Source organism: Schistocerca gregaria, chromosome 1 (genome assembly GCF_023897955.1).
Source record: "Schistocerca gregaria isolate iqSchGreg1 chromosome 1, iqSchGreg1.2, whole genome shotgun sequence".
In the NCBI taxonomy this organism is placed as follows: Eukaryota; Metazoa; Arthropoda; class Insecta; order Orthoptera; family Acrididae; genus Schistocerca; species Schistocerca gregaria.
Genome location: NC_064920.1, coordinates 474,501,140 through 475,077,855, shown reverse-complemented (window position 1 = coordinate 475,077,855; position 576,716 = coordinate 474,501,140). Strand labels below are relative to the sequence as shown.

Here is a 576,716-nt window from a genome sequence, read left to right as displayed (position 1 = left end):
GTGGAGTGTACTGAATTCCACATTGACAGGCGCTTTTTCTAGATCTACATGTGGTAGAAGCGTATGTCAGTCATTCTTCAACCTATTTCTAACGTAAGTCGTAGAGTCAGTACTGCCTTGCATGTTCCAACATTTCACCGGAACCCACACTGGTCTTTCCCGAGGTTGGCTTCTACCAATCTATCCTTTGATTTGCAAATTATCTGTGTCAGTGTTTTGCAACCATGATTTATTAAACCTATAGTACGGTACTAATCAAACCTATCAGCACTTGCCTTCTGCGGAATTGAAATCAATACAATCTTCTGTTCGAGATGCTAAAATATTGTGTGAACGTTTCAATCACATTACCTTTCTTCAGCAGAAGTGACAGTTATATACCACTCCTTTCGTACTTTGACCAAACTTAGACAAATACTTATGAGCGAGCATCAGAGAGATAATTCAAAAGCTAAGATGGGTTAAATACTGTTTATTGGATAACCGGTTTCAACTGACTAAAGGTGCCATCATCTGATCTGAATGTAGATTAACCTGTATGAACCATTTAGATATAACGATACATGAGGCATACCAGCTGATATAAAATAATTGTCACAAAAAATTAAGAAATAACTGCTCTCCTGGTCATTCTTTCCCATAAGATACCGGGTGATCAAAAAGTCAGTATAAATTTGAAAACTTAATATACTACGGAATCATGTAGATAGAGAGGTAAAAATTGACACACATGCTTGGAATGACATGGGGTTTTATTAGAACCACCCCATATTGCTAGACGCGTGAAAGACCTCTTGCGCGCATCGTTTGGTGATGATCGTGTGCTCAGCCGCCACTTTCGTCATGCTAGGCCTCCCAGGTACCCAGACCTCAGTCCGTGCGATTATTGGCTTTGGGGTTACCTGAAGTCGCAAGTGTATCGTGATCGAACGACATCTCTAGGGATGCTGAAAGACAACATCCGACGCCGATGCCTCACCATAACTCCGAACATGCTTTACAGTGCTGTTCACAACATTATTCCTCGACTACAGCTATTGTTGAGAAATTTCCTGTAAAGTACATCATCTTTGCATAGTCTTACTTTGTTATGCTAATTATTGCTATTCTGATCAGATGAAGCGCCATCTGTAGGACATTTTTGGAACGTTTGTATTTTTTTGGTATGGTAGAACCCCATGTCATTCCAAGCATGTGTGTCAGTTTGTACCTCTCTATCTACATTATTCCGTGATTTATTCAGTTTTCAAATTTATACTGACTTTTTGATCACCCGGTATATAAAACCAAACTTACAAGATAAAACTGTTTGGTACATGACCGCTGTCAGTACCAAAGACGACACGAAGGAATGTACCGTAACACGATGGCGCCGTGAAAAGTAATGCCTCCTAATGTTTTATGTGAAAAATCTTAAAACTTTTGAAATGAGACAAACGTTGTTAACATTACATATCTTTATTCTTCATGCGTGCATATTTATTTTTCGGGGTAGTTATCTTGGTGGCTAAAATATTTATCCTAAAAAGAGACCAGATTATTGATACAGCCACTCTAGAATGACTTCGTTGACGGGATCACAACTTCACCTCTGCTTAACCCGCTTCATCACTATCAAAGTGAAGTCCTCGAAGGTGTCCGTTAAGTTCCGGAAATAGATGATAATCGAATGGATCCAGGTACGAATTGATCGATGACGCTAAACCCAAGTCGTCAGTTTGTTGCAGATGTCGCAGCGCTCGTGTCTGTTCCGACATTGTCATGCTGAAGGAGTGGGTGCACCATGTGTAAACAAACAGTTCGAAATCGAAACTAAACTACAACACGACGCACCGACATATTTACATTACAAACCACCATGTTACATGCTACAATTGAGGGATTTGTAACGACAGAGGTCTGTAAATATGTTGATAGAAAAAATAAAGAGTAGAATGTGAATAACGTTTGTTTATTTAAAAAGCTTTAAGATTTTCGAATTAAACATTTGGTGGCATTACTATTCGTTATGCCCTCGTACATATAGCAATATAGACTTAGATGTTGTTGTTGTGGTCTTCCTTCCCTTTTAATTAGGACTGGACAGGAGGAAACAAGATTAAATTGCATTTCAAGTTTTGCACCAATGACAGTGGCAGTTTTTTTTCTGAGCACCTTTCTGTAGAAAAGGTGATATGCAGTTTGCCAGTATCTCAGGTGTTTGTGGTGATGACGTTCCCAACACCGACGAGGTGCTTCATAAATCTACCCCTAGATGGAGCACAAGAAGCAGCTGTCGCCAACTGGGGCTGTGTTTGTTGCTCCGGTTTCCACACCTAGACGTGAGAGTGAAGAAGCACACTGCCATCAAAGTAACTTCATTAATAAGAGCATGAGGAGCCCAAGCAGACTTAAGGGGCTGACAGCAGCTACACTAGTTGACAACCAGCTATTTGCTGGCTGAAGGTGCAGAAATACCCCACTTGCAGCAAAAAAACACTGCTGGCAGCTAAAGGAACAACGCGGTCTTCGATTGTTCCATGTTGTTGTTGTTGTTGTTGTTGTGGTCTTCAGTCCTGAGACTGGTTTGATGCAGCTCTCCATGCTACTCTAACCTGTGCAAGCTTCTCCATCTTCCAGTACCTACTGAAACCTACATCCCTCTGAATCTGCTTAGTGTATTGATCTCTTGGTCTCCCTCTACGATTTTTACCCTCCACGCTGCACCTCCAATACTAAATGGGTGATGTACTACCAACCGATCCCTTCTTCTAGTCAAGTTGTGCCACAAACTCCTCCCCAATTCTATTCAGTACCTCCTCATTAGTTATGTGATCTACCCACCTAATCTTCAGCATTCTTCTGCAGCACCACATTTCAAAAGCTTCTATTCCATTCTTGTCCAAACTATTTATCGTCCATGTTTCACTTCCATACATGGCTACGCTCCATACAAATACTTTCGGAAACGACTTCTATACTTGATGTTAACAAATTTCTCTTCTTTAGAAGCGCTTTCCTTCCCATTGCCAGTCTACATTTTATATCCTCTCTACTTCGACCATCATTAGTTATTTTGCGCCCCAAATAGAAAAACTCCTTTACTACTTTAAGTGTCTCATTTCCTAATCTAATTCCCTCAGCATCACCCGACTTAATTCGACTACATTCCATTATCCATGTTTTGCCTTTGTTGGTGTTCATCTTATACCCTCCTTTCATGACACTGTCCATTCCGTTCAACTGCTCTTCCAAGTCCTTTGCTGTCTCTGACAGAATTACAATGTCTTTCGCGAACCTCAAAGTTTTTATTTCTTCTCCATGGATTTTAATACCTACTCCGAATTTTTCTTTTGTTTCCTTTACTGCTTGCTCAATATACAGATTGAGTAACATCGGGGATAAGCTACAACCCTGTCTCACCCCCTTCCCAACCACTGCTTCCCTTTCATACACTTAGACATATGGCGTAATTTGTATCTGTATCTGTACTAAAGGGCAATATGCGGATGCATGTGAGCTATAATGTGTCTCGACATGAGTAAAAGTTTGAGAGAAAAATATACGACAGTAAATCATTTAATGGAAAAGCTGAGCAACCTTAACATTGTTGTTATTGCGCTCTGCTAACAGCGAACACCTGTCGTCGATTGAGTCAAATTTGTTTATTGTTGTGAGACATGTTTGCTATTCTTCCACAATTAACGGTTGCTGACGGACATTGGAGGAGATGTAGCTCTTCTTCACGGTGAATCCCGAATGCGTAAAATAGAATTCAATTTTAACTTGGCGGCATTCGTGTGATGAAAAGGAAACAGTCGCCAGAGGCACCAGCACAGGGCAGATCAAGACACCGGAGAGTGTGCTCTCATCTTCTGAGTAATCAAAAGCAACATTTATAATGCTTTCAGCGTGCTTACTATCACCAGTACCGATTTCCTACCGCAGTATTTTTTCTCTACTACGATGTGGGCGTTTACCACAGAAACGTTTTCAACGTTTCCCTCACAAATAAACGTGTTGGTAATGCAGTAGACATAGCATGAACACTGATGCATAGAGGTCAGATTCATAACAAGAGATGCAGATGGGATTCTGTGCAGTATGCACGTGCAGTGCGGTTGAGCTGCCTGTTATCACCAACGAGTTCGTGAAGCGGTGGACTGTAAAAAGAAACCTCCGGCCTTACGTGTCAGCAGGTGGCGTTGTTGTGAATTTCTTTGAGCACTTCTGTAATATTGCTGAGATAATTGGTTTCCATCTAAACAGCTCACCGTATATCACTGATTTTGCCAACTCACCGAAAGACAGAACTGCTTTTCAGCCATATTGATGTGAAGACTAGAATCGGACGTCCTTTAATTCCTGGAATCTTAGTACCTCAACAGTGCTCTCTAATAGTCATTAGTACAGCCAAGTCGACAAAGTAGTGTGACAGATCTTCTCCGTCAGGCTGAACCCCAAACATTGTCCTAAGGTTGCTTGATTGGTTTCATGAATGTCTTTAGAAATGCAAGTGAAATAACATCCGTTTACACGGAATGAAAAGACGGAATTTTCCAGTTTTATCTATTACAGGACACCCTGACAATTGGGGGATTGTGCTATAATCGGGTAGCTAAGGTGAAAGCTATACAATAATGACACTTTTCATTTCTCCACATGTATTTCAGTTATACACAATCGGGATGAACAACGTATATTAACAATAAGAACTAACATTTTTTGGTTTAAATTATTCATATGTATTGCAATTCATAATTTCAAAATTTTACAAGACTATTTCTTGCTGACACCTCCCACAAAATGATGAAAGGGAAAAGTTTACGACCTATTACATTTTTGCTGTTTATGCAGTAAAACTGCTTAATCAGTCATATCGTTTTAATTTATTGCTTCTTTACTACCAACTCCAATGAAAATAATTTTAGTAGACAGTATTCGCATATAATACTGAATTTACCTGAGAAAAATATTATTGTACGACATATAGTTCAGAAGATATGGCGTCATAAATACGGAGTTGCGTGAAAAACTGCCACATTGTGCATGATGTTTTAATTTATCACTTCTTTACTACTGATTTCATTCGCAAATATTTCGCAGAAAGTATCCATATAAACCACTGGATATACCTGCAATGCTGTTTCGTTGTACGACACATACTTGAGAAGGTATGATATGATCACAATTGAGCTGCGTGAGAACGAAAGTGCAGGGAGAAATTCGTTAGAGATACAGGAGATATATGCCTACAAATAGGTTCAAATGGTTCAAATGGCTCTGAGCACTATGGGACTTAATATCTATGGTCATCAGTCCCCTATAACTTAGAACTACTTAAACCTAACTAACCTAAGGACAGCACACAACACCCAGTCATCACAAGGCAGATACAAATACGTGTGTAATATGTTAAATACGTGCGAAATATGTATGACACGTGCGCACGCATGCAAAGCTATGGGTAAAAACTTCCGCTAAATCCCTGGATCGATTTCAGCCAAATTTGGTAAACGAATTACTATTACTTTCTATCTGGAATGAAATATTGTTGCGGTAAGAACCAGCAATCTCCTACTGGGGTGGGGTGAAAACGTAGAGAGAGGAGAAGTAGATAGACAGGAAAGGAATAGGAGGTGATGAACATAGAGGGGGGAAGAAGCAGATGGATAGAGAAGGAGGAGGAGCCGCTGGACAGAGTGAGAGGGAAGCACTAGCTGGACTAATAGAAAGTTGGAATAAATACGTACCTCGGGAACGCCGTGTACTCACCTAGTATTCAGTGTACTTCAGCACTTTGCAATATTCGGTTACAGGCCACACCTTGGTGCAAAAGCGAGTACTCTGTGGGCAACGTTATTTTTCCGTCTGACATATGGGACACACCGCTACTCATGAAAATCATCTTAATTCCGCCCTATACAAAACTCACAGGCCCCCATCTCACAAATCAAACACGTCACCCAACCGCCTGTTTCTCTTCTTGAGGAGTGGGTCTCTTTGTAAAGAAGAAGAGTCGCTCCACACTCGTCTTCAGAAGAGCTGTTTACTTCTCAAGTCTTCTGACTCTTTTTTGATTGTCTTAGTCGGGAGTTCTTCAAAAATTTTCTTTTAATCTTTCAAGAAGACGCTTTTGTTGCATTGAGTTCATTTTTGTATGGAGGCTCCGTGATAATAGCACATTTTTCTTTTCACCTGGTAGGAGGGCCTCTCGTAATATGGAACTGGCTTTAGACTTCTCACTGATACGGTGAATGAAGAATGTGTTGCACATCAGTTGCTGGGTCAGGTTGTAGCGACGAAGCAGTATCATCAGTCGGCGGACCAGACTATGGCGAAGAAGCACTAAATGACTCTATTCTGTTCTGTGAATCTGGAATTCTTCTTCCTGAAGTACCTGATGCCCCAAAATTCGTTTTCTCTAAATGCATTTGCATTAGGCAAGAAGTACTAGTCTTTTTAAACTCAGACACGGCATCTTGCATTGTTGCTACTCCAGCATATGGAAGTGCGAACAAACAACTCCTTCCGGAGGGCTGATAAACCATGACTTAATTTTCTGACGTATAAACAGCTTAAAGGTTCCCTAAAACTGACATCAAGCGTTTGCACACTACAGGCGCAGTGTTGCGGGAAACGAACAGTCACGACACTGTGTTTCCTAAGGAGGGAGATAACCTGAAAATTTTTCACATGGCCTTCAAGCAGCATGGGAACTGATTCATTCATGGAAGATTTGGTGTGAGAAATAAAGTGATCAACCACTGGATGAAGATTTCAGCTTTAATCCACCCACAAGCAAGACATACTGATACTGTTCCTGAAAGAGCTGCTTCTAAAAGCTTATCTTTTATCCCGACACTAGGAATGTAATAGTCTGCTACAGAGAAACAAGTTTTTGCGTTCGCTCACCAGATGTCTAGATTCCCACCCGCCTCCTTCCCTTTTCGGCTATGATCTTTAAATGCAAATTTCGTACACTTGCCAGTCCCGTTTCGTAATGTTATAAAGTTAATTGTGTGTAATTACCGAAGAATTTGGGTAAGATTTGAAAAAAGTTTGCAACAACTGTTTGACTGCACGCGAAGCCGAAGTTGGCTCAGGTTTCTTGAGCGTGAGAGGGTGGCACATTAAAAAGTTACTTAGCCAGACTAGACTGGTCATTTTCCTTTTCTGTATTGAAATTGTGTTTGCGATTGTTCTTTCGCCAAATATCTGATGTCTTTTGTTGATAGTCCAAATAAATGGCAGTCCATTATCTTCTTGTAGGGCACAAGTTTAACTTCCTTGTCCGCTGTGGAGACGGTCTTGAGAGGACCCATCCCTTGAAATATGAGACATTATAATGCATTCTCGAAAGGTTTATATCACTTTGATAAACAAAGTATAGCTCTTGAAACGTCCCCTTAGAAAAATTATACATGACTGTGCTTAAACTGATACACAATATTTTTTAGCGTAACGCAATCTAACTTTCAATAATCCCTACAAAAGAATGGACCTGACTAACATTAACCTATACCTTTCACAAATCACTTTCCTCACAAAAATCTTTGTTACTCGAACTACTGCAATACAGCGAGCGCCACTACTGCCAGCTAAATAAAAGATTCTAACTACTGAAGGCACTAACTACTGATAGGCACAGTTAGCAAATGAAAGATTTTGATAGAGAACAAACAATGTATTTACCTTAATAGTGTTCAAAAGTCATAATATATATAGCAGTTCACGACATCCATTCTTACATCTGTACTGTTTCTGATGGTCGCACGTGCAGATCATCCGCTCTAAAAAATCCGCCTTCTCACTTCCCCACATCCACCACCGCTGGCGGCTCACATCCAACTGCGCAACGCCACGCGCTGTTAACAGCCAACAGCCCAAAACTACAATGGCAGACAACAATGCAAACTAGCCACAGACGGCACACAGCACAGCCAGCGATTTTCATACAGAGCGCTACGTGGCGTTAGCAATAAAAAAACCTAAACAGCCTACTTACATAGCCGCCATGCTCCCCACAAAAAATTTTACAAATTGTTTTGGGCAGTGACCAATAATGATTTGATACAATTTTTCATAATTACAATAACAAAGATATCAAAGGCACACACTTGCTGATACACTGTTGGTCAAAAGCTAACAGTCCATAAAGACAGTCCTGATCATTCATCACAATAAAATTGCAATGTTTTTTTCCTCAAAGTCTCAGCAGTGAAAGAGAATGCACACGGAAGCAGTGGAATTCCATGCAGTCGTGAAGAAGTAGTGTTATCCTTCCAGTGCTGACTCTTGACATGCAGACAAGTAATGGGCTACAACAGAGCAAACCCACAGCAGAGTCAGTCGAAGTTTTGAAGAATATCGGTAGGTAGGTCATCACAGAGCAGAACCACTGTAGTCCTGGTAGAGAGTATGGTATTGGTGGGCCACCAGAAGTGCAGACCCACTGCAGTCCTTGTAGAAATAATGGTATTGGTGAGTCATCAAAAGTGTAGACCCACTGTAGTCTTTGTAGAGATGGCCAGCAGCCATCTCTTCCGACTGTGCAGGTGCACAATCACCATCGACGAGTCTTGCAGAGAATATAGCAAGTCCATAAACCACTAATTGTGCACTTCTAAAGATTTTTGAATTGTCCTTCGAAGTCTTGCAGACAATATAGTAAGTCCATAAATTACCACTTGTGCACTCACCAATTTTTTAGAAATGTCCTTAGAACCAGCAATGCTGTTAATGAGTCCCTTGCTGAATTTTTAACACACGTCCAAACACTAACAGTCCTCTTTTTTCCACATCTTGTGCATATACTATGACCAACAGAAATATGTGCAGTGAAATGAATGCTTACACGTTACTTAACTTGATGAACTGGTGTCAATTATTATTTTATAACATGAGAAACAATTACAAAGATGCAGAAAACATCATTCAAAACATAATAATACAGATATTTGTAGTAACACAGGCTTTACAAAAGAATAGAAATAAACATATACATCAGTGTTACAGGAATTATGACATAAGTAAATACATAAAAGATCAGAATAACTTTTGAGACATCAACTTCACACGTGAGCATCAAAACAAAACAGAATAAATAATGTCTAAGTATCTTTACAAAGAAAATAACGTATTATTAGAAAAATTCCACAACATAACTCATATCAGCTAAGCACATAAAGACAGGAAAAACACAAATATACAAGAGTACACAAACACATAGCAGAATAAGACAAGAGGAAAGGGCAGGGTTTGGTTTCAGTGTAACATTTGGTACTGCAGTCCAACCCAAAACTTCATTCCATAGATCTTTCGTCTTATTTCAACATCTGTTTCCACCAAAAAATCCAATCCAAGCTTGCTTTCTGTATTTATATGTTCACATATTTCTTACCTCATTATTTATTTTCCCATTATCTTACCTCATCATTTATTTCCAAGAAAATCCCACCTAAACCTGTTGTCCCTAAACCCTACGTTTTTGTTCATATCCTCTTTCAAAATACTTTTTTTGCCAAACCATTTTCTTATAGCTTCTCAATGCATTTCTTCAAATTCATCACAACTCGTTCTCTCATATAACCTACCCCATCTTAAGCTAACTTAAATCTACTGAGCTCAGATGCTAAACTAAGGGATGAGGCAACGCAGCAGCACAAAACAGTTAACACAAACAGCAATGACAAAAAAATTCAAATTGGCAAAGCAAGCAGGAGTATATCTAAATACCGAAGCAAATGCAACATTATACTAATATAAAACAATGTGCAGCAAACAAGAAAAATTAATCACTAGTAAAACTGGCTTAACAGAGTAATACAAAGTGAAATTCAGTAGCACTATGCCTGGCAAACAGCAGCAGCAAATGCAATTACTTATATCTAATCATGACAAACCCACAAGCAAAAACAATAGTACACTAAACACAACAATGCCGATAAGGGAAACGTCTATTCACGGCTTAGTGCCTATGTCACTAAAGTGGTGCACCACAACTTATTCTATCATAAAATTAGCAAGTACCTGAAAAGAAAATTATATATGCAGTTACTGTTATTAGTCCCTTCTTGTTGTTCTTTCCTTTCCAAGTGTTCCTTTTTCGAAGAATGTGGATCATAAAATTATTATTTAATAGATTTATTGACAGAAAGTTTTCGCATTAGCAAACGAATTTAATTTTATCTTATGAAACCAATGCTGCAAGACAGCTGGAAACCAGATATCAAAATGAAATAATCAACTATGTACAAAGTAAAGCATAAAATATCATTCAATAGTCATGTGGCACTTCATAAGTTAGTAGAAATTCTCTCAACTCTCGTAGAAAGACGCTTGTCCTAATCAGGTGTGCAGATGTCAGAAGTAATGAGCGTGTCGTATTTGCGATGCTTTCTATAAAGGAATGTCAATAACGAGGTTAATGGCCTCTCCTTTTTTTGTTGTGCCTCTGAAAGGCACTTTTTTTTATTGAGGTTACTGTCGAATAGCTTTGCGCCCACAGCGCATTACGTCAAGGTCCACTTGGCTTTCTTAGAGAAATATTTACGACAGCAATTTGCCATACAGTGACAGTCTCATATAAAGATTTCACAGGTCGAGAATTTGCGTTACAAATGTGTAGAACAAAATCTTGTAAATATTTTCGCCGGCATTGTGATACATTCACGCATTTACACACATTTCATAACTCTTAAAGTACGATTCATGGTTTCCAACATCCTTTTTCACAAACCAGAGTCCCTAACTTCTATTCAATTACATATAATATACATATTCGTCGACACTTCTTCAATACTTCATCATAACAGATACGTAGCATAATCAAATTCCTCATATAGCATCAGCTTATTGGTCATAAACATACCTCAGCAGCATAATACACATCATCATGATAATAATAACATCATAACACCTCAGTCAAATCTCAAAATCGTCATAACTTTCTGCAATAATTTCAAAACCTAAACAGAATTCTCTGCTCATTTCAATAGTGTCATCTACCTCAAACGTTCTTTAAAAATCAAGATCCCATACCAAATACATCATTCAGAGCTCTCACAATATCACAATGGTTCCAAAAGAAAATATTAACGGTTCACAAGTACAGACAAAATACAATTTCGTAAGTGTGAAGTTATCCAACTGCGTAATTAGGTAAACATCTGTCACTGATGTAGTAAAATAAATGTTTGTCTCTCTCAGTTAAATGATCAGATAGCTGTGTAATTTATGTGTTAGAGAAATATGGTACCGATGTGTAAAGTTGTATAAGCAAATACCATATTAGCTACGGCTCCTTGTGCTTGCCAAACACATGATACACAAAGTAAGCGTGTACCCCCCTGAGCAATAATGTAATTATAGCCTTAGCTGTTACAGATTACAGCAATGGAATTAAATGTGTCACGGAAAAATTTCTTTGTAATTCAAAAATCTTTAAAAATAAATATTTTAAGTACAAAATTAATTATTCAAATACGTGTCCTTTAGCGCTAAATGTGCGTCTTGCCGTAAGATAATTCTGTGGAAGTGTCGTAGTTATCGTCCTCTGTAAGCAAAGTTCTGCTGAAGTCAATGTACTCACCTCATCATAAACAAAAGTGAAATGCTTTGCGTATAGATATCATAGTTATTATACTTATTGCTGTGATGAAGAAAGTACTGTACTGTAACGTATTGTTGTGCTACGGAAAAGGCTGTCTCATTGTAGCTATACCACAAAAGTTACTACTAAAACATGTTTTACTTTCCAGAAGAATTCAGAAAAACTGTGCAGACATAAAGCAGATACAGCACAAAATCAATAATATAAATTGTGTCACTCATTAGTTGCGTCGCGATATAACCGTGTAGCTGTCAAATAAACTAACAACTGTGTCATACGATATCTCTCAGAAAGTACTTTAAATCCCGAATGTAATTACAAGTAAACCAAAATGTTGCATTAAAATCTCATTAGTAGTACCGGTACATGTTCTAAGTATGTGAGCCTTATGGTCGTTACGTAATCGTGCAACTAACAAGCAAGAATGTACACACACAATAACACTGTGTCGTCTGTTCACTATAACAATGCATTCGTAATTTCTGTTTAAATAAGATCTCTTGGTTCTTGACTGGATATTTAACTTCAAACTTTGTTGCATGTTAACAGTTTCTAAGTCTGACAAAGCATATTAGTAACGTGAAGTGACAAGTTGTGTGGCCCAGACAAAGTTAAAAAGCAGATTTTCTCTCAATAAACGGTTTTACATGTGAAATGTGGTGCAATTCTTTACTCTGCCTAGTACACAGATTTTCAACTTCAACGCAATTATCATGTGGTATAAGTCGGATTCTGTAAGGTCCATTGTAAATCGGAAAGAATTTGTGACTCAAGTGTTTCTTCTTACGTGACAATGAATGAGCTTTAATGAGAACTTTATGACCAATATATAATTTCTTTGGATTTGCTTTACCGTGTAGTTTTCTCCTTTTGTCTGCTGCAGAATTTATATTTTTAATAGCCAAATCAATTATGTCTTTGTGTCGAAGTTTACGTGTATTCGGAAAAGGTACAAGCTCTCTGATTCTGTTTGGTGGTTCTTCATTCTTCAGTACAAGAATAGGTGGTAAGGCAATGGAGTCATGAGGAATTTCATACAGCACATTTTGAAATAAGTGTAAATATCTGTCCCAATGCTGATGCTTTCTTTGACAATAAAGTCTGCAAAGCTTATTGGTCTCTTTCATAATCCGTTCAGACGGGTTACAATGTGGTGAGTACAATGAAATAAAAACAGATTTGATTTTATGGTTACGAAGCATGCGTGACCAAACAGCAGATCTGAATTGCGGTCCGTTATCTGAAATGAATTTACTAACGTGTCCAACTTCACGTAAGAAATTTTTAACAAAGGCGTTGGATACAGACCGTCCAGTGGCTTTACGTAACGGAGTGAAAGAAACAAATTTTGAAGTAAGTTCAACAGCGACTAGAACGTACGAAAATCCATTAGATGTTCTGACAAGCGGCCCCAAGAGATCAACAGCAGCAAATTCTTTTAATTTAGAAGGAATGATAGGAAACAATGGAGCACGATGCGAGATAGTATATGGTTTCGCCTTTTGACAAAGTTTACAAATAGACAAGACTCTTCGAATTCTCTTCTCCCAATTGTTACAATAACAAGTCGTTCGAAGAATATGATAACATTTTCGTGGACCAGAATGTGCGTAGCTGAAATGAATGTACCAAATAAGCTTCTTAACAAAATCGTCTGGAATGCAAAGTACCCATAGTTTGTCATCAACAGTGCAGCGTTTGAAGAGTATGTTGTTTCTAAACAGATAATAATGCCGAATCTGAGTGTACGTCTTTTCATGCCATTTACTTTTGATGTCTTTCCAAATATGACCTTTATCTTGTTCATGAGCAATGTCTTTTAAAGATGTGGTGATAAAGTTTTCAAAGGCTACTTTCTGAATGTAAAGAATACTGAAATTTTTCTGGAGATTGCCTTCTGTGTTACTTTTCTCAAGCCCAGCCGGTGCGCGTGACAGTGCGTCCGCAACAATGTTCTCCTTGCCGGGAATGTAGACTATTTTGAAGTGGAATTCTTGCAGAAACAATGCCCAACGCTTTAACCTGTCATGATTTAATTTTGAAGACATATGAAATTGTAATGCACGATGATCACTGCATACTTTTACGTGCTTTCCTGAAAGAAAGAAACGGAATTTGTTAAATGCCCAAACGATAGCTAAAGCTTCTAATTCAGTAACGGAATAATTTTTTTCAGACTTTGTTAGCACTCTGCTAGCAAAAGCAATGGTTTTCTGAACAGTAGTGTCATTTTCTATGGCACCAAGACCGACTTTAGAAGAATCCGTACTAAGGCAGAAATCTTGTGACAGATCTGGATGAGCTAGTATTGGCGCTTTAAGTAACGCTTCTTTCAAACAATTGAATTCCAACTGTGTTTGTTCGTCCCAGTTTCACATAGTATTTTTTTTCCAGTGAGAGAACAAAGTTTTGTTCTAACTAGAATTTGCATATTCAGAAAACGACGGTAAAAGTTTATGAGACCTAGAAAACTGCGGACTTGTTTTTTTGTGGATGGAAATGGAATGGCTCTGATTGCTTGTAACTTTTCAGGATCCGGCTGAATGCCTTCAGAAGAAATAACAAGTCCCAAAAACCTCACCTTTGACCTACCGATTTCAGACTTTTCCAAGTTAACTGTAATTCCAGATTCTGCAAAAATACTTAACAAACTGTTGAGGATGTGATTATGTTGTTCCCATGAGGCTTCTGCTTTTAGAATATCATCCACATATGAGGTGATGTGACGTTTTAAGAAATTAGATAATATGGAATTTAGTCCGCGAATGAACGCTGCCGAAGAAATGTTCAAACCAAAAGGAAGTTTCCGAAATTGATAACAAACGCTGAAACAAAGAAAAGCTGTGTATTTTCTACATTCTGGATGAAGTTCGATCTGATAAAAGCTGGATCTGAGATCAATAGAAGATTTTACAGCATTAAAATTTTGAAGAAGTTCTTCCATCGTTTGCGGCCTGTCTGTTTCAGGAATAATGATAGTATTGATTTGTCTCGAATCTAAGACAAGTCTGATCGATCCATTTTTCTTCTCAACAACATGTAATGGATTGTTGTATGAACTTACTGCAAGCTCAATAATGTCCTCGTCAAGCAAAGATTGTATTTCTGTTCTAACACGGTCCCTCTAATGTGCTGGAATTACGTATGGTCTAACACAAAATTTAGTATGCTCACGAACACGAAATTGGTATTGAAATCCCTTGATTGTTCCTGTTTTGTGAGTAAAAACTGTGGAATGTACTTGTAAAATCTGAAAAAGGTCCTGCCTATCAGTGTCATTACAACTCTCAATTGTTTGGATTTTATTCTGAATTAACTCATTAGTTTCAAATATGTCGTCGATATCATCCCTATCAGTACTTGCAGAGTGATTGTTAGTGTCTAGTTTCGTAGAAAATTCCGAACTGTTTTCTAACAGAAGGTAAAGCCGATAAATTTCCTCGTCATGTTTCGAGAGCCAATCTTCAAATTTAAAAGCTATTGACTTACCTTCTTTCTCTAAACTTATTTCAGCATCGTGAAAGTTTAAGAGTGCTTTGTATTCATTCAAAAGGCTACTCCCAATATAATTTCCGTCGACAATAATGGAACAATAAGAAAGTTAATAGAGAAGCTGTGGCTTTGACAAAAGAATTCTAAGTTGGTTTGTTGGCGTACGTCTACACTTTTTCCAAAGATTGCACCTTGTAATTTAATCCTACGTAACGGAAGTGTGGGGCAATTGTTCGATTTGTTGCATTTGCTAAAGGCTGTTTCACTAATTACTGAAATGGGACTGCCAGAGTCAAGTACTGCAGTAAATTTTACGTCATTTACTGTAATGTGAATCAGAGGATATGCAATGTTGTTATGTTTTACGTCGTATTCCTGGAGTAAGATGTCCCTAATGTCTTCCATTTTTACGTAATTACTAGCTACGGCAGCTGCGTCGTCAGTTTCATAAGTACGTTTTGTGACTGCCAGCGATATGAGTCATTGCCTATTGTCTCTTTGTTGGCGCGCGTTGTTATTGGGATTTGGAGACCTAACTTCTACAAATTCACCTTGTCGAGAGGGCCCTGCCCTGTTTGAATCCCGCCAGTTCTGATGCAATTCGGGTCTGTCGTTACGATCATAGCGTCTGTCGTCATGTCGGTAGATTCCATAGTTTCTTTCTTGTCGGTCACGTGGTGGAGAATTTCTCCCTGAATCGTAACTGCGCGCTGGACCGTTGCGTCTGAAGTTATTCTGTCTCCCTTGATAATAATTAACTTGGTTCCCATATTGTCTGTTTATCTGATTGTCTCTGTGATAGTTATTACCGCAGATAGGTGATCTTTCCCTGTAATTATTACAACTCTGCCAACTGTTGTCATACGGGTGGTGTCTGTTTTGGTCACGATTTACGTTGTAAGAATAGCCTTCTCGTGTGCATTTCTTATTTCAGTCATCGCGGAATTGTGACGGATGTGACCTGTAATTGTTGTGCTCCTGTTTTCGCGTTCCGCGATTGTCAGTGTCAATTTCCGGTTCTTGTAACAGTCCCTGAAAAGCTTCAATGTCGTCTATGCAACGTCCTGCCAAAACAATGGGTCGTAAATGTTCAAGCAATTTGATTAAGCAAATGCGGATGAGTTCTGAGGGGCTGTATGGGTCTGACAGGTACTGATTTTGTGCAACATGTCTTCAAAATATTTCACAAGACTGGAAAATTCAGATTGTTCGAAATGTTGAATTACTATGATGCTATGTTTTACTCGGTCTTCTGTAGCTTGAGACCAATATGCTGAGAGGAAGGCGTGATAAAATTCTCCTTCACTGTGGCAGTCGTGAATGACCGATCGCATTCTTACAGCTGCTTCATTCTCTAAATAGCCACATATAAATTCTAATCTGTGCTCTAATGACCAGTTGGGAGGAAAACAATGAGAGAATTGATGAAGCCACGCTTGTGGATGAATGTCGTTGCCAGAATTCTTAAATGTTTTGAATTTACGTGTAGTAATGAACAGCTTATAGTGAAAATCATCGTGTCGGCGAAACGCATGTCGCTCATTGTTACGTCGTTTCGGCGGTTCCATTTCTAAATTCGGTGCACCTTGCCAATTTCTTTCATAGTTTCCGAAATGCGCTGTGTTATTATTTTGTGGCTGTTCCGTATTTCTATGTCCCTCTTCCCGTACTGGAGAGCGAGTGTCCTCTGAAATATGTAATTCTTGTATTACTTGTGCCAACTGATCTTGTACTTTCCGGATTTCTCTTTTGTGTTGTGTATTAATTTGATTCTGATTTTGTTTGAATTCCTTAATTTGTTCATACTCTTCTGTGTCAATGAAGGCTACAGGTCTTGTGTCACTCAGATCATCATTCACCTTTGTAGATAAGTTAGTGAACTGATCCGAAAGTTCGGCTACTTTCTCTGATAGTGGACTTATTTCCTCAGTGTGTTTTTCTGAACCAAGTATCAAAGTGTCCATTTGTGTTGAAATCGTATCTAATGCGTCCTTTAAGTTTTCTTGAGTTTTTGCAAGTTGCATAACCGATTCGGTAGATGCAGCTGAGACAATTTTAGCTTGCAAGATGTCGTGATTTTCATGAACCATAGTTTGCAGTTCCTTTATGCCTGCTTCGTGATTCTGTAATGCACTTTCATGACGCCAAAAATAGGTTGGAAATGCTCATAAATTTGTGTTTTTACGTCATTACAGACTTTTTGACATTTCGATTCGATTTTATGTAACTCAGTAGTTAAATCTTCACGTGTTTGTTCAAGCGTGGTGTCTAACTTTTTAAGATTTTGTTCCATTGCGTCTAACTGTTGCTGTGTTTGTTTCTGTTGCTGTTCCATTGTGTCTAACTTTTGAAGATTTTGTTCCATTGTGTCTAACTGTTGCTGTGTTTGTCTCTGATTTTGTTTCATTTGTTTCATTAATTGCAATAATAATGTATTAGTGTCTGGAATCTGGTCCTCTATGCTTTTCGGCAGTGCATTTGCACCGGCAACATTCACGTTTTGACGAGGAGAAAATGTGTCTTGACTTATTTGAGTAAACGGTGAAGATGTAAAACCTGAATTGTAAGATTGTGTCCTGTCATTTCGGATTCCTGAGGCGAACTGTTGCTGACCGATCGATCGATAATGCTTCCCTCTTCACTAATTGTTTCACTGTCTACATCATTATTTGCAGCCCGCTCCATTTCCCTATGCACAATTACCAAATTACTATTTAGAATATTAGTTAATTCATTACACGGTGGCACTAACACACTGCTTTCATCTTCACTGTCATTTCTCAGTTTATTTTGGAGCCTAGTATTACGTTTTTCACACGCCATTTTTTTCACAATATTTTACACGACAACACAGAAAAACACAATTGGAAGAGCAAAAATAAGAGAACACATTAACATAGCACTGAAAATAATATCTAGTTAATTACAAGCGCAGCTGCGAAATACTTGGTGCAAATCTACATGCATGCCACAACTGTTTTACTGTACAACAATGAAAAACTGCAACTACGAAGGAGATTCTCTCTACAATTAAGCGCTAGCAATAAACAAAAGCTACACTCGCACTACTAACAAACAAAAGCTACACTAATTACACAAACTACAAGAAAAAATCAGAAGATTCCAGTGAGGTATCCTCTGCTAAGGGTCGACATATGAAACGTCCCCTTAGAAAAATTATAATGACTGTGCTTAAACTGACGCACAATATTTTTTAGCGCAACGCAATCTGACTTTCAATAATCCCTACAAAAGAATGGCCCTGACTAACATTAACCTATACCTTTCACAAATCACTTACCTCACAAAAATCTTCGTTACTCGAACTACTGCAATACAGCGAGCGCCACTACTGCCAGCTAAATAAAAGATTCTAACTACTGAAGGCACTAACTACTGATAGGCATAGTTAGCAAATGAAAGATTTTGATAGAGAACAAGCAATGTATTTACGTTAATAGTGTTCAAAAGTCATAAGCTGGCTGGCAGATAACCCCAATGCCAATAATCGCACGGACTGAAGTCTGGGGAGCCGGGAGGCCAAGCATATACGAAAGTGGCGGCTGAGCACACGATCTTCACCAGACGACGGACGCAAGAGATCTTTCATGCGTCTAGCAATATGGGGTGGAGCGCCATCCTGCATAAACATCGTAGGTTCCAGTAGGTGTTTATCAGCCAGGCTGGGGATGATGCGATTCTGTAACATATTGGCGTACCTCTCACCCGTCACGGTAGCAGTTACAAACCCAGAATCACGCATTTCCTCGAAGAAAAAAGGCCCGATTACGGTAGATGTGGTAAAACCAACCCATACCGTGAGATTTTTCGTCGTGCAATGGAGATTCCACGGCAGTTCTAGGATTTTCGTTGCCCAAATTCTGCAGTTGTGGGCGTTGACAAACCCTCGGAGCGTGAAATGAGCTTCGTCGGTCCACAACACGTTACTCAACCAATCGTCATCTTCCACCATCTTTTGAAATGCCCACACCGGAAATGCCATCCGTTTCACTAAATCGCCAAGTAACAGTTAATGATGCCTCAGTGCCAACCAAAGAGTAGTGTATGGAATGCCGGTGCGACGTGCGACTGCATACATGAACCCGCTACAGTCTCCATTTCTTCCTGAACAGTCTCAGCAGCATTACGCCTTGTGCTCGGACGGCCACTGCGGGGTCTATCATCTAAACAACCCGTGGATTCGAATTCCGAAATCATTCTCGCCACAGCTGCATTTGTCAATGGACCTTTACCCATTCTAATCCCCTTCCTATGGCGATAGGATCGTAACGCTGAACTAGCACAGCCCCTATTCTGATAATACAGCTTCACTAAAAGCGCCTTTTCAGGTAACGTCAACATGCTGCAACTGCTGGCGCATCTGATTCTCTCTCTCATTACAGCTCCTTTTATACACAATTGTCATGCGCAGTCACTGACGTTATGGTGTCCAGCGCCATCTGTCGGACATTTTCTGAATTTCTTTTTGTGCTTATAAAACCCCATGTCATTCCAATCAATTGTGTTAATTTTTACCTCTCTATCTACATTATTCCGTGGTTTATTAAGTTTTCAAATTTATACTGACTTTTTGATCACCCAGTATTTCTTTGTCTGTATGTGTACAGCACATCTACCGATTCCCGTCCTATTAGGCCTATTCCTTCCTTGTCTGCCGTTTTATTTCTGTTAAAGTGTAAAAGTGAAGTAAGTGGGATTCATCGACAGTGACTAATATAGCAGTTATGTGTTTACATTTTCGGAACTTCTTGTTCAAAGTTCGCCTCGTGGGAAAGTGAAGTGGCTCTCAGATCGCATACTCTAAAATGAGGCTGGCTGTTATCGAGCAGAGATAAGCGAAGATAGCTCCTTGAAGTAGGCAGAAGATTCAACAGATGTGTTTTCGTAAAAGTGACGCCGACCTCCTGGTTTTTCCCAATGTTTTCAGTGATCATCAGATCATGACTGCAGTTTTAAAACATCTTTTTTCGTTGCGATAAACAGATTAGTGGTTCGTGATTCATTAAGAGATTATACATTCCTTAAACCTTTCCTATGCTGGATCAATGCCGACTCGATATTCCAGATTCCCATTTAGATACTTAGCCGTTTCTTGTTTGTATCCTGTCTATTTTAGAGAAAGATGTCAGTAGACTTTTTTGTACTGTTTCATCATATTCCTGAAATTACCGAGCACACGGCCACAAATACACTCCTGGAAATGGAAAAAAGAACACATTGATACCGGTGTGTCAGACCCACCATACTTGCTCCGGACACTGCGAGAGGGCTGTACAAGCAATGATCACACGCACGGCACAGCGGACACACCAGGAACCGCGGTGTTGGCCGTCGAATGGCGCTAGCTGCGCAGCATTTGTGCACCGCCGCCGTCAGTGTCAGCCAGTTTTCCGTGGCATACGGAGCTCCATCGCAGTCTTTAACACTGGTAGCATGTCGCGACAGCGTGGATGTGAACCGTATGTGCAGTTGACGGACTTTGAGCGAGGGCGTATAGTGGGCATGCGGGAGGCCGGGTGGACGTACCGCCGAATTGCTCAACACGTCGGGCCTGAGGTCTCCACAGTACATCGATGTTGGCGCCAGTGGTTGGCGGAAGGTGCACGTGCCCGTCGACCTGGGACCGGACCGCAGCGACGCACGGATGCACGCCAAGACCGTAGGATCCTACGCAGTGCCGTAGGGGACCGCACCGCCACTTCCCAGCAAGTTAGGGATACTGTTGCTGCTGGGGTATCGGCAAGGACCATTCGCAACCGTCTCCATGAAGCTGGGCTACGGTCCCGCACACCGTTCCGCTCACGCCCCAACATCGTGCAGCCCACCTCCAGTGGTGTCGCGACAGGCGTGAATGGAGGGACGAATGGAGACGTGTCGTCTTCAGCGATGAGAGTCGCTTCTGCCTTGGTGCCAATGATGGTCGTATGCGTGTTTGGTGCCCTGCAGGTGAGCGCCACAATCAGGACTGCATACGACCGAGGCACACAGGGCCAACACCAGGCATCATGGCGTGGGGAGCGATCTCCTACAGTGGCCGTACACCTCTGGTGATCGTCGAGGGGACACTGAATAGTGCACAGTACATCCAAACCGTCATCGAACCCATCGTTCTACCATTCCTAGACCGGCAAGGGAACTTGCTGTTCCAACAGGACAATGCACGTCCGCATGTATCCCGTGCCACCCAACGTGCTCTAGAAGGTGTAAGTCAACTACCCTGGCCAGCAAGATCTCCGGATCTGTCCCCCACTGAGCATGTTTGGGACTGGATGAAGCGTCGTCTCACGCAGTCTGCACGTCCAGCACAAACGCTGGTCCAACTGAGGCGCCAGGTGGAAATGGCATGGCAAGCCGTTCCACAGGACTACATCTAGCATCTCTACGATCGTCTCCATGGGAGAATAGCAGCCTGCATTGCTGCGGAAGGTGGATATACACTGTACTAGTGCCGACATTGTGCATGCTCTGTTGCCTGTGTCTATGTGCCTGTGGTTCTGTCAGTGTGATCATGTGATGTATCTGACCCCAGGAATGTGTCAATAAAGTTTCCCCTTCCTGGGACAATGAATTCACGGTGTTCTTATTTCAATTTCCAGGAGTGTATGTATAGCCGTGGTGGGTACTCGGAGCTGGCTCAACGTACGATGAAATGGAACACGAAGGAAAGACAGTGTCAAGTTGGACGTCAACATAAAGCGATTAGGGGAATCGCGTAATTTATAAGACTGATGCCATCTGTGAGTTACATAAGGACCAAACGTGAAGATAAGTAATGTGAGTATTTTGGAATACAGGAAACTCTTTGTGATCTAGCATGAGTACAGCACTTGCTAACGGAGTTGTCGAAACGATAAGAGATCTTTTATATATCTATTTACCCAGGGTCTAATCAGCTCAGACGTAATAAAACTCTGTCCCTGCAAAAGACGAAAATTGTGTCATTTTACTCACATTTATTTCGATTCGGTCTAGGAGTTCACTTTCTACGAAAATGGGAAGCTGGAAGCAGCATACGTTATGAATATGTTATAGTTTCACCAATCTGACCATGATACTTTTCCAGATTCATATTGGCGAGCGTCAAGCAGTTCGGATAACCTGGTGCCCAATGTTCCAACAGTGCATTACTGACCCATGGTTCATGTGTACGGCAATGAGCAAAGATGTGTACCTGAGAACTTCATTTACGCCCCTCAACTAAATAAACTATCTCGAATCTATTGAGAATTGCCTCCAGTAAAACGAGAAAATCGGTCACATGTGTGGTGTTTGAAGTGTTCCCGACGTTATAACAACTGATTATGTTCAACGGAGTAACGAAAACTGAACCAGCACAAAGCAATGTTTCTAAACTATCATTAATCTGCTATTTCTGAATTTAAGTTCTACAAATATAGTCAAGTTTTTACTAAAATACTCTATGTTTCACGAGAACAAAGAGGACAAAGCAGAGATGTAGACATGATAAACAACTTACGGTACATGGGAACTGCGCGTAATCCTATATTTGGCCAAAGAGAACGGCCTCTTACAATATCACATATGATACATAGTGTACAACTGTATTGGCTGTGCTATTATAGACCACTGAGACCACTGCTAAGAATATCTGCTGGAAGAATCACACAGCCATGTGCAAGGAAAAAGTTAACGTCATACAACGTTGAGGTTATGTTTTTTTATTGATCAGTGAGTGACTTAACTTATTATAGCACTAGGTACTAGCTGTTAACCACAGCTGCGCTCTCGTATCAGTAGTTTTGTTATGAGGACTGGTGGTAAGTAATTAAGTTGTTGCATATGCAATAGTGTCAGTTGGTCTCACGTGTCTGCCTGTTCCGCATATCGGGTGATGCGTACAGCGGGGCGTGCGCAGAAGCGCGCATCTGCGCATTGTGCTACTGAAGTAACTGTAGGTCACACAACGTTTATAATTTTTTAAAGTAGTTTATGTTCACTGGAGTAAATTTTGTTTTTCGTTCTTTCTAAAGTAGACAGTGTTCTTCCTCAGCGTTCGAGCTATCTCAGTACCAAATTCCATCGAAATCGATTCAAGGATTCAGCAGTGAAGATTTAACAGGCAGCGTTAGTTTTTCATTTAATAATATTAGTACGGTAGCATGGATTACACTCGTATAGGATTTTATAATATTGTTTTCATAACGTTGAATCCCACTATGTAGAACATATTAATCAATAACAACTTTTTCACAAATATAATATAATTCAAAAATCAAAGTGTAAACACCTTGTTCAAAGAGTAAATATGTTTCCCTATGTCGGGTGAAAACTTTAAATTACGACTTTCTTTTCGGGATCCGATTTTGGTTAAATGAAGCCTATATGTTGCCCCTGCGCTCAAAACCTGTGAAAAGCCCTTGAAAATTAAACTAGCACTTTTGAAGATTAGTGTGTTGAAACGAACAGACAGACATGACAGTTTTAAAGTTTTATTATTGGTGTAGATAATAACTGTAACTTAGATGTTTTTAGACCTAAGACTATTTCACTGTTTTTCCAATACTCAAAATAAGGTTGTATTTTCACTTAACATTTTTTGCAAAATTTAAACTAAAATTTTTAGAGTAAATTGAGATTACATCTCAGTAAGAAATACAACAGATTGCCACCATTCTTACCAATACATGCACTTCCAGTTGACATAGATTCGTTCTTATTGTTGTGTCATACGAAAATACACTTGCCAGTACAATGGTGTCTTCTCTGGTTTACTCGGGAAGGGGACTGAATGGAACTATAACACATAAACTGTTAGTTCACTTCATTGCAATATAGGATTTTCTTAACTTGGTGCGATTCGTTTCTACAGGAATGTTATGGGTTTTAACCACTGTTTCTGAGTATTAAAATATCTCTCGATAAAGACAAATTTACAGGACTCATCATCTGAAGCATAATGGACATCATTTTCACACACTGTTGCACCCGATTCATTAAACCCACTGGGGGCCTATCGAAGAAGATGTTGTTATCTTAACTGGTCACTTGAACTAGGCTGAGCGTTCCTATACTCATCTGTAAGTAGACCATCGACTGCAGTGGCGTAGCAAAGCTCTAGGAGGCATGGCTGCGCCGACGTTTCTTATTCATCAGTGCGGCATACAGCGACTATACCTTTGTGTGGTTTTGTTGTGAGGTGCCATCCTTGCTTTGGCAACCCAGTCTTCAAACGACACCACAGTTTTTGTGGTCTTCAGTCTCAGGACTAATTTGTTACAGCTCTCCATGATTTTCTTTCTTGTGAAGTCTTTTGTTATTTACATAACAACTCCAACCTACGATCATTTGAAATTGCTTCTATAATAAAGCCTTGGTCATTCTCTACAACTATTAGTCACCACCTGCATAGCCTAATTAGGTATTCATTGATGTGTCAGAATGTGGCCAGTAAACCGATCCATTCTTTTCGTCAAGTTGTAAAGTGGCATGGTCTCCTGACCTTCATTTCTTACATATCCCAACCTCACCATCGTATTCTGCGTATCAAGACGTTTCATTCGAGCCCAAACTCGATAGGGTAGGGTCAATTTTATCTATTTCCATTTAATCGATATGAAAATCTAATAAATAAACCGAAAGTGCGAACCGAGATTTAAAAAATCGAGGCTGGCGTACACAAACATTCAAGACACGACGGCCACAGGATTTTTTATTTGGCGGAGGTAACCAGCTTGCTGGAAAGTTTGTAGGAGGGTGAGATGGCACGCAGCTGCGCCGGCCGGCCGACCGCCCAGGGACCAAAACAGTTTTTGCCAGAGAAAAGGGCTAATGGCGTGCGTGTTCACCTTAAAAGCAAAACCCGCCGTATTGTTTGGGAGAGCCTCTGCATAATCATTTTTTCAAGGACCTAGTGCGCAGTTGCAGAGATCTCACAGGTGGACAGTAAACACCTAACGCAGATCTATGTATTTCCGGATTGGTCGGCTTAAACGGAGCACCATTTTCCCGTTTGTAAGAGTAACGCTGATTGGCGGACTATTTCTGATGGAATGAGCCGGAGGATTGAGGGAAAGACAGCGGATGATACACCCTTTCGCTTTTTGTGCGGAGGGGTCGTTCTGGTGAGGCTCTTGAAGCGGGAACACGTAGCGGGAGCGAGTGCACTCATGCGTGTCTGCATGCAGCGAGGAACAAAGTCTCTACTCAGTACTGCACTGAGAGAGCACCTCAGTCACTAGCGAATCAGAGTGATACTCTATATTGAGTCGCTCGCGATTAAGGGTTTCTTCACTGTGTTGGCTGCAACACATAATGTGCGCTGTGAACACAGTCAGAGTATTAGTTAGCGCCTACGAGTGAACATTGAGTGGCATCGCAGTGCACTGGTTATCTGACCGATGTACCACGCCAATAGACTAGGGGCAGATAGAAGTACTTGACTTTATCAAGGCATAGTGAGAGTTCTATTGGCGAAGGTCAATCCAGATAGAAAGAGATAGTTTTGTTATTTTTCAGCGGCGAACGACGCAGGCAGCAGTCGTCGCAGCTCACAGTATTGTGCACTACAGTGTAGGCGAACCCCATCTTTCCTCCATTAGAAACAACATGCTTCACTCACTTAACTCCATTATATTTATCACGGGACAGCCTAGAAACATTCAATCCGACATTATTCAAGTTGAGTAAGGGCGGTTCTCAGCCATTCTGCCGAGTAAATAACATTCTTAAAGCAAAGGCATAAAAGAGCTTTCCCACATTTTATATATAAATTTCATTAACAGGATTCCTATCCATAAGAGGTAACCTCCTATTCCGAAAAGAACCCGGAAATCAAAGTTATGCTACAAACCCCTTCCCTCCCTGCTGAGTTTTAGTAACTGTTCATCGGTTCTGCGATCAGCTCATCTAAACTTCTGCTTTCTTCTGTAACACCACACTTCAAACTTTTGACAAAGAGCGTGGAGAGGCGGAGATAAGTTTAGTGCAGTTTCTTACCCTTAGGTTGGGAAAGTACCCCTAAAAACGAAGCAAGCACAAATGATGAATGGCAGGAAGGCACAAAAGGAAATGATAACTACTGTATTAATAACATAAATCGTAAATTCAGTGGAAATGTAGCCTGAAGTTGAGAAAGTGCCATCATGACCTACATATTGTTAAAAAATTCCAAATTGGTACCTCATTCAGATCTCCGGGAGGGGACTTCCAAAAGGAAGATAATTAAAGACATTGGAAAACTAATGATGTGAGTCCTGAGCGTGCAATATCTGAAGCCTGAAAGCTGTAGGGGACCTAGAAACAATATCAAAGGTGGCAGAAAGTGATATAAGGAGAGTAGAATTCTTTATGAAAAGGAAGATAGGTGGCAGAATAAACTACTGTGGACGGTTCAAGGAGAGACTGTTTTTATCAGAGTCGGCAGCAAGTCATAGACAACAATATTCAGGCATAGATGATGATGTCGCAAGCATAAGATGAACAGACAAATAGAATATATGACGACACATGTTAAAGCAGAGTGAGATGGAAACCAAACAATCATGGGGAACGCTGCAGTAGATAAAGGTAAAGAAGACAGTTACGGAAGAATACGGGATCCGCTGGAGGAATGAAAGATGAGAAATATTCTTTGAATTCTGTAACAAACTTCAGCTAGTAATACCAAATACGCTGTACAAGAAGCACACTTGGAGAAGGTCTGGAAACACGGGAGGATACCAGTCGGGTTGCGCTATGGTCAAACAGACAATCTGAAATTAGGGACTGGATGTTAAAACGTAGCCACAAGGAGATGCACAGACGTAAATCACAACTGAGTAGTGATAAGAGGTAGGTTGAAGTTACAGAAACGCCAGAAAGAATAGCTGTTTAAAGTAGTAGGGACGCTTGCGTTTGGAGTTCTCTGTGGCAGTAGATACTGCGCTAATGAGCACCACAGTAAGCAGTTTAACTTAAGAGAAATGTTCAACCCAAAAAACAACAAGTACATAGTTGGGAAGACACAAGAAAATTATTGTGAAGAGCCCGGGTAACGGAAGGAATACTTCAACTGATGATGAAGGATATTTAAAAATATTCTGGAATAGAAAAATGTATTGTAATAAAGGTAGAAGAATGAAGTCAGTAGGAAGTTTACAGAAAGCTATAGCGAAATGGCTGGAGGCAAAATTTGATGAAACTGAAACCAAAGTGGTCCTCAAAAGGACAGATTCAAAATATAAAAAAACACAAAGTAACATTCTGTAAAACTAGAAGCAAAGACGTCAACGCTAACAGTGCGAAAGGAATTTCATGTTGGACAGTGTTCCTGGTTGCTTAACGTGTTTCCACGTTTCCCCATCTGAGGGATGTCCAGCATTGTGGAAAGTGATTGTGTGGTGGTCCAGGTGTTACGGTGTGGAGAGGCATTATGTTGGGTGGGCACACTGACCTCCAAATCTTTGATCACGGTACACTGGGCTGTCAGCTTGTTGTAAAACTGCACTCCTTCCCCATGTGCGGCTTTCCAAGGGTACATTCGGCCATGACTTCATTTTTATGGATGACAAAACGCGAAGACATCGAAGAGCGCAGGTGGCACAGCTCTTGGAACGAGAATGGACTGGCTGTCCGTTCACCCAAATTAAAATCCATAGGACTGTGGGATCAGTTGAGGAGACGTGTGGAGGCACATCCATGTGCACCAACGACTCTCCAGCGCTGGTTGTGGAATGAAATGCCCTACAATAGAAACTCCTTACCATATAAACTCACTGTGACGAGCTTGGGATCACGTTTCATAGCAGGCGTTGCCGTCAGCGGTTACCACAAAACCTATTAAGATCCACGTCCCTCCTTTTTTAATGTTCAGAGGACCATCAAGAAAAGCGGTGGCTTCACTGTAGTTATTGTGTTTGAATAAAAAAAACTTCATTTCTCTTCCTATCATTGCGTATTACTTTCAGTTAACTGTAGCAGTTCTTTCTACGCACGATGCAAGTGTCATGAAGCTATGTTATGCGAAATTTACTTTAATTCTGAAGTTTTACACATCAATGTACTATAAACGTGACCAATTCAGACGCAACCTACTTGTAAATTTTATAACGCTTAGTTAGTATAGTTATTTAATCAGTGAAAGAAAACAAATATTTTCTACAGAAGTGGTTTTGACTGTACATTTTTCTAACACCCGTATGCAGTGTTGCAGGATACCCTGATCCAGTAGCTCCTGCCACACTTCAGTTATTACCACCCCCGCCCACTCCCACAGCTAAACGACTACATACTGACCACGCCTCCACGTGTAGGTATGCTCCACCGATTAGGGCATTCCACCTTGACGGATACACCACCGTCCTAACTCATGACATGCCTGCGAGAATGTGTAGTGAATGATCAACTATTTCTGAAGTATTACCTCCTCAGTGAAACTAACCATCTGTGTGCGTGTTGGTAATGTTGTTCAATCGAATTTGGCTTTAAATAGACGCACACTTTTTGCAATGACCAGGTACCAATCAACTGTGGATTGCATACGGCTGTGGCATTTTCGTTTTTCCAGTGATTGCGTTCGGTGTTAAAATTCTAAATAAAAACTTTTAGTTGACATAAACGTGGTTGGTATGTTTGTTGGAAAGAGGTATATCCCTTTTACTAATGGTCCCAAAGATAATTATCATTACTAGAAATACGGGACGCGTAAACACCACCCGCAACTAGGATATTTAGTTTCAGTATCTGCAACAAACTGAATCTGAAATGTCTTGGGGGTGCGAAACAATGTAGCATATTGTAATATTAACAAATGCGAAACATAGTTCTGTGTCATTCGTTCATGTAAGTAACCGACCAGAACGTTACACACTGACTTCCACACGAGAAAGAAACTAGTGTAAAACGCCTTACATAAAATCTACCAGTTGCCTTCTGGACTGAAATTTTAACACTTGCCTGAGGGGATAGCGCGCGCAGTTGTGTATGTGTATGTGTGTGTGTGTGTGTGAGAGAGAGAGAGAGAGAGAGAGAGAGAGAGAGAGAGAGAGAGAGGTCGTACACCACGCTTGTGAATGTGCGTGGAGGGGGGAGGGGGTGGAATGCTGGAAGACGATATCCAAGCCTGTTCGGTATAGTAATTTCCGCGAAAGACAGAGGTACCGGTTGAACTTCGGATATGACATTAATGTGAACCAACAAAAGTAATCAGTCTGTCAAGGATTCCAGGGAAGAAGAGAGAATGAACATTGGAGTTTAACTTCCGGTCGACAACGATGTCATCAGAGACGGAGCACAATCTCGGAATGGATAAGAATGTGAAAGTAAATATGCGCTGTTTCCGAATGTAAGTACGGAGTATTAACCATAGCGCCACTTCTCTCGGTCCTTGAGAGCAATATTTAATTAAGTCATACACCACTTCCCACGAAACACTTTGCCTGGTATCTGGATGTTTGCGCGTCGCGTGTGCTTTGTACTCAGGGAAATAAAAAATAGAGTACTGTGAGCAATTTGGAAACAATGTGGTTCTTCAACTTCTCCCTGCGTATTTCTTGCTCGAACAGTCTTCGGGAATACTGCCGGTCCATAGTGTCCAACGGAAACAATATTTCGGCGATCAAACATGTCGCCAGCGTCAGGTGCGCTGACAAACTGAGCTCCTGAGGGCGGGTGGCCGTCTTAAATCCCCATCCCCGCGAAGCGTTCTCTCTTGAGTTTGTCAGCGTACCTGACGACGGCGACATGTCTGATCGCCGAAATATTGTGCTCGTTGGACACTAGGGACCGGTAGTACAACCGTGGACTGTGTGAGAATTTGGAAATAGTCTTCAATGGTACGTATTGTTCCTCTCAATGTAGCCTATGTAATAGTAAAATCATTAAAAAAAAATAGTTTCTTCGCTGCAAGAGGCCAGAATTTGGGAGGTATCACAAAAGAATAACAGTTACGGGGACGGATTTCATGGGTTACCTTTACAGGACCAGCATCTCTTTCAGCTTGCAAAACGGAATGTTTGCATCTAACTAGATCAGATTCTATCGTCGCTACATTCAGCTGTGTACATGCCTCAGAATACACTGGGGAGCTGTTTCCACCTGTGAGTAGTGCTGTCTAAGGTCGTCATTAGACCTGTGAAACTGCCGAAGGCTACCGTAGACTACGGTAGTATTCGTAGTAGCTTTGATCAGTTAAGGTTATACCCACGCTACCTGTGCTTTATCTGTGTTGTATACCTGTTGGGCGTTACCTCATAACGATCGTTTTCTTTACACGAGCAACCAGTGAGTGTCTCACTAGATTCCCCTGAAAACCACAAGTGGTGAACCATCTAGAAATTGAGTGAAGGTTTATGATAGACCCAGTAACCTATGAATCAGTTTTGTTCTACATAGTTATCCTTCTGTCTGTCACTAAATTGAAATTCTGTGTTTAACTCAGGTTTCATTCGAAGACTGTTGATTTGTAACGTGAAACAGAGGGATATTATAGTAAAAATAAGACAATACAGATTTGTTGTATGCAGCTACAAAATCAGTTTCTTCAACAAAAAGACAAAATAAAAAAATCACAAAACACAAGCATATCACAGATCGCTTCAATACTTCGTCGAACTTATTCAAAACATTTTTGTGTTATTCATAAACAACTTTCGTATTCATCGACAATAACAGGAAACTTTTGCCTTTGACTATGATGCAGAAAGTTTGTAAGTAGGCTGTTTAGGTTTTTTTATTGGTAACGCCGCCGCCACGCAGCGCTCTGTATGAAAATCTCTGGCTGTGCTGTGTGCAGTCAGTGGCTGGTTGGCATTGCTGTAATACTCGCCATTGAAGCGTATGTTTGTAAGAATGGATGTCATGAACTGCTATATATATTATGACTATTAAGGTAAATACATTGTTTGTTCTCTATTAAAATCTTTCATTTGCTAACCTATCAGTAGTTAGTGCCTTCCGTAGTTTGAATCTTTTATTTAGCTGGCAGTAGTGGTGCTCGCTGTATTGCAATAGTTCGAGTAACGAAGATTTTTGGTGAGGTAAGTGATTTGTGAAACGTATAGGTTAATGTTAGTCATGGCCATTCTTTTGTAGGGATTACTGAAGGTCAGATTGCGTTGCGCTAAAAATATTGTGTGTCAGTTTAAGCACAGTCATTTACAATTTTTCTAAGGGGACATTTCAAGTTCTATTGAGTAAAATGTAACGAAGATAATTATATACATTATTTATGTTTGTGCATTTAAACTGGACTTGCAGCAAAAGTAACTGCTTTCTTTACATAAAAGCGCAGAAATAATTTTATCACTATTTCGTTTCTTATTATATCCGTAAGTATATAAAATGCACAATGAGTAAACACTGAATATGGTGCTGTTCTATGCGCAAAAAAAGAAAGAAAAAGAGAATCTGTCGGCTCCCACCTTCTGTCTCATATATCCATTTATGCTTCTTTCGCTACCACTCCTACCACTTACTAAGCTACTTATGTAGTGCGCCAAAAGTAACGAAAGTACCTAGCCACAGTTTTGGTATAGCGCAGAACTAGTCGTCTTCAACAGTTGCAAAGGTGCCGTCGTCGTACACGATTCATTATGTTCTAAAAGGAACAAAAAAATATTACTTTTCAGCGTCACATTATCGTCGAAGGTATTAAAGAAAGAGCACAAACACTATTTGGAGTAGGACGAGGTGAAGTACAGCTCCGTACATATAAAATAATCCCTCCCAGAATTATCCTTTAGCAATTTACGGGTGACCATGGAAAAGCTAAATTTGAGGGTCCGGAGAATGTATCAGAACTGGCCTCCTCCTGAATGCGAATCCTGTTCCTGAATTACTCCAGCGCCTCGTTTGGCCGCTCCTGTCGGCTGGAGCTCAGACGCATAGTCACTATGCGAAAGGATGTTGTTCTCTTAAAAGTCGTCATTCTCCTACGTAGGCAGTTCTTTTATTTTGAATAATCCCTTTACTTTATTATTTAGAAATTACCCAATTTAGCATTCTTAAGCTTACAGCATGTTATATTCCACTCGCCAGTGTCCAGAAAAACAACATTTGGTGGTGTCCTTCGCAGAACCACAGTAGGTACGGGCGCAATTATCCCAGAAGTGAAGTTCATTTGCAGAATGGGAAAACTGTAAGTATTAGCCGGATTTTGCCTTTGTCTCAACATACGTAACACTGATATGTGCCATATAGAATGCTGTGAGCGTAAATTATTTATTGTTATGTAGTCTGATAATGTCCAGATAACTTACGAGAACGCAGACGAGTAACGGCTTCGACAACCACCGACATTTCAGAAGGTGCACATCCTGTCATTTTCAAACAACAAGTTCAGCAAGGAAGCGCGGAGCAAGCGAATTTAAGGGCTCTGTTTGCAGAGCATATCCGGAAAGGTAACATATGCATGGTATCTGTTTTGTCGGACATGTCTGACGGAACAGACATCACTACGTGAAACAGCGGCCGTTACTTATATGAATTAAGAGAAACCAACATCAGCCACACTCGATTTTTGAAATAAATCTAAAGACTGGGACTGGAATTCGGTTTTCCCGCTTAACACGAGCGGTTGCCTTGACTCCAAAGGGGTGAAATTAACGACCCGAGGCAATACATCGATTTCTAACCAGTTTCGTCTCTAATGACCTCACCATCGACGGAACATTAAAACCTAACCTTTCTCCCTTTGTTAAGACGAGTGTCTTTCAGTGAGGACACTGTACAACCAGCTCAGCGTTACTGCTGAGAAGGTGTACGTATCATCACCATCAACAGACATTAAGGGCAAAGCTTTGTTGACGTAGCCATCCTTCCCTGTCTCTCGCATATTTACCAGTTAGTAGTAGGTACTGCAATTCATTCCACCAATGCCACTTTGTAATATGGTTGTTCCCGTTCTGCCTCTTGACATCTGTACAGGATTTTTCCGCCTAAGATGTTTTTATAATGCTGTTATATGCAATTAGGTGCCAAATAATTTAGTTTTTATTCTTTGTATCTTGTTAATCGATGGCCTTTTCTCTTATTTTCTATCAATACTAAGACCCAATACTCTTGGTCTCTTTCCATTGATTTGTAAATAAAAAATGTAGATTTAATCATCTTATGTGTATATCATCTAATTTATTAAAACTGTATGATCGTGGACTACATTTGGTGCTTTACTTTCGGTTGCAAAGACTAGTTTTGTGATTATTCAAAGCGTGAACTTGCTGTACAAGTTGTCCCTGCGGGCCGCCAACATTCGAATGTTTCCCTTGTGCTCGATTAATTGTCGTTCTGCTCGTTAATATTAGCGGAAGTTGTAGCTTTCTGAAGCTGCATGGTTAATTTAGTTGAAATGAGTGTAATTCATGGAGTGAATACTGACATGCCATTTTATTTCCCGCTTAATATTTCGTTCTCTATCACGTTCCTAAGAAGCCATTTTCCAATGGCCTACCGGCAACACTGAGAGAATGTAACAGTTCTGTTGGGAAGTTTAGGCTTTTGTCTTGATTCATCATTGTATTAATGAATTAAAGTATTTTTCCTCCCCCTAGTGTCAATTTCTATATTTACTCAAATGTTTGTTGAACAACGAGGGTTTCCCAGAAAGTAATGCACCACATTTTATTTCTCAACCGAAAACAATACTACGAATACGAAACGTTACGTATGTATTATTTGAAGTCTCCTGAGTGAGCGCTCCAAGTTTTCGTAACTTTCGACAGATAGCGTAGCTGCAGGACAGTTTCAAAATGGCGTCTGTAGATGATGTACGTTACAAGCAACGTGCCGTCATTGAATCTCTCACTGCAGAGAAAGGAACGGCGGGGAATATTAACAAACGCTTTTGCAAAGTGTATGGGGCATCTGCTGTTGACATAAGTACAGTTAGTCGCTGGGCACGGAGGGTGAGGTCATCAGAAGGCGGTTGGGCGGAGCCACGATTTGCAACTGTCGGGGAACCGTGCACGGCTGTCGCGCCTGACACACCTGGCGTAGCCCCCTCGGACTTCTACTTGTTTGGGCCATTAAAGAATGCCATTCGTGGAACACATTTTGAGGTCGATGAGGAGGGCAAGCACTGGTACCTACAGGGCGTACACGCATTTCTTTCGGGCTGCGGAAAGGCCATACGTGGAAAAATAGTGTGTGTAGATACAACACCATTCTTCCGTGTGTGTAATTCTCATTATGTTCAATAAGGAACTGTCGGAGAAAAAACTGCGTTGCATTACTTTCTGGGTACCCCTCGTATGTCATTTTTCCTTATTAAAATTTTTCGCCCACTGAACGATTCTTAGTATACATAGTTTTTCTCTTTAAGCGGATACATTTTTTTGATGATTTGTTACTTTGCCTTCACTATATTGCCCAACTGATCGATTATTACGACTTTTCCAGCGTACAGATAAATGCGATACGTGCAGTTTCCGAGTAGTATCCTCGAAAATTTGAAAATATTCTACGATATCCGAAAACATTCGTTAACATTTAAAAATATTCCTAAAATCTCGAGAACCTTATGCAACAATCTCGATTTTTTCCCCTTGAAAAGCACATTGATATAAAAGAGACCGAATTTGTCTTGACAGTCAACATAATGTGATTACCGAAATTCTAACACTTATATCTCCATAACCACAACAGCTACCACCTCACAATGACCTTAGTGACTGGTTGGTGGTGGGTGGTGTTGGAGATATATTTTTCAGTCCAGGAGGTTTTTGTTGCTGTTCTCCACATCCACATCTACATTGCTTCTAATTTTTCTCTATTCTTAACATCCATACCTTAAAATGTTCCAGCAAATGTTTTGATGAATTTATTTTTTCTTATTGAGGTGGCTGTTTTTAAATTAAGTTTCTGTTATTTCTGAAGACTTGTTTGGTCATTGCTGATCTTCTTTCCGTTTCCTTTACTCTCCAGTTGTCAAATATTTTTGCTATTCGCCAATCTCAAAATGTATTTACTTTCACTATTTACTATTTTAATTTCTGATCTTACTTGAATATTCAATTTATCTGTGATGTAATTTTAGTCTTGATTGTGTTTATTTTCAATTTCTAGTTTCCCAAGGCGTCATAAAAATTTTAACATTTAGAACATCTCCTTTTCATACTCTGCTAAGAGTGCTGTACGATTAACAAATCGAAAACAATTAATTTGTTTAACATTAATTCTGAAATCTTCAATTTTCATTGTTAAAATTTCATTTTCTATATATAAATTAAATGGATATGGAAAAAGACGACAGTTTTTCTAGACACTTCTTTAGTTTATCTACTCCAGTTTTATTCAGTTCTTCAACCAGTGTCTCCTAGTGCACTATATTTAAATGTTTTCTTGAGCGACGTGAGCGCAATAACTACGGCATCATTTGAACTAACGACTGTATACAAGAGATGTGCATTCGATCTGTCAGTTGTGATCGGGTAATGTTAAGTAATGGACGTGTGGCCGTGGTGTGTCAACATTGTCATGTCAGAAATGGCAATGGAGCAACAGCTCAAAATATTCTCCAGAAGGTTTTGAAGAAACTAAAAAAGTTCCGAAAGTCAGTTCGCACACCTGGACTCCCGAATAAAAACAGCGGCGTGTGGTCGCCTGCCGCAACTTGACCGACATGCAAAACTATCCTTTTCTGGAAGAAACCATCATGGTCGACGAGCCTTAATGTTATCAGCACGAACCTACCACAAAAGGACCAAATGTGGATTTTCATATGAAGAGTCAATGCTTTAAATACATATCCGACCTTCAAACCTCTTGTGATGAGCTAGTTGAACAACATTCCAAGAACGGATGATTCTGATAGTTTCACATGGTTGAATGTGAATGCGCGTTCTGTGCGTCGTACTCAAGTAGGAGGAGACTGCGTAGAACATCTGAAGTATTAAAACCACCATCTTAACTTTTTTATTTTTATTTTTATTTTTTATTATTTATCCAGTTTCGACGCATTACGTGACTTGCCTACGCAGATGATGTAGTATTAACAAGTAGTTAGAAAACACAATGAATCAGAATGATGAAAATTTATTACAGATTCACTGAGAAAGCAAGATTACGTCTTAATGAAGAAAATATAGAATATTTTATCATAAGAAAATCCAAAATGATACACGTTGGCTGTAGATGGGTCCACATTCAAAATAGCAGACATCTTCAAGTACTTGTTGTTGTGGTCTTCAGTCCAGTTTCATGCAGCTCTCTATGCCACTCTATCCTGTGCAAGCCTCTTCATCTCCGAATTAGTACTGCAATACACATCCTTCTGAATCTGCTTACTGTATTCAGCTCTTAGTCCCCCCCCCCCTACGATTTTTACCCTCCCCCTGCACCCCTTCTCAATTCCCTCCAGTACTAAACTGGTGATCCCTCAATGTCTCAGAATGTGTCCCGTCGACCGATATATTCCTTTTGTTAAGTTGCGTCACAAATTTCATATCTTCCGAGTTTTATTCAATTCCTACTCATTAGTTATGTGATCTACCCATCTGATCTTCAGTATTCTTCTATAGCTCCACATTTTGAAAGTTTCTGGTCTGTTTTTGTCTAAACTGTTTATCGTCCATGACTCACTTCCATACGTGACTACACTCCAGAAAAATATATTCACAAAAGCCTTCCTAACCTATAAATCTATATTGATTGTTGACAAATTTCTCTTCTTCAGAAATGCTTTTTTGGCATTGCCAGTCTACTTGTTGTATCCTCTTTACATCGGCCATCATCAGTTATTTTGCTACCCAAAAAGCAAAACTCATATACTATTTTAAATTACTCGTTTCCTAATGGGATTCCCTTATCATCTCCTTATTTAATTCCACTACATTCCGTTATCCATGTTTTTCTTTATTGATGTTCATCTTATATCCGTCTTTCGAGACAATGACCATTCCATTTAACTCCTCATTCAAGTCCTTTACTGTCAAAGTCACCGGTAAATCTGAAGGTTTTTATTTATTCTCCCTGAACTTCAAATCGTACTGCAAATTTTTCTTCGGTTTCCTCTACTCCTTGTTCAATGTACAGACTGAATAACACCGGGGATAGGCTAAGCCCTGTTTCACTCCTTTCTCAACCATTCCTTGCCTTTCATGCCCCTCAACTTTTATACCCGCCATCTGGTTTCTGTTCAAGTTGGAAAAGCCTTTCCCTCCCTGTATTTTGCACCTTATATCTTCAGAATTTCAAATAGAGTATTGCAGTCAACTTTGTCAAAAGCTTATTCTAAGGCTACGAAAGCTATATACATAAGTTAACACATGTTCACACATGTAAGCACCTGCTTTCTTTGGAATTGCCGTTATTACTTTCTTCTTGAAGCCTGAGAGTATTTCACCTGTCTCACTCATCTTACGTAGCAGATGGAGCAATTTTGTCGTGGATGGCGCTCCCAAGGCTATCAGTAGTTCGGACGGAATGTCGTCTACTCTCGTTGTCTTGTTTCAGTTTAGGTCTTTCAGTGGTCAGTCAAATTCAACTCTTAGGATCATATCTCCCATCTCATCCTCATGTACGTACTGTCCCCTTTCTATAATTTTCGTTTCGAGTTTATCTGTCTTGTATAGATCCTCTATATACTTTTTCCACATTGGGACTCAATTTTCATCTGAGCTTCTTATAGTCATACAGCTGCTTCTCTTTTCCCCAAAAACCTCTTTAATTTTCCTGTAGGAGGTATCTGTCTCTCCCCTTGTGAAATATGCTTCCAAATCTTTGCATTCGTCTTCTAGCCATTCCTACTAGCCATTTTACATTTCCTGTCAATTTCATTTTTTAAACGTCTGTATTCCCTTTCTCATTTGCTACATTTTTACTTTGTCTTCTTTCATCAATTAAATTCAATATCTCCAGTGCTACCCTATGATTTGTACTAAGCCTTGTCTTTCTACATATTTGATCCTCTGCCACCTTCGCTATTTCATCTCTCAGAGCTACCCATTCGTCCTCTATTGTTTTCATTTCGCCTGTTCTAGTCAATCGTTGCCTAATGCTCTCTCTAAAACTCTCAACAACCTCCGGTTCTTTCAACTTATGCAGGTGCCGTCTCCATAATTTCCAACCCTTCTCCAATTTCCAATTTTTAATCCATAGTTGATAACCAGTAAATTGTGGTCAGAATCCACAGATGCCTTTGGACATGCCTTACAATTTAAAATCTGGCTCCTAAATCTCTGTCTTATCAATCTGAAACCGTCTGGTGTCTCCAGTCCTCTTCAACGTATATAGTGTTGTTATTCTTAAACAAGTGATAGCGATGTTTAAATTATGTTCTGCACAAAATTCTATCTGGTGGCTTCCTCTTTAATTCCTATCCCTGAGTCAATATCCATCTACTATCATTCCTTCTCTTTCTTTGCCTACTATCGAATTCCAGTCCCCCCCCCCCAATCACAATTAAATTTTCGTCTCCTTTAACTATCTAAATAATTTCTTTTACCTCATCAAACATTTCTTTCGTCTCTTCATCTTCTTCGGAGTTATGTGCCATGTAATCTTGCAGTGCTGTGCTAGGCGTGGGTCTCGTGTGTGCCTTGGCTACGATAAAGTATTCACTATGCTGTTAAAAGCTGCTTACCCACATTCATATTTTCTTATTCTTTATTGAACCCATTCGTACATTACTCCTATTTGGTTGTGTATTTATAATCCTGTATTCACCTGACCAAAAGTCGTGTTCCTCCTGCCACCGAACTTCACTAATGCTCACTATATCTAACTTCGGCCTGTCCGTTTCCCTTTTCAAATTTTCTAACCTTTTTGCCGGACTAAGTGATCTAACATTCCACGTTCCGATCCCCCCCTCCCCCCCCCCACACACACAAACACATATAAATACACACACTTACACCACATATTCACACAATCTCCTATGTGTGTAGATATTAATGAGTGTATAATTTCCTTCGCTGCACACCCGTTGGGGGGGGGGGGGGGGGGGGCGAAACGGAACCAGACCTCGTTAGTCTCACGCTTGTAAACTCGGGGGACTGTTTGCAAACTGCGAACGCAGCCGGCCAATCAGATAGCTGGTTGGGACCGGCCGCCGGGGGAGGTCTCATCAGCTGGACGCTGCGGGAGGGCGTGTGCGTATATGTGCATGTCTGTGTGTGTGTTTGTGTGTGTGTGTGTGTGTGTGTGTGTGTGTTTGAGGGGGTGTGCGGGGGCCGGAGTGACAGAGGTGGGGTTCCCATGGCGACCACAATGCCGCAGTCGCTTCGCATTACCCCGCACGTGAAATGCGTTAATCTTGATTAGCCGCGATGCCCCCTTTTTAAGCTCCTTTCTCTTTCTCTCTTTTATCATTTAATTCTGGGATTACAATACAGTGAATCAAAAGAGTTCAAAAGGGGGACAAAGAGATAAGAGATAGCGGTCGCGGCCGCCTCGCCGCGTCCGGGAAGAGACGGGGAGCGACGGAGTGAGCCGTAGAGCTGGAGGACGGGGTGGCTCGCGGAAAGGGTGGGTGGAAGAGGCCGGCGCGGCGGCTGGAGGCCAGGAGAAGCGGAAGAGGGAGGCTTCTGGAGGACTGCGCCGGAATTTCATTCACGTGAACGAGCGGCCGCGCAGGGCCGGCACAGAGACACACGCGAGACGTTTGAGATCAGAGATACCGCGCCGCGCCGAGTGCGACTCCAATAAAGCGTCCGAGCTGCTCTAAAGGCGAGCTGCAACCGACGCCGCGGGCCCCTGACGAATGGTTTCCTTTTCAAAGTTAGCGTAGGCCTGCCTGTAACTCCATGTCTGACTGTCTCTAGCGTTCTTATACACCGGCTTTGAACATAGCATCTTGCTCAACGGGAGTGTAAGAGATGAAGGCAGAGTCCACAGTCTTTACGTTCTTATTAAACATGGCAGATACGAAAGCTCAAATTCAGGTTCAACCACCTTTCATAGTGCAAAAGTACACTACTGGCCTTTAAAATTGCCACACCAAGAAGAAATGCAGCTGATAAACGGGTATTCATTGGACAAATATATTATACTAGAACTGACTTGTGATTACATTTTCACGCAATTTGGGTGCACACATCCTGAGAAATCGGTACCCAGAACAACCACCTCTGGCCATAATAACGGCCTTGATACGACTGGGCATTGATTCAAACAGAGCTTGAATGGCGTGTACAGGTACAGCTGCCCATGCAGCTCCAACACGATACCACAGTTCATCAAGAGTAGTGACTGGCGTATTGTGACGAACCAGTTGCTCGCCCACCATTGACCAGACGTTTCCAACTGGTGAGAGATCTGGAGAATGTGCTGGACACGGCAGCAGTCGAATATTTTCTGTACCCAGAAAGTCCCGTACAGGACATGCAACATGCGGTCGTGCATTATCATGATGAAATGTAGGATTTCGCAGGGATCGAAGGAAGGGTAGAGCCACGGGTCGTAACACATCTGAAATGCCCTACTGTTCAAAGTACCGTCAATGCGAACAAGAGGTGACCGAGACGTGAAACCAATGTCACCTCAAACCATCACGCCGGGTGTCACGCCAGTATGGCGATGACGAATACAAGCATCCAATGTGCGTTCACCGCGATGTCGCCAAACACGAATGCGACCAGGATGATGCTGTAAAGAGAACCTAATTCATCAAAAAAATGACGTTTTGCCATTCGTGCACCCAGGTTCGTCGTTGAGTACACCGTCGCAGGCGCTCCTGTCTATGATGCAACGTCAAGGGTATCCGCAGCCTTGGTCTCCGAGCTGGTAGTCCATGCTGCTGTAAATGTCGTCGAACCGTTCGAGCAGATGGTTGTTGTGTTGCAAACGTCCCCATCTGTTGACTCAGGAATCGAGACGTGGCTGCACGATCCGTTACAGCAGTGCCGATAAGATGTCTCTCATCTCGACTGCTAGTGATATGAGGCCGATGGATCCAGCACGGCGTTCCGTGTTACCCTCCTGAACCCAACGATTCCATATTCTGCTAACAGTCATTGGCTCTCGACCAACGGGAGCAGCAATGTCGCATTACGATAAACCGCAATCGCAATAGGCTACAATCCGACATTTATCGAAGTCGGAAACGTGATGGTACGCTTTTCCTTCTCCTTACACGAGGCATCACAACAACGTTTCGCCAGGCAAAGCCGGTTGGAAACGTTCCTCATGTCAGCACGTTGTAGGTGTCGCCACCGGCGCCAACCTTGTGTGAATGCTCTGAAAAGCTACTCATTAGCATATCACAGCATCTTCTTCCTGCCGGTTAAGTTTCGCGTCTGTAGCATGTCATCTTCGTGGTGTAGCAATTTTAATGGCCAGTAGTGTATTTGGTTTGTGCACAAGTTCTTGTATCTTTGTTTTGTACACTCCTGGAAATGGAAAAAAGAACACATTGACACAGGTGTGTCAGACTCACCATACTAGCTCCGGACACTGCGAGAGGGCTGTACAAGCAATGATCACACGCACGGCACAGCGGACACACCAGGAACCGCGGTGTTGGCCGTCGAATGACGCTAGCTGCGCAGCATTTGTGCACCGCCGCCGTCAGTGTCAGCCAGTTTGCCGTGGCATACGGAGCTCCATCGCAGTCTTTAACACTGGTAGCATGCCGCGACAGCGTGGACGTGAACCGTATGTGCAGTTGACGGACTTTGAGCGAGTGCGTATAGTGGGCATGCGGGAGGCCGGGTGGACGTACCGCCGAATTGCTCAACATGTGGGGCGTGAGGTCTCCACAGCACATCGATGTTGTCGCCAGTGGTCGGCGGAAGGTGCACGTGCCCGTCGACCTGGGACCGGACCGCAGCGACGCACGGATGCGCGCCAAGACCGTAGGATCCTACACAGTGCCGTAGGGGACCGCACCGCCACTTCCCAGCAAATTAGGGACACTGTTGCTCCTGGGGTATCGGCGAGGACCATTCGCAACCGTCTCCATGAAGCTGGGCTACGGTCCCGCACACCGTTAGGCCGTCTTCCGCTCACGCCCCAACATCGTGCAGCCCGCCTCCAGTGGTGTCGCGACAGGCGTGAATGGAGGGACGAATGGAGACGTGTCGTCTTCAGCGATGAGAGTCGCTTCTGCCTTGGTGCCAATGATGGTCGTATGCGTGTTTGGCGCCGTGCAGGTGAGCGCCACAATCAGGACTGCATACGACCGAGGCACACAGGGCCAACACCTGGCATCATGGTGTGGGGAGCGATCTCCTGCACTGGCCGTACACCTCTGGTGATCGTCGAGGGGACACTGAATAGTGCACGGTACATCCAAACCGTCATCAAACCCATCGTTCTACCATTCCTAGACCGGCAAGGGAACTTGCTGTTCCAACAGGACAATGCACGTCCGCATGTATCCCGTGCCACCCATCGTGCTCTAGAAGGTGTAAGTCAACTACCCTGGCCAGCAAGATCTCCGGATCTGTCCCCCATTGAGCATGTTTGGGACTGGATGAAGCGTCGTCTCACGCGGTCTGCACGTCCAGCACGAACGCTGGTCCAACTGAGGCGCCAAGTGGAAATGGCATGGCAAGCCGTTCCACAGGACTACATCCAGCATCTCTACGATCGTCTCCGTGGGAGAATAGCAGCCTGCATTGCTGCGAAAGGTGGATATACACTGTACTAGTGCCGACATTGTGCATGCTCTGTTGCCTGTGTCTATGTGCCTGTGGTTCTGTCAGTGTGATCATGTGATGTATCTGACCCCAGGAATGTGTCAATAAAGTTTCCCCTTACTGGGACAATGAATTCACGGTGTTCTTATCTCAATTTCCAGGAGTGTATGTTGGTATTCCGGTTGAATGAGTTCATTTATGGATTGCCATTTTTTATATTTCGTTCACTGTTACTATTCGACTTTATATATGGCCATTTTGTCGTTTGGAGATAGTAAGTGGAGGTACAAAGTGGAGTGCAAAACTGGGAAATAGGAACATTTCCGATAAATTCTTCTAATGGAGATCGGTAGAAGGATGACAGCAGCAGAGGCAGCGAGTAACTTTTTCCCAGTGTATGGAGATAATGCCATAGGACAGTGCAAGGCAAGAATATGGTTTTCTCGTTCTGAGGAGGATCATTTTGACATTAGTGACTGCTCACGTTCAGGAAGACCTTCGGAGGTTTGATGAAGATCATTTAAACTTATTAATCCACAATGATCCACGCCAGTGTAGCCAAGAACTGCCAGATGTGAGGAATTGTGATCATTCCATCATAGTTTCATGTTTGAGTGCAATGTAGAAGGTTCAAAAATCGAATTTTTGTGAACCCAATGCTCTCAGAAAAATCAGAGGAATTGATAGATGGCCATATGTGTATCTCTGAACTGGCTCTTCAACAACACTTACCATTTCTACCCTGCATCATTACTGGCGACGAGAAATGGTGTCTCTACTCTACCACAAGGAAAAGAAAGTAATGAATGAACCAAAACAAAGCAGTAACTTCGGTTTCAAAGACCTGCACGCATCAACATACGATAATGTTATACATCTGGTGGAAGAGCGACGTTGTGGTGTGCTACGAATTGCTTCCCCGAGATGTAACCACCACTGCTGACGTTTATTCTCAACACCTGAGACACCTTCAGAGGAATCCAAGAACAACGACCAGAAAGACTGCGTGAAGTGATGGCAAGGTAACTCGAGGTGAGTTAGGGTAACTCGAGGTGAGTTGGACCACTGGGTGAGAAGGACCAGTGACGTACTTCGTGAATGCGCCACTAGAGAGCAGCATCGTTCACTTGTGAGTAAGCTGTTTGTTGAACGAACGTCGTGCTTAGGTGTTGTTGTCATTACCGCCTGAGTTCAGGAGAAAAATCACATTTTCTTTTTTGGTAAGTTGATAAGGTTTATCATACATTTCCGTTCTTTCAGTATTATGGCACGGTTTGCAAGTATTCCTACACTTTTATTACTAAAAGCTTGACAGAGGTGTTGACATGTACCTAACCAAAAATGACAACCGAGCTCTAAAACTGCAGACTGAAATCGGGGTGGTCCATCTCTCCCAGACAATCGGGATAGATTGACAAGTTCTATTTGTGAGTGATGGACCATGCATTTTAATTTGGGAGAGATGGACCACATTTGAATATATGTTAAGTGACCATGGAAATTACATTAATATTTTAAAAACTGATCGAATACCATGTTTTTGCATAGTTGGTATTTTTCTCTTTCAGAAAAATGCCAACTAATAACAAAAGGGCCAGATCTCGTGCGCAAGGCAAATCGACTGAAGATGGATTGATGAAGGCCATACATGCTGTGTGGGATAATATCACGGGTGTCAATGCTGCAGCTAAAGTTTTTAGTATATCTAAAACTACATTGAAAAGAAAACTGCAGTCAAAAAATTATTATAAGGGTAGTATGGGAGCTCAGCCTTTAGTGGATATTGAGATTGAACGGAAAGTCATCGCTCACATTAAGAAACTTCAAGAGCAAGGTTTTGCACCGTGTAGAGATTCGGAAAGGAGTATGGCATCTGAATTAGCTGAAAGGGTAAATGTACAACATACTTTCAATAAGGAATTAAAAAAGGCTGGTTACGACTGGTTTCATTCCTTTCTTAGACGTAATCCCAATATAGTTGTAAGAAGAGCGGAACTTGTGTCAGCTGCTCGAGCCAAAGGGATGAATATAGACACTGTGAAAGAGTACTTGAAGCTTCTTGCAACTGTCATACGCGAAAACGAATGTTTTGGCAAACCAGGCCGCGTCTACAATATGGATAAAACTGGGCTGCAGCTGAACAACAAACTTGGCAGTGTTTTGGCAATTAAAGGTTCAAGAAACGTTGCGTCAGTCACATCTGGCGAGTTAGGAGAGACGCTCTATGTTCTGTGTTGTGTCAATGGCGAAGGAACATTTCTTCCACCCTTTTCCATAATGAAGGGGAAAACCCTAAAGCAGCAATTTACGCATGAAATTCCACATGGTGCAATAGTAAGAATGTCTGAAAAATCTGCATATGTAAACAGTTCTATTTTCCTGGATTGGCTAAAAAACAATTTCACTCCTAGGAAACCAGCAGGAAATGCACTGTTAATACTTGATGATCACACGTCTCACACAAGCTGTTTGGAAACTTTAAAGTTTGCAGAGGAACAAGGGATTATTTTAATGAATCTACCATCACATATCAATCTGTATATTGAGCAAGCAGTAAAGGAAACAAAAGAAAAATTTGGAGTAGGTATTAAAATTCATGGAGACGAAGTAAAAACTTTGAGGTTCGCCGATGACATTGTAATTCTGTCAGAGACGGCAAAGGACTTGGAAGAGCAGTTGAACGGAATGGACAGTGTCTTGAAAGGGGGATATAAGATGAACATTAACAAAAGCAAAACGAGGATAATGGAATGTAGTCAAATTAAATCGGGTGATGCTGAGGGAATTAGATTAGGAAATGAGACACTTAAAGTAGTAAAGGAGTTTTGCTATTTAGGAAGTAAAATAACTGATGATGGTCGAAGTAGAGAGGATATAAAATGTAGACTGGCAATGGCAAGGAAAGCGTTTCTGAAGAAGAGAAATTTGTTAACATCGAATATAGATTTATGTATCAGGAAGTCGTTTCTGAAAGTATTTGTTTGGAGTGTAGCCATGTATGGAAGTGAAACATGGACGATAACTAGTTTGGACAAGAAGAGAATAGAAGCTTTCGAAATGTGGTGCTACAGAAGAATACTGAAGATAAGGTGGATAGAGCACGTAACTAATGAGGAGGTATTGAATAGGATTGGGGAGAAGAGAAGTTTGTGCCACAACTTGACTAGAAGAAGGGATCGGTTGGTAGGACATGTTTTGAGGCATCAAGGAATCACAAATTTAGCATTGGAGGGCAGCGTGGAGGGTAAAAATCGTAGAGGGAGACCGAGAGATGAGTACACTAAGCAGATTCAGAAGGATGTAGGTTGCAGTAGGTACTGGGAGATGAAGCAGCTTGCACAGGATAGAGTAGCATGGAGAGCTGCATCAAACCAGTCTCAGGACTGAAGACAACAACAACAACAACAACAACAACAACCATCACATACATCCCACTGGTTGCAACCTTTCGATCGAACATTTTTCAAATCACTGAAAAACTGTTTTTACAAAGCTTACAACAATTTCTTGATAAATAATCCAGTGAGGAAAGTAAACCGTCTTCAGTTTGGAAAAACTACTAAATTCAGCGTGGGCTAAATCAGCCACCGCCGAAAATGGTACAAATTGCTTCAAGTCATGCGGAATAATTCCACTGGGTATGTGTGCAATCCCCGACTATGCTTTCTTGTCAGAAGTTGAGTCAGTGCCAACCAATATAGGAGCTGAATCTAGCACTCAAGCCAACCAACCAGTTCACAGCTCATCAACAAACCTAGCGACCCCAAGCACGTCCTCCGCCGACACAGCTTCTAGCACCACTCCTAAGAACTCCGAGACTTCCACGATTACCACATCAAAACTAACCACTCCGATGTCTAAGCAAACGCCGACAAAGCTTTTGAAAGAAATATCACCTTGTAAGTAGGCTGTTTAAGTATTTTTAATTGGTAACGCCGCCGCCACGTAGCGCTCTGTACGAAAATCACTGGCTGTGCCGTGTACAGTCTGTGGCTGGTTTGCGTTGTTGTCTGCCATTGTAGTGTTGGGCAGCGACAGCTGGATGCTGACAGCGCGTAGCGTTGCGCTGTTGGAGGTGAGCCGCAGCAGTGGTGGATGTGGGGAGAGAAATGGCGGAGTTTTGAAATTTGTAAGACTGGATGTCATGAACTGCTATATATATTATGACTTTTGATGATATTAAGGTAAATACATTGTTTGTTCTCTATTAAAATCTTTCATTTGCTAACTATCCCTATCAGTAGTTAGAACCTTCTGTAGTTTGAATCTTTTATTTAGCTGGCAGTAGTGGCGCTCGCTGTATTGCAGTAGTTTGAGTAACGAAGATTTTTGTGAGGTAAGTGATGTTTGAAACGTATAGGTTAAATTAGTCAGGGCCATTCTCTTGTAGGGATTATTGAAAGTCAGATTGCGTTGCGCTAAAAATATTATGTGTCAGTTTAAGCACAATCATGTATAATTGTTCAAAGAGGACGTTTCAACCTGTTCCTTCTAACACCGAATTTCAAGAGGAACACAGCAACTGTCTCCAAAGTGCTAAATTCTGATGAAAATATTAAAAGCGTAAAGGGAAAGAGGGATGGGGAAAGAAAGGTAGCAGGAAAAAGGGAACAAAAACTACCAACAAAGCAGAGCACCAGGGAGGAGAAAAAGAGACCCAAGAAACGACAAAAGAAAAATACTGCAAACAGTCCATCATGTTCATCAGATGCAGAAAGCTGCAACACTGAAGATTTTGTAGAAGGTACTGAAAATAGCTTTGACGATGGGATGAAGATATATGTGTGGGGTGTGGTGAAATCTATTACGAAACCAACAAAAAAAGACGATTGGATTCAGTGTATTTCCTGTTCATGATGGTCACATGAATGTTATTCATCATATGCTAATAAGTGTAATAGCTGTGGTAGGAGAAAAATATCCTAAAATTTCCACAAAATCTACAAATCAATGAAAATCCAGTGTTCGCTTACTATTTACAAAAAACAGATAAAATAGTTTTGGTCTGAAACGTCTGTATTCATTACTACATACACACCTGGAAATTGAAATAAGAACACCGTGAATTCATTGTCCCAGGAAGGGGAAACTTTATTGACACATTCCTAGGGTCAGATACATCACATGACAGAACCACAGGCACGTAGACACAGGCAACAGAGCATGCACAATGTCGGCACTAGTACAGTGTATATCCACCTTTCGCAGCAATGCAGGCTGCTATGCTCCCATGGAGACGATCGTAGAGATGCTGGATGTAGTCCTGTGGAACGGCTTGCCATGCCATTTCCTCCTGGCGCCTCAGTTGGACCAGCGTTCGTGCTGGACGTGCAGACCGCGTGAGACGACGCTTCATCCAGTCCCAAACATGCTCAATGGGGGACAGATCCGGAGATCTTGCTGGCCAGGGTAGTTGACTTACACCTTCTAGAGCACGTTGGGTGGCACGGGATACATGCGGACGTGCATTGTCCTGTTGGAACAGCAAGTTCCCTTGCCGGTCTAGGAATGGTAGAACGATGGGTTTGATGACGGTTTGGATGTACCGTGCACTATTCAGTGTCCCCTCGACGATCACCAGAGGTGTACGGCCAGTGTAGGAGATCGCTCCCCACACCATGATGCCGGGTGTTGGCCCTGTGTGCCTCGGTCGTATGCAGTCCTGATTGTGGCGCTCACCTGCACGGCGACAAACACGCATACGACCATCATTGGCACCAAGGCAGAAGCGACTCTCATCGCTGAAGACGACACATCTCCATTCGTCCCTCCATTCACGCCTGTCGCGACACCACTGGAGGCGGGCTGCACGATGTTGGGGCGTGAGCGGAAGACGGCCTAACGGTGTGCGGGACCGTAGCCCAGCTTCATGGAGACGGTTGCGAATGGTCCTCGCCGATACCCCAGGAGCAACAGTGTCCCTAATTTTCTGGGAAGTGGCGGTGCGGTCCCCTACGGCACTGCGTAGGATCCTACGTTCTTGGCGTGCATCCGTGCGTCGCTGCGGTCCTGTCCCAGGTCGACGGGCACGTGCACCTTCCGCCGACCACTGGCGACAACATCGATGTACTGTGGAGACCTCACGCCCCTCGTGTTGAGCAATTCGGCGGTACGTCCACCCGAGCTCCCGCATGCCCACTATACGCCCTCGCTCATAGTCCGTCAACTGCACATACGGTTCACGTCCACGCTGTCGCGGCATGTTGCCAGTGTTAAAGACTGCGATGGAGCTCCGTATGCCACGGCAAACTGGCTGACACTGACGGCGGCGGTGCAGAAATGCTGCGCAGCTAGCGCCATTCGACGGCCAACACCGCGGTTCCTGGTGTGTCCGCTGTGCCGTGCGTGTGTTCATTGCTTGTACAGCCCTCTCGCAGTGTCCGGAGCAAGTATGGTGGGTCTGACACACCGGTATCAATGTGTTCTTTTTTCCATTTCCAGGAGTGTATTCCAATAAAAATATGTGATTTCCATTCATTCTTTTCTTCATGTGTAGAAATTATTTACGTGGTCTATCTCTCCCACTACACTAGTCCACCTCACCCATACACCTACGGGTGAGATGGACCCCTGATGTATATTTTTATTTCGTTGCGTGACTTGCACTTTGAGTGGGAGGGCCTCAATAATGTACTGCATGTAAGTTTATACGACAATCTGTAGGCAAATGCTGCCGGAAGTTAAAAAAAATTAAAAATCGATGAATTTCACCCTAAAGAAGAAAAGTGGTCCAACTCTCCCTGCGTTACCCTACCCCACGACAGCGCCTGCCTGCATTCTGCTAGCCTGACAAAAAGTACTGTCCAGGAGCTGGGTTGGGAAGTCATTGCGCACACACCTGATTCACCTGACTTCGTACCCTCAGACTTTCACCTGTCCCACTCTGTATCGAACAGCCTCCAAATAGTTTCCTTTCCAGATGAAAAAGCTGTCCGAATATGGTTTTACTAATTCTTTGCTTAAAAACCACATGGTTTCTACAGTCGCGGAATCGAAGCAGAATATATTATTGATGACTGAAGTGTGTATCATTTGTGTTTATTAAACTTATTGGAAAACGGTATGAACCTACGCTCGAACCTAGACTTCATCATCAAAATTATTCAACAAAAAGTTTATAAAAGCGATAAAAATGTAACTAAAAGTATTAAAAATTCGTATTCAATTTTCATTTAAGTGTGCCTTCGTAGAATGTGCTCCAAAATCATTCATCCAGTGAGTACAATACATTACCTGATCGAAAGAATTGGTGCGTAAGCGACCACTAGATGTAGCGAGTGGCCGATCCGCCATTACAAAGAAAGAGATGGGGGATATTGTGTAGTCAGTAGAGAAGCAGTAGCAGCACACCGAGTCGATCAGGAGAGGTCAGTGACTTCCTACGTGGACTAGTCATTGGATGTCATACGAGTAACAAATCCATCACGACATTTCATTTCTTCCAGAGACGTCCAAGTCGACTGTTGGTTACCTGATTATGAAGCTCAAACGGTAAGGTTCAATCAAAACGCAATAAATACCACACAGACCGCAGGTACTGACGGAGAGGACCGTCGAGCATAGTGGAGGGAAGCTGCAAAACATCACAGTGCTTCTGGGCGTATAAACTTTAAAACAATGAGGTACAGTGATCGAGCAGCACTTCACATACCTCACATTTCTGTAGCCGATGCAAAGCGACGAGCGATGTCTTGTAAAGAGTTATTCCACTGGACAGTTGATGACTGAAGTGTTGATTTGGATTGATGAATAACGTAAAGCAATGGACGGGCTTCGGACATGGCTAATGCCTCGATAAAGTTACCTGCCATCACTTTTAATAGCGACAGTGAAGAAGTACACAGGAGGCAGCGTCACAGATGGTGGTGTTTCTTGTGTTTATAGCCCTATCCCCATATTGCGTTTAGGAAAACTCTAAATGCAGAAGGATAGCAACACATTTTGCTGCATTGTGCACTGTATAAGTAGAGGAACAATTCGGAGAAGGTGACTGTATCAGCACGACAATGCACGCTGCCATAAAGTAGCATCTGTGAGGAATTGTTTGTGGACAATAACACTCCAAGGGTGAACTTGTTTGCCCAGTGTCCCCGATCTGAATCCAGTCAAACACGTTTGGGATGAGGCAAGATATCGGCTTCGCTCCAGACCCCAGCGTTCATCAATACCATCTTCTCCGGTTTCGAGTCTTGAGGAACAATTGTCTGTCATTCCTCCACGGACGATCAGACACCTCACTAAAAAGTGTCCCCAGCAGAGTTCAAGCCGCTATAAAGGTGAAGGGTGGAAACTCTCCATACTAATGTGCAGTAGAAGATGTCCGGATACTCTTGATCAGATAGTGTATTCCCAACTGGTACTTCATTTGCCCCTGGATCTGTGGAAAGGCCTTCTGTTGCTGCAGGTTGTTGTCGTATCCCGATACGCTGGCATCCAGGAGAAATGCTGCTCACAACATGCATTGCGCCATGACTGTTGGACAATACAGGGTGTCTCAAAACGAAAGACTTGTAGCATTTATTGCATTCAACTCACAATTGTAATCAACACATCAAATCAAACATCAGCTCGAACAGTTTTTCTTATAAGTGTTCAATGTGAGCACTATTCCTTACAAATCGAGTAGATAGCGGGGTTCTTCGAAAAACACTGATCAGTGTGTCTGGAGTAATTGCAGCAAGGATGCTGTTTCGAAAGTCGGATAGATCAGCTGGTAATGGAGGCACGTACACGTAATCCATTATGAATCCACAAATCATGGTGTCAGATCGTTTGTGAACATGGAAGTCAAGCAAAACAAGCTCTGTCATCCGGCTCCTTGCGGACAGTACGGCAACTGGGTACAACATCGTTTAACCGGTCAAGTACTGAGTTATTACGATCCTGCTGCAAAACGAATTTCTGTGGTTCATCTTATTTCAGTCGAGCAAAGAGTCATAGTTCTAGTGCTTCAACCTAAGAAACTCCAGTTACGGTTGCTTCACAGAAAAAGAAAGGCCCATAAACTTTTCGCCGGGATACGACACAAAAAACATTCAATTTAGGGGATTCTCGCTGCAGCTGTATATCTCGTGCGGATCTGCTGATACCAAGATACGCACATTATGAGTGTGCACATTTGAACGTACGTGAAATGTCGATTCATCACTGAAGACCACATGTCCAGAAAATCTTCATCGTAATGCAGTGACATTTGGTTTTCAAAGTTGTCAAGTAAACCGTAGTCAGTAGTCCTTAGAGATTATAATAGTTTCAAACGATAAGGACGTAGTAGTAGGTCTCTCCTTAAAATTCTCCACACAGACATCAGCTGATTTGCTAATTCAGGATAGCCTTCTGCTCGTAAATGACTCTCACCTGTACAACACGTTCTTCACTCGCTCTTGGTCGTTTCATACTCCTTCCTTTCCGCTAACGTATACTAATAAAACTGTTTGAGGTGCTCTTTCCTTAAATATTTTATTTATAAAAGTAAGTTGAATATAATGAATGTTACAAAGCCCTAAACCCCGTGTATTCATTTTGAAACAACCTGTATTCGACATTCGCTAGGTCCTCCATGGGACCTGAGCTAGTTGTCGAAAGCACCGCCACAGTTGTGAACTACGCGCATATTATTGGGAACCATCTGAATTTGCTCATGCTTGGTTTCTTCCTCGATGGCGGTGGCATATTCCATTAGTACAATCGTCTGTCTCACAAAATGCCACAACTGTGCTGCATTGAAAGTGAACTCGGTTTGGTGTGTTGATCACGAAATTCGACTCATATGAACCATGTATAACACATATGGGTCACTATCGCGCGCCAGCTCCTTGCCTACAAAACACTGATCCATATTTTACGGGAAGTGTGTGACCTATGAGTACGCACCTGGTCTCACAGATTTCTGCAAACTTACCAAAGACTTGCCGAATTTATACCAAGCAGAATACCTACTGTACTATATCCCCCCCCCCCCCCCCAAAAAGTACCACAATTACATAGCTGGTTCACAATGCTTATGCTTATCAGTCTACCTTCTCGTGTGAAACTCAGACTTTTTTTCTCTCGAGTTGTTATTCAAAAGCAGTCATTGTCATTCGACGGATGAGACGTGCCACAGCTCTCACGCTTGCCGTACTGATGACAAAGATTGGTGCAGTAGATCTTCATATCAACTCATTAATCGCATCACGTAGTACTCAGTCAGTAGTAAAAAATAAAAGAGAAAAACAGTGACATAAGTTTAAGTAAATAACAGAGATAACCATCTGCAGTCATAAGTATCTATTGTAAGCAGATTCACTTACGTTGCTTTGTCGCTGTTCTCAGATTGAAACCAGTTTGCGACATGTTTCCGTGTCGATTGCTCGGGGAAGTACAGATGTTTATCAAAGTAGTAGAACCAATTGAAATGATATCATCTACGCATCGTGGGAATATCTTTAAGGTGTCTGATGTGTCACTTTAAATCGGCATGGATTGGAACGGTGCCTCTCCTGAACGATTTGCAGGATTTAATATCATCCAGTAAGTGTACTAATGGAAAAGGCATGGTTCATAATCTGCCAGGTAGCTTCGCGACAGCAAACAGTTCATTGCGGCGTGAAAGATTCGTTATGGTAATGATTAATACAGAAGTTGGGCGAGCAATGGTAGATACTGAAGTATGTCTTCAACGTTCTAACAAACCATACTGGAAAATAATGCCGTCATCGTAGAATAGACGTTCACGAATAATACATCCACTGAAGAATTATCTATATGTTGGGTTCTGGGAACCGGTATTCAACCGGTGAAATAACATTAAACAGTACCATAGAGCCCAAACAGGACATGTTGTCGCTTTGGTGACGGGATGTACACACTTCGAATTAAAACGGGGTATTGTAAAACCATTGTGAAGTATGACTCGTCAGACTATATCACAAAAATATGAAATGTCATGTTATGTGACATCAGCAGCACATGTATTACACTACACTGATATTTGTAGCGATCTCCGTTAAACTGAAAACACCTTCATTCCTTCAGTGTGTAATTGAACAGATATCTAGATATGTGCGAACTGAGGGTTGTTTATGAACTTAATACTATTCGTAAATAGTACATCCATCTGTAAAATCGATATTTCGAGAATTTTTGTCTCTTCTCGATATCGACAGTGGCAAGAGCTCAAAATATGTGACAAAATGGCGGCATCTTTTGATGTTTTGACTTAGAAGTAAATTTTGTAGACCGTCAAAGGACCGTAGACGTTAGCATGAGCCATAGCTTTCAACTTGATACGCATACTCGTTCCTGAGAACAAAAGGGTTCTTAACAGAGGCACAAACTGACAGCTGGGTAAGAAATGCGAAAAAAATATATTTGTTGCGTAATATAATTACAGATTACCATTTTTCGAATCTTTCATGGAGTTACACTGTGGAAGCTTGATGCTTACCAAATTTCATGAATCTAGGTCAATGGTCAGTAGCCTATATGTTACGATGGGTAAGTTTGCGAGTTTCACAAGCTGCAACACAGTTTTGTACAGTCACGCCAGATTCAAAATGACTATGTGGACGATCGTAGGCTTTAGTATGTGCCATAAATTTCAACTTGATACATTTAGCCCTTCCTGAAAAAAAGGGGGTTTTAACAGACGGACAGACAGACGGACGGACAACAAAGGACAAAAAAATTTTGTGTGATGTAATTACAACTCAACAATTTTCGGATTTTTTGCTTCACTTGTACAGCGAAACTTTGCGTCTTACCGAATTTTATGGTTCTACGTCAACAGGAAGTATCTTATAGGTTTTGCAGTGTGAATCTGCTACTGTAAAATATATAACACAAATTTCCGTAATTTTTGATTGCATCGCTGTAGAAGCGTAAATATTTTACATCTTCAAGGGACCATAGACGTTAGTACGTCATATAAATATCTGCCTGTCGCATCAGTCAGTTCCTGAAAAAATGAGTTCTTAACAGTCGAAAAGACAAACAGACAGGCAGACGGACACCAAAGTGCTCTAATAGGAGCTATATTTTTACCGTGTGTGATACGGATCCCTAAAAAGATTAAATATTACGCACTCACTGCAAACTAGTAGGTCAGTATTTAAGTTAAAATTTTACGCTGCCACAGAAGATTCTCTGATTCAGTTAAAGGTTTTTTCTCGCTCCATTCATGGATCGAGTTTCGAAAAACAAAAAAAATGTTGACATCTAAAACTATATCTATACTCCAAAAACTCCTTACGGTGTGTTGCAGAGGATACTTGTGCAGCTCTGTCCCTTCCTCAGTTTCCAGTTGCGAATGGTGGGCCTGATAGCAATTGTTGGTAACCCTTCGTCTCAGCTTGAATATATCTCTCTTTACCTCCATTTTGCATGTAGGAGGAAGCTGTATGTTAGTTGACCCTTCTCTGAACGTAAGCTCTCTGCATTTTAATAGTAAATCATACAGCGATAAATAACGACTCTTTTGCCGCGTCTGCCGCTGAATTTGTATGAGCATCTCAGTTATGTCTTCTTGCTTAGTAAACGAACCACGGATGAAATGTACTGCTCTTCTTTGGATCTTCTGTATTTCTTGTATCAATCCTGTCTGATGACTGTCCAAGACTGAGGACCAACACACAATTATCATTCGAACGGGGCATTCGTAAGCTAACTCCTTCGTGAGTAGACTCCGCTTCTTGATAATTATTCAAGTAAATCTGATTCTGGCATTTGCCTCTCTAACGATTGATTTTATGTGCCCGTTCTGCTGTAAATCACTGCGTACATTTACTCCAAGACGTATAAGGGATGTAACTGCTTCCAGAAGTTCTTCTGCAATCGCGTAAATATAGAATAACGGAATTTCATCCCATTAGTACGTAATATTGTCCATCCTGAGACTGCACTGAAAACTCGTCTGCTTTGAAAATCTAAACTCTTTTGCAAGATTACACTGGCCCAACGGTCTGATTTGAAAGATTATTGGTGACTGTAAGTTCACACCCTGACAGTAATCACTTTAACTTGTAAGCCTTCCACTTGTCCACCTGGCTGTGCCTCTGCTAAACTGATTCTGCCATCTGACAGTGGTCAGTTTCTAGCCTGCATTGGAGGTTATCACTTTTATCAGAATCTTAAATAAAACTTGAAAGCTGAGAGAAATTAATGAAATGGTAACCCCGTCATTATTGTAGCCAGTTATTGATGGATAATTAATATACCAACACGGGAATAATCTTTTCTAAAAAACGTGGAAACAACACAAGTTAAGCGAGATGACAAATAAATCTTGAACTGATCGCAACACAAACAAAAGCAACTTGTAGATAACACTCCACTGGGCGGTGTTTGACCAGCAAAGACTAAGATTTATCTATTTAATCTATTCACCCTGACTTAAAACATGGGTAACGTGAAGTGAAATTATATAATACTGAATATACTTTGATGGATTTATTCCACACAGAAGCTACACTACACTGATGCAGCTGAGAACAAGTGGCGAGACTGTAATTCCGTTTGCCCTAACAAGCCGGAGCAGCAATACTATATTCCTTTCACAATGAACAGCGCTGTCGCAGGTGATGGTCTGAAGGGTAGCGATGTGCGCTGCCTGTAATTCGTTATCGCGGTCACGAAATATGCAATTGCGAGCAGGCGATCTGTTGCACGAATCGCAATTACTCGCTGATGGAGCCCTGAAATCTCGGCAGATTCCAGCGTGCGACACACCCGTTCGCCGGTCGTGTAATGAATGACCTGTTTGACTCACTTACACAGCAATGCACACAGGGATGGTTCAAATGGCTCTGAGCACTATGGGACTTAACTTCTGAGGTCATCAGTCCCCTAGAACTTGTAACTACTTAAACCTTACTAACCTAAGGACATTACTCACATCTATGCCCGAGGCAGGATTCGAACCTGCGACCATAGCGATCGCGCGTTTCCAGACTGTAGAGCCTAGAACCGCTCGGCCACCCCAGCCGGTGCGCACAAGGAGATCAAACATCAAGGCGGCAGACCTGATGTGAATAAGACTGTCCAAGATGAATGAGGACTAAACTGTAGGTAAAGCCAAAACTTCACTACAGGCTCCACAGTCAAGACCAATGCCAGCGTGAAGTCACGCTCAGAACGGTATCCCGAGAGCAAAGTTTAAGACAAGAATCATCTCTCCAGGCTGGAGTCTGGAACACAAACCCCATTTCTCCGCTCATCCTCTTCAATCAAAATTCCGTAGCAGCCAAAAGTATACCAACCCAACCGTCCCAATAGGGGTTTTGTGCAAATCAGAAGACTCACGAGTACCACGTCTCCCCTCTAGCTCGTCTGCTCTGCCACCCGCCAATCCTAAACAAAATTAATAATATCCTTTTCCCTGCTTGAGAATCAGCCAATCCCCGACTCGTAAAATTCCGCGCAGGGAGGAGAAGACGTTACGCTGCTAAATCGTGTTTCCCATGGCAACTTCAGGCAGCGTGTTTTGAGAGTTTTCGTTTACGCCTAAACTGAACAACATGTTTATAACAGATATCTTGATGGGTCGAACGTCACAGCATGTCCAATCAGGCTCCTCGGCTAAAGTAAGAGAAGTGCTTTTGTGTCGACACATAGACAATTTCAGAGCCTCCATAATGTTCTGTTTCATCCTAAAATTCTTCTAGAGATTTTAGGCTTCCCAAAAAACTAGGCAGGAGAAGGGACGAAACAATCTGATAGCTCCATCTAGTTATGGCCGAGCGGTTCTAGGTGATTCAGTCCGCATCCGCGCTGCTGCTACGGTCGCAGGTTCGAATCCTGCCTCGGGCATGGATGTGTGTGCTGTCCTTAGGTTAGTTAGGTTTAAGTAGTTCCAAGTCTAGGGGACTGATGATCTCAGATGTTAAGTCCCAAAGTGCTCAGAGTCATTTTAACCATGTTGAGCTCCATCTATAGTGTCCGGTCCAAGGCGAACATGGAAACTCGCGGATTTTTATGGACGCCAGCTCTTTACAAAATGGACGTTTATAGCACTGTCGAAACACCTTAGTAGAGCGATCCACTTTCTCTCCCGCTCCCCTGTCTCCTGCTGTCATCATAAATGCCTAACAGATAGATCCAGGTAGGCAGTTTTTCGCTTCTTCGACCGAAAGCACTATCTTCACACTGGTGCCAGAAACTGTCGGGACCAGCGTTTTGTCCCTGGTAAGTGCTTTGAGACATTCCTCTCCCTGATAACTATACGTGGCTTTCAAGTCGCAAATGTCCACTGCAGGATTGACTGTTAAATAACCAAACTACCTACTTGTTCTCAATTCCAGAAAATACTATTCGCAGGAGAGCTACCACAAAGATCGCGCATGCATCAACAATGCACATGTTGCCATCAGAGCGTACTCATGTTGATAATTTCCTGTCATCTCACGCAAAATTATGGCTAGGATGTAATAACAACATTAAAAAATAGTCCTGAATATGAAAATAAGTGTCCTCTCTCCCTTTTAGCCAATCAGCTGTGACGAAAAGAGGCCGTTTAGGTCAGCAGAAGAGACCTGTGACTCTTGTATTTGATTAGATTATAAAACTCAATGTCTCGATTATTTATATACGCTTTGTGCTCATCATGAGATCTACGAAGAAATGCTGAATAGAATGAAAGAACTTTGAAAGTTTTTTTAAATAAAGTAAACGTTATTAAATTCTACATCTTTATTCTTCATGTATACGTATTTATTTCTCAATACAATGCGTATTAGATTAGGAAATGAGACACTGAAAGTAGTAAAGGAGTTTTGCTATTTAGGAAGTAAAATAACTGATGATGGTCGAAGTAGAGAGGATATAAAATGTAGACTGGCAATGGCAAGGAAAGCGTTTCTGAAGAAGAGAAATTTGTTAACATCGAATATAGATTTATGTATCAGGAAGTCGTTTCTGAAAGTATTTGTTTGGAGTGTAGCCATGTATGGAAGTGAAACATGGACGATAACTAGTTTGGAAAAGAAGAGAATAGAAGCTTTCGATATGTAGTGCTACAGAAGAATGCTGAAGATAAGGTGGACAGATCACGTAACTAATGAGGAAGTATTGAATAGGATTGTGGCACAACTTGACTAGAAGAAGGGATCGGTTGGTAGGACATGTTTTGAGGCATCAACGAATCACAAATTTAGCATTGGAGGGCAGCGTGGAGGGTAATAATCGTAGAGGGAGACCAAGAGATGAATACACTAAGCAGATTCAGAAGGATGTATATTGCAGTAGGTACTGGAAGACGAAGAAGCTTGCACAGGATAGAGTAGCATTGAGAGGTGCATCAAACCAGTCTAAGGACTGAAGACAACAACAACAACAACAACAGTCACCCTGAAAACGAACACATTTTTTACCAACGAGTGACCAGTTTGTTGATACCGTCACTGTAGAATGACTAACTTTGTTCACAGAGCGAGAACCTCATCTCTAAAAATGGTTCAAATGGCTCTGAGCACTATGGGACTTAACATCTGAGGTCATCAGGCTCCTAGAACTTAGAACTACTTAAACCGAACTAACCTAAGGACATCACACACATCCATGCCCAAGGCAGGATTCGAACCTGCGACCGTAGCGATCGCGCGGTTCCAGACTGAAGCGCCTAGAACCGCTCGGCTACACAGGCCGGCAACCTCATCTCTACTTGCACCGCTTCATGACAATCAAAGTGAAGCACTCGAAGGTGGTCTTTAACTACCAGAAACAGATGAAAATCGAACGGAGTCAAGTCGGAACTGTATGGTGGATGGTCCATGACAGTGAACCCGAGGGGTCGGATTGTTACAGCTGTTGCAGCGCTCATGTGTGGTCTCGTATTGTCATGCAGAAGGAGTGAGTGTTACATTTGTGACGAACTCTTTGATATTATAAATCAATTACGACGTGCTGTTACTCAAGCACCAATATAGTTATGTTACATACGGCCATGTTAACTCTGCCGTCGGCCGAGAAACACCAGCAACAGGAAAGTAACCGAATTTGTGACATTTTACGAGTTCCTAAAAAAGGAGCGAATTATTTAGTCTCACCTGCGTACTTTGGTAGTTTAGTTTTTGAATCTCTGTAGGAGTCGTTCGTATGTCTGTTCAGTGTGGTTTTCGACAGTCTTTACTACGGATATGAACTGTGATTGTTCAGCGCGGATGCGAGCTGTGTTGGTGACACTTTGCTCTCAGCACAAGGCTGCGGTGCTGCGGTCAATAGACTTCAATGTTATTAAGCGGCTGTGGGGATCCACCTGTCCACCACGACCCACGATTCTGCTGATCGGTCCACACAAGTGACCAGCCCAGGAGGTCGCCTCGGGTCGTAGCAGGCTGCAAAAGACTTCATGGAGGGCGGAACGCAGGGTTTCCCCGGTTAGTCTGACAAACACGCTCCAGGTGATACCTGTGGATGACAATGTCCCTCAGCCACACGTCTGAACTTGTCCTGTTTTTGAGGAAGCCTCTCAGCCTGCTGGATATGGGCAGTCAAAGTGGATGGGATTACTGGTAGTTCGGAGTTCCAACGTCAGACGCGTAATGGGCATATGCTGCCAGGAAGAGGAACAAAGCCAGTGCGCCCTCTGTCTGCATACCAGGTGGAGTCATTCCAGACATGGAAAAGGTCCTTCCGGAAGCCATGACGAATACAAGGTGTCGCCAACCGCCAGTGGTGGCTCCCATTGGTACCAACTGTATGTGTCGCTTTGGATCGGAAGAGATACTCTTTGATTTCTAGTGGGTATCTGGAGTTGTAAAGATTGCCAGTATTCATAATGAGATATTCACTCTACAGCGGAGTGTGCGCTGATATGAAACTTCCTGGCAGATTAAAACTGTATGCCGGACCGAGACTCGAACTCAGGACCTTTGCCTTTCGCGGGCAAGTGCTGTACCAACTGAGCTTTCATTCAGCAGTGCTAGTTCTGCAAGGTTCGCGGGAGATCTTCTGTAAAGTTTGGAAGGTAGGAGACGAGATACTGGCAGAAGTAAAGCTCTGAGGACGGGGCGTGAGTCGTGCTTGGATAGCTCAGGTGGTAGAGCACCTGCCCGCGAAAGGCAAAGGTCCCGAGTTCGAGTCTCGTTCCGGTACACAGTTTTAATCTGCCAGCAAGTTTCATATCAGCGCACACTCCGCTGCAGAGTGACTATCTCATTCTGGAAACATCCCCCAGGCTGTGGCTAAGCCATGTCTCCGCAATATCCTTTCTTTCAGGTGTGCTAGTTCTGCAAGTTTCGCAGGAGGGCTTCTGTAAAGTTTGGAAGGTAGGAGACGAGATACTGGCAGAAGTAAAGCTCTGAGGACGGGGTGTGAGTCGTGCTTCGGTAACTCAGTTGGTGGAGCACTTGCCCGTGAAAGGCAAACGTCCTGAGTTCGAGTCTCGATCCGGCAAATAGATTTAATCGGCCAGGAAGTTTCGCTGCCAGTCTTGATTGCGAGATGAAATCAGAACTCACCATTTGCAGCATAGCCGGCAGCACTGACTGCGGCCTTGTGGTACAGAGCCGAGTGGAAGGTCTGAATCGAGGCTCAGACGGTTCTGCTACCGTGTAGTTTGCAGATTCCTCGATTTTCACCATAGGGTACTGAGATTTCGGGTTATGCTAAATAGGTCAGGAATTCATTACACACTGCAAGATGCTAAACGGGTAGCGGAGGGTGTGTGGAGTGAACTCTGTGGTTTTTTTAAGGTTAGAGGGGAAACAAAAATGGCTTCAGTCTCAAAAGGAGCAGGGTGAACACGGGAAGCACGTAGATCTAGAACCATCGGTGTAACAGTTGAAAATTGTCGTAGCTGTGTTGGGGAAGCACCAGAGCTTCGTGAGCTTCGAGACAGCAGTGATGCTCAAGTCGTTATAGGCACTGAAAGCTGGCTAAAACTGGAGGTAAGTTCAACCGAAAAGTTTGTGAAGCACCTAACGGTGTTCAGAAAGCATAGGGTTAAACAGTTGGTAATGGCTTGTTTAATGCTGTTAGAAGCTATTAATTCTGTAGTGAAATTGAAGTAGATGGCCCTGTGAGTTAGAATGGGTATAGGCCAATTTAATCAACCGGAATAAAATAATAATGGACTCTTGAACAGACTTAGATGATTCAATTCCTGAAAAGTTCCAAGAGAACTTGAGTCTAATCCGAAACACGTACACGATTCATACAATTACAGTTGGTGGAGACTTCAATTTAACCTCGACATGTTGACGAAAATATACACTATGTAATCAAAAGTATCCGGACACACCAAAAACATACGTATTTCATATTAGGTGCATTGTGCTGCCACCTACTGCCAGGTATTCCATATCAGTGATCTCAGTAGTCATAAGACACCGTGAGAGAGCAGAATGGCGCGCTCCGTGGAACTCACGGACTTCGAACGTGGTCACGTGTTTGGCTGCCACTTGTGTCGTACGTCTGTACACAAGATTTCCACACTCCTAAACATCCCTAGGTCCACCGCTTCCGATGTCATAGTGAAGTGGAAACGTAAAGAGACACATACAGTACAAAAGCCTACAGGCGACCTCGTCTGTCGACAGAGACCGCCGACAATTGAAGAGGGCTGTAATGTGTAATATGCAGACATCTATACAGATCATCACACAGGAATTCCAAACTGCAGCAGAATCCACTGCAAGTACTATGGAAGTTAGGCGGGAGGTGAGAAAAATGGATGTCACGGTCGAGCGGCTTCTCATATACCACACATCACTCCTGTAAATGACAAACGACACCTCGCTTGGTGTAAAAATTCGACCACTGAAAAGTGGAAAAAAGTTGTGTGGAGTGACGAATCACTGTACACAATGTGGCGATCCGATGGCAGGTTGTGGGTAAAGCGAAAGCCCGGTGAACGTCATCTGCTAGCCTGTGTAGTGCCAACAGTAAAATTCGGAGGCGGTGGTGTTAGCGTGTGGTCGTGTCTTTTATGGAGGGGGCTTGCACCCCTTGTTTGTTTGCGTGGCACTACCACCTCACAGGCCTACATTGATTTTGTTGAGCTCCTTCTTGCTTACCGCTGCTGAAGAGCAATTCTGGGATGGCGATTGCATCTTTCAACACGATAGAGCACCTGTTCATAATGCACGACCTGTGGCGGAGTGGTTACACGACAGTAACATCCCTGTAATGGACTGGCCTGCACAGAGTCCTGGCCTGAATCCTATAGAAAACCTCTGGGATGTTTTGGAATGCTGACTTCGTGCCAGGCTCCACCGACTGTCATAGATATCTCTCCTAAGTGCAGCATTCCGTGAAGAATGGGTTGCCATACCGCAAGAAACCTTCCAGCACCTCACTGACCGTATGACTGCGAGAGTAGAAGGTGTTTTCAAGGCTAAGGGTGGGACAACACCATATTGAATTCCAGCATTACCGACGCTGGGCGCCACGAACTTGTAAGCCATTTTCAGTCAGGTGTCCGGATACTTTTGATCACATAGTGTGTGTGTAATTCTGGAGGTATCCTCTGAAAATTATTTCAAGCAGTTAGTTCATGAGTTCACGCGAATAGTAAACGGTTGTGAAAACACCCCTGACCTCTTACCAAAAAATAATCCTTAGTTAATAACGAGCATCAAAAGGGGAACAGGGATTAGTGAACCAGGGTTGTAGTAGTGGGACTGAATATTGTATCCCCCAAATCCTCCAAAAATTACCGAAAAAGATACCTATTCATACGGCAAATAAAAATTCACCTGATGCCTTCCTGAGAGACAATCTCCACTCCTTCCAAATTAACAATTTAAGTGTAGACCAGATGTCGCTTAAATTGAAAGAAACAGTATCGACAGCAATTGACTTTAAAAAAAATTACATATTTTATCTGGGGAACGTATCACATATTTTATCTACGTTCAGTAATGTTCCGTAAAATTTTCACTGAAATAATCCCTCTCGCTTTAGTCTTAAACTAAAAATTAAAATTGGCACCTTTGGAACTCGAGATATTATGTAGATGCATTAGCTTAAAATCTTTGCTCCTACAAAAACTTCAATCCCACACATATTTATCTTTTTAGGCTATCTGATAATGGTGTAACAGCTGGAAACCGTTTGTAAAATAAATAAAAAATATTATAGATTATTACACCAGCGTCGCGTATGTTTTCATTCATTCTATATTTAAGTGTTAGAGAGCCTTTTCTGAAGGCATTTGTCTGTACGGCAGCCCTAGACAGAGGTAAAACGTGGACAATAACCAATGCAAGCAAGGAGAGGCTGAAATGTGATGTTGCAGAAAATGCTCAAACTTACATGAGTAGATCGAGTACCTATTAATGAGGCATCCAGTCGAGTTAGGTCAGCTTGACTAAAAAAGGGATGCATTGATAGTGTGCATCCCGAGGCATCAAGGAAACATCAATTTGATAATGTAGGGAAGTGTGGGAAGTTATAACCGTAGAAGCAGACAAAGGGTTCAATACAGTAGGGAGGATCAAATGGTATAGGTTGCAGTTGATATCCAGGAATGAAGAAGCCTGCACAGGACAGACTAACATAGAGAGATGCATCAAACCAGTCTTCAGACTGAAGACCACAACGAAGTACATAAACACTAGTGTACTGAATTGATGAAGTACAGTACAGCTTCGTCTTTGGCAGTAATTGCGGCGGCAACATGTGGTGGCTTAACCTCGCAGTACACACCCAGCACGTTTGCACGCGAAAAGCCCAGTATTTACATGAACTCTGAAATTAACTGTGCGATGCTTCAGTCCTTCAGAAACACTACGGAAACCGAACGAGTTGACTCGGTGGTTAGCATAGCGCATTCGCAAGCTGGAGGAGCGTGGTTAAAATCCCATTCGGTCCATTATGATTTGGGTTTTCCTGAGTTGCCCTAAGTCGATTAGAAAGAATGCTGCTATGGTTTCCTCGAAATAAATAAGGTCGATAATTTTTCTCATCCTTCAAACTGTACTCGTCTGTAGAGTGTCGACGCAACACGAAAGCCAAATGGCCCCTGAATTCTTCTCGTTGCAAACAGATGTGCTGCGGTACGTATTCCTCGTCTTTATCTGGACAGTCATGCCTGCAGGCAATAACGAATTGTAACACTCACTATGCTGACAAGAGCTCTAGCTTCCCAACTTTCAGCTCTCTCTGTTTCAATCACTCTTCAGTATATAGGGCCCAGAGTCCTAACTGTCATCAACAAATCTTTAACTTCTCACACAGCACTCAAAATGGGTGGACAAAATGAAATAGCTTAGAGGGAGCAAACGGACTGGGAACCAGTCAGTATGTTTCTACGATAGTAACAATGATTCGAATGCTCTGCGTAAAAAACACAGAGCCAAACACAGTTAAGCTCAGGTCACTGCAGAAAAAGCCAACAAAAGCATGGTACTGATGAGACCATTTGATGCACTGGATTCATATTGGTGCATTAATTTAACAAAACAATAAATTACTGAAAGTACTGAAAACACGGAATACCCGACACAATTCACATGACACATGTGTATATCAGCGGTCATTTGTCGCTGAAAGTACTGCCGAGCTACGATAAGTGGGCTTATCGGGAACAGTCATTTAGTTACAAACATAAATGTGTAAAGCACTTTATATACACAGAAGAGCCAAAGAAACTGGTACACTTGCCTAATGTGGCGCAGCACCCCCGCGAGCACGCAGAAGTGCCTTAACACGACGTGGCATGGACTCCACTAAGGTCTGAAGTAGTGCTGAAAGGAATTGCCACCATGAATCCTGCACACCTGTCCGTAAATGTCTGGAGAGTTTGGTGGCCAGCGGAAGTGTTTCAACTCAGGAAAGTGTTCCTGGAACTACTCTGTTGCAATTCTGGACGCGTGAGGTGTCGCATCGTCCTGCTGGAATTGCGCAGATCCGTCGGAATGTCCAATGGACATGAATGGATGCAGGTAATCAGACAGAATGCTCACATACGTACCACCTGTCACAGTCGTATCTAGACGTATCAGAGGTCGCATTTCACTACAGCTGCACACGCCCCAGCCCGTCACAGAGCCTCCACCAGCTTGAACAGTCCAGTGCTGACATACATGTTCCACGAATTCATGAGGTTGTCTCCATACCCGTACACCTCCATCTGCTCCATGCAATTAGAAACGAGACTCGACCGGCCAGGCAAAATTTTTCCAGTTATCAACAGTCTAATGTCGGTGTTGACTGGCCCAGGCAAGGCATAAAACTTTGTGTGGTGCAGTCACCAAGGGCAGACGAGTTCATCTTCGGCTGCGAAAGCCCACATCGGTGATGTTTTGTTGAATGGTTCGCACGCTGACACTTGTTAAAGGCCCAGCACTGAAATCTGCAGCAATTTGCGGAAGGGTTTCACCTCTGTCACGTTGAACTATTCAGTCGCCGTTCGTCCCGTTCTAGCAGCATCTTTTTTCGGCCGCAGTGATATCGGAGATTTGCTGTTTTACAGGATTTTTGATATTCACGGTCCACTTGTGAAATAGTCGTAAGGGAAAACCCCCTTTACATCGCTAGCTCGGATATGCGGTGTCCTATAGCTCGTTCGCCGACTGTAACATCATGTTCAAACTCACTCAAATCCTGATAACCTGCCACTGTACTCGTAGGAGCAATAAGAGATCTGACAACTGCGCATGACACTTGTTGTCTTATGTAGGCGCTGCCGACCGTATCGCCGTATTTCGCCCGTTTATATGTCTGTGTATTTGAATATGCATGCGTATACCAATTTTTTTGACGGTGATAATGGCAATCCAGGTAACTTAAGTAAATTAAATTCCGCATTACATTTCTAAGTGAAGCAACACAGTCATTAGGTCTTTGTGTAAATGTTCGGAACGTTTCACCAATCGTTCAGATGCTTTAGGATAGTAATCCGCTCCGTGGTCACGCAGCCATTAGAGAATCGCTGCATGATTGTCGTCATCTTTCGTTCGAAAATCTCTTTCCTATCGGATGTTCTTTCGACTTGCTGAGAGTGTGGGAATCGCATGGTGCAATATTTGGTCTGTATGGTGAAGCAGAATCATCCACGTCTGTGCGATCTTGGTCAAATTGTCGAGACAGTTTCACTCCTCCTAGAGACAACAATACATTTGTCCCATTTAACCCCAAAATTGCAATGTGGATCTGTGTGAAACATAAATATTTTTCTCGTAGAAACATACTGTCTCACGTTCTTCAACTTTCTAGTACGTTTCAAGTTTCCACGCCATTTCAGTGCCGCAATGTGATGCAGCTGTTATCCGTGCTGTAGCAGAAACTGAGGAAACTCGGTTGATGTAGTTTCTTCCGACAATGCGCCGCTCCTGTTGAGCATTGGTCTTAGCGTGAGGCGACATGTGTAACTCACTTTAATTCCCAACATGTATATATTGGCTGACACAAAAAAAGGGAAGCACACAGCATACATCGTGGAATGTTAGAGCTCTAGTTCTCTGCGTCAGGTAGATCGGCACCAGAGTGTATTAGTGTTGATCATGTTTAGTGCTGTTACTAGGCCTGGTAGTGTGTATAAGAGTCGTGAACGACATCAGAACTTTCTGATTACGGTGAATGGTACTGAGATGCCACGTTTGTGTGTGACGGCGTTACCAGCAGCTGAGGGATAATGAAACGTCCCTCACTGTGAGTTTCCATGTGGCTAGCTTTTAAAATCCTGCAATATCATGATCTGAGAGCCTTGGGAATGTAGCGATCGGCATTGCTGTCGCCAAAGCTTCGGTCGGTCAGGTCTGAGCGCCACAAGAGAGGGTCGGCAAATTTTTCTCTAGGCACTTCGTAATTCCTTCACATCTGCGCCCGCCATCCGAGAACAACTAATGGACACTATGCAACATTCTGTGTCATCCCACACAATAGGTCGGAGACTAGCAGCAGCCAGCTGAGGAAATTACCAGACCACGAGTAGCCTGTCGTTAAGACCACAAAACAAACGGCTGCGTTAGTTGTGGCGCCATGACCGGCAAGCATGTACTGCTGGTTCATCGACGGCTCTGCACTACCCCAGATGACTATCGTGTGCGGGTATGGAATCTACCTGGAGCGAGATCCCATTCTTCCAATCCTCTGGAGAGGCTCAGTGGTGTCACTCCTGGCGCCCTGCCGTGGGGATCCATCGACTTCGACCAGGTCATGAATGCTAGTGATTGAGAGAGCTGACGGTACAACGGTACGTCCTGTGCCCTCTCGTTTTTCCTATTGAGCGACAGTATGGTCATGCCATTTTTCAACAGGACAACGTTCGCCCACATACGGCAAGTGTGTTTATGAACTGTCTGCGTGATGATGAAACACTCCCGTGGCCAGCAAGATCCCGCATCTGTCCCCCAGAAGTTACCCCAGGATACTATCCCATAAGATATAAGTGAATTAAAATATTCAAAATATGTTAACTTACTGGCATTTACATCCCCGAACATGGCAGTATTTTTATGAGAAAATCAGCCGAACTGACAAGTTTTAACAGGTGTACTAAACGGTTTTTCTGGCTGCAGTTTCCATGAGTATTCACACCTAAGAACTTACAACTTTTTATTGTGTTTATTATTTCATTTTGGTATACCAGGTGAGCAGTTAGGACATATTTGACAGTAAAAGCTGGGAAAGCGTTGTTTTTTCGAAGTACGAAACCGGTCAGTACCTCCACAAAAACGTAATTAATTATTTTTTGTGTTGATACTTCTCTGCTCGACTCCACAGCAATATTAAACGGGACTACTTGTGTCTCCTGACTGAAACAAACTGGCAGATCATTATTATAACGTAAAGGCAGTTGTGAATCAATGATTGAGCCCTGTGGGATTCCCATATTTATTTCTTCCCATGCACATGTACGGCGTCCTTTTCTGCACTCGTATTACCCGAACAGCACGTTAGTAGATGAAACTCTAAAAGAAGATAACATTGACTATGATCTGCCATTTTGTTTGTTGCCCTTGGAGCGAAGGTCTGATGTTTATCGCAAGCCACTTGTCTGTTTCACCGATTGGTAGGGAAAACCAGTAGCATTTATCTGTCACGTACTGAGGATAATTGATCGGAGTCATTCAAGTGAGACAAATCTCATTTGATATTGTGAATGGAGGCCTGTTGGAAGCGGCATCGCCCTATAAGCATTTAATGATCACAGCGAATACTTCAAGCATGGTTGTAATCCTAATAACTGTATTTTTCGTTTACCTATTACGTCTCATATATATTCGTACACAAAAATGATGGTCATAAATATTAGACAAATATTTGATTTATGTATTATGTGCTTTCTGTTTCTCTAGCTATAAACAGGTGGAATGCACACCTAGGCTTGGTTCAGTTGATGCAAACCAACTGATGTGTCACAGTTTCTCTGGTACCTGTTTCTTCACAGCTTAAGCGCTACAAGGCTACAGTTGTGCTTGTGCAGGCGGGGCGATATCAGCCGCCAAAACGTCTATGACCAGGCAATTCCCCGTAAATGTGTAACTGTAATGTTCTTCAGAGGTAAGAGCAAACTGCCCTGTCATTCAGTGCAACCCTGTAGCTCAGAAAACAGTTTCGACAGACACACAACGTTAACAACACAAAAATAAGTAAATACGAAGATTAAAATGGCTCAAATGGCTCTGAGCACTAGGGGACTTAACATCTGAGGTCATCAGCGGTCGCGCAGTTCCAGACTGAAGCGCCTAGAACCGCTCGGCCACGACGGTCGGCACGAAGATTATGTCTAGATGTCAAATGGTACTACTAAACAAAACATCTACTGTTAGTTACAGTACAATAAAAAAATGATTCGCAATTCAGTATCGTATGAGAATTTGCTTAATGAACATCCTGGTTAACTTCGATGACAATACTGTTGATCACCCAGCTTTTGATTATGGCAATAATATTTAACACTTTTCGTAAAACGCACTGACAATTAACGAATCCGAACAACGCATGTTTTAAAATCGTATGGATTTGGAGAGACTCGTTCCCTACAGTTAGTTCTTATATTAACTGGAACTAGAATTTCAAATGTAAAAACTTCTGTAATGTCCACGATCGCATAATTCTTTCCATGAAGTAATATTACTTCTTCCTGTGACCTTAAGGTAATAGTAATAATAATAATAAAAATCTACGTTACGTCTTACACTTAGTAAATTTCTTCACACATACAAGCGGTGATTGATAGTTATTTCTTTTTAGACCTCCGAAGTCTTTACAGTGATCTCTACCCAACTTGAATGTCGAAGTGCAGCTGTCTCAGTGTACCGACCAAATACCCGCGCACTTCGTTTTTAGTATAACAGCCACATGGCGACCATGAAGCGCCACTATAACGCTAAGCAAAACACTTCCCGATTCGCACCCATATAAAAGAAATACACCGGACTTTTCAGGTTGCTCGGAAAGAACAGAATAAACTGTTTCAAAGCTAACGCAAGTCGTGGCATTTATTAACTCTAGTGTTATCCGGAGACTGACAGGCTGGTTACAGAATTGCTTTTGCTTAATTTCACTTTTGCTTCATTCATAATCTCTGTTGTTACACAAAGGAACGCTATACGATGGACCAGACATCGATAAAATAACCACTAAACCACTCTTTTAAGTCGTGTAATTTGTATAACGAAGTGTTGTAAAAGTACTGGTGCCTCTAGGGCGAAGTGGTGACGTTGACCCTGAAGTGCCACTACTGATTATGATAAATATGAATGAGCTAATCAAGTTGTCATTTATTAAGTACAAACTTATATTCAAATGTTCAAAAGTACGAGTTTTTCAGTCTAAATCGAAATATTTTTTTGGTATTTGAAATGATGCATTACCTACCAATATTTATGCTGCCACTCAGTATTATACAGATGACTACTGCAAACGTGACAATGCGTTTCTCTCGACAGCACATAATGCACTGAGTTTCAAGAAGATTACCTACTCTTCCAGGCACTGCATATGATTTTTTTGGTAAGGAAATGGATTTCGTAAATACTGTTGTAAATGCTTGCATATCCGAGAGTCACTCAGTAAATAACAGCCCAATTTTTTTCAGCCATTAATACACTTGTAAGTAGGCTGTTTAGGTTTTTACGTTGGTAACGCCACGTAGCGCTGTGTATGAAAATCACTGACTGTGCTGTGTGCAGTCTGTGGCTGGTTTGCATTGTTGGTACGGCCAAACGTTCAGGAAACATTCCTCACACACAAATAAAGAAAAGATGTTATGTAGACATGTGTCCGGAAACGCTTAATTTCCATGTTAGAGCTCATTTTAGTTTCGTCAGTATGTACTGTACTTCCTCGATTCACCGCCATGATTTCATACGGGATACTCTATTTGTGCCTTTACAAGTACGACACAACATGTGGTTCATGCACGTTGGAGCTCCTGCACATGTCAGTCGAAGTGTTCGTACGCTTCTCAACAACAGATTCGGTGACCGATATCTTTCATTTGCTAACTATGCCTATCAGTAGTTAGTGCCTTCAGTAGTTAGAATCTCTTATTACCTGGCAGTATTGGCGCTCGCTGTATTGCAGTATGGCTGAGCGGTTCTAGGGGCTTCTGTCCGGAATCGCGCGCCTGCTGCGGTCGCAGGTCCGAATCTTGCCTCGGGCATGAATGTGTGTGATGTCCTTAGGTTAGTTAGATTTAAGTAGTTCTAAGTCTAGGGGACTGATTACCTCAGAAGTTAAGTCCCATAGTGCTTAGAGCCATTTGAACCATTTTTTGTATTGCAGTAGTTCGAGTAACGAAGATTTTTGTGGGGTAAGTGATTCATGAAAGGTACAGGTTATTGTCAGTCAGGCACATTCTTTTGTAGGGATTATTGAAAGTCAGATTGCGATGGAGCTGCTCTGTATGGCCATCCTGATTTGGGCTGATTACGATGACCCGTAGGCTCGGCACGAGCATTTCAGAAACTGCACTGCTTAACCGGTGTTCGAGGACTGCTGTGGTGAGTGTCTTGAACACGTGGTGGTACCACGGTGAAACCAGGTACAGACGCTGTGGGTGAGGCGGCCACCACTCAACACAAGTGTCGGACGTAACAGTCTGGGCAGACCAGTAAAGCAGGGGGATAGGCAGGCTGCTAGCTTGTTGATGTGAAGAATATATAATAATAAATCAATACTTAAATATATATCTCTGAAAGTGGCGGTATATTTACAATCAGCAGCGGATATTATTGTAAGCAGATACGTCGATATTTCTTCCACTGAAATATCTATATTTTCTTTCGATATATCAAGAGCCCGTTATAATATCTTTTTTAAATATCGATATAGCGGATTCTCGATATTTTTAAAAATTATCAACAGTCTATAGTATGAACTATTTTCAGCAATACATTACATTAATAATAATAATGTATGTATGTGATTAATAATAATCTTCTCCAACCACTTGCTGGCTCCGCAAACAATAGAAAACTACCGAATGAGGCAGTGCTGGTGTTACGATTGCGACATATTCTGGACGATGGAGCTGCTCTGTATGGCCATCCTGATTTGGGCTTTCCGTGGTATTCCTGGGTCGCTAAAGCAAATGCCGTGAGGCTTCCTTAATCTAAGCCATAGCCGAACTCCTGTCTTATCCCCGTAGTCTACCAATCCTATCCTCTAAAGGCATGTTACGAATACAGTATGTCATAGTTTGGCATACTGAGTGGTATTTTAGTACCGTGACCAATACTATATCATTCCGAGATGGTTCTTGAATGAACAAAGACAAATAAATAAAACTTTCTACTGAAGCGTAGAAAATGATGATAAAACGTATGTTAGTATTGTGACAGGATTAAAAGTCGTAATATTAAATAACATATTCAGGAAATGATGTAACCGTCAATGAATTATCTTCGGATTGCGTTATTTGTATCGGCACTGTTATAAACATCAATTTGAGAATCGACACCCTTAGTTGTTGCTGTCTTTCAAAATGTTCCTCGTCTTTAGTGATATCTGGTTCTGTATTTATGTTGATCGAGTCTTGTGGTAAGTTTATTCCGTTCTTGAAGGTAAATGACAACTTCGTCAACATAATACTTCTAAAGATAAACAGTTTTGCAAATAGCCGTGTATTCTCACACTTTTCGCAGAGGCTGTTTTAGAACAGACATAGACCGACTTCAATGTCCCTTCTCTCTGGCATATTACATTGATCCATGTAAAAGCGGCGGTAGATCCCAGGTAAGAATTTCACAGATTATATTCAGAATACTAAATTTGTCATTAACAGTCTTCTTCCACACAGCTGTTCATCCTATGTCGACAAATAAACTATATTTAGCATCTGTGCGTAGAGTGGCTCTATCGTGTTGTTTCTATTACATTGTTGACACCGCTTGGGCTCGATGAGTGGCTGGGAAGGGATAGAGTACGCCCTCTGGAGGAAGGATACCATTGCCCTGGGCCATGTCGTAGCCAGAGACTATCTAAAAATAGCAAACTAGACCGCTCACTGGAGCTAGTGCAGCGTACCCATACTGAAGCCGCCATTTCCAGGGTAACGCTGTTTGTACTTAGTAAATGATGTCAAATATCTGATAAAACGTTGCACAGACAGTGACTTAACAGATGCAAATACTTTCACGATGATTCTGTATGTATGTTGTTAGAAAAAAGTGTGAAAATAAAGAGTCTAGTTGAAGCTCTGTTGGAGATACCAATTACTGAAGTCCTAGCTAGCTGAAGGAACATACTACAAAATTGTGTAAAGGAAGATAGACAAAATTATGCCATAAAAAAATACAGAATGACACGCAAGCGCAAAAGATGCAGTGTATGTGCCAGGAAATATTAAACAGGAACCGAAAGTGAAAAACTTAGTGAGTCATGAAATAATTCCAGTATCTGATACTTCATAAGTTTCATGCAACTATCTTGAATCAATGACTTGACGCATTTTCGCTCCAATTTGTAAGAAACGTACTTAATATTCTTGAATAGTTATGTACTCCTTCCCGTATTTTCTTGGAGACCTACTATGGAAAACTCGGGTACTACTGCCATTTAAGACAGAGCTGATTACACAGTAGGAATTGCGAAGAACACAGCCTTATATTTTGTTCTTTGGTTACCTTTCACTGTTTCTCGTACTATTTAAATCATAGGTCAGTATTCGTATTCATCCTTGCAAATGGCGGCCTTCATTTCGGGAACAGCTGCCTGACTTCTTCGCTGGGCTAGGTTGTGGCGGTTGGATGTGAGCTGAATTCTGCAGTTTTGTTGACTCGCAATGCAAGCGGTAAAACGGAAAAGTATGATAGAGGGCGCCCGGTGTCCCATCAATTGGAGTACAGACCTCGCCGGTGCTGTGTGGGAAGTTCTAGCTGTCATTCCTGACTTCTTATCTGTAATTTACTAGGAGATCCGCCAGAACATCTGTTTAGCATGCGTCTAGAGAGGTAGTTCTTCGACGAGATACTGTATGCTCATGTCTGATAATTCTACCCTCGCTTAGCGGCTGTGTATGTATTATTTTGGTTCCATCGAGGTATCGGTGTGGTTTATTTCTAAAGGTACTGGCCAGGTCAAATGACGTAGGTTGCTTTGCATGTTTTTTGCATTTATGTTGTAACATGTCTTGCGGGTAGTACTAAATTGATTCAGGTAAACGTTTTAATCGTTAATCATGATGTAAAATACATATGGCGATGAAAACTGTTTATATATCAGTCCGCAGGTGTAGTGGAACCAGGAGGGTATTAATAACAGCCATCCTTGAGCAAGTTTGTCTGTGATTAAAAACTGGAGCTGGCGCTGTACCTCCTAAAATGCTACCCAATGTTCTCAATTTCTAAAACTATAAAGTTTCGTAATTATTCTGAAGTTCTAGTTTAATTGCAAACTTGGTTTTGAAGCAGGATTTTACAGTTTCTGGGGGCTCATCTGGTCTCTATTATACGACATTTTTGGTAGTACTGTGTTTTAAGCTTTTTTTTTACCTGAGCTCGAGATTAAAGTGAGCCAAAACATTATGACCACTTGGTTAACAGCTTGTTTTCCGGTCTTTGGAACGAAATACATCACTGATTCTGCGTATCAGGGATCTGACAATTTGTTGGTACATTTATGGAAGTATTTGGCATTAGATAGATGTCTTCGCACAGGTCACATAATTCGTGTAAATTATGAGCCACTGATTTGCGAACGCTATGATGGCGCCTCATAGCGACCCAGTTGGGTTCCATAGGATTTACATCAGGCGAATTTGGTCGCCGAGATATCAGCTGAGTTCACTACAATGCTCCTCAAATCACTGTAACACGGTTCTGGCTCCAGACACGGGCAGTTATATCGCTGAGAGATGACATCGCCGCCAGGGAAGACATCAAGCATGAAGGGATGCAGGTGGTTCCCAGCTGTCAGAGTGTCTTCTACAACCACCGCAAGTCCTAAGCAAGCGCAGGGGAATATCTCTCATAGCATAGTACTGCTCCCATCAACCTGCATCCGTGGCGCGCTGCAATTTTCGAGACGCCCTTCACCTCGATGTCGGTATTTGTTGAGCAAACACGAGATTCACCCAAAGAGCTGAATCGTTTCCACTGTTAGACGGTCGAATCCCACTGGAATCGTAACTGACGATGTCGTTGGGTCAACACGTGAACGCAATGGGGTGGTCTGCTGCGGAGCTCCATGTTCGACAATGTACGAAGAGCGATGTGCTCCGGAACACTTGTGCGTGCACTAGTGTTATGCTCTTTCCGCAGAGATGCAACAGATCAGCATCAATCTTACTTTACAGAGCAAACAAGCCTCCTAATTCTAAGTTCGGGAAGAGTCGTTGACGTCTAAACATTCAGCGGCTGGTGGTAGTTTCACTGCCTGCAAAAGGAATTTTGATGACTATCTTCAAAAGAGTAAAACGATAACTGAAGGAATTCCTCTTAACTTCCAACGAAACTGGACAGAATTATTATAAAAATAAATTCGAATGATAGAAAAACAACGTTTTACATTAGGACAATATACCTACCCAAAAAAGTGTCTTGGTGATGGTGAAATTGAGGGAATTGCACCATGACGTGCTGGAAAATCCACACTATTCCCATAATTGGCCTCCTTGGACTTCCATCTGTTCAAAAAAATGAAGAAATTCCTTACTGATCAGCGCGTTTCGTCCAGCCAGGAAGCCATTGCTGCTGTAGATGAGTACTTTGTAGCACTTCCGGAGGAATGTTATAAGAAGGGCTAATGGCTTTGGAACACCCCTGTGAAATGTATTCATATTAGAAAAAATGTTGCTGAAGAATAAAACTTACCTGAAAGCATAAATTGTCATTTTCACTATTAGGCCTAGAACTTTTCAGACCACACAGTCAAAAGCTGGTGACCCCATATAATCAGGCAAAGCCAAAAAGCCGCTCGAGTTACACCACAGCAAAGATGAAAGTGTTTTTTCTGCTCTGAAAAATGACGTAATACCCAGCGCACTAAGTCATGGCCAACACTGCTCCGTCTTTGCGGATTTAGAAAAAGTGTTCCCTTTGCCTAAATTGACGCATAGTAACATGTATGATTTCCGTCAACTCTCTTGTTATAAATTCAACATTCGCACTACCGATACGAACAATAGCATAATGCGCGGATGTAGGCGAGAGAATGAGATGACCTCTTCTACTTTGCAGGCCCTGAACTCTGGTGTACTTCCAAAGAGAAAAACGAATTTTGTTGTATGGTGTGGGAATTACTCAGGCCACACAAAAAACCAAATGTTAATGTTTTGGTTCACGCACATATTAGACAGGGGATTTTCAAGTCAGCAGAATATAAATATTGAAACGTCCCCTTTGGAAAATTATGAATTACTGTGCTGGTAAACTTCTACGTTATTTGGTACAAAGACAGCTGAGTAAAATTGTCCATACTCAGACAGTTCTCTCTTTACTTATTGTCATCATCACTAAACTGACTCACAATATTTTTTTAGCGCAACGCAATCTGACTTTCCATAATCCCTACAAAAGACAGGCCCTAACTAACAATAATCTATACCTTTCATGAATCACTTACCTCACAAAAATCTTCGTTACTCGAACTATTGCAATACAGCGAACGCCAATACTGCCAGCTAAATTAAAGATTCTAACTACTGAAGGCACCAGGTATAGTTAGCAAATGAAAAATTTTGATGAAGAAGAAACAATTCATTTACCTTAATAATGTTCAAAAGTCATATATACCAATTCATGACATCCATCTTGTGATCAGACAGGATACTTACGTACGACTCACATGTCGAAGTCGTATCTTGATGTATCAGGAGTCCCATATCACTACAACTGCACACGCTCCACACCATTAAAGAGCCTCCATCAGTTTGAACATTCACCTGCTGACATGCAGAGTCTATGGATTCATGAGATTGACTCCATACTCGTACACGTCCATCCACTCGATACAATTTCAAAAGAGACTCGTCCGTCTAGGCATGAAGTTTCCAGTCATCAACAGTCCAATGTCGGTGCTGACGGGCCGAAGCGAGGGGTAAATCGTAGTGTCATGCAGTCATCAAGGCTACACGAGTAGGCCTTCGGCTCCAAAAGCCCATATTGATGATGTTTTGTGGAATGGTTCGCACGCTGACACTTGTTGATGGCTCAGCACTGAAATCTGCAGCAATTTGCGGAAGCGTTGCACGTCTTTCACGAAAAGCGTGTGAATTCCTAATGGACTAAAACGCTGAGGTGATTGGTCCCTAGACTTACACACTATTTAAGCTAACTTAAACTAGCTTACGCTAAGGACAACACACACACACCCATGGCCGAGGGAGGACTCGAACCTTCGGCGGGAAGGGCCACGCAATACGTGACATGGCGACTCTAACCGCTCGGCCAGTCCACGCGGCTCATCTGTCACGTTGAAAGATTCTCTTCAGTCGTCGATGCTCGCGTTTTTGCAGGATCTTTTTCCGGCAGCTGTGACGTCAGACACTTGACGTTTTACCGAATTCCTGATTTTCAAGGTACACTCGTGAAATGGTCGTACGTGAAAATCCCCACTTCATCGCTTTGTCGAAAATGGTGTATCCCATTGCTCGCGCGCTGACCATAACACCACGTTCAAATCTTGACAAGATGCCATTGCAACAGCAGTAGCCAATCTAACAACTGCGCCAGATACTTGTTGTCTTATATAGACGTTGCCTACCGCAGCGCCGTGTTCTGCCTGTTCCTTCAGTATATATTACTAAATTAAAGTGATCCGCCAAGTTTTTTGTCTTTATGTTCAGGCTATGGTTTTCTCTAATACATATACTGATTGACAAAGAGAGCTACGTATATAATTTACAACTATAGTAATCACACTGTTAACGGAAGACAGTGCCGGGTGTAACGAAACAGAACTCGATTTCGAGAACGAATTATCTGTGGAAAATGTACACCCGTTAACTATATTGTAAGTTGAAAGATCTGTGAAAGAAACGGAGAGTCTCTGGAATTAGGAGACATACCGATGGAATGTTCCGAACATGTTATGAGAAATTTTGACCAAGTTGTTTAACGCATGCATGTTAGAGGCAAAATAAGTTGCCAAGGAATGTGATTTGGCATATATAAATCCAATAACGGTAGTAAGAAGTTATGTGAAAATTATCGCGGAATCAGTATTACAAACTCTGTTGGTTGGTTGTATGGGGGGGGGGGGGGGACATAAAAGAGAGAGGACAGCGATGATGTTGATGGACGGTGAGGAGGAAAGTGGCTCCATAACGTCACATACTTTAATGAAAATATTTTTACTTTGAGATAAATTAATGGAAAAGAGACTCGAAAGGAATCTGAGCAGGCATTTAATTTTCATGGATTTCGAGAAGATGTATGACACATTGCCCTGAAGAAACTGGTCCTGAGTATGAGTGAGCATGAAAAGACATATGTTACATGTATATTCAACACATACGAATTTTCAGAGTGTATAGTCACGCTCAGGAATTAAATTTTGTCACAGCCTTTCAGAATTACAAAAGCATTAAAACAGGGATGCTGCTTATCTCTCACATTGTTTAAAGTATACATCGAGGAAGTCTTAGACCTGTCGAGTAGGAAATGTGCAGGAAAGTCATTCAGATAACATTTCATCAATGTTTGTGCACCCTGTTCTTCGCGGATGATCACGCAGTGGCGTTCGGTGAAGAAGATGGTACCTGTTTTATACAAAGAAAATTACTAAAAGAATGTCGTAAGCGTGGACGGAAGGTAAATTTTCAAAATACTCGCTTCCTATGCTCTGGCGCATGTACAGGAAACTTAATATTTGGCGACACATATCAACGCATGTAAACAAATTAAAATACGCTAAAGAAAAAAAAAATCGAAATACCAAAAAAAAATTAATGTAATGTGATGATATTTCTGGAATAAATTAGCCTGGATAACATGTTCAAGTGATTAACATTAGCACTATGAATCCCGCAGGGCTGTCCTTAAATCCGTAAGAGCACGAACGGATGCAGATCTTATCTGAACAGCACGTTGCAAGGCATCCAAAATATCCTCAATAATGTTCATGTCTGGTGAGTCTGGTGGCCAGTGGAAGTGTTTAATCTCAGAAAAGTGTTCCTTGATCCACTCTGTAGCAATTCTAGACATATGGGATGTCGCATTGTGCTGCTTGAATTGCCTAAGTCCGTCGGAATGCACAATGGACATGAATAGCTGCATGTGATCAGACATAATGCTTACGTACTTTTCACCTGTCAGAGTCGTATCTAGATGTAGTAGGGGACCCATATCTCTGTAACTGCTCATGCCCTACACCATTACAGAGTATCAACCAGCTTGAACAGTCCCCTGTTCATACGCATGGTCCATAGGATCATGATGTTGTCTTTATACTCATACACGTCCATCCGCTTGACACAATTTGAAACGAGACTCGTCCGACCAGGCAACAAGTTTAAAGTCATCAGCTGTCCAATATCGGAGTTGCCGGGCCCAGGCGAGATGTAAAGCTTTGTGTCGTGCTATCTTCAAGGGTACACGAATGGGCCTTCGGCTCCGAAAGTCCACATCTATGATGTTTCGTTTAATGGTTCGCACACTGACACCTGTTGATGGCCCAGCATTGAAATATGCAGCAGTTTGCGGAAAGGTTCCACTGCTGTCACGTTGAAAAATACTGTTCAATCGCCATTGGTCCTGTTCTTGCAGGATCTTCTTCCGGTCGAATCGGTGTCGGAGATTTATTATTTTACTTAATTCCAGATATACACGGTACACTCGGGAATTGGATGTATGGGAAATTCCACACTTCATCGCTACCTCGGAGATGTTGTGTCCCATCGCTAGTGTGCCGATTAGAACACCACATTCATATTCACTTAAATCTTGATAATCTGCCATTGTAGCAGCACTAACCGATTTAACAACTGCGCCAGACAGTTGTCTTGGACATTGGCGTTGCTGACCACTGCACCGTATTCTGCCTGTTTATATGTCTCTGTATTTGAATACGCACGCCTATAAGAGTTTCTTCGGCGCTTCAGTGTGTGTATATTGTTATCTGTTCCGTGCTCACTTGGCATTTGGGGCGCCATCTCATAACAAGGATAGCAACTACGAGATTATCAACTGCAGAGAAGGTGGCATCTGGCGGAAAAAGCAGTAAAATAAATACGCCTCGTAACTACAGAGAGCAGCAAAGCTTGACTATAGCCGATGAATTATATCAATAGAACTGAGCTTATTGGAAAGTCACCGACCACATTTCTTCCTCTGTATTTTAAGGATAATCTCAGAAGATACGGTAAAGATTTGGAGACAGTTTTGCTAACAGGCAGAAAGATTAACAAGGAAACCTTGGGGTATATTTTCGTAATTTACTACCGCTGCGCCAGACAAGTCGTCCAGCCGCGATATTTAGTGCTACCAACGGGAAGCCGGGGAAAGTAGCTGGTAACCAATTAAACCATAACCAAGTATTGAAATTTCGTGGAGTGTGTAAGCATCCTAAAGTAATTTTTTTTTTCATTTCGTATTTTGCCAAGAGATGGTGTATATGTTTTGTCATATAGTACACTGAACAACTTATTCTTAGACAACGACAGGAAGAGATAGCATTGTACAACCATTAAAGCTTGTGCAGCCGGCCGCTGTGGCCGAGCGGTTCTAGGCGCTTCAGTCCAGAACCGCGCTGCTGCTACGGTCGCAGGTACGAATCCTGCCTCGGGCATGGATGCGTGTTATGTCCTTCGGTTAGTTACGTTTAAGTTGTTCTAAATCTAGGGGACTGATGAAATGGTTCAAATGGCTCTGAGCACTATGGGACTTAACTTCTGAGGTCATCAGTCCCCTAGAACTTAAACCTAACTAACCTAAGGGCATCACACACATCCATGGACCGTAGCGTCTAGAACCGCTCGGCCATCCCGGCCGGCGGAGACTGATGACCTAAGATGTTAAGTCCCATAGTGCTTAGAGCCATTTGAACCATCTGAACAGCTGTATGAATATACGTTCTATTAGACCACACACGGCATTGAAAAAATACTGTTATTTCCTAACGAGCAGATAGAATGTGCGGTCTAACTCACTGCTTTACGGGCGGGAAGGCGTGCGTGCCGCTCCCCGGCGCTAATCCGCCCGGCGGATTGGTGTCGAGGTTTTGTGTGCCGGCTAGCCTGTGGATGGTTTTTAAGGCGGTTTTCCATCTGGCTCGGAGATTGCGGGTTGGTTCCCCTTATTCTGTCTCAGTTACACTATGTCGGCGATTGCCGCGCAAACACTGTCTCCACGTACGCGTACACAATAATTGCTCTACTAGGCAAACATTTGGGGTTACACTCGTCTGGTGTGAGACGTTCCGGGTGGTCCACTGGCGGCCGAACTGCACAATAACCCTGAGTTCGGTGTGGGGCGAAGTAGGGGTGAGTGGACTGCTGCAACCTTTGTGGGGTTGTGAACCACTGAGGGTACGGCGGGGTCGAAGCCTCTCCGTCGTTTCTAGATCCCCAGTTCAATACAATACTATAAATATTAGAACTCACTCCACACTGAAAGTGCATTGTTTCTACGAGGGACGTTCAATATGTAATGCAACACATTTTTTTTCTCGGCCAGTTTCGGTTAAGAATAAAAGGAATTTGTGGTCAAACATCGTGGTATACTCCCGCTGCAGCCGCCATAGTTCCATGAACTTCCGATAGATGGCAGCGCTATACGCAGCCTTCAAAATGACGTCTGTAACGGAGGTGCGTTCAAAGCAGACTGGTGTCATTGAGTTTCTTTTAGTGGAAAATCAGAGCATCTCAGATATTCATAGGTGCTTGCAGAATGTCCACGGAGACCTGGCAGCGAACAAAAGCACGTTGAGTTGTTGGGTGATGCATCTGTCACCATCGAAACAAGGGCGCGCGATCCTGAGCGGTCTCCCGCGTGCCGGCCTTGCATTGTTGAAATGTCTGAACACTCTCATTCGAGATGTTCGACGGATCACAGTCAAACACCTTGCTGCACCACTGGGCGTGTCTGCTGGTAGTGCTGACACACTCGTTCAGCAGGGGGGGGGGGGGGGGGGGCATACTCAATACTCAAAGGGGAGTGCCCGCTGGATTCCTCGCCGCCTAGCAAAGATCTTAAAGAGCAACTGAGAAGCATCTGCGCGGAGTTCCTTGCACGTTACGGGGCAGATCGTGACAATTTTTCGTAGAAAATCATCACAGGTGATGAAAAATGGGTTCGTCTCTTCGAATCGGAAAAAAACGGCAACCCATGGAGAGGTGTCACACCATATATCGCGTGAAGAAACTGTTTAAAACCATATCTTAGACCTGTAAAATCAAGGTTACTGTTCTCTGTGCTTCATAAGGTGTTACTTATGGTGTAGCGATCAACTATTAAGTAAACTGTGATACCTTCAGGAAATAGAAGAAACGACTTCAGCATGCCCGACGTCACGGAAAGGCCCCATACCAGTCTGATCACCAGAGGGGAGCTCAAAAATTTTCATTTAACTATTTCATCCGTACCACCACCTGGGTCTCCTACCTTTCAACTTCCATTTGTTTGACCCAATGAAAGATGTACTCCACGGAAAGTAGTACGTGGATGATGGGGACATTATTGATGCAGTAAGGCGGACACATAGAGTGGTATCATGCAGGCGTACGGTTCCTCTCAGTAATGTGGCATAAGGCTTTCGTATTGAGATGGGATTATGATGAAAACTGAAGTTTTGTACACATAACAGTGGGGAATACTCGGGTGTATTGAAATCTTGAATAAAATCAACCTGCTTTAAAATAAAATAAAATTAAATATTACATTACTTACCGAACGTCTCTGGTATTAGCGTTTGTTGGCAGCTCCGTACACAGGGTGCTCATTCTAACTGAAGACATTAAAATATCATGAAAACCACACGTCAGATCAAAAAAAGTTGTAACTCCAATTTATTTCTCTCAGAGTGGGATGTCCAACGATACCACACTCGTCGCGCCACCCCACCACGTGGGTGAGTGGCGAGAGGCAGCTTAGAAATCTTCAATGGGCACCCCCCTTTTTTTATTGCAGATTTTGATTCTATGGAAAAACATACTTTTTGTCTCAAGCGTTGTCTTCATTTCACCACAGATGGTGCTGTAATCGGAGGATTACATACATGGCCCCTATTTCCGCGCCCTGATAATGTTCTGTGAATGAGCCTGTCAATAAATGCAAACGGCCCCCACGTTCTTTACTGAGATATTATTTTTCAATGAGTCTACATTCACAAACCATGGTAGCGTTAACCGGCAGAACATCAGAACATGTACTACTGGAGTGCAGGCAGTCCCCATTGGTTACGGCTTGTTGACCATTTGCGTCGTTGGTCGGTTAACATATGGTGAGGTTTCATGGGGAACAAACTCACGGGTCTGTATTTTATCGACGGCTGGTTGAATGGGCGCAAATATCGAACGTTTTTGGACAGAAACTACCGGTACTACTGCAGGATGTTGCCCTGAACGTTCGACAACGTATGTGGTTTCAGCATGATGGTTGCCCAGGGCATTACGCAATTGAAGCACCAGAGTTGTAATACCGTGTTTACACCGGTCGGTGAATCGGCAGAGGTACTCTTAATAACTGGCCCGGTATGTAGCCAGATTTGAGTTCTCCGGATTCCTTTCTTTGGAGATATTTAAAAGATAAGTTACCAGCAAGTGTCAACAGGTCGTGAAGACATGGCATCAGAAATGCCTGTGCTATCATTCCTGCGGATATGCTTCTGTCCTGTGAAGAAAATCTCTATGTGTACTGAAGTTATCTTTACTACTTTTGAACACTCCTCCTAATTGGAAAAGTAGAGTAGCGTTCGCCTCGTGCCACGGCCACAGTGGCACAACGATATGTCGGAGGAATATACTCTTAACATTCCGAATGAGATGTCCAATGAGAAGCTATGAAATTATGGCCTGTCCTACTCTTGCAACACGTAGGCTGGGTCCCACGTGTCATTTGATTTTCAAGGGCCATTGACTAGCAAGTCGTAAATTACGATTGTGTACACATTTCCATTCCCCCGATTACAGCGCCCTCTGTGGCGAAACGAAGAAAATTCTTCAGACAAAACGTAAAAGTACATAGATTTTGCCGTAGAATCGTAATCTGCTATTAAAAAAATGGGGGTTTCCTTTGAAGATTTCAACATTGTTCCCCCTGCACTCACACACGGGGTGAATATCCTCACCGAGAGAAACAAATTTAAATTATAACTTTTTGGATCACGTGTAGTTTTCGAGATATTTTAGTGTTTTCAGTTAAAATGAACACCCGATATTTACTTTATCATGCGAGATGTCGCACTGTTGGACACTGAACTCGAAGTCAGAAGTAGCCGTGTTTATTAGCCGTTGGGCAGTAAAAATTTATGTTTCCTTAAGTCACTGAAGTGGCAGGAGGATGTTTCTTCGGGAAAGGACACGACCGATTAAATTCCTCTTCCTTGTCCTAATCAAGTTTGTGCTTCGTCTCTAATGACATCGTCTTCGGTGGTCTGATAACCCCTAATGACATTATTGTGTTTACAGTTTATATCTGTCTCTTTACTTCGGCGATAAAAAAATGTCGCCTCCACTCATGGATTAGGCGTATTTCGACTGTTGCCTACCAAACACCGAGAGAAGCGATGATCGTGGGAAATGTGACAAGCATGTCACTAATCTCTCCCGTAGTTATTGACAGTAGATCAATACAAATGATAGAGCTGTTTCTCTGTTCAACCAGCTCCTCATTTGACCTCGCGAGGGTGAGTGGACTCCTTCTCAGACCTCTCTACCCCAGAAAAATCCGAGGTGATTACCGGAATCGAGCCCGAGTTCCTTCGTATCAAACGCACGTTTATCATTAAATTACTTACAGTTACAAATATATTAGCAATTTTCGTAAATCATAGATCAAGGTTGGGCAATCAGCAGCCCGCAGGGTGGATCCGGCTCCGGATTGGTTTCAATTCAGCTTGCGCAAGGCATTCGTGGGAAGGAGAAGATCTCGCACTGTATTTTTCTAGTGTTAAAGGAACAACCTACACGTACCAGTCAGTCATTTTAGGTATTATGGGATACATATTTAAGAAATGCTTACTAATAGTGTTTGTGGATATTAACATATTAAATTTCAACACTCGAGATTGCTGTCAAAGATGCTAGAGTTACTCCTCATCTTGAGGCTGAAGCTCTTCTGTGTTTGCTTTAACAATAACATATGTTTTTTGGTGGGGATCCACCTTTAGCAAAACACAAATAACAGAAGCATACACAACACCGAAGAGCTGATACAAAAAATCAAAGACATCAACGTACCCATAACAGCCACACTCACATTATTTGACATCACATCCACGTACACCAATATACCCACCACAGAGTCGATCAACATCGTCAAACAACAATTAGAGGAACAGCAGAAATTCCCAAACCCCACATAAAAGAATTAGCTAGTATTCTAAAACTAATCACAGAGCAAAACTATTTCTCATTTGACAATCAGTTCTACTCACAAGAAGACGGGCTTCCAATAGGGTCACCAGTCAGTGGACTTCTAGCCAAGATTTTTCTTTATCACATTGCAAATAAAATATTTTAAACAATAGTAGGACCCAAACAATACCGGATAATATATTGGTATCGTTATGTGGATGACATCATATACCTTCTAGATGAAACACCCAGTCGCATCCAACAACTTCATAGTGATATGTACAAAGTCCACCCAAAAATGAAATTCACCATAGAAACAGAAAACAACCAAATGTTAAATTTCCTTGACCTCACAATTTACAGACACAACAACCATCATCAGTTCTCCATATTCAGAAAGTAACCACCACCAGCACAGCCAATCACAAACACTCTAATCATCCGATTGCACACAAACTAGCCGGTTTCTAATATATACTACACAGACTGAACAAAACTCCACTCACCGAAAGCAACTAAAACAATGAATTACAGACAATGAGACAAATAGTTGTAGAGAATGGATATGATACAAACACTATAGATAAACTGAACCACAAAATTAAAACAAAATTAAAAAAGACACCCATCACACAGAAGCCTTCTCACCAACTTAGAAACATACAGAACACACAAACGAGCACACATGAGCAAGAAATACCCACAACAACAAACAAGTGGTTCACTCTCAAACAAAGCAGCCCACAGAATAGGCAACATACTCAAAAAAACAAGGGCTACAAATAGCCTACAGGACATAAACTAAGGACAACCAAAACAAGCACAGATAAACAAAAAACATCTGGTATTTACCAAGTAACGTGTCAGGACTGCAGATCAGTTTATATAGAACAGACAAGCAGAAACCTTAATAGCAGATACACAGAACATAGAAGAGCATTAAAAAGTTACAGCTGTCATTACACATTTTCTGAACATCTTTTGCACAATAAATATAGCCCAACAGATATCAACACTGATTGGGAAATTTTCAAATTCAGCAACAGCCCCCAAAAAACTAATAATTGAAGAAAATTATCGAATACAAGAAGCCATAGTTGAATGAAAGCAAATAATAAATGAATACACAGCTATCTGCAGTGGAACTCTGCACATTATTTTTGAAAGAACCGACTGTCGGTGATTTGTTACTCTTTACATGAATCCATTTCACTATGGCACGGCAGTTAATTTCTTCCACTTTCTATAAAGCCATAAAATCTCATACCTTGAAGCACTCAGGGTCGTCGAAATTGAGATCCTGTACAATAATACTGTTTAAGCCAACGTCATTTGCTGTTTGATAGGTGATCAGCTGAGGCACACTAAATATAGACAAAAATTCAGAAGCTGAACGTCTTCTTTCCAATCAGTGTTATTGTCAGACTCCATTGTTGTGTAGGGAGTGATTGCCATAATTCCTCCTTTGGAATGGAAAGTATTCAACCCATCAACCACGCAGATGTTAAAATCGGCGTTATCAAAGGTGAACTGATGAATCCTTCACTGGTTATGTTGGAATGTTCAGGTCGTGCAGTCGAGTGCGTCTCAAATAAGGAAGCTTCCTTATATGGGCCTGCGAATCCAACTGTGCTAAGAGCGTCGACAACAAGCCTTGACCCAAATCTTTTGTTCATGAATGTCCCGAGCCCAGTGAAGATAGAAATGACCGTGGCCTTTCTGCAGAAATCACTATATGTGACAAAGGACCACACTTTTTTCCCATTTATTTAGAGTACCTCGGTTGTTTTCCAAAAGCAACAACTAAAAGAAATGATGCAATGATTCACAATCACTGATTGGACATCTGATAAGGAAACATCAGATGGAAGGTATTGCGAAGTATCATAGACCTCACGAAGTGAGATCCTTTATCATTTACATACAATATAGCAGGTCAGAAACTGGAAGCAGTTAATCCCATAAATTATCTGGGAGTAGGCATTAGGAGTGATTTAAAATGGAATGATCATATAAAGTTGATTGTCGGTAAAGCAGATGCCAGACTGACATTCACTGTAAGACCCCTAAGGAAATGCAATCCGAAAACAAAGGAAGCAGGTTATAGTACACTTGTTCGCCCACTGCTTGAATATTGCTCACAAGTGTGGAATCCGTACCAGATAGGGTTGATAGAGGAGATAAAGAAGATCCAACGGAGAGCAGCACGCTTCGTTGCAGGATATTTAGTAATCGCGAATGCGCTACGGAGATGACAGATAAACTCCAGTGAAAGACTCTGCAGGAGAGACGCTCAGTAGCTCGGTACGGGCTTCTGCTGAAGTTTCGAAGACATACCTTCACCGAGCAGTCAAGCAGTATACTGTTCCCTCTAACGTATATCTCGTGAAGAGACCATGAGAAAAAAATCAGAGAGATCAGAGACCACACAGAGACATAGCGACAATCTTTCTTTCCACGAACAATACGAGACTGGAACAGAAGGGAGAACCGATAGAGGTACTCAAAGTACCCTCCGCCACACACCACAGATGGCTTGCGGAGTATGGATGTAGATGTCGATGTAGAAGTGTATCTGGAGCAGCGGGTACATTTCTCAGACGCTGTTTTCGTGGACGTCATAGCCTGCTGTTACAGAAACTGTCAGACATTATCTTATAGCATGTACTTTTGGAACATACTACTATACTCTTTTTATGTGTGTTATCAGTCATTATTTCTTCACCATACTTCCGGAAGAGACGGGGTTTTATGGTCCTTATATCTGCCTCCCAGGCATTCCTGATTTGACACCCTTCTGATCGGTCGAAGTAGGAACAAATCAGTTCCATTGCTTCATCTGCTGGGTGGATCCAAGATGTCCTTTCCTCTACCCCTAATTTGCCGGTAAAAATTCCCCCGACAAAACGTGTTATATTGAGCTCCTTTAGCTCAAAGGTCCTCATCACATATACGTTCCAGTACTTGGCGAGCCCAGTCATCAAGTCAGCTTTCGGTTACCTCAATAACAGTACCTCTTATTGAAGTTTGATTTCTTTATGAACAGTATTTCGCTTTGCATTGGGAATACTGCTAAGTTTCTCCCAATTGGCATCAATGTCCTCACAACAACAAAAACAGCGTTCATTAAAATCAAATACCCTATTGTACGATCAAAGAGTCGACGTTGATGGCGGAGTGCCCTTCGTTTAAGACAATATAATCAGATTTGAATTATTGTATTTGTCCTGACAAGCCCTGTGCGCTTCTGCCTCAACAAGACCACTTAATAGTTTACGATATGCTACTATTTACCGGTCCTTATTGGACCCTATTAGCGTTTCAAGTATTTTCTACTTCACTTTAATCACATCAGCTTCTACCAAATTGCGTCATATATAAAACAAACTTCCGTATGATCAGGAGTACTCATTTTAAATCCACTGACGGTGCAACGAAAGTAAATTCACCGAAAGTAAACTCAAACGAAGACAAGAGAATTTTACAAGAAGAAAGGATTTTTTAACCCGTCCCTCGCACAACACAGAAAGACAGAGAGGGTTGTCAAGGAAACAGTAATAAAGGAATGAAGAGTATGGCGAGCCGAATGTGGGGCCGATTTATGTCTTCCTATTGGAAATTTCATTTCACTGAATAAGCCTTACAAAAAACAACGGAATTACTTTGGCTTTTGATAGTGCCTAAAACTGAAAAACTAATTGCTCGTGTAAAATGAAATTTCATGCTCTGCATCTTGGTAACTCGACAATTTTCATTTGGAATAGCCGTTTTTGAGTTACAGGTGTTGGAGGCGTCTTTTTACCCAAGTTGGTAAAAATGATCGAACCTCGACTACTGATTGCGGCCAAACAGCTCCACAGATTTTGACAAATAAGCGGGTAATTCGACGCAAAATTTAATGCTCTTTGATTTTGGTAATAGTAATATTTTCAGCAGAATTCAAGGTTTCCGTATAACAGGCAATAACCTGAAAAAGAGCCAAACCTGGGTGGTTATTTGGCCACAAAATGTTGTCCCGAGTGTTCTGGAGGTTGGAAACTTGGATTCTACATACTCTAAACTATATACACGAGAACAAAAAATAAAATCTTCTACGACATTTTTCGTGAGCAAAGGACCTTTCTTTTGAAGCTGTTACCGGAGTAAGTCGGAACAAGTCTAAAGCCATCCGCGCACGGATCACGCTGTCGAACGTCAGCGCTGAGTGTGCCACATCCGACGTGCTGCTGACTGCTCACGAACGATGCCACTTGCGCGCACGGCGCCTGTTCTCAACGTGGTGTATGCGGTCGCAGCGTGCACTAGCCGTAGTTGGTGGATGGGTCTGGACCGCGTACCATTCTGTTTACGAAACGGACGTGTCTAAAGTTCCTACTTTAGCCCTAACAAAAAACACATTTGTTCCCTTGTCCATATGCTAGTTTCGTTGTTCTGTCTGTAGTATATATGAATAAAAATTTCAGTACGCCTGGCCACGTTATAAGGCGAAAAGAAAAGTAACATCTCCAGTCAATGGAGACATCGGTTTGTAAAAGATCCATTATAAATAATGCGATACAGATTCTTACTCGGTTACTGTTCCTATTCAGCAGAATAATCTTTGCAATATGTTAAATAAGAAACTTCAAACAAGAAAGTGCAAAGTATCTTACTGCAAGTAGTGTAAGCTGTCTTGTTTATAAGGCAACTGAACAAACTCACTCCTCAGAAAGAGCTTACTTATATGTACCTGATATCGAATGTTACAGTTCCAGTCCACCATCAGAAGTGGGAGGTGTTGCTTTGACAATGTCAGCCACTCGTGATGGCGAAACGTCAGAAAAATCATCAGACGAATTCCGACCGAAGAAACCCAGACAGAAGCCAATAGGCAGTTTATGTAGTACATAATTTTATTAAATTAACTACAAAATAGCAGAAACTATCAGAAAACGTGGAGACTAGTAATAAAAGTAACTGGAAACTGTGAGGCTCGAACTAGCAACACGTCACCCTCTCACTAATTACTTTCCAAGGCTACTTATAACGCTACACTGTCCATAACACTTAAATGGCCGTACTTTGCATGTGACCCTAACTGTTAAGTGAAGGTACCTAGCATCTTGCCATCTACTGACAGCTGTAATCTCAGATATGTTATTAACTGACATTTCATTATAACAAATTGAATCAAGAACACTGCACTTCTTAGGCATCCTCAGTGTGATGTTGCCTTGAAAAGACATACTCTCGTAATATTAAGTTACAATTATTCTTTAACCATCACTATGAGGTTTCCCGTCACTTTCTTGCAACTAATCAAACAATTAACGAGGGGTTTTCGAAAGATCCTCAGTTTTCTGCTTCTTAGAAATGGTGTATATAAACAGAGGGCTCCGACTGAAAGCCGCTAGATCGTCTCGCGAGTCTCTAGTGAAAAGGGATGGGGTGCGTGTGACGTAGGTAATGTTTATCCGTCTCACTGCACAACGTTCAGACGCACGTTTAGTATATCTGACGTGCTAGATATTGCTCTGAACGTTCGGAAACACTCCCCAAAGTCTTTTTTCCGCGCTAAGACGTCAGAAACCCGGCACTCTCAACGGTCAACGTTCGAATGCACAGTCCGTGTGCCGACGGCTGTAGGACTAATCCACGAGTGCTGTTTGTGTTCTTAAGCAGGAGTTGCATTGCACTTGTTCAATCAGCCACCGCTAGATAGCATCACAAGTATTACAGACCAGAAACGGAGACGCCAATCTAACGGGCAGAGATCACATGACGCCTGCAGTATTGCGCAATTCATTGCCCGCTAAATATGTCGTTTTACCAAGTCCAACGAGTTTTTATTGTTGAACAGTGTTTTTGTCAATCGTTTGAATGCACGTATTGTAGATGCATTTCGTGACACATATACAGAAACCGCAGTACTGTGCAATGCAGCAATGACAAGGTTAAAAGCCCCTTTTTAAGAATGCGGATCAACTGGAAATAATACAAAACCAAAGATCGGTTACTTTGACGAATAACTTAGGTGAGAAATATGACGATGCTTACGAAGAGACTTTGTGTCCAGTCTTTTGTATCTTATTGCGCGGAGAGCGATGAAGAAGTTCAGATTCCTCGCGTATCGTTTTCGTAGTGAGCACGAGTTGAACGGACCGCATAAGGAAAACCGTCTAGCGTACTGTGCATATGTTCACATCCATGGAATATTGGAATCGCAGAGCTGGATCGTGTTTTTCTCATTGATGAGGCGCGGTTTAACCGTAGTGGATATGTAAATAGTCAAAACAAAGGAATATATTCAAGCGAGCATCGATAAGTCTTTTAAGGAAACACCTTATACTTTCAGAAAATTGGAATATGGTGTGCTGCATCGCCTCATCGAATAGTGAGGCCCCTATTTTCTTTAAAACTGCAGTTAACAGTGTTATGTACCAAGGCATGATTACACCGTTTATTTCGCTTATTGAGGCAGATAAACGGTGCTACTTGTCACAAATCTAATGAAACAAATCCATCCTTAAGAGTCTTCTAGCGGTCATGGAATCATTTTTAAAGTATTATGGCCCTCACGTTCTCCCGACTTAAAGTTTTCTGTTTGCTTCCCGTCAACGAATGGTTTATGTAACTAACAGGGCGGAACTAAAGGTTATTATTAGAACAGAAGTTAACACTATCAATCTAAAAGTGCCTGAAAAGTGTCTTAAAATATTATACACACATCAAAAAAGTTGTGCATCACCCCGGTTCCCAGAACTCCTGAAGATAGACGGTCACTGTGGATATTGCATTACAGACACGGTCCGTTTGACTGTTCAGAGGTCTCACTGAACCCGTCCAAAGTTGTAAACAAGCATGCATGAGCAGCGCCTATTAGACGAAGGACGTCCGACAGCCGATCAGTTCCAGTCATTCCACCAAGAAGGAGCTACACGGCTCGTGTTGTCTGTAGTTCAATCATGCCTAGACTGTCAATACAGCGGTTCGATAGCGTCCGCATTGTTACTTTGTGGCAGTAAGGGCTCTCAACAGAGGAAGTTTCCAGGCGTCTCAGAGTGAAAGATGCGTTTCGGACATGGAGGAGGTGCAGAGAGACAGGAACTGTCGATGTCATGCCTCGCTCAGGCCGTCCTAGGGCTACTTCTGAAGTGGATGAGCGCTACCTACGGATTATGGCTCGGAGGAACCCTGATAACAACGCCACCATGTTGAATAATGCTTTTCGTACAGCCACAGGACGTCGTGTTACGACTCAAACTGTGCGCAATAGGCGGCATGGTGCGCGACTTAACTCCTGACGTCCATGGCGAGGTCCATCTTTACAACCACGACGCCATGCAGCGCGGTACAGATGGGCCCAACAACATGCCGACTGGACCGCTCAAGATTGGAATCACGTTCTCTTCGCCGATGGGTATCGCAAATGCCTTCAACCAGGTAATCGTCGGAGACCATTTTGGAGGCAGCCCGGTCAGGCTGAAGTGGAAGTTCCCTGCTGTTTTGGGGTGGCATTATGTGGGGCTGACGTACGCCGCTGGTGGTCATGGAAGGCGCCGTAATGGCTGTACGATACGTGAATGCAACCATAGCGGCAGCGAGGCATTCATCTTCATGGACGACAATTCGCGCTCCCATCGTGCACCTTTTGTGAATGGCTTCCTTCAGGATAAAGACATCGCTCGACTAGAGCGGCCAGCATGTTCTCCAGACATAAACCATATCGAACCTGCCTGGGATAGATTGAAAAGGGCTATTTATTGACGACGTAACCCACCAACCACTCTGAGGGATCTACGCCGAGTCGCCGTTGAGGAGAGGGACAATCTGGACCAACTGTGCTTTGATGAACTTGTGGATACTATGCCACGACGAATACAAGTATGCATTAAATGCAAGAGGACGTGCTACTGGGTATTAGAGGTACCGGTGTATACAGCAATGTGAACCATCACCTCTGATGGTCTCGCTGTATGGAGGTACAATATGCAATGTGTAGTTTTCATGTTTAATAAAAAGGGCGGAAATGGTGTTTATGTTGATAACGAATTCATGCATTTGATGCATGTTATGGCAACTATATAGAGCATGTGTTATGAACAGTGCGTGTGAGGTTATGTAATAAGACACAAACACAAACACACACACACACACACACACACACACACACACACATTTGATGCTGCGAATTTTCCATGTATAATAATAAGTGTGGCAACTCGAACTGGTTTTGACTTTTAGAGGCATAAATATACGTGAACACTGACATTTCATGTGACTCATCTAAACATCAGTTTATTTTTCTCTGACAGCCAGTGCGATTATCACAGAGAAAATGTAACTTCAAGCAGATTAGATTCGAAATAGTCTGTGACTAATTTTGCCTTGTGACATCCATGGTTACTTCGTATCTTCCCAATCCCCTTTTAGTTATTACTCGCTTTACGCTGCGAATATACACATAGTTTCAGAGCGCCTTTGTATGTCCAACTCAGTACGAAATATAACGTAAGGACTTGAGTGTCAAGGGCCCACACATTGCATTGGTACCAACAGAGCTATCTCTTGAAGACTGTATCGTTTTATATTCCACCACGTACACGAAGCTTACCCCTCCTCACTTTCTATTGGTCGATCAGAGCACGGTGTTAAGAAATTATTAGTTTATCTACTTGTAAAATCGATTCACTTTATCGCCACAGTTATCAAAGTACACACGTCTTCTGATTATGTAATTTAGCTCACAAAATTTTCCATTTTGCGAAGGGCTGCCTACGCTCTTCCAAACAACGCTTACTATACGTCCCAGTCTCTTTGTTTCAATGTGACTGTCTCTTTCCGGTTTCAACCACAGTGTAGACGTTACCGAGTTGCAGCGCAAGTGATTAGAAGCCTGTTTTGAAAAGTTTAGAGTTCATTTAGTTCTACCTTCTTCTGAATTGATAAATATTTTTACGTAAACAGTGTTTTAGTGGCGCATAACTTTTCATTCAGGCTGTAGTCCGTACAAAACTGGCTGATTCAAAAAGAAAAGAACAGATTTCCGTTGTTTATTACAGACAAACAATAAAAGAAAGAAACACATTGCGCATAATGTCACTGGAAAGAGGAAGGTTCAGAGTTCTGTCACAACTGTGCTGTCGTTTATAACAACATGGCGACTACACCACGAGATAAATTATTTTGTGTGCTGGAATATGAGCGAAGTCATTCCATTGTTCGAGTGCAACGTGCATTCTGCCGCCGATTCAGCAAGAAGCCGCCAGTGCGTAAGCAGATTTACGACAGGCACACAAAATTCTTGGAAGTCGGTTGCATTTGCAACCACATCTGGTGGAAATGTCGAGCGTATCCGAGATGCGTTCAGACGGAGCCCTCGGAAGCCGAGAAGACGGGCAGGCCAGGGACTTAAACTTTTTCAAGCAACGCTGTGACGTGTTTGAAATGACGCCTACGTATGAAACCTCACAAGTTGCAGTTACTGCAGCAATTTCGTCCCGGCGACCATAACAGAAGGTACGAATCTTGCACTTTATTTTTTCAGGATGTTAGATGACACTTTTTTACGAACCAATCATCTTTTCGGACGAATCGACGTTTCATCTATGGGGTAATGTAAACAATAATTATACACGAATTTGGGGGTTGCAAAATCCTGGCGTCGTCGTCGAACATGGAAGAGGCTCACCGAACCTAAATGGGTTTTGTGTCGTTTCTTTTCACAACGTTTATGAACCCTTCTTTATTGCGGAGTAAACTCTGACAGAAATGTCGCACCTGAACATCGAAATTGGTTGTTTTCTCTACTTCAGGAAGTTTTCAATGATTTCGTTTTTACGCATGATGGCTCCCTGCCTCACTCTCACGTTGAGATGCGGCGTTATCCTAACAACACTGTCCGAAAACTTCGGACTGGCCAAGAGGTGGACAACAAGATCTTGTTCATTGCTTTGGCTTCCCAGGTCACCAGACCTCACCCCTTGCAATTTTCTTCGGTGAGGGAGTCTTAGTCTCGTAGCTAGTCTTCAAGAGCTGAAAAATCCGATTGTTGCAGCTGTCAAGTCAATAAACAGGGGCCTATTTTTATTCGTGTATGGAATGAAGTAGATTACCGTTTCGATTTTTCTCGAGCAATGACTGGTGCTCATGTTGAGCGTCCGATATAGTGTCTGTGCGAACTATTCAGTGACATACGTATTGTGCTTCTATGTTTCATAGTTTGTCTGTAAGAAACAATTAAAATCTGTTCTTACTTTTGAAGCACCCTGCATCTCGTTAGGTTTACTACAGCGTCAGTAGCTACTGTAAGAATCTTCAAGGTGCACCACCATCAATTATTTCGAAGTGCTTAAAGTTGTCAGCGCACGTATTAAGACTAAGCAACGATGCGAGCCAACCACACTGCAAGCAGACATGCCGTAGCCAGAAATATCTACATCTGCGAATTTCTATCACCTCGATCAAGTCATCACTCGCTTGCTCTGTCATAAGATGCTAGGGTCCTTAACTAACATTACATTACATTGAATTTAAATGCGTTCTTTTTCGTAATCTAATCGTCGCAGTTAGCGCTCTCGATAAAGTTGTTTGGATGGTGCTATACATTCAGCGCTAACACACAAAGCAGGAAATAATAAAGACATCAACATTCTCTAGTAAGGAAACACTACAATGCGCTCATTAAGAAATCACATTCGTATGTAAGACGGAAAAACGTCTACCAGCACGTTCCGCGACATTCCTGCGCGCGTTGTTCGGAATCCTATGAGCGCCACACGAATATGGAATCTACGAGTTCACGGGTGACGCAGGACCTCAACGGCCACTCGCGATTAGCGCCCGATACGACGGACGTGGTTCCTCGGTCGCGCAGAATCATACAGCCACTTCACGTCCCTTCAGTTAAGACACGGGCTTATATGAAGAAAGACAACTATCCATAAGGACAGTGACATTACGTCTAGACCACACACAGAGAGAGGTGCAGGGACAGTAGTGATCTGGACGTAGAAGTGGTGCCACGAACAGAGGAGTCCCGATTCTATTAGGTCTACAACTTCGTTTCCACCGTTTATTCTCGAAGTTCAAGGCTTCATTGTGAAAAAGAAAAAATTGCGGTTCATGATATTGGCAATCGCTGGCTTCCTACTTTCTGCCAGCTTTCAGCAGCATACGAATCCCGCGACACATGAACTGTGCGTCTTTTGAGGAGATCCAAGAATCGATGGGATTTTGCACTTGATCATATGATTGTAAGTGCTGGTCAGCCAGGCAGCGCGTCATTGATCGTAAAAGGTGGTAGTCAGAGGGAGCAATGTCAGGAAATGCGGCTGGTGGAGTGGGACTTTCGATTCCAAAGTTTCCAAGTATGTTTGGTCTCGACCTGCCACAAGCAGTCGAACACAGTAATGCTGCAGAAGCACCTTTTCATGCCTATCGCTGTATTGTGGCCGTTTGTCTTTCAGTTCTTGGTCCACACACCTAAACTGATTTTCGTAATGATCTCCTGTGATAGTTTCTGTCTGTTTCGGTAGCTACGACAACTCTCTCTCTTCAACCGTCAGGCCGTGCTTCGACGTCAGAATCATTATTCTTGAAGCGTTGAAATCATTCTCTGCACTCTCTTTCACTAATTGGGACCTTGCCATAGGTATTACTCAGCATTTTATGAGCCTCAGATCGAGATTTATTCATGTTGAACCGGAAGCTTAAAACTTCCTGCAAATGACGAGAATTGGGCTCTTGAGTTGACAAATTAAACAGAGAGTAACTTTAAGAGGCAATCACAAATTTATTAATATTCTGATAACCTTATTTTACAAATGCCTAAGGTTATTGCATGACACTTAACGACGTACCATCTACACTACAACTTACCGCTACGTCCGCAGCTCGTGGTCGCGCGGTAGCGTTTTTGCTTCCCGCGCCCGGGTTCCCGGGTTCGATTCCCAGCGGGGTCAGGGATTTTCTGTGCCTCGTGTGACTGGGTGTTGTGTGATGTCCTTAGGTTAGTTAGATTTAAGTAGTTCTAAGTTCCAGGGGACTGATGACCATAGATTTTAAGTCCCATAGAGCCATTTTTTGAACTTACCGCTACTGCTATCTATCGCAAATTGGCGGCGGCAGTGTTGTACCTGGGTGTGGATGCTTAGAGGGAACGAACATTGCCAGATTGCATTCGCCATCATCATACGGGTCCAACTTCCTCCCTGGAGGTACTAGACACCACCCGCCACAGAACACGGTCATCCCAGACCATAGGCTGCCGATAGATTGTGACACCGCCACGTACCATCCACTATTATTGATGAACTAATCGCCATCATCATACGGGTCCAACTTCTGGCCTGGAGGTACTAGACACCGCCCGCCACACAACACGGTCATCCCAGACCATAGGCTGCCGATAGATTGTGACTTCGCAACGTGCCATCCACTACTATTGATGAACTCTGACACTGAATTCAAGCACCTAGGAATGACGTACTCGTATCTGTCATCAAAGCTCAGCCCAACTCACCGGCTTCTTGGGTCAGTCACCGATGCTACCATATCTGGCAGCTCCATATACTAAATTTCTCACACCATATTTCCCCAAACCACTTACAAATTTGATCATGCATGTTACTGTCATATTGGATAACCACAATAAGTAAAATTTCGTTCTTTAAGATCCCTCGTGATAATTCAGGGAGAGGCACTTGCACATAGCTTGTACCTGTCGACTGGCATCAACGAAACCGCCGGACCTAACATCGGACTGATGATCGTCAACTGTGTGACATGCTCTCTCAGATGAGTGATCCAGTACACTAATATGATGACTCCATGCAACGAGTTCTCTTCTCCACCCCATGCCGGCCAAATCTTAATGGTTGAAATATCCCCACGCTACTGGAACAGGCTAATTCTACGTTGAGCTGCTTCGCTCACGCGTGCTTTAGCGACCTCACCTTTTAGGCGGGTCTACTATCATTTTTGAAAATAGAATACATTTATATTATGATTTAACGTCTCGAAAGATGAACACTAGAACATGTATGTGTTTCATTGTGTAATAGTAGTGCTCGTGGCAACGTTCACTTGGTAACACGAAGGCAACGGCAGAGGAAAAACATCGCGCTTAAAAATACTTTCCGATTATAGTATCGCTGGATCTCTGTTTAAGAAATAATAATGGTGTTTGCTGATGACAGGGGTACTTAAGTAATTCTGGAATTACCAGCGGTTATCTAGAACGAGAATCACCCGATTGTAGCGACACGCTTCAAGGACTAATGGCAAAAATTGTACGAAACAGATAAAGGCAATAATCAGTCAGTGACAGAGTATTTACTTCTACACGTGAGAAGAAAATCAGGACTGGGGAATATACGTTCAAGACAGGTTAGCACGTAGGCCTATACTGATCTGACACAACAAGAGCCCCTGTTCGATTTGAAACTATAATATTTGATGTTTTCCTTACAAAGCAGAAATTTCTACAAAATGAAAGGGAAACACGTCAGGAAAGAAGAAGCTGATTACACACGAAACATTTTTTTCGAGTATTTCCTGCTTCGTCACAAAACGTGGTTTCGAATTCTAAGGAAATTGTTTTTGAAGTTATAGTCTGCGTGCTCAGTTACAAAACAGTCTTTATCTCCCCTCACCTAGTAATGTGTGAATCGACTTCCTCAACCGTTCATGAAGCACTGCTGATAAATGACGACTAATAATTTTTCATCATCTGCAGCAATGGTCAAGGAAATGGCGGGAAATTGCTTAAAAACTATCACTTAAATTTTTTTGAAAAATACTTCTTTGGTACTGTACATATTTTCAAAACGGCTTATATGTATCCACATTTATCAATACCGATTTAGACCTGCACCAGTTCAAATAAGCAAAGCTACAGGCAATATTAACTCCTTACTGACAGCAAAGAAAATCCAGCTCAAACTTTGCGTTGCGTATGCGTAAAGCATCGTAATGAAAAGTTCAGATACTTATTAGCTGATTAGTATTTAAAAAAGCTGAGTTTTTATTTATTGTGGCTTCTGCTTTCATCCTGACTGATGGACAGGAATCTTTTCAGTCGATTTTCGAAGGCCTGTTAATCGTAGTTTGGTTAATGACGGATAAGTGTGGTGTACCAGTTTCATGGAAAGCACCATTTCCATATAAAGACGATATGAAACCCCAGTCATTGAAGATCTGTGGACTATTTATGTAGTAAATTATGTTAATGGGACATAACAGAGCACCAGTTTTCTTTGTAAGCATAAAGACCACCACGGATATCTAGTCAATTTGCAGCTTGGCGTGTGAGCTGTCATACTTAACAGAATCCTACCGGAATGTTCAGAAATATAAATCCACCAGAGGTACTTCACACAATAGTAAGGGATCAGTCATTCTCGCAGCAAGCCCACTACATAAAACACCGCAACGTACTGCACAGTTAGTTGCTCGAGACCTTTCGTCACGTAATAGGCCTATATCAGCTGCTGCACGAGAACAGCATTTGATCTACTATGATTTCGCAATCAAGGAAAAGATCAAATTTATAGTATGACATACATTTTACGACGCTTCTAACTGTACTTATTAATACTAGAGAATAGCGGTAAATCGAAAGTGCATTTGTTATGGGTAGGGACCTGAGAAACTCCCTTTTGCAAGAAATGCGAATATATATGTGAACGCCCCCCCCCCCCCCCCCCAAATGCGAAAATATGTAATAAATGCTATTTGATAGAAAATTTTATCCAGATGAGTTCTTTTATCAAGATAGTTTAAATTAGCTCTATGTTCTGCATACAAATATCAAAATAGTGACCTTTTTATCGTATACTGGTACGTCACAACAAATGTGTGTGAATTCCTAAGGGACCAAACTGCTGAGGTCATCGGTCCCTAAACTTACACACTACTTAAGCTAACATTAACTTTTGCTAAGAACAACACTCACACACCCATGTCCGAGCCAGGACTCGAACCTCCAGCGGGAGGGGCTGCGCAGTCCGTGACATAGCGCCTCAAACCGCACGTCACTCCGATAGGCACGTCACAACATTTGGTAAAGTCCAGTCTGGAAAGAGAACATGCGTAAGGACCCTTTTTAGAATTAAAGAGAGCATCCATGATCGAACGTAACAACGTATCAGTGTGCTCGTAAGTTACACTCCCGTTCCATGTCAAACAACGGGCGGTTTTGTGTCTATAAGATATACTCTACGTATAACATCATAGGGCTCATCTGTGGTACTAACAGACTATACGATTGTGAGACAGCTAAAGTTGGTATTATTCGGAATTCGGGATACTATAATGTGACATCGTTTACGATGTTGCCAACATCAACAAACAACTTCACGGTAGCTGCCACGGTATACTTTGTACACTCCGATTTGCTTTGTATTATGAGTAGCTTGTTATTTTCTCATTTTTCTTAAATAAGTGAAGAGAGTAATCCCGGTCAAGACACCAGAAGGGATCGGTGGTCCTTGTATCAATCTGCGTTCTCACTGTCAGGAACGCAGAACACGGCTATAGGCTGATTGACCTGCGAGCGGGATACGCTGCCCATTATTTACGCCCCCCACCCCCTCATCCCCCGCACCATACCTCACCTGTCCTCTGTCAGCCGTTAGAGATTATCACTTGTTTACGCTCATGGTCGCCTGCTACCTTGCAGTACCTGGCCAGAAATGAACGTGACGAAAGTGGGATCTGGCCAAGTGTTTAGAAAATACAGCACTTCTGGCGCTGCTCGGACGAAGCATCAGCCATTTATACCAGCGTAGTTTCCAGGTAGTGACTGTTTTAGGGGGAAGAATACAGAATAGTAGCCCCAGCGTCATGAGGATGAGCCAATATGCGAAAACCGTTGTTTATTTTCAGTTTTTTCATTACTTTCACTGCAAATAACGAAATGAAAACAAAGGCATCTCTCGTATACATCGAAATATACTAGAACCCTTTCTGGAAAATTATTGCCAACAGTCTACGTATTCCTAGCAGAGAGAACTGGTTCTTTTCGACCGAGGAGCAAAAGACAGTGCATGAGTATGCGGCAAAATTGAGAAATGTCGCCGTCAATTCGCCAAAATCTGAGAAACTTGCAACAGCCTTCTACAAAAAATTCTTAACTGTGTGATGAAACCCTACGTGCAGAAGAGCAAATTTGTGCTGTTAACTGACTCGTGGGCAAAACCCACAAATCCACAATTATAAGACAAGATTATTTCAAGTTTCAGTAGGAACGCCATCGTGCAATGTTAAAGTGCTTCCCCCAAATGCACTCCGCGAGTACATCACTATAAAATGTGTTTTTGTCGTCAGACAAAGAATTTGATGACAAAGCTTCACAACTTCTGTTATCTCATCCAGAGTGAAAAAGAATCACATCACCACAAAGCTGCATCAAAATACAAGGCACTGGACATGACTAGTTAACATCGCCAATATTTGCGAAATGACGCGTTACTCGTGGTTGCTGCCAAACTCTGTGCCGATAAAGACCCTTTTATGATTGCAAACAAATTTTATTTTTCTGTAGAAACTTGAAAACAATTGTGTAGTTGTGCAAACGCGGCTTTTATAACTTGTGCGAGGTGCGAAGAAAAGAACTGCTTTTCCCGTTTCTACGATGAACATCAACCATGTACGAGTAACTCATGAACTGTAAAACTAAAGCATCTCGTTTGTACATACGGAGTTCTCATGTAAGGCTTATAACCCCTCCCTGGAAATTTATTTCCGATCCCAAATTTTCCCCTGCCGTTTCCTCCGGTCTTTTTTGAAAATATTTATGAATACACTGTACTAAACATTAATTCGGTTTATTTACAGTAAATGTAACGGAAAAACTGCAAATAAAAAAACTGTCTACATAACAATTCGACCCACATGACCCTCTGATAACCATTCTGTACCTCTTCTGCTGGTCCAACATCCCTGGGAACTACGCTAACATAAATAACTCATGTCTCGCCCGACCTGCGATATAAATGCCATTTCTTCTACACGAATGCCCATCTGGGGCTCCACCTTCAGTTGCTTTCATTCCTGGCCAAGCCCTGCATACAGTGTACTTCATATCACACATATGCATTAAATCCGCGAAGACAAGTAGGAACTGTCCGTTCGTAAGTACCTTGTCTGTTCTGTCAGCGGCAATGAGTGTGGATTGCAGGCTGACGAAAGGACCCTGTGGTAATCTAGTTAAGGCTTGTATGCTACAAGTTCACAAATCATAGTTCGGCAGATTTTGTTATAGTGTAATTGGGTGGGGAAAGAACATAATGTCGAGAAACAGCTTAAATGAGAGACATTGTGTTCTCTGGCGAGAAAATGCTGCTGCTTCTCAACAGAATCAGTCACTTGCCGAAAGCTCAAATAGAGCCAAAAGGAATAATAAGCAGATACTCCATTCAAAGCCCCGCGGGATTAGCCGAGCGGTCTCAGGCGCTGTAGTCATGGACTGTGTGGCTGTTCCCGGCGGAGGTTCGAGTCCTCCCTCGGGCATGGGTCTGTGTGTGTTTGTCCTTAGGATAATTTAGGTTGAGTAATGTGTAAGCTTAGAGACTGATGACCTTAGCAGTTAAATCCCATAAGATTTCACACACATTACTCCATTTAAAAAAAACTCTTATTATAGATAATAAAATATATTTATTCTATTTAGTATTATTATTTTGTCTCCAATAATTTTATTTGTTTTCACAATTATTTTGGCGATGAAATTATTGAAAATAACTTGTTTTTATTTTATCGTGACACAATGGACAACACTGTCTCAGAAAGAAATTAAAAACCGTTGAGGGCTACCGGCAAAGACCCCACTAGCCTGGAAGTAAAAATTTAGGAAAACCCGAAAACATCTTTTATCTTCATCCCACAAGTAGATCTTCTCTTTTTTTTCTAAATACTTTGTCGGCCTCAGAACTAATTGAGTGATACCAAACTATATTCTCTCGGTGTGGAGAAGCAAACTGGATTGGACTAGTTGGTATTCTGCTCAATTCAATAGAAACCCCACAAATATAATGCATAATAATATTATAGTTGTTTCCTATAGATGTTATTGTCAGGCTGAAGTAATATCTTACAACATTGTGTTAAACAACTATTTATTAAAGAAAGAGGATTAAAAATGAGGTATGCACCATACAATGACATACTAAGACAGTCTTCACATTACATGCGAGCATTTTAGGTTAGGCTTTAGAGTGACAGTTATTGACATCGAAAATTTATTTATCTACACCACCCGTTTCAAAGGTTTAAACCTCCATCATTAGGTGGATTTGTTAGTATGACATATGTGTGTGCTGTGTTATGATTTTTGGAGGAACTTGTGGTACTGTGTAGTGGCGAAACAAAATACTATTTCATAACATGGTTTTGGGCATTATTGTGAGAAGAAAGTAAACATAAATCTAACAGTAAAAAAAAAAAAAAAAAAAAAAAAAACATAAGCAGAATACCTTCAGCGATCACAGGTTCATTTCACTGTCGTAATACAGCACATATATGCTGTCTTATTTTGTGAGCAAAGATGGTGTCTGGAAACTGTTAGGCACAAGAATCACATAGCAAAAGAGAAAGATTACCACAAAGTGAAAAGAATTTACATCATAACAACGTTATTAGGGAATAAGTTTTAAAAGATTTTGTAGATTTTTCCTAAATACATGCCTGAAATATTTATTGTATTCAACATATCAAAACAGAATTAGGACAGTGAAAGGAACTTGTAATCACTGGAGGTATTCTTTTTTAATTATTTTAATTTTGCCTTTAGATGTGTATTTAGTTTTTTGTAAAAAAAAACCAAAACCATGTTCTGAAATAGTGTTTTGCTTCTCCACTAGACAGTACCACAATTTCCTCCAAAATTGTAAAATAACAAACACGTACGTCATACTAAAAATCGTACATCCTCCTGATTCATGTTTAAACGTTTGAAACGCATCGTGGAGATAAAACAGTGACTGGTAACAGTAAACTTGTTGTTTCATTCGAAATTTTCGCATTAATCTTGTGATCACTGTCTGTTTCATAGTCACAACTGGTTATAGGTGAATCCGCTGATGGAGATACGCCAGACAGTCTCGAGTAGTAGTAATTGCTTGCAGGGTATTCGGATTATTCGGAATGTTTTAATACGTCCTCATCCTTCATAGGTTTCACTCTAGGAGATGATGTGCAAACTCCTGGTAAGTGGATTGTGTCGGAAGTTTTCAACTTTTAAGATGTGATCATGTGACTACTCCAAGTAGCATGATACGAGTGTCACAAATATACAGCTTTACTTTTTAAGTCAGACTGGATGGATCGAAGACTGAAGCCTGACTTAGTGGGTGAATGTCGCGGCCAGAGGTTTCATATTGTCTTCATCATCCGTTTGTGATGAAAGTTCACGATATCATGCATGGTTATCAAAATACTGACATTACTATATTGGGCTTCTTTCGACATCATGTTGTTAAAAGTCTTCAACGATCTTGCGTCGGGTTTGTTCCCCATTTTCTCACAACAGCGCACGCTCGGACGCGTAGCCAAAAACAGACAGAAAAATAAACACAATAGGACTGCATTTTTCTTAGATATGACACGTATACTAAAATCAAAAAAGTAATAGCAAGTAACAATAACTATGACGATTAAGGTAGTAATTCGTACTGGTTTTACTAGCGCAAATAATGATTCTTTACTCATTGTCCTGGGTAGTTGTGAAATAATACCAGTATGATTTTGAGAGTAAAAGAGGCAGCGTTTAAACATCAGATATACATTTTTGTTTTCAAAATTGCTTTTATTGTATAAACAGATGTACATTATGGCATTCCTTCTAGTAGATTTAGAAGAAAGATAATGACAGATAGAGATAAAGTTGAGAATGAGTTATTTCAAATGTACTAGTTTTCGGCTCAGTTTCCCGATGTGATTAACTTGTTATTCCCCACGCACATTGCCATCACAAATATTATTTTCCACTATGGACCATTTGTGTCCATGTTAACGTAAAAACTTGGAGAACACGAGTATAAGCTAGAAGGACGAGAGTGGTTGTAAACCAAACGTATATTATCAGTGGCTTGTCGGGAGTTGAGCAGGGCTGCCTGAACCACCACTGTCTGGTGGTGTTCTTGCTATCTACAGTCTAGATTTGTGCGTTTTTTTGCCAAATTATCATATTTTTAGAGGCTTATACAGCACAAATTGAGATGTTTCTGACAGAAGCGGGTGTGCAGTTACGTGCGCCATGCTACATGACGGCGCCTCTAACTAATTTTTTAATTTTTTTTGGCTAAGGTGGTTTTTGCTACCAACCCCTCAGTTTAAATTCTCCACTTAATATCAGATTCTTTGGTAAGAGTTCCTTGGCCGTAAAGCGAATGCCGTACTTGGTAATCCTCTCACTCATTCTCAATTGAGAACTTCTTTGCCCCATTACCAGGTCGCCTGGAATACGGCAGAGTATATTTAATATCAGCTGAATGAGATGGATAATGTCTTGAAAAGGGGTTATTAGTTTAATGTCAACTAAAAGTATAACAAGATGAATAGGAATGTGTTCGAATTAAATGAAGTTATCCTGATAGAGTTAGATATGGAAACCAGAGACTAAAAGTAGTAGATCAGTTTTCTATTTGGGCAGCAATATAACTGATTATGTATCATCAGTGACAAGATCCACAACAGTTATAAAAATTTTTCCTAAAAGGAAAGCATAACCCAGTTTACGACTTGTGTCCCATCTTCAGGTGCATATAAAATATCAGTCTATAAAAATAGAATAACAGAGGATAAATTCGTTAAATAGTGCATACACGGTACATTGCATAAAACAGGAGATCCTCTCAATTCCTAGGCCTGCCGGAAAGCCTCTCGCAGAGGAGTACAAAGGTCCAGGCTTAAGGGCATACCAACAATGGATCTGCATAAAGTTAGGCAGGCTGCATACACAGTCATCTGGCCCGTACCAACCACACACCAATGTTGAAAAAAAAGTAAAATAGAACTGTAGCGTTTCTTATCATTCATAATGAAAATTAACAGTAACTGGCGATGGCCGACGTCTGAAACGATATAAAGTGCTGATGGGCAATTAAAAAAAGGATTTCGGAAAAAGATAATTTTTTAACACCGAACATAAATTTAAGTGTTAGAGAGTCTTTTCTGGAAGTATGTGATTGGAGTATAGCGTTGTGCGGACGTGAAAAAAGGACGATAAACAGTTCAGACAAGGAGAGTACACAAGTTTTTGAAGTGTGGCGCTACTGAAGAATGCTGAAGAATAGATGCGTAGCTTGAATAACTAATGGTGAGGTACTAGATCGAGCTGGGAGAAAAGAATTTATGGGACAGCTAAACTAAAAGCGATCGGTTGATAGAGGAATTCCTGAGGCATTACGGAATCGTCAGTTAAGTGTTGGAGATAAATGTGATGGATAAAAACTGTAGAGGGAGACCAAGGCTAGCTAAGTTGCAGGAGTCATCTCGAGACAAAAAGACTTGTACGGTATAGATTATCATGAACAGCTTCCTCAAAGCAGTCTTCAGATTGAAGAGAAATTGATAGCAGCAAGTACTGCGCATTGTCTCAAGAAAATGTTCAGCTTTTTGCCAAATAAAAGGGTACACCATTTACAATACTTAGAATCTGCTGCCTCCAATAATCAGTTACACGAAATTGTATCGTAAGGTAATAATGTGTTTATGTGGTCTTTGGAGTCATCTGTGTAGTTTTGTCAGAAGTGTTATTCAGTACGTGTTGAGACGGTTAACCATAATCGTCAAATGGAAGGAGTGCTTTAGAGTTTGTATTGGTGGTAAGTATTGACGATTTCGTGCCGCAACTTCTGAAACGGGTGACAGGCCAGGTTTTGAATTGCACTGTTAATAATAAAATGAATTTAACAATGTGACGTAGCAGATGAACAGTACACGTGCTCTATTTTGCCGCTTAAATCCGCATAGGCTTCTCACTCCATAGCAGTCACACAGTGCTGTTGTTATGTACCGAAGTTGTTGCATTTTTCCGACTAGGAGCTTAAACCTAACGGTGTATGTGGGGAGAGAGATGGCGGAGTTTTGAAATTTGTAAGACTGGATATCATGAACTGCTATATACATTATGACTTTTGAACACTATTGAGGTAAATACATTGTTTGTTCTCTATCAAAATCTTTGATTGGCTAACTATACCTATCAGTAGTTAGTACCTTCAGTAGTTTGAATCTTTTATTTAGCTGGCAGTAGTGGCGTTTGCTGTATTGCAGTAGTTCGAGTAACTAAGATTTTTGTGAGGTAAGTGATTTGTGAAACGTAGCGGTTAATTTATTCAGGGCCATTCTCTTGTAGGGATTACTGAAAGTCAGATTGCGTTGCGCTAAAAAAATATCGTGTGTCAGTTTAAGCATAGTCATGTATAATTTTTTTAAGGGGTCGTTTCACAGATTGCATCTGAATGGGCCACAACCCCATTGTCATAAATTTAATAATACAATTAAAATGAAATACAGGAACTAAAAGAAAGTTATACAAGTTCCTATAGTAGGCAGTATTGGTCAAAACTGCAATAAAAGTTCTTGCAGTGGTATGTCAGGAAACTAATACGTGTTGAGATATGAGCCAATCTGTCCTCTCATTCCCATCTGTCTCTTATAGACACTAGAGGCAGGGCTGTATATCGTTACCACACAAACATTCTCCAGCCCCTCTTCGCAATGAATCACAGACTCTTTCAGCCACACCTGGCTCCGTTCGTATTGCGTCAAACGCGTTGTTCACACTTTCTCGTAACGTCTGTGTATTCTCAGTGGGTTCGGCATACAACAATGCATTCAAATGTCCCTATAGGCCCGAAATGCAGCAGATTAATGTGCGGTGAACGGGGAGGTCATGCTGCCGGACTTGCTCGATCAGTCCGTCGACGATGACACGCAGTCTGACGTGAACGGAATTCAGTGACGGCCTCTCATAAGTGAACCACAGCAGCCGCCTTAATGCGAGGGTAACATCCCCCAATAGCGCTTGTAATTCACCACGCACACTAAGACGCCCTAGACCCTCGAATCTACACATTACTTCTTACAAGTGAAATGACCCTTATCTCAACTGGCATTTGTTTCCAGACACGTAGTCCCGTAACTTGTTTTCTTCTTAGGACCAGTACTACTTCCTGTAGGAATGTGTGACATTTCTTAAGCACACTGTGTAGCTAAATGAATTGTGAAACCCCTTACACGTATACGCAAAATATACTCTCACTAGCGAACTCGTCAGTGTTTCAAAATTGTTAAATGTATCTGGGAATTGGACATATGTTCTGATCTCCTTCTGCTTCCCCCACCCCCACCCTCTCTGTCATCATCCCTCACCTCACTTTTTCTCCTTTTTCCTCCTCCTCCCCCTCCCCTCCCCCCCGCCCTCACTCTCTGTCCAAAACCGTCTCCCCCAAATCTCTCTCAATTTCCTCCTACCTTTATCCGTCTCAATCCCCTCTCTATATACATTTCCCCAACCCTCCCAGGGCCCCCTCTCTCTGTCTATCTCCTCTTTTACCTTCTCCCTGGCCTTGACCCTTGTTTAGTTTTATTGCAAACGAAACCTCGATTGAGAGCTGACTGAGGTTAAATGAATGGGAAAACCGCTGGTGTTATTCGTATGTAGGATGTCAGAGAGACCTGTCCAATTGCTGTATCTGTGAGTATAGTAACTTCTATAACAGTTTTTGCACAGTTTCCATCTGTGAACGTGTGCTATGACAACGTTTCGGATGATTCAGATTCAGTAGGAGTATTCTGATCGTAAGTCAATGTGCCATAGAAATTACTTTCCTGTTTTCTTTTAAAACCAACTGTAAGGAAGAAAACAAAACAGTACGTTGTGTACACGTTTTTCGTTTAAAACTGTATATATGGAGAAAGAATATATTTGAGAGAAACCATTTGTCTAATGGCTTAAGTGCCTTGCTACCGTAGTTAAAACTGACTGTGAAACGGTTAATGAAACTGCACATTTTCACAGCACAGCATTTGCTTTCTCTTGGTTAATTTTAAGATGAAACCTGTCTATTGTTTTTTTAAAAACTGAGGGTGTGTACCTTACGTCAATATGAATATTTATTAGAGCATCCCATAATATTTTGAAGTAAACTGGTCAAGCAATATTCAGGAGTTTTGATAACAATAATTCCAGCCAGTGCCCATCCAAATGTTTATTAGAGTAACATATACACTCCTGGAAATGGAAAAAACAACACACTGACACCGGTGTGTCAGACCCACCATACTTGCTCCGGACACTGCGAGAGGGCTGTACAAGCAATGATCACACGCACGGCACAGCGGACACACCAGGAACCGCGGTATTGGCCGTCGAATGGCGCTAGCTGCGCAGCATTTGTGCACCGCCGCCGTCAGTGTCAGCCAGCTTGCCGTGGCATACGGAACTCCATCGCATGCCGCGACAGCGTGGACGTGAACCGTATGTGCAGTTGACGGACTTTGAGCGAGGGCGTATAGTGGGCATGCGGGAGGCCGGGTGGACGTACCGCCGAATTGCTCAACACGTGGGGCGTGAGGTCTCCACAGTACATCGATGTTGTCGCCAGTGGTCGGCGGAAGGTGCACGTGCCCGTCGACCTGGGACCGGACCGCAGCGACGCACGGATGCACGCTAAGACCGTAGGATCCTACGCAGTGCCGTAGGGGACCGCACCGCCACTTCCCAGCAAATTAGGGACACTGTTGCTCCTGGGGTATCGGCGAGGACCATTCGCAACCGTCTCCATGAAGCTGGGCTACGGTCCCGCACACCTTTAGGCCGTCTTCCGCTCGCGCCCCAACATCGTGCAGCCCGCCTCCAGTGGTGTCGCGACAGGCGTGAATGGAGGGACGAATGGAGACGTGTCGTCTTCAGCGATGAGAGTCGCTTCTGCCTTGGTGCCAATGATGGTCGTATGCGTGTTTGGCGCCGTGCAGGTGAGCGCCACAATCAGGACTGCATACGACCGAGGCACACACGGCCAACACCCGGCATCATGGTGTGGGGAGCGATCTCCTACACTGGCCGTACACCTCTGGTGATCGTCGAGGGGACACTGAATAGTGCACGGTACATCCAAACCGTCATCGAACCCATCGTTCTACCATTCCTAGTCCGGCAAGGGAAGTTGCTGTTCCAACAGGACAATGCACGTCCGCATGTATCCCGTGCCACCCAACGTGCTCTAGAAGGTGTAAGTCAAATACCCTGGCCAGCAAGATCTCCGGATCTGTCCCCCATTGAGCATGTTTGGGACTGGATGTAGCGTCGTCTCACGCGGTCTGCACGTCCAGCAGGAACGCTGGTCCAACTGAGGCGCCAGGTGGAAATGGCATGGCAAGCCGTTCCACAGGACTACATCCAGCATCTCTATGATCGTCTCCATGGGAGAATAGCGGCCTGCATTGCTGCGAAAGGTGGATATACACTGTACTAGTGCCGATATTGTGCATGCTCTGTTGCTTGTGTCTATGTGCCTGTGGTTCTGTCAGTGTGATCATGTGATGTATCTGACCCCTGGAATGTGTCAATAAAATTTCCCCTTCCTGGGACAATGAATTCACGGTGTTCTTATTTCAATTTCCAGGAGTGTATATACAGCGTGGACAAAAATTCTGTCACGAATTTTTAACCCTGGATAGCTGATGCCAGTAGGAACCAAAATTACTAACTTTGTGAAGGACGAAAACGTGCCATTTTTGAACTACGGAAAGTAGGCGCCACGCGCTCCGGTTGGCCGTGGGATTGCCCTGTTGCCGTTCGTCGGTTGACGGACAGCGCTATGGTTATCGGTTCACACATACAAACGTCCCTCACCCCGTCACTGCCCCAACGTGATACGCACACGTGTCGAAGAGGTCGTGCTGTTTGTTTCCACCTTACGTCAGAGGCGTTCACAAGTAAGCTTCTCTTCGGAGCACACAAACGTCACCTGCGAATTAGTCACGCAGCAAGCGTGGCGGCACAGTATTCGTTTGAAGAACAATGAGATATGGTTTTTGTTTATAGAATAGCCGACGGTAATGCGCAAGAAGCTCGACGGTTTTATGAGGAACGGTACCCAGCAAGACGCCACCGACATCCCAAAACGTTTACACCAATTCACCGGCGACTTGGCGAAACAGGTTAGTTAGCGGAATATCATGGTGATGCTAGAAGACCTCGAGCACGACTGAATGGTGCATTTGAAGAGACTGTTCTCGAGCGCTTCGAGGAAACCCTCGAGCGGTGGAACACGACGTGGGGGTCACTCGTCGGTTAGTCTGGGAGGTTTTGAGGGATGACGGCCAGCATCCATTTAGTTTTCACCCTGTCCAAGACCTAAATCCTATTTCGGACTATGAGCACAGGCTAGGGTATTGCCGGTGGTTTTTGCGATGTGTTGCACGAGATCCCGACTTCCCCGCTGTTGTGTTGTTTACTGACGAGTGCATCTTCCACCGGGATGGCCTTTACAACACTCTAAACGTTCACTACTGGCAAAGGGGAAATCCTCACGTCACGTACGTCCACTGACACCAGGAACGATTCTCGCTCAACATTTCAACATGCCTTTAGCAAAACATAATTTTTTTTTGTCCCAGAGATGTTTCACTGCAGTTGCAGCATCATCAGTGGTTTTTTATTGTTATGGCTTCTTACCACATGGTGTGGTTTTCCTGGTGTATTACATTTTTATAGTGTGTGTTTTTCATTACAGTTTGTCACCTGCAGGGTTTCTTTTTTCGTCCTCTTCTTCAGTGTCAGCTTCAAAGTTTTGAGTTGTCACTGTTAGTGTGACAGTGACAGTGACAACTCAAAACACTGAACTCGACAATGAAGAAGGTGGCGAAAAAAGAAACCTTGTAGATGACGAACTATGTGAAAAACCCCCGACAGTATAAAAACTTAATACAGCAGGGAAACCACAGCATGTGGTAAGAAGCCATAACAACAAAAAAAGCCACTGATTATGCTGCAACTGCAGTGAAACATGTCTGGGACAAAAAACAAAATTGTGTTTTGCTAAAGGCGGACCCCACCGAAAAACATATGTTACTGTTAAAGCAAACACAGACAAAAGAGCTTCAACATCAAGATGATTATTTGAACAGGCACTATGGGTGACCATCTGATTGGGCCGGTCCGTCTACCTCCTCGACTAACCGGAGCAAATTCACTTTTTGCAAGAAACTCTACCCTTCTGGAAGATGTTCCCCTGGACATACGGCTACGCATGTGGTTGCAGCATGATGGGGCGGCCGCACGTAAACAGTATTGCTGTGCACGGATGTTTAAAAGAACTGTTCGACGGCCAGGTAACTGGCAGAGGTGCTCATAGGACATGGCCCCCACGGTCACCAGACCTCACGCCACCGGACTTGTTCCTGTGGGGATTCTGCTAGTTCACCCACCCGGACGCGAACCGCCTAAAAACGAAGAGGAATTAATGGATCGCATTCAACATCACATCAGGGCAATGCCAGCAATCTTTAAAAGAGTTCAGCAAAACTACGTTCGACGTTACCTAGCTTGTGTCGCGTCAGAAGGCCGCCAGTTCGATCACCTGCATTAAGTCGACAATGTTGTAGCTACAAAAAAGGCCCTTTTCTGGGCCGACACAATTTATAAAAGACTTTCTGTAAACGAACTAACAGCAGTTGATGGGTTTGTTCCCGGTACGTCCTATCACGAAACTACAATGGGTGTGTCGGGATCCCGGCGGATTCGGCATCAGGCCACCAGATTGGAAGGCTGGCGCACTACCACCTAGCCTTGTGTACGTCGCGATCTCCGGCAGACGAAGAATTCGCTGTCATGCGTTGTCCAGAGCATACGGTAACAGGGCAATCCCGAGGCCAATGGGAGCGCTTCGAGCCAAGTTTCCGTAGTTTAAACATTGTGCGTTGTCGACTTACACAACATTAATAAGTTTGGTTCCTACTGGCAACAGCTATCCAGGGTTAAAATTTCGTGACACAAGTTTTCTCCACCCTGTATACATAAAGGCAAACCTTCGTTAGCAAAATTCTCGAAAAGTTTGCGAACCTTGTATATGTATGTATGTAGTGGGGTAAGTATGTTTGAGCGCTTATTTCAGTATCTTGTAAAAAATTGAAGTAAGTCGATCCAGAACTTTTCGAGATATTTGCTAACAATGTTTCTCCCATATATTTTAAAAACATGTAACCTATATCAGTACCAAAAAGTATTGGATAATGAAGAAAAACTTGAATAAATATATTAAGAACTTTTAAAAATTTTTGCAAACAACTTTTATTCTTTACATATCACATATATGTATATTTATATATTACGTACATCAAAAATATGTAGCCTATGTCTATTTAAATGTTTATTACAGTAATGTTAGAAAATATGAAGTAAATCGGTCAAGGAAGTTTCGAGATTTTGGGTAACAATGTTTAACAACAACTTGTCTTTGTATAGTAGTGAAGATACTGTTTGTCACTATAAGAAAATAGATAAAGCCAGCAGCATAAGTCCGTAATCGGATGAGCGGCCCGAGAGCAGCTACAGCGCAGGCCTCTATTCACCGTGGCACTGGGATGGGGAAGGTTGTCGGGTCCCTCCCCCCGGCCGCTCCCAACTACCGGGAAAGATCATTGGCGCAGCACACTGAGTAGAAGAGCGCTGCTCTGGAGGGACTGCAAAGAGGAGGAGTTCTAGCACCCGCGTGGGACTGATCGTGGACATTTTTCAGGACGTACAGAGTTCTAGACTTACTGACTATCGATGACATTTGTGACTAAATTTGGAGCTATGACGTGTATGAGGAAATAGCAACACTCGTGGTAGGCACATTGAAACAATGTAAATAAGCCTACCACTGTCAACAATCATGTAAAAGGCGCTTTCCACTTGATGAAATGAAATGAGCGTTTGGTGTCATTGGCCGGGAGGCCCCTAGCGGGGCAGGTCCGGCCGCCTTGGCGCAGGTCTTATTACATTCGACGTCACATCGGGTGACCTGCGTGCCGGATGGGGGTGAAACGATGATGAAGACAACACAACACCTAGTCCCTAAGCGGAGAAAATCTCCGACCCAGTCGGGAATCGAACCCGGGCCCGTATGACGGCAATCGGTCACGCTGACCACTCAGCTATCGGGGCGGACTTTCCACTTGATGATGGCTGTTAACCATCGAAATTCATAGTGGATGGTCCAAAAATACATACTTCTTTCATTCAGTATTTACCAAGATTGGTGATAGAAAACACATCTCTCCTTACTTTTAAGTTATTTTTACCCGGCTTTTGCCCTTCGAGCTGAATTTCTTCCCTTCTTACGAGGCGGGAGGGAGATTCCTTGTGGTGTTGTTGCTATGATTCCGGCGCTGACCTCTGGAGGCACGCAACGCCACAAAGGCTCCTGCGTGAAAGCCCCCTGGCCTTCCTTTGTGCGAAAGGTGAACATCCGCGGGCGACTGGCGTGGCGTCGCAGCCTCCGAGACGCGTGAAACCCGAGGTAGGGTGCGGCTGGGCGCCAGCCGCCGGTCCCTCGTTAAAGGGGTGAGTCCCATTGTGCCCGCCGTGGCCTGGGTCAGGCTGGCAGGTGGAACGGCCGCCTTTCAGCGCGAGGCGCCACTGCCGCTGAAGGGGCCGCCCCTCGTCTGCTCCTAATAATAGCGAAAAACGCTGCTGTGACAGGCGCCGGTTCCGTAATTGGAGGAACGGTTTTGTGTCGGATTTTCTTCTGCCGCTTCTTCTCGCCTCGTTCTCTCCAGAGTGTCAGTTTTTTCCCACTCATCACTTAACCATCCCTTCCCTGCTCTCAGGTCTCTGCGTCTCTAAACCATTTGATCACATTCTTTGTCACTTGTCTAACAGGTGAACAGGTAACCTAGTACGGTGTCGCATACGCCGTATTTTTGATCAAAGTGTTAAAAAAGGCTCATTCTGCAAGTGCCACACTCCAATTTAAATGACATTATACTGGGTGTTTCACAGATTTCTATTACATGTTTCTAGGGTTTGCAAAGGGAATTAGAAGATAAAGTTGAGAGAAGGAACCCATGACCGGAAACATATTCTTTGGATATAAAATAAATTTGAAGATGATCCTGGTTCACGGTACGTACACAATAGAGACAATGAGCTCTGAACCGTGTGCTCTACAGTAGCTGTTAGCATGATTCTTCGAGTATTTGTCACCAGTTTCCATTCCACTTGAATGACGCCCTCCTCAACATCGAGAGAGCGACGAGTCTGTGGAGCACCACTGTCAATTCTTCTAGTTGGGAACGTGCCAGTTGGGCGTTGTTGTAATCGGACGAAAATTTTGTCTAATGTCATAATTATAAAAGGGACTTAAGACAGTACCCTCGTATCGGGTTGTGTGCGTACTCTAAAGTGGGAGATTTCTAAGAGCCGGCCGCTGTTGCCGAGCGGTTCTAGGCGCGACCATGCCTCGGGCATGGATGTGTGTGATGTCCCTAGGTTTGTTAGTTATAATTTATAGGGGACTGATGACCTCAGATGTTGAGTCCCATAGTGCTCAGAGCCATTTGAACCATTTGATTTCTAAGTGATCTAATGTTTTAACTTACGAGATCTGTTCAAAACATTCGAAAACATTCCTATTTAGCGCCAATGGTGTGTTGGAGCGAAATGCGGTTAGCATCCTGCACACGCCCGTCTAATGTTCAACTGTCAGAAGTTTCATTGTTGAACGTCTGTTAGTTATTGTTCAGTGCCGTATTGAGGAGATCGTTGTGTTGCTTCGACTTGGTATAGTTGGAGGAGCAACGCGTCTCTATTCAATTTCGCGTGAAACTCGAGAAAAGCGTTACGCAGACACACCACATGATGTAGGAAGCCTACGGTGATGAGTGCTTAAGCCGTAGTCGGTGTTGCAAATGGTTCACACGGTTTAAAAATGACCGGACAGAAGTTAAAGATGGCCCTCGTTCAAGACGCCCCTCCACGGCTATCGAAGTCTTTGAAGGATTAGTTCATCATAAATTCGTGCCACAGTGACAAACTATTAATCTTGGTACTATCGGGACATGTTGCGACGCCTGCGAGAAAATGTGAGAAGGAAACGGCCTGAAATGTGGCGAGACAATTCACTGCTCTTGCATCACGGTAACGCACCTGCATATTCGTCCCTGCTGGTAGTGAGTATTGCGCAAAAAACGAAATCACTGTGCGGCCTCATCCTCCTTATTCTACAGACCTGGCCCCGGTGATTTTCTTTTATTTCCCAAGTTGGAAAACCCGCTGAAAGGGCGAAGATTTGCAACTATAGACGGGGTAAAGGAAAATTCGCAGACGACGCTTTGCGCGATCCAGCAAGAGACGTACTATGGCTGTTTCCGGAGTAGAAACGGTTTTGGGAGCGGTGTTACCAATTGTGGAGGGCAGTATTTAGAAGGAGACCGTGCACAATAAGTAAAAGGTAAGGGTAGAAAAATTTTGCGGAAAAAGTTCCGGACTGTTTTGAGCAGACCTCGTATATTAAATCCAAAGATTGTGTCTCTGTCCATGTGTTCCTTGTCAAATCTTTATCTACTAGTTTCCCTCTACATCCTCTAGAAACCTCTAAAGGGAATTTGAAACAGCCCGAGTCTGTAACGTCTGTAATTTTCTATCTCTGCACTGTGCACATGCACTATGTGATCAAAATTATCCGGACACCTGGCTGATAATGACATACAAGTTCGTAGCGCCCTCTACCGATAATGCTTGAATTCAGTATGGCATTGGGACACCCTTAGCCTTGATGGCAGCTTCCACTCTCGCAGGCATACGTTCAATCAGGTGGTGGAAGGTTTCTTTGGGAATGACAGCCCATTCTTCGCGGAGGTCTGCGCTGAAGAGAGGTATCGATGTCGGCCGGTGAGGCCTGACACGAAGTTGGTATTCCAAAACATCCCAAAGGTGATCTAAAGGATTTAGGTCAGCCTCTTTGCAGGCCAGTCCATTACAGGGATGTTATTGTTGTGTAACCACCCCGCCACACCCGTGCATTGCGAATATGTGCTCGATCGTGTTCAAAGATGCAATCGCCATCCCCGAATTGCTCTTAACAGTGGGAAGCAAGAAGGTGCTTAAAATATCAATGTTGCCCTGTGCTGTGATAGTGCCACGCAAAACAACAAAGAGTGCAAGCCCCCTTCATGAAAAACACGAAGACACCATAACATCACCGTCTCAGAATTTTACTGTTGGCTCTACACACGCTGGCAGAGGAGATTCATCGGTCATTCGCCATACCCACACCCTGCCATCGGATCGCCACATTGTGTACCGTGATTCGTCACTCTACACAACGGTTTTCCATTGTTCAATAGTCCAATGCTTACGATCCTTACACCAGGCAAGGAGTCGTTTGGCATTTACAGGAGTGATGTGTGGTATATGAGAAACCGCTAGACCATGACATCCAAGTTTTCTCACCTCCCGCCTAACTGTCATAGTACTTGCAGTGGATTCTGCTGCAGTTTGGAATTCCTGTGTGATGATCTGTATAGTTGTCTGTGTATTACACATTACGGCCCTCTTCAACTGTCGGCGGTCTCTGTCGACAGACGAGGTCGGCCTGTAGGCTTTTGTGCTGTACGTGTCGCTTCACATTTCCACTTCACTATCACATCCGAAACCGTGGAAGTAGGGATGTTTATGAGTGTGGAAATCTCGCGTACAGGCGTATAACACAAGTCACACCCTATCACCTGACCACGTTCCAAGTCCGTGAGTTCCGCGGAGCGCCCCATTCTGCTCTCTCACGACGTCTAATCACTACTGATGTGGCTGATTTGGAGTACCTGGCAGTAGGTGCAGCACAATGCATCTAATATTAAAAACGTATGTTTATGGGGATGTCCGGATACTTTTGTTCATATAGTGGAGGTGAAGTGGGTGAAGTCCGTGGCCAGAAGTTTTATGGAGGAATGATTCTAACTAGAAGTTATGCAGTATTCAATCACAAGGCTGAAGTTCAGCGTGAAGGCAAAGAGAACTGCTCTGCTATTCGAACTAACACAATTCCGGTACAATTTGATTTATGTCACGAAATGTCACTTTAGTTTTAGCGTAATTTTTGTTCTACATTAATAATCTGTGTATAAACAAACGAAAATAACAGGGAGGAATATACACTCCTGGAAATGGAAAAAAGAACACATTGACACCGGTGTGTCAGACCCACCATACTTGCTCCGGACACTGCGAGAGGGCTGTACAAGCAATGATCACACGCACGGCACAGTGGACACACCAGGAACCGCGGTGTTGGCCGTCGAATGGCGCTAGCTGCGCAGCATTTGTGCACCGCCGCCGTCAGTGTCAGCCAGTTTGCCGTAGCATACGGAGCTCCATCTCAGTCTTTAACACTGGTAGCATGCCGCGACAGCGTGGACGTGAACCGTATGTGCAGTTGACGGACTTTGAGCGAGGGCGTATAGTGGGCATGCGGGAGGTCGGATGGACGTACCGCCGAATTGCTCAACACGTGGGGCGTGAGGTCTCCACAGTACATCGATGTTGTTGCCAGTGGTCGGCGGAAGATGCACGTGCCCGTCGACCTGGGACCGGACCGCAGCGACGCACGGATGCACGCCAAGATCGTAGGATCCTACGCAGTGCCGTAGGGGACCGCACCGCCACTTCCCAGCAAATTAGGGACACTGTTGCTCCTGGGGTATCGGCGAGGACCATTCGCAACCGTATCCATGAAGCTCGGCTATGGTCCCGCACACCGTTAGGCCGTCTTCCGCTCACGCCCCAACATCGTGCAGCCCGCCTCCAGTGGTGCCGCGACAGGCGTGAATGGAGGGACGAATGGAGACGTGTCGTCTTCAGCGATGAGAGTCGCTTCTGCCTTGGTGCCAATGATGGTCGTATGCGTGTTTGGCGCCGTGCAGGTGAGCGCCACAATCAGGACTGCATACGACCGAGGTGCACAGGGCCAACACCCGGCATCATGGTGTGGGGAGCGATCTCCTACACTGGCCGTACACCTCTGGTGATCGTCGAGGGGACACTGAATAGTGCACGGTACATCCAAACCGTCATCGAACCCATCGTTCTACCATTCCTAGACCGGCAAGGGAACTTGTTGTTCCAACAGGACAATGCACGTCCGCTTGTATCCCTTGCCACCCAACGTGCTCCAGAAGGTGTAAGTCAACTACCCTGGCCAGCAAGATCTCCGGATCTGTCCCCCATTGAGCATGTTTGGGACTGGATGTAGCGTCGTCTCACGCGGTCTGCACGTCCAGCAGGAACGCTGGTCCAACTGAGGCGCCAGGTGGAAATGGCATGGCAAGCCGTTCCACAGGACTACATCCAGCATCTCTACGATCGTCTCCATGGGAGAATAGCAGCCTGCATTGCTGCGAAAGGTGGATATACACTGTACTAGTGCCGACATTGTGCATGCTCTGTTGCCTGTGTCTATGTGCCTGTGGTTCTGTCAGTGTGATCATGTGATGTATCTGACCCCAGGAATGTGTCAATAAAGTTTCCCCTTCCTGGGACAATGAATTCACGGTGTTCTTATTTCAATTTCCAGGAGTGTATAAGTACAGATGTCGCAGCATCTAGGAATTTCAATGCAAGTAACAAATTTTCGTAAACATCAGACATACGGGCACACCATGGATTACATTTTAGTCTCAAAATGTGTATGTTACAGCGTGCAATTCCATAACAAGCTGAGTATTGTGGATAAATGTGATAAGTGCCTGTAGAGTACAATGTTCATGTGGTTGCGGCTGATAGGCAGGTAGAGGAAAAATCCCTGTGCAGGCGCATAGCCTACGCCTGTCGTATAGCATTAACTTCTCCCCCGAGGTTAACGTTCACATCCCAGTGTGTGTATGCGGAGTATGGATGTAGGTATAGATGTAGGTTGTCATATGCCTTCACTCCATGAAAGTTTACAGAGGGTTTTGGAAACTATCTCGGGAGAGTCCACGAGACTCAGAGGGACATAGACACGGGTTCCCAGGTAGATGCCGTGTTTCTTGACTTCCGCGAGGCGTTTGATACAGCTCTCCACAGTCGTTTAATGAACAACGTAAGATCATATGGACTATCAGACCAATTGTGTGACTGGATTGAAGAGTTCCTAGATAACAGAACGCAGCATGTCATTCTCAATTGAGAGCAGTCTTCCGAAGAAAGAGTGATTTCAGGTGTGCCACAGGGGACTGACGTAGGACCGTTGCTATTCACAATGAACATAAATGACCCTGTGGATAACATTGGAAGTTCGCTGAGGCTTTTTGCGGATGATGCTGTGGTATATCGAGTGATTGTAACAAGGGAAAATTGTACTGAAATGCAGGAGGATCTGCAACGAATTGACGCATGGTGCAGGGAATGGCAATTGAATCTCAATGTAGACAAGTGTAATGTGCTGCGAATACATAGAAAGAAAGATCCTTTAACATTTAGCTACGATATAGCAGGTCAGCAACTGGAAGCAGTTAATTCCATAAATTATCTGGGAGTAGGCATTAGGAGTGATTTAAAATGGAATGATCATATAAAGTTGATCGTCGGTAAAGCAGATTCCAGACTGAGATTCATTGGAAGAATCCTAAGAAAATGTAATACAACAACAAAGGAAGTAGGTTACAGAACACTTGTTCGCCCAACGGCTTGAATATTGCTCACCAGTGTGGGATGCGTATCAGATGGGGTTGATAGTAGAGAAATCCAACGGAGAGCAGAGCGCTTCGTTACAGGATCATTTAGTAATCGCGAAAGCGTTACGGAGATGATAGATAAGCTCCAGTGGAAGACTTTGCAGGAGAGACGCTCAGTTGCTCGGTACGGGCTTTTGTTGAAGTTTCGAGAACATACCTTCACCGAGGAGTCAAGCAGTATATTGCTCCCTCCTACGTATACCTCGCGAAGGGACGATGAGGATAAATTCAGAGAGATCAGAGCCCACACAGAGGCATATCGACGATCTTTCCTTCCACGAACAATACCACACTGGAATAGAAGGGAGAACCGACAGACGAACTCAAAGTTCCCTCCGTCACACACTGTCAGGTGGCTTGCGGAGTATGGATGTAGATGTAGATTGTCATATGCCTTCACTCCATGAGAGTTTACAGAGGATTTTGGAAACTATCTTGGGAGATTCGCGAAGTTACTGTACGCCAGCACCACTGCACCCCTTTCAGGCCAAATAATAGAAACGAAAATTTGTTCAATTACCAGGATTCGATTTGGCTAGCTCCAATCGAGCATCAATGGTTAGGTGTGCATTAGCGATCCCGGATGCTGAGGAAGGTAACCTGACATGTAAAGATACCATATTGTTCTTACACCATTCTGGTAAGACAATCTCTACATCCCTTCACTCTTCATCTTCGTATTGCATCGCTTTGCAGCTATGGTAGATTTGTGGCGCTTTGGAAGTTGCATTTCAGGAACATTGGCAGCCGCCTCTGGTAGGTGGTAAACCAGTGTAGGACTACAGTATCTTACGATAACAAACTCGTTACTGGGTAGATTAGCTTACTGTTTAGTGTCTAATTTCTGAAAGTTGTTGCTTGAATTACACGTTGCTTTTTGTAATAACTCGTCGTCAGCGCTGTTAACAATGCGCTATGGTGACATGCCATTACAGTGAGACGGGGGCCACGAACGGTTGTTCGTCGTGAAGGGAATGCAGGTGCATAGGGAACCACTTTTTGTGGTATACCGAATTAATGGATCGTCTAAAATAAAGATAATTTTGTCAACAGGCCAACAGACAGGAAACGCCAATTAGTTAAAAAATTAAACACTTTTGCGAAAGCACTAGCGAACGGAATAAGTATATTTCGTTGCAGGACTGACGTAAAAATGAGAAATTGTGAAACGCTCTCATGAGAACTATACTATCGTCAGTTACCGTTCTGTAATTTGCGAGCTAGGGACGTTATCTCACAGTGAAAGGATAGCTATGTTAAAGATTAAGCTGTGCGATTAGGTATCAACTGTACAGACTGAATTGAACAGTTAATTCAGTACATGCGATGATGACTTGTTAGGTAATAATATGAACTGTTGCCCATTCTACATACGTAGGATGCATATAGCTCAGCACAACCATTCCATATTTCGGCGGACGTGATCTGCAATTAAGTACTACGATCCATATAGTCATTCAGACCGTATAAACAATAAAACAGATGACAGGCTTGCGACAGTCACCTGGCGCAGTCACATTAAGGTCGGAGTCGTGGGCCTAACTCCCCTCTGAACAACTACCTGGCTCAAGCGCTGTACAGGACGTTAAGGTACAAGCAAGTCAGTGGCAAGCTCCTCTAAACATGTTAACCTTTATTTCATGTTGTAATAGCATTAATTTGAGCATTATGCGGTTATCGAGCAACCATCTTGGCTTAGCAATGTTTGCGAGATTGATGATCTTCCAGATACCCAAAATTACCATACTCATTGAGATGGCGTTAATGTGCTATAGCAGCAGACGACCAACGCAAAGATTTTTGCTAGCCGCACGATATCGCCTGCAACGCCTCTACTAGGCTCGCGACCATATCGGTTGGAGCCTAGACGACAGGAAAACTGTGGCCTGGTCAGATGAGTTTCGATTTCAGTTGGTAACAGCTGATGGTAGGCTTCGAGAGTGGTACAGACCCCTGGAAACACTGGACCTAAGTTGTCAACAACGAACTGTGCAAGCTGGTGATGATGAATCCATAACTGTGTGCGCTGAATCGATCGTTGACGGGAAATGGCCATGTTCGGCTACTTGCAGACGACTAGCTGCCATTCATGGACTTCATCTGTGGCTATGTCACTGGGCCTCAGCTTTTCGTGGTTGGTTTGAAGAACGTTCTGGACAATCCCAGTGAGTGACTTGGACACCCAGATCGGCCGACGTGAACATTTACGGGACGTAATCGAGAGGACAGATAGTGCACAAACTTCTGCACCGGCAACAGTTTTGCAATTATTGACGGCTCTAGAGGCAACATGGTTCAATATTTCTGCAGGGGATTCCCAACGACTTGTTGAATCCATGCCACGTGGAGGGGCTGCACTGCGCTGGGCAAACGGAGGACCGACACGATATTCGAAGGTATCCCATGATTTTTTTCACCTCAGTGTACGTTGACAGTAGTCGACGCGTTCTGCAGTCAGTCGCAAATGCCGGTTCTCTAAATTTTCTCATTTATGTTTCAGGAAAAGAACGGCTTTTTCCCTCCACAGATTCCCATTTGAATTCACGGAGCAATTCCGTAATGCTCTTGTGTTGATCGAACATGGTGGTAACAAGCCCAGCAGCACACCATTGAGTTCTTCGATGTCTTGCTGTAATCCGACGTGATGGGAATCTCAAACACGCGAGCAGTACTCAAGAACAGGTTGCACTAGTGTTCTGTACGTGGTCTTCTTTATGGATGAGTTACACATTTCTAGAATCTTCCCAATAGACCTAAAATAAAAAAAAGATGATGATGATGATGTTGGGTTTGTGGGGCGCTCAACATCGTGGTCATCAGGGCCCGTACAACTTCCCAATCTTTCCATTTACAATCTTGCCACTACCCGAAATGATGAGGACAACACAAACACCCATTCTCCAGGCGGACAAAATCCTCGACCAGGACGGGAATCGAACCCGAGACTCCGTGATCTACAGGCAGCAACGAATAAAATAAGAACGTTCGGTTAGTTGGTGAAATTCGATGTGTGCTGTACAACACATTTTATAACCCAAAATAATGTGTTTAATAACTGCAGCAATAACATGGTTCAAATGGCTCTGAGCACTGTGGGACTTAACTTCTGAGGTCATCAGTCCCCTAGAAGTCAGAACTTTTTTTTTTTGGTCATCAGTCTACTGACTGGTTTGATGCGGCCCGCCACGAATTCCTTTCCTGTGCCATCTCAGAGTAGCACTTGCTACCTATGTCCTCAATTATTTGCTTGACGTATTCCAATCTCTGTCTTCCTCTACAGTTTTTGCCCTCTACAGCTCCCTCTAGTACCATGGAAGTCATTCTCTCATGTCTTAGCAGATGTCCTATCATCCTGTCCCTTCTCCTTATCAGTATTTTCCACATATTCCTTTCCTCTCCGATTCTGCGTAGAACCTTCTCATTCCTTACCTTATCAGTCCACCTAATTTTCAACATTCGTCTATAGCACCACATCTCAAATGCTTCGATTCTCTTCTGTTCCGGTTTTCCCACAGTCCATGTTTCACTACCATACAATGCTGTACTCCAGACGTACATCCTCAGAAATTTCTTCCTCAAATTAAGGCCGGTATTTGATATTAGTAGACTTCTCTTGGCCAGAAATGCCTTTTTTGCCATAGCGAGTCTGCTTTTGATGTCTTCCTTGCTCCGTCCGTCATTGGTTATTTTACTGCCTAGGTAGCAGAATTCCTTAACTTCACTGACTTCGTGACCATCAATCCTGATGTTAAGTTTCTCACTGTTCTCATTTCTACTACTTCTCATTACCTTCGTCTTTCTCTGATTTACTCTCAAACCATACTGTGTACTCATCAGACTGTTCATTCCGTTCAGCAGATCATTTAATTCTTCTTCCCTTTCACTCAGGATAGCAATGTCATCAGCGAATCATATCATTGATATCCTTTCACCTTGTATTTTAATTCCACTCCTGAACCTTTCGTTTATTTCCATCCTCGATGTACAGATTGAAGAGTACGGGCGAAAGGCTACAGCCTTGTCTTACACCCTTCTTAATACGAGCACTTCGTTCTTGATCGTCCACTCTTATTATTCCCTCTTGGTTGTTGTACATATTGTATATGACCCGTCTCACCCTATATCTTACCCCTGCTTTTTTCAGTATCTCGAACAGCTTGCACCATTTTATATTGTCGAACGCTTTTTCCAGGTCGACAAACCCAATGAACGTGTCTTGATTTTTCTTTAGTCTTGCCTCCATTATTAGCCGTAACGTCAGAATTGCCTCTCTCGTGCCTTTACTTTTCCTAAAGCCAAACTGATCGTCACCTAGAGCATTCTCAATTTTCTTTTCCATTCTTCTGTACATTATTCTTGTTAGCAGCTTCGATGCATGAGCTATTAAGCTGATTGTGCGATAATTCTCGCACTTGTCAGCTTTTGCCGTCTTCGGAATTGTGTGGGTGATGCTTTTCCGAAAGTCAGATGGTGTGTCGCCAGACTCATATATTCTACACACCAACGTGAATAGTCGTTTTGTTGCCACTTCCCCTAATGATTTTAGAAATTCTGATGGAAATTTATCTATCCCTTCTGCCTTATTTGACCGTAAGTCCTCCAAAGCTCTTTTAAATTCCGATTCTAATACTGGATCCCCTATCTCTTCTAAATCGACTTCTGTTTCTTCTTCTATCACATCAGACAAATCTTCACCCTAATAGAGGCTTTCAATGTATTCTTTCCATCTATCTGCTCTCTCCTCTGCATTTAACAGTGGAATTCCTGTTGCACTCTTAATGTTACCACCGTTGCTTTTAATGTCACCAAAGGTTGTTTTGACTTTCCTGTATGCTGAGTCTGTCCTTCCTACAATCATATCTTTTTCGATGTCTTCACATTTTTCCTGCAGCTATTTCGTCTTAGCTTCCCTGCACTTCCTATTTATTCCATTCCTCAGCGACTTGTATTTCTGTATTTCTGATTTTCCCGTAACATGTTTCTACTTCCTCCTTTCATCAATCAACTGAAGTATTTCTTCTGTTACCCATGGTTTCTTCGCAGCTACCTTCTTTGTACCTATGTTTTCCTTCCCAACTTCTGTGATGGCCCTTTTTAGAGATGTCCATTCCTCTTCAACTGTACTGCCTACTGCGCTATTCCTTCCTAGTCAGAACTACTTACTCCTAACTAACCTAAGGACATCGCACACATCCATGCCCGAGGCAGGATTCGAACCTGCGACCGTAGCGGTCTCGCAGTTCCAGACTGTAGCGCCTAGAACCACTCGGCCACTCCGGCCGGCTAACTGCAGCAATAACTGATTAATTTGGAAGGTAATAGTAACGCAACTGAAGGTGACCGAACTTGACGGAAGCCTCCCCCATACACTTGTATCAGTTGTCTGGGTAGTTTAATGTCTCATATGCTACCCATCGACTGGGACAACGAACAGCCCTGCGTAGTACCTCCTGGATCCAGCATGCCACACAAGTCTCTAAGTACTGAAAGAGAATGTTGCAGTATGGAGCTAATGGAACATACAGCCAGATGATAGCTTTGTGAGTACAAGAAGAGTAAATTCTGTGAACTCTTAAACTGTTACGTTAGCGTTTGTTCGTTGTTAATTACTTCTCCAGAAAAAATATTACAACTGTAAGAAGTCGATGAAATCCCCTAGTAAATTTGAGATATGTTCGTTTTTGTAAATTTAATTAAATCCGAAACACCCTTTGGCATACGTCTGGCATCGATTTGCAGAGAAAAGAAATACGTTTTTGTGGGCAGCAACTCTTCCATGCCACCAGATACGGGTTGCAGAAAACATTGTTGAAAAGAATACGAGAGGAGGATAGTCTTCGAATTGTAATTACTGTCTCTGGTAGCCACAGAGTAGAACTATACAGACTTTCTCCTACTGACTTCACACATAGCGTATTTATTCATCGTATTCCATATCAGGTACAGCAACAAAAAAAACTTGAGTCCTGTACGGGAGTCTATATTCCCAGGAAATTCGGCAGGATCTTTGTGGATCCATTTATTTTGTAAAAGTGTATGTATGCAATACACCTTATTCCACATCTCCTCCTAAACAACTGGATAGATTCCAACTAAACTCTGTATACACATCAGTTTGTGTCTGGAAAGAACCACTGTGAGCTTAGGGGTATGGGTGGGATTGAGAAACGCCTAGCTCATGGTGCGCAAGTAGCCAGACTATATTCCTCCCACACTCAGTGGCTTGTAACTAACTTCACACATAGCTTCAAACCCTTAGAGGCATTTTATCGCTGACGTCTCCCACAAAATGGTTAAAGGAAAAAAGTTTATCACTTATTACAATTTCGCGGTATACCGTAGGCAGTAAAACTGCCGCACCAGCCATAACGTTTTAATTTATTATTTATATGCTAATAACATGGTGCGCAACCCGTTTCGCAGACAATGTCCACTTATAGCACTACATATATATGTAAAATTATCACTGTACGAGACATAGTTCGGGAGATACGACGTCGTAACCATTAAGCTGCGTGAAAACGAAACTGCAGGCCAAAATTCGTAGAAGATACAGACGGAATATTTGCACAAAACTGTGTGAAACATTTTAAGTATGTGTGAAATATGTGTGACACAGGCGTAAGTGTGCACAGCCAATGGTAGAAAGCTCCTTCTAAACCCATGGATCGATTTCCATCACCCTTGGTACTCACACTAATTATTAGTGTGATGGTAGGGACCAGGAACCTCCTATTGGATAGGACAGTAACGTGGAGAGAGGAGGAAGTGGGTCAGGTGGTGGAATGACACAGGGGAAAGGATAAAAGGGACAAACTCAGATAGGTGGCAGGAGGAGGTGAATAGAGAGAGGGGCAGGTGGTAATGGACAGAAAGGCAAGATGAGTAGATGGGCAGAGAGATAGGAGAGAAGATGAACAGAGAGAGAGGAGACACGGAGATAGACAGAGAGAGGGGGAAGCACATGGTCAGGAGGAGGGGGGAAGTTGACATAGAAGGAGAGATGAGGAGGCCGAGGGTGAAAATGAGAGGGAGTTGGAGGGGGAGAAGGAAATGGGAATATTGGGAAGTGCAGTTGTACAGAGAAGGGGGTGCAGAGCAGATGAACATGGAGAGAGGTGAGGAGGAGATGGAGGGAGAGTGTGGAGGAGAAAACGGACAGAAAGAGGGAAGAAGAGGAGATTGACAAAGGGAAGGGAGAGGAGGAGAAGGACTGAGATAGGAGAAGGGCATGGGCAGGGAGACAAAGGAGAAGGAGATGGATGGTGAGTAGGGGAAGAGGAGATGGATGAAGGCGACAGGGAGGAGGTGATAGAGTGGGAGGAAGAGATGGATTGGGGGGGGGGGGGGGAGAAAGGAACAGATGGACAGAGGGTGGAAGAGCAAACAGACAGAAAGAAGGGAAGGGAGGAGATGGACTAACAGAAGATTGGAAAAGTTACATATCCAGACAATGCCAGGTACTCGACTAGTAATTTTATATAGAATTTTGGCCGCTTTATGACTGTTCTTTATTTATTTATTAGCTGGGTACCCAGTGTTGCTCTTCTCTCTGTCCATCTCCTTCCCACTCCCTCTCTCTGTCCACTTCCTTCACCGGCCTTTCGCTGTGCGTCTGCTAATCCCCCCTCACTGTGTCTATCTGTTCCTCCTCTCTTAGTCCTTCTTCTCCTGCCCCTCTATCTTCTCCTCAACCTTTCTGACTGCTCCTTTCCTCTCTGTCCATATCCTTTTTCTCTGTACATTTCCTCTTCTCCCACCTCTCTCTGTCCATGTAATCCTCTTTTCTTCCTCTGTCAAATTTCCCATCCCTCTACCACTGTCTATCGCCTCCTCCCCTATATGTATCCACATCCTCCTTCCCTCCTCTCTCTCTGTCCATCTCTTCCATCTCTTCCTCCCTGTTTCTTCTCTACCTGATAACCCCAGAAGGAAGCTGCTTTTTCTTACCCCCCCCCCCCCCTCCCCCCACAATGTATTTCCTTCTAGATGGCTAGTAATACAAGTACCATGTTTGTTCGAAATCGTTCCATGGGTTTAAAATAAGTTTTCTACCAGCAGTTTTGCCCAAATTGTCTTGAAAGGAGGATATAAGATGAACATTAACAAAAGCAAAACGAGGATAATGGAATGTAGTCAAATTAAATCGGGTGATGCTGAGGGAATTAGATTAGGAAATGAGACACTTAAAGTAGTAAAGGAGTTTTGCTATTTAGGAAGTAAAATAACTGATGATGGTCGAAGTAGAGAGGATATAAAATGTAGACTGGCAATGGCAAGGAAAGCGTTTCTGAAGAAGAGAAATTTGTTAACATCAAATATAGATTTATGTATCAGGAAGTCGTTTCTGAAAGTATTTGTTTGGAGTGTAGCCATGTATGGAAGTGAAACATGGACGATAACTAGTTTGGACAAGAAGAGAATAGAAGCTTTCGAAATGTGGTGCTACAGAAGAATACTGAAGATAAGGTGGATATATCACGTAACTAATGAGGAGGTATTGAATAGGATTGGGGAAAAGAGAAGTTTGTGGCACAACTTGACTAGAAGAAGGGATCGGTTGGTAGGACATGTTTTGAGGCATCAGGGGATCACAAATTTAGCATTGGAGGGCAGCGTGGAGGGTAAAAATCGTAGAGGGAGACCGAGAGATGAGTACACTAAGCAGATTCAGAAGGATGTAGGTTGCAGTAGGTACTGGGAGATGAAGCAGCTTGCACAGGATAGAGTAGCATGGAGAGCTGCATCAAACCAGTCTCAGGACTGATGACAACAACAACAACAACAACAACATGCATATTTCATTCATAGATAGTTTATTTCGCACATATTTGTAGATCTGTTTGACTTGTGTCTCTAGAGAAAGTCGTCTGGCAATTTCGTTTTCATGCAGCTCAATGTTTATGATGTCGTATCTGCTGAATTACGTGTCTAACAATGATATAATATTGTAGCGGCAATTAGAGCTATAAAATTAATTGCGAATAGAGATGTTAATAGAGAAGTCATAAATTGAAACGTCATGCATGATGTTGTAGTTTTTCATGCATCTCAGTGGTCATGACGTCCAATCTCCTGAACTATATGTCGTACAGTAGCATAATGTTGCAGATACCGTAAGTGGTATGTGAGAATACTGTCTGTCAAAAGCGTCGGGAATTTAGTTGGTAGTACAGAAGTAGTCAATTGAAACGTCATACCTGATGCCGTAAGTTTACTGTATGAACAATTAAAATGAAGTAAGCGCTAGACTATTTCCTTTCATCATTTTGTGTGTTATGGGGGGGGGGGGGGCTCTTTAAAATAGTTTCTTTGCAGTTACCTTAGAGTTTGAAATTGCGTGGGAAGTTAGGTCCAAGTCAGTAAGTGCTCTCATTCTCTGATACCGGACGAAAAAAGTCTGAGTACTCGTGCGTCGTGGGCTACACTTTCTTTTCATCCCCACCTCTATGCCTTTGAAAAGTATTCGTTCCTTACCCACTGCGTTTCTTTCCGGACAGTAACTAATATGAGTACTAAGCTATGCTCAAGAGTAATTTACTGTAGTTAGGTACGAACGTAGTCCGGAGATCGAGTGAAAATCTGAGACGTTTTCCGCTGCTGTTAACACTGCTCGCGAAATAAATACTGTGGGCTAGGACAGAAAAGTTAACAGCCTAACAACTAACATCTTGGGTATTATTAGAACGAGAGCTTGTGTCATCCTCTCTGAGTTCAAATTGCTGTAGCCAGGACAAAATGATTAGAAAATCTCGAAGGTCATGTCCGTTGTGGATCTGTGGAGAGGCATCCTGCGAATCTTTTTGACTCACTATAGGAACAGGGAGTGAAACGCTATTCTACTTGTTGACTATAAAACCAAGCAACGGAGTAAGGTGTAGAGATCTGTGAAATATCGCGGTTTGTACAGATGAAGTGTTTGTCTCAATTTTAACTTATTGTGATACTGTGTGACCTGTGACGCTGCCTTTGTTGAAAATGGAAGAATCACTTACGATATATTTGAGAATTTGATCAGCCAGTTACGTGAAGAATTGTTGAAAAAGAGAATAGACAACTAAGGTAAAGCAAACTGGAGAATGACGCACGTCAAAAAACCTTTCTTCCCTTTTCATCATTGCTGTCTACCTTTAATTACTGTCGTCTGTTGGTTTCCACATAAAATTGTCGCTGTATCGTATAACTACACCAACATCCATATTCTGCAACTCACTATGATGCGTATGGGATAGGATAGTTACCACTGTATTACGTATAGGCATTTTTCTCGTTCCATTGACGAGTGGAGCGTTGGAAAAATGACTGCATAACCGGCCCTGCGTGCGCAACATTTAGTCAAGTTTCGTATCTCGGTAGTTTCGTCACCAAACACTACTTCTTTAAACTTTGTAGGAAGCTTTCGCAGGATAGATGGCGCCTTCCTTCAAGTGTTTGCATTTCAGATTTTTCGCCTTTGTCTCCGGAGTCATACAAACCTTTAACCATTCGTTATCAGCTTTGTATCATTGTAGTCGTGTCTGGTATGCGTTCCACCCATGTCCGGAATATTCTGTGCTGGATCGCAGGACATTTGCACTGAATTTTTTAGACTGGCTACATCTTCTCAATAAAGTACCAAAAAAATGAAATGTGTCACCCGTTTTACTTACATTCATTCATTCGGAGCCCTCACAGGGCAGGGACAAGTTTTCACTGCAGGCCACAGCTTTCGAGTTATTCAAGAAAAAGGCCTTTGAAGGTATATTTTGTACGTTTTTCTTCAATAATTCGAAAATTATGGCCTGTAACGAAAACGCATCCCAGTACAAAATTTAACTAAATTAAATTTCGTATAAAAATATCATATTCATTTTTCTGTCTGACGCATCCCAGTAGAATATTTAATTATATTACACCTCTTACGAAAAGATCCAGCTCATTTTTTTGTAGCACTGACACTTTTCACGTAACGAGGGAAAGAATATGAAAATATTGCTTCTAGAATTTGAAGGTGCTCCGGGTTGCATAAAACCTATAAATTGGGGCAGCTGAATCAAACTGTATGAAAATAGACACCCCGTATTATTTAAACAGTCGTTTTCACTTTTTGACAATTTATTACAATATGCAAAAGTTGAATTTATATCCACACCTATGTGTTTTACAGGCGACAGTCTACCACGTGAGTCCTCTGAGCCATTCCGACTCCCCAACGTCCAACATTCAGTCTGCCAATAATTGCTCTCCACTTCTCCTGCGTATACAGAAGCCCTACAGTATGTTTTCTTGTACTTGCACTCGTGGATGGAAGGAGTTGATTGAGATGGCTTATCCAGAACCAAGAGATGGCTCCACAAATGGACAGTTCCTAGCGAGTAAAGACTGTACGTAGACTCGGGCTTCAAACACTCCATTTTGGTTTTAAGATTATTGTTTCAAAAAACAGAATCACTAGACGTCGCAATCTTGTAGTTGTGCTTGTAGCGAGATATGAGTTGTTTTTACTTTCTTAAGTAACAGTTTAAGACAGTGTTTTTTGTCATTGACTTCATAATTGCGTTGCTATGGAATATCATTGCAGAAATAGATTTTCGAATCGTTCATAACAGAAGCTCTGTTTATTACATGCCTTTAAATACTTGGACAATATAAGGGAAAAATACTTCTGACGTCGATATGTCTGTGCGTCGATGTAGCTGCCCTGAAGAAAATACTCAGCTGCTGTGATGTGTCCAAGGTGAAATTTTTCCAATATGGTTACCTGAGGTGTTTGGTGCGTGAAATCTTAACAAAAGCTGCCTCGTAGGATTCCAGCTGTCTGTTCCACAGTACAATGAACTACATGAGAGTGTGTGGCAAAACGTTGCGCGCTGCTGAAATACACACACTGAGACTGTCAGTGGTCACTTTGAACTGATGCTACAAGTTTAAGTAGTTGGTATCAAGTGTAGCCTTTTTATGTCAGTAGAAGAACAGTATTAATTTCCGCGGACTGCTTCTTTGCATTAAAGTTCTCAGTTTACGTTCCTAGAAAAAGTGTATAGCTTTGGCGTTATACGTTGAAGACACTGTTGCATGTTGCCTGATCCACGCGAGTAGTCTGTGTGCGAGGACGGTATCACGTTCAAGCCATTTCATGCACTACAAGAAAGATGCGACAACATACCGAGCGAGCACTATATGTATAGCTCACGAAACAATTTCGTCATGTTATTGTATGCTTCTCTATCCTGTGGAAGCCTCTTTCATCTCTGAATTATCTACATCTATCTGAATGTACTTACTGTATTCCTCTCTTGGTCTACCTCTAGAATTTTTATCGCTCACTCTCCCCTCCGGTACTAAACTGGTGATCCTTTGATGCGTCAGATTGTGTCCTATCAACCGATCCCTTCTTTTAGTCAAGTTGTTCCACATATTTCTTGTCTCCCCATTTCTTTTCAGTAATTCCTTATTAGTACGTGATCTGCTCATAATCTTCAGAATTCTAAGCTATTCGTTTGTCAGAAAAAAGGGAAAATAATTAAACGTCCCCTTAGAAAAATTTAAAAATAACAATGCTGGAAAACATCTTACGTTATTTTATTTTCAACAGCTGAGCAAAACTGAACATATTCAGACATTTCTCTCTTTACTTATTCTCATCATCACTAAACTGACACACAATATTTTTAGCGCAGCGCAATCTGACTTTCAATAATCCCTGCAAAAGAATGGCCCTGACTAACAATAACCTATACCTTTCACGAATCACTTACTTCACAAAAATCTTCGTTACTCGAACTACTGCAATACAGCGAGAGACAATACTGCGAGCTAAATAAAAGATTCTAACCACTGATACGTATAGTTAGCAAATGAAAGATTTTGATAGAGAATAGACAATGTATTTACCTTAAAAGCGTTCAAAAGTCATTATATATATAATTTTGTGACATCCAATTAAACAAATTTCCTTTTTGTGACGGACACACGTCCAGATCGTCCGCTCAAAACTCTGGCATCTCTCTCTCCACATCCACCATTGCTGGCGGCTCACCTCCAACTGCACAATGCTACGCGCTGTTCGCATGCAACTGCCCACACTACATAAGCGAATATTCCAACATTGAGTCCAACCAGCCACAAACTGCACACAGCACAGTCAGTGATTTTCATACAGAGCGCTACGTGGCGTTAACAACATAAAAACCTAAACAGCCTACTTACAATAATTTTATCTTCATTTCTATAGTGTATCCTACAGCCAGCTACGTGATGCACTTGGTAAACTGTGAACGTCCGTAACTTCACAGGTGACACTGTATATGATGCATTGCAACAGATGTCCCGCGACCTGAATCTCTCCACGTTCACAAACATGTCATCCTACGGCTCTGACCCATACCAGTCCTCACTCGCTCCATGGTCACTGAGATGTACGTATACCCTCTAAAAGACTAGGATTCTTAGTGCCGTATATGTTCCAAAAGCCAAACTGCCTCACTATCAAGCTACAGACCGCAGTGGCGCCGTCGTAAGACACTGGGATCATCCGGTAATGTAGATTTGGATTTTCCACGGTTTAACAATCTCTCAAGGCGAAAGCCGGGATGGTTCTTTTGAAAGGGCACTGGTGGTTACATCTACATCTACATACATACTCCGCAATCCACCATACGGTGCGTGACGGAGGGTACCTCGTACCACAACTAAGCATCTTCTCTCCCTGTTCCACTGCCAAACAGAACGGGGGAAAAATGACTGCCTATATGTCTCTGTACGAGCCCTAATCTTCTTATCTTATCTTTGTGGTCTTTCCGCGAAATATAAGTTGGTGGCAGTAAAACTGTACTGCAGTCAAAATCAAATGCTGGTACTCTAAATTTCCTCAGAAGCGATTCACGAAAAGAAATCCCCCTTTCCTCCAGAGACTTCCACCCGAGTTCCTGAAGCATTTCACACTCGCGTGATAATCAAACCTACCAGTAACAAATCTAGCAGCCCACCTCTGAATTGCTTCTATGTCCTCTCTCAATCCGACCTGATAGGGATCCCAAACGCTCGTGCAGTACTCAAGAATAGGTCGTATTAGTGTTTTACAAGCGGTATCCTTTACAGATGAACCACATCTTCCCAAAATTCTACCAATGAACCGAAGACGACTATCCGGCTTCCCCACAACTGCCTTTACGTGCTTGTCCCACTTCATACCGCTGTGCAATGTTACGCCCAAATATTTAATCGACGTGACTGTGTCAAGTGCTACACTACTAATGGAGTATTTAAACATTACGGGTTTCTTTTTCCTATTCATCTGCATTAATTTACGTTTATCTATATTTAGTGTTAGCTGCCATTCTTTACACCAATCACAAATCTTGTCCAAGTCATCTTGTATCCTCCTACAATCACTCAACGACGACACCTTCCCGCACACCACAGCATCATCAGCAAACAGCCGCAAACATTGCTATCCACCTTACCCAAAAGATCATTTATGTAGATAGAAAACAACAGCGGGTCTACCACACTTCCCTGGGGCACTCCAGATGATACCCTCACTTAAATTCCCATAGCTGCATTACGCGAGCTTATGCTCCGTTCCTAATGGTCTCGTCACTGACGAGACGTTAAAGCTTAATCTTCATTCCTTTCGCAAAGCAACCGAGACTTAAAAAGATACTCTTTATCACAGTGCATGGAAGTACTGAAATATAGGCAAGAATTGCAGCAAAAAATTTATTATTGAATGGCGTCTAAAACATCGTTTTACGTGCGTCGCAAGGATCTATATATATCGTTGTCGTACCAATAAATTTACAAGAGGTAATTTATTACTGCGTAATCGTGTGGGTAGTAGGATACCTAAGACAGAGTAGAAAAGATTCTCTGACTGGATACAGATGACATTCGAGCGTATGGAAGCTTCCAAGCCATCATTCGACGAGTTCCGATCGATAACCGCCTTGCCGTTAATGAAACATTGTTTCTCGTTTCATCATTCATCACAATAATCTCGAGATCGAAATGAACGCAGCGTAATTCCCGGTCGTCAAACAGCTCCGGCTGTCGTCTGCGTCTCGTCGAACAGAATATAAAGTAGGCGACGGGCAAACAGTGTAGGATACCTTTTTTTTTCTGCTCTTTTGTGTCTCGGGCGGAGACAATGCGCGCCAGTAGCCGAGGCTACTGAAAGCTGAGCGAGCGCTGGAATGCGTGCGGGGGTGGCGCGGCGCCTGGATTTGGGTCTGGGGCGGTGGCGGCGGCGGGGGCCAGCAGGGAGGAAGAAAGAGCCGGGGCGTGGGTGCTCGGGCGGCGCGAGATGCGATCTGCGGGCAAACCGCGGCCGCCAATATGTCAGCTGTCACGGCGACAAAGGCGCGCCTCGCGCACGGAGCAGCTCTCGGGCGGAGGAGGGCGCCTCCAGTTCCCACGAGCTCCAGACAGGCTGTGCTCGTTATGCGCTCCACAGCAGCAGCTACATTCAGCCTTCCATTTGGGTGTCGAGGTCTGCAGTTCGCTTTCGCTGTTGTACAGCACAGGAACTGAACTGCTTCCACTACCACATTATCCTGATTCAATCGATGATGAGCTGCCGCCGGCGACTGAAAGAAAGAGACGATACAACGAAAAATTAAAACATAAAAATTAATAGAATAGATTAATGAAGTGAACTGATATGCCTTGATAGCCGAGGTGGGCCGGCCTGGGTGAGGTATTTAGGTTGTTTCCCAGATAAAACTACCCAAATATCGGCCTGAAATGGACAGTGTCCTGAAAGGGGGGGGGGGGGGGTATAAGATGAACATCAACAAAAGCAAAACGAGGATAATGGAATTTAGTCGAATTAAGTCGGATGATGCTGAGGGAATTAGATTAGGAAATGAGGCACATAAAGTAGTAAAAGAGTTTTGCTATTTGGGGAGCAAAATAACTGATGATGGTCGAAGTGGAGAGGATATAAAATATGAATACACTAAGCAGACTCAGAAGGATGTAGGCTGCAGTAGGTACTGGGAGATGAAGAAGCTTGCACAGGACAGAGCAGCATGGAGAGCTGCATCAAACTAGTCTCAGGACTGAAGACCACAACAACAATCACATCCCGTCTCAGATACAGTTTAAGGAAACAGTTAAAGAATATTCTCACACTTCAACATGGGATTGACTTTAGATGCAGCCAGATAGGATACACAGATTCCGTTCTGGAGCAGCGACCGCGTCAGGAAGAGTCACTTGCTGTCGCTAACGTTGCGAAGAACCTCACAGCGACGCCGACACAGTAGAGACACGGTAAAAGACAAAGAAGAAGAAGAAGAAGGAGGAGGTAACTCAAGTGATTTTTTTTTCTATCTTACAAAAATCAAAATGACGCAAGGATATGAGAATTATCTAGTCAACTTCAGTTACTTAGAGACTTCACAAAATAAAACAGTCAGATCACAAATTGAGTCCGCCTTGATGCAAAACACCGTGTTATTTGTTGATTTCTTTATTATCCCAAACTAGTTTCGGCGATAAATATCACCATCATCAGTGGGTTTTTTAATCTAAAACATGCAGAAAATGGTATGGTTGTACAAACATTTTGTTGTTGTTGTGGTCTTCAGTCCTGAGACTCGTTTGATGCAGCTCTCCATGCTAGTCTATCCTGTGCAACCTTCTTCATCTACCAGTACCTACTGCAACTGACATCCTTCTGAATATGCTTAGTGTATTCATCTCTTGGTCTCCCTCTATGATTTTTACCCTCCACGCTGCCCTCCAGTACTAAATTGGTGATCCCTTGGTGCCTCAGAACATGTCCTACCAACCAGTCCCTTCTTATAGTCAAGTTGTGCCACAAATTTCTCTTCTCCCCAATTCTATTCAAAACCTCCTCATTAGTTATGTGATCTACCCATATAATCTTCAGCATTCTTCTGTAGCACCACATTTTGAAAGCTTCAATTCTATTCTTGTCTAAACTATTTATAGTCCACGTTTTACTTCCATACATGGCTACACTCCATACAAATACTTTCAGAAACGACTTCCTGACATTTAAATCTATACTCGATGTCAACAAATTTTTCTTCTTCAGAAACGCTTTCCTTGCCATTGCCAGTCTACATTTTATATCCTCTCTACTTCGACCATCATCAGTTATTTTGCTCCCCAAATATCAAAACTCCTTTACTACTTTAAGTGTCTCATTTCCTAATCTAATTCCCTCAGCATCAGCCGACTTAATTCGACTACATTCCATTACCCTCATTTTGCTTTTGTTGATGTTCATCTTATATCCTCCTTTCAAGACACTCTCCATTCCGTTCAACTGCTCTCCCAGGTCCTTTGCTGTCTCTGACAGAATTACAATGTCATCGGTGAACCTCAAAGTTTCTATTTCTTCTGCATGGATTTTAATTCCTACTCCTAATTTTTCTTTTGTTTCCCTTCAATGTACAGATTGAATAACATCAGGGATAGGTTACAACCCTGTCTCACTCCCTTCCCAACCACTGGTTCTCTTTCATGTCCCTCGATCTTATAACTGCCTTCTGGTTTCTGTACAAATTGTAAATAGCCTTTCACTCCCTGGATTTTACCCCTGCTACCTTCAGAATTTGAAAGAGAGTATTCCAGTCAACATTGTTAAAAGCTTTCTCTAAGTCTACAAATACTAGAAACGTAGGTTTGCCTTTCCTTAATCTATATTCTAAAATGAGTCGTAGGGTCAGTATTGCCTCACGTGTTCCAACATTTCTACGGAATCCAAACTGATCTTCCCCAACGTCGGCTTCTACCAGTTTTCCCATTCGTCTGTAAAGAATTCGCGTTATTATTTTGCAGCAATAACTTATTAAACTGTAGTTCGGCAATTTTCACATCTGTCAACACCTATCTTACAAAAATCAAAATGATGCAAAGATAAGAGAATTATTTAGTCAACTTTAGTAGCTACGTAGTGACTTCACAAAGTAACTTACACGTGTCTTTGGAACAAGAGTGACGCAAGGTCAGAAGACGGTAGGAGTTCCAGGTTTCCTACAGACACAGGTGTGCTGCAGTACGGCTAACAGGTGCAATACAGTGGGCGAGTGAATTTGCGCGGCAACCGGAAATGTACTCCATAGTTCAAGTAAGCGGAATAATACGATTCCTCTGCCAAAACGCCCAAGTTGCACACTGATTTACTGTGAAGTTCTACCGATGTATACATTAAATACAATGGCGCATCTGAAATGGTGCCAACAATTTGACCAAGGCTGCACAAACGTGAATGATACCGATCAACACTACCACCACAGAGGACAATCTTCAGGCAGTCGAGGACGTTCATGCAGCGGTTTTAGAAGGGCTTCGTGACCAGTGATCTGATTTCTATCGCTGAAGATCTGAACGACTGGTAGAAACTACCGGCCATTGCTTACAGAGACTCGTGACTAAGCTGGAAGTAGTGTATCTGTGTCAATTAGAAGAGTAGCACACCATTCAATAAAAGCCATTTGGCCAGCCATAAAATTGTGCAACTAATTTTTTGATATCGACTAGTAAGAAACGATCTTGTGTTAAGTGCCCTAATGTACCCGTAAATGGAAGCAGACACGAGATTAAAGACCATAGACATAATTTAAAAAAATGTAGAATCTAAAATGGATTACATTTATTGATACGTTTAATGATTATACCGTTTAAACTAATATTGCAAGCCAAGACTGGTAGCGGCAGAAAACAAGTGAATATCTATCCGAAGTCTTTCGAGTTCTATAGACGCAACTACTCACGTCGGCCCTTGCTCCGAGAATCTTCTCAGACTGGATGATTAACACCAGTCTGGTCAGGCGCGCGGGATTAGCCGAGCGGTCTGAGGGGCTGCAGTCATGGACTGTGCGGCTGGTACCGGCGGAGGTTCGGGTCCTCCCTCGGACATGGGTGTGCGTGTTTGTCCTTAGGTTAATTTAGGTTGAGTAGTGTGTAAGCTTAGGGAATGATAACCTTAACAGTTAAGTCCCATAAGATTTCACACACACGTTTGAACATTTATTTGAACAAGTATGGTCAGGGGTACGTTAGGCCTTTAAGAGATCATGAACAAATAATGCTCAGTGCTATAAACTACTTTCACCGACATGAAACACTGCATTAAACTATGATGACTCTAGTGCGAGCGGATTTCAGGATAATAAGTTACACATTATTATCACAGGTCAAGTAACTACTCTTCAAAGCGATACAGATACGCGACACTCACCAATTCTCTGCGTATAATGGCCGGAACGCTCTACCACTCTTCCAATACTTCGACGATAGAAATCTGCTCTTTGGTCACGGAGCCATTCGAGAACCACTGTATGAACGCTGTAAATTCTCTTTCTCCCCAGGTGTTCTTCCTCGATTGCCTGGACATTGTCCTCTGTGGTTGATTTTTGTTTTGTTTGTTTTGTTTGACTCCCCTCCTTTCCGATCAGCATCCCCCACGTCTCCAATAGTTGGCACTGCGGCTGGGCGGTACATTGCATTTGTTCCATTTGCAGCCAGAAATTCACGGCGAATTCGTGTACAATTTAGACTTTTCTCCCACAAGATTTGTAGTGTCTCGTGTACTTCAACTAAGCAGCATGTTTACGTTACCGCGCCGTTTCACTCGCACAGTGTGATGCACCTGTTACACGTACTGCCGCGGAACTGCATACACAGCAAAACCCCAAAACACCTTTTCTCCTGATAGTATGACCCTCATGTTGTTCAATGGTCTTAGCGTGAAGTGACGTATGTAATATTTCTGAAGTCCCTACATATCAGGCCTCTTGTGCACAGTATCGTTTGACCGTCAAAAGTGGCACTGAGAAGAATAAACATTTTAGCAGCTAGAATTGCTGCGAACACTACCTGCTCAATATTTAGAGAGACGAGAAGCCAGGAAAATATTGGCGCAGTGTACTGCGACTGAAGATATGAACTACACTGACGCATGATGAAAGCTGGCATATTAACATAATTATACTTAGTCAGTTTTCCTGTGTCTAGAATTAGGAGCATGACGTCCAACGAACGTGAGCACACGACAAAGTAAGTAACAACCCAATGAATACCAAAACTGTACCCACAACACTTGGTTTACTAACAGCCGCTCACACAGTTGCAGATGACATGATGTACTCTCAGAAAAACGGCAACAGAAAAAGCACAGAAAATATGTCGCAAAGAGCGACAACAATTTTTAAAAACATGCCATAACAAACAATAAATAAGGTAGTGTTGAAAGTATTAACAGGAAACTATATTTCAAAAAAATGTAATAATGTCTTAAAGTGTTTGTATAACTATGCTATTTTCTCCATGTTTTAGATTTAAAGAAACCACTGATGATGGCGATATTTGTCGGTGAAACTAGTTTGAGGAGTAAATAAGTAAACAAAGTATTTCGCTTCAAGGCGGACTCACAATTTCCATATTGTTCTTTCTGTGGAAACGTGGTCCAAATGGAAGAGTTTCAAGATAAAGTTATTAATTCATACGTCATCGCCTCTTAGACAAGATAGAGATACAGGCTACTGTAATAATTAAAGACCAAAAGTTATAACAGTAGAGAAAATAGAGAACAGGTCTGCACACACACACACACACACACACATATATATATATATATATATATATATATATATATATATATATATATATATATATATAGAGAGAGAGAGAGAGAGAGAGAGAGAGAGAGAACAGTTCTGCATATATATAAAATACTTTGTAGGAAGCCGGCTTAATTACGTGGCAATTGGGAACTAAATTATGGTATTCTAGGACTATGACTGTATCCACAGGTAACACTACTTCCAATTTAAAACTTTTTAATATAGACGTATACACCATTTACGTAATTAAATAACAGCTCTGCATTATTCATTTTTTATAATTTATTTACGTTTGCTATTATATCCTGCTCCACCGGTGAGGTCCTTGCTAAAACTATAGGGTGCATATGTTCTAGAGGTACTAGTAGTATGCACTGAAAAAGGAAAAAAGTGGATAACGAACACGGGCTCCAAAACTGCCCTGTATACATGGGCTCTAAAATGCACGCCTTAACCCTAGCAATACCATTGCATTTTTCATTACTCGCGTTCTTTATTGGAGAGGGGTAGGGTCATTTTATGCCTACCCGAAAAAAAATTGAAGAACGAACAAAATTTGTTAGTTGTCGTTGAATTATATTAACCACAAACTATTTAAAGTACTGAAGTGTAACTAGGGTCCAAAACCTGGTAAGATTGTTTAACACAATCTTACCAATGTCAATGCACTTTCAGTAACATATACTATCGTTTTCATGACCAACACGAAAACATTAAAAAATTCAAAATTCTTTCATCGTTGTTGACTTCGGCTCTGAATATACTTTTTTTAGCGATCTGCAGTTGAAACTTCCGGGCTGAGAGTCCGTGGTCGATGTATAAAATTTTTTCATCTGACGTTTCGCCTCCTTTTGCGGGAGACATCTTCTGAGAGCGCCCGGGTACTGCCACTGAGGCAGTGACCATTCGTCACGTGATGCCGACGGTATGCCTATCTTTGGAAGGCGTCATCATTCTCGATTAAGAGTAATAGATTGTCATTCTGCTGGTGCAACGTCGACATCCATATTTTGTCCAACTTTGAAACTTCCTCTTTTCTATTAAAATTGTTATGGTGTTTGTGAATTTCTATTGCTTCTCTATACATGCGCGCATGATAATGAGATGTTCGTGCTAGAACGCTTGTCTCATTAAATTTAATTTCGTGGTTCCCATATGGAAAAACATGCCCAGTTACGGCCGATTTTTCAATGTGTCCTAGGCGACAGTTTCTTTTATGTTCGGCTAAGAGAGTATTTACACTTATTTTCGTTGTTGCAGTATATACTTGTACACAACTGCATGGAATTTAGTACATCCCAGGCGATGCTAGGGGATGTCGGGCGTCTTTTGCAGTTCTTAAATATTCCTTAATCTTGTTGGTTGGTCTGAAGATTGTTTCGATCCCATACTTGGCCAGAACTTTCCCGATACGGTCCGTGACCTTAATAATGCACGGTAGGAAAACTTTCCCAGTAGATGACCGTTGTTGCTCTGGACTTCTAGCTTCTTTTCTTCTTTGATGGAGGGCTCGATCAACGTCCTTGCTGGTCTATCCGTTTTTCATAAAGGCTGACCGTAGGTGATTCAGTTCATCTTGTAAGTAAGCCGGCTCGCAGATTTTGTTGGCTCTTTCCACCAAGGTTTTCATGATACCTCTTTTTTGCCTTGTGGAGGTATCGATCCGTGTGAGTGTTCTTTATATATAACTTGTGGCCCAGCGTCCAATCCACCCGTTTAATTACCGGCACATCCAGGAAATTGAGTTGACCGTTGCTCTCTTTCTCCATCGTAAACTGTATCTTCGGGTTAATGCAGTTCAGATGAACCAAGAAGACATCCAGCTCTTCTTCACCATGAGTCCACGCTGCAAATGTGTCATCAACATAGCGGTACCATTAAGCAGGCTTTCTACTGGCAGCCTGCAGCGCTCGCTGTTCGAACATCTCCATAAATAAATTGGCAACAGCTGGGCTGAGAGGGCTACCCATCGCCACCCCTTCGATCTGTTCGTAAAACTCGATGGTGTACTGGAAATAAGTTGTCGTGAGGCGGTGTTTAAATAAATCCACTATGTAAGTCGTAAAAATATCTGCTATATATGAAATAGCTTTGTTTACAGGCACCATGGTAAACAATGACACTAAATCAAAGCTCACAGGGATATCACTTGGGCTGACGTTAATCTCCCTCAGTTTTTCAATAAAATGCGCCGAGTTTTAATGTAAGTGTTCGTTCTGCCGATGTGTGGTTGCATTAAAGCAGGCGAGCTATCTGGCCACCTCTTGTGTTGGAGATCCTATGGCACTCACAATCGGTCTCAACGGGACCTGTGGTTTTGTACGCATGGGAGTCCATGTAGTCTGGGTGAATAAGCTTCCGTTTTGCAGAGTTGTTTTTTATCATCCGAAGAAAGAGAACGTTGTTTCACCAGTTGATTGGAATTTCTTAAAATTTTGGATGTAGGATCCTTCTGGAGCTTTTTATACGTAGTGGGATCCAAAAGGTCACTAATATTCTTGTGATAATCTTCGGTGTTCATCAAAATCGTAGCATTTCCTTTATCAGCTACAAGTACAATAATGCTCTTATCCGCATTGATCTCCCTCGGTGCCCTCCTTTGCACAGGAGACAAATTTCTAGTAGGCGGTTTCGCTTGGCGTGGTATTCTGGCTGTTTCAGTCCTGATTTCATGTGCTGAATGCGATGATAACAAACGGATTCCTGCCTCCACATTCGCTATAATGTCCTCCTTAGCAACCTTTAGTGGCGTGACTGCAAAGTTGCCTCCTTTCGATAGATGAATGTTCCTCATTTGTTAATTCTCTCCCAGACATGTTTATCACAGAGAGTTGACAGTGACTGATGTTTCACCTCTGTCTTTATGTAGGCCATCAAATTTCCTCTTCTGCCTATTAGTTGAGATTTCTACATTGAGCTCCATGGTCCTGAACGGAGACAGTCCACCTTATTCCAGTCAATATGTTGTTTTTGTTGTGGTCTTCAGTCCTGAGACTGGTTTGATGTAGCTCTCCATGCTACCCTATCCTGTGCAAGCTTCTTCATCTCACAGTACTTACTGCAACCCACATACTTCTGAATCTGCTTAGTGTATTCATCTCTTGGTCTCCCTCTACGATTTTTACCCTCCACGCTGCCCTCCAATTTGTGATCCCTTGATGCCTCAGAACATGTCCTACTAACCGGTCCCTTTTTTTTGTCAAATTGTGCCACGTACTCCTTTTCTCCCTAATTCTATTCAATACTTCATGATTAGTTATGTGATCTACCCATATAATCTTCAGCATTCTTCTGTAGCACCACAATTCGAAAGCTTCTATTCTCTTTTTGTCCAAACTATTGAAACGTCCCCTTAGAAAAATTATTGAATTACTGTGCTGATAAATCTCTTACATTAGTTGATTTTCAAACAGCTGAGCAAAACTGTACTTACCTCACAAAAATCTTCATTACTGGAACTAATGCAATACAGCGTGCGCCACTACTGCCAGCTAAATAAAAGATTCAAACTACTGAAGACACTAACTACTAATAGACATAGTTAGCAAATGAAAGATTTTGATAGAGAACAAACAATGTAACTACCTTAATAGTGTTTAAAAGTGATAATATATATTTCAGTCCATGATATCCAATATTACAAATTTACTGGCTCTGATGGACACACATCCAGATCGTCCGCTCTCAAAATTCCGCCGTCTCTCTCCCCACATCCACCACTGCTGGCGGCTCACCTCCAACTGTGCAACGCTACGCACTGTTAACAGCCAACTGCCCAGAACTTCAATAGCCAACAACAATGCAAACCAGCCCCAGACTGCATATGCGTTAAAAAATTTCACAGTTACAATAACAAAGGAATCAAATGCACACACTTATTGATGCAATGTTGGCCAAAAGCTAAAATTTTCTTACAGTCCATAAATGCAGTCCTGATTATCCATCATAGTAAAATTGCAGTTTTTTTCGCAAAGTCTGAGCACTAAAGGAAAATACACATGGAAGTTGTCGATTTCCATGCAGTCTTGAAGAAGTAGTGTTGTTCTTCTAACGGAAAGACAGAGCTGACTCTTGACATGCAGACAGGTAATGGGCCACAACATAGCAAACCCACAGCAGAGTCAGTCGAAGTTTTGAAGAATATTGGTAGGAGGGTCATCACAGAGCAGACCCACTGTAGTCCTGGTAGAGAGTATGGTATTGGTGGGCCATCAGAGGTGCAGACCCACTGCAGTCCTTGTACAGATAATGGTATTGGTGGGCCACCAGAGGTACAGATCCACTGCAGTCTTTGTAGAAATAATGGTATTGGTGGGTCATCAAAGATGCAGACCCACCGTAGTCCTTGTAGAGATGGCCAGCAGCCATCCGTTGTGACTGTGGGGGCGCAAAATCACCATTTGAAGAGTCTTGCGGATAATATAGCAAGTCCAAGAAACACAACTTGTGCCCTCACAAAAATGCTGTTATCCAGTCCCTTGCTGAATTATTAACACACGTGCAAACACTAACAGTACCAACTTCTCACATATTGTGCATTACTATGACCAACAGAACGTGTGCAGTGAAACGTAACTTAATTTCAAGAACTGGTGTCAATTACAATTTTATAATATGAGAATACAATGACAAAGGTACAAAATACATCATTAAAGAACATAATAATACAGATAACATTTGTAGTAATAGGGGCTTTACAAAAGAATAGAAATAAACATATACATCAATGTTACAGGAATTATGATATAATATATAAAATAATGAGAATAGTTTTCAAAACTTTAATTTCCCATATGAGCATTGAAACAGAACGGAGTAAATAATGTCTAAACATCTCTACAAAGTAAATAACATATTATTAGAAAAATTATACAACATAACTCTTATTAGCTAAACACATAAAGACAGGAAAAACACAAAGTCACATAGCATAATAACACAGAAGTACGGGACAGGATTTGTTTTCAGTGTGACATTTGGTACTGCAGTCCAACCCAAAAATTCATTCCATAGATCTTTCCTCTTATTTCAACATTTGTTTCCACCAAAAGAATCCTATCCAAGCATGCTTTCTTTATTCTGTTCACATCCTCTTTCAAAAATAGTTTTTCTCCACTGCACACTACTTTTTTGGCCAAACCATTTTCTTATAGCTTCTCAATGCACTTCTTCCAATTCATCACAACTCGTTCTCTTATATAGCCTACCTCATCTTAAGCTAACTTAAATCTACTGAGCTCAGGTGCTAAACTAAGGGATGAGGCAATGCAGCAGCACAAACGAATTAACACAAACAGCAATGACAAAAATGCAAATTGGCAAAGCAAGCAGCAATAAATATGAATTAGCAAAGCAATTGCAATATTACAACTAATATAAGGCACTGTGCAGCAAACAAGAAAAGTAAATCAGTAGTAAAACTGGCTTAACAGAGTAATACAAAGCGAAATTCATTAACACTATGCCTGGCAAGCAGCAGCAGCAGCAAACGCAATAACTTATATCTAAACATAACAAAGCTGAAGCAGAAAAAATAGTACACTAAAGACAACAATGCAGATAAGGGAAATGTCTATTCACATCTTAATATCTATGTCATTAAAGTGGTGCACCACAAGAATTTATTATACCAAAAAAAATTACCAAGTAGTTGATAAGAAAATTATGTATGCAGTAACTGTTATTAATCCCTTCTTATTGTTCTCTCCTTTCTAAGAGCTCCTTTTTCAAAGAATGTGGATCATAAAATTATTATTTAATAGATCTGTTGACAGAAAGTGTTCACATTAGCAAATGCATTTAATTTTATTTTATAAAACCAATTTTGCAACACAGCTAGAAACCAGATATGAAATGAAATAAGCAACTATGTGCAAAGTGAAACATAAAAATATCATTCAATAGTCATGTGGCATTTCATAAGTTAGTAGAAATTCTCTCAACTCTCGTAGAAAGACGCTTGTCATAATCAGGTGTGCAGATGTAAGTATCTTTCCAAGTATCTGCGATGCTTTCTTGAAAGGAATGTCAATAGCGAGGTTAATGACCTCTCCTTTTTTTCACCTGTGCCTCTGCAAGGCATACACTAATGGCTTTTTTCCAGGCAGCTGGGTGCTTACAGTGCATTACGTCAAGGTGACCTACCTTCCTTATCGAAATATTTACATCAGTTTCCGCTACAGTGACAGTTTGATAGAAATAAGATTTCACAGGTCGAAATATTTGCGTTACAAATATGTAGAAACAAAATCTTACAAATATATCAGTGCGCAAAAAATTTTCGCTGGCATTGTGATACATTCCGCATTTACACACATTTTATAACTCTTAAAGTACGATTCTTGGTTTCCAACATCCTTTTTCACAAGTCATAGTTCCTAACCACTACTCATTATTCCTTACCTTATTACACATATACATATTCGTCGACACTTCTTCAATATTTTATCATAATAAATAGATAGCATAATCAAATTCCTCATATAACATCAGCTTATTGATCATAAACATACCTCAACAGCATTATACACATTGTCACCATAATAATGTCATAAAAACTCAGCCAAATCTCAAAAACGTCGTAGCTTTTTGCAATAATTTCAAACACTAAAATATATTCTCTACTCATTTCAGTGGTGTCATCTACCTCAAACGTACTTTAAAAATCATGATCTCATACCAAATACATCATTCAAAGCTCTCATAGTATCACAATGGTTCCGAAAAAGTATGAATTGTTCACAAAGTAGACACAAAATACAATTTCATGAGTGTGAAGTTATCCAATTGTGTAATTACGTAAACATCTGTCACTGATGTAGTAAAAAAAATGTTTGTCTCTCTCAGTTAAATGATCAGATAGCTGTGTATTAATGTGCTAGAGAAATGTGGTACCGATGTGTAAAGTTGTATAAGCAAATACCATATTAGCTAGGGCTCTTTGGGTTTACCAGACACATAGTACACAATGTAGGTATGTACCCCCTGAGGATTAATGTAATTATACCATTAGGTGTTACAGATTACAGCAATGGAATGAAATGTATCACGGAAAACATTCTTTGCAATTCAAGAACCTATAAAAATAAACGTTTCACGTACAAAATTAATCACTCAAATACGTGTCCTTTAGCGCTAAATGTGCGTCTTGCTGTAAGATAATTCTGTGGAAGTGTCGTAGCTATCGTCCTCTATAAGCTAAGTTCTGTTGAAGTCAATGTACTTACCTCATCATAAACGAAAGTGAAATGCTTTGCATATTGATATCGTAGTTATTACGTACCTTACCGTGATCAAGAAAGTACTATAATGTAACGTATTGTTATGCTATGGAAAAGGCTGTCTCATTGTAGCTATACCACTAAAGTTACTACTAAAAACATGTTTTACTTTCCAGAATAATACTGAAAAACTGTGCTGATGTAAAACAGATACATCGCAAAAGCAAACACTGTAAATTGTGTCACATATTAGTAGCGTCATGATATAATTGTGTAGCTATCAAAGAAACCAAATGCCAAGTCATCTTTAATCTCACAGAATGTACTTCAAATAAAGAGTATCTTTTCAAGTACACCAAAATGTTGCATTAAAATGTCATTAGCAGTATATGTTCTAAGTATGTGAGCCTGATAGTCTTTACGTAATCGTGCAACTAACAAGCAAGAATGTACAAATAACAACACTGCGTTGTCTGTTCACTATAACAATGCATTCGTAATTTCTGTTTAAATAAGTTCTCTTGGTTCTTGACTGGATATTTAACTTCAAACATTGTTGCACGGTAACAGTTTCCAAGTCTGACAAAACATCCTAGAAATGTGAAGTGAAAAATTTTATAGCAAAGACTAAGGTAAAAAGCAGATTATCTCTCAAGAAACGGTTTTACATGTGAAATATGGTGCAATCCTTTACTCTTTCTGGTGCGCAGAGTTTCAACTTCAAAACAATTATCACGTTGTATACGTCGGTAAGAAATGCTAAAATTTTTCCCAAGGTTAGCGTCTACGTTATTTTTCGCTGAGACAGCCGGCGCACGAGGCTGCATGCGGTGCAAGTCATTGTCTGTCTCTTTGTTGGCGCGCGTCGTTATTAGGATTTGGAGATCTAACTTCTACAAATTCACCTTGCCGAGAGTGCCCAGCCCTGTTTGAATCCCGCCAGTTCTGATGAAATTCAGGTCTGTCGTTATGATTATATCGTCTGTCGTCATGTCGGTAGTTCTTGTAGTTTCTTTCTTGTCGGTTAAGTGGTGGAGAATTTCTCCCTGCATTATCACTGCACGGTGGACCGTTGCGTCTGAAGCTATTCTGTCTCCCGTGATAATAATTGTATTGGTTCCCATATTGTCTGTTTCTATGGTTGTCTCTGTCACTTTCATTACTATGGAAATGCGATCTTTCTCTGTGACTATTAATACTCTGCCAGTGGTTGTCATACGGGTGGTGTCTGTTTTGGTCACGATTTGCGTTGTAAGAATAGCCTTGTCGTGTCCAGTTACTATTTCTTTCATCGCGGAATTGTGACCTGTAATTGTTGTGTTCCTGTTTCAGCGTCCCGCGATTGTCAGTGTCAATTTCTAATTCTTGTAAGAGTTCCAGAAAGGCTTCAATGTCGTCTTTGCAACGTCCTGCTAAAATAATATGTCATAAATGTTCAGACAATTTGATTAAGCAAATGCGGAAGAGTTCTAAGGGGCTGTATGGGTTTGACAGGTACTGATTCTTGTGCAACATGTCTTCAAAATATTTCACAATACTGGAAAATTCAGATGTTCGAAATGTTTCAGCATTATGATGTTACGTTTTACTCGGACTGTGTAGCTTGACACCAATATGCTGAGAGGAAGGCATGATAAAATTCTCCTTCACTGTGGCCATCGTGAATGACAGGTCGCATTCTTACAGCTGGTTCATTCTCTAAGTAGCTATATATAAATTCTAATCTGTGCCCTAATGACCAGTTGGGAGGAAAGCAGTGATAGAATTGGATGAATGTCGTTGCTGGAATTCTTAAATGTTTTGAATTTACGTGTAGTAGTAAACAGCTTATAGTCAAAATCATCATGTCGGCGAGTCGCATATCGGTCATTGTTACTTCGTTTCGGCGGTTCCATCTCAAAATTCGTTGTACCTTGTCGATTTCTTTCATAATTTCCGAAGTACCCCGTGTTATTATTTTGTGGCTGTTCCGTATTTCTATGTCCCTCTTCCCGTATTGGAGCGCGAGTGTCCTCTGAAATACGTAAATCTTGTATTACCTGTGTCAGCTGATCTTGTACTTCCCGGTTTTCTCTTTGGTGTTGCGTATTAATTTGATTCTGATTTTGTTTGAATTTCCTAATTTGTTCGCACTCTTCTGTGTCATTAAAGACTACCGGTTTTGTGTCAAAAAATGGTTCAAATGGCTCTGAGCATTATGGGACTTAACATCTCAGGTCATCAGTCCCCTAGAACTTAGAACTACTTAAACCTAACTAACCTAAGGACATCACACACATCCATGCCCGAGGCATTCAGATTATCATCTACCTTCGTAGATAAATTATTTAGCTGATCTGAAAGTTCAGGTACTTTCTCTGATAATGAACTAATTTCCTCCATGTGTCTTTCTGAACCAATTTTCATAGTATCTACTGTTAAGTTTTCCTGAGTTTTTGCAAGTTGCGTAACCGAATCGGTAGATGCAACTGAGTCAATTTTAGCTTGCAAGGTCTCATGATCTTCATGAACAATAGTTTGCAGTTCTTTTATGGCTGCTTCGTGATTCTGTAATGCATTTTCATGCCGCGAAAACATAGGTTGAAAATGCTCACAAATTTGTGTTTTTACGTCATTACAGGCTTTTTGACATTTCGATTCAATGTTATGTAACTCAGTAGTTTAATCTTCACGTGTTTGTTCAAGTCTGGTGTCTAACGTCCGAAAATTTTGTTCCATTGTGTCTAACTTTTGAAGCTTTTGTTGTGTTTGTCTCTGATTTTGTTCCATTGTGTCTATCTTTTGAAGCTTTTGCTGTGATTGTCTCTGATTTTGTTCCATTTGTTGCATTAATTGCAATAATAATGTATTAGTGTCTGGAATCTGTTTCCCTATGCTTTTTGGCAGTGCATTTTCACCGGCAGCAGCTTTGAGAAGCAGAAAATGTGTCTTCACTCATTTGAGAAATCGGTGAGGACCCAAAACCTCAGTCTATAGTATTTGCAATATTGTGTTGTGTCATTTCGGATTCCTGAGGCGAGCTGTTGCCGACCGATCGATCGATAATGCTTCCCTGTTCACTACTTGCTTCATTGTCTACACCATTATTTGCCGCCCGCTTCGTTTCCCTATGCACAACTACCAAATTACTACTTCGAATGTCTCTTAATTGATTAACACAGTGGTGCTGATAAGCAATTCTCTGTTTACTTTGGAGCATAGTATTACGTTTTCCACACGCCATTATTGTCACAATATTTCACTCGATAACACAGAAAAGCACAAATTGTAGAGCAAAAGTAAGAGAACACATTAACATAGCACTGAAAACAATATCTAGTTAATTGCAAGAGCAGCTGCGAAATACTTGGTGCAAATCTACATGCATGCCACAACAGCTTTTCCTGTAAACAATGACAGATTGCAACTACAAAGGAGATTCTCTGTACAATTACGCGCTAGCAATAAACAAAAGCTACACTAATTACACAAACTACAAGAAAAATGCAGAAGATTCCAGTGAGGTATCCTCGGCTAAGGGTCGACATATGAAACGTTCCCTTAGAAAAATTATTGAATTACTGTGCTGATAAATCTCTTACATTAGTTGATTTTCAAACAACTGAGCAAAACTGAACGTACTCGACATTTCGCTCTTTACCTCTTCTGATCAACACTTAACTGACACACAATATTTTTAGCGCTACGCAATCTGACTTTCAAAAATCCGCACAAAATAATGGCCCTGACTAACATTCACCTATACGTTTCACAAATCACTTACCTCACAAAAATCTTCGTTCCTCGAACTACTGCAAAACAGCGTGCGCCACTACTGCCAGCTAAATAAAAGATTAAAACTACTGAAGGCACTAACTACTAATAGGCATAGTTAGCAAATGAAAGATTTTGATAGAGAAAAAAAAATGTACTTACCTTAATAGTGTTCGAAAGTGATAATAATCATGTCAGTCCATGATATCCAATATTACAAATTTACTGTCTCTGATGGACACAAGTCCAGATCGTCCGCTCTCAAAATTCCGCTGTCTCTCTCTCCCTCTCACAGCCAACTGCCCAGCATTACAATAGCGAACAACAATGCAAACCAGTCACAGACTGCACGCAGCACAGCCAGTGATTTTCATACAGAGGGCTACGTGGCAGTGGCGTTACCAATATAAGAACCTAAACAGCCTACTTACACTATTTATCGTCCATTCCTCCTTTCAAGACACTGACCATTTCGTTCAACTGCTCTTCCAAGTCCTTTGCTGTCTCTGACAGAATTACAATGTCATCGGTGAATCTTAAAGTTTTTATTTCTTCTCCATGGATTTTAATACCTACTCCTAATTATTCTTTTGTTTCGTTTACTGCTTGCTCAATATACAGATTGAATAACATCGGTTAGAGGCTAAAACCCTGTCTCATTCCCTTCATGCTTTTCGTTCCGTGTATTTTACCCCTGCCACCTTTAGAATTTGAAGTAGAGTATTCCAGTCAACATTGTCAAAGCTTTCTCTAAGTCTACAAATGCTAGAAACGTAGGTTTGGCTTTCCTTAATCATTCTTCTAAGATAAGTCGTAAGGTTAGTATTGCCTCACGTGTTCCAACATTTCTACGAAATCCAAACTGATCTTCCCCCAGGTCCGCTTTTACCAGTTTTTCCATTCGTCTGTAAAGAATTCGCGTTAGTATTTTGCAGCTGTGACTTATTAAAGTGATAGTTCGGTAATTTTCACACCTGTCAACATCTGCTTTCTTTGGGATTGGAATTATTATATTCTTCTTGAAGTATGAGGGTATTTCGCCTGTCTCATACATCTTGCTCACCAGACGGTAGAGTTTTGTCAGGACTGGCTCTCCCAATGCTGTCAGTATTTATAATGGAATGTTGTATACTCTTGGGGCCTTGCTTCGACTCAGGTCTTCCAGTGCTCTGTCAAACTCATCACGCAGTATCGTATCTCCCATTTCATCTTCATCTACATTCTCTTCCATTTCCATAATATTGTCCTCAAGTACATCGCCCATGTATAGACCCTCTATATACTCCTTCCACCTTTCTGCTTTCCCTTCTTTGCTTAGAACTGGGTTTCCATCTGAGCTCCTGATATTCATACAAGTAGTTCTCTTTTCTCCAAAGGTCTCTCTAATTTTCCTGTAGGCAGTATCTATCTTACCCCTAGTGAGAGAAGCCTCTACATCCTTACATTTGTCGTGTAGCCATCCCTGCTTAGCCATTTTGCACTTCCTGTCGATCTCATTTTTGAGACGTCTGTATTCCTCTTTGCGTGCTTCATTTACTGCATTTTTATATTTTCTCCTTTCATCAATTAAATTCAATATTTCTTCTGTTTCCCAAGCAGATCTAATAGCGCTCGTCTTCTTACCTACTTGATCGTCTGCTGCTTTCACTACTTCATCCCTCAGAGCTACTCATTCTTCTTCTACCGTATTTCTTTCCCCCATTCCTGTCAATTGCTCCCTTACGCTCTCCTTGAAACTCTGTACAACCTCTTTTTCTTTCAATTTATCGAGGTCCCATCTCCTTAAAGTCCCACCTTTTTGCAGTTTCTTCAGTTTTAATCTACAGTTCATAACCAATTCATTGTGGTCAGAGTCCACATCTGCCCCTGGAAGTGTCTTACAATTTAAAACCTGGTTCCTAAATCTCTGCCTTACCATTATATAATCTATCTGATACCTTTTAGTATCTCCAGGATTCTTCCATGTATACAACCTTCTTTCATGATTCTTGAACAATGTGTTAGCTATGATTAAGTTACGCTCTGTGTAAAACTCTACCAGGCGGCTTACTCTTTCATTTCTTAGCTCCAATCCATATTCACCTACTACGTTCCCTTCTCTCCGTTTTCCGACTGATGAATTCCAGTCACCCATTACTATTAAATTTTCATCTCCCTTCACTACTTGAATAATTTCTTTTATCTCATCATACATTTCTTCAATTTTTTCATCATCTGCAGAGCTAGTTGGCATATAAATTTGTACTACTGTATTATGCGTGGGCTTCGTGTCTATCTTGGCCACAATAATGCGTTCACTATGCTGTTTGTAGTAGCTTACCCGCACTCCTATTTTTTTATTCTTTATTAAACTTACTCCTGCATTACCCGTATTTGATTTTGTGTTTATAACCCTGAATTACCTGATCAAAAGTCTTGTTCCTCCTGCCACCAAACTTCACTAATTCTTACTATATCTAACTTTAACCTATCCATTTCCCTTTTTAAATGTTCTAGTCTACCTGCCCGGTTAAGGGATCTGACATACCACGCTCTGATCCGTAGAGCGCCAGTTTTGTTTTTCCTGATAACGACGTTCTCTTGAGTAATCCCCGCCCGGAGATCCGAATGGAGGACTATTTTACCTCTGAAATATTTTACCCAAAAGGATGCCATCATCATTTAGCCATACAGTAAAGCTGCATGCCCTCGGGAAAAATTACGGCCGTAGTTTCCCCTTTCTTTCAGCCGTTCGCGGTACCAGCACAGCAAGGCCGTTTTGGTTAATGTTGCGAGGCCAGGACAGTCAATCATCCAGACTGTTGCACTTGCAACTACGGAAAAGGCTGCTGCCCCTCTTCAGGAACCACACGTTTGTCTGGCCTCTCAGCAGATACCCCTCCGTTGTGGTTGCACCTACGATACCGCAATCTGTATCGCTGAGGCACGCAAGCCTCCCCACCAACGGTAAGGTCCATGGCTCATGGGGAAGGCGCTTGCGCCGAGTGAAATATTGTCCTCGCCTTCAAGAACTTCGGCACTGTCGCAGTGTTCCGGCAGCGTAGCAGGGAAGTAAGCGTACACAGTAGTTGTGCTTTCTTCTTGCGCAGTCCCTCCAGTCGCCGAACCAAAACGGACACTTCCTCCCCGTAGAGGCGTTTAATCATACAATGTAGGCTTTCAAGGCCGGTGTTGTCTTCAGTTGAAACTTCAAGGCTGAGAGGCCGTGGTCGATGTATAAAATTTTCACCTGATGTTCCTTCTCCATCTGCGGGAGACATCTTCTGAGGTCGTCCGGCTACTGCCACTGACGCTCCAGGTACTCTCACATTTATAGAACGCATAGAGGGCACCACCATTCGTCACGTGATGCCGACGGTATGCCTATCTTTGGAAGGCGTCATCATTCTCGATTAAGAGTAATAGATTGTCATTCTGCTGGTGCAACGTCGACATCCATATTTTGTCCAACTTTGACACTTCCTCTTTTCTATTAAAATTGTTACAGTTTTTGTGAATTTCTATTGCTTCTCTATACATGCGCGCATGATAATGGGATGTTCGTGCTAGAACGCTTGTCTCATTAAATTTAATTTCGTGATTCTCATCTCGAAAAACATGCCCAGCTACGACCGATTTTTCGGTTTGTCCTAAGCGACAGTTTCTTTTATGTAGGGCTAAGCGAGTATTTAAACTTCTTTTCGTTGTTGCAATATATACTTGTCCACAACTGCATGGAATTTTGTACACCCCAGATGTTGCTAGGGGATGTCGGGCGTCTTTTGCAGTTCTTAAATATACCTTAATATTCTTGGTTGGTCTGAAGATTGTTTCGATAATAGTTAAAAAAATCCAGCCCTCCACTCCCGACAACAAAATTTCCACTCAGTAGAAGGCAACGGTCTATGATTTTCGCCAAGTCCCTACGCTGGTCTGCACCTCATTGTCAGTTCTAAAACGCTGCCGTCATAGCCACCGGTTCATCTGAGCAAACAGATGAAAATCAGAGGTAGTCAAGTCTGGGCTGTGTGGTGGATGATCAACCATTTCCATCAAAATCCCTGCAGGAACGTCTTCGTCGCACTTGCGGTGTGTGGCTGAGGACGATAACAATGAATGCTATGTTAAGTGGCGTGCATGCAATAAGGCGTAACCCATCAGGAGGCACTAGAATCTTGGCGGGAGACACTATTGTTCTAGGCGACTTTCATTTCTCACTGTACGACGTGGCGAGATAAACGGGCATACCATAGACACCGACCAACTTACCTAATCAAAGCTTGAGCGTATTTAATATAGGTCTCGTACAGTATTATCGCTGGATAGTTTCCTCGATCGTGCGATGTTTGTTTCCCACTTACGCTCGTAAACAACATTTTGCGAAGTGATTCAGTTCTCAGTATAACAGGGTTCTCTGCAGCATTCCATGCCATTGCCTACCTTCAGTTTGAGACGAGATTGCTGGCGAGAGAATGGATGAATCAGTCCCCAGTCAGAAAAATCTTCAGAAAACCATTAAATGCTGTGAGAACAGGCAGCAACAATGGTGCCAGAACGTAAGCTATGAACCAACATCTGAGTTCTGCCTCTCCGTGGCACCCAAAGTACAGACGTTGAATAGATTGCACCTTTCGGTGGATACAAAACATATGTAATCTCAGGCATTTATATATAACGGATAAGGAGATCTTCGACACTGCAGTTATATTCTGGGTAATTTGCTTTTCCAGACATTCATTCAGACTATTTATTAAACTTTTGTCTCAGGCAGTTTTTGTTGGAAAGGCACGAATTTTATGAATTACGTAACTATAAGATAATCGAAAATTTACAAATTATGCATTCTGTTAAGTAGTTTCCGTGCCAAGTGATCTCCGCATTCGTTCTTAGACATTGTTAGACAATTCGCCGTGGTGTCTTGAGACGTACGTTTTCGACACACATATAATAAAAAAAACATTTCTTAAGAATTTCTAACGATTATACAGGAATTTCGAACGTTAAGCTGTATTTTTGTCAGAAAAGTAACTGATCTTTTAAATCATAGGTGTCTTACTCAGCACAACCAGGAGCACCTCCGAAGATATCCAACGTAGCTTTGGACGAAATGTCAGGGGTAGAAGAGTTCCATGGACCACGGCCGTACAACCCGGAAGAATGCTCAGGAGAAAAACAAAACTTTCGCACTTTGTTTCTGATTATAAACATTACGCCATGTTGCTGTTCTCGTGTGTCGCTTCCACAGGTCGTGGTCTTGTAGTTAGCGTTGCTACCTCTGGATCACGGGGTGACGGGTTCGATTCCCGGCAGGGTTGAGGATTTTCTCTGCCCACGGACTGGGTATTTGTGTTGTGCTCATCATTCCATCATCATTCGTGAATGTGGCTAGATTGGAAATTTGTATGGGCGCCGATGACCGCGCTTTTGAGCGCCCTACAAGCCAAACGTCATCATCATTGTGTGGCGCGAGAGATGTATCGCATGTTGCGAGAAGGCTATGAAAACTGTAGCGGGAGTTCTGACGACTTCTGTTCCTACTTGTGTCTCTGTGTATGCCTGGGAATTACTCGCATTTTAGCTGTTGTTCTATAAACACAATTACAAAAACATTTGATGAGGGAACCGTATACAGTACATACAACAAACTACAACAGCATAATGCACTCATCGCTAAGACAGACAAAGAGGGATACCCTAGTCTTAATAATAGATGCACCATACATTGAGGAAACAGAAAAATTTCTGGAAAAGAGCAAAATAAGCCAGCTAACCAGTGACCCATCACAAAGATACCAAAGGGACCTAAAGAATCTCTTGAAAAGCATCATACACACCCTTACACAGACCCAGACAAAAAGAATGACGGAAAAGAACTTTAAAGCTCCACTTACGACAAGCTTGTCAGAGATCCACAAGCCTCTCCTCTCAGTCAGGCCAGTGGTTGACTTCAGAAAAGCCTCATCGTACTTCCTAGGGAGACACATGCACACATTCCTACAGGAAACATACACATATAGAAACAACATAACCCTCAAAAGCACAGGAGAAAATGAAGAATATCAACGTCCCCCCAACAGTAAAAGTCGTATCTTTGGCATTACATTTATGTAAACACACATATCCATAGAAAGAACTATAAGCATTATACAACAATAACTAAAATGCAAGAAATTCTCAGATGTACAAATAAATGAAATCTCATCCATTCCTAGGCTAATTACAGAACAAAACTATTTCACTTTCAACAACTACTTCTATTTGCAACAAGAAGGTCCCCATCAGTGGAACATTAGCCAGCATTTTCTTCGATCATATAGAGAACACAATTTTCAACAACATTGTAAAACAAGAAGGGTACAAAATAATCTGATGGTACAGACATCTGGATGACATAATCTTTAACGTAGATGAAACACATAAGAAGATAGAAGAACTACACAGTATCATCAACACTGTATACCCACAAATCCATTTCATAGTGGAATCAGAAAAGAAAACAAGAAATTGAATTTCTTGGATCTTACAATCACAAGAATCAACTGTCAACATGAATTCTCCATCCACAGAAAACCCACATCCAGTTACCCATAGATCATCCAACCACCCAACAGTGCATAAATATGCCAGTTTCAGACACATACGCCACAGGATAAACAGAGCACTTCTTAAACCAGAAAACTACACACAGTAACTAAATATAATCATACAAAATGCTATTGACAACGAGTACAAAACAGACATCATAAACAAACTCAACAACAAGTTAAAAAATGACAAATAAAAACAGTTGCCACCCACTCAAGGGCACAACCAAAGAACCTGAAAATCCAAAGGTCTTGAAAGCTCCGAGGCAGAGCACACATACAACACAACAGACCACTCCACAACAGGAAAAAGAGGCAGATGGTACACACTAACATACAATAACAAAATAGCAAATACAATTGGAAACATGTTGAAAAAGCAAGTTACCCCAATAACATTCACAACAAACAACACAGTTCAAAACAGGCGAAGACCAGCCAAAAAGTCTCGGCCGATTTCAGCAATGCTGGAATATATTAACTCACATGTAACTCTTGTCAGGCCCAATAGAAAGAACAAGCAAGCAGAAATTTTCGAACGAGGTACACGGAGCACATGAGAGCTCTAAAGAGTGAAAGCATACTTTCAACTCTCACAGAACACCTAATGAACAAAAACCATAACACCACTAAAATCGAAAGCGATCTACACATTCTGAAGCACACCAGTAGCCTATACCGACAACTAACAATAGAAGAAAATTATCACATACAAAAGGCTATACTGGAAGGGAAAAACATAATAAACGAAAACATAACACTTTGTAACAACACACTCTTTACCGCTCTGAGAGAAGTGACTCAGAACACAGAACAGGAAGCAAACACACATAAAAGAACCACTTCCCCATCACACACAGAGACATAAATAGGACCAGAAGTCGTCAGAACTCCCGCCATAGTTTCATAGCCTTCTCGCAACATGCAATACATCTCTCCCGACACACGAGAACAGCAAGATGGCGTAATGTTTTCGATTATAAACGAAGTGCGAAAGTTTTGTTTTTCTGTGTATAGAATTTGCAGCATGTCGTCCAACGAATGTGAGCACACGGCAAACTAAGTAACAGCCCAATAAATACTAAAACTGTATCCACAAAACTACTGCAACGCAAAGTGTATAACACTGACCTACGTATTGGTTTACTAACAGCCGCTCACAAAGTCGCTAATGACATGATGTACGTTGAGGAAAACGTCAACAGAAAAAGCACAGAAAATATGCCGCCAAGAGCGACAACAACTTTTAAAAATATGTCATAACGTACAATAAATAAAGTAGTATTGAAAGTATCCACACAAAACTATATTTCAAAAAACTAATAGTAAAAATGTAATTATGTTTTACAATGTTTGTATATCTCTGCTATTTTCTCCATGTTTTAGATTTAAAGAAGCCACTGATGATGGCGATATTTGTCGCTGAAACTAGTTTGAGGAATAAATAAGTAAACAAATAACAAATTGTTTTGCATCAAGTCGACTCACAATTTCTTATATTGTTGGCGTATGAATTGTTAGTCGGATCATGTGCAAAAGTTCGGTCACCGTAAAGGTGTATTTCACTGTTGCTGAAATCTTCTTTTGTGAGGCTCTTTTGGGCACAACTTGAGATAATTTCTGACATGCAATTTTCTCTTCTGTAACTCATTTAGTATTTTACTTTACGTAAGTAGACACCTTTAACATTAACTTCAGAACAGAACGCACAATTGCAATTAAACATAATACGAGGTGATATTACCTCCCATCTCCATACTGCCCTGCAGACTGACAACTTACGACTGACAGTCTGTGACGCCTGTCTGGGCTCAACAATCGCAATATGAAGAGCTCAGCTCAGAGATATACCTATCTTATTCAAAGTCTACTCGTAATTCGTTCTTAATCCCTGACAGTACAGTGTTCTCCGGTGTCCTCACGCTCACGTTGGATATATCTGTATACTACTTCGGATTATTTGATTTAACTACATTGCATTGAGAAAATAAAAGCAATTAAACGAGTAATTGCGTAAGTAATTTGTCCTTCAGGTTCAGATAATTATTTCTTGTTTTCTTGTCTTTGCGATCTCAAGTCCAACTTCACCAGTAAATGTGTTGTCCTGTCGTAGGTATCAGAAAGATTTTCGCTTACAACTTTCGAGTCAGTCGTTTCGGGACCAACATCCCACAGCTGAAAGTGGTACATTTACCGTTCTACACGATCCCTGAAAGTTTGTAACACCATCAGTAAATCGCCCGGTACACATCGTTCGTCTCCATGGAGAATCGTAGAGACACGTCACGTATTTCGCGCCAGTAAATGGGTGTGTTTACAGCAGGACAATTATTCACACAAACTATGTGATGACTGGCTTTTTAGCATGGCGACCATGCACATCTTCCATTGACAAGGCAGCAGAGGGATACGCCGACAATAGAGCGCCCAACATAACGCAGCGCACAGGACACCACGTCGTCTTTTCAGAAGAGTGCAGATTCTGCGTGCAGTTATCATGGTGGATGAATCCGTGACGGGAGTGTCCGAGGAGAGCGAGCGTCCCCAGATTACATGTGTCACCGCCATACGGACACAGCACGTGCCGTGATGGTACGATGTGCCACTGGGTAGACAGCAGGACCACTCACAGTTCGCATGGACAGGAATTTGTACACGGCTGAATTTTCTTTCAGGCTTCATTGTGACGACGAGGGCTTGCGAACTTATTAAGCTTATGCAGGCTGTAGTGTTTCACACGGTCACGTGACTCAGTACCCACGGCCCACAGCGCTCTGCATTCTTGCGTCAAGCAGTTGGGGCCGTGAGCATCATTGCCCAAGCGGAGTGGGGCTGGGTGGTGTGGGTTTGTCTGCTCTTTTTTTTTGGCTTTTTTCTATCTCCAGCATTTATAATTTATGCATAAAATTCACAGTAGGAAAATGTTGATGTGTGTTCAGTTCTAAGGAGGTTCAAAACAGGACACCAACGAGTAAAAATAGTTGTCCCTACACGTACACCTCCAGAGAATGAGGGTGTTATACACTACTGACCATTGAAAATGCTACACCAAGAAGAAATGCAGATGATAAACGGGTATTCATTGGACGAATATATAATTCTAGAACTGACATGTGATTACATTTTCGCGCAACTTGGGTCCATAGATCCTCAGAAATCAGTACCCAGAACAACCACCTCTGGCCGTAATAACGGCCTTGATACGCCTGGGCATTGAGTCAAACAGAGCTTGGATGGCGTGTGCAGGTATAGATGTCCATGCAGCTTCAACAGTTACTCGGCCACCACTGACCAGACGTTTTCAATTGGTGAGAGATCTGGAGAATGTGCTGGCCAGGGCAGCAGTCGAACGTTATCTGTATCCAGAAAGGCCCGTACAGGACATGCAACACGCGGTCGAAAAAATGGCTCTGAGCACTATGGCACTTAACATCTGAGGTCATCAGTCCCCTAGAACTTAGAACTACTTAAACCTAACTAACCGAAGGACATCACACACATCCATGCCCGAGGCTGGATTCGAACCTGCGACCGTAGCAGTCGCACGGTTCCGGACTTAAGGGCCTAGAACCGCTCGGCCACCGCGGCCGGCAACATGCGGTCGTGCATTATCCTGCTGAAATGTAGGGTTTCGCAGGGATCGAATGGAGGGTAGAGCCACGGCTCGTAACACATCTGAAATGTAACGTCCACTGTTCAAAGTGCCGTCAATGTGAACAAGAGGTGACCGAGACGTGTAACCAATGCCACCCCATACCATCTCGGCGGGTTATACGCCAGTATGGAGATGACGAATACACGCTTCCAATGTGCGTTCACAGCGATGTCGCCAAACACGGATGCGACCATCATGATGCTGTAAATAGAATCTGGATTCATCCGAAAAAGCGACGTTTTGCCATTCGTGCACCCAGGTTCGTCGTTAAGTACACCATCGCAGGCGCTCCTGTTTATGACGCAGCGTCAAGGATAACCGCAGCCGTGGTCTCCGAGCTGCAAATGTCGTCGAACTGTTCGTGCTGATGGTTGTTGTCTTTCAAATGTCCCCATCTGTTGACTCAGGGATCGAGACGTGGCTGTCCGATCCGTTACAGCCATGCGGATAAGATGCCTGTCTTCTCGACTGCTAGTGATACGAGGCCGTTGGAATCCAGCAGAGCGTTCCGTATTACCCTCCTGAACCCACCGATTACATATGTCTTCTAACAGTCATTGGATCTCGACCAACGCGAGCAGCAATGTCGCGATTCGAAATACCGCAATCGCGATGGGCTACAATCCGACCTTTATCAAAGTCGGAAACGTAATGGTACGCATTTCTCCTCCTTACACGAGGCATCACAACAACGTTTGACCAGGCAACATCGGTCAACTGTTGTTTGTGTGTGAGAAATCGGTTGCAAACTTTCCTCATGTCAGCTCTGAAAAGCTAATCATTTGCATATCACAGCATCTTCTTCCTGTCGGTTAAATTTCGCGTCTGTAGCACGTCATCTTCGTGGTGTAGCAATTTTAATGGCCAGTAGTGTATATCTAATCTGTCATCTCAGAGCAGTGATACCCTTGTTACTACTCGTATTACCCGCATGAACATCACACATCAGAAAAATGCCATCCATGTGGATCTATTCTATGGTGTATTGGTGAAGTTCTTTAGTGTACTGTGTATGTTAGTATGTATTAGGTCAAAATATAACTTGCACTGAAAGAAGTTAGTAAGTATTGGGAAATCTTTTTATATATGATGTGTTCTGCTTTTCAGATGTTGACAGTTATTGCGGTCAATTGCGTCCATGTACCAGGGTTCTTCAGTGCGTCCTGTAGTGTATTTTCTGTTATGTGTTCTATGTTGATCTGTATGTTGATGTGTATCTTATGTAGTCCAAAAGCAGGTGTTTCGGGGAATCAATTTCTCCTCATGTGCTCTGATTTGTTTCTGGAAGCAACAGGCTCTGCAAGTGTGTGCGATAAGAGCCATATCCGGTCACAAAATGAACCACGCCTCATCTGGGATTGCCATTTATCATTTCTCGGCATCTTCAGACACATGTTGCAGCCAGATATCTGATGGTTATATCGATCGGGTACATTCAAAGTACCACATAGAATGAATCAACAGATGTGGTACCGAACGCCGGATATACACTTAACAGCACGGTCCTCTGCCCCCACCTGATAGTGATGCTGTTAATGACACGATTGCGTCTCCTCGCCTATGCAAAGCACAATACCGACTCAAGAAGTGCATGGTGTGTAAACGGTAGATTGTGAAGTATACTGTCGGATTTGTTGATGATAATATATGTGTTTGTTCAAAAAATGCGTGTGAAATCTTATGGGACTTAACTGCTAAGGTCATCAGTCCCTAAGCTTACATACTACTTAACCTAAATTATCCCAAGGACAAACACACACACCCATGCCCGAGGGAAGACTCCAATCTTCGCCGGGACCAGCCGTATTTGTTTGTTGAAGCGAGGTGGCACAGTGCTTACTTAGTACACTGGACTAGTATTCGGGACGCCGACGGTTCAGATCCCTGTCCGGCCATCCTGATTTAGCTGTTCCGTAATTTTCATACACCACTGAAGACAAATGTCGGGATGATTTCTTTAAAAGGGCACTGTCGATTTCATTCCCCGTACCTGACATACTCCGAGCTTGTGCTCTGTCTCTAATGACCTGATGTGGAATGAAATGGCACTCCAGCCATCACTCGCTGTTTTCGTGCCTTATGGTGGGCAACAGTCTGTTTGGTATCTGACAACTGTCCAGGTCATCTCCAGTCACGTCATCAACCTGTAATCTCATTGAGTGGAGTACAGTTGTCTTCAGTGACGAGTGCCGCTTCGAACTGTGTCCTGACGATCTGCGATGACGTAACTGGAGACGCTCCAGACAACGGCTGGAGCCAACCTGACTGTCACCAGCCATACGGCGCGACTGACCGTAGCGATGGTCTGAGGGTGCTGTTTGATTTCGTAGTGGGACGCATTTGGTTGCCATCTGCGACACCCTTACAACATAGCGGAACGTCGACGATATTCTACGCCATATTTTCTTGCCATTTTGCCAAGCAATCCAGAGCTTACATTTCAGCAAGATAATGCCAGCCCACACATGGCGAGAGTTTCTATTGTCTTCACGCTTGCCAAACCATACCTTGGCCATCAAGGTCGCCCGATCTGTTCCCAGCTGAAGAAGTTGGGAGCATTATGGGCATTGCCTGCGGGCTTTCATAAATAACTACGCACCCTCCGACTCAGAGTTGCGATATTAAAAGTTTTGGCTGGTTTTGTTGTGTAGGGGTTGGTATACGTAGTTCACTTTTGCTTTCTTCACACGCATCTAATTGAGAATTTCTCTCTGTAGTGGACACTAGTCCCTGTAGACCCGCTGGCGTCACATTTGTGGGAGGAGGGGCTGCCACTGGGGTGTAATACCTTTCTGAGACGAACTTAACAGATTTTATGTATCTCTTCGATGTATCACATCCTGGCTTTGTCCAGTTGTTAGAGATTGTTTAGTTCTTTTCTTGCTTTTTGTATATGTTGCAATGAAATATATTTTGACACTTTACTTTTCGTGTGAAGTGTGTGTATGTGTATGAGAAATTTTGAGTCCCTGCTCTGAATTGGTCCATGTTCCAATTCTTTCAATGTTAAAGTTAATCAGTTTGAAACTAGTTCATTGCACGAGTTACCCGTTTTAGAGTACGTGCAACCATCGGACTTGCTTTACCTAATGAATACATTTGGCCCAGGTACCCTGTATTATCAAGATAGGTAGCTTGGATGACCTGCCTTCATATTGATCATATTGATGTTGTAAATTCATTCATACTGTTTAGTGTGTCATGCTGTAATAAACCATGCTGCCGTCGCCATTAACGGTGCGGTGCCAGCTTCTAGTAGTTATTGATACACGTTGTTTTTTTCGCCATAGGTTGTAAAATATCCGAATAAAGAGCAAACTTTAGTGTAATGTCAGGAATATCTGTTTGTACTGTGTTCTAAGTTCTACATCTACATCTACATCTAAATTTATACTCAACAAGCCACTCAACGCTGTGTGGCGGAGGGCACTTTACGTGACACTGCCATAACCTCCCTTTCCTGTTCGAGTCGCGTATGGTCTGCGGGAAAAACGACTGCCGGAAAGCCTCGGTGCGCGATCAAATCTCGGGAGATATAAGTGTAAGGGAAGCAATATATTCGATACCTCATCCAGAAACGCACCCTCTCGAAATCTGGACAGCAAGGTACACCGCGGCGCAGAGCGCCTCTCTTGCAGAGTCTGCTACTGGAGTTTGCTAAACATCTCCGTAACGCTATCACGCTTACCAAATAACCCTGTGACGAAACGCACCGCTCTTCTTTGTATCTTCTTTATCTCCTCCTTCAACCTGACCTGGTACGGATCCCACACTGATGAGCAATACTCAGGTATATGTCGAACGAGTGTTTTGTAAGCCACTTCCTTTGTTGATGGACTACATTTCCTGAGGACACTCCCAATGAATCTCAATCTGGTACCCGCCTTACCAACAATTAATTTTATATGATCATTCCACTTCAAACCGTTCCGCATGCATACTCCCAGATGTTTTACAGAAGTAACTGCTACCAGTGTTTGTTCCGCTATCATGTAATCATACAATAAAGGACATGTAATCACACAATAAAGGATCCTTCTTTCAATGTATTCGCAATACATTACATTTGTCTATGTTAAGGGTCAGTTGTCACTCCCTGCACCAAGTGCCTATCCGCTGCAGATCTTCCTGCATTTCGCTACAATTTTCTAATGCTGCAACTTCTCTGTATACTACAGCACCATCCGCGAAAAGCCGCATGGAACTTCCGACACTATCTACTAGGTCATTTATATATATTGTGAAAAGCAATGGTCCCATAACACTCCACTGTGGGACGCCACAGGTTACTTTGACGTCTGTAGACGCCTCTCCATTGATAACAACATGCTGTGTTCTGTTTGCTAAAAACTCTTAAATCCAGCCACACTGATGGTCTGATATTCCGTAAGCTCTTACTTTGTTTATCAGGCGACAGTGCGGAACTGTATCGAACGCCTTGAGGAAGTCGAGAAAAATAGCATCTACCTGTGAGCCTGTATCTAATATTTTCTGGGTCTCATGAACAAATAAAGCGAGTTGGGTCTCACACGATCGCTGTTTCCGGAATCCATGTTGATTCCTACAGAGTAGATTCTGGGTTTCCAAAAACGACATGATAAGTGAGCAAAAAACGTGTTCTAAAATCCTACAACAGATCGACGTCGGATATATAGGTCTATAGTTTTCCGCATCTGCTCGACGACCCTTCTTGAAAACTGGAACTACCTGTGCTCTTTTCCAATCATTTGGAACCTTCCGTTCCTCTAGAGACTTGCGGTACACGGCTGTTAGAAGGGGGGCAAGTTCTTTCGCGTACTCTGTGTAGAATCGAATTGGTGTCCCGTCAGATCCAGTGGACTTCCTCTGTTGAGTGATTCCAGTTGCTTTTCTATTCCTTGGACACTTATTTCGATGCCAGCCATTTTTGCGTTTGTGCGAGGATTTAGAGAAGGAACTGCAGTGCGGACTTCCTCTGTGAAACAGCTTTCAAAAGAGATGTTTAGTATTTCAGCTTTACGCGTGTCATCCTCTGTTTCATTCCATCATCATCCCGGAGTGTCTGGATATACTGTTTCGAGCTACTTACTAATTTAACGTAAGACCAGAACTTCCTAGGATTTTCTGTCAAGTCGGTACATAGAATTTTACTTTCAAATTCACTGAACGCTTCACGCATAGTCCTCCTTACGCTAACTTTGACATCGTTTAGCTTCTGTTTGAGAGGTTTTGGCTGCGTTTAAACTTGGAGTGAAGCTCTCTTTGCTTTCGCAGTAGTTTCCTAACTTTGTTGTTGAACCACGGTGGGTTTTTCCCGTCCCTCACAGTTTTACTTGGCACGTACCTGTCTAAAACGCATTTTACGATTGCCTTGAACTTTTTCCATAAACACTCAACGTTGTCAGTGTGGGAACAGAAATTTTCGTTTTGATCTGTTAGGTAGTCTGAAATCTGCCTTCTATTGCTCTTGCTAAACAGATAAACCTTCCTCCCTTTTTTTATATTCATATTAACTTCCATATTCAGGGATGTTGCAACGGCCTTATTATCACTGATTCCCTGTTCTGCACTTACAGAGTCGAAAAGTTCGGGTCTGTTTGTTATCAGTAGGTCCAAGGTGTTATCTCCACGAGTCGGTTCTCTGTTTAATCGCTCGAGGTAATTTTCGGATAGTACACTCAGTATAATGTCACTTGATACTCTGTCCCTACCACCCGACCTAAACATCTGAGTGTCCCAGTCTATATCTGGTAAATTGAAATCTCCTCCTAAGACTATAACATGCTGAGAAAATTTATGTGAAATGTATTCTAAATTTTCTCTCAGTTGTTCTGCCACTAATGGTGCTGAGTCGGGAGGTCGGTAAAAGGAGCCAACTATTAACCTAGCTCGGTTGTTGAGTGTAACCTCCACCCATAATAATTCACAGGAACTATCCACCTCTACTTCACTACAGGATAAACTACTACTAACAGCGGCCGGCCTCGGTGGTCTAGCGGTTCTAGGCGCTCAGTCCGGAACCGCGCGACTGCTACGGTCGCAGTTACGAATCCTGTCTCGGGCATGGATGTGTGTGATGTCCTTAGGTTAGTTAGGTTTAAGTAGTTCAAAGTTCTAGGGGACTTATGACCACAGCAGTTGAGTCCCATAGTGCTCAGAGCCATTTGAACCATTTTACTAACAGCGACAAACACGCCACCACCGGTTGCATGCAATCTATCCTTTCTAAACACTGTCTCTGCCTTTGTAAAATTTTCGGCAGAATTTTCGCAGCTTCGACAGTTTACAATTACAATACCGATTGCTGCTTGGTCCCCGCATGTCCTGACTTTGCCCCACACCCTTTGAGGCTGTTGTCCTTTCTGTACTTGCCCAAGGCCATCTAACCTAAGAAACCGCCGTCCACGCCACACAACCCCTGCTACCCGTGTAGCGCAAGTCGAGGAATCTGCAGCCCACACCGTCGCAGAACCGTCTCAGCCTCTGATTCAGACCCTCCACTCGGCTCTGTACCAAATCTCCGCAGTTAGACCTGTAGACGATGCTGCAGATGGTGAGCTCTGCTTTCATCCCACCAGCGAGACTGGCAGTCTTCATCAAATCAGATAGCCGCCGGAGGCCAGAGAGGATTTCCTCCGTTCCATAGCGACACACATCACTGGTGCCGACATAAGCAACCACCTGCAGATGGGTGCACCCTGTACCCTCCATGGCATCCGGAAGGACCCTTTCCACATCTGGAATGACTCCACCCAGTATGCACACGGAGTGCACAATGGTTTTCTTCCCCTTCTTGCTGCCATATCCCTAAGGTGCCCCATTACACGCTTAACGTTGGAGCCGCCAACTACCAGTAAGCTCACCCTCTGCGACTGCCCAGATCTTGCAGACTGAGGGACAACCTCTGGAACAGGACAAGCAGCTATGTCCGGCTGAAGATCAGTATCAGCCGGAGACAGAGCCTGAAACCGGTTCGTCAGACAAACAGGAGAGGCCTTCTGTTCAGCCCTCCGGAATGTCTTTCGCGCCCTGCCACACTTTAAGATGACCTCTTACTCTACCACGGGTGGGGGTTCAGCCTCAATGTGGGCAGTATCCTGGGCAGCCACAGCCGTAGTCCGATTGGGGGATGCGTGGGACGAGCTGGCCGTCCCCGACAAACCCCCATCCGGACCCCCACAGTGAGGCCCATTGGCAACAGCCTCAAGCTGAGTGACCGAAGCCAACACTGCCTGAAGCTGGGAGCGAAGGGATGCCAACTCAGCCCGCATCCGAACACAGCAGTTGCAGTCCCTATCCATTCTAAAACTTGTTGTGCAAAGAACGTCTGAACTAATCTACAGAGAGCACAAACAATTCTACACAAAATTTAAACAGTTATTAAAATACAAGATATCCTACTAAATGCAGTAATGCTGCTACTTGCGCACTGCTGACACACTGCTCGGCGGCGGAAGGAGACTACGCCATTTTACACTATTCAGGTACTAAAATACGATGCTTCAACTCTCAAATACTATAATACGCCCGAAAGTTATGAATTAAACAATCCAAGTACCCAAAAACACGCAAAGAAATTAAGGATTAAGCTATGTAGCAAATAAGTGAGCTGGCAGCTGCTTATCCAACGGCGGCAGGGAGCACAATTTCAACGGCGGCAGCGAGCATATGCAAGTTGACAATGTTGCTATGTGTGTTACAGTTGGAGGCCACAGTGTTATCAGTCTATCTGTTGATTAGAAGTTCATAAGTTAGACACTGAGACACTCCTGCTTTGCTGCATGTCTTGGCACGTTTCGCACAGGGTTGCAACCTATTTTATGTCCCAATCGTAGACATTCTGCTCTTTTGTGTCCTTCTTCACCACAAGTTCCATAAATAATTTAAGTTTTTCTGCAACATTTCGCTGTATGTACCATTACATAACACTTCAGACGTCATGGAACTACATTTTAATATTTGATTCTTAGAGACTGAAGCTTACGAATAGTCTGTCTTGACTCAATAAAAGATTTCTGACTCTGGGGCTCCCTACTGTGTTATTTGCAAAATACTTGTCTTCTGACTTGGCTTTAAAACCCAGTTTAACTTTATTTGTAACTTCTTCTTTAGATATTTTATTGAAAGCTAAAATCATACAGTCCATGCAGACACTCGTCACCCTTGCAAGCGGATGACACATAATAAATTGCTACTATCCATTTTCTCTTATTTATTGTCTAACACTTAATGCCTGAATTATTACAGCTTTTCCTTAGAAATATTTCAGTCTTCTTGCGTTTGTGTTTTGACAATACCAGAAGATTGCATTAGAACTTAACCTTCTTTTTCCCTTTGTTTGAGTCTACGCATGCTGTCAGCTAATTTAGAACCTCCCTAATGTCTTTATTTTCCATCGATTTGATAAAGAGTATAATATTCTGTTTGGTCTTAACCTCTTCTGTTTTAATGTTGAGGCTTGCCTTTCTTCTTGTAACTGCTGTATTTTCTTCTTTGCGTTGGGTTTATTGTTAACCTCGGAACTTTGCTTTGATAGTTTAGTTTATTGTTCTCTCTTCTTCAGATATCGATATGTCTCTCTAGACGTGTTTGTCTGACTGTACCTAAGAATTCAGCCTCCAGCTGTCCTCTAGCCCAGTTCTGCACCTCGTTCACAATCTAGCGTTCTCACTATTTAATGCCTGACCTTACCTTTTAATTAGGACTGGACAGGAGTAAATAAGATTAAATTGCTTTTTTAGTTTTGCACAAAAGCCAGTGGAAGATTTTTTTCTGAGCACCTTTCTGTAATACAAGTGATATGCAGTTTGCCAGTGTCTCAGGTGTTTGTGGTGATGATGTTCCGAACACCGATGAGGTGCTTCATAAATTTACCCCTAGATGGAGCACAAGACGCAGCTGTCGCCAACTGGGGCTGTGTTTGTTGCTCCGGTTTCCACACCTAGACGTGAGAGTGAAGAAGCACACAGCAGCTACACTAGTTGACAACTAGCTATTTGCTGGCTGGAGGTGCAGAAATACCCCACTTGCAGGAAAAAAAACTTTTGCCAGTGTACACGGAATACTGTTTACCCAATTTTAAAGACATGATGTTCTAGCTGTGCACTGCAGGATTTGCATTGTTAGTAGCTTCGGTGTCACGACTTGCCTTTATGCGCCGGTACTGGTACTGCGACGTCGTGTTGACCACAAGCGTCATTGTGAATTACAGTTGCAGACAGTCAACATGGGTCTGGGCAAGATGGGCATGTCTTTATCCGTAAAGCTGTTTTATTAAAAGAACGGATGTAGCTCTGCTGCTCTTCATGAGTATCGACGCCTTAAAGCAATTCGGATAGGTCTTCTTTCCGCACTGGGGATGAAGAACATGATTCGGAAGTTCGAATTAACTGATGATTTGGGAACTACTTCTGTCAAAGGCCAGCGGTGAAATGCGCCACATGTTGTTTAAAAAGTTACTTTTGCTATGGCTTAGAAAGCTGGGCAGAGCAAGCGATCTCTAAGCAGTGTAAGAGGTGTGTTACGACAGCTAAGCATTCTATGGACCACTGTTCTAACTGTTCTGCGAGCAGTTGTGAAATGGTATATCTAGTGTGGTTCTAGGCCGTCCGGGATGCAAATGTTGGCTACGCTGAGCAACGTTAGCAATGCGGAACGTAAACATGGTACGCAGTTAACAGATGTTACCCTCTCGTTTGGAAATTAAAATGTGTTTCTTTCAATGGTTTGTTTGCTGTTTCTCCTCCACATGCCCTTACAGATGTTTCCAGTAAATTACATTCTCCCCAAATCTTTCGGTTTCCATGGGGGCCATCCAAGGTAATGGAAATGTAATTATATCCACCTTGTATAAACAAAGCATTGTGCATTTTCTGAGATGTTTATTACAAAACACACTGGCTCAGTAAACTATCCAAGTCGCAACTGTGTAAACGCCCCACAACACCTGAAGAAACACGGAAATGATGTGAACGACCGACCGCCAGCGATGCAAGCTTGCTACAGACATTTGCTATTAAATTTCTGACGTGTGATGGACTGTCTTCGATGTCTCGTTCACGTTATCTCACAACGGTATTTAGCAAGACCGTATGCAGGACTTGTTGTCCTGATCTACCTCTAAACAGAGGGTGTTTGAATGTTACTGTGGCCAACACCTACTCCATATCTCTCACAGCGGGCAAACGTCTGCTAAAAGGTTTCCATCATGAGTGGAGAATGCTAGCACAGTGTTGAAGCGTCCAAGCTATGTTCGATTTGGGGCTCGATCTGGTTAGACCTCCTGGTGATATCATTCATGGCAGCTCTGTGTACTGTGTTATGCCCCCTGTATATCCCCATTCACCTACAAATTTAATCATCTATTCTTCCTATTATACTGTAAATGTTTCCTTCTTGATGGTGCTCTACTCAGGAAAAAAAACCCACCTTGAACGACTAGAGATAGGACATTCATATTCACAAGACATGTACGTTAGTATTTTCAGCGGAAATGTTTAGCATTCTAGTCACCTCGGTTCAGCATGTCTCTGATAACTTGTTCCATGCACGATGGCATCGACGGGCATAAGGCTCAAATGGCTTCCTGTGGTATTCATACTTCATTCGCCTGGCTCCAAAATTCTTCTGTGGTGGTTGGCATTGAGTCACAGCGATGCACCTGTCGTTTCACCATATCCGACACATTTTTGATTGGCGGCGAGTCTGGCCCAGGGCAAATTGCTGACATCCTGTGACACCAAGAAAGCACGTGTGCGCCCAGCAACACGTCGTTGTGCATTGTCTTTCTAAACAATGGCGTCTGGGACGTTGTGCAGAAAGGGTATGGCTACGGGTTTCAGGATGTAATTGACATAGGTCACACTGACCGTAGTATCCCGGACGTGCACCAACTGTGGTCTGAGGTTGTATCCAATAGCACTCCACACCGTAAGGCCTGAGTTGGTACTGTACGTGTTGTGCGAAGGCACTCACTGTTATGCCGCTCCCCCTGTTGGCGGAAAAAAAAGCGGCTATCTTTACCAAACAAATAGAACCTGAATACCATTCTTGTTTCCAGTGACGTCATTCCATACACTATATTTCTGCACATTCGTCAACGGTAGGCGCTTGTAACCCATGCCGTAATATAGGGCTACGATCTTTCACACCTGTAGTGTGCGACCCTGTTCCACTAGAGTTGAAGAGGACGCACATCTGTCCTGGAATGTCGTTCGGATGAGGCGTCTATCTCCTCGGGGGGTTGTCTGGGTGGTGCGACCTGACCTATCTCGTCGTGTTCTACGGCCTTCCGTGAACCATTCTGCTTACATCCGTTGCACTTCCGAAACTCTTCTTCCCACACGAGCAGCAGTTTCCTGGATGGATGCATCACATTCTCTCATGCCAATAATGCGTCCTCTTTCAAACTCACTGATTTAACTGTGCGTTCGCGCATACGTCTGCATGGCATGCTGCGCGTCTGCTCAAGTCACACTGATCCATTACCTTCGGTTTGTAGCGACAGCGACAGCCGCAGGCACCCTTTACCTGTAGGCGATATTGTACCGCTATATCAATGTTTACCATAAACCTGCGGATCGACATGGTCAAATAACAATCATTTCTGCCAAGCATACTATACATTTCCTGTGAATATGAACGTCCTATCTCAAATAGTTCAAGGTGTTCTCTTACTTCTGAACATGAGTATATAGGTCAAACGGATATCAACTGCGTTTTGTTAAATAGGAACGCCCATTTTTATTATATATTCGTGTAGTACATAAAGAAATATGAATGTCTTAGATGGACCACTTTTTCCTCTTTGAGACAGATGGCACTGTATAGTCACAAACGTATAAGTACGTGGTATCACGTAACATTCCGCCAGTGCGGACGGTATTTTCTTCGTGATACATTACCCTTGTTAAAATGGACCGTTTACCAATTGCGGAAAAGGTTGATATCGTTTGATGTTGGCTACTGTGATCAAAGTGCCCAACGGATGTGTGCTATTTATGCTGCTCGGTATCCTGGACAACATCATCCAAGTATCCGGATCGTTCGCCGGATAGTTACGTTATTTAAGGAAACAGGAAGTGTTCTGCCACATGTGAATCGTCAACCACGACCTGCAACAAATGATGATGCCCCAGTAGGTGCTTTAGCTGCTGTCACGGCTAATCCACACATCAGTAGCACAAAAATTGCGCGAGAATCTCAAAAACGTCGGTGTTGAAAATGCTACACGAACATCGATTGCACTCGTACCATATTTCTATGCACCAGCAATTGCATGCCGACGACTTTGAACACCGTGTACAGTTCTGCCACTGGGCACAAGAGAAATTACGGGACGATGACAGATTTTTTGCACTAGTTCTATTTAGCGACGATGCGTCATTCACCATTAGCTGTAACGTAAAACGGCATAATATTCACTATTGGACAACGGAAAATCCACGATGGCTGCGACAAGTGGAACATTAGTGACCTTGGCTGGTTAATGTATGGTGCTGCATTATGGGAGGAAAAATATTGACCCCCATTTTATCGATGGCAATCTAAATGATGCAATGTATGCTGATTTCCTACGCAATGTTCTACCGATGTTACTACAAGGTGTTTGACTGGATGAAACAATGGCGATGTCCATGATGGATGTCCAGCACATAGCTCGCTTGTGGTTGAAACGGTATTGAATGACCCGCACGTTCATCGGATCTGACGTCCCACGATTTCTTTCTGTGGGGAAAATTGAAGGATATTTGCTATTGTAATCTACCGGCAACGCCTGACAACATGCGTCAGCGCATTTTCAATGCATGTGCGAACATTACAGAAGGCGACTACTCGCTGTTGAGAGGAATGTTACACGTATTGCACAATTGCACTGCGATTGACGGACATCATTTTGAGCATTTATGCCATTAATGTGGTATTTACAAGTAATCATGCTGTAACAGCATGCGTTCTCAGAAATGATAAGTTCACAAAGGTACATGTATTTCATTGGAACAACCGAAATAAAATATTCGAACGTTCCTACGTTCTGTATTTTAATTTAAAAAACCTATCTGTCACCAACTGTTCGTCTAAAATTGTCAGCCATAAGTTTGTGACTATTACAGCGCCATCTATCACAAAGCGAGAAAGGTGGTCCATCTAAAACATTCATATTTCTTTACGTACTACATGGATAAGTAATAAAAATTAGGGTTTCTATTTAAAAAAAACGCAGTTGATATCCATTTGACCTATGGCAGCGCCATCTAGCGGACCAACCATAGCTCCATCTGGTTTGCCCTGCAAGCTAGACAAGTTTCGTTCTTTGTAGTTTTTTCGTTGGCCGCTTATTTCGTGAGATATTTGGCCCAGTCACGATCAATATATATATATATGAGAGAGAGAGAGAGAGAGAGAGAGAGAGAGAGAGAGAGGGGGGGGAGAGAGAGAGAGAGAGAGAGACCAAACGTTATCAAATTCTTGACCTAGAGAAGTCGCGAAAGCGCTTCCCAGCAGGGGCCCACGCCCGGTGGGCACCTGCAACACAAATGTTCCTAGGAGGCCATTTAAGGCTGCCCACAGAGAAGGTATCCCAGCCCCTTAACAATTAGAAACACCTTGTGAAAAGCCCGCTGATGCATGCGTGGTCTATGCACGTAAAATTACTCTCTGGACTGAAATATATATAACTACTACTCCAAGTATGAGTTCCAAATCGAAGTGGGATGTAGCGACACGATCCATGTGGTATGAAAGTAGCGTAACCTAATTAACACAATCTATTCCATTTAGTCTTCTATAACGCTTTCAGTCTAATACATTCACCATTAACATAGTGTATAGCTGATGTAGCTCAAGTCCCGGAAAGTTCCTCTTCCTCTGGCTTCTGTATTCATCTTTCCTCTACTGCCTACTGAACATAAAAGGTCGAGAAATGTTAATAGTTGAACAGTTTGAATGGGGCGAGCTTATTCTCACCGAATAAAATATGACATTCGTGTGAAGGGTACTGAAGGAATATATTATGGTCAAATAAAGATGCCAACCCCGTTCCTAGGGAATAATGACATCGCCTTTCACCGAATAAAATATGACATTCGTGTGAAGGGTACTGAAGGAATATATTATGGTCAAATAAAGATGCCAACCCCGTTCCTAGGGAATAATCACATCGCCTTTATCAGCATCTACTACATAGCTCTACTTCAAATCTTTTTACTTTAGCTATTTCGTGCCTGATGTTTCTTTCTTTGTATGCGTCTTTTTCGTCACAACGAAGTGGGTACTGTGGAAATCTAACAGGGCAAATTCCTTCAAAACAATGGAGGATATGTTGACTAATGAAAGTCGGTTCCTTTCTACACAGTATCAGTTTAAATACGTGCGGTGTGACGATACTTATCTTCAGAATCCCTCCGGTTCTCACTGTTGTTAGCGCACTTACTTAATCCTAACTAACAACGCTATCCGACCAAGATGACTTTAGAAAAGCTATTCCATTTAATTTTGTATGAAACTTACATTCGGCTACCTTACTGACATCAGATAAAGCCGACAAATCACTTATGGTAAAACTGTTGCATGAAGATAATTCTATAAAATTCCTACGCGGAATTGTTGAGATATTTCAGAATATTTTTGAGTTTGAGTAGAATTTACAAGTCTCGCCGAATGGAATGAATACTGTATTAGATACTGGATGTGGAATGAGATCTGATGAAATTGAGGGAAAGCGTTAAGGAGCAACATAAATGGTATTAGCAGTAAACTTAGCACCAGAATTAAGGACTACGTAGAACACGAAGTGAAGTTCTGCTGCCTTGTAAACAAAAATAACAGATTAAATACGAAGTAAAGAGGACATAAGGGGAAGGCTAGCAAACATGACGATAGCATTTCTAGGCAAAAGAATCTTACTGGTATCAAAATTATGACCTTACTTTGAGAAAAAATTATGAGAGTGGACGTTAGGAGCATTGCATTGAATGGAACTGAATCATGGGCTTTGAGAAAACCGAAACACTTGACAACAGTATCGTCTGAGATACGGTTTTACAGGATGATATACAAAATGAAGTGGACTGATAAGAAAACAAATAAGGAGATTCTCCGGAGAATTGCTGAGGAAAGGAATATGTAGAAGAGACACGTTAATAAGAAATGTATTAACTCATCACCTAAGCCTCTTTCCCGAAGGAAAATAAAAGTACTGAATGTTCAGACTTGCAAACAGACTCTTATGAAATTAGACCACAAGATGTAGATCGAACAACTGAATTTGTCCAACACAAAATGTGTATAATTTTTTTTGCCAATGATTGGCTTTACTCCTTATTAACCACACAGATGGATACAAAATCAATAAATAATTAGTTTCGTTTTAGCAGTTGCATTATTATCTGCCTGCCAGACTGATGACCATAGAAAGATGTTCGTTTTAGGAGAACAAAGTAAAAAAGAAATGCGCATTGATGTAAGTTATCACAGATGTCAAATAACTTATAGCAAACAGATGATGGCTCAAAAATGGTTCAAATGGCTCTGAGCACTATGGGGCTTAACATCTGTGGTCATCAGTCCCCTAGAACATACAACTACTTAAAACTGACTAACCTAAAGATATCACACACAACCATGCCCGAGGCAGGATTCGAACCTGCGAACGTAGCGGTCGCGCGGTTCCAGACTGAAGCGCCTAAAACCGCTCGGCCACACCGGCTGGCACAGATGATGTATTGGAATGCTTACAGAAGAGGAAAGAAAATGCGTCAGTGTCACTGGGCGACCTGAGAGATGAGTTGGATGGAAAACGTAGGAAAACCAAGTAACAACTGCAGAAACCGACGTCTCATTTTACGTCATCGACTTCTAATCTGACAACTTCAGCTGTTACATGGAAAAGAAGGGAATCCCTGTATTACTCTGCAGAACAACGCGAAATCTAGGATTTCGTTGATGGTAAGGTCCAAGAGGAAATGCTATTTTTCGTTACCTCCCTCTGATATGTAGATAATGTGTACCATGTGTTGCTGTTTGATATATAAACGCGTCACTCTTTAGCATAGATGCCGCCTTGAAATCGGAGTCTGAATTTCTCTACGATTTTGCGAAGGAGAAGGCTTGCTTGGCCTATCAGGACTTACAATTATTCTGCCGGTAGTGTTGTGCGATTTTTCTTACTTGAGCATTGGTAGTGCGACTGATGAGGTGGGTACCACGTCCAAGAGCAGCGCTACCGGACAGCTCCAAGTTCAGCAGATTCAACTTGCTCTCCGCCCAACCACTACAGCACAACCTGTGGAGATGGATGAAATCAGGAAGGAGGAGGTAGGCACTGCGTTTATTCCATATCCTGGCACACTCTCGGAGAAAATCGCCCGCATTTTGAAGAAACACCGGGTCGGAACTCTGTTTTGTCCTCCGAATAAAACTCGTGCACTGGTGGGGAGCGCCAAAGATGACCTCGGTTTGAGGAAGGCCGGCGTGTACCAGATTCCGTGTCAATGTGGCAAGTCGTATATTGGTCAGACGATGCGTACCGTCGAGGCTCGATGCCGTGAACGCCAGAGGCACACTAGACTGACGCATCCGAGCAACTCGGCGGTCGCTGAACATTGTTTGTCGGAAAATGATGCTATGGAATATGAACGCACGAGGATTCTGGTACAGACGTCGAGATACTGGGACAGCGTTGTTATAGAGGCCATCGAAATTCGCACCGATGACGACCTCATAAACCGTGACTGTGGCTATAATCTTAGCAAGGCTTGGGAACCAGCGATTGAGTTAATCAAGAGTAAATCGAGCAAACGTATAGTTGTGACGACCACGGCGGACAGAGCCATCACACTGACGTCATCTCAGACGCCGTCGCAATCTGTTCCACCTCGCGACCGTGGCGCGGGGCGCGGACGGCGGAGTGAGCGTGCCGCGGGCGGAGGGTATTTAAATCGGCTGCCACCGCTACCGAACCCAGTTCCCCCTGAACAGCCATAGCGTACGGATCTCCGTGTCGGCACGTTCACAGGATCTCGGTCTGTCAGTTCACCTGATGATGGCTACATGTATGATCGCCGAAATGTTGTGCCCGTTGTACTCTGTAGACCGGCAGTACACCCGTGGATATTTTGATTAAGAAATGATTTATTTCTGATCTGACTGTGACACTGAAAAAAACTAAAACTAAACTAAACTCCGTCCGAACAGGCCATGACGGCCTAAAGGTATCGAACGGCCGCTGTGTCATCCTCAGCCCACGGGCGTCACTGGATGCGAATATGGAGGGGCATGTGGTCAGCACACCGCGCTCCGGCCATATGACAGTTTACAGGACCGGAGGCGCTACTTCTCAATCAAGTAGCTCCTCAGTTTGCCTCACAAGGTCTGAGTGCACCCCGCTTGCCAACAGCGCTCGGCAGAGATGATGGTCACCCATCCAAGTGCTAGCCCAGCCCGGCAGCGCTTAACTTCGGTGATAACAGGAACCGGTGTGGCCACTGCGGCAAGGCCTTTCTATGACACTGAAAGGACTCAAAAACGAGACACACATGCTCATTATAGAAAACTCGCAATTTTCTGTACCCGGGATTCAAGTATTTCAGACTCCAAGTCGACAGTACAAATCATCTCAGTGACGCGGCCTTTTTTTATTCAAATACCGTTAAGTTATTGCCTGACTTTAGAAGTTTTTCAGTTTGTGCCAGTTCCTGGACAACACTTAACATCCAAATACTTGTGAGGAAAGGTAAAGGATTTGTGTACTGGTTATGAGCAACATTTTGAATTATTACAATATGTTTCTCGCTCTACGATCGTTCTCATGCATTCAGATATATTTTATAAAAATTGAAACAACCTTACTTTTAGAATATCGTATGAATTTCTGGCATAAGCTCATTAGTGTTACGTCACGTAACACATACTGTTAATCCCAATTTTAATTTGACTAACAGTTTCTCTATTCTAAATTTTGGAAGGTAATAAGCCTACATACAGAAACATGTAGTAGGAATCTTCACAGAACTATGACTTACACATTTTTCACAATTTTACTGCATCATATGTACAAGGGTCATTCAATAATTAAAGAGACAAATTGGTGTGGAGAAAAAAGCATTTATTTTTACAAAACAATACTTTTTCTACTTTTCAACATAATCCTCTTGAACATTTGTGCACGTGTTCCAACGGGCTATAAGCTTTTTTATTCCGGTTTCACAGAAGTCTTTATCTTGACGTTTGAAGCAATTTCCCACAAACTTCTTCACGTCCTCGTTGTTCTAGAACCTCTTCCCACGTAATATGTCCTTCAGTGCACCAAAGAACTGGAAATCACTAGGTGCTAAACCAGGACTCTAAGGGAGGCGACGCAGTACTTCCCAGTCCATTTTGTCGCTGATTTCATGGGTCAGTTGAGCAATATGAGGACGTGTTTTGTCTTGCTGGAGAATCACAGCTCTCCTCTGAGATCAACGACGTCTCTCTCTCTCATGGCTCGTTTCACCTTGTCCAAAAGCAAATCCGCGTATTATTGACTGATCATTGTACGCTGCTCTTCGAGATAATCACAGAAAACTGGACCTTCAGGATCCCAGAACACCGTCAACATGACTTTTCCTGCTGACGCTTGGGTTTTGAACTTTTTCTTGACAGGCGAATTGGTGTGCTTCCACTCTTTGCTTTCTCTTTATGATTGTGGCTCACAATAGAGAACCTGAATTTCATCACAAGTTATAATTTTATTGAGGAAGTGCTCACCTTCTCTTTCATAACGTTCCTTTAGCTCTGTGCACACTCTCAACCTTGTTTCGTCGTGTGACCGCGTCAACACCTTTGGGACCCATCTTGCACATGTTTTGCGGTACTTCAGCTTGTTACAGATAATGTTATGAACTGTACCAGTACTGACTTGAACCTCATCAACTATCATTTCCACAGTCACATGGCGTCCGGCGTGAATAATGTCTACCTTTCGACTTTCAAGTGAGGGAGTTGAAATTACAGCTCGGCAGCTAGAACTGTGTTCGTCACTCACTGAGTCGTGACCATTTTTCAACTTCTCTACTCACTTCTAAAACTTTGCACGATTCATACAACCTTTACCATAAACTTGACACATTCACTGACTTTTCGTCTTCAGCAAGCAACAAACAAATAACAGAACGTTTTTCAACTAATGTGGACGTTTCAAGCGGACTCGCCATCTTGAGACGTATTTTTGAGGTTATAAACAAAATAATGTTGATACATCAGCTGATCAGGGCTAATCCCAGTGATGCCAACCTACAGCCATAAAAGTTCCAAACTTGCCATACTAACAGTTTTTTCCTCCTTCCAATTTGTCTTGTTAACTAATTAATGATCCTCGTATTATCATTCCCCTCGTAAGACCAACCTGTTACTCATTCTTTACTTACGTTACGAAGGTGACTGCATCTGTACAATTCTAAAACGTTTACACCGTCAACAGATGACCCTCAGCAATTGCATTTATTCACAGTAATATATGACACTTCGTTTGGATTTATATTGTGAAAATACGCTGTAAATTGTCTATTCTCTTCGGGGAAAATATTGGCCAGCACTTTTATAAGGTTAATTTCCGAGTTGTCAGAACGTGCAGTGCAAAGCGTTACTACACGGCGATAACTACCGCGTTATACGTAAAAGTCAAAGGGGAGGCAGAGGACGATGTAACAAGTAGAAAATCATAATAGACGTAGATTCAGTAACAAATGCTTTTCCAGTACCACGTGATACGACTGACAAGGGGACTGCGCCTGGTCGTCATCACCAATTTCGTCCAAATGTATGGTACAAGCAGGGCTTGGGCTTAAATAAAACCGACAGTTGTGGAAGGGCCAAATGATAGAATGGTAATCCGATGACCGTCGGACCTACTTTCATAGCAAATACACCGAAATAATGTTTAATCTATTGCATTTCTTAATATTTTAATAAAAAGCATGAAAAAGAAAGGTAAATAAAAATTTATAATTGCAAATACTGAAGAACCTTGGCCCAAACTCCCTAAAAGAGATCACCCAAATCATCACAGAAATCTGGCAGACAGAAAATATTCCAGAGGATTGGAAGTGTGCACTATTTCATCCACTGCACAAAAAGGGAGACAGAGAAGACGTAAACAACTACAGAGGCATTTCACTTTTACCTGTGACTTATAAAATTTTATCCGCGTGTCTACTAAAGAGGGCACAAGAACAACTAGAACATACAATTTCAGACTACCAAGCAGGCTTTCGACCTAACAGATCATGCCCTGAACAGATCTTTAATCTTAAAGCTATTTTAAAAATGAAAGCAATCCGGTCTAAACCAATAGTGTGCACATTCGTTGATTTTAAAAAAAGCATATGACTCTATAGACAGACAGTCTCTATTTAATATTCTCGAAGAACGTGGACTAGACACAAAACCCGAAAACTAATCGAACAAACACTGACAGAAACCAAATCAAAAATTAAATTCATAGACGATATCTCGGAACCATTCTTAATTAAAACAGGAGTAAGACAAGGAGATGGGATCTCGCCACTATTATTCAACATAGTTTTAGACAAAGTAATGGAAGAATGGGAAATCGAACTAAGGAAACAAAACTTCTGGAAACCAATTGAACTATGAAGAGGTAAAGGAAAATTGAACATCCCATATTTAGCGTTTGCAGATGACCTAGCAATTATAACTGACAGTGAAGAAACTGCAATAAAACAAATTGAGATCCTTAAAGAATGTGCAGAGAAGGTTGGCCTGCAAATCTCCTTTGAGAAGACTGAGTTTATGTGCTCCAAATTAGATATTCCGAAACTGGAAACAAATTTTGGTGAAATCAACAGAGTCAAACACTTTAAGTATCTCGGCGAAGTTATTGAACCAACAGGACACGAGGAAATAGCACAAAACAACCGAGTACAGAAATTCAAGAAAGCATTCGGACTTGTTCAAAGCATATATAACAAAAAATGCCTGTCAAAAGGAACTAAAATCAGACACTACGACACAGTTATCAAACCTACAGTCACATAAGCAAGTGAAACGCTCTCACTGAATAGAAAACTAGATTTACAAGATATTAAGAAAATAGAGAGAAAAATTATTAGGAAAATTCTGGGACCACGATACACACAAGATGGATACAGACTGCAGACCATCGAAACAACTGAAAAACTATCAAATATCGAAAGTTACATCAGAAAGAGACGAATGAAATTTTATGGACACCTACACAGATTACCTGGAAACAGGTTAACTAAACGTCTATTGGACTATGTGACATCACTTAAAGCAACAATACCCTGGGTAACTGAAGTTAAGAAGGATTTGACAAAAGCAAAAATTGACATAACAGACGCATCAGACAGGGATACATTCAGAAGAAAAATTGACAAGTGGAAGTTTACTTCAGAGACGGCACCAAAACCATACCGACCAAAGTGGACTGAAGAAAGAAAGAAGGCCTTTGGGGAGAAAATGAAGAAATATTGGCAAAACAAGAAGAACCTAAAGAAATATTGATAAATCACCTGCTTATCGTTCTCCTATGGGGACATTCGCTACTAATAATAATAATAATTGCAAATAAATTTCCAAGGATGAACTGTAAGACGTACACTTGGTTTACATTAACGAAAGGTTCTCCATCATCGCACAGTGTGGCAGCAATGCGTTGTTTCACCAAATATTGCCAATGGAATGTACAGGCATGTTCAGAAAAAAACAGAACACCTTCAACGATTAGAAATTGGACGTTCATATTCACATGACATGTACATTTATATGTTCTGCAGCAATTAGCATTCCAGTCATCTCGGTTCAGTTTGTATCCTGTTGCCTAGTAGGCAAAGAGTGCTCCATGACAACTTGTTTCATGCGTAATGACATCGACGTGTTTAAGAATCGAATGGATTCCTGTGCTACAGCCATCCATGCTACGTTCAATTGGTCCCAAACTTCATCTGTGGTGGTTGCATTGGCTTCAGAGCGCTGCACCCGTCGTTTCACCATATCCCACACATTTTCGATTGGCGACGAGTCAGGTGATCTGACGCCGGTGGGCAAAAAGCTGACATCTTGTGACACCAAGAAGGCATATGTTTGTGCAGCAATATGTGGTCGTGCATTGTCTTACTGGAAAACGGCATTCGGTGTGTTGCACAGAGAGGGTATGGCTACGGGTCGCAGGATGACATTCACGTAGGTCACAATGGTCGCAGTGCCCTGAACACACACCAACTACGATTTGTGGTTTTACCCATAGCACCCAACACCATAAGGCACTGAGGTGACCCTGTATGTCTTGTGCGAATGCAGTCACTGCGATGCTGTTCCCCTTGTCTGCGGCGGACCAAAATGCGGCCATCATTTTCAAACAGACAGAAACTGGATTGGTCCGAAAACACTATCTGATGCAATTCGTGTCCCAAGTGACGTCGTTCCATAAACCATTGTAGATTAGCACGTTTCTGCACTCCGTCAAAGGTAGGCGGATTAGGTTATCTTCTCGTAGGGTGGTCGGGGTGGTGTGCCCTGACCCATATCGTCGTGTTCTACGGCATTACCATTCTGCACACACCCGTTCCACTGCCGAAACACTTCGTCCCAAATTAGCAGCACTTACCTGGACTGATGCGTCACATTCCCTGATTCCAATAGTGCGCTCTCATTCAAACTCACACATTTGACGGTACAGCTCGCGCATAGGTCTGCGAGGCTTTCTTGCACATCTGCTCTAGTCACACTGATTCATTCATTATCTTCGGTTCATAGCGACAAAGTGAGCCGTAGGCAAATTCTTCCGGTAGGTGGCGTTGCGCCGCGATATGGATGTTGACCTTGAACCCGCTGTCCGACATGGTTCAAAAGGTAATCATTTCTGCAGAACATGCTAATGTACATGTTCTGTGAATATGAACGTCGTATCTCCAGTCATTCAAGTTGTTCTGTATTTTTCTTAAGGTGAGTGTATTTTGATGCAGTGTTCTCGGGATGTGATTTCTTTTTCTTTCTGGATGAGGTAATGGCAATTTTAAAACCTTTTTGATCAAATTCTTTACCTGAGGATAAAAATATATATCCCAGAGTTCACTAGTGAGTGCATTTTGGTGGGAATGGCTTTAATACTTCATGACTCAGTCATTTTACAGCTTGAAAAATCTTGTCGCGTAATTGTGGATTCTTTCAGTTAAGATGAGAACTTTGCTCTCATGCAAGTAAGGCTTTATCACAACCGCAAATAAAACTGTAGTGTAAAGTTCTTGAAAGTTTTCCAGATTCTGATGAAGCAATGTCGATATTCCTATTTGTTGCCCCATGCTCATCCACCAATTTTCCCCTTACTTTCCTTTTCATGTCTGTTATGAAAATATTTGCAAGTACAGTTTATCGTGAATTATTTCGGTTATTCACAGTGTATGTTGTTGTTGTGGTCTTCAGTCCGAAGACTGGTTTGATGTAGCTCTCCATGCGATTCTACCCTGTGCCAGCCTCTTCGACTCCGAATAACTACTGCAACCTACACCCTTCTAAATCTGCTTACTGTAGTCACCTCTTGGTCTCCCTTACGATTTTTACTCCCCACACATCCCTCCAAGACAATACTGGTAATCCCTTGATGACTCACAAAGTGTCCTATCAGTCACTCCCTTCTTTTGATCAAGTTGTGCCACAAACTTCTTGTTTCCCCAATTCTATTTACTACCTCCTCATTAGTTACGTGATTGGCCCACCTTATCTTCGACATTATTCTGTAGCACCACATGTCGAAAGCTTCTATTTTCTTTTTGCCTACACTGTTTGTCGTCCATGTTTCTCTACCATACGTGGCTACACTCGAGACAAATACTTTCACAAACGACTTCCTCACACTTAAATCTATTTTCTATGTTAACAAAATTCTTCTGCAGAAACGCTTTCCTTACCACTGGGCGTCTACATATTTTATCCTCTCTACTTTGGCCATCGTCAGATGTTTCACTGTCCAAATAGCAAAATTCACCTTCTAATTTCAGTTTCTTGTTTCCTAATATGATTGCTTTAGCATCACTTGATTTCATTCGACTACATTCCATTATCCTTGTTTTGCTTTTATTGAAGTTCATCTTATATCCTCCTTTCAAGGTACTTTCCTTTTATTTCAACTACTCTTCCAAGTCCTTTGCTGTCTCTGACAGAATTACAATGTCCTCGGCAAACCTCAAAGTTTTTATTTCTTCTCCCTGAATTTTAATCCCTACTCCAAATTTTTCTTTAGTTTCCTTTACTACTTGTTCAGTGGGCAGATTTTCAATGTAAGCAACTTAAAAATTGAACATAAAGTAATGTTTCCACACAGGGAGTAGAGACCTTCGGACTACCCTTCTTTTCGCTGCGCCAACGGCTGTCTGGAAACTATGTTAACATAAAAGGCTCATGCCTCGCCCGAACCACGCAATTAATGGTTTTTCAAAATGTTTGATCATCTGTAGCTCCCACTTCTGTCAGATTAGTTTCCGGCAAATCCCTGCATGTGCCAAACATCTCTACGAAATCGGTGATGATTACATGAACGTCTTATACAAGGGACCAAACTGCAGAAATGCACTTGAGGACATACATGTTACAACAGATGTTCCACACAGCTATGGTTCATGTGCAGGCAGACTTCAGCACGTCTGCTCATCGACGGCCGTTTAAAAATCTCAGGTGTGTTCAGAATGCACTAACCATCGCCCACAATGCGTTTCCGGAGTTCACTGATACTACCAGCAGAGCTTCAATACACCAAAGCTTGTAAGTTTTCCCACACAGAAGAAGAATCCAGTGGGTTCAAGTTCGAGGACCTGAGAGGTCGTGGTATTGGCCATCCACGAGTGAAACACTTGTCGAAATTTCGTGCTATGTATTGCTCAACAACCACGTAAAATTTTAAGGTTTTCATGTGACTTCAGCCATTGTAAATATTTCACTTCTGCGGTACTGGGTTGATCGTGCTGTACGAGTAGTGGGTAAGTTCCTTGATTCTGTCTTTCATGTAATATGTGGGGCACTTGGTCGCCAGTCATTTGTGCTGCTTTAGGGCTTTCTTATTAGAGGCATAGAAGCGAGCAGTTTAATTTTAGAGAATGAGATCTGATATTTGTGCAGCTGGGAGAAATTATCTGTGATACTTCGTTATACGGAGGAGAACTTGTTTGTAAAGAAATTTTCTAAACTGTGTACATGACGAAGATTTTTGGAGGAATTTTTGAAGGTAACCAATTTATGCGCAAGAATGAAATTGTTATTTGTCAGGACTATTAAATGAAGGAAATCTTTTTCCTTTAGATAACTAAAAATATTCATGTTTAGCGTTAATATGATTTCTTTGTTTTCATTATGGCACAAATAAAGCAATTACTTTAATTGGCTGCGATTTTTGTAAAGATGAATTTCGTAATTCGTAGAGCCTTCTTGTGTTGTACAGACTTATCTGACAACAATCAGAATTTAATTTTTCAATAATGCTTATCTTTAAAGTAAAACGCCCTTCTATCATCCTTAGTAATGTTTAAAATATTTTGTCAAGTATGCGCTGCTCCTTGCGCCACACATAGCCACAGATTGTTTCTGACAAGCAAAGAAATATCTACCAGCAAGTACATCATTTTTATTTAGCTGCTGCTTTTGCTGATTCCTATTTGCTCTGGATAACTTCTGTACGCTAAACACAAAATAGCTTGCTGAACGAGAGGTAACTTACTTTTATTTCAGGGCAGATCACACTTTGTGAGCAAACAGTACGTAGTCAGAATTTTTAGGTACTGCGCGCTAGGTAAACAAATTAAGTAACAGTTAAGATTTTCTTAAAGAGTTATTTCCTCCCGACTGAGGAGTATTTAATTCTGTGGATATTTCAAGTCAGATATGGAACTTCATGTTACCTAGCTTTCGTAACGTACTTCAGTATTGAGTTTCAGTTGAAGTTTTTCATTGAGTATACATTTAGTTTTTTTTCGGGATTTAATTAGATGCATTTTCATTATTTCAAATTCAGCGTTTCGCTAACATTAAAGTTTTATTTCACGACACTTTTCACAAGCGAAACACAGGGCCAACCAACAGTCAGTACTGCTCAGCAGTTGAATACAATATCGTAAGGACAAATTATACATGGAGAAACCCTCTTAAAAAGAATATTCAGTTTTTGTAAGTAAATAAATTACATGGAAAACTTACAAAATGTTCCGAAACACCATTATATTTCTCATGCAATCGCATGCTATCACCATAAGGAAATTCAGAAAAATCCATTGTTGTAACCTTGGATACAATACAGCATACAGACATCTACAATCTTAATCTTACGATGGATATTGCCTACTTTGGCCCAAATAGACAAGTAGTCGTCAGAGTTGAGTAGCTTCTTTCTTCCAGTTGACAGCGAAAACTACTTGCCTGGAAACAAGATACCACACGGAATCTTCGCCAGTAGTCCCGTACTCTTCACTATACTCGAAATCTTCCAAGCTAGAATGTTAGCATCGGGAAAATCTTCAAGGCCACCATAATCTGCATGACGATCCCATACAACAAAGGTCAACCACGTACTGCCTCCAAACACAGTTGAAACATCACACGTGGACTGCATTGTAAGTCCACGAAAAACACTAGACCTCCAATAAGCTGCTTCTTATTAAATTGCCCAGTAAAGTCAATTTTTATTGCTTTCAGAGACCTATAGACAGGAATATACCGACGCAAGCGGTGACGACGATAACGTCGACCAGGCATTGCAGCGGTACGTTAATACACAGATTTCAATGCAGGTCCAGCAACAAGTGTCAGCGTGGGAACCATTCAACGGAACATCTTCGATACCGGCTTTCGGAGCCGATTGCCGACTCTTATACCCTTAATGACTGGACGATACAAAGCTTTACGCTTCGCCTGGACTGTTGATGACTGGGAACATGTTGCCTGGTGGGACGAGTCTCGTTTCAAATTGTATCGAGTGGATGGACGTGTACGGATATGGAGAGAACCTCATGGATCCAAGGACCCTGCATGTCAGCAAGGGTCTGTTCAAGCTGGTGAAACCTCTGTGATGGTGTGGGGCGTGTGCAGTTTGAGTGATATGGTACCTCTGATACGTCTAGATACGACTCTGAGAGGTGTCACGCACGTACGCTACCTGTATGATTACCTGCATCCATTCATGTCCACTGTGCTTTCCGACGGACTTGGGTAATTTTAACAGGACAATGCAACACCCCACACGTTCAGAATTTCCACAGAGTTGCTCCAAAAAAACTCTTCTGAGTTCAAACACTTCGATTGAGCACCAAACTCCCCAGACATTCATATTGTGGAGCATATCTGGGAGGCCTCGCACCGTACTGTTCTGAAGAGATCTCTACCCCCTCGTACTCTTACGAATTTATGGACAACACCACATTATTCATGGTGTCAGTTCCCTCCAGCACTACTTCAGACATTAGTCGAGTCCATGCCACGTCGTGTTGCGGCAATTCTGCGTGCACGCGTGGGTCCTACATTTTACTGGGCACGTTTACCAGTTTCGTTGACGCTTCAGTGTAAAAACACCCTGCTTGCATATCCAGGAGCGTGGTTACGTGTGTTGTAGAACGTGTGTATGCCTACGTATACCTCTGCGTTCAGTTGATGGTGATTATAAGTGAATTTATCCGTTCGTACTGCTAATATGAGCTGTAAATTTAACTAATATACAACATTATTCAAAGACAAGATGATGTGATATCTCAAATTGCCGGTTACACATTCACAGGAAAACTTGGAAAAAATGGAATTTTCACGCATCTTATTTGAGCATTATGAATCGGAAAGACGGACTTCAGTGACAGACTTACATATTTGACGAATGATGCACTGTGTTGTTCAGAGTAAATTGTGGATGATCATTGAATTCAGTACGGTATGATAAACTTCCAACTAAACTAATACACTTTTCCACGAATTGTAAAGTATGACACTGAGGATATTTTAACTCCACGAGTGTTTTTTATGTTCTCAATACACAGCCCGCAAGAGACGTACCTCCGATGTCCTTACTCGCTGCCCTTGTTCACCTGCCCGGCGGACATCGCAGCCCGAGGAACAAAACACGCCACTCAAACTGGAATTCGTTAACCGGCAATCATTAATCAACGGCAACGAGGACCGGTCGAGTTGCCTGAAACATAGTCATTACTTAAATTAATTGGAGGAGCGAGACGTTATCAGCGGGACGCCGCAAGTCTGCTCTAATTAGGCTGCCTGCGATCTCATTTTTATTGCGACCCGTGACATATATTTCGCTCGGGAGGAAACAGGAAGGCATTGTGAATCGTAATAGGCGAAGAGTACGCACGACTTAGGACATACGGCCGAGCGGCACAATATTTATTAGAGTAATTACTTTCGGTAGCAGTTGATGTATTATTAACGCCAGGCGCGACGTTTTTAACTATCCAAACCCACTATTAGGAGTGCACTTCCGGTCGTCCATATCCTCTTTTATGGTAAACCTGTATCTTCATTTCCAATTAACTAGCTCTCTCCACTTCTATCAGTACTCCAGTGCCGGACGGTGTGACCGAGCGGTTCTAGGCCCTTCAGTCTGGAACCGCGCGACCGCTACGCTCGCGGGTTCGAATCCTGCCTCGGGCATGGATGTGTGTGATGTTCTTAGGTTAGTTAGGTTTAAGTAGTTCTAAGTTCCAGGGGACTGATGACCTCAGATCTTAAGTCCCGTAGTGCTCAGAGCCAGTACTCCAGTGTTGGTCTTCTTCCTTATAACGTCTCATATTCGTATAGAACACACAGAACTTAGAAAAATTGCTATCAGTACCTCGGTATAAACCTTTTGTTTTTGTAGCTTGTTATATATCCCGTCACGTCGGATGTAGAAGTATGCAAACCACGGCAAAATTTCTATTCCCGATTAGTCGGTACATCCATGATCACTGTCACAAATCTAATAGGGGTATGCAGAGCTAATTTTTTACCCATTAAACACAGTAATAATTAATAGGTTAAATTTAATGACATAATCATCTTTTGGACTTGTCAGAACAGCAGTAGTGAATAAAGTAAATGTGTAATACGCTCAATAAGTAGTAAAAAGACAGCAGTAGCAACATTCAAAACTTTCATAATCTCCGTTGGTGCAATGAGTGGAAAACACCGTTTGGATCACTAATTTTTAATTAATGATGACCGGCTTCGATCTCACTAGCAGATAATCTTCAGATATAATGCTGCAAGATGTAGAGTGTCAGCTCTGGTAACTTGTACCTTGCATCAGTAGATCTGAAGATGGTGTGGTAGTCAAACCGTACTGGTCATGGTAATTAAAAGATATAGTGATCGAGACCGTGGTTTACATTCAAAACGCAAAACGATTTGTTGTTTTCAGGTGACAAGTTGCTACCAGCGCAAGATAATAGATAGCGTTTTGTGAGACGGAATAATAGACAAGAACCTACCAAAAATAGTACGTGAAGTGCTGAAACATGGGTGGGTGATACGAAATCAAATAAAAAAGAAACTGTCTTCTATAAGGCAGGAAATCTCTCTAATTTTTCTTAATGATACAGGTAAGAGGGCAATAAAGTGGATTGTTTTCTTTGATAGTCAGACTACAGCTACGGAAACGGCTGCTCAGCTTAGTATGCGCCAGCGAAATCTAACAGGAAACACATATACAAAGCATTCGTGACTGACCATCTGTTAAAATATGAAGGAAAGAAAAAGTATCATTTATACAAGGAAATTAAACTTCGGTCTGCCGGACAACGGATGCGTAGGCCGTGACCCTACGAGTCTATTTTGAGACTGTTCGCATTCTCATGACTTGATTACGCTTAGCGAATGTCATCGGAAACGTGTAATAGAGATCAGCAGTCGGCAATACGGCGTCTGTGAGACACAAGCGACCGGCGGGGCTACTGCGTGAGACGCGCAGAGTCATCGCTGTTTTCGCCATACGAGTAAAGCACAGCACACTGAGGTGACAAAGGTCGTGCAATCGGAAATGCTGAAGGAATCCAATATTCCGCGATCCACAACGTCAAGAGTGCACTGAGAATACCAAGTGGTCAACGGCATTCACTTAACGACCGAGAACAACGGCGTTTTCGTAGAATTGTCAGTGCTAACAGACAAGCAACTTAGCATGACAAAACCGCGAAAATGAATGTGGCAAGTATACGAACGTATCTGTTACAATAGCGCGGCGAAATTTGGCGTTAATAAGCTCTGGCAGCAGACGACTGATCCTAATGCCTATGCTAACACCAAGACGTCTCATGTAGCGCCTCTCCTGGACTAGTGACGATATCGGTGGGACCCAGCACAACTCGAAAACCGTGGCCTGGTAAAATGAGTACCGATTACAGTTAGTAAGAGCTGATGGTAGGGTTCGAATGTGGCGCAGATCCCGCGAAACCATGGACCGAAGTGATCAACAATGCAGTGTGCAAGCTGAAGCTGGCACCCAAATGGTGTGGGCTGTGTTTATATGGAACGGACTGGGTCCTCTGTCCAACTCAACCAATAATTGACTGTAAATTGTTATGTTCGGCTCCTTGGGGACCATTTTCAGTCATTCATGGACACCATGTTCCCTAACAAAGAAGGAATTGTTGCCGGCTCACAGTTCGCGATTGGTTTGAAGAACACTCTGATCGCCCGAAGTGAATCCGTCTGAACATTTATGAGACATAATGGAGAGGACATATCGTGCACAAAATCCTGCCCCGGTAACACTTTCACAATTACACTCCTGGAAATTGAAATAAGAACACCGTGAATTCATTGTCCCAGGAAGGGGAAACTTTATTGACACATTCCTGGGGTCAGATACATCACGTGATCACACTGACAGAACCACAGGCACATAGACACAGGCAACAGAGCATGCACAATGTCGGCACTAGTACAGTGTATATCCACCTTTCGCAGCAATGCATGCTGCTATTCTCCCATGGAGACGATCGTAGAGATGCTGGATGTAGTCCTGTGGAACGGCTTGCCATGCCATTTCCACCTGGCGCTTCAGTTGGACGAGCGTTCGTGCTGGACGTGCAGACCGCTTGAGACGACGCTTCATCCAGTCCCAAACATGCTCAATGGGGGACAGATCCGGAGATCTTGCTGGCCAGGGTAGTTGACTTACACCTTCTAGAGCACGTTGGGTGTCACGGGATACATGCGGACGTGCATTGTCCTGTTGGAACAGCAAGTTACCTTGCCGGTCTAGGAATGGTAGAACGATGGGTTCGATGACGGTTTGGATGTACCGTGCACTATTCATTGTCCCCTCGACGATCACCAGAGGTGTACGGCCAGTGTAGGAGATCGCTCCCCACACCATGATGCCGGGTGTTGGCCGTGTGTGCCTCGGTCGTATGCAGTCCTGATTGTGGCGCTCACCTGCACGGCGCCAAACACGCATACGACCATCATTGGCACCAAGGCAGAAGCGACTCTCATCGCTGAAGACGACACGTCTCCATTCGTCCCTCCATTCACGCCTGTCGCGACACCACTGGAGGCGGGCTGCACGATGTTGGGACGTGAGCGGAAGACGGCCTAACGGTGTGCGGGACCGTAGCCCAGCTTCATGGAGACGGTTGCGAATGGTCCTCGCCGATACCCCAGGAGCAACAGTGTCCCTAATTTGCTGGGAAGTGGCAGTGCGGTCCCCTACGGCACTGCGTAGGATCCTACGGTCTTGGCGTGCATCCGTGCGTCGCTGCGGTCCGGTCCCAGGTCGACGGGCACGTGCACCTTCCGCCGACCACTGGCGACAACATCGATATACTGTGGAGACCTCACGCCCCACGTGTTGAGCAATTCGGCGGTACGTCCACCCGGCCTCCCGCATGCCCACTATACGCCCTCACTCAAAGTCCGTCAACTGCACATACGGTTCACGTCCACGCTGTCGCGGCATACTACCAGTGTTAAAGACTGCGATGGAACTCCGTATGCCACGGCAAACTGGCTGACACTGACGGCGGTGGTGCACAAATGCTGCGCAGCTAGCGCCATTCGACGGCCAACACCGCGGTTCCTGGTGTGTCCGCTGTGCCGTGCGTGTGATCATTGCTTGTACAGCCCTCTCGCAGTGTCCGGAGCAAGTATGGTGGGTCTGACACACCGGTGTCAATGTGTTCTTTTTTCAATTTCCAGGAGTGTATTTACTAGTATAGCGGCCGCATGGCTCAATATTTCTGCAGGGGGATTTCATGCCATGTCGAGTTGCTACATTACTTCATGCAAAATGAGATCCGACCCGATATTATGAACTATCGCATGACTTTTGTCGCCTCAGTGTAAAAAATCACCTGACTTTGATATGTTTTTCGTACAAAGACAGATGCTGCACTATTCGTGGAATAATCGTCACTTTCCTTCCGTTAACAGAGCTACACCACACTTCAACATCGAGCCAAGCAATGCGATGGTTAAAATCTAGACTCGCATTTGGAAGCACGACAGCGCGTATGTGAAGGGACTTCAAAAAGTAAGATACCCGCCATTGTGTCGGAGCAAGTAACTTTTCTTCAGCGCTGCACGGAACTTCAGAGTGACACAGATGTAGCTGATGTTGTGGTCTTCAGTCCTAACACCAGGTTGATGCAGCTCTCCAAGTTACTCTATCCTGCCCAAGTCTCATTATCTCCGAAAAACTGCCGGAACCTACATCCTTCTGAATCTGTTTACTGTACTCGTCTCTTGGTCTCCGTCTGCAGTTTTTACCTCCCACACTTCACTCCAACACTAAACTCACGATTCCTTGATGTCTCAGAATGTGTCCTGTCAACCGACTCGTTCTAAAATCATTTTCAATGCCTCCTCATTACTTACGCAATAGACCTACCGAATCTTCAGCATTCTTGTTAGCATCACATTTCAAAAGCTTTTATTCTCTCCTTGTCTGAGCTGCTTATTGTCCACGTTTGACTTCCATTCAAGGTTACACACGAAATACTGTATATGCCTTCAGGAAAGATTTCCCAACACTTAAATTTATATCCTTTTCAACAAATTTTTCTTCTGCAGAAACGTTTTACTTAACATTGGCAAGCTACATATTTTATCCTCTCTACTTTGGCAGTGATAAGTTTTTTCACTGCCCAAATAGGACAACTCACCTACTGCTTTCAGTGTCTTCTTTTCTAATATGACTCCCGTAGCATCACCTGATTTCTATCGACTGCATTCCATTTTCCTTGTTTTGCTTTTAATGATCGTCATTTTATATCCTTTTTTCAAAACACTGTCCATTCCGTTCAGTTGCTCTTCCAAGTCCTTTGCTGTCTTCTCATTGAACTCTAATTCTCTTTCCAAATTTCTCCTTTCTTTCCTTCACAGTTTCCTCAATGTACATTTGAATTACACTGAGGATAGACTAGGACCCTGTCTCATTCACTTGTCAACTAATGCTTCCTTCTCATGCCCTTTGTCCCTCATAACTGCCGCTTGTTATCTATACAAGTTGTAAATAATCTTTCCCTCCTTTAATTTTTCTCAAATTTAAAGAATGTATTCCAGTCAACATGCTCAAAGGTTTTCTGTAAGTTCACAAATGCTATAAATGAAGGACTGCATATCCGTAACTTCTATTCTAAGGTAAGTCGTAGATTCGGTATAGCTCGCGTCTTCTCAAATTTCTCCGGAATCCAAGCTGATCTTTCGAGATGTCGGCTGCTACCAGTTTCTACATTTTTCTGTAAGTAATTCGTGTAAGTGTTTTGCAGCCTCGATTTGTTAAACTGGTAGCTCGGTAGTATTCACACCTTGCAGTACCTGCATTCTTTGAGACTGAAACTGTTACATTCTTCTTCACGTCTGACAGTATTACCCCCGTCTCACATACCTAGAACACCAGGTGTAATAGTTTTGTCACGATAGACTCTCCAAAGGATATCAGTACCTCTGAGGGAATGTCTTCTACTCCAGGCGTGTTGTTTCGGTTTAAGTCTGTCAGTACTCTGTCGAATTTTTCTCTCAGTATGGTATCTGTCTCAACTTCAGCTCCCTCGTCTTCTCTTTATACAAACTGTCTTCAGGTTTATTTCCCTTATACAACCCTTGTATACATCCCTTTCATCTTTCAGCTTTCCCTTCTTTGCTTAGTACCAGTTTGCCATCTTAGCTCTCGATATTCACACGCCTTTTCTCTTTTCTCCAAAGCTCTCTTAAATTTTTCTATGGCGGTAACTGTGTTTCCCATAGCTATACATGCTTTACGTGCTTCTGTAGATTGACGTTGGTCCTCTAATCACTCCTTCTTAGCCACTTTGCACTTCCTGCCAGTATTATTTTTTAGATCTCTATATTCCTTATCGACAGATTCATTTGTTGCACTTTTATATATTCTGCTGCCATCAAGATTTTCTACTAGGCCTTGCCTTTTTACGTGTTTGATCCTCTGCTGCCTCACTCTCTCATCTCTCAAAACATTCATTCGTCTTCTGCTATATTCCTTTTCCCTGACTCAATATAAATAATGGTTCAAATGGCTCTGAGCACAATGAGACTTAACTTCTGAGGTCATCAGTCCCCTAGAACTTAGAACTACTTAAATCTAACTAACCTAAGGACATCACACACATCCATGCCCGAGGCAGGATTCGAACCTGAGACCGAAGCGGTTGCGTGGTTCCAGACTGTGGCGCCTATAACCGCTCGGCCACCCCGGCCGGCTCCTCAATATATCGCTGCCTAATGTTCCCTTTGAAATTCCCAGCAGCCACTGTAGCTTACAGCCAATAAATTACGGTCACAGTGTATATCTGTCCCTGGAAATGTCTATCAATGTAAAATCTGATTCTGAAATCTTATCACTATAGAGCTAATGTGACTTCATGTCACTTGCACGTATTCAGTCTTCTTTCACGATTCCTAAACCAAGAGTTAGTGATGATTAAATTATGCTGTGTTCAAAATTCTACCAGACGGATTTATCTTTCATTCCTTTTCCCCAGTCCATATTTCATACACCTATTCCTTCTCTCCCTCTTTCTGATATCGAATTCCAGTCACACACCACAATTAGGTTTTTCCTCTTGGTTAACTAACTGAACAATTACTTCGATCTCGTCATACATTCTTTTAATCTTCTCATCATCAGCGAAACTAGTTGACGTATAAACTTGTGATATTAAGGTGGGTTTTGGCTTTGTGTCTATTTTGGTTGCGATCATGCGTTCAACATGCTGCTCATAGTAGCCAACCCACATTCCTATTTTCTTACTCAGTATTAGACCTACTCCTGGATTACCTCTATTTACTTTTGTCTTTATAACACTGTAATCACCTGACGAAAAGTCAACCTGTCACCGACGTCTCTAATTCTCTCTGTATTTAACTCCAGTCTATTTATTTCCTTCTTCGAATTTCCTTACCTACCGACCAGATAAAGGAATCCATCATTCCACGTTCCGATTCTTAGAACACCAATTTTGTTTATCCTGACGACAACATCCTTCTGAGTAGTCTCCTCCTGGAGATCAGAGTAGGGGACTATTTCATCTTCGTTAATATTTTACCCAAGCGGATTCCAACATCATTTAACCATACAGCAGAGCTGGATGTCCTCGAGAACACTAACTTCTGTAGTTCCCTCATGCTTTCAGGCCTTGGCAGTGTCAGCACAGCCTGGCCATGTTGACTGTTGGTACAAGGCCAGATCAGTTAATTATCCGGAGTGTTGTCCCTGAAACACAATACACTACACCACTTTTCAGCATAATCACCAAGTCACTGTAAACAACGATCGAAACGTGTTACCAGTCGTCCACAGAAATCGACTCTTTGGACAGTGAGCCACTCGTAAACCGCTGTTGGAACGTCCTCAACATTGGGAAATTTCTTTCCCCCAGATGTTCTTTCGGCATGACAATGTGTCATTCTTTTTAGGCAGTTGTCTTAGGGTGGGGCTACGTGCGTAATTTCCTTCCTGAAGCCTCCACGTACCACTTCATCCATCAAAATTTAGGGTTTCCTTAAGGTTTAAGGAAAAGGTCTGCAAGGTTCTTACGAGAAAGACCCGGTCTAATTCCTTCCCTAGCCTTCCCCAATCAGTAAAAAGCATATTCACAGATTCTGAAAATTAGTTCAATTTAAGTTATTTTTACAGGTAGACCTTCGAGCCAGTCTCAAGTCATATGAAATTAGATTATTAATATACCGACATATTTAAATCGTTGAAAACTTTTTTTGATCGATGTTCTGCTACATCTTTATGTCGTGATTTCTTCTACATTCTAAGTTCTATTTTTAGTACATTGAGATGCATCTTTGATATAATAACTGTCAGACGGAAATAGTTTTTTTCAGCTCTGTGGTGCATGTACTGACACTGCATCGTGTGCAAAAACATCACAAATCGTTCTTCGGCAGTATGAAAAACGTTCTGCTTTTTATAAACAAATTTCTAATTGTGTCGATTTTCTGCTGTTTTTTTACCCAGTTTCAAGACACGGCTATTTTCTTGTCTACACTTTTCTTGGATAGTGCCAGAGCAGAATTTTATTTCCAGGACAAAGCGATCGCAGAATACGACAAACTATCCCTGTAACCCTTCCACTGTATTTTTTTTAATTCCAACAACAGTGACTCACATTCGTAAATTATCTCTCCTACGTAGCTATAAAAGCCTACGCATATTGTTCTTATTTTTTCTTCTTATATAAAAAATTCTTTTGTAATATTCAGTATGTTTCTTTCGATAATTTCTATACATATTTCATTCTGAGCAAATTTCTTACAATTCTATTACCAATGTGTCAAAGATTGGTGATTTAAAATTTATTCCTTATTGAGAACCTTTACAATATTAAGTTTGAAACATGTGAGCCGTACGATATTCAGGTTTTGAGACACTGCCTGGTGGTACCAGAAGGTTGGTAACCCTTGCTATAGACTATTCAGTGTCGCAGGTATTTTTGCCAGCAGACGTACTGTACCATCCGATAGGAACCGCCACGATTTACAGAGATGTCCAGGTTAGCTTGATCAGCATGCGGATGAGGAATTCCGTTCATCGCATTTAAAAATATTCCGTTGCTGCACACAGAATCACTTGCTCTACTGTTTAACTGGTTTCATTTCCGTCGATAACAAACCTCTTGCTGCTATCTTATTTTTTGTGAATTATTCGTTACATACTATAGAAATGGTAGCAACCTGTAGCGACACTAAAGTGAACTCATTTTCAGGTGGCTGGCCACCATCTCAAACTACTCGAAGAAATTGGAATTTACTTATGTGACAGATACACCGGGTGATCAAAAAGTCAGTATCAATTTGAAAACGTAATAAACCACGGAATAATGTAGATAGAGAGGTGAAAATTGACACACATGCTTGGAATGACAGGGGTTTTTATTAGAACAAAAAGAAAAAGGGTCACAAAATGTCCGACAGATGGCGCCGGACAGCAAAACTGCTACCGTGACGGGTGAGAGGTCCGCCGATATGTTACAGAATCGCACCATCCGCAGCCTGGCTGATAAACATCTCCTTGAACCTACGATGTTTATGCAGGATGGCGCTCCACCCCATATTGCTAGACGCATGAAAGACCTCTAGCGCGCGTCGCTTGCTGATGATCGTGTACCCAGCCGCCACTTTCGTCATGCTTGGCCTCCCAGGTCCCCAGACCTCAGTCCGTGCGATTATTGGCTTTAGATTTACCTGAAGTCGCAAGTGTATCGTGATCGACCGACATCTCTAGGGATGTTGAAAGACAACATCCGACGCCAGTGCCTCACCATAGCTATTGTTGAGGAATGATGGTAAACATATTGAGCATTTCCTGTCATCTTTGCTTCGTCTTTCTTTGTTACGGTAATTATTGCTATTCTGATCAGATAAATCGCCATCTGACGAACATTTTTTGAAATTTTCTTTTTTTCGTTCTAACAAAACCCCATGTATTTCCAAGCATGTGTGTCAATTTGTACCTCTCTATCTACATTATTCCGTGATTTATTCAGTTTTCAAATTTATACTGACTTTTTGAGCACCCGGTACATGCTGTATACTATAGTGAAGCATATGCACTCTAAGACAAAAAATAAAAAACGACACGTCACGAAGGAGCTATGCAAACTGATAATAATACAGGTATCGAAAGAAAATGCAAAACAGTAAGCTTTGGCGGCCGATGGATGAATGGGCGACGCTGCAGCGCAGTTTCACCGTGTAGCTGGCTGGCAATGCTAGTAAACATGTGCTAGGACATAAAATCTCTGCATCTCATTCCGTGTAATCAGTTGGACAATAACTATGCCTCGCTGTGTGAACAACACACGCAGGTGTCCGTATTTGAGAGAGCACCTGTAGTTGGGCTCAAGGAAGCCGCTTGGAGCAACCGGCGAATCGCTCGACAGTCGAATAGCAGCTTGTTCGTCCTCTGCTGGAGTGCTTTTGTGCTGTATGGAGTCCTTACCAGACAGCATTGACAAACTCGTAGAAGAGCAGCTCTATTAATGGGAAACAGGAGAGACAGTGTCGCGGATATGATACGAGCTTTGTGATGGAAATCATTAAAACAAAGAGGGACCGATGACCATCGCAGTCTGGTCCCTTTAATCCCCACAAACCAACCAACCATTAAAACAAACGTGTTACTACTTGCGGCGAGATCTTTTCACGAAATTTCAGTCACCAACTTGCTCCTCCGAATGCGAAAACGTTTCGTTGACTTCTGTCTACACAAGGGAAACGGCATCGTAATAAAATAAGAGAAATCACAGCTCGTATCGACAGTTTCAGGTGTTCATTTTGCCACGTGCTATTCGAGAAGGAAATCAACAAGAAATATGGTAATGAAGTGATCGCACGGCATTGTTGGCCGGGAGACCCCATACGTGGTTCAAAAATGGTTCAAATGGCTATGAGCACTATGGGACTTAACATCTGAGGTCATCAGTCCCCTAGAACTTAGAACTACCTAAACCTAACTAACCTAAGGACATCACACACACCCATGCCCGAGGCAGGAATCGAACTTGCAACCATAGCCGTCGCGCGGTTCTGGACTGAAGCGCCTAGAACTATTCGGCCACCACGGTCGGCCATGCGGGGTGTTCGGCCGCCGAAATTGCGAGTCCTCTTTAGTTGACGCCACTTCGGCGACTTGCGAGTCAATGATGATGAAATGATGATGGAAGACATACAACACCCAGTAATCTCGAGGCAGAGAGAATCCCTGACCGCGCCGGGAATCGTATCGGGGACACTGTGCGCAGGAAGCGAGAACGCTACCGCAAGACCACGATCTTCGTACAAGAAATATGGTGAACTAGGTTCAATGAACCCTCTTTCAAGTACTTAAGTGTGAACTGTAGAGTAATAACTAGATGTAGTAATTTAAATGTTAGAGTTTCCGTTTTATTTAGTAGTTTTTGCCGTACTGGTGACGGCGTACCGCCTCCATTTTGTTAAATGTAACGTATCTATAGTACAAAAAAGGAATAGTTTTTTTCCTCTCACAGACATTTCTAAACTACTTTAAAATAACAGGCGAACGATCAATGTGTCAGTGTGTTTCCTTTTTCTTTGCACATAACTTAAAACTCGAAAGAATTTGGATATTCACTAAAGCAGCCAGCGTCTTGTGTTTCATTCGCCAATCTTCACGAGACAGTTCTGATAACATCTTCGCAGAAAAGATTTCTAAAGGTTGTTTTATACATGCTCGATCTAGCGAATTTCGTGGCCGAGAATGACTGCTGCTGAAAAACGCAACCAGTCCTAAATATTTAACAGTGCTTTATATAAACACCACAACCGGTTTCGAGCTGCATTCCCCGTCTTTAAAGGGCTAACGTTACCGATAACATCAGTGTTTCCCCCCGCAGCATATCGTGAGGACATGAAATTCATAAAATAATTTTAATATTTTGGGCCGCTTTATACGTTCTTTAGATGATAAAACATTCTAATGTGCTTACAATTATTTAGATATAACATGAAATTGTTGCGAACAAGTCCATATGTTCTTCTATAACATGTGTGAGAAACAGCAGAGAAAACAGCACACGGATTCTTAACAAATAGGTCTCACGCAAATGTTTCATAATATTCGGCTTCGCACATGTGCTTTACGCTCGATGTTTTTGTTTACAATGCAAAGAGCATTTACCACGGAAAGATGTCACTCATTTCCTATTGACCATACATCTAAACAAAGCTTCTTTTCTGTTGTGGGTCGTTGCTCAGCAACTGCTTGTATAAAGAGTACTTCCTTCACGCTGACACTAACAGTGCTAGTGACATGCACGATACCGTTCTTCGTTGATGGCGACTGTTGGCAATTAATCTCAACCAACTTTTATTTGCTATTGGGAATATGATGCTGCCTCATCGATTTTGGAATGACCCTCGGGGGTTAATGCCTCGTCAACGTCAGTGTCATGTGTAAACACAATCAATCGACCATCTTACTGGCACTGAATGGGAAGACGATAACGATAAAGACTTTCACAAGAAGTTTCACTAAAGAAGATCACGTTGCGTTTATTCCATTCCATCGCTACATGGATGCAGCATGGAGGACTGAATTTAAAGCTACTGAAGTCACGTAGCAGATGTAAGTACAAGGAACGTTAACGGCTACGTGTAACGTTTCATACACATTTTCCAAGAGAACTATTTTTTCTTATGACAGCTTTTTATTGGCTAAGCGCACTGTCCGATTCCACCCATCTGCTTTGACCCATGACGTGCTGTGTGACGTCATGAGTTTACTTAGGGAAGGATGTCAGAGGCCTTTTATTACATATTGGTGTTGTCATCTTAGTTACTAGTATAATCTACGATGTTTGTAAACTATGCTGTTTATTCCAAATCTAGTGTGATTTGCCAGGGTGTGGTTTGGGTGGAACCAGAAAACACATCATAAATTGTTCATAGAGAAACTAGTACCGATTATATTTTTATTTTTATTTTTTCTCGCAGATATTTATCTGTTTCTTTCTGTATCTGACCCAGTTTCGGAGGGCAAGGTTGGGTAGGAACAAAAGGTGCCGGTTAGATTGTTGCAGTGAATCTATTAGTGATTATACGTATCATGCTATTTCCTGTAAGTATTAGGCTGTGTTTGTAACGCGGCCAGCTTGTAGAGTGTGAGGTTAGCCAAGAACCTAGTGCGTAGCTCAATATAACAGCCTTGATTGAAACAAGTAGTGATGCTATTATTAATTTTGGTTTTTGCAAATGTTTGACTGCTTTCTAGTACTCGACGTCGTTGAGGTGCTACTTACATGAACTGTTTGTTCTTACAGGTGTCATGTTGTTGTTAGTGGTGTCTGTTTGTTTTTGTGATGTGTTTGTAGTAATGGTTTAGTTGAGTGGGATGGAGTCTTTGGCATTTATTGGCGTTCATTTATTTGCGTTCGATTTTTGAAGTGCTAATTTTAATTTTCGTTTTAGTGCGATAAAAAATTTTTATGTGCTTTCTTTGGGTTATTCCAGCGGAATTTGTGTATGATATTTTTCGATTACATCGTTGTTTTGTAGAGATATGTCTCTGGTTGAGCTGTATAGGTCCATCATACGCTGCGATTACACTTGTGTGTGATGTTTTTCCTGATATTTTCGTTTTCTTTATTCTGATTCTGGAAGAATTTGTGTGTGTTATTTTCGATTGTGTGATAGCTTTTTGGTTCCTTCAAGCGGCTGTGAGTGAGTGTGTGTGTGTGTGTGTGTGTGTGTGTGTGTGTGTGTGTGTGTGCGCGTACGTACGTGCTGTGTGTGTGTCTGTGTTTCTGTGGTCTGTAGTTCGTTTGATGGCCAGGCCAGGTTAATCTGGAGTGGCCTATGCTTGGTAAGTGCGTTTTTATGATATTTCCTATTTATTGTGAGACTGAATTTTGTCGAGCGGTCTTAGGCGCTGCAGTCCTGGACTAGTGCGGCTGGTCCCGGCGGAGGTTCGAGTCCTCCCTCGGGCATGGATGTGTGTGTGTTTGTCCTTAAGATAATTTAGGTTAAGTAGTGTGTAAGCTTAGGGACTGATGACCTCAGCAGTTAAGTCCCATAATATTTCACACACATTGGAACATTTGTTTGTGGAAGGGAAATTTATTGGAAGTGATGGTTTTCAGTTTTGTGTTAGGCTAGAAAGCAGAATATTTTGTACAGATGTCGCTGAATGTGTGTGAGTAATGCTCGTCTGGGTGTTTTGTCTCCCACTCGTGTCGCGAGTGCGTTTTCATGATGAGTACATGGAGAAGACAGTTACTCTCAAGTAGTGGTTGCCGTGAAGGCTCGTTCAGTTCTGAAGCTAAGCACATATCGCTTTGATAATATTGTGATACTTATGTATACCAAGTTAGAGGACACGGAGTCTCAAGATCATAGTCTGTTTTTACCAGACGAGTTTGGTATTCATTTGGTGTCCTACCAGCCTCTTCCCTGGCATATAATTTAATTCAGGGTGTAGGAATATGTCAACAGAAGAGCGCAACGTTCGAGCTTGTGTACTGAAAGCGAAGCAGGTGAGCCTTGCAGGTTGCAGCCGACTCGCAGACCCGACCATCTTGGTGCGAGTCACAGAGTGACTGTGCGTGTCTGTACCTCTGCTAGCCGCCATTGATGACAATTATTTTTCATAGAGAGGTCGTATTTTGTGCTTTCCACCTCACTGGTAGAAGTCGTTGCAACACTAGGAGATAGGTAAACAAGTTACACATTACTGTGTTAGTTTCAGTTCGTTCAGATGTTACTGACACACCAGTTTGAATTTCTGAATGGTGCAACGATTTTCTCTCACTTCTGTAATTTCTTCCCAAGGCCATACCTAACTCGTATACTCCGTATAAACACATGCACGGCACCTGCCCCACTCTCCAAGCCGAGCAACAGGCCAAAGCGTTTTACGACGGTATCGGTTTCTGCGCCTCGCTGGAGGCTCTTTCGCGTCCCACTAGAAAAACCATGTATTTAAGTGTGTGCAGACTTTCTTTTATGTCCTTCCATATTTAGCAGTAACACTGATTCTCATTACTCTGTTTACAAAAAGATAATTTAGAATGAGCTTGTTTGCTAACGGCTATTAGTGAATACTTATTCGAAACAAAGCTTGCTAATTGCCAATAACTTTTTCAGCATTAATCAAAAACGTTCAAATATGTGTGATACCTTATGGGACTTAACTGCTAAGGGCATCAGTCCCTAAGCTTACACACTACTTAACCTAAATTATCCTAAGTACAAACACACACACCCATGCCCGAGGGAGGACTCGAACCTCCGCCGGGACCAGCCGCACAGTCCATGACTGCAGCGCCTAAGACCGCTCGGCTAATCCCGCGTGGCCAGCGTTAATTTTGTTGTTGCTATGGTCTTCAATCCTGCTAAGTAACCAGTGATATCATATACAAACTGCTACGGTCGCAGGTTCGAATCCTGCCTCGGGCATGGATGTGTGTGATGACCTTAGGTTAGTTAGGTTTAAGTAGTTCTAAGTTCTAGGGGACTGATGACTTAAGCAGTTGAGTCCCATAGTGCTCAGAGCCACTTGAACCATTTGAACCATATACAAACATACTGTCCCCTAGAGGTCAGTGTAAGTTATTTGGTTTTTATTGTATACTAGTTTATTTTTTAATTCTTTGCATCACAAATATAACAGTGGTAACTATTACAGACAATACTATACATACATATCGTTTTTAAGTTAGAAACTAAAGTTTATCGTCATGTACTCAATAAGCATTCATTTTATTGGTTAAGAATGATATATGGAGACGAATAGAGGGCGGAGCTTCCACTATTTAAAAGTACTACACCTTTGCTGCTCTAGCAGTTGACAGAATTTGGAGACTTCTGCAATTTGTGCAGAATGGCACCGTCTCTATACGTCAACTTTTTTCTGTATGTTTCTCTATATTTATAGTATTCTACATTCCAGAGTAAGGTCTAAAGATAATCTTCCCTGGACCTGAACCGGTCACCAATCAGTGTAATTTGAGGGTTCTAGACAGCTTTTCTAAGTGCAACTGTATTTTATATTCTCTCTGTCTGGGCTGCCGTCAGTTACGTTATTGCGCGAGTAGGAAAACTCGTATTCTTCCTATTATTCAAATTTTTTCGCAGTGCCCTCGAAGGAAACTTGTAATGCAGAATAGTAGATGATGAGACGGAAAGCACAAGCACACCGTCTTTAAAGCGATAAAGTCGCGCGATCTTTTCAGGCTGCACGGCCTTTTATTCCAATTGTAACGCGGCTGCTATGAATGGATGTGACAACAAAGCGGAGTGCGATGTACTAGAGAGGAGAAAGCCGCCACGGCTGAACTGGATTGAACGGGTTTAGGAGCTGATAAGGCGATTCAGCGGGTCGCTCAATAGCTGGCCGCGGAGCCCGCTCGCGCCCGCTGGCTTTTTTCCATAAACCGCCGCCTGTTTACATCCTGGCCGGTCTCGTGGGCACGCACGTGACGCTGGCACTCACTGGCCGCATGTGTCTGTCGTGCATCAGCACGACACTGAGTTGCTGCTGTCATGTGAGACCGCGGGCCGTTCGTATTGAGGTCAGAGTCATTCCGCAGTATCTTTCCCGGAAATGGAACTTATACACTGAAGCGCCAGAGAAATTGGTATAGGCATGTGTATTCAAAGACAGAGGCACGCAAAGAGGCACAGTACGGTGCTGAGGTCTGCAACGCCTATATAAGACAACAAGTGTCTGGCGCCATTGTTAGATCGCTTACTGCTGCTACAATGACAGCTTATCATCAAGATTGAAGTGGGTTTGAAAATGGTGTTCTAGTCGGAGCATGAGCGATGGGACACAGCATCTCCGAGGTAGCGATGAAGTGGGGATTTTTCTGTACGACTATTTCAAGATTGTACCGTGACTATCAGGAATCCGGTAAGACATAAAATATCCGATATCGCTGCAGCCGGAAAAAGATTCTGCAAGAACGGGACCAACGATGACTGAAGAGAATCGTTCAACGTGACAGAAGTGCCACCCTTCCGCAAATTGGTGCAGATTTCAATGCTGGTCCATCAACAAGTGTCACCGTGCTAACCATTCAACGGAACATCATCGATATGGGCCTTCGGAGCCGAAGGCCAACTCTTATACCCTTGATAACTGCACGATACAGAACTTTACGCCTCGCCAGGGCCCGTCGGCTTCGACATTAGACTGTTGATCACAGGAAACATGCTGTCTGGTCGGACGACTTTGGTTTCAAATTGTATTGAGTGGATGGACGTGTACGGGTGTGGAGACAACCTCATGAATCGATGGGCCCTGCTTGTCAGCAGGGGACTGTTAAAGTTGATGAAGGCTCTGTTACTGTGTGGGACATGTGCAGTTGGAGTGATTTGGGACCCCTGATATGTCTAGACACAATGCTGACAGGTGACACGTACGTAAGTATCCTGTCTGTTCGGCTGCATCCATTCATGTCCATGGTGCGTTCCAATGGACTTTGGTGATTCCAGCAGGACAGTGCTACACCCTACACGTCTGGAATGGCAACAGAGTGGCTCCAGGTGCACTCTTCTGAGTTTAAGCACTTTCGCAGGCCATCAGACTCCTCAGACATGAACATTATTGAGCATATCTGGGATGCCTTGCAACAAGCTGTTCAGAAGAGATCTCCTGCCCTCTCATACTCTTACGGATTTATGGACAGCAATGCTCCATTCAATGTGTCAGTTCCCTCCAGCACTTCTTCAGACATTAGCCGAGTCTATGCAACGTTGTGTAGCGGCACTTTTGCGTGCTCGCGGGTGCCCATCACGATATCAGGCACGTGTATGAGTTTCTTTGGCTCTTGAGTGTATTATAACTGGACAAAGAATACCGCAGACCCTGCTGTAAGAGGAACTAATTAAGTTAGGTGACTACTTACAACCCACTTTGCTGTTCAAAGTAGCATGCTTTTTACCCTACAATGAAGTACGTAAAGTGATCCCGAACATTGTCTTTGAGGTAAGCTGCGGCGGCTTGTGTTAAAACCGTTACATTATTTTACGCCAAAAAAAAAAAAAAAAAAAAAGAAAAATGACGGAACGTTTAAGGGAACTATTAAGGTAGACTAAATAGACGTCTGCAATTTAGGACAGGACGGACACAATACAGAGCGATGTCAGACTGAAGTACCTGCCCTAAATAATAAAAAGACAAGAGCACATTATACATCTGTTAAACAAAAATAGAGATACACCGCGAGAAATGCATGCTTGAACATAAATGTTAACAGTAAGAGTTACGTTCTTTTATTTGGCCACTTACGGTACTTTTGCAGTGTCCTCAAAGCGTTAAAAGTGTCAGTCGTAGTACAACAGTATTCTGTGTAGTTCCGGGTGCAGTACGTCGGAGCTAAGTGAATTCGAATGTGAGCAGATTGTTGGTGTTCCTATGTTCGATGCTTCTGTAACCCATAAAACCGAAGTGTTTGGTGCTTCAAGAGAGTTCAGAAAAGGTTCAAATGGCTCTGAACACTATGGGACTTAACTTCTGAGGACATCAGTCCCCTAGAACTTAGAACTACTTAAACCTAACCAACCTAAGGACATCACACACGTCCATGCCCGAGGCAGGATTCGAAATTGCGACCGTACCGGTCGCGCGGTTCCGGACTGTACCGCCTAGAATCGCTCGTCGACTCAGGCCGGCGCTTCAAGAGGGACTGTTTCCGCAGGTTTACACCGCACGCAGGGTAGACGGGAAAACATCGTCCGCTAAGTCACAATAAGGACAAAAGTGTTCGTTGAGTGATCGTGACAGACGGTCATTGAAGAGGATAGCTGCAAAAGTCACCGCAGAGCGGAATGTCACACACGCGACTCTGTCAGCATCAAGAGGGATCTCTATAATCAGGGAATTGCATGGCGAGCTAGAGTTCCAAATTCACTCTTAAGGGACACAAAGGACAGTAACGGGAAGAAGTAGCGTCGAAGCAAGAACAGCTGGACTATGGAAAGCGAGAGAAAGTCATTTGTTCGGATGTGTCTCGTTTACACTGTATCGAAATTCTGGCAGACTTTACGTCACAAGACAGAAACATGGTGTGAGTTCGGTGACGATCTGGACAGTCATATCGTGGTATTCCATGGCCCTCATGGTTTCTCTGCAAGGTAGCATTACTGCTAACTCTTATGGTACCGTTTTGGCTGATCAGGCCTTCCCGATGGCACAATATTTGTCCCCCAATGGTGACACCGTGTTCCAAGACGGCGTGGCACCTTCTCACACTGCTCACATTGTCCAGAGCTGCTTTGTATACACGTATGTATGTATTGAGACGGGGACGTAGAAACGACGGAGAGGTCTCGACCAGCCGCAGTCCTCAGTGGTACCCAACCCCACAACAAGCCATAGCAGTCCACCCACCCCACCACCGCCCCACACCGAACCCAGGGCTATCGTGCGGCTCGGCCCCTAGCGGACCCCCCTCCCCCCTCCTCGGGAACGTTTCACACTAGACGAGTGTAACTCTAAGTGTTTGCGTGGCAGAATAATTATGGTGTACTCGTACGTGGAAACAGTGTTTGCGCAGCAATCGCCAACACAGTGTAACTGAAGGGGAACCAGCCCGCATTCGCCGAGGTAGATGAAAATTCGCCTGAAAAGCCATCCGCTGGGGACCGGCATGCCTTCCCCGCGCGGCTTTTGTGTGCATGAGGATGAATTTTAGCGTTTACTCTGCTCACCACAGTCACCAGATCTCAATATTATTGAGCCTTTGTGGTCTGCTTTGGAGAGAAGGGTGCGCGATCACTATCCACCTCCATCATTGTTATGTGAACGTGACATTATTTTGGGAGAGAAATGATATAAGATTCCCTTGAAAACGACGCTAGACCCTTACGACTGGAAGCTGTTTTCAGTGCCAATGGTTTTCTTACACCGTATCCCTACAATGGACTAGCATGCACAGAGTCCTGATCTGAATCCTATGGAACACCTTTGGGATGTTTTGGAACACCGATTTCGTGCCAGGCTTCAGCGACCGACATCGATACCTCTCCTCAGTGCAGTACTCCGTGATGTATAGGCTGCCATTCCCCGAGAAACGTTCCAGCACCTTACTGAATGTATGCCTGCGACAGTGGAAGCTGCATCAAGGCTAAAAGTGGTCCAACACCGTATTGAATTCCAGGATTACCGATGCTGGGCGCCACAAACTTTTAAGTTAGTTTCAGCCAGGTGTCCGGATATTTTTGATCACATGATGTGTGTACCAGTACTGTTGTTGCTAAGATTTTAGGTTAGGCATCTTTAGAAGGGGTAAAAGAAGAATAAATTAATTAGTAAACATGGTCTCCAACCTGCCTCAAGAACTATTAGCACTTGTTCAGTAGAAAAGATGTAAAACTTTTTAGAACATCTAAGTTTTTAGAAGATCAGACAAGCACTTAAAATATGCATTTTAGAGCCCATGGTTGTTAGATATTTTTTTCTCTTTTTGGTCCATACCATCACTTCCGAAAGTTGAAAACACTACAATCTTAATAACAACAGTACTGGCGCATGTATCTACTGTCAGATGGACCAAAAAGGTTTTCGCTTTAAGCTTTCGATCCGGTCGTTTCGCAATCAGGGTCCCTGATTTCAGATTGATACATTTGCCCCTCTCTATTGAAAGGAATATACTGGGGCACACTTGTATGTGGGACCAGAATAAGTTAAGAATATTAATAAATTAAAATGAAACTATTGTACTATAAACAATGAATGTCTTTAACAGGCTGCATAATGTGGATCGCTGACTGTGCGCGACCGCAGAGCCAATGATACTGTAATGCTTTGTTGGAGTAAGAGAGCGCTTGGCGCTCAGTTGAGGTAGCTCTCTGTGAGGGAAAGACGATGGAGTAGGCTGTTTTGGGGTGTGCTGTGTGAAGCTACCAAGAGTAAGTTTAATTTAGGTACGTCAGTATTGGTGAACATCTACATCTACATCTACATCTACATCCATACTCCGCAAGCCACCTGACGGTGTGTGACGGAGGGTACCCTGAGTACCTCTATTGGTTCTCCCGTCTATTCCAGTCTCGTATTGTTCGTGGAAAGGAGGATTGTCGGTATGCTTCTGCGTGGGCTCTTAATCTCTCTGATTTTATCCTCATGGTCTCTTCGCGAGATATACATAGGAGGGAGCAATATACTGCTTTAAGCAAGGTAAAGGTTTACATTATTATGATTTCTGTTTTTGCCAGCTTGTTAGTATAGATGAGTTGGCTGATAAATTGTAACTTTTGACTCACGCCAGACCGTACGTAACCGGTTTTGAGGAAAAGGTTAGTTACATATTTCATATTTGTAACGCTTTCAAGATTTGTTAACAGAGGTACATGTAATTTGATGATTTTCATTTATGTTGGATTAATGAAGTTACATAATACTTGCTGTTTGAATCTCATTGTTCGTGAATCAATTGGGAGTAATGTAACTTCAGTTGTCATATGTTTTTGAAAAGCCAAACTTTAAAAAAAAAACTGAGTGTTAGTAATTCACCATAATCAGTACCGTCTCCCAGTCCAGGTCATATATTTTTCAAAGAAGTTGGATTTTCTTAACGTTCTCGTTTAACAGCCAAAAGAATTAATGTGCATTTCAAGTATTATGGCCACCATTGCAAACTACTGAGCCTGTAGTTAGCATATTTATATTTTTGTGAGAGACCAGAATATACCGCGTTCCACCGTTGCTGTTCTAGAGGTAAGAGAATTTAATTTATTTGTTATGTGCACAGGAACCAAACTTATCGGTTTTGAACAGGGCCAGATGATTCAGTGCCTACGGGGCCGAATGTATTGTGCAGTGACTGTGTTTCTTTATTGGTATAGGGAGTTGCATTGCGCAATCGATTCGTAGTTTTGCTGACAATAAGACAGAGTAAGCACACCACTTGCACTTACAACACGCAATACGACAATTCGAGTTTTTTTCATCCCAAGTTATGTTTATTGTTTCATTATATGAAAGAAAGTTACACCATCATACATGAAAGTTTTTAACGTCATCACCTAGGTAAAAGAGGCCGTTGTAGTATTTAGATGAATCAAAGATTCATACGCCACACACTGTAAATAAGTGTTGCCTCAGTTAGTTACATGTCCCATAGACCTTTTAAACGTTTCTTTTATCGAAATGATGTGGAACGAGCCATTTTAAAGGAGATGTGTGCTTTATAAGTGTTAACATTAACTGACACATTAGTTTTTAGTTCTGCTTGCAACTACGCTTCATGATGTTTGAGAAGTACTGTTATTTTGAATCACCATTAGCTAAGAGCATTTAAGGAGTTTAAGGAGTTAGAACGTCCTCAGAAATCATAGGCGTCCTCAAAAGAGAGAGAAGGGTGGGGCGGCAGGAGTGCCCCTCTCCCTGCCTCTCCACCCCTCCCCCCCTGAACCCTTGAAATCTGGAGTAAAATTTCATTCGTTAATCGGATTCTCGTTTTTGTGTCACCTATAACACTTTGTTCTTGTGGCATGACACGTCTCTATGACACATGTATGTCAAACATGTCTATTTTAAAGCCTAATCTCTCTAATCACCCGAATGGAAATATTTCTGCGAACGGCCGTGTTGACGAGAGAGTGCAGTCAATCTGAAGCTATTCGATGGATTAAGTTCAGCTGCTTCAGTTGTTCGACGAATGTACGCGGCTTTTTTTGCCATTTATTTTGCCCCTTAATTACGAAGAATATACACTGCTGGAAGATAAAAACTAACGCAGTGTGTCGAAGGCCTTGGTGAACACTATCGTGCGTGCACATGGAGGAAGTCGTGGATGGCGGCCTCGAATAAAAGCCTTCGAGTATCAGCGCCCATCGCAACGCTCCGCGCGTTTAAATATGCTTGAAGGCAACGCAGTAAATGATGTGCTCTTGAGTCCCACATGAGAGAGTGGAAAGCCCTGTCCATTGAGCAAATAGTATTCCCATAAATTAGTCTTTAGCTATACACCAGAGTGTGCAATGCTTTGGAGTTTTCTCACAGATTAAAACTTTGTGCCGGAAGGTAACCTGAATACGGAATCTCTGCTTCGCGGGTAGTGCTCTTGCTGAATGGCTCGGTTCCGCCAGTATCTTCCAAATTTCGCAGATTTTCACTTGCGCGACCTCTGTTTAATTGATGTGCTAATTAAAGAAATCACTACGGCAAATCACTTGAGTTAGCATATTTCTTATGACACTTCTTCCAGAATTACTTTCTTGCATAAAACACGGTGCTGCAGTGCCACAGTCTTTGGTCTCACTGTTGTGTATCATCTTAGACATACTTTGCGGTACATGTGTCAGAGTTAGCCGACACGCTTCAGTGATAGTGAATGTGAAAGTCTCCTTAAACTGCCGTCTCATTCCCGAAAATATTTTGTCTGTATTAAGTCCTTTCAGATAAGTTCTTTGTCACAGAACAAAGTCCATGTTTTTCCGTTTCAACATGTCCACACTGACGCTGCGTTTCCAGACTCTAAATAAGTAAGAGCTCGATTAATGAGATTCAAGCTCGATAATGGGTTATGACGAAAAATGACCAGTTTTCTATCGCAGGAGTTCAGTCCATAAACTCACTAGAATATTGATACGAAGACGACGCAGTATTGAAGATATGGTAATCCACTCTAAGGAAAAAGAAAAGAAAAGAAAGAAACACGCATCACGAAGAATTCTCCGCATGTCGCTGGCGTCTGTAATAAAGGTGCGTCTGTGCTTAGAGTTGTATTTCATTGACGAACATACTCTCCGATTTGGACTCCAGTGTGGTTACGACGTGAGATCGTGAACAGCACGAAATATGTATAAATTGCAGAAAATTTGAAAGCAATAAAAACTGCGAAGCTAAAAATATAAAGCGTGAATCTTCCTCCAAAAAATCTGCTGAGTAGATAGCTATATGATCATGGATCATACATATTTTTAAAGGAAGTCTTAAATAAAAATTATTCTGTATTAACATTTAGTAAGTTATCCTGTGAGTTCCGTCAGAAAAAAATACTCTGTGTTCAAGTATAACTTCTCAATAGCAGCTCTGTCCTTGGAAGTTCCATCTCAGATATAATAAAAGTGACGTTTATACACTCCTGGAAATTGAAATAAGAACACCGTGAATTCATTGTCCCAGGAAGGGGAAACTTTATTGACACATTCCTGGGGTCAGATACATCACATGATCACACTGACAGAACCACAGGCACATAGACACAGGCAACAGAGCATGCACAATGTCGGCACTAGTACAGTGTATATCCACCTTTCGCACCAATGCAGGCTGCTATTCTCCCATGGAGACGATCGTAGAGATGCTGGATGTAGTCCTGTGGAACGGCTTGCCATGCCATTTCCACCTGGCGCCTCAGTTGGACCAGCGTTCGTGCTGGACGTGCAGACTGCGTGAGACGACGCTTCATCCAGTCCCAAACATGCTCAGTGGGGGACAGATCCGGAGATCTTGCTGCCAGGGTACTTGACTTACACCTTCTAGAGCACGTTGGGTGGCACGGGAGATATGCGGACGGGCATTGTCCTGTTGGAACAGCAAGTCCCCTTGCCGGTCTAGGAATGGTAGAACGATGGGTTCGATGACGGTTTGGATGTACCGTGCACTATTCAGTGTCCCCTCGACGATCACCAGAGGTGTAGGGCAAGTGTAGGAGATCGCTCCCCACACCATGATGCAGGGTGTTGGCCCTGTGTGCCTCGGTCGTATGCAGTCCTGATTGTGGCGCTCACCTGCAAGGCGCCAAACACGCATACGACCATCATTGGCACCAAGGCAGAAGCGACTCTCATCGCTGAAGACGACACGTCTCCATTCGTCCCTCCATTCACGCCTGTCACGACACCACTGGAGGCGGGCTGCACGATGTTGGGGCGTGAGCGGAAGACGGCCTAACGATATGCGGGACCGTAGCCCAGCTTCATGGAGACGGTTGCGAATGGTCCTCGCCGATACCCCAGGAGCAACAGTGTCCCTAATTTGCTGGGAAGTGGCGGTGCGGTCCCCTACGGCACTGCGTAGGATCCTACGTTCTTGGCGTGCATCCGTGCGTCGCTGCGGTTCGGTCCCAGGTCGACGGGCACGTGCACCTTCCGCCGACCACTGGCGACAACATCGATGTACTGTGGAGACCTCACGCCCCACGTGTTGAGCAATTCGGCGGTACGTCCACCCGGCCTCCCGCATGCCCACTATACGCTCTCGCTCAAAGTCCGTCAACTGCACATACGGTTCACGTCCACGCTGTCGCGGCATGCGATGGAGCTCCGTATGCCACGGCAAACTGGCTGACACTGACGGCGGCGGTGCACAAATGCTGCGCAGCTAGCGCCATTCGAAGGCCAACACCGCGGTTCCTGGTGTGTCCGCTGTGCCGTGCGTGTGATCATTGCTTGTACAACCCTCTCGCAGTGTCTGGAGGAAGTATGGTGGGTCTGACACACCGGTGTCAATGTGTTCTTTTTTCCATTTCCAGGAGTGTATATAGTCATCAGAGCTAAGCTCAAGCTTTTTCACTCAATGATGACATGCAAGTACAATAGTCTGCACTGTAGCCTCGAAATTCTGAATCTAGCTTAAGGCTATCCACAACTTACACAGAAAAGAGATTGCAGCAATAAGAGTGGACGGATAAGAAAAGGAGGCGGTTGAGGAGACACGATTGAAACTCCTACCCATGTTAGTCAATCTATAACTGATCGAGCAGCAAAGGAAACTATGAGAAAATTGGATAGGGAATTAAAGTTCAGAGAGATGGTTCTCCGACGACTCATTCTTGTGGTACGGAAAGAAAGTTTCAGTTTCATTAAAAATGTGTGTCACAGTTCGGTAGTTATGATGGCTAGTAATTACACGTGTATGTCAAGCTGTCCCTATGACACAGAGCAAACTGCACCTTCTTATTCGTTGTGGATATATTTGTGGTGGCCAATACCTCACGATGTATGAGGATATTACAAATTAATTAGCTAGCTTAAATGCAAAATCGAGACATGCATAAATGGTTCAAGAAGTACATGGGTATCGGGAACTATAAGTTATATTCGTTTCGGGAGCGTTGTGGAAAGGAAATAATGCTATGGTTTAACTTTTCGTTCTCACGAGATCATCAGACAATGAGTATAGATTTGGGAGGGACAACGACTAATAAAGAACTTAATCGCATCCTCTTCAACGGACCAGTGGTCGTCAAACTGCGACCCGAATCAAATGCTCGCCCCACCCGCGGTTCTCAGCTGTATTTTGTATTAGTATGTATCTAGACACTAACTGCCAAATCCAAAAACGTCAAATAACCTTTAGAGCGTCTTAAGGGCGTATTTTTCCTGAGCAGTAACAAACGAACAGTAATATTTTAAGATGTAGCCGATGGTGAATTCTGCCATAATCAATGTGAGCTAAACCGCTTACCTGAGGGGCCCTTGCTGAATTAGAGGATGTGAGAGAAGGAATGTTTTACTGTTTTTCTTCCAATACTGAGAGCGCATGAATTTGTGCTCCTCATACCAATCAGTTCATATAGCATAAATTTCAAGCGGAAGTAACGTGAAGTCGTGTATGCGTATACAGAGGCGGTCATCTTCAAAAGCAGTGCGTTTATGCAACGAGGAATGTGAAATCAAGTTAAGGCTGTTGTAATACAAGACAATGAATAGAAGAAAAGTTGCTTTCGAAACGTTTAGTAAACATTTGTGATCATGTCACATATTGCATAATGGATTGTAGTATTAGTTGCTTTTCACGTAGACAACACAACAAATTTCGTCAAGAAATTAGACTCTCACAACTTTGGCGTCTCTGATGGTGACAAAAATCTGAAAAAGAGAACAGCAGACACGACGTGTTAGGAATGGTGCCGACTATTATCGATCAGTATTTGGAGTTCGGCGGACAGCTTATTGTGCCGTTATTGTAGCTAGTCTATTGGCGTTCATAGCTTACTAATTTATGCTTATTGTGCCGTTATTGTAGCTAGTCTATTGGCGTTCATAGCTTACTAATTTATGCTTATTGTGCCGTTATTGTAGCTAGTCTATTGGCGTTCATAGCTTACTAATTTATGCTTATTGTGCCGTTATTGTAGCTAGTCTATTGGCGTTCATAGCTTACTAATTTATGCTTATTGTGCCGTTATTGTAGCTAGTCTTTTGGCGTTCATAGCTTACTAATTCATGTAGGCTGTCGTCTTGCAAAGTCAGTAGTGGCTCTTGAGCAAAAAAGGTGACGACCGCTTATCTAGGCATTCGGTTTGTCATTTATGGAATCCATGTTGAACTGAGATGAGGATAATCACAGTGGGATTTGAATCCCGCCGCTCCCGAATGTAATCCCATATGCGGCCGTTTTTGTCGTTGGTGTTAGAGTGATTCCCAGTCCGAAGACTGGAGTCCGCATCTACGTCAACGTCTGTGCTCCGCAAGCCAACTTACAGTGTGCAGCAGAGAGTACTCTTCGTGCCGTTATCATGTGCCCTCTTCCCCGTTCCATTCTGTGACAATAATGATCTGTAAAGCTCCGTACGAGCTGCAGTTTCTCTCAATTTCTTGACGCGGTAGCCCCGTCAGTCCAAAAATATTCCGAGTGGATTAATAAAAATAAGAAAGATTAAGATGGTGGTTTTAATGCTGCAGGTGACCTACATAATCTTTTCTTCCTACTCCCCTCCTCCCACTTGACCGGGACGCATAGAACGTTCATACAACTACGTGAAAATGCCAGAAAAGTCCTTCGTTGGGATGCTGTTGAAACAGTGAATCACACTGACTTGAATACCGATCATGTTCTCAAAGCGTTGACGTTTCATGTGAATTTATGTACTTTGTCATTTTGTCATAGGTTCGTGTTGATAACAACAAGGCTCGTGATTTTTTTTTTCAGAAAATAATTGTCTACATTTTGCATTTCAGTTTAGTAGCGGTAACCGAGTACGCATTGTTTTCATTCGGGACAGTCTTTGCTCAAACTTTTCTCTCCTCCAAAACATTTCTCAGTGTGTCTGGACCTCTTTAGCGATGTTGCTCGACTGCGATTTGTGACACAACAATGTTGACACGCCACGATCACACGCTTTGTTTAAAGTTATTAGTTCAAGTTGCCACTGTAGTTACTGCTCATGCGTCGCTTACACGCCAAGAATAAAATCAGTCTCGCAAATTTTTGGGTGAGTGGTGTATCTCCCGAGACGTTAGAGGAAATTATGATTTGCCTGGCTCTTTAAACGATAACCCCAGAAATCCAACAGTAAACCTTTGCGTGTTGCACAACGCTTCTTCTGTACTAGTTCCACTGAATTTGTTGAGCGTATCCATACCTGTCTTTCATATCTCTCCTCGACCTTAAGGCTCGTGTCTGCACAACATTGCAGGAACACCATGTCACATCACAGCAAAATCCTTTCTATTGCCTCAGTTGATCGTTCACCAATTTCTCAGTAAAAAGGAACCCCACTCTGGATTATCCCCTCTCATTATGTAAGAGAACCGAAAAACATCTACAGTCTCATCGGACAGATAGTGACGTATCTATTGAAGCAAAAATAATAACTACCATTGTCCCTGTACGCACTCATTACATTTTATTTTCAACCAGATCTGCCTCTTTTCCCACCGTTCTTAGATAATTTAGTAACTGTAAATTATCTTTCATTAGAAATCACTTTATCAGAGAACGTATGTTTCCTACAGTCATACATTCTTCTTATATCTGTCACTATTGTTACACTGAAGGGTCAAAGAAACTGATACAGCTGCCTAATATCGTGTAGGGCCCCCCGCGAGCACGCAGAAGTGCCGCAACACGACGTGGCACGCACTCGACTAATGTCTGCAGTAGTGATGGAGGGAACTGACAAGATGAACCACGCAGGGCGGTCCATAAATCTGTAAGAGTACGAAGGGGCGGAGATCTCTTCTGACTAGCACGTTGCTAGGCATCCCAGATATGCTCAATAACGTTCGTGTCTGGGGAGTTAGGTGGCCAGCGGAAGTGTTTAAACTCAAAAGAGTGTTCCAGAAGCCATTATTTAGTAATTAGGGACATGTCGGGTGTCGCACTGTCCTGCTAGAATGCACAAGTACGTCTAGATGCAAAATGGACATGAATGGATGCAGGTGATCAGACAGGATGCTTACGTACGTGTCACCTGCCAGAGTCCCATTTAGATGTATCAGGAGTCCCATATCACCCCAACTGCACACGCCCAACACCATTACAGAGCCTCCACCAGCTTGAACAGTTCCCTGCTGATAAGCAGGGCCCATTGATTCGTGAGCTTGTCTCCATACCCGTACACGTCCATCCGCTCGGTACAATTTGAAACCTGAGTCGTCCGATCAGGCAACATGTTTCCAGTGATCAACAGTCCAATGTCGGTGTTGACGGGCCCAGGCGAGGCGTAAAGCTTTCTGTCGTGCAGCCATCAAGGCTACATTAGTAGATCTTCGGCTTCCGAAAGCCCTTATCGTTGATGCTCCGTTGAATGGTTCGCACGTGACACTTGTTGATGGCCCAGCATTGAAATCTGCAGCAATTTGCGGACATGTTCCATTTCTGTCACGTTGAAAGATTCTCTTCTGTCATCATTGGTCCCGTTCTTGCAGGATCTTTTTGCGGCCGCAGCGATGTAGGACATTTGACGTTTTACCTGAATCCTACTATTCACAGTTCACTCGTGAAATGGTCGTACGGGAAAATCCTCACTTCATCGCTACCTCGGAGATGCTGTGTCCCATCGTCCGTGCGCAGACTATAGCACCACGTTCAAACTCACTTAAATCTTGATAACCTGCTATTGTAGCAGCAGTAACCGATCTATCAATGGCATCAGACAATTGTTGTATAGGCGTCACCGAGAGCAGCGCCGTATTCTGCCTGTTTTTTATTGCGCATTCCTACACTGGATTTTTGGCGCTTCTGAGTATTATTATTTCGTCATTAGCACTGAAAGCAGCAGTAGTAGAAGTTTTGCTAGTATGAACTTAATTAGCTCTTAGTCGACACTGTTTATTGGCATTGTCTCTACAAACACTTAAATCATTTTATTGCTATATGTAATATTAAAATTATTCTTTTTTCTTCGACCGAGCGAGGTGGCGCAGTGGTTAGACACTGGACTCGCATTCGGGTGGACGACGGTTCAATCCCGCGTCCGGCCATTATGATTTAGGTTTTCCATGATTTTCCTAAATCACTCCGGGCAAATGCCGGGATGGTTCCTCTGAAAGAACACGGCCGACTTCCTTCCCTAATCCGATGAGACCGATGACCACGCTGTCTGGTCTCCTTCCCCAAATAACCCAACTCTTATTTCTTCGATAAATACGATGTAAAAAAAGCTACTGTATACGTGAAACCCTGGTCCGGTGCCAGAGAGGGCCTGTAGGCCCTAATCTGATCAGGTTAAGTAAATAAAGAAACATACTCACGCTGATTAAACTATCCCACGACGAAACGTGCCGTGCTTGGTTGGATTTTCTGTATCTCTTATATCAATACAACCCGATAAGGGTCCTACACTAATGAGTAATACGAATCGGCTACTTCTTTCGTAGATAAATTAAGATCTTTCCAATGGATCTCAAACTGACTTCTGCATTTTCTACAGGAAGTTTTATGTTATAATTCCACTTTGGATAGTTCCAGACGGCTACTGTGAGGTATTCTCCACTCATAATTGTTTCCAGTGTTTTATCGCCAATATTGCGTTTTTAACAGTGATGGATCTTTTCGCCTCCTTGCACGCAGTGCGTTGCATTTATTTACGTTCTACGAGAACAACCATTTCCTGCTCCAGTAGCCGACCCTCTGCAAGTTTTCCTTCAATTCTCAACGTTCGCGTTGTGGTGCATCGTTCCTGCAGGCAGCTTCATCATGGACAAAATTTTCACTGAGCTTCCGATGTTATCCACTAGATCATCAATATTATTGTGAACAGTAATGGCCCTGTAACATACCCTCAGGTTAGATCCCAAAATACCTTTACATCACTCTATTTCGTCCAGTTAAGAATGACATTATGAGTTCTGTCTGGAAGGAAATCCTCAATACATTCACAAATCTGTTTCGATACTCGGTAACCGCTGACTGGATTTCCATTTTGGTCTGTCCTGTGCAAGTCTCTTCAGCATAACTATTGCAATCTACAGCCATCTGGATTTGGTTGCTCTATTGGAGGTTTAGCCTCCCAACATTAACATATCAACTCCTACTTAAAATCTTAGGACGCATACTGTCGAATTACCCCTTGCTTTATGCAGCTTCTGCCATAAGGTTCTCGTCTTATCATTTGATCCAGTACCTCTTCATTAGCTATCCAACTCATTCTTCTATTCTTCAGCACATTTTTGTAGCACCACAGTACAAAAGCTGGTTTTCTCTTCTTGTCTGTACCATTAATCGTGCATGTTTCACTTCCATATGTGTTTACTATCGAGAGGTAATTAAAGTGGATGACGCAGGACAGATTAATCGAAACTGCGATTTTAATGAAATGAGGGCCTTCACACAGGACATGAATAAATGTAGGACCGTTCCAAGCCAAGAAGAAAAAGAGGACACAACATGTTCTCTGCGCCAGAGGGGCAGATTTACTACAGCAGGACGAATCGTCGGAATTCGTAGAATTTTAGCTTTCTTCGTCTTTCTAAAAGGCTAGGCTTGTCTCTGCACCATAGCTTTCTCTTCATCTCCAAGTGTGAAGAACATCCCATGCCAAGGATCATATTTCTTAAGTAGGATCTTAGGATTTTCTCGATCATCCCTTCGTTTTGTTCCCTACGATATTGCCTTCGAAAATGTTTGTAAAAGGATAACACATGTAATTAAGAGTGCAATGCTTTTTCCTTTGCTTTGCCCTATAACTTTCGGTAGTTCTTTCTGCTCTCCTAACCTTAAACGTTTTTCTGCCAGTCCAGCTACTTCTAGAAAGTCTCCTCGAACCTCAGATTCGAGGTAAGATTTCTCGTGCTTCGCCAACTTCCAGGTGGATTCATATCGAGTGTTAGGACACTCCTTTCTTTGTCTGGTAACTGATGAGCTTGTTCAGCAGAAGGTTCTTGTTTTGAAAGGCGCTTTTGAACAGTGCTATTCTTCTCTTGATCTCCTCGAGGCATCACACATAAAAGAGCTTCTTTTTTGTATGTTTGTCGTTGTGTTCTGACACTTCCCTGAACACTTACGTTATGTTTTACTGGTTCTTTATAAATAACTTCTTTAACTTCTTGCTGCGCACCTCATTGGCCCATCCTTCATTCATAACTGTAGATTGAAATTACATAAAACATTCTTGGATGGAGGACAGCGATCAACATAAAGCGTTAAAAATCAATGAAAACACTCTCGATTGAGTTTTAAGATTTTTTTATTTGTTGACACCCGATTATGGCCCTCTACTCGGACAATCTTCAAGCTTACATCTCCACCAACAGCCGCAATGGCGGTGTAAGCCTGAAGGTGATCCGAGGAAACGGCCGAAACCGGTTGCCAACAAATAAAAACTGTTAAAAAGCGGTCGAGACTGTTTATTGATTTTTAACACTTTATATCTGTTCATTCCAAAATACTTCTTATCATGTTGTACGCGCCGTTTTCTTGTGCTCATCTTGGAGTGGCGTTTCTATGAATGTGTTCCAATCGCTCAGAAAACGCCTGTTAGATGTGAATGTACTTTCACGTGCAGCATACTGGGTTGCTTATCGTTGGTAACTTGAGATACAGGTAAGAATAACGACTTCATTGAACTACAGAATTGTACTCTCTCTGTTGAGAGAACCAGCGATACGCTATCCCAGGTTCAAGATTGCGGAGATATAATATCGATTACGCCCCATGTTGGGAGAGTAAAGGTGCAAAGGCAATAGCAAACGTGTATACTGTGGCAGATGGCTGTCCCGGACGCTGGCACAGCAAAGAAGAGTAAGGCAGGAGGCGATTCTGGCAGTGTGTGTCCCAACTGTTGGCCGGCCGAAGGTCGTGTGATAGGCGGCTGCTGGTAGAGGGAGGCTGGCGATGTCCGCTGCCACACGTCACACAGTGCCGGCCGAGACGCTGAGGGGCCGACCGCCTGTACACGACAGCTTCATCGCCACGGAACCCGGTAGGCCGACACCACTCACCATTTTCTTCTTCTTCTTCCTTGTTTTTACCCGTGTCTCTACAGAGTCTGCATTGTTATATGTGTTTTGACAATGTTAGTGACAACTGGTGGACGGATATCTTACCTGACGCCAGCCCTCACCCCGGGAACGGAATTTGTGTGCCTCATGTGTGTGCGTCGAGAGTAAAACTCTTGTTCAAGTGGAGGAGAATTTTGTAACCATTTGCGTAGATTGTGTCTGATGCGGGACGCTGGCGATAGGTCGGGGTTTACCTCATTGCAAGTGAGAAACCACTTAAAAGCCACATCCAGACTGATAGGCTCACCAGCCCTCCTCGTTAACTTGATCTGGGACAGGCCTCTCCAAATCCCAGAAGCGGCGCATTAACGTGCTCAGCTGCACGGACAGTTCGTCGTAAACTTCACCCAAGTTTCCAATCTTCAGTCTTCTCAATTTCACTTTTCGTTTCGTATACGGGGAGAGCCGTAAGTCCACCAATGATCGTCTTTATGGACAACAGCATCGTCAGCAAACACACTTATGGTGCTGCTGATAGTATGTAATAAACCATGTATATACATGTGTACTGAGAAAAATTATAGCTGCCTTGGAGCGTAGCCGATGTTAGTTATGTTTCGGTTGAAAATTCGCCGATCACTACAACGCACTAGGTTCTATAAGGTGAACCCAAACCCTGGAAAAATTCCAGAGGTTACTGATCAATATTTTGAGTGTACTTTGTTATAAAAAAACGTGGACTTCGGTTACATGTCACACAGTAATCGCATTTCGTTTGATTTCTAGACCCACTGAAGATTTTTATATGTATTGCGCAGATAATGCCTGCACACCTGTGGAAATGACGACGGCATTTGTTGTTTGGAAGCAAACTGGTTCCATGCACTCGCAGAACTTGCTGCTCACACCGGTAATGCCCACTTCTCCTCGTCCTCAATCTTAAATTCAGTACTGCTCGGGTCTGTCTCGGGTTTGTATTTCCGGTAATCTTAGTTGTGCTTTAACCATTACATAAATCAGTGTGGATAAATTTGCTATTGAAGAATCGTAAAAGTTGAAGACACAAAAAAAACCGTGACTGTCTCGCAGCGGGAACAGCTTGGCATAGCCTCGTTGTACGGGTATTTAATAGCGTTAAGTGAATGTTTAAACGAGACGCACATCGGCCAAGTTTTCGTCAGTTGGGTTAAAAAAAAAAAAAGGAACGATTTCCAAACAGGGTACACTTTGCATACCCTCGACGATTGCACTGTTGCGTACATATCTATCTGCAGTGCAATATAGCAATAAAGACAAACAGGATGAGGAATAAAACGAAATGCATTTACTGTGTAATGAGCCACTAGAGACCACAGGTCATTTGTATCTAAATACTCAGACAGCATTTTATGAACAACTTCCGCCCTGTACACAAAGTGTTCCGTGAACGTGGGCCCACATAAGTTTCAGAAACTGTTAAGAAATGAAACAAAATGTTTCATAATTGGTAATATTCTAATTTTTATGTATAGCCCATGATGATAATAGCTTTGTCTTCTAGAAACGATGATTTCTTCAATTGAAATAATGAAATTATTCAGCCGATTACGAAAATTCTTCAAAAGAGATCATAGTGGTAAGATGGATCTTGTGGTATTCATGAGAAAGTTGTGCTAATTGACAACGCCAAGGCTGTCCAGTATACGAAGCTTACTTCAGCTGGTGTGTCACGTAAACATTGGTTGCGCTACGATGACTGTCCCCATATAGAAATATTTGTAAGCTTTAAAACAAGCCATAGCGATCGGTAACCGTGCCTCCGATCTCGGTTCTGTTGCTTCAGAATAAAGATTAGGATCTTACCTTTCATGGGTGATGGAAGATGAGGAAGACAGCGGTTGAAGAGTTCACGGAGGGAATAGATATTTCTGATCCACTTCTTCCGTTCTTTTTTTCCATTAGGTTTTATTGACTGATATCTAATTCAAGTAATATGCATTTCACAGACAAATGACTCCATTTTAAGGGACTTTACTGGAACATAGCAATCAATCTACATCCACAATCTACGTCACATTATGACAGCTAACATGGCAAAACTATTTTTCATGTATTAACACTCCAACTGAAAAAAATTCTTTGTTCTGTGTATATCCGATATTTTTCTCACTATATGACCCGTTTTCCTTACATCGAATCATCATCAGATGTGAATACATTTTAGAAGGACTCTAAAATTTGTTGTAGAAAGATTTAGTGCTGGTTTTCTATGCAACCGATCGTATGTCAGTCAAAAATAAAAGTTTATCGCACTCTATATTAGGAAAGACATATTTTGCGTGTTTAGATCGATTTCAGCATCCTTGTAGTGTGTAAGATCATGGAGCCATTTTGTCCCACGTAAGACATCAAGTCAGCTAACTGAAAAACAAGACGAATGGAAACTATTTACTTTCCTCTGTGAACTTAATATTAGGCTACAGCGATGTCTCTTTCTGACATGCAATAACAAACTTCGCAAACTTGCTCGAAAGAATGAAGCCAACTAGTTTAACGTTAAAAATCCGGTTCATGTCGGGGCCATCGGAGGAAGAGTACATTACCGACTCTGACATAAGGGGGAAGAAACTAGATCCACTTTCTCCACAGCAGCACTAATATTTTCGGTACGGGTCGACAGTTTCGCCTTGATCAGTGTAACAAATTTCCGACACTAAATCAGCAGCAATCCGATAGCAATCAAGGAAATTCCAACATGCAGCCACTGGAAAAATATACTGATAGTCTCCTTTAACTTCCGACTGATGTCGTCGGCAATGTTATTCAAGAAAAAACGGTCTTAGTACAACATTTCAAAGATACAACCAGGATTCTAAAACAAAATAAGTCACTTCAGTGTGCACGGAAACAGTACAGTCTATTCTCACCTGAGTCACTATTGCCAAATCCATTTCATCACCATGTGTCATAATGCACTACTGCCGGGCTCTACCTTCAGAAAAGCACGCTGCACTCTACTCAGAAAGTCGCAATTGCTCGTCTAGTATCACTACCGCGAAGGTACATCTGTTAAACCACGCGCACGTGCGCTGAATGACCCCGCTCATCTTTGAATGAGAAACCGCTGATAACACTCTAAGTCCTGGTCCCCGCCGTATCTGTCATGTCGTTCCACAAGATTACACTTCCGTCTCCCCAGATTTCACGAATTGACAGTGATCAATGAATATTTTGTGATTGAAACACGTTCGCTTTCACTCGGAAGTCTTTCAAATAGCGTACTCGCATACCATCTTTAAGTCACTTGTCAAACCAAAGACGATCCGACCCTAGCCGAATCTTTCTGTTAGAGGAGTGTTTATATATGTAAAGGATTCGGCGGATATCAATCAGGAACACGCGAAAGCTTTGACCTGTATCAGCCAATCACAGACTGAGCTCGTATGTTTCAGCTGCGACGCCTCGTGCATTTTGACACAAGCACTCTGATTCCTGCCACGCTGTTTCCACGATGTGGTTTACATATCTACTAGTTTTTTCGTTTTCGAGATGGACGTGTTTTACCGACAACTACCTTCTGTACGGCGAGGTCGCAACAAGCGATTGGTATTGGACTGCATTTGTGTGGTTGGATTTTGTGGGCCATTTAAGGTTATGCGGAATTATGTTCCTTTTAGAGTTGCATTTTTTCTTCGAACTTGGCCTGGGAAACCTTATGCTTGTGTTCTCGCTTTTACCCCCATTAGAACACTTGCTTAGCGGTGTCCATTTCTGACTTAACCACTAACAATTTGAAATTACTTACAGGCAGTTCCTCTCACTAGCTAGATCGTGATTCAGGAGACAGTAACCTTATTTTGAACATTCTTGTGCTAGATGTTTGGTGGAGACGTTAAGCGATTTGATCTGACTTGCCCTCAACAAATGACCTTAAGTAAATATTATAGTACGTTTATCACATGTTTGGTCTTGCGAACTTATTCCCTTGCGCCTCTTCCTTTGTTCATGAATTCCTTCATGTATCCTATATGATTTGTTTCGTAAAAACGTACACCAGCCACTTTCTTAGTAATTAAGCCTGAAAACGCAACGAAATGCTTACGTTGATCTTCCGTAAGGGCCATACTTCGAGACACGCGGGGACGGAGACACCGTCATCAGATTTTTTTTTTTTTTTTTTCGCTACAAGGGCTCGTAGAATTACATGTTGCTATACAGTGCAGGTCACAAAGGACGAAGGTATTACTATTGCACAAGTTGGATCTACAAGGATCAACACATTACACTTGAAGCTGTGTAGAACGCTACTGGCAGTCAATGTTCTTCCTAGTAACAACCCGCGCCCCTTTCCGTTGCGCTCTGCAAATGTTTTGCCATATGCGAAAGTTCATGTTAACAGCCAGACTGCGTTACTAATGGGTCGTGTTCACCGTATTGGGATATATTTCAGGACAGAAACCAGGTTCATAATCTTATACGAACACTTTGGTTCAGTTTCAAAAGGTGTTACGGGCTTACAGTGTAATTTACAACATTGCGACTGTGGACTGTTGGCTTCTTTCTCAACCAAAGCATCATAATTGTTTCAGGCCCTCTACAGCCCATATAGTTGTTGCTGCCTCTTAGTGAAATCAGTCGCAACCTAAATTTCAACTTAATGCCGACAAATATTCCTGTAGCTTGATGGCCCAAATATTAGCAGTGTGTCACCATTTACTGCCGAACTGGGACTGAGTCCCATAAATAATGCTACACCAAAAGCCGTAAGAAACAAATAAATCTCGTTAAAACTGTTCAGGAGTTCCACGTTGTTTTCCTTGAGAAGTGTTTCCACACACCCACAGTGAAGTTGCAAAAGTGATATCAGTGTTACCGTAGTTTCCAGGCAGCGTATGGCACAGCGGAAACAGTCCACAACGCTACTCCCGTGATTATGGGCTCGATTCCCTATACCTCACCTTTTTTTTAAAAAAATTCAATTTTTACTTTACTGGCACTGCAAATAGTTGAAGTATTGCTCAATATATTGTATTTATTAATATTTTCATGAAAGGCATGAAAAGGAAAGGCGAAGGAAAGTATGGAATTGCAAATAAGTTTTCAAGAAAATGCTTAAGGCATCCTCGAGGACTGAGCAAATAACTTTCCCAGAAGGAATTCCAATTAATGTCTACAGGACTTCGATTCCGTTAATTTCATTTCGACATTTGAGCAGCCCTGTACCGTTGCACGCAAACAATATTTTTCCGGTGTGGGTGAAATCGGCCCATCTGCTGTTGGCGCCAGCGATAGCTACGATAGTTTACTTTCTTGAGAGCTGCAGACTGTGTGACGTCAATTTTTCGAGAATATAGTGAGAACACAGTGTGAGTAACGCTTTTCTATAGAAACTTAAAAAAATTGCCATGGAATTGTAAAAAGTGGCAAAATGCTAAGAAAATTACTGCTTCCCCTGATTTTACGGCGAATATCACCCCAAAACATATAAGTTTAAACTAATAAAAGTATGTCTAACATTCTGTTCGAAATTATCGTGTTCGCCTTAGCATCCCTTCCTGGAAATTTATTAGCAATCGCAAATTTATTTTGCTTTTCTATTCATGGCATTGGTGAAAATATTAATAAAAACAATACAGTGAGCGTTTCTTCGAATTGAAAATAAGAAAAGATTCCGCCTTGGAACTCGGCCCCAATACCTCCGAATTACCGTTATGCCTTTTGCTTCGCCAACAGCTGCCTGAAAACTGCGCTAGCGTAATTGGCTCATTACGCGCCAGACCCGCGCCGTAAATGCTATTCTTCACCTAAATACTTGGCAAATCGGAGCTTCTTGTTCTGCCACTCTCATTTCTGGTCGTGCCCTTCGTGTATCACAAATTTGAACGAAATCTGTGATGACGAGTAGGCGCAATCTCTTCTGAGTTTACATTTGATGATAAAATTTTAACTTCCTATTTTCACGTCCCTCAATCCACAACCTCCTTTACTCAGATACCTTGGTATCCCAAGCTACAGCTCTTATAGATACCGGGATTTGAGTCTGAAACTTAGAGACTTTGATCTCTGTCATCTTTTATGTACACTTGAAAACACATATTAACAACGTGATGTATTTTGCACTTCAATATATTATGTAGGTTCTTGTCTAACTCGATTAGTAAACCAGTTTTCATGTCCGAGTAAGGCATATGTATACTATCTACAAAAATACTGTAATTATTACTGGTAGCATTCAACCAGCAAAAGATCTTGCTGAAAACCCAAGGAAATTCTGGTCTTACGTAAAATCGGTAAGCGGGTCGAAGGCTTCCATCCAGTCACTCACTGATCAGTCTAGCCTGACAACGGAAGACAGGAAAACGAAAGCTGAAATTTTAAATTTAGCATTTGAGAAATCTTTCACGCAGGATGATCGTACAAACATACCGCCGTTTGAGTTTCGTATAGATTTCCGTATGGAGGACATAGTGATAGACATCCCTCGGGTCTCTGTCCACAAAACTTTCAAGTCCTGGAACATTTGGTACTCCTGTACCTCCTCGAACAATGGCTACAGTAAACCATCCGTTGCCATGACCAAATGAATCATTTATATCTAAACTAAAATTAAGTCTGCAACTGCAAAAAACAGCAGGACCATCCAGCAGGGCTTGAGCAGCGACAGACTTAACTGGAATACGATTCTTCTTGTCTCCAGCTGTTGTAGCAAATTCGATGTTCTCGATGGTCTTGTAGACTGTCTGTTTCGAACGGCGGCGATATCTTCTGTACGGCATCTTGGCAGCGTTCAATGCAGTTGCCTGTGCAGCAGGCCGCTGCCAAGATGCCGTACAGAAGATATCGCCGCCGTTCGAAACAGACAGTCTACAAGACCATCGAGAACATCGAGTTTGCTACAACAACTGGAGACAAGAAGAATCGTTTTCCAGTCAAGTCAGTCGCTGCTCAAGCCCTCGGGTAGTGAAGCAGCTGAATGGGTTGAAAATAAATAAATTGCATTGGCTCCTTACTTAGCTTGCATTTATCACGAATCTCTTGCCCAACGTAAAGTCCCGAGCGACTGGAAAAAAGCGCAGATGACGCCTTTGTATAAGAAGGGTAGAAGGACGGATCCTCATTATTACAGACCAATATCCTTAACATCGGTTTGTTGCAGGATTCTAGAAAATATTCTCAGTTCGAATATAATGAGCTTGCTTGAGACAGAGAAGTTGCTGTCCATGCATCAACACGGCTTTAGAAAGCATCGCTCCTGCGAAACGCAACTCGCCCTTTCTTCACATGATATCTTGCGAACCATGGATGAAGGGTATCAGACGGATTCCATATTCCTTGACTTCCGGAAACCGTTTGACTCGGTGCCGCACTGCAGACTCCTAACTAAGGTACGAGCATATGGGATTGGTTCCCGAATATGTGAGTGGCTCGAAGACTTCTTAAGTAATAGAACCCAGTACGTTGTCCTCGATGGTGAGTGTTCATCGGAGGTGAGGGTATCATCTGGAGTTCCCCAGAGAAGTGTGGTAGGTCCGCTGTTCTTTTATATCTACATAAATGGTCTTCTGGATAGGGTGGATAGCGATGTGCGGCTGTTTGCTGATGATGCTGTAGTGTAGGGGAAGGTGTCGTCGTTGAGTGACTCTATGAGGATACAAGATGGCTTGGACAGGATTTGTGATGGGTGTACAGAATGGCAGCTATCTAAATATAGATAAATGTAAATTAATGCAGAGGAATATGAAAAAGAATCTTGTAATGTTTGAGTACTCCATTAGTAGTGTAGCGCTTGACAGTCACGTTGATTAAATATTTGGGAGTAACATTGCAGAGCGATATGAAGTGGGACAAGCATGTAATGGCAGTTGTGGGGAAGGTCGACAGTCGTCTTCGGTTCATTGGTAGAATTTTGGGAAGATGTGGTTCATCTGTAAAGGAGACCGCTTATAAAACACTAATACGACCTATTCTTGAGTACTGCTCTAGCGTTTGGGATACCTATCAGGTCGGATTGAGGGAGGACATAGAAGCAATTCAGAGGCGGGCTGGATGTTTGATCATCTCTCGAGTGTTACGGAAATGCTTTAGGAACTCGGGTGGGAGTATCTAGAGGAAAGGAGGCGTTCTTTTCGTGAATCACTAATGAGGAAATTTAGAGAACCAGCATTTGACGCTGACTGCAGTACAATTTTACTGCCACCAACTTACATTTTGCGGAAAGACCGCAAAGATAAGATAAGAGAGATTAGGGCTCGTACAGAGGCATATGGGCATTTTTCCCTCGTTCTGTTTGGGAGTGGATCAGGGAGAGAAGATGCTAGTTGTGGTACGAGGTACCCTCCGCCACGCACCGTATGGTGGATTGCGGAGTATGTATGTAGATGTATGTAGATGTAGATGTAGATCCACAGAAACTCGGATTTTGCAGTTCCTTGTGAGTGATGACAGAACTTACCTCGAGTACTACCTGGTTAAACCCAATCCTAGTATCTACGCTGTTGTGTACCCCATTTCAGATAGCGACACAGAGTCCTCGCCACTTTAGGATATTTTCACAAAGTACTTTGATTGCCAAGTGTGACACTGTAAAATCTTGTTAAAACTTTTAGAAAAACATAAAGAAAATCTTTCAGCCTGAGCAGTACCAAGGCATATGTGGACCTTGAAGTTTTCGTCCAACGAACGGATCGTCGTTACAACAGTCCTTTCACTCACTGCATCTGACACTGGAGACAGTACGAAAATTTAACGGAGGACATTTGCACACTGTATGGTGTTTGGGTGTGGTACAGTCTCATTTTGTGAAGCAAAAATTTTTGCCACCTGGTTTCCATCGGAATATCTTTCGGTCTAGCACCGTAGAATAGGCACTTCCCTTATCACTGGACGACAACACATATTAATTTAAAAATAAAAACATTTCTCTGTCGTGTATACCATAACCGCCATATAGGTCCAACCACTATATTGCTTGAATATCCGGTGGCAACTTCTTTCACGTTATTTTTCCTTATTATCGGTGACTATTTATTAGATGTTATACTTAAGAAAGCAGTAACACTAACAGCCGTCATTTATTGATACAAATACACTTTCTTATCAAAAGTTACCGGTCACTATAAAATGAGGCAGGTAATATTGTGCTGTCAGCAGACAAGTTGTCTTCTCTGCAGGGAGTACGGGATCTCACATAACTCGTCTACTTTGCTGCGAATGGCGTGTCAATGGTAGGTCTAGGCGTCCTGCACAGGGTGGAGGGGGACCAGGGAGGACTCAGGGTGTTATATCGATCCACCTAAGCAACACGCTCGAGAAATGGTCTTTACTGAAACTGAAACAGAGCCAGTAAGACACAATTCACCTGTACGGATATTAGCTCTGTCCTGTGGCAAGAGGAGGCCAACGCAAAAAGGTAGAGCTGTATTAATAGTCGACAGTTGAAACGTATTGAGAATAATGGTAGCCCTTAGAGAGATGGGAGCAAGGGACAGGAAGGGACACGAGGCGCACTCACTATGTATGCCTGGGAGCGTCATTCAACATGTTGAAGAGGCTACTACGGTAGCCATTTAGGGAACAGGGTGCAGCCAAACGCAGATTGTGGCGCACGTTGGAACCAACGAATCATGTCGTTTGGGCTCCGAGGTAATACCGAGATCATTCCAGCGACTGGCAGAGAAGATCAGCCTTGCGTAGGGAGTTTCAACGAAGCTTACAGTTTATAGTATTGTTCCCAGAACCGATCCTGGCCCCCTGGTTCTGTTTCAAGTGGAGGGAATGAAGCAGAGTCTTCGAAGGCTCTGTGACAAGCTAGGCTGCGACTCCCTGGACTTGCGCCACAGTGTTCAGAACTACGGGATCCACCTAAATGGGTCACGTGTGCACTACGTGACAGAGACTGCTACCGAGGTAGCTGACTGTGTGAGGGTGGCACACTAGGTTTTTCTATTCATTTCACTTCATTTTCACATTTGGCGACTCTACATCTAGCCCTGATGAAGAAGGCCGTGGGAGACACAGAAGTATTGTCCCCACAGGCGAGAATACTAAAATCCCACTAGTTAACTGCCGAAGCAATCGCAGCGAAGTTCCAGAGTTTGAAGGGCTCCTGAAAAGCAGTTAAGGTCACATAATACAAGAACAGAACGGTGGTTAAAATCTGAAGTTGACAGCAGTGAGATTTCTAGGGACAATGTAAGGGTATATCGAAAGGATAGCCTGATGGGAAATTGAGGTAGTATATTTGTCGCAGTAGACAAGACTCTCAAATCCACCGAGACAGAAATTGAGGAAGTTGAATGCGATAGTGTTTGGGTAAGATTCAGTACCAGGGGTGCACGTAACACATGGTAACCGCATTCTGCTATCGACCATCAGATTCACTTTCTGAAGTAATCTAAAATTTTAAAGAAAACCTCACTTCCATTGTACCTAAGTTATCTAAACATACTGTAATCATCGGTGGAGACTTTAATTATCCAACAATCAATTGGGAAAATTACAGTTCTGCTAGTGGTGGGCTTGGGAAGGCATACGGTGAAACATTACTAAATGCCTTCTCTGAAAACTACTTAGAACAGATGCTTCGTGACCCTACTCATAATGGAAATATATTAGATCTAATGGCAACAAATAAACCTTATCTCTTCGAGGATGCTCACTCAAAACCAGTGTCTATGACTATGAGGCAGTCGTGGCAACAATGTTTACCAAAGTGCAAAGGACAACTAAAACAACTAGAAAGATTTCTAAGATTAGTAATCTAGATAAAAAAAAGACAATAGTGTCATACCTTCATGTCAACAGGAAACTTTTTGCACAGGACAGGAGCATGTAGACTAACTATGGCTCAAGTTCACAAGAATAATTGTAATTGACCATGCATTGGTTGGATACGCACCCAGTAGAACAGTTCATAATGGGAGGAACCCTCTACGGAATACAGTCATTGTAAAGAAACTTTAAAGAAACAGGAACTGCTACATAATAATTGTGAAACAAAGCATAGTGCTATAAATAGAGACATGCTGAATGAAAAGAAATGGCTGCCAAGAGAACAATGATTGAATCCTTCAAGTTTTGTAGTAGAACACTCTCAAATGATATTTCAGAAAACCCAAGGAAATTCTGGTCGCATGTAAAGGCTATTCGTTGTATCAAACTTTGTGTCTAGTCACTACGGATTAGATAGGACTTGAAATAAAGGACAGCAAAACAAAAGCAGAAATGCTTAACTCTGTTTTCAAACGCTGATTTACAAAGCAAAACCCGTCACAATAGCCTCAATTTAGTCGTCGTAGCTCTAAAAAGACAAATGAAATAAGTGTTACTGTCAGTGGTGTTGAGAAACAGTTCAAAACGTTAAAACTAAACGAATCTCAAGGGCCCGATGGATTCTCTATCTCATTCTATACTGAATATACGGCTGCGTCAGCCATTCATTTAAGGATAAGCTCTAATTTAAATGACAAAAAAATAGCCAAAGTTTGGTATTTTTTTGAGACATTGCAATACAAAGGATCTGTTTGGGTATTATGACTGATTATACTTTGAACTTTATTTTAGATTTTCTATACAAAAAAATTATGGACCCTGTAATTATTGTTTAGTCTGGGGCCTGTAAGTCTGAACTAGGCAGACTGCTTGCAGTGTAGCGCCTGAGCAATTATCTGAAAACAAAAATGGGTAAGATTAGTCGATACTACATTTATTATAACTAATACCTAACCACTGTGAAATAATCTTAAATTTAACGATATGATGCTAACTCGAAACCTTAATTTGGGTGTTTGGAATTTTTCACTCTTCATGGCTTAACAAAAAGCGGTTAATATTAACAAATTCCATACATTTCAGGTATACCCGCCCAACGAAAGTGTTTACTATTTGAGGATCAAACGTAGAAATTAACAGAATGAAACGTTTCTATTTTATGCTGCACGTAATTTTGAAAAATCGTTTCTCGGGAATTACCTGTTTAAATTTCAGGGAAAACCTTAACATGTATTATTTGTCCAATTTGCATAAAAACCGCTTTTTATTAGTTATTTTTTATTTCGTTGTGCAAAAACCATTTTCAAAATTCAAATAGTTAACTCAATATGGCGGGCTAAAATAATTTTTTGACCAATTTTGACCCCAAATTGACCAAGACATAGTTTTCCTTGCTTACGTTTAGTCTGCAATTCTAGGGCCGTATATCAGCCGTTCCTCTAACAGGAATTGTTCCTGGAGAGCAATGCCCTTCTTCTTTGCTAGAAAATCCGTCCTGGCTGAGCTGGATATGCTGCGGTCGGCAGCCCGCACACGTTGTTCGTCAGACTTTCCGGAGAATATGTTTGAATGCAGACTGCAATGTAAATAACTTTGTGAACGTGCGTCACGGCACGACAAGTTTTCCACCTGAGCGGAGCGTCTCCTGCTGGGAACATCCTACGACGGTCTGACGCTGCTCGGAAGAGTGGGTTGTAGAAACCTTTGTAACGCACGAATTAAAAAGCCTGTGAAAATACGCAATAAGAAATCGAATTTTCAACCACTTTGTAGAAGAAGCTGGCCTTAACTATAATCTGTCGTAAATTTCTCGAACGAAAAACCGTGCCCAGTAGTTGGAAGAAAGCAAAGGTCAGACACGTTTACAAAAAGGATAGGAGAAATGATCCACAAAACTACCGTCCAGTATCCTTGACACTCATTTTTTGTAGAATCTTAGAACTTTTTCGGAGGTCAAGCGTAATGAGAATCGTCGAATAAAAGACCTCCATGGCAACCAACATTGGTCTCAGAAACATCGGTAATGTGAAGCCTAAAACGCACTTTCCTCACATGATATAGCTATTGATTAAAAAAAAGGCCAGTACCGTATCCACGCTTATTATCAAAAGCCCTATTGTATGTAGTATGAGGTGAAAATTGTTACTGGATTGAGGGTTTCTTGGTAGGGAGTAAGCAGAATGTTATCTTGGATAGAGAACCATCAACATTTGTTAAAGTAACTTCGGTCGTGGTGCCCCAGGGAAGTGTGTTGGGACGCTCGCTGTCCTTTTTCTATATTAATAACGGTGAGGACAATATTAATGGCAATCTCAGAATTTTAGTAGTTAATGTAGTCATCTGTAATGAAGTACTATGTCAAAGAAAGATGCATAAGTATTCAGTCTGATCTTGATAAGATTTCAAAGTCGTGTAAAGATTGATTGGAAACTTTCTTTAAATGTTCAGGAATGTAAAATCATGCACTACACAAAACGATACTATAATATGACTATAAAATCAATGAGTCACAACAGGAACTGGTGAACTCACACGAATATCTGCGTTTAACCCTTTTTAGGGATGTGAAGTAGAGTGATCACATATGCTTCGTCGTGTGTGAGACCGGTGGTAAACTTCGGTTTATTGGTAAGATACCGCGGACATGCAATCAGCCTACAAAGGAGATTGCTTAAAAAATCACTCATTCGACCCTCCTAGAATACTGCCCAAGTATGTGGGATCCATGTCAAATAGGACTAAGGGGTTACATTGAACGTATACAGAAAAGGGCAGCTTGATTAGCCACAAGTTAGTTTGATCAGTGGAGAGTGTCACAGAGATGCTGAAGGAACCAAATGGACAGATTCTTGAAGATCGTAAAAAATGGTTCAAATGGTCCTCAGAACTATGGGACGTAACATCTGAGGTCATCAGTCCCTAGACTTAGAACTACTTAAACTTAACTAACCTACGGACATCACACACATTCGAACCTGCGACCGTAACAGCAGCGCGGTTCCGAACTGAAGTGCCTAGAACCCCTTGGCCAGAACTTCCGGCGAAGATAGCCGTAATCTATCCCAAAAAAGAATACTTACAAAGTTTCAAGTACGAGCTTTAAATGATAATAAAGGATATGCTACAATCACCTACGAATTGCTTCGGTAGAGATCGTGAGAATAAGATGAAATTAATTACAGCTGGCACGAAAGCATTTTAGCAGTCATTCTTCTGGCACTCCGTTCGTGAATGGAACAGGAAAAATCCTAATGTTGGTAGAACGGGACGTACCCTCTGCGATACACTTCACAGTGATTTTCTGAGTACAGATACCGATGTCATCTGACAAATCCATCTTGGTCATTTCAACCCATATAAAGCTGATAAATCAGTTGTTGATGATGTGATTGTGAAGAGTAAACGCAAAGGAACAACACAGTTAAACCAAGGGCAGGCAAATCTCATGCACTTACAGACAGGGATCGTAGAGCTTTGCGGAGAGTAGTTGTAAAGAATAGCATGAAATCAGAGGAAGAAATCCGTCGCGACTTCCAAAAGTCTACCAGCAGTCTAGCTAGCACAGCGACTGTGCATAGGTATTTCAAAAGAATGCGATACTATGCCCGAGCAGCTCATCATAAGCCTTTTTAGTCTATGCTAAGCGGTGATTGAGGTGGTGTAAAGAGCGATGTCACTGGATAGTGGTTTCCTGGATGGTTGGTTGATATAGAGCGATGAATAACGCTATAGCCTGAATGGAAAGGTTTTGTTTGGTATGGCGAATGCCTGGGGAACGTTACCCGCCGTCTGACGTAAAGCCAACAGTAAATATAGAGGAGATGGCGTTACAGTATGGGGATGTTTGTCTAGCTGGAGTGGGGTCTCCTCCCTGTGCTTCACGTAACGGTAAATGGGAACGGATATGAACACATTTCCCGGCAGGAGCACTGCGTGTGGTAGAGGAACAGTACAAAGACGATCATTGTTTGTATCAGCTTGACAATGCACCCTGCCATAAAGCATCATCTAGGAGGCAATATTCAGTGAACGATAATATTGTTGAAATAGACTGTCCTAAGAAAAGTCCTTACGTGATCCCAACGAAATACCTTTCGCATGAGTTAGAACTTCGGCTTCCCTCCAGACCCCAGCGTCCATGGTCACTACCTTCTCTGGTTTCGGCTCTTGAGGAAGAACAGGCTGCCATTTCACACCAGACATTCAGAGAGCTCATTGAAACTGTCGTCAGCAGAGTTGAAGCCTTCATAAAGGAGAAAGGTGGGCTTAACCCATATTAATGTCCACTAATCAGTGAGTGTCAGCGTAGATGATGGCTCCCATGAGGAGGACAAAGATGTTATTCCTGTTACTGCCAAAGATTTTTCCTTGGTGTGGGAACTGTTGCGGGATAAACTCAGCCTCGTGATGTCAACTGAGAAGTTACTCGCCCCAACAGTAGTGGCTCCACGGCCGAGAAAGTGTGCTACACGGGCGCGAGACTGGTGCGCTGACGACATGCTCTTCCATGTCGCGTCTGCATGACGCCGCAAAGGAGGGGATGCCACGGCAGGCGGTGGATATCCCCTGTGCCTTAATGGCCTGCACAAGGAGCTCCACTGATAGGTATCCTGGTACTTCTCATCACATGGTGTAAGATCATCTCAATATGCTCATACTGGTTTTCGTTGATGAATTAATAGTGCCTGCCACTTGGTAGATTTTTATTAAGAACTTCGTTATGTGTAAAGTACAAAATCTTCACAATAAAATAAACTGAATGATGACTAAACTGAAACCCTCAGCTGCCGATAGGTGTTGTTGATATACCTCGATGTGGACAATGAAAATGTGTGCCCCGCCTGGGACTCGAATCCGGGATATCCTGCTTACATGGCAGACGCTCTATCCATCTGAGCCACCGAGGACACAGATGAATAGCGCGACTGCAGGGACTTATCCCACGCACGCTTCCCGTGAGACTCGCATTCCCAACTGTCCACAATTCTACATATGTAATATACCTCTCGAAAGAACAGAATACGTTGAAGACAGTAACTGTTCTCGAAAGAACGGAATACGTATTCTGTTCTTTCGAGAACAGTTACTGTCTTCATATATATAGTTAAAGACTACCCAGCCATTGACCTTCGTCTGTGCGAATGCGCACAGGTTGCCCAAACTCTGGCGGGAATCGCCAAAGCGTGCGCGAGTAATTAGTGAATGGGCAAATGTCTATAAGGCATATTAGATACGTGGTTATGAAAGCAAGTAATACAGTAGAGACTCACCTGCTAGCTAGTTTGGATGCACGCTGTATTTTCTATTCGTTCATTGGCTACCTCTTTAGGCATAACGAGCTGTTTGAATTTTGACACAGTCCACAGTACGGTTCTGTCCAGGTAAGCTAATAGTGAGTCCCAAATGGGAATACTTGGGTTGAGATTTCTAGTTCTGCATTTGATTTACTGGTAAAGTAAGAAACAAAGAAAAACTCTGTAGTTTTAGCCTCAGACAGGCCAATTGGGACTGACGACAACCGCGTCATCCTCTGCTAGTGACGGCATTTAGAGGTGGTATGAAGTAGAGTGGGGTTAGCACACCGCTCTTCCGCCGTTGTCTTCTTTGCAGACCTGGTAGCCGCTAATTCTCATTCCAGGAGTTCGCCAATCGGCAGTGCGACGCTACGTCAATCCCGGTCAATCCCTCCCACCATGAAAAATTCCCTGTCAGCACTGGGAATTGAATCCGCACCCTCCACCTGGGCCGGCAGTTGTGGCCGAGCGATTCTAGGCGCTTCAGTCCGGAACCGCACTGCTGCCAGCGTAGCACGTTCGAATCCTGCCTCGGGCGTGGATGTGCGTGATGTCCTTAGGTTAGTTTGGTTTAAATTAGTCTAGGGGACTGGAAACCTCAGATGTTAAGTCCCATCGTGCTCAGAGCCATTTTGAACCTCCGTCTGGTGGGCATCTACGCTGACCCCTGAGCTCAGAAACGAACACAACTAAGGTAGACCTCCTGAAAACCTTGTGTTGACTCGAAGAACAGGCGCAACGTATAATTTATCTGTTGGAGACGTTGTTAGAGACGCCTATCATAAATTTGTTTGTTTGTCTGTTTGTGTGTATCTGTATGCCTATGCGTGTGGTGTTTGTGTGTAAACGAAGGAACCAGGATTAGAATTTGGCGTCCTGTCAACAGCGAGGTCATCAGAGACGAAGCACTAGAATGTACTATGACAAAAGAAATCGACCATGATTTTCCAAAGGAACCATCCCGGCATTGTCCCGGAGCGATTTGGGAAATCATCGAAAACCTAAGAGACCGTTCTAAGCAGTAATGCCTCCGAGTTCTTTATATGAAACTCCTATAGATTTAAAAAAAATAACAAACGTTATTAACTTTCTACATCTTTATTCTTCATCTTCACATATTTATTTCTCAATGTAGTCACCGCGTCGACGAACAAATTTCTCCTAACGAGAGCCCAGTTTCCTGACACGGTCACTGAAGAATGTTTAAGTTTCTTGACAGCCACAACCTCACCTCTGCTTGCACAGCTTCATCACTGACAAAGTGAGTTCCACGAAGACATTCTTTAAGTTTCTGGAAACAGAGGAAAATCAGATGCGGCCATGTCGAGACTGTGAGGAGGATGATCGATGACACTAATCCGAAGACATCGGATTATTGCAGATGTCGCTGACCTTGTGTATGGTCTGCCCCTGTCATGCCGAAGGAGACGGTGTTCCATGTGTGGAAGAGTGCTTCGAATTCGAAACTCGATTACAGCGCGCTGGTTTTCGCCCATCGAAATAGTTACATTACACAGCATCATGTTACGCGCAACAGTTCGGAACCCTCTAACGGCAGAGGATTGCAAAAATGTAGCCATGGAGAATAAAGTTGTAGAATGTTAAAAAAGTTTGGTTTATTTACATCAAGATTCCGGAAATATTATCTTTCGGCACGCCTTCGTAATATCGATGGCCGGACATTAACTTAATCCTTCGTCCTCTTGGGGGAGGGGGAGAGCGATATGATGCAGAAACGTTGCAATTCCTGCTGTTTTGTGGATAGTGAAAGGAAAATCCTAGTGAGAGACCGTCAGCCAATTGCGTTTTGAAGAGAGTTACTGAGCAGTATTAGGTAACTTACGCAGTACCAACGTACTGAAAAATTACATAGCGACGACATCTGATTTGTTCTCTTTTCGTTACTTTGAAACCAAATCCTGTCTTATAGCTGAAAGTGGTGTTCAGAGAAAAATGCTTGCAACCAGTTTTGAGCAATCTCTACAATGATAAACATCCACACGGAAGACACTAGAAACACTAGGATGTATCTCACAGGCAAGATTCAGTATTTTATGTAAATGCCATAATATACATTGTGATGCGAAAAATTAATGCAAATACTAAGCAGTTCTCTCGTGGACGTTAGGAGCTGCTGCAATTAATTCAGTTCTGAATACACTCGAATCACGTTTTATTCGTTTTTTCGAAAATTTGTGCCACAGAATACTTGAAGTTTAAAAGCACTTTTAAGACGGCAGCTCTTTTAACATTATTTTTACCGTCCCGTCTTCTTTTTTTGTTTATTTTTTGAGGTATTATGTGTTGTTTACCTTTTTTCTTGTGTAGAATTAATGCATTTTCTGGTGAATCTAATCGTGGTGTAGCATCAATTGTTCCTCACATGTTGCAGTCGCATTATGATGATGATGATGATTATTATTATTATTAGTAGTAGTAGTAGTAGTATCAAACCGTATAATTATCTCCAGGGCGGTAAACATATACATTTTTACACTTACATCAAGGTTTACAGTGGCTAGAAGGAACACTTAATGTACTGGCATTTTCTTCTACAGCAAAAGAATATTCTAAATGTCGAAGAAGAGCTAAACTGAACTGTTTAGGGAGCTAGTCGTTTATTATGCAAAATCACTACGGTACTAAATAATTGGCAGAGATGTCACTACAGACGAAAGAAAGGAGAAAGAACCAGATGCAGTGGCGAGACCCCCACTTTACAGCAGGTTACACAGTATCCTTGGTTTTCGAAGTGTGATCCTCAATAGTATTAGTAATTTCGTGTTTGTTTGCAACACTGGCGTATACGATAACGTTAACCTGCTTCCCAGATTTGTCCTGCTGCACTACATTAAATTTGCATAAAAGTTTCACTTACTGAGAAACTCATATTCAGATCTAACCAAAATTTCGAATGGTTGGAACAGCGAAGAGGGAACATTGCGAGCCAGGAAGTACGGTAGTTATTTATAAATGAGCAGTCGACTCTTATCTCGCTAAGTAATTAATTTCTCAAACAGCCGAAAAGTTCCAGGGGCTCCTAACGGTAATTATTTATAGCCAGGATTATCTCTCGGCTTACAATGTTGACGCTTGCAAAAATACACCTCAGCCGCTTGCTAGTGTAAACTGCCGTTATTTTCGCGTAATATGCGTTGTCGTTAATGTCCTAGCCTGGAGAATAATGCTAACGGAGTTTTCATGTCCTTTCGCACAAAATACGCGTTGGATAGGTAACTTGTGTTGCTAACTACGAGGTGTTTAGTCTGGTTATAACAATGTTCTTTGGCTTAAGTTTCTGCTGTGACTACATTTTTCAACGAGGCCTCCAATTAAACGTTACCGCAAAACAATCATTATGATTTTAAGCCTGTACATCTAACCACTAGCCTTCTCATTTGGAAAAGCTAGGCCTTGTAATGTGCTGATTAGTGTTTCAAACATAGGGAGACATTGCAGACATCTTCCTCTGAGAAAGGAGATGTTTGTCGTAAGTATTGTTATATTAATACCCGAACTAATACATGTTAGAAGTAACTGTGGAATAAGTCGAATACCTAGTTATGCTCTTATGATGACCAGCACTTGTCAGTAGAAACTACAGATAAACTGTGATCTACTGGAACCCTGTCAGGTGATTGATATCCTTTCAGTGACCTATCGAGAAAGCACTATGACTTTTATTGGGGAAGGAGTGGTGTTTAAACTCTATTCATCCATATTCTAACAAGTATTTTGCCTTTTTTCCAAATCATTTTAGCGTAACGTTGGCGTGCTTCTTAACTAAAGGTAAAGTGTCTCCTTTCGCCATCCACGTCCAAATGAGCTACGGCAAGACTTAAGACACTTAACTACTTGTCTTCCGTTGCAGACGGAAAATATTGGTGGGTAAGTCTTCAAAATATTGGGACAGAGGGAAGAAAGCCCCGTCATACATTCGCCTGTAAAAAGTAACCAGTCTACATCCAGCTCCGCTTCAGTGTCCCTCTGTAGTTGTGGTGTGTGCGAACTTTGTTCAACACATCACTCCGTTCCATATACCAAGTGTAAAAAATTGTGTTGCGGACATTTAGGAGAAACCAGGAAATAATAAGCGCACAGCAATGGCACTAACTTCGGAAAAAATAATGCTGCCTTTCTGCATGTGGAAACCAGCTCTGTCTTGTTGCAAGCAGCTGGACTAGAGTTTTACATTGTGTACATGTCTTATAAATACGTCCCCAGTCTGCAGAGAAAATCACTGGACTACTAATGGGCAATCAGACTGTTTTATGTACAAACAACAAAAATAGTTATACTACTGCGCCGTCATTATCACTAGTCAATGTAATTGTCCGTCTTCATCGGTATTACCTTTATTGTGTAAGCTTTCAATAAAAAATTGTGTATATGTGTGAATACTGAATATTTTGTTTTCAAAAACTTTCTCTTCGCCCAAAGTGTACTTTAGATATCGTGTTAAAATAGTGAGCAATACCGACAGTTTCCTGGCCGTGTGCTGGCCATGTGAACAGTGTCCTGAAGAAAAATTTAAATGTAACGAAGTGCAGAATTTGAAATCATAAAAACGAATCTAATTAACTGCCAAATGAAACTAATTGTGTGCTCAATGGAAATTGTGTAACTGAAACGCAATACCGAAATAAATTCTGAAAGTTACGAGATATGAAATACACAATGTTTGTCTTGGAGTAACCACAAAAATAAATGATTGATCTCATGAGGAAGAAAAAAACAACTCAATGAAACTACCAACACTAATCACTGAAAATTTATCTGCTTTCTTAATACAACACCTGATAATTGTGACTATGTACTGTTTCTCTGTAAGTATGCATGATGAGATCTGCCCTGAGATAAAAGTGACTTACCTTTGGCTCAGCATGCTTACGTTCTCGAAACCAAATACAAAACAGCAGATGCCGCAACTAAAGAAAAATAATCTATTCTTTTTTCTGAGTGTGGGGTAAATATTCAGAAATTTACCAAAAATGATAAATGTGGGTCTTACTTTAAAGATAACCGTTCTTGAAAAATTAAACTCCGATTATTGACAAAAAGCCTGTGCAACATAAGACGACTCGAACAGCTGAGAAATTCTCCCATTACAAAAATTAGAGACATCTCAACCAATTGCATAATTTGTGACATGATGAAAACAAAGAGCTCAGACTAACATTTATCACAATTATTGCATATTTCAGGGACAAAGCTTTTCTTCAATTAATAGTTCTGACAAACAAACATCTTACTCTTGAGTGTGCATAGGCTACGTTTAAAATTCCTCCATAAACATCCATTATTAAAAGGAATGAAATAGTTTATAAAGAAGTTTTCATCTCCGTTATAAAGTATTCCGAGTAGTTTCTCCCAGTTTTACGAGTAACAGATCTCATTCTCTGAAAAAGTCAACTGCTCGCTAATGTGCCTCAAACAAGAATGTCCCGTTCTGAGGACAGACTGACTAGCAAGTGAACCACAGATAAAACTAAACACAGAGTCAACGATCTCATTCAGTACTCGTGTAGTGCGCTCATTCATCTTTGTCCCAGTACAACAAAGGTGAATTATTTAAATTGCAGAAAACATTTGAAAATCTTACAATTATTTGTAAAGTACTCCTTGACCAGTTTCGGCCATCGCCATAAGCATAATTTGTCAGCTAAACAGAACAAATGTGAATCGTCTACAGTAATTACATTAATACATCGTACAAAAACAGAATGAAGGCATACTACACTAAAAAACTCGATACATTGTATCTCGTCGATTGTACGTACACATGTTCTGTGAGTAGCGCTGCTTAGTGAGGCAGCCTGTCGTAAATAAGGCTCTGCGGCCTTTAGGCGGAGTTAAAAGCAACAGACATTGTCAATGTCAATTACAAATAAAGCATACAGTTATTTCATAAAAGTGAAACGTGAAGAACAGCAGCTGTCCGACTGAAATTCACAATAAGATCTACAAATTGGGCAGATCTATTAAAATAATTAATAGGGCTTGTCACGTATTAAATTCCAAGTTATGTCACGTATTAAGCATATTGTCAGTTCATAAAAATTAAGCTGTAAAAGTTACAATCGGCAACTGTGTTGATAAAAGGTTTTAACCTACAGCTATAATATTATGCAAGGTAGATCTATAAGGTAATTTTACCTTTATCAGACATGTAAAGATATATTTCAATATGTTAATTTTCGGAAGTTGGGGATACAAAACGTAAAGATTTTATATTAAAATATATATCAAGATAGTAACCTGTTAACGTAGAAAGAATTATAGGCTTTGTTACTGTCGGTTTCTCGCGGGTCTTCCCGGCTTCTGCTGTCGACTGTGACCGAAGCGCGATAAGGCCTTTTTATTTTAATTTTTTTTTAATTTTTTAATAGAGGTAATTGCGATCAAGACGGACAATTACACTGACGGACTGTTACATAGTACGAGTAGATACCAACATCTTTGCTCTCGTGGGGTCAACGGACAGTGACACGTTCATGTTTCTGGAAACGAAGTAGCCAGAGAAACGGAAACCATCCTATCAGTGTCGCGCGTATCTTGACAAGACGCCTCTGATCGTACGGCAACCGCGCGCGGCATTAACCAAGTACAGCGAATCCACGCTGCTGAGTGCTGTGCGGTGCTATATTTCTCATTCATCGCGCTGTACGTAACATTGTCTCAAAAACAGCAAAAAAGTTAACAGAGTGTCGCAGTTGTCTGCAGTCATCATTCTGTTGGTAATGTGGTCGCGTATTGAAAGTTATATGGCGCTTGGATATCTCAAACACGATGCAAGGCAATTCGTGCCGTACCACAAAAGCATCTCCATGACTTTTCTCACTTCAAAAATTCGTAAACACGCTAACTCCCTGGCGGTCTCAGTGACAGAACACAAAGAGAAACGACCCTTGTGGCACACTTTACTGGATGTCAAAAGATTTTGTTAACCGTCCATTTACTTGGACGCTGGTGGATATGTCAGTGATCATATTCCGAATGACTTCTGTTACATATACTTACAGACCCACTTTCTCCATTATCCTCATATTGTATTCGTCGTCGACAAGATCAAAGGCATTATGGAAGTCTAATTCGTTCGTCACAGTCTCTAATTTATCAGATATCACTAATTTCAGAAATAGTTGGCATTATAGTCGTTCCAAGAATATATTTTTAAACGTTGGGGCAATCCTGCTGTAATGTCCTTGGCGACAATTTTGTAGTAAAAATTTTGCAGTGTAATAGACGACAGATTTTCGAAATTTTTCAGTCTGCTCTTCTTTTCAGTGAAAACTTCCGGGCTGAGAGGCCGTGGTCGTGGTCGATGAATAAAATTTTGAGTAATACCAATCAACTGGTAAAACAATCTTCTCTTTCTTCTGATGATAAAAAACAGCTCTGCCAAACGGAACCTTATCCACCCAGACTATATGGACTTCCAAAGGTACATGAACCACAGGTGCCGATGCGGCCGATTGTGAGTGCTATAGAATCTCCAACACAAGGGGTGGCCATATATCTCGCCTGCTTGCTGCAACCATACATTGGCAGAAAGGACAGTTACATCAAAAACTCGGAGCATTTTATTGAAAACTGAGAGAGATTATCGTCAGTCCAAGTGATATTCTTGTGAGCTTCTATGAAGTGTCATTGTTTACCATTGTGCCTGTAAACGAAGCTATTTCATATATAGCAGGTATTTTTACGACTGACATGGTGGCTTTATTTAAACATTGCCTGACGATAACTTATTTCCAGTATAACAACGAGTTTTACAAACAGATCGACGGGCTGACGATGGGTAGCCCTCTCAGCCCAGCTGTTGCCAATTTATTTATGGAGATGTTCGAACAGCGAGCGCTGCAGACTGCCAGTAGAAAGCCTGCTAAATGGTACCGCTATGTTGATTACACATTTGTATTGGACTCATGATGAAGAAGAGTTTGATGTCTTCTTGGTGCATCTGAACAGCATTAACCCGAAGATACAGTTCCGATGGAGAAAGAGAGCAACGGTTAACTCAGTTTCCTGGATGTGTCGGTAATTAAACGGGTGGATGGGACGCTGGGCCGCAAGGTATATAGAAAAAACACTCACACGGATCGTTACCTCCACAAGGAATCAAACCATCATCCTAGGCAAAAAAGAGGTGTTATGAAAACTGTGGTGGACAGAGCCAACAAAATCTGCGAGCCGGCTTACTTGCAAGATGAATTAAATCAATTACTGCCAGCCTTCATGAAAACGGATATACCAGCAAGGAAATTGATCGAGCCCTTCGTCAAAGAAGAGAAGAAGCCTGAAGTCAAGAACAACAACGGTCACCTACTGGAAAAGTTTTCCTGCCGTTCATCGATAAAGTCACGGACTGTATCGGGAAGGTTCTGGCCAGGTATGGGAGTGAAACAATCTTCAGACCCACCAAGAAGATTGAGGAATATTTAAGAACTGCAAAAGACGCCCGACATCCCCTAGCAACACCTGGGGTATACAAAATTCCATGGATTCGTGAACAAGTATATATTGGAACAACGAAAACAACAGTAAACATCCGCTTAGCGGAACAAAAAAGAAACTGTCGCTTGGGACAAATCGAAAAATCGGCCGTATCTGAGCATGTTTTTCGAGATGGGAACCACGAAATTAAATTTAATGAGACAAGCCTTCTAGCACGAACATACCATTATTATGCGCGCATGTATAGAGAAGCAATAGAAATTCACAAACACTATAATAATTTTAATAGAAAAGAGGAAGTTTTAAAGTTGGACAAAATATGGATGTCTATGTTGCGCCAGCAGAATGACAATCGATTACTCTTAATCGAGAATGATGACGCCTTCCAAGGATAGGCATACCGTCGGCATCACGTGACGAATGGTGGTGACCTCTATGTGCTATATAAATCCAAGAGTACCTGGAGCCTCAGTGGCAGTAGCCGGACGACCTCAGAAGATGTCTCCTGCAGATGGAGACGAAACGTTAGGTGGAAATTTTATACATCGACCACGGCCTCTCAGCCCAGAACTTTTAACTGAAGACAACACCGGCCGTGAAAGCCTACATTGTATGACTGCTCTTCTTTGTTTCGCGGACAACTTTGCTCTGTTTAATCTCGTCAGACACAATCTCGCCATGAACTATGTTATTTAGCACGGCGCTAAAAGTTGTCCCAATAACATTCCAGAATTTGTCGTAAAACTATTCAGGAATTCCACCCTGTTCTGGAGCTTTGCGGGGGTGATTTAAAAATGAATTAAATACTTTATCCATGCCAAAATCAGTTATAAATTATCTATTATCGTCTTCAGTGATTTTTCTGTTCAACGGCTGTGTGGCTTCAGCTATCAAATCTTCATCGGTGTGGATTGTAGAATAGAGCTTCTAGTAATGTTGTATTTCATTCACCATCTCTTTTCGTGGGTGAGTGTGTTCCCATCCTCTGTTTGCAGCTCGTCCAGAAATTTGCGTTTGCTGTTAGTTTGATGTTTGATGGGATGTTAATGGACAGTTTCTTAGGTTCTACTGCAAATCTTGCTTTGGTGTCGATCTTCGCGGTTTCATTTAAATGATAATGAGTTTCACTTCAATTTTCCTTAACTGTTGCATTTACTCTTTTGTAAGGTTGAGTTCACATACAGATCTCAAAGGACGGTGAAGTAAGATTCCGTGGTTTCCTTTACTTAATTGATTTTATGCTTTCCATGTACTGTAAAGTAAGATACACACAATTAGGTTTTCCAGGATCAAACAGCCTTTGGGAGTAATATGTAGTCGTTTAAAAAGTACAAAGAGTCAACTCGCCGGCATTGTCCGAGACTGGGGAGAGTTCTCAGATAGTCGAGCTGTGAGAGTCTGGAGCTCTCTGTGGACAGAAACCGCAAGCTCTCGAGAGCAGCACGCCGTAGCTTTCAGATAAGCAAAACTAGCCCGGCAATGCCGCTAGAAGCTGCGAGTACTCGGTGGGTGCCTAGCGACCACACTGCGGCTAAGTTCTGTGCCGTATTTCACAGTTTCTACGCTATCATATGATGGTAAAATATTTTGCCGTACCCATGCACACATTAAATGAAAGTGACCATGAGACTGTGTCTTTTTAGCCGTATTTTGTATCCCTGGTACGTTTCTGAGTGAAGAAATTGCTGGTTTAACCTCCTACATGAACAGCACGAGTAGTTAGCTCATTTCGAAATTTCTGGACTTAAATAATACAATGCACAGACAACATAGACACGTTATATTGAATTAATAATAAAAAAAATACTAACACTGAGAGGACTGGATCCTGCCTTAGTATGACCGAGGGGCTGTCTCGTCATCCATTGCGCCACATAGACACCGCAGGCAACTGCTCTGTAAAAGTATATCGGCTTTCGGGACAGGTGAAACTTCTGTTACTATGAACACACTCGGTGAAGAGAATGTCAGCCATGTGTCTGCGGAAAAGCAATGAAAAAAGCTGCCAGGAAGTGGACTCAGGATGAAGTTGTACATTTAATTAGTTTTTACGGGGAAATATCATCGTAATCGAATTCACAGCTACTAGACTATAGGAACCGAGATACACAGCAAAGTTTGTTGGGTGAATTGGGTACAGCCTTTAACACCTTCAAAGAAGAAATTTACTAAAATATCCACAGTTTAAGGAATCAGGCAAAGTAATTTTATAGCATAGATTTACCAACATAGAATAACAAGTGAATTTATGCTTTACAGTAATGGTTTCGGTACTCGGAAAATTGCCATAATTTTTTAACGTTGCATTTATTGATTATGTTATAACCGGTGCCGAAGAACAGGCCTTCAGGAATTTACTAGTGGTTCCTTAAGTCAATAGAAGTAGAAATGCTCAAATAAATGTATCGGATATTAAGATGTTACTTTACCAAATATTAAATGAATAAAAGTGCATGATGCTAGAAATTATAGTGCCACAAACAGTCTGTCCTTAACACTAACGGATTTACCAATAATAGTTTCTTGCTTAGCAATTTTTGGTCTAATTATAAGGAGTATTTTCTCAATCGCTACCGCTCTCATGCTCGTAAAATCTCGATTTTGTTGTGGAGCTTCCATCACAAGCTTTACTGTGTGATTCTTGCATGCCCGAAAATCATCCCACTCCCTAATCCACTCTCTCATCCAACGCGACCCACCGCTCTTTCCGTTTCGTCTTTGCCGCAAAGAGTATTAAAACTGCAGCTGCATTCCAGCACTCTTCCATCCACAACCTCTTGCTTCACGCACGGAATTACGACTGCAAAATCTCATGGAGTGTGGTCTCTCAGCTCCCACAGACTTTCATACTGCTATGTGTAAATGATTCCGACATCTTCTCTCACAAGACTCTCACAAACATACAGAGAGTACTAGTAAGTAACCATCAGACGGTAACTATCAGCGAAAATTCTCCCCTAGTCTAAACTATTGTGCGAGTGCTGCCTGAGAGTACCAAAGCGTATAAGACCAAAAATCTCTCACATGTACCCCAGCCCTCAGACAAGTTCGTAAGTGTCTTTTAGTAGTTCTGTTCCACCAGCGACTTTTGAAGTGAAATTGTCGAGTGAACTTAGGCAGTTGATTCATGTTGTTCTGACATCGTCACGCAAGTCTTCGCCATCTAGATGGGAGACTTTTATCGTCCATTTGCTTCGATCCCTTTTTTCGGGCTGCTTGTCTAGGTTTAACATTAAAGACAACGCACAGTGATCTGAAAATGGAGCAGGAGTGACAACAGTACTCACCATTCATTGGCAAAATTGTCGTTTACCTACATTCTATCAATTCAGTTACCCGAAGTCAACAGCAGGAAAGTATATTTCACAGATGTGGATATTTTAATTCCCATGCATCCTTGAGCCTTAAACGCTTCATTGCGATGTTTAATTCTCTGCAGTTGTTAATATTTCGCCGCTGGTCTTTCAGGTAAAATGCACAGCTAAAGTCATCTCCTGTAAGGAGATTAGGCGGGTTTGTCTGAGAATATGGATTATTTGATCTTTAATGAGGGCAGCTCGATTCTCCTTTTTGCCTGGCAGGGTGCAAATGTTGAAAGGGCTGGCCTAAATCTTGCTAGAGATTGCCCTCCCGTTACCTACACGGTCCACTCACATTAAAGTGACCACCGCCTACAATCGACGTCAAAGTGAGATAACCACTCACAGATGGCCGGTGGCGGCACTAGCAGTAGAGTGTACGTAAAGTGTGTCAGGGAGAGGGGGTGGAGGGGGGAGGAAGTTGAAAATTTGTGGTAAGCTCTTATGGGACCCAAACTCCTGAGGTCATCGGTCCCTAAGCTCACACCCTACTTACTATAACTTCAACTAACTTACGCTAAGGACGACACACACACACCAATGCCCGAGGGAGAGCTCGAACCTCCCTCGGGGGGAAGAAGCGCAGACCGTGGCAAGACGCCCAAGACCGCTCGGTTACCCCGCACGGCGATGGAGGGAAGGGGTGTGAGGGAGGAGGGGCAGAAACAGCGCAGTCGTTGTCGTAATTCTCAAAAGGACATGATCATTGGCTTTTGGGCCAAGAGCGGAAGCATTTCTGAAAGAGCTAAGTTTGGCAACTGGCGTGCAGGCTACCGTACATGGAAAAATGGCGCTATCCAAAACGGAATCCGAGGCAAATGTGATGCACCACATAGAGGTGAACGACAGCTGCGGAGATGCATGCGGGCGAATAGACGCTCAATTTTTGAGCAACTAACAGCCCCGGTGAAACAGGGGGCTACCATCAAAGTCTCCTCAGCGACCGTTCAGCGAAAGTTGCTGCGTATGAGTCTCCTGGCTCACGCACCGATACTGACTGCTGTTCGTCACTATGAAGGCTCGGATTTGCACGCCAATGCCACAACTGTACGACCACTGAGTGGTGACAAACTGCCTTCTCCGACGAATCACATCTCATGCTCCATCGTACAGATTAGTCAGTGGCGTGTATGGCCTGAAACGTCTGAATTCAAACATCTTGCAACACCTGTCGGAATGATCCAAGACAGAAAAGGGAGCGTTATGGTCTGGAGAATGTTTTCATTTCCTGGGTGAAACGAAATGTCGTGTGGCTAGAGCCTCCCGTCGAGTAGACCGGTTGCCTGGTGCAAGTCTTCTGAGTTGATGCCACTTCAGCGACTTGTGCGTCGATGTGGATGAGATGATGATGATGAAGACAGCACAACACCTAGTCCCTGAGCGGAGAAAATCTCCAATCCAGCCGGGATCCAACACGGGCCCTTTAGCACCGCATTCTGTTGCGTTGACCACTCAGCTATCGAGGCTGGGTTATTTCGTCATTCGGGAGGGCACACAGTATCAACACAAGTATGTATCTTCTCCTGGGGACCATGTGTGTCCCTGTAAGCAGTTTGTTTTCACTCAGCACAATGGCATCTACCAGCAGGACAACGTAACGTGACCCATTGTCCGCAGTCTACGTGCGTGGTAGTAAGAGCACCAGGCTGAGTTTGTAGAAACTACCCTGGTCACCAAACTCACTGGATTTAGACCCAGTCGAGTGTCTGTGGGACCATCCCGAGCTGGCTGTATACACCATGAACCCCGAGTCGAAAAACCCAGTACAACTGACCAAGCCAGTGGAGTCGGCATGGCTTCACATCCCTGCTTGTACCTTCCAGAACCTCACAGAGTCCGTCTCTTCCTGCACGTCTCGCAGCAGCCCGCCCTGCAAAAGGTTGTTATTCAGGTAATCATATTGATGTGACTGGACACTGTAGTTATTAAATACCTCCAATGCGGGTTCCTTCATTCACAATCATGCCCGTGCATGGATTTTCGTCGAGTGCGAAGCTTAAGGTTACTTGAAATCCAGGTACATTTCATTTTATGTGAGTCATTTCTTGTTGTTGTTGCTGTTGTGGTCTTCTGTCCTGAGACTGGTTTGATGCAGCTCTCCATGCTACTCTGTCCCGTGCAAGCTTCTTCATCTCCCAGTACCTACTGCAACCTACATCCTTCTGAATCTGCTTAGTGTATTCATCTCTTGGTCTCCCTCTACGATTTTTACCCTCCACGCTGCCCTCCAATGCTAAATTTGTGATCCCTTGATGCCTCAAAACATGTCCTAACAACCAATCCCTTCTTCTTGTCAAGTTGTGCCACAAACTTCTCTTCTCCCCAATCCGATTCAATACTTCGTCATTAGTTACGTGATCTATCCACATTATCTTCAGCATTCTTCTGTAACATCACATTTCGAAAGCTTCTATTCGCTTCTTGTCCAAACTAGTTATCGTCCATGTTTCACTTCCATACATGGCTACACTCCATACAAATACTTTCAAAAACGACTTCCTGATACATAAATCTATACTCGATGTTAACAAAATTCTCTTCTTCAGAAACGCTTTCCTTGCCATTGCCAGTCTACATTTTATATCCTCTCTACTTCGACCATCATCAGTTATTTTACTTCCTAAATAGCAAAATTCCTTTACTACTTTAAGTGTCTCATTTCCTAATCTAATTTCCTCAGCATCACCCGATTTAATTTGACTACATTCCATTATCCTCGGTTTGCTTTTGTTGATGTTCATCTTATATCCTCCTTTCAAGACACTGTTCATTCCGTTCAACTGCTCTTTCAGGTCCTTTGCTGTCTCTGACAGAATTACAATGTCATCGGCAAACCTCAAAGTTTTTACTTCTTCTCCATGAATTTTAATACCTACTCCGAATTTTTCTTTTGTTTCCTATACCGCTTGCTCAATATACAGATTGAATAACATCGGGGAGAGGCTACAACACTGTCTCACTCCTTTCCCAACCACTGCTTCCCTTTCATGCCCTCGACTCTTATGACTGCCATCTGGCTTCTGTATTCCGCCTGTCTCATACATCTTGCTAACCAGCTGTTAGAGTTTTGTCATGACTGGCTCTCCCAAGGCCGTCAGTAGTTCTAACGGAATGTTGTCTACTCCCGGGGCCTTGTTTCGACTCAGGTCTTTCAGTGCTCTGTCAAACTCTTCACGCAGTATCGTATCTCCCATTTCATCTTCATCTACATTCTCTTCCATTTCCATAATATTGTCCTCAAGTACATCGCCCATGTATAGACCCTCCATATACTCCTTCCACCTTTCTGCTTTTCTTTCTTTGCTTAGAACTGGGTTTCCATCTGAGCTCCTGATATTCATACAAGTAGTTCTCTTTTCTCCAAAGGTCTCTCTAATTTTCCTGTAGGCATTATCTATCTTACCCCTAGTGAGAGAAGCCTCTACATCCTTACATTTGTCCTCTAGCCATCCCTGCTTAGCCATTTTGCACTTCCTGTCGATCTCATTTTTGAGACGTCTGTATTCCTCTTTGCCTGCTTCATTTACTGCATTTTTATATTTTCTCCTTTAATCAATTAAATTCAACATTTCCTCTGTTACCCAAGGATTTCTAGCAGCCCTCGTCTTTTTACCTACTTTATCCTCTGCTGCCTTCACTACTTCATCCCTCAGAGCTACCAATTCTTCTTCTACTGCGTTTCTTTCCCCCATTCCTGTCAATTGTTCCCTTATGCTCTCCTTGAAACTTTGTACAACATCTGGTTCTTTCAGCTTGTCCAAATCCCATGTCCTTAAATTCCCACCTTTTTGCAGTTTCTTCAGTTTTAACCTACAGGTCATAACCAATAGATTGTGGTCAATGTCCACATCTGCCCCTGGAAATGTCTTACAATTTAAAACCTGGTTCCTAAATCTCTGTCTTACCATTATATAATCTATCTGATACCTTTTAGAATCTCCAGGATTCTTCCAGGTATACAACCTTCTTTTATGATTCTTGAACCAAGTGTTAGCTATGATTAAGTTATGCTCTGTGCAAAATTCTTCCAGACGGCTTCCTCTTTCATTTCTTAGCCCCAATCCATAATCACCTACTATGTTTCCTTCTCTCCCTTTTCCTACTGACGAATTCCACTCACCCATGACTATTAAATTTTCGTCTCCCTTCACTACTTGAATAATTTCTTTTATCTCATCATACATTTCATCAATTTCTTCATCATCTGCAGAGCTAGTTGGCATATAAACTTGTACTACTGTAGTAGGCATGGGCTTTGTGTCTATCTTGGCCACAATAATGCGTTCACTATGCGGTTTGTAGTAGCTTACCCGCACTCCTATTTTTTATTCATTATTAAACCTACTCCTGCATTACTCCTATTTGATTTTGTATTTATAACCCTGTATTCACCTGACCAAAAGTCTTGTTCCTCCTGCCACCGAACTTCACTAATTCCCACTATATCTAATTTTAACCTATCCATTTCCCTTTTTAAATTTTCTAACCTACCTGCCCGATTAAGGGATCTGACATTCCACGCTCCGATCCGTAGAACGCCAGTTTTCTTTCTCCAGATAACGACGTCCTCCTGAGTAGTCCCCGCCCGGAGATCCGAATGGGGGACTATTTTACCTCCGGAATATTTTACCCAAGAGGACGCCATCATCATTTAATCATACAGTAAAGCTGCATGTCCTCGGGAAAAATTCAGCCGTTCGCAGTTCCAGCACAACAAGGCCGTTTTGGTTAATGTTGCAAGGCCAGATCAGTCAATCATCCAGACTGTTGCCCCTGAAACTACTGAAAAGGCTGCTGCCCCTCTTGAGGAACCACACGTTTGTCTGGCCTCTCAACAGATACCCCTCCGTTGTGGTTGCACCTACGGTACGGCCATCTGTATCGCTGAGGCACGCAAGCCTCCCCACCAACGGCAAGGTCCATGGTTCATGGGGGGAGTCATTTCTTATAAGAGTATAATGTCGGCTTCAGACTCATATATGAAGTACTGTAGTGCAGCTGTTTTTAAATCAGACGTGATTCAATTAATGTTCAGACTGAGAACAGTGTACGCCAGCGACATTATTTTATTGACTTATTTTGCATTAAGTCGGATTATTTCATGTCCTTTGGACTACTCCACTCATGTGTCTCTCGCAGTGTCGGATTCGTGAGTATCGTTACCCTTTGCTTGCGGTGCTTTATTCAAGTTTTCTTGTGGTACTTGTGTGGGTTGTACTTTTGTACGACTTGTTGCTCTGACGCTACCTAGTTCTAAATGTGTATGTGACGGGAGGGCTGATATGACGGCCTTGTCCTGTTCAACAAGTGTGACGCCACTTGTATGCAAACAGGTGGCTTTTCTTTCAGCTTGTGTATATTTTCGATATGACTGTCACTGTCCTCCTGCTTCTGTACACCAGCTGTCCTGTACGGAATGTTGTCACTGGTAGGCTGATACGAGGACATTTGTGTGCTGTCACTAGATTCCGTGACATGTTTGTTTTCCTCGGTCGCGTGGCCCCAGGTTCGATGCCCTGTGAAACCTGGCGGTGGGTGGAACGAGAGGAAGACATGGCCGCGACCTGGAGTGAGTGGCAACTGTTTTATTGAATTCTGCGTCAGCCTCAGGTTCCCTTTTGCACGACTGTCCCGTTTCGAAAATATCTCGTCGGAACTGTTCCCTTCGTACGTTCGTCGTCCCTTGGTACCTGTCACTTAAGCGACGCTTTTAGGTATAAGTCGTTCCACGCCGGATCTTTGTCACGTAATACGTCAGATTTTTGCTCAATTCCGTATGGGCTTAGTAGAACATCGTCAGGTGATTGATTTTCAGTTACGATCTCTGCTGTGGTTTGTTTCTGCTGCTGATGTACAGAGTTTTGCAAAACGAAAACCAGTTTTCGGGTAGTTTTGACGAAGATGAGCGCTTTCATTATGTTTAGAGCACGTAAAGACTTGACCTACGCATGAAAAACGTACCCTGCATCCTGCACTTCACCCTAGGGTAACAATACGTCATTAAGATTGTTGACTTCAGTTCGCCTACGTGTTTCGTCAGTAGGCGTTCCAACAACAGGATTCAGCGATTTTATGAAAAGGCTTACACTTCTGTGTCATAATAAACCGTGTGAACGTGATCATTTTTGATTGCTACAACATACAATACCCAATCGTGTACATCAGTGGTTGCTCAGCATGTGTAAGATTGTCGAATGAAATTGCAGGATATTTTTCCTGGGATTATTGACATAAGCCAACATTTTGCTACTTAATCCCAGGGATTGATAGCGAATGAACATTCAGTAGTATGGTATAGTATGGTAGCCAGGCAAAGACTCTCATACACACACAGAAAGAAACGTAAACGAAGATGATACAAAAATTGTCACCTACACTAGATGCCGGACTACACATCTCATCTGCACAGTGCTGCTCCTTAAGGGGAATTATCCCCAAGCCCTCAAGAAATCTGCTAAAACTGGCCTGTTGAGTAGAACCGGAAATTGCAGATGTTAAAAGGTTACAAATGAGCACATAGATGGATCTGATAAAATATTTCTTACTATAATAAGTCAGAATAAAGGCTAAATCTTCCCGGCTGTCGGAGGAGGATTAGCAAATAACACATATTTAAAATTCTCCTTATCTTTCCTGATATTTGTCATTTACAAATCTCTTAGTCGTAAACTGGCTCAAATGGCTCTAAGCACTTTGGGACTTAACTTCTAAGGTCATCAGTCGCCTAGAACTTAGAACTAATTAAACCTAACTAACCTATGGACATCACACACATCCATGCCCGAGGCATCGTAAACTGGATTCCACGGCTACGGAGTATGGGAAAACAAACCGTCTATAATGGGAAATGTCAATGAATATAAAAACTATTATTAAATGTTTCATTAATTGTAGTAATTTTTCGAACTGTATTATGTGTAACAGTGTACGCTGTCGTGAAAGATATGTCAGTTACCATTAGGTGGCGTGTTTATAGCGATAAGAAGTGCAATAGTATCGAAGGAAATTGACGGAGATTCGAATTGTGAAATGATTTGGGTGAAGGTCACGGTTAAAGCAGGCTCAGACATGGTAATTGGATGTCTCTATAGGCCCCCGGGCTCAGCAGCTGTTGTGGCTCAGCACCTGAAGAATAATTTGGAAAATATTTCGAGTAGATTTCCCCACCATGTTATAGTTCTGGGTGGAGATTTTAATTTGCCGGATATAGACTGGGAGACTCAAACGTTCATAACGGGTGGCAGGGACAAAGAATCCAGTGAAATATTTTTAAGTGCTTTATCTGAAAACTACCTTGAGCCGTTAAACAGAGAATTGACTCGTGGCGATAACATATTAGACCTTCTGGTGACAAACAGACCCGAACTATTTGAATCAGTTAATGCAGAACAGGGAATCAGCGATCATAAAGCGGTTACTGCATCGATGATTTCAGCCGTAAATAGAAATATTAAAAAAGGTAGGAAGATTTTGCTGTTTAGCAAAAGTGACAAAAAGCAGATTACAGAGTACCTGACGGCTCAACACAAAAGTTTTGTCTCAAGTACAGATAGTGTTGAGGATCAGTGGACAAAGTTCAAAACCATCGTACAATATGCGTTAGATGAGTATGTGCCAAGCAAGATCGTAAGAGATGGGAAAGAGCCACCGTGGTACAACAACCGAGTTAGAAAACTGCTGCGGAAGCAAAGGGAACTTCACAGCAAACATAAACATAGCCAAAGCCTTGCAGACAAACAAAAATTACGCGAAGCGAAATGTAGTGTGAGAAGGGCTATGCGAGAGGCTTTCAATGAATTCGAAAGTAAAGTTCTATGTACTGACTTGGCAGAAAATCCTAAGAAATTTTGGTCCTATGTCAAAGCGGTAGGTGGATCAAAACAAAATGTCCAGACACTCTGTGACCAAAATGGTACTGAAACAGAGGATGACAGACTAAAGGCCGAAATACTAAATGTCTTCTTCCAAACCTGTTTCACAGAGGAAGACTGCACTGTGCTTCCTTCTCTAGATTGTCGCACAGTTGACAAAATGGTAGATATCGAAATAGACGACAGAGGGATAGAGAAACAATTAAAATCGCTCAAAAGAGGAAAGGCCGCTGGTCCTGATGGGATACCAGTTCGATTTTACACAGAGTACGCGAAGGAACTTGCCCCCCTTCTTGCAGCGGTGTACCGTAGGTCTCTAGAAGAGCGAAGCGTGCCAAAGGATTGGAAAAGAGCACAGGTCATCCCCGTTTTCAAGAAGGGACGTCGAACAGATGAGCAGAACTATAGACCTGTATCTCTAACGTCGATCAGTTGTAGAATTTTGGAACACGTATTATGTTCGAGTATAATGTCTTTTCTGGAGACTAGAAATCTGCTCTGTAGGAATCAGCATGTGTTTCGAAAAAGACGGTCGTGTGAAACCCAGCTCGCGCTATTCGTCCCCGAGACTCAGAGGGCCTTAGACACGGGTTCACAGGTAGATGCCGTGTATCTTGACTTCCGCAAGGCGTTTGACACAGTTCCCCACAGTCGTTTAATGAACAAAGTAAGAGCATACGGACTATCACATCAATTGTGTGATTGGATTGAGGAGTTCCTAGATAACAGAACGCAGCATGTCATTCTCAATGGAGAGAAGTCTTCCGAAGTAAAAGTGATTTCAGGTGTGCCGCAGGGTAGTGTCATAGGACCGTTGCTATTCACAATATACATAAATGACCTAGTGGATGACATCGGAAGTTCACTGAGGCTTTTTGCAGATGATGCTGTGGTGTATCGAGAGCTTGCAACAATGGAAAATTGTACTGAAATGCAGGAGGATCTGCAGCGAATTGACGCATGGTGCACGGAATGACAATTGAATCTCAATGTAGACAAGTGTAATGTGATGCGAATACATAGAAAGATAGGTCCCTTAACATTTAGCTACAAAATAGCAGGTCAGCAACTGGAAGCAGTTAATTCCATAAATTATCTGGGAGTACGCATTAGGAGTGATTTAAAATGGAATGATCATATAAAGTTGATCGTCGGTAAAGCAGATGCCAGACTGAGATTCATTGGAAGAATCCTAAGGAAATGCAATCCGAAAACAAAGGAAGTAGGTTACAGTACGCTTGTTCGCCCACTGCTTGAATACTGCTCAGCAGTGTGGGATCCGCACCAGATAGGGTTGATAGAAGAGATAGAGAAGATCCAACGGAGAGCAGCGCGCTTCGTTACAGGATCATTTAGTAATCGCGAAAGCGTTACGGAGATGATAGATAAACTCCAGTGGAAGACTCTGCAGGAGAGACGCTCAGTAGCTCGGTACGGGCTTTTGTTAAAGCTCCGAGAACATACCTTCACCGAAGAGTCAAGCAGTATATTGCTCCCTCCTACGTATATCTCGCGAAGAGACCATGAGGATAAAATCAGAGAGATTAGAGCCCACACAGAAGCATACCGACAATCCTTCTTTCCACGTACAATACGAGACTGGAATAGAAGGGAGAACCGATAGAGGTACTCAGGGTACCCTCCGCCACACAACGTCAGGTGGCTTGCGGAGTATGGATGTAGATGTAGATGTAGATAGATGTAGATGTAAAAACACACTAGACATACACCTGGCATGGACGAATGGAAACCAAAAGTGAAAGTTACTTCTTTTTATACTATTTGACGGTCCTAAATTGCTTCAAATGGTAATAGAAACTTGTAAAAAGGTCGAAGAAGGTATGACTGAATCAATATATGCTCATATGTAAGACGGTAGGAAAGTTTAATTTACGTAAAGCATAGTACTATTTGTAAGTCGTACAGCTGGAGACTGGTAAAAAAATCACTGTTTATTTGTTAAAAAGGTAGAAGAGGCAAAAACTGGAGATCGTATTTCCTCTCTCCTCATTTTTTAGATGAGTGTCGGGACTTTCTAGTGCTGGCACATCGTTACCAAGTATGATGTTAACTTTGGGGTTTAATAAACAGTGTAAAGAATATCAAATTTGATATTAGAAACTGAACTTAGTCCCAAAAAGCATGGCAGAATATGCTTCTTTTAAGGCTAGAGGAATGCTTAAATGTCGGCTACTACCCTCATAGACAATGAAAAGCAATTTAAAGAAAATTACGGAATACTTGTGATGTCTACTACGTGTCTCAACTATAATTTTAAATTTATAATCAGGAACATTGACATCCCGCACCAGTGGCAGGTTGGCTTTCCAAAAGCTTTCAGTAGCACAAAATTTTGATTTTCATTATTTCGCAAGATTTATTACCGATTTTAAAATTCTCTGATAATCTACTCATTAAGTGGCATAATATTTCATTAAAGGTTTAATGCAATAAGACAAGTATTTCAGTCATAAACTGTGCGAATATTTTGAGGCAGATTGTTGGATATAGGCTCCACCTTTTATGCAAAAACACAGTTTTTTTCTTGTTACCCAAACATGTTTCGGCACCTCTGTGACATCGTCAGTGGGTTTCGTTGATTGAAAGCAGTAAAAAGTGAACATATATGAGGTTGTAACTGATCTAACAAAATTAGGCGAAAAGACAGTTCTTGTTCGTCTTTGTTCTTATTGTGATTACACATTATATAGGCCATCTGTATGTTGTCGTGCACTGATAGCTTGTCACCTGCAAACCAAACGATCCATCACTGCAGGTCATGTGGGGTTTTGCCCAACGTCGCTTATAGGGTGCCTAAGGATGCTGCGTTCTCGGAATGCTATACAACAATTCAAGCAAATAAAATGAACAGTTTTATTTCAATAAAGCAGATTGACAATACTTAAATTGTATTGACAATAGCGTCGCAAGCGATAGCCGACATGCACTATAAATCAGAGTCCTTTGCTACATACAGAGTTCATGCAAGTTTGGCACATAGTTTGTGGATCACTAATAAGTGCTATCGTAGCACTCTCTGCTAATACCCTGCAAATACTGTCCGAGTACTGAGCCGATACTGAGCGGCTGGGGCTGTCACGAGCGCCGCTCATGTTCTCCTCTTGTAGAGGCCGGTTCCTGTCGTGGTGCTGTCCTAATCAGCGCATCATTGACCGACCTCGTTTCACCGCCTTCTCTTCTCTTGCATTCTCCATCTTTGTTCCGGCGCTTGTTGTTACGCTACAATATAAAACAAACATATAATGTAAAATCACCCTAAGAATAAAAATGAACATAAATTGTCTTTAGGCCTTGTTTTGTTACATCAGTTCCAACCTAAAATATTTTCACTTTTTTCAGTTTTCAGTAAACAAAATCCACTGAAGATCACACAGAGGTGCCAAAATATGTTTGGGTAACAAGAAAAGAAAGTGTTTTTGCATAAAAGGCGGAAACTATGTGCAACAATTTTAACTCCAAAGACGGAAAAAACAAGAGCTGCAAATCAAAATGGTTCAAATGGCTCTGAGCACTATGGGACTTAATATCTGAGGTCATCAGTCCCCTAGAACGTAAAACTACTTAAACCTAACTAACCTAAGGACATCACTCACATCCATGCCCGAGGCAGGATTCGAACCTGCGACCGTAGCGGTCGCGCGGTTCCAGACTGAAGCGCCTAGAACCGCTCGGCCCCACCGGCCGGCAGCTGCAAATCCAGAAGATGAATACCCTGAGGAAGCTTAACCCACGGCGCAAATTTACCCAGATTGTATTCATCCAGTGCTTGTGAATGAGAGCACTTGGTGAATCCCAACAAACTTTATATTTAGTTTCAAACCAATACGAAGCACTTTTGTGGCTGACGCCCCCTACAAAATAATGAAAGGAAAAAGGTTTACCGCTTGCTACATGTTCTCTGTTTATCCAGAAAAACTTCAGCATAAAGCACGATATTTCAGTTTATGACTAATTTACTACTAATTCTACTCGCAACGTATTTTGAGAACGGTATTCAAACATACCACAGAATGTACCTTTACACTGATATCACTGTACGACACGCAGTTCATGAAATCTGAAAATACAAACTTTGCGATGTGTGAAAGATTAGCTTTTGCTTGAAACGGAGAGCAGATCACCGGCGTAATACTCATCCATTGCTTGATAATGAGAGCAGTTAGCGACTTTCAACATACTCTAAACACAACTTAAAATCTTTTCTAAACGTTTTCACGTTTACATGCTTAACCTACAATATTTAACACATTAACTAGTTTGTGAAACAATCGCAACTCTGAAGCTCGTGTTGTACATGGGAGTTCTACCGATTTGTTTATAGATATGAGGCATTACGCTTATGTCCTTCTCATTTCGTGAGAATTGTTTGCCTGGACTGGCATCTGAGGCGTTGTTCGGAGCACGCTCTACAGCTCAGTGTTTGTTGTCGTTTGGTGGATAACCTCGCTTGAGGTCAGCCCCAAAACTTTCCATAATGGCTGAAACGTTGCTTGGCATACGCTTGCTTCACAAGTATTCCAGCTGCACGCTGTTCATACTGTAGCATGTTAATCAGGTGCCTTCCATACACACCTAATGCGATAACTTGATATATACCATACGAGAACCGTTACGTGCTACCTACCAGTCCACCTGTAAAGCAAAAATCTTCTCTCAGGAACGTCGTGATACGTGTCTGACTATGAACGTGACATTCACAAATTGTTCTATTAAAGAGTACTTCTGGGAACAGTCTGCGTATTCACTGGGGTAGAAGTTCGCTTTCGTACAAGGTATAAACCCATCCTTCATGGTCCTTTTTCATTTCTTCACACTCTGCTATAGTTCTTTAAGTGTAACTTGAACTTTAGCTATTGATACGTTCCCATTGAAAGAATCAGCGCGTCAGTTACCGTGCCTAAGGGAAATTTCAGTCAACCTACTGACACTCCGTTCGAGCAAGCCTCGGAGGCCCAAAGGTACCGACCGACGGCTGAGTCATCCTCTGCAGACAGGCGTCACTGGATGCGAATATGAAGGGCCATGTCGTCAGCACACCTGCAGGAGTATGATAAGATGTATGTTTATTTGAATGCACCTGCATTAGAGCCGGTTGTCGAGAAATATGAAGCGTGTTGCTTGGAAGTTTTAAGCCTGTGACTGGTATCGTTCGACACAGAATATCAAGCGCTGATGCGTATACAGGGTGTTACAAAAAGGTACGGCCAAACTTTCAGGAAACATTCCTCACACGCAAATAAAGAAAAGATGTTATGTGGACATGTGTCCGGAAACGCTTAATTTCCATGTTAGAGCTCATTTTAGTTTCGTCGATATGTACTGTACTTCCTCGATTCACCGCCAGTTGGCCCAAGTGAAGGAAGGTAATGTTGACTTCGGTGCTTGTTGACATGCGACTCATTGCTCTACAGTACTAGCATCAAGCACATCAGTACCTAGCATCAACAGGTTGGCGTTCATCACGAACGTGGTTTTGCAGTCAGTGCAATGTTTACAAATGCGGAGTTGGCAGATGCCCATTTGATGTATGGATTAGTACGCGGCAATAGCCGTGGAGCGGTACGTTTGTATCGAGACAGATTTCCAGAACGAAGGTGTCCCGACAAGAAGACGTTCGAAGCAATTGATCGGCGTCTTAGGGAGCACGGAACATTCCATCCTATGACTCGCGACTGGGAAAGATCTAGAACGACGAGGACACCTGCAATGGACGAGGAAATTCTTCGTGCAGTTGACGATAACCCTAATGTCAGCGTCAGAGAAGTTGCTGCTGTACAAGGTAACGTTGACCACGTCAGTGTATGGAGAGTGCTACGGGAAAACCAGTCGTTTCCGTACCATGTAGAGCGTGTGCAGGCACTATCAGCAGATGTTTGGCCTCCACGGGTACACTTCTGCGAATGGTTCATCCTAAAATGTGTCAATCCTCATTTCAGTGCAAATGTTCTCTTTACGGATGAGGCTTCATTCCAACGTGATCAAATTGTACATTTTCACAATCAACATGTGTGGGCTGACGACAATCTGCACGCAATTGTGCAATGACATCATCAACACAGATTTTCTGTGGACGTTTGGGCAGGCATTGTTGGTGATGTCTTGATTGGGCCCCTTGTTCTTCCACCTACTCTCAATGGAGCACGTTATCATGATTTCATACGGGATTCTCTAGCTGTGCTGCTAGAACATGTGCCTTTACAAGTACGACACAACATGCGGTTCATGCACGATGGAGCTTCTGCACATTTCAGTCGAAGTGTTCGTACGCTTGTCAACAACAGATTCGGTGACCGATGGATTGGTAGAGGCGGACCAATTCCATGGCCTCCACGCTCTCCTGACCTCAACCCTCTTGACTCTAATTTATGCGGGAATTTGAAAGCTCTTGTCTACGCAACCCCGGTACCAAATGTAGAGACTCTTCGTGCTCGTATTGTGGACGGCTGTGATACAATACGCCGTTCTCCAGGGCTGCATCAGCGCATCAGGGATTCCATGCGACGGAGGGTGGATGCATTTTGAACATTTCCTGTAACAAAGTGTTTGAAGTCACGCCGGTACGTTCTGTTGCTGTGTGTTTCCATTCCATGATTATTGTGATTTGGAGAGAAGTAATAAAATGAGCTCTAACGTGGAAAGTAAGCGTTTCCGGACACATGTCCACATAACATATTTTCTTTCTTTGTGTGTGAGGACTGTTTTCTGAAAGTTTGGCCGTACCTTTTAGTAACACCCTGTATACAGGGTGGTCAGAAACAGTCTGCAAAGTTTGTGATAATATCACAGGGTACATTGAGCTAAGGATCAACTGTTAAGAAAAAATTCGATACTTTGCACCGTTTCCAAGTTAATTAGCATTGAAGTTAGCCAATCAGGCCGATGCACGTGCACATTCAAGCGGCCCGCCTGACACAATGAGTGTCAGTTGCTCTCATAGCGTAAATGATAGCGCACGAGACTGTTCGGCCTTTCGTTCGGGTTTGATCCTTACTGTAGTCTCGTGTCCAATTTTTGTAACGCTCCCTTTTTCAGTTTTAGGAAACTAAGCGAAGAAAACATTTGGCGACAGCGTCTCTGGCCGGTCGCTTGAATTTGCGCACGCGACGGCCTGAGTGGCTAAATTCAATGCCAATTTACTCGGAAACAGCGCAACGTATCTCATTTTTTTTCGTAACTGTTATTCCTCAGCGCAACTTACCCTGTAATATCCTTATAAGTTTTTCAGAGTCATTCTGACCACCCTGTAAAACAGAAATTTTGGAGATTTTAAAAACAACAACTTACTTACAATGGGTGCTCTCATTACGTATCTTAGATGTAATGTGTTACATGTTCCTTCCTTCACTGCCTTTAACGTTCCTTGAATTTTGAATAGTTAACTTCCGAAAACAGCGTTATGAAATTCTATTAAACTGAACGCAAAGGAAAAACCTGAAAAGTAGACTTAACAGTCACCGTCTGTGGGGTTGCCACCAGGAATAGCGTGACTCATCAATACAGATCACTCGTACCAGTCATCTATTGTCCAGTATTGTCAGTCTACATCATCTCAACTGAAACTTTCGATTGACTACTGAGACATGTGGCTGATGAGGAGCTGCTAGCCGATTGTTACCTATCCTTCTTAACTCCGTATGCATAGTTGTAGTGTAAGCTGGGCTGCTGACAGCACTTTGAAATGCATGTGTGATTCCTTCCGCTCATTTCATGTGATTTTTTATACCTTCCTTGTGCGATGCTCCACGGTCTCTCTCCTTCAATACGTGAGGTCTTATGGTACCGGTTTATCTGTGGTTACTCCTCCGTGTTTCCACTTCAATATCGTATCACCTACAGTCAACTTGGGCAGGTTTAAAAGAATTGAAATGTCCCTGATGGATCTGTTATACAGATATATCCAACGACCGGCGCACATTCGAAGTCACTGAGATCTCCCGAACGCCCCATTCTGCTATTAACGGATGTCTACCGACAACAGAATAATCCCCCTCCATTTATACTGACAGATCCAGCTCTTGTGCCATGTAGTGGTCATCTAGAGACAGGACCATTTACGCCAAGGACTGCCACATACCAGACGAGGATGGATCTGTTATACAGATATATCTGTTATACAGATATATCCAACGACCGGCGCACATTCGAAGTCACTGAGATCTCCCGAACGCCCCATTCTGCTATTAACGGATGTCTACCGACAACAGAATAATCCCCCTCCATTTATACTGACAGATCCAGCTCTTGTGCCATGTAGTGGTCATCTAGAGACAGGACCATTTACGCCAAGGACTGCCACATACCAGACGAGGTTCAACAAAGAAGCATTAAAATGAAGATACGAAATATACTTCTGTAGGCAGAGTTTTTTTATGAAAGGATACCTGATGGTATTGAAGACGACTTCCTCACAGTTCCTAGTTAATCTGTCCACAAATATACTCTACACCTTACACCAATTTAAATTTTAGTGTCTTTACTTTATTTGTTCTTTATCTCATTAGAATTCTTACGTTACACTGGAGACAACACTGCTGTGCCAACATTATTTGCTGAAGAATAATTCTCTTGGTGTTTCATTTGCTGTTCTATCAGTTTCACTGTCTTCATTGCAAGTAAGCCACTCATCTCTTCGCCTACCGAAATACCTGCGTCTACAAACAGTAACATAATATTACTGCGAAAGATTTACAATGAAGAAATCATTGTACTTTACTTAGTCTAGAGATATCGTTAGCTAGGGTACTGTATTGTAAGCATTGCAACACTATGACGAAAATATCACAACGATAAAAGTGGTTTTGTAAATCATGTACAGTTACATAATAAAACGATTACACATACAAATCATTAAAACAGTTAAACATGACTGTTTCATCGATGTAGTCCTTTAAAGAAGATGTATTTCGACAGTTTTAGGAAACTTATGGGAGTGTTATCTTTTATCTTATTAGGTCCCGCGTGTTGCTTCAATCACAAGAAAGTGAATTTCACTCTAAATTTAAGACCGAAACTTTGCACGCTACGCATGGGCCTAAGAAAGAAGGACTTCCCATGTCATAGTCTAGAAGAAGTAGACTTGTAAAGCGTTTGTTAGTTTCTTTACAGACGTCTATTAGATAGATATAACGAATTCAAGAAATTTCCATGGTCTTGTTTTTTTTTGTTTTTTTTTTATGCAGTTTGTTGCGAAAAAGTGTCTTGATGTGACCTAGTACCATCGTCTAAAGTCGTATTTTTGGGGTATCATATCTTTACGCGAGAAATGAATGACGTTTATAAGCATATACATGAACCTCAGACTTCAGGAAAAAGTCAAGATGCAATTTAGACTTTACGTAATGTTGCTACTGACGTCTGGAAAAGTTTTAATCACTAGTAATCACAGTCTGTCATGGGATCAAGGCAAATGAACAGCTGGTGTCGGACGATGTGTGCGCGCACTGTGGTCTCTTTGCTGGTGTGCGAGATGAGTAAGCACTCTGCTGCCACTCATCAGTCTCTACCGCCATCCGCAATTAACACCGTTAAAAGACTCGTCATTGTCCCCCCACTGGAGTACAGGTACACACTTGACGCATCCTTGAGAACTTGAGGAGAAAATTTGAAGATGTGTCTTGCTGACCAAACACTACGAATTCTCCAGCCCCATACATATCTAAACTATCTGATCAAAGGTATCTGGATCCTGTTAGCGGACATTAATATGTGGTGTGTCCGCTCTTCGCTTTATGACGGCCTGAACTCTACTGGAGAGGCTTTCCAGTGAGGTTTCTGAATTTGTTTCGAGGAATACCAGCCCATTCTTAATTCTTCCTTAAGAATTAAAACCAGAGAAGGTCGGATGCTGGTGCCTGAAGCGAAGTCGACGTTCTGAATCATCCATCATAAAGGACTTCCAGTGCATTAGATTGGGACTCTGGGTGGGCGAGTTCATTTCAGGAATATTATTGGCCACAAATCTTTGCTTCACTGATGCTGCTTTATGACAGGATCCATTGTTATACTTGTATGTTTCCTTACTAACCTCCATTAAATAGATAGAAGGCCTAAAGACCCCATTTTTATGCGTTTTGTTGAGGAAAAGTGTCCGGATGTGACGTCTCAGAACTGTTCCTCTGCTATATACAGTACACTACACTGTAAAATGTGTTCATATTCTTCCATATTTAGCGTCTTCTTAAGCGCAATAATGGGACCAGTAGAGAATCATGAAAATCACCCCATCCTCTAACACAACCTCCTCTGTAATTTACTGTTGGCTCTGCACTTTATGGCATGCAACGTTCTCCAGGTACTCATCAAACCTATGCCCGTCTGTGGGGTTGCCACCAGGAATAGCGTGACTCATCAACACAGATCACTCTTCCCAGTCATCTATTGTCCAGTATTGTCAGTCTACATCATCTCAACTGAAACTTTCGATTGACTACTGAGACATGTGGCTTATGAGGAGCTGCTAGCCGATTGTTACCTATCCTTCTTAACTCCGTATGCATAGTTGTAGTGTAAGCTGGGCTGCTGACAGCACTTTGAAATGCATGTGTGATTCCTTCCGCTCATTTCATGTGATTTTTTTATACCTTCCTTGTGCGAAGCTCCACGGTCTCTCTCCTTCAATACGTGAGGTCTTATGGTACCGGTTTATCTGTGGTTACTCCTCCGTGTTTCCACTTCAATATCGTATCACCTACAGTCAACTTGGGCAGGTTTAAAAGAATTGAAATGTCCCTGATGGATCTGTTACACAGGTATATCCAACGACCGGCGCACATTCGAAGTCACTGAGATCTCCCGAACGTCCCATTCTGCTATTAACGGATGTCTACCGACAACAGAATAATCCCCCTCCATTTATACTGACAGATCCAGCTCTTGTGTCATGTAGTGGTCACATAGAGACGGGATGGTAGGTTTATTACCTGTGGTTTCGATCAGGTTGCAATTGTTAACGGAGTTTGTTCGTGAACTGAGTGGGAATCCTTGGAGCGAAGACGATGTTCCCTGTGCAAGGCACTATTCCGCATATTTAGAGAACCAGCATTTGAGGCCGACTACAGAACGAGTCTACTGCCGTCATCGGATATATCGCATAAGAACCATGAAGATAAGATATGCGAAAACAGGGCTCGTATGGGGGCTTTCGGACATTCGTCTTCCCCTCGATCTGTTTGCGAGAGAAACAGGAGAGGCATTCACCGTACTGGGCTTTGCATAGTATTCATGTAGACGTACATGTAGATGTAGATGTAGAATTCGACAATACAGGGGCGTACGGATACGTTTTTGTGCATTCCGCTCATATCATAGGAATTTAACGACACAAAATAACATCCCGTATGAAACAGAAAAAATCTTAATACACAGTACAGTAAAAGTTGGTTTCTGCCACGCACTTCTTATTTACGCATATAGATACAGATACAGCTAAACATTCTGAAATAAAACTGGGTCTTGCCTGGTATTTCGCTGTTATCCACTTGTACACACAGTAGAGGGCAGCATTATGTTTCAAGGAAATGAGTATGCAGTACTGACTGTTGCCATTGCGAGTGCGTGCTCAACAAAGCACAAAGTCGTCAGACCGATAATCATGCTCCCCATTAGGAGACACGGCATGTCCATTATCTTGTTAAATGTGCGGGGTGATAAAATTGTTGTATATTTCTGGAATTTTATTTGATCATTGCAATCACTTTTCAACATGTGTTAATTACACGCTTTGCTAATAGACGATAATGGCGTACACTACAGGTAGCAATGGCCCAGTGTTAGACGTATACCATCCTGCAGCCCTTCTTTAGACGAAATTCTGTCGGCATCTTGTTACAATAAAGGCAGCGAGAGGCAGACGTCATCTCCGCCGGCCTCGGGCAGCAGACGGCGTTGCACGGGTTTCGGCGCAGCCTGGTGCCCCCACTGCGGGCGCCAATTACGATGGTTCGCCAGATAGCGTCGCGGGCAATCGATTGGGCCCACAGGGAGAACAGAGCGCCACGGACAGCACTGGGACTCGATCCTCGCGAAACGAGGCACAGCTGTCTCCATGGTCGGAGACCACCGCCAGAAACTGCCAGCATTACAGAGCATCTGGTCTGCCCTCGTCCAAACTGGCAGATTCAGACACTTCGTCACCAGCTAGGCTCATGCGAGCGTGTCCCCAAATCCACAGAGACATTCTGTCCGGTCTTTTGAGATCCAGCTTCAAGCCACACAAAGCATCCTTCTGACATGTTATGTGATACTTTGCTCAGCTTCTAAAGTTCCAAAGCTACATTACCTAACAAGAACGTGAAGCACCCAGAAGAAGAGGACACGTTACGAAATTTCACAGGTTCAGTGATTACAATATCGACTCACATTTACAGGAATGCTTGTGGTATGACGTTGAACATTCTATGGACTGACTGCAGGACTGATTCGGTCGAAAAGGCTGTCTAGTTGTATCCTCTCCAAAGGCTAGTTGGCCTGCAACTGCTGTAGTTGGTCCACGATATCCAGTATACTGTCACTAGGGCGCGATTGACGTCCGAGATGGTTCTATCGGGAACCCATATGGCTTTCTTGCTGGCCACGGGATTAACGCAACATCGAGCAGACAGCTCATAGAGATACGTGTCATGTGCGGAAGAGCGCTGCCCTGCTGAGATGCAACATCAAGATGCTGCCGCAAGAGAGGTAACACACGAAGAGGCAGGATGTTTGTGATAAAACTTTGCGCCGTCAGAGTTCTCTGTCAGCGTGACCTGAAGTTATACCCGATGGCTCCCCATACGATGACGCCAGGAGTAACAGCGCTGCGCCTCTCCAAAACACTGAAAGAATGGGACCTTTCCCCAGATCACCGCAGTACACACCGACAATGGCCATCCGCGGCAGTGCACAACCGCGATTCATCGCTGAACACAGTGGGACATCATTCATCAGCGGTCCATGCTTCCCGGTCACGACATCACTCTAAACACAGTTGACAGTTGATTATGCAGCAGTGCCTTCAGGTCTGCACCCAAAATTCGAAAACACTTAACATGTATGTAAGTGGACGGACACCTGCGAGAAACACTGTATCAGTGCACAAGGCAGGGGATGGGTAGTTGCTATGCAGGGAGAGCTTTGCTCCAAAATATTGTACACGTTACCATTATGAAAATAACGCAGCCATATTTGAAACTGGCAGTGAAGAAAAATAAATCACCGCCAAATCTTTTCTTCCTTTCGACATTTGACAGGCCAACAGAAATAGGTTTTATCATTACTATCATTGTTAGTCTTAAAATCCTATCGGGTAGGCAGCATCTAAGATGTCTAAGTAGCAAACAGGTCTAATCGGAATGATGAGACAGAAGAGAAGGACCAGTTTGTGGTGGCCCAGTACTTATTGTGTTGTAAACGTCATGTTTTAAAAACAAGACGAAATATTAGCCGTAGATCCTGCCTGTAGCCACGGATAAATTTCATGTCTAGGTAGAAAAATGTGGAAAATATACAAGTCAGAGTAAAAATATGTAGGTCATGCGCAACGACGCAATGCAGAGTCGGAGGTAATTACAATAAGGCTATAAAATTTTGAAGAATGGATAGCATTGCTGATTTAAACGAACAGTAAGATGACTGACAAACATTGGAGCAAAGTTATAGCCCTATAATACATTTTTCGAAATTAATTGATGAGTCTTGCCCTACCGTTTGAATCTGTCCTTAAGGTTTGATCTGACTGTACAAGAAGAACACACGCGACCAGCAGAAATTTGAATTTTAGTGCCGGCTTGACAAATTACCTTGTTTACCAACAATAAGGGTATCGCACTATCTGTGTTAATAAGTTTACAGCCTCTCATTATCGCTCGAAACTACAAACGTTAGCAAATATTCGCAACCAGGTCGAACAGAATTAATTTGCTAACTTAACCACAAACGAACATGTCACCTACAACTGTCGATGTAGTGCATGACGTGCAATCTTGATGGAATAGTTTCAGACGCAAAAGCAGTGAAGGCGCATAAAACCTGTTAACATATTAACACTATGCTGACTAGAACTTTTAACTGGATACTTGTCTTTTGCCTTTAAGGCTTTTACCTCCTATATCAAGTGCGCTTCATCTAGCGCTCCATCTAGCAGCCTGAATCTGCTTACACTTCCTGGCAACGAGTACGTTCATCTTGAGACCAACACTGTTTACTTGATACATTCCTGTTGATACTTTAAATCATTCCAGTAGTCTCCTTTGTAGCAGGTATTGTTCCAAATTATCCTTGTAATGTTATATCACATAATTAATATTTATTCATAATTTTGGGCGTATGATTCAGGTCCAATGTTATAAAAAACTGAACGGCCGACGCGAGACTAAAAAATTTAGTTTTTTATGAAGTCAGAGCTTGTGCTGGGGCGATGTCTACGTGAGAACTTCAGAAAATGGCTTGTACACATCGTCCCATGCTTAAGACCACTGCGAGACGAGAGTGGAGTATTGTCACCTGAGAGTACATTTTCATATCACCTGCAGACGTAGTTCTGCTGCAGTACAGATATCAGACGCATCATACTGTGAGATTGAAATATATCGGCAGGTATAACTGTACTGTAAATTTGAAGTGAACGGACACTACGACTCTTCTGGGCAAATGTCTAAGGAGCACACACATTCATCGTGAAATCTTGCGGTCTGTGAAGGAAATTCATTTTCGCGTCCATTCGCAGTGAAATTGTGTCGTTCATTTGACCAAGGCCGCACAGACGTGGGTGATGTGGACAAGGAAGGAAAGAAGATCTTACACCATGCAATTCCCATTTTTTCGGCAAGCCGAAACAACATCTGTGGGGTGGGAGAGGGGGCGTCATACATTTTCCAACGATGAGAACGTTCACACGTTCACGTTTATGTTACAATAAAAGTAATATGGCAAGCCATAATGGCGTGTAACATACCTTTTGAATATTTTTGAAGGCATCTAGTACAACAAGACGTTTATGAGCAAGCAGTCTTGCTGGCACCAACAGGACCGAACAAGATAGTGCTTCTTGTCTTGAAATAGTGTACGACTTTTCGAGTCCTCATAAGACTTAACTGCACAGGAAAAAATATGGAGCAACCGCCTCTTTCGGACCCGCTCTGGCTGATCAAAAGCATCTAATGAGCCTTCATGTGCAGCTCCTGTGTCTATACTGTGGACTAACCTTTAGAGCAATGGGAAGGAATGAAAGTTTTGTTCCACCAGCTTCATAGAGCTGACAATGCCAGCGACATCAGTGTACTATGAAAAGTTTCTTTTCAAAGTCAGGCAGCACATTGTCAACGTCACATAGCAGATCGACAGCGAAACTACTAGATAAAATATTGGTTTTGAGTAACTGTGCGGAGAAGGGATGGTAAATTTATGTAAGAATTCAGTTATTTTCTTTTGGGTATTATTGAGTTGTTTTTATGACGGTCTGTTCTTTATTGCCGGTCGCAGTGGCCGAGCGGTTCTAGAAGCTTGTCTGGAACCGCGCGACCGCTACGGTCGCCGGTTCGAATCCTGCCTCGGGAATAGATGTGTGTGATGTCCTTAGGTTAGTTAGGTTTATGTAGTTCTAAGTCCTAGGGGTCTGATGCCCTCATAAGTTAAGTCCCATAGTGCTCAGAGTCATGTTTTTCTTCTTTTTCGTGTCTAGAGTTGCAAATTTTCGTACTGTAATCTGTGAAGAAAATGAAAACATTGCTTGATTACTGCTTGTATTATTCTATTTACAAGTTGTGAAAATCTACCTCCGTTATTAATAGATTTTTAAACACAGATGGAGAGACTGGAACCGGTAAGAGTATCTATTCTTATCCTTTTATCAAAAATGTATCACAGATGAGTTTTGAAACCCAGCTTATCAATACCTTTTTGCGGTATTGGTATGAATACGATACTGTTCTTACGACAATATTCGTGCGTAGATAGCGTCACTGCCTCTAGATATTAGGATCCCGAGTTCTATTCCCAGTGGGATTGAAAATATTCTTTATTTCGAGATTGGGTGTTTGCGTAGTCCTAATCATTTTCTTCTCATCTTCATCGAACACAAGTTGCCGAAGTGGCATCTGATAGAAAGACTAGCACCAGGTGATGAAACAATCCCAGACGGAGTCTCTCAGCCAATCATGTATTCGATCATTTCACCTACCTTTCTTCCTTGTCACACCCTCACCTCAAGCACTCCTGTACTCCTCGTACAATACTGAGAGGAAGGATATGGCGTAGAAAAGACTTAGCCGCACTTTGGATGTCGTTTCCAGAGCGGATTTCTTGTTTTGTTACGAAACGTACATCGCTGAGGAACTTCCACACAGCTTAAACGTGCCGGACCAGGAGCCTAACAATGACTCTTGCCTTTCGCGGACCGTATTGCTACCGACTGAGCTGCAGCAAGAACGCTGCCGTGGATAACTGTGTTCTTCTATAGTAATGTTCGATTGTTTTCAACAAGATTGAGATAAAGTATCCATGTCTGCAAAAATGTCCCCATAATATACGCTTACTGGAAATTATATCTCATCTGATAAAGTCGTGAGTCACCGTGTTACAGGAGGTAGACACCTCGACAAAAAAGGAAGTGCTGCACTACATTTACTATCTGCGTGCGTTAGTACTGCACATTCTAAAACCACGGCTTAGATATTCCTGGCTGAGGATACAACATCTGGTGTTTTGTACTAACAGCAGTTGTCTTTAGAATAACCCCTAGGTCCCAGTATGTAAGCGCCATTCTCCCATCGAAGAGAGTTGACAAAAATACAAAAATTATACAACTGCTCTGAGTAAAGACGTTTGAATAGTTTAAGAAAATTTCGTTCTAATTGTAAGTGATAGATCAGTGACTGACATTTCAATTATCTTTTTATGTTCGCAGTAACATTAGTAGATTTTGGGAACTTACCGTAATATCAAGTACACCAGCTCCTTTTCATCTGTATGTTATCTGTAAATATCATAATTGGCTATTGAGAGCCCACTTGATGTGGTATTTGCCATGCATCGTGAGAACGTCTACAATGTGTCAGAAAATTAATATAAAGATATTTCAAACTTGTGACTCCATGACTGAGGAGATGATTTCTGTTGTGGAGGAATTGAACGATTGGTTGCTCAGCCTAACTTCTGTTAAAAGAGAATTCTTCACTACGTTGAAAAATAGTATGATGTATCTCTATGTCATAAAAGAAGGCTGTATACATGGAAGAAGCCTGGAGATACTGACAGGTTTCAGATAGATTATATAATGGTAAGACAGAGATTTAGGAACCAGGTTTTAAATTGTAAGACATTTCCAAGGGCATATGTGGACTCTGACCACAATCTATTGGTTATGACCTGTAGGTTAAAACTGAAGAAACTGCAAAAAGGTGGGAATTTAAGGAGATGGGACCTGGATAAACTGAAAGAACCAGAGGTTGTACATAGTTTCAGGGAGAGCAAAAGGGAGCAATTGACAGGAATGGGGGAAAGAAATACAGTAGAAGAAGAATGGGTAGCTTTGAGGGATGAAGTAGTGAAGGCAGCAGAGGATCAAGTAGGTAAAAAGACGAGGGCTAATAGAAATCCTTGGGTAACAGAAGAAATATTGAATTTAATTGATGAAAGGAGAAAATATAAAAATGCAGTAAATTAAGCAGACAAAAAGGAATACAGACGTCTCAAAAATGAGATCGACAGGAAGTGCAAAATGGCTAAGCAGGGATGGCTAGAGAACAAATGTAAGGATTTAGAGGCTTATTTCTGTAGAGGTAAGATAGATACTGCCTACAGGAAAGTTAAAGAGACCTTTGGAGATAAGAGAACCACTTGTATGAACATCAAGAGCTCAGATGGAAATCCAGTTCTAAGCAAAGAAGGGAAAGCAGAAAGGTGGAAGGAGTATATAGAGGGTCTATACAAGGGCGATGTACTTGAGAACAATATTATGGAAATGGAAGAGGATGTAGATGAAGATGAAATCGAAGATACAATACTGCGTGAAGAGTTTGACAGAGCAATGAAAGACCTGAGTCCAAACAAGGCCCCCGGAGTAGACAACATTTCATTCGAACTACTGACGGCATTGGGAGAGCCAGTCCTGACAAAACTCTACCATATGGTGAGCAAGACGTATGAGACAGGCGAAATACCCTCATACTTCAAGAAGAATATAATGATTCCAATCCCAAAGGAAGCAGGTGTAGACAGATGTGAAAATTACCGAACTATCAGTTTAATAAGTCACAGCTGCAAAATAATAACGCGAATTCTTTACAGACGAATGGAAAAACTGATAGAAGCCGACCTCGGGGAAGATCATTTTGGATTCCGTAGAAATGTTGGAACACGTGAGGCAATACTGACCCTACGACTTATCTTAGAAGCTAGATTAAGGAAGGGAAAACCTACGTATCTAGCATTTGTAGACTTAGAGAAAGTTTTTGACAATATTGACTGGAATACTCTCTATCAAATTCTGAAGGTGGCAGAGGTAAAATACAGGGGGCGAAAGGCTTTTTACAATTTGTACAGAAACCAGATGGCAGTTATAAGAGTCGAGGGACATGAAAGGGAAGCAGTGGTTGGGAATGGAGTGAGACAGGGTTGTAGTCTCTCCTTGATGTTATTCAATCTCTATATTGAGCAAGCAGTGAAGGAAACAAAAGAAAAATTCGGAGTAGGTATTAAAATCCATGGAGGAGAAATAAAAACTTTGAGGTTCGCCGATGACATCGTAATTCTGTCAGAGGAGAAGGATTGGGGAGAAGAGAAGTTTGTGGCACAACTTGACTAGAAGAAGGGATCGGTTGGTATACATGTTTTGAGGCATCAAGGGATCACAAATTTAGCATTGGAGGGCAGCGTGGAGGGTAAAAATCGTAGAGGGAGACCGAGAGATGAGTACACTAAGCAGATTCAGAAGGATGTAGGTTGCAGTAGGTACTGGGAGATGAAGAATCTTGCACAGGATAGAGTAGCATGGAGAGCTGCATCAAACCAGTCTCAGGACTGAAGACCACAACAACAACATCTCTATGTCATTTTTAACTGTAGTGGATCTTACAATAAAAGTGACTTTTCCTGTATTAATAATGTCTAACTTCTTTTTGAAGTCTCCCAGTACAACATAATTCATTTACGCTCACCAACGTAAATGCTGTTTACAGTTGACGGCGGTTGTTAAAATAACAGACTTAAGATAACAAAATGACATTTACTCAGGGTAAGGCCACCAATAAAATAACATATTTATAGCAAAATGAACAAGGTTTTTTGTCTTGCCCGGAAGCACTTCTAGTCTCATCAGTTTCGGCTGTACATCCTGCCTTAGAGATTATTTTTAAGATATTATTCACGCCAAGGCTACTACAAACCTCAACGTTACTTGTCGTTCGGGTGGGTCGGTGTAACTGATTCAGTGCACTGACAGTATGCTTGCATGAAATACGCATAGCATAAAGCACTCTCTAAATCGTAGACAGAAAAGTGGCACCTAATTAAGATGTATAGATGAACTGTAATCGCGTTGTCTTCAAATATATCTCCAGAATTATTTGTCTTTGGAACGTCTGTCTTTTTGCTGTTTTCATCATTCTGCTTTGTGCAAGAGATAATGTTAGAGCTGATACTGAACTTTATCAACAGTCATTCTTCCCACATATCATTCCCAAATGCAGCAGAGAAATGAGAAAATGAGAATGGCAATCCACCGCTACACGCCATAACGTGTCTTGCGGAGTGTAGATCTAGAATGGGTGCGTTCTCAGAAACAGGAGTCTCAACGAGATGTCAGCTGTGTAAGAAATAAATATTAGTTGAAACTAAATAGATAAAGTTCTTTAATCTAGATTCTCTGTGTCTGACCTTATCTAATACCCACCCCATATCTCAGAAATTAGCAACGCATGTAAAAGATATCGGCAGTCGCTGTGATACAGCCTTGTTCAGGTTTTTCTATTCTTGGCGATTGAGCGGCGCAGTGTGAGACACGGGACTCGTCTTCGGTAGGTTAGCAGTCCGTTTCCCCGCCCGGTCACCCAGGTTTAGGTCCTCCGTGATTTCCCTAAAACGGGTAAGGCTAATGTTAGGGTAGTTCCTTTGAAAGGGTGCGGCTGGTTTCTTTCTTCGTCCTTTCCCTATCCGAGCTTGTGATGACATTCTAATGACCTCGACGTCTACAGGACATTAAGCACAAATCTATCTTACTTTAGTTACTCTTTTGGTAGTACGTCCAGATAATTTGAACACTGCGAGAGTGCTTAAATAGCCACCAAAAATAATCCTTAAGTTGAGAGTAGCCTTCACTTTATAACTGTGTAAGAGTTTTCTGATCCAGTGTACTGATGGTCATTTACGTGCTAAGACCAAGATTCTGTGTTTGAATGTGGTATAGTACGACAGGAGATGATCATATGTTAATTATTGTAATGTTAAAAACCTAGAATACATACCATATATGGCAGACGTACGTAACACAAAAACGTCACATATAGCGGAAGCAAATACTTTCGACATTTATACAACATTTAGTAATGTAATAAATTTGAAACATTGGCAAGCTGCGAATCACTATGCAGAAAAATATTCTTTTAAGAGGTAAAAGAATCGTAACACAATAACTACCGACCTGCCAGTGGCGTGAAACTGTGATAGCTTTTCTAATAAGCGTTATTCAACGCACGATAAAACATAAGATTTCCAATCAGAATACATAAATCAACACACAAAATCTTTGCGGAGCGTAAGACACGAAAAACCTGCAGTTGCTTCATCTTGGTTGTTTAGATTACAATGCAGTGCTTTGCCAGAGGAACCGACTGTTGTTTTCTCCAGCTGTCAAAGTGAATAACAACATTCTCAGAAAGGTGGTCCAATTGTATACGGTACACAAAAGTATCAATACCAGAACGTTAGAGGTGTTGTGAAAGGCAAGTTATCCGTAGCAAGAGCAGCGCAGGTAAGTGAACTTAGCACACTCGCGTTATCTAACGCAAACACTCTCAGCGTCGCGTGGTCCTGCCAGCTGCTACCAATGGGAACAAGTTCGAGTAATCTGTGGAAAAATTCCAGAACTCCCGGGGTAAGATTAGCCTTCAGGCTGGTTAAGGAAAGTCCCATCACTGCTACTATACATGTTGCCCTAGAAAATTTATAACTTTCCTTACACTGATTACACAGCCAATCAACTTGTCGCTGTCACTAGCCAAAATCACGCAATTCATGGAAAGTGACTCTTATCGCTGATTTTTATGATGCTCATATCTTTTCTATTGTGTTTGGACTCGAAAAATTTATGAGAATCATAAAAATCAGCACAACCAGACACTTCCTTTCTTTTAGAGAAACTACCAGATACACAAACCACTAACACAATAAACAGTTAATTAATGACCGGATGAATGTTGGAAACCTGATAGTATAACACGTCAATAAACAAATCACATAAAAATGAAACTAAAATAAAACTTACCACTGTTTCTACCCCAGCCCTCCTTCCCCGTCCTCCCCCCCTCCCTCCCTCCCTCTCTCTCTCTCTCTCTCTCTCTCTCTCTCTCTCTCTCTCTCTCTCTCCCCCTATTTCACCTCTACCCTCTCCCCACTTATTTCCTATCTTATTGTGGAGTCACCGTCTCTTCCCATTTTCCATGAATTGTTCACTGCCTTCACGCATTTTAAACCTCCCCCCCCCCCCTCCCCTCCCGTGCACACCATATAAACTTTCAACTTCATCATTATTCCTTCATTCGATTTACATATTAGGCCTAAACAAATGCATTATAACATAATTAAACTACGTAATACGCATTTGATAAACGACAGGGCAACAGATTCAGATCATATGAAAGCCAAAGCTAGCGGTTAAGCTGGCAACACAACTCATACGAAACACACACAGAAACGTTTAGCCAGAAGTATATGAACAAATAGTAGTGGTGCTACATTTGGTCGTATTTTTTTTATCAAAATGTGAAGTGCTGCAACGTAATGTGAGATTATGTAAAAAACAGCAGTGTCAAACACGGGGCTACCTCAAAAAGGAGGAAGCAGACGATGCTACCCTGCGTTCGCAAAAATCGGACAACAAATACCGTAAGTACAATCACATATTTTGTAACAGCCTCTTAATATGTAGAAGGCAAGCAGAACTGTAAGTTTGTTTCATTGCACAACACTGATTAAGCCGGCAGTTGTGGCCGAGCGGCTCTAGGCGCTTCAGTTCGGAATTGCGCTGCTGCTACGGTCGCAGGTTCGAATACTGCCTCGGGCATGGATGTGTGTGATGTTCTTAGGTTAGTTAGGTTTAAGTAATTCTAAGTCTAGGGAACTGATGACCTCAGATGTTAAGTCCCATAGTGCTCAGAGCCATTTTTGAGAATACTAATTATATTTCAAGTCAAATAAACGAAACGTGTTTCGTGACAAATACGCATTGCCTTTTAGGACCGAAGATCGATTAAAAGTACCTTACAAATTATGAACCAACTGCGGACACTATGGCCGCACAAGTGAAGAATTCGTTGTCACAATGCTGCAATGAAATTAATGTATTGCACTGTACGTGCAAAAATGGTTACCGTTTCAATGGACAGTTAATCATTCGCTTCGTGGCTTGCACGTATTAATAATGCTTCACTACTGAAAACTTAAACACTGAATTTCTAGCGATCTGCTACGGATACAGTCATTTAAGACCTCTCTGCACCATAAGCATAGTTCAAGCTTGTGATATCACTGATGTTTCTCGCACAGGATAGTTCAGCGTGGAGAGTTGCTTCAAACTGGTCTTCGAAATAAAGCCCACAACATTTGAAAAGTGAAAATCGAAAACGTTCTAAGCGGCATTTTTTTTCGCAAAACTTATTTTCAGCGTCGCTGTGTTCTCGGTTTTCTGTTGCATGCCCGTGGAATTCTTCCAAGTATCATATCATGTGGAAAATGTTTCATTACTAGGTGAAATATGGTCTTTGCACGAAGCGGTACTTCCCTGTGGAGTTCCAAGTGTATTGAGTCAAGGTCTCTTTCATTCGGCCTGGGAAAATGGGTTCCGCATGAACTGAATGAAAGACAACAAGCAAATCGAAAGACCAGTTGTGAAATGCTGCTCGGCAGATACAAAAGGAAGTCGTTTCTCCATCGAACAGTGACAGTTGATGAAAACTGGATATATGTTGAGAATCCCAAGCGTCGTAAATCGTGGGTGAATCCACGCAAACCATCGACATCCACTGCAAGGTCAAATCGTTTTGGAAAATAGACAATGCTCAGTGTTTGGTGGAATCAGAAGGGTGTCATCTATTAAGAGCTGCTAAGACCTGGTGAAACAGTTAACACTGATCGTTACCAACAACAAATGATCGATTTAAATCGAGAATTACGTGAAAAACGACTGGAATATAAAAGGCAACACACAGTCATGTTGCCCCATGATAACGCTCCATCATACACAGTTAAACAGGTAAACGATCGAGACGTTCAGTTGGGAAATACCAGGGCTTGCGGCTTATTCTCCAGACTTTCCTCCGTCCGATTATCATCTATTTGCATCACTGGGACATGTTCTCGCTGAACAATGCTTCACTTCGTATGAAAATGTACGAAAATTGCTAGCTGACTGGTTAGCTTCAAAATAAGATCATTTCTTTTTTTAATTTGTAAATAGCAGTGGAGACTATTTTGAATGAAATATTGTTTAACAGTTTCAGGCAACAGACGTGTAGTTATTGCAACCAAATTCCGGTTTCATACTTCTACACCTGGTTAAGCATCCCCACAGTAGCGCTACTACGACAATTCTTATGTGACGGGTGCGAAATTTGAATAGAAATCGTTTTTCAGATGTAGAAACACAGCTATCAGCTTTCTTTTGTATCGCACGGTCCCTTCCCGGTTTTGGGAGTTTGTTTTCCGTTTCATTATTTCCTGAAGTCCTCAGAACACAGAAATAAAACAATCAGTCCTTATTGAAATCTTTGTATTTTCTCTCTTGCGTAAACACTGCTTATAACGTATCGGCTGGAACAAAAGGTCGTAGTTTTTGTGTTCCTCCTTATTTCTTTTATCTAAGCTGTCGGCAGATAACATTGGGAACGAAGGAGACGCAGTGAAAATAGAGAAGCGATGAGACATCAATGTTAAATACATAACCTATTAAACGGATCAGGAACTCTCCTTTATCCTGTTAATGGTTTAACTGGAAAGGCACGTCAACACGTTCGCCTCAGCCCTTGGCCGAGCCTTTCTTCGCTCACCGTCGGCCCATAGGGATATGCTATTGATTATCTCCTGTATTAGGGCGAGGGAGGCTATTACGTATTTTCTACAAGTCATTAAGTCAATTAGCGGGCGGTGTGAGTCGGCACAAGTGTGTCAGCCGCGGCCCCGCCCAGCTGCTCCGCCCCGCCTACACTCCGGCTGTCTGAGAGCTTCGTGTCCGCTGCTCCGCATTATTTCGTTATCATTGCCAGCTCTGATATGTGCGGTGCGAACTGTTTCTCAACATCTTTCACAAAATGTAACATTACAGCACACAACTAGATCAACAAACCGCAGCAGTTGATATAAAATAACCAATTTAATGTACACTCATGCTCATAAATTAACGATAATGCTGATACATGGTGAAACAACGCTCTGGTGAGCGGTTTGCTGGCTTAAATCACCTCGGGGTTAGACCATGCGGTGCATTTCACCTGCGGTCGACGCACGGTGGCGTTGGCAGAAGTCCACATGCGCAAAGGTGTGCTGGTGCATGTCATAGTACGGTGCAGCGATTAAGTATGCAGACGTTTTCAGACGTGCTAATGGTGACTGTGTGTAGAAAATGGCTCAAAGAACACATATTGAAGACGTTATGAGGGATAGAATATTAAGGCGACTGGAGGCTGGTCAAACACAGCAGGTCGTACCACGGGCCTTCCGTGTGCCACAAAGTGTGATCTCAAGATTATGGCAACGATTCCAGCAGACAGGAAACGTGTCCAGGCGTTACAGTACGGGACGTCCACAGTGTACATCACCACAAGAAGACCGATATCTCAGCATCAGTGCCCGCAAACTGAAACGGAATACTGCAGGTAGCCTTGCTCGTGACCTTACCGCAACCACTGGAACAGTTGTCTCCAGACACACATTCTACAGTCGACTGAACAGACACGGTTTATTCGCCCAGAGATGGACGAGGATGGAGTAGGAGATCGGTTGTTATCCAAAGGAATTATTCCAGCATTCACATTAATCAGTTTAGATAAACGACGAATGCTTTAAGTTTAAATGTTGAGATCGATGTATAAACACTGCTCACGTCTCTGGCATTGGAGTCCACGGTTCGCGGCTACTGAGCCCAAGCTAATGTAACACAGTGGGAAAATCCTGTGTTGCCGCATTTTGGCTGCCCATCTTACTTGCTCACAAATTCACTATCAGCAGGAGGATTACGAGTAATGGATGCATGTCAAGCAAGCGGAGTGATTACCATATTCGCTTTCTTTAAGCTTGTCCTTCAGTCACTACGGATAAGTGTGACAGAAGAATTATCTTGTTGTCCCTAAACTGATGTTTACTGCCGTCTACAACTCAAGGTGCTTGGCGCCCTCTGATTGTTTTGGTTGGTTAGTTTGTGGGGGTTGATGGGGCCAGACTGATTGTTCTGCTTCCACTAAAGTTAGTTTATTCCGACGCTACTGTAGTGTTTCCCATTCATAGTCGTTTACATAATTGTGCCCATATCTATTCCACGTTGACGGTTCTTGTTGTGCGACGTACTATTGGACTCATGAAATATTTATTACACGTATACAGATGGCGGTAGTATCGCATACGCAAGGTATAAAAGGACAGCGCATTAGCGAAGCTGTCTTTTGTACTCAGATGATCCATGTGAAAAGGTTTCAGACATTGAAAGCGGAATGGTAGTTGGAGCTAGACGATTTAGTCATTCCATTTCGCAAATCGTTAAGAAAGTCAACATTACGAGATTCACAATGTCTTGAGTATGCCAGGAATACCAAATTTCAGGCATTACTTCTCAACACGGACAACGCAATGACCGGTGGTCTTCACTTAACGACCGAGAGCAGCCCATTTGGTTAGAGTTTTCAGTGCTAACAGACAAGCAACACTGCTTGAAATAACAGCATAAGTCAATGTCGAACGTACGTCGAATATATCCGTTAGGACAGTGAGCAGAAATTTCGCGTCATGGGCTACGGAAGTAGAAGACCGGGGTGATTGTCTTTGCTAACAGCACAGTTTCTGTAGCGTCTCTCCAGGGCTCGTGAGCATATCGGTTGGACTTTAGGCGGCTGGAAAACCATGCATGGTCAGATGAGTCCCGATTTCAGTAATTAAAAGCTGATGGCAGGTGCAGACCACACGAGGCCATGGACCCAATTACCAAACAGGGCACTGTGCAAGCCTGTGGTGGCTCCATAATGGTGCGAGCTATGTTTACATGGAATGGACTGGGTCCTGGTTATGTTCAGCTGCTTGGAGGTCATTTGCAGCTATTCGTGGACTTCATGTTCCGAAACAATAACGGAATTTTTGTGAACGGCAACGTGCCATGTCAATGAGCCACAATTGTTCGCAATTCGTTTAAAGAACATTCTGGACAATTCGAGCGAATGGTTTGGACACATAGATCGTCCGTCATGAATCTCATCGAACATTTGTGGGACTCGATCGAAATGCCAGTCCGTGCACGAACTACTGCGCCGGTAACACTTTCATAGTTATAGACGGCTGTAGAGGCAGCATGGCCCGTTATTTCTGCAGGGGACTGGACCCCTGCCACGTTGAGGTGCTCAACTGCCCGGAATAAAGGAATTCCGAATAATATTAGGAGATATCCCTTAATTTTTGTCACCTCAGAGTAAATACTCCTTTCTACTGAAGTCCTTCACAGTATGGTTTTTAATTCAGTCAGCAACTAATGAAATTTTCACATCTGTCGCATAGTATAACGTACTGAGTTCCATGACTAAAAAAATTGCGTGAACTAATCAGACATTTACGAAGATACTCCGTGAAAACAAATCTTTGTCATTAGTCAGTTGTGTTGTACAATATCGAACACCGTTCGGGTATCTACGGAGATGGGATGTGCCTGCTCATCGTCATCTATTGTTTCCCAAGTATTGGCGGTTCATTGAGAGAAGTCCGAGTTCTCCAGAAAAAAATATCGTAGTATTTGCGTTGATAATATGCTCTAGGATCAAACAAATGATTGACTTTAGGTATATTGGTCTCTAACACTTAGACTACCACGAGATCAACAGCAAAGCGCCCCGCCACAGAAGTGCTCGTAACCTGGAAGTGCAACATCCGTAACAACACGTACGGCACTCATTGTGTTAATTCTGAGCATTTGTTCCTTTGCCCGCTTCCATAGCTGAGTGGTCATCGCGGCAGAATTCCATGCGAAGGGCACGGGTTCGATTCCCGGCCTGGTGGGAGATATTCTCCGCTCTGGTACTGAGTGTTGTGTTGTTCTCACCATCATTCTATCCTCATCGACACTCAAGTTGCCGCAGCGGCGTCAGCTAAAAGTACTTTTGCACCGGGCGACCGGTCTACCCGACTGGAGGCAGTAGCCAGACACTCGTTCATTTCATCCGTTCTCATTCACAAGATGAGCTACATTTTGTCCAGTCCCACTGGATTACTCTTTGCAAGGGAGTCACGATAACCAGGAACTAGGAAAAGAGTTAATTCCTTATCATACTGACTGAGTATATTCCGTGCTGTCCTGATGATTTATTCGCTATCAGTAGTTTTAATTGGTTTTCCTAAGCAAAACTGCTTATTTCAGTATTACCTATTGGTAGTATAGTAGGGTCTTCAGGTGGGAATGCATATTTAATTGCATAGTTTAATATTTCGGCTGTCTGTTGTCTTAAGTTTCGATCTTACTGCTTTCAGAGAGACTGCATGAAGAATTTCAGTCCGTTCACTGACTTTGCTTAGGACCTTTACTTTTTAGGATTTTCATTTCAATGCCTCTCTAATACAGGTAAGTGGCTTAACATATATTCCACTAGCTCTGTTCTTCTTTTGGCTAGGGATCTCACACGTTTATTTCCTCATCTATTCTTTTTGTGCTCCTTCACTTTCTTTACATTGTTCTAGTCAGTTATTTGCATTCGTGGAATGTCAAAGAGATCGTCTTATATATTCAGTTTATCCTCTCGTCCTGATTTCAATATCGTGATGCTTTTTTAAATAGATCTAGCCGTACGCGTCTTGTATATTTTGGTCAAGTAGTAGCTCTGAAGGTATTCCTGTCAATGTTACTGACTTGTTTGATAATAATTGTTCTGCCAGTCACTGATAATATTACTGTATCTTTTATTTCTTCTAAACCTACCTTCACTTCTTTTCTCATCATCCTGTGGAACGTCTCCTATTCACCTCAATTTTTCTTTTTCTCTACTTGTGTAATGCAGTGCATCAGCGTTCAAATATTTTTAGACTATCTTCTGGTTTCACGTACCTCGTGAATTCTTAAATTTATGATGTTTCTCAAAACGGTCACAACTGGTCTGTGTCGATAACACGTAACTGTAAAATAAATTTAGTGTTAAAAACTTTCAGTCTTTTCGAGAACAATTCTCTAACTGCATTGCTCGTATCAAATGACGATTGAAACAACACAGAATTATGAACAACAGCCAAGAAATCAAAGCACGGATAACAAACCAGGGAGAAGAGCGAAATTTTTATCTATTTAGTGATGGATATCAGGTAGCAACTAAAAAGAACACATGTTTACTGCTTGGACTGCTGTGTAGTGGTCATGTAAATAACCACATCCGTTCTTTGATCAGTTTGATCTGTATCCATGTGCAACTGTCATAACCTCATTATTGGACTAACACAGAGTCTCCAAACATCTAGTATACTCAAAAGTTAGTGGCAATACACTTATTAACTTAAAGAGGCTAGGTTTTATCATTGCCAAATCACATTTGTTGAAAGTTCTGCGTTCAGAAATTCCTCTTTTGTAATGCCCATTCCGCTGGTTAAGAAGAATTACGTGAAATCAGGTAATCGATAATGGATCTAATTTTTGGTCTCCAAAATATTCAGCTGAAATCGACTTAGCCTATTTAGGAACCGGGCCTTAGTTTCCAGCCAGTGCTTTGGTAACTGCATTCATACTGGAGTGAAGTGGTGAACCCTAGTCTCCGTCGCACATTAGTTTAATTCTTTTTAAAACCTTACTGAGAAATAAGTATTCGTAGTTTGTTTTTGTCAGCATTTGAGAAGTGTAAACTGAAGATCGCTTCAGGTAAACGTGATACTTTAAAGGGAGCACATTTTATCCCATTCGTTCCACTACGCACGAATGGAAGGACGATAAATTTATACCTCTGGAAGGAAATTAGATCTTTGACTCATCGGCACAGTATATCGTTCCAAGCGAGAGTCCGTTGTGGTTGTAAGAGCGACATTATGTTTGGTCGTTTGCCTCCTCTGAAAGCTCTGAGGGTAGCGTGGCGTGTTGGAATTTGTTTCAGGATGTAGCTAGCGTCCGCGTTCGCCAGCAGCGTTCGCCATAGAATGCTGCTGACTGGCATACAGCGGTAACTCTGCATTGCAATTTTCATTTAAATGAATTTTCAAAACTTTTTTAAATAGAGCAACCAGACATTATAAGTAAAATTGGAAATGATCAGATCTAGAGCGGATTCCGGTTTCACTTGTGGAGTAGTTCAAAATTTCTTACTTTCTATCCCTGTCTACCCCTGCCCTCCGGTAACTCGTTACAGAGTTACTGTACTTATGTTTAATTTCTTAGTCCTTTTAAATTTATAACTATATTGTTCTACACTGAAGCGCCAAAGAAACTGGTATAGCCATGCGTATTCAAATACAGGGATGTGTAAACGGGCAGAACACAGCGCTGCGGTGGACAACGCCTATGTAAGACACTTGTCTGGCGTATTTGTTAGATCGGTTTCTGCTGCTGTAATGGCAGGTTATCAAGATTTAAGAGAGTTTGAACGTGGTGGTGCTATAGTCGGCGTACGAGCGATGGCACACAACGTCTCCGAGGTAGCGATGAAGTGTGGATTTTCCCGTACGACCATTTCACGAGTATACCGTGAATATCAGGAATCCGATAAGACATCGCTGCGGCCGGAAAAAGATTCTGAAAAAGAATCATTCAACGTGACAGAAATGCAACCCTTCCGCAACTTGCTGCTGATTTCAACGCTGGGCCATCAACAAGTGTCAGTGTAAAAACCATTCAAAGAAGCAACATCGATATGGGCTTTCGGAGCCGAAGGTTCACTCGTTTACGCTTGATGACGCCACGACACAAAGCTTTACGCCTCGTCAGGGTCCGTCAACACCGACACTGGACTGTTGATGACTGGAAACATGTTGCGTGGTCGGACGAGTCTCGTTTCAAATTGTATCGATCGGATGGACGTGTACGGGTATGGAGTCATCCTCAGAAATCCAATGACCCTACATGTCAGCAGGGGACTGTTCAAGCTGGTGGAGGCTCAGTAATGTTGTGGGGCGTATGCAGTTGGATTGATATTGGACCCCTGATACGTCTAGATAAGACTCTGACAGGTGACACCTACGTAAGCATCCTGCCTGATCAACTGCGTCCATTCATGTCCATTGTGCATTACGATGGACTTGGGCAATTCCAGCAGGACAATGCGACACCCCGCCCGTCCAAAGTTGCTCGAGCGTGGCTCTAGGAACACTCTTCTGAGCTTAAACACTTTCACTGGCCACGAAATTCCCCAAACAGGGACGTTACTGAGCATATCTGGGATGCGTTGCTACGGGCTGGTCACATGGGATCTCCGGCCCCTCGTACTTTTACGGAATTATGGACACCCCTGCAGGATTCACGGTGTCAGTTCCCTCCAGCACTATTTCAGACATTAGTCGACTCCATCCCACGTCGTGTTGCGGCACTTCTGCGTGCTCGGCAGGTGTACCAGTTTCTTTGGCTCTTCGCTGTATATTGTACTTTTCCATTTTATTTCGTCTGAGGGTTGTTGCACTACTGTCTGATTTGTGTTGCATGTTTTGGTACTGGCAGCCTACGATTGTTGTGATACTACTATGAATCTACTTTTATAGAAACAATGGCAATAGTTGCAACACATCGAATAAATCATAAGTACAGGTCACTTATACCAAAAAGCTCAGAAAGTACACTATCTGATCAAAGCTCCGGACACCTGTTAGCGGTCATTTATGTGACGTGTGTATGTTCTTCGCCTTTCCGATGCCTTGATCTCTCCAGGGGACACTTTCAGTAACATGTTGAAATGTCTTTCGAGGACTGGCAGCCTTTTATTCCAAAAGAAGCGAAACCCGAAATGAAAGTGATGGCCGCCAACTCGACGGTATAATTTACACCAAATGTTTTCAATGGATTCAGGTCCGGAGTATGGGCAAGCCAGTCCATTTCAGAAGTACAGGGTGTCTGGAAAGTCACTGATTGCATAAATTGATAACTCAGGCTAGAAGTAAGATACAAATATGAAACTAGTGTGTAATTGTTTACAAACTATCAAAGTTTTTTTCACACATCAGTAAACTTCCACATGGGCACCCTTGGTAGCACGTAGCACATCTAGGTGATATTCAATTTCCTTCCACACATTAGCCAACATCACTGGATGGATCGATTCAGCTACTGTGGTTATCCGTTGCCGCAGGGTTCCAAGATCTGGTACACGTGTTCGATAGACCTCGTCCTTGACATAACCCCATAAACAGAAGTGTAATCGGGTTATCTCAGGGGAGCGTGGAGGTTGGCCCATCACGACCAATCCATCGCCCAGGAAAGGTCATATCGAGATAGACACGGACGTCCAAACCCCAATGAGGTGGTGCACCGTCTTGCTGAAACAAGACATCGGGGTGATACTGAAGCAGCTGAGGAACAGCATACAGTTGTAACCTGTCCAGATGCACTGCAGATGTGTTGGTAGCCTCAGCGAAGAAGAATGCCCCGATAATTCGATCGTGCAATAGTGCGCACAAAACATTCACCTTTGGACTGCCTCTGGTACACTCCATGACCTCGCCAGGGGGTTGTGAACCCCAAATGCGCATATTATGGCGATTCACTACTCCACTGACAAAAACGTCGCTTCGTCGGAAAGGGCAATTCCTCTGAGATAACCATCATCGTCCTCAATACGTGATAGCATTTCGACCGCAAAGTCATATCGGCGTGTATTGTCATTGGGCAACAAGGCCTGAACGATTGGCACTTTGTATGCACGAAACAATAAACGTTTGTGTAAACTCTCATGGAGAGAGCTTTTTGGCATCTGTAATTCACGTGAGGACCTGGGCGCCAATTTGTTCGGACTTCGCAGAAAAGATTGCCTTACAGCTTCCCCCCTGTCTGCTGAGGTTCTTGGTGACCAGACCCTGGAAGGTCAGCAACCGATCCTGTGTTCTTGAACTTCTCATACCAAGCTTTAATGCTCTTGACATCAGGTGGATTCCTTCCAAATGTTGTCTGGAAGTGTCTCTGCACTGTGGTTGGTGATCGTGTCTCATGGTATCACAGGACACACTGTGCCTTTTCCTGATTGGTTGACATAGCTTCTTGGGCACTGCACCTCATCCACTACTTACGCACTGCGAAACTAAAACAAAAAAAAAGCTTTGATAGTTGTAAACAATGCGTCACAAGTTTCATATTTGTATCTAACTTCTAGACTGAATTATCAATTTATGTAATCAGGGATAGTCTTTTCGGACACCTTGTATTATTGTACACAAACCGTTGCCTCACAAATACCGTTTTATAACAAGGCACATTGACAGTCCCATATAAACAACCATCGTCTTCTAACTGTTCCTCTAATGTTCGCAGAACACAGTGCTGTTACATGAGGACACATCCTTGCGCATTTCGCGTATTCTTAACCGCAATAGGTCAACGACTCCCTAACTACAACAAAAACCTCCACACCGTATCACCATCTCCTCCGTACTTCACTGTTGCCACTACACATAACCCTTCCATCGATAAGCCACAGCGTACAGCGCGATTCATCAGTCCAGTTTACTCGTTTCCGGTCATCCTCTGTTGTCCAGTGGAGTCATTCTTTACACCGCCTCAAGAGTCGCTTAACACTGACGAGCGAAATATGTGGATTCTGAGGATTATGCTCCACCACTGTACTCCATTCTTTTGGTTCGCTATGTTCACTGTGTTAGACGGCCTGCAGGTAGCACTTTGGAACTCGCCAATGATTCATTCCGGTGATTTCATGCGATCATTTCAACCAGCCTACGCAATGCTCGACGGTCCCTACCCGTCAGCATGTAATGCCTGATTGGTCTAGAGTTATCAATGGTTTTTCCCTCGTTTTCCCACTTCATCAGAAGAGTTGCAATGTCCTTGAGGGTTTAATTACTCAGGTGACATCACATCCAGGTTCGTAGTCGCTAAGCTGTCTTGACCGTCGCATCATGCCGCTATTGCTTCTGTACTGACAACACAACACTACCCACCTCCTTTTATATTGGCATCACGTGACATATAGTGGTTAATTCCGCATTGTTCAGGGATGTCGGTAATGCAGATACTTTTGTTAAAATGGTGTACCTCTGAACAACCCCCGAAGTTTTATCAGTAGCACTCGTGTTCATCCGGTACTTGTAGTGCTACATCTTACACTGAGGCGACAAAAGACACGGGTTACATCCTAATTCGTGTCACACGTCCTCTTTCCGGGTGTGGTGCAGCACCTCGAAATGGCATGGACTCAACTAGTATCTGGAACTCGCCTGCAGAAATATTGAGCCACACTGTCTCTGTAGCCGTCCATAATTGTGAAAGTGTTTCCAAATCAGTATTTTGTCCACGAACTGACCTCTCGTTTATGTTCCATACATGTTTGATGGGGTTCATGTCGGATTATCTATATGGCGACATCATTGGCTCAAATTGTCCACAATGTTCTTCAAACAAATCGCGAACAATTGTGGCCCAGTGTCATGACAGATCCATAAAGATTCCATCGGTCCTGGCGGAGGTTCGAGTCTTCCCTCGGGTATGGGGATGTGTGTTTGTCCTTAGGATAATTTAGCCTAAGTAGCGTGTAAGCTTAGGGACTGATGACCTTAGTAGTTAACTCCCATAAGATTTAACACACATTTGAAAGATTCCATCGTTGTCTGGAAATATGAAGTCCGCGAATAGCTACAAATGGTCATCAAGTAGCGGGAACGTAACCATTTCCAATAAGTAATCAGTCCATTGCATGTGAACACAGCCCACACCGTTTTGGAGTCTCCACCAGCCTGCACAGTGGCTTGTTGACAGCTTGGGTCCATGTCTTCGCGATGTTTGTGCCACTGACGAACCGTACCATTCAGTCTTACCAAATGAAATCGTGACTCATCTGACCAGGCCACGGTTTTCCAGTCGTCTAGGATCCACCGATATGGTGACGAGCCCAAGAGAGGCGTTACAGGCGGTATTGTGCTATTAGCAAAGGCATTCACGTCTGTCGTCTGCCGCCATAGCCCATTATCGCCAAATTTCGCCTCACTGTCCTAACCAATACATTTGTCTTACGTCCAATATTGATTTATGAGATTATTTCAAGCAGTGTTGCTTGTCTGTTAGCACTGAAAATTCTATGCAAACGCCGTTGCTCTCGGTCGTCAAGTGAAGGCCGCCGGCCACTGCGTTATCCTTGGTGAGAGGCAGTGCCTGGAATTTGCTATTCTCGACACTCTCATGACGCTGTCGATCTCAGAATATTTAATTGCCTCACAATTTGCGTAATCGAATGTCCCACACGTCAATCTTAAACTACCATTCCGCGTTCAGAGTCTGTGAATTCTGTCATGCTGCCATAATAACGTCGGAAACCATGAATCACCTTAGTACAAATGACAGCTCCGCCAATGCACTGTCCTTTTCTACCACAATTATGCGACACTGCCGCCATCTGTATTAGTAAAAATCGGTGTCTCGTGACTTTTGTCACCTTATCGTAGTGAATGGTTGTGTACCAAGTTGTTGTTGTTGTGGTCTTGAGTCCTGAGACTGGTTTGATGCAGCTCTCCATGCTACTCTATCCTGTGGAAGCTTCTTCATCTCCCAGAACCTACTGCAACCTACATTCTTCTGAATCTGCTTAGTGTATTCATCTCTTGGTCTCCCTCTACGATTTTTACCCTCCACGCTGCCCTCCAGTACTAAATTGGTGATCCCTTGATGCCTCAGAACATGTCCTACCAACCGATCCCTTTTTCTAGTCATGTTGTGCCACAAACTCCTCTTCTCCCCAATCCTCTTCAGTACCTCCTCATTAGTTATGTGATCTACCCATCTAATCTTCAGCATTCTTCTATAGCACCACATTTCGAAAGCTTCTATTCTCTTCTTGTCTAAACTATTTATCGTCCTTTTGTCACTTCCATACATGGCTACACTCCACACAAATACTTTCAGAAACGACTTCCTGACACTTAAATCTATACTCGATGTTAACAAATTTCTCTTCTTCAGAAACGCTTTTCTTGCCATTGCCAGTCTACATTTTATATCCTCTCTCCTTCGACCATCATCAGTTATTTTTACCCCCCCCCCCCCCAAATATCAAAACTCCTTTATTACTTTAAGTGTCTCGTTTCCTAATCTAATTCCTTCAGCATCAACCGACTTCATTCGACTACATTCCATTTCCTCGTTTTGCTTTTGTTGATGTTCATCTTATATCCTCCTATCAAGACATTGTCCATTCCGTTCAAATGCTCTTCCAAGTCCTTTGCTGTCTCTCACAGAATTACAATGTCATCGGCGATCCTCAAAGATTTTATTTCTTCTCCATGGATTTTGATTCCTACTCCGAATTTTTCTTTTGTTTCCTTTACTGTTTGTTCAATATACAGATTGAATAACATCGGAATAGGCTATAACCCTGTCTCACTCCCTTCCCAACGATTGCTTCCCTTTCATGTCCCTCGACTCTTATAACTGCCATATGGTTTCTGTACAAATTGTAAATAGCCTTTCGCTCTCTGTATTTTACACCTGCCACCTTCAGGATTTGAAAGAGAGTATTCCAGTCAATATTGTCAAAAGGTTTCTCTAAGTCTACAAAGGCTTGAAACGTAGGTTTGCCTTTCCTTAATCTATTTTCTGAGGTTAGTCGTAGGGTCAGTATTGTCTCACGTGTTCAAACATTTCTACGGAATCAAAACTGATCTTCCCCGAGGTCGACTTCTACCAGTTTTTCCATTCGTCTGTAAAGAATTCGTGTTAGTATTTTGCAGCCGTGGCTTATTAAACTGATAGTTCGGTAATTTTCACATCTGCCAACACCCGCTTTCTTTGGGATTGGAATTATTATATTCTTCTTGAAGTCTGAGGGTATTTCACCTGTCTCATACATCTTGCTCACCAGATGGTAGAGTTTTGTCAGGACTGGCTCTCCCAATTCTGTCAGTAGTTGCAATGGGATGTTGTCTACTTTGGGGGCCTTGTTTCGATTCAGGTCTTTCAGTGCTCTCTCAAACTCTTCACACAGTATCGTATCTCCCATTTCATCTTCATCTACATCTCTTCCATTTCCATAATACTGTCCTCAATTACATCGCCCTTGTATAGACCCTCTATATACTCATTCCTCCTTTCTGATTTCTCTGCTTTGCTTAGAACTGGATATCAGTATGAGATCTTGATTTTCATACAAGTGTATCAAGTAGTAGTCAATAAAAATTCTACCTTAACCCAAGTGAAACACTCCCAGTCGATGCAAACAATGTGCCCAAACTACAAAGAGTTTTCAAGTACGAGAAATGACTGTCGCAGTGTATTTCACCGAGAGGTTCCAACTGCACACAATGGCGGCCGGAGCAGCTGTAATCCGTTGGCGACACGGCGCGCACACAGGAGGCGCTATTAGCACGGCCGTGAGTCAGGTGTAATTGAGGCCCGACAAGTAACATGCGCCAAGATGACCGGCGCGATGCATTAGCGAAGCGGGGCGGGCGCTCCGCTCGATATGACAGCATACCACACACATTAATATGCTAATGAGCGCCGCGCCGCAATTATCAGTGCACTATATCTATTGTTGTGATGGCCGGCAATAGGCCACGCGGTCTGTGCGCATGCGCCTTGTAATTACGGCCGCGCTGGAGTGGGGGGGTTGGCAGGCCTGTCAATATGGCCACTGCATGCGCCGCCGAAACAGGTACGCTCGCTGGCAGCGGAACATGGTCTGAACAGCAGGTCTCTGCTCCTCGTTGTGCGGTTGGAAGTAAAATTAATTAATGGAAGCTTTTCAAATCTATTTTGAATTACCGCTTCAGAAGTACATAACCTGAGAAAAAAGTTCTAGAACGAATAATGACTGCAGCGCATTACAGCTAGAAAGCAGTTTCAATCAACATGATGTTTGAAAATGCTACACTTGCTACTGCTGTTTCATATAAAATCTTTAATACGTAAACTGCTTTATAGAATATCATCATCATTTCAAATTGAGGAGATACCACATATGTATGTTTAACAGCGTCCTCGCTCTCAAAAAAATACCTGTTCGCAGTTCATTGAAACTATGAGGGAAATTCGGAATTCTTTGCACTACAGTCCAGATCCAGTCGCTCATTATTCTGTCTAATTTGTTTTCTAAAATCTGTTGTTATTGCTGTAATACTTAGTGAACAGCAGCAAAATGCCACTATGATAGTACCAAATTTATGAGCGTTGGTTGCTACATCGTGTACGTGCGTTTGAGCCCTTAGTTTTTCTATTATGTCATACAATATGTGTGATCTTACATTTCAGTGTACCTTCCATGGAATGCGAGGTATCAGTAGCCCTAAGGATCAAATACTTAACATGTTCCACGCCACCTATAGGATTTCTCATTTTCCACGAACAATACGAGACTGAAATAGAAGGGAGAAGCGACAGAGGTACTCAAGGTACCCTCCGCCCCACACCGTCGGGTGGCTTGCGGAGTATGGATGTAGATGTAGATATAGACTGGTGTAAAGGCAGATACACGCTCACACCATGCAGCCACATCATGTAGCCAGCTATTTTCAACATCTGGCCACTGTTATACGTTACGATCATACTGCGAGTGTTTCTTCGTTTAAACATTCCTTCCGAAACTGTATTCACTGTCTCGGTATTTAATTTACTACAAGCCAATAAGCTTAGATTATTCTAATCGTTTCTGTTTTGTGTACGGTTTATCGCCAGACGTATACACAAACCCTTTCTTATTTATCGTCACTGCCTTAACTGAGCTAGAATTTTTATGCAATGCCTTCGTTGATCTTCCTGAAATAGGATACGATGTACTCCTCTAAACTGAAGTGTTCAGCGGAGGGAACAGTTAACCGACGCAGGCGTAGTTCTGTGCTTTTGCTTGTTATATATTAGTTCAACCGTACAACAACAACATTATACAACGAGACAAGCAGTTAACCCGGGTGACCCACGACGAATGAAACGATCAGTCATTCGAAGCAAAAAAGTCTATTACACGTGGACTCTAAAATGCATACCTGGAGAGCTACGAGCACTTCTTCATCCTCGCTGTTAACGCATCCGTTCTGCCGGTATACATCTTACAGTGCGTGTTTACTGGACATCTTTTTCTGGTTTGGTCCATACCACCTCCTCCCAAAACATGGAGAGCAAAGAAGTTGCATAGAAGAGATTAGTTCCACCGTATCGGAGACGCAGAAGTGTTTACAGCTCTTAAGGTATGCATTTTAGACCCCATGTTTCCTTTACTTTTTTTTATCGAATGATCGTTCCTTGTCATATTCATGAATACTGACCGTTCCTTCAAGGACACCATGTATAACAGACATTTCTCTCTAAACGGTACATATGGAACTACTTGCTACTAGAGTGTACACTCCTAAACACAATAGATACCGTGATCAGACTAATTCTTCTTATACGGGATTTATTCCACCGAGCGCTTCAATTCTCTCTTGACTCTAGAACAGCCTGAATAACTATAAATTCAATCAAAGATACTCGCTCTAAACCGGTGGGACGTCTTCAAGCGTCTCTCGATTCTCCTCAATTGATTCAGAGAGGCAACAGAAACCCGCTGTCGATATGGGTCGACATTTATTTCAAAATGGGTCGTCATTAACTACGAGTCCAAGATCGTAATAATGCGTCACGGTAACTCAACTCTTGTGCAGAAATCCGTTGAAGTGATAGAGATGAAGAACGAGCATGGAACTACCCGCTCTCCCGCCGCACGAATCTTACCTAATCACATAGCGTAAACAAATCCTCCTTTCTGTTGTTTTTGTGAACTTTGGTTATTTTTGTATGAGTGATGATGCCTTGAAATAAGATCTGCAATGTAATAAACCACATGGATGGCGACGACATACAAAGTCACGAAACCACGACAGGAAATACTAAAGACTGGTTACTTGATGAATCAAGAGGAATAAACTGTAATATCGAACAGATATTTAGTATTTCTGTCGTGGGAAACAATTAAGATTTGGGCGAGGATGGGAAAGATTCGTACATATGAGACATAACGAGGTCGTAGCACTCCAGATAAATTAGTGTGAGAACGTAAAGATACTGCAAGCTCTCGTGCAGATTATATAAGATTATTCTAGAGCAATAAACGAGCTCAACAAACTCTAAACAGAATGGAATGCAATGTTTGTAGATACGGATTTCCTCTCGAGGGCTTTAAATACAAATTTTGTTAAAACTGAGTAAAAAGCTTTTATAAAACCTGTCAATTTCAGAAAAGGTGGTTTCGCGTACCAGTTAATGTCGATCACCTGTACTTACAAAACATCGTTGTTGGCCAAAATGCCGGTCTGCTTGTTACTACTGTCGATAACTCTTTCGGTATTTAACTGAATGTGTCTCGCGTATATGAGGGGGGCGGGGGAGGGGGGCGGGGCGGGGCATAAATATTTTTTCTACAGTGAATCTGACAAAAAGCAGCTTTTCAGATTATAAAAATTGTCTTCAACTCTGAGTTAAAATTTTCGAAATATGTGCTTCAGAAGTTGCGACAAAAATTTACCCCTGTGTTTTGTGCATAGTTTGTAAACTGTTGAAAATGAAAGCTCTTTAAATCTGCTGAAAGTCGTTGCATACATTCAAGAGGATGATAGAAAAAAAAACAGTTTGATGTTACTCGAAACTACTTCAAAGATAACATTCAGAACGTGGCGAGTTTACCACTCACGATAATGTATTTGGACAGACGCAATAGAGTGTAGAAGCTTTCTGGGAATTACCGTTCATTATTTTGATGGCGATAAAATGGGAATGGCTGCTGTTGGTATCTACGACTTATCAGGATCATACGTAGAAAAATATGCTTGGAACGTGGAATTACAGATTTGCAACGAATAATGACTAAATACCAGCAAGATACGAATGCAGTATCAAATATGGTTAAAGGAGTAGAAAAACATTTACAGTAAGTGATATATCACAACGGGTGGTTGTAATTTACGTGCAGCTATTTACAGATGTCCAGTGTTGGCTGTAATGCCCGTATGGCAGCTAAAATTGGTAAATATTCTAATGCGTTAATGTGGAACCGATTTGCGGTGAAAAAATATTAGTTCCAGTTTTGGCCACCAGGTGCAAATATGGTTCTGTGAATACAAGAAAAACGTATAGAAACGTTTCCATATATAATGGATTAGGAACGTGATGTCGGCAGAGAAGGTCAAAGAATTGAGAAAGGCTTAATGTTGAATTTGTTCAGTGTATGCACCGGAGACGTCGACGAGACGGTGTACAGCGCCAGATTTGCACCTGGTGTCCAAAATTAAAATTTTCTTCTGACGTAAATTGGTTCTACGTTAACGCATTAGCAAATCTACCAAGTTTCACTGCCATACAATAACTAGAGCCCACGTCGGGCGTCACTGAGCAGATGCACTTTAACTATAACCACCTGGAATTTTGACCGTATGTTCATTTGGTAAGAAAAAGAAATTATCGAAAAGATTTACAAACTGGCCAAACTGATTAATACTGTGAAAGTAATTCAGTATAGTTTAAGCCAAGTGTACGGGCTTATGGTGAGCTGACGAAAGAATCGTATACTGAACTAAATCAAGAAGCATCCACTGGATGAATTACAGAATCTTATATGATCAAAAGACTTTTGCAGCTGCGTCCAGTGACTGATAATATCAGTAATAGCCGTGCTAGTGCACTACTCATGCTAAAATCCGCAGATATTGTAGATCTGGCAGATATTTGTGACATTGGATCTTATTAAGTACTTAAATGTGAATTGCAGAGTAGTCATGTAGATGTAGACATGAAATTTGCGTAGGAAAGGACGTTACAAGCACTAAAGTAATGTTAATAACTGTTATGTTGAAAGCAATACATCTGACATGCGACCAGTAGAGACCATTGTAGACTATATGAAGAGTAACATAATAACAGAAATCAAAAGGCCCTAGCTACCAACGGCACATTTTAACACATCCGAGGATAGATTGAATATACACTTTAAAACTGCTTCATTGTGTTCAGAGTCAATCTAAACGATCGGAAAATAGCTTGCATGTGTTGAAATAACTCTCATTGAGAAGGAACAACACATTGGTGCCTTACAGAAATGATGAAAAAAATTAAATTTCGATTTTTGGAGTGAAGTTTACAAAATAATCCAAGAAATGTCATCACACTTGAGTCATTATCTGAACAATTGCCTTCGAGACACAGAAGAATGGTCCATTATAACTAGAACCCAAAGCTACAAAAATGTGAACTTATAGATTTGTGCGGCAGTAGCGCAACATGAGCTTATGTTATACTGTTCTCAAAAGCAACAACAACGCAATAGATTCAAAGGGGAATGCCTCTCAGAAATATTATTGCAGCCTATACACAAAATTGTGGATATATAATGTTATTGACGTGTTTAGTTATTAATGCGTGTGTTTTGAGACAAATTTGTATGCTGCTTGTTACGCCATTTTACAAATACATGTTTTAATCTATGCTCGAATGACGTCGATATGGCTAATGTGTCAAAATGTGTCTCTTTATTTCTGTTAAGATGTTACTCTTCATATAGTGTACAATGGTCTGTATTGGTCGCATGTCAGATATATTGCTTTCAATTTAACAGTTATTAAATCATTGATATTTTGCGGACGATTGTTGTCAGCCACTGATATTTAAATGTTGGTGATGGAATCTAAGTCGACTTTGCTGATTTTCCAGCGTCGCACATCCCAATTGTATAATCATTGCTTGGTCTCTTATTTTGTTAATGACGTGCAAGTAACCCTTTAAGACATATTCACTTGTAAAATGCGTAAAAAGCTAGAGTTTTTCTGTGTCTTTTTGCTGGTGATGTTATTTCATATCTTATACGTTACATTATGTACATGATATATCCAGTTTGGGTCTTGTTTTAAGAATAACTACTGAAATGTTCCAGCCAGCAAATTTTCTTACTCTCTAGATATTCGGTTCACAGTTTTTCGAGTTCTCTTGCATTACGTTTCTTCTAAAGCCAATATCCTTTATTGAAACTCTATCTATTACATCTCTCATGTGAAATTACTTCCTAAATATTATTATTATTATCGTTGTCGACTCTCTGTCTATCTAATTCATTTCTTGAACCATACAAACTTCTACATAATTTACTATGCCACTTGATACCTTAAGTAATGAAGTATGAAGTACGCCAAACACATGTTTCTATTTCTTTTTTTATCATAATATTCGTACAATTTCAAGTGTTAACTGATAAGCTTTCCACGATGTTTGTTCATGAGTTTGAAAGCCACATCTGTTGTATAATAACTGCATTACTGCTCTTGGGTTTAATATTTCATTTGCCTTCTTCATACCTGCAACGTCTTTTGCTTTTTGCCTAGGTAAGTTTGTTAAAGTATTGCCCATTACTTCCATCCGTGAAATATATAGCTTTGGAGATGGCGAACTTGTTAATTTCAAAATGTCATGAGTCGTGAGTGTGCTGGCTAAGAAAGAATGAGCATAATGATTTTGTGGCTGCCCTCACCCATCTGCCACCCCCAAGATCACTTGTCTCGCCCCTCTTTCCCCTTCCATCCCCTATCCACCCAGGGCACTTGGGTTGTTATCCAGTGTTTACTTAGGTCCAATTTTGTTACCCAACTTATCATCCTTATCACTGCAATTTATAACACTGTTAAAACATACTGTTATCCCATTGGTTGGGAAGGATGTTATTTTAGGGGCAAGTTCATCATCCTTGTCGCTGAGGGTTTCGCTGTTTTGGCCACTGTAGAGATGTTAGGCGAAATGAAGAGGATATAAAATGTAGACTGGTAATGGCAAGAAAAGCATATCTGAAGAAGATAAATCTGCTAATATCGAATATAGAGTAAAGTGTTAGGAAGTGTTTTCTGGATGTATTTGTCTGGAATGTCGCCATAATGGAAGTGGAACACAGATGATAAGCAGTTTACGTAAAAAGAGAATAGAAGCTTTCGAAATATGGTGTTATAGAAGAATACTGAAAATTAGGTGGGTCGATCACTTAACAAAATCACTGAACAGAATAGGGGAGACAAATTTGTGGCACAACTTGATGAGAAGAAGGGAACGGCAGATAGGACACATTCTGAGACATCAAGGGATCACCGATTTCGGATTGGAGAGAAGTGTGTGTGTGTGTGTGTGTGTGTGTGGAAGGGGGGGGGGGGTGTAAAAATCGTAGAGGGAGTCAAAGAGATGAATACAGTAAGTAGATTCAGAAAGATATAAAGGGCAGTAGTTATTCGGAGATGAAGAGGCTCACACATAATAGAGTAGCATAGAGAGATAAACCAGTGTTTGGCCTAAAGACCGTAACAACAAAAACCACAATGTCCACGGCTGTAACTCAATCTCACATTAAGATTCAAGATGGCGGAAGGTCACAGTGTGAATAAATAAAGTGTCGTATGTGTCCACCTGAAGGTCACACCTATGATGTCACAGCAAACGTGGTGCTGCAGCTGCCTACTTCCACCAGTCATCCACAGCATGCGGACATCAGATATAATTAGCGCTCATGCTCTGTACACCATAGAGAAAGGTTGGTCATCATGAAATGTCAGCAGGCTCTCTATTAAGCATTGTCTTTATATCTGTTTTATCATCTGTTGAATTCATTATTTCATTTCTAAAAGCTACCCTTTCTTCTTGTACTGTATTCCTTTCCTGTGTTCTATTCAATCGTTGCTTAATGCTCCCTCTGAAATTCTGTACAACCTCTGGTTCTTTCAACTTATCCAGGTCTCATCTTCTTAATTTCCTACCTCTTTGCAATTTCTGTAGTTTTAACCTACACTTCATAACCAATAAATTGTGCTTAGATTTCACATCTGCGCCTGGAAATGTCTTACAATTTAAAATCTGGTTCCGAATTCTCTTTCTTGCCATTACATAATCAATCTGAAACCTTTCGGTATCTCCAGATTTTCCACATGTACAGCCTTCTTTCATGGTTCTTAATCCAAATGTTAAATATGATTAATTTACGCTCTATGCAAAATCTACCAGGCACTTCTTCATTCATTCCTCTCCCCCCAGTCCAAATTTACCTACAACTTTTCTTTCTCATCCTTTTCATACCATAGAATTCCTATCCCTGTCACTGTTAATTTTGTTTCCTCAGCTATCTGAATAATTTTTTTTATCTCATCATAGATTTCTTCAATCTCTTCATGACCTGCGGAACTAACTGACATATGAACTTGTACTAATGTGATGATTGTGAGCTTCTTGTCTATCTTTGCTACGATAATGCGTTCACTGTACTGTTCATAGCAGATTGCCTACATTCAAATTTTCTTATTCATTCATTAATAAACCCACTCCTCAATTACCCCTATGTGACATTGTATTTATAATCCAGTATTCACCTGACCTAAAGTCTTACTCTTTCTGCCACTGAACGTCACTATATCCCACTACATTTACCTTCAACGTAACCATTTTCTTTTTCAAATTTTCTAACCTACAAGCCCAATTAAAGGACCTAATACTGCTCTCTCCAGTCCGCAGTACTTCAGTTTTGTTTCCCCTCACGACGACATATTCTTGTGTAGCCTCCGGCGAGAGATACGAATCGGGGACTATTTTCCCTCTGGTATATTTTACCCAAGAGGACGCCATCATCATTTAACCACATAACAGAGCTGCGTGGCCTTGGGAGAAATTATGGCTGTAGTTTCCCTTGTTTTCAATGTTTGCGATTCCAGGACAACAACCTGGTGTTACATGCCCACATTAGATAGTCAGCTACTGAAAAGTGTTGTCCCACTTCAGAAACTACACGTTTTTCGTGCATCTCAGCAGATGCCTCTCTGCTGTGGTTGCACATGTGGTACAGCTATATGCATCATCGATGCATGCAAGCCACCCCACCGATGGCAAGTTCCGTGAGAGAGAGAGAGAGAGAGAGAGAGAGAGAGAGAGAGAGAGAGAGAGCAGTGATAATAAATATATTACTGTAGAGTTCTGCCCAGCTATGGTGCCTGAAAATCGTCAATATAGTAATATGGAAGTGACATTATTCTAGGATGAGTGGATCTGTCTATGTGATAATTCAACGGAAGTTGCTGTCATGCTCAGCGGAAGTGCTCAGACACCCTCAGTGAGATTAGGTGATCATACAATCTCTGGAGTGGACTTTCCACTAAAAGCTAAACTTATTACAGAGAGAGAATGGACTCATCTGCAAGAGCAATTGTTCAAAAACTAACGTATGACAGTTACATGAACCAGCATGCACTGGAAAACGACTAAGCTCGTGGCCAAATGTGTACAAGTTCTGTTAAAAAAGTGTAGACCAATCTGATGGTGTTAATGTGCCAAACTCTGCACCCAATTTGAAAAATCGTTACTCAACTTTATGATACATGCTACGCATCAATACATTCAAATAAGCGAACTCCAGGGACCGAATGATGAGAGGATACGGACAAGAAAAGTTCTAATGAACTTATGTCTGGGAATATATGGTTTCCGTGCTAGAGACCATTTATTCAATCATACATTGCTACAGAGGCTGCGATCTAATACGTGCTGTACCATGTAGCCACAGTAACAGTATGTGTTGAAAATGGTTTCTAATGTCTCAACGCATGCATGTACGCACCGTAGCATGTTCTGCCTCACACGTTCACCCCAGCCAGGCTGCATCCGAACAGTGTCAGAGGCAGCATGAATAAGCTGCTCCAGTCTCTCCACATCTGCAATGGGATCTGCATTCACAATACTTTTGAGATGGCCCCATAACCAGAAATCGCACGGGTTGAGATCCAGTGAACAAGTAGGCCTTGCCACTAGACCACCTGCTCCTACCCATCGACCAGGAAAGACACGATTCAGATGGGTCCGGACATTAACGGCGAAGCAGGCTGGAGAACCATCATGTAGCAGCAACATACGCCTTCTAATCATTAGTGGCACTTCTTCCGGCAGGGGAGGTAAAATAACCCGCAAGAAACATCTACACTACTGCCCATTAAAACTGCTACACCACGAAGATGGCGTGCTACAGACGCGAAATTTAACCGACAGGAAGAAAATGCAGTAATATGCAAATGATTAGTTTTTCAGAGATTTCACATAAGGTTGGCTCCGGTGGCGACACCTACAACGTGCTGACATGAAGAAAGTTTCCAAACGTTTTCTCATACACAAACAGCAGTTTACCGGCGTTGCCTGGTGAAAAGTTATTGTGATGCTTCGTGTAAGGAGGAGAAATGCGTTCCATTATGTTTCCGACTTTGATAATGGTCGGATTGTAGCCTATCGCGATTGCGGTTTATCGTATCGCGACATTGCTGCGCGCGTTGGTCGAGATCCAATGACTGTTAGCAGAATATGGAGTCGGTGGATTCAGGAGGGTAATACGGAACGCCGTGCTGGATCCAAACGACCTCGTATTACTAGCAGTCGAGATGACAGGCATCGTATCCGCATGGCTGTAACGGATCGTGCAGCCACGTCTCCATCCCCGAGTCAACAGATGGGGACGTTTGCATGACAACAACCATCTGCACGAACAGTTCGAAGACGTTTGCAGCAGCATGGACTATCAGCTTGGAGACCATGGCTGCGGTTAACCTTGACGCAGTATCACACACAGGAGCGCCTGCGATGGTGTACTCAACGACGAACCTGGGTGCACGAATGGAAAAACGTCATTTTTTCGGATGAATCCAGGTTCTGTTTACAGCATTATGATGGTCGCATCCGTCTTTGGCGACATCTTGGTGAACGCAAATTGGAAGCATGTATTCGTGATCGCCATACTGGCGTATCACCTGGTGTGATGGTTTGGGGTGCCATTGGTTCCACTTCTCGGTCACCTCTTGTTCCCATTGACGGCACTTTGAACAGTGCACGTTATATTTCAGATGGGTTACGACCTGTGGCTCTACCCTTCATTCGATCCATGCGAAACCCTGCATTTAAGCAGGATAATGCACGACCGTATGTTGCAGGTCCTGTACGGACCTTTCTGGATACAAAAAATGTTCGACTGCTGCCCTGGCCAGCACATTGTTTATATGTCTTGCCAATTGAAAACGTCTAGTCAATGGTATCCGAGCAACTGGCTCGTCACAATACGCCAGTCACTACTCTTGATGAACTGTGGTATCGTGTTGTAGCTGCATGGGCAGCTGTAGCTGTATACGCCATCCAAGCTCTGTTTGACTCAATGTCCAGGCGTATCAAGGCGTTATTACGGCCAGAGGTGGTTGTTCTGGGTACTGATTTCTCAGGATCTATGCTCCCAAATTGCGTGTAATCACATGTCAGTTCTAGTATAATATATTTGTCCAATGAATACCCGTTTATCATCTGCATTTCTTCTTGGTCTAGCAATTTTAATGGCCACTAGTGTACATTTACAACTTTACAGATACTATGCAAGCCACCGTACGTAGCGGAGCGGAGTGTACCACGACTTGTGATTTTCTTCCCTGTCCCATTTGCAAATAGAGCGAGGGAAAACGACTGCCTACATGTCTGCATACGAGCCCTAATTTCTTGTATCTTGTCTTCGTGGTCCTTACGCGCGATGTATCTTCGCGGTAGTAGAATCTAGCGGCAGTAAGCTTCAAATTCCGATTCTCTAAATTTTCCCAATAGCGTTTCTCGAAAAGAACGCCGCCTTTTCTCCAGAGATTCCCATTTGAGTTCCCAGAGCGTCTCCGTAACACATATGTGTTGTTCGAACCTACAAGTAACGAATCTAGCAGCCAGTACGGTTCCCAAATACTCGAGTAGTACTCAGAAATGGTTCGCACCAGCGTCGTGTGAGCGGTCTCCTTTACAGGTGAACCACTCTTTCCTCGAAATCTCCCAATAAATCGAAGTCGACGATTCGCCCTCACTACCACAGTTCACACATGCTCGTTCCACCTCATATCGCTTTGCAACATTACGCGCTGATAATAACACTGTATCCGAACATTACAGGTTTCTTCTTCCTACTCATCCTTATAACTTACATTTTTCCACATTTAGGGCTAGCTGCCGTTCATCACACCAACTGGAAATTTTGTCTAAGTAGTCTTGTATCTCCTACAGTCACTCAACTTCCACACCTTACCGTGCACCATGGCATCATCAGCAAGCAACTGCGAATTGCTGCCCGCCCTGTCCGCCACATCATTTATGCATTTGTGTATGTAGAGAACAACAGTGGTCCCATGGTGCTGCTATCGCCCAGGTCCGTATACTTCACGCCCGGCGAGAGCGTGAGTGAAGCACTTATTTGGCGGAGCGGATACAAGAAAGAATCATGATAACATGTGGGCCCTGAATCTATTCTTTGGTAAAATAATTCTTTGATTATGTAATAGCGCGACTCACCGCCTTGTTAATATAGCATTACGTGAGGCGCTGTGAGAATTTATTAAATTGAGGTGTGCGTGAACTGTTTATACTAAAAAGAAAGAAAACATAATCATACTCTCAGTGATTTTGTCTCGTGTCAGCATATTAAAATATTGCTGCATGATGTCTTTGCTGTAATTAAAATTAAGTAAACTAAACCTTGTAATGAAAGAAAGTATTTTCTCTTTTTTTCTTAACGTAATATTCTTCGTCTTACCAAGAAGCGGCCAATATCTGATCTCAACATAATGTTCTTAGTTTTAATTTAAATACAACATAAATTTGAATATTCACTTTCCTTGTCTTTATAATTAAGCGCAAGTCTTTTAAAGGCGTCTGTTGATGTCGGAAAACAGTGAAATTCTAATGAAATTCTTTCTATGCATGATGTCTGTCAAGAATGGGCGATTGTTCGATCATTCTTGTCGTTTATCTTGCCTGCTGAAAATCTTAGAATTGATATATTTATTTCTGCATGAAGGTCACTAGTCATACGAAAGAAAGAAATGTACTATCAGCATAAACTAGTATATATTATTAAAAATACACTTTCATTGTGAAATGGCCGCAGTAGCGTGTGTTAGCTTCGAGACAGGAAGAGAGAGCGGGTAATACCAATGGTCTTTTTCGTTTGTTTCGCCAGCGAGTAAAATTAATTATCACAGAGAACATAGAGTCTCTTCGCACCATTAATATTTCACATTATTATCTATTACTATTATGGCAGCCAATCGCAAGCACGCACATTTTCACAGTCTTTTACAGTTTTCGTTATACTTTTTTTGTGTCTGACTTTTCGTCGCACGATTTAATGTTTTGTACCATGTGTCGGCACACCATCACACTTCTCTGGGTCACTCCTGATGAGACTCTTGCCTCTTATGAGCACTCGCCGTCGAGGACATAATATTGGCTTTTATTACTTAAGAAGTGTTCGAGCCACTCATGTTGTTGTTGTGGTCTTCAGTCTTGAAACTGGTTTGATGCAGCTCTCCATGCTACTCTATCCTGTGGAAGCCTCTTCATCTCCCAGTACCTACTGCAACCTACATCCTTCTGAATCTGCTTAGTGTAGTCATCTCTTGGTCTCCCTCTACGATTTTTACCCTCCACGCTGCCCTCCAATACTAAATTGGTGATCCCTTGATGCCTCAGAACATGTCCTACCAACCGATCCCTTCTTCTGGTCAAGTTGTGCCACAAACTTTTCTTCTCCCCAATCCGATTCAGTACTTCCTCATTAGTTATGTGATCTACCCATCTAATCATCAGCATTCTTCTCTAGCACCACATATCGAAAGCTTCTATTCTCTTCTTCTACAAACTACTTATCGTCCATGATTCACTTCCATACATGGCTACATTCCATACAAATACTTTCAGAAATGACTTTCTGACACTTAAATCTATACTCGATGTTAACAAACTTCTCTTCTTCAGAAACGCTTTTCTTGCCATTACCAGTCTACATTTTATATCCTCTCTGCTTCGACCATCATCAGTTATTTTGCTCCCCAAATAGCAAAACTCCTTTACTACTTTAAGTGTCTCACTTCCTAATCTAATTCCCTCAGCATCACCCGACTTAATTCGACTACATTCCATTATCCTCGTTTTGCTTTTGTTGATGGTCATCTTATATCCTCCTTTCAAGATACTATCCATTCCGTTCAACTGCTCTTCCAAGTCCTTTGCTGTCTCTGACAGAATTACGATGACATCGTCGAACCTCAAAGTTTTTATTTCTTCTCCATGGACTTTAATACCTACTCCGAATTTTTCTTTTGTCTCCTTCATTGCTTGCTCAATATACAGATTGAATAACATCGGGGATAGACTACAGCCCTGTCTCACTCCCTTCCCCACCACTGCTTCCCTTTCATGTCCCTCGACTCTTATAACTGCCATCTGGTTTCTGTACAAATTGTAAATAGCCTTTCGCTCCCTGTATTTTACCCCTGCCTCCTTCAGAATTTGAAAGAGAGTATTCCAGTCAACATTGTCAAAAGCGTTCTCTAAGTCTACAATTGCTAGAAACGTAGGTTTGCCCTTCTTTAATCTAGCATCTAAGATACGTCGTAGGGTCAGTATTGCCTCACGTGTACCAACATTTCTACGGAATCCAAACTGATCTTCCCCGAGGTCGGCTTCTACTAGTTTTTCCATTCGTCTGTAAAGAACTCGCGTTAGTATTTTGCAGCTGTGACTTATTAAACTGATAGTTCGGTAATTTTCACATCTGTCAACACCTGTTTTCTTTGGGATTGGAATTATTATATTCTTCTTGAAGTCTGAGGGTATTTCGCCTGTCTCATACATCTTGCTCACCAGATGGTAGAGTTTTGTCAGGACTGGCTCTCCCAAGGCCGTCAGTAGTTCCAGTGGAATGTTGTCTACTCCAGGGGCCTTGTTTCGACTCAGGTCTTTCAGCGCTCTGTCAAATTCCTCACGCAGTATCGTATCTCCCATTTCATCTTCATCTACATCCTCTTCCATTTCCATAATATTGTCCTCAAGTACATCGCCCTTGTATAGACCCTCTATACTCATATATCTGTGATCTTATTCCATCTGATCGTAGCTTCGTTAACAGCCTACAGTGCGGCACCTTGTCAAATGCTTTACGGAAATCTAGAAATATGGAATCTGCCTCTTGCCCTTCGTCCATAGTTCTCAGTATGTCATGCTTCCTAAAAGCATGCTCTTCGTGGACATAAGCTTCTCAGTCTCATGAAAGCTTATTATATTCGAATTGCGAATATGTTCAAGGACTCTGCAGCAAACCGAAGTCAGGAATATTGGCCTGTAATTTTGAGGGTCCGTTCTTTGCCCTTCTTATATACTGGAATCACGTGCGTTTTTTCCGGTAGCTTGGGACTTTGTGCTGGCCGAGAGATCACGATAAATGAAAGCTAGGTAAGGGACCAATCACGTAGGGTACTCTTTGTGAAATCGAAATGGGATTCTATCCGGACCTGGTGATTTATTTTCCTTCAAATCTTCCAGTTGTTTATCTGTTCCAGATATGCATCTTACTATGTCATCCATAAGGGAGTCTGTCCGACGGTCAAATGACGGTATATTTGCAAGACTGTCCTGTGTGAACGATTTCTTAAACGTGAAATTTAAAACTTCTGCCTTCGTTTTGCTATCTTCAACTGCCACACCAGACTGGTCAACAAGAGACTGCGTGGAAGCTTCAGACCCGCCTAACGATCTTACACCAATAGTCCTGGCCTGTTAGGTGACGTGGAAGGAACAATGGTTCAAAAATATGGTCGCTAGTTATCCCGACCTACACATGGTAGTTGTACCGATGCTGATGATTTTCTGTCGCTATACCATGTGCTTTCTGCATGCAAATCCATGAAAGTTGAAAATACCACTCCGCGCCAAGGTTGTCTCATCTGTGAGAGGGATGGATGACGCAAATCCTGGAATCGTGGTTGCCTGGTGAAGAAACCAGTGACAGAATTGTCCTCGACGTGGAAAGTCTGTCGCTAATAAGCGATGCACACTCTGTAAGTGATAAGCATAGTAACAATTGTCATGGAGAGTGTTCCACACAGTCATGCGGCTTACTCTGCACTGACACGGCGATCGCCTTCCACAGCGTTAATCACATTTTCCTCCAAGTTTGGTATCCAAACATTTCGGGTAGGTTCTTCATGATTTCCGGCTTCCTGGAACGACCCTTTCAAAGACAATAGGCGAAACACTGTTGCAAACATTTAGTTCTATGGTTATTGTCTGCGGGGATAGGTCTCCTAATATAACCTCGCTGCCGGCGTCTGTAGCCATTTGCTTTTCCATAAATAAACACCTTGACGGCAAGCTGTGGATTCGAATACGGAACCACTGTGTACAACGCTGTATCACACCCATTACAAGGCGAGACAGCAGGAGAAGTGAACGGACACAACATTACCAATGACTATGGCGGAAGAGGGCGCTGGGGCATGACATATGACGAATAGTACCACCTTCTAGGATGAAATCATGTATACTGTAACTGTGACTGCATCGCACAGTGCGAAGTACACTGCAGTCTCTGTAAGAAAATGTCATTAAATAAATGGTCTCTAGAATGGAAACCGATCATTTCCAAACATGAGCTCGTTAGACCTTTTTTGTTCCTTGTCCTCTCATCGATCAGTCCCTAGAGTTTGGACACCGGGGAAAAAATCACCCTGTATACAACCGACCAAAAAGAAAGCATGAGCAAAACTATGAGGGATGATATAAATACTCTAGAAGAAAGCGTCAATAAAAGAACCCAGAATATAAATGCTCAAAAAGAAAGCAACTTCAGAAGTAATTAGGATATAAATGATTGAGAAGAAAGTGTTGGGAAGCATGCCAAAGACATGATAGCTGAGCACACAGGTCATATTAGAGCCATCTTGGAGTCAGTCGATACGTTAACTATAAAGGTTGGTGAAATTGAAAAATATCCCTCCTGACCATTCCAGTATTATATAAACTGTACGAAACACACAGAGCTGTTGAGGAGTGGAAGGTTAGAAGATAATCATTAACATATATATGTATGTATTAATGGAATCTGATAGGGTTATCAAGGCAGCAGCTATAAAACGTTATTTATGCATCCTTGATGTAATAGCTGAAGGAAAGAATCTGTCAATGTGAACCATGTTGAGGGGAAAATGAAACCTACTAACGAAAGTCTCAAACAAAGTTAACAGAATGGCATAATTTTATCCAGGCAATAGCTATAAAAAAGTGACTTGCACAAAGCCTGGATGGAATACCTGAATGAAATAATCTGTCAGCCAGGAGCTGAAACAGAACAGTTAAAAAAAGAAGAGCTCATAACCAGTACTAGTCTGAGAGTATGTAAATTGTACACTGTCTGAAAAACTGCTTGATATGCAGTGACATGTTGACAGAATACAAAGATATCAAGGTGGGGAGAGGAGTTTGCTAAAAATTATGAAAAGGAAGAGCTCATAATCAGTACTAGTCTGAGGGTACATAAGTTGTACACTATCTGAAAACCTGTTTGTTGACAGTATATAAAGATATCAAGGTATGGAGAGGAGTCTGTTAAAAATTATGACTGCTAATGTTAGGAAGTGGGGACAAGATCGTTCTCTCTCAGAAACATTTAAACCCATAACTGAAACTCTTTAACGACCCTTGCTCACAGCCGATAAACTGGACTGAGGTAGAAGAAGAGAAGAAGAAGAAGAAGAAGAAGAAGAAGGACACACGAGAGCCATTTTCAGTGTCTGTTTCAGAGATATTATGGTAGATGCAACATATTGCCTCAGCAGGAAACAACTGTGTTTGTTGACAACACAACCTATAAGTTTGACCAAGCATACAGTATCCATTTGGGAATAAAGTACGTTTAAGAGCGCCAAGTTTAGCGGACTCTCAAACCATGGCAAGTATTTTCAAGAAGAGACAGATACATATGAAATATTACCTATGACTAATGTACGTTCAAAAACAACACCGCAAATGGACGAATAAAAGACCTAACCAGAAAGAAATACAAGAATTAGCTGATAGAACAGCACTGACATAGATATCGACATTCAGCATACAAAAGTGGAACATCGACCTCTGCAATATACAGCGTGTATATTATGATGAATCCAAGGAAATAACAGAATGATTATGACTCCTCACATTGGATGCTACTGGGAAAACAGCTCACACAAATGAAATCATATCAGACTTTTCAGCCATCTATATGAGTCACAATTCAAGGTTCGGATGATGTGTTGTATGTAGATGTAGCAACATCCATGGGAGAGCAAAGGTTTTAAATATATTTTAATCGTCGTTGGTACATACTCAAACTCTGCCTAGACATTACGATGAGGAAAGAAGCTGCACACGTGTATGAATAATTTCTGCTGACAGGTATGAAGTGACTTTCTCTAAACCTTCAAACTGATGTTGATGGATGAAGGCAAGTAAAGTGGAAAAGTTAAACAGGATGACAGAAACCTTTATGTGAATACAACTGAATTATTATTTACCATGCAAATGGGTGGACAGTCTTCCTTAAATAACTAAGCACATTATAACTGAACCACACACACTCAAATAATAAAAATGTAAGCAATGTTCATGATAACAAGCTTCTAAATACAGTATAAAATCGTAATAAAATGATGGATCCACAGCGGGCAGGCATTTAATGCAGGTGATTTAGTGCATTCTTCAAAATACAAGGGTGTATTCAAGTAAGCATATCTACCGAACTGCTCAGTGGAGATAATTCACAGTTTTGAGAGTGCAACGAACAAACCCTAGTACTTACCTCTTGAAGTATAGTGCTAGGAATGAAAAGGCTAGTATTTATTACACAATAGAATTACAGAGAAGCACTCAACCAGAGGTGCTTCACACAAGGCATGTTATAAGATGATGGGAGAATAAGGTGTTGGTTAAACAGCCTGGCTTCCCTTTATCACACAAAGGCTAGATGAATGTTAACCATGTGGTATATAGTAAAATGTGCAAACCCTCTTCCGTGCAGTAGTGCAACATGCCTGGTAGGACAAACATTGCACATGGTAGCGACGGTTTTCTCCACAAGCTATGTGCAGTATTATCCATACCCTCACATAAATATCTGAGACTAGGAAGAAAGCTGGGAAAGCAGCTAGCGCCGGCCGGCGCTTCAGTCTGGAACAGCGCGAGCGCTACGGTCGCAGGTTAGAATACTATCTCGTGCATGGATGTGTGTGATGTCCTTAGGTTAGTTAGGTTTAAGTAGTTCTAAGTTCTAGGGGCCTGATGACCTCCGATGTTAAGTCCCATAATGCTCAAAGCCATTTGAACCATTTGAGAGCAGCTAGAATCAGGTGATAATGGAATTAATCTATTGTGCGAGGCTTTCAAAGAAGAGGATATAACAATGCAGCAAATATAGGCCTGATGGAACGTCACATTACAGATCGCATTTTAACTGATAAAGCAAAGCAGATAAAAGCTAGAAGGGACATTGATTAAGGGCAACATATTGCGGCATTTGCAGCTGTAATGCTTAGACTGGGTGTGGGGATAAATTTTCGACAAGTGTGAGTGCCACTTTTTGCCCACTTAAGAAGAATAAGAAAGAAACACAAAAGTGTGGTGTCAACAACTAAAAGTGTCCCACAGCACAAAGAAATAGGCAGAAGTCTGGTTATGGTATTTAGGGTTCTACCACCATGTAAGACTTCAAGTAGAATTATCCCGCTTCTAATTTCTGCACTGGTGGAATTTTCAGCTAATGGATCATTAGACAGATGAGCAGCAGCCTTCGCCCAAACAGACAAAAATGTACAGAGCAGGGGAGAACAGCTTTATAAGCTGAAATGGAGCAATAGGGCGATGGAATTCCCCGTTTCCCACTTTCAGAAAAGGACTGTATGTAAAAAGGTTGGGACTGTCACCAAAAAAAAAAAAAGTCCGAGATTGTGTGGAACAATTATGTGGAATACAATGCCTAAGGATAGATGGAAATCTAGAGATCGCAGGATTGTAAATTTCAATGATGCAAGAGCATCTAGACTTTACTAGGTTGAACATATATATAAAAAGAATAACGTCCGGTACTTTGATTTGTTCTGAGACTTAAGCCTATCTGAAGAATACTTTCCACCAACTGATTCAAACAAGGAAAAAGGGAGTATTGCATAGACTGGGCTGGGAACATACAACTCAACAACTAGGGAATTGTAAAGTTATGGGCTGCCCCAGGACTCATATGACACTGATGCTTTAAATACATTTATGAAACAATCTGTAAAAAGGTTTCTGATAGCCATCAATGTTAATATGTACAAAAGAGAAGTAAATATAAGATAAGATACAGCAGACTTTCGATGTAGAGCTTCAATAGGACCACTGTTAAGTTTAAGTAGGAAAACTATTAAGTTTCTTATGGAGACAAGTTTGCAGAAGAATTCTAGCAAATTTTACAACTCAACGCAGCCAGTACATATCCTACTGGTTACCAAAATTTGTTTCGAGTCTAATATTGCAACAAAGGCATTTCTCAATGGTAAATTTATTCATACAATCTACAGATTCTTCCCTACAGTAGAACCAGGACAGAAATTGTTGAAATTGTTGAGGTCCAGTAAATATCCAGAGTTAAGACCAGCTTGGGTTGAATATTGCAAACCAAGGTGGGCATCTAATCGACTTCTGAGATGAAGAAAGGAGAATATACTGGGAATTGAAGTAGGAGTAGAATGGGAGTGAGGTATGAAACCAATTCACACAGCCATTAGTACATCATTTTGCTACAGTAGCACAACGTGATAACATAGGAGAATTAAAAACTCATGAAATCTCTATAAGTTTGAAACCATGCAATGATGTCACCCAGTATACCTGAACAAGTTCAATATGACATGTGATTATAACTCAGGACTATTTCTGAAACAAACATTTTGCTTTGCTGATGTTCAATAGTAATGATGGATTGGAATTCTCATTCAACACTAGGATGCTTTAATAATTCCAAGCAACAGCTTCCCATACTTGGAAGAGCGATTTCTGAAAAAGGATGGAGGCCTTACGGCTTCATGGCATCTTACACGTAACAAACCCACATACATGTTTCAAAAACCAATATGTGACCTGTATGGTGCTGAAAGTGACCACACAGGAAATATTGGAATCACATCAACACTTAAAACCTATATTTCTGAATCATCTTCAGACTTCAGTGGCTTAAAAAATTCAGAAAGTTTAATAGACCGATCGATAAGTGTGTTGAGTGCTTTAGCATGTATATACCGCTCAAGATGCTATTGGGATACCTCAAGTGCATCAAACACATTGCACGAGTCCAAAGCAAGACTAATTCTGGTATGAAGTGCAATGGATAGTAACTGATGTGTTCAGGGACAGACTAAACCTGAAGAACATAAAATTGTGCTTTAGAAATTGGCATGGAAAATGCCACATCTTTCTGTAACTGGAGAGCTGGATTTCAGCTTTTAAAGGTGTTGAATGCTAGAATTCAACTTACACTAACTCTCTGATCATGGGAGCTGTTTGAATATACCACACTACAAAGTACACTCAGACAAACATGGGCTATTAAAAAAGCTGTTCAACTGAAAATGCCTTGATTCACTATACTAGTGCTGTAAACTAACAAACTAACAGGAATGGGAGTCTGGAACGTGATGCAAGAGAATTCGACAATTTTTTGTTACCTACTTGATGCTAAAGTTTATCCTAATTCAGAGTTCTACCCATATAATAATTTACAACTGGGTTGGGTAAAAACGTTTATAACCCACTGTTTGATATTTGTGCAACGTTCTACTGTTATTACTGTGAAGGTGTTGAAGAAATGTATGTGGGTACTCAGCCCATACAAATTTAAGAGATTGCTCAGAACAGGACAAAATTGTGTAATTAGTATGATATAGTCCTTTATGGAATTCAGATCTTCCAGAAGTCCTCCAATACACTGTGGGATTCATATTAATACTACATGATCAGGTGATTAATTGAGTTTCTCCTGGTGTATACAATTTTCAAACAATTTATGGGAATTTAGCTAGGTAGCACTGACAGCGACCGCCGATATTTCAGCGGGAGCACACCCCGCCATTTTCAAGGCAAACTGGCAGTTGGCCTTGAAAATGGTGGAGTGTGCTCCTACTGTAATATGGGCCATCACTGTTAATACCACCTTGCTGAATTCCCGTAAATTGTTTGAAAAATGTCATTAATTATTTACTGGTCATGGGAATTGAACAATGAAATTTATAAATGAATAGGTGCTGCATTACATTTAAATAATTTCATCATGATGCCTAAACGTCATACATTATCATAGACACTCCAGGCTTCTACAATGAATGTGGACAATTTTTATTTAAGGATATTACTTTCATCATATTCACAAATGTTGGAAGTGTTGTTACAATGTTGTCCACAACAGTACATCATCAAAAACACTCAGAAACGTGAAGTGTTTCAAGAGACTAAAAAGTACATTGTAGCTATTGTTTAATTACCATGGAATACACTAGAACCATCCCAGAATAGGTTACAAAATTAAGCTAACTTTGCTTTGACTATTTGGTTATAGTGATACAATTATGTATGTGAGGAAGGTTTCATATATACATGGTAATTACAATCACAATAAAAATCATATCCAGGGATCATATGGGTGCCCCTTTCATCCAGAGGCTTAAACAGAAATATGAAGGATGAGAAAATACTAACAAAAACTTTTTTACAATGTTCTTACAATAATGTAAAATTACTCTTAAGTTGGATGGCAAATAAATGGCTTTTTTAATAAAAAATTATTGCTGTTATTGCAATTTTCCCTCCTACTGTACCAACAAGTTTGAATATGCTCCCATACATCAGCAGGTGATGCTGGAACAAGAAAGTACAGTAATAGATTTATTCAAGTTATGTGCTCATTTTCTCCTGAAAGTTCATACACATATGTTGCATACAGAATTCATCTAGTAAAGTTCTTTGATATGTCTAAGGAACTGCCTATTATCATGTGGTCCCATGGATAAACATACGTTAAATGATATGCAAAATCTCACACAACTGTTTTATACAATAAGCCATACTTTTTATCCAAAATGACTTTTTTCTCTCAGCGGTGTGTGAACTCAGATCAAACACTTTGTCTTACACTGTGTGACTTGAGCTTTCTCTTCCTTATATATCTGTTGCTCCTTTTGCATTGAGTGGGTTCAATTTTTCAATTCTCGAGATAATGATGTATGCAGTTCGTACATACACAGTGTGCAGTCAACTCAGATGCATAAATTGTGTAGAGTTCAAATACCCACACACACACACACACACACACACACACACACACACACACACATACACACACACATTTAAACAACGATAAATGGGTCATTCTATTCCACATACATTGATACCTACACACATTTATTTACAAATAATGATGTCCACCCTCTCTGTATCACCTAATCGATTGGTTCACATACAGCAGCGTTCTGATTCCAGACTTACAAATATTCTGACGTTACAGTCTGATTTGAAGTTGCAACCTTGTATGTGCTTCATGGTTTCTTGGCAGAATTTAAACTGGCACACCACATGTGGAAGAATGTCATTCTCTTTTGCTCCATTCAGGAATACCAAGTAATCATCAACAGTGAGAGCCATCAAGACTGCATGCTGCACAGCCTTTAGCGTTTGCCCACCTTTGGGTGACACTTGTCACTGTACAGCATGCATACACATTGAGTCGAAGATTTAAAAACCCCACAGTCTGTGATGCGTTTGACTCATGTTTCATGAGACTGATAACCTTGTTGTGTGCTGGCATTATGCCACAAGGACTATCAGCCATATATCCATTTATATCAAATGCTTCACAGTGGTACTGTATGCCTTCATACAGCTCACAAACCTTTACTCAATAGATGAAGCTGTCCACATTCATACAAAATATCTTTTATATTGCAAATTACGCTTCTTCAAATTCATAATGGATGGAATCAGTACATGTGGCGTATGGATACATATAATATACACATATTGGCTATGTGAACTTTAGCAAAACCTTAGCCATCTCCAGAGCGATGAATTCTTTGGTGAAGATAGTGGCATATTTAAAATTTGGCTAGATGGTATAATATTTTGCATCATAATGTCCTTTATATTCCATCATTAAGTGAATTTCATGGCACTTTCTATCTTTCTCTACTTTTACTGATAATGGCATTAGTCATAAGTTTGTAAGAGTCTTTCTTAAGATCCCACATTAGTGAAGCCCTCTTAGTGACGGTAAGTCCGTGTATTTCTTAATCTAGCATGATTGGTCTAATTTAATAAGAAGAGTGACTTTAAACAGTTCTATCTCAGACTACAATATGACTGGAGGTTTCTTCAGTGCAGAATATATCTTTCTTTATCCCCCATCATTTTCATCAGCTTGGTGAGGGAACTGTTTCACAGAACTCAGTGCTCCAGACACAGTGGCAATTGCTGTGTGTGTCATGCAGACGGATATTGTCTGTCTGGCTCCATGACAGATCCTACATCAGAATCTGCTACTGCATCTGAGAAATCACCTAAACCAATGACTTCAGTATCGGACAACCATTAAAACCCTCCAGTTGCCAGAGATTATTTCATGGCACATCTACGTTTACATGAATGTATAGTATGTAACTCGAATCTCCAGTATTTTGTTGAACTTTTCAGCCATTCGCAGGCTATTTTCCTTGGCAGGTGAATAGACACACTGGCATACTCACCTGAGAACCTTATGCTTGAAAATCAGCAGCATGCCGACATTATTTAAGAGTTTAATGATGATATCTGTGCTTTTGAGTATTGTGCCTCACAAATTTACTGGAGCAGTGTAGTAGATGTAGGATCCAATGTGTATGTTTACATGCATAGACTCCAGAATTTGTCGAAAAGAACTGCAAGTAGGGGTACATCACAGGCCATAAAAAAGTTTTGCACAACTCTCTGAATCAGATGTGTTGAAGTCCTGCCAAATGTTAGTCACATACTCATATTACGCCTCCTTTAAGGCATTGCCTGTAAGATTACTGGAAAATTTGATTATGATGAGCAAATTGTTTTATTGTGTTTCTTCATCGAATCTAAATAGTTGTAAGGGAAGACCTTTTTTTCCGTCCTGAGCTGAAACTTAGTGTTATTGGAGTATACAGCTTGAGTGAGATGCATGTACTGCTGACACATTGTTTCAGCAGGTTTCTGAAGTGGTGCATACGTAAATCATAGATAGCAGTGAATATAGCTTAATATTCTCGGTGATTTACTTGTAACATGGAAAATATATCTCATTGTTTTTGCTATCCCAACGACAACAGAAGCCTAAACCACCCACATGTTCAACAATGAAATGAGCCTTGTAACCACTCAAATTGGGGAAGAAAATAGGTATTTGTTGCATGTATGTGGAACTACCAGTTAGATGACAATGATCCCTACACAGAATACCACCTTTATTAGATTATGGCAACCCACAAATATGAAGAGTCCAGTCACATTAATGTGACTACCACTTATTTCAACACAGATTGGTAATAACTACTCACAGATGGCAACTGGCAGCACTAGCAGTATGGGGTAAATAGAACAGGCGGTGGGATGTAGAAAACAGTGCAGTAATTGTCATAATGTGGAAATGGAGCAATTTACCTGACGTCCAAAAGGGCATGGTCATTGGCTTTTGGGCCATAAGTAGAAGCACTTATAAAGTGGCTAAGTTTGTAAACTGTCCTCAGCCTTCTGAATTTGAAGTATACCATGTATGGCAAAATGGCCCTATGCAAAACTGCTGCTCATGAAAATATGGTGTGGCACAGGTCATAGGTGACAGAGCTGAAGGACTGCTGAGGTGACGCATACAGGTGAATGGACATGACACAGCTGAGCAACTTACCACCCAGCTGAACCAAGGGGCTAGCAAAAATGTCTCATTAACGACCACTGTGTATGGGCGACCACAGCAGGCACCTGGTTCATGCATCCTTTGTGATTGCTGTCGGTAGATGGCGAAGGCTGAAGTTTGGACGACAGAATTGCAACTTGACGTCCACAAACTGACGACAGGTGGCCTTTTCCGATGAATCACGTTTCCTGGTCCATCAGACAGAGGGCCATAGGCATGTACAACGTGAAACACCTGAAAGCGAACACCTTGCAACATATGTCAGAAAATTCAGGTTGGAGGGAGGATTATGGTCTGGTCAATGTTTCTGTGGCATTCCCTAAGTGATCTCATCCTTTTGGAAGGCACAATGGATTAACACAAGTATGTATTTGTCATAGGGGACCATGTTCATTGCTTCATGCATTTTGTGTTTCCTCAACACGCTGGCTTCTGCCAGCAGGACAGTGCAACGTGTCACACAGTTCACAGTGCACGACTCTGGTTCAGAGAACAGCTGGATGAGTTTACACTGCTACCATGGTCACCAAACGTCTCCATTTAAAACCAAGTGAGTTCTGTGGGACCACCACAATAGGGTTGTTCACGCCATGCATCCTCAACCGAGAAACCTAGTGCAGCTGGCCACAGCCCTAGAGTCCACATGGCTCCACATCCCTGTTGCTACCTTCTAGAACGTCAGTGACGTTGTTCTGCACATCCTGCGGTGTTCCACACTAGGAAAGGTGATTGTTCAGACTTTTAACAGGTGGTCACATTAATATGATTGGACAATGCAGCAATAACTGCTTTTTGTTTAATGATACCCCGGCCACAATGTGGCAGTAATGAAGAGTAGGGTGAAGTTTAAGAGATTAGCCAGGAAGAGTCAATAAACAAAGAAGTGGGATGCAGAAGTACTAAGGGTGAAGGGATACGCTTGAAGTTCTCTAAGGCTACAGATACAGCAATAAGTAATAGCTCGGCAGGCAGTGCAGTTGAAGAAAAAAAATTAAGACTTTTAGGAAATATTTTATCTTTACTTTGTTATTTTATTTCACCAAGCATTCTTTTATGACTTACTGTCTGTTTTAGGATGTTTGATAATATGACTTTAGACTGCATATTGCCAATTCGCATCATTTTATTTTTGACAATACGGCTTATAGTATTATAATTTTAAATTCCTTCCATTTTCATTATTTTTATTTGTTTATAAGACTGGCATGCAACTTAAGTAATAGCAATGCCTTTTTAAAAATTGTCACATCTAATTTTTTTAAAAATGCAATCTACATACGAACTCATAGACAATATTTCATAAATATGGACAGCTACTTCGTATCGTATCTGTGGAGCATGTACTATACATGTCAGCCAAGGATTATCGCAGCCTACTCATTGAAAATCGTTTCAATAAAGACATGTTGCTGTTCAATAATACATCGTCTGACGCGACAGTCTTCGCCATTTTACTTTCGCAACAACTTCGTTAGAAAGAAGCCTGCTGCCACATCTTTGCACTGGCATTTATCCTCACCATGGCAACCACTAGTTTGCCTATCGACTTTACGACAACTTCAGTGGAAAGAAGCCTGCTGCCTCATCTTTGGAACGGCGTCCAACTTCACTATGGCAACCAGTGATACCAAATGGTACACTAACAGGCCTTGTGAGGGCAGCCCATGTACTGTCAAAACAAAGTTCATTTATCCTACATGCTTAAATATTTTAACGCTTCTTAATTGACAATAGCTGTTAAATAAGCTAAGTTTAGTGTGTGTTTATTTTTATTTCTCGACAATGCTCTTTTAACTAAGAAATTTTGCATTGTTATTCGACTTACAACTCATTGATTAGTAATGACGTCATGCCGTCAGACTGTAAGAGCAGCTGTTAAAGGATATTATGCTAAAACGTTTGTTGTAAATAATGCAGAAGAGGTGGTTGCGAAGGTAGCTGGTATTCATTGAGATCGGAGATTTTACTGAAATAGACACTGAACTTCCTGCAGAAAATATATAGAAGAAATCAAATGAAAAACCAAGATGTAGAACTAATGTAAATATTAACAGTGGAAATGTTAATGATGGCTACTGTATGAAAGTAGGTGTCCTCACTAATTTACTACTAAGAAAAATGTGCATATTATAAATAACCATAGAAAGAAAAAAGGGAAATGTTTGATCAATGCTACTCTTTGAGAATCGGTACTCTTCCCAAATTTGTCGCCGAAAGAAAAGCAGATCATATCGGGAACCATAGAAGTAAAAGGGAACGTCTTGAAAGCTTCATTTCGGGTGGTAGCTTTGCCAGAAAAAGCAACAAAAGGTAACTGTTGGAAGTGCGTAAGACGCATTTCAATGGGTGATAGGAACGAGAACAGTAACAAGAGGAACCTCGTTCCTACAAGCGAAACTGAAAGATACGGCAGCGGATTTCCCATAAAAGGAATAGGCGGGAAACGAAGAGGTTCACGTTTCCCTAGCTGTAAACAAAATAATGGTCGTGACAAAGGAAACAGAAGTGAGAATTTATGTTTGCATGTCAAGAGACAATATAACCACTATTACAGAGAGGACCATAACACAACTTCAAATTTTCACTGTAATGTACACTGTAATGATAATGTCAGAGGAACGACGGACAAGAGGAAAGAAGTAAGTAATGACCACAAAGAGAATTACGGGTGAGTGTTGAATTTGGTGGTATCGAAACAGGAGCGATCATTGGTATCGGTAGCAAGTCATGTTCCACTGGAACAGGAGAGCTTCATGAGCAAATAATAGGTAAAGAGAACGTACCAGCTTTACCAGTACAGAGATTTGAGGTCATCGATGCCGTTGGATTAAAAAAAAACAAGTATTAGTAAAAATGAGAAATAAAAAAAGTAATAAGCATTATTGACATGGTGATGCCACATCGGTGTACCAGTTTTATTATAGGAAAGGATCCGTGCATTCTCGAAACTGACGTTAAGTACTCAGGAGGGCACTATGATCATGAATGTTAATGCTACAAAGGATAAATTGCAAATTTGCAATTATTAATGCTTTTTGAAAAGAAGTGCTAAATCGATACTACCCGACGATGATGAGTGACTATTTGTAGCACGTATCCACTAAAGATGAAATTACCTCACAAACCAAAAAAAAAAAAAAAAAATCACAGTCAGAACATTACTAATTACTTTTGAATACATTACGGGAGTGACAATGATCAATGTTTTACTAATATTCGCTATTAAAAACAGTCTTGATCACAATTTATTTGCCGGCCGCGGTGGTCTCGCGGTTCTAGGCGCACATTCCGGAACTGTGCGACTGCTACGGTCGCAGGTTCGAATCCTGCCTCGGGCATGGATGTGTGTGATGTCCTTAGGTTAGTTAGGTTTAAGTAGTTCTAAGTTCTAGGGGACTGATGACCATAGCAGTTGAGTCCAATAGTGCTGAGAACCATTTGAACCATTTTTTAACAATTTATTTATTACGGTGACCGGTTACGATCACTACTGTGGTCATCTTCAGACCTACAAGTCGTATACAAAGCTTTAATTAGAGGGCTACATACATTAAAGAAAACATATAAAGTTATAAAGCTATAAAACGATGAATTAGGAGTAAGAACCTGCTTCTGCTGGAGAATCACCACTCGAGAAACAAGTGCACGTCTTACTATATATAATGGGGGCTCTTACAGTCTGCAGTTCATCACTGACAGTGGCTTACAAAGTATTAATAGCATTCTGATTTTCAATAATATTTTCACGAGGTTCTACATGAGCAGCTTCACTTGTATTCTTTCTACTTGCCAACAGTTTCTGTGCCAGTTTCCTAAATAATTTCCTTATGTTGTCAAACTTCTGGTTAGTTTCCCTATAAAATTCATCCATTTTGTTATTATTTGCATGTATTTCTATGTAAGTTTCTTGGATGATTTCCCTAGCAAACTGATCAGTTTTATTATTAGTTGCCTCATTAATTTCTCTCGTATTAACTAAATCACTATTAATCTGATTGGCTGAGGTCAACGCCTCCTCACTCATAAATTTCATAAACTTTTGCAAGGGTATCCCTTCAAAAATATTCACCATTTAATTTTTATTAGTTCCTTCACCATTACTAACAAACTGAGTACTTGTTTCAGCAATATTTTCTGTTGAGCTTACAGTTTCCTGAGCCATTTCCTGCTCCTCTTTTTCTATTAGATTATTCATTCTACATTACTGAAGTTCCACTGCTGTGATTAAGTTACTAATTCTTTCTGCTGAAACTAAATTTTCTTGAGACACATTCTGCTCTAAACTTTGCATTAAATTACTCATACTGACTTTTTGGCTTGCCCTTCCACTCCTGAGAAGAAACCCCTTATAACTTCAATAGAAAATTATTGTTTACGTCTACTTGCATCTGACGTGAACGTCGACTTACTTTAGATCAGTTTTGTTGCTCTCTAGACGACATAGCTCTTTGTAAACCGTGCCAATGCTGCGGCAGCGCGCCGAACTCAACACCTCTGCATGTGCCCCTACACCAGCCCCAACCCCCGCGCACCTACTCGCTGCTGCTGTGATGGATTCCTGCCCGCGCGCTGCCAAGGCATAGCCATGCCTCCTCTGGATACGTTACTACCTTCGCCACCCCTGCTACCGTTGTCTTGTTTCCTCTGCCTCGCAATGTCTACTCAATGATTGATCGTTGTTACGTTTAACTCGCGAAATATTCGTAATCCTTGCACACGATCTAAACCTTCCGCGACTTAATCTGATTACCTTTTGTGATACACTTTTCGCACTTCCTGATGAGCATAATTCTAACTCGACTTTAGTACCCGAAATCGATGTGTTTCAGTCACTTTTAATTCACTGTTCGCTTCCTGCCCCTTTTTCCCCATGCACGTGATGTCTAACTGCATGTTCTATCCGTAACACAGATTTTTCAACATATTTTTTTCCGACGCAGTGGATGCTATGAGCATGATTGGCCCTGTGCATCCCGTATCCATAAGGCGATACCGTGTGCCAGATCCCCTCACGGTATGAATCCACCGTAAAAGTTTCTCACATTTGTCACCAGTGTGTAGACAGTGGTATACTTGATGTTAATCTTCAGTTCCATTAAGTTTCGGGTGAGCAGCCGCAAGAAATCTCCTTCTTCCTCTTCTAATATTTCGGCTGTATAACGTTCAGCCACCTTCAGAGTGAGCCGCAAGACTGCCGCTCCAGTTTTTTATTTTTTTTCAATTCCCCTCGAAGGGGGGCGGGCTGGCAGCAGCTTAGTACGCTGCTCTACAGCCTACAGACTTTTTTGTAAGAAAAGGAAGAAGAAAGAAACAATGAAAAACAGGCGATAAAATGATGACTTAAAGTGTAAAACGGCGCAAAAATGCGGAAAGTTAAAACAGAGAGCAAAAGGGGTTGGCAATGTCGATAAAGTACACAGGAATCGGACAAGTAACATAGTAGACACACAATTAAAAAACATGGCGACAGTCTGGTTTCTGTTCGCTAGAGATAAAAAATCACACCCAGCGACAGTATGATGGCTGTTCGCTACACGTCTCTGAAGACACACCACGGAACACTCATTGGAAAACACACACTGTAGACCCCTCCAGTGCTCGCTTCGTCCCTTTACACTGTTGTACCGCGCGACTGCGCATGCGGCCGGCCACAGATGCAAATGCGCCAGAGACGTTGGTCGGTGGCAGAGATGTGCATAATGTGCGATTTGTATCTATGACTCCGCAGTTGATCTTTGTTGGCATATCGATATGTCATTGTGAGCTGCATTGTGACGGCGTCTTTGCGAGTTTATTACAGCAAGTGCCGGATTCCAGGATTTATCAAGATTGAAACCACTATCTCCATTAATTAAGTTCGTCGTCAAGCGAATTTCAATTGCCTCCTTTACTATCGAGTCCCAAAAGGACGATGTATTTGCCAAAATTTTGACGTTGTCATATAACATACGGTGACCATTATAAGTCGGCAGTGGTAGAGCACTGTATTGATAATGGTCACAGTATGTTGTATGACAACGTCAAAATTTTGCCAAATACACCGTCCTTTTGGGACTCGATAGTAAAGGAGGCAATTGAAATTCGCTTGACGACGAACTCAACTAATAGAGATAGTGGTTTCAATCTTGATAAATCCTGGAATCCGGCACTTGTTGTAATAAACACGCAAAGACGCCGTCACAGCGCAGCTCACAATGATCTATCGATATGCCAACAAAGATCAACTGCGGAGTCATAGATACAACTCGCGCATTATGCACGTCTCTGCCGCCGACCAACGTCTCTGGCGCATTTGCATCTGTGGCCGCATGTGCAGTCGCGTGGTACAATAGTATAAAGGGACGAAGCGAGCACTGGAGCGGCAGTCTTGCGGCTCACTCTAAAGATGGCCGAACGTTATACAGCCGAAATATTAGAAGGAGATTTCTTGCGGCTGCACACCCGAAACTTAATGGAACAGTGGTATACTTGTTGTACAGAGTAACTGGTCATGCGTTCGCACTCTAGAGTGTGCTAATTAGCGCAACAATTTCTTGAATTACGTTAATGAATCGGAGCGTAGGGTTTCCTCCGACCTTATTTCTGCGAATCTCTCTTTGATGTTGTCCGTAAAAGCCGTTTTTGTAGCGCAGTGGATTCTTTAGAAGATGCAAGCAACCTGTAATTATGAGTGGACATTCAGATCTGAAAGGTCTGAAAACGATTCATTTCAAAAAGTTTATAAGAATCGAAAGCATGCTAAAAGCGATTATCACAGAAGCCGGAATCTCTTGCATGCTTCCAGTAACTTTGTAGCTGCTAGTGCGTTGTCGACGGCTTGTAGATATTCATTTGTCTATTGACTTAATTGATGTAGTGCATAATAGCATTGTTTGTTTAAAGCTCTGATATCCCGTAAGTTCCTCCAAGCACATTACTCAACAACAGTTTGGAATACAATTGTAAAATGTATTCTACGTTACTAGAGGTATCATTGACATAAGAACTTCATGCATTATCGAGTTAGAGCCCATATACTGACCGGTGTTTACCACTGGCATGCTTTGAGGCCGTTTCTCAGTAATGTAAACATTACTGCTACCGCAGTGGCACAGCGCGAGCAGTCCAGCATCAGTATAAAAAAAAAAAAAGGCTCTGAGCACGACCGTAATTTTGTGTTCAGCACTGCATGTGGAGGCCAACAGCACATTGATAGTCGGGGTAGTAGCTTTACTTTCAGCATGTCACACACAGAAAGATGTTGCAGATTGTAATATGTCACTCAGAATAGTGTGTCTAAGGTGTGGAGAAAGTACAGAGAGACGGAAATGTGTAACACGTCCTCGTGTTATATCAATGCAGAATCATTTCCTCCTACCGGCGGCTCACAGACGCCGAACATCAACTGCCAGAAAAATTGGAAATGGCTCCTCCCGGGCAACAACGATTCCGTATCTCAGACCACACAGTGTGTAGAAGATTGCATCAGGGTGTTCTTTATTCCATAAGACGAATGAGAAGTTTTGCACTGATTCAGTGCAAAAATCAACCGAACCGACACAATCAAAGGACCTGGGCTGTTGCACATCAGCACTGGACCATTGCAGAATGGAGTAATGTCGCCAACCACGGTGACCGAGCGGCTCTAGGCACTTCAGTCCGGAACCACGCTGCTGCTACGGTAGCAGGCTCGAATCCTACCTCGGGCATAGACGTGTGTGACGTCCTTAGGTTAGTTAGGTTTAAGTAGTTCTAAATTTAGAGGACTGATTACCTCAGATGTTAAGTCCCATAGTGCTTAGAGCCATTTGAACCATTTGGAGTAATGTCATTTTTGCTGACGAGAGCAGGACGGGTTTGCGACCAGACACCAGACGTGTGAGGGTTTGGAGAAGAGGTGGACGACACCAGGAACGCCTATACGCTCGCAAAATCCACATGATTGCTAGTGAAAGCGTAATGTTCTGGGCGGCAATAACGACGGGACGGTGGACCCCTCTAATTCCCATCTAAGGCAATTTAACTGGTCCCCGATATCTCCATGAGTTGCTACAAATGGTTTTAAGGCTTTACAGATGTGAATTCGATAGCAACTTAATCCTAGTCGACGAAAATGCACGACCCCACCGCACTCTACCCATGTCTCGGTATCTTCAGAGATGCAATATCGGCCGATAGCATTGACCAGCACAGTCCTCAGACATGAATGCAACTGAGCATGCATGGGACTTGTTGAAACTGGCCATTCCACAGCGTCCGAATACACCTGACGATCTTCAGGACCTCAATGAAGCTTCCAACGAGGAGTGTACCTCGTATCCCAAGATGAACTTGACAGTCCCATCCACAGCATGCCTCGCCGAGTGAAAGAACTCATCCGTGTGCGGGGAGGACGTATTCTCTACTAAAGACTGAGAATCATTATCCTCAGATGAACTTTTCCACTGTTCCTGTTCTCAAGATGTGTCTGAGGTGAGAGCGTGTTTTTTTGTAATGATATTTTGCAACCAATCAGAATAGTTTTCAGAAGGAATTACATTTATTTGGTTATTCAGGTAATGCACCAATCTGAATGGGTGCACTATAAGAAGTAATTACATTAAACTCTGTGATATTCCAAACTTTATTTGAGGTGTGTAATTTCCATGTAAAAGTGTACTGTGACATCTAATATTTATTAAAGACAATTGTAATTTAAGCTCTACAACACCTGTCACCCCCACACGTATCGATCACCAAGCAAGCAAGATAAGCTCACAAGGCTCGCGAATTTCTCCACTCTAGAATTATTCGTTACCGCGCCATACGGGCCATTCATCACCAATGTCTTCGTGAGAATCAGCTTCTTATTTGCTGCTATCGTACTGTACAACTTAGAAAAAGGAAATGCATTGGTATCAGTGACCATGAGGCAGTTGTAGAAGCACCGGTTATCAAAATATACAGGGCAAGAAAAATAAATAGAGGGATTTATATCTTCAGGAAACGAGATAATGAGTCAGTAGCGTATATCAATAAGAAACTTGGAACATTTACTCTCGAAAGCGGCATGTAGAAGAGCTGCGACTCAGATTTAGAAGAATACTTAACCATGCACTCAATAGATATGTACCTCATAATACAGTTCATGATGAGAAGGATCTTTCATTTTATACAGTCATAGCAAAGGAACTTATGAAGGCACAGAGATTACCGCATAATAAGTGTAAAACAAAGACGTGGGGCTAGAGAAAGGGACTTGCTGACTGAAACGCGTCTGCCCGTCAAGAGAGCAGGGCATGAAGCCTTCAGGGACTACCGTAGAATATTATTGAAGCGTCAGTCAGAAAATCCAAAGAAATTCTGGTTATAGTCAAAGGCTATTAGTGGTCCTATTTTATTGTTTTGACAGTCAAGTATGAGAAAGGACTGGAAACGAGGGTAACAAAACAAAAGCACAGACGCTGAACTCGGTTTCAGAATGTTCCGTTAGAAATGAAATTCGAGGAATATTTATTCAGTTTAATTCTACCACTACTACAAAGATGATTAGTAAAGATATTAGCTCCAGTGGTGTTGAGAAATAGCTGAAACCGCTGAAAGAAATCTCTAGGATCCGGTGGAATCAGTGTTAGATTCTCTAACTAACTGCGGCTGACTTAGCCAGCCTTTTGACTGTAGTCTACCGTAGATTCTTTTCTTAAAAAAAAAAAAAAACAACGTGTCCAGTAGTTGGAGGAAAGCGCAGGTCACAGCAGGTCACACAACAATGGCAGCAGAAGTTATTCACAAAACTGTCGTCCGTTAGGCTTGGCATACGCTTGTTGAACTCAAACGCAATGGATGTCATATTGTCAAGAGAGAAGCGCAAGGGTTTCTGTGATTTTATTTATATATCTCTTGTAACATTCTCGTTTGTACTTAGTCAGACTTGATAACTAGTTTAGATCGCATTTAATGACCATCTTCAGATCTAAATATAAAGTGGAACAAAACTCTAAAAATAACTGGTTCTTTACAAAAGATAACACATTCGTCATAAAAAGAGCTATACCCAAAAGGACAACGTGGATTTCGATCACTGTAGGCATGCAGGTAAATAGTACCATGATACGGAATGATTACACAGTCATGTTTGAAGGACCAACTTTTATTTCGCTACATGGCCCTAACACGTAAGTGCTAGTATCGCATGGGTTCTCCGTAGTTGTGAACACAGGAGTCCATACTTTGCGGCATGGAGTTGTGCAGGTCTCGGATGTGGTCCTGTAACACACAATTCCACGTTGTTTGCACTTGAGCACGCTGTTCCCGGAGAGTGGCCAGTGCAAGTGGAATCCTGGTGCCACGCTCTCGATCGGGGAGAGATCAGAAGATGCGGCTGGCCACGGCAGAGCATCACAGATGCGAGAGACTCTCGGGAGGCGGCAGCGGTATGAGCACAAGTGTTGCCTTGTTGAAGTGAGGCATGAGCGTGGACGATCACGAACAGCAGAGCCAACGGCTGTAGGTTCTCTACCACGTACCATGTGGTTGTCACAGAACACGTTAGCAACGTTAATGATGAAAAGGTTCCATGGCATATCGCTTTCGCTCTTCGTAGGGCTCTCCACTGTGCTTTGAGACACAAAGGCAATGGTCATCGCCTCGAAAACGGAAGCGAGGTCATCGCCTCGAAAACGGAAGCGAGACTCTTTACTGGTGGTCTGCAGCGTCAAGGGCTCAACCAGCCTCCCCGAGTGTGCGGCGGACCGTACAAACTTAATCATTGGGATAACTGATGGTGTGCGAGAGATCCACCCAGTTTGCAGCGGATCGGTAGGATCCTTCCACGTGGAGCTGTTTTCATGAAGATCAGTGTACACTGCAAGTATTTAAACATTAAAAATTAATAAAATTTTACCTCAGTCAGCAGCTAGTATACACAGTGAGTCACTGAGGACGTAAATACCGTAAATACCTCTTATTTCGTGAACGATTCCAACTATCGAATCTAGGTTTCTGACAATAACAGTACGCTAAGGGGCATATACTTTGGTATATCATAAATAGTCTTAACTTCGAATAAATCGAGCTATTGAAGCTAGTATGATTTTTAAAAATATAGAACTTACTTTTCTTACGGTACTGGGAGTAGACATCCGTTAGGACTGCTGATAGCCTTGGGAGAGCGAGCCGTGACAAAACTCTTCCACCTGGTAAGCAAGATGTGTGAGACGGGCGAGTTGCGCTCAGACTTCAAGAAAAATTTAATAATCCCAACTGAAAAGACAGAAGGCGCTGACAGATATGAAAATTACCAAACTATCAGTTTAATAAGACACTTTTCAAAAATACTGACACGAAATCTTTACAGAAGAATGGAAAACCTTGACCTCGGGGAAGATCAGTTTGGATTCCGGCGGAGAAAGGTATGAACACGTGAGGCAATACTGAGCATATGTCGGCTCATAGAAGATAGGTCAAGGAAAGGAGATCAACGTTTGTAGCATTTGCAGACTTAGATAAAGCTTGTGACATTATTGACAGAAGTAGTCTCTTTCAAATTCTAAAGGAGGCAGGTGTACAATACAGGGAGCGAAAGACTATCTACAATTTCTTTAGAAACCAGATCGCAGTTATGAGTCGTGGGGAATAAAAGGGAGGCAGTGCTTGAGAAGAGAATGAGCTACGGTTGTAACCTATCCCCGATGTTATTCAGTCTGTTCACTGAACAAGCAGTAAAAGAAACCAAAAACAGTTTGGAGTAGGAATTAAAGCCATAGAGAAGAAACAAAAATTTTAAGGTTTGCTGATGACATTGTAATTTTGTCAGAGACAGCAAAGGACTTGGATGAGCAGTTGAATGAAATGGACAGTGTCTAGGGAGGAAGGTATAAGATGAACATCATCAAAAGCAAAGCAATGATAATGGAGTGTGGTCGAATTAAATGAGCGGACGCTACGGGAATTATATTAGTTAACAAGACACTTAAAATACTAGGTGAGATTTTCTATTGGGATAGCGAAATAACTCATGATGTCAGAAGTAGAGAAATGTAGACTGACAATGACAATAAAAGCATTGCTGAAGAAGAGAAATTTGTTTATATCGGATGTAGTTAAAGTGTTAGGAAATCTTTTCTGAAGGTATTTGTATGGAGTGTTGTCATAAATGAACGTGAAACAAGGGCGATAAACAGCTTAGACAAAAATTTAACAGAAGCTTTCGAAATATGGTGTTGCAGAATGTTGAAGATTATATCGATCAATCAGGTACTGAATAGAGTTGTAGAGACAAGAAATCTATGACACAACTTAACCAAAAGACGGAATCCGTCGATTGGACACGTCCTGAGACATCAAGGGATCACTAATTTAGTATTGTAGGGACGTGTGGGGGGTAAAAATCGTAGAGGGAAAGCAAGAAATGAACACAGTAAGCATATTCAGAAGGATGGAGGTTGCAGTAATTATTTGTACATTAAGAAGCTCGCACAGGATAGAATAACATGAAGAGCTGCATCAAACCAGTCTTCGGACTGAAGACCAAAACAACAACAATATGTCAAAGCACTGGGGTGTATAGGACTATGTGACGTGATTTTGATACATCACGTTTTCTTCCTTGATACATTAGTTAAGTGAAGTACAAAATCGAATACGTCTACCATTTTGTCTGTACCTTGGCGTAGCACTAGATATTTAACCATCTCCTTCTCCACCTCAGACTTACGACTGTGTGCCAAACTCCCCAGTAACCAGTATCCATCCAAAACCGTTCCGTATTCATGAGGGTACTAAAGCTATATCGGTTTAATCGGCTTTACAGCCCTCTTGACGTGTTGCAGCTTTCTTCCTTCTAGCTAACACTGAATGAGCGAGTATTACTTTCCCATTGTAAACGCTATTCTCAACCCTACGTATTTCAGATTTCTTTCCGTCATCCCCCCTGATAAACTTACCCTATTATTCGTCGTTCTTCTACTGAACGATCAGTCAACTTCTTCCCGAGGTCTGTCTATGTTGCACAAAAACGTATTGAAGAAATTACTTATGCCGTTGTTAATTAAACTGACATTTATCAGACACCATACGTTCGTCACTGTAATTATTACTTTTTCTCGGTTACACGAACTGAGGATCACGTTCCATTTTCATTTCCTTACCCGCTGTTCTTTTCTTTTCTTCCAGTACTCTTTCTTCTGTTCACTGTTTTATTTTCTTTTTTGTCTTATGACAACTTCAGACATATTTTTTGTCTCTCGTACCTAGCACTCCTTTCACATTCAATACTTTTCCCTGAACATTTTTGTCAGTTGTTTCTCGGCTTCTCTATTATTTGATTAGAATTTATTTACTTTATGTATCCAATCTGTTTCTGAATTTCTATGACGCAAATGTTTCAAGATACATATGGGTAGTCTACTTTCTTCCATTCTACTTACACTGAGGTGAAAAAAGCCATGTGATAGCCATATGGACATATACACATGGCGGTAGTATCGCGTACACAAGGTACAAGAGGGCAGTGCTATGGCGGAGCTGCCATTTGTACTCAGGTGCTTCGTGTGAAAAGGTTTCTGATGTCATTACGGCCGCGCGACGGGAATTAACAGACTTTGAACGCGGAATGGTAGTTGGAGATCCACGCATAGTATATTCCATTTCAGAAATCGTTAGTTGTTCATTATTCCGGGATCAACAGTATAAGAGTGTGGTGAGAATACCACATTTCAGGCATTACCACTCACCGTGGACAATGCAGTGGCCGATTGCCTTCACTTGACTGAGTACAGTGGCCTTTGCGGAGAGTTGTCAGTGCTAACAGACAAGCGACAAGGCTTGAAATAAACGTAAAAATCAATGTGGGTCGTACGACGAACGTATCCGTTGGGACAGAGAGGCGAAATTTGGTGTTAATGGGCTGTGGCAGCAGACGACCGACGCGAGTGCCTATGCTAACAGCAGGGCATTGCCTTCAGCTCCTCTCCAGGGCTCGTGGCCATTTAGGCTGGACGCTCAACAACTGGAAAACTGTGATTCTGTCATACGAGCTGCAATTTCAGATGGAAAGAGCTGCCACCAGGGTTGGAGTGTGGCGCAGACCCCACGAATCCGTAGACCTCATTTGTCAACAAGGGACTGTGCAAGCTGATGGTGCCTCAATAACGGTGTGGGCTGTATTTATGTGGAATTGACTGGGTCCGCTGGTCCAACTGAACCTTTCTTGACTGGAGATGATTATGTTCGCCTAACTGCAGCCATTCGCGGACTTTATTACCATGGATTACAATGTGCCATATCACTGGGCCTCAATTGTTCGCAATTGGTTTGAAGACAATTCTTAACAATTCGTGCTAATGATTTGGTTAGCAAGATCTCCCGACATGAATTTCATCGAATATTTATAGGAGATAATTGAGAGGTCAGCTCGTGTACAAAACCCTACTCCGCCAACACTTGCGCACTTATGAACAGCTGTGGAGGCAGCATGGCTCAATATTTCTGCTGCAGACTTCCAACGACTCGCTGAGTGCATGCCACGTCGTCTTTCTGCAATACTCCGGGCAAAAGGAGGTACGATACGAAACCGGGAGATATCCCATAACTTTTGTCACCTCAGTGAAAATATCCAATAAATACTAGTTTTCTTTTACTCTTGATTCTTAGTAGGTTTTCTAAGTTTCGATAGCTTTCATAAATACCTAGTATTTTCCAACATTTCATAGTTTTTCGTGGGTCCAATATTTTACTAGTGGTTGGTCTTTTAGTTATTTCTACTGCATGAAATTACAATTTAATGCTAGAGTTCTGCATACATATAGTTGTTCTGACTTCACTATTGCATCGTAATGCCTAATTATCACATTTATAGAGGGTAATTTTTTTTATTGTAAAGGTCTCCCTTCATAACATATTCATTTCCCACTTCCTTTACAGTTTTTTTTAAACCACTTTCTTGGATTCTCCCTCTGTTTAGCTAAAGTCTCTTTTCATAAATTTTGGTGCGTTGTGATTATTATTATTATTATTATTATTATTACTGTTTTCATGATACACATATTGTAATGTTAACTAATTTAGGTTGCGTCGTTAGACATAAGAAAGGATCTCACGGTCTCAGTCTTGCGAGGTGATAGGCACTTAAATAAATAAAGTGCTTAGAAAAGCTTACAAAAGGTGCATTTTGCCTGATGACTCTCCAGTTACCAGACGACGACGATGATTATAGTATCATGAGGTAGCTGAAATGAGAGCAGTCTTGTTCTACTGTTGCACTTCACTGTTTGGTTATAACCTTGCGATTTAAATAAAACTCTTGAGGTCAAGTTTTCTGATAAATGTTAGGAAACAGTATCAGCTAAAACATTAAATCACGAGAAAGGCACACGGGCAGCTGTCATACAGTACATCGGAATAACCGCTCATCAGCGCGTGAGCCAACGGCAGTTCAGGAATTACGACGCTCGAGAGCATTATTTCGCCAGCCGCATTTGGCATTTCCTGCGCGCGTCGCCGCCATATTTTAGAGATTACACTGACACAGTCTGTCACGTCCTCTGCAACGTTATCGTTAATCGAAACACGTTCCACTGCAGCATACAGCTCTTGCCTCTTCTGTAATCTGCTGAAGCATATAATAGTTACATCAATGCAAAAGTCGTAATTAATGAATTAATCAGCCGGAATAATTGGACGCGTCAGATCTGTTGTGCGACACTGCCAGCGCGCGCACCAGTTATTTAATGAATTATTCATTACTGTATCAACAGTAATTGAGCTGTAGCCGATACTCTCTGGAAATTATTACCGAACGCAAATGATTGCGAATATACACACCCGTGGAAATGAGTGCTATGTCATTTCATCGGAACCGATCGCCACTTATCAAACATTGGTAGCAAATAAATAACCACAGAGCAGGGAAATCGTTCACATTAATAGCGGAAAAGTATTCAGCGGTCTACTTTTAATGTTTTGTTTTTTACGATGTCCATTTCACAACAATACAAACAGTACTTTTCGTAATATCTGGCTGTAAACCGACGTCTCGCTTCAACTATACTTATAGTGTATCAACCGCAGTTGTATTTTGATACACTTATTTTCAACTCATCTTAAAAGAAAAAAAATATTGTTATTATATTTATAGGTATCATACGTAATTGGATATTGCCTTAACAGCTAATATGAAGCGTTGCGAATAGGTGTCATTACTAGGCTCCAAAAGATAGACAGTAAATTATGCTTCAGATAGTGAGTCGAACCGAGGACATCTTCAGTGAATGGCAGTGCCTTTATGGAGGCTTAAATATTAAGTAATGTCTTCCGAAAATGCTTCAGTGGAGAGGATCACTAAGCATTTGCTACGTTCGACAGTCGCTAGAATATGAAACTGACAGAGACATAAATAAGTATACGCGGGAATTGACAGATACCGAAATAAGTGAGGATGGATGTAAAAGCCATCTCAAATCGCTCGATGAAGGGAAGAGGAAAAGATCTGTCAAGCTGTTAGTTAGATTCTGTATTGATTATGGAGAGGAAATAACCCCTCTTCTAGCATTAGTTTAACTTATATCACTGGATCAACTACCTGATAGGAAAAGCGTTTCTTTTTGTAAAGTAGTGATGGTGTCATGATAACAGACTCACGGTTGATACAAAAACACTTTAAGAGCTAGCAGTTTGTATGAAACATAATAGAGAGAGAGAGACATGTGCTGTTCTCAAGAGACTCAGACGCATACTCCATGGGAGAGCTACGAAAATACACACACATCAAAAACAGCTTTGCATCACCACAGTTCCGAGAGTTTCAGGACCTGTACAGAAAATTGGAATAGAGATTAACATAAACATCATTTCCGCCCTTTTTATTGCTCATGAAAACCACACATTGCGTACCACCATACAGCGAGACCTTCAAAGGTGGTGGTCCAGATTGATGTACACATCGGTACCTCTAGTTCTCAATAGCACGTCCTCTTGCATTGATGCGTGCCTTTATTCGTCGTGGCATACTATCCACAAGTCCATCAAGGCACTGTTGATCCAGTTTGTACCTCGCCTCAACGGCGTTTCGGCGTAGATCCCTCAGAGTGGTTGTTGGGTCATATCGTCCATAAACAGCCCTTTTCAATCTATCCTAGGCTTGTTCGATAGGGTTCATGTCTGGAGAACATGCTGGCCAATCTAGTCGAGCTATGTCGTTATCCTGAAGGAAATCATTCACAAGATGTGCACGATGTGGGCGCGAATGTCGTCCATGGAGACTAATAACTCGCCAATATGCTGCCGGTATGGTGGCACTATCGGTCGGAGGATGACATTTACGTATCGAAGAACCTATACAGCGCCTTCCATGACCATCAGCGGTTTAAGTCGTCCTCACATAATGCCAACCCAAAACATCAGGGAACATCCACCTTGCTGCACTCACTGGACAGTGTGTCTAAGGCGTTCAGCCTGACAGGGTTGTCTCGAAACGCATCTCCGACGGATGTCTGGTTGAAGGCATATCCGACACTCATCGGTGAAGAGAACGTGATACCAATCCTGAGCTTCCGCAAGCTAGTGTAAACGGTTTTCCGTAGCTTGCTGCAATTATTTGCTCGACTTGCCAGTTGCGGGACGTTTTTTCGGAACTTGCGGAAGTGTATACAGTACGAAATGTCAGTTCAAATGGCTCTGAGCACTATTGGACTTAACTTCTGAGGTCATGAGTCCCCTAGAAGTTAGAACTACTTAAACCTATCTAACCTAAGGACATCACAAACATCCATGCCCGAGGTAGGATTCGAATCTGCGACCCTAGCGGTCACGCGGTTCCAGATTGTAGCGCCTAGAACCGCTCGGAAATGTCAGTCTTCAAGTTCATGTGGACGAGTGAAGAAACACAATGGCTTATTCTGCGAGTGGAGTGTTTTCCCGTGTTGTGGGACACACAATACATGTACTTTAAAAATCGGTTAAAGAAACAAGACGCATTGGAAATTATTGCGTCAGAATTCGACACTACGGAGCCAGAATTACGGAAAAATCCACAATTTGCATACGCAGTATAATCGAGAACTAAATAAATCGAAGAAAAGAAAAAGTGGACAATGTTCAGACGACTTATATAAAAGTAAATGGGAATTCTTTGATTACATGAAATTTATGTTTCGTTCCTACATACCAAAAGAAGCCTAAGATAATATGGTAAGTGAAACAAATTTAATATTCTGCATATAGTATTTTTTACTTTTATCACAGTGTTGCCGGTCGGTGTCGCCGAGCGGTTCTAGGCGCTACAGTCTGGAACGGCGCGACCGCAACGGTCGCAGGTTCGAATCCTGCCTCGGGCATGGATGTGTGTGATGTCCTTAGGTTAGTTAGGTTTAAGTAGTTCTAAGTCCAGGGGACTGATGACCTCAGATGTTAAGTCCCATAGTGCTCAGAGCAATTTGAACCATCACAGTGTTATGTTTACACTCTCACCAGAAATCAATTGAAATTTGAAGGTGTCTGTATTGCCAGGCTACTTCCCCTCCTGGTGAAACAAAGTAGTTTGTGAATTCATTCTTGACTTCCTTGGTCAATTATGTATGTTTATTGGTTCCAGCTGTATATTCGTTTCTGTCCATATATCTTTCCGCCATTATCCTTTCGTCTGTTAATCTTGAGACTCAAATGTGCCAGGTGGGGCGTAACTGGAATTTCTACTCTCTTCTGTGAGTAAAAAGATGTGAACAGCACAAATCGCTTTGACAATTTGCCTCGATTTCTCTGGGTTTAGAAGAATTTGCGGTCATAATACCCGATAACGTGTGCATATAAGCCCAAAACGTTTTCAGCTCTAGAGAGCTGATAGTTCAACACACGATTTTGCACTGTTGGGCCTCTAAAATGGTAGGGCTTCATAATATAATTTTTAGAGCAAATGTATCATGAGCAACAATGACGTAAGGTATGTGCACAGTTCCAACAGGTAAATTTTGAGGAACTGGTACATTCAAAGAATTACGCTTAAGGCATTCTGGCAGTCTACAATTATTAAAAACTCCACCATCAAATATTCAACCATTACTGCCCACATGGAAGTATATAACTCTGTAGTCAGGTTTAATCAGTTTCAATAGCACAGTACTGTGGTTCCCTTTATAATTAAAGTACACACTACCTTTTTTCTTGGGCGTCTGTTTGACTATATGTTTTCCATCCATAGCGCCAATACAGTTTGGAAAATCCCCTCTGTTCTCAAAACCAGTAGCGATTTGTAACCATTCATCTTCTGTTGAAGGTACCGTATCTAAAATGATAGAAAACAAAATTATATCTGAAATTTATCTCTTTGAAGACAAATATTACATTACAATGTTTGTTTTACGGATCAGAAAAATAATTTTTGAATAGAAAAAAAAGTACCGAGGAATATTCAGACACTGTTCTAAACAAGGCAATAGAAGTGATGCACAAGCCTATTGATGAACATCTGGTGTTTGGAGACTATGTGGCATCGGAATTAAGGTTATTAATACAAATGTCAAGTCGAAAACAATTAAGGAGGATAATACAAAAGGCAATACTCGAAGTATCTGAGGAAGATGAAACTATAATTTGTTCTTGGATGACAGGTGAAAGCAGTTTCATATGCACACTATCAGAGAACGTAATTATTATTTCAGATACTGCCCAAGATCATCATCCACAAGGTAACTGTTTCGTAAATTTTCTGCTTATGCGAATTATTTGTGTGAGTTATGAAATATCAAAATACTAACCTTCAAATATTCTCTTTTCAAACATTCACATAGAGTCACACATCAAGCCCTAACAATTCGAGAGATTGTGCAAACGGGTACTCGGACAAGGTATATCAAAGAGTGAAAACTATCGCCTAAAAATTATGAAAAAAGTAATTCAATGAAATAAATATAAATGTACGACTATTGACAATAAATATTTATTTGACATTTGCGTGCTTTGTTCTCTTACCTGTGGCTAAAATTCGAAGAGTAACTAAAAGACGATATCTTTGTGATATAGCTTGCATCATATTTGTATCCTGTTTCCGAATATTTGATTCTACAATTGACAAGAGTTGTTCATAACTTGCAAAAGACATTCTCAGAAAGTTTATTCTCTGAGTAAAGTCCTCTGATTTAAGTTCGTTCAGTAGTGTTTCTTGGAAACTTAAGCATGAACGCCTCTGTATCCATTTCTTTGCCCAAACACTTCTCTTTTTCTTAACTTTTCGTTTTTCGTCACGCTTTTTCTTTAACAATAACAATACAACACTGGCGGCTGCTCTGGTTTAGAATAGCGGGTTCGCCTCTCGTGACATCTAGTGGTGGATTCCGCAATACTGAGAAATGTCCAGGTCCTTTGTTCATATAATGTAACTAGACCCTTGTCTGTCTCAACCCTATTCTCTCTTTCCTCTGCCACTTAACTCCTTCTCAAATTTATATCCTTTTCATTATTTTAAGCAGTTAAGGAATGTTGCGGGACATTGGTTTGCGGCCCTATGCAGCTAACGATAAAAGATATTTTTTTATTGATGTGCAATAGATCTTAATAATAATAATTACCGCTGTGAAACACGGTATGCGGTAGCTTCAAGGGTGCAGATCATATATAAAAACAATTCATAAATTAACTACAATAAAAACTTGGGGCTGGTTTATCAGTAGCATCTGCTTACAGATCTGTGCACGAACTCCAACTCAAACCTTACTGCTTCGACTGAAAAGAAATCTTCATCAGCAATAACACTGCATAACGTTACGAGGGCTGTTCGGAAAGTAAGATCCGATTGGTCGCGAAATGAAAACCATAGAGAAAATCAAAAATTTTTAATTTGCAATAGTTAGGCACTCCTTCCATCTACCTCTCTACATAGTTGCCGCTCTGACTTAGACATCTGTCGTGACTTTGTACAAACTTTCCAGTACCCTCACCACAGAAAGCAGCCACCTCTGCTTTCCGCCAGTTCTCTAAGCTGGTCTGTCTTTCGTAGTTTGTGCCAAACTGTTGTCTTCGTAGCGAGTGGTATATGTGAGCAGAGATGAAAACGGAGGGAGCCAATTAAGAACTGTATTGCCTGTGATCAAACACTTCCTACTGAAAACGCTGCAGTAGCATCTTCATTGCCTCTGCAGAATGCGTCTGAAAATTGCCTTGAAGAAAGAAACGCAAGACATTTGTGTTGTGTGGGTTGCCTAGCTTCAGGGGAAAGCTCTCACCAGATCCACATACTGCGGCGGGAGACACTGGTGTTTTAGTGATTCCTACGTGATCACTTTGCGCTCTGAACTGAAAAGAACGACGTGATGCGATCGACAGTTACCTAAAAGACACTGCTCAAGACATCTGTGCAAAGTTCCATCGGATTTTCACAGTGGTTTCCATTTCGAGCCTAATCCCACCTTATTTTCCGAATACTCCTCGTAATAGAGACGCACTGGCGGTGTGGGCCCTTGCGTTGTCTTGCATTAAAGAATAGTAGGTCTATACATTAGTAATTACATCTCTGAAATAAGGTTGCAGTATATTATTGTCCACATGCCTATCAAAACTTATGGTCCCACAGAAAAAGATCTACATCTACATCGAAATCTACATGGACACTCTGCAGATCACATTCACGTGTCTGGCAGAGTGTTCATCAAACCATCTTTACAATTTTCTATTATTCCAATCTCGTATAGGGCTGTGAAAGAACGAACACCTATATATTTCGGGACGAGCTCTGATTTTCCTTATTTTATCGTGGTTATCGTTTCTCCCTATGTAGGTCGGTGTCAACAAAATATTTTCGCATTCAGAGGAGAAAGCTGGTCATTGGAATTTCATGAGAAGATTCCGTCCAGCCCAAACCCTGTATCATTCCGGTGACACTCTCTCCCATATTTCCCGATAATACAAAACATGCTGCACGTCTTTGAACTTTTTCGATGTACTCCGTCAGTTCTATCTGGTAAGGATCCCACACAGCGCAGCAGTATCCTAAAAGAGGACGGGCAATCGTAGTGTAGGCAGTCTCCGTAGTAGATCTGTTACATTTTCTAAGTGTCCTGCCAACAAAGTGCAGTGTTCGGTTAGCCTTCCCCACAGCATCTTCTATGCGTTCCTTCCAATTTAAGTTTATTCCTATGTATGTAGTTGAATTTACGGCCTTTACATTTGACTGATTTATCGTGTAACCGAAGTTTAACGAATTCCTTTTAGCACTCACTTAGAAGACCTCTCACTTTTCGTTATTTAGGGTCAACTGCCAATTTTCACACTATTCAGATATCTATTCTAAATCGTTTGCAATTTGTTTTGATCTTCTCAAGACTTTATTAGTCGATAAGCGATAGCATCATCTGCAAACAACCTAAGACCTTTAACACTCACTTGCAAGGCCTCTCGCTTTTCGTTATTTAGGGTCAACTGCCAACTTTCACACTATTCAGATATCTATTCTAAATCGTTTTGCAATTTGTTTTGATCTTCTGATGACTTTATTAGTCGATAAGCGACAACATCATCTGCAAACAACCTAAGACGGCTGCTCAGATTGTCTCCCTAATCGCTTAAATAGATAAGGAACAGCAAAGGGCCTATAACACTACCTTGGGGAGCCGGCCGAGTGGCCGTGCAGTTCCAGGCGCTACAGTCTGGAGCCGAGCGACTGCTACAGTCGCAGGTTCGAATCCTGCCTCGGGCATGGATGTGTGTGATGTCCTTAGGTTAGTTAGGTTTAAGTAGTTCTAAGTCCTAGGCGACTGATGACCTCAGAAGTTAAGTCGCATAGTGCTCAGAACCATTTGAACCATTTTTGAACTACCTTGGGGAACGCCAGAAATCACTTCTGTTTTACTCTCTGACTTTCCGTCAGTTACTATGAACTGAGAGCTCTCTGACAGGAAGTCACAAATCCAGTTACGTAACTGAGACGATATTCCATAAGCACGCAATTTCACTACAAGCTGTTTGTGCGGTGCAGTGTCAAATGCCTTCCGTAAACCCAGAAATACGGAATCGATCTGAAATCCTTTGTCAATAGCACTTAACACTTCATGCGAATAAAGAGCTGGTTATGTTTCATAAGATCGATGATTTCTAAACGCATGTTGACTACCTGTCAATAGACCGTTTTCTTCGACGTAATTTATAATTTTCTAACACAATATATGTTCCAGAATCCTACTGCATTTCGACGTTAATGATATGGCCCTGTAAAGTAGTGGATTACTCCTACTACCTTTCTTGAAGATTGGTGTGACCTGTGCAACTTTCTAGTCTTTGGTTACGGATCTTTCGTCGAGCGAACGGTTGTATATGAATGTTATGTATATACTCGAAAGGAACCTAATTGGTATGCAGTCTTGACCAGAAGACTTCCTTTTATTATTTGATTTAAGTTGCTTCACTACTCCGAGGACATTTACTTCTACGTTACTCATGTTGCCAGCTGTTCTTGATTCAAATTTTGAAATATGTACTTCGTCTTCTTTTGTGAAGGCATTTCGGAAGGCTGTGTTTAGTAACTCTGCTTTGGCAGCATTGTCTTCGATAGTATCTCCATTGCTATCGCTCAGAGAAGGCATTGATTGTTTCTTGCCGCTAACATACTTCACATACGATCAAAATCTCTTCGGATTTTCTGCCAAGTTTCGAGACAAAGTTTCGTTATGGAAACTGTTATGAGCCTCTCGCATTGAAGTCCGCGGTCAATTTCGAGCTTGTGTAAAAGATGGCGAATCTTGGGGAGTTTGCGTCTGTTTAAATTTGGCATGTTTGTTTTGTTGTTTCTGCAGCGGTGTTCTGACCTGTTTTGCGTACCAAGGACGATCAGCTCCGTCGTTTGTTAATTTGTTTGGTATAAATCTCTCAGTTGCTGCCGATACTATTTCTTTGAATTGAAGCCACATCTGGTCTACAATTATGTTATTAATTCGAAAAGAGTGGAGATTGTCTCTCAGGAAGGCGTCAAGTGAATTTTCATCTGCATTTTTGAGTAGGTATATTCTTCGTTTATTTTTTGAGGATTTGTGGGTAGCAATATTCAGTATCGCCACGGCAACCCTTTGTTCACTAATTCATGTATCTGTTTTGATGCTCTTTATTAAGTCAGGATTATTTGTGGCTAAGAAGTCAAGTGTGTTTTCACAACCGTTTACTATCCGCGTGGGCTCATGAACTAACTGTTTGAAATAATTTTCAGGGAATGCGTTTAGCATAATTTCGGATTATGGATTATGCGTACCTCCGGAATTAAACATGTATTTTTGCCAACATATCGAGGGTAAATTAAAGTCACCACCAACTATAATTGTATGAGTTGGCTAGGTGTTTGAAATCAAATTCAAGTTTTCTTTGAACCCTTCAGCAAGTGTATCATCTGAATTGGGAGGTCTTTAAAAGGATCCAATTATTATTTTATTCGGGTTGCCAACAATGATCTCTGCCTGTACTAACTCACAGGGACTATCTACTTCAATTTGACTGCAAAAACTACTTCTAACAGCAACAAACACGCCACCACCAACCATGTTTAGCCTAGCCTTTCGCAACACCGTTAGGTTATTCGCAAGAATTTAGGCTGAGCTTATATTCGGCTTTAGCCATCTTTCAGTGCCGATAACGATTTGAGCATCAGTGCTCTCTATTAGGGCTTGGAGCTCTGGTGCTTTCCCAATACAGTTACGACAATTTACAACTGTTATACCAATGGTTCCTGTATCTACGTTCTTTCTATGTTCAGCCTGCACCCTTTGTGACTGAAGGAATTCTTGTGTTTTCCCGGGATCCTCTAACCTAAAAGACCGCCCAGTCCACGCTACGCAGCCCCTGCTTCCCGTGTAGCCACCCTCTACGTATAGTGGGCACGTGGGCACTTTACCTATTCAGAGGAATCCGAAACCCAGCCCCCTTTGGCGAAAGCCGAGGAATATGAAGCCTACATGGTCGCAGAAGCGTCTGAGCCTCTGATTCAGACCCTCCACTCGGCTCTGTACCAGAGGTCCGCAATCTGCCCTGTCGACTGTGCAGTAGATGGTCAGTTCTTCTTTCATCTGGCAAGCAAGACAAGCAGCCTTTACCACTTCTGTCAGCAGCTCGGAACCAGAGAGACTCTCTTCTGATCCAAAGTGACACACATTATTGTGGGCAACCACCTGCTGTTGCCTACACCCTGTGCTCTTCATGGCATCCGGGAGGAGCAGTTCCACATCTGGTATGACTCCACCCGGTATGCTCACGGCGTGCACAACACCTGGAGTGCACAGCACCTGGAACCTGTTTGTCAGACAAACCGGGGAGGCCTGACGTGCGGCCGCCTGGGAAGTCTTTCGTCGCCTGCGACGCCTCTAAGCGATCTCCCACTCGACCACAGGTGAGGGGTCGACCTCAGTGAGAGTAGTAACTGGGTTGGCCACCGGTGAGGACAGATCGAAGGACTCGGGCGTGCTGGACGTCCGTTGGATCCCCACAGCCGGCCCACAACAGTGGTGCCCATCCACTGCAGTCTCAAGCTGTCTAACCGAAGCCATCACAGCCTGAAGCTGACAGCGAAGTGTCACCATCTCGGCTCACATCCACATACAACAATCGCAGTCCCTGTCCATACTAAAGACCGTGGAAAACTAAAGTATGCAGATAAACGGACTATCGGCACATGCTCTGCAACTTTAGTGTAGACATGACGAAAACGCAGGAACTGTGTCTAATAAATCAGATTAATACGCAGGGATTCAAAAACCTAGCTACGGAAGCACTCAGGTGAAACTAAGTAATTCGCCCCTGATTAGGAACTTGTAATATGTGACAAAATCGGTTTACTTTCCGACGCAAACGAAAGCGCGAGAACGGTGCCTATTAGATACTAAGTAAACACTCAGAAACTCAAGAGACTGAACTGTTAAAACACACAGATGAGGTTTCTGTTGCACTCATTACGCATCACACTTCTGTTTTGGCATTATGGGTAGGCTCTGAAGGTGACAGACGAGATTTTTAGAACTCCAGAGTCGATTGCTCTTGGACTTCATGTACGCCGTAAAGTACAGTCGTGCTCTTTCAGAGAAAAATGAGAGCTTAAGGGTCAACCTCTACGTGTAGAGTTGCTCAACTAAAACCGACACTCTACCTACCACACGGTCCGAGCTACGGGCCGAATAATCATGTGGTGACAGGGGCGTTTCTAAGGAGCTACTGGTTCCCGCGAAATGCAGGTAGCACTGATTAAGTCTTACGTGAAACAACCTATACTTTCCCTGCATCTCCTGCTAGAAAGTCAACACACTTCCGAACGACGAAAAAGTAACTGTTTTTCGGCCATTTAGTTTTCCACGATTTCCTTAAAATGAAAGATAAAAACTATTACGCAGACGCAGTCATTTGATCTGGGCCAGATCGAGGGCGCCTGATGCGTGGGACAATTTATTTCTGAGGCTGTCTGAGTGCTGCGCTGTTAACACCCCACATTGTTCCTGAGGGAGTTGGGTGTTGAATACTTCGCTTTGGGAAAACGACCGATGCCACAGGAAACTGCCGTGAGCAACGACGCCTTGGTAACAATGCTCGTCATCGACAATGGCAAAGAACCACATATGGTACTTGCTCCCTGGTACGTCAGAAGACACAGACGTATCGCGGACTTAAGGACTCTGTCAGTCTGACCACGGAAAAACGTCATACGGGACTGAGAAGTCGCAATATACGTCGTTTTATGCAGATGGAAAGGTTCATCTACGTAAAAGATACGTATGAGGCGTATTCTTCAGCAGAGGTTTTACACGAGGTGAAACGAAGCTCCGAACATCATTGTCTTGTCTCTCACTGATGGAATCACTGAAGCATCTGTCCGATCATCGGAATTCGTTTGTTCAGCACTGCAGTAGATCTGTACATACGAGATGTTGCAACACACACTTTCCGACATTGCACCATCCATTGTCCGAACATTACAATTAGTTTGTTCACGTCTGCAGGTCATCTGTACCTGCAGGAAGACTACCATACTGTGTAGACTCCATGTTCTTACTGTTAGCTACCCGAGTGGCCCTGCAGGCAGTTTCATCTCAGTCCTGTTAAGCGTATTTGGGACGTCGTCGAGAGATATTTACATACTTACGATTTCGCTCCGACCAAACTGTGGTGCGTCACAACACCCTTCCACGACTCCGTCGTAGCCATTCGGGCAAAGGTTGGTGCTACACGCTAAAGGCGGGTGATTTTATTTTAGTTGCTCTTTTATGTATACATTGCTCATTACTCCAGTCACTGGTCTGAAATGAAGATAGCCAGCTAATGGAATAGCTATCATTATGAGGCGTACGACATTCGATAGTAAATTACTGGGAAATTTTGGTCGTAGGCAATACTACGAGATTAATTTTTTTTTTTTGCCTTAAATTGAGTTCTTGCGCTGTGACAAGTTTCATCTCAGTGGCAGTGCACACGCAAGTTGCTATGTAACTTACATATCATTGCCCTCAGCCGAAAATTGTAGTGTACGGGGTGTCACATGAAGGAAAGAAGACTGATGCTACAGATTTGTGTACTTAATGATGACAATTTGCAAAGCAACACCTACTGAATTCACACTCTCGTTCATTCGTTTCTTCCACAGCACAAAACATATAAGGATGTCGTGCAACATGTCACAGAGCAGAAGCTCTACCTTTCTTTGCATTGATGCAGAATGCAAGAACGCGTTTGTAGTAAAGTGTTCGCCGACTGCCAAGAAGATAATCGATTTACATGAAACATGCCATGGATTTTTTACACGATGTAATGTCGTAAAGCATTTGTGCACAAATACTCCACGCCAGACAGTTAATTGCTAATGCGGCCATTCTTGTAATATTTGTAGAGCAAATGTGTGGAGATGATGCAAGGATGTAATGTATTGTGAGTGGAACTCCACATGTATCACACTTTGCTTGGTTATCTCGCAGTAGACGAATTTTCAAACATAAGGAACAACGTCCTGTATGTACAAGTGTCTCTGATACTTGAGTGAGTTCTACTCCGACGACCTAAGCAGCGGTTTGTTCACCAGTTTTGTCCTTTCTGCTATCATCTCATGGCTGATAATCACGTCCCTGCAGGAGAGAATAAGACTGCTTTCACTACGTAGACATTGTCAGAATTGCACAAATACTGCCTTGCAGATCTTAAATATTCACTCGTGTATCATACGTGTCAGTAAAATATCGTTTCAATGGGGTCTACCTTCTAACAATAGTAAAACTTATGATGGGATTTTTAATTTGAAAGCACTCTCCTTCCCTAACCGTTGTTCATCTCATTTCTAACCAAGAATACACATAGTTCTACAGTAATTTAGAGTCATCTGTCTTACTCATTTTCTGTAGTGCAGAGTTTACACCGATGTAGACTTGTTACGAAACTGTCAGCTCTCTGTTAAAGGACGGCTGATGCAACATCTCTCGAAATTAAAGTAAGACAAATATCTAGAAGATGATCAAACTCTGAAGCGGCTGCGTACGCTACAGATCATCAGTCAACATCGTGTGAAGTACCAAACGGGTCGATACGTCTTTACCATGACATTGATAACCAGCCCATTGTCTTCATGAGGTTGTCTAAAGGTAACTGAGAGGATATCGTAAACATCTAATTTCGAAAATGGTTCATCTTCGCTGTTACTGGTACCTGTAGCCGGCCGCGGTGGCCGAGCGGTTCTAGGCGCTTCAGTCTGGAACCGCGCGACCGCTACGGTCGCAGGTTCGAATCCTGCCTCGGGCATGGACATGTGTGATGTCCTTTGTTAGGTTTAAGTAGTTCTAAGTTCTAGGGGACTGATGACCTCAGAAGTTAAGTCCCATAGTGCTCAGAGCTATTTGAACAAACTTCGTCTTAAGGGGACTTACCATTTCAACAGTCTTTCTTTCACAAAATGGGTGACTCGGAGGCGTGTTAACGTCATTATTCTCCTCAGTGTTCCTGGTTTTATACTTTTCTCGGGCAACCTGCTCATACATACCCATCAGTAGAGCACTCACTTGCAACACGGGATTACGACCTAGTTCCGGATGGATAAGCTCACCAGCCAAGTGTTGTTTTTAGGCGGTTTCTTCATCGGTTCGCATAAATCCCAGGCTAATTAACAATGTCACTCATGATTATAGACTGGGAAAATACAGAACTAAAGTAATATATATTTTTCTTACTTTTTATCACGTACGCTAGTTTCCCAGTTTGTTTCGCGTGTGTACAGCTACGCTGATAGACATGTGCAAGAAAATTTTAGTTTTCTTTAACAGCGTTGCAGTTTCTAGTACTTCAGAATTTCAATGAAGTGAATGTTTTGCTTCGTAAATTTTAACTTGATTTCGTTCCGCAAAGTTTAATCTCCACGTTCCTTTGTTTTTAAATTAATTGTTCTCTTTCATTTTTTTACAATAATGAAGACGCTACTAAACGTTTTTAAGCCGACTGTTTTATAGAAAAATCGCTGCCCCGCCCTTAGGGTAGCAGACAAACCCACAACATCAAAGAATTCGTGACTGATGATTGGTTTTGTTGATAAGTTAATGTCTTCTTTTTATGTCATTACATGAATGAATTGAAACGCGTCAGACAAATTATGCAACCTTGCTATGAATGTAATTAATTTGTTTAGTGAGAAGATTTTACCGTCATAATCTGTAATGTAGAACTGTGATATTAGTAAACTGCACCGCATTCTTAATAGGTTATTTAGTTGCAAAATAGGACATCAACGTAAAATTACCCGCTATAGTGAATAATGCAAACGTGAAACGTAGTATTGTTGCGCCTAATAATAACATACAGTTGAGAAATTTGTCAGCCAGTTCAGATGGTTCATAAAATTACTCTTGACGTACAGTAAAAACAGTTACAAGTTTCTAATCAATTTAAATCATTTATTCCACTTGCCTCAGATTACTGAGGTGTACACTGTTGTTGCAGCAGTATGTAGCTTGATCAGTACGTTTCGTAACCGCTACAGGAAGTTGGCAATGTCAAAGAGGTAATCTACATATTGTCTTTCGTTTTTCTCGCTCAGACTGCTGTAGATTGTAAATATACAGAATATCATAAAATGAAAGTACGTTTATAGCTTCGTAATTGAAGGCATTAGTGCAATAATCAGATATGTCCAGTTTTTGATTGAAATGCTATCTGACTACCATTTCATAGGTTGAATGTCACTCCATCGTGTGATGAAAGAATGCGTATTGACCGTGGGACTAATTCGGAATAACATACGGAATGGACATATCGGCTGTTCGTGACTTGCCATGTTATTGCACCAAACTATAGCTAGATAATGGCATATGAAAGGAGTAGCACATAATGCAGGTATATCTCCAATGTCATCTCTGCATACATATTGTACAGACTTCTAGCCCCACCTAAAAAGAGCTGTTTCGGTCTAACATTAAGAGCAATGATAACGAGAGGTTTACTATTTCAGATTACAGATTCTTTGAATATACCACCGAAAATAATCACGTAATTCACTGTTCGTCATGGCAATTTATCTACAATGATTTCGTCTTTCAGAAAGCCACAGCTACATTGATTTTTTTCTGAGAATAAGCTTTAGGGTTCAAATGGTTCTAAGCACTAAGGGACTTAACGGAGAATAAACTTTATATATTGCCTGTTAAATCTGAGAAATACGAAGATGTCATGAATCTTTTTAAAAATTATGTGCCAGTCTCAGAATGTAATTTTACAATAACTTGGTCTGTGACGCTATGTTACGGATATTATATGCAGTTCATCACAAGAACGTGAACAATAAACTTCTTATTAACGTATAACAGATAGGACTTTCATTAGGGTATCCATTTTTTGTAGTTCTCAGGCACCTCATAATATTCAGTAACCTAGAAGGTACTAATAGTTGTTTCTTTAGTTATGTGTTTATTCATTTCATGTCATATTTATAAGAAAGTTGTTTGGTGCAAGAGAGACACCAGCCCAAGTCATTAAAATTCTGTAACTATGATAATAAATATTTCTTTTTTTATGGCATACTCTATTACGGTGTGTTGGCGGCCTCAGTAAAGGTTGGGAAAATACAAAACTGATTTTCAGGAAATTATGTACAAGTGCCTTACCTTGTTATAGCACCAATGTCTTCAATTATTCTTGAACTCTCAGTAATGTCAGTAAACGGCTTAAGACATTGGAAGATTCCGCAGATAAGTATCGTTGTTTTTGTAGTTATCGAGTGGCTCTAACGCATTCTGTGTGCAGTATAATTAAACTCGAGAAAGGTTGTTCGACAAGAAAAAAAAGAAAGGGCAACACATTTCAACATACATATAGCGTCAGAAAGAAACTGTATTGTGCATTTATAACTAAACAATGTCCGCCCCCTGTAGCTGAAGGGTCAGCGTGACGTATTGTCAATCCTCTGGGCCCGGGTTCGATTCCAGGCTTGGTCGGAGAATTTTCTCCTCCCAGGGACTGGGTGTTATGCTGTTCTCATCATCATCCCCTCACCCTCATCGGCTGCAGGTCGCCTAAGTGGCGTCAAATTGAGAGACCGGCACCCGGCGAACGGTCTGCCCGGCGGGTGGCCCTAGCCATACTATTAAAAAAAAATTGCTAAACACTACATCAGGCTCCTAGTCAAGTAAATGTATGACATTGCTTAGTCAGTCTTTGTAGCAGAACCATTAAATACCATCACTCAACGCTGATAAATCTTTGGAAGGCCATTTAAGCCCCAATAGAATCAGTGACACGTGTACATCCCGTGTTATCGCAGGCTGGAAATTTCCATCTGATCTGGACTTCCAAATAGCGACCAATGTGACACAATACCGATAACTGTGACTGAAAGTCACTTGAGAGGTTAATAGCTTCCGACCACCAAATCGATATCTCCACCTTACGTTTCTACGTCAGTTATGAACCAAACACTTACTCTCTGCTGCCAGCTTTCCTACTGTTTGCTACACGGTTTATATAACTCCCAACTAAAATTTAGAGCATAACCCATCTTCTGTTTATTAGTTTGTTCTCTCAGTGTAATAATATATAGTGCAATAAACTCCGTAAGGTGTCTCTTAAATTAATGCTATGTTTCCTTACCGTTACTTTCATCGGATGGCAAGGGAAGAAAATAGTTGCTCGACTACAATAGCTGTAGATGCGATATAAGATATCCGAATGTGCGTCCGGAATTGATCCAAGGTTTTGCCCAGTCAGGTTTGTTTCAGTGACTCTTTGACACATTTATGATTTATGCGATAAATGCTCCCCTTACATTTCATTCGTGTTATTGAGGCAATACTGAACTTCGTTCCTGTTGTATGTTTTTACTTTGGTCTTTCCTCTTCATTACCGCTTTATTTGGATTGCTATTGTATCTTCATGTTTATTTGTCAAATTCTGAGCTATATGTAGCGATTTGACTACGGAAGGTAAGCTGTTTCTCTTAAGGTATTAGAATGTTACACTTCTGTAATGGTAGCCAGCCACGAACATATCGGCGTCGAGTGGATAACAGAACTCTTTATATTACCGTACTACCGATTTCTAATGACATTCGCTTATTGTGAAAAGGAAATTCCGGCCGAGATGCAGTTAACTGTTTGCAAAATGGAGAATACTAACGTTGTTTGCCCATTAATATTCACGGTGCTAGATCTGTAAAAAAGGAGGTTTCGGTACTGTGACCTTTCGAGGGGCATTTTTGAAATTCAGTCTTCTTATAACGTTATTTTACCGCTCTTCTCAGCATTTTAAAAGTGTGAATACGGGATCTGTACTGAAATAAATGAAGTTTTGTGGTACCACATCTCTTAATCTGCGGTTCTAATTGTTTTATTTTCTCAGAGTTACCACTACGACTTACGGTCCCTACTGTTACAAGTCTGTCAGTTAGTATTCAAAGCAGGAAACAGGAAGAAATTTGAGTTGAAAACTATCAATATGAATGCATAACACAAATTATGTGATTTAGTAATACGTTTACGCATCGAAATCTTAGTTGGATCGCGGCTTAAGTTTCCCTCCTCTTTTTCTTTCGCCTCCAACAAACATTTACGTGCGTAATTTCGCGCACATAGAAATAAATAAAATATGCGGAAATTGTGTACACACTCCTACATTCGTTTTCATACCTACAAATTGCTAGTCATTTAATCGTGTATTAACTTCCTATGGAAGGTCTGGCAACGAAATCCTCTTTCAGTTTTTATTTGATTCAAAAAGTAACACAGCCGTCACAAGATGAACTGTATTTAATGGCGTCCTTGTTTTTATGGAAAGACAGCTGCATTCTAACCTACTAACTTACGAACAGTTCCTGAGATTAACCACAAAACATTGTTCTCCTGTAGGATAAGTTAACAATACCGAGTTTTAACTATCTGATGCCAGTGTATAAATGAAGCTACTTACTCATAAAGCGAAAACTAAAAGTTTCGCTGTATAATTCTGTAGACAACCTTGGATGCAATTCAGTTGTTTTGTCAATAACGCCACCCACTAAGACATGTTAAGAAGTAATACTTCAAATTTTTTTTAATCACTAAGGTCTACTACAAATATGCTCGTTAGCGAAGATTTTTGGAAGACATTATATGTACGTAGTTTACTCAAGACGTTTCTTTATATAGGTCGTTGTAGTCCGTCACTAAAGAAAGCTTCAAGATAGTAATAGATTTCATCTATGAAATATTACACCTGCTGGGTAGAACAAATTCATCTTGGCTGGCTAGCATCTGTGGAAGCTATCAAATATACAGTAACAAAACGAAAAAAAAACACTTCTAAAAATAGTCCAGATTTCGTCTATGGTATTTTATGCGCTAGTAGAACAAATTTACTTAGCAAAAAATTAATCCATACATATTATAAAAATGTATGTGTGTTTCGCGTCACCCCCTGATCTGCTGGATGGATTTCAACTAAACTTGGCGTATGTGTCACTGTCTGCAAAGAAGCACGGTGGGAATAAGAACCGTCTACCTATCACAGGGGTGATAGAGGAGGTGAAGAAGAATCGTACCCGTGTACCGCAAACTTTAATGTCTGGCTCTGAGAAAAAAATAGAAAAATCGCTGTTCATACAGTAAAATTACCTCATCATCTCTCCTATGTGCGTCCTATAATAAGGTTGCTGATCCAAATACATTTGTGCATGTAATGACAGACTTTCTCTTTAAGGATTTGTTGCTTAATTTCATGATCCTTTTAACAAACTATATGTGGTCTTTCCAGGTGGAACAGACAGTTGAACTCCTTGGCACCACTGACGTAATTCTTGCAGGAATGTGTTACATCCTTCTGGGAGGTTACATTTGTAGTCTCCCTCCAAGGGAATCATTGCGTAATGGACATATCGTAATACTGCATCTCCTCCAAGAACCAACACGTTCGGGCAGTTATTGCTTAATGACTCATAACTACACTGACTGCGAAACAACTGAGGCCCCTAGAAGACATGGTTGGATTTCGATGTAATTTCGTATTATTCGAGGTATAATTCTCTGTGACAGGTAAAACGACCAGCAGAGTGCATGAACGTTGTTCACGTTTAACGTCGTCATCGACAAGGTGCATAAGGCGCCTGTACGGCGCCAGATATTGAATTACCACTATGAAGGACACGGAGATGCCACGTAGTCGTGTGAGACAGTGTTATCAGCATATGAAGAGTCTTGAAGGGGCCTCATAGTGGGGCTTCTCTTGACCGGCTTTGTAATATGCAGATTTGTGCGACTTTCGGATGTGTTCCAGCCGACCATTTCTGACCACTAGATGTAATAAATCCATTTCCAGGCCACAAGTGGCCCATTGGGACCATCCGACCGCCGTGTCATCCTCAACTGAAGATTCAGATAGGAGAGGCGTGTGGTCAGCACACCCCTCTCCCGGGCGGTATGATGGTTTTCTTTGACGGGAGCCGCTAGTATTCGGTCGAGTAGCTCCTCACTTGGCATCCGAAAAATGGCAACAGCGCACGGCGGCCCGGATGGTCACCCATTCAAGTCCCAGCCACCCAAGACAGCACTGAACTTCGGTGATACGACGGGAACCGGTGTATCCACTGCACCAAGGGCCACCATAAATACGGATAACCAAATTGTGTACCAAACACATCGCAACGCTTTTACATCTGCCCCTACCATCCGAAAACAAGCAAAGGGCTCCCAGCAACAGTGTGTGTCATTCCGCACCGTCGGTCGGATACTGGCTGTAGCCGCACTAAAGAGTAACCATACCATGAATAGGCTGCAGCTAACACCTCAACAAAAACGGCTGCGCCTGGAGTGGTATAGTGGAAGGAAACATGGACTGCTGATGAATGCGTCGTGTTTAGCGGTAATTCTGCACTACCCTGGTTGATCAACGTCAGGAAGTACGGCGGCGAGTTGGGGATAGGTTCCATTCTTCCGCTGTTTCTGAGAGCCACAGCGGTGTTACTACTGGCTTTATGGTGTGGGGATCCGTAGAGAATGACTTCGGGTCATGGCAAGTAGTTACTGAGGAAACTGTGACGACACAACAGCAAGTCCAGGACATCCTGTGTTTTCAAGTGTTACTTCTCTTGCTACAGTGTCGTGGTGCAATCATAGTCCGCGCATTTTTGTAGCAAGTACTGTAGACAGCGACGCCTGAGGAGATGTAAAAAGCAACGTCACTGAATAGGGGATAACTGGAAACGACCTATTTGGAGTGATGAAACACTCCGCTGCCTGTGGCACTGCGATAGAAGCGTTTGGGTTTGGTGAATGGCTGGAGAAACATTATCTGGCATCATATCTAGTACGGAGGAGGTATGCAGGAGTTTTCGCCGTTAGAGTGTAGTCTCGTTATGTTGCTCGAGAGAACGCTAAATGTGGAAGGGTATGAATATCTGCATCGGAGACAAGCTATCGTGTCCCGGGAAACTGTGATAGGACCGCTGTTGTTCTCTATATACACAAAAGATTTGGCTGACAGGATGGGCAGCAGTTTGCTGTTGTTTGCTGATGATGCCGTGGTGTACGGTAGGCTGTCGAAGTAGATTGACTATAATATGATACAAGACAACTTAGACAAAGCCGGCCGTTGTGGCCGAGTGGTTCTAGGCGCTTCAGTCTGGAACCACGCTGCTGCTAGAGTCGCAGGTTCGAATCCTGCCTCGCGCACGGATGTGTATGCTGTCCTTAGGTTAGTTAGGTTTAAGTAGTTCTAAGTCTATGGGACTGATGACCACAGACGTCAAGTCCCATAGTGCTCAGAGCCATCTGAACCATTTGAACTCAGATAAAATGTCCAGATGGTGTGATGAATAGCAGCTTGACCTAAATGTGGAAAAATGTAAGTTAATGCGGATGATTAGTAAGAACAAGCCTGTAATATTCGGATACAGTGTTTCTAGTATCCAGCTTGACACAGTCAAATCTTTTAAATATTAGGCTTGACGTTGCAAAGCAATATGAGAGGGAACGAGCATGTGAGAACTGTGGTAGGGAAGGCGAATGGTCGACTTCGGTTTATTGGGAGGGATTTTAGGGAAGAGCGGTTTACCTGGAATTGGAGACCGCATATACCCCCCGAGCGCGACCTAATCTTGAATACTGCTCGAGTGTTTGGGATCCATACCAGGTCGGACTGAAGGAATACACGGATCAGTTGAGAGGCGGGCTGCTGGATTTGTTAATGGTAGATTTGAAAAACACTTCAGTTTTACGGAAATGCTTCAGAAACTAAAGGGAAAATTTCTGGAGGAGAGGCGATTTCCTTTCTAGAAAGACTGCTGAGAAAGTTTAGAGAACCGAAATTTGAAGTCGACTTCCGAACGATTCTAGTGTCGCCAACATACATTGCGCGTATGGACGACGAAGGTAAGATACGAGAAATTAGGGCTAATACGGAGGCATATAGACAGTCGTTTTTCCATCGCTCTATTTGTGAGTGGAACAGGAAAGGAAATGACTAGTTGTGGTACAGGGTACCCTCCGCTACGCACCGTACTGAGTAACTAGGTGAATCCAGATGTAGATTTCCACTGTGTAACGTTCTTTAAAAAAAGTTAAATAATAAACTTTACGATTACGTTAAATGAATGCCTGATCTGTGGAATGAGTACTGAACTCTAATTGTCTTGTTGCGTGTTCTAACTGCAAGTGGTGTGCTTAGTCTGTGTTGTTGTTAGCAAAACTTTATACGAATCGATTAGGCAATACAAATCCAAATACCAGTAAAGAAATACAGTTACTGCAAAATACATTCAGCCCATCAAGCACTGAATCCTAATGCCCTGTTCAAAACTAATAACTTTGGTCCCTGTGCACATAACAAATAAATTAAATTGTCTTACTTCTAAAACACCAACGGAGTAACGCGATATATTCTGGTCTCTTATAAAAATATGAACGCTAGCTACAGGCTCAGCAGTGTGCAATGCTGACCATAGTACTTGAAATGCACATGAAATTCTTTTGCCTGTTAAATGAGAACATTCAAGAAAATCCAACTTCTTTAAAAAATATATGACGTGGACTGGGAGGCGGTACTGATTATGGAGAATTACTAACGCTCAGTTTTTTAGCAAAATTATATTGCAATTTAAGTTTGGCTTTTAAAAAACATGTGACAACTGAAGCTACATTTCTCACAATTGATTCACAAACAATGAGATTTAAACAGCAAGTATTATGTAATTTCCTTAATCCAACATAAATTAAAATCATCCAATTACACATAGCTCTGTCAACAAATCTTAAAAGCATTACAAACATGAAATATCTAACTAACCTTTTTATCAAAACGGCTTACGTACATTTTGGAGTTACTCAACAATTACAAATTATCAGCCAACTCATCTATACTAACGCGCTGGCAAAACCAGAAATCATGTAAGCAAGGTAAAGATTAAAATAATTACGAAGACTTCTGTTTCCATGTTCAACAATACTGACATACCTAAATTAATCTTACTCTTGGTTGCTTCACACAGCACACCCCAAAGCTGCCTACTCCATCGTCTTTCCCTCACAGGCAGCTACCTACAACTGTGCCCCCAGCCCTCTCTTACCCAACAAAGCTGTATCTTTGGCTCTGCGGTCGCGCGCAGTCAACTATCCGCATTATCGAGCCTATCAGAGCTTTTCATCGTTTATAATATCCTAGTTTCATTTTACTTTATTATCGTATTCTGGTGCGAAATACACGTGTGCCCCAGTAGACGCCTTTCAACTGAAAGGCCAAAGAAACTGGTATAGGCGTGCGTATTCAAATTCAGAGGTATGTCACCAGGCAGAATAGGCCGCTGCGGTCGGCAACGCTTATTTAAGACAACAAATGTTAGATCGGTTATTGCTACTACAATTGCAGGTAATCAAGATTCAAGTGAGTTTGAGCGTGGTGTTACGGTCGGCTCAAGAGAGTTGGGACATAGCATCTCCGAGGTAGCTGTGAAGTGGGGAATTTCCCGCACGACCATTTCACGAGTCTACCGTGAATATCAGGAATCCGGTAAAACATCGACTCTCCGACATCGCTGCCGCCGGGAAAAAGCCTCTAGGAACGGGATGAACGACGACCGAAGAGAACTGTTCAACGTGACAGAAGTGCAACCGTTCCTCAGATTGCCCCAGATTTCATTGCTGGGCCATCAACAAGTGTCAGCGTGCGATCCATTCAACGAAATGACACTGACGCGTATGTAAGCATCCTGTCTGGTCACCTGCGTCGATACATGTCCACTGTGCATTCCAACAGACTTGGATAATTCCAGTGGGACACTCCACAGGTCCAAAATTGCTACAGAGTGGCTCTAGGAGCACTCTTCTTAGTTTAAATACTTTCGCTGACCACCAAATTCCCCAGACATGAACATTATTGAGCATATTTGAGATGCCCTGCAACGTGCTGTTCAGAAGAGGTCTCCACCCCGTAGCACTCTTACGGATTTATGGACAGCCCTGTAGGATTCACGGTGTCAGATTTGTCCAGCGCTACCTCAGATATTAGTCGAATCCATGCTACGTCGTGTTGTGGCAGTTCTGCGTGCTCGCGGGGGCGGTATTAGGCATGTGCACCAGTTTCTTTGGTTCTTCAGTGTATTTTAACACACTGTGTACTGTAGCGAAATATTCGGAGACGATGATTGTTTTTCACTGTACCTGTCATAAGAGAGCATATGTGAGGCAATGGTTTGTGGAAAATAACATTGCATAAATGGACTGGCCGGCCCAGTGGCGTGACTTACCCCCACGGATCACCTTTAAGATGGGTTCAATCTCACTAGCTTCTTTAACTTCGGCTCTTGAGGTAGAACGGGCCGCCATTCTTCACGGACAATCTGACTCTTCGCTGAAAGTGTTCCCACCCGAGTTCAAACCTTCATAAAGGCGAATGGAGGGCACACCCCACATTAGGTGACGCGGCAAGCAGATCATGCCTAAAAAATTATAAAAATGGGAATAAAATTATTATTTCTACATGGCAGGAAAAGCTCAGACATTTCTAATAGGTCACGTTAAATAGTGGCACTGTTGCTTGATCGTATGAAAATACTGATGATACCAGAGTTCCAACATTAACTGCGATGCACATGTAGAAAGGAGGCCTACGTGGCTAGTCATATTTTGTCTTCCACATACGAAACAGTCTAGCAGAACTGTTGGAAAACTAGAAATCGTCATCATCTTAAGAATGGCAGATAAATACCTCGCGAAAACATAATAATTTTCAAGAACCTAGTTACAGAGCTAAATATAATATTCTTTAGTCATGTACAGAGTCCCCTTGGTTGTAACGGAGGTAAAATTAGATTAACTCACTCCTTTAAAAATTTACCACTATTCAGTTCCTGAATATATCGGAAGAGAACTTCAACGCATGTTTCAAGCTGTATCCCTTGTTACGCGCTTTACATGATTTGCGTAGTGTCACTACAGATGTGAAAGCGCCCAGAAATATGTTTTTGCTTCCATTTTTCTGGAAGATGTTACATATTATGGAAACCAAGTAATTTCAGCTGTGGTAACAACTGCAAAAAATACGTCGTTAACACTATACTTGTTTTATTATTGGGCTCAACCTGCCTCTACGCTGTTCGAGCCCCAGATCGTAGCAAGGTGACCTTAGAAATTAGTTTATTGTTCAAAGTTATCTTATATTTCAAGAATTTACTCTATACGTCTTTGCTTGACGCTGCACTCCTAGTATTTGTTGAGTATTCTTGATGGACAAGGTTGAAGAATTGTAAAGACAAACGTGGTCGTTATTATTTTCGTACATTATGAACTGCAAGAACTAAATATGAAACACCGTAATAAAAAGCGCATATCATAAAATTATGCCTCTTTTGTAACTTTTACCTTTAATGTAAATAAAAAAATTAATTGACTGTACAATCTCATACATTCTATCGCCTAACACACCAGCAGATTTTGTTGTTATATGGAAAAGTTTTAAAAAACCGCATCCAGTAAAAACAAACTGGAGGACTAGCTAAACTGTCTGCAAAGAAACATATTTAGGAGTCATTTGAGAGACAACGTTTAAAAACACAGGTGTCAGGATCACTTTTGCCACCAACAGAACTTGGAGAAGAAACTGGTTCATAAGTACTCACAACTAACAGAGAAACTGAGCTAATTAGGAATTTATAAAGTTACATGCAGTCATTGTAACAAACATTGACCACACGGACAGAAATTTTAAAATCCTGGTTAAAGAACACATTTACTGTTTAAGACTTAAGAAAGCAAATGAATCATCAATAGCGAAACATGTGTCGGAACAGAACACAGTGGCACAATGAGAAACGATCTTGAACTACTGCAGACTTTACAAAAGAGCTGGAAAACGGACATGTTGGAGGAAAAGGGAATATTTATTCACTGCGAAAAGTGGAGAACGAAATCCTATATGAGAAGGTGGAGTTTAGGAATTTGCATTTCTTCACCGACTTCAGTTCCATACCCTTAAAATAGAAAGTACATGTAAATTAAGATTATATATTAATGTAGGTCACAGCAATGACCTTGCAATTTTTACCATAAATTTTTATGCTCTATTTTCGTATAATGTTTCCACAGTTTCATTTTGTAATACATTTTGCCGATAAGTGATGCGACAGCAAACTGCAAATCACTATCAATACCACGATCGACCATCTTGTCTTTCTGTACGGTTCAGTTGTTCATGATATCGTCTTTCAAGTTATCTTTAGAAGTTAGTGAAGAATAGCTACCAAGTTTAAACGAGTCAGAGAAAGGGAGGTACCTGAATATATCTTAAGGAGAAAGTCATGTCACAACAACAAGGTATTTCGAGGGAGGTAAGGACGGAATTGAACAATGAAATAATTTTATGCCGAACGTTGAAAATTTTTGCTGGACCGGAACTCGAACATAGATTTCCTGTCTAAAGCGAGAAGTCGTATTTACCAGCCAGGTATCAGAACACGGTTTACGTCCGATCCGCGTCCTCAACTTATAGCACACTACTAAGTAGGGTCTCTGTCAATTTACTTCATTTGTTCGCAGCTTTTCCTGTACTCCACGAGAGGTTCGGATCCGACAGTGCATCTGTACTGAGGATATCATGGCAGAGAAGCCCACAGATATACTTAATATTTGTAGTGTCTGTTCTTCCGTACACGTCCGACGGAACGGACACCACAATTATAACAAAGTGAGTGATTATTTAAATATTTAATATGTGAACCGCAGACACACGACGAATATCGCCTCTTATTAAGTTGTCCTCCTCTTTCTTTGGAGGATGACCACAGCACAAGGCAAGATTATACAAAAATCATTTTTTTTAGTACCTATCTACGTGCACTTGTGTCAAATATTTTTATACTGCAACTCTAGCCTGATGATGACATCTAACCTCGAAACGTACTGTTAATTAAGTAAGTTAGGTACAGTAGACAACTAATCTCGCGATGCATAGCAGTATTTGTAAAACTTTTTATATTTTTTGAAACAATCATGGTCAGTTAACAGTCTATATGGTTTTATACTCTTTTCTTTTTATATGCAGTCCCGACTGAACTACAGAAGCTGTAAATCGTGAGAGGATAGTTGTCCGGCCATTATGAGTCAGTGTGAGAGGGGCGTTGTGAAATGTGATCGTGGCGGCCATAAAGGGTTAGGGACACGAGGCTCGCACGTGGAGGGCGTCACTGCGGACTCTACTTGCTGCTCCGAACGCCACGGGCCGCATGATGCAGACCTCCGCTTCTCACACGGGCTCCCCGCTCCGCCCCTCCCCAGTCACCCACCGACCCCCCCCCCCCCCCCCAACAACCATCTTTCACCACAGCCCTTCGCTATTTGTACAGGAGGGCCCGGCGTTTTGTGCTCTTGATTACGTCATTGTCAAATACTGAATGGTACCGGGTGAAACCTAGCCAACTTCATTTGTCGGATTGTCCTCCGACACGTGACAAAACACGGCCGCCGGTCTCTACAATAACCTTTCTGTCTTTCTCTGTCTGCCATTGTTAGTCACTCACTTTTTCTTCTAGCTCAGTGGCAGAGAAACAATTTTTTTTTCTTTTTTGAAACATCCCCTCCCACAAGCTCCCCTGTAGCCATGCCGTCTTTTGCGAGGAAACAAGCAGTATACAAACAAACATACACTTTTTCCCATTTTTTGTGGGGATGCTGCGGGCGTCGGAGTTTGTTTATTTCGCTTACCGCTATCAGCTCCCCTGAATCAATTTGTAAAAAAGAGTTTCAATAACTAGGGTGCCGCAACAAAACCAGGCTTTCAGCGCACGAACCAATTACATACAATCAGAGGCAAAGAATTAATTAACTCTGTGTATCGTCGTATCTTTGAGTTTTTATTATTTAAAGCGAGTTCAAATGGAGATCCGCCTCGTAAACAAGAGCAGAGACACACAAGTGAAGCTGGCGAGGGCTTTGGCCAGGAATTTCTGTCGTAATTCATTACTGCTAAACCGTACGTGACCTTCAGAAGGCCATTGGACGGCGTATGGCCGGTCTGTTAGTCAATAACTTCGGACAGACATTAAAAATCAAAGGCTGGTCTCTTCGTATACTGCGAGTCAGAAAACGAACATCCAGGTGGACACGACGGAAACTGAATACTGCCCGCAAAATACCTCGAAATACCTCAAGATTAAATATATGACCTCTCGTATTGTTATGTAGTGGAGAAAAAAATCGCACCATTTTATTTCTTAGCGCTCTAATGTAGCATGCATTAACGGTGATCTCTAAACGTATATTAGTGTAAAACGAAATGTTTTGACTGACTGACTGACTGACTGACTCAACATCGCCCAGGCCATATCGGGAAGGAAAATTTGATAGAGAGGGTGTTGCTCTCATACTGTAGGCATTGTTTAAGAAGATATCTCTCGAAATTCTACCCCTAAAGGGGTGAAATAGTGGATGAAATTTTTAATGAAAATATTTCATTATGAAAGCATTCTTAAAGCTATATTTATGGAAATTTGAACTTGGTTCTCGATTAGAAATAAAACGTATTTCAGTGTTTTTGGAAATTCAATCTGTAAGAGGGCGAAATAACGCCTTATTGATTCATTGACTTACCACCGCCAAGCATAAACTGATATGGACAGAAGCTTGAAATTTGGAGAGGGTGTTGACCTTATACTGGAGGTGTCATTTAGTAAGAGATTATTCGAGATTACACCCCTATGGGGCGAAACAGGAGTTAAAAGGTTTATTGAAAGCAAGGCGCTAATTTTGAAACTAGAACAACGAAAAGAGAATTTCGATTCTTGGTCAGAAATTAAATAAAAAAGCACGTGTTTCAGCATACTTGGAAATTCACCCACCAAGGCGGTAAAATGGATAAAAGTTTCTTTCCTTTTTTAACAAGTCATTATAAAAAATTACTAAACGTTTTTAAAGCTACATCTATGAAAACTATTATCTGACTTCTCGGTCAGAAACAAAACTATGTGTTTTAGTATTTTTAGAACTTTAGCTCCTAAGGAGGTAAAATAGGGAAGAAACCTTTCACGAAAATATTTAATTATGAAAGTATTTTTGAAGACAAATCTACGAAAGTTTGAATTTGGCTTCTCGGTTAAAAATAAAAAACTTCTTTTGGAAATTCAGTCACTAAGAGAGTAAAATAGGGCGTTACTGATTCACTGTCGCATCACCGTCCAGTCCAAGCTAATAAAGGCAGAAAGTTAAAATTTGGAGAGGATGTTGATGTTACAGTGTAGGCGTCGTTTAGTAAGAGGTAGTTCGAAATTACAACCCTAATGGGTAAAGTAGGGGGTTGGAAGGTATTTTGAAAATATGTCACATTACGGCAAATTTAAAGCTAGCAACATGGAAATTGGTATTTGGTTTTTCGGCCAGAAATAAGTAATATCTGTTTCGGCATTTCTGGAAAGTCATCCACTATGGAGGCTTGAGTACTGGGTGAAAGTTTTTTTATGTAAATCTGTATTAAAGTACTCCTAAAGCATTTCTAAGGCCACATCTATGAAAACTGGTATTTGACTTCCAGGTTTGAAATTTAAAAAATAGGTGTTTCAGCGTTTTCGGATATTCAACACCTAAGGTGATTAAAATTATCATGCAAATATTTTACCAAGAAAGCATGCTTATTGCTAAATCTAAGAAATTTCGTATTTGGTTTCTTGGTTAGAAATTAAAAAAATACGTTCTTCAGTGTTTTTGAAAATATTGAAGCGTTTTTAAAGCTAAACGTCTGGATATTTGGTATCTGACTTCCTGTGTTAGGGGATAAATGCTTCTATAAAAAAATATCACCACAAGAACCCGAAAGGCAGGATTAACAAAGACATCCGACTCCAGCTAGCAAAATCGCTTTTCGGTCAGAAGTACATTAAAGAAAACCATGCTTCTACGACCATAATTAACGTGAAAGATTTAGAAGTTGTGATTTGTGAACAGTATCAAAATTTGGTTAAAGAAAAACAAAAATAAACCACACAGCCTACGCGAGCTAAGCAGCGGGTGCTAAGATAGTCACTGTATAAATATCACGTTCCAGTAATTCTCTTCAAATTAGTGTTATTTTTCTTCAGTTTGTATATGTTTTGCAGAACATGTAAGTGAGGCAGGAAAACGTCATCATAATAACGAGACCGTATCAGACGTAAAATTCCTGAAAACAGAGACTGTCCCTGCTCTGTCGTACAGGAACGAGACTTTGTTACGAAAAGGAGACATGAACCGCAAAAGTGAGCAGCAGAAATGACTTTTCTATTGCCAGTTAAGGGTTGCTCGATATGAGACCACATAAGGGCTGTGATTATCAGCAAAGAAATAAGTATCTGGTGTACAGGAAACGAAAAACAAAAATTTCTAAATAAATGATCAAAGATTTGATGAGAATTGATGAAAAACGCATTTCAAAACTATGCTCCCTTCCAAAACTATGCTCCCTCAGGAAGATACAGTAGAACATCCCAGGAAGGAATGGCCACTTAATCTGAAACAGGTCAGAATGCTTCTCTAATGAAGCTGATAACAATGTTAATAGTTGTCATGGTATATAGGTAATTTCATGAAAAAATTTGTTTAGTGCTTCTAAATCAAGCAAAACACTCCAGTATCAGCCAATAAAAAGCATATTGGTTACGGTACCGCTACATCTACAAGTGACAGTACTGGAGTTCAGCGTCCCAGCACTGCTTTGAACAGAACACCACCATTAAATGTTCTAAAATAACTGAATTTTGTGACGTAAACGATTTACTCTACGTGGTATCCTGGTGAGCTCCACGTCCGAACAACACACTTTTTAAAGTTATGTTGATTAGTGCCACAGACGGTAACATGTTATCGTACAACGTAATCATCTGCAGATTACATAAGACAATGGTAAAGTATAAACATGTTTGCATCGAATTTATAGTGACTTATAAGTAGTATATTATTTAACAGATTGTTTCTTATTGTCTCCTGGTGCTGAATTTTACTAGTTAACTAACAAGTTCATTGGCTATAAGGTTTTTCTTATATCTAATTAGACCTACAAGGAATGTATGGAATGTATTTAGGGGCAAAGGTACAGTTATTGGCAGGGTTAAGGGTCTTATCTCGAGAAAATGAAATTGTGAACTGATTATTTTCCAACCTAGAAGCTGTAATGTTTATGTGACTCGTTAGTGTTTAATATATAAATATAGTTATTTTAACCGAAGATTTTATAGTTTTCATAGACTACGTGAAATGAAAATAGAAAAACACAATTGTTGGCAAGCATGGTACAGTAATTGGCACTAAATCGTGCAGTTCTGGCAGGTGAGACAAAACGGAGATATTAATGGTGAAAGAAACAATTTGGCAATTTGTTCACTCTCTTCACTTATGAAACTATCATCCGAATTATTATCATTCACGTTGAAACACAGGTGACAAATGAAGTGCTCTTTCTCCTCTTCAACTTCGGGTATATGTACCTGACGACTTTTTGGAACACACATTTCATGGAAAAGTTTGTTACACACGGAGCACTTTAGTGAGTCTTCTTTATGTGGCCTGATATTTTTGGTACACACATAACAGAGGCCTTGCTTACTAGTTTTCATAGTTCCTGCACAAATTTCTGGACAGTTATTAGTAGGATGATTTCTCGCGAAGATCCATTCTTTTCTTTTCTTGACATTCTATTCCCTTAGGTTGTTCTTTTCATTTCTTTTCCAGTTCCTCTCAAGTTCCTCCTCGTCTTCTTCTTATTTTCCAATTCCCTTTTCTTGCTGAATTATTTTCCAGGCTTCGTTTGATATAACTAAAGGAAGTCGTTGTTTTTGCCGCTTTGTTTTTTGACGTAAGTTATTCAGGCCACGCCAAAATTTCATGTAACTGTGGAGACTGTGCATACTTTTCAGGAGTATCAAACAACTCGCACTTCAATGGCAGAGTCGTCTTACATTGTGTCAGAATTTACACCTCCTGACAATGTGGCTTCTTCTGTTTCAGCTGCACTGTTCTGCGTTACAGTATGATCTGCTTACCCTCTGGTTATAAAAGACATAGACGGACTCTACATTACTTCACTTATATCTGGAGCTGGCTCAGTCCTCCCGAGGACGATTGTGGTATCATTAGCAGTGCTGACAGGTGACTGTTTCTGTTCCTCATTCGCTAGACCATCTTATTGAATTGTTGCTGATACAGTTACTGAGAAGCTTTTGTTAAATACTTCATTCCACACACGAAAGAGAATGTAAAATTCATTGCTATGTTCTTCTGCACGTTCATTTTCTGTGTTGTAGAACTTGTGTAGTAACTTGTTTCTACCCATATTAATGAAAGTTTAAAAATCTAATTGGCGTATTCCGCTCATCTCATACACTTCTGTTGCCATACCTCCAAAATTTCATTTTCCAAGACATTTTGTGAATCCACTGCGTCTGCATTCCACAGATCCGTAAATCATTCGTTAGGGCCTCTGGTTTCACGTGTTTATCTACGGCAGCTTTCAAGAGGAGGGAAGAACTGATCATTACTCCGCCATTGAAACGGACATTGTGTGTCTCATGGCGCCAATGTCATACTATCGAATTTTTTTACCCATTATCTTGGAAACTTTTTAAGATACCAGCTTACAATTTTCCATAATTATTGAATGCACCTTTCTAATACACTGAACTGGAATTGTTACTAAAATGGTAATGTGGGGCATGTTATCTCTTTTTTTTCAAGCACCCAATTTTTGACAGAATTTTGTAAATAAATGAACATAAAAATAAAACAGCTCAGGATATTTTAATTATTCTAGTTCCATATGTGTTGAGTCTCACACTTGCTATTCTGTGAAAATTTCATGTCGCTACTACCAGAACTTATTTAGAAACGGGTCATTTGTTGCAAAAAATGTAGTTCAGAGATATTGCGGTTTAAAACTTTTTATTAAAAATTCATATACAGGCTTACATTTCTGCGTCTTTTATGAACTAGAATTGCCCTGGTCCTTAGAATGTCTTCTTCAGTATCACAACAGCCCGGTGCTTGCCTCCTCCTTTTCTTTCTTGCTCCTTTTGTCATTTGCTGAGCAGCTAACTCTGCTTCATGTACACGAAGCCCATCCAGTTCTCGCAGTCCTTTAGCTGTGTTCTGTCCAAATTTTACCCCTAACTTCTCCAGAGCCTTAAGTCTTTCATAGTTCCACCATTAAAAGTTATTACAGCATCAGACACTGGTAACTTTAGAGTCATAAAGCCAAAAAATACATTTTTAGGCACAAGGCACCACACGACATTATTAAACTACTCATTCACATTCTGTGTCTTCCCAAATAAACACTTCTTTAGTAGCTCAGGATTTGCCAAATTTCTGTAAATGGGTTTGATTGCCACCATTACTGCATAGGAAGAGAATGTTTATGTGTGAATTCATGCAGCGTGCCAGAAAATTCAGCTTGCCTATATTTACATCAAGTGTTTGGTGGAGACGGACACAAAGCATGACATGACTTTTCATCGGTTGATATTCGATGAAAGAAAGTGCTCCACACAGTTCTTTTCACCTTCTCTAAATTTTCACACTTATCTCTAATGGCCTTCCCATAATATTCCTGTAATTCATCAATGACTTTATCTGTTAGTCTTGCAGCACATTTTATTATCTTGCCATCAAACAGTTTTGTGTTACCCAGATTGATTTTTAGGACAGATTTGTTTATTCGTAATGCCAACTTCTGAGACGTAGCATTAGGCACAATACAAAAGCAATTCACAGCCTTCTAGACTGTGTTGTTCGCAAGATATGACTGCTAAACAGTGGCAATATATGCGTAGCCGCGAAATTTGACAGTCACACGTCAACATTCAAAATATTATTTGAAGGTCTCACAATTGTCTGATTTTAATGCATTCTACACCAAAATGTTCAGAAAAGTTCAAAATACATTATGGATTAGGAAACAGAAAATGTCAAATTTCACGAACAATGTCCCCTTAACATCTGGTCTTCTCGACTCCTCTTTAAAGTGGCATTAGGATAAAAAGGTATAAGTACGATACCAAGATGGGTCCAAAAATCATGCACCTGACACGTGAGGTGAGTCATGAACAATAAGTATTACTAGAGTTTTGATATTACTATTTTTGATAGATGTAGCAATATATTGCCAATATACTCATAGAAGACTTATGCGTTCATCCAGCCACTCTCACTGCCACCAGTACCCCACGAATCTGGAACAGAACGCAGGACATCCGGAAGAATCCTTTGACGCAGAAAAATTACCATTGATGGGACTATTATTCCTGATGCAGAGAAAAAAAACTATAATTGAAGTCTTAGTCTTTCCTTTCTAGTTGCACTTTAGTTTTTGTTGGTCGTAATAAAAAAGATGTGTCATTTCCATTAAATACTCTTGTTGGCCCCTGTAATATATCAAAATGAACTTCATCCTTATGGCATTAACTACTTTGTGTGAACCAACTACGAATATCCTTCTCACTCACACAGCTACCAGCTGCCGTCTCAGCTTCGCTATTTGTATATGTTCTCTCTGGACGTCTTCAAAACAACGTTCGATACCATCCAACACCAGGTGATTTGTTTTTGAAAGGGTTTTCCCTCTCGTTCATTTCTACAACTCGTTTACATTCAGGATGATATATTTCGCACATCTGGAAAACCCTTTATTGCAGCTGTCGATCATCCACTTCAACAGTGTCTTCTTCCTTTTCTGAAAGGAATGGTAACGGATCTCGCTTTGTTTTTATAACATCTCGTTTCACATGAAACTGGAATGTTGCTCTTGCGATGTTCTTTTTTTGTCACAGCGTTTTCTGAAAGACCATTATTTAGGCCATCCATTGCACCAGTTATATCTTCAAAGAAGTATCTTGCTTATTATACCAACATCTTAGATGTTGAAAATGCTTATAACGAAAATATTTTATTTAATTACGCATCAAATAAATTACAAACTTCAATATTGCCAAGAAATTAAAACCTACTTTACAGTTCTTTGCTTACATATTCCGCCCTCATAATCATATTCCGCACATCAAGACGCTTCATTCGAACCTGAACTTGATAAGATAAAGTCAATGTTGTATGAATTCATATAAACGATATACAAATATCAAGTACGCACCGGGGCTGAAACACTCGAGGCTGGCGTACACACATACATTCTAGACACGACGGCCACAGGAGCTTTTAGTTCGAGAGAGGCAGACCACACACCGGGAGGCCGGTCCTTTCAGCAGACGAGTCAACCTCGGCCGCCCGTGGAGCAGACAGCGTGTGCCCGAGTGAAAGGGGGAACGACCCCGTGTTTTGGCTTAAAAGCAAATTCTTTTACATTGTGTGGGAGCGTCCAACCTACACATTCTTTACACATAGCACGCAGTTTCAGAGATTTTCACAGGGAGACAGCAAACGCCAAACGCCGATACTACAGATTTCCGGATTGGCTGCCTTCTTCCGTTTTAGAAGAGCAATGCTGATTGGCAGACGATATTTCTGACGCCTTGAGCTGAAGGAGTAATGGAAGAGACCGAAAGATATACCCCTTCATGTCTCGCATGGAGAGGCGCTGTTCCATTGTCACTCTTGGAGTGAGGAACAAGTCTCTCCTCAGTACTTCACTGGGAGAGCACCTCTGTCGAGAGCGAATCGAAGTGCGACTCTATACTGAGTCCTTGCGATTAAGCGTTGTTCACTGTGTTGGCCGACACACTTATTGTGCGGTGTGAACGGACAGAGTTATAGTGAAACGCCTGCGAGCGAATTTTTGAGTGGCATCGCGTTGGACTGGTTATCTGACAGGTGTACCACGCCAATAGTTAGACTAGGGGCGAATAGGAACCCTTGACTTCATCAAGGCGTAGGGAGAGTTTGATTGGCGAAGATCAATCCAGGTAGAATGAGAGTTATCTTATTTGTCAGCAGCGAGTGGCGCAGACAGCAGTCATCGCAGCTTATGGTATTGTACGCTACAGCTATTGCGAGCCCCGTATTTCCTCCACAACAGTACACTTCTCTGCATTTCACATGCGACTGCCTCGACTGTGCCTAGGAACATTGTAAAGGATAATTATTCAAGTTGAGTAGGCGCGCCTCTCAGCCATTCTGCTAAGTCAATAACAATCTTAAACTTTGTTTAGAAATTTCATTAGCGAATCGTATCCTTGAGAGGTAACTTCACATTCTGAAAAGAACCAGGATATAACTTTTTCAGTTCATAACTAAAAGTGCCATTGTGATTTCTTAGAACTTTTGCAAAATAAATATAATTTTCGTTAGTTTCATGTTGTTCTTACACAAACTAGCACTACTCCAGTACCCATGTATCCAACAGGGAATTTTTTGAATTTTTGTGTCATTTCCTTACAGCGGACGACTCCAGAAGATATTTATTGCTGAAAGTTTTTCAGGCATTTCTCTTCAGAACGTTATCAGCGTCTGTCTGACTTCTGTAGTAGTGTGGGGGTGGAAATTGCTTCTTGCAGGAGCCACAGGGCAAAGGGTACATGTCTGATTAATTCGTTGCTCAGAATAATAGAATAGCACATCAGCCCCACGTTCACCACAGAACACTGCCTTTTAGTGACATCAGTTTTATTTTTATAACATTATTTTCATTTACTTTACTGTGATTGTAACCAAGCGAGGTAGTGTAGTAATTAGTCCAGTGGACTCGCAATGTGAGTGTGTATGTGGGTGAGGACGTTGATTTAAACCTGCATTCGGCCATCCCTGTTAAGGGTTTCTGTAATTTCCCTAAATCGCCCCAGGGAGCTGCTGGGATGCTTCCTTTGAAGCGGCACGGTCGATTTCCTTCCCCACTCTCGACTCAATCAGAGCTTGTGTTCCTTCTCAAATGACCTCGATGTCGACAGGTCATTAGGGACCCAATCTTCCTTTTCTTCCACCGTGACTGTGTGGTTCCTGTGAGTTCCATGTGAAACACTTTGTTTTCCCACAGAAAAACTGACATTTCTTTCTTCTGTTGCACCAGAATCTGAACTCCCATCTGCGTGGCATTCACTATTTTTATTTTCATTTTCATCTATTTCAGTGCCTGTACTATGACTGTAACATGACAAATCATCATTCTCAGGAGCAAAGGAGTCATCGGAACCGTAGTCGTCATCTACTTTTTGTAAAACTATCTGGACCATCAGTTGACTTCAGGGTGACACATTTACATTCAGGGTCTCTTCATTCTAACTGAAATAAATACATCGATATACTACTTAACGGTGATTATTTACAAAGAGAGTGAATTATTACTGATAATATGGTAGAAAACTACTATTACAAAGTCACGTTTCCATATCGCAGACAGACCTTCATGTAACGCATAACTCAGCGTTAAATGTTTCAACATAAACAGAAAAATAGAGCGCCATGGTCTGAGAGACAGATGTCACACTTAAACGGTTTAAGATCAGCCACATAGATCTTTGCTGAATGTTTGTCTACCATCTTTTATTTCATTTCTGTAAAGTTTTCATCGAAGATTTAACCTATAACTTATTGTCGGCTTAGTCGCTCTTATAAATTTCCATTTAACATCAGTTGTTATAAGAATGATAAATGGACATGCTTTCTAAATTTTAAACTTTTGTTTCAGGAAGGGGATTGGTGGAGTCGTGGTAGGATATGGTATTGTGGTGGGGTGGGGTGGGGAGGGGGGGAAGGGGCTAATAATGTTTAAAAGCACTAAGACACATGGCACGAGTTGTAAACATGCATAATCCAGCGTATTCCACTCTCTCTGTCTGGCAGATCTCCGAGAAAACACAGCAACGAAAATAAGTTTAGGCCACTAACGTATTATGTAATCCACGTGAAAGTATTTTTCAGTAATCATAACTACAATACGCGTGTAAAATATATTCACAGACCAAAATCTATCGTTTTGTTTTAAACGTAAGGGCTGTTGCAAATGGTTGTCGCCCAAAGTGTTTAAAAAAAAGATAACGGGGTCACAAAAGGCGAATAGTACATACCTTACTGGAACATAAAGGGGATACAGGCTCTTTCGTCAGCATAGAGTGGACCTCGGACGAAAGGACAGACTGGATTTCAAAAACTTCAGATAGCTGGAGTTCTATAGTTCCTCATTTCCTGCCCTATCTGTTTCACTAAAAATACAACTACACTTACACAAAATCATTCAAGATTTCGTGATCGTCTGTGCAGTTTCCGCCGCATGTTCTGTTTTTAGAAACAGGATGTCGTCAGTTTCCTGGCGTTTCACTGACATCCACGATCAGGATTGGCGAAGGTGCGGAGGGAAACATGATTGAAAACGTCGGCAGTATTAAATGTTTGTAGAGTATCAAAGGTGCCGACCATTGTGGCCGTGCGGTTCTAGGCGCTTCAGTCTGGAACCGCGTGATCGCTACGGTCGCAGGTTCGAATCCTCCCTCGGGGATGGATGTGTGTGATGTCCTTAGGTTAGTTAGGTTTAAGTAGTTCTAAGGTCTAGGGGACTGATGACCTGAGAAATCCCATAGTGCTCAGAGCCGTTCGAACCTTTGAGTATCAAAGGTACGACAAAATGTCGACGAAATGTCAGAAGAAAATCATACTGCGTTTGTTACATTACTTATAGATAAATAAATAACAACTTTCGCGTTGTTCACAATTGGTGAAAATATTTTCATCTGACACCTTTTCGTGGAGAGTGTGTCAATTTAATTTTATGCTGTCATCAGTTATGGACGTGGTACACTCGGTAAACGAACGCTGCACCCAGACTAGCGTCCCCAGTGGCAGCTTGTGTCGCTTGGAGCCTACACGGGCCCACTTGTGCGTTTACAGGGTAAATAATCATTAAACCTCTATGGGATTTATGAGTGTTAAAGCGTATGAGTCTATTAGCTATCTAATTCACATGTGAATTTTTATTTGTTTATTTATTTATTTTTGTAAAGCGTAGATTAGGTGGAAACTCTTAAGCAGGCAGGCCGCCAGTACTTACGTAGGTGTGCGTAACCACCTGGAAATTTAGGCCTAAGTGAGGATGATTAGAACAACTAGGGGTTGAATGGAGGAGGGTTCGTCTGGACTGGCCTCCACGGTCTGTCAATCTTGCCACCTTACTGTTTAGCCACCCTAGTAAATTAATAACCTTCTTACTGGGAATGGACACAGAAGACTGACCGACATATACCTACTTACTCATCTCTAGATGAAAGTTTCCTTTCTACGTGAAAGTAACTAATGAAAGTCAATTGTAACAGGTATTTACAGTGTCTTGATTAACAATTACTATGTTGTTCAGGTAATTAATGGTTCAAAAATCAAAGTGCACTGCATCTGTCAGTGCTTAATTCAGAGACGTAAAATGTTTTTAAACGTTTCACTCGAGTATTACGCGGAACTAAACTATACGTTTAGTGAATATACGAATACATAACTGAGTGACGTTAACCCAGCTCTGCAAATTTATTCTGATGACAACAATCAACGAGACGGGAGCGCATGGTTCAGTGCATCAATCGTCGATTACAGCAATCTATGTAACACGATGTTGACGTAGTCAGTATAGACATCTAGTGTTCCTTTCTTCGGAATGTATGGCTCTCGATCAGTCGAGTAAACGTTCATACTCTGTGTCTCGTGTGTTGGCAGATCAGGCATATAACTAACATGGTTTCTTAGTCGACTTGTACTAACAGACTCAATCTTTAACACATCTCAGTACAAATGAAGTGCGTAAGAAGTCCAAGATAATCGTCATATGGATCTATTGACTAGCTAGAGCTAGTATGTTAACTATCGTCCACGCACGTGGTATTTCAAAACGCTCGCTGGGTTACTATATAGTAACTACAACACTCTTCTAATTATGTGCTGTAGGAACTTTATTCTTATTTTGTATGGCTATAGGGCAGTAGTTAGCAACCTGGGGCTAAGTATCCACTGTGTAATACAACACAATTTCCTGGCGAGTCACAAAAGGAACGAGATATAGTTTTCTCACGACTGTAGATAATTAAAAATCCCTATTATCATTAATATTGGTAACATCGCCATCAGACAATAGAGATCAACGAAACATAAAGGCCAACTTAGACTTTTCCCTGCACTGAAGTTTTCAGTGATATCCGCCCATGCAGTTAATACTTCTTCTTTGTAAAGTGATCTACTCAAATTCCTTAAGAATATCGCCTCCGTTATTTCTTCTACTTTAAAACCCGAGAAAGAGCTTACTTGGTCAATCTAAAATCCATTCGCCTGGCTACATGTCTTTCCCACTTTCACTTCAGAGTCATCGCCGCCATAATTATGTCTTTCACTTCATTTTATGTCCATACCCGTTTTTCTTTGCCCTGAAAGCAAGCCTCAGTACATTTATTGAGTCTCGTATTAAAAGTCCATGTTCCACAGGCATAAGTCAAAACTGGTAACACACAATTACTGTAAACATTTCATTTCCCACATATTAGTAAGCATCTCCAGTTACATTTAATCTATCTGTTTATTTCTGTGCAGACTAGCCACTAGTTATAGTAAGCACACGTGGTTAGGAATATATTATTATTATATTAGCAGCTATTTACGTAGTTTGGAAAATTTAGTTGACATGCGTAGCATTTTTCAAGTGTCCCTATAGCAAAATGTCAGGAGATCAAGAGTAAGACCCCGCGCGGGTCAAAACCTGACCCATGTCTTGGAAAAACGTTTTGACACCATCGAATAGGAGCTAAATTGCTAGTGGAAAAAAGGATGTGTATCAAGGTCAAGCAACCTGTAGCGAAAGGATGTCATGTATGTGCACGCTCTTCAGTAGTATTGGAAAACTGTTCGTCAAAGGAAAAAGTGGGGGCACATGTTTCCGTGATACAGGCAACCTGTTCCTCGAAGAGATCGTTTACGCAGTCATCGGTGTGTCGGTTATGGATTAATCACGTGATCATGGACAAACTACACGAACCATTGAATCCATCCACACCATGAAGATAAAAACATGTAGACGGTGTGAGAGTAGGATGTTAATGATTCTGTCTAGTCCAAATCTGCAGCACGGAATGGCGGCGCGGTTTGAGGCGCCTTGTCACGGACTGCGGGGCCCATCTCGCCGGAGGTTCGAGTCCTCCCTCGGGCATAGGTGTGCGTGTTGTTCTTAGTATAAGTTACTTTAAGTAGTGTGTAAGTCTAGGGACCGATGACCTCAGCAGTTTGGCCCCTTAGGAATGCACACACATTCGAACAACAGTCTAAATATGGTATCGTCGAGGATCAAAAATTGGCGGAAGGAGTCGGTGTACAAAGCTCCTAACTCATCAGAAACTTTTTCAAGCAAAAATTTTCGTTGTGAGAGTTTGGTATTATTTTTATTTTAATAACCATCCTTGCCTCCTCATTTTCATCGAGTTTTTAAACAAATATTTAAAAATATCTTATTTATACTCCCGGTATAATGCGCCTTAATCAGTTTCTGTATGCATCTCTGTCCTTCCAAGCACAGAATTCACTTGATCGAGCTACAATCGAGAGACAAAATTGCGCAACCGTTTTTTTTTTTCCTTAATGAAAGATAAGCACGTCTAATGGAAAGGAAACTGACTGAGAATAGACTGTAAATATACTTAATTCGTTTTATCATCAAACACCTTAAGAGCGAAAGAAGTTGTGTCACTAAACATTGACCTTCGGAATTTACTAGCTTGTTTTAGCCTTACAGTAGAAAAGGTTGATAATAATCTGTTTAAAATTCAAAGTACGTAGTTCACGACATTCTTGACGAATCTGATTTCTGTTACTTTTATCGGAAAGGAATTTCCTTTGTTCTTGAGTTTGCGTCACAAATTAAAACTGTGTGCAGGATAAGGACACGATTCCAGATATCCGCCTTTAGAGAGCATTGCGCTGCCTCTTGCACTAACGGCTTTCCTAATGCCTATTGAGAGAGATGGAACTTGCTACAGTTTTAATCGCATGTTTTTCGAACTATTCCACACTTCTCTAGACTTTCAAGTGAGACTGCTCCTTGTTGTAGTTGTAATTGTTGTTGTTGTTGTTGTTGTCGTTGTCGTTATGGTCTTCAGTCCGAAGACTATTTTGATGCAACTTTCGGTTCCAGTGTACCCTGTGCGAGCGTCTTCATCTCCGAACAACTACTGCAACCTACATCCCTCTGAATCTGCATACTGTATTAGTGTCTTGCTCTTCATCTACGTTTTTAACCCCCAACACCTTCCTGCAATGCTAAACTGATGATCCCCTGATGTTTCAGAATGTGTCCTATCAACCAATCCCATTCTTTGGTGAAGCTGTACCGCAAATTTCTTGTCTCTCCAATTCTATTCAGTACCTCCTCACTAGTTACGTGACTGATCCATTTAATCTTCAACATTCTTCTGTAGCATCACATTTCGAAAGCTTCTCTTCTCTTCTGGTCTCAACTGTTCATCGTGCATGTTTCACTTTCGCACATGGCTACACTCCATACAAATACCTTCAGAAGAAAACTTCCTCACACTTAAATCTATATTTGACGCTAACCGATTGCTCTTCTACAGAAATGCTTGTCTTGTGATTGACAGTCAACGCTTTATATACTCTCTACTTCGGCCATCTTCAATCATTTTGCTGCCCGAATAGCAAAACTCGTCTACTACTTTACGTTTCTCGTTTCATAATCTAATTCCCTTCACATCATCTGATTTGAATCGACTACATTCCATTATGCTTGTTTTGCTTTTCTTGATGTACCGCAAAAATCTTCCTTTCGAGGCACTTTAGATTCCATTCAACTGCTCTTCGAAGTCCTTTGCGGTCCCTAACAGAGTTACAACAATATCGGCAAGCCTAAATTTCTTTTTTCTGAACTTTGATTCACACTCAAAATTTTTCTTTCGTTTCCTTTAGTGCTTGTTCAACGCACAGATTGAACAACACCAGTGTTAGGCTACAAATCCGTCTCGCTTTCTTCTCAACCACTGCTTCCCTTTCATACCCTCGACTCTCATAACTGCCGTCTGGTTTCTGTACAAGTTGTAAGTAGCCTTTCTCTCCCTGTATTTTATCCTATAAATGTAGCTTCTAAGATAAGTCGTAGGCCAGTACAGCATCGCGTGTTCCAACATTTCTGCGAAATCGAAACTGATCTTCGCCGAGGTCGGCTTCTTCCACTTCTTCGGTAAGGAATTCGTGTTAGTATTTTCCAACTTATTAAACAATAGTTCGGTAATTTTCACACCTGTTATAAAACTGATTTATTTGAAATTGGGATTACTACATTCTTCTTCAAGTCTGAGGGTATTTCGCCTGTGTCATACATCTTGCACATCAGATGGAAGAGTTTTGTCATGACTGGTTCTCCCAATGCTATCGTCAGTTCTGACGGTATAACGTCCACCTCCGAGGTGTTGTTTCGACTTCAGTCTTTCAGAGCTCTGTCAAATTCTTCTCGCAGTATCATATCTGCCATCTCATCTTCATTCACATCCGTTTCCCTTTCTTTAGTATTGGCTTCAAGTTCATCTGCCTTGTATAGGCCCTCTATATACTCTCTCCACCTATCTGCTTTCCCTTCTTTGCTTAGGACTGGTTTGCTTTGTGGTTCATAAAGGTACTTCTCTTTTCCCCAGAGGCCTCTTTCATCTTCTTGTATGCGGTATCTGTCTTTTGCCTAGTGGGATATGCTTCTAAACCTTTACATTCGTCCTTTAGCCTTTTCTGATTAACCGTTTTGCACTTCCAGTCAGTCTCATTTTTTAGACATTTGTCTTCCCTTTCGCCTGTTTTTTTTTTTTTTGTATTTTTAACTTTTCTCCTTTCGTGAATTAAATTCCAAATCTCTTGTCTTGTTCAAGAATTTCTAATGGGCCTTGTCTTTTTTACCTATTTAATCCTTTGCTGCCTTCGGTATTTCATTTCTTAAAGCTACCAATTCTTATTCTACTGTATTTCGTTCCCTTGTTCTAGTCAACTTTTGCCTGATGCTTCCTCTGAGATTTTCAACATCCTCTGGTTCTTTCAACTCATTGAAGTCTCATCTCCTTAATTTCCAATCCTTTGCAATTTCTTCAGTTTTAATCTACAGTTCATAATCAAAAAAATTGTGCCCTGAGTCCATATCTACCCCTGGAAGTGTCTTACAATTTAAAATCTGTCCGCAGCTCGTGGTCGTGCGGTAGCGTTCTCGCTTCCCGCGCCCGGGTTCTATTCCCGGTGGGGACAGGGATTTTCTCTGCCTTGTGATGACTGGGTGTTGTGTGATGTCCTTAGGTTAGTTAGGTTTAAGTAGTTCTAAGTTCTAGGGGACTGATGACCATAGGTGTTAAGTCCCATAGTGCTCAGAGCCATTTGAACCATTTAATTTAAAATCTGATTTCGAATCCTCTGTCGTCATCACCATCATCATCATCATTTTCCTTAGCCTTTGTCCCACTTCGACACGGTTTAGGCCCTGTTACTATGGATCTGGTAATGTTAGCGTCAGAGGGTGGCTGGATGCACTTCCTGTCTCCACCCTTACCCCTCCGGGGTGGAAGTATTGATGACCATAGATGTTAAGTCCCATAGTGCTCAGAGCCATTTGAACCATTTAATTTAAAATCTGGTTTCGAACGCTCTGTCGTCATCACCATCATCATCATCATCTTCCTTGGCCTTTGTCCCACTTCGACATGGGGTCGGCCCTATTACTATGGATCTGGTAATGTTAGCGTCAGAGGGTGGCTGGATGCACTTCTTATCTCCACCCCTTACCCCTCCGGGGTGGAAGTAGTGTACCCCAGCTGTCTGCGTCTAGTGTAAGCCATGAAATAGTGCGAACGATTTCAAATGTCTGCGAGACGTGTAACAGAGCGGGACATGTGGATCAGCCCAGTATTCACCTAGTCGGATGTCGAAAACCACCTAAAAACCACATCCAGGCTGGCTGGCTCACCATCCGTCGTCGTTAACTCACTGGGCGGATTCTATCTGGGGCAGGTCTGCCTACCTGAGTCCAGGAAGCAGCGCATCAGCGGTATCGGCTGGCCTGGCAGGTCTTGAAATCTCTGTCTTACCACCATATAATCTATCTGACGCCTTCTGGTGTCTTCAGGTCTCTTCCACGTATGCAGCTTCATTTCATGATCCTTAACTAAAATGTTTGCTGTGACTAAATTATGCTCTGTGCAAAATTCTAGCAGGCGGATTCCTCCTTCATTCCTTTCCCCCAGTTCATCTTCAGCTAATATTTTTGCTATCCCTCCCTTCCCTGCTATCGAATTCCAGTCCCCCATGACTAAGAAATTTTACGTCTCCTATAACTATCTAGTAATTTATTTTACCTCATTATACATCTCTTGATCTTCATCATCTGCGGAACTACTTGGTATATAGACTTGTATACTGTGGTAGGCGTGGGATTCGTGTCTGTCTTGGCTACTCCGATTTATTCACTGTGTTTCTCATAGTAACTTCTCGCATTCCTATTTTTATTCATTATTAAACCCACTCCTTCATTGCCCTTATTCGTATTTATAAAACTGTATTCGTGTGACCAGAAGTCCTGTTTCTCCTGGCACCGAACTTAGATAATTCTGCCTATATCAATCTTTAATCTATCCCTTTCCTTTTTTAAATTTTCTAACCTACCTTCCCTATTAAGGGATGTGACATTCCGCGCTCCGATCCACAGAACGCCATTCTTCTCAATTTTTTACGCCCAGAGATCGGAATGGGGGACTATTTTACCTCCGGAATATTTTACAGGAGAGGATGTCGTCATAATTTAACCACAAAGTAGAGCTGCATGGACTCGGTAGAAATTACGGCTGTAGTTTCTCCTTGCTTTCAGCCATTCCCAGTACTAGCGCAGCAGGTACCATGTGGCAAACGTTTGAGTAATGCTATAATACCTTAATCCGACTTCGTAAAAGAAATTTAGACTGCAAGCTTAGACTTTTGTAAACTTGCACATAATGGGGATTGGACGGCGCGGAAATCAACACGTCACCAAATCAGTCGCTTCCCAACGTAATTACAACTGAAACATAAAATTACTGGACATTTCATTAACAGCTAGATATGAGGTGATGACAGTACAAAAAAAAAATATTGTGATTGAAATAACGTAAGTAACATGAAAGAGTGTCCATATACACTCCTGGAAATGCAAAAAAGAACACATTGTCAGACCCACCATACTTGCTCCGGACACTGCGACAGGGCTGTACAAGCAATGATCACACGCACGGCACAGCGGACACACCAGGAACCGCGGTGTTGGCCGTCGAATGGCGCTAGCTGCGCAGCATTTGTGCACCGCCGCCGTCAGTGTCAGCCAGCTTGCCATGGCATACGGAGCTCCATCGTAGTCTTTAACACTGGTAGCATGCCGCGACAGCGTGGACGTGAACCGTATGTGCAGTTGACGGACTTTGAGCGAGGGCGTATAGTGGGCATGCGGGAGGCCAGGTGGACGTACCGCCGAATTGCTCAACACGTGGGGCGTGAGGTCTCCACAGTACATCGATGTTGTCGCCAGTGGTCGGTGGAAGGTGCACGTGCCCGTCGACCTGGGACCGGACCGCAGCGACGCACGGATGCACACCAAGACCGTAGGATCCTACGCAGTGCCGTAGGGGACCGCACCGCCACTTCCCAGCAAATTAGGGACACTGTTGCTCCTGGGGTATCGGCGAGGACCATCCGCAACCGTCTCCATGAAGCTGGGCTACGGTCCCGCACACCGTTAGGCCGTCTTCCGCTCACGCCCCAACATCGTGCAGCCCGCCTCCAATGGTGTCGCGACAGGCGTGAATGGAGGGACGAATGGAGACGTGTGGTCTTCAGCGATGAGAGTCGCTTCTGCCTTGGTGCCAATGATGGTCGTATGCGTGTTTGGCGCCGTGCAGGTGAGCGCCACAATCAGGACTGCACACGACCGAGGCACACAGGGACAACACCCGGCATCATGGTGTGGGGAGCGATCTCCTACACTGGCCGTACACCTCTGGTGATCGTCGAGGGAACACTGAATAGTGCACGGTACATCCAAACCGTCATCGAACCCATCGTTCTACCATTCCTAGACCGGCAAGGGAACTTGCTGTTCCAACAGGACAATGCACGTCCGCATGTATCCCGTGCCACCCAACGTGCTCTAGAAGTTGTAAGTCATCTACCCTGGCCAGCAAGATCTCCGGATGTGTCCCCCATTGAGCATGTTTGGGACTGGATGAAGCGTCGTCTCACGCGGTCTGCACGGCCAGCACGAACGCTGGTCCAACTGAGGCGCCAGGTGGAAATGGCATGGCAAGCCGTTCCACAGGACTACATCCAGCATCTCTACGATCGTCTCCATGGGAGAATAGCAGCCTGCATTGCTGCGAAGGTGGATATACACTGTACTAGTGCCGACATTGTGCATGCTCTGTTGCCTGTGTCTATGTGCCTGTGGTTCTGTCAGTGTGATCATGTGATGTATCTGACCCCAGGAATGTGTCAATAAAGTTTCCCCTTCCTGGGACAATGAATTCACGGTGTTCTTATTTCAATTTCCAGGAGTGTATTTAGTTAGACAGATGATGACGGGCTGAAGCTAGGAGACGATTCGTGCCTCAGATATTTTAAAGTTAAACGTTGTAAATCATCTCAGAGTTTTCTACAGTACAGTAGTTTTACATGAGACTTTGGATCTTTGGTAAATATAACAAATCAATTTATTATATCCTCCACGAGAATGATCACAGTGAGGAGTCTGGGTTCTCTACAGTCTCAGTGAGGTCTCTGTGATGCAATTCCTCGCTCTTTGGGAGAATATATGCTGTGTTACATACGCCGAAGAGTAAGCTTCGTGCATAATGCGAGATAAGCAGGAAGACTGTGATGCCCCGGCTAGAGGAGAACAGAATGTCAAATCAAACATGTTTCAGCCTTCTAATTTCCAAACTGTATTTTATTGCGCTGCCAGTTTCGAAACCGATGTTGGAATCTTCCTACAAGTCGGTCATGGGGCCTGAAGATAGCGTAATATATCGCCAAGACTGGTTGCCCAATAAATAACAGTTTGGAAATTAGACGGCTGAAAGGTGTTTGATTTGACATTCTGTACTGAAAAACCAAGTCCCGCAACCATCTCTGAAAAAATGGACGTACAGAGAGAGGAGTTTAAGGGATAGACTTCAAATAGAGCACATCCTCCTCTCGACGGGTATATTCCACTTTCATATGTGACGTGGGCCTTACCTTACGTATTTGACCACACTAGGACGGACACATAATGCTGACTGTGACCCTATCGAATTTATACAGAGCCTGACGACGTTTTTTGCCACTGTATTCCTGTTAGAGATATCACCGAACACGAATGAGCTGAAATAGGTGATTGAACAGTATACAATACAGTATAGGACGATTCACTGTCACCGAAGCTCTACAAAATATCCAGGTATAATGGAAAGACATGGAAACTCGCAAAGACATGGGAATTTACCTTCATAGGAAACGGAACGTAATTAATGAATCACAATGAAGAATTTATATATATAGGGACAGTCAAATAAAAAAAACTAGACAGATGAAAAAATATTAAGTCAACTGTTCATTATTTCAGAATTAATAGCCTTACTGTTAATACATTTACCCCACTGTGATGCAAGACAGTCAGTGCGTTCATGGGAAAATGTTTCCCGGAAACTATGATTGTCCCCAAGTGTACAGCTATTCGTCAGAAGAAAATCGACGGCCACGAATCCCTTTATTCGGGGCTTCAAAAATATGAAAATCGCATGGGGAGAGATCGAGCCTGCGTGGTAGATGCGTAAGGATTTTCCAGCGTAACATGTGCAACGTATTAGCAACAACCTAGCTAACATACGGACGGAAATTATCCTGCAACAGAATGATGCCGTTCGTTAACACTCCTAGGCACTAGACGGCAAAAGTTTCACTGGGAAGCCCTTCCACATCCTCCACACGATTCCGATATCTCCCCATGCAATTTCCATATTTTTGTAGACCTGAAGAAAAGTATCGGTGCACGTCGATTTGCTTCGGACGAAGAGATGCACGCCTGGTTATAAACATGGTACTACAGACAAACGCAAGAATTTTTACATGAAGACACTATCTTGTCTTTCACAGTGGTAGGAGCGTATTAATTTTAAAATAATAATCAGTTTACTTTTTTCCATCTGTCTTGTTTTCATTTGACTTCAAAAATGGTTTAAATGGCTCTGAGCACTATGGGACTTAACATCTGTGGTCACCAGTCCCCTATAACTTGGAACTACTTAAACCTAACTAACCTAAGGACATCACACACATCCATGCCCGAGGCAGGATTCGAACCTGTGACCGTAGCGGTCACGCGGTTCCATACTGAAGCGCCTAGAACCGCACGGTCACACCGGCCGGCGTTCATTTGACTACCGCTTATAATTAGAGCAGTATGTAGATACATTTAATTACTAAGTAGTGCTATCGTAGTAACTAGGGTGTTATCTGGGAAACGCTACACTCATGAACCAAAACATCATGCCCAATGACCAATTTAAGATTCCCGCCTGGTGGCACGTGACGCGATAAGGAAAGAATATAAGCGGAGCAGAGAAGAATGGGGAATCATCCTAGGGACGTACGAGTTGCAGATGAGAAAATCAAAAGACACAAACAGCTTTTGACAAGTGGTTGCTAGCTATGGCCTGGTGTCTGGGAACAAGCGTCGCGGAAACGGCACAGCTGGCCGTTGGCGTGGAACGACCTGAGCTTCCGTCAAAGTGGTTGAAGGACGGCGAAATAATGAGTGGCGTCAAGGTGGTGGACGTCCACATCTCACTACAGAACGTGTAGGTCGGAAGTTTTAAATCAGGGTAGGCGTCGATCTGCGGCACATCTAACGCTAGAGTGCAGTACACTGGTGATTCGGAGCACACTCTTCAGCGCATAGTTTTGAAAATGGGGCTCTGTAGCAAGGCGAAACCCACGTGTTACCATGCTGACATAACGACCTTTCCGATTACTATTAAAGTAAGAACGGCGTCATCGAGGGCGGATCGGGAATCAATGGGAACGTGGCCCTCCTTGCACCTATGGTAGTAATCAAAGGTGCTATGACAGCTGTGGAGCGTTATTACTATCTGGTAAGCTGTAGGATTGGCAAGCAGGGCACATGGGCTACTGGAGTGGAATGCTGAACTTGTTTGAGGATACAAAAATTTATTTTCACCACATTAATTAAAACAGAACACTGGTAACAACGGTGTGCACTTAGCCTCGTGATGCAAATTGAGGAGCTACTCGCCGAATACTAGCGGCTCCGGTCAAAGAGAACCATCATAACGACCGGGAGATCGGTGTGCTGACCACACGCCCCTCCTATTCACATCCTGAGCTGAGGATGACACGGCGGTCGGATGGTCCCGATGGACCAGTTGTGGCCTGAAGACTGAGTGCTGCTGCTGCTGCTACTGGTTACAACACAATGATTAATTAGTATTGGCAAATGGCGGTTATTTACACCGATTATTCAAATGAATAAAAGCAATGAGAATAATTCAAAAAATTTTAAAAGGAAAATAGCCTTATGGCCCCTACTTTAAATTAACAAAAAAATTACTTCACAAATATAACTTCAACATAACTGCCGATCTGATGTCACTTGTGAACATGAAAAATAAAAATTTGTAATAGCTATTAGGTTTCAAAAATACTCAAACAGCAAGATCTTATAAATACGTGAATGAACTATTATGGAAAACGTTCAGCAATATGGTGTTACGATAGCCTGAAAGATACACAGCAGTCAGCACATTCTCGACGTTTGGCGTTCACATCGGTAGTGCGTCTGAATTTCGTGCTCCAGAGGGCTTGCGCACAAGCAGGAGGGCTTGCGCACACCAATAGCGACTTCTAGAAACACAAAACCATTATTAATACACAGTTCACTAAAATACTAAAACAATCAGCCAGGTACTGGGTAGCGCCGAATACAGGAAGATATGTTAAACATTATAATTTGACACCCGCAGTTACTTATTACAGCAGTAGTTCATTAAACAATCTCCAATGACGTGAAATGTCGATTGATAAATTTATAAACTACAACAAACTCAAGGGGATAATGACCCGACAATCCGCACACAACCTTGAATACCAAAACACCGTTTGGTGGGGCAAAAATGATGCTATGATAGTTAACAACAAGAAGTTTGGAATTCCAATTTAAATTAGCGGCTGAAGTTTTATACAGAGAATAAACTTTGAACCATAAAATTCACCACTTAACATATCAGCAACAAAAAATTAAAAAAAAGGAATCGCCAAATATCGGTCATACTTGTAATGCAACGGAACCAGGGCACAGCGTAGTTAGATGGACTTGCAACTCCCAAGTATTCCGGACCCACGTGCAAGTTGTTTAAGGAATGACTAGCTAAAATGAAAGTGACTGCATGGAGCAACGACACCCAAAGGTTCCACAACAAAATGGCTCACAATTTAAACTTAGTCCAGGAACCCGCCGTTAAAATGTTCTCCAGGGTAACCTCCCGCGCCCTCCTCAGGATTACAGATAAACACGACTTTTAAACAGAGCCCATGTTGACCGGTGACTGCTTCCGCACTCCAGTTCTGCTCGCCGCCAGACCCAGGCGCCGGAATGTCAACGCCGTGCGTCCTCGCAGTACACCAAGAGCCGACTGACTACTCGCGATTCTCTGTGCGCCAACCTCCCCTCGAGAGCTCTGGCCGTCCTATTTAGACGGCGCCAGCGAACCTGGATGCCGCAATGCGCGCATCTTCGGCAGAGAAACTATCCTGTCAAGAGCATCGCAGGAAGTCACGGCTCACTATCCACGTACATTCGTTGAAGTTTGATGTCATCCACGACGACGACGCCACCTACCAGCAGGATTACTGTTTGTGTCAGAAATTCAGAATCATGCTACAATGGTTTTACAAGTATGATACTGAACTTACCTTGATGTTTTGATCACAAAATTTGCGTTATATAAACCCGATGGCACAATTAGGGAATGCTACTGGTCCAGTACATGGACATCTGGAGCCACATACACTTTCCATTCATGATAACGAGACCGCCCGTCAAAGGAGTAACAACCTTCTTCGGCCCAGATCGCTGCGAGACGCGCAAGAATACAGTCAGTGAGGCTGTGTAAGGTACTGACAGGAATGTTGAGCAATGCCGAATACAGTTATGTGGCCAGCTGCGCTAGGTTCTTCGGTTGAGAATCCATGGCGCGAACAGCCCGCTCGATGTGGTCCCAGAGATTCTCCATTGGGTTTTAATTCGAGGAGAGAAGACTGCGTATACGGATGGGCATTCCCTCAAAGGATTGATGAATACTTCTGTTGATCCACTGTGCCTTCCAGAATCATGAGCTCACAGAGGGGACGCCACGAAAAACTTGTCCAGTAGATAACGCACCGACGATAGTCGCAGTGTATTTGCTTTTAGGCATGTCACGTAGTACATGCCAACGGTCATCTGTGCGATGGAGCATAAAGTGTGATACGTCGGACGTCGTAGGCTGGGCTTACTGGTAAAACAGGACGGGTGGGGAAATGTGGCGGAACTAACATCAGACATTAATGCTGGATAGAGTACAAGTGTATCTGACACACAGCGCCCATGCCTGTGCCAATGTTAACATCACGCCATTGGCAACTGGGGCTGGAATGGGCACGTGGCCATCGGCAGTGGACGTTGGCACAGTGGCAGAGCGTTGCATTTAATGCCCATACTGCGGGACGGAGACAAGCTGGTGGTGGATCCATTATGCTCTGAGAAACATTCACGCGCGTATCCATGGGTCCAGTGGAGCTGTGCAAGGCACCATGACGACCAACGGGTATCGTATACTGTTTGCAGACCATATACATCCCTTCATGACGATAATGTTTCCCGACGGCAGTGAGATGATTCAACAATGTAATGCACCGCCATGTCACAAGGCCAGAAGTGTGATGGAGTGGTTCGAGGAACAGAGTGGCGGATTCCAATTGATGTACTGACCCTCCCACTCGCCAGATCTGAACGCTATCGATCACATGTGGGATGTCATTGAACGGGGCATCAGAGTTCAAGGACCCCTTCCTCGAAATAAGGAGAATTAGGTGACTTGTGTATGCAGATGTGGTGCTAACTACCTCCAGCGACCTACCAAGGCCTCATTGTTTCCATCCCTCGACGTGTCGCCGCTGTTATCTGTGCTGAAGCCGGACATAACGGCTATTTAATAGGTGGTTATAATGTTCTGGCGGATCAGTGTATATTCCCCTTTGTTATAACAAGTTGCCTGATAGTCGTTTGGGTCAAAACTGGGTGGGGTTTGTTTTATCAGCAGATCTTGATGGTACATCAGCGTGACTTTTTTAGCTGTGGGACATCACAGGAAAGAAAAGGCTATCGATCAACTGAGAGGGATAAACGACATGCCTTTGCCTACTATACCATAAATAAATTCTTGAATAGAAATACTTAGCCGTTCGTAAGTGAAGTAAGACAGTCCTCAACTAAAATATAGTTTTCAATACTGTATGGTTTGAAATAAGGAATTCAGAACTTAGGGTCCAGTTAGAGGTGGTTTATCTTTGCCTTCCTCCGACCTTTGAACTGCCTTATCCAGCCGATTATAGGTGGATCTACAGTTCAACGTGGATTCCGAAACACAGTGCAACTCGGTATTTTTAACCACATCATAGTCAGACGTGAGAAGTAATAACGGACACATAGAATTACTGTGATCGGCAGGGGATCTAAGCAGAGATCTTTAGATTTGTAGTCTCGCACCTTCACAATGAGCCACCGAATCATTCAAAAGAAAAAAGAAAACAACGAAAACCTTATTCATATTAACATTTTTTCTAACATGTTTTATTTTTATTCCGCTGACAATGCTTTCGATTCTGAGGATTCACCGTGGATGTTAGATTTGTGTGAGGATGGGTTGTGTATCCGAAATCTGTTAGCAAATACAAAGAAATGCCGATTTTGACTGCTTTAACATCAGTTTTAGAATATTTGCCTAAGAAATTCCCGCATCTCCAAGTTGTTTTCTTTAGTATATAGTTTAAGACAAACATTCCAGACATCTTGTCAATCGCAGTTACAGTTTTACCCAATGCCTTGAAAGTTTAAAGATTGGCGGCTATAGAAACAGTGGAAAATCTTCTCAATTAAGGTGAGATACTCGGTTGTACTATGTTCTCTATTCCACACTTCATACTCAGTAGCATCGAAACCTTTCCCTAAAATATGTATGCTACAGTTAAAGAATATTTGAAGTGCTGCACCGAGGAAATGAAGTATTAAAGAAAATAGAGTGAGTAAATGTTAGCCGATTGTTCACGTACACTTCTCGTGCGATCATCGGCGATAGTATACAAATGGCAAGCAAAGCGACTTTACTTTCACTATCATTGGCGTTCCCACGAAGAAGAGCAATGACCAAAATCAATGACCAAAATACATTCACAGCTAAAATCTCTAAACTTATATCTTATGGGAGTCTCGTGTTAAGCGTCCACCATATTACACAGATAAACTGTTCATCAGAAATGGATAAAAAGAAAATCAGTATTTGTGGTTACTGTACACGTCACGCGTACATGCCCTGCTCTTGTAATATTCAGTATTCTGTGGTTGTGACTATGCAGACATTGAGACATTGCAGGAGTAGTAATTTGTGGTACACTTCTCTGGTTTGCTGCCGTATCGCAAAATCACACTGACGTAAGATACCAGCTGTCGGCCCTGCCCCCACCTTCACCGCTGTTACTGAGCCTCACCTGTGAGGGCAATAGCGTCAAGGTATGAAGCTGAAATATTGTGTGAGGCTGATTTTAGAATCCAGTAGCAAATTGGGTATGGCAGGGAACCAAACAGAATATGTCTGGATCACTATTAAGTTATAACGGTGAATCGTAATTATTTTATAATTAGTCTCCTGTATCTCAGAAGAAACATTGAATTCACTGATTTTTATCTCATTATTGGCGCAAACTTTCCCAACCTGCTTACAAATAGTAAATACGGGTACCACGCTCACCCATTACTTACGTAACCGCATAGGTGAAGACCGGACCAAGTTGAAGAGCACGGTAAGATGACTAGTCACTCAGTTGAAGTTCATACTTCCAGGTAGTATTAATACTACTAACGCTTCACACAGGGATCAACTAAATCTCGCACGACGGAGCCGCCGCCGTCAACTCAGTGTGCGTACGATAGGTATCATGTAGCTTCCCTGATGGGTTATTGTTTTCAAGACATAACCTCTTATGTAATAACTGGTAAGTCATTTGATTATTCTTTGTTGTATATGATTAAACAGACAACATGCATTTCACAGTCACTGTTCATTCATGTCTGAATCCTACCCCGGAATCAAACACTTTTAACATAACTGATTGTAACAAGTTGACGACCACTTCATCTACTGAACGCACTTCTTATTTCAAAGCAGATACAGTCGACAATTCATTTAATGCGTTAAAAGAATTAGGGACTGAACCTTATGATCACCTTGCGATTAATGAGAATTATCTTGTGGAAACCGCAGATCGTATTCTCGCTACGAATCATGTCGAAACTGAAAACTGTCCTGCTCAGGCTCCAGCACCTAAATTCCAACTCACAGGAACTCCCAATTACTCTTCTGAAGAACACCAGACAGAGCAGAACGAAGAACCAGGGCCTTCAACAAATGCTGCTCCTCTTAAATGGAAAATTTAACGAAGTATTTTTAATTTTAAAATGTTGGTTAAAGACGAGTCACGTGTGAAAAATGGAAAAATCACATCATGCAAAATGCAAGTATTTAAAAAAATTCATTTATAAAAGAAAGTATTGTGCTACGTTATGGATGTGACGAGATCTGAAATCTACGTCTACATCCGCATCTACATACTCCGCTATCCTGTATATGATACGTGGCGGAGGGTACCTTGTACCAATGCTAGTAATTTAATTTCCTGTGTCACTCACAAATACAGCGATGGAAAAACGACTACCTATATGTTCTAATTTCTCTTATCAAATGGTTCAAATGGTTCTGAGCACTATGGGACTTAACATCTGTGGTCTTCAGTCCCCTAGAACTTAGAACTACTTAAACCTAACTAACCTAAGGACATCACACACATCCATGCCCGAGGCAGGATTCGAACCTGCGGCCATAGCGGTCATGCAGTTCCAGACTTAAGCGCCTAGAACCGCACGGCCACACCGGCCGGCTTTCTCTTATCCTATCTTCTTGCTCCTTACACGTAATGTACGTTGGCGGCAGTAGAATTGTTCTGCAGTCAACTTCAAATGTCGGTTCTCCAAATCTTCTCAATAGTGTTTCGCCAAAAGAACGTCGTGTTCCCTCCAAGCATACCCATTTGGGATCACGTACCATCTCCATAAACCAGCGTGTTGACGGGACCTACCGGTAACAAATATAACAGTCCACTCCTGAACTGCTTTGAAATCTTTCTTTAACCCACAGTGTGGGAATCCCAAAGGTTCGAGCAGTACTCAAGAATGACCCTCAACTAGATGACTGGATAGACTATTGCAAACGTTACACATAGTGGTATGACTGTTTAGGAGTAAAATTCGTCTCAGAGTTTTGTTGACCATATAGTGATTTTCAACATAATAAACCTTTCATTGAATGCTGTTGAATAAGAAATACATAGCAATGTTCAATTCATATACTGCCTTACCAGGAATAAAAATATATTTTGTTTTTTCAGTGTTTTTATCTGGTAGTCAGTTAATTAGCGCCAGTACTGGAGCAGTATGACACTTTACGGTTACCATAAGATAAGACTTCCGCATTTTCTTTTAAAAGTGGAAAAAATAATTATAATGCTAATAAAATAAAAATTTATGCAGATAGTTAAAATACAAGGAGAAACCATTTCGGCATACTTTCAGAAAAAGAAGAAAATGAATTTATTAAAAATGGTTAACCGCTAACATCGCAGAGTGTCCCAGTTTCCTCTTCTTATCTCCTGCCTTACCACAGCCCCTCGCAATTGACGCACCTTGGTATTTCAGGCTATACTTTGTTGTTCGCCGCACGTCGCGGAAGAAAATGAACAAACAGCATCTCTCGACATCCGGCCCATTCGTCATCTCGATGAAGAATGCAGCATCGAACATCGCCGTGTCGTGGTCGACGCTGTCATCGAAGGCGGACAGGTCGACAGGAAGCCCGGCAGTGCTCTCTGCCCCTCCGCCACTCCCTCCCTCCCTTCCCCCTCCTCCGGTGGTCAGCCTCCTTTATGCCGTAACAGCTTATTTATGGAGCACTTACGGAACGTTGTTAATGGAAGACTCCCGTAATCGCAGTAGTTGGCTGTCACCTCCGCCTCTGATAGACTCCACTCGAGAGGCGCTTATCGAACCTGTCACAGATACAAAACATTAGCATCACAGCCTCTTCAGATACGACACAGGGTTTCCCACATGTTACGTGTGCTGCCGTGGCGTTACGCAAAGTAAGATTGATGTGCTGAAATTAACGATTTGATTAGCAATAGTTACTTCGGTTTGTCAATTCTGATTTGATGTGTCGAGTGCTGGTGCCAGATATATATATTTTTTTGTTTGTATACTACCTCAGTACTAAGGATTCCACACTTACTTATTGACCCCAGTTTGTAAGCACATAATTATATTGGAAAAAGAATCCCGCCACATTTCTTTCTTTCCTTAAAACTTGATTGTTCTATTTTCGACTTAAAATTTCCCTCAGGTGTTACAGAATTAACATCCCTTCTGTTTCCCTAGCTGCGGACTTAAAGCGCCCTACCTAACTCAAAAATTGTCCGTTCGATGTCAGTACTTATTGTGTTCCATTGATTTTACATATTACCCCCTTCTCGCTCCCACTTCATCGTACGAATAAAAATCCACTGGGCACGGAAAAATACATTTCACACTGACCTGACTCGTTTTCGAGTGTTTCAATCGGAACAACTAACACCTACCTCCACGCCGCGACGTTTAACCGTGCTTCATCGCGCAGTATTTCATTCAGTTAGTAAACTTTATACACAGCGATCTTCATCTACATGATTATTCTGCGATTCCCAATGAAGCGAATGCAGAGTGTTCGACAAACCACCTTCGAGCTATTTCTCTACCGTTACACTCTCGAACAGAGAGCAGGAAAAACGAACAGTTATATCATTCTGCACGAGCTCTGATTACTCTTATTTTATATGATGACCATTTCTACCTATGTTATTGTGCGTAAAGCCGGCCGCGGTGGTCTCGCGGTTCTAGGCGCGCAGTCCGGAACCGTGTGACTGCTACGGTCGCAGGTTCGAATCCTGCCTCGGGCATGGATGTGTGTGATGTCCTTAGGTTAGTTAGGTTTAAGTAGTTCTAAGTTCTAGGGGACTAATGACCACAGCAGTTGAATCCCATAGTGCTCAGAGCCATTTTTTTTGTGCGTAAACAAAATATTTTCGCATTTCCAAGAGAAAATTGGTAATCGATATTTCATGAGAAGGTCCTGCCGCAACCAAAATGCGTTTGTTTTAATGATTGCATATCATAGCCATGGCAATCTCTCTCCTATTCCGCATAAATGTAAAACGAGGTGCCCATCGAACTTTTTCCGTTCCTCCGTCAATCCTTTCCGATGAGGATCCCACATCGAGCAGCAGTACCCCAAAATAGAACTGACTGTCGTGGTGCAGGTAGTCTCTTCAGTAGGCATTTCGCATTTTCTTAGTGTTCCGTCAAAAATCGAGGTCTTTGCTTTGCTTTCCCACAACATTAGCTATGGGATCGTTTCGTTTTACGTTAATCGTAATTATAATCGCTAAATGCTCAGCTGAATTCCAGTCCAAAAAAAGTACAGCTACACGTACAATTGAAGTAGCACCTCTACAGGAGTCAGTAAATATTGTAGAATGCTCAAAATTTTTGGGCATACATCTTGATGAAAACTTGAACTGACGAAGCATATTATTGATCTTCAGCTACTTTCGCCCACCGTATAAGTGAAAGTGTCTGTGTGAAATCTTATAGGACTTAACTGCTAAGGTCATCAGTCCGTAAGCTTACACACTATACGCGTGAAAGTCTTGGAAGGAAAGAAGGAAGATGAGAGTTTAACGTTCGATCGACTGCGAGTTCAGTAGAGACATTTTACGAGCTCGGATCACGAAAGAAAGGGGAATCCATCATATTTGAGAATAATAGTGATCTCTGTTACCGCACTAGAAGAAAAAATTATCTTCATTATCGACTGTTAAAGCTGTCAGTGCCTCAGAAAGGAGTTCAATATGAAACAACAAAAAATTTAAGTCGTTTGTCCAATAACATAAAGTGTCTACAGGTAGCAAAAAAGTTTTAATTCAAACCTAAAATCATTTCTTTTGGGTACCTGCTTATATTTTGTCGACGAATTTCTACATCAAAACAGATATCGTGTAAAAAAGGTAAATAAATACAAGAATTAGTTTCTAATTTCGGGACTAAAAATATGTTCATTATTCCGGAATGAGATTTTCACTCTGCAGCGTAATGTCCCCCTGGCTGTGGCTGAGCCATGTCTCCGCAGTATCCTTTCTTCCAGCAGTGCTAGTTCTGCCAGGTTCGCAGGAGAGCTTCTGTGAAGTTTGGAAGGTAGGAGACGAGATACTGGTAGAACTAAAGCTATGAGTCGTGTTTGGGTAGCACAGATGGTGAGGGCACGGTAGCTCAGCGTGTTCGGTCAGAAAAAAATGATGGTAGAGCACTTGACCGTGATGTTCGAGTCTCGGTCCGGCACACAATTTTAATATGCCAGGAAGTTGCATGTTTATTATTGTTAACACTAATCATTCGTGTATAACTTGTTGCTGGCTCTTCCACATCATTTCGATAAAAAATGGCACAAATCATCTACAGAGCACATAACTAACTATCTAAGTGCTACACTGGCAATGGAACGCTGCAGTGGATGGATATATAAAAACCAGTGTCAATAAATATTTTACAGCATCACGTTAACAAAACATACTATCGACTTACCACATTCAAAACAAAAACAAACAAAAAACATACAAGTAACCTTTATCATGAATGACTGCTTTTATTGTTATTTTAAGACCTTTCATATCACGAAAGGAGTGAACGGCCAATTAATGTCCTCATAACATGAGACAAAATGGGACTCTACAGGGTATTACAAAAAGGTACGGCCAAACTTTCAGGAAACATTCCTCACACACAAAAAAAGAAAAGATGTTATGTGGACATGTGTCCAGGAAACGCTTAATTTCCATGTTACAGCTCATTTTAGTTTGATCTTCCACCTACGCTCAATGGAGCGCGTTAACATGATTTCATACGGGACACTCTACCTGTGCTGCTAGAATACGTTCCTTTACAAGTACGACACAACATGTGATTCATGCGCGATGGAGCTCCTGCACATTTCAGTCGAAGTGTTCGTACGCTTCTCAACAATATTTTATAATGAAAGCATTTTTATAGCTAAATCTATGAAAATTTAAGTTTGGCTTTTCAGTTGGAAATAAAAATATGAGTGATTCACTGTTTTTGGATATTCAAGCCTCTAAGGGGGTGAGAGAGGGTGAGACTAATTCATCCACTCACCATCGCCCAGACCACACCGCTAAGGCTACAAACTTGAAGTTTGGAGAGGGTGTGGATCTTATACTGTTAGCAACGTTTAAGAAGCGAGCGTCCGAAATTCCTCTCCTAAGCAGGTGAAATGGGGATGAAATGGTTTTTGAAAATATGTCGCTATTAAGTGAATTTTGTAACTAGAAGTATAAATACTGGTATTTAGTTTCTCGGTCAGAAAATTAAAAAAAAACGTATTTCATCGCTTTTGGAAATCCAACCACTAAGGAAGTAGAACAGTGGGTAACAGTTTTGTTGAAAATAAATAATTAGTAAAAAATTAATAAAGGATTTTTAAGGCTTCATCTGTAACTAGTTGTATTTGAATTCTCGGTCAGAAATTAAAAAAAAAAAAGTAAAATGTGTTTCATTGTTTCTGGAAACTGAGCCCCTAACGGAGCGCGGTAGAGCACGAACATTTTTTAAAAAATATTTCGTTGCATTACAAAAATTTAAAGCTGAATTTATGAAAGCTGGTAATTCACTTCTCGGTTAGTTATAAAGAAATATTTGTTAGGGGATGAAAATTGTAATGGAAATATCTTCCAAAGAACGCGAAAGGCATGATTAACAAGCATAAGCTACCGAGAATCTCTTTTTGGTCAGAAGCACATTCGGAAAAGACCATGCTGATATGGTATTAACTAGCGTGGAAAGCTTAGAATGTGTTTCAATTTGTGAACAACATAAAAATTGGATTAAATAAAAATTTAAAAAATCTCTCCAAGCCATAAAGTCTGCGCGAGCGAAGCATCGGGCGACAAGCTAGTATACAGATATTTACTGGAGGGAGTCGTTCTACTTTAAGAACAAACAATTGCTAGTAAATACCAGAAGACCTGGCCTTTTGCAGAAAGACTCCCAGGAAGACTGAACTTTCAAGGAAATCAGTCGAAGTGGAATGTAGTAAAGTTGTGTGGTATGTAATTTAACGTACAAAATAAGCCAATCCACCTGTTTCGGTAGGGAAAACCACAGTTTTGATAATTAAATCTCTGGAGCAATAAAACTGTTTCCCAACCATTTCTACAGTTGTTGCTACATCTGGGTCACAAACAGAAAGAATTTTCGACACATTCGTTATTTAAGCAAAAGTGATTATATGAAAAACATGTTTGGGTTTTTGAAAGACGGCTGATGTGTAAAACTGGGAGAACCATTAGACGCTATACAGAATTGTTACGGGTGAAAAGAAGGTGCCTGTCAAAATAAGCAGAGTATGCTGGAGCAAAATTCGAAATCATTTTCATGGTGTAGTTAATGTCATCGAATCAGTGAGGATCGGCTCTTTTTGCATTTATTTTGCGATAATTCATGTCCCTCAATAATTTACTATTGCATGGAACGTCCAAATATAACACTATTTCGTTAATTAAGTAGAAAAATATCTAAAAACAAACATTATTCTGACGACGATTTGACTGTCTGGTTCCAGACCGTCTGAGGCGCTAGTGTAGCTCCTGCTGCCAAATGACAACAACTTTTGCAGCAGAGTGTGTCGCGACTGACCTCTTGCATCTTCTATGTATTCTGTCAATAAAACGTAGTCTTTGGTTTGTCTTCCTCACAACGTTATCTGTGTGATCGCTCCTTCGGGATTGATAAGTAGAAGCTGAATAACACGCGTAGTTTCTGCTCTGAAAGACAGACTTTTATTGTAGATTAACGATAGTTTCGCAATAACCTAGCAACGAATCGCAGCTTATCATGTATTTTACCTACGTCTAAGCTTAGGCGGCTGTCCAACTTTAGATTAACCTGTTTTACATCATTCCAGTGATCTCATATTGAATCTCGTTACTGACAAAATTAATAAATCAGAGGGTATCGAGAAATAAAGTTTCCAAAAACCAGAGTTGTAGCTCAATTTTTTTAAAAGAAAAGTAATCAAACATTCCTCCAAAGCAGAACATATCAAGCTATTTAATGGTAAAGGAGATACCTGTTGGCTAACAATATCGTAAGAATATTACGGCAACTAGAGCACGGCCAAAGGCGGCAAGAAACCGTGGCCGACTGCCAAGGGAAACAGGCTATCGCACCCCCCTCAGATTTAAAGAAAAGATGGCCCAGTGGAAAGAGCCAAAAACTGAACGTAGATCAGGCATGAAACAGGAAGCAGAGATACTGAGCTGCGATAAAGTAAGCAAAATCGAAATAGTGAACGTTCCAAGCTCAAGAAGTGCAACATCGCCAAATTTGAATAGCTGCGGCTTGGTGGTTATGTGGTTACGATGTTGGACTGCGAAGGGAGTGATCCTTGTTCAGATCTCTCTCGTGCACCACGTTTTTTTGTTTTCTTTCTTCAAAGTTTTGAACTCTCATTGACGTGCCTGTTCGCTGGATTCACATTTGCGTCTGTGTTGTAGGGTAACGTCCGTTTGCAAACAGCGAGGTGTGAGGACGCGACCTCCAGACGTACGTACTTCCTTTGTTCTACACAAGTACCACATGTTATGACTCTTGCGTTCCGTTTTGGAACTCCTTTATGATTACCTGTTTATTTGTTGTTCTCATTTCTGTCAACGGTCTATGCGGAATCTCGCCTGCTCTAACTATTCATCATATTTACTTACGACGGTCATATATTATTACCACATGACTCGTATTCTATAACCAGTGTATAGTGTGAGAACTGCCAAGATTAGGGAAGGAGAACAGACGCGTCAGTGACTGGACGGAAAGTTCGCAACTTTGTGGAAGAAAAGGGGGACACAGTGGAGAACACAACACGAATCACCCACTTTGCAGGCCAACACCGTAGCTACACAGCCCCGACGTCGTGGTGTTTGCAATTCACTCGATGTTGCACATCTTGCTATTGGGCCATTCACTGTTTTGATGCTTCATTTTTCACAGTTCAGTACGCCTTCATTACATTTTCTGTGTTCAATTTTTGACTGGGTACCCACTGGGACATTTTACTGCTAAATCGGGTGATCAGCAATTTCCCTTGTGGGTAAGTTAAACATTACTGAAACATACAGGAAGATGTACCACAGTCACGATAATTCAATAATATGCTTTAGCGTATGGTCACAAAAGCGCTTCGTTCGAGGAAGACGATGAAACGGAATAAGTATTGTCTACTGCTGACACCAAAGTTATTAGAGATTATTTGGCGGAATTTGGATGCATGAATAAATCGTCCGTAGCTTTGTGGAAGCTCAACCAAATTAGGTTGGCCAGACGGGAAGATCTGAGTTCTTATCTTCGTGGATATGGGTCCATTGTCTTAATTAGTACTCCTCCCCGCTCCAGTATAATGGCCACTAAATAATTTCATGGTACTCGTCTAACTTTTCCGTCATTTCGGACGTCACCTACATGAGATCGTCTTTATTTGGATGTTAAATGTGAAGTAATTTAGTTCGTTGTTGCATCATATACATTAACACAAAGTACGTCCTATATCAAGTTTACGCCACCGCCTCTTCCACCCTTTCTTCTAGGAATGAAAAATTCCTTCCTTCACAGGAATTCGAACTAGTTAGCTCTAGACAGAGTGGCACCGTGCTGATAATCGTAGATACCCAGAATTGTAGTATCACTAGTTTCCTGCGATTGTAGGCGCCGTCAGCAATATGGACTTGAACTATCACGTTATATAAAACGGAATGACCGATGAGTTTCCCAAACGGAGGGATATCTGCGGATAGGCGGCACGGGATCTTCACGCAATCGGTACTTGAAAGTCACGTGACGCCCGCTGCAGAACGTTTCCCGAGATAGGCGAAGCAGTGGTTAAGACACAGAACTCACAGGACGGCGTATCAAATCACCGTCTTCCCATCCACATCCAGGTGTTCCATGGCGTAGTTAAATCTTTGATGGCTATCGCCAGGATGGTTCTTTTAACACGACGCGGCAGAATTCCTTCCCCAGTCATTCCCAAATCTGGCCTTGTGCCGCATTTCCAATGACCTCAATGTCAAAGCGACGTTAAACCCTAATCTCCCTTCTCCTTTTCAAGAATGTTGCCCTCTCAGGAATTTACGTGGGAAGCTTCCTACCTATTGACTCATAAAAGAAATTGTGATATAATTCTGACACTATATGAGTTAAAATGAAGTTGCCAGTGTTTCAACACGTGCATTGTGGAAACGCGGATGTTCATTGTTCGTAATTTCCCGGCAGAGAAAATTGCGCAGTAATTTTATTGCAACCAGTAGCGAAACACTGAACATCCAGCTAGATACTTGTCCTTAGCTGACAAAAGTCGTAAGTCATAAAGGAAACAAGCACACCTGTAAGTTTTAAATCCTTGCTATCATGTCCCAGGGACTACGTTCGCCGTATCCCAATAAGAGCTGCAATACGACAACTGTTCGTCATTTTTGTATAATTTTTCTCATTAGTTTCATGCTACCCTGCACGCCTTAGTCTTCTGAGTCAACACATTCATCTGATTCTAGCACTTAAACCCAATGTCCTCAAGTATTTGTTGACTCGTCAAACACGATACTTTATTTGCTTTCCTGACGTACCATATATCATCAAAAGTACCCAGACGCCTGTAAGTGAACATTAATAGGCCTATGGAGTGTACCTACTCTTCATCTTTATGACAGCTTTAAGTCTGCTGGTAAAAGTTTCACTGAAGTGTTTAAATGTCAGAAGAGAAATTAAAGTCCATTCTTCCTCAAGAGCTGGAACCAGAGAAGGTCGGACGCTGTGGTTTGAATTGAAGTCGAGGTTCTACCTCATACCGAAAATGTCCCATTGGGTACAAATTGGGACTCTGGGCAGGCCAATCAGTCTCAGTAGCTTTACTGATCACAGATGTTGCTTTATGACAGGGTGAACTGTCACGCTGATACAAGCAGTCATCACCTCCGAACTGTTCCTGTACTAGGTACCGTGCATAATGTTGTGAAATGTGTTTACATACTTCCGCATTTTGCATTTTCTTAAACGCAGTAGGGTGACCACAACATAACCACGTAAAATAACTCTCCTACTGTACCACCGATTCCTCCATACTTCTCTGTAGGCACTTTCCATCATGACAGGTAATAATCTCCAGACATACACCGAAATCCTTCCGCTGGATTAGAACAGGGTGTAGTGTGGTTCATCACTCCAAATCATTCGTTTTTAAATCATCGACTGTTCACTGGCGTCGCACTTCACATCAATTCAACCGCCACTTAGCCTTGATTATAGAAACGTGTGACTTTTGAGGGACTGCTCGGCCATTGTACTCCCTATGCACATTCATTGCACTGGTTGGACTGCTGGTAGCTGGGATGTACGAGTGTATCTTTTCGCTGATTTCAAGTGATTTTTTTACAGCCACTCCCTGACAATGTTCAACATTTACTATCTGTCAGTGCATGACGTCTTCGTTCTCTTGGTTTAGCAGTGATTGCTCCCTCGCGTTTCCACTTCACAATCACGTCACCAACAGCCGACTTGAGCAATTTCAAAGGGTCAGAAATTAGTTTCAAATGGATATTGGTTGCAGGATTTAGACATAGATGAAAATACACCGGCTACTTTCTTTTCTTTTAATTTCCGATCGGTCGTGAAATGCAAACCACAGTAAAGATCACGCACGTTTTATTCACAACACTTAGCTGCACCTTCCAACTACTTCTGTACGTAGTCTTAGGGTCGCACATCGTCTGTGCCCAAATCCTGCCCTCATAACCAGCGGTTCATATGAGCGAAGAGATGAAAATCAGAGGGAGTCAAGTCCGGACTGTTTGGTGGATGGTCAAACACTTCACATCGCAAACGCTGCAGTGCGCGGTAGAGCATTGTCGTGAAGAAAGTAACACACGACGGTCATGTTATATAGGCTGCATGAAACCAGACAGAAGGCATCAGCAGGCACTTCACACTTGACATGAGAGACTATTGTTCTAAACATCTTTGTGTTCTCAGCTCCCATAACTGAAAACTGACACGTGACGTGATCGATGGGCATACCAGAGACACTGGGCGACACATTTGCGCAAAGTTTCATCGGATTGTCAAGACGGTTATCTTTTCGCGGATAATCGGTGACTGAACCTAAAAATACTGCTAACAATAATAATGATCCTCGTATATGTACAGGATAAACTAGTGTCGAGATTTGCATCATACCAGTCTTCGAACTGAAGACCTGAACACCAATTAATTATGTCTGAGCAGAACGTAGAACTCAGCTCTGGGACGTAGACTGTTCGTCTCTATCAAAATAAAGGGTGCCGCCGAACACAATGACTCGACCCACTATTATAACTATAAATATTGTCGCACGCTCTCAGTCTCTGTAATGTTACGAAGAGGTTAGAGATATAACACAGTACAACACGGTGATTAACAACAATACATCACTATATCTACTTCAACTGGACTTCAAAGACTGGTAAAGAAGAGTTGTTTTACCACTAGGTTTCGACAGGCTACCTCTGTGGCAGGCGCGTCCACAATGGTGTTCTTCACGAACTCGACTGCGTTTGCTGGTATAGCGTGGAAAAACAGTTGACTCTTCCATTAATTGTGAATTTCATTTCTCAACTGTGGTGAGATACAACATTTTTTCTGGACTGTTATTGAAACAACGCATAAAAATATATTTGTATCCTTAATACAATTGGTGTTCACAATATCCTTATATAGATAAATCAGCAGTTGCATTTCGTCAAATAGACCCTTACCCGATAACGATAGTTCATCTGGAGCAGATGTTTTTCTGTGTATACTCAGTATAGTAAAAGGCTATATCGCTATAGGCTTCATAGCAGTACTTGATGTGCTGAAAATCAATCATCCCCTACATTGTTAAGCTATCTTAAGTAGATATCTAACATCTTCCCATCCAAAGTTTACTTTGCTCTCAAGTGAGATATGAGTATCGGCAACAACTTTTGAGAGAGCAGAAATAAGCTCTCTCATCTTGATGTGTTGCGTTTATTTTAAGTTCATTCAGTGACATTCCAGAAACCATTTAACAATCTTTCTGTTGAATAGTTATTTGACTTTCAACGTGATAACCTCAGACCTTTACCTTTCTATGACGAAACAGATTGACAAGGTCGAGATAGTCTCACGTAACGCCATGGTGTCGCCATTTCTGGAAAATCGCGCTGCCGTTGCCGACATTGCCGTCAGTAGGTGCCCCTTGTCAGTGAAAAAGGACGCAATCCTATACGAAGAAAATTTTCGTTGTTGTAGTTTAACTGAAGAGCACACGACGGGCGGTGATCGGCGCCCAAACATTTTTGCACTGGACGTCATTACTGCCAAGGATCAGACGCGAGATGATGAGCAATATCTTTTCACTATTCTGTATTCCGGCGTTCTGAACTGAATTCTAAATTTCGCTCCTAAATGAGAGAAAACTTAACGCACTTATGTGGATGATCCATTATGCGGATGAGACTGTCGAGTCTGGTGGACTTCCAGCCACCTTCTTAAAGTAGCAGTCCTTGTGCGGATATCGGTTTAAACAAATCCCGCGCCCTTTTCCCGTAATCAACAACATGAACACAACGCATCGTTCTGTAAGTATTCATTTTCATCTTTGTTTCTGAACATTTGCACTTGAGGCTCACTCACTACTCACATCTGGTAACGTACTTGTGCCATCGACTGAATGGCAACAAACCTCTTCCGCTCGAAAAGGGTAATCTGGCCAACAACAACAACAACTAGATATTTTCCTACTCGGATGTTTTCGGATCTGACGTTGCATCGCGCGGAGTCGCAGTGGCTGTCGCGGCGGGATCCAAGTACTCTTCCAAGATGTGCGGTGCCCGAGACGAGTTACGCCAAGTATTGCCTCACTGATTTGATCGTAAACAACAATTGGCAGCAGCAGATTAGTTCTGTGCATCACCGTAATATTTCATTAGTCTAAGGAATGCTAACCAGCTTAAAATTGACCTTCGAGACAGGGTTAAAAATGTCACTACTCCAACACTACTAATGAGTTGCCTATAGCGATCGAACTACTTTCGAAAGACTCTCAGATCCGGCCATTGGCTTGGAAAAAAAAGCACTGCTGTCATCCATAATACCCTCTCAATCTGATTTCATCGTCTTCTATCGATAAAATTCGCTGTATACAAAACGGGACAAAAATCTAAAGTCAGAACTGATAAGGAGACACACACACAAAAACACTTCAAATTTCCACTGTAACAAACGGAGATTGTTGTCTTCGATTAGATGTCCGCTTCGTCCATCGAACAAGTTAGTTAACGGCTCCACGCGCTGCTATGAGTTCTGTTCCTACTGAGTGCCTGTACACCCGCTATCCAGCAATATTCGCCAAGAAGATGGACAAATGACTAAGGTGGCTACCATGCCTGAACAAGGTGACGCTCATGTGAACTCTTTCGAACCCTTCCGACAGGCGAAACAATTTTGTGGATCCCAAAGTCTAAGGCTGCAACGGGCGTTTTTAAAGCAACTTACGTGCAATAAATCACGCTGAAATACGGACGCAATGTTGTGTTATACGATGTGGTTATGCAGTACTGTTATTAACGACGTATATCGAAGGACAGGCGCCTCCTCAAGCTCTTAATGCCGACGTATGGGCCTGAGACCATTGTCTTTCGTCAAAAGACGGCAAAAGTGCCTTAAATGACGCTTTGTTGCTGCCAGCGGGTCAGCGGAATTGGTGACTCCAGTTGTAACTATACAAATGGGAGTTGCTTTCATGTATCTCACGACGCGAGCATAGCCCGACATTTACAACTGAATTTATTGCTGGAGAAGTTCTTCAAATGGAAGATGAAAAGTACAAATGTTTATATGATGTTCGATGCATGGACGCGAGAATGTGAAACAGTTGTCAGAGATCAATGGGAAAATATGGAAGCAGAAGGAAGAAAATGATAGCTTTTCTTCAGCTTCTATACTATTCACGCACTCAAATGAATGTACTGCCATACGATAATAATCGAAAGACAAGGTTAGATAATTTTTCAGTCTTTCGTGTACATTTACGGATTTTCCTTTACGAGACCGATCTACAATTATTGGATGTATCCGCACCACTCTCTCTGTTGTTTTCTTTTTCCGTCGTCTAGCGACCCGTAACGAAATAATCACTTTTGATGTTATGCACAGTTCTGCCATTGAACTTCTCAATTTTAGGCATGCGTACTTCACATGCGCTCCAGTCGGTACACAACATACCGACTTACAGGGAAGAATATGTTAACAATACACCGTGTAGCCACCTTGCTCCCAAAGCTGCGTCATTTAATGCATAAAACATTGCAGTATTTAACATATGGTATAGCCAAGTGTCTGCGTTATGAAAACGTTGCGTTGACTTTCGTAAAACGATTTGGTTAAAATACGCCCATGTCACCTAAGACTAAAGATAACTCACTCCTGACTCGATACGCTTAACATCCTTTTGCATTGCATGCAGGGCTCACCACCCGCCAGCTACCCTCGCCACACCTGCTGAACGACTTTTTGGTTTCATCATTTACGAAACCGCAGCACCAAATTATTTTGGCATTCAGGCCTTTTGGCTTACTAGTCTCAGAAAAGAAATTCCACTGTTTCCATTCGCCATTTCCAGTTCTCACTAATAACACTCAGAAATGAGCTGCTTCCTGCCTGTGAGTTAAAAAGTTAATTCTCAGCATGTACTGAAAGACACGGGGAAATCACTTCTCCTCGGAAACAGTCCAAACCACTATCCATTTACCTGGATTAATGGAAGACGAGGCCTATTATTTACAGGCTGGAGGTCCGTCCCCTGGATATCGGAAAGCCGGCGTTTTAGTTCACTCAGTACCGACCAGCAAGAGCCAGCTGTCGTGCCCAAGAAATTGTATGTTACAAGCTGAAGTTATACCTTGACATATATGCATAAATTATATTCGGTTGCTATAAATTTATAAATTGTATGGGTTCGGCACTATATCCTTTACGCAATTTACCTCTCGGGAAAACGCCTGTACCTTTCGAAATGGTATTTACTCAAATTCAGTTTTTATTACGAAGGAAAAATTTCGAAAATAAAAACATAACGTGACATTTAAAACACATATCTTTGTTAGTCTTCTACACAACGTGCACTAAATTTTTTGGACTCGATCCATAGTTCATGAACTTCAAAATTACCGCTTCTACAGCAGGCTGTGCGAGCCGCACGGAGGACAAGAGATTTCTGCTTCACTGCTTCCTCACAGCTGATCTTTCACAAAATGAAAACAGTCACGCGTGGATGAATCACAGTGAGATGCTGGGAGGACGTACAATCATTTTGGAAGACTGCCAGTCTATTTGTCTGCAACAAACGACAGTAATACCTAACGACAAAAGTCTTCGTTATAGCCTGACTCTGCTGTCATCTATTCAACAGCCGTAAGTGCAACTTAATGGAAACACACAATCTCCTTTCCGAATTTCTCTTGTTAGCTCTAAGCAGCTTATTTGCTTGGTGAAAACACTTTACCACGGAAGCGAAGCTAGACTTCCATAGGCAGGGATGATCTCCAGTTTCAGTATTTATATCGACAGAATTTTTTGTCTTCGTACTTACTCTACTTATTTCATTATTATACCAACACCATTTCGAATGGAAGAAATAATACCTGTAGGTTTTATGCCTTTATCACACGGGTATTTCAGCACTATCTTACAATTTCATGTCTACAAACACTGTATGCGGTTGCGCGAGTTTTCTTGGCGGTTCGTTATGTACTGTCCTCTAAAATATTAACTCGTTTATTAACTTAGGACTTCCTTTTCATTTCCACATTCTCCCACAGTTCCTTACATTACTGTTTAACTGTGGCTCTGTTCCAAGTCCACTGATAACTCTGGAATATCATACAATTAAATTAAACAGCGTAAAACAGGGTAGCTACTAGGCAATAATATATAGAAGAGAAGAAATAAGTTGTGTTGCTCTTCATGTCTGCGTCAGAGCAGCCATTTAACTTTCCTAACCGTGTATTATGAAGTACTGGATATGACACTTTCATACCGCGAGTCACAGTAAATGTTTATCGATATTTAATTTAAATAAATTTATTATTATGCAATGACAAAAGCAATGTTAGAAATAATGCGATAGGTAAATAAAAAGTAGGAAGGTGACGCTAACGCCTGTGTGCTAACGCACACACATAGACTTTGTACCCACCATATCTCATCGAACACCAAGGACACATAATTCTTGTATCAGAATGCAACCAAGAGTGAATTTCTCCCAAGCGGCTTTAGTGGCCTAGTGTCCTCCTTGCACTTCGCCACATGATTTTGTTTTGAACCAATCGGTGTACTCTAGATTCCTCACACCAAGTCAAATCACTTCCCCTTGTTGCAGTTTTTGACTTGCCATATAATTTATAAAATGTAGCTCTCCTTTTCATGGAGGTAGATTTATTTTTGTAGCTTCTTACTACTAATAATTTCGTAATTTAGGATTCTTTATTTAGGGCCATAGTTTCTTCTCGCCATTTCTCTGTTAATTGAAAATTTTCCTCTTCTGAAGGTTATCGGGAGGGGGAAGGGGGGCAACAGTGACACACATTGCAAGGGAAAAGGCACCTAATTGCTTCTGGCATGTGACGGCTAAGATTTTTCTGATGTTCGCCCCTCCTCGCACCCACGCCTAACACCACATCCGGCTGTCCGCTCTATAAAACAACCTGAATTTTCTTGTAAACATTTGCCCTCATGTTCTCTGGCAATAGGTTATTGGTTTAAGATGGAGGCCAGTACACGGATGTAAAAAAAATAAAATGGATATGAAGACGACGATTTTTCGTAAGAAATTATTAAAACTGTAGGGAAAGTAATACAAAATAAGTTAGCAAAACTGTTTTAATAGCGGTTACGGAGTGAGACAACTGCATAAAACTAAAAAAAGAAAAAAATACTTTAATAATTCTGCTTCGCAAGTCATGTGACGGACAAGATAAATTATGGACCTATCAGCTTCGTTCCTGTAATGAGCAAAATAATCACTATACTAATTACCAAGAAACAATACTGTACTTTCAACAACCAAAGGACAATTAGTCTTACAAGTGAACGTAGCACAACGGACGATTTGTAAATCTTGAACAACTGAATATCGGTTACTACTTTAAGAAAAAGTTATGGATTTCAACGAAGTCCTCACGAAATTTCAACACAATTAGTGGTAACAGCCTTTGAGAAACAAGTAAATTATTCAGTCTACGTAAAGTAAAGTAAAGTAAAGTGAAGAATATAATCCTCAATGTTACAGCTTTCATCAGACTTTCCAGACATCGCATATCAAGTGAGAAAAAAGGGAATTAGTGTTACTGGAACATAACTGGACGGCCTACTATTTGTTAGTAACACTGCACTCTTAGTATCTTCAACGAATTGGAGTGGAAGAAATGAGACAGAGATGGACAAGACACTTATCAAAGCAAACCGTTGGTTGACTGCTCTAAAAGGTACTTCGCCGAACTACGGAAGATAAGAAATAACTGAGCCAACAATCCAAACGGAAGAGGTAAGAAGGTGAGACATTAATGCATCGAAAAGCGTGGTGACGCATGTGTCAAGCAGTGGAAGATGATGATAAAGACATGACAAACTCGTGATCAGTCAATGTGAATTACTCCTCTCTTTCCTAAAGAAAGTTATCACGAAAACATGAACTAATTACCATAGAAAAGGAGGACAGTTTTAGTACAACTTCCTGTCGATACTGACGTCGTTAAATACACAAGAAGGAAGAAATCAACTTTTACCTTGCCGTAATAACCATCTCAACATTAGGGCTAGAGGAAAATCTGCGTCAGGATAAGCGAATAGAAACATGAATCTGGGTTCTCCAAACCTAGCGTAAGCACCGACCAAGGTAGCACTGACGCGAGAAAATGATCTCAGTCCCCATAGGGCGAACCTGATTTGATTTTTCCGTAATTTCCATTAATCTGTTAAGCCGACAGCCGGCTTTGAACCGGGATGGTTGAATTCCTTCCCCATCCTTTCCCAGTCAGAGCTTGTACTAAGTCTTTAATGACCTCACCATCGACGAGACTTTAGGCCCCAATCGTCCTACTTCGTTGCCGTGCGGATGACCGGGTTCGATTCCCGTTACTGCCAAGGATTTTTCCTTCGTGAGGGGACCGGTAAGGGGTGCATTGAGCCTCGTGATGTCAACTGAGGAGCTACTTCACCGAGTAGTAGCGGCTCCACGGTCTGGAAAGTCTGTGAAACGGCCAAGAAAGCTGTGTGCTGACCACACGCCCCTCCATACCGCATCATTCGCATGGCGCTGAAGGCAGAGTATGACACGGTGGCTGGTAGGTACCCATTGGGCCTCCATGGCTTGGTCAAGATCTCGTTTCTTACTTTATTTCCTTACTTTCTGCGCCCAGCCACTTTCGTAATCGTGCATGTGACACATATTTTACTTCTGCTAATCGTAACTCCATGTAGATCAAGAGTCTGGAGCAGGTCTTTCAATTGGACGCCACTTCCGGCGACTTGCGCGTCCCTAACTTTCTCCAGGAATCCTGCCGGTGAAAGAGGACCTACAGTTTAATGTGGAATCCTAACAAGTGGTCGTTCATGGAGAACCTTCACCTCACTGAGAGGTACAGTCTAATTTAAAGTCAGAGTGTAATATTCCGTGGTCCGATTTGGATTCGATTCCGCGGCCTTTCGGTTTCTAGTCATCCGTTTTACCCCGAAACCAACAGTCCCGCCATATCTTCTAATAGACGACCTCACTTAAGAGACAATAATTTATCTTCAGCACCTTTTATCATCTGAGGTTGGGATCGAGCATCTACAAAATATCAACTGCTTTCGCCTGAGGTCAATGCCTACATCGAGTCTTCAGTTACAGATGTTACCTGTCTTCTACACTGAACTTTCTTAAAGTGTGTGGTAACAGCGTCCTTACTTTCTTCTCTGTTTGTAGTCTGACTTGCCTATGTCCAGCAATGTTCCATCGGTATTCATTTAAAATCACCCTTATCCTGTTTAACTGTATTAGAAGGAGTTATCATTTATACCGTGCGGAAAGAAAAAAAGTTGTTACTACGAGACTTGTAGCGTATAGCAGGAAAACACTTCCATAAGAACGACTTTATTATCACTCATCAAGTAGTCAATCTGTGCAAGGGAATTCTGTAACTAAGTACTCTACAAAGATAAGGCAGATATATATCGTCTTCTCAAACCAACTAGTAGGTGGAATCTGGCAAAGGTCTCTGAAACCTCTGGAAAAGCCGACAAGTATCTTTTTCAAATGGATTTTTCCATCTATAACTAGACTCTTCATTAGCAGTCATCTAGTATTCTCTTAAAAAATCACGCTCGAGGAATGTGTGGCCTAATGCATCTGTCATTGTTCACTGATTCAGCCAAGAGTAAGTGCCACAGTTTCATTCAATGATAAGTAATTCATATGTATTAATATGTTTCCGGTGCAGCACGTTGGAAAACGAAGCAATTCCCAATGTTCTTCACCATAAATGACAACAATCAAACAGTAGCAGGAGAAAGATATATTGAAATCCTTGAACACACTTATAGCTTTAAGTAGTCATGAAAATTACCAAAGTATTACCAGCACAAAAACTTTTAGTCACTTGCTAAAATCACATACTGCAGTGGAGATGCATCAAACAATCGTGCCAAAGCCGTCGTCAGTAGTTAAAATTAAAATATCACCTCCATCTGTACAGCACAATTATGAAGAGATGGTTGATGCGAACACGGCATATTATCAGTACTTAGCCTGTGAACTAACATGAAGAGGGTGTGGAAGCATTAGGGCAGACAGTTTCACCGAGAGAGGGCACTTGTGGTTTGCGCGAGACACTCGCGCACAGTAAAATCCAGGGATACATACTCATGAGCATCAAAATTTTAAAGGTTGTGCTAAATTCAATGCCTTTGTCTTAATAAATAAAACACATCAGAACCATTTAAAACAGCTACATACAATACAAAATATGAACACCGATCTGCCTGTGTCCTAGTATCAAGCAGGTGAAACTTGCACTAAGGAACACATATAACGAGAGGGGGCACTAGTGTTACGCGTGTAAATCTCGCGCAAGTTAAAGACTAGGATACATACTGGCGGAAACGAACAAAATGTTGTAGTAAATCGAAACCATCTGTCGTCATGAATAAAAAACGTAACAGAATCATTTAAAGCACACATACACATCGAGAACCGCGAACAATGATCATAAAAAATACGTAAAATCCCAACAAGACAGGAAAGGAGCATCTCACCAGCATCTACAGACAACAAAAATAGCTTCTAGTCAGCCAAACTACATTACATTAGAGCAACAAGAAGTTTGAAACTATCCAAACAGTTTTGTTTCTAAGCTGCACCTGTTCGTTAAGAATAAATCCATCTTTCTGAGATAGATTTATGAAAATTTCTACTTCCTCGAACAGGTCCAGTTTGTAACCCTTACTCACTTCGTGTTGCAGTTCTTTGTCACCCAGTTTACATGATGTACGCTGTAAGAAAAATAGATGTTCAGGAAACGTGGAATTGTACACGTTTTCTCCATTTTTACCTAGCATGTGTTCTTTATATCTTACTTTAATGTGTCAACCGTGGTCAAGGATTTCAATAAATCCTTATCCTACAACTGTGTGGCTATTATCATTTACCGTGAAGATTTTCGACAGTTGCTGCTTCAGCCATGTTTAAAATCCCAATTTTCTCATTATTTAGATCACAGAGATACTTACGCTTTGACCCCTGCCAGTTGCTTCATACATAGCTCATTCAATTAAATTTATATAGTGGCTGCTTGGAATGATTGACTTATTGATTTACTGTCACTCCTCTAGGCTGAAGAAGTAGTTCTTCAGTTTCGTGCAACACAGTTCATTCGCAAAGTTTTTATCTTCTTCCTCTCACTCTCTTTACCTACACCATGCCTTCAGTTCCTTGATGGAGTCAGTGCTCTCGCTCAAAATGTAACGGAGCCAAATTTCCTTATTGTTGTTATTTCTTCAGCTGTCCCTGACTGTAACCTCTAAAAAAATGTTCAAATGTGTGTGAATTCCTAAGGGACAAAACTGCAGAAGTCATCGGTCCAAAGACTTACACACTACTTAAACTAACTTATGCTAAGAACAACACACACACACACACACACACACACACACACACACACACACACACACACACACGCACACACACACACCCATGCCCGAGGGGGCACTCGAACCTACAGCCGGAGGGACCGCGCAATCCATGACATAGCGTCTCAAACCGCACGGCCACTCCGCGAGGCTGTAAACCCAAGGTTAGGGCTATATTAAATTATAATATACTGCCTCCAGTCGCCATATACGTTGTGACTGAAGAAGGAACGCTATTAACATATTCCTTTCGGTGTCGAAAAGAATTTTGTTTTCCCCAATTCTTTTCAACTCCTCCTCGTTCCTCACTCTGGTTCTCAGCTCATACCCTCTATTTTTTTTAAATTAAAAAATGAGAAATTTTAAACTAATAGTAATTTCATAACTGGCGCACGTTTGTGAAAACCAAATGTCGATCCTCACACTACTTACCAATGTATGGTCAGCAAATAGGCAAATCTGGTTTCATTTTCACCAACGGAGACACTCTGCCGGCTAGCAATCTCTTCCAACATAGATTCTTCAGACGCAGATACTCCGACCCCTCGCTAAGCGAAGAAATATATCTTACTGGGATATTATTACCACTGGGGAAAAGGGAAATCTATGTTTCCAGCAGACATCACTAGATTAACGTCACACAGACACCCATTCTAGTCTCCAACATCCTTACCAAGTACGATAATCGTTCATGTCATTTTATTCCAGGTCGTTTGTTGACTTCCTGACGCAAATCTATGGCGAATGAAATGATCTCCTCATTACGTAAGACGTACAGGATCTAGTACTAACATTATTCTACAACTGTCAAATACACATTTCTGCAATAGGGGAAACGAAGTTTGACCCAAGGAGGCTTCCGACGGCGGAGGAAACGATCTTTGAAATCCCAGCTGCCGATTTCCTACAAACAGTTTAAGGTCCAGCCATGGAAAGTTAGAACAAAGAATGGCAAGTATACTCCTCAAGTAGCATTCGATCTTTATACAAATATTCTCTTGGGGTATCAGTGAGTCTCCAGTTAGACATCTGTCGATGTTCGATGAAGACAGGAAGTAAGATTAGAATTTAATGTCCCGTCGATAGCGATGTCATTAGAGATGAGAAACAAGCTTAGAAAACCGAAGGATGGGGAATGAAATCGGTAATTCCCTTTTGAAACGAACCATGCTGGAGGTAATTACCAAACTCACTGAAATCCTAAATTTGGACGGTCGGACGCTCATTTCAACAATCGTAAACTATCGTAACCATCGCCCTCCCGACGTGTGTGTGTATGTGCGTGTGTATGTGTGTATAGTTGCCCGTTCTTCCGGACATAATATGAATCTGTTCACAGCGTTAGTTACTGTTATACATTAACATGTCTGAGTACTCTACCTAGCACAGTTTTTATAGATTGACAATGTAATTTATATAACGATACGATAACAGTGTAATAATTCATGGTTTTATCATGTGACGATGATTTCATACTTCGCCTAACAATGTGCTATGAATACACTACAGGCCATTAAAATTGCTACACCAAGAAGAAATGCAGATGATAAACGGGTATTCATTGGACAAATATATTATATTAGAACTGACATGTGATTACATTTTCACGCAATTTGGGTGCATAGATCCTGAGAAGGCAGTATCCAGAACAACCAACTCTGGCCGTAATAACGACCTTGATACGCCTGAGCATTGAGTTAAACAGAGCTTGGATGGCGTGTACAGGTACAGCTGCCCATGCAGCTTCAACACGATACCGCAGTTCATCAAGAGTAGTGACTGGCGTATTGTGACGAGCCAGTTGCTCGGCCACCATTGACCAGACGTTTTCAATTGGTGAGAGATCTGGAGAATGTGCTGGCCAGGACAGCAGTCGAACATTTTCTGTATCCAGAAAGACCCGTACAGGATATGCAACATGCGGTCGTGCATTATCCTGCTGAAATGTAGGGTTTCTCAGGGATCGAATGACGGGTTGAGCCACGGGTCGTAACACATCTAAAATGTAACGTCCACTGTTCAAAGTGCCGTCAATGAGAACAAGAGGTGAGCGAGACGTGTAACCAATGGCAACCCATACCATCACGCCGGGCGATACTCCAGTATGGCGACCACGAATACACGCTTCCAATGTGCGTTCATCGCGATGTCGCCAAACAAGGATGCGACCATCATGATGCTGTAAACAGAACTTGGATTCATTCAAGAAAACGACGTTTTGCCATTCGTGCACCCAGGTTCGTCGCTGAGTACACCATCGCAGGCGCTCCTGTCTGTGATGCAGCGTCAAGGGTAACCGCAGCCATGATCTCAGAGCTGATAGTCCATGATGCCGCAAATGTCGTCGAACTGTTCTTACTGATGGTTGTTGTCTTGCAAACGTCCCCATCTGTTGACTCAGGTATGGAGACGTGGCTGCACGATCCGTTACAGCCACGCGGATAAGATTCCTGTCATCTCGACTGCTAGTGATACGAGGCCTTTGGGATCCAGCACGGTGTTCCGTATTACTCTCCTGAACCCACCGATTCCATATTCTGCTAACTGTCATTGGATGTCGACCAACGCGAGCAGCAATGTCGCGATACGAAAACCGCAACGCGGTAGGCTACAATCCGACCTTTCTCAAAGTCGGAAACATGTTGGTACGCATTTATCCTCCTTACACAGGGTTTCACAACAACGCTTCACCAGGCAACGCCAGTCAACTGTTGTTTGTGTATGAGAAATCGATTGGAAACTTTCTTCATGTCAGCACGTTGTAGGTGTCGCCGCCGGCGCCAACCTTGTGTGAATGCTCTGTAAAGTTAATCATTTGCATATCACAGCATCATCTTCCTGTCGGTTAAATTTCGCGTCTGTAGCATGTCATGTTCGTGGTATAGCAAATTTAATGGCCAGTAGTGTAGTGTACCTTTATGAACCTGATGATTGCTACACGACTCAAAGTGGTTGTGAAAATAAAGTATTTTACCAGAAGCTAAAGGCGCTAATATGATTTTTTCTAGTATATAAGAGCTGCAGTTCATTACCTCCTAAAATTTTATGAAATACTGACACATCTCAGGGCTATGGTCAACGTTTCCTTTTCATTTAAAACAAATCACATAATACGATACAGTAGCCCCCCCCCCCATCCTTTTTGCCCTCGGATCATTATCATTTAAAATCCAGATAGGTCATTCCAGAAAATCAATTCCAAACAGGACCCGACGGGAATACAGCTCTGTGTTGCTACGCAGTCGAGCTGCGACTCAGAGAGATGCACAGGGCTGCCTCCCACGGTGAGAGCATCCCACAGTGCCCTGAGAGCTACAACACCAAGAACCGCTTCTTTACTTTTGGCAATGTCAACGTGTAGGCTTTTTCTTTATTTATGACAATATACAGTCAAACCAGCAACAAGTCTCACATTTACGCATACATCAGATCTTTTACGACGCGCATACAGCTTCATCTTGATTCACCTTACGACGTCCACGGGTCTTCAACGCAAAAGTCATCGTAAAAATGGCTCTGAGCACTAGGACTTGAAAATACTTAAACCTAACTAACCTAAGGACATCACACACATCCATGCCCGAGGCAGGATTCGAACCTGCGACCGTAGCGGTCGCCAAGAAGAAGGAGCCAAGAAGAAGAAGAAGAAGAAGAAGAAGAAGAATAAAGTGAAGGTTAAAAAGCATTGGTTTCCATGATGTCCTTGATGGTCCTTGTGTTTTTGTAATGGATATTTTGAATTTCGCACTTTTTAACAACGATGAATTTAGTCAAGGTAACGGATGCTTTATCCTGTTTATTCCTCGAAGTTGAGGTATTGAGAGTATTGGTGGCCTTGAAAGTTTTAATAACCATTACGTCATTGTCTACCGTACATTTGATGTTGGCGAAGCATTTAGTAAGGATACTGGTAGCCTAAATGGAGCCCCCACCCACCCACCCGTCAAAAAACCAAACAGTAACAAAAATATTAGCAAGTATCAAGGACGCCCTTGGCGAAAACCACAACTGCCATTCATTCGGCAACGTGAACTTACTTGAGACTTATGACTATTACTCAATAAGGAACAAGAAAAAATATGTACCGATTAACAAAATTACGCTTACATATCAGTTTGATAGCACCCGCGTGAGTATTCATCATTATCCAGACCACAATACAACATACGTCAACAATCTTTTAACACAGTTTACGGGACGTCTGTCACCAAATCCCATGCCACACAACAGGTTAGGAATAGAACATTTTGATTTAAACAATAAATCTCCCCTTCACACGCCCCCCCCCCCTCCCCACCCTGGTTACATTAACGTGACCACGCCAGCGTGCAATAACCACTCACAGCCGGCAGGTTGCAGCACTAGCATTGAGGGTATATAAAGCGTGTTTAGGGGAAGCGGAAAACAGTGCAGGAACCAAGTGATTTAGCTGCCGTCCAAAAGGGTATGATTTTTGGCTATTCGGCCATGGGTGGCAGTATTTACGAAACAGCAAAGTTTGTAAACTGTTCGCTTGCAGTCGTGTTTGAACTGTACTACATGACCAACCGGCGCTGTCCAAAACCGACGCTGAGGCAACGGTATTGCACCAAGGGACACAGATAAGAGAAGTGAACGACGCTTGCTGAGGTGTGTACGGGCGAACAGACAGCAACTTTGAGCAACTGACCGCCCTGATGAAGCTATAGGCTACCAGTAGTGTCTCCTCAACGGCCACTGAGCGAACGTCGTTATGTATGGGTCTTCGCAGCAAGCGCCTAGTTCATGTACCTATACTGATTGATATTCCTCGGCGACGGAGACTGAAATTTGAACGCCATTACCTCATCTGGACGTCCACTGACCGGCGGAATGGTGGACATTTCAGATCAATCACGATTTATGCTGCATCGGACAGATGGCCGAGGGCGTGTACTGCTTGAAAGTTCTGAAAGCAAACACCCTGATTCGCAATGGTCTGCGGAATGTTTTCGTTGTACTCAGTGGTTGGTCTCGTCGTTGTGGAAGGCACAATGGACTTCAGTATGGGTCATGGGGGTCATGTGCACCCTTACAAGCAGTTTGTGTTTGCTCGAAACGATGGTATGTACCAGCAGGGAAATGAAACGTGTCACGCAGCTCGCAATGTACGTGCATGATTCGAAGAGCTCCAAGATGAAAAATGTTTAAATGTGTGTGACATCTTATAGGACTTAACTGTTAAGGCCATCAGGCCCTAAGCTTACACACTACGTAACCTAAATTATCGCCGGCCGGGTTGGCCGAGCGGTTCTAGGCGCTACAGTCTGGAACCGTGCGTCCGCTACGATCGCAGGTTCGAATCCTGCCTCGGCCATGGATGTTTGTGATGTCCTTAGGTTAGTTAGGTTTAAGTAGTTCAAAATGTTCTACGGGACTGATGACCTTAGAAGTTAAGTCCCATACTGCTCAGAGCAATTTGAGCCATTTGAACCTAAATTATCCTAAGGACAAATACAGACACACTCATGCCCGAGGGAGGACTCGAACCTCCGCCGGGACCAGCCGCACAATCCATGACTGCAGCGCCTAAAACCGCTCGGCTAATCCCGCGCGGCACCCCAAGATGAGTTTGTCATATTCCACTGGCCACCGAACTCCGGAATTTAAACTCAATCGAGAATATGTGGTACTCATCGACCCGTCTCAACCGAGAATCCTAGCGCAGCCGGCCATACTCTGAAGTTGGCATGGTTCCACATCCCTGTCGGTACCTTCCAGAACCTCACTCACTCTCTTCCGAAATGTCTCACAGTCGTCCGAACTGCAAAATCTGGTTACAAAGGCTTCTGAAAGCAGTCATATTAAAGTGACAGAACAATATTTAACTTAAACTGAGCCCATATGGCCTCAATGTAATATACCAGAGGCGAATCCGGATGAGTAGTTCAATTTCTTCCTAGTTCAAGAGACGAGGCTCACTAAACTAAAGCACCGGTGGTGTGATATCGGTTGATGTTTCCTTGCTGACAGTGTGACAGGGAAGATCACAGGCCCGAGTCAATCCGTGGGTAACTTAACGGGACGGAATTCAACCGTCACAGCTTGCACATAGTTCTCTGATTATTCAAAGAGGCTGTATACCGGTGAATGTTGAATGCAGCTTAATATGTTTATTGTAATGTAGTCGATAATTCTAGCTTTTATGTAAGAGATCTGATAATGGCTATCACCGAAACCAACAATCACAATAAAGTACACATAAAATCAATGACTGAAAATAGCAGTTGTCCTGTTACATAAACACTGAAGTTCAAGTAGCCGTGGCTTATGTTACGACGACCCGATAGTGATCTAGGCGTATCCTTTCCTGCGCTTGACTTCTGATTCAATCAGTGCTTTCGTATCTCGTAGAGGACTTCCGCTTCTATTGATCACTGACGTGATCAAATGGTTCAAATGGCTCTGAGCCCTATCCGACTTAACTTCTGAGGTCATGAGTCGCCTAGAACTTAGAACTAATTAAACCTAACTAACCTAAGGACATCACACACATCCACGCCCGAGGCAGGATTCGAACCTGCGACCTTAGCGGTCACGCGGTTCCAGACTGAAGCGCCTACAACCGCACGGCCACGCCGGCCGGCCGTGCGGTTACAGACTGAAGCGCCTCGAACCATCCGGTGATGTGGTCATTTAGAGCTATTGCAATATTTTTAACTTAGCATCGGTTGAGTACTCATGACCGAACAGAGAAGTGGAAAGAGGTGTTACGTTCCTACCGCGGCAGCGTATACATGCTTCAGGAGAGAGGAATTGAGCAGGAGAACGCGCAGTGAGGGTAACGGGACGGGGCTGAGGGATGCGACGCTCCCAGCAGCCTCTCTTCTGCTCTGCCCTCCCCGCCGGCCGCAGCTAAATAGAATTTCCAGTCCGGTGCGAATTGGAGTGACTTAGGAATCAATAGGGGCAGCGCGCGCTCCAGCCGGCCGCGAAAACAAACTGGCGCCGCAGGGGCCTTTGTGTTTGCCCAGAGCAGACACACGAGCAGGCGCCGCCGTCGCCGCCCAGCAGCTCTGCAGCCGGACCGTGGGCCGCACACGAGGCCTGGTGACGTTGGTGACAGCTCAGACTCACTCCCCCATCACGTGCACACAGTACTCTACTGTGTCACTACCTGCCTCCGAAGCCGAGTTCTCTTGATGTCTCTTCTTCTTCCGTTACGGCTTCTGTAGGACCACTGGTAGCCCCGTCATGGATTACATTTTCTTCTTCTCCTCCCACAACCCGTTCATGTTTTCTCTTCTGGTCTCTCGTCTCATCCGACGGCTTCATTATCTTCTTCTCTTTTCTACACCACTGGGGGCTGCCTTCCCTTTCCTCCTTTGTTACCTTCTGTCTCGTTGATCTGTAGCATATCGATCGGTGTGTATTTGCTCTTCCAGTTTTCTTCCTCTTCCACGTTAATCCCCAGATGAGAGCAATTATTCCCGTGTTCAACAACCCTGTCATTCCCATTGTAAACTCAGTTGCTGGACATACTGACTTCCTCAGACTATGCGTAGTAAGCGTGATCACGTCTGCCGCAAAATCACACCCTTCTCGAGCGTTCTGACATTGTTCTCGTCTTCCAGTACAATTCTTCCCCAGCTCTCTTCATTTATCTGTCAAGACCTCGTTTAGGTCCCAGTACAATCGTCAGGGTTTTCCTCTCTGTTTTGTCTATATGGCGGGCCGTTTTAGCCGAGCGGTTCTAGCCGCTTCAGTCTGGAACCGCACGACCGCTACGGTCGCAGGTTCCAATCCTGCCTCGGGCAAGGATGTGTGTGATGTCCTTATGTTAGTTACATGTAGGTATTTATAAGTTCTAGGGGACTGATGACCTCAGATGTTAACTCTCATAGGGCTCAGAGCCATTTCAACCATTTTTTTCTAGATGTTCTGTACTACATCTGCTTTTCATCTTCTTCTTATTCTGTTTGTGCCTTTACAGCCTCATTGGAGCTCATCAGTTACTTTTCAGTAATCTTCTTCAGTAGGTTTTCTTCCTGAATTACAAAATGTATTTCCATCTGTACTGATATTTTTGGTCGTTCCTCATCTATAAATACCCTTTTTATTGTCTTTCGTTTGTCGGTTTTTGGTTCAAATCTTATTTCTATGCTTTTTAGTCCCTGCAAATTTTTCATTTTGTGTTGCAAATCGCATATGGTTGATTCAAACTCTTTAATATCCTCCCTCATTTTCTTTATCCATCACACTTGTTGCTTCATATTCTCAAATTTTTCTATAATTTTCCCTAGTAATCTGGTTTCTGGTAGTGTATAACGGGCCCCACTTCGATGTAATTCACTTCATTTGGTACTACCCGCCATTGTCAACCTTTTCAATATTTCTTAGTTATGCGTGTTCTAGCTATTCTCTCTACTCTTAGGATTTGGTCAGCTGTGTTTCTTTGGGTGATTCTGAAAAGTGTTTCACCTCCGTATGTCACTTCTTGTTGACTAACCGTCTTGTAATTTTTAATCTAATTTCAGTTGATAAAGGTATTTTATTGTATGGAAATCGCGTTACTTTTTGAGCTTTTATCGTTTTGTTATTTCTTTCTTGCCATGTAAGTTTCTCGTTCAAGTATTGTGTTACAATTTTTCCTAGGTATTTAAATTGTGTAACTTTTTGTAGAGTCCTTTTATTTACTGTTATTTGGTTCATTATTAGTAGATCTGCTACCGTATCTACTACATGTACTTTTATATCTATGTTCCCCAGCCACCTTGCGGTGTGTGACGTAGGGTACTTATGATACCTCTGTCTGATACCAACTTTTCTGGTCCAGTCGCGAGTGGCATGAGGAAACAACAATTGTCGGTAAACCTTTCTATTAGGTCTAATTTCTCAGGTTTTCTAACTGCGAACATTTCGCGAGATGTATGTGAGAGGAAGTAATGTTTTTCCCTGCTCTTCCTGGAAAGTACGCACTCAAAATGTACACAGTAAGGCTCTCCGAGATGCGCAACGCTTCTCTTTAAGTGTCTGACACTAGAGTAAAGTCCGTAAAACCATCAACAGTACCACTGAAAACTTTCGGAATGAGGACTACTGCTGATATTGCCACTGACCTCGTGAAAAGCGGCGGAGGAATGGGAGCAGCGTCGGGGCACTTCTTGCTCTCGGGTGGGAAACTGTTCCTAAAAGTAGGAAGAATCAGCAATGACAGTGGTATAAGGACACAAAACGAAATGGAAACCACTGTATGGAAGACACTCAGTGTGTATCCAGAGGAACATGCCCGGTCGTTGCAGATAGAAACATTGTAACACTTCATTTTTGGGTCATGCCCGTCGGCTAGCGTAGAGCGCTATTGTGAACGCCAGCATCGAGACGGAGCTGTTCTCCAGCCTGGATTTAGTCCTATTAAACGTGTGGTGATCTGAGTAGGCAATGCTGTTTTCAAAGGCAAGTGATTCACATAGGAGAACTGGTAGTCCCCAACACCTTTTGGAAAAGAAACTCTTGAAAAAGTTGGCAGCAAGCGACTCCTTACATCAATACAAATAGACTCATACACTGACGGAAAAAAATCGCAGCGTCAAGAAGGAACCGTGTGATATAAACGAAAGGTGGTAGGTGTGCTTCTTCATTTGAATACTACTGTCTGTTCAAATGTCGCGGAAGTCGTGTAAAAGTGGCGCTAGCAGCTCCACTATGAGGATGCAAATCAGGTGTGCCATAAATAAACGCTGTAACGGTCGTGAGCGTTAGGTACACTTTCGATTGGACGTGTTGAGTTGATATTAGTCAAGAATACCGTTAAGGTGGCAAAGGCGCCATTATCAGCACCTCACTAAGTCTGAACGAGGTCTTGAAAATGGGCTACGAGAAGTTGAATGTCCCTTCCGCGACGCTACAGGAAGACATGACAGAAAGTAGTCGCTGTATTAGATTTCTGGCAGCGTTGGTCATGAGCGTGTATGGTCGCGAGAGACCGGTCTTCGGATGGTTACGTGGCGCGACCGAAAGGGAAGACCATCTTGTTTGGTGTATTTGCCTGGCGCGTCATACTGCATCTACAGCAGCAATTTTGGCAGCGGCTGGCACCACAGTGACACAACGAAGTTTTAAAAATCTCGTTCTTCAAGAATAGCTCCGCGACAAAAGACTTGCAGCGTGCATTTCATTAACCCCAAACCACCGCCGTTTGCGACTTAAAAAAAATGGTTTAAGTGGCTCTAAGCACTATTGGACTTAACTTCTGAGGTCATCAGTTGCCTAGAACTTAGAACTAATTAAACCTAACTAACCTAAGGACATCACACACATCCATGCCCGAGACAGGATTCGAACCTGCGACCGGAGTGGTCGCTCGGCTCCAGACCGTAGCGCCTAGAATCGCACGGCCATTCCGGCCGACAATTATGTGGTCTGTGGGGCGGAGCTGAGGCTTTGGACGTGCTGCACGCATGAAGTACGGAGCGAGCGTTTCTCACTGATCAGTACAGTTGCTTTCCGTTTTCTATGACTGAAGGAGGAGTCACATCAATCATAGATCGCGGAAATGTTAGCTATATTTAGGTAGGCTTTGATAAGCTCGAAGCGTATTTGATAGACAATAATTGTCATTGCTTTCAGAGGAAACTTGCGGAGTTTCTATGTGTGCGTTCTTCTCTCTTTTAACTTTAGGCTATTGTTCAATTTTGTTTGTGGAAGCCACACTACGAACTGGCTGAAGACGGTATAGCGACTGTCTGTGGCGCTCGTGGAGTGTCTTTTGAAATTAGTAGTACTACTACAGGGCCACTGATAACTAATACAGAAGTTATTGTTTTAACTTCGTCTAGCGAGATTAACGCTGCATTATATAGCGTGAAAGTACAGGGTGAATATGAAATAAGTTAAACTTTAAAAACGCTGTAGAAATAACACCACTCGTCAGAATGACTCCAAACTGCAACGGAATATTATCGGAGAAGAAGGAGAACGTATGACAGCAGAAAAAAAATAGCGTGAAAATTGGCCGGCCGGAGTGGCCATGCGGTTCAAGGCGCTACAGTCTGGAACCACGTGACCGCTACGGTCGCAGGCTCGAATCCTGCCTCGGGCATGGATATGGGTGATGTCCTTAGGTTTGTTAGGTTTAAGTAGTTCTGATGACTTCAGAAGTTAAGTCCCATAGTGCTCAGAGCCATTTGAACCAGTTTTGAACCATGTGCACTTCCCTCCGTTCGCGTCTGCGACGTTCGCCATGGCTGTGTCAATGCAGGATCGAGCTCTGCTTGTAAAGCTGTACTACATGAATGATGACTATGCACACGTCGCTCTTCGGAAGTTCCGGGCACTGAAGGGGTTGGAAAAAGGCGTTGGTCCGATGACCGCCGTGGGTCTGGAGAAAATGATTCGAAAATTCGAAAAGATGGGTTCTTTTGGTGTGCAACCTGTTAGAGGGAGGAAACGAATTGATTCGACGTCAATGGAGGCAGTGGCCAAAGCCATGCAGGAAGAGACCAGTGGTGGTCTGCAAACGTGTAGTGCACGGAGGATTGACCGAACATTGGACATACACGTGAGCACGGTGCGTAAAATCCTACGAAACATCCTTCTTTGATATCCGTTCAAAATTACCCACGTGCACGAGTTGCTTCCTGTTGACCTGCCACCTTTGCTATAGAATTTCTTACTCGCGTTGAAGTGGACAATTGTGGAATATGGGCAACGGAAAATCCAAACGCAAATCAACCAGTACTACCTCATCCTGAAGAGGTCACTGTGTGCTGCGGGTTTGCGGCATCATTTATCACAGGGCCATAGTTTTTCGAAGAGACAGGTGCTTCCGGTCCTGGTACCTGTACCCTCGTAAGTAGGCTGTTTAGGTTTTCTTATTGGTAACGCCGCCGCCACGTAGCGCTCTGTTTGAAAATCACTGGCTGTGCCGTGTGCAGTCTGTGGCTGGTTGGCATTGTTGTAATACTCGTCATTGTAGTGTTGGGCAGCGGCAGCTGGATGCTAACAGCGCGTAGCGTTGGGCAGTTGGAGGTGAGCCGCCAGCAGTGGTGGACGTGGGGAGAGAGATGGTGGAGTTTTGAAATTTGTAAGAATTGGTGTCATGAACTGATATATATATTATGACTATTAAGGTAAATACATTGTTTGTTCTCTATTAAAATCTTACATTCGCTAACTATGCCTATCAGTAGTTAGTGCCTTCAGTAGTTTGAATCTTTTATTTAGTTGGCAGTAGTGTTGCTCGCTGTACTGCAGTAGCTTGAGTAACGAAGATTTTTGTGAGGTAAGTGATTTGTGAAAGGTATAGGTTAATGTTAGTCAAGGCCATTCTTTTGTAGGGATTATTGAAAGTCAGATTGCGTTGCGCCTAAAACTATTGTGTGTCAGTTTAAGCACAGTCGTGTATACAATTTTTCTAAGGGGACGTTTCATATGGCGACCCTGCCAGGATACCTCACTGGAATCCTCTGATTTTTTCCTTGTAGTTTGTGTAATTAGTGTAGCTTTTGCTTATTGCTAGCACGTAATTGGTGAGAGAATTTTCTCTGTAGTTGTAGTTTTTCATTGTTGTACAGTAAAACAGTTGTGGCATGCATGTAGATTTGCACCAAGTATTTCGCAGCTGCGCTTGCAATTAATTAGATATTATTTTCAGTGCTATGTTAATGTGTTCTTTTATTTTTGTTCTTCAAATTGTGTTTTTCTGTGTTGTCGTATGAAAAATTGTGACAATAATGGCGTGTGAAAAACGTAACACTAGGCTCCAAAGTAAACTGAGAAATGACAGTGAAGACGAAAGCAGTGTGTTAATGTCACCATGTAATGAATTCACTAATGTTCAAAGTAGTAATTTGGTAATAGCGCATAGGGAAATGGAGCGAGTTGCAAATAATGGTGTAGGCAGTGAAACAATTAGTGAACAGGGAAGCATTATCGATCGATCGGTCGGCAACAGCTCGCCTCAGGATTCCGAAATGACAGGACACAATCTTGCAAATACTGTAGATTCAGATTTTGCGTCCTCACCGTTTTCTCAAATAAGTCAAGACACATTTTCTGTTTTTCAAACTGCGAATATTGCCGGTTCAAATGCATTGCCGAATAGCACTGAGGAACATGTTTCAGACACCAGTGCACTGTTATTACAGTTAATGCAACAAATGGCACAAAGGCTACAAAAGTTAGACACAACGCTTGAACAAAATCAGAAACAAATGGGACAAAATCTTCAAAAGTTAGACACAATGGAACAAAATCTTCAAAAGTTAGACACAATGGAACAAAATCAGAGACAAACACAACAAAAGCTTCAAAAGTTAGACACCTTGGAACAAAATCAGAGACAAACACAGCAAAAGCTTCAAAAGTTAGACACAATGGAACAAAATCAGAGACAAACACAGCAAAAGCTTCAAAAGTTAGACACAATGGAACAAAATCTTCGAAAGTTAGACACCACACTTGAACAAACACGTGAAGATTTAACTACTGAGTTACATAACATTGAATCGAAATGCCAAAAAATCTGTAATGACGTAAAAACACAAATTTGTGAGCATTTTCAACCTGTTTTTTCGCGGCATGAAAATGCATTACAGAATCATGAAGCAGCCATAAAAGAACTGCAAACAATTGTTCGCGAAAATCACGACACCTTGCAAGCTAAAATGGACTCAGTTGCATCCACCGATTCGGTTACGCAACTTGCAAGAACTCAGGAAAACTTAAAGGTCACAGTAGATTCGATTTCATCACAAATGGACACTCTGAAACTTGGTTCAGAAAAACACACTGAGGAAATGTGTTCACTATCGGAGAAAGTAGCCGAACTTTCAGATCTGTTCACTAACTTATCTACAAAGGTAGATGATGATCTGAATGATACAGAAGGGTGCGAACAAATTATGAAATTCAAACAAAATCAGAATCAAATTAATACACAACACCAAAGAGAAATCCGGGAAGTGCAAGATCAGCTGACACAGGTAATACAAGAATTACGTATTTCAGAGGACAGTCGCGCTCCAACACGGAAAGAGGGACTTATAAATACGGAAAAGCCACAAAATAATAACATAGGGCATTTCGGAAATTGTGAAAGAAATTGGCAAGGTGCACCGAATTTTGAGATGGAACGGCCGACACGACGTAACAATGAACGATATGCTACCCGCCGACACGATGATTTTGACTATAAGCTGTTCATTACTGCACGTAAATTCAAAACATTTAAGAATTCTGGCAACGACATTCATCCACAAGCGTGGCTCCATCAATTCTCTCATTGTTTTCCTCCCAACTGGTCATTAGAGCACAGATTAGAATTTATGTGTGGCTACTTGGAGAATGAACCAGCTGTAAGAATGCAATCGGTCATTCACGATTGTCATAGTGAAGGAGAATTTTATCATGCCTTCCTCTCAGCATATTGGTCTCAAGCTACACAAGACCGAGTAAAACATAGCATCATAATGATGAAACATTTCGAACAATCTGAATTTTCCAGTCTTGTCAAATATTTTGAAGACATGTTACATAAGAATCAGTATCTTTCAAACCCATACAGCCCCTCAGAACTCATCCGCATTTGCTTAATCAAATTACCTGAACATTTACGACAGATTATTTTAGCAGGACGATGCAAAGACGACATTGAAGCTTTTCAGGGACTGTTACAAGAACTGGATATTGACACTGACAATCGCGGAACGCGAAAGCAGGAGCACAACAATTACAGGTCACACCTGTCACAATTCCGCGATGACAGAAATAATACACGACAAGGCTATTCGTACAACGTAAATCGTGACCAAAACAGACACCACCCGTATGACAACCGTTGGCAGAGTAGTAATTATTACAGGGAAAGATCACCACTCGGCGGTAATGACTATCACAGAGACAATCAGAGATACATACAATATGGAAACCAAAATAATTATTATCAAGGGAGACGGAATAACTTAAGACGCAACGGTCCAGCGCGCAGTTATGATTCAGGGAGAAATTCTCCACCACGTGACCGACAAGAAAGAAACTATGGAATCTACCGACATGACGACACACGATATGATCGTAACGACAGACCTGAATTTCATCAGAACTGGCGGGATTCAAACAGAGCAGGGCCCTCTCGGCAAGGTGAATTGGTAGAAGTTAGGTCTCCTAATCCCAAGAACGGCGCGCGCCAACAAAGAGACAGACAATGACCCGCACCGCAGGCAGCCGCGTGCGCCGGCTGCCTCAGAGAAAAATAACATAAGCTAACCTTGAGAAAAATTCCAGTATTCTTTACCGACGTATACCGCATGATAATGGCATTCAAGTTCAAACTCTGAGTACTATAAAGGGTAAAAGGTTTACACCACATTTCACATGTAAAACAGTTTATTGAAAGATAATCTGCATTTCAACTTTGTCTTTGCCATAAAACATTTCACTTCACATTTCTAGTATGCTTTGTCACACTGAGAAACTGTTAACATGCAACAATGTTTCGAAGTTAACTATACAGTCTAGAACCTAGGGAACATTTTTAAACAGAAATTACGAATGCATTGTTATAGTGAACAGACGACACAGTGTTGTTATTTGTACATTCTTGCTTGTTAGTTGCACGATTACGTAACGACTATAAGGCTGACATACTTAGAACAGTTACCAGTACTGCTAATGAGATTTTAATGCAACATTTTGGTTTACTTGAAAATAAATTCTGGATTTAAAGTTTTTTCTGTGAGATTAAAGATGACTTAGCATTTGGTTTCTTTGATAGCTACACGATTATATCACGACGCTACTAATATGTGACATGATTTACATTGTTGCTTTTGCGGTGTATCTGTTTTATATCAGCACAGTTTTTCTGAATTTTTCTGGAAAGTAAAACATGTTTTAGTAGTAACTTTTGTGGTATAGCTACAATGAGACAGCCTTTATCGTAGCACAACAATACGTTACACTATAGTACTTTCTTGATCACTGTAATGTACGTAATAACTAAGATATCTATACGCAAAGCATTTCAATTTCGTTTATCATGAGGTAAGTACATTGACTTCTGCAGAACTTAGCTTCCGGAGGACGATAACTACGACACTTCCACAGAGATTATCTTACAACAAGACGCACAGTTTAGCGTTACCCTTACACGTATTTGAGTGATTAATTTTGTACTTAAACATTTATTCTTAAAGATATTTGAAGTACAATGATACAAAGGTTTTCCATGATACATTTCATTCCATTGCTGTAATCTGCAACACCTGAGGATATAATTACATTAATCCTCAGGGGGGTACACGCATACTTTGTGTACCATGTGTATGGCAAGCACAAGGAGCCCTAGCTAATATGGTATTTGCTTATACAACTTTACACATTGGTACCATATTTCTCTAACACAAAATTACACAGCTATCTGATCATTTAACTGGGAGAGACAAACATTCATTTTACTACATCAGTGAGAGATGTTTACGTAATTACACAGTTGGATAACTTCACACTTATGAAATTGTATTTTGTCTGTACTTTATGAACTGTTCATATTTTTTCGGAACCATTGTGATACTATGAGAGCTTTGAATGACGTATTTGGTATGGGATCACGATTTTTAAAGTACGTTTGAGGCAGATGACGCTTTTGACATGAGCAGAGAATTTTTTTTTTAGGTTTTGAAATTATTGGAGGAAGCTACGGAGATTTCGAGAATTTGACTGTGGTGTTATGATGTTATTATTACGATGACGATGTGAATTATGCTGCTGAGGTATGTTTAAGCTGATGTTATATGAGTTATTTGGTTATGCTACGTATCTGTTATGATGAAATATTGAAGAAGTGTTGACGAATATATATATATGTGTAATAAGGTAAGGAATAATGAGTAGTGGTTAGGGACTCTGGTTTGTGAAAAAGGTGGTTGGAAACCAAGAATCGTACTTTAAGAGATGATATGTTTGTAAATGCGTGAATGTACCACAATGCCGCCGAAAATTTTTTGGACACTGTTATATTTACAGGATTTTGTTTCTACAGATTTGTAACGCAAGTTCTTGACCTGTGAAATTTTTTATATGAGACTGCCACTGTTGCGGAAACTGGTGTCGTAAATATTTCGGTAAGAAAGTTAAGAGACCACCTGCGCGTAATGCGTCGTGGGCACCCAGCTGGGCGACAGCCACCAGGAAACAAGTCATTAGTGTGTGCCTTTCAGAGGCACAGGTAAAAAATAAAAAAAGGGAAGCCATTATCCTCGCTATTGACATTTCTTTGTTGAAAGCGTCGCAAATACGACATGCTCATTACTTGGAAACATTCTTACATCTCCACACCTGATAATGAAAAGCGTCTTTCTACGAGAGTTGAGAGAATTTGTACTAACTTATGAAATGTCACATGACTATTGAATGATATTTTTATGCTTTGTACATAGTTGCTTATTTCATTTGATATCTGTTTTCCAGCTGTGTCGCAGCATTGGTTTTACAAAATAAAATTAAATGCATTTCCTAATGTGAACACTTTCTGTCAACAGATCTATTAAATAATTATTTCATGATCCACATTCTTCAAAAAAAAGGAGCACTTGGAATGGAACGAACAATAAGAAGGGACTAGTAACAGTAACTGCATATATAATTTTCTTTTCCAGTACTTGGTATTTTTTTTTAGAATTAGTTTTTGTAGTGTGCCACTTTAATTGCATAGACATTAAGATGTGAATAGACATTGTCCTTATCTGCATTGTTGTCTTATGTGTAACATTTTTTCTGATTGAGCTTTGTCATGTTTAGATATAAATTATTACATTTATTGCTGCTCGCTATGCTTACTTGCATTTTTTTGTCATTGCTGTTTGTATTAATTGTTTTGTGCTGCTGCTGCTGCCTTGTCCCTTAGTTTAGCATCTGAGCTCAGTAGGTTTAAGTTAGCTTAAGAGGGGGTAGACTATATAAGAATCTAACTATGATGAATTGGAAGAAAAGCGTTGAGAAGCTATAAGAAAATGGTTTGGCCAAAAAAGTAGTGTACAGTGGAGAAAAACTATTTTTGAAAGAGGATGTGAACAAAATACAAAAAGCAGGTATAGATAGGACTTTTTGGAAATAATGAAGAACGAAGGGAGATCTCCGAGAAGTAAAGAAAGTTTTGTTTGCAAAATACTGCAGTAAAACAAATCCTACCCTTTCCTTGTGTTATCCCACTATGTGTTTGTGTACCCTTGTGTATTTATGTTCTTCCTGTCTTTATATGTTTATCTGATAAGACTTATGGTGCAGAATTTTTCTAATACTAAGCTACATTCACTATGATGAGGTATACTGTTATCCTCAAATATAATTTGCATTAATAACATGTTATTTACTTTGTAAAGATGTTTACACATTATTTATTCCGTTTTGTTCTAATGCTCATGTGTGAAGTTGATGTTTCAAAAGTTATTCTGATCTTTTATGTATGTACTAATGTCGTAATTTTTGTAACACTGGTGTATTTGCTTTTTCGATTCTTTTGTAAAGCCTGTACTACTGCAAATGTTCTCTGTATTGTTATGTTATTTAAAGATGTATTTTGTACCTTTGTTATTGTATTTTCATGTTATAAAATTGTAATTGACACCAGTTCATCAAATTAAGTAACTTGTAAATTACATTCCACTGCACACGTTTCTGTTGGTCATTGTATATGGACAATATGTGAGAAGTAGGGACTGATAGTGTTTGCACGTGTGTTAATAATTCAGTAAGGGACTGGATAACAGCATTGCTAGTTGGAAGGACATTTCAAAAAATTTGTGAGTGCACAAGTGGTGGTTTATGGACTTGCTGTATTCTCTGCAAGACTCTTCGATGGTGATCGTACACCTGCACAGTCGCAACAGATGGCTGCTGGCCATCCATACAAGGACTACAGTGGGTCTTCATCTTTGATGGCCCACCAATACCATTATTTCTACAAGGTCTACAGTGGGTCTGCATCTCTGGTTGCCCACCAATACCATAATCTCTACCAGGACTACAGTGGGTCTGCTCTGTGATGACCTACCTACCGATAGTCTTCAACGTCGACTGACTCTGCTATGGCCCATTACCTGTCTACATGTCAAGACTCAGCACTGTCTTTCGTTGGAATGACAACACTACTTCTTCAAGACTGCTTAGAAATCCACTACTTCCAAGTGCAATTTCTTTTATTGCTCAGACTTTGAAAAAAAAAAAAACCACTGCAATTTTACTGTGATGAACGATCAGGACTGTCTTTATGGACTGTGAGAGAATTTTAGCTTTTGACCAACATTGTATCAATAAGTGTGTGCATTTGATATATTTGTTATAGTAATTATGAAAAATTTTATCAAATCATTATTGGCCACTGCCCAAAACAATTTGTAAAAATTTTTTGTGGGGAGCATGGGGGCTATGTAAGTAGGCTGTTTAGGTTTTCTTATTGGTAACGCCGCCGCCACGTAGCGCTCTGTTTGAAAATCACTGGCTGTGCCGTGTGCAGTCTGTGGCTGGTTGGCATTGTTGTAATACTCGCCATTGTAGTGTTGGGCAGCGGCAGCTGGATGCTAACAGCGCGTAGCGTTGGGCAGTTGGAGGTGAGCCGCCAGCAGTGGTGGACGTGGGGAGAGAGATGGCGGAGTTTTGAAATTTGTAAGAATTGGTGTCATGAACTGATATATATATTATGACTATTAAGGTAAATACATTGTTTGTTCTCTATTAAAATCTTTCATTCGCTAACTATGCCTATCAGTAGTTAGTGCCTTCAGTAGTTTGAATCTTTCATTTAGTTGGCAGTAGTGGTGCTCGCTGTATTGCAGTAGCTTGAGTAACGAAGATTTTTGTGAGGTAAGTGATTTGTGAAAGGTATAGGTTAATGTTAGTCAGGGCCATTCTTTTGTAGGGATTATTGAAAGTCAGATTGCGTTGCGCCTAAAACTATTGTGTGTCAGTTTAAGCACAGTCGTGTATACAATTTTTCTAAGGGGACGTTTCACCCTCACTGGTAAGCACTGTGAGTGTCCTTTGGGCAACCACGTCATTCCAGCTCTCCAACAGCGTGGATGGGATCGTTTTTATGCAAGCTGGCTCACCTCTGCTCATTGCAAATTCAGTTAAGCAGCTGCTGAAGCGCCATTTCGGAAATGCTGGCCGTCCCGACCACCTGACCTTAATCTGTGTGTCTTCTGGGTGAGGGACCATCTGAAAGGTGTTGAGTTCAGTGTTCCAATTACAAACTTAGCTGCACTGAAGGCATGCATTGCGCAACACATTCTGAACGTAACCCTGGAAACACTTCGATTAGTTGTGGAACATGCTCTTTCTCGATTTCAAGCTGTTGCAGAAAACGGTGGACTGCATATTGAATATGTTTTGCGCCAGTCACACGGAAATTAATAATCCGATTTGATTTAGACTGGTGATTTTTATGCGGTTTTTGACTTCAGGTAAATGAAAAACTAATATAAGTGATGCTTTTTATGCGTGTTTATGCATTGTTGTATGATACATTTCTCATTTGTAGACGATCACTAATAAATTATGATGCTTACAGCGCCATCTAGTGCTGCATTTTGTAACTATTTATTTTTCTTCCGTCATACGTTTTCCCCCTTCTCAGTATTCCCTCGCAATTGGATGTCATTCTGAGCAGTGGTGTTATTTCTACAGTGGTCTGAAAATTTAACTTTAATCATAATCACCCTGTATATGAGTAGCAACGCATAGAAGTAATCAGGGTCCATCAACAAACGTTTAGGAGGAAGTCAACAGAGCAATACGTCGGTTGAAAATGCTCGCGCGTATCGCACGGTGCCAAGAGTAAGTGGACTCTGGCCGCGGGCGCCGGTGAAGAACCGGGACGACAGACGAGAAAGAACGTTTCAACATATAAACGTCAAAGTACAATAAAAAGTACCGTCAAGCTGGGGTGTGGCTGTTATTCTCCTCATCTAGACAGGCAGAAATAAAGACGAGATTGCACACTTTAATCACGTGATACCGACGAAGCTACGATATAGAAAACGACCGTGAGGACTTTACAAGTGTATGATAAGAGGCGGAACGCCACAACTAGAGTTCGTGTCGAAAACTATTTTGGTGATGGAGTGTAGGGGAGGGGACGGTGGTGGTAATAGTGACCGGGGGGGGGGGGGGGACGTCACTGCTGTTGTTGCTGCCATCAGTATTAAGACTAGTGTGACGTAGTTCTCCAGTTGTCTCGCTCTCCTGCTTTCCTCTAAAGAGCAGAAGAGCAGTACAACTTTTGCTGCGTACCTCATAGATGAGGTGTCGTCCGTACTCATATATTATAAGGTTATCATTTGCAGTCCGTCTTTTTAAGACAAGCTATAGCAATCATCTACATTATGAGAAACACTGCTTCAATTGCTCACTAACAGATGAGAGTGGCAGTGCTACTACATGCCTTCAGTCTCAACAGCCCATACGTACCCTTCACTGCCTTGCAAAAAAATTGAAGTACCCGAAAGACATGGTAGTGACGTCAGTGTGACTTCGTAGTACACGTACGCTCCATTGGCGGGTATGTACATGATTAGAGTTTCGTTCTCTGTGACAGATACGGCAACCACCATAGTGCATTAGTTTTGATTGTGCTTAATGTCGTTAGCCGATGTAGCAGGGTGTATACGGGGCGTGAACAGCGTCAGAAATTGAGTGATCGCTGCGAAGGACGCAGATTTACCGCGCACTTGTTTAAGAGAGCTTCTTCTGTATCTCAGAGAGTTTAAAAGGGGCCTCATTGTGAATCTCTATTAGGCAGACTGGATGTGACAGTGCGCGCTGTTGGACATATGAACGTGAGGGTAGGCATATTCTCTGCCAAGGCTCCAGTCCATTGCGTCCAAACACCACACGGGAGATTGCCGTATTGTGTACCAGGTACATCGTAACACGTTCACGCCTGTGCCTGCCTTACGAGGACAAGTAATGGACTGCCAGCAACATACTGCGTCATCCAGAACCACTGGTCGGAGACTATCAGCAACCGGGTAGGGGTCCAAATGGCTCTGAGCACTATGGGACTTAACTTCTGAGGTCATCAGTCCGCTAGAACTTAGAACAACTTAAAACTAACTAACCTAAAGACATCACACACATTCACGCCCGAGGCAGGATTCGAACCTTCGACCGCAGCGGTCGCGCGGTTCCAGACTGAAGCGCCTAGAAACATTTTGACAGACTGTGTCTTGTCTCACTAATATTTGATTATTTTATCGTTTCTTGTCTTACTGGTACATGATCAAGTTACACTATGCTAGCACAATCAGCCAAAAAAAAAAAAAAAAAAAAAAAAAAAAAAAAAAAAAAAAAAACTATAAAATAGACGAATATAAACAAAAAAGCTTTTTGTTTGTTTTCTAGCCTATAATGTGAAATTGTTCCACTTAGAAGTGACGTACGAATCTATTAACATAAGACATTACGACTATGATAACAAGTTTGTAAATAATCTATTTGCTCTTCATTATAATGTAAATTTCAAAGGCCTAGTGAAATGCATACAATAAACTAAGTATATTGTTCGTCGATGTGAATAATGCGTTACATGTAATATACAATAATAATGCCTCTCGACTGAGAAACAACAATACCTCCCAAAGGAAATACAGGTCTGGCTGAACTTCTTTTCTGGCTGTTACCGAGCGAGATGGAGCAGTGGCTGGCCATTTTGATTTAGGTTAAATAGCGTGCTGTAATTCTAGCATCGCGAGTCTTAAATTTTCTAAGTAGTAGGGGTCCATGTAAATGCATTATCTAATTCACTATGTCTGGATCTGAGGTGCTTTTGGGAGCATTATGTCGTTACTCTAAACTTTGTAACGAAATTAAATGTCAAGCTATTCTCCAGTTTATCCTTACCACGAATTATACATAATTTACGAATTCAGACACTAACAGAACATCAGCTGGTTGTCAGTATTACAGCTGTAATTCAACACGAATTACCTTCGTGTTAAATTACGTTACGGTATTAGTTTTTTTAAAGTTACAACAGCACTGTTTGTGTAGAGTAGAAATCGTATTACTTTTTTACTATAAAGTTTCATCATTTCGTAGTTCATTCCGTTTTTGACGCCAGTTTTCTGTTACCGATACTATCAAATGCAATATTTGGTCTTATTGCATTTGCAATTGATGTGCTCTGTCGCAACTAATTTTTCTCCTTTGTTGAATTAGGATGTTCACTCAGCGAAGACCACCTTCAATTCAGACAGCGCCCCCGAACTCCCCCATAATATTTGGACAATATAAAAACTGTCATACATATTTTTTTCACCGGCTGGATTACCATCTTCCTTTAAAACCAAAAACAATTAATTGATAATAAATATTCATATGTAATAAACACAGATTGGCCCCAGTGCCCTTTAGTTATTACATATTAAAAACGACTTACAGTTTCAGGAGAAAAGTTGCATAATGTTTCGTAACTCCCGCGTGGCGAACAACTTATATATTTAGTATCCCGGTAATCGACAGATAAGGATCGACAGTTTAGGTAAAGGCGTGATCACCCTACCACCTTCAGTCGCCAATAGCGTGCCGTCTCGTGATAACGGCTACTCCCAACACCTGACCGCTATTTCACTTTTCTCTTATGATGCCCATTCACGAAGAAACACGGGAAAACCCAATTTTTTATATATCTCATTTTGATTTGATTAGACATTAACAGGGAGCAGATAAGAATCCAGGTTCTGTAACACTTTCCCCATTTGAACATCGTCGTCATTTGTGCAAGTATCCAGACATAGTGGTATCTTCTCTTCTCCGCAAGCCGCATAAAGTGCACAGTTTAGCAAGTGTTTCGATCTGAGCTTGTGCTATTGTACGAGAATAACTGTCGACAGTATTCAGAAAGGCAAGTAAGTGCTGAAGGTGTACATGAGTAATGTATATGTATGATTTTAAGTAGATAGCTTAACGTGATGTTGAAATGCGGTACTATGGTAAGCATCTGAACGATGGAACCAGAAAAATCTTCCCAACAGATGTGGTGAAAATTTATCTAGAAATGTGCAGCAGCATCTGAAAATTCCTTAACTGTCCGATGTACTGGGCTTAAAAGTAAGAGATAGTATGAGAAATAAGGAAAAAATACAGACAGAACAAAAGCAAAGGGAAGTAAGTTACGTCTTATTCATAAGCACTTCAGTCAATCCACGAAAGAATAAAAAATCAGAATTTCAACAGCGATCTCTTTACATGAAAGACGCATAATCAGCAAATGCAAAGAGGCACGCACACATAGCCCATTGCGAAAAGAAAACTGGGAACAACAACAACACCTAATGACTGACCGGGGAAAATTATTCTTTGTACAAGAAGATTAAAGATAGTTTAAGGAGAAATGGGAATCAAAGTTTGTGATAACACGGCAATAAACAGAAAATGGAAAGCTGTAGATAAGCGTAGAGAATAGAGGAAAGATCTGTGGGAGAAAGGAAAGTCGGACGACGAAGTTTTCCAGTGGTAATATAGGAGAAGATACTGACAGAAAGTAAAAGACGTTCGAGAGATGAAAACCAAACAGATGCAGCACAGGAAGATGCAGGCTTAAATGATGTTCGAGTTCTAGCTAAGACACATTCACTAGGGTACATTCACTACTGTCAGATTAGTGAAACATTCTAAAATTACAGGACTGGTGAGTGTGACGTGCGAAATCGGTGAAGTGAGTTGCGTGCAATCAAAGTGACATGAAGTAACATTTTCTAATTGCCGAAGAAAGTAGGAACAGTATTCGTGTGAAATGGGAATGATTCCATATCCTTTGATAATTTAGATGTTACATTCAACAGTTATAAGGGTCTAAGACATATGGAAAAGAAATGTGGTTGTTCCACTGAGGACAGCATTCAAAAGCTTTTAAGCACTTGAAGGCTGACATTATGTCATCGCAATCTGCTATATAACGAAAACGAAAAAAAAAAAAAAATCTAACTGATTTAATTCTAGCTGAATATCGTCCGATCAACCTAAAATAGAAAAGGAATTATATGAAAACATTTGCCCACTGTTGAGGTTACATAAACACATATGAAAAGAAATAGCTGCGTGTTAAATGTCAAATCTATGTTCTTTGATGTTTGAAATTTGAAGTAAAAGTCATTTCCATCAATTAGGTAAAACGCATGTAAAAACGCATTTGCATACGTTTACACATCCCATTTACGAGCCAGTATCCAACGTAGCACACATATAGATCTGTATTTTTATTTTATTAACAATTTTTACGTAAGTTGTATGTATGTAGTAAGCAGTAACTGTAATGTTACTGAGTGTTTCAGAACCAGTGCAGCCACGGAAGGGGTCAAAACACTGTTCCGTGTCAGCTAATTTTATGTCTTACCTTATCAGTACCATATCAGCTATATCTTTGCAGCTTTGACAGCTAAGCATTTTAAATTTTAAAGTCATAACTGGATCAAAAGCGATCCTAACAAAAAAAAATTGTCTACAATGCAGAATAAACACCATTGGGGATGTCGAATGATCGTCTCATTTTTTAATTAAGCTAAGCCTTTGCCTGTATCTCACATCAAGTGGTGAACTGAGATCTGTGGAACGAATATCTGTATAAAACACACTAAACGAAATAGCTAAATATTTACGTTAAGGTACCAATTAGCGAATTATCCCTCAATGATTATCTTGATGACATTAGAATTAACATACCCGTCCATATTAAACACACAAGCATGTGTGCAAGAGAAATGCATGGCGGAAGTGACCGCAGAGATGCCAGAGAGGTTCAAGGCGAAGACGAGTGCGACAGGGAGACTGCCTTCGCCCCCCCCCCCCCCCCCCCCCCCTCTTATGTTTATGTTGGTTCTGGAAGGAGCACCGAGAAAGGTAGCAGGAACTGAGCTCAGTAGAAGGATCAACACCTTGGCCTATGCTGATGATGTAGTTTTAATAGCACGGAATTAGGAAGATCTGGTCCAGATGGCAAAAGTATTAATGGAAGGGACAATGGGAGCAGGCTTGAAGATAAATAAGGACAAGACCCAATACCTGGTAGTGAGCAAAGAAAACGATGACACACCTTTCTTTACAAGTGGACCGTAAAATCTTTGGGAGGATAAAAGAGTTCAAATATCTCGAGATAGTACTGAATGATCTTGGGGCAGGAATTAGTGAGAAAAAGAGGCCGACCAGAAGATAATAGCAAGACTTCGTGTAGGAAACAGGTCAAAGCTTGCGCTGGGGAAGCTGCTATAGTCCCGGCTTCTACTGAGATCTACGAAGCTTATGATCTTCAGGACAGTAATACAACCTGTCGTGCTGTACGGAACAAAAACCTGGACTCTGACACAAAAGATAGGTAGAAAACGCCTGACATTTGAGAATCCTACCTTGAAATAGATTTTTCGACCGGTGAAGAATAGAGACGACTGAAAAAAAAAACGCGAACTGCAGGAGCTGTACAATCCGTTGGACATTATGGCTGTAATCAAAAGAGAAGGAACTGAAATGGTATGGGCACGTAACGCGTCGAAAAGGCCAGATCACCAGGCAGGCGGTGGAACAAGACAGCTGAAGCAACTGACCGGGGAAAAACCATGGATGAGATGGATTGACGATATGAGTACTTTGGACTGGCTGGAGAAGACTACATGTACAGGGGAAGATGGAAGAGACCGGCTGGCGAGGCAAAAACCTGAAACAGACTTCAGTTTGTGTGGATGACCTAATAAGTAAGTAAGTGCATCTTCAGTAAATTCCTAATGTTTCATACGCATTATCTAGTGACCAACACGACACTATGAACTGTATGAAAATATTTTCAGATATTACACTGGCGGAAATGAAAAGGATTAGACGATTAACACTTTGACTAAACGCTGCCGAAGCGATTATTCAGTATTTCCATACTTTTGAGATATGTTGATAAAATTTTATCTTTACCGAAACTCTTTTGGGTATTTTTATTACAGAGACAACACTGCTGCTAAACACTGTGATTAGTATGAGTAAATTATATTTATTGTATGTGCCTAACGTTACTGGAACGTTTCAGGAGGAGATCGTGGCCAGACATGCCCAATGGACGCACAGGTGGAGATTATCATCATTTTCGGGTGTTGAGTGAGCGAATCACTGGTATGAGGAACATGGGAGCATCGATCCTACCGACACATCGCCCAGATAGTTTTCTGTAGTGAATGGCTGCAGCAGGAGTGGTGACGAGAGGGATTCGTGGGATGTGGTTTGCAGAGTGGCAGGGGTCCTTCCTGAAGAAGACTGTAGGACTGTTCGTCTGGCTCTGACGAAAGGATGGATGACAACAGCTGAAATCCGTGAAGAGGTTACCAGCAGAATGCTACCCTGAACCGTCTGGAACACTGACACCATATCAGAGATTTCAGAGACTTGCATTGTATAGAATCAGAGTCGCGATGATCGTCGGTTTCGTTCGCGACGCCAGGCGTCCGCGCCAGGTGTCCGCAGATTATCACGTGAAAAGCCACTGGGAGCACAAACTCTTGAGATACGCTTCTTTTAAACTTCTGGCTCCATCGTAAGAGGGGCTATGCTGGTATGGTAATTGTTCAATGCTCCTCATTATGCGCTGTCAGTAGTAAAGCCTACTATTATTCTTTTCATGATCAGAGTACTATATGGTATATTCCAGCAGGATAATGCAAGACATCACACTCAGTTCACATCACAAGAGCCTGAGGAATGTATGGATCCTTCATGATCTTGCACAGTCCCCTCATTTGTCGCTCATAGTGTGTGGTTGGAAGGTGATGGGAAAACATGTGCGTCAATACTAGCCTCTCGCCGGCAATCTTCATGAACTGGCCCCGCATCGTCTCAGTCATGGCAATAAATCCCTCAAGTTGGGGCTGTTTACTTCCATGTCGCAACGAATAGAAGTGTTGCCCATGTGGGCCACACTTCACACTGATGATGATGCACACCTGTACTGAAAAAAGAACTTTAATAATTTAATAACCGTTACGTGATGAACATCTCCACAAAGTCTGATGAGTAACAGACTGATACTCCGTGGTGTATCAGATTCCATCTCTGTCAGCGCATTCACCAGGAAAGGCGAAAAGAGATTTCAAGAAATTTTTGGGTATTTTGTGTTTATAATAATATTTAACGATGAGTTTCGTTTCTCGTATGTGTTTGTATAACATCAGTAGTGGGCCTGAGTGTTTCCGTCCCTGTCGTAGGAGGACCAGATGATGCTCAGTCAGAACGAAACTAGGAGTCCAATACGTATTTTGACAAACTACAATTTGGGGACCTCCCATGAAGTCATTCCCAAAGATACATATGAGTAATTGAAGCATCGTCGAACCAAAAGCGAAAAATAAACTTGACAAACTTATCAAATTAATAAACACAAGCAGATATGACGCTGAATGGAAAATAAGTAGTATTCTTTCACTTGTGCACCGAATCGATAACATTTCGAATCAATAAATGGAATTGAAGTGGAGGAAACTTTGCACTGTTTCAAGCTGCCACACTGCATTTTAGAAGCTCAAAAAATGGCCTTTTAATATAATTTTCCATTGACAGAATATGCTGAAGTTACACAGTTTTTGCATTTCAAAAACTTCATTTCTCTGTCTACGATCGAATATCCTGCTGAAGATATAACATATTTGTGGACTTCACGTTCGACTTCAGATATGAACCGTGAGTCGATAAAATTTTATTTAGAACTGAAATTGAACTAGATTGTGTACTTTAGTATAGTGTTGCTGAACATTGACACAACTGACTAATAGCAGTGTTTGTGTTAGTAAGGAAGAAAACAAGGGGAAAATGTCTCAACTAGGAAGAAGAAGTGAGATTTAGTAACGCTGATAACTACATTACTTTGATTTTTTGGTGGAAATGTCAGTGAAATTAAGTCTCGAACTTAGAAGGCTTAGGACAATAGATTAATCGGCCTTCATTAACAACAAACCACGATACTGCTACTGGCGCATCCATAAATTGCTACTATTACCTGCTGCAATTGTGAAAAGGGTACGAGCCAGTTTACTTCTACCATTTCACAATAACCAAAAACCAAAATCATATGAAAAGCAGTTCATTTCTACGCTAGGGAAAATGACTACTTCCCAGAATTGGCATGTATTTGGATTACATCAGCTTACAAACAAAATAGTACCAACACTGACGTCTATAAGTATATAAAGAGCAGTAATGAAACTTATTCGATGGAAGTTCTATCTGAGAGACATGTTCACTGCTCACAGGAAAGACTGAAAAGACTACTTGTTACGTCCTGCAAAGGAAGAACCAACTGGCTAGCTCACCAGAGACTGCTCTTGAAGGAGATAATCCCTCAAATTATCAGCGATCGCCAGGAAAATAACGAATTTGCTGTCAAGAAACGCCATACTTCTAAGGTAAACAATACAAAATAGATTAATCACACTAGCAATTATATCTGTTGCAGGCTACCTGAGGCGTCCAAATATAGCCGAAGCAAGCAAAGCAAGGTGACCCTTGTTCGTGACATTAACTTACGAGCAATGAAGTATAGAGAAGAGTACAATCAAAACAAGTCATTTGAAAATACGTAAGACCCTCATTATGTGAAGTCCTCTCCCAAGTGGAATGTGATAAATGAAGTAAAGTGGATGACATAAACACAAAACTAAAGCAACATCTTCTGTTCAAGGCACTTAACCGGACCCGTGATCATTCGATCCGATTAAACGTAGAGCCTAGAATCTTCGGGAGTGCTTCAGTCATTGCTCCCCTTAACTGGAGGTAATAACAAGTTTAAGAGAAATAATTTTTTTATCTTGTGCCCACACCATTCTTTCTCACGTGATAGAATCTTAGTTCATTTCCGCACAACATGGCATCATTCGTGAAAGATATTGCCACTTTCATCTGTAGGACCTCGTGTAGAGCATGAGTTGTATGTTTCCTGACGATCCATCAAATCAGGAACGAACAGACTACTAAAGACTGAATGAAAATAACGTTTTCCAAGGAAACATACTCGTTCTCCTTCTCTAACCACCCAGATGAGCAGCAGCTGTTTTATGTCGATAACACGAGTTCGAATTTCGGAGTTTCAGGAAGTAGCATCATACTTTGATGAGTTCTCTAAGGAAACTTTGTACTTACTTGAGACTAGATCAGTATAATTTCCCAAAAGAAAGCGTCTCAACCAAAAGATCGCTAAGAGAGAAGAAAGATTTTATCATGAAGATACCATATCATTATTGCATTTGGAAATAAAGTTGAATTCATCTTAGGATATCATTATAAATCTATGTGAAGGAACCCGTTGTCTCGTCGCTTCCTGTATGATCAAGCATTTTGTATCCCACTTGTCTGCGGTATCATTGCAACGTATACTCACATTTTTGCATTTCTCTGATGAGGCTGTGTATGATACTTACATGGTCGAAAGTGAGCAGATTCTTGTCAGCAGCCCCACTTTTAACATCCATCAATGAATTTTCTCCTCAATTTATCCCTTTGCTTGAAGAGTCTTGGTACGTGAAACAAGTTTTCCTATCTCGAGGGTTTGGAAGCCAATTCGCCTCAGCTGTTTCGTGCGTTAACAGACCTAACCCAATCTCCGCTCGTTGAAAAATACAGAGTTATTTCCCAATAATGGATTTGGTTTTGTTTTATCTTGGGGGAGTACTGACAGCCCAACAATACTGGATGTGTCTTCAGAAGAAAACAGTCCATCTGGAGCTAAGGCGTTCTATGCTATTTTGCGTCACTTTCAGCTTGTCCCACGATGAAATCAAACTTCTGTATTTCTTGCAAGAATACTGCAGTTACGCTTTTCTTTAACGGATGATTCAGTTCAGTTCGGTGCTAGAAACGAGCCAGAGCTGATTTTAGAGATTATTTTTGGGTGTCGTAATGATTTTGGTAATTTTGTATCAGTTCAACAATTTCAGTCGGAATGAGTTAGAATTCGTTCTTTCTGTGAAATGAAATGGACACATGGCTAGATGTGGCCAAATTTAGGCACACGTCGCAGTCGAATCATTGCATTAACCATCATCAGGCTGACGTGAATCCTGTTTTACTTCATGTCGTACAAATAAAGCACAATTAAATCGTATCATGCGAAGTTTTAACAACAGAAGCCAACAATTTCTTCAGCTAGTCAATTATGACGTAACCTGACTTAAAATCACTGTCAGCTCTAATCTGTCCAATGACGGATTCGTTTTCTCACTGAATTAACTAGATTGTGACTGCGAATGAGAGATATTAACTCTCAGACACACTTAAGATACCAAGTTGTATGATATCACTGAACCTTAGACTTCTGATGGACGTAGCCTGAGCAGAGGGATGTTCCTCACCGACAAAAATAGTAGCTTAGCTGTAATGAGTTGCCTGCATGCTTAATCAATGTAATGAACACACTCTCTTTCACAAAGAAACCTCTCTACGACATAGGTTCCACTCTGACATTTAAACAATGCATCCCGGCCACTTTCACATTCAGAAGTTTACTAGAGCAGGCCTAACTTAAATTTTCCGCTCAAAAGCTTCAGCTATTTTCCAGATAATAATTTTCCATTTGCATCTAGCTCAGTCAAACAAGAACCACTGTTTAGCTAATGTACTGGTACACAGTTTTCCAATTCTGGAAGAATATTTTAATCCGTGCTCGCACTCAACCTTATGACGCTCACGAAAGTAAATTTGCGATTCTTAATTCATCAACTTGTCTGAACAGTTCATAGTCTTGTTGTATTGAGATCCGAAGATAGAATCAGCTCAGTAGCTTTCCTATCGCAGTGTTTATACATTTTCTTCTGCCTTACTCAGTCTACCAATAGACGCTTGATAGTCTGAAAATAAAGTTGTTAGATGTTATTCTTTGACAGACAGCTCCGCCTTTGTGTAATTTTACTGTCCACTCAAAAAAAATTGGTAATATTTTGTCTCTAATGGCATCGCTGTCGATGGGTAGCTAAACAGTACAAATAAAGCAACAAGACTTAGCTCTTATAATTAGCACTGTGATTTTGTAATACTCAAGTGTTTGTTCATATAGTTGTGTCATACTTACTCTATCCTGCCCAAACCGGTTCTGACTTTGGAATGTCGGAGACGCAGCTCCTTATAACAGACAGCATCGGTGATAAAACGCCATGATAACGCTCAAGGAAGGACGATGACGTAGTCTCCAGAAGTAGGAAATTCCAAAGTTCAGTTTTTTATCTAGTTTCTTTTAGAGTGACGTAGTAGCTCATTCATCGAGTACAGAGGCAACTCATTCAGTTTCACAGGGCCTCACCACCCTTAACTACATGTTTACTCACTGGATCTAACCAGAGTGCATCGCTACGTGTTGCAGACCAGAGAGAGTAGATCACTCGACCCTTTAAACACGTGTTTTCACTGCCCGAATATTGGAACTGTGAGGTAAATGATTTACTGTCTTTTTCATACTGGGAGAAAACTTTTAGAAAGATCAGACGTAAGTTTAGTCGTTGAAAATGACGGTTTCCGTGTTAATGTGACATCCAAACTCTGAAAAATTACCGACATGTCACAGAGGTTCACCTACATTAGACGTAAAATGTATCATCATTCCAACGTGAGTGACAAAACCAAACTAGATGCATCATCAACAGAGTCAAATTATATATCTAGCTCGTGTATAAAATGGAATGCCCATGATAAGAGTGCCGGTGTTTGCTGAAAGAAAATGACCGGTGATCATCTTGCTGTAGAATATGGAAAGGAGGTGAAGTTTCCATTCTCCTCTGAGCAGGAATAACAAAGTGATGCGATACAAATGCAGAAGCACCCTCCGGCCTACAGACTTGTTGTTAACCATAGCGGTATTTCACACCAAAAAGCTTTTTTCCAGCTAACCGTGTTGACGGTTTGGATGTCAACCAAACCAAAGTGTACTTTCGATACAATACATATCGCTTTCTTTGACTGTCACTAGCTGATCTTCACGAATGCAGTTACAGTTTCCAGCAGATGTCTCAGAGGAACTCATGGAACTTGAATAACCAGGAACATAATGCAGAAAGATTGCATAGTAAATCGCCGAAACTGGTAGCCAAATAAAATAACATTTTGGAATTTAGACGGCTGAAAGCTGTTTGATATCCGAATGTAGGAAATTATTAGGCTACACACAGCAAATCAGTGATATGACCCTCTAGTTTTCACTGCTTCCCTTTACAGGCAGTCGTAATCCACACAAGTTGTCACACCTTTTGACTATGATGGAAGTTCGACCAGTGATTTTTTTGCTGCCCTTGAGCTGACTGTCATATATGGAGAGACTGTCCCAAAGTATGAGACTATGATCTACTACCTGATGAGTTTCCCATTTTGTTACGCCAGCTTGTATTGTGAACTGAGAATTGGTGACTCCTCTCACGCCGAGGAACATGGAATTGTCGTACTACCGGAGACCCCAGTCATATTTGCTTGAGTCAAAGGTAAAGGACATCTGCGACAGTAGTGGCGTGGCTCTTTCACATAGAAGCACCAACTACACGCTGCAGCTATTCAGCCTGATGCTGATACCGGGGTCCACCAGGACGGCTGACAGTCAGCACCTCCAAAAATAAGAATAATGAAAAATCAAATATAGGGATGTCATTCTGGAACATATCGTCGAGAGACGTTTTGGAATCTTTTTGATGTGGCGAGGGAATGCAAGTACAGACCATACAGTTATTATGAAATATTATTCAGGTCTCGTTAAGTGATTACGAGACGCTATCAAGGTGAATTACTGCAAAAGCTGTCGGGAACAGACACCAAAGCACAGCTCACGAATCTGTCACTTAAGCATTGAATCGATCGCACCTCCAAAATGGTCGGTACAGGGGAATAATGTAAATGTAATAGCAACATAGGAGATCCATATTAAGGGCGGTGCACATATTTCTAGGAGAGGAAGAATATACGACTGTTCTGTTGCTACGGCAGTTATAAATGTCAGAATGGAATTGCGATTATTCTTCTGATATGTATTGCATCCTTTTGAATGAACAGCAATGAAAGTGTGACACAAAAAAATCTCGTCATTCCCAAATAGTCAACACAGATCCGGTAATGCGACAGCCACACACAGGAACAGCCTTGCACAATGCTCTAGTCTGGTTCACTCGACCATCTGGCACCTATGCAACAAAACGATGTGATAGGGAGAGAGATGATGACAGTGCACTATGAAGTTAGAAGATTTATTCAGAGTGTTAAAACGCTTATTTAGGAAGCTGGCACAGTGGAGAAAGCGAACAAGAAGAGCGGGACGGATGAAGTCATTGGCACTCAATGGTTACAGCTGGATACTACAACCTGGATTCCTTTTTACGTGGTGGTGGTGCTGCTGTGGAAGAAGTATTAGCCAGCAGACTTTCATAAATAAGACACATTCTCATTTTGCTCGGATCGTCTGAGGCAGTCTCCAATGGTGCCGATGATGCTGAGCTATGCCACTAGCCCAAGACTCAGAGTATGTTCGCAGTATGCAATGATGCAGCCAGTCATCTCCTCTGGATTTATGCTCTTCATACTGGCAAGCCATCAACTGAGAGACCACCTCCCAAGGGCATCCACCTCCCACGTGGGACATGTATTCAGAGGGGGAGATACAGCTGCCTAGCTGCATTGTTGATGCACTCCAGGCCTGGTGGACCATCTCATCATGTGCCATCTCCCAGGGTAAGCACACGCCTGCGACATCGAGCATGCTGAGGATAACAGTTTGAGTATCATCCTTGATTGTGCTGTATTCAACGGCCTGAGGTGCGCCAATAACCAGGAGGTGCTGTTATCCATCGGCTCATGGCTGCTGACAGCGCTGGTGATCGTGCAGACTCCAATGGGTGATGCAGCTAATGCGCACTGCCCGGGTCTGTCTGCAGACGACAGCAGCTGACTGTGTCATCTCAGTATCATCGGCTTCTCTTCTAGTGGTGACACACCTCTGCACCTAACATGCATAAGTGCCTAATTCAACCAGGAATACCTTCCTAGAGGCTGGCCACTCGCTTCCAGGAACCACCATATGCAATCCACAGCTTGCGAAACAGACAGTGTGGCTTCCTGACCTTAACAAACCCTTTACAAACCCATTACCTCGTCTACAATAGAAGTCTCATTCCCTGCATTCCCTGCCTCTACAGTGTTCGTAAGTAAATCAGCTCAGTACAGGACAGATACACTGTTCTGGCAATGTAAGAGCATATCCTAAATTGATAGTCATTGAGGTGCCATTGGCGGCCTTGGTGGCCGAGCGGTTCTAGGCGCTTCAGTCTGCAACCGCGCGACCGCTACGGTCGCAGGTTCGAATCCTGCCTCGGGCATGGATGTGTGTGATGTTCTTAGGTTAGTTAGATTTAAGTAGTTCTAAGTTCTAGGGGTCTGATGACCTCAGATGTTCAGTCCCACAGTGATCAGAGCCATTTGAACCATTTTGAGGCTCCATATACAAGGCAGTGATTTCAAGTTTTATATGCAGTCAACATGTTTATTCATTACTGTATAAAAATAAAATTAAAAATGAACTATTATCTACTTCAATTCAGAATGTACCTGCTGAAACCTAAGTAAACTGGTTCTTCACTAACTAAAGTTAGAAACGTCCACGGACAAGAAGCATAGGGCTTTGTGCCCCCTTATGAGGAGGAGTGGGTATGGAATACATTGTGCCGTAGGCTGTCAGTGAGTTCCACGTCAAGTGAAGTCGTGACCATCCAGCGGGAGGTGAACTGGGAGACGATGACTAGATGGACCCCGAAAGTCCGTCACATTATAGGGCTAGCGCGGAAATAGTCATACAGCGATTGCTGCATCACAAACAGTGGCAGACTCCATCTATGTGATTCGATATTGACGAAACAGGGAGCGGTGAAACCCAGAAAACTGACCATTTTGTCCAGAGAAAACCACGAAGGGAACGAGACTCTCCACAGGACAAAGTGAACAACAGCTGGTCCAAAGTGCATGAGGCCACTGCAGAGCTGTACGGATTCGCCAGTCTGCATTTGATGAAACCTGTAACGATTCAAATTCGTGTGAAATCTCTATTTCTAGCGGATGCTGCGTGTCCTGCCTTTCACAGTCCGTGTGGTATACCAGACCAAAGTTAGTGGCCAGATGTTCTAGGCGCTTCAGTCCGGAACCGCGCGACTGCTACGGTCGCAGGTTCGAATCCTGCATCGGGCATGGATGTGTGTGATGTCCGTAGTTTAATTAGATTTAAGTAGTTCTAAGTTATAGGGGACTGATGACCGTCCCATACTGCTCAGAGGCATTTGAACCATTTTTTTGCATCTTTAAAATACCCAGCAAAAGCGAAGCAAGGAAATAATATCGGAGAGGACAGTGTGAAAACCACACCACCACACCAAAAACTTGTTTAGTCGTTCCTAACACGACTGAACCATAGGTTACATACATACTTCTTACGAATACGCGAAAATCAAATAACACTATTCATCTCATACATAATGCCCAAAATGCCAGTTGAACCATAAGTACCGCCATGTCCAGAAGTAAGTGACCTTTAATGGCCCCGTTACTAAAAAAAGTAAACTGTCAACCCTAAACCTAGAGATCACCCAGAATGTAAGGATATTTGCAGTACGTTTTCCCAAGGCGTTGGGATTCACGGGCTATGTGACATTCTCAGTAAAAATGTTCAGTGGTCACTCGATGTAATTTAAAACTTAAATCTCATTGAATTGTCTACATGACAGTGAAATGACGAGCGTGTTACATTTAAATAACTTCTCCAGTACGTTCTTGGAGATACGTACAATGCACAAAGTGGCTGATTCTGCCATCGGGCGTTAAGAATTTTGCCAGTCCTAACCGGCAAATTATCCTTTCAGTCGTTTTCATTAAGTTTTTCAACGCACTCAGTCACAAAATATCCAGCTCATTGTTCGTTCATGTCGTGAACTTCTGTATTGTTCGTATGAAACTGGACACACAGCGGTATCTATTTCTTATCCTACAGGATACAGTATGATTATCTCTGTTTTTGAAATGGACTGTTCTTGTACCAACCGAATGTACCTAGAGTTTGACGAAATTCTCCAAAATTCATGCTACAAGTGCCGTTGGTCCTTAGTCACTGTGTAGAGGACGGTCACACATTTATAACGCTGTTTCTGGAATGCTTAACCTTGTGCAGAGAATTCGAATTGCGTGACATATGCTGCCCTCTTGCGACGCTAAGTGGTATTCGGACGAAACTCCTCTTGTAACATCGAATTCGTCACGCTATCTCTGCTAACACAGTCATAAAACATAGCAAAGCCCCTCCTGTCATTTCCAGATGCGCTGTTTCATTGTGTGTGTCTGTTGAGAAATTTATTTAATAGCTAGCAATTGAACTCCAGTATTTTAATGGACTCATGCGTTTCGTAACAGATGACTTCCAGTAAAAATTTAACCCTACTCAGAAAACATTTATTTTCGTTTCATCCTTTTTAGTGTGTAATTTCTAGCTGATGCGCCTCCACCCTTAAGTACCTTGGCGTCACCCTTGACCGTCGTCTCTCCTGCCCCCCCCCCCCCCCAACTCGGGACCATCCAAGCCAAGGCACGCTCTCGACTCTGTCTCCTCAACCTCCTTTCTGGCTGCACGTGGGGTCTGGACCCGATCACCATCCTCCACACCTATAAATCGCTCATCTGCCCTATCCTCTGCTACGCCCACCCTGCCTGGATCTCCACCCCTCCTACCTTTTGCAAATCCCTACAAATCCTAGAACGCCATGCTCTCCACCTCGCCTATCGCATTTGTCTCCCCTCCCCCACATGGATCCTGTAGGACCTTATTCCGTTCCTGCACCTCCTCCTTTTCCTTGAACGGTTACAGAACCTCTGCACCTCCCATAAACTTGATCCCCCTCACCCGCTTGTCTCTCCCATCCTCTCCCACCCCTGTCTGCTGCCGTGCCTGTATTCCCACGTCCCACCTGCTCTCCATCTCTCCACTCTCCATACCCTCACCCAAGGTGGCTTTCACCAACTCCCCCTCCCTGATGGTTCACTTATCCCCTCCATAGACCCCTGCTATCCACTTTGATCCTCCGTCTCCCCTCCCTGTGGTTCCTCAGGACACCCCCTTTCCCTTCTCTCCCTCCTCCCTTCTTCCCTCCCTCCTCCCTTCCGGCTTCCCCTACCCCTGTATCTTCTTTCCTCCCCCTCCCATCTCCACTGCCACTGGTATCTACACTCTCCCCTCTCCCTTCTCCCCCACCTTTTCTCCTTTTGGCAGGTCCCTGGACTCGCACACGTCAGGTGAACATTCGCGCGCCAGAGATCATCGCCATTGGTTCTGTGTGTGTGCCGTCGTGTTAGTGCTTCACTGTTTTCACCGAACCACGCTCCATCGTTCACGTGTGTTCTCTCAGTCGTCAGTGTTCGTGCACAGTGCTGACCGTTTTTTATCTTTTACTCCACCTGTGAACAGCTCCGTGTTTTTTAATTAATGTGTCTACTGTTTTTGTCCACCGTTATGTTATGTTTTTTTGTGTCTTCATTGTTTTTCTTTATACTGACTGTGGCTGAACAGCGGCGTAATATTGCCGCTGCCAGCCCACCTTTTGTATAAGTTGTCAGAATCACAATAAAGGAAAAAAAAAAGCTGGAGTGTAGTTTTTAAACTCGATCTGAAATATATGTTACCTAAATGATGGCGGGGTGTCTGATAAACAATATTACGTTTATCCAAAGATTTATGGTGACTGAAATAGAAACAGTAAAAGTAATTGGTCGGCAACAGAGAATCGTGCGGTATTGTCACTTGGGAGAGCCTGAGATTTGCGAAATGATCTACAGAATATTGGGAAATGATGCTGTCTCTGGCAGTTAACCTTCAACATAATTAATTGAAATATTCTGAATACGGTGGAAAAAAAATCCAGCACTCTAGAACAACACTCTTGATGATAAATACTGGAAACAGTAGATATCGTAAAACATCCAGGAATAACTATCCAGAGCGACCTCAACTGGAATGATCATATAAAACAAATAGTAGGGAAAGGAGACGCCAGACTGAGATTCATAGGAAGACTCTTAAGGAAACTAAGTCATCAACAAAACAAGTGGTTGACAAGGCACTTGTCCCACATATTCTTGAGTATTGTTTATCAACCTTGTGCCCTTAGCACGTAGCACCGGCAGAAGAGATAGAGAAGATCCAACGAAGAGCGGCGAGTTTAACCACGGGATCGTTTAGTCGGCATGGGAACGTTACAAAGATACTCAAGAGTCTCCACTGCCAGACGCTGCAAGAAAACTGCTGTGCATCTCGGGGAGGCTTACTATTGATATTTCGAGAGAGTGCTTTCCGGGAAGAGTCGGACAACATATTACTTCCTGCCATATTCATCTTGTGAAATCACCATGAAGGGAAAATCCGAGAACTTAGAGCTAATATAGAGGCTTACCGACAATCATTCTTCCCACGCACCATTCACAAGTTGATCAGGGAAGGGGGATAAGTTAGCGCTACGAGAAGTATCTTCGGCCACACATCGTCAGGTGTCTTGCGGAGTATTGATGTAGATGTAGACGGATTTTTCAGCCACCTAGTCGGAAAGTGTTTCCTTCCTTACCGCATAATGTGCATTTTACAAGCAGAATATGAGCGTAGCATCAAGGTGCATCTGTTTGGGTGATTGCAACGGGTGTGTCTTCAATGTAGCGTTATGATAGTCTTATGCGATGTTCTGATGAGAGAAGAGAAAGGGTGAAAGCTGAAGGAACTTCACACCACCACCTCTATTCCTCTCGCCGGACAAATACTGGTGGAGAAAACGTATTCCACCGCCAGTACTGGAATCAGCTACTTCCAATTCGAGCGCTACCAACAAGCAGAGTGGATGAGGGGGGGGGGGGGGGGGGCGGAGGGGGGTTATTGGTCGTGATAATAGTGGAAGACAAATGATACGCGGGAGCGATTCTGAACTCGGAGTGACTCTAACTTTTATTTTCGACCAATTTTCTCAGTCTTCATGGGTATAAAAGTATAATTTTTTTCTCACTCGACCGAACGGAAGTAACCTTTCCAAATGAACTAGGGAAACCATAGAATACCCAGATTCAGTTGTCCGAATGGCAGATTTTAACTCCACGCCATACGGATGTTAGTTTAGTGCTCTGACCACTAAGCTGCCTTGATCTGCGTATACCGAAAGAAATTCAAATCCGAATACTTGCATTTCATGGACGCCGTTCTTCTAGATTTTGTGTGTTATAAATCATCAACACAACAGGCACTTGCACAGGCATAAAATTTTACATCTCTGTAATTCTTTAACGCACATGACCAAAGATATGGGACATTTAACATATACACACTCGTAAAACACACTTACATAAAGATCTATAGTGATTGAGCTCTCACATTGCGCTGGGTGGCCTATCACATGTTTTCAACAGGGATGATAGTCTGCCGGTTCTGAGACCATACATGCCTCAATTTACCACGATCTTTGCTGTTTGAAACTAACCTTTGTCCGGCTGAAAAATTACTGGAGTTGTCGAAATTGGAGTACCAGGTTGCTGGTGATCTGGTGATGAACGAAAATAGTGGTTTAATTCACAGTTCATAAAGTGCTTTGGTCGATAGGCATAAATATTCAGAATATCCGAGTAATATTCCTGACACAAAACTGCCATAGCCGCACGTCTTACAGTATATGCATCAAGATCTGTGGAGATACAGCGTATTCTAGTAGGATCGTCAAAATAATGTGATGTCTCTCCCTAGCAAATTAGAAACGTATTCTAGTTCGGTATTCGAAACTATAATCTTGACTTAAGGCGGCTATATGTCCTTACCGATTGAGCTAACCAAGTAGGGCTGAGAACGCACCATCACACATCACAACGTGAATTCTGAGATTGCCTTCCTCCTATTTTTCAAGCATCACACAAACTTTCTTACATAGCTTGTGTAAGTGGCTCTCTTGGAAAACAGGGAAAAATGCCAATACGGTACACATAGCTGTCAGTGTTTCAAAATAGCACACATTCCGTCGCAGGGTGACAGATTTATTCTGGAACTTGATATGATTCGTCTGCTCCAATAATGTTCGAGAAACGGAGTACCCAGAAACGCTTGGCCCATTCTCAACGGTGCAGTCTCCTATCAGTTAAACGACAGACTTAGACCTCTTTACTTTATGGATCCCCACTGCAGCCATTTATCATACTGATCAGAGTCCATATCCTTGTCGGTCAAATGCTTGAGTGGAACGAAAACAATAATTTCTAAGAATTACGCTAAGGAATTTTGTCCGATATTTCAGAGCCAAACGAAGAACGGGAAACGAACAAATGGGGTACCAATTCGAGGAGTGTGAGGTATATCACTACAAAAAAGATTTCATTGCTTGAAAGTAATCAGATTAATTAAGAGAAACTTAACAAATGATTTGAGGGAAAACTGATACATTTGACGAACAGCAACTGGTAGCCATGTAAATGAAATGTAAAAATTTAAAATAACAGCATAAATTGCTGTATTACAGTACCGATCGTTCTTTAAATATATTTCATACTCTCTGAAGCAAACTTGGAAAAAAGAAATAAATGAAAAAAGATCTAATTATTTGTGAAAAAAATTGTCTAAAGTAAGAAATCAAACGGGTTGGAGAAATATTTCATTTTTTATTTTTAAATAATGCTCGTAACCACGTACTGCAAATGTGGGGCCGTTTAAGAACTTAAAGTTCAATGTTTAGGTTAGAGTCTTAGATTTTTAAATAGTACTCGAGAATATTTGTATAGTGAAATTTCAGGCATTGTCAATGGTCTCCTTAAGTCACTAAAGTGTGGGAATTGCAGCTGCCTTACATGATCTCGATCACTATTCAAAGGTGCGTTAAAAGTTTCTCTACTCTGTTTTGTTTCTTGCTTTTAGAGAAATCATTTCACAGCGTACGTAACCGTTTTTTCCCGATTTTTTTTTGTTTTATTGGTGGATTCTTATCCCACCTGTTTCGGAAAATAATACGAACGAAACAAAACGTTAGTACGAATTGAGCATCGTGCTTGTCTTGTGTTACAGGGTGTTTCAAAAATGACCGGTATATTTGAAACGGCAATAAAAACTAAACGAGCAGTGATAGAAATACACCGTTTGTTGCAATATGCTTGGGACAACAGTACATTTTCAGGCGGACAAACTTTCGAATTAACAGTAGTTACAATTTTCAACAACAGATGGCGCTGCAAGTGATGTGAAAGATATAGAAGACAACTCAGTCTATGGGTGCGCCATTCTGTACGTCGTCTTTCTGCTGTAAGCGTGTGCTGTTCACAACGTGCAAGTGTGCTGTGGACAACATGGTTTATTGCTTAGAACAGAGGATTTTTCTGGTGTTGGAATTCCACCGTCTAGAACACAGTGTTGTTGCAAGAAGACGAAGTTTTCAACGGAGGTTTAATGTAACCAAAGGACCGAAAAGCGATACAATAAAGGATCTGTTTGAAAAATTTCAACGGACTGGGAACGTGACGGATGAACGTGCTGGAAAGGTAGGAAACGCGCAGCTAGTGCCGCAGGTGATCCAACAGCGGCCTCTGGTTTCCGTTCGCCGTGTTGCAGCTGCGGTCCAAATGACGCCAACGTCCACGTATCATCTCATGCGCCAGAGTTTACACCTCTATCCATACAAAATTCAAACGCCGCAATCCCTCAGCGCCGCTACCATTGCTGCACGAGAGACATTCGCTAACGATATAGTGCACAGGATTGATGATGGCGATATGCATGTGGGCAGCATTTGATTTACTGACGAAGCTTATTTTTACCTGGACGGCTTTGTCAATAAACAGAACTGGCGCATATGGGGAACCGAAAAGCCCCATGTTGCAGTCCCATCGTCCCTGCATCCTCAAAAAGTACTGGTCTGGGCCGCCATTTCTTCCAAAGGAACCATTGGCCCATTTTTCAGATCCGAAACGATTACTGCATCACGCTATCTGGACATTCTTCGTGAATTTGTGGCGGTACAAACTGCCTTAGACGACACTGCGAACACCTCGTGGTTTATGCAAGATGGTGCCCGGCCACATCGCACGGCCGACGTCTTTAATTTCCTGAATGAATATTTCGATGATCGTGTGATTGAACAGCTGAAGCAGTACATCTCATCTGCATGATATTTTACCTGAGGATGCTACAAACGGCATCGAATGAAACTCGTATATATTTTTCAGCACTATAAATATGAGGTATACCCTTATATTTGCATCTAGATGCTTCGATAATAAGGAGACCGGTATTATTGTAGCGAAGAGAACAATTATAGAACCGTCGTTGTAGCTGAAAGCACATCGGGGTGTTCATCGATGTTCTTAGTTAAAAAGAACATAGACACAGTAATGAGTCCATCGTTCTCTCTTTTGTAAGCTGTCAAATACTCTTTGCTCTTGAGCATTATCGTTTATACAGTGCAGCTGTTTGACGGAAAGATTTGGTTGTAACACTTTCATCCGATTATATCGAACTGAGAATGCACAGTTTATGTAACCAGTCATTTTCAAGTGAAATATTTTGTTTCTGAGTTACAGAGTCCAGATTTTATCACAATTATTGTGTAATACGTGAAGTGAAACTATGTTTTTTGAGTGAAACGATCCCAAGGAAACCACAAGCTTCTCTTAGCTATGGTGTACAATAACAATTACACCATCAAGCTACAATTTAAATCAAATTATAACGGACTGAGCACAGATTTTCCCTTTCCAACATAGTGTCAGGTGCAGTTGATGATAAGGCCGGAAATACCATCCATGGGGCTTCCCGTACTTCTTTTGTCATTGAGAGTTTATCGAGGGCAACGAGCAACGCTTCAGCACTGATTAAGAAACTCCGTCAAAGCAGACGAATATAGAGCTTTAATAGGCGCCTTCCAGACAAATTCAGATTTTGGCTCTTTTGTACTAAAGTTTCAAATGGCTCTGAGCACTATGGGACTAAACGTCTGAGGTCATCAGTCCCTTAGAACTTAGAACTACTTAAACCTAACTAACCTAAGGACATCACACACATCCATGCCCGAGGCAGGATTCGAACGTGCTACCGTAGCAGCAGCACGGTTCCGGACTGAAGCGCCTAGAACCGCTCGGCCACAGCGGCCGGCTAATGCTGTTAACCGCCCCCACAATCAGATCACGCAGTTGACTCAGGGTACTGTTGTTAAGCCCGTGCACATGGAACTTGATTTAACCCCACTCGAAGAAGTCTAAGCGACAAGGTCAGTCGTCGTCGGAATCCACATACGAATTGAACCTCTACCGATCTACTGCCCAGAGAAACGCGGTTCATGTAATTTCTAACAATAAAAGCAAATTGGGAAGGAGCCCCATCCCGCTGGTACGCAACGGAATTTAGTATTCTATCTTCCTCCAACTGCGATACCAGGAAGTGCTAAAGCATGTCAAGGTAACTGACATGTGTTACCATTCGCTCTACAAAAACTAATGGTTCATAAATATTAGTCTTGCTCAACACTAGCCACACGCTGAGTTTCGAGGCGCTCCTCTCTCATCCTTGCACCTGATTAGGATTGTTGTCGGCCCATACTTGGTGGTTATGATGATTCACTAAACTGTACATGTGAAACATGAGCTCGTCGGAGCAGAGGGTTTCTAGCAAGTTTTCATTTTCCACGGTCTGCAAAATGGCAGGATATCTTTCCATACGGGTGGCATAACTTTCGTCCTCCAGATGATGTGCTGCTTGAACGCCATAGCCCTCTTCTTCAGCCCAACACAAAGGGTACACCAGATACTGGAATGTGGAATGCTCAACTTTCAGCTCATCCGACGAATGGAAGCGCGTTGGCTCCTTTCAGTAGCCTCCTCGATGCTACGGACTGTTTCGTCAGAGTTTGGCGGTCGTCGAGGACGTTCCTCATTAAGCACACTTCTTCTTCATCAGACAGGAAGCCTGATAATGGTTTTTATTGTCGCCCTCTTCTCCGTACCTGTGACGGTACCGCTCGCGCACACCCTCGATCGTTTCACCATAAAGTTTCCAGGAAACAATGGCTGTTCTTTCTTCTGCAGAAAGCATGTCAAGGACCTGTAAAACAAGAATTGATTAAATTAAAATTTTAAAGAAAATGGGACTGTTGCTTTTGGGACAACCTCTACTTTAAAGTCAGATTTCCCTTTGATACAAATCCAATTTTTTTTTCTACGAGGTTCGTGATAATTACAGTTATAGTTCATTTGGAGACATGGTGACAGATATTTGTTATTCATTGCCTCGTTTGTCTTCTTTCTTGTGAAACAGAATGATTACAATCGTGTTACTCTTCTGAGAATACGCATTCTGTCACAAATTTTGCAAACTCATATTGTATTATTTTTCCTACATCTTTCATAATTTTCCCTTAAACTCCGTCATCTAAAGAGGCTTTTACTTTCTGTGTACGTTGAATGATTTTATACATCTCATTTATCATTACTTAAGGAGTGTCATTATTTTCTTTATTAACTATAGGTGTTTCTTAGTTGTTTCTTAAGACATACAAACAATTAAATAAACTTTCTAATGCTTGTACACTTTGATTTCTGTTGTTAGTTACTATACCGTTTTTTCAGTGATTTACGTCATTAAATATTCATCGTACATCCTCGCATATTCTTGAAGAGACACGCAAATAGTTTTATTCGGCACATTGTATCAAACCCCTGACATTATCTTGCCTTTTTGTTGCTAGTTATACTGCTCTATTAGTGATTTTCCTTTCATTTACCTTCTTCATGCTTGTAAAATACTTACGTACCTTTATTAACAACTCCTTTCGTCTGTTTGTGTACAATCTTCATGTACAGCATACTGCACTCGATACTCAGTTTAAACTTGTGCACACTCTCTTATTAATTAAATTATCTTAAGCTATCGCAAATCCCTTCCTTCTAGGGTCATCCTCAGCCGCTTGTATTATCATGTTGATAATTATATCTTAGGACTGTCTAATCTCAAGTGAATAAAACAATTTTTTCTTGCCCTATACGTTTCGTCCTTATCATTTTCAGGCATTTTCAGTGGCAAATTTTGTAGATGTTGGCCTTCATGTGTTCTTTTTCCGGTTTTTCAGCTATTTTTCTTCCGCTTTCTGCTATACGAAACTTCCTTTTCACAGCACCGGGAAATGAACATTGAAAGCAGAAGAACTGTAGCTTTATAACAGGAATAAGAACATGTAGGTCAACATCTAGGAAATCAGCCGCTGACTATGACTATAGAGGCGAAACTCGTATGGCAAGGAAAAGCTGTTTCATTCCGTTGTGATTAAACGGTTCGAAAGCAATAATCATCCATAAAATATCGTAAGCTATGCTTGTGATTGCTTCTCTCTAGCTTTGTATCTATGTCCAATCCGCATGTTACTAGCTTGCGATCGCTTGAAACTCTAATGTGATTTAGGAACACCACATACTGTGTAATGTACCTGTTGTTTTCTAAAATACACTCAGTTTCATTTGGTCTGCATAGTTTCCAGAAAATTCTGTGAGACTTGGTAGAGGTTGAAAACTTGACTCTAATTTTGGATGAGCGAGGTCGTGATTTAGATCTTCCATGGTTTCACTAAATCAGTCAAGACTACTTATAGGACAGTGCCTAAGGAAAGAACGCAAGTGAATTCCTTCGACACCGTTCCTCTATTCGAGCTTTAGCAACATAGCAGTAAAGCCTCTTCTTTATTTTCCTTCAGTTTCTAAGTAGGTCGGCGTGTATAATATCTTACCACTATACACATATTTTTCGATACACAGTCGATTGTGTGGGTCAAAAATTATTTTTGTATGCTAAAAAAAGTATTAGTTAATAACGACGACAGTTTGAGCACCTTCTAGATAGTTACTACCAGCTTAGATTGTTATCGAAACAACGGCTCTTATCTTACTCTCCAAGCAATCGCCGGCAAATAAAGCAATATGTGAGAAGAAAAGACAAAGAAACAAATATAATTTCCTTTCAGTGGCTAACAACGTAACTGTTTACATGTTGATAAGCCAGTGATAAAAATCTGCACGACATCGCTCTTAATGTTAGCTAGATATTAAGAGAATACTGTGATCGGATTTTCTAGAAGCATCGACATAATTACACTTGGTACAAGTTAAAATTCGTTAGAAGAGATTTTCTAAACATTATTTAAAACAAGTTTCTCTACAGTTGGATAGACTGTCAAGTAGTAGGGCCATGTGTCGGTGTGTAGTAGGTGCTGGAAAATTTATTTAGTTGACTTGTAATTGCAGTATCTTTTGTGTGTAGTGTTGAATACATGTTCATCTACTCACATCGCGATCCATAAAAGGAAAGAAGCTAAGTGTGCCCCGTTGACGTTTTTTCAGAGACCTATCAATCAAGGAAACGTCCTATTCTTTTTCCATGCTGGAGAATACAAAAGGATACTACCAGTGCGTCTAAAACGGTATTTCGAAGTATTTTATTTGGAAAAATTATCTTCATTATACAACAACATTTTTAACAGACTGTAGTACAGTTTCAAAAGGTGAGTCCTACTTTAACTGATCCTCCTCATATAACCCTGATTCTCCACGTCTTTTCTGCTTTTCATACGGTTATCCACCGTGACGAATGTCCTCTGTTATTGTTTCACTGCTCAAGATTATTTATATTGTACAAAGAATATTGACTTCATACACCTGTCATAAGATCTGTTATTTCGAAGTTTGATAGAATATTTTGCTTGGATTATAGAAAAAATATTCTCACTGGCATAAAGTAAGTACCGCGGCGGATATCAGCGGTAGTCAATCAGTTAGTGGCACGTACTGCATAAAGGGAATAGGTACTACAATGCTAAATGGTTAAGTAGGGTTGATCTACAGTGGGCTGTGCAGGAGCTGTGCCCATAAAGGAAACGCCCTTTTAGATGTGACATAAGCATTATTTTCATCAGATGTTTGACATACAGTGCCCCTCTAGACTTCTTCGTGTGTTATGGCCTCCAGGGACCACACATGTATTGTAAATATATTATCATATTATTCCTATACTTTTCAAATTTAATCTGCTCGCTTTCTGTTGTTACACCTTCCTGTCAGTGTTCCATTGTCTCTAGGAATCTAGCAAGGAACATTCTTCCATCTACAAGGACACTTAAGAGAGTAAGTAACACATTAGTAGACAGGCCAAGTAACTTTAACTGAATGGTGTACTGAACTACAAAAGTGAGTGGGGTAAATGACACTAGTTTTCAATACAATCACCAAATTTCTGTAGACAACAGTTAAAACATTTCTACCGTTACTTCACTGTGTTTCTGGAAACAATCACGTACTGTATGCAGATTCGTACTGAAAGACCTGTCTGATCGAAATATATAACTGAATAGCGCAGCCTTACTCTTCTTTTACTCTTTATTCAACTTGCATGCGTTGTAGAAGTGAGATGATGTTGCATGCATTCTGAAAGGTGGGAAAAGAAACACGGATAGCCAGGGACATAGTGTCGGCTGTCACCTCTAGAGCCTATTCGCAGAAGGCCTGCTAATCAATAGTGCACCGCCTATCGGCCGTGCTTTAGTAGTATCTCACCATCTTGTTCTGAGGGTACACAGATAGGGTCTCCCCTTGCGCAGACTTCTGGTGAAACCATTTTACAAGCCGATAGTGGAGTAAGAAGGTTCGCTTCTTAGCAAAGAAGACACTATTGCGCTCAATTGCAGAAAGCTGACTGCTTCTCCAGATGGTACCGGACGCCAGAGATAAACATCTCGAAGACGGAATCGGGCCCCGTAGTTTTGGGCCTTTGAAAACGTGAGAAACTGCTGACCGTAGTGACGCTGCAGAAAAGAAATTTTCACGAAATCTAACATCGGCCTGCATTGGCTAACGTAAATAATTTAGAAATTAGAGATAGAAATGGGACGGTGATGACGTAGGACCACCTTATTGGTCACACAGAGAGACAGAGTGAAACAACTTTTTCTGTGGAAGAAAACAGTACATACATTATTGGTTAACCAGGTAGAGGAAGGAGACCAGTGTTTAAATTTAATAAGAGAAGCAGAACGTGACGGTGCGGTGCTTCCCGAAGTGGAAATTCGAAAAGAAATCATTTCATCTCCAACTCGATTTCAATCTTCGGAAGCCTTCGCCACCAAACTTCCACGCTGAGGGCCGCCGTCGATTCCGCCGGCCTGCCGGGCCACCGAGCTGATGTACTGGGGATTTCGAAAAAATTTTTGGATGACCAGAACTTTCCCGCTAGCAAGGGTCGTTGGTTCCACCAACGAATGATTTTGCAACCAATTCAACCCCCGCTTGCAATATTTTGGTAATAATAATGAGCGTATGGCAATTGGTGGCCGGGAGACCCCTCGCGGGGCGGTTCGGCCACCGCTCCACAAGTTCTTTAACCCCACTACGGCGACTTGCGAGTGAATGAGGATGAAATGATGATGAAAGACACACAACACCCAGTCATCTCGAGGCAGAGAAAATTCCTAACCCCGCCGGGAATGGAACCAGGGACTCCGTGCGCGGGAAGCGAGAACGCTACCGCAACACCACAATATTATGGTGAGATCGAACCACAACGCGAGTCGATGTGTAGGGACACTGAAGTTCTTTTGTAGTAATTTGATTACCTCAAGCTTCACTCCGAAGACTTGTGTCTTAACAGCAACGAACAATCTGATTTCAACTCCGGCCATGGGTATGACTAATTCGCTTGAGTAGCGCTACCTGCTTTCAGGTTACATCATGGAAATCAATGGGTTGGGTTGGGTTGTTTGCGGGAGGAGGCCAGACAGCGAAGTCATCGGTCTCATCTGAGTGGGGAAGGATGGGAAATGGAGTCGGCCGTGCCCTTTCAAAGGAACCATCCCGGCATTTGCCTGGAGGGATTTAGGAAAATCACGGAAAACCTAAATCAGGATGGCCGGACGTGGGATTGGACCTTCGTCCTCCCGAATACGAGTCCAGTGTGCTAACCACTGCGCCACCTCGCTCGGTAAAATCAATGCGCTTTGTAGTAGAATTTGCTATAAGAAAACAAATATTCTTGTACAAAAAACGTTATTCATTTTCCACGTACAGGATTATTGAAAAAATGCTTACAAACTGATGTGGTGCACCAGGAAAAGAACAAGAATTAGTAATGACATAGGAACCGGGGGTCGCAAACACCACGAGAGGGCGGTGCGTTCACGTGTGCCTGTCATCGATGGAGACTGTGTAATTCCGTCGTACCTAACCCCAAACCGACTTGATGGTCGCACGAGTCTCCTACTCCTGCGAGAGGTTTGTCGCACATGCTAAGCGATGTTGCCATGCCCGTTTGTCACCGCATTACATTTCAGTACGACGGAGCCCACGTGCATTTCAGCAGACAAGTGAGGGAACATAGGCAGGCAACCTTTCTCGACCGCTGGACTGGTCGCGATGAACTAGCCGCAAGGCCACCACGATCACACGATCTGACAGTAATATAATTTTTCCTGTGAGGCTGTCTGGAGGGCCTTTTATGTAAACCACGTGTTACAACGACGGAGGACTTTTTTTTAATTCATCAGTCTTGTTATTGATTTCATGCGGCCCGCCATTAATTCATTTTCTATCCCAATCTCTTCATCTCAGAGTAATACTTGCAACCTACGTCCTCAATTATTTGCTGGATATATTCCAATCTCTATCGTCCTCTACAGATTCAGCCTTCTACAGCTCGCTCTAGTACCGTGAAAGTCATTCCCTGATGTCTTAAAAGATGTCCTCTCACCCTGTCCGATCTACTTCTCAGTGTTTTTCACATATTCCTTTCCTCTCAGATTCTGTGCAGAATCTCCTCATGCTTTTCCTTATCAGTCCAACTAATTTTCAACATTCGCCTGTGGCACCACATCTCAGATGCTTAGATACTCTTCTGTTCCGGTTTTCCCACAGTCCGTGTTTCACTGTGTTACAATGCTGTGATACAAACATACATTCTCAAAAATTTCTTCTCAAATTAAGGCTTATGTTTGAGACTCGTAGACTTGTCTTGGCCAGCAATGCTCTTTTTTGCCAATACTAGTCTGCTTTCAATGTCCTCCTTACTCCCTCCGTCATTGGTTATTTTGCTGCCTAGGTAGTAGAATTCCTTACCTTCATCTACTCCGTGACTATCAGTCCCGATGTTGAGTATCTGTACTCATTCGACTGTTCTTTCGATTCAGCATATCATGTAATTCTTTTTCACTTTCATTCAGGATAGCAATTTCATCAGTGAATCGTATCATTGATACCCTTTACTCTTGAATTTTAATTTTACTCTTGAACCTACCTTTCATTTGCATCATCGCTTCTTCGACGTACAGATTGAACGATTGGAGGAAAAGACTATATCCCTGTCTTACACTCTTTTTAATCAGAGCACATCGTTTTTGGTCGTCACTCTTATCATTCCCACTTCTCTCTTGTACATATTGTGTATTACCCGTCTCTCCGTATAGTTTACCTATATTTTCCTCAGAATTTCGAATATCCTACACGATTTTACACTGTCGAACGCTTTTTCCATGTCCATAAGTCCTCTGAAGCCTTTAACTTTCCTGAAGCCAATCTGATCGTCATCTAACACAGCTTAAATGTTCTTTTCCATTCTTCTGTATATTGTTCTTCTCGACAACTTGGACACATTACATATAATAAAAAATAGGCGCGTATTCAATACAACGTTGTGTCAAAATCTTAAAGCATTTGGACAAAGAATTTCGGATATTTGCATTTAAGAATATTTACAGTTCCTATATACACTGCAGCGCCAAAGAAAATAGTATAGGCACGCATGTTTAAACACAGAGATATGTAAACAGACAAAATACGGCACTCCAGTCAGCAACGCTTATCTAAGACAACAAGTGACTGGCGCAGTTGTTAGACAGGTTACTGCTGCTACAATGGCAGGTTCACTAAAGAGGTAACATGGTCGTCATGTCATTCTAGATGTACTTGATAATGGCGATAAATACCGCAACAGTCGGTCGTCGATGAAGATTAATTATTATAAGCATCTGTTCTGATGCATCTTTATGATAAATGCCATTCAATAATATGCATACTTCATTTAGCAGCAATGACTTGAGATATAATGGAAGAAAGATCTGCGTAATATTACTGAATAAAACGTAATTCACGAAGCTTGCAACGGTGTATTGATGTATCTATCTCTGGAGCAAATAAGGTTGTGAAAACAAGCTCTGGTGATGCTAAGTTTTAAATCACCTTCACAGGATCATCATTGCCAAAGAAAACAATAAACCCAACAGTACGTAGGTACGTTTGAAAATTTTATTTTGGTTGTTCCAATGTGATACATGTACCTTTGTGAACTTATCATTACTGAGAACGCATTTGCCAATACGTGTAACGACATTCCTCTCAACAGCGAGTAGTTCGCCTTCCGTAATGTTCACACATGCGCTGACGCATGTTGTCAGGCGTTGTCGGTGGATCACGATAGCAAATATGCTTCAACTTTCCCCACAGAAAGAAATCCAGGAACGTCAGATCCGGTGAACGTGCGGGCCATGGTATGGTGCTTCGACGACCAATCCACCTGTCATGAAATATGCTATTCAACACCGCTTCAACGGCACACGAGCTATGTGCCGGACATCCATCACGTTAGAAGTACATCGCCATTCTGTCATGCAGTGAAACATCTTGTGGAAACATCGGTAGAACATTACGTAGGAAATCAGCATACATTGCACCATTTAGGTTGCCATCGATAAAATAGGGGCCAATTATCGTTCCTCCCGAACCCGCCAAGGTCGCTGATGTTCCACTCCTCGCAGCCATCGTGGATTTTCCGTTGCCCAATAGTGCATATTATGCCGGTTTACGTTACCGCTGTTAGTGAATGACGCTTCGTCGCTAAATAGAACACGTGCAAAAAATCTGTCATCGTCCTGTAATTTCTCTTGTGCCCAGTGGCAGAACTGCACACGACGTTCAAAGTCGTCGCCATGCAATTCCTGGTACATAGAAATATGGTAGGGGTGCTATCTGTGTTGATGTAGCATTCCCAACACCGACGTTTTTGAGATTCCCGATTCTCGCGCAAATTGTCTACTACTGATGTGCGGATTAGCCCCGACAGCAGCTAAAACACCTACTTGGGCATCATAATTTGTTGTAGGTCGTGGTTGAACACTTCCGGTTTCCTTAAATAACGTAACTATCCGGCGAACGGTCCGGAAACTTGGATGATGTCGTCCAGGATACCGAGCAGCATACATAGCACACGCCCGTTGGGCATTTTATCACAATAACCATACATCAACACGATATCGACGTTTTCTGCAACTGGTAAGCAGTCCATGTTAACACGGGTAATGTATCACGAAGAAAATACCGTCCACATTGGTGGAATGTTACGTGATACCACGTACTTATACGTTTGTGACTATTACAGCGCCATCTATCACAAAGCGGAAAAAGTGATACAACTAAAACATTCATATTTCTTTAAGTACTACACGAATTTGTAATATAGATTGGGGGAGGGTTACTATTTTTAAAAAAACGCAGTTGCTATCCGTTTGACCTATGTAAGCGCCATCTAGAGGCCCAACCTTAGCGCCATCTGGTTTTCAAGCTAGACGAGTTTCGTTCTTTGTAGTTTTTTCGTTTGATGCTTATCAATGGACCACCCTATATATACATATATGGCAATAATTATAGGGTGGTATATGTGGTAATAATTAATAATGTTTTAATTTATTAATTATATAATTAATGAATTAATTACTACCACAAATCTCCAAACGTATCTTCCCGATTTACTTCAAATTTTTACACATTAATGTAACAAATGTTTAGACACATGCAAACTATATATAGTAAAAATATTATTACAGAATCTGAATTTGAAACAACAATGAACAAATCTCAGCGTCAGAGAGAGAAAGAGGAGATGGACAGACGGGTGGGGGAAAATAGAAAAGGAGAAGGAGGAGATGGACAGAAAGAGAAGGCAGGAGGAGACAGGGAAGGTGGAGGCAGGAGAATATGGACAAATAAAGGGGGGAGGAAGCGATGGAGTGAGACAGGGGAAGGAGAAGATAAAGAGAGATGTGGGGAGAAGAAGATGAAGAGTGAGGGGGGAAGGAGGAGGATATGGATAAGGAAAGGAGAAGGGGGAGCTGCACAGTGACATTAAGGAGGAGATTAGGACGTATATCCCACTTCCATACAGAACAGAAACGCGTCCTATCTCTTTTCTTTTTATTCCATTTAAGAGGACTGAGCCATAGCGAAGGGTGGCCGGGTAGAACTAGTTTTCTATATAAGCACAAACGTAAATGTTCGTTTCTTCAAAATCTCAAACCTACGAAAGCTGTTCTTGTATTGCTTCGTAATTTTGGCACAACATAGCACTCGAATACTCAAGTGTGTCATATAGGTAATGGGACGCCACGTGGTATATATGTAACATATACGGTACGTTATAAAAGAGAAAACGATATGAAAATGTTCTAAATCGTTAATTTTCGAAAGTTCTTGACGATTGCTTTGAAATAAGTTTAACACAACGTTATACACACATCAAAAGAAGCTTTGCATCACATGGGTTCCGAGAGTTCAGGAACCTGTACAGAAAATTGGAATAGAGATTAACATAAACGTCAATTCCGCCCTTTTTATTGCCCATGAAAATAAACACTTTGGATGTTGTACCACCATACAGCGAAACCTGCAGAGGTGGTGGTCCGGACTGCTGGATACACCGGTACCTCTAATGCTCAGTAGCACGTCCTCTTGCATTGAAGCATGCCTGTATTCCTCGTGGCGTACTATCCCCAAGTTCATCAAGGCGCTGTTGGTCCAGATTGTCCGAACTCCTCAACGATGATTAGTCGTAGATCCCTCAGAGTGGTTGGTGGGTCACGTCGTCCATAAACAGCCCTTTTCAATCTATCCGAGGCATGTGCGATACGGTTCATGTCTGGAGAACATGCTGGCCACTCTAGTCGAGCGATGACGTTGTCCTGAAGGAAGTCATTTACATGATGTGCACGATGGGGGCGCGAATAGTTTTCCATGAAGACGAGTGCCTCACCAATATGCTGCCGATATGGTGGCACTATCGGTTGGAGGATGGCATTCACGTATCGTACAGCCGTTACGGCGCGTTCCATGATCACCAGTTGCGTACGTCGGCCCCACATAATACCGCCCCCCCCCCCCCCGCCCCCAAAAACAGCAGGGAACCACCACCTTGCTGCACAGTGTGTTTAAGGCACTCAATCGGTCCGGGTGGCCTTTTAACACGTCTACGACGATTGTCTGGTTGAAGGCATATGCCACAATCATCGGTGAAGAGAACGTGATGCCAATCCAGAGCGGTTCATTCGATGTGTTGTTGGGCCCATCTGTACAGCACTGGATAGTGTCACGGTTGCAAACATGGACCTCGCCGTGGACGTCGGGCGGAAGCTGCGCGTCATGCAGCCTACTGCGCACAGTATGAGTCGTAGCACGACGCCCTGTGGCTGCACGAAAAGCGATATTCAAAATGGTGGCGTTGCTGTCAGGGTTCCTCCGAGCCATAATCTGTAGCTAGCGGTCATCCACTACAGTTGTAGCCCTTGGGAGGCATGGGAGGCATGTCATCGACAGTTCCTGTCTCTCTGTATCCCTCCATATCCGAACAATACCACTTTGATTCAGTCCGAGATTCACTTCTTAAGAGCCCTTCCTGGCCCAAAGTGACAATGCGGACGCGATCGAACCACAGTAGAGACCGTCTAGGCATGGTTGAACTACAGACAATACGAGCCGTGCGCCTCCTTCCTGGTGGAATGACTGTAGGTGATCGGCTGTCGGACTCCCTCCGTCTGATAGGAGCTGCTCATGCATGGTTGTTTACATCTTTGGGCGAGTTTAGTGACATCTTTGAACAGTCAAAGGGACTGTGTTTGTGATACAGTATTCATATTCAACGTCTGTCATCGGTAGTTCGGGAACCGGGGTGATGTATTTTTTTTTTTATGTGTGTATATTATCAAAAATCTCAAAATGTACCTGAACCGTGAATTTTAACTTTCAAAATCTTTTCTTACAGAATTTACTTTATTTACTATCGATTCATCAAAACATTAACACATTTATTCACACTAGATGAGCGTGTAAGTAGTTGCCAGGAAGTAACTGATGGAAAATGAAATTACCTTTAACAAATGTGAATTTTATTCCTAAAACCTTTTTCAAAACAAGTATAAAATTATAAGCAGATAAACACCCTCGAAATATCAAGTTATAATTTTATTTAGAGGCAGAAAGAATAATATTAACAGTAGGAGCCTTCGGGCTGAGAAGCTTGCCTGCTCCCTTTCAACACGGCCGTAGTCATGACCGCTCACAACAGGCTCTGAAAGAGTACACTGGTGCAAATCTGCAACACACCAGATTACTTTAAACTAAAAAATGTTTAACAACTCATACAAACACGTAACCTATGCACCCCGTAAGAGGGATGGAAATGGTACAACACTCAAATTATTTGCCACCGAAAGTGCAATTTTTTTAAGGACTTTTACGGTCGAATCCGACAAACATGACAGAGGCAGCTATTAACGTACGGCAGACCGAGGGACAGACAGATAGACACCAACTGCCTAACAAATGCGGACGAGAGACAGACCCACACTAACTTGGCTGGCCGACTGACCAGACTCGCCCAGACTGACAGACTGCCCTGACTGGCCAGCTACCTCCGACTGACTGACTCCCTGACGAGCTCATAGCGCCCCTTAAATGCACCTGAACAGGCAACCTTTCCCCGTTCACACCAGAGGGAGACACCAAAGCTGCGATTGCCACAGCGGTGCCACCGCCAGAAACGGAAGGCGACTGTTTTACACTACGCGCTGCGGCGCGCTCTTCAAAACAGCAACTTTTACTACGGCTCAGTACCTTTCCGATTTACTTTCAAATAAACGTTTAGACAGATGTAGACTACAATTTGTAATATATATAGTGTTTTGCCCTTAAAGAGCGCAGTTGGACTAAACTGCATGGCCAATTCCTTTTGTTGCCTTTTGTTGCCAAAACTTCCCTCATTCGCTCGCTTATATATATAAAGCATGCAATAGCGAAACGTCATTAAAATACCAAAAATGTTGTATCTCTGGTTTATGGGTTGATGATTAGAGTACGATTACACAATCTGAACTTACAAAACAATAAACAAGTCTCCAAGTCAGAGAAAAGGAAGAAGGGGAGATGAACAGGGACTGGGAGGAAATGGGCATAGAAAACGATAAGGAGAAGATGTTCTGGGAGAGTGGGCAGGAGGAAATGGAGATTGAGGGGGAGGAGAAGATAGACAGAGGAAGAGGAGTAAGTGATGGGTGGGGGAAGAGAGGAAGGCAGGAGGAGATGAAGAGAGAGAGAGGCAGGAGAAGATAGTCAGAGAAGAGAGGAGGAGGTTATCAACAGAGAGAGGAGGAAGGAGAATGAGATGGACAACGAAAAGGAAATGGAAAGGTGGACAGATACAGGGGGAAATGGACATTCGGGCTTATATCCATTTGTAGTAAATAATAGAAACGTGCGCTTTCTTTCTTTTGCATTTAAGCGGAATGAGCCACAGCAAAGCATGCCGGAGTACTTCTAACGAGTAGTGATAAGTTTGCCCAGTCATATTATTGCAACTCCTGCTAGCCTGCCTTGCATTCAAAAAAGCACTACTCGTGATTCAGCTCGTCGACACAGAAATCTGCTCTTTGGCCACCGAGCCATTTCAGAGTCACTACGTGACCGGCCTCATTATCGGTAAAACTGTTTTTCCCCACATGTTCCTTCAGTTTGCCGAAAAGTAAGAGATCACATTGTACAAGATCTGAGCTTCACAATCAGTATCACTCACGTCGGTGCAGGATTGGTCAGTTGTTGGCACCATTTCATTACGGCTCGACACAACATTGCATTTGGTTCATATACCGCCAAAATTTGACCCTGAATTGGTGTGCTATTTAGATGTTGTGCTCACAAGACCCGTTCTGTCCCGAATGCTTCAACATCGGAGCACGTTAGAAGTTGCTGTACCATTTTACTCTCACATTGCGACGGACCCGTTTCGTACAGTAGCAGAATTGTATCAGCAGGAAGCCTGGAACGTGTATTCTCGTCTGACAATACGGCATTCTAGTTACGCATAGTCTTATTGTGCACGACACTTGTATCTTAATTTCAGAATTATCCGTACTTAGGGATAAGTACCAGTACTATCTATTCTCTTGGCTACATGCCTTCATCACGTCCATCTTTCTTCCTTTATTGTCACAATTTAGGTTACCACTCCAGTTTTCATGCTGTTCACTTTGCGTGGTGTCTTGTCCCTACAGTTGATTTGCAGCGTGCAATCATCGTTCTGTGCCTATGTTGATGACGATGATGATGTCTGATTTGTGGGGCGCTGAACTGCGCTGTCATCAGCGCCTGTACACATTCCCATTCTGTAGACAGTCCAATCTAGCCACTTTCATGAATGGTGAGAACAACACAAACACCCAATCCCCTGGCAGAGAAAATCCTCAACCGGGCCGTGAATCGAACCCGAGACGTGATCTAGAAGTAGCAACGCTAGCCACTAGACTACGAGTTGTGGACTGTGCTATGTTCTTGAACTATTATCGCATTAGAAGTCCATGACCCGTTACAGTAAGATAAAACAAGTAAACTTCTAGTTCACACACAATGGAATCTGCGTTTAATTTTTTTTCAGACGTCTTTTAAACCTACTTTATGAAGGTCATCTGTTAGCTGTTAACGTTTATGTGCTCTAGAAGCGAAAACTGCACCCTCACGCGAAAAACTATGGTGATTCAGATATGTACTATTGACATGTATTCCTTCTTCACTTTCCGATTTTAAAAATTCGAGAACACACAATAAAGCCGGTGAGAATCTTTTTGTGATAAGGTTCTTACTTGCCTTACTCGTAATTCCTCTCCGTGTTTTCACTCTCTTCATTTTCTTAGTTTTTCACTACACTGACTAGTGAAAGCTGTAGTATTGATGGAACAATTATTCATTAAGTGTTATACGATGAACTGAGTACAAAGGTTTCTCTAAATAAATAAATTCCTATAAAACTGCTTACCCAAAGTAACTGTTCCGTTCTGAAACGTGGTTCACGACTTGCAAATGGGTTATTGATATGAATCCACTATTTGTGGAAGTATATGTCGAAACAAATACACTGCCTCATGTAAAGTATCCGGTCACCCTAAAAATGCGGAATTTACCAGTAGATGTCACCATAGGCTGACCCGCCAGTATAGAATAAGGCTAGGAGTGTTTTATTGTCAGTAGACAAGAAGTAACAGCAGAATGGGGCGGTCAGGAAAGCTCAGTAACTTCATATGAGGATCAGTCACTGATGTCACCTGAGTGTCAAATCTATTAGGAACATTACAACCCTTGTAAAGCTACCCCCTCGACTGTTGGTGATGTGACTGTAAGGAGGAGACGCTGAAGAACATCAGAGCTAAACCATGAGTAGACCGATCTCATGACTAAAAGACAGGAACCACCGTGCTTTAGGGAGGATCGGTGTACAAGTGTCATAGAATCAGAGGAACGAATCACTTGTGATTTACAAAGGGCTAACAGCAGTCCGTCTAGCTTAGCGGGTTAATATCAGTGGGGGTACAATGGTCGGGCAGCTCCTCATAACCCACATATTTCTGCAGTCAGTGCTAAGTGACGCTTGAAGCGGTGTAAATAGCGACGCCACTGGATGACTGAAAACGTTTCATCTGGAGTGATGAATCACTTACAACATGCTGCAAACCGATGGAAAGGTTCGGATTTGGTGCATGCCGGGAGAACATTACCTGCCACCGTGTGTAGTGCCAACAGTGAAGTACAGAGAAGGTGGTGTTACGGTATGGGGGTGTTGTTCGCGGTCACAGTATGGTCCCCTTATTGCTCTTAAGAAACTGCGAAATGCGTAACGATATAAACTCTTTACCTGACTGTATACTGCGTACTGAAGACGAACTTCATTGTAACCGTCACAAGTAGACTCCAAGCCGTTACAAAAGCGAAGGGTGGAAATATCTGAATTAATGTTCACTTATAGATATTCAGATATTACAGATAGATGATGATTTTCGTTTCAAACTATACGAAAGTAAAATTTCCGAGATTTCTGCTACACTATGTGATCAAAAGTATCCGGACATCTGGCTGAAAATGACTTACAAGTGCGTGACGCCCTCCATCGGTAATGCTGCAATTCAGTATGGTGTTGACCCACCCTTAGCCTTAATGGCGGCTTCCACTCTAGCAGGCATACGTTCAGTCAGGCGCTGGAAGGTTTCTTGGGAATGGCAACCCATTCTTCACGGAGTGCCGCACTGGGAGAGATGTCGATGCCTGTCGGTGAGGCCTGGCACGACGTCGGTGTTCCAAAACACCCCAAAGGTGTTCTATAGGACTCAGGTCTGGACTCTGTGCAGGCCAGTCCATTACTGGGATGTTATTATCGTGTAACTACTCTGCCACAGGAAGTGCATTATAAACAGGTGCTCGATAGTGTTGAAAGATGCAATCGCCATTCCCGAATATCTCTTCAACAGTGGGAAGAAAGACTGTGCTTAATGCATCAGTGTAGGCCTGTGCTGTGATTGTGCCACACGAACAACAAGGGGTGGAAGCCTCCTCCATGAAAAACATGACCACACCATAACACCATCGCCTCCGAATTTTACTGTTGGCACCATACACGATGGCAGATGACTTTCACCGGGTATTTGCTATACCCACACCCTGCCGTCGGGTCGCCACATTGTGTACCTTGATTCGTTTCCCCACACAACGTTTTTCCACTTTTCAATCGTCCAATGTATACGCTCCTTACACCAAGCGATGCGTCGTTTGGCATTTATCGCCATGATGTGTGGCTTTTGAGCAGCAGCTCGACCATGAAATCCAAGTTTTCTCACCTCCCGCCTAATTGTCATAGTACTTGCAGTGGATCCTGATGCAGTTTGGAATTACTGTGTGATGGTCTAGATAGATGTCTGCCTATTACGCATTACGACCCTCTTCAACTGTCGTCGGTCTCTGTCAGTCAACAGACGAGGTCGGTGTGTACGCTTTTGTCCTGTACGTGTCCCTTAACGCTTTCACTTCACTACCACATCGGAAACAGTGGACCTAGGGATGTTTAGGAGTGTGGAAACCTCGCGTACAGATGGATGACACAACTGACACCCAATCACCTGAACACGTTCGAAGTCCATGAGTTCTGCGGAGCGCCCCATTCTGCTCTCTCACGATGTCTAACGACTACTGAGGTCGCCGATATGGAATAGCTGGCACTAAGTGGCAGCACAATGCACATAATATGAAATACGTATGTTTTGGTGGTGTCGGGAAACTTTTGATCACATAAGTTGTCAAACCCAAAGATTCTCCCTGAAAGAATATTTTTTAATTTTTATTTTTCGTCCTAACATTGTATTTAAGTTCTTTATTATGACATAGTAGTGAATTTTTCTGTCATGCATCATTTTTCGTAAGTCTTTGTAGAGGTCTTCTACATCTTCAGCGGAGTGTGAGGACTTGGCCCACAGATGAAAATGTTTACCATGGAATATTAGTTTTTTGAACTAACTATGAAATTACCATGTATCGATCCTTTATTTAATGTTAATAAAGATGTTCACGTTCAGCCATCCTGAACACTACTCACCAATACGTTACGACGGTACCGGTACTGGGCACTGCGGTCTGTAGCTTGAATAATTAGGCTCGAGCCCCCACGTGCTATGGCACGAATATACATATACACACACACACACACACACACATATATATATATATATATATATATATATATATATATATATATATATATATTACACTCAGCTTTATAGAGTGTCCCATAGATGTTTCTGGTCTCAATGTTTGGCTGCGTTTTTTCGTCATAGGGTGCCAGGCCACACCTGTGGTAAACTACATTTTTAAGCTGAAATAAATCATAAGAAATCAATGCACCTATGTGTTGTGGTGAAACTTAAAATATTGAGTCACTCATGTTGATTTATAATTTCAATAAGTAGTTTATAATATTTCGTCTCTTTAATAAATTTATTTATTACCAAAAACACAGTTTCTCTCTGGCGAATCTCATATTCCGACTTCTCATTAAAAAATGGTACATATTCAGCTAAACTGGCTGTGATTCCTCGATGCAGCTCTACTAGCCTCATCCATAGACCCTTTGATTGTATTAATCGGCCAAGGCATTGCCGAAATATTAGCTTTTGAACTTTTATATGTTTACAATTTTTGAGAGAACAATAACTTTTAAACTAATATGTATTTTTGCGTAGCGTCTAGATAATTTAGCTTTACATATTTTTCTGTCCGTGAGTTCCAACTCGCACCTCCATGTCACTCTTAGTTTTGTTTTCATAAAACTTTTCTCTGGAATATAAATTCCTGCAAGCGCGAAAACACGGGCAAACGCGCCCTTGCCAAGCGCTAGGGTTTCTTCAAGGCCGCGGAAACGATAGCTGTTCACCACGGCCCCGTACCAGCTGCCAGCAACGTGCTCTGCTGCAGGAAACTCCCGCTGTAATCTCCCGCCACAGCTTATACGCTCATAACGTCAAGCTGACGTTAATTCAATAGTCGGCCTCACTACCAATGATTCATTCCTTCAGACAGTGGTGATTCTCTAAACTCAAATCATCAGATCATTCTGATTGGTCATTTCTCGATGATCCAAACAGCTTTCGTTCATAGGACCGGCTAACTGCAGAGATATGACACCGAAGACTGACAACAGCCGGCCGCGGTGGCCGAGCGGTTCTAAGCGCTTCAGCCCGGTACCGCGCGCCTGCTACGGTCGCAGGTTCGAATCCTGCCTCGGGCATGGATGTGTGTGATATCCTTAGGTTAGTTAGGTTTAAGTAGTTTCTAAGTCTAGGGGACTGATGACCTCAGATGTTATCTCCCATAGTGCTTAGATCCATTTGAACCATTTTTGAACTGACAAAAATAAATATGATTGTCAGAAGACCGTTAATGATGGTAAGCAAGACCTATAAGATGGCTTGTATTTACTGCGCATATAAGATTATGGTGTACATTGGGACACAGCAACAATACAACATGCCTGTAAACGCTGAGAGAGGAAAAGTCTAACCACGCACTAGGCGACACTAATACAAATTAAATGAGAAGCTCTTTCATTTATCAACATTAAATCCAGACTCTGTACCTTCACTCATATTGATGTAAAAAGCTTATCCAAGTTTCCGTACCACCCTTATGAACCCGGAACACCAGGCTGAAACAAGCAACACTTACATGAAAACTATGGTTCCTTAAGTCTTCTGCCTGACGATAGGTCCTAACTCTATTGAGTTCCGTTCAGTACTTTACCTCGCTTTGTGAACACTGCATTGTCGCATGTTCGAATCCTGCCACGGACATGGATGTGTGTGTGTCCTTAGATTAGTGAGGTTTAAGTAGTTCTAAGTTGTAGGGGACTGATGACCTCAGATGTTAAGTCCTATAGTGCTCAGAGCCATTTGAACCATTTTTTGAATACTGTATGCCCTGCTGTCCCGCCTCTACAAGTAAAGCTACCAACGTCTTCTTTCCCGTTGCCTACGGATTGAATCTCCGTCCATTATCGCAGTTACACTTCTCATGGACAATCAGGCTGCCCACAATAACCTAATCATGTTTCCGTATCGCAACATACTTTGCCTTTTAATCTTTTTATTGATTTTCTCATAAATATCCATAAAATCGTTGTGCTATTGGTCACTTGGCTTCCTTCAGTCTGTGATAAGTCTGTGATAAATCCATCAAAAGCATGGATAGAAAAAAACATAAAACAAAAAAATGCAACACTTTGCAGCTAACGGCCTTCATCCGTTTAGTGTTCACAAATAGCTTCAGAGTTATCAGAGCCGCAACAGTTCAATAGCTACTCCACGTCTCACGTACTCTGCATAGCAAACAGTACTACGGCCAGGTCAACTTTGCTCTGTCCAAGAGCGTGATCTTCTGTGCGAACGCATACGTAAACCTGTCTTGCAGCTTAACCACGTCGCTACAGAATACACGCAGATCACTCTGTTCCCCTGGGGACCATTAACCAGGAAAGTGTTATTCGTCTTGCGGTCAAGACGCGGCCGCCATGCGTACCAGGTTTAAATACGGAAAGAAATTAAAGTTATTAGCTGCCATAGGCACTGATTTATATCAATGAGACAAGTTGAAAATCTGTGCCAGACTGGCATTCGAAACTAGGTCTCCTGCTTATGAGTCAGATGCGCTGACCACTGCGCTATTTGGACACCGTGCCCACTGCTGCTGCACGGACTACTCTAGCACGCCTCCCCTCACCTCCAGATTCTCAGTTTATACCACACACCACCGCTGTAGTGTCTCTGCTCATCACCCTAATTGCTCGCAGCATTTCATGGATTCCCGTAGGAGATCGAGTCTAGTGTGCATCTGCACTGAAGGGATCGCTGTCCTTAATTATGTATATATGGTGTCTGTTCTTTCGAAGGGGTACGAACCGGAAACAAAACGGCAATCTATGGAGTGGCACCGCAACACATCTCCTCCGAGCAAAAAGTCCAAAGCCGCTCCATCTACTGGTAAAAATCACGGCGAAGGTCTCCTGGGACTCTGTACTCTCGTGGTGCAACGATCAGCTCTGAACTGTATTGTATTAGCCTCAGGAAGTTGAAAAGACGACTTCAGCTTCATTATCGCTACAAAAATGTAAACGAACTTCTCCTCCTCCAGAACGTAGCGCAAGTCTGTGCACCCAAGAGGAACTCACAAAACATCATTGGACTATTTGCTCTCATGCACCCTACAGGCTGGATCTCGCAGGTTCCGACATCCATCCGTTTAGCCCAATTAAAGTGCGAAACAGTACCTGGTTGATGGGGGAGGTTATTGATGCAACAAGAGATTGGCTTCGACGTCGACCAGTAGAGTGGATCATGCGGGCAGACATTCACTCCCAACAAGGTAGCGTTAGGCCGTCGCACTGAACGTATATTATGTTGAAAAATAGAGTTTTATAGCCAAAAGAATGGTAAATAATATGGTGTATTGGAATCATGTACAAAACCAACCTGGTTTGAGAAAGAAATGTGTTGCATTATTTATCGAACGCCCCTCGTACATTGTAATAAAGTGAACCAATATTCTATATATCATACACTGAAACAAAAAAATCGCAACATCAAAAAGCAAGCCGGCCGGGGTGGCAGAGCGCTTCTAGGCGCTACAGTTTGGAACCACGCGACTGCTACGGTCGCAGGGTCGAATCCTGCCTCGGGCATGGATGTGTTGGATGTCCTTAGGTTAGTTAGCTCTAAGTAGTTCTACGTTCTAGGGGACTGATGACCTCAGACGTTAAGTCCCATAGTGCTCAGAGACATTCTGAACCAAACAGCAATTAATGTAGAGTAATGAAATTTCGAGAGTACGTTTGTCAACGTAGCATATTTAAGCGATTAGCATTGCAAGATCGCAGGTCAATGTAAGCGCGACGTAAGTCATTGCAAATGTGAAATGCTGGAAAATTAATAACCGATGTAACAACTAGAATGTTGAATGCAAGCACGCAGAAGAGATTTCATTGTGTTGTCCAGGTGCCGGGTGTCACTTTGTGGGCTGGAGTACCATGCCTGTTGCATTTGGTCGCTCAATACAGAACGGTTAATGCCGTTTAAGGGTGACACTGGAGCTGTCGTCCGATGATGTCTCATATGTGCTTGGCTGGAGACAGATCTGGTGATCGAGCAGGCGAAACTCTGTAGAGCATGTTGGGTTACAATAGCGGTATGTGGACGAGCGTTATCCTGTTGAAAAACACCTCCTGGAATGCTGTTCATGAATGGTTGCACAACAGATAGAGTCACAAGACTGACGCACAAATTCACAGACAGGGTGCGTGTGATAACCACTAGAGTGCTCTTGTTATCGTGCAAAATCCCACCCCAGACCATAACTGGAGGTGCATATCTGTTGTATCTAGCACGCAGACACACTGATTGCAGGCCCTCAGCTGGCCTGCTTCTAACCAACACACGACCATCATTGTCACCAAGGCAGAAGCAGCTTCCACCAGGAAGCACAACAGACCTCCATCCTGAGCTCCAATGGGCTCTCGCTTGACACCACTGATGTCGCAGATGGCGGTAGCATGGAGACAGTGGGACGCAGGCTGCAAGGCGTCTGGCTCGGAGCTGTGCCACCGATTTGTAACGGTTCGCTGTGCCACTGTGGCGCCAATTGCTGCCCAAATTGCTGCTGCAGGTGCGATGCACCTGAGTCAGACACTGAACCCGATGGTTTTCCCTCTAGATAACCCCACGCGGTCGTGCAGGGCACGGTCTTCTTGTGACCATACTTTCTCGTGACTGTCACTGCCAGCGATGACGTATAGTGGCTACATTCCTGCCAAGTCTTTCTGCTGTATCGTCGTAGAAACATGTGTTGATAATGGCGTCTTTGTCGCCATAGGGCATTCTTGACTAACATCATGTCACCACTGCCAATCTCAAAGGTAACCAAAGTTCACGTCTGTAGCAGCCTGTATTTAAAGGAAATCCGCGTAGTGCACTACTAGCGCCGCTGTTAAGTGACTGGCGCGAAATTGGAGTAGACATTATCTTTAAGATGCAGAAGTAGGTCTCGTTTATGTCTCACAGCTCCCTCTTGGTGTTGGAATTTCTTTTTCCGTCAGTCTAGTTCCGCTCAGTCTCCTCTCAGTGGAAACCAAAGACCCCTCCCCCCCCCTCGGTTGTGCTGACGAAGTGTATTTTCGTACAGCACAACAGTTGGCAATGTGCATATTTGGACAATCCAGTTTTTAAAGACAGGGCTTGTCAGAATTAGTGAGGAACGTAGTCTTAGAAATAGCACCTACAAGACAAGAACGAACTTAAAATGTAAATGTACGAGGGTCACTCCAAAAGAAATGGAGACTATTTTTTTAAAATCCGTCTTTTATTCTATATGTCTGAAAGTTTTACAGTGTGTAGATACATCCTTTAGGAACAATATTTTCGTTTCTCCACATAATTTCCATCCCTCTCAACTGCCTTATGGCATGTTGGAACCAGCGCCTGTATACCCACACGGTAAAATTCTGGACCAACCTGTTGGAGCCACTGTTTGGGAGCGTGTATAAGGGAGTCATCATCTTCAAACCTTGTTCCACGAAGAGAGTCTTGCAGTTTCCCAGAAAGATTATAGTCACATTGAGCCAGGCAGCACTGTGAGGTGGGTGTTTCATTGTTGTCCATTCGAGTCTTGTGATCGCTTCCATGGTTTTCTGACTTACATGTGGCCGTGCATTGTCGTGCAACAGCAAAACATCCTGCTTTTGCCGGTGTGGTCGAACACGACTCAGTGGAGCTTAAAGTTTCCTTCAGTGTCGTCACATATGCACCAGAATTTATGGTGGTTCCACTTGGCATGATGTCCACAAGCAAGGGTCCTTCGGAATCGAAAAACACCGTAGCCATAACTTTTCCAGCAGAAGGTATCATTTGAATTTTTTTTTTCTTGGGTGAATTTGCATAATGCCACTCCACTGATTGACTCTTCATCTCTGGTGAAAAAATGATGGAGCCATGTTTCATCACCTTTCACAATTCTTCCAAGAAATTCATCTCCACTATTCTCGTACTGTTCCAAAAGTTCGCTGCATACCGTTTTTCTTGTTTCTTTGTGAGCCACTGTCAACATCCTGAGAACCCACCTGGCACAAACCTATTTTAACTCCAATACTTTCAGTTTTCTGCAAACACTTCCTTCCCCTACCCCAACGTCTGTCAGCAGTCGCCAATTCTTTAACTCTCTGCACATTGCCTGGAGTGAGTGCAGTACGAGGCCTGCCGCTGCGAGGACAATCCTCACAATATTTCCGTGCCCGCTTTCATCACGTAACCTGCTTTCCCAGCGGCTAACTGTACTGCGATCGACAGCAGCATCCCCATAGACCCTTTTCAACCTCTTGTGGATGTTTCCTACTGTCTCGTATTCACAGCACAGGAATTCTATGACAGCACGTTGCTTCTGACGAACGTCAAGTGTAGCAGTCATCTTAAAGACACGCTGTGACGACGCCCCTCACGGGAACAGGTTGAAAAAAGTTTGAAAACAAGCGGGAAGGATGAATCTACACACTGTAAAACTTCCACACGTGCAGAATGAAAACTATATTTTTACAAAAATAGTGTGCATTTCTTTTGGAGTGACCCTGGTATAACTGTGGTGCGACGTTGTGCACTTTGTTACTGTGCTTCACCGTCGCAGTGTGGTAGGACGGATATATTTTTAACCCGTGATCACCCGAGGAATTTCCTGGAAGGCGTTTGCGTCCTAGCGGCGTCAACACGTGGCGCCGGGTCGCGGCTGCCCCGTCACAAATAAGCGCGCCGCGTTTGCGCAGCGTTACTGCCTGTCGGTCAGGCCGGCGCCAGCGGGCCCGCCCGCTGCCGGCTCCGCAGTATAACTAGGAGCGCGCCGTCTCGCCGGCACCGCGTACCACTCCGCCCGTGCGCAGCAGCCGCCGCCTCGCCACTTGCGCCGCTCCGGGAGATGCCTGCACGCAGCTAGCCGGCCCCGAGTCGGCTGCGTTTCTCCTGCCACTGAACAGGTCAGACAGAGGGCGAAGCCTGCGCTGTCGGTGCTCGGTATTCGCTGGAAGCTCGTCGAAAGTGGTCTTGTAAATAAATGATCTGATGCTTAAGTTGTCCCAGCGTTTTCCGACCCTCCAGAATGAGTTTTCACGTTGTGCTGCGCCAGTCCGAATCTTCCTGAGAGCCTAAGACAGTGAGCTGAACCCAGGCCGGTTTCAGGACTAAGCGACACAAGCGGCTACTTGGGGCGCTAAGATGAGAGGGCCGCCAGTGGTGCCTACTGCAGATATCTTCAGGGTGTTATTAACAATTCAAGGGAATAGAGGAGAGATGTCACATGATATGTCATTCGTGTAGAAATATCCTATCGAATCGAATGTGATCAGACAGGGGCTCGAAACTGGAACATATGCAATAGAAAAAAAAAATCAAGCTGCAAAAATAGCATACACCTTACCCACGCGTTTCGGTTTTTTGAGGCTCTTCAGAAGTCGTAAAGGAACTACAGTTCACCTATTAGTCTTAAGTAATCGAAATTTTGGTGTGCACCATCGGGATTTTGGTACGCACATTCTCCCGAACGTGCACACCAAAATTTCGACTACTTATGACTAAGGTGTTACCCTCATTTCCTTTACGACTTCCGAAGATGCCTCAAAAAGGCGAAACGCGTTAAAAAAGCTTATGCTATAAATACCTGACATTATCAACTGGAGAGCGATCACTTAATTGAGAATAAAGACAGCTTCCGATATAAAGTTTCTTGTTGCCCAAACCGCAAACATGCTCTCTGAACTACTAGTTTCAACAGGACTAAGCTGCCATCTTCATATCCACAGAGAACAGCTTATGAAATCGTACTATGCGATAGACCGCAAATTTGTATCCCTACCATCGTCATGGAGTCATAAGGAAAAGAGAGTTGGCGGTAACCAAGTCAGACACTTGCGGCACTTCTTCATGTGTCGTACTTGTACGACTCGGTTGGTTGGTTGGTTGGTTTTCGGGAAGGAGACCAGACTGCGAGGTATCGGTCTCATCGGATTAGGGAAGGACGGGGAAGGAAGTCGGCCGTGCCCTTTGAAAGGAACCATCCCGGCATTTCCCTGAAGCGATTTAGGGAAATCACGTATGACTCTGTCTTCCCATGAAGGCACAGCTATATTTTTTAATGTTCCGCTCTCTTGAGTCCGTTACTATGGTACAGAAACGAACGTATTGTTTATCACACAGTATGATTTCACAATCCGTAGGCTGTACATCTGAAAATGGCAGCTTAGTTTTGTCGAAACTAATAATACAGCGTAGATACTCCTGGTCAAGGCAATAAAATCTTCATATTAGAAACTTTCTTTACAAATGGTGTGCTATTTTTGTAAGCTAGGTTTGCCTCGGGCATGGATGTGTGTGATGTCCTTAGGTTAGTTAGGTTTAAGTAGTTCGAAGTTCTAGGGGACTGATGACCTCAGAAGTTAAGTCCCATAGTGCTCAGAGACATTTGAACCTTTTTGTAAGCTAGATTACTTTTCCCTACAGAAAATATATCACGGTTGCTGCACCCTGGCCTTAGAGTGGGAGAATTTATGGGAGCTTTGTCTTTCACTGCCAGGTGCTCTGCCTACTGAGCTATTGAAAAACGACTCAAGCAATACCCACAGTCACAGCTGTAATTGTCAGAACGAAGGTTCTGGAGTAAGTAAAACTGTTAGGGTAGCTCTGTATGTAGTGCACTTGAGTCCGAAAGGGAGGGGTCCCAAGTTCGAGTCCCCATAGAGCACATAGTTTCAATCTCCCAGATATTTTCATATCAACGCATATTGCGTTGCAGTGTTTCCATTCTGGCACAGCCACGTGTGCGCAATATCCTGTCTTCTAGCAGTGCTCATCCCGAAAGTTAGGCAGTAGAGCGTCTGTGAAGTGTGCAAGGTAGGAGAGAGGTAAAGGCGGAATTAAGGCTCTGAGGGTGGTTGGCGTTGAGTTGCGCTTGGTTAGCTCAGTCGGTAGAGCACTTCCCGGCGAAAACTAAAATTCCAGCACGTGGTTTTAATCAACCACGAAGTTTCCTTTCCAAGGTTGTCGTGTGGTCTTAAAATCTAAAATCTTAGCAGCTCTCCACGACTCTTTATCGTCTGCAGGCGTCTTCCCCTCTTCGTAATTTCTACAATTTACAGATATGAATTTGCTTACTTTAATCAAACTTCCCCTTTGCTGCTTTTACCCTTACACTTTCCTCTGTTGCTTAGTTAGTATTGCTTGACGCAAAATGGTAAGTCCCTTTGCTACTCACTTATCTCCACATTAATTGTCCAATAATCAGTATTCGTCTGTAACACAACATTTCAGTTGCTTCTATTCTCTTCTTGGACGAACTGTTTATCGCCACATATACAATCAGAAATCACTTCCTAAGCCTTAAACTTACTTTTGCAGGTAATAAATTTCTCTTCACCACGAATGGTTCTCTTGTTTTTTTTCAGTCTTCATTCTATATCCTCTCTACTTCGGCCACCGATAGTTATTTTGCTGCCCAAACAGCAAAACTTACCAAGTGCTTTTAATGGCTCATTTTCCCGTCGTATTCTGATTTACTCCGACTATATTCAGTTACCTTTGTCCTACTTCTTTCTCCTACTTGTTCTGTTTACAGGTCAAATAACACTGGGAACGCGATTCAATACAACTACACTCCGTACTCAACTGCTGATTCCCTTTGATGCTATTCGACACTTCTAACTGCAGTCTCGTTTCCGTAGAAGTTACAGGTAACTTTTCGCTCCCTTTATTTTATCCCTACTCTCTTCATTATCTCAAAGAGTGTATTCCGGTTAATACTGTCGTAAGTTTTCTCTAAATCGCAAAATGCTATGTGTATCTACTTCCTAAGTTTAGGTGTACGGTTAGTATTCCTTCGCTTGTTCTTCCATTTCTGCAGAACCAAAACTGATCTACCCTGAGGTACGCGTCCACCATTTTCCGATTTATATGTAGATAGTTCGAATCACTATTTTGCACCCATGACTTATTCAACTTATGGCATGGTAATATTCACATTTGTCAGCACTTGTGTAATTTGGAGTTGGAATTACAACATTCGTCTTGAAGTTTGAATGTTTTTCCCCTAACTTATATATCCCACGGATGTCAATAGTTCTGTCAGAATGTCGTCTACCCCAAGGGCCTTGTTTCGACCAAGTCTTTCAGCGCTCTGTCAAGTTCATCTAGCCGTATCGTACCTCAATATCATATTCACCTATTTCCTCTTCCTCTAGTAGATATTGTCTTCAAGTTTGATTCCTTTGTATACTTTTCCCGAGTGCTCCCAACTATTTGATGCAAATTTTTGAGAAGGATTTTTCATGCCCTAGGGGTTGAGCCTTGGACTCATTGGCAGGACAGCTGAACATTTTCCCGCATATACGTGTGTAACACAAGGCGTGCCTAAACCGACTACCATTTAAATAAAGACAGGTAGATAATTTCTGAGAAAATTTCGCTTGGAGAACAGCGGTTTCTTAGTACTTTAAAATGAACGTAAACAGCCTCGACCACAAGAAACGTTTAATTTTGTGGTTATCGCTTTCGGTCAGTTTTTGACCATCCTCAGACCTCATACCATGATGGTAGGCGGTGGCGGTGATCGGAGCAGGTGTTACGACTGCACGAACGTCAACGCCTCAAAGCAGCTGAACAGCTGACGTTCTTGGAATCGTAACACCTGCTCCGTTCACCGCCACCGCCTACCATCATGGTATGAGGTCTGAGGATGGCAAAAACAGACCGAAACCAATAACCACAAAAACAAAGGTATCTTGCGGTCGATGCTGTTTTTGTTCATCTTAAGACAAACAGAAATGAAAAAGTTTTGGTGTCGCGTACATCAAGGTTTAGGGAGTAAGGTGTGGTATATGTTCAAAATGTTCACCTTCCACCGAAACGTAGGATCGACAACGCTTTGAACTTGGCGACATACTAATTGCATTATTCGTAACCGAATAGTATAGCACATGTGCTCAATTTTCTTTCCTAGATATCGACAGTTTGTGGTTTTGTGGCGTCACTGTGTTCTTGGCAGTACCACAGAAAAACAAAGGTTTAAAGGGGTTGAACCCGGAGATGGAGCCTGATATTCCACAGCACTTCTTCTTCGTCCTATCTAAACCAGAAAGGAATGATCGACTAAGAAATTCCTTCACATTAAGTTGAAAGTGAGGGGCACCCTATCGTGTCGAAAGTAATGATTTTCATTGCTAGAAACGGCTTTAAGATCTTTAGTTATCGTGTGCAACATTTCACATAAGGGTCACGTGCACTTCTACTGAAAGAAAACAGTAGCACTAACGCTCTGGAATCTGCCTGCTTAGCTGAGTGGTTCCATGCACCGAGCTTGGGTTCGGTTCTCGCCATGGTTGAAGATTTTCTCCACTCGTGGACTGGATGTTGTGTTGTCCCCATCGTCAGTTCATCCTCATCACCGGCACGCAAGTTGTCCAATGTGGGGTCGACTGAAATAAGACTTGCACTTGGCGGTCGAACTTCCACGGATGGGGCCTGGCGGCCAACAATACCACACGCTCATTTCCATTTTCAACCTTCTTAACAGCAGACCAAGCCGGACGAGTACTCCTGGTCATTAACAAGCCCTGCTTCTATTACGGATAGATTTTCGTGAGCCTAGAATATGCAATTATGGTGGATGATTCTTCCGTTAAGTTTCAAAGACGCTTCATCCAATCAAAGAGCTAGGTTGAGGAAAATTTCATGTTCTTCTCATTTGGTGAAACACTCACAAAATTCAGTTCACCTATAGGTATGATCGTCTCTCAGAGCATGGATAAGTTTCGGTATGTATGGCTTCCGTATCTGAGCCCAGAAAATAACTTCAACACTGGTTTTGTGGTTTTGATGATCCTAATCTCAAGAGAGGATTGTCTCACGGTCGTTTAAGGGGTCTGAGTTCTGCCGAAGATGCAACAGAAACACTTTAGTTGTTTGATGAACGTCTCTTTTGTCCACTACGTCTCTTCTTCACACCAAACACAGCTCCATCGACTTCAAACTCGTTTCTGTCTCTTGTGATCATTAACCATGGGGCTGGTGGTGTTGAAATTCAACTCTCCAAGGTCCTATAACCTCACTCTCATTGTCCGTTTTCCAGTAACACTTTAGCAGAAAATTTCCTTGTTTAAACGGTAACGGCAGGTTTGCTTCGAGTCCCGAAGTGAATAAATGCGTTGCTGTTTTCTAATGCCTTCTCAATTACACTCCTGGAAATTGAAATAACAACACCGTGAATTCATTGTCCCAGGAAGGGGAAACTTTATTGACACATTCCTGGGGTCAGATACATCACATGATCACACTGACAGAACCACAGGCACATAGACACGGGCAACAGAGCATGCACAATGTCGGCACTTGTACAGTGTATATCCACCTTTCGCAGCAATGCAGGCAGCTATTCTCCCATGGAGACGATCGTAGAGATGCTGGATGTAGTCCTGCGGAACGGCTTGCCATGCCATTTCCACATGGCGCCTCAGTTGGACCAGCGTTCGTGCTGGACCTGCAGACCGCGTGAGACGACGCTTCATCCAGTCCCAAACATGCTCAATGGGGGACAGATCCGGAGATCTTGCTGGCCAGGGTAGTTGACTTACACCTTCTAGAGCACGTTGGGTGGCACAGGATACATGCGGACGTGCATTGTCCTGTTGGAACAGCAAGTTCCCTTGCCGGTCTAGGAATGGTAGAACGATGAGTTCGATGACGGTTTGGATGTACCGTTCACTATTCAGTGTCCCCTCGACGATCACCAGAGGTGTATGGCCAGTGTAAGAGATCGCTCCCCACACCATGATGCCGGGTGTTGGCTCTGTGTGCCTCGGTCGTATGCAGTCCTGATTGTGGCGCTCACCTGCACGGCGCCAAATACGCATACGACCATCATTGGCACCAAGGCAGAAGCGACTCTCATCGCTGAAGACGACACGTCTCCATTCATCCCTCCATTCACGCCTGTCGCGACACCACTGGAGGCGGGCTGCACGATGTTGGGGCGTGAGCGGAAGACGGCCTAACGGTGTGCGGGACCGTAGCCCAGCTTCATGGAGACGGTTGCGAATGGTCCTCGCCGATACCCCAGGAGCAACAGTGTCCCTAATTTGCTGGGAAGTGGCGGTGCGGTCCCCTACGGCACTGCGTAGGATCCTACAGTCTTGGCGTGTATCCGTGCGTCGCTGCGGTCCGGTCCCAGGTCGACGGGCGCGTGCACCTTCCGCCGACCACTGGCGACAACATCGATGTACTGTGGAGACCTCACGCGCCACGTGTTGAGCAATTCGGCGGTACGTCCACCCGGCATCCCGCATGCCCACTATACGCCCTCGCTCAAAGTCCGTCAACTGCACATACGGTTCACGTCCACGCTGTCGCGGCATGCTGCCAGTGTTAAAGACTGCGATGGAGCTCCGTATGCCACGGCAAACTGGCTGACACTGAGGCGGCGGTGCACAAATGCTGCGCAGCTAGCGCCATTCGACGGCCAACACCGCGGTTCCTGGTGTGTCCGCTGTGCCGTGCGTGTGATCATTGCTTGTACAGCCCTCTCGCAGTGTCCGGAGCAAGTATGGTGGGTCTGACACACCGGTGTCAATGTGTTCTTTTTTCCATTTCCAGGAGTGTAGAACCCGCAAGTAATTACTTTGATTTTCTTTAATTAAAGTGAGATAAAGTTTCAAATGGGTACGGGCCACATTATCTTGAGACACCCAGTAGACCTAGCTCTACTGTAAACAGTTGTCTATGGATGTTTTCCGGCTCTACATTCTCGGTTGCACTTGAAAATAAGCTAGAGCTGGAATCTGGCCGTTATTGCTAAAAGAAGTACTTATTTTACTAAGCATCCTGGTTGAAATTGTTTCTTTCTTTGAGCGTAAAATTGCTCATGATGTACACGAACGAAGTGGTAACAGTAAAAATGGAAAGACAATAGAGAGAAATTGTGATTGAAAAAGGCTGGGATGTCTCCTTTTCCCCTACTGTTCAGCCAGTACGTTGAAGAAGCAAGGATGGAAATAACATAAGATCTCAGCAGGGAAATTAAAATCGTTGTAAAATTATGTCAGTGAGAAGAGTCATCGATGGCATTCCTATTCTCAGATAAAGTAAGGCAGATTTACGGGATTTTTTGAATGTAATTAACAGTCACGAGAGCACGAAATATGGAATTCGAATATACCGTAGGTAAACGAAAGTAATGAGAATAAATAGAAATGATTTTGGCGGCAAACTTAAGATTGAAATTAGGGGTTGTTCAATGAGGAACTTAGCTACCTTGGAAGCAAAACGTTACATGCCGAACGGAACACGAGGGAGTATGATGCAGGCTAGCGCTGGCAACACAGCGTTCCTTGCCCAAAAAGAATGGTTCTGTGGTCCGTGCGACAAAAGAAAAATGTTTATAGCTAAAGTGACACTGATGCAGGTTCCATTGCAGTCCATTGCATAACTCGATTTTATGTATGTCTCTTTCGTAATGCCTGTGTTGCTGCAGCCCTGTGGAGGACTATTATTTCCACTCATGTAGCTACGGTACCGTCAGCAGTGATTTGCACGTCATAGCTGAACGCCAGAACAGCGCTCCCGGCTATCTGCGGTCTTCCTTTCGTGTACGTAGTTCAGTATCAGACGGGACTCTTAATTTGAGGAAGATATTTCTGAAAATGTATGCCTGGAGCACACCACAGCATGGAAGTTAATCATGAACTGTTTGAAAACGGTAAGAGAAGAGAATCAAACAATTTCAGGTGTGGCGTTACATAAGGGTGCTGAAAGTAAGTGGTCTGGAATGAAATGGAGTTCTCCGCAAAGCCACTGAATAAAACGAGAAAAACATCAATTAGAACAGCAGATGATATTACAGGATGACGTGTGTTAAGATATCAAAGAATTACTTCCGTGGTAGCTGAGGGAGTCGTTGAGGGAAACGATTGTATGGGAAGCCAGAGATGGTAACATATCCATCAAATTGTCTGCAGAAAAAAGAAATCAATAAATAAAGACATCTCTGGTGTTGCCATGAATGAGACACGACGTCGTTCGAGACAGACGTCAAGTAAAGCCCACATTTTGGCATGCGGACCTTGATTGGACTCATACTCCTCTTGAACGTCAGTCCTGTGGCCTAAACACTGTACCTCAGGACAGTAAGACCGTCTGCACTCAAACCTACTCTCTTGCTCAATAGCAAAGAATCCCCAGATGTCAAAATAACAATGCCAGCAGGAATAGAAAAGAAAAACAAGAAATACTCGGGCTTTATCATCTTTATAGAAGTCTGAATTCTGTTAGATTACTCTTGATTAAATGCTGTAATAAAGTTGAAGGTTGGTTTGAACACCACACTGTTTTACTAGGCGTGCTCCTACAGGAGCTGGTGTGCCCTTGCCTTCCTCCGACTGTTCGATACCATAACATTGTAGTGGGTCCTATAGTTCAACGTGGTCTCCGAATTCCGGTGATACAAGGCATTTTTCTCATTAATAAACGTTGCTAGAGGCGAAGAGGTAATAGTTGACAGATTAAATTCCTAGGAATGATCGTGGATTGTTCCCATAACCTGTGGATTCATAGTCTGTCACTATAGCATTAAGAACCGAGACACACCACTCTTCTTAACTAGAATTAAAAGTGGAATGTACACCTAAGTGCGACAGAAGAAAAGGAACAATTTAAATCAGTGTGATAGCTTTAACTCGTCGTGTGACTAGGGCCTCCCATCGGGTACACCGTTCGTCGGGTGCAAGTCTTTCGATTTGACGCCACTTCGGCGACTTGCGCGTCGATGGGGATGAAATGATGATGATTTGGACAACAGAACATCCAGTCCCTGAGCGGAGAAAAATCTCCGACCCAGCCGGGAATCGAACCCGGGCCCTTAGGATTGGAATTCATCTACCGGGGGCGGACATAGCTTTAAGTAATAAGTACATACATTAGAATTATTTTAATTGTTAGTGAAGCCTTTTATTGTCACGTTTTGACCAAGACTCAATTTTGTGCAACACATAGAAGTATACTACATTCAACGACTTGGTTGACTGCATAACGGTACCCGGCTATCACGAAAGAATGCGGTTACACTAATGAAAATGAGATGGTTACTCTAGCGATGAGTAGAGCACCGATTAGCACTTCTTGTGCAGTAACCAGAAATAAACACAAATTGTTAATGATTTATTCTATACCGGCGATATGTTCTCGGTCTTATTTTACATTATTTGTAGCTGAAGTTGTATTTTGGTTTGTTTTCCAAGCTCGGATAAACAACGAAACGGAACAGTATACTCACTGGGAAGCTACTGGCCTTTGGCGAGTCTCAGAGAATAAGGACCTTCATGAAGGCACCATTCAAAAATACGCTTGAACAAGAATGACCAAGTAGTTGTCTGAGCCTTCCTGAATACAATTTCATTGCCGTAATATTCGCGTGGACTCCAGATACAATTGCTGAAATGACAGGTGCCTCTTGAGCGATCACATTTTACTTAGCTCCCCCATTGTGACTCAAATAACTAGGAAGAAAGGTCGATGTACGAGTTTAGGATATAAGATGTGGATTGTTGTTTTGGTGTGATGATAAAGCAATGCAATGCCCTGTCGAAGTTTAAGTGGTAGAGACCGCATCGAGCAGCGCACGTGGAGTCGCTCTTGGAACGAGAGAATATTCGGTGAATGGAGGAGCCTGTCCGTTCCCCCGATTCAAATCTCACTGAACGTCCGTGGGATCCGTCGGGAGAGTATTACGACTCATACCCATGAAGCATCCAGCAATTGTTAACCGCACTGGCGGAAAAGTGGAACTGCCCTACCACAAGAACTCCTTATGGAGCTTGTGGCCAGCATGGGAGCACGCTGCAATGAATGCATCGCCCTCCGTGCTGAGCACATAGCCTGTTAAAAACATGAAATTACAATGAAATTCCGACTTTTAGCTGCTTACAGGGTTTGATAAATATGAACGGGGACAGTTGAAAATGTGTGTCCCAACCGGGACTCGAACCCGGGAGCTCCTGTTTATATGGCAGAGGCTCTATCCGTCTAAGCGACCGAGGACACAGATGATAATGTGACTGCAGGGACGTTATCTCTGGCACGCTCCCCTAAGACCCACATTCCCAACTTACTGTCCACACACTACATATACTCATTACTCGTGGCAGTCAGTCTACTGATTCCCGTAAGATTTCGGACAAATTGAGTGCATCCGCACTGAAGAAGATCATTGGCCGGTAAGTCTTATCTATATGAAGATGGTATCTGCTCCTTCGGACATGTCCCAGAGAACAGATACCATCTTCATGTGTTACGATATATGTCCTGCCTTTTGAAATGTTCAGAAGATTATCATAAATCTTGGTGACTTCACTGTTATTGTTGTCTTCGTATAAAAGTATCATTTCTGTTCGTCTCATCCCGTATTTCTTTTAGTTACCTTCTGTCCTGTACTGTAACAGTTATATCTATGCGTGACCCAAGTTTCTTTGAGCTATATTGCTTAGCAGCGACACACTATTTGACAGTTACTTTCGTTTTTCAGTTTACCACACGGTGTGCAAACGTACTCTAAAATCTACCCCTGACAGAGACAAACTTGTACCGATACTATAACAGCCGTCGTCTCTTAATAGCGGTCAGGAATCGAGAAGCGTATTATATATGGTTGAAAGTTAACAAATATCGCGAGGTGGCACGTTTCTTCTGCGCGAGCGAAATTTTTATTCCCTGACTTAGCGCTTCTTCAGGGTGGGCGAAGAAAGGTAAGAAAATCGGTATGTGACCTGACTTCGTTGCAACAGAGGATAACGAGAGGACATTGAAACAATCATTGCTCAAAAAATGGTTGAAATGGCTCTGAGCACTATGCGACTTAACATCGATCGTCATCAGTCCCCTAGAACTTAGAACTACTTAAACCTAACTAACCTAAGGACAACACACAACACCCAGTCATCACGAGGCAGAGAAAATCCCTGACCCCGCCGGGAATCGAACACGGGAACCCGGGCTTGGGAAGCGAGAACGCTACCGGACGACCACGAACTGCGGACAAACAATCACTGCTACCCCCCATATTGTACAATTAGGGTTTTTTGAGATTCAAAAGCGATATGTAATAATGTGATTAATGTGGAGTTAAGTAACGTCCATAATACAGTCTGATGCATTTCAAAGGTAATTTTGCGTATTTGCTTTTGATCTAAAGATTCTGTGATGAACTGTGATGTACGACAAACTTGTATCGGATTCCAAACATTTGGTGGTCTATCTTAGTAGAACGTGCTTCAATAACACGGTCAAAAGCAGAGAGGAAGCTTTCTCTGGTAAAACGAACTCAGTTTACTCACAGACAATATCGAATGACGAAATGTGAATGGTTGTATCCCAATTCGAGAAGATCGTATAGAGGTTTTCTTTCTCTTACATTTCAAGAATTCTACAGGCGACAGTCGGTGTCGGCAGCTGCTTCTACACGACAAGAGTAACTTGCCTACGTGTACTAAATTACGTACGCTGTGTGAGTAGTGGAAGCCGCTCTGGAAATTGATAATGTCCTTCACAGACATACAAACAGAGACACTACACACACTAGTTCAATAATAACAGGTTTAATATTACCACCCTAAAAGCATTAATTCCTTCTTTTGAGCCATAATATTATTAAAATGATGATTGTACAATACTAGTCATATTCTTTCCTAGTCCATTGGCAAATGGAGCGAGAGAATAACGACTGTCTACGTGCTTATGAGCCCCGATTTCTTTATCGTGCCAACAGCCGTGTTGCGTGTGTTTAATTTAAATGGACGTACTTGAATACAATGCCGCCATTTAATTCTTTGTAATAGCAACCAAAGAGGCCATCCAGAATTGCACTTCTGGGATTACATTAACTCACAGGTAAATCTTTGGACAAGCTATGCTGAGCTACAAGGGAACGACATCGCTGAATAAATCCTCGTTGTACCCAAACCAATGTCTTTTATTATGCGGCCCAAAATTTTCTATACATCTTTCTAGTTAAACGGCAGTGCGTTGTCTTTTTTACTGTAGCAAAATGTGGGCATTGATTGTTGAATGTCTGTGAAGTCTTACTTAATGAAACCTGCCCCTGTATTCGACTTAGTTAATGGACACCTGTAGGATGGTGTTCGACTGTAGGTTAGCGAGTGTAATGCGAGTGGTGTAAGAAATGTTTACAACTAGTGTTTGGCTGGCAAGGAGAGGAAAGCTGTAGCGTAAGGTGCCTTATCACCAGATTTAGCGCTATTGTCCTGGATTAAGTTCCAACTACCTTTTGCAGTGTTTCGTGAAGTGAGAGCGTGTGACACTTTCGACGGTGATTCGGTCGATTAAACAGCTGACCAAACGGCGTGGAATTTCTCAGCCAGCAATGCTGTACATCGCTTGCTTTCTTTAGCTGATTAGAGCTTGCTAGGTTGTTCAACTGGACAGCAGGTAGTTAAGTGCGTGTGTGTATGTTGGTTGCGCAGGCCCGGCAGTCACTCTGGAACAGGCCGTGAGACGGCACCTGCAGCGACCACGGGCCGCTGACGTCTTCACACGGCAGCATGGCGAAGCGGGTTGAGGGCTCGGCCCCCGTCAAGGACCGCATCCACTGGCAGCAGGTGGCCGCCGCCACAATCGGTGAGTCCGTCTGCATACTCCGTCACTCGTTCCAGGGACACGAATGTCACATTCCTCTCGTGGGGATATGGATTTTATTTTCTTCATTTTGTTTTTGGCTATGTGGCCATTCAGCCAACTCAAGATGTTTATGAAGACCGTTATCGTTAATTCAGCTGTTCATTGTCTTTAGCCATCTGACATCCACTGCCGGATACAGTCCTCCTCTAGGCTTTTACTACATCTACATCTACATCTACATCTACATACATACTCCGCAGCCCACCATACGGCGCGTGGCAGAGGGTACCTCGTACCACAACTAGCATCTTCTCTCCCTATTCGACTCCCAAACAGAACGAGGGAAAAATGACTGCCTATATCCCTCTGTACGAGCCCTAATCTCTCTTATCTTACCTTTGTGGTCTTTCCGCGGCAGTAAAATTGTACTGCAGTCAGCCTCTAATGCTGGTTCTCTAAATCTCCTCAGTAGCGATTCACGAAAAGAACGCCTCCTTTCCTCTAGAGTCTCCCACCTGAGTTCCTGAAGCATTTCCGTAACACTCGCGTGATGATCAAACCTGCCAGTAACAAATCTGAATTGCTTCCATGTCCTCCCTCAATCCGACCTGATGGAGATTCCAAACGCTCGTGCAGTACTCAAGAATAGGTTGTATTAGTGTTTTATAAGCGGTCTCCTTTACAGATGAACCACATCTTCCCAAAATTCTACCAATGAACCGAAGACGACTGACCGCCTTCCCCACAACTGCCGTTACATGCTTGTCCCACTTCATATCGCTCTGCAATGTTACGCCCAAATATTTAATCGACGTGACTGTGTCAAGCGCTACACTACTAATGGAGTATTCAAACATTACGGGATTCCTTTTCCTATTCATCTGCATTCATTTACATTTATCTATATTTAGGGTTAGCTGCCATTTTTTACACCAGGCACAAATCCTGTCCAAGTCATCTTGTATCCTCCTACAGTCACTCAACGACGACACCTTCCCGTACACCACAGCCTCATCAGCAAACAGCCGCACATTGCTATCCACCCTATCCGAAAGATCATTTATGTAGATAGAAAACAACAACGGACCTACCACACTTCCCTGGGGCACTGCAGATGATACCCTCACCTCCGATGAACACTCACCAACGCAGGCTGATTAATTATTAGAGAAGTGTTTTATTACACACTGTGCATGAAACGTATACTCTACATTATCTTGAGTCTGGATTACAGATCGACAGACCTTCCAAACTTCACAGAAGCTCTCCTGCGAACCTTAGGAGAGTTTATGTGAAGTTTGGAAGGTAGGAGACGAGTCACTGGCGGAATTAAAGCTGTGAGGACGGGGCGTGACTCGTGCTTTGGTAGCTTAGTTGGAACAGCACTTGTCCGCAAAAGGCAAAGGTCACGATTTCGAGTCTCGGTCTGCCACACAGTTTTAATCTGCCAGGGAGTTTCATATCAGTGCACACTCCGCTGTAGAGTGTAAATTTCATTCTAGATTCCAGTTACTTTATTCACAACTTTGGCGTTGTTTAGAATAAGAAGCCCATGATCACAAAGTTGTGTACACACTACTGTCGAAGAAAAATGGCTCTGAGCACTATGGGACTTAACTGCTGAGGTCATCAGTCCCCTAGAACTTAGAACTCCTTAATCCTAACTAACCTAAGGACATCACACACAGACTGTAGCGCCTAGAACCTCTCGGCCACCCTGGCCGGCCACAACTGTCGATCTGTAATCCAGACTCAAGATAATGTAGAGTATACGTTTCATGCACAGTGTGTAGTAAAACACTTCTCTAATAATTAACCAGCCTGCATTGTTCGCATACTTGCACGTAAAGTCAACCACACCGCTGCCCATAAGATGCGTACTCCGATCCAGCTGTCGGCGCGGAGCACATTGTGGGGCATTGCTCGTGTCTACCCAAAAACGCACAGAGCGCTTCAGTCGTTAAAATGTTTTATTACCTTACATAAGTTATTGTTAGATTATTTTAGCAAGTACATACTAATGAGTTAATTGAAGAAAGACTTTTCACCCTTCTACATTTGTCATTTTGTTCAGCTAATAAATGCTACTGAAGCTGTAAGTTTTAGCGCGTAAACCGTATTCCATTGGCTCCACGTCAGCTGAAGCAGTGGATCACCATATTTAAGCATCGTATGCAAACTTACACGTAGCAAATCACCTATTTTGCAAATTTAGATAAAATTTTCGGTCTGACGTCGCTCCTATTTTCTAACACTTTGTAAACAATGATGGATGCAAGAGCCAGATCTTTTAGACCCGTCCATTTCGAAATGACTCGTACCGCTTCTTCATTACACCGTCCACTAAATCTTTCTTTATCTCCTGGGATCTAGATTTTGCTTGGTCCATCCGTCTGGCTAAATGTTCCACTCATGTACATTTCATTTTAAATATGAAACATTTTCGATTCCAGTCTACTCCCTGATTCATTTGTTTTCTCGTATCTCTTATTGATTCCTATCAATCTCGCTATTTCTCACTAAAAAATCCTTAGTTTATAAAAAGGTTCCTCTTTAAACGTCCGTATGTAACTGCCCTAAGTCGAAACTGATTGTAAACGTGGTAATTCAGGATATTAGAAAATTAATTTGGAAAAAACGCGGAAGTGGTCATAAGCCTCCTAGAATGACGCCTGCTCATTGCCAGCTTCAGCAGACTCCCATGGAGTAAGCGGTCTGATGATGGCAGGAACAGTGGTCGAAGCTGGTCACTAGTAAATTAAATAAACATCTTTATGCGGTTGGGACTGTTTAATTATATTTTTAAAAATAAAAAATATAAACAGAATCTCTGGCTTCCAATAGAAACAAAATAAAATATTTCAAAAAAATTTAAAACCCATTACCGGCCGGTGTGGCCTAGCGGTTCTAGGCGCTACAGTCTGGAGCCGCGCGACCGCTACGGTTGCAGGTTCGAATCCTGCCTCGGGCATGGATGTGTGTGATGTGCTTAGGTTAGTTAGGTTTAAGTAGTTCTAAGTTCTAGGGGACCGATGACCAGAAGTTAGGTCCCATAGTGCTCAGAACCATTGAACAAATTTTTAAAACCTATTAAGTTTAGAAAAATAACTGGAACCCATTTTCACTCTTCTCCTGCTCGACCAATCGTTGCTTTCAAAAACACTATTAAAATTCACCACTGGTTCTACGACTTTGTTATTAATATATACTTTCAGACTCGGTTTTTGAAGATACTCCACGTTGCAATTGTTTAAATTTGTCTTCACTATGAAAAGTACAGTGTCACCAGAAGAAAGAAGTCGATTCAGATATATTGCATCATCATACATTTTCTATTATTTTTCTCAGTTTAGAGAACTTAGTATTTCTTCTAGGGATAATGAACATATATTTTTTGTTATATGAATAACTTGTTTTTATATTTTGGAATTTTGACAGTGCTGGTAAAGTGTATTGGGAAGGGGAACTATTAGACAGTTTGGAGACATTCATTTGTGAGTTTTGTTCCAATTCTTCGTTTAATAATACAGGATCCAGTAATGTCTGGGATAGGAATATGGCACAACAGGTTTGCAGCTGCTACTCATGCAAGATCCACCAACAACTCGTCGAAAATCAAGCAAACCTCAAACATTCACCCAATAGGTCTCACTTCTTTCCAACTGTGGATGCGAAAAACCGACCGAGTAAAATTAACATAGGTCTCTTAGTTTTGTTCTGAATAACCGGTATTTTTCGTTTTTAGTTTGGTCTCGGTTATAGAATGTGTTTTTTTTGTACTAACAACTGAGCAAAAAAATCCGGAATATTAGTTAGCCTTACCAGCAGTGCTAAAATTCTTCGTTTTTAAGTAAACCTTCCAAAAACTGCATAATTTTTATTCGTAGGATTTGGGCAGGTTTGAACTGTTCTGTTGTTAAAGAAAATCGGAAGAACGATTACTTGTGTTTTAATAACAATGCCGGCAGAAACGAGCGACAAACACACGCCATAACAATTGGTGCAGCATTTCAGAGACATCACTGTCCCTGTTGCAGTGTGTCGTACCTTATGGTACACTTGTACGTGCAGTGTGCAAAACTTGTCCCTACCTGGTCTACGTGGTAGTTTCTCATTGTCATCGCTGGACATCAGTTGTATTGGAGAAGAGCAACCACCCTAGACTGGGAAGACATTTACGAAATGATGTAGCAATGAAGTACAATTTGCTTTAAGGATTTCATTTGCTTTAAAGATTTTTTTGCCATTTCTGTGAAATAATAAAAGAGTAAGGGGATTATGGCAACAGCAATAAATAAAAAATTTAACAAAAATTCATTAATCCTACATACTAAAAATAAAACGTAGTTGACCTGCTGCTTGTGTCTACATAATAAGCCTTTATCTCCTTGTAGCGCCTGAAAGCAGACAAATTAACACAATAAACAGAGTTCTTCAGCCTCATTTTTCACCCTTTAGCACTGACTATTCGTAATACCTCAATAGTGGTCCTATCCACGATTATAACATGATTTTTGAACAGAGTTTCAAAAAAATTAGAGTCAGCAGGAGAATATTGGTGAAAATTTCTTCTTTTTTTTTGCGGTGTTCAATCACTTATCACTTTTCGATAAAAGCGGTGAATGGCGGATGGTCTAAATTTCCATATTTTGATTTTACCCTCCATGCTGCCCTCCAATACTAAATTGGCGATTCCTTGATGCCTCAGAACATGTCCTACCAACCGATCCCTTCTTCTAGTCACGTTGTGCCACAAACTTCTCTTCTCCCCAATTCTGTTTAGTACCTCCTCATTAGTTATGTGATCTACCCATCGAATCTTCAGCATTCTTCTGTAATACCACATTTCGAAAGCTTCTATTCTCTTCTGGTCTAAACTATTTATTGTCCATGTTTCACTTCCATACATGGCTACAATCCATACAAATACTTTCAGAAACGAATTCCTGACACTTAAATCTATACTCGATGTTAACAAATTTCTCTTCTTCAGAAACGTTTTCTTTGCCATTGCGAGTCTACATTTTATATCCTATCTACTTCGACCATCATCAGTTATTTTGCTCCCCAAATAGCAAAACTCCTTTACTACTTTAAGAGTCTCACTTTCTAATGTAATTCCTTCAGCATCACCCGACTTAATTCGACTACACTCCATTATCCTTGTTGTGCTTTTGTTGATGTTCATCTTATATCCTCCTTTAAAGACACTGTCCATTCCGTTCAACTGCTCTTCCAAGTCCTTTGCTGTCTCTGACAGAATTACAATGTCATCGGCGAAACTCAAAGTTTTTATTTCTCCATGGATTTTAATACCTACTCCGAATTTTTCTTTTGTTTCCTTCACTGCTTGCTCAATATACAGATTGAATAACATCGGGGAGAGTATACAACCCTGTCTAACTCCATTCCCAGCCACTGCTTCCCTTTCATGGCCCTCGACTCTTATAACTGCCATCTGGTTTCTGTACAAATTGTAAATAGCCTTTCGCTCCCTGTATTTTACCCCTGCCACCTTCAGAATTTGGAAGAGAGTATTCCAGTCAACATTTTCAAAAGCTTTCTCTAAGTGTACAAATGCTAGAAACTTAGGTTTGTCTTTCCTTAATCTATCGTCTAAGATAAGTCGTAAGGTCAGTATTACCTCACGTGTTCCAACATTTCTACGGAATCCAAACTGATCCTCCCCGAGGTCCGCATCTACCAGTTTTTCCATTAGTCTGTAAAGAATTCGCTTTAGTATTTTGCTAGTTCGGAAATTTTCACATCTGCCAAGACCTGCCAGTATAACCGAAAACTGGGTTTCAGCGATAACTGGCATCCGTAGATCGAACAAAAAAGGTTGAGGGATTCCAACTATCGCTCAAACCTGGGTAAAGCTGAACTGCTCGCGGAAGGGTCAAGGGATGAGTGGTCCCACCTCGAAGAAGTGTGGTTCCCATTCACCTGCTGACTGTGACTGCAGAGAGAAGGAGCAAACAATAGAACTACTGTTAACGAGTGCGTTCTTGGAGCGTTTGACGACGATCTCAGGACACTATACTAACAAGGAGACGGCACGAGCGTGGGGTCGGGGATTTGTCCGAAATTTTGTGTGGTGAAAGAGGACACCTACACCTCACCTGGTTAAAATAATAGGACGGACTACCCGGAAAATCCCGGAAAAAATCGATCCAAAGTTTCTTAAGTGGCTTATGAGAATAAAATGTTAGTCCATTGCCGAGCCGCCGTCTGGCGTAGAAGTTAAGGGCTCGCGCTCTTACGCTAGAGGTTTCGGGTTCTATTTCTCCTCTGGCACTTTTTTTTCTTATATTTCATTTTCTTTTGTTATGTCACCAATTATTCAGAAAGTTTCCCAAACCTACGTTATCTTTAACAAATTAGTTACATTATTGAATGAAAATTATTTTCTTTTTGTCCAACAACACAATTCATGGCGGTTGGTTTTCCATTTTGCATTGTAAAGTGTACAAGGAGAATCATTGGGTTTTAAATCAGAATAACAAATTCGATTGGGAAACATTCAATTTTTATACATATAATAATTATAAACAAGAACCGCAGTGGTAATTATAGTAAAAACAAACAAAGCAATAATTTTTGCGACATCTTGCGCAACATATAAAAGCGGATTTTTTACAATCACAGGGCGTTTGCAATAAATCAGTACAAAAATATGCCCCATTAACATTTACGAAAATGTTTTGAGTTTCTGATAATTTTGAGGCAAAGCAGGCATATTGAATCATGTCTCGGAATATTGGTGACGATAACTAATGGTGAATTATAGAATGAATTTTTATACAGTCTTCCCGGGAATTCATTTCACGATTCTCCTGTAACAATGGGCTGCAATTTTGCAAGCAACAGAAGGAAAATAAAACTACCGAAGGAGGAATCGAACCCGAGAACCTTGGGGTAAGGGTCCGACCGCTAACCATGTAGGTCAGATTTTTTTTTTAGTCTCATTTTGTTCGCTTATGTTCGTTGTATCTGCTCGGGGCGGACGTCGTAAGACATCCGTTTAATTTCGCTGTTGATCGATTAACTCAGTTTTTTTATTACAGAGGGCAGTAAACCCTCTAACCGAACACGCTGAGCTACCGTGCCGGCGGCCAGACGGCGGCTTGGCAATGCCCTAACATTTTATACTCATAAGCCACGTAAGGAACTTTGGATCGATTTTTCTCGGGATTTTCCGAGTAGTGCGTCCTAATATTTTAACTACGTGAGGTGTTAGGCGTCCTCTTTCACCACAAAACATTTCGGACAAATCCCGGACCCCACGGTCGTGCCGTCTCCTTGTAAGTGATAACTAGTGCTATGGACTGGATGTCAGATTTGGACATTTTCATTTGACTGAAGATATCGTACTAGTAAAACCAGATATAGTCCGAGTGTACCTCTCTGGCTGTGACACTCGTGTGTTGGGACGCCGGCAGCTAACCTGAGCACGCTGTGCGTGGGCTGCGCCATGGGCTGGACGGCGCCGGTGCTGCCCGAGCTGGAGCGGCTGCTGGAGCAGCCGGGCGCCGGGCTGGTGGAGGGCGAGCCGCTGAGCGCGGCGCAGGGCGCCTGGATAGGGGCGCTGCTGCCGCTGGGCGCCCTCGCCGGGTCGCTGCCCGCCGGATTCCTCACACACCGCTACGGTCGACGCCTGCCACTGCTAGCCTTCGGCGCGCTGCTCTGCCTCGGCTGGCTACTGCTGCTCTTCCACGAGTGGGTCAGTACCACACACACACACACACACACACACACACACACACACACTTCGACTTTTCCGACTGCTGTGGGCGTGCATACGCCGTTCCCCAGATGCTTGGACCAACGAGAAATACACGCTCTGTTACGAACTTGTCTTGTCTTGCCACACGTCGCGAAATATCGGTTCCTTGGGAAGCCCACCGGACATCAGTTGCAAAGCGACTTAGAAAAGATTGCTGTATGGTGTGGCAGGTGGAAGTTGACGCTAAATAACGAAAAGTGAGAGGTGATGCACATGAGTTCCAAACGAAGTCCGTTGGAATTCGATTGCTCGATAAATAGTACAATTCTCAAGGCTGTCAATTCAACAAAGCACCTGGGTGTTACCGAGCGAGGTGGCGCAGTGGTTAGCACACTGGACTCGCATTCGGGAGGACGACGGTTCAATCCCGTCTCCAGCCGTCCTCATTTAGGTTTTCCGTGATTTCCATAAATCGTTTCAGGTAAATGGCGGCGTGGTTCCTTTGAAAGGGCACGGCCGATTTCCTTCCCAATCCTTCCCTAACCCGAGCTTTCTCTCCGTCTCTAATGACCTCGTTGTCGACTGGACGTTAAACACTAACAACCACCACCACCACCTGGGTGTTAAAATTACGAACAACTTCAGTTGGAAAGACCGCATGGATAATATTGTGGGGAAGGCGAGCCAAAGGTTGCGTTTCATTGGTAGGACACTTACAAGATGCAACAAGTCCACTAAAGAGACAGCTTACACTACACTCGTTCGTCCTCTGTTAGAATATTGCTGCGCGGTGTGGGATCCTTACCAGGTGGGATTGACGGAGGACATCGAAAGGGTGTAAAAAAGGGCAGCTCGTTTTGTATTATCACGTAATAGGCGAGAGGGTGTGGCAGATACGATACGCGAGTTGGGATGGAAGTCATTAAAGCACAGACGTTTTTCGTCGCGGCGAGATCTATTTACGAAATTTCAGTCACCAAATATCTCTTCCGAATGCGAAAATATGCCGTGCGGTTCTAGGCACTGCTGTCCGGAACCGTGGTACTGCTATGGTCGCAGGTTCGAAGGCTGCCTCGGGCATGGATGTGTGTGATGTCCTTAGGTTAGTTAGGTTTAAGTAGTTCTACGTTCTATGGGACTGATGACCTAAGATGTTTAGCCCCATATTTTTCAGAGCCATTTGAACCATTTGCGAAAATATTTTGTTGAGCCCAATCTACATAGATAGGAATGACCATAAAAATAAAATAAGAGAAATCAGAGCTCGAACAGAAAGATTTAGGTGTTCGTTTTTCCCGTGCGCTACTCGGAAGTGAAATGGTAGAGAGATAGTATGATCGTGGTTCGATGAACCCTCTGCCAAGCACTTAAATGTGAATTACAGATTTCAAATGGCTCTGATCAGTATGCGACTTAACTTCTGAGGTCATCAGTCGCCTAGAACTCAGGACTAATTAATCCTAACTAACCTAAGGACATCACGCACATCCATGCCCGAGGCAGGATTCGAACCTGCGACCATAGCGGTCGCTCCGTTCCAGTCTGTAGCGCCTAGAACCGCACGGCCACTCTGGCCGCCTGAATTGCAGAGTAATCATGTATATGTAGATACTCGCTATCGACATGAACTTTGTCGTGTGCTATCGACAGCATGCATGCATTCCAGGGCGTAGTCAAGAATTGTTAAACTCGTCTGAAAAAGTTACTCTCTTCCTACTGGATGCTACTGGTACTCGGAAGACATGCAGAGCCATGTGATGTGACATACGCGCCAACTCCTGTCTTTTTCGCGGCCCTTGACAGTTGCATATTCGCGCATACGCGTGCATACGCGCGCCACTAGGGTTTTCCTACATGGCAACGGACGTCTGTATGCGTCCTGCGCTGTCGACCTCTCACTGCTGCGGACGAGCTACTTCCATAACACGCTGAATAAAAGAGTTTCGAATGTTTATAATACAATAAATCTGCCTCACTTACAAAGAACCTATTTTCATTGTCTTGAATCGTTCAACGAGATATTGCGATTGTTACGAACACACGATTAGCGATGCACAAAAACGTGAGTGAGCGCGTCTGTTTGAGGCCGTCCATCGGGTATTAAATCCAGTAATTCGGAAACGAAATGAGGTATCGTTCTGCTCTCCATTTAATTAATATTCTGATATCATATCTACATTTCAGTCGCTGCAGTGTATGAACTAAGATCAGCCATACTCAAAGTTTACACAACGCGTTTTTACCTCTGCAAAACCTTTAAAATTTCGTGCAATGTTTTACTTAAATTGACATGTGGAGTAACCATGGCATATAACAAAAAGACATTCAGTCCTTTATTGAGGCAAGATACCGGATTGTAAAATATGCAAAAATCAACTTTTTTCGTCTAACATTTTTCGAAAAGTCAGGTATTTTTTTCATATCGGCGAAAATACCGTCTCCAACTACAAGCACCAGCGTTTGGAGAGATCATAGCCATAACAATAGGTGCCCCTAGCACGAAATGCAGAGAGCACATCTCTAGGAGCAAAAGGGCTAAAATGAGTTTTTATGGGTTTCATTAGATTTTTGTCGATTTTCTTATTGGTAGTGAAGTCAGTCAACTGACCGCTATTTTACTATAAAAATACAGCGACCAGACACTTTTTAAATGCGTTTTTTTTTACGCCAATATGCATTTCGGGTTTGCACCCATCTTCAGTTGGCAAATTACATGTATCTTCAGTGTCGACAGTGGAACAATATCAACAGCAGTTTGGCTGCTGCAGCTGGCAAAAACTAGGCGAGGAGAATGCCAGCTGCAGCATCCAAACTGATGTCGATATTGTTCCACTGTAGACACTGGAGATACATGTAATTTGCCAACTGAAGATGGGTGCAAACCCGAAATGCATATTGGCACAAATAAAACGCGTTAAAAAAGTGGCTGGTCGTATTTTTATAGTAAAATATCATTACCCACGGGCACGGAGCTCAACAGTCCAAATAAAATGGACAAATTGTTAAATGACAGCTACTCTTTGTGCAGCGTCTTTGAGAAATTAAATTAAAATATGTGGAGAAAAGTAGTTGCTGTTTCACAGATGATGAAGATCCTATCATAAAAATACGACAGCTCCTAATAGATTTGTTAACATATGACTGTTTAGCTGATTTCGGTAACCTACGAAAAGAGTAAGTAACATATATGAGTGTAACGAGGCCTGTTCGTGACTTTCACAATTACTGTTGGAATCACTATCAACAATACGGTTGGGAAAAGAGAAAGAATGATCTTACGCCGGAGTTCCCAAATTTTACAAGTTGCAATTAACTTCCAATATGATTGCCTACGCATTTTTATTAATAATTGTTATATATGTATAGAAAATGTAACAGAGCACTCCAAATAAATTTTGTGTATGAAATCTTATCGGACTTAACTGCTAAGGTCATCAGTACCTAAGGTTACACACTGCTTAACCTAAATTATCCTAAGGACAAATACACGAACCCATGTCCGAGGGAGGACCCGAACCTCCGCCGGGACCAGCCGCACAGTCCATGACTGCAGCACCCTAGACCGCTCGGCTAATCCCGCGCGGCTCCAAATAAATCCTTTGTAATATACTCACGGACTGGTTTGGGAAAAATTGGCTCTAACCACTATGGGAATTAACATCTGATGTCATCAATCCCCTAGACTTAGAACTACACTCCTGGAAATTGAAATAAGAACACCGTGAATTCATTGTCCCAGGAAGGGGAAACTTTATTGACACATTCCTGGGGTCAGATACATCACATGAACACACTGACAGAACCACAGGCACATAGACACAGGCAACAGAGCATGCACAATGTCGGCACTAGTACAGTGCATATCCACCTTTCGCAGCAATGCAGGCTGCTATTCTCCCATGGAGACGATCGTAGAGATGCTGGATGTAGTCCTGTGGAACGGCTTGCCATGCCATTTCCACCTGGCGCCTCAGTTGGACCAGCGTTCGTGCTGGACGTGCAGACCGCGTGAGATGACGCTTCATCCAGTCCCAAACATGCTCAATGGGGGACAGATCCGGAGATCTTGCTGGCCATGGTAGTTGACTTACGCCTTCTAGAGCACGTTGGGTGGCACGGGATACATTGTCCTGTTGGAACAGCAAGTTCCCTTGCCGGTCTAGGAATGGTAGAACGATGGGTTCGATGACGGTTTGGATGTACTATGCACTATTCAGTGTCCCCTCGACGATCACCAGAGGTGTACGGCCAGTGTAGGAGATCTCTCCCCACACCATGATGCCGTCCCTCCATTCACGCCTGTCGCGACACCACTGGAGGCGGGCTGCACGATGTTGGGGCGTGAGCGGAAGACGGCCTAACGGTGTGCGGGACCGTAGCCCAGCTTCATGGAGACGGTTGCGAATGGTCCTCGCCGATACCCCAGGAGCAACAGTGTCCCTAATTTGCTGGGAAGTGGCGGTAAGGTCCCCTACGGCACTGCGTAGGATCCTACGGTCTTGGCGTGCATCCGTGCGTCGCTGCGGTCCGGTCCCAGGTCGACGGGCACGTGCACCTTCGCCCGACCACTGGCGACAACATCGATGTACTGTGGAGACCTCACGCCCCACGTGTTGAGCAATTCGGCGGTACGTCCACCCGGCCTCCCGCATGCCCACTATACGCCCTCGCTCAAAGTCCGTCAACTGCACATACGGTTCACGTCCACGCTGTAGCGACATGCTACCAGTGTTAAAGACTGCGATGGAGCTCCTTATGCCACGGCAAACTGGCTGACACTGACGGCGGCGGTGCACAAATGCTGCGCAGCTAGCGCCATTCGACGGCCAACACCGCGGTTCCTGGTGTATCCGCTGTGCCGTGCGTGTGATCATTGCTTGTACAGCCCTCTCGCAGTGTCCGGAGCAAGTATGGTGGGTCTGACACACCGGTGTCAATGTGTTCTTTTTTCCATTTCGAGGAGTGTGTTTAAACCTGACACATCCATGCCCGATGTAGGATGCGAATCTGCGACCGTAGGAGCAGCGCGGTTCCATACTGAAGTGCCTAGAACCACTCCCTCACAGCGGCCGGCTGCGCAAAATGAAGAAATTTTTTATGAGAGACAAACAAGAAATTAGTGAAGCTCTATAAATTTATGCATACTTCCGTAAACGGCTAAATTGTACTGTTTTTGGAAGTATTAATGTTATTTAACGTGTTTCTTATATTACAAGAAAAGTTAAAACTCAACCTTAATAAAGTAAATAGTTACCTTCAGTAACTATGATGGCGCTTTCCAATTTGTGTAAGGTTAACTATTTAACATTTTGTACGTTAATAAACGTCATAATTAGATGTACTTTTATTTCATTGCACTTTTGGCGCGTTTTTAAATGTTTCCTTAATGTTCTTTTTTTTTGGGTCTGGTTAAATTTCAACAACATAGTTGTAGAAGCCAATGGAAGTTTCAAAATTTTGCGCATAATAATTTAGTGGGAAAATTTCTATTTTAAATTTATGCTGCTTTTTAATATATATGTAGTCGACCACTAATTTGATACTTCAGTTCGCAGTTTCATTAGCGTCAGAACCTGCAATCCTAAATTAGTTTTACTGATTCTTAACGTATTTTCTCGTATGTGCTCGATGTTAATCCCGTTCTGGAAAAAATCTATGATCTACAACAGCGCCTGTTACTCAGTACGGAGCACGGCCCATACGAATGCCTGCCTTGCCGTACACAACCTTATTTCCAGACTTTATGAGTGTGACATGGATGTAAGATACCACACTTTGTCTGTCCTTTCGGGCGTTAGTCACGCGGGGCTGTTCGACATTCTATATTTTCTTTATTTTTGTTAATAAACTCTTTATTCAAAATAAACAATTGATATCCAAATTCTACATATTCCTTACAATTACCGCAACTGCATGATTTTACTAGAGGTTGTGCATTGTTATGTTATTATTCCAGTATGCTATGATTATTGATTCTACACGTTCTTCTGACTTTTTGATATACCTACAAGATTAATACGTTGAAGTCTTTTCCTGATTACATGCTACCGGGAACGCTGCAGGTGTGCGGGCGTGATGTACAAACCTACCTTATCGGCCATGCCTACCGAGCTAATCCGAGTGGGCATGCCCCTGGCACACCGCTGGCCCAAGATCTTGAATTCGCTTGCTGACAGTTTCTCCTGTCTTAACCTACGTCTAACCTAATATCCTTATCACTACTATCACATTTAGCGCTTTGTCATAATCGGTGTTTTATGCACCTTCCCCCTAAATCAGAGAAGTGGCGGGTCCCAAAAGTGAGGCGGCTGGCCAAGTCCGCGTCCCGCCGGAACAGGACATGTGCACGGAGTCTAGATTGATGTGATATACTAATTATGATTGTTCCTTTGGAATTCCCTTAGGACTTATTTGAGATTTCGTTTGAGAGTTCATTAAGTGTTTGGAATGTGTCCTCTTGCTTGAGCAGATCGTGCGTGTCGCTATTGTGCAATTGTTGCCTGAGTTGTGATGCAACGTTGTCTAAGAGGGGGACTCGTACACTACATGGAACCACAATTACACGATAGTGTAGCCCGCTTCCCGAACCGGTATAGATATGCCGGATACGGTCCATGTCCAGTAAGAAAGTGCAGCAGTCCTCTGGTTGGTTTGAAATGCCTGATCTGCAGGAGCTCCCTGATGTTCGGCAGCAACTTATAAGTTCTGGATCCAGTTTCATTCCCATCCCACTGCTCCTGCCATGGTTTCTTACCCCTTCTTTTCATTTTGGCTTTGTCTCCTAGTGGACTCCCATTATTTGAAATATTTTCTCTCTTTTTCTCTCTTTGCTTAGAACCAAGCTGCCTGCTCCCTGATCTTTATACCAAGACCCATTAACAATAACAGTGCCCCCGCCCCCCTTCCTCCCCAGGAGTTGTTCTGTATGCCCCTACCGAGCGCAGGAGTATATTACGCTGCACCCTTCTCACGACCATGGCAGGCATGACCCTCGTGACCCTGTCTGCTCAGACTTCTGAACCCTACCCTGCGATGGATGTTAGGGTCCTGTTATGGTACAGCTTTATCAGGTCCACTGGCAGGTAAAAACGTTTATGACCAATTCCAGCGACCTCTGGGTTGCGGTGCCTATGTGTGTCGCGTAGGTCCACTTCTCGTCGACTACTCCCAAGTATCGGGCGTCGCGGCGCCGAAGAACTGGTGAGCCGTCTGTTCTGACTGGGGGATTTCTGGTGACTTGTCCTTTTAGTAGTAGGTGGATACTATCGCCATCTTTGCCCTGCAGCACCATACTGTCCAGATTGACATGACATGGCCGTTTCCACTTTTGGCTCCAATTCTTCGCGGCTACGACCGCATAGCAACACGGAGGGGGGGGGGGGGGGGGTTCTGCGTAGGCTATGAGCTATAGCACATCATCACTATAGTTCCAGATGTCCAGAAGAGGTTCCATGATGACATCCCACAAGAGTGGCCCCAGGACAGAGTCCTCTGGACACCCCTTTGCTAATCTTCTACGATTTTCCCGCTAGCAGACGATAGCCAGACCTCTCTTTCTTCACAATAAATCCTAAGACACTCTTATAGCGGCCAAGGGTACTCCTTCTCCCGCAGGCAGGAGAAGAACGAAGGCCACCACAGGCTGTCAAAAGCACCTCTAACATCCTCCATGATGCCGACTATGTAATTGTGTGGGGCGAGTGCGTCAACGCCGATGGCCCCGACTGAAAGCCGAACTGTGTCATTCATCCCGCACAGCACACGGTGTGCTCTCGGTCTGTCTGCCAGCAGCCTCTGAAAAAGATTTCGCAGCAAGTCCAGCAAACAGATGGGCTTATGCGATTTTATCTCTCTTAGGTCTTTGTCTGGACCTTTCTTTATAATCACCACATTTGCCTTTTTCCATATAGAGGGGAATTTCTTGAGCCTCGAGCACTCATTATCCAACTTAGTGAGAGGCGCAAGCAACTGGGGGCGAGGAATTGCACTACTTCCGCTACAATGCCTACCGGGCCTGAAGCTTTGACCCTCTTTAGGATTTTTATTCTACATAGCACTGATTTCGGAGCTCCTGAATCGATCGATTACACATTGACACGAAAGCCATGGGATCCAAACCAACAAGAAAAGAGATGTCTCGGAATGAGAGAGACTGTAGCCTACAAACGATTATGCTTTACTATCGACCTTTCAGGCTCTTTTTATAAATATTCGTCCACCTGCTTAGCTGAGTTCACGGTAGGTCAGCGTGTTCGGTCAGAGGGTTAGCTGTCCTCTGTAATAAAAATCTGAGTTAACCGATCAACGACGAACTACAACGGGAGTCTTACGACCGTCCGCCCCGAGCAGATGCAACTAACGATGGCGAACAAAATGAGATTAAAAAAAAAATGGTAACGTGCTTGCTTCTCATGCAGCGAGCCCGAGTTCGATTCCCGGGCGGGTCGGAAATTTTCTCCGATCGTGGACTGGGTGTTGTGTTGTCCTCATCAATATCATCACCGACAAAAAAGTCACCGAAAGTGGCGTCGCCTGAAATAGGACTTGCAACCCACGGCCGAACTTCCCCCGACGGAACCTACCGGCCAACAATGCCACACGATCTTTTCATTTTCCTTTTTTATCCTTTTTATAGTTGTCCGACTGTGTGTGGGAAAATCCACAGCAGTGATAATACAAACCCTCGCGATTAACTGTGGTGTATTATATGGACACAAACAAACAAAGAATCGTCCGAACAGCCGGCCGCGGTGGCCGAGCGGTTCTCGGCGCTCCAGATCGAAACCGCACTGGTGCTACGGTCGCAGGTTCGAATCCTGCCTCGGGCATGGATGTGTGTGATGTCCTTAGGTTTAAGTAGTCCTAAGTTCGGTTCGGTTCGGTTGTTTGGGGGAGGCCAGACAGCGAGGTCATCGGTCTCGTCGGATTAGGGAAGGAAGTCGGCCGTGCCCTTTCAAAGGAACCATTCCGGCATTAGCCTGGAGTGATTTAAGGAAATCACGGAAAACCTAAATCAGGATGGCCGAACGCGGGATTGAATTGTCGTCCTCCTGAATGCAAGTCCAGTGTTTAACCACTGCGCGACCTCGATCGGTGTAGTTCTAAGTCTAGGGGACTGATGACCTTAGATGTTGCGTCCCATAGTGCTCAGAGCCATTTGAACCATTTTTTTGAATCGTCCGAACAGGCGTAGAAGGCCCAGCGGTAACGACTGGCCGCCGTGTCGTCCTCAGCCCTCAGGCGGCACCAGACGCGGCTATGGAGGCGCGTGTGGTCAGCACACCACTCTCCCGGACGTCTTCAGTTCTTGTGGCCGGTGTCACTATTTCTGAACAAGTAGCTCGTCAGTTGGCCTCACAAGGCCTAACAGCAAAAACTTCGAAGAAGTGGAACAAGGACAATCAAATTATTCTGCTACATAAAACACGTCTGCGTCCACAGTTGTCCACAAACACGGACGTGTCAGTAGGATATTGGATTACGAGAAGAGCCTGTTGTGTGGTCAGGTTTCGTTGCTGATGGTCGGCCGGCTGGTGTGCGGCCTGGCGTCGGCCGGCGTGACGACGATCGCGCCGCTGTACGCCGAGGAGGTGGCGGCGCTGGAGATCCGCGGCGCGCTGGGCACGCTGCTGGACCTCATGCTGGCCGCCGGCCTGCTGGTGGTGTACGGGCTGGGCATCGTGCTGCCCGTGCGCTGGCTCACGGCCGCCATGGCCGCGCTGCCGCTCTGCTTCTGCGTCGCCTTCTTCACGATGCCGGAGTCCCCCGAGTACCTGCGCGGCCGCGGCAAGCACGACGAGGCGCAGCGGGCGGCCGCCTGGCTGCGGCTGGACCACGGCTCTGCAGAGCTGGTGCCCGTGCTGACCGAGACGCAGCAGCTGAAGCGGCAGCAGCAGCGCCACCGGGACGGGCAGGGTCAGCGCTGGGAGCAGGGGCAGCGCAGCGTCCAGGCGCTCGCCGAGAAGAAGCCCACGGCGCGCGCCTGCATCTTGGTCTTCTCGCTCATGGCCTTCCAGCAGCTCAGTGGCATAGACGCCATACTCTTCTACACCGTCGACATATTCCAGGTTGTTATATTTACAGTTTATCTGCTTGCGTAACTTCCGGAACATATTGCAGATTTTGCTGCTAGATTTCAGTTAATTTGCCACATAGAACCCGTCTAATATTTGCCGTTTTTGGCGAGCAGTTTCCGTCTTCATGCTGCCATGATGAATTTCCATCATTGGAACCGGAAATTGCTACTTACGGATACAACAACAACCAAATATTTGTGACAGTTGTACGATAGGAAGAACATGAAAAACGCGGAATATTTAGACTTAGAGGTCAGTGAAGCACACAGAAGAGTAATGACAATTCCACTGAATGAAACAACTTTCCACATCTGGGTACACTGGAGACGTTCAAAACAAAAAAGAAAAAAAGGTTCAAATGGCTCTGAGCACTATGGGACTTAACATCTGAGGTCATCGGTCCTTAGGTTAGTTAGGATTAATTAGTTCTAAGTTCTAGGCGACTGATGACCTCAGAAGTTAAATCGCATACTGATCAGAGCCATTTGAAATCTGTAATTCACATTTAAGTGCTTGGCAGAGGGTTCATCGAACCACGATCATACTATCTCTCTACCATTTCACTTCCGAGCAGCGCACGGGAAAAACGAACACCTAAATGTTTCTGTTCGAGCTCTGATTTCTCTTATTTTATTTTTATGGTCATTCCTATCTATGTAGGTTGGGCTCAACAAAATATTTTCGCAAATGGTTCAAATGGCTCTGAAAAATATGGGGCTAAACATCTTAGGTCATCAGTCCGCTAGAACTTAGAACTACTTAAACCTAACTAACCTAACAACATCAAACACATGCATGCCCGAGCCAGGATTCGAACCTGCGACCGTAGCGGTCACGCTGTTGCAGCCTGAAGCGCCTAGAACCGCTCGGCCACAACGGCCGGCCAATACAACAAAATCTGGCGCTGTTGTTAGATCGGTTACTGCTGCTGCAATGTCAGGTTACCAAGAGTTGAGTGAGTTTGAACATGGTGTTACAGTCAGCGCTCTCGCTTCCCACGTCCGGGTTCCCGGGTTCGAATCCCGGCGGGGTCAGGGATTTTTTCTGCCTCGTGATGCCTGGGTGTTGTGTGCTGTCCTTAGGTTAGTTAGGTTTAAGTAGTTCTACGTTCTAGGGGACTGATGACCATAGACGTTAAGTCCCATACTGCTCAGAACCATTTGAACCATTTTGAACAGTCAGCGCATGAGCAATGAGACACAGCATCTCCGAGGTAGCAATGAAGGGAGGATTTTCCCGTGCGACCATTTCACGAGCGTACCATGAATATCAGGAATCTGGCAAAACATCAAATATCCGGCAACGCTGCAGCAGGAAAAAGATCCTACACGAACGGGACTAATCATAACAGAAGAGAATCATTCAACTTGACGGAAGTCCAGTCCTTCCGTTAATTGCTGCAGGCTTCAGTGCTGGGCTCTCGACAATTGTCAGCATGCGAACCATTCAACGCAACATCGTCGACCGTGGGTTTCTGAGCCGAAGGCCCATTAGCGTACCCTAGTCCCGATTACACTGACATTGGACTATTGATGACTGGAAACGTGTTGCCTGGTCGGACGAGTCTCGTTTCTAGTTGTATCGTGCGGATGGATGTGTATGGGTATTTGGACAACCATATGAATCAGTCGACCCTGCGTGTCAGCAGGGGACTGTTGAAGCAGGTGTATGCTTTCTAATGGTGTGGGGCGTGTGCACCTTGAGGGATACGGGACCTCTGATACATCTAGATACGACTCTGACTGGTGACACATACGTAAGCATCCTATCCGATCACCTGCATACATTTATGTCCATTGTGCATTCCAACGGACGTGGACAATTCCAGGACGAAAATGCGACACCCCACATGTCCAGAATTGCCACAGAGTGGCTCCAGGAACACTCTTCTGATTTTAAACACTTCCGCTGGCCAACCAACTCCCCAGACATGAACATTATTGGGCATATCTGGGATAGCTATCAACGTGCTGTTCAGAAGAGATCTGCGCCATTCGTACACTTACGGATTTACGGACAGCTCTGGAGGATTCATGGCGTCAGTTCCCTTCAGCACTACTTCAGACAGTAGTCGAGTCCATGAGACGTCGCTTTGCGGCACTTGAGCGTGATCGCAGAAGCCTACACGGCTTTACGCAGGTGTACCAGTTTCTTTGCCTCATCAGTGTATTTAGCCTACCACAAACTAGGCAGATCACCACCGAGAACCAAGTAGCGTGCTGAAACTCAAGATCGATGTTGAGTCTCTGACCGGACACGTGTGACAGAGTTAATGTTACACACTCATTACCAGTGAACTAATTCAGAAATGTCTGTACAGCAATGAGTAACAGACATAATTCCAAACCTAACTTGATATGCTGAAAGCAAGGTGACAATAAAGACATTCTATCTAGCTCCTGAAATGTTTAGACTGTAAACGCATAAAGTCGACAGTGGGTCACGATATATGGGCTGACCAGTCAATATGACGTCTTCATGTGAGTTTCACATTGGAGACTGATATTGCACGTCGTTGCTTTATACAGGTTGTTCGGAAATTCCCATTACACACTTCTAGGACTTGCCCGCGGGGCATGATGGGAATTAGCACGTGCATGCGTGGTCTGATTTAGCGACGAAGCCACATTCATTTGGATGGGCTAGTCTATAAGCAAACTTGGCTCATATGTGGACTGAGAATCCGCATTTCGCCATCAAGAAGTATCTTCACCCTCACTGTGTAATGTGCAGTGTCCAGTCACGGAATATTCGGTGCGATATTCCTTAATCTCCGTTATCCAAAGTGACTCTAATTTCGACTAGATATGGTTCATGCAAGATGGAGCTCGACCCCATAGAAGTAGAGGGTCTTTGACGTCCTGGAGGAGCACTTTGGGGACCGCATTCTGACCCTGGGGTACCGAATGGCCTCTGGCACGGGCCTCGACTGGCCACCAAATTCCCCGGATCTGAACACACGCGACTCCTTTCTGTGGGGCAATATTAAAGATAAGACGTACAGCACTAACCTCGAAACCATTTCCGAGCTGAAAACAGCCATTCAGGAGGTCATCGACCGCATCGATGTCACGATACTTCAGCGGGTCACGCATCATTTCGCCATTCGTCTGCGTGACGTCATCGCCAATGATGGGAGGCGTATCGAACAGGTCATACCCTAAATCAGAATATATGCAACAACGTTTACATGTTGAATAAAGCGTGTGCACGCCATAGTTTGTAACTACACTCCTGGAAATTGAAATAAGAACACCGTGAATTCATTGTCCCAGGAAGGGGAAACTTTATTGACACATTCCTGGGGTCATATACATCACATGATCACACTGACAGAACCACAGGCACATAGACACAGGCAACAGAGCATGCACAATGTCGGCACTAGTATAGTGTATATCCACCTTTCGCAGGAATGCAGGCTGCTATTCTCCCATGGAGACGATCTTAGAGATGCTGGATGTAGTCCTGTGGAACGGCTTGCCATACCATTTCCACCTGGCGCCTCAGTTGGAACCAGCGTTCGTGCTGGACGTGCAGAGCGCGTGAGACGACGCTTCATACAGTCCCAAACATGCTCAATGGGGGACAGATCCGGAGATCTTGCTGGCCAGGGTAGTTGACTTACACCTTCTAGATCACGTTGGGTGGCACGGGATACATACGGACGTGCATTGTCCTGTTGGAACAGCAAGTTCCCTTGCCGGTCTAGGAATGGTAGAACGATGGGTTCGATGACGGTTTGGATGTACCGTGTACTATTCAGTGTCCCATCGACGATCACCAGAGGTGTACGGCCAGTGTAGGAGATCGCTCCCCACACCATGATGCCGGGTGTTGGCCCTGTGTGCCTCAGTCGTATGCAGTCCTGATTGTGGCGCTCACCTGCACGGCGCCAAACACGCATACGACCATCATTGGCACCAAGGCAGAAGCGACTCTCATCGCTGAAGACGACACGTCTCCATTCGTCCCTCCATTCACACCTGTAGCGACACCACTGGAGGCGGGCTGCACGATGTTGGGGGGTGAGCGGAAGACAGCCTAATGGTGTGCGGGACCGTAGCCCAGCTTCATGGAGACGGTTGCGAATGGTCCTCGCCGATACCCCAGGAGCAACAGTGTCCCTAATTTGCTGGGAAGTGGCGGTGCGGTCCCCTACGGCACTGCGTAGGATCCTACGGTCTTGGCGTGCATCCGTGCGCCGCTGCGGTCCGGTCCCAGGTCGACGGGCACGTGCACCTTCCGCCGACCACTGGCGACAACATCGATGTACTGTGGAGACCTGACGCCCCACGTGTTGAGCAATTCGGCGGTACGTCCACCCGGCCTCCGACATGCCCACTATACGCCCTCGCTCAAAGTCCGTCAACTGCACATACGGTTCACGTCCACGCTGTCGCGGCATGCTGCCAGTGTTAAAGACTGCGATGGAGCTCCGTATGCCACGGCAAACTGGCTGACACTGACGGCGGCGGTGCACAAATGCTGCGCAACTATCGCCATTCGACGACCAACATCGCGGTTCCTGGTGTGTCCGCTGTGCCGTGCGTGTGATCATTGCTTGTACAGCCCTCTCGCTGTGTCCAGAGCAAGTATGGTGGGTCTGACACACCGGTGTCAATGTGTTGTTTTTTCGATTTCCAGGAGTGTAATTTACGTTTTTCTTCATATCGTTCAGTAATTGTTACCTCCTATGTACATACAGGGTGCCTCTCTGATGTTATTAGAGACTTTCAAGACTGGTGTAGACGGATAAACGTACCAATTTGAGGTAAAGGCCCATGGTTTGGAAACGAAGAGTTGAAAGCTACAAGCAAAAATCATTCTACTACCTCTGACAATGTAATACACGAACCGGTGCCGTTTTCGCTAAGAATGTAAGGTGCGCAACTGCCAGTATGGATGAAAACAAGTAAAAATATTCAGTAAATTATGGCTCTGAAATGCTGTGAGCATATTTTCATCTTCGCTAGAGTGAAACGCATCTCGTCTATTGAACAAGTGCTCATACCTCGTAAGATATGCAATATAGAGCCCATGTTTACCAGACATTTTTTCTTGTTTTGGTCCATACTACCACCTCTGATCGTTGCCTACCCTACAATCGTAGCAACAAGAGTAACGGTGCATGTATTCCACTGTCAGAAGTATCAGAACGGTTTTCGATTTTAACTATTGATTCGTTCGTTACCGGTACAGGGATCCTTACCTCAAACTGACACATTTATTTTTCTCCATATTCCTTGAAAGTTTCTAACATCATCACGGACAACCCTACTTCTACATACATTTACAGTCCCCAGCTCTTATGAAGTTGACGCTCCGTTACGCTCTGTAGCGTCGTTCAATGACGTTTCCGAACGTTGGTTCCTTTTGAAAATATTATGTACCCTCTCCCCTCTACAAGTCCTAGAAGTTTGTGATAGGAATGCCCTAACACCGTGTTCAAAATACTAGCGCAGAGGAGCATGAGCTTAGTCTTTTGTTGTTTGACCGATCTCTGTCGCATCCAGATGCCTCAATAAAATGTTGCTCCAGAAGCGTGCGTTACAGTAGTATTGTGTGGATAGCCTCAAGCGAAATGAGTAGCTGTCGTTGTTGTTGTTGTTGTGGTATTCAGTCCTGAGACTGGTTTGATGCAGCTCTCCATGCTACTCTATCCTGTGCAAGCTTCTTCATCTCCCAGTACCTACTGAAACCTACATCCTTCTGAATCTGCTTGGTGTATTCATGTCTTGGTGTCCCTCTACGATTTTTACCCTCCACACTGCCCTCCAATGCTAAATTTGTGATCCCTTGATGCCTCAACACATGTCCTACCAACCGGTCCCTTCTTTTTGTCAAGTTGTGCCACAAACTTCTCTTCTCCCCAATCCTATTCAATACCTCCTCATTAGTTATGTGATCTACCATAGTAACCTTCAGCATTTTTCTGTAGCACCACATTTCGAAAGATTCTATTCTCTTCTTGTCCAAACTATTTATCGTCCATGTTTCACTTCCATACATGGCTACACTCCATACAAATACTTTCAGAAATGACTTCCTGACACTTAAATCTATACTCGATGTTAACAAATTTCTCTTCATCAGGAACGCTTTCCTTGCCATTGCCAGTCTACATTTTATATCCTCTCTACTTCGACCACCATCAGTTATTTTGCTCCCCAAATAGCAAAACTTCTTTACTACTTCAAGTGTCTCATTTCGTAATCTAATTCCCTCAGCATCACCCGACTTAATTCGACTACATTCCATTATCCTCGTTTTGCTTTTGTTGATGTTCATCTTATATCCTCCTTTAAAGACACTATCCATTCCATTCAACTGCTCTTCCAAGTTCTTTGTTGTCTCTGACAGAATTACAATGTCATCGGCGAACCTCAAAGTTTTTATTTCTTCTCCATGGATTTTAATACCTACTCCGGATTTTTCTTTTGTTTCCTTTACTGCTTGCTCAATATGCAGATTGAATAACATCGGGGAGAGGCTACAACCCTGTCTCACTCCCTTCCCAATCACTACTTATCTTTCATGTCCCTCGATTCTTATAACTGCCATGTGGTTTCTGTACAAATTGTAAATAGCCTTTCGCTCCCTGTATTTTACCCCTGCCACCTTTAGAATTTGAAAGAGAGTATTTCAGTCTACATTGTCAAAAGCTTTCTCTAAGTCTACAAATGCTAGAAATGTAGGTTTGCCTTTCCTTAATCTAGCTTCTAAGATAAGTCGTAGGGTCAGTATTGCCTCACGTGTTCCAGTATTTCTACGGAATCCAAACTGATCGTTCCCGAGGTCGGCTTCTACTAGTTTTTCCATTCGTCTGTAAAGAATTCGTGTTAGTATTTTGCAGCTGTGGCTTATTAAACTGATTGTTCGGTAATTTTCACATCTTTCAACACCTGCTTTCTTTGGGATTGGAATTATTATATTCTTCTTGAAGTCTGAGGGTATTTCGCCTGTTTCATACATCTTGCTCACCAAATGGTAGAGTTTTGTCAGGACTGGATCTCCCAAGGTCGTCAGTAGTTCCAATGGAATGTTGTCTACTCCGGGGGCCTTGTTTCGACTCAGGTCTTTCAGTGCTCTGTCAAACTCTTCACGCAATATCATATCTCCCATTTCATCTTCATCTAATCCTCTTCCATTTCCATAATATTGTCCTCAAGTACATCGCCCTTGTATAGACCCTCTATATACTCCTTCCACCTTTCTGCTTTCCCTTCTTTGCTTAGAACTGGGTTTCCATCTGAGCTCTTGATGTTCATACAAGTGGTTCTCTTATCTACAAAGGTCTCTTTAATTTTCCTGTAGGCAGTATCTATCTTACCCCTAGTGAGATAAGCCTCTACATCCTTACATTTGTCACCTAGCCATCCCTGCTTAGCCATTTTGCACTTCCTGTCGATCTCATTTTTGAGACGTTTGTATTCCTTTTTGCCTGCTTCATTTACTGCATTTTTATATTTTCTCCTTTCATCAATTAAATTCAATATTTCTTCTGTTACCCAAGGATTTCTACTAGCCCTTATCTTTTTACCTACTTGATCCTCTGCTGCCTTCACTACTTCATCCCTCAAAGCTACCCATTCTTCTTCTACTGTATTTCTTTCCCCTATTCCTGTCAATTGTTCCCTTATGCTCTCCCTGAAACTCTGTACAACCTCTGGTTCTTTCAGTTTATCCAGGTCCCATCTCCTTAATTTCCTACCTTTTTGCAGTTTGTTCAGTTGAATGCGTAGCTACGGTGGTCAAAATAATAAAATTAACTGTCGCTAGGCTTGAGTTTAGTAGCAAATTTTATGTTTGTTGCTATATCAGGGAAATCAGCGGTATCTATTACTGTATTTGTTAAACGTTGCCATAACGATTTGTGCGCTCTTCCACGTATTTCCACACGTTCCTTAATAACTGAATCTCAGAAGGATCTCTTCATAGCCGTGATTTTCGCTTCATAATAATGCATGAAGTGTTCCGCCTAGATACAGTGTTCAGCTACATCAGTCTGAACCTTGCTGTGAAAGGCGAGTGCGGTGTTCATGTCACAAGCACATTTCATGAATTGTCCACGTGATCCGCATAAAGGAGGCTTTGCCATATCGATATTGTATTCTGTAGAGTCCTGTCTTCCGCAAGCCCACATCATCTTTTACCGAGCAGGGAAGAGCAAAGTACTTTGTAGGTGGCCTAGAGATTACATGAACATGTTTGTTTAAGAGTATGCCTAATTTAATTTATGCCTAATTTACCTGAAACGTTAGGTTAATATGCGAGAAATGCCGTGCAAACGCAAATCTTGGCCACAGTATGATCTCTCTTCGAATCATTCATTAAGGTATGTACAGAATACGATTCTAGGATAACCTCTTTAATTATGATGGTGGCTTTTAACTTGTATAGGCGTAGGATTCGGTTATTTGTTTAATATCCTCGCAAATACAATTTTTTTTTACCAAATATCATGTCCAGAGACAGTCAATTTTGTTATTTTGACCACCAGATCTTAACTCTGTGTGTCTACAGATCGACAATGGACGTGCAATCAAAAATTCCGTTACGAATTCCCACTTCGCCTCAGATGGAGTAACATTTAATAGAGGACGTTAAACCCGACAGAGGGCGGTCATGCAGTCACCACATACATGCACGCAAAACCATGCCAGTTGCTGCTACAAGGCCCGAGACGGACACCAAAGTTCCACTTCGTCTTACGATAGACATTGGTGTCACACATAACCAGTCAACAAGTTTCGCTCTATTTTACCAATTGTAACCGCTCTCTAAGGGTGATCCACTATAAAATATCGCAAAACTGAGTATTTGTAGTGCTACCACGTGTACCGCGGAAGCGTGGTGACTGGCCTCCGACACACACTTCGGAAGAATGCCGTATTTAGAGAAAAGTTTTGCACAACGAACGCTCGCCCCTATAATCTCAACGCTTTAGACAACACGTAGTGCTACCAACCATCTGTTCAATCATCCACATAAAATCCATCAGATTCTATACGGAACGTCTTCTTCAGCCCACATCAGTTCATTAGGCGATGAAGTCCTAAATTCACTTCTTAAACGTCCAAAACTGACCTTCACAAGACCTTTGGCGACTCTTGCTTATTTACAAAGTACGCAGACATAACACTCTACGCAGGCAGTCAAAGCCCCTCCTTATCTACACAACCGCAGCACAATCTGAAGTCGCATGATGCCCTGTGGAGATGCTGCCAGTTTTATCTGACCAATACGCTCAGCAATCGCCAGTGTAAACTCACCTGGTAGTCAACCGGAATATCATGATAAGACGTCATCCGGCTGCAATTGCGAAATCGCATGGAATACCCATTACTCTACGAAGATTTCAAGAATGACATCGATCTTGAACTATCGATCCAGCACGTGGGCTGGATTTTTACCTCCTGCAGAGCGTCAACTGCCAAAAGTGGCGTAATTGTAAAATGTAAACTTTAACGGCCGGAAATATCACAATTAATAAAATGTTCCGGGCTATTACGCCGTGGTCGAATGGATTTCACTTTAAAACCCGACGTCTCGCCTCCATCTGCGGAAGACATTTTCAAGGGGGCTCGTAGCTTTTATGAATGTTCGATTAACACCGTGGCTCGCTACTGAACACTACTGAGTCAGCAAACATTCAGCAAAGCTACGAGCCCCCTTGAAAATGTTCTCCGCAGATGGGAACGAAACATCGGGTTTTAAAGTGAAATCCATTCAACCACGAGGGCATAATATCCTGGAAAATTTTATTAACTGTGAAATGTGGTGTACTTGTTGCAGTCATGGCAGCATAAAGCGGAACAATGTTTCACGCAAAGGCTATCTCCGTCACTCCCCGGATGTGCCTCCATATGGTGACGAAATATAGTTGGACAAAAATATGGGAGCACCATGAGAAATGTATGCGTGAACATATATGCTGATGCTAGCCAAGCCTGTAGTATGGGTTTTTGTACCTGACCCGGTCTAAGGCGCTGCAGTCATGGGCTGTGCGGCTGGTCCCGGCAGAGGCTCGAGCCCTCCCTCGGGCATGGGTGTGTTTGTTTTTCCTTAGGATAATTTAGGTTAAGTAGTGTGTCAGCTTAGGGACTGATGACCTTAGCAGTTAAGCCTCATAAGATTTCACACACATTTGAACATTTTTTTTTTGTGCCTGACCTCGAACGGCAGCTGTGCGCTGTCGTCAATACGTGTCAGTCGTGGTCCAAACTGCGCTCTCTGTAACTATGAGTGTGTTACATCGGAACCAACTGAATTCGAGCGTGGCCAAATGGTTGGTGCTCGAGTGGTGGGTGCTTCCGTGTTTGATGTTTCAGGAGACACCGTATCAAAAATGTATTCCGCATACAGGGAGAGCGATAAAACATCATCCGCTAAGTCGCAACACGGACTAAAGTGAACTGACTAATTGCGGCAGACGGTCATTAAAGAGGTTGGTTTGGGTTGTTTGGGGGAGGAGAATAGACAGCGAGGTAATCGGTCTCATCGGATTAGGGAAGCATTGGGAAAGAAGTCGGCCGTGCCGTATCAAAGGAACCACCTGGCATTTGCCTGGAACGATTTAGGGAAGTCACGGAAAACCTAAATCAGGATGGCCGGACACGGGATTGAACCGTCGTCCTCCCGAATGCGAGTCCAGCATTGAAGAGATGACGAAATATAGCAGGACGACAGCTGAAAAAGTCACTGCAGAGCTGAATGTCGCATTTGCAAACCCTGTCAGCACCAAAACAAGACGAAGAGCCGTGTTGGATAGCCGTGCGGTCTTGGGCGGCTTGTCATGAACAGCGAGCCTCTCCCCGTCGGAGGTTCGGGTCCTCCGTCGGGCATGGGTGTGTGTGTTGCTCTTCCCGTAAGTTAGTTTAAGCTAGATTAAGTAGTGTATCCTTAGAGAACTGTGACCTCAGCAGTTTGGTCCCACTGGATCTTACCAAAGATTTCCAACACGAAGGGTGCTTCAAAAGCAGGGAATTTCAGGGAGAGTTGGAATTCCAAAACCACACAACGGCGATACAAATGCCTGTAACAAGAAAACGTGGTGACAAAGCAATAAAACCTGAGCTATAGAGCAATGGAAGAGAGCTATTTGGTCGGATGAGTCTTGTTGCACACTGTTCCCAAATTCTGAGCGAATTTATGTTCCAAGAGAGAAAATTGTGAGGATGCCGGTGATTATTTGGCCAGGCATATCGTGGTATTCCTTGGGTACCATGGTTTTCAACATTTTGGCTGATCCGGTACATCTCACGGTGCAATGTTAGTTCGCCAATAGCAATGCTGTGTTCCAAGAAAACTTCAGAATTGTTTCTGTAGGCACAAGGATGGATGAATTTTTTCGTCTTCCCTAACCACCATAGTCACAAGGTGTCAATATCACTGAGCTTTTGTGGCCTATTTTAGAGCAAATGGTGCGTGACCGCCATTCATCTCCATCATTGTTACTTAAACTTGCCGCTATTTTGCAGGAAGAATGACATAAGATTTTATTGAAAACCATGCAGGACCTGTATTTATCAATTTCTGGACGAATGGATTTTGAGGTCAACGGTTTTGTTACACGGTATTAGACGCGGTAATGGGTGTACCACAATTATCAGTGCACGGCATGATACGCTTCCATGTCCTCCTACTCATCTGCATTAGCAGCTAAGTCCTTTTTCATATGGAGTAACACACAGTGCTCCATTTACTTCCAGGTTCTGCAGCACACATTCTGGTTGACTTGTAGGGTGACCCCATGCCGATACAGTAATTCCAGTACTTATTTCCTTTCAGATTGATGGACCACACAGAGTGGCGGACATGTAATACATGTGTCAAGCGAAAACCTTTCTTTTACCACATGAAAAAATGAAATGTCGTGTTGCTAGGGCCGTCCGTTGGGCAGACTAGTCGCCTGGTGCAAGTCTTTCGAACTGACGCCACTTTGCAGACTTGCGTGTCGATGGGTATGAGATGATGATGATTGAGACAACACAACACCCAGTTCCTCAGGGGGGAAAATCTCCAACCCAACTGGGGATGGAACCCGGGCCCCTTGGTGTGGCGGTCCGCCACAACGACCACTCAGCTAACGGGGCGGTCATCTGTCTACCACATGATCGAACTCTTATGATTTGGAGCTCCTTACAGAACCATCACGAAATATATCCATCACTTGTCTCATATTTTCGTTGTTATGCCTCCCTTCATGAATCCAAACTTGTCACTAAGTGTTACTCCAAAGTGATCTCTGGTACCTGTCAATGTTCTTCACCGAACAGGCAGAGACAATCAATCAGTTGTTCCAGGCACAGAGTTTATTCTCCTCCCAGGGCAGTCACGCGGCAGTTGTGTGGCCAATCACCTTGCAATTCATGTGGTGAATGATCAGAACGAGATGTTGAAATCGTAAATATGTTATTGTGACACTTTGTTACACTCTTTTAGTTCAGGTGTGGCAACGGCCTTGCCGCAGTGGATTCACCGGTTCCCGTCAGATCAACGAAGTTAAGCGCTGTCGGGCGTGGCCGGCACTTGGATGGGTGACCATCTGGATTGGATTGTGTGGGGGAGCAGACCAGACAGCGAGGTCATCGGTCTCGTCGGATTAGGGAGGGACGGGAAAGAAAGTCGGCCGTGACCTTTTAAAGGAACCATCCCGGCATTTGTCTGGAGCGATTTAGGGAAATCACGGAAAACTTAAATCAGGATGGTTGGACGCGGGATTGATCTGTCGTCCTCCCGAATTGACCATCCTGGCTGCGATGAGCTGTTGCCATTTTTCGGGGTACACTCAGCCTCGTGATGCCAACTGAGGAGCTACTCGACTGAATAGTGGCGGCTCCCGTCAAAGAAAACCATCATAACGACTGGGAGAGTGGTGTGCTGACCACATGCCCCTCCTATCTTCATCCTCAGCTGAGGACTACACGGCGGTCGGCTGGTCCCGATGGGCCACTTTTGGCCTGAAGACGGAGTTCTTTTAGTTCAGGTGTAAAGGGACTTTATATCTAAGGCATATGCTTCTGTGTACAAGTGGCGATCGTCATAATGTCTAACTGTCAGTAAAAGCCCCTGTAGGGCCACTTCTTTCCTTTCCCTTTAGAGGTGTTACTTTCGATGGGTGAGATTCGGCATTTGGTTCCTGGAAGACGTGCTTTATGTTATACAGGAAGCAGGGACGTCCATCTCCCCGCAGCTGTCGATGGTGATAACGGGTGCCATCCAATTCGTGGCGACCGGATTCTCGTCGGTGCTGGTGGAGAACGCGGGTCGTCGCCCGCTGATGATCAGCTCCGGGCTGCTGATGACGTTCTCGCACTTGACGCTGGCGGTGCACCAGGGCTGGCCATGGCTGCAGCTCGCGGCCGGCTGGCTGCCGCTCGTGGCCATCAACCTCTTCCTCATCGGCTTCGCCGTGGGGCTGGGCCCGCTGTCGTGGCTGCTGATCGCCGAGCTGCTGCCGCCCGGAGACAAGCGCTGGGCCGTCGGCGCCGCCACCTCCGTCAGCTGGCTCGCGTGCGCCCTCATGACCGGCTTCTTCGACGAGTTCGTCCGCCTCTTCGGCACGTCGGCCGCCTACTGGGTCCTGGGCTGCATCTGCGCCGCCTACACAGTCTTCGTCACGGCGCTGCTCCCGGAGACGCGCGGCCTCACGGGCCACCAGATACAGTGCCACCTGTCGAGGCAGGGCGGCACCTCCTGCTGCATAAGTTCCGGCAGCTGCGACAACGTGCAAGGGACCGACCAGACGTCAGGACATGTCTAGCAGCTGGTGGTTTTCTGTCGCACCAAGACTGAAAAGGGACTATGCTTTTGTCCCCATTAGAAGAACACTTCTGCCGCAGTTGATAGAGATGAATCATCTGTCTCTCTTGTCTACACACACACACACACACACACACACACACACACACACACAATCTCCCATGAGTCACTTGCAAGTTTCAATAATACACTGAAATTGTTGTTGACTTTCCCCCTTACAGAGGCTATCGGCAACTTACTATGGTACTATCTAGTTTGGGTCGACAATCTTTTCACTCGTTTGACGCTGTCTACCACGACTTCTTCTTCTCTGCTTATCTCTTCATCGGAAACTAGTACTTGCACTCAACACCCTCAATTATTTGTTGAGTGTATTCCGATCTCCTCCCCTACTCCCCTCTGCAACTCCATCTGTTTCTTGATGCATTGATACATGTCCTATCATCCTGTCGCTTTTTCTTGAATGTGTTCTCTATGTGTTCCTTTCTTCTCTGATTCTACGAACCGTGTTCTTACGTTATCAGTCTAACTAATGTCCGTCCCCGGTAGCTGAGTGGTCACTGAGTGGAAGGATCAACAGTCGGAGTTTAACGGATGTCACGTGACGTCCGCAACGACCAAACTCAACGATAAAAAAAAAGTGGTCAGCTCGACAGGCTGTCAGTCCTAAGGGCCCGGTTTCGATTCCCGGCTGGGTCGGCGATTTTCTCCGCTCAGGAACTGGGTGTTGTGTTGTCCTAGTCATCATCATTTCACCCCCATCGACGCGCAAGTCGCCGAAGTGGCGTCAAATCGAAAGACTTGTACCAGGCGAGCGGTCTACCCGACGGGAGGCCCTCGTCACACGACATTACTATATTTAGTCCAACTAATTTACAATATCCTTCTATAGCACCACATCTCAAATACTTCGAGTCTCTTCTTTTCCGTTTCTCCCACAACCCATCATTCACATCGATTCAATACTGTGCCTCAAACATGCGCTCTTAGAGATTTCTTCATCAAATTGAGGTCGATGTTTGGTACGAATGCCCTCTTCTTCTGTCCTAGCCTTATTTTGACTTTGCTTTTTCCGCAGTGTGTCGTTTAACTTCTAACATAGCAGAATTCCTTCACTTCATCTACTTCGTGGTCACAAATTCCGATGTGAAGTTTATCGCTTATTTCATTTCTGCTACTCCTCATCACTCCCGTCTTCCTTCTGATTGCCCTCAATCCATATTATGTACTCACTATACTGATTATTCCATTCAACAGATCCTGTAATTCTTCTTCACCTTCAGCGAGGATTGCACTGTCACCAATGAATCTCACAGTTGGTATCCTTTCACTCTCAGTCCCACCTGTGAACCTAACTCCTACTTCTGTTATTGTTTGTACGATGTGTAGATTGAACACTTCTGCCGGAAGATTGCATCCCTTCCTTACTTTCTTTTCAATCCGATCACTTCGTTTATGGATTTCAGTTCTAACTGTTCCCTCCTGATTTTTGTACATAATGTTTTCAGCCATGTTACTATACAGCTTCCACCTATTTTCCTTAAGACTACCAAGATCTTGCACCATTTGACATTGTTGAATGAAATTAAGGAAAAATCATCTAGCAAACCGTCAGCGCCCACCAATGTTTCAGTGTGACGATACAGAAAATCGTGTGGAAAAGAACATTGTAGTCGCAGTTGGTGCGTTAATCATTGAAATCATCAAATTCTCTCTCTTTCTCTCTGTCTCTCTCTCTCTCTGTCTCTCTCTCTCTCTCCCCATTTCTCCCTTCCCCCTTCCTCCCTCCCTATTCCTCCCTCCCTAAAACACACACACACACACACACACACACACACACATACACACATACACACATACACACACACACACAAATAAACACTTCTGAGAACTCATTTTCCCTTTCGTTGCCATTGTGCGCATCGAAAAGACTGTTAACAGCTAACTAAAATATATGGGTAATAATTATTGCCCATTATTTAAGTAAGATGATATAGTAAAATGGCTGGAAAGAAGGTGCAGAGAGTTATTGCCCTCCTACAGATTCAGCTTTCTACAATCTGTTTGACTGTGCACACATCAATCCGATCACTCAGGTCATTAATTCTAATTATGAAGCTACATTTGTGTTTTCCGTCGTGAAACAAATACTGTGCTTGTGATACATATATAGCTGGGCCCGAATTAGTTGATATAATTTGTTAAGAAGGATAGACAGGATTTCATACAAGTTGATGATTATTATTATTTTCTTGTCATCTCCAAAATTTTCTTCTGATCTAACTCTTCATGAATTGTTTCATGGCTTTCTCAAACACTGATCTTAATCCCACCGTTTTGGTAGGAGGGTATGTGGGTCTATACGAGTTTGGATAGTTTTTGTTCCATTTTTTCACAAACTCGCTCAGAGGCAGTGTTCTCCTTTGTTGTGCGGTGAACAAATCTGAAAGCATTGGGAGCCAACTGCTTTAAGTAGTTAAAATTGTCCCATCGATTGTCCTTATAGATGCGTTTAGGTGAGCATCATTCTAGTGAATATAAGCACTTTCAAGTTACATTACCGAAATTTAGTCCTATTGTTTTATTTCTGTTAATAATTTCCAGAACCCGTCAAAATCAAAAACCAAAATTAATTACAAATACTGTAGTCAATTACGTAAAACTAGTCTGGGCCGTATATCTGGGTAACAGTATCTGCTTAAAAAGTAGACGTACTCTTGCATTTACTTTATTATGAATGAAGATCCCATATAAATTGTATAAAACAGATACAACACCAACCCCTTCACACAATTCTGTTTTCTGCAGATGTAAAGGATTATTTTCGATATCCTTCGCAAAGAATATAGAGTGTGTGATGAAAAATCGGATCACTTCGAATTGACAGGGAATAGAGGCCCGTCAGAAACAATACATTGAACGTATAGGGAAGACAGCTACTCAGGATGTAGAGTCACATATTCAGGCGGGCAGTGCACTGTTCTCCGTCGTTTGTTTTATCGTTTCTCATTTTCTTAACCTGCTTTCGAAGGCATAAGGGAGCGGTACCATATCGTGCAGATATAAAGAGATTGCTTCTGTCTAATCCGTGATTAAGTCACCTACGAAATAAATTCTACAACCATTTAGAAAGTTGATACGTTTTGTTGATCGCACGAATATGGTTGAAAATATGTAGTTGTGTTTTTGTTCCATGCCCATACACGCACATATTTGATGGCTCATTCATTCTGGCTGTATGTTGCATAGTGTTCCCAGTACCAGCACTGCAGGCGAAACCAACGGGTTTACATTAAAGAAACATGGATTTATTTTTTCATTCTTAATTTAAGCACACACAGTATTAAGAAAACAGTGACAGCAACGTCTAAGTTGGAATACCGCAGGATAAGTAACCGAGTGGTCAGCCTTGTTAGATTCAACGTCACAACAACGTGACCTATTTAAAATGTGAAATATAAAATAATATTCGAGACGAAAACGTACAGATTTTCAGATGTGGCATGTCGTGGATATCACACATTTTACTGTTGTGAATGAAGCTGAGAGTCACTGCAGTGACTGATTCTGAGAGGCTACGGTGAAAATCTTTAGAAGAAAGTTTCCTAAATATGTCCCTAAAAATTAGTGCAGATAATGCCGTTAAACTTCAGTAATACATTCAAAATATAAACCGAAAGAAAGAATCTCCATTCATGAAAGCTAGTGTCTACAAAATCCCAATACTCCTTCCAAAACAGAGGCAGCAGCTGAAGCTAGCGAATTCATATAATACGTTCGCTCTAATTTTCCGAAAACGGACCCCACAGATGCCAACGGCTTGCCACAGTGATAACACCTGTTCCCCTCAGATCACCGAAGTTAAGCGCTGTTGGGTTTGGCCGGCACTTAGATGTGTCACCATCCGTGTCTACCGAGTGTTGTTGTCAAGCGGGGTGCACTCACTCCTTGTGAGGTCACCTGAGGAGCTACTTGGCTGGAAGGTAGCGGGGCCGGTCACGAGAATTGACAACGGCTGGGAGAGCGGTGTGCTGACCACATGCCCCTCCGTATAACCGCATCCGGTGATGTCTAAGATCTGAGGATGACGAGGCGGCCGGTCGGTACCGTCGACTTTTCAAGGCCTGTCCGGACGATGTTTGTTTTGTTTCTACCCTGTAGATACCACTTCACAAAATGTTCCGGGGTTCCGAAGTGCTACGTCGTGAAGTATTACATTGTTTTCTTTATGTAGAACTGATGACATTAAAATGGTTATAGCAGCTGGAAATACGACTTAAATGTCAGATTCAGTAACACAGAGTTTTATCTTATCTGATATTAAGGTTGTCAGAAAATCTTATGATATTTACTTTCTTCCCTCGCAGATTGGCCAAATTTCTCTTCGTTTGCCTGTGAGAAGTCTGTCTCTTTATATAGGGATTTGCTGAACTGTTTCACTGCTGTGTTATTGCTACAGCGCTGCTGTGGAAACAAGCAATGCTGGTACTGATTCTACATCTACATCTACCCTCTGCAAACCACTGTGAAGTGCATGGTAGAGGTTACGTCTCACTGAACAAAGTATTAGAGTTTTCTTCTTTTCCAGTCACGCATGGAAAGCGGGAAGAATGATTCTTTAAATGCCTCCATGCGTCTTCTAATTAATCTAACATTGTCCTCTCGATACCTACGGATGTGATACGTAGAGTTTGCAGTATCATCATTTAAAGCCGGTTCCTGAAACTCTGTAAGTAGGCTTTATTTGGACAGTTTACGTCGATCCCCAAGAGTTTGCGAGTTCACATTCCTACGCGTCTCTGTAATGCTGCCCGACAGGCCAAAGAAACATGTGACCATTTGTGCTACCCGTCTATGTATACGTTAAATATCCAAAGCTTGTTTTATGTTGTATGGGTCGCACATACTTGACCAATTTTCTAGGGTGGGCCACACGAGTGATTTGTAAGCAATCCCCTGTGTAGACTGATTGCATTTCCCCTGTATTCTACCACTAAAACAATATACCTGTTTTACCCAGGACTGGCCAATCATTCCATTTCATATCCCTATACAGCGTAACACTGAGCCTTTTGTATAAATTGACTGATATTATAGTCACAGGATAGTACAATTTTTCGTTGTGTGAAGCGCACTTCTTCTTCTGCTTGTAACTTCTGCTTTTCGCTAGCTTGCAAGTAACTTTATATCCTCTGACAAAGAAGAAATATTCTCGTATGAAAAACATGACCCTTTTACCTATTGTAAGGAAGTTCATAATTTGCTTTGTTAATGCACAGTTCAAGTAGGAAAATAGAACAAACTACTATAGATGATAGTTTAATTTTTTTCATCAGATGAAGAAATTCAACATAAAACGTTTGTTACAGTGATATTTCATGCAAACTATACATAAGGAAGTGTAATTTCAGTGAGATAAATGTAGTAAAAAATCAATGAACAATATATTTCTTAAAAATACACATCAGACACAGTATCATACACAGTACATGTTCACCTGTCAATCACAAAAGTGGTTCCTGACCATATCTCATAAATGCATGCCTTTTTAGCTTTAATTAAAACATAGATACTATTGTTCAAAACTTTTAAGTGTAATAATATCAGCTTTTCGTCTCGTGTACAAAGAAAACAATTTATGTGTTCGTTATTGTAATACTATGAAAAACTAGACACATGAAGTGCTTGTCAGTTAGTTAAATTAAAAGTATAAAATAATTAAAGAACTAAATTAGGATATTCTTTCACCAAATCCTATCGCTGCCCTGGTTTCATTTGGTAGTTTTATATGATGATAAGTACATGAAGAATATAGGAATGCCGAGTATAAGTTGACTAATATTATAGTCATACGATGCTACAGTTTTTCGTTTAGTGAAGCGCACTTCTTCTTCTGCTTGTAACTTCTGCTTTTCGCTATCTTGCAAGTAACTTTATAAGCTCTGACAAAGAAGAAATATGTATATCTCAGTTATTTCTGTAAAAAAAAGAGGGAATTCGACTGGAGTGTAGAAAACCACACGTAACCTTTTAAATCAATAATGGGAAAGCGTTGTCACCTTTCATATATAGGTAATTACATCTGTTTGTAGGCATGGAAGAGGTTCTGAAGATTCCACCACATCTGACGCAGACAATGTAATGCAGCATCTTCGAGGTGGTACATGTGGATCTGTTTTCTTCACACAGTGAATACATAAATCTTGGGATCTGAAACATATTTTTCATGTTAATCAAACGTTTCCGTGAGTTTATTAGTTATGTTTCTCCACGCAGAGAAAGTATAGATCGATTTTTTAAATTCTGTCCATCCTTAGTCACGATGCTACAGTCCAGAAAATGCTACAATAGCAAAAGCTTACTCGAAATAATTATTCAGTGTGATGGCTGCGTTTGCAGTGTAGACTCTTATCTGTCGTTATCAGATGTCGTACAATTATTTCATTAAAATTTATGAAAGCTTGACGGGGCGTCACATGGGGATATGTATCTTCGACAACTAATAATCATAGTGCTTTTCTTTCAATCTTTTGTCAAATTTCTCTTAATAATGACCACCAGTTTCGTTCAAATTTCGACCATCCTCAGATCTGTAAAAGCAAATAAAATATATGCTGAGTTTTATCAAAAATAACTAATTTAAAAAAATACACGACAAATATAAAAATGTATAACAGACAACCTATGAGCTAACGTACTGTGCGCACTTTCCGTAAGTAACTAACTTGCATAGTCAAAAAATCAGGAATGCAAAGGAGTAGAGGCAAACATGTTAGGAGGTGTCGCTCTGTCTATGTCTTATATCAAAATGATGAAGTCACTGCGTTAAAACTAAATCGTTGCAAAGATAAAATAAAGTACTGGACAGTGTAGGAAACCAGAATGGAAAAGAATTTCGCAGTCTACATCTAGAAGACTTTTCATTATACTTGGAAAGTGATGTACTCCTTTTGCGTGTATGCACCTCAGTTTTCAAAAAAATGTTCAAATAGCTCTGAGCACTATGGGACTCAACTGCTGTGGTCATTAGTCCCCTAGAACTTAGAACTACTTAAACCTAACTAACCTAAGGACATCACACACATCCATGCCCGAGGCAGGATTCGAACCTGCGACCGTAGCAGTCGCACGGTTCCGGACTGCGCGCCTAGAACCGCGAGACCACCGCGGCCGGCACCTCAGTTTTATTATTATTATTATTATTATTATTATTATTATTTATGAAGATGCGTACAGCACATCGAAATAGTAGGTCACTCTACGATTACACCTGGTATCATATAGACGTGTATGTACGTCATATGTGTGTTTCATATTAGTTACGTTATGTCAGACTTAACGTGACGTTTGAAATTTTAACGAAATTGTTAATCACTGTTTAGGAAAATGCAAAAATAGATTGTAATGAAGATGTTAGTGTACTGATATCTTCCTTATCACTGCCAGTACAAATCAATCTCATCCGTCTTTTGCGTCTCGTGCAAAACTCCTGGAGACGTTGTGACAGATGGATTATCGGCTTACGAGATTTCTGCACGAGCCATCAGGTTCTGAGAATACATGCCCTGTGTTTCAGACAACGTCACTTCGCTGTCAAATTTCAGCTCTTAGAATGTGTATTGGCTTAACTGGTTCAACATTGCTTCTGGAATATATCCCCAATGTAATTATTATTTTTTCTAAATCGCTTCAATAAGTTACCTTATATTAACACTATGATTCCCGTGTTTGAATAGGTCTAGTAAAAACTAATAAAACTCCAGTTCAGACACCTACTAAGATTAAAACACAGTTATTTTAGAAGAGATATTAATTCCATGTTAGTCGTGCTTTAGACACGCAGATGAGATAATACTGTCCATAAGACGCTCCAGTATCCGTGTGAAGCGTGAGAATGACGATCTCAACGTTGGCGATACCATTCAGTTGCGATCCTTGTAACAACAGCAGACAAAATGAAGGATAGGGTTTATGTTCCTTCGTCGACAAAGAGGTCATTATAGAACGAACACTATCTCATAAATGGACAAGAATGGAAAAGGAAATTGATTATGATCATATTTAACAAACAATTGTGACGTAAAATTAGAGGAAACCTGAATTACGAAGACCAGACTGGAATTTGAACCTCACACCTCTCAAATAAGAACATTTAAGTTGATTTAAAAAAAGAATCCTTAAGCTAAACAGAATTGGAGTAGTTCTCTCTATGTAATGTCATTCCTAATGAGGCGCTTGAGAGGGAGTATTTGCTCCCAACTGTGTTGACATTCGGGTTAATATTTTCACACCCATATGATGTTTGACAGCGTCGATGGAATACGAATGATTAAAGCCTGTCTTTGAATTACGAGTGGCATTATATATTACAAAATGAAATGTGGAGTAAACCAAAGCATACCAACAAAAGTCTGAACTTAAGCTTCTTCCTATTTAATACGAAGTTAATTATGTTGTCAGGACAATTTTAAATCAAACTTAGAACAAAGTGATGCAGATAATGTGACATCGAAATTATGAACTAATAATAGAGTGAAACCACCAAATGTTTAAACTAATTAATAAAATTAGTATGATAATGGTAAAGGAGATATATTGTGAGAATATTTCAATCCGGAATAAATTCACATATTTTTCAAACTTTCATTAGTGAGAAAATCTCCTGATAACTGACTGAAATTGCTAGAAGAAAAGTCGAAGAGGAGACTTCTATTTTTTCTGCAGGACGCTACTCTGTGAAACATTTAATTAGGCTGTAATATAATACAGGTAAATGAAAAAGTATAATAATTACAAGAATTGGCTTTATTTCTAATTCAGGACCTAAAGACTAATTTATATGCAAACATTGCTTGCGTTTGAGGTACTGAAGGATTTTGACTACAAAAAATTAAGGAGCAACGTTTGCTTCAACGAATTTCATTTTTTAATGGAACGTCATTTTAACTCACATTGGTGCTTTTCTACCTTCAGCTGATGTATTAAGGTTGCACTGAAAACTGTACGCCCTTAGATATTACATAACTCTGAAACACACTACATTCAAAATTTGCACAATAATCATGGCAATTAGACTAATATAGTTATTACTCCGTTAGCCTCACTACACTACAACAATCCCGATATCAAATACAAATTGCCAAGAGCAAGACTAACACTTTTGAAAGAGAAGAATGTTTGTAAACAAATACCGAAAATTTATGAGTGATGAAGTTTTCCTGGAAGTAGGCATGCTTGTCTGGAATGCAGCGTTGCATGGAAATAACATGTGGAAGATAAACTACTCAAACAAGAATAAAAATAAGCTTTTGAAATGTAATGTTAGAGGAGAATGCTGAAGAATTGATTACTTGTTCGAATAACTAAGGAAAAGTTGGTTTTGCTATGGTCTTCACTCCGAAAACTGTTTTAATGCAGCTCTCCAAGCTAATGTGTTATTTCCAAACCTCTTCGTCTCTGTATACATACTGCAACTTACATCCTTCTGAATCTACTTATTGATCAAATAAGTGGTTCAAATGGCTCTGAGCACTATGGGACTTAACTTCTAAGGTCAACAGTCCCCTAGAACTTAGAACTACTTAAACCTAACTAACTTAGGGACATCGCACAGAACCATGCCCGAGGCAGGATTCGAACCTGCTACCGTAGCGGTCGCGTAGTTCCAGACCGTAGCGCCTAGAACCGCTCGGCGACCCCGGCCGGCCTACTTATTGTATTCATCTCTTTGTCTCCCTCTGCAATTTTTAACCCCACGCTTCCCTTCAGTACTAAACTGGTGATCCATTGATGACTCAGAATGTGTCCTATCAACCGACACCTTGAAACTCCCTGGCACTTTAAAACTATGTACCGGACGGAGACTCGAACTCGGGACCTTTACCTTTCATGGGAAAGTGCTCTACCATCTGAGCTACCCAAGCACAACTCACGACCCGTTCTCACAGACTTAATTCCGCCAGTACCTCGTCTCCTACTTGTGAGAACGGGTCGTGAGTCGTGCTTGGGTAGCTCAGATGGGGCGGGCACGGTAACTAAGCGTGTTCGATCGGACGGTCTACCGTCTGTGATAAAAAAAAAAAAAAAAAAACCCTGAGTGAATGGGTCAACGAGGAACCTGAAGGGCTGTCATTGGGCATCCGCCCCGAACAAATAGAACGAACCATAACGAATAGAAAACGAGATCAATTTAAAAAATGGTAGAGCGCCTGCTCGTGAAAGGCAAAGGTCCCGAGCTCGAGTCTCTGTCCGGGCAGATACACAGTTTTAATCCGCCAGGAAGTTTCATAACAACGTACAATCCGCTGTAGAGTGAAAATTTCATTCTGGAACCGATACCTTATTCTAGCCAGGTTGCACCACATATTTCTTCTCTCCCCAATTCTATCCAGCATCTCTTTATTGGTTACGTGTTCTGTCCATGTAACCTTCAGCATTCTTCTGTAGCACCACATTTTAAAAACTTCTTTTCTCTTCTTGTGTAAGCTGTTTATCCTCCATGTTTCACTTCCATACGTAGCCACTCCAGACAAATACCTTCAGAGAAGACTTCCAAACACCTTAGTCTATATTCGATTTTAACAAATTTCTCGTCCTCATAAACGCTTTTTTTGCCATTCCAAATCTACATTTTATATCCTTCCTACTTCGGCGATCATCAGTTTCTTTGCTGCCCAAATGGAGAAATTCATTTACTATTTTAAGTGTCTTGTTTCCCAATCTAATTTCTTCATCATCACCTGATGCAGTTCGACGACGTGCCATTATCCTTGTTTTGTTTTTGTTGAAGTTCATTTCATATCCTCCTTTCAAGACACTGTTCATTTCGTTCAACTGCTCCTCTAAGTCTTTTGGTGTCTCTGACAGAATCACAATAAACAAGGAGAGGCACACACAGCAATCAGCTGTAATCCCATTAACTTTTGTTACTTCTGTATATCTAGATTTCGGCTATAAATGGCCATCTTCTGTGCTAAAATACAAGGAACTTACGGACTCAGAATTAATTTATTTTACATAGAATAGTAAGTAAAACAACATTTATCCAATAGCATCTATCCATTCTGGACGCTAAACCAGTTGAGTTACAATCCAACAAATTCGCGGCAGTACATGTAACCACACGATGTAACGGGTGTTTAGGCAGAAGCAAACCGAGACGGTTGTTTACAGCAAGTACAGCAGTATTTACGTCATATAGTGCAACTAACGCCTTCTATGTTACAAATTAACTAACACAGTTTCACTTCAATACAGTAGTTTAAAATCCTATTTTTTCTGTTTAGTATCTAAAATCAAGAGCATATTCACACATTACTTTGAAATTCAAGAAATGCCAACTTACAACGTGCAAACTCATAACTTTGTTGCGAAGCGATCCACCAAAATCTAAGCAAAGGATCATTAATAGGTTCATAGAGCTGTCTTATACATCACTTTAAAAAAATTTAAAAAATTAAGTAACTGAAAGGATTTTGTTGAATATCGTCTTGATAAAATACAGATACATACCAGCTTGAAATTCGTCAGAAGCTAAAACCAGGCATTCTTACTCATATCACAGTGGTTAAATGATTGACTAAATATTTAATATAAAAGTAATATAAAACTCTTTACAAACAATTTTTATGAAGGTCTGTCAATATCATTGTAACATAATGAAGATCAACATGATAAGGCTGATTTAACCAGGTGCATTTATTAAAACATGCAAACCCCCATTATTGACGTAAAATTTCATACATACCTGCATTACACTGTATGCGGAAAGACGATAAAACAAATTATCATGATACCTAGCGTTTAAGGCTAAGAATTGAGTAGGGACTCACTTGTTTAGTGGTGAAATAGATATAGCATTGCTTTGTACCAACAAATTGGAAGACAAAAATATTCATTAATAATAATGAGTTACGTTCTCACATACTACCATGCCAAGTGTTGTCTTTATACAGGCAGGGTAAAATTCCAATGCTAGACTCCTCATCGTTTAACTTTACTTGCTCTGAAACAGGAGATCGTCGAAACCAACTTTGATTCCATAATCATTCCGTTACAATTACATCGGCAAACTTTACTTCTCTCAGAAGTTTAATTACTACTCCAAATTTTTCTTTGGTTTTCTTTAGTGATTGCTCATTGTAAAGATTAAATAAGATCGAGGACAGGCTACAAAAATCACTTCTTTCTTAACTATTATTTCTCTTGCATGTCCCTCGACTCTTATAACTACCGTCTGGTTACTGAACAAGCTGCAAATAGCTTTTCGCTGCCTGTATTTTACCCCTGCTAATTTCAGCATTTCAAAGAGAATTCTCCAATAAACATTTTTAAAAGCTTTCTCTAAGGCTACAAAAGCTATAAAAGTAGATTTACCTTTCCTTAACATTAAGGAAAAGTACTAAATCAGTTCAATGAGAAACAAATACATACATTCGTCTATAGCGATCTATTCAAGCTAAAAATGGCCGCGCGGTGTAGCCGTGTGGTCTTGGGCGTCTTGTCAGGGTCCGTACGGCTCCCCCATCGGAGGTTCGAGTCCTCCCTCGGGCATGGGTGTGTATGTGCGTCGTTCTTAGCGTAAGTTAGTTTAAGTTAGATTAAGTCGTGTGTAAGCTTAGGGACTGATGACCTGTCCCATAAGACAATTTTCCAAACCAAAATTCGAAAAGCCTAAATCTCAATAACCAATGCACGTTCTCTCGGGCAAAGAGAACCGAGTTTCATACAACTACGTCTCTTCCACGGAACTATGTACATAACGTCAAAAAAGTTCATTCATATACTTCCAACAGTGAAAAAAGTGTTTTTCTATGATAAAAATCTTCTCGGCGGGTAGATGCGGTAGGTAATGTTCTGCGATGCTACTCAAATTTCCTTGAGATAAAATGAATGCTGCTCTGTAGCTGTGGTAATAATCCACTTGCCAATATTTAAATAAACAAGTGACAAATGCATGTTTATGAACTTCTAACGCTACACTTTTCAGCTGTAAGAAGACAGAAAAGAGTAAGCTAAAAGGTGGAACGATTACCCTTAAGAATAATTTATTTGTATTGACTTCAAGTGTGGAGAAGTGGGCACCAAAATTCCGCAGCGTATCCAACGAAAATCCGCAGCGCATTAATGGGCAAAGTAGTCAATCCAGATGTGCGTTAAACTGAATGCTGTTGGAGAGAGGTGGTAAATATTCAGTTGCAACATTTAAGCAAACAAGAGACGTATTTATATTATTCCGCGTCTAAATATCAGATTAGAAAATGAGAGACTAAGGTACCAGATGAGTTTTGGTTTTTGCGCAGTGAAATAATTGATAACGGGTGTAGTAGAGAGTATATGAAATTCAGACTGGCAGTAGAAAGACAAGCGCTTCTAAAAAATTGCAGTCTGTTATTATCTAATATGAGTTTGAGTGTTAAGAAGTTTTTCCTGAAGCTATTAGTCTTAAATACAGACTTACACGTGAAGAAACGAGGACGTATGCTGTTTGTGGGGGACTGTGTAGGTGTCCGGGGCGGGGGAGATTACAGAGAGAGGCCAAAACTTAAATACAGTTTGCTGGTTCAAATGGATATAGGCTGCGGTAGTTATGCACAGTTGCACAGGATACACTAGTTATCGCATCAGTATTCAGAATAAGATCATAACAACGTAACAACACACTCAAAACAGTCACGTGTATCAAGAATAAAAACGATTACCCGCACATCTTTCAAGGACTCTTAGAGGAAAATGTTTCATCTGATAGAGTTTTTTGGTGTCTTTTTACTTCGTCTATCTGTGGTAAGATACTGCAAGAGAACTTTTTTAACACACTCTAGAGCAAAATCAGCGACAGCGGTGGCGCGCTAATACAGGTTGCTACCACCTTCAAACTTTTATCATGAAGAGTGGGAAGTTCCTCTGTTTGATGATCCGAGCATAGACCTTATCACATTCGAGACAGAAACTTCAAATATTTGTTTCCGGCACAGACCATATAGACAGATACTGAATGAAGCTTCGAAGTATCACTAGTGCTTGACGCATTCTTAGAAAAATGAACAGCAATGGCAGAATGAAGTTCTAATGTATTATTAACCCTTAATTTATTCTTAGAAAAATGGACAACAGTAATCATGGTATTGTAGGAAGATATTTAAGAATGTGTTAGTAGTACAATCACTAAAATATCTGTAGTTCTAAACCAAACAAGAATACTGGATCTCTTGAGGACAAATGAAGTTGCTTTGGGAGCCGGAAAAATTACCTCCTAGGAAAGTACTATATTAAAGGTGCTAGTTGGTTCTTAATCACGCAAATACAAGTACCCGAAATTGGATAACTAAAAAATACGGTTAGAGATTTTTTGAGTATGTCTTGCATACAAAACAAGACACACTAACCTGCATTTCAAAAAGGTTGATATGGAATGATGACATCATTGCCCAAGATAAATATGGGAACATGAATGAGGTGAAGAATTAGAGTAAGGTAGGAGAGTAAGAAGGGAAAGATATACCAGTTTCAGCAGGACGATCCCTGTAAAAGACTTTGGAGTCAAAAACAAACTCGTTCTGAAGATGGTTTTACTTAGAACAAGAAACGCAGAGAATTAAAGCGTGAAAAATAGACATGACTTGTAATATTCCGAGATCGGATATACCAAGGTCATGTGATATATTGTACTTCAGGTGTATATTGCGAAATAACCTGGCAGATTAAAACTGTGTCCCGAACAGATACTCGAACTCAGGATCTTTGCCAAATGTCTCGAGTTCGAGTCTTGGTCTGACACACTGTTTTAATCTGCCAAGAAGTTTCAAATAAATTGATTGATGTAACCACACTGACGATAAAGAACAGCTGGTATATGGCAAGAGGAAAGGAGGAACGAAATGAAACTTTTGAAAAAGTACAAGTAAAATACTAGGAGAATATATTTTACAGCAAATGAACTAATAAAACATGGGGACAATGACGCCGAAGAGGTAGTAAGTAAAGGATAACACAGCAAATGAGAAAACCGGAACAGCAGGAGAAACTGACAACAAAAGAAGCTGAGAAAATATGAAAATGGGGATGTGCATTCACGTACACTTTATGTAGAGAAAGAAATAGGCAAAGACAGAAGTGTGGAGGTTGGAATAAGTTTGGAAAATCAAGAAAACAGACTGTGGAAAGCATGCGCTCACATATAATTACGTAAATATTGCTCTACTTTGAGCAAAAACAAATACTTCATCTATAACATCTAGACATGTTTCAGGGAAGTTTAACCATCGTGAGTTGGTTCATTATTTTCTTAATATTGCATATTGCAGTTGATGTAGATATCATCTACAGTACAGCTGAATATATTACTCCAGTCTCTTTTTCCGCTTCTTCACGCCCTTTTCTAAAGTGTACTTTCTACAGAAACGTAGCAGAACAAATAGGTGAATACACAATACATAGAGACATGTGCATGTTAGAAAGTACAATTTACGTAGAGGCTTGAAAAACCGGAAGCAGCAAAAAGTGGATAACTGGAGCAAAATATCTGGTGCACTTAAATAACAGACAACCACAGAAACGTCAGTGTGGGAAAAAGTACTAAGAAAATAAATGAACCGATTACTAAGGTGGAACTTCATCGAAACATGCTTGTGGGTTAAAGAAGAATAGTTCGTGTTTGCTCAAGGCAGAAACATGGTTCAGTAACTAAACACCGAAGTGGCAAAATTCATGGGATACCTTCTACTACCGAATCGGACGTCTTTTTACCCGGTGTAGTGCAGCAAATCGATGTAGCATGGACTGCGGACATATTGAATACTGCTGCCTCTATAGTTGTCCATAATTGCGTCAGTGTTGTCGGTGCAAGATTTTGTGCACGAATTGACTTCTCTCGAAGCTCGTCTGCTGCAATAGCCCATTAACGCCAGATTTCACCGCACTCTTCTAGTGGATACGTTCGTCGTATGTTCCACATTGATTTCTGAGGTTATTAAGTGCAGTGTTGCTTGTCTGTTAGCACTGACAACTCTACGCAAACGCTGCTGCTCTCTGTCGTCAACCGAAGGCCGCACTGCGTTGTTCATAGTGAGAGGTACTGCTGGAAATGTGGTATTCTCGGCACACTCTTAACACTTTGTATCTCAGGGTATTGATTTCTATGTCGATTTTCGAAATGGAATGTAACATGCGATTAGGTCCATTTACCATTCCACGTTCAAAGTCTGTTCCTTCCCACGGTACAAACGGTTCAAATGGCTCTGAGCACTATGGGACTGAACATCTGAGGTCATCAGTCCCCAAGAACTTAAAACAACTTAAACCTAACTAACCTAAGGACATCACACACATCCATACCGAAGGCAGGATTCGAACTTGCGACCGTAGCGTTCGCGCGGTTCCAGACTGTAGCGCCTAGAACCGCTCCGCCACACCGGACGGCCCTACAGTACACCATAATCATGTAGGAAACCCTTTTCATGTGAATCATCCGAGTACAAATGACAGCTCCGCCAATGCACTGCTCTTTTATACCTCTCGTACTGGTTACTATCGCAAACTGTATATGTTCCTATGACTATCCTATGAGTTTTGAAGCCAAAGCGTATATCTGAAAGCAAAAATCTCAACCACAAGACGAACAACAGCGCTTGTACAGGGTGTTGCAAAAAGGCACGGCCAAGCTTTCAGGAAACATTCCTCACACACAAATAAAGAAAAGATGTTATGTGGACATGTTTCAGGAAATGCTTAATTTCCATGTTAGAGCTCATTTTAGTTTCGTCAGTGTGTACTGCACTTCCTCGATTCACCGCCATGATTTCATACGGGATTCTCTACCTGTGCTGCTAGAACATGTGCCTTTACAAGTACGACACAACATGTGGTTCATGCACGATGGAACTTCTGCACATTTCATCCAAGTGTTCGTACGCTTCTCAACAACAGATTCGGTGACCGATAGATTGGTAGAGACGGACCAATTCCATGGTCTCCACGCTCTCCTGACCTCAACCCTCTTGACTTTCATTAATGGGGGCATTTGAAAGCACTTGTCTACGCAACCCCGGTACTAAATGTAGAGACTCTTCGTGCTCGTATTGTGGACGGCTGTGATACAATACGCCATTCTCCAGGGCTGCATCAGCGCATCATAGATTCCATGCGACGGAGGGTGGATACATGTATCCTCGCTAACGGAGGACATTTTGAACATTTCCTGTAACAAAGTGCTTGAAGTCACGCTGTTACGTTCTGTTGCTGTGTGTTTTCATTTCATGATTAATGTGATTTGAAGAGAAGTAATAAAATGAGCTCTAACATGGAAAGTAAGCGTTTCCGGACACATGTCCACACAACATATTTTCTTTCTTTGTGTGTGAGGAATGTTTCCTGAAAGTTTGGCCGTACCTTTTTGTAACACCCTGTATAACTCGGAAAAGATGCATTTGCACTTAGGAATTGTTAATTTGATCGACTGTCGCTATTGGTGACTAGAAGTGTTTCCTGTGGCTGCTACTCAACATACTGATGGGACTCATCACTCCTCTGCGAATCACAGAGTTTGATCTAGCCCGTGGGGAAGAAGCAGCTAGCGTCAGAGATTTGAGAAGGTTAACAGTGACTGTGAGACCGTGTTAAAAGCTTTAATAGGTCAACTTTTGTGAGGCTGTGTTAAAATCTTCAATCGCGCAATATATAAACTTCGTGGGTTATCGTCGAATGGGAGTCCGGTATCATAACGGTAATTTCATACGTTAATCGTGGCAGTGGTGGATCTTAAATGTTTTCGCGGATGGTCAGGAAGCGGCCATTTCCACTCGCAGGGAGTGCAAGTACCTGGCACTTGGCTACTGAGAGCAGGGCGGCGCTAGAGCGGGCGCCCCGTATCAGGGATACAAATCAGTTGTGACACGGTATCTGCGGCGTACTGCCCGGCCAGACCTGGCGCCGTGATTACAGGCCGCTGGGCGGGCCTTGGCCGAGACCGCCGCACAGTATCTGCGCTCGGGGGCGATAACGGGCCGCCATAAAGGCCGGCGGCTGCGGGCCTCGGCCACCCAGTCTTCACCACGGCGCCCACCATCCACCACCGACCGTCCCTCAGCATGCCCGTCAGGGAAAGGATCCACTGGCAGCAGGTGCTCGCCGCCACCATTGGTAAGTCTCTCACCACCCCTATTCTCTACAAGCCGTAGGTCACCCGACTGGTTTGACTCTGTCCTCCATCCCTTCCCAAATTGTCGTAATATTTTCAAGTCTACGGAACTACCATTCCCAATATCCTCTACAATATCCTCCTAGCTATCAGGTTTGCGATTGGTTTGACTCTCTCCTTTATCTAATCTAAGCTGTCCTAATCTTTTCATCTCTACGTGACTCCCATTCCCAACTACAACTTCTTTTTAATGTTCTAATTTTTCGTCTGCACATTTTTATTTTCCTCTCCAATGCTCCTTCGAGTAATGAGTTAGCTATCCCTTGATGTTGTACTACATCTTCCGCTTTGTCCGTCCTTCTCATAACGATCGTCCATACATTCTTTTACTCACAATGACTAATTTTTCAAGATAGCCAGTCGTGTTTTTATTAATTGATTGCTTGGATTTAACTTTAGTTTTGAACAAAATATTTTAATCTGACAAACAACCATCAATGAGGAACATATTTACATAACAGAAATCCGCTTCAATTTCCAGTATTTTCTCAATTTATTGAATGATCGGATTCGGATCGTAAAGCCGCATCTTCAGGTGCCACCAAACAATTATGGGAAAATGAATGTGTGGTGGTCGGGCAAGTCAGTCATGAGGCTTCACACCCACTTCACACAAACGCGTGGGAGCGTAGGAACAGCAACCACAGTTCCTGCCTGGACAGCACGACACGGAAGCGCATGTACTGACCAGACGGGCTCTTTGATTGCTTGTCCTACGCTGCCATGCGTTTATGTGACGTGGTCTGAAACCCCCTGACTGACTGGCCCGACCGCCACAAATTCATGTTCCCATAACTGTTCTGTGGTACGTGCAGATGAAACTTTATGCTTCGAAACCGATCGTGTAATAAAATGAGAAATTACTGGAAACTGAAGCGGATATCCATTGCACTCTGTTGAGCTACTGTCCTTCCTATCAAGGACAGGCAGTGCCTCTCTCTTGACACATTCCACCGAGTACAATATCATTTGATGTCGACTAGAAAACATAATTATATCTAAACCTATGATATATTTGAAAATGCGCCAAAAAATCTGACTATATGACGTCAGTGCGAAAAATTAGAGAATTAATTTCAGTGATGATGACTGAAAGACAAATTTCTCATTAATCACTGGAGATGGAAAGGAGCGGCGGGATGAGATGTCTCTAGCCGAAGAGACTAGCGAATCATACATACCACAGGAAATGGACTTTTATTAAATCAAGGTATTACCTCCTTCAAGTTTAGGAATCATTTAACAAGCAAGATCGCCTTAACATTACGGTTCCTGAAGGCGCTTGACTTGCTAATCAGTTCCATAGAGTGTATCCTGTCATCAAAGCATCGTGCCATCAGAGAAATCGGACATGGTTCCCCTTGTGAACACATTAAAAAAAGTCAAGCGCTCTCTACAGTAATGGGGAAAAACACTAGAGGATAAGTTCGTTAATAATTCCTAAGAATCCCTGTAGTTTCCGCGAAAAGTGGCTTTTCATTTTGCTCAAGAGAATCTGTAGAGCCAATGACCTAATCGTAAGGGGGCAATGCTAATGTAAAGCGAAATCACTCTTCTAAAACTAAGTTGAAAACCGATAAAAAATTTACACGGAACTTCCTTTATAACTGAATGTAGTTACTGTAGAGCGAAACGACTTCCCGGATTTACAGCCAATAGGTTTTACCCTAAATGCACTCGGAAGCAGGACATGTTGCTACAGCGTCAGACACCGACTCACCGTTAACAGCCACTTTCTAAAACACTCCGGTCACTGTGCTCTGGCGCAACCTCCCAGAGTGGGCGTCGTCGCAACCCGATCGCCACAAGAAACGACTACGTGGTGCCCAATGCTTTGGCAAATCGGGTGGAAGGTAAGAATATCACAGCCCGCTATTCAGACTTCCACCAGCTTACCGGACAAAAATTTCGAACAAGAGTTGGCGCCTTGGTCTGAGTGATCAATTGTAAAACGTACTTTTGAAAAGAGCGAGGTAAACTGTCTCCGATCAGGTCATGCCATGAGCCAGTCGTGGGAACCAGAATTCAACGGACGTTAGTACAGTTCTGCAACGAAAACCAATTAAGCTATACTGATTCTGCGATCGTGCATGCACCTTAAATTAGCCACTCATTCGGGCGTGTCAGAACCAAGCACGATTAGGTCATGAGTAAAAGGTAACACAGGATGTTGGTACGAGGTACCAGGGAATAAAACCAGTAAATTTTGTTCCTCTCGAAATCGTTCTCCCAGGTATGGTACATGACAAGTAAGTAGCAGAAAACCAATCTGAACGACTAACTGAACACAAGACAATAATTAAAGATATTGCTTTCAGGAAAACTGCCTGAGAAGGAGATCTTTTTATTTCAATGGGCAGTTAATATGAATATTTAGTTCCCTATGAAGGAGAAGGTATATGGTAAATTTCATTTTCTGAATGTGCTGGGCTTCATGAAACAAAATGACTGGTTGCCCTACATGACGCCACATGACATTCTGAAACCGACACACATGGACCATTACCTACACTCGGGATTCAAATCACTATCGGCGGCAAGAGTTATACGTAAAAAAGAAAACATATAGAACGAGCAATAAGGCTGATAAGGAATTGCTCGATGTAGAATTAAAGTACCTCAAAAACGGATTCTCGTCTGCTGAACAAAACAACGCGTTAAGACCGCTACGTAAATATGATAATGATGTACAGACGGCTCTGAAATCCAAAGTTTTCTTGCCATTCAACCACGATGTCTCTGACTGCATAGTGAAGAACTTGAAGAAACGGAATATTGGCGTAGTCTACAAACCCCTGCTGAAAGGAACACCTTAGATCGGTCAGAGATACTCACCTTGAAAAAACAGAAGTTTACAGGGTGCTATGTATTTCCGGAAACGTCTATATTGGTGCTACAGGAGTAATGGCTGAAAAATGAATTAAAGAAGAGGAATGTCCACTTTTGCCTTCTCGGTTGCAAGGCAAGTGCCTTAGCCACTGTGCTACTTTCCTCGTTAATCTGCATCTTTTACAAACGAAGGTTTAAATTAACAATGACTATTTGTTGAATATTTTCTCGAGAACAAGAGCTCAAGTGTTTCCGTAAATACTCAAAGCTGTAGACACAATAAGACTAAAAGCCTAGTTCTAAAGCCGTTCTGTCAATTCTCTTTACTTTTGAAAAGATTTTTAGGGTTTGAGTTTCATTTTCTTGTTCCGTTTGTAGGACACCCGACTGTGAAACCCCCCTACCGTAAAATAGTCGAAACGCAGTGTACTCTTCTTTCAAACAATAACTGTTTTGTACCGCCCCCTTAGCTAAATGGACAGCGCATCTGGCTGCCATGCACAGGGCTTGGGTTAGATTTCCGGCCAGGTTGGGGATTTTCTCCGCCCGCGGGCTGGGTGTTGTGCTGTCCTCATCACCATTTCATCACCATCGAGACGAAAGTCGCCCATTTGATCTCAACTTACAGTTCGAACTTTTTTTCTACAGATTCCAACGTCCACATTAACAAACGCTATATCACTGTAAATGTCTTTCTCAAGAAACAGCTGTAGCAGGTATACAGATCCATTTAAAGAACGTACTTGCTTCGAAATCTCTGTTGATACCAGCGCTTAAAACATTAACGAAACAAAAAATACGTGCCCCTCGATGCTCTAACATTTTCCAAAAATCGCATTTCGATATGTCTAGACGTTCACGAAATACAAGGGATGTCACGTCAAACGTGACTCCCATATATGTCAAACAAATGTTGCTTAGCTACAAGGGGGACATTATCCAGCATGACAGCTTGCTTTTAATTTTGCTCGTTACGAAGTAATGAACAGCAGTACAGTTTTTTTAGTGGCACCTTCGTTTCCTATTCGGTAAGCACTCGCTCTCTTAAAGATCTGTTCACAAACTTATCACAGTGTACTATTCACAAAAAAAATCATTTTTAAAAAACAAAATTGACACGGATTCACCTGTACTAAAACACCGTGCAGGAAGCCGGGTAGAGTTGAGTGAATGACCGATGCGCATTTTCCTTTTCTCTCAATTTTTGCGGGAACGGCCTTGCCACAGTGGGTACGCCGGCTCCCGTCAGATCACCGAAGTTAAGTGCTGTCGGGTGTGGCCGGCACATGGATGGGTGACCATCCGAGCCGCCATGCGCTGTTGCCATTTTTCGGGGTGCACTCAGCCTCGTGATGCCAATTGAGGAGCTACTCGAGCGAATAGTAGCGGCTCCGGTCAAGGAAAACCATCATAACGATCGGGAGAACGGTGTGTTGACCACACGCCCCTCCTAACCGCATCCTCATCTGAGGATGACACGGCGGTCGGATGATCCCAGTGGGCCACTTGTGGCCTGAAGATGGAGTGCATCTCCATTTCTGCACTGCCAGGCCCAGTAAGTGGATAAGTTATGTTAGTTTGGGGAAATCAAAACCAATTTTGTCTTACGTTTCTAACTTAATATTTAAGTGCAGAAAAGGCAAAAATGCCATACTTCATAATTATCTGGGGGCGGCCGTGGCGACACCTCAGGTAGGCCAGGCGTTGGCTGTGCCCACAAAAGCATGAAGCAGGACACAGCCACACTTCTACGAAAACTGCTCGCCGACGAACAGGTGTCGAGGAGAGAAAGACAATTGCCGAATAACGTATTAGCTGTTATTTTAAAAATTTGTACTAGATACCTTGGGGAAAAAGTTACAAGAAAGGCAATCATTCTGATTAATTTCCCTCTAGTAACTAAGGAAAGTTTGCTTGATACTTTTTTTGTTTTGCTTCTGGGAATAATGTTATCTGGAACGGTGAAGGTAATTGGTACATCCTGTATATTGGCTGACCGTACGATACAAAGAGTACTTCCTGCCAATTCTACAAAGGCTATCATTGCTTCCAAGCTGTCTCTGTTTTGTACAACATTACTAACCCTTATTCTCCTGATCGACAATTACTAAACGGTGAAGTGGTTTATGGTTCATGGTCCCCGCTCTACACTACTGCCAAATGATCAGGAGTACCACCTCAGACGCAACAAGTACAGAGTCTTATTTTTTGTGTTTTGTACCGTCTACTCTCTCGTGTTCGTGGACTGCATAGCATCACCCCTGCCACGTGTCCACAGCTAACCTGAGCACACTATGTGTCGGCTGCGCCATGGGTTGGACTGCGCCCGTGCTGCCGGTACTGCAGAGGCTGTCGGAGCAGCCGGAGGGCGGTTTCTACGAGGGAGACCCCCTCTCCACGGAGGAGGGCGCCTGGATAGGGGCGCTGCTGCCGCTGGGCGCGCTCGTCGGCTCCGTGCCCGCCGGCTTCCTCACGCACCGCTACGGCCGCAAGCTGCCGCTGGTCGCTTTCGGGGCGCTGCTCTTCATCAGCTGGATCCTCCTGCTCTTCCACGAATGGGTGAGTCTCCAAGTTGCCGAAACCGCACAACAACGCCTCCATTTCGAATCTACATCCACATCTACATACATACTCCGCAATCTACCATACGGTGCGTGGCGGAGCGTATCTCGTACCACAACTAGCATTTTCTCTCCCTGTTCCACTCCCAAACAGAACGAGGGAAAAATCACTGCCTATATGCCTCTGTACGAGCCCTAATCTCTCTTATCTTTGTGGTCTTTCCGCGAAATGTAAGTTGGCGGCAGTATAATTGTACTGCAGTCAGCCTCAAATGCGGGTTCTCTAAGTTTCCTCAGCAGTGATTCACGAAAAGAACGCCTCCTTTCCTCTAGAGACTCTCACCCGAGTTCCTGAAGCATTTCCGTAACACTCGCGTGATGATCAAACCTACCACTAACAAATCTAGCAGCCAGCCGCTGAATTGCTTCTATGTCCTTCCTCAGTCCGACCTGATACGGATCCCAAACGCTCGAGCAGTACTCAAGAATAGGTCGCACCAGCGTTCTATAAGCGTTCTCCTTCACAGATGAACCACATCTTCCCAAATTTCTACCAATGAACCGAAGACGACTGTCCGCCTTCCCCACAACTGCCATTACATGCTTGTCCCACTTCATATCGCTCTGCAATGTTACGCCCAAATATTTAATCAACGTGACTGTGTCAAGCGCTACACTACTGATGGAGTATTCAAACATTACAAGATTCTTTTTCCTATTCATCTGCATTAATTTACATTTATCTATACTTAGATAGCTGCCATTCTGTACACCCATCAAATCCTGTCCAAGCCATCTTGTATCCTCCTACAGTCACTCAACGACGACACCTTCCCCTACACCACAGCATCATCAGCAAACAGCCGCACATTGCTATCCACCCTATCCAGAAAATCATTTATGTAGATATAAAAGAACAGCGGACCTATCACATTTCCCTGGGGCACTCCAGATGATACCCTCCCTCCGATGAACACTCACCATCGAGGACAACGTACTGGGTTCTATTACTTAAGAAGTCTTCGCGCCACTCACATACTTGGGAACCAATCCCACATGCTTGTACCTTAGTTAGGAGTCTGCAGAGGGGCACTGAGTCAAACGCTTTCCGGAAGTCAAGGAATATGGCATCCGTCTGATATCCTTCATCCACGGTTCGCAAGATATCATGTGAATACGCTACCATCATCCTTGGTCAGTACTCACGGTTAGCCCAATGATTTTTTATGTCCCATACCATGACTTGATTTGGGCCGAGAGACAATCATCATCAGAAATTCTACATCTGCGTCTACGGCTATTCTCTGGAGGCCAGATTACGGTGAGTGGCGCAGAGCACTAACAGTTATTCTGAGTCTTGTGGTTCAACAGAGGAAGTTGAGTTTCACGTGATCATTGTTTACGCAACACAGGGAGATTTCGGTATCCAGAAACATCAGATACGCGAGCATTAATCGTGTTCCAAAATCCTACAACACACTAAAGTCAGAGATAAAGTCCTATACTTGCTCGGATGTTGACTGCTACGCTTCACTCACTGTTCCAGATAGTAGCAGAATTTTCTAAGGTATTAACATTGCGTGATTTATCGAGGCAGATGAGTTGCAGTATGGTGCCTGACTGTTTGGCAAACCAGGATCCTAGACGAACACCGTTGTTACCATTTCTTAAGACAGTATGTCCCCAATACCCTCATTGCGGAAACGTCTCTGAGAATGTTGAAACAAAGATCCTGATGCATGTTCACGTTAAGCTGAGAGACTGGTGGGAACACACTTGCGAACCCAGTCACGTATTAACTAGTTCCCGTGTTGTTAGACCCACTGAAGACGTGCTGCTTGTATGTGCCGCTTGCAGCAATAGCCTTCGCATTGTCTATGGACACAGAGTGCGCCACCTCAGTGCGCACCATTTACGTGATTTCATTACGACGTACTCCAGCCAATCAGATGGCATCCTTTCGTCTAAGGCGCTGCAGTCATAGACTGTGCGGCTCGGCCCGGCGGAGGTTCGAGCCCTCCCTCGGGCATTGGTGTGTGTGTTTGTCCATAGGATAATTTAGGTTAAGTAGTGTGTAAACTTAGGGGCTGATGACCCTAGCAGTTAAGTCCCAAGGAAAGGCATCCTTTCGACATAGAAGGGAAGGCTTCCAAGTGTCACGACAAACAGACATTGGCCTGATGACAATTATGGGGGTACTCATCGAAAGCTTGACATTTTATCGAATATGACACGACAGGCTTAGTGAGAAATCACCAACTGCGACATAGTCGCGTAAACAAACAGTGATCCAATACTGTCAAATGTTTTTTACTCCAGTATTTTATCACAATACCAATTCTTTCAGTCCGTAATGAGCATCCTCAGATCTTTTTTTAAAAAAAAAAAAATGGTTCAAATTGCTCTGACCACTACGGGACTTAACATGTGAGGTCAACAGTCCCCTAGAACTTAGAATTACTTAAACCTAACTAACCTAAGGACATCACACACATCCATGCCCGAGGCAGGATTCGAACCTGCGACGGTAGCGGTCACGCGGTTCGAGACGATCTTTTTTACATCATGTGCTAAAGTGATAAGGCCATAATGGCATCTCCAAAATATATAAAAATAATCAGCACGGTATCGTCACATAGATCTAAAATAAGGTCTAGAATAGGCTACATCGTCCACACAGTCATTATTGCAACTGGCTACTCAATAATAATGACTGTGTGAATGATGTAGCCTATTCTAGACCTTATTTTAGATCTATGTGACGATACCGTGCTGATTATTTTTATATATTTTGAAGATGCCATTATGGCCTTATCACTTTAAGACATGGTGTAAAAATGATCTGAGGGTGATCATTACGGACTGAAACTGGTCATCGTCTAAAGAATTGATATAATGTGAGTAAAGTTTTGAATAAAAAACACCAGTGAGAAATTTTTACACAGGATCCCTGTCATGAAAGTCTTCGTGGTCGTAGGTAGCTCCTTTCCCTCATTATGCTACGCCTCCATGTCTACCCAGTTACCGCACTGATTCCTAAAATTGAACGACACATGCACACCACTTGTTTGTTATGACTTAGGTCAGCAGTGGATGGTCACACAGACTGCCTGGTCCAGTTCTGCATTGTCTACACCGCTACAAGGTTATGAGTGTGCTCTTTTTGTGGGTAACAAATATTTTGAGCATAATATCGGTACGTGTTGGCTTGGAGCACGCTCTATGCTATGGTGTTCCATCTGCTTTCCTTTGTACCAAATCGTTCAGGAAGGTAATGTGTCGCCTTTCTCCACCTCCATTGTCAACTATTATTTTCGAAATTTTTTTGGCTCATGTCTTGTGGGAAGGACGGAAATGTTCCCGGCAACTGACAGCCGTGTTCTTGTTGTAGGTGAGCCTCCTGATGGTGGGGCGCTTCATCAGCGGCCTGGCGTCAGCTGGAGTGACGGCCATCGCGCCGCTGTACGCCGAGGAGGTGGCGGCCCCGGGCATCCGCGGCGCGCTGGGCACGCTGCTGGACCTCATGCTGGCCGCCGGCCTGCTGGTGGTGTACGGGCTGGGCATCGTGGTGCCCGTGCGCTGGCTCACCGCCAGCATGGCCGTGCTGCCGCTCTGCTTCTGCGTCACCTTCCTCATGATGCCCGAGTCGCCGGAGTACCTGCGCGGCCGCGGGCACCTCAAGCGCGCCAGGCTGGCCGAGCTGTGGCTCCAGCTGGAGCTGGCGCCCACCGAGCTGGTCTTGCTCAAGCAGAAAGAGAAGGAGAAGCTGGCCCAGCCACTGTGCGCTGACCAGCTGCCGGGCGAGAAAGACGTGGAGGGCGCCGTTCGCACAAAGACGCCCACTCTCAGGGCCTGCATCATAGTCTTCATGCTGATGGCCTTCCAGCAGCTCAGTGGCGTCGACGCCATCCTGTTCTACACCATCGACATATTCCAGGTTGGTACAACCGCAACAAAAAGAGCACGAACAGTAATGAACAAGACAAATTAAAGCAAAAAAATTCTTCTCCGACACACGTACCACAAAGCCATAAAATTACCACTTTGAATAAAATAAAATAACGTAATTAGTTAAAATTACGCGGCACAGACCGAAATCCCCGTAACATGCTACTTAAGCACGCAGCCAGAGAAACGAAACAATGCCGCAAACCATTGATAAAATTAATATCTTCTAGTGGTTCAAATGGTTCAAATGGCTCTGAGCACTATGGGACTTAACTTCCAAGCTCATCAGTCTCGTAGAACTTAGAACTACTTAAACGTAACTAACGTAAGGACGGCACACACATCCATGCCCGAGGCACGACCCGAACGTGCGACCGTAGCGATCGCGCGGTTCCAGACTGTAGCGCCACCCCGGCCGACTATCTTCTAGTGGCATGTTATGATACTGTGATGTAGGAATTAACTTGTACCCCGATTGTAGACATGTGCCTAAAAAGAAACAAATCATATATTACTCATCTTAATTTTGTCGAGGTGAAACTAAAATTTTATAAGTAATTCTCTTAGTAATTCTATTTGGTTTCCATACACGCAAGGCCAAAGAATTATGGAAACTCATCTGTAGGCGATACCACTGACGAAAATTGTTCTGGAAAGTAAGGAAATCTGTTAAACGTGAACTAATGCTGTCCACCAAAATACTTCCAAGTTTAAATGTTGACGCCCTAATACGTGTCCTAGTCTTCAATAAATGTACTAATGGCCATTAAAACTGCTACACCAAGAAGAAAAGGAGATGATAAACGGGCATTCATTGGACAAATATATTATACTAGAACTGACATGTGATTACATTTTCACGCAGTTTGGGTGCGTAGTTCCTGAGAAATCAGTACCCAGAACAACCACATCTGGCCGTAATAACGGCCTTGATAAGCCTGGGCATGGAGTCAAACAGAGCTTGGATGGCGTGTACAGGTACAGCAGCCCATGCAGTTTCTGCACGATACCGCAGTTCATCAAGAGTAGTGACTGGCGTATTGTGACGAGCCAGTTCCTCGGCCACCATTGACCAAACGTTTCCAATTGGTGAGAGATCTGGAGAATGTGCTGGCTAGGACAGCAGTCGAACATTTTCTGTATTCAGAAAGGCCCGTACAGGACCTTCAACATGCGGTAGTGCGTTATCCTGTTGAAATGTAGGGTTTCGCAGGGATCGAATGAAGGGTAGAGCCACGGGCTTCAAGAAATCTGAAATGTAACGTCCACTGTTCAAAGCGCCGTCAATGCGAGCAAGAGGTGACCGAGACGTGTAACCAATGGGACCTCCATACCATCACGCCGGGTGATACGCCAATATGGCGATGACGAATACATGCTTCCAATGTGTGTTCACCGCGATGTCGCCAAAACAGGGATGCGACCATCATAATGCTTAAACAGAACCTGGATTCATACGAAAAAATTACGTTTTGCTATTCCTGCACCCAGGTTCATCGTTGAGTATAGCATCGCAGGCGCTCCTGTCTGTGATGCAGCGTCAAGGGTAACCGCAGCCATGGTCTTCGAGCTGATAGTCCATGCTGCTGCAAATGTCGTCGAACTGTTTCTACAGTTGGTTGTTGTCTTGCAAACGTCCCCATGTGTTGACTCAATGATAGAGACGTGGCTGCACGATCCGTTACAGCCATGCTGATAAGATAGCTGTCATCTCGACTGCTAGTGATACGAGGCCGTTGGGATCCAGCACGGTGTTCCGTATTACCCTCCTGAACCCACCGATTCCATATTTTGCTAACAGTCATTGGATCTCGACCAACGCGAGCAGCAATGTCGCGGTACGGTAAACCGCAATCGCGGTAGGCTACAATCCAACCTTTATCAAAGTCGGAAAAGTGATAGTACGCATTTCACCTCCTTACAATGGCGCAAACCACTCCTAGTGGCATGCTGTGATACTATGGTGTAGGAATTAACTTGTAGCCCGGCTGTAGACATGTGCCTGAAAAAGAAACCAATCGTATATTAATCAACTAAATTTTTTCGAGTTGAAACTAAAACTTTATAAATAATTATCTTCGTAAATCTGTTTGGTTTCCATACATTCTAGGTCAAAGAACTATGAAAACTCATCTGAAGGCTAAAGCAGTGACGAAAATTGTTTTGGAATGTAAGGAAATCTGTTAAACGTGAAGTAATGCTGTCCATCAAAATATTTCCAGGTTTACATGTTGACATACTGATAGGTGTCCTAGTCGTCGATAAATATAAAGGAATGCTTGATTTTAACAAGTAATTTAGCTGTGCCATTTTCGTCTAGAAAAAACTGATACTGGAGGGAGGTGTGCTATTACCGTAAGACACGGCTGGAAAAAGGAAGTGATTGAAGGGTATAACGAATAAGGGAAGGTAATGGCGTGAATCTAGTGCGATTTCATGCAGTTTATAATAATACTGTGAAAAACTGAAAGGGATTTGAGAATTAGATAAAAGCTGGGGGTAAAGTCTCAGGGGGATCGCATTCTTTGCAATGCCAGATGGCTGTCGACTACTAGGTGTCCGAGTTTTAAGCAATAACCTTCACTTCCAGTTCGTTATCTACAGACAATCATACTTGAATGGACTTGCATTATTAGCAATGTCACGTGAATGAAGATACTACGTCATTAACATCTCTCGTAATTGGATGTCCTAGGCTCATGGTTGTTCATGAACTGAACGAAGTCCTGTATTGCATTCGAGGGCTTCAAAGTACATTAACAGCGCTAACGACACTCTCCCTTCTTCCACAGGAGGCCGGTACGTCGATCTCTCCACAGCTGTCCACGGTGATTACCGGCGCCATCCAGTTCGTAGCCACTGCGTTCTCGTCAGTGCTGGTGGAGAACGCAGGTCGGCGCCCGCTGCTGATCGCCTCTGGGCTGCTGATGACGTTCTCGCACGCGGCGTTCGCCCTCCACCAAGGTTCGCCGTGGCTGCACGCTGAGGCCGGCTGGATCCCGCTGGTGGCCATCAACCTCTTCCTGATCGGGTTCGCCATCGGGCTGGGCCCGCTGGCGTGGCTTCTGATCGCAGAGCTGCTGCCGCCGGCGGACAAGCGCTGGGCCGTCGGCGTCGCCACCTCCATCAACTGGCTCACCTGCGCCCTCATGACCGGCTTCTTCGAGGAGTTCGTCAACCACTTCAGCACCACCGTGGCGTACTCGGTGCTCGCCTTCGTCTGTCTGGCGTACACCGTCTTTGTGGTGCTGCTCGTTCCAGAGACCAGCGGCCTCACCGGCGATGAGATACAGAAGAAGATGCTGGAGACGGGGCCCATGGTCGTGTGCGCTACTGCCGACGACGAGACCCGAGCTGACGACGTCGCCGACGGCGACGCCGTCATTTAACGGTGCGCGTGCGTCGTCCCGACGAGTGACCGCTACGAGCGGTTGGAACCGGATTGAAGAATCAACTAGAGCTCCATGCGGGACGACACAAACCAGACCCCTGCTGTCTCTCCGTGACTGGCAGGACTCTTGTCGCTACAAAGCGCAGAATTTTATGCCGGAAATCAAGAGCTACTCGTTTAAATGTGGAATTTATTGATAGCTCGAGGCTAGGGTCGTCAGTTACGCAGTAACCACTGTGAGCATTAAAATAACTGATTTTGCTGGACAGAACGCGTGCATCTGTTCTTCCATTGTACACACGAAACCTTGGCTCTGAAATGGATGTATGCCTACTGTTAACATCTTACATGAAGTTCGAACTGTCTTCTACCAGTATTCGACAAATTTTCCACGAGACCTAAGACTCAATCTTTGTTTCAGTTCCACTGTTTCGACGAAAATAATTCCACGCTAACCCTTAAGCTAGCTTGAAACGAGATGCTTACAGCAGTTCAAGCGAACCCCGAGTAATAGAATAAGCAATTGTTCTATAATTTACCAGCAATGGCATTAAACGTCGAGAGGAATGTGTGGAAGAGCTTCTAACGAGGCAGAAACGAACTTTATCAGGTAGCTTTGGTAACTGTACTCCTCAGAATATCTATCTTCAGGGGCCTAACAAATCGTCAGCTTCCTTTCTTTCTCCTCTTTTTCTTCATTTTCTCAACCAGAGCTGTCGAACTTTTGATGAAGAAAACTGGTTGAGGATTTTTTGACTGTAGGAAGAAAACGTTGTCGTGTTAAAACATGCTATTGTGAAACATACACTATAGGTCTCTATGTCAAAGGAAAGTAGAATTGAAAATAATGGAAGACTTACCTGTAAACGTATGGAATCGTAATCTCATTTCCTGTAGTAAACTTGAGGATGAGCAATGAACTCTATGAAGCCTGCACATTACACAATACAATTGTAGAGAGATATTTAACGGAGTATTTGCAAGATGAAACCTCGAACAAACATAGGTAGAAGAAGCCATTGTGAACGAAGTTACAAAGTACAACAATCTTTACTAACTCAATCAGTTTGTACATAATATTGTTTGATGTGCAGCAGATGAATGTTAATAAAAAGTATCAAAAACCATACTGCGATACCGTTTTTCTTCGCTGATCTTTGAGGTAATGCTTCACTGAATCACGACTTGAAGAGGATACCCATTCGCACTCCCTTAATTCGGAATATGTATTCTCATACCTACAGTTCATCACGTTCATGCTCTTTCCTTATTCATCTCCACACTTTTCCTAAATGTGAGTCCTGCTTAAATATGCCTGCCTCGGATAATGTTTCCAGCAAACTGTTTCAAACTCAGTTGTATTGAAAGGTAATGTTATGGTACGACGATGTTCAGCGTTTATTAATTCACCACATACTTTAGAACTTGTTACATTATGGTTCCTTTTACTTGCAGTTAATATTTAAGGAAATTTCTTCTCTGTGATGAATACCCTTCTTTAAATTAATTCTTTTATTCTGATATGACTTAGGATTTCTTTATACGGACCATTCATCCTACTTTCATGGTTTGTAACATATTTTCACTTCCCTGTTCTTGAAGAATTTTGTGAAATCAATTTGAACGATATTCATGAACCTATTTCTTTGATTTGATTTAGGGAAAAATTACCAGTATCGCACTCTCTTTTTCTCTCTTTTACTGTTCCTTTTTCCTTTTAATATTAAAAATGACGTTTTCTAATATCATATTCTCCAATATAGAAATACAGAAAGGAGGGCACTGTTTGAATTTAGAAGTGATTTATACGGATTTATTAATACAAAAATTGCATCCTTCGTCTCCTAAGTATTCGATGATTTAAAAATCCAAGCATTTATCGATAATAGAGACTTCTCATTACGTTATTATCTACAGCAAAAAGAACCGAATCGCCGTAATTTAATTATTAGTGTCGTGCCTGTACAGAGAACCCAGTTTAGATGTAATACGTCGTAACCTCATAAAGCAATAATTTATAAGTGAATTTGCCGAGAGATGTACAGCAGTGACGCTAATGGTAACTGATAATTTTCTGTCAACTGTAACTAAAAAATGAAATGAAATTTCATTTTTTCTCGTAGTCACAGGAGCAAGTTAAGACAGAAAAGCCACTGGGAGTCATTAGATTTGTGTCGCACACGTCCACGTTAATGCATCTGTAATGAAATTTCTGTAGTGTAAGTCTTAAATTAAACTCTACTTAACACAAATTGATTTAATTTTCTCATTATGAGAGCACTGAAGTGTGATCGTGTTAACTGTTAAAAACCATTCAAAAGACAATACCGCACAAAATATTTTTTATTCAAGACAATCGGTTTCAACAGTCTTTGCTGTCACCTTCAGTTCTTGAACTTCTTTTTGCAGTAAAACATGCTCAGGCGGTACTGGGGAAATCAGATTAGGAACGGTTCTGTACAAATAGTAGATGCGTATTGTAGAGAGTGAAAATCGTGCCTGTAAAAGAAAAATTTGTTAACGTTGAGTAGAAATAGTTGTCTTGAATAAAAAATCTTTCGTGCAATCTTGGCTTTTGAATGGTTGTTAACAATTAACAGAAACAGAGGCACTCTGTACAGATCATGTGGTAAATGGAACTACCTTGAAGGCAGTTCTCAAACAAATACACATGGAGATGACGTGAAGCTAGTTGACAATGCAGACTGGTATCCATAAATCAAGTAACGTTTACATACATGGACGGAACTCACCAACCAATTTTGTTAAACCTTTCCCAAAATACTGTAGATATTAAATTCAGAAAATTGTGCTTGAAAACACACATTTAGGACAATAAGTCATGACAGAGCTGAAAAATACAAATCATTGTCAGTTGGATGTACACTATGTGATCAAAAGTATCCGGAAACCCCCCAAAACATATGTTTTTCATATTAGGTGCAGTGTTCTGCCACCTACTGCCAGTTACTCCATATCGGCGACCTCAGTAGTCATTAGTCATCGTGAGAGAGCAGAATGGGACACACCGCAAAACTCACGGACTTCGAACGTGCTCAGGTGATTGGGTGTCACTTGTGTCATACGTCTGTACGCGAGATTTCCACACTCATAAACATCTCTAGGTCCACTGTATCCGATATGATAGTGAAGTGGAAACGTGAAGGTAGACGTACAGCATAAAAGCGTACAGGCCGACCTCTTCGGTTGACTGACAGGGACCGCCGACAGTTGAAGAGGGTCGTAACGTGTAATAGCAGACGTCTATCCAGACCATCACTCAGGAATTCCAAAGTGGAACAGGATCCACTGTAAGTACTATGACATTTAGGCGGAGATGAGAAAACTTTCATTTCATGGTCGAGCGGCTGCTCATAAGCCATACATCACGTCGGTAAATGCCAAACGACGCCTCGCTTCTTGGTGTAAGGAGCGTAAACATTGGACGATTGAACAATAGAAAAGCGTTGTGTGGAGTGACGAATCACGGTACACAATGTGGTGATCCGATGGCCGGGTGTGGGTATAGCGAATGCCCAGTGAACGTCATCTGCCAACGTGTGTAATGCCAACATTGAAATTCGGAGGCGGTGGTGTTATGGTGTGTTGGTGGTATTCATGGAGGGGTCTTGCACCCCTTGTTGTTTTGCGTGACACTATCACAGCACAGGCCTACACTAATGTTTTAAGCACCTCCTTGCTTCCCACTGTTGAAGAGCAATTCAGGGATGGCGATTGAATCTTTCAGCACGTTCGAGCACTGTTCATAATGTACGGCCTGTGGTGAAGTGGTTACACGGCAGTATCATCCCTGTAATAGACTGGCCTGCACAGTGTCCTGACCTGAGTCCTATAGAACAGCTTTGGGGTGTTTTGGAACGCCGACTTAGTGCCAGGCCTCACCGACCGACTTCGACACCTCTCCTCAGTGCGGCACTCCGTTAATAATGGGCTGCCATTCCCCAAGAAACCTTCCATCACCTTACTGAACGTATGCCTGCGAGAGTGGAAGCTGTCATCAAGGCTAAGGGTTGGCCAACACCATATTGAATTCCAGCATTACCGATGGAGGGTGCCACCAACTTGCAAGTCATTTTCAGCCGGGTGTCCGGATACTTTTGATCACATAGTGTAGAAGAAGTAACTACAGATTGAGCGTGATGAGTCCGAGCAACGTAATAATGACCTGTTAGAGTCATGTATAAGAGCTTCGCGCAAAGCGGACATTATTTTCGGAAAGCTAAGGCGTGAAATTATCGTTTGGAATAAACTCTGAAATTCTGACATTCTTTTCGGAAAGCTAAGCCGTTAAATTATCATTTGTAATAAACACTGAAATTCTGGTGACAACATGGATAAAATACTTCCGTGTATTACTACTGTACAGAAATCATACTGTTTTTAAGAGTCAGAAACAGAAACAGGGAAACAGTTGGTGAGAAGGGACATGGTGGTTGCCTGTCCCTGGTGTTTCTCACTCTATACCCTGATAAGGCAGTAAAGAAAATCAAGGCGAAATTTGACAAGGCAGTTAAAGTTCAAGGCGAGGAAATTTTGAGGTTTGCAAGTGACATTGTAGTTCATTCAGATGCAACTACTGACGCGGAAGGAAAACTGCACGGTATAGATAGTGTCTTGAAAAGAGATTATGAGATGAATATCAAGAAAACTAAAACAAAGGGTAACAGAACGTAATCGAATTAAAAGAGGTGATACTGAGGAAATCAGATTACGAACGGTTCCCTACAAGTAGCAGACGAGTTCTGATGTTTGTACAGTAAAATAACTGACGATCGTCAAAGTTGAGACAATATAAAATGCAGACCGGCAGTGGCAAGAAAATCGTGTCCGTAAAAGAAAAATTTGTTGTCGTTAAACAGAAACTTGAGTCTTAGTAAAGCCTGTTCTTGAAAGGAAGTATCAGTAGTTAAGCAAAGATGGAAAGGAATGCACAAAACAGACAAGGTTGAAATTGATGACACTGAAGACCACCACAACAACAACAACAATATCTATTAGCTTGAAATATGGAGCCATATGAACATGAAGGATTTCGTCTCTACAGACCTGAAAACTTTTTTTTAGGGCAATGACAAAGAGAGCTGCTCACCTATAAAATTTGTAGCATCCCATATAAAGACGAGATCACACATGAGGAAAATCCTTTTGTGTGTTGTAATCGATGTATTTCGGCTTCTTATTAAATCAAGACGTCTATTCTCACTTAAACTAAACAGAATTCACGAGGAGCACGTTCTAGATTGATCTACGTCACTGTGTGATCACTGTTACCACTCCTGCAGTGACATGAGGCAAGCGGAGCGAACGTGGACGGTCGCCTCGGGTACATATCGTCTTCACGAAGCCTCCAGCTCTCCAGTGCTCGAAGACTGCAGGTTTCTAGTGGCCACAACGACAGTATATCGCAGTTCAAAAGTGTTGCAATTCCAATAGGTCGTGTGTAAGATCACTAATATCGTTCTATCATCCTAGTTAAAAGTGACAAGTTTCGTGAAAGACTATCATAGTAACAACATAGACCTATTATGAATAGCAGAAACCTAATTTCGTATCTAGTGGTCGTCCTTTAGAGTCCTCCATTCAACTCCACAAATTCTCCAACCTGTCCCAGTACAATTGTACATTCCTCCCGCTACAAATACATAAATATATTTAGAAATCAATCCATACTACCAGCTACAGCATTTTCCTTTCCTTTACATTTCGCAGATAAAGCTACATTACCCACACCAACGCCACCCACAACGTAGAGTCCCACATCATTAAAAGCACGTTACAACTGCATTCCCTCCACAAGACGACGTCATGTCCGCTTAACTACACTCCCGTGAATCCATGCATAGGATTCAACCTGTAGCTACTCACCGTTCCTAAACATTATTCAAGTTCACTTCGTTATAAAAAGAATCTGAACTTATACTGTGGGATTTTGTGAATTTTAATCGCCTTTCTCATCTCAAAAAACCTTCGACGATCACAAAATAAACCATGATAAAAGCTGTTGGTAGCTCATTTTCATGTGGGGCAACGAAGTAATCAAATGTGACAAAAAAAAAAAAAAACGGCGGAACATAGTTTACTGCTCAGAGATTGAGTTTTTATGTTAAGGAGGAAATGCTTCAGATATAAATCTGCGTTGAAACTCAAAATCATATTTGATTAATAAAAGGAAGTCATGCGAAGAATATTTTTGCTGTCTACAAACTCTCAGCACGCGATGTGCGTGATAGAACCGTGATTCACGTTGCGTAATGTTTTAAATAACTAATTTGAGAGAAGCATACATGATCAATAAATTGTTTCAGCCTGCTGAAGATCGCTAATTTGGTAGCAAGTGGCTCTGAATGGAGTTCCAGAAAATCAAGAGATCCTGCTAAAATATAGCTAACGATGAAGAGCCATGAAATGACAACTTATTTATTGCAATTTCGCCTGGAGCAAAGTGAGCGTGGACTGTGTACGAAAGCTATGCACCTACAGCTTGGTATAGTGGTGCTGGGTTGCTCGGAATAGCGGGAGAAAAAAGTCCAGAAGAGAATCATTAGTAGCAAGCGATAACAACATGACACGTGGTAGCAGAAAGAGGGAGACAAAGGTAAGAGTTCATTTGCCTGTCACAAGGCTTCCTGATTACGCTATAATTGAGATCAAACGAGATATTAATTCATTGGTTCAGAGTATAAGGTCAGGCTATTGTTACGATGTGAAAGCAACGGAAAGTGCAACAGCTACCCTATATCCGGTACAAACGATCGCCGTTATTTTGTTTTGATTGCTCTGCAGCATAGTATTACAGTCAGATTTTGAACACAAACCTCGGGAAACGAGATGTTTCTTTGAGCCCCTTAGGACTGGGTTTTTTTTTACATATTGTGTATTACAGTAAATCAGTCTTTATATAATAAATATTTGGGAATAATGTTACGCACTACGTAATTCTAATGAAAAATACGGATTCATGTATTCACGAGGTCTGAACCATTTTATAAGGCGTACTGTGACACATGTCAGCAATAGGGAATTCATGTCCAGGTTTCATTGCGAACCAGCTGACGAAAGATGTTGAACTGGTGCCTAAAAATCTGCGAAAATTGAGTTTTCACAATAATGATGAGAGTATATCTAGGAAACAAGTAAACAAAAAGATAGTGACTTTCTGGTACTATAGATCTACATGAATTATCTTCATAGCCAAGAATTACGTCTTAACATGTCTCTGAAATCAACGAAATCTCCATCAGAAAAACAAAGACAAAAAAATCCAGTAAGCCACTTTTCTTCCCTTTCCTGTAATACGGGGTAGGAAACCCATGAAAATTACATTTTTTTCAAATACTTAATGCAAAGAATACGGTACAGACGAACCTTCTTGACTTGTCTCTATGCAAATAATTAATAATGAACTAACTAAACAAACACTATTTTTAGTCTAGTGTCACAATTCAGCCATAAATAATGAAATTGACCCCAAAACTATCGATAAAAAGACAAAGACAAATGAAGAAGGAAATGGTGCAGATTACCTTTCATAGGTAAAAAATCAAATAGCATAAGTAACATCTTGAAGGCCAAGAGTTTCTCTGTCTTTTTCTATGTCCCTCAGACAATAGGCAGTTTCTTGTTCAATGCAAAAGACAAAGAACCAGCTATCACAAAAAGTGGGGTTTATAAAATCACATGCAGTGAGTGTCAGTCTTGCTACAATGGACAGACGGGGAGGTCAATCTGTGCCAGGCTTAAAGAACACCACAGAAACTGGAGACTGAAGAACCTTGATTCAGCCTTTGCAGAACATTGCCTGAACAAAAACCACAAACACACAATAGATGTACAAGTCTTACACACAGAGGAAAAGGGGGCCACTTTACTAATCAGAAATTTTGGAAATTAAAAAAACAGATATGTATATCAAGCACCTATTATTCAACGAGCAAACCCAATTCAGATGAGATCACAACCCCAGGATATGAGCAAAACTTGGAGACTCAGTCCATCGTAGTTAAAAATACCTTCACTGATGCATAACTGTAGTCCGTTCATTATCGTTTAATTGGTGAATGCGTAACAATGTATGTAATATGTTAAAAAAGGATTCATTGACACAATTTCAAATTATGCTATAGATCGATACCTTAAGAAGTTGAGATGATTATCTTTGCATTGTTATCAGTTTACCTGTGTATTATCACGTTTTGGAATCAGTAATGTACTTGAAAATGGACTTGTAACCCGAAATCTGGGCTGTGCAATAACATTAAGAATAAATTGTGAAACAAGGCTAAAATCAAAATCCACAGTTGATTCAATTAAAAAATAACGAATTAATTTGAAATACCTGAAAGTGCTCCTGAAATCAGGGGTAACTGGATTAAAATTGTCAGTTGTACATCTAATCATTCACATACAAACGCATTTGATGGTGTGTTTCACTGGAAATTTCTACCGAAGCTTTAACGATCCACTCGGAAAGATTGTTGGCGGGAAAACACAGTGATTCTGAAATAGCCAGTATCACATCGTAGCGATATGCCACGACTTTCAGTATCAGTATGTAAGTGATGCAATTGAGCAGAAACTTTAATAATGTCTTCTATATCAGAACACACTTGTGATCAGCATGATTCACAAAGGACTCAATAACGCCAAAGTATTTATCTTCTTCTTTACAAATGACGATGTTTGACGCAGGTAGTGAAATTATTAATTACACTGCTCCCCCCCACACACACAGACAAAAAAAGACGAAACACCTAGAAGACACCGTCGGATGTTAGTATAGGCTTATACACGTACACGCCGTCAGCGTATTATGTAAATTACTAAAGGTACAATTCTCTGGGACTGTTAGAACGTCCACCAGAGTGCATTAGCGTTTTTAGTGGTTACTGCGTGATAGAATATACAACAGGGGTGAACAGCATCGCATGTTGAGAGATCTCTGTGAAGGACGCCCAGTATTCCTGTGAAACAGTGTTATCAGCACCTGTCAGAATCTGAAAGGGTTCTCATTGTGGGTCCTCATTCCACCAGCGGTCGAATCGTGAAACGCCAAGCCATTGGACTAAGAAATTACCTTACCACGCGTAGGCCGTCGTTAACACCACAAAGCTGACAGCTTCGTGCCAGCTTTGACCGTTGACGAATGGCGTCACGTTGTCCCCAGTAACGAAATCTGTTCTGCATTATCACGGACGACCAACGTCGGTGAGTATGACGGCGACCTGGGGAGAGGCCCCACGAAAAGGTACAGCACTGTCAGTTCTGGCAACACGATATGGGGGGCCATCAGGTATGACCTCAGGTCACCTCTAGTGGGCGCAGGACTCATTCTGCCCTCGGTCAGAAGAATGGGGTCCGTTCGCATTGAGCCTGCAAGGGTCCGGAAAGGAAGGGACCAATTACTCCTTTTTAAAGCAGGTAGCAGTATTTTTCGAAGCTGGTGACGGTTCTCCAGCGCGTCGGGCGATGACGGCGGATTGTGTGACCAGCCCATCAAACCGTTAGCGTTCTCTCACGGGTTCTTTCTGCCCAGAAAACGGCGCTCATCCCAGCTCATTCTTCAGTCTAAACTTTATGAATACTCCAGGCAGGCAAAGCTGCCTAGCCTATGTACTTGTGGTAGAAGCTGTAAAAATTTTTCTCGTTTTTCGTGAATACGATTAAATATCACGTGGGGATTTCATTTTTTACTCGACGACCTCCATTAGACTATAAAAGGTCCGTAAAAAGGTTGGATATAAACTAGCACAATAACAACTGGATGAAGTGTCTCCTACAAACTTCAGACATAATAAAATGATTGTGCCCTGGAAAGTGCGAGGATTACCATCAAGATTTTTCACATCTCACAGAAACTTGGAAACGGATGCAGGAGAATACTATACGCCTTTCTGCACAGGAGTCATGATCCAAATGCCGATTGAATTTCTGTCTAGTATTAATTCAATGTAAGATGCAAATTCTTGGAAGTAACCTCATATTCTCAAAAATAAATGTCATTAAAGTAAATGCATGTTGAGAATTTCAATTCGCATATCATTATTCAGGCAAGCTGTTCGTACTCCAAAAATATTTACATGTTTAACTTTTTCGTATTTTAAAACATATTTACAGTATTTCTTCATTTATATCCTGATAATTAAATGTATACCTAAAATCACCTGATTTTTTTAACTGTGTGATTCCTGGTTTGATTTTGTAGGTCAGATTTTCACGTATTGAAATCTGGAAGTTTTTTTCAGTTTTGAAACTCGCCACTTGCTGTACGATGAACTTGAAAGCTGGACAATTCCCTCCTTTTTTCTTGGTTTTCATGAATGTATTGCGATTTTAGAGGCGAGCTGAAATCTGGGAGTTTTTACAGTTTTGAAATTTGCCACTTCCTGTACCATGAACTTGAAAGCTGGAAAATTCTCTCCCTTTTTCTTGGTTTTTGATGAATTTATTGCCATTTTAGAGTCGAGCTGAATTTGCTTCATCATCTTAAGTAAAGTAATCTGTAAATGTTTGGACTGAAGAAAGTGAAACTGCAACACTGACGAGGCAGAGTCGCGGTATTGCGATATGCATATATATAGATGGTGATACTACGATGTATACAAGATAAGGGTGGTGTGTTGCTGGAGCTGTCGTTTGTACTTATGTGCTTCAGGCGAAAACGTTTCCGACGAAAATTAACAGACTTTGAACGCGGACTGGAAGCTGGAGGTAGACGCATGGAACATTTCATTTCGAAAATCGTAAAGGAATTCAGTATTTCTAGATCCATAGTGTCAAGAGTGTGATGAGAATGCCAGATTTCAGGCATTACCTTTCACCACGGACAACGCAGAGACCGAAGCCTTCATTAACGGCCGAGACCACCTGCGTTTGCTTAGAGTAGTCACTGCTAACAGTAGAAATCTGTGTGGGATGTACGACAAAAGTATCCGTTAGGACAGTGATGTGAAGTTTGGCGGTGATGGATTATGGCAGCAGACTACCGACGAGAGCGTGTTTGTTAGCAGCACGGGTTCGTTTGCAGCACCTCTCCGGGGCTCGTTGTCATAGCGGTTGGGCCCTAGACGATTGGAAAACCTGGCCTTCTCAGATGAGTCCCGATTTCAGTTGTCAAGAGCCGATAGTGGTGTTCGAGTATGTCGCAGACCCCAAAAAGCCAGGTTGTCAACTCTGGCAAGCTGGTGACGACTCCATAACGGTGCGGGCTGTGTTTTCATGGAGTGGACTGGGTCCTCTGGTCCAATTCAACTGATCATTGACTGGAAATGGTACGTTCGGCTACTTGGAGACGATTTGCAGCATCCATACTAATCATGTTCCCAAACAGCGATGTAATTTTAATAGATGACAATGCGCCATGTCACCGGCCCGCAACTCTCCACTATTAATTTAAAGAACATTCTGGACAATTCGAGAGAAATGATATGGACACCGACACCATCCGACATGAATTCCACCGAACACTTATGTGACTTAACCGAGAAGTCACTTCGTGTACATTGTTCCGCCTGCCAACACTTCGCAATTAGGGACCGCCATAGAGGCAGCATAGCTCAGCATTCCTACAAGGGACTTCAAACGACTTTTGACTCCATGTCGTGTCCAGATGCTGCACTAGGTCACGTGAAAGGAGGTCCGACCGATATGAAGAAGCATCCAAGACTTTTGTGAAGTGAATGTATATTTGCTGTGGAATCTTTCATAAGTTGGTGGTTTGCTCTCTATCACATCACAGTCATTCTCAACACTGAATAATGACATTTGCTATGTGTTGTTAAAGTACCAATTGCGAGCTGCTCCCCATATTCCAAAATAGTCCAACTTCTGGAGCAATATCTCGTGACCAACACAACCAAACGCCTTAGTTAAATAAAAAAAGATGCCTAGTGTTGGAAACTTTTTCTGTAATTCCTCTAGTACCTCACAGATAAAAGAAAATATAGCATTGCTGAACCACTTCTTAAACGAACTTACGTTTGATAGCAAATTATATGAAGTAAAATGATCAATTGTCCTTACAAGCACAGCCTTTTTAATAACTTTGTCAAACACTGATGGCATAGAAATCTGTCTAAAATTGTTTACATTATCCCTTTTTATAAAGAGGCTTTACTACTGAGTACTTTACTCGTTCAGAAAACTGACCATTCTTAAAGGAAAATTTAGAAATATGGCTAAATACAGGGCTAACATGTACTGCAAGTACTTCAATATTCTGCTGGCATTCCGACGTATCCATTAGAGCCCTTAGTCTTCAGCGATTTAGTTATTGACTCAGTCTTCCCCTTGTCATTATCACATAGTTGTATTTCAGATATCAGTCTTGGATAGGCATTTTCCAAGAGAGTTATGTGACTCCCTGTAGACACTAAGGTTTTATTTAATTCACCAGTAATGTTCAGAAAACGATTGTTAAACACTGTACATACATGTGACTTATCAGTAATAGAAATATTGTTACTGCGAACTGACTTTGTATCGTCGACCTTGTGCTGTTGACCAGATACTTCCTTCACAACCGACCATATGGTTTTAATTTTATCTTGTGAATTTGCTATTCTTATTGCATGCTACATTTGAAGCACCTTACAGTACTGTTTGTAATGGGCTCCTGTAGCTTGATGGTGACTACTTCTAACGTTTTGATAAAATTCCGACTTTGTTCAACATGAGATCCTATTGCCAAGTTCTGTCTAAATGTGTCTCGATTTTGTATTCCGTGATTTAACATCGCATACCTTCAAAACCAATGATGTTTCTATTCTTTTCCTCTTCCTGTTCTGGGTGACATGAAGGTCCTATACCGAAACCGACAGTAACAGAAGGCTATCAATAAAGTTGTGGGTCAGATTCTAAATAAAAAAAAAAGTATTTAGAGGTTCCGAGTATTTCTGACTGACATTGTCGTCATAATAAGCTCTCGGCTAAAACTGCTTGTTGCCTTGTTTTTGGAACCACAATGATATTATTCAAGAGCCTTCACTTCAGAAGGAAATTAAGAAAGAACAGAATATTGTCAAGACATTCAAGAAAAATGTGACGTTATTTAAATATCGAGATGATGATACAATAGCGAAACTGGGAATAATAAATGACTATTAACACAGTTGTGTGTCATCCATTTCAGAAAAGACGTTACTGCTAATGGAAATCAGACGCAAAAAAAATAACGTTCAGAAGTCTGTATACCGTTTGGTCTGTCACTCTTTCCGGGTTTTTACCGACAGCCTCAAACCAGCCGTTATTTTAAGAACGACTTATTTTTATGCAATAAAAAATCTTCAGTTATTGGAGCAGGACACTAGTTGCATAACCATATATTTATCCTCATGGCATTATAACTGGCTGAGATCTGATGCTGTCTTAGGTTATTCAAAAAGCCACACACATTTTTCCCTTCAGCCACTGTTACTGTCAAGGCACGAAGTTTCAATATCATGTTACTATAAATAGATGACAAAATATGGTTCATACATTATACATTCCTGGACACTGAAATAAGAACACCGTGAATTCATTGTCCCAAGAAGGGGAAACTTTATTGACACGTTCCTGGGGTCAGATACATCACATGATCACACTGACAGAACCACAGGCACATAGACACAGGCAACAGAGCATGCACAATGTCGGCACTAGTACAGTGTATATCCACCTTTCGCAGCAATGCAGGCTGCTATTCTCGCATGGAGACGATCGTAGAGATTCTGGATGTAGTCCTGTGGAATGGCTTGCCATGCCATTTCCACCTGCCGCCTCAGTTGGACCAGCGTTCGTGCTGGACGTGCAGACCGCGTGAGACGACGCTTCATCCAGTCCCAAACATGCTCAATGGGGGACAGATCCGGAGATCTTGCTGGCCAGGGTAGTTGACTTACTCCTTCTAGAGCACGTTGGGTGGCACGGGATACATGCGGACGTGCATTGTCCTGTTGGAACAGCAAGTTCCCTTGCCGGTCTAGGAATGGTAGAACGATGGGTTCGATGACGGTTTGGATGTACCGTGCACTATTCAGTGTCCCCTCGACGATCACCAGAGGTGTAGGAGATCGCTCCCCACACCATGATGCCGGGTGTTGGCCCTGTGTGCCTCGGTCGTATGCAGTCCTGATTGTGGCGCTCACCTGCACGGCGCCAAACACGCATACGACCATCATTGGCACCAAGGCAGAAGCGACTCTCATCGCTGAAGACGACACGTCTCCATTCGTCCCTCCAAAAACGCCTGTCGCGACACCACTGGAGGCGGGCTGCACGATGTTGGGGCGTGAGCGGAAGACGGCCTAACGGTGTGTGGGACCGTAGCCCAGCTTCATGGAGACGGTTGCGAATGGTCCTCGCCGATACCCCAGGAGCAACAGTGTCCCTAATTTGCTGGGAAGTGGCGGTGCGGTCCCCTACGGCACTGCGTAGGATCCTACGGTCTTGGCGTGCATCCGTGCGTCGCTGCGGTCCGGTCCCAGGTCGACGGTCACGTGCACCTTCCGCCGACCACTGGCGACAACATCGATGTACTGTGGAGACCTCACGCCCCACGTGTTGAGCAATTCGGCGGTACGTCCTCCCGGCCTCCCGCATGCCCACTATACGCCCTCGCTCAAAGTCCGTCAACTGCACATACGGTTCACGTCCACGCTGTCGCGGCATGCTACCAGTGTTAAAGACTGCGATGGAGCTCCGTATGCCACGGCAAACTGGCTGACACTGACGGCGGCGGTGCACAAATGCTGCGCAGCTAGCGCCATTCGACGGCCAACACCGCGGTTCCTGGCGTGTCCGCTGTGCCGTGCGTGTGATCATTGCTTGTACAGCCCTCTCGCAGTGTCCGGAGCAAGTATGGTGGGTCTGACACACCGGTGTCAATGTGTTGTTTTTTCCATATCCAGGAGTGTATGTTATAAATTTATGAAATTGGTTTTTGTGATAGTTAAATTCTTTGGTAAAACATTATCTCTTCCGTCATTGTGTATTACCTTGCCCATTACGTGCTTTGTGTATTAAGGGAGAAACTTCTTGGAATACAAAACATACCTCTTAGCGCACGGAAAATTTTGTACTACCGCCATATGTAAGTCGTAAAGAAATTTGAGCAACAAAGTATTCTTACGTAGCAACTTATGGACCCTAATGATAGCAAGTTATATGTACAAAGGGCGTCGCTCGACGGAAGATCGTTACCCAAAGACTGGAAAGTTGCACAGGTCACTCCAATATTCAAGAACGGTCGTAGGAGTAATCCACTTAATTACGGGCCCGTATCATTAAAGTCGATATCCAGAAGGATTTTCGAACAAATATTGTGTTCTAACATTATGAATTATCTCGATGAAAACGGTTTATTGACACACAGTCAATATGGGTTTAGAAAACATCGTTCTTATTAAACACAACTAGCTCTTTATTCGCATGAAATGTTGAGTGCCAATGACAAGGGATTTCAGATCGTTTCCGTATTTCTGGGTTTCCGGAACGTTTTTGACACTGTACCATACAAGCGGCTTGTAGTGAAATTGCGTGCAATATCGCCTCAGTTATGTGACTGGATTTGTGATTTCCTGCCGGCAGGAGTGGCCAAGCGGTTCTAGGCGCTACAGTCCGGAACTGCGCGACCGCTACGGTCGCAGGTTCGAATCCTGCCTCGGGCATGGATGTGTGTGATGTCCTTAGGTTAGTTAGGTTTAAGTAGTTCTAAGTTCTAGGGGACTTATGACCTCAGCAGTTGAGTTCCATAGTGCTCAGAGCCATTTGAACCATTTTTGTGATTTCCTGTCATAGAGGTCACAGTTAGTAGTAATTGACGGAAAGTCATCGAGTAAAACAAAAGTGATTTCTGTCGTTTCCTAAGGTAGTGTAAGAGGCCCTTTGCTGTTCCTTATCTATATAAACGATTTGGGCGACAATCTGAACAGCCGTCTTAGATTGTTTGCAGATGACGATGTCGTTTATCGACAAATAGTCATCAGAAGCTCAAACCAAATTCTAAAACGATTTAGAAAAGATATCTGAATGGTGCAAAAACTGGCAATTGACCCTAAATAACGAAAAGTATAAGGTCATCCACATGGAATCCGTTACACTTCGGTTACACGATAAATCAACCAAACCTAAAGGCCGTAAATTCAACTAAATATCTAGGAATTACAGTTACGAAAAAGTTAAATTGCAAGGTACACATAGAAAATGTGGAGGAGGCTAACCAAAGACTGCGTTTTATTGGCAGGACACTTACAAAATGTAACAGATCTCCTGAGGAGCCTACATACACTACGCTTGTCCGTCCTCTTTTAGAATATTGCTGGGCGGTGTGGGATCCTTACCAGATAGAACTGATGGAGTACATCGAAAAAGTTCAAAGAAGGGCAGCACGTTTTGTATTATCTCGAAATGTGGGAGAGTGTGTCACTGAAACGATACAGGATTTGGGCTGGACATCATTAAAAGAAGGCACTTTTCGTTGCGACGGAATCTTCTCACTAAATTCAGATCACTAACTTTCTCCTCCAAAATGCGAAAATATTTTGTTGACACCGACCTACATAGGGAGAAACTATCACAACGACAAAATAAGGGAAATCAGAGCTCGTACGGAATGATATAGGTGTTCGTTCTTTCCGCGCGCTATATGAGATAGGAAAAATAGAGAATTGTGAAGGTGGTTCGATGAATCCTCTACCAAGCGCTTAAACGTGATTTGCAGGGTACCCATGTAAATGTAGATGTAGATGTAGATGAATGGTCAGTATTCAGGAATGTCACAGGAAGGATCACAAGAATCAAAGAAGTCCAGTAAACATGGGTTATGAACTGCATGCCTAAAGAGCTACTAGCGCTTCTTCGTGTTCGATACTGTGAAACAAATCTCTTCTACTGTAAGCTCATTGCTTTCCATATTTTTGGTAGTGGTAGTACGAACCAAAACAAGAAATATATCCGATAAACATTTGTACGAGATTCAAAGCTTAAGGCTATGAGCACTTGTTCATCTTTTCTACTGCGAAACACGTATCTTGCACTGAACACGTGACCATAGCAGCTTGAGGTGTGTTCTTTAGAGCCCATGTTTGCTAGACTGTAATATCCCTGAATATTGACCATTCCTCCTGGGACACCATAAATGTCTTGTCAGGTGGTTGTACCTCACGATTTAATGCCTTGATCACTTTCAGTTTTCATTCAAGAAACAGATTACGATCAGTGATGGCCAAGGTGAGAAAACAGGCTTCAGACATCATAACTGATATCTCAGTTCTTGTAATCCATATGAGAGACATCACGATCGACAATCCGACATTTATAAAACTTTTGAAAGGATACAGTAACCCAAATAAGGCGCTTCGGCTTCAGAAGGCGTACAGGGGCTACGAAGGACAAAGTGATATGGAGGTTGCAAATATGAAATCTGTATTCCTTTGTTGTGGCTAAAATAGAAATTTGTTACGAGTATAAACAATGTAAAGCAGTAAATAACTTTCATCATCTACTTGATGTTGAATAACTCTGGGAGGAGGGAAAGATGCTTCACGTCATGATGTTTCCACTAAAGAGATTAATGTATTTCTAAAAATTCGCCTTTCAGTGAGAGTTTCATAGACAAGTTTTACCTGCACGTTTCCATCACACATTGAAAATTACCAGCCTTGAATGAGTAGCGAATTCTTATTTGCTTCTATTTCCTAATACTCACAGGTGCGTAAATATTTGATGTATAGTTGAATTTTTGTACGATATACTGTTGCCTCTTTATAGCTGCGTCTGCTCACCCAGGAGCTCTTTTTCTATAATAACTGTTGATCTATTAGATTAATGAAACCTGGCTTACCTTTCAGCCGCTGATTGACTGAGACCTAGCTATTGTTTTCAATAGTAATGATATTCAAAGCATTAGCACTTGCTATATCTTCACGTTTCGTTAAAAAAATATTTTGTGTCTTTCGCTTCTGAACCTCAAACTATTTTTCAGTACATTTTTTAAATGGCCACCGTTGTTGCTACAAAGATTCTAATTGGATATGCAGTTTTCAGCTCATGTATTCGAATCTGTGCTTTTCTCAATAAATTATCTATTCCTACTCGTCTGGTGAAGTACTTTGGTACACAGGTAATTCACATGCACGTGAATTGTAAAGGCGAACCGTCGACGTTTCCTCCACAGGCGGCAGCTTATTGCTAGTTATTTCGTGAAAGTAATGCCTGAGAAATTATATTATCTGCCGTAAAACAACTGAAAACTGCCACCTTGACTCGGAACTGAGATACAATTGTAGTGGTCCTGGTTGGTTAGTAACAAGGAATGGGTCAGTTCGTTCTGCCTCCTCTCTACGTGTATTAGGGTCATTTATCCGTAATGCCACACCATGAGTATCATCTTTTAAATACGAGCTCGTACAGTTAAAGAAACTGAACTAAACAAATTAATTACATTAGGTTATTAATTCTTTTATCTTGGAGAAGTAATATTTTGCCAATTTAATTGTAGTCCTTTTTCTGGATATTTAAGGGCCAGGGGTATCCTTCGTACCTATCCCAATGAGCTCAAATTTCACGAGAGTACAGTGAATATCAGGAATCCTGTAAAACATTATATCTCCGACATCACTGCTGCCGGAAAAAGACCCTGCAAGAACGGGATCAACGACGACTGAAGAGAATCGATCAACTTGACTGAAGTACAACCATTCCGTAAATTGCTGTAGATTTCAGTGCTAGGCCATCAACAAGTGTCAGTGTGCGAATCATTCAATGAAACATCGTAGATGTGGGCTTTCAGACCCGAAGGCGCACTCGTGTACCCTTGATAAGTGCACGACACAGCGCTTTGCTCCTCGCCTGGGTCCGTCAACACTTACATTGGACTGTAGATGACTGGAAACTTGTTGGCTGGTCGGACGAGTCTCGTTTCAGATTGTATGGAGCGCATGGACATGTACGGTTTTGGGGACAACTTCATGAATCCATGGACCCTGCATGTCAGCAGGGAATTGTTCATGCTGGTGAAGATTCTGTATTGCTGGGAGGCGTGTGCAGTTGGAGTGATATGGGACCCCTGGTAAGTCTAGATGTGACACTGGCAGGTGACACGTACGTAAGCATCCTGTTTGGTCACCTGCATCCATTCATGTTCATTGTGCATTCCGACAAACTTTGGAAATTCCAGCAAGACAATGCGACACCCTAGGAGTTCAGAATTGCTACAGAGTGGCTCCAGGAACACTTTTCTGATTATAAATACTTCCGCTGGCCACCAAACTCCCCA

The 576,716-nt window shown here is 42.4% G+C and overlaps 2 protein-coding genes across 3 annotated transcripts; both read left to right on the top strand.

Annotated features, from left to right (window-relative positions):
- Nucleotides 1-223,875: 223,875 nt before the first annotated feature.
- On the top strand, nt 223,876-532,252 carry LOC126353355 (facilitated trehalose transporter Tret1-like). 2 transcript variants are annotated; one of them, XM_050002757.1, is made up of 5 exons: nt 223,876-223,942; nt 494,799-494,952; nt 502,395-502,675; nt 512,185-512,745; nt 525,926-532,252. In XM_050002757.1, exons 2-5 carry the CDS (start codon nt 494,877-494,879, stop codon nt 526,520-526,522), a joined length of 1,515 nt encoding a protein of 504 aa, XP_049858714.1. In that variant the 5' UTR covers nt 223,876-223,942; nt 494,799-494,876; the 3' UTR covers nt 526,523-532,252. The 2 variants fall into 2 exon arrangements, with proteins under 2 accessions (XP_049858714.1, XP_049858715.1); XM_050002758.1 differs by lacking the exon at nt 223,876-223,942 and adding an exon at nt 482,148-482,264.
- Nucleotides 532,253-544,522: 12,270 nt separating this feature from the next.
- On the top strand, nt 544,523-558,753 carry LOC126267521 (facilitated trehalose transporter Tret1-like). The gene is made up of 4 exons (XM_049972856.1): nt 544,523-544,656; nt 549,822-550,102; nt 553,496-554,041; nt 556,845-558,753. The coding sequence occupies exons 1-4, from the start codon at nt 544,605-544,607 to the stop codon at nt 557,439-557,441; spliced, it is 1,476 nt and encodes a 491-aa protein (XP_049828813.1). The 5' UTR covers nt 544,523-544,604; the 3' UTR covers nt 557,442-558,753.
- The last annotated feature ends 17,963 nt before the right edge of the window (nt 558,754-576,716 follow it).

Coding starts and splice junctions, on each gene's coding strand:
- LOC126353355 (XM_050002757.1), top strand. CDS start 494,877: ATGGCGAAGCGGGTTGAGGGCTCGGCCCCCGTCAAGGACCGCATCCAC. Junction 494,953..502,394: donor GGTGGCCGCCGCCACAATCG/GTGAGTCCGTCT, acceptor GGACGCCGGCAG/CTAACCTGAGCACGCTGTGC. Junction 512,746..525,925: donor ACACCGTCGACATATTCCAG/GTTGTTATATTT, acceptor TATGTTATACAG/GAAGCAGGGACGTCCATCTC.
- LOC126267521 (XM_049972856.1), top strand. CDS start 544,605: ATGCCCGTCAGGGAAAGGATCCACTGGCAGCAGGTGCTCGCCGCCACC. Junction 544,657..549,821: donor GGTGCTCGCCGCCACCATTG/GTAAGTCTCTCA, acceptor ACGTGTCCACAG/CTAACCTGAGCACACTATGT. Junction 554,042..556,844: donor ACACCATCGACATATTCCAG/GTTGGTACAACC, acceptor CTTCTTCCACAG/GAGGCCGGTACGTCGATCTC.